This window comes from Rissa tridactyla, chromosome 1 (assembly GCF_028500815.1).
Source record: "Rissa tridactyla isolate bRisTri1 chromosome 1, bRisTri1.patW.cur.20221130, whole genome shotgun sequence".
In the NCBI taxonomy this organism is placed as follows: Eukaryota; Metazoa; Chordata; class Aves; order Charadriiformes; family Laridae; genus Rissa; species Rissa tridactyla.
The window spans coordinates 152,465,193-152,952,282 of record NC_071466.1 but is presented as its reverse complement, the minus strand read 5'-3'; the positions used below and the strand labels follow the sequence as shown (position 1 = coordinate 152,952,282).

General features: G+C 46.5%; 8 protein-coding genes and 1 long non-coding RNA gene across 25 annotated transcripts; 4 read left to right on the top strand and 5 right to left on the bottom strand.

The window, feature by feature from the left end:
• The first annotated feature begins 13,703 nt into the window (after positions 1-13,703).
• On the top strand, positions 13,704-124,260 carry IQSEC3 (IQ motif and Sec7 domain ArfGEF 3). Of its 3 annotated transcripts, XM_054214465.1 has the most exons (14): positions 13,704-14,263; positions 59,985-60,065; positions 80,286-80,574; positions 86,968-88,061; positions 96,139-96,300; positions 107,739-107,861; positions 108,554-108,720; positions 110,810-110,949; positions 111,817-111,942; positions 113,079-113,178; positions 115,246-115,407; positions 116,197-116,289; positions 116,935-116,978; positions 119,220-124,260. In XM_054214465.1, the coding sequence occupies exons 1-14, from the start codon at positions 13,749-13,751 to the stop codon at positions 119,655-119,657; spliced, it is 3,534 nt and encodes a 1,177-aa protein (XP_054070440.1). In that variant the 5' UTR covers positions 13,704-13,748; the 3' UTR covers positions 119,658-124,260. The 3 variants fall into 3 exon arrangements, with proteins under 3 accessions (XP_054070440.1, XP_054070458.1, XP_054070450.1); XM_054214483.1 differs by lacking the exons at positions 13,704-14,263; positions 59,985-60,065 and adding an exon at positions 117,062-117,141 and having other exon boundaries at positions 80,442-80,574; positions 119,237-119,376; XM_054214475.1 differs by lacking the exons at positions 13,704-14,263; positions 59,985-60,065 and adding an exon at positions 117,062-117,141 and having other exon boundaries at positions 80,442-80,574; positions 119,220-119,311.
• On the bottom strand, positions 109,932-177,192 carry LOC128914855 (sodium- and chloride-dependent GABA transporter 1-like). The gene is made up of 16 exons (XM_054214521.1): positions 177,089-177,192; positions 165,435-165,778; positions 160,087-160,218; positions 159,283-159,383; positions 155,650-155,759; positions 155,134-155,266; positions 153,804-153,938; positions 151,868-151,971; positions 151,452-151,576; positions 150,512-150,624; positions 143,613-143,744; positions 142,768-142,870; positions 142,250-142,350; positions 141,293-141,460; positions 110,071-110,107; positions 109,932-109,968 (listed from the first exon to the last, which is right to left on the bottom strand). The coding sequence occupies exons 2-16, from the start codon at positions 165,670-165,672 to the stop codon at positions 109,961-109,963; spliced, it is 1,740 nt and encodes a 579-aa protein (XP_054070496.1). The 5' UTR covers positions 165,673-165,778; positions 177,089-177,192; the 3' UTR covers positions 109,932-109,960.
• On the bottom strand, positions 165,667-231,524 carry LOC128914848 (sodium- and chloride-dependent betaine transporter-like). Of its 3 annotated transcripts, XR_008468450.1 has the most exons (16): positions 231,403-231,524; positions 221,917-222,113; positions 217,850-217,984; positions 216,566-216,706; positions 214,906-214,993; positions 213,137-213,269; positions 210,104-210,238; positions 207,811-207,914; positions 206,245-206,369; positions 205,853-205,965; positions 204,378-204,515; positions 202,872-202,974; positions 194,433-194,533; positions 192,729-192,899; positions 187,456-188,717; positions 165,667-165,778 (listed from the first exon to the last, which is right to left on the bottom strand). XR_008468450.1 is itself a non-coding variant. In XM_054214494.1 (15 exons), the coding sequence occupies exons 2-15, from the start codon at positions 222,107-222,109 to the stop codon at positions 188,574-188,576; spliced, it is 1,824 nt and encodes a 607-aa protein (XP_054070469.1). In that variant the 5' UTR covers positions 222,110-222,113; positions 231,403-231,524; the 3' UTR covers positions 184,665-188,573. The 3 variants fall into 3 exon arrangements, 2 of the variants coding, with proteins under 2 accessions (XP_054070469.1, XP_054070484.1); XM_054214494.1 differs by lacking the exon at positions 165,667-165,778 and having other exon boundaries at positions 184,665-188,717; XM_054214509.1 differs by lacking the exons at positions 165,667-165,778; positions 194,433-194,533; positions 202,872-202,974 and having other exon boundaries at positions 184,665-188,717.
• An 8,171-nt stretch (positions 231,525-239,695) lies between these two features.
• LOC128904668 (sodium- and chloride-dependent GABA transporter 2) lies at positions 239,696-286,949 on the bottom strand. 6 transcript variants are annotated; one of them, XM_054189333.1, is made up of 16 exons: positions 286,863-286,949; positions 284,510-284,806; positions 272,135-272,347; positions 267,477-267,611; positions 266,302-266,442; positions 265,606-265,690; positions 262,500-262,632; positions 257,753-257,887; positions 248,299-248,402; positions 245,294-245,418; positions 244,607-244,719; positions 244,325-244,462; positions 243,081-243,183; positions 242,313-242,413; positions 241,703-241,873; positions 239,696-240,627 (listed from the first exon to the last, which is right to left on the bottom strand). In XM_054189333.1, exons 3-16 carry the CDS (start codon positions 272,340-272,342, stop codon positions 240,508-240,510), a joined length of 1,812 nt encoding a protein of 603 aa, XP_054045308.1. In that variant the 5' UTR covers positions 272,343-272,347; positions 284,510-284,806; positions 286,863-286,949; the 3' UTR covers positions 239,696-240,507. The 6 variants fall into 6 exon arrangements, with proteins under 6 accessions (XP_054045308.1, XP_054045306.1, XP_054045305.1 ...); XM_054189331.1 differs by lacking the exons at positions 284,510-284,806; positions 286,863-286,949 and adding exons at positions 273,935-274,000; positions 281,959-282,741 and having other exon boundaries at positions 272,135-272,409; XM_054189330.1 differs by lacking the exons at positions 284,510-284,806; positions 286,863-286,949 and adding exons at positions 273,935-274,000; positions 274,102-274,207 and having other exon boundaries at positions 272,135-272,409.
• Positions 286,950-289,499: 2,550 nt separating this feature from the next.
• KDM5A (lysine demethylase 5A) lies at positions 289,500-340,439 on the bottom strand. Of its 3 annotated transcripts, none has more exons than XM_054189324.1 (28): positions 339,769-340,433; positions 337,775-337,852; positions 336,601-336,723; positions 333,427-333,597; positions 332,800-332,934; positions 327,518-327,623; positions 326,890-326,978; positions 323,723-323,881; positions 321,517-321,636; positions 320,264-320,422; positions 318,594-318,775; positions 316,630-316,792; positions 315,692-315,811; positions 314,267-314,461; positions 313,967-314,148; positions 313,574-313,698; positions 313,174-313,324; positions 310,048-310,162; positions 306,449-306,804; positions 305,817-305,955; positions 304,701-304,880; positions 303,026-303,187; positions 301,472-302,023; positions 300,529-300,672; positions 296,918-297,077; positions 296,406-296,626; positions 293,843-294,253; positions 289,500-291,410 (listed from the first exon to the last, which is right to left on the bottom strand). In XM_054189324.1, exons 1-28 carry the CDS (start codon positions 339,931-339,933, stop codon positions 291,198-291,200), a joined length of 5,076 nt encoding a protein of 1,691 aa, XP_054045299.1. In that variant the 5' UTR covers positions 339,934-340,433; the 3' UTR covers positions 289,500-291,197. The 3 variants fall into 3 exon arrangements, with proteins under 3 accessions (XP_054045299.1, XP_054045298.1, XP_054045300.1); XM_054189323.1 differs by having other exon boundaries at positions 310,048-310,165; positions 339,769-340,432; XM_054189325.1 differs by lacking the exons at positions 289,500-291,410; positions 293,843-294,253; positions 296,406-296,626 and adding an exon at positions 298,198-298,257 and having other exon boundaries at positions 296,970-297,077; positions 310,048-310,165; positions 339,769-340,439.
• Positions 340,440-340,684: 245 nt separating this feature from the next.
• On the top strand, positions 340,685-342,359 carry LOC128917616 (uncharacterized). The gene is made up of 3 exons (XR_008469310.1): positions 340,685-340,730; positions 340,820-341,077; positions 341,641-342,359. It is a non-coding gene; the product is annotated as an uncharacterized LOC128917616 (long non-coding RNA).
• A 222-nt stretch (positions 342,360-342,581) lies between these two features.
• CCDC77 (coiled-coil domain containing 77) lies at positions 342,582-361,971 on the top strand. Of its 3 annotated transcripts, XM_054215685.1 has the most exons (12): positions 342,583-343,023; positions 344,647-344,836; positions 346,150-346,292; positions 348,329-348,425; positions 349,759-349,825; positions 350,567-350,661; positions 351,941-352,089; positions 352,440-352,683; positions 354,339-354,464; positions 354,550-354,702; positions 356,487-356,640; positions 359,876-361,971. In XM_054215685.1, the coding sequence occupies exons 1-11, from the start codon at positions 342,977-342,979 to the stop codon at positions 356,631-356,633; spliced, it is 1,458 nt and encodes a 485-aa protein (XP_054071660.1). In that variant the 5' UTR covers positions 342,583-342,976; the 3' UTR covers positions 356,634-356,640; positions 359,876-361,971. The 3 variants fall into 3 exon arrangements, with proteins under 3 accessions (XP_054071668.1, XP_054071660.1, XP_054071651.1); XM_054215676.1 differs by having other exon boundaries at positions 356,487-361,971; XM_054215693.1 differs by lacking the exon at positions 354,339-354,464 and having other exon boundaries at positions 342,582-343,023; positions 356,487-361,971.
• A 4,278-nt stretch (positions 361,972-366,249) lies between these two features.
• B4GALNT3 (beta-1,4-N-acetyl-galactosaminyltransferase 3) lies at positions 366,250-435,836 on the top strand. 4 transcript variants are annotated; one of them, XM_054215663.1, is made up of 21 exons: positions 377,490-377,607; positions 407,397-407,500; positions 408,141-408,218; positions 411,966-412,174; positions 415,674-415,769; positions 416,283-416,373; positions 417,258-417,358; positions 417,709-417,776; positions 418,332-418,410; positions 418,840-418,906; positions 420,392-420,535; positions 420,920-421,029; positions 421,936-422,036; positions 423,333-423,409; positions 423,981-424,983; positions 426,505-426,803; positions 427,193-427,346; positions 428,080-428,152; positions 428,637-428,790; positions 429,527-429,653; positions 430,473-435,836. In XM_054215663.1, the coding sequence occupies exons 6-21, from the start codon at positions 416,304-416,306 to the stop codon at positions 430,579-430,581; spliced, it is 2,736 nt and encodes a 911-aa protein (XP_054071638.1). In that variant the 5' UTR covers positions 377,490-377,607; positions 407,397-407,500; positions 408,141-408,218; positions 411,966-412,174; positions 415,674-415,769; positions 416,283-416,303; the 3' UTR covers positions 430,582-435,836. The 4 variants fall into 4 exon arrangements, with proteins under 4 accessions (XP_054071608.1, XP_054071617.1, XP_054071627.1 ...); XM_054215633.1 differs by lacking the exons at positions 377,490-377,607; positions 411,966-412,174 and adding an exon at positions 366,250-366,443; XM_054215652.1 differs by lacking the exon at positions 411,966-412,174 and having other exon boundaries at positions 377,489-377,607.
• On the bottom strand, positions 435,803-484,415 carry NINJ2 (ninjurin 2). The gene is made up of 4 exons (XM_054215694.1): positions 484,277-484,415; positions 439,078-439,309; positions 437,532-437,716; positions 435,803-436,658 (listed from the first exon to the last, which is right to left on the bottom strand). The coding sequence occupies exons 1-3, from the start codon at positions 484,307-484,309 to the stop codon at positions 437,553-437,555; spliced, it is 429 nt and encodes a 142-aa protein (XP_054071669.1). The 5' UTR covers positions 484,310-484,415; the 3' UTR covers positions 435,803-436,658; positions 437,532-437,552.
• Positions 484,416-487,090: the final 2,675 nt, after the last annotated feature.

The window sequence follows — 487,090 nt, the reverse complement described above, 5'->3', positions numbered from 1 at the left end:
AAAAAAAAAGCTTTCATGAAATAATTCATTTTAATTATTGTCACCATCAATTAGGACTCAGTCCTGCACCATTTAATTGTACTTTTGACATTGCCTCTTAGAAGCATATTTCAGAAAATGAAGTAATATGTGGTAAAGAAAAATTTGCACTGCAAAAATTTCTTTAATAAAAGCTTGTTCCTGCAGAGTTAGTTCCAAGCTGGAAACAATTTTTCATCTTTTCAAATAGAAAAACTAAGTAACAGAAATCAATATTGCCTGGGAATGAGACTCACCCCTGTGAGAAGAAGTTCATCCAAACTTTTTGCTGTCAGTGGCAAGCTCCTATTTTAGGATTTAAGTGGGTGTTCAGATGGCTCGGTTGTGTGAATAATTGATTATTTGACTCAGTTGTTGAACCAAAAAATTAAACTCTGTTTTTTTCTAAGTCAACCCCAAACCAAACTGTTTTCAGTGTATTTGGTAAATAATAAAAATTCCATAGTTTTAGGGTAAATTATTTGCTATTTGTTTGTTTGGGACCAAGTTTAGTTCTCCTATTTTTTTCGAGGTATATGCAAAAAAATCAAAGGACTAGATTCATAGAAGAGCCTGGCCATCACCTTCAGAGATGTTTTTCCAATTTCTACTCAACTGGAAATCTAGTGAAAACTTGAAATTCTTACATGAAATATTTTCTTTCTGAATGAGCAGTGAAATACATGTTAAACGTTGCCAGTGATGTTATTACTCTTGCATTTCAATCTTTCAGCTGCTTTCTATTGCTGTTAAGTATTCACATGACGTTATTTCATTTCAAAGCTCACCATATCAGGCTATTATAATTCCTCTGCGCTGCAGGCCAAACTTCCTGGTGGTCCATAAAATGATGCCATATTAACTGCCTTGTAATAACTGTATACCAAGGTGCCATGTTAATTTCACAAGATTTTTCTCTAGAAACGTGAATTTATTTTGCATCTGTATTATAACATCAGAATGTTGTTATAGAATAGAAATTCTATTTCTAAGGCCTACAGTTATAATCTTTCTTTTCATTTACAAAGCAGTAGGATATGTATCTATCACTTCAGACTTTAATTCCCCCCCCCATTTTAGAGATGTGAACAGGCAAATATAATAGTGTGCAACACAACATCCATTTTAACAGTATCTTTGTCATTGTTTCGTAATAAAACCAGTGAATTTATTTAATAAATATTTCCAATAGTACTTCTATGTGCTAGCTAAACTGCATAGCTCATTCTTAAAAAAAATAGTAAAGTTAAGCATCAATAAATAACTGTTCCAGGTTTTATTTTTTTTTCCCTGCTCTTGGGAAAAGACAAAGGGCTTAGAAAAAACCTCACCCTCAAAACTCACAAGTCTGGGGGGTTTCATACAAACTGGAGAGCAGGAAGGGGGTGCACCTTGTGCACCAATGTTAAAGCCTTTTCCTTGAGAAATAGGTGACATTTGTGCACACCAGTGGCATGTGACATGGTTCTGTCATGGTCCCTGTTGGCATCCTGACCAGGAGCTGCTGAACAGAAAGACTGTAGCTGGGTGATGGTGTAGGAGTCCCCTCTGTCCCTCCTACCTTATGACTTCATCTAGGACATCCAAACAATTTGCTTAAAAATACATCAAAAAGAAGCATTTTGTCAATCCTATACATGTTGTCCTCATTGTTTTAAATGCCCGAAATGTTCAGTGAGCGCCTCTCAAATTCACAAATAATTTTCTATTGACTGAATGTTTATTTTGGCAAATAAGCAATTTGTGACAAATAATTCACTACATCTATTTTCACCACGGCCTTCGGTACTGGGTGAGCACATCCACTAAACCAAGCCAGGAACCAAGAATTTTCCGCAGGAAGGAAGACAGGACCACCGCCAAGCTCCTAACCTCTCAGTTCAGGCTGAATTTCAATCAACAACAAAAGACGTGTTCTCAAATCTATACGGATCATGAATATGTCCTTGAATTTCCCGTTGAATGCAGAGAATCAGGGTTGAGCCCAGAAATCCCGTAAGCTTGTTCGAGGGGGCCTCTCTATTTTTTCTATCTATTTTTGCCCAAATATTTTGCTGCCAGGCTGCATCCTGCCCTGAATATAGTGACACATCACGGCTTTCCTCTGCCTGCAAAGCCTTGGGGTACTCCTGCCTTTAAAGTGGATGGTTGTAGATGTGTCCGCATACGGTGCGGAGGACTTACAGACTTGACCTTTCCGGCATACAGGGAAATAAGCTGAGCATGGAGATGGCCAGGACAGGTAAGTCAAACAGCATTAGGAGCAAGAAGCTGGCTTGTAAGGAAAAGAGTCAAAGGACTCCGGACCTTCACAAAATGTCTGCTGCGGGTGGGAAAGAATATCTGAAAGAATCCAAATATATAAACATGAAGAGGAGGAATCTTTCTGGGTACCTCAAAATGAGTAAGCAGGACTTAGCAGAACACAAATGAAAATATAAATCAGCTACAAGAACATTCCTTAAAATTCAGACTGGCCTGGCCGTAATGGCACTAGCTCCAGTGGGGAGTAGGGGCAGCACCTACCTCTTACTGTGCTGACTGGTATTTACAGTTGAGAGCTCCTGATTTTCTTTTGGGCTTTATTTCCTGTAGTCATGCAAACTGTCGCACAATACTCCACCACGCCTCTATTGCTGCAAAGTACTTCATATTCGCCACTACCCCAGAACCTCTGGAAAAGGAACGTAGATGTCACGCAGGGTGAACTCTCATCTGCTGCTAAAGTCAATAGGAATTTTACTCTCTGACTTTGCAAGCATGTAGTGAACCCTTGCCTTTGGCTCTACATAGCTCGACTCTTAGCCGTAAGAGAAGGTTTTAATTTTTCAGGAGCCCAATGAACAGTCAGCATGCTGGCTATAGCATAGTTGTTTAAGCAGGACAGGTTCCAATTGGGGCTACCTATGAGTTCAGCTGAAGCAGCAGTGACACCACTGGAAGTGCCAGCAAGGATGAAGAGGGTTAATTACTACAGTGGGTGGTAAAAATGCCAGCAGTTGCCAGAACGCCATCTCCACCTGGGCTCCCATCACAGTAACTCCCTGGGTTTATCTGAACCAGCACTAGCAGTGATGAGGTAGTTTTTGCCCTTTCTCTTGTTTGGAGACCCATCCAGGACAGGCAGACCGTCCTATTAGGCGTTCCTCATTTCCCTCTTTGAATATATCTGTGTGGAGGCAGCAGGAGCCTGGCCTTCAGTGTACACCATTACCTTCACAGAAGGGAAGGAAATACAACAAATTAATGCCAGAACCAATATTGTTTCAGTCACATTCAGTATTTTATAGGTCTGTTTTGTTCAGTTTGGTTTAATACTGTTTATGTCCTGTAATCTATGCTGTGAAACATACAGAATGTGTGTTATGGAAGAATTCCCACTGCTGCTACAACCTCAGCCTCTCCGTTTCCAGAAGCTGAGGACTGTACATCCATCACCTGCATGATGCACTAGTGCCAGCTTTGAAACAACTGTTAAGAAACAACTGTTTTTATTTAGCTCCTCCTGCAAATTAACTTTGGTTCACTATTTAAACTGACTGGCTTCATTCTGCAACCACCAGAGACAAAGAATAAATACTCTGTCACATTTTTTCAGAACATCAGAACTCATGCCATACCAACAAAGTCCTACCTGCATCAGAAAGACTAGCAAAAGGAGGTGAATGGTAACTGCAGGCTGATGCTCTGGCTAGACAGATTGTTGTGCTTGGCTTGAACCCACTGATTTCAGAATGAGGCCTCATGCACCTGCTCGCCTGGAGCAGCTTATAGGATTGGGGTCAGAACTGCAGCTACCAGGGGAAGCCTCTCCCTCAACCCTGCCTCCAGTTTTTTCTTATCATCATCATGCTTATATCATCTTTAGTAGCGCTAATGCAGGCTGATCTCTCTAAACTATGTCATACTAGTAGAAATTAAAAAAAAAAAAAAAATGCCTGTCTGTTCTCTCCTTCTTTGTACTCTCCTTTTTTTTTACTTTTTTAAAAAAAATTTGTTAGGTATGATGACCTCTGTGAGAGTGCCAGATTTATTTTGGCAGATTTGGCTGCTAATTCATATCTACTAGGACTGAGAGACATGTTCTGCATTTGGGATGTCTCTCTATTAATAATCTGTTTGTTATCTTAATAAATATTTGTGATTTGTTTATCTGACACAGATGACGTTTATTATTACAAATATGCTTATTGGTCATGATTCACGTTGGTCTCTATTATTTTGGACTGTTTTCATTTATCTGTAGGCAGCTCATGCTGTTTTATATATTCTGTCACAGTTGGTTGTGTTTTGCCTTTTTGTGCTGATCTCTGTAAAACACATAGCACATAAGAAATTAAAAAACAATGAGAATGTTTCCAAACTCATCACTCTGCCACATCCATCCAGCAGTAATTTAGATATGTATGAAACAGAGTACAAACCTGAACAGATGGGAAGCTTTTAAACAAATCATAACTTAAGACATCAGCAAATAACTCTGGCTGCTTTAAGATCCAGACCTGAAATTAAGACAGAGTCAGTGGAAAGACTAGTGGTGTCTTTTGACTGAGTCATAGGTACCTGCCTTCTCCTGCGTGGTCGCATCTTTGGAGAGAGGATTCTGTTTATCATGTGGCCTTGATCCCCCGTTCAGGCATGTGATGCTATCCTTGTTCCTCAGTAGTGCACAGAAAGAGCGTTAGGTAAGTATAGCTGGAACAAAGATTTGATACTCCCTGCTACAGGATGGTGTGAATACTAAAAATTCAGACAGGTTCAAGGTGACACCAGACAAGCTGCTAGAAGAGAAAACTACTGAGGGCTTTTTTTTTTAATACAAGGGTATCAACTCTGGTTCAGGAAGTCTGGATGGAAGCATATTTTGGGGAAGTATCACTTTGTGCTGCTCCCACTGCAATTCTCTTTCCTAGGCATCTGATTTTTGTCATTTATATGCTCTTAAAGTCTTACACAGTGGACTTCAACCTGACTTTCAAGATTTGAGTCTTCCTTTTGACCATATTCAGTGTGTCTTTATAACAAATACTCCACCATTCTCTTCAGTTTACTGAGAAGCACTTCAAATACCTCTTGCCCTCCTTCTGCACATTCAGTTCTCTTCCACAACTTCCACATCAGTCTTGCCTGCACACCAAACACCAGCCTTCCCCCTGCCTCAGTTCGGCCGCCCCCAGTGACTAACAGCTTGTGGATGGATCCTCAGTCCCTGGATCCCTGTCAATTCTTCACCAGTCTCCCTATGTGCCATGCTTCCCAATTCACGTCGGTTTCTCTCCCCACCATCCAGCCACTATTACTGATTCTGGCTCCTAAGTCCGCCCTCCCTCCCTCCAGGGACAAGACCCCTTATCCTTTGCCATTTGTCTCTCCACCTTCCCAAGGTGAGCGCTGCAGAGAGTGCTGCAGAGGGAAGGAGTAACTGAGCTGTCATCTCTGCATGGGATGGAAAGAAGCAGCAGCGCTGCTGTGAGCTTCTGGCAATTTTATTTCTTTTTTCCCCTCTTTTAAAAGTGAGTGTAGTGGTGTTTGAGAAGATACTTATGATCACTATCTGAAAAGGTCTGCTAGGCTGCTTTTACCTGGGAGATGGGCAAATGTAGTAGCCAGCAAATCAGTGGGGAATTTCTCTCTGTCCAAGTTAAATATTGTAAGGTTTCAGCTGCATGCCTGGCCACTAGATTGGCTTCAGCCATTTCCAAAATCCCATCAGTTGTGAAGAAATTCACAAGACAGAATGGGCTTGCACCCTGAGCTTAACCTTACGTTAGGCTAATGCATGCAACACAAAAACTAGGCTTGTGATCTGCCACCGCTTGACCTATCTCCTGCTCTTTACATCTGGGTCTCTCAAACCAGAGTGATTGGTTGTGTCCTTTGCAAGAGGCTGTGTAGACAGAGGTCCTACCATATGGAGTCAGTTGCAGGAACGTGGATGGTGGTAGCTGTCCGAAGCAATTCTGCCATGTTCCTCAAAGAAGTGTCTGGAGCAAGTTCTGTTGGTTTTGAGTCACAGGATCCTTATTGTCTCTTCATTTGCTCCTTGAAATGCTTTCAGACACCAAAATAGAACACAGAAATGTTTATCACAAGTCAGCATGTCTGAGCACAAAGGATCCGGTCTGCAAGCAGATTTGAAGGCAAAGGTTAACCTGAGTAGAAGCCTGACCCCATAAATAATGAGCAACAAGAGACGGGAACACATCTGAGCAGTGACCTCTTCAACACATATTTGGCCTGCCTCTAGTTGGACCACATTATGCATCAGCAAGTCTGAAGGATTACCTCAAAAGTCCAAAAAAAAAAAAAAGACTCAAGTTTTTTTTTTAAAAATGCATCATTTAAAGAGTTCAGTCCATTTAGCTTGCTAAAAATAATATCATCAGGTGATCTGATCAATCATCTTCAAGGACAGAAAAGCTTTAGGACTAAAGAGCTCTTTACCCTAACGGAGAACGGCATAAATACTCATGGCTGGAAAATAAAAAAGATACATTCAAATGAGAAAAATATTCCAACTTGTCAACAATGAGAGAGATTAACTATAGTGACAAAATATCAAGGAATGAGACAAACGCTCTACCTTTTACTGCCTTCACAGTGGTAGCAGAGACATTTCTGGAGATACGTTTTTCTTAAACTCGTGTTCCAGGTTCAGTAACTGATGAGATTATACGGTAGGTCGCACGTCAGGCCAGCTGCATTATTGATTTGTCCTGGCCTTAATTTCCCTGAGAAATCAGCATCTGCTTACCCCTCTTACATAACGGGAGCACAGACCACACAAGCCACACTGTCAAGGTGGAACAGGTCGCCAGGGAGGGTCTGTCACCAGAAAGCGCAGGAGTCAACAGCAGTGCTCCCTCTGCAGTGAGAAAAGGTAGGAGGAGTCCTCTGGCATCTTCATCCTTAGTCCTGCACCGAAAAAGCCAGGTGGTATGGTCTGCAGCCCTACCTTCTTTAAACTGAAGTCTGCAACAAGGTGAATTCTCTCTCCTGTTGGGGATGTTGAATTGTTCATTCCTACTGATACCACAAAATCAGAAGCAAAGGGAAAATACCTTGTTCTATAAATCAAACATAAAGAGCTGAGATGTGGTAAGGACAAATACTTCAGTTTCTGTCAATGTGGTTTGTTTGTTTTTTTTTTTTCTCCTCCTCAGTGGAACGCAGCTAAGCTGACATATAAATATTTTAAACAGCTGCTTATCAGAAAAATGGTATCTTGTACCCTTAGCTGAAATGTATACTGTTCACGCATGGTTTTTGTTTTCTTGACAGCATTTGATCTCTGTCACTGCAGAAAAAGCTTCTAGTTGGAGTATGAGTTTAGACTTAACATTATTCCATTTCTTCTTTTTTTTTTTTCCTCTCTTTTTATTCTGTGTATCTTATGCAAGGTCAGATCACACAAACTCGTCCCATCGGAAGATCTCCATGTAATTCAGTGGGACTAGTCAGATAAGATTTGGAGAATCAAGCTCATTTCCATTTTTTCATTTTACTGCAGTATTTACAAAAGACTGAACAACTGTCAGTTCAAACAAAAACCTGACTGACTCTGAAGAAAATGTCTCTGTGTAGCTTTTGCTCTCTAGAATTAATCAATTAAGTGGTCAAAGCTTAATTTCATGAAAAAGACAAGAGATAATGTAACATTTAGCAACATTAAAAGGGAAAGTACATTGTAAAGAGGGATCTCAATTCCTTTTAATTTGCAGTAAATAATGCAAGGCTGCAATAGAAGAGTTCAAATACAGTCAAGATTTTAAAATGTGCCAAAAATGCACATTTCAATTAAGGCTACAATACAGAATTTGTACCTTTTTCCTGATGAGCAGCTGTTTTAAAATATTTATATGTCATCTTAGCTGTATTCCACTGAAGAGAATAAAAAAAACCCCAAAACATTGAAAGAAACCGAAGTATTTGTCCTTACCACATCTCAGCTCTTTATGTTTGATTTATAGAACAAGGTATTTTCCCTTTGCTTCTGATTTTGTGGTATCAGTAGGAATGAGCAATTCAACATCCCCAACAGGAGAGACAGAGAATTCACCTTGTTGCAGATTTCAAATTAAAGAACATAGGTAGGGCTGCAGACAATGCTACCTGGCTTTTAGGCACTGGACTGAGGTAGAAGGTGCCAGAGGACTCCTCCTGCCTTTACCCAACGCTCATCTGAAACAGAGGGAGCACTGCTGTTGACTCAACGCTTTCTAATTACAGACCCTCAGTGGTGTCCTATGTGATGGTGGGCAGCAGACTTTATTTGGTCTTAGCTTCTTTTTATCCATCTGTTTAACAGGTGTAAGCAGATAGCGACTTGGCTTAGACTCAAGATGGTGAAACATCTCTCATTGATCTGAATAGTTTTGGATGAGGCCTCAAGTGAAAGAAGCCTGAGTGAAAGAAGCATTCAGGAGATGCAGATTTTTTTCCCCAGCCATGAATTATGCATGAGTACATTGTGATTGTCTTGATTCTATCCTCTATTTTGAAATTATTCATCTAATTCCTGCAGAATTTTTTTTTTTTGGTCTGTAGGCTGTTTGCAGCATTTCTGAGAATCTCTACGCAAGCAGCTGTTAACGTCCAGGTGGAGCTGAAAACGCCCCATCTTCCCCCAGAAATCAGGATGGAAGGTGGCAACACAAGACTACGATTCTTGCGTCTCTTCCCTCCCATCTTTTCCTCTAATTCCGTCTTTTATATCTGATTTGTGTTATGCTTCCTTGTGTGTATTTCTTAAGAACTGGACGAGAATGGATCCAGTGGGAAACACTGCCTGTGGGGATTTCACTTGAGATTCTGACACAGTTTTGAGAGAGACAAGAAGAAGGGGAGAAAACGTTAGGTTAATTAAGGTGGGTTGGCCAACATTAAATCTGCCTTTCTTTGAGTATTAAGGACTTGACCTTGAACACCAATAATCTTTGTTGCATTCAGGTGCGCTGGTACACAACTCTCCTTCTCCTAAAAGAAAGACAATAGAAATATATGTCTTATAGAAGTATAAAAAGCCTTACCATAAGCTCATAAGCTTATGATAATATGACCATAAAATCCTAGCTGGGAACCTAAACTAGATGCCCTGCATCTCAAACGGGTATCACTTTGGATACCAAATTACCAGGAGAAAGTTGTTACCTTGCAAGGCCTGGCCATGGAAGGTGGAGGAGAACGGGGTCAAATGCAAGAAATAGAGAGAAGACTGCCTGGATTTGCTGTAAGGAGCTCCTATCCAGGACAAGGAGATGGAGCATAACTGAGAGGAGGGAAATGCCTTGAACAGAATTTCAAATGGAAAAACATGGGAAGTCTCTACCTGTCAAATGACTGGAGAGATTTGGTCGCATCAAGTTTCAGTGAGCTGCTGCAAATTAAAGTGGGATTAGGACCTCTCAGAAAATGTTACAAGAACACTCTGCAGTGAAAATTTTTCTGCAGATGAAACACCTGAAGATGTTACTACCTTTCCTATCGTGTATGCTTATTAGAATACCTTTATTTATGGATTCGCTCTGCTCTGACTGAATTAAATAGCTAAACAAATATAAAATTAAATCATGTAGTATTAGACCTTTCCATTAAATCCTGGGGCTTGAATCATTTGCATTTGGGTTTGTTTTTATAATGCATGCTTATTTTAATTACTACTGCTGCACTTTATTTGTAATTGTCTATGCAATGCCCAAGCACCTTGCTAAGTAGATAAGGGAAGCACTTTATTCCATAATAACATAATTAATCCATTATTATTCATTATTATTTTTTCTGGAATGGACTGAAAAGAATCAGGACTTTGAAAAATACAATACCAACAAATTTTCTATGGCAAAAATAATTTTAACAAAATTCATACTTTTCCTTATCTTCACCATTGTTTCCCTCTAGATATCATCTCTCCTAAAGAGAGAAGGAGCAGCATTTAATAACCCGAAGATTGGGCTAAATGCCAAAGATGCTTGAAATCAGAGACCTGTTCCCCCCCGGCTTCCTGCATGGCCTTGGACAAGTCACTTAACCACTCTGTGTCCTTATTGCCCTGTTTTTGATCGCTACAGTCCTAACATTCACCTTCTTTGGAACAGTAACGCTTACTTCACTGATGTGCAGAGCTTTGCAAATGATGTATGCTAGGTATTGTGGCAGCATAATCAAAGGGACACAATGATGGCCGCATAAAAGAGGAGGCGTTTCCTAGCTATGCAGGATTCTTGCTTACCGAACGAAAGAAGACATTCAGCTTCTTCTGATATCCTTGCAGATTCCTCCTGAATGAATACTGTGTCTTCATTGAATTTTCTCATTATGGAGGATTAAGCAACTCTATTACATCTTGAAGTTTTGTAAGGAGATCCCTGCATACTCTTTCATGTCAGGCACAAAAGCATTCCGCTGCATTTTCCTTTGGCACGTGCTCTCTGTAGAAACCTGGAAGGTCAGGGCTGGTCTTACCATTTTTGTCCACCAGTCACCTCACCTGCATAGAAAACAGGTTTCTTTCTGATTCTGATAGCCTGCTTGTTTTTAGCTTACCAATCCATGGCTGTAGGTCTCTGTTTAATTTATGACAAAGATTTATTAGTAGAAACTAGGCTAATGAGGCTGGTCAAGCAAATTAAAGGTGCAGAAACAGTGAATGAATACATTGGGTTCACTCTTTGCAATAAAAGTCACATCTTCTGATAGGCATTCAAGCACCGTGACACAAGACTTACAAGCTGTTTTTTGCACCCCCAATTATCCAAACCAGGATGATTTTTTCTTTTTAGTTCATATTCCCTTAAGAATACATGCAACGACCTGGCTGACTACACTTGGACAAGCCAGTACTATGTCTACAACCCTTATTTCTTCATTGCTTTTATCCAGCTGAGCTGCAAAGGAACACGATGTCCACTGCAAAGACAGAACTCTGCACAGGGCTTGCCTGAAGAGTTAAAACAGCCTCCTCAGTTCTGCAGGATAAACAATCTCTGCCTGAAGTCTCTCCTTACAAGGACAAGGTAACATGGTGTATGTATATGTGTGCGTGTGTGTGTACATACATATGTGAGCATACCCATAGCCATCCTTGGTTGTTTCCCAGAATGCATTAATGCCAAAAACGTGTTATTTCCATTGGTGTCCCTGGACTCTGTTCCTCTGAGGCAAGACTGAAATGGTGCTGCTCAGCGGTGTCTCTGAAAGGAGGCAGCATACCGGCACAATTTCCCAAACGATCACTTCCACTCTTCCCCAAATATAGCTTAGGTGTTTTCACCTCCCCTCTCTTTCTGTGTGTGCCTTTTTTCGCATTCCCCTATAACCTTGCTAAATTCCCCTTGCTAAATAACGCCAGTTACTGCTCAGTCAATCCCATCACAAAACATTAATGACACACTAGGCAATGAGATGGAGGGAGGTCTCCCATAAAACTTCCCAATAAAATCCTAAGTGTGTGGGGTTTGAATGCTCTTACTCCTTAGAGTTCACTCTGGGGTCTTCCCCCAACACACAGGGGACATATGGCAATGTTTTGCGATCCCCCAAAGCCATCTCTATGTGCTTGCAAGAGAACTGTGAATAGCAGTTCTTTTTTAGGAGGAGTCTGTGAACAGCTTCTAATCCTGGTGATCCTGTTTGCATCAGTTTACATTCCCAGGGCTATCTGTGAACAGAAAAGACTGGAAATACACCTTTCAGCTCATCTGAAACAGATTCTCCTTTACATTGCTTGGTTCCTCACTTCAGGAAATCCTTGCTACGGTGCAGTTTTTACTGATCTGAAAAGGCAAAACAAGAGTAGTTCTACACTCAAAATCACCTACTTAAAAATTCTATGGCCTTGCACTTTTTGTACACTCAGTCAAATCTACTGACATGCTTGCCTAAAATCAAGTCTGTCTGCTCCTGAATCTTCAGTGTCCACAGTGATTGGAAAGGATGCCACTTTTTTACCCTTTACTGAAATAATCAAAATTGCTCATGGATTTACACAGCAGTTCCTGAAAGTTTATGAACCTTAGCTAGGTTTCTTATTGATGAATATAGCAGAAGCACACAGATAGTTCCTCAGACCCAAGGTTGTAAGTTTGCGAACTCTTAAGGCTGTGGATGAGGAAAGGCAAGGGAAGGTATTTCTTGAGAAATTAAGAAAATCTGCACGGAGTCTAACAGCAAAGGCCCTGCCTGTCACTTCTGTGGTTTTACATCCACAGCCTCCACACATCCCAGCAAAACTGCACAATAAGTCCTAGTTTTCTTCTGAAGAACCTAAAGGTCACCAAAGACTCAAAGGAGTGACAAACTTGCAGGGAAGCACCAGATACCTCTAACATTCATTTTCCTTGGTAACTCCTTCAGTTACCTGAATGAATACATTCAGGAGGTAATTCCTCAGGTTCCGATTTAGTCCTGCCTTCTGCATCCTAACAAGGTAGAGTGAAAAACAGGACCGTTTTCATCAGGGCTGCCAAAACCAGCTACAATTATTCAAGTCACTTTTAAGAAAAAAAATCACTAAGTCACCCTGGAAAAAAAAGAGAATAGAATCATAGAGTGGTTTAGGTTGGTAGCGACCTTAAAGATCATCTAGTTCTACCCTCCCTGCCATGGGCAGGGACACCTCCCACTAGACCAGGCTGCTCAAAGCCGCATCCAGCCTGGCCTTGAACACTTCCAGGGATGGGGCATCCACAACTTCCCTGGGCAACCTGTGCCAGTGTCTCACCACCCTCATAGTGAAGAATTTCTTCCTGATATCGAACCTAAATCTACATTCTCCCCATTTGAAACCATTGCCCCTCGTCCTGTCACTACATACCCTTGTAAAAAGTCCTTCCCACCTTTCCTATAGGCCCCCTTTAAGTACTGGAAGGCCGCTATAAGGTCTCCCCGGAGCCTTCTCTTCTCCAGGCTGAACAACCCCAACTCTCTCAGCCTGTCCCTATAGGACAGGGGCTCCAGCCCTTTGGTCATCTTTGTGGCCCTCCGCTGGACCCGTTCCAACAGGTCCATGTCCTTCTTGTGGTGAGTACTCCAGAGCTGGACGCAGTACTCCAGGTGGGGTCTCACCAGAGCGGAGCGGAGGGGCAGAATCACCTCCCTCGACCTGCCGGCCACGCTACTTTCGATGCGGCCCAGGATGCGGCTGGGTTTCTGGGCTGCGATCGCGCATACACCTAGAACAGCAACACCCAGAGGTGCTGTTCAGGGAGGAGCGAAGAGCGGGCTGTTGGAGAGGCGGCGAAGGGCTCCGCAGAGAGGCACGGCCAGGCCGGGTCGCGCCGCCGCTTCCCGCCTCCCGCCGCGGGCTCCCCTCAGCACCGCCGCGAGGTCGTCACCACAGGGAAGGGGCCGGAGCTGCTCCCGCCGCCTCGCCGGGGCCGGCGGCGGGTTAACGCCACGCCAGCTTTCCTCTCAGGGACACCGGCCCGACCCCAGCAGCTCGGCGAGACCCCCAACCCTCTGCCCGGGCGCCCTCCCGCGCTTGCGCGGACCGGCGCGGAGGGGGCGGAGGGGGAGGGCGGGATCCGCCGCAGAGACCCCACCCCCCGCTTCTCCCCCGGTCCTCGCCGTGCCTGGCGCGCGCGCGCGCGGGCGGGCGGGCGCGCGAGTGAGCGAGCGAGCGAGCGGCCGTTGGTCGCGCGCGCGCGCGCGTGGGGCGTTGAGGCGCCTCCCCGCAGCCCGGCGCCTCTCTCGCCGGAGCGCCGGGCAGGGGGGCCCCGGCCGGCAGCCGGGGCATGGAGAGCCTGCTGGAGAACCCGGTGCGCGCCGTCCTCTACCTGAAGGAGCTCACTGCTATCGTGCAGAACCAGCAGAGCCTCATCCACACCCAGCGGCAGCGCATCGACGAGCTGGAGCGGCGACTAGACGAGCTGAGCACCGAGAACCGCAACCTCCGCGGGCAGCAGCCGGCCCCCGCCGAGCCGCCGGCCGCCCCCGCGCCGCCACAGGGCGCCCCGGCCGAGCAGACCCCGCCGCCGCCACCGCCGCCGCCGGGCCAGCCCGACCCGCTCCAGCACCACCAACAGCTCCCGGCGCAGCAGCCGCCGCCGCAGCCGCCGCCGCCGGCGGGCAAGCCGGCACCGGCGGGCCCCGGCGGCAGCGGGCGGGCTGCCGGCCACCAGCACCCCCCTCTCCAGTCCCACCAGCACCCCGCGGAGAAGGACGGCAGGGAGAAGGGCTGCTGCGCCGCTCTGCTCCAGCACAAGACCCCCCAGGCCATCGGCAAAGGCGTCCTGAGCCGGAGACCGGAGTAAGTGAGGCGGGGGGGAGGGGAGGGGAGAAGAGGGGGGCGGGGGGGAACGGGAGCGTAACGGGCTCTTTCCGGGCCCGGATCCAAGAGGGAACTGGGTTATACCCCCTGCAGCCTTGCACGGAGAGAGGCAGTGTGTGGGTGGGTGGGGAATCCCTCCCTCGATGCGTTCTCGGGGAGAGCAGGCAGAGTGCAAAAGAAGCAGCCTGGATGCTGCTTCCAAGAGGCATTTGCCTCCCAGTTCACCGCTTTTATTTTAATGCACAAGTGTCCGTGGCCCGTTTGAACCCACTCGCGCTGCTCGCCCGCGGTGCTCACCCACAGCATCGTGCCCTCTTTGTCTGTCATAAATAAGTAAGTCTTTGATCAAAGATGAGTGCGGTTTAGCCCAGGCAGGAAGATTTGCAAAGGACAGCAGCATTGTGTCAGCTTCTGTTTGCCTTAAGTCCCTGGTATCTGTCAAAAAAACCCCCATCATCCCTGAAATGAGCTGGGATTTCCCTGCCCTCACTGATGTAAGGCATCTAGGGTATGCATTGTATCACACATGATGCATATATGTTCATAGAGATATAGATGCTGTACATATGTTTGACATTTACGATGCTTATTGCACTTGTGCGTGGGTTGTCTTCTTGTCGTTTTTTTTGGTGAGTGGCACCTGACACTGATCCAGCTCTTCAAAAGGACAAAGTATTTGCTAGTACTGAATACTGATAATGGTCTATGTGCATGCATGTATAGTAGTAAACAAGGATGAGCATTCCAGCACTATAGGTGGTGGAAGAGGCTACTATTGAAGAGTCACGTTTTCTTGGATTACGCATCCAGTATATGCCAACAGTTCACCAGCTGGTAATTAGAACTGCACTCAGGATTGTAATTTCCTTTGTTTAGGCACTTTGAAAGCAGGGGAATGTTTTCTGGTTGTAAGCCAGAGTTAGTGAAGTTAGGATGAGAAGGAGCATAGTTTCTGATGTGGCTTCCTTTATGTAAGAAAAGCTAATATAAGTAGTAAAAGTAGATTGGAATTTCCTTCCTAGAATGAACTCTATTGTTTTGGTTATAGTAATGTCAAAACCAATGAAGTACACAGCACACTGTATAGCCCAAAACGTCTTCCTTGTCTCTTTTGACACTTTAAATAAAAGGGACCCTTTTCTCTCATGTTTGTTTTCAATAACAAGCATAGCTACAACATGGAGCTGGATTTTCATCTGGTGTTGAGTTACATTCATAACAGCTAAGCATCTATCATGTGATTCTGTGAAAATCAGCGGAGAAATTACTATTGAAAGAAATACTATTAAAGGAATATGTACAGTGAAGGCATGCTTGAATCCCAAAAGGCAGATCCATACTTGTAAAATACTGCACTGTAAGACTCAATTTTGCAGTCACAACTTAAAGGAAGTGAGTGGGCTACTCAGAGTATTAATATAGGTAGTAAGCATGTGCAGGATCTGGCCCCTATTCATCATGCAATAGATGGAGTTTTAAAAAGACATAGGGACAGAGTCTGAATTCATGCTGATTGGTGCAAATCCAGAATTGCATAGTTTAAGTCACTGGAGTCAAACCGGTAAGAAACCCATATAAAAATGCATAATCAAACTCATTGTTTTTTCAATAGTGAATCCCTGCAGTGAAGGCTCTGTTAGAAATACTGTATCAGCAAGGGCTTTCCTTTCTTCTGAACAGAGTTTCTAACATACGTCATTACACAGATTGAAGAATCAGCTTCTATGCATACGTCTAAATACCTCCTTCTTATCTGAGCTTTTTTGGCAGTGAGGTTTGATTGGGGGAAGAATTGTAGATTTTTTTCTTCATACCAAAATGCACAAAGAGAAGTGGATTAAGAACACAGTTGATCACTGGTATATCGTATGATAATCTTTATATTTCAGATAAATAGATGGATGGATGTAGCCTTTTTGTGGAAAGTCAGGGCTGCTGCTAGGGATAACAGAGCAATCCCTGCAGCGCTCTTCACTCAGGAAGATTAAAATAGACTGCTTCTGTTTCCTTCTATAGCTTAGGCAAACCAAAATCTTTGTATAGAAAAGGAAACATGAGAGAGATGCAGAACAGTCTACATTTCTCAGTCCTGCAGGTTCTTTTTTTCCCCCCATTGATTGTATATGCTGGGTTTCATCCTCTCTCATCTCTGACTGTTAGAAGGAAATCAAAGAGACCGCAAAACCTAACTTAAAGACAACTTGGATGGAGGTGGGGGAATCTTTCACCACCTATTGACAGCATGCCCAATATCCCTTATGATCCAGCTGGCCAACCTGAGAGTTGTATTTTTGCTTTTGTATGACAGCAGGAGACATATACTTTAATACATACATGGAGAAGGTACCCGCACTCCCTTCGTTCCTCCCCACATCTGAACATATTTTTCTCTATGTTATAAACCCTGAAACTCATTGTTATCTAATTTTTTTTCTCTTAGCTGAGAGCATAGGAACTGACTGTTCACTACAGAAAATGGCCACTCTAAACAGAACAGAAATGATATTTTAGCATGTCAGGATGCAGCGGCTGAAAGCGAGGGTTAAAGCAGCACCCAGGCAGTGCCTGGTTGTCACTGCCCAGTAATGGAATTTCCTTCGCCTCTCACAAGACAGGAGGTTCTGGCAGCATGTTTAAGTGTGCTTCTGCTGGCCCTTCTTACCTGAGTCACGGCCCTGGGATTTTGTTCATTTTGAGTCAGGGTTGAGGTTTGAGTTTTTTTGCAGCCCAGCTCACCTCAAGCCCTGGATAGAAGTGAAGACCTGAGCTTTTGGACACTTGTGACTATTTCATGTCAACTGGGGCAGTCTTCTGTAAGGGACTTGGAATAAAAAGCAACTGAAGCAGCTCAATTGTTTTAAAGAAAAGTTCAGTCTTATTTTCGTCATTTGCTTTTATCAGAAAATTGATAAGTTTTCTTTTTATAAAGCCCCCCTTTTTTTTTTTAAAAAAAAAGTGTACATTTTAAAAGAGAACAGAAAACAAGCCCATCTCTAGAAAGGGAAGAATTCCTGAGTTATACAGAGGCCCACTAATTGCTGCTGCATGTCATTGTGTGAGAAAGGTAGCACTGAGCTTACCTATGAAAGGAGAGGCAAGGAGAAAGATTTTTGCAGAGATTCTCAGCAAGAATTAGGCTGATTATTATTCCGCGGCATCTGTCTCTTTCTACCTTAGGAGTCTATTGCATAAGCGCCTCATAGCTTTAAAAACAAAAAAATAAGGTCATTCGTCATGGAATGTTTTGCTTCAAAAATACAGGTTACCAAATTAGCATAGCTTAGATCACCCTTACAAGGCAGCCTCTTGTCTTAAGGGACCAACCCAAAGTATTGTCAAATCCTGTGAGTATAAATTTTCCTTCCCTCCTTTATCAGAATACTACCTCTTTTGATAATCCCCAGCACCCTTCATTGAGTATCAGGGAAACGCCACAGGGTTGAATTTAGCAGATTAAGTTTAAATGGCACAAATCCTGCTGGTTTTTATCAGTGAAACTCTCGGTAGGAGCCCTGCCTATGGAAGGGCTTCAGATTTTGAGCCCATGCATTAGCTGGAAAACTCACTTTGATAAATACAATTAGAATAATAGCTAATAATCCATGGTAGTTCATTCCATCAAAAGACATGGGCGCAATTTACAAACATTCTGCATTAAAGTAGCATTAAAGTCTTCTTTTAACCATGTCACCAACAGTGAAAACAAGGTATAGAAACAGTATTTGTCTAGCATGACATAAAGAATCTTAGTACTGCCTTTAAATTATTAGCCTGTGCTTGCTCTACAAGATATCTCATCATGCAAAACAAACTGTTAAAACTCTCAGAAGAAATTTCCTAAAATTGCATTTTCCCAGAGGTCTTAAACCTCATTTGGATTTGCATTGGGCTGAAAACTATTTTATTTTATTTTGTATTGGTTTAGGATAGTATTTTTTATCTTAGTAAAGAGGCAAGTTTTAAAAGACAATGTTAGAGTCACTTAGTTGCTGTTGTGGTCTGAGGCTGTTTGCTATATTTTGTTTTAATTTCAAAAGCTCAATTATGTAACTTTAACATTAAGATATTGCATATGCAGACGTGCTGTTTTCCATAATTTTTCTTTTTAACTATGCATTAATGTTCTATTCTATGGATTATCTCCAGGGTAAAGGCATTAGACAAAATCCCACTGATTTCAATGGATACCAACAATAATTGTAAATATTATGGCTTACTATTAACATATTTTGCTATATTTGCGCATTGCACCAGCACAAAAAAAGAAAAAAGAAAAAGAAAAGAAGATGACCAGAACAACTCTGAATGGCTAGTGCACCCCAGATACCCACTCCTTTCACTTAGGGTGCACAAGGAATGCTACGTTTGCCCTCTGCTTTCATTCTTGCAGATTCAGATTTCCCCCAGCCTATTTCAGAGTTTAACTCCTTGAGCTTTCACACACCAGAAATAGTTGCATTGGTGGTGCAGATCCCTGCTAGCAATGTACCGTTTCAGCATCAAAAGTTATTTGGAGTAGAGTGCTGTAAGCTGGTTTCAAATGACAGAGGTCTGCATTGGCATAGCTACACAGATGCGAAAGCCCTGCTTAGATGATTTTGAAATGAAGAGTATAATGAGAGGAAAAAAGAACGTAGACTCTTCCCCCATTTAAAGATACATCCATACTGGTTCCATTCACATTGTAATGTAAGACATACTTTATGACGTGGACATACCTGTGTCATCAGGGCCTGTAAAATCCCGGGCAGAGGAATATGGAACTAATGATTCACAACAATATTTAATAAATAACAGATAAGTGAGAGAAGGAAAAGGTCTCAGCTTAGGAACGGTTCAGGATGAAGTTCTAGGTATAATATTGCTGAGTAAAGACGGCATGAGGAATTCCTCCTACAGGGACAGCACCTCTATATGATGCTGTATAAGGTCCCAGCCCGAGCAACACAGTGTCAAGGCTGAAAATACTATTGTGGGAAATCTCACTGGTGGGATGGAAGCTTCAGGAAGTAATAACAAGGAAGGAATCTGTGTGAAATACTGCCTAGTGGTGCTTTGGATAGATACTACCTGTGTATCTGTCTCCTGAGCCCAGTTAGAGCAGTACCTTGGGTAACAAAGACTCACAGTGATCTTTTAACAAGAGAAGCCAAGGACTGAAAGCAGCAGCAAAAAAAGGTGAATATTTAAATGCTTAAATGAGGAGGGATGCAAATGCATTATTTTGTTTTTCTGATAAGATGGTGATATTTTTATGTCACTCGGCTCTATGTTCTGTTGCAATCAGGCTGCTCTTCTCTTGTGGCAAGGGTGCCTTTCTTCCATATGTTTTGTATTGACCCATTTGGTGTCACTTCCCAGGCAGATCCAAGGTAAGGCTCTATGAGAGGACTTCAGGAGCAATGGATTGGAAGAGGTATAAATGGAAAAATGTCCCAAATGAATAGGTATTAACAACGCCCTTGAGAATTCCTGCCAGGAACGCAGTGCCAGGTGACTCTAAGGCTGGCTGTCCCTTTCTTTGCAGCATGTACAGCATGGAAGGACACCCATTGTTCTGAGATTGCAACAAGCAACTGACTGATACTTCCATGTCCTTCATAAAATGGTGCAAACAGAGGAATATACAATTTAGGCATGGTTCATACAGTTTATGCACATGGAAAGTGGCTACCCATAAGAGGCATAGACTGTACACATTCCCACCTACACCATACTTGAAATTATTTTCACTTTTAGTCAGAGTAAGCCAGAGAAATCTAGCCTTGGGATGCTCTCCTAGCCCTTAGCTGATGCCAGACCAGAGCCTGTCAGCTAGAAGTCTGGTCTTCTATTAATTATGGCTTCTACCTACTCATTCAAAAAAAGTGTTCACATGATAAAATGCAGTACACTTCTGCAAGTAAAAATACCTCTAGACAAACAGATGTATTAGACTGTAGAAATTTCCCAGTTTTATTTTTTTCCCTTCTGCCTTGGAATCCAAGTAGAAACAGTAAAAAAGAGCTACCGTCTCTCTACCTTAATCTTTCTGTACGTAGTGTTTACCCATCTTCTGCTTTCCCATTATTTTCCCAATAAATGCCTTGTTAGGTTGCTTGTTTTTTCCTTTCCTAGTTCAGCAGTGGTTTATTTGTCTTTTTCCATTCTTGATTATGAAACCTTTTGTTATTTCCTCCTTAGGAAAACATTATAGAAAGCCAGAAACATTCCTCTGTTTAACAGATGGAAAATATTTCACTTATTATAGAATTACCTATAGCCTGTGAACATTACTTGGTCCACAATCCATGGAACCATATAAGAGCAAATAAGGAAAAAAGAAGAGAGTCATTTATGAAGACAGAGCCTGAAATGTGACCATTTTGCCTTTCTTTTTCATAGTTTTAAAAAAAATTATATACATGTTTTTTCCCTCAGAGAGGTATATCTTGAAGCAAACTATTAATATTCTTGTATTCATCTATACTGGAGTTTGTAATTTCTTTTAGCTAAGCCCTAGGTGAGAAAATGAGAGTCTTGGCTACTGGATTTGTTCTGCCCAGTGGCTCTGTTTAAGATCTCTTAGTTAAACCACTGGACTAACAGTCTTAAGATCGAAGTTTAATTCCTCCTAAATGTATTTTTAACAGACTTGTGATGTCGGACAGTCCCTTTCATCTCTGTGTATTTTAAGATCTGCAGCAAAGCAGTTGGAGATCTATTGTTACAGATAAGAGTGGGCAGGTAGATCAGGAATAATCTTTTTTATAAATTTCAGCATAGGAAGCAGCATAAAGCTCCTGTCATTACTTGCAATGTGTACTGCAAGGCAATATGTGTATTTGCACATAGAAGAGAAAATGTATTTGCATGAGCATTTGTCTACAGTAAGTGTCTAAGAGCGAAGTTGAAACAGTACCTAGTTTCTGTGCTTTTTACATACAGAAAAGCAAATCGTCTGCTGGAGGAAATCAGTGTATATTTACTGACGTCAGTACAGCCATGACAATTTACATCACCTGAGGATCTGTACCAAATTTTGCATAGCTGTCCTCACACACAAATACACATGCATCTGCTAGTGTAAATGAGTGTTGACAATAGCAATGGATAGCAACTCATCACAGAAATAACAGTGAACAACGAGAAAACCATTAAGCAACACTCTGATTCTTCGTATAATAGGTTTGTAATGTTTTCATATGGTACTTTAAAATAAGGTGGTAAGAGTTTTGTTGCTGCAGGTTATAAAAATATATTGGCTCTGTCTGATAATGTTTTTTCTTTTCTCTACTCTTTGCATGAACCTTCAGTCTGCTTCTCATACAGGTATTATTTTTATTGCTTTTGCTAAGATTATGCTCATTGATCAGCTGTTATCTTCATGCGCTCTGAAGTTGCACTTTCTGAGAGGGATAGAAGGCAATCAATATTTTCCATGATTAGTCACATCTAAGAGGGGACATTTTGGTGAAACTGAAGTGATTTTGAATAATAAATTAAAAATGGCAAACCTTATCCTTCCTGCCCTCTTCTAGCTGAAAACAAGGGGGTCTGAGAGCAGCAGAGCTAATGAAGCTTGGCTTCCAGAAGATTTGTGTCACAGTTACATTTTCTGATGCCTAACAAGATGTGAGTTCTGATCTAAGCTTCTCCTGGTGTTGAGGCTTTTATAACATTTCTCTCCAACATGGAGACTTCTGTGTGGAGTAATGGCTTCAGTTCGCTCGGCAGCCTTTCCCTCAGTGGAGAACCTACAAAGTTCCGTCTGTTACACCCTGCCAGTGATTTTCATGGAACTTGTAAGAGGTTAGTATCTTTGAGGTCACTGTTACTCACTCAGACTGGGTTGAAACTCACAGTGGGATCTGCAGTTACAAAGTAGGAAGTAACATAGACACACACACCGACACAGAGGAAGAGGGAGTCACACATGCATAGAAGGAAAAAGGAAAAGATTATATGGTCACAGAAAACACATTTTGCTTAAGAACCCAGGCAATAAAGACCAACTCCTAGATAATTTTTTTATTTAGCTCACCAGTACATCAAAATGGCTGAACAGTCCACTCCAAATCGTGTGACCCTTTCTTGGAGCTGGTGTTCTATGTGTAATAGCCCCTTAAAAGTCTTGGAATATTAAAATTATAAAGAATTGTGAAATTACTGTAGGAATTCAGGGGGAACCTAGGTGAAGGTTTACCATTGACAAATGGCATCTGTTGCTTCTCCTGGCTCTGCATCTGAAGTTGGTGAATCGTCTTAATCCACCTGCCAACATTTGTGTGGGCATGGGCTGCTGCTGAGACAGTTATTACTAGAGAGGTTAATTTATATTTGCTGAAGCACACTGAAGCATCTATGTAATTCTCAAGATTAGTAGAAAGTTGACACTGAAAATATTATAGATCTTTAGGAGGCTTGGAGTTTTCTTTAGGTTTTGCTGTACTCCGATGTTTGTTCAAATTCTGACCTTTCTATTAAAATTCAGGACCTTGCTGTCAATCTGTTTGTCTCTGTGATGTCGATTTCTAGGCAGTCCTCCAAAGTGGCTCTCACTAACCTGCTCCAGTGGGAGAGTTACTCTGACAGCACCTCCTTCAGCCTCAGCGTCCAGCATCTTGGCGTCGCTGTGCCTGGGTGGGCACTGCCTACATGCGACATCTTCAGATCTGCCTTCCAGAGCAGTGTGGTTTTGGTCCTGAGGTTCTTAACGGACTTTATACATGATAGCATTTTCCAAAAGAGAGGGTACCTCTGCAGATTTGTAGAGATTGTTACCTTTCTACTTCAGTTATGGAACCAAGCTCAGACCTGTCTTTCCTTGGTTTTGCCCCTCTGTGAGAAATGCTCTTTCCGCCTGTCTTGGGCTGTTCCAGGAAAAGTTTCAGCTCTTCAGTTAGTTCAGAATTCACACAAATGTCCTTGTCTTTCATTTGCTGGTTTTTAATTTGCAAATCCATTCCCAGTAGGACACCAGTAAATTGCCTGTGTCTGCCTAGGTACTCACATGGCCTCCTTCACCATAGTAACTGAGTATCTGTATTTGTCCTAAGGGCCCATGTTGATATCCATGCACACTGGACCACTAACCTTCATCTGAACTAGCAAAGAATCTGAGAAATCTCCTCCCTTTTCTCTGGGCATTCCCTGGTTCTTATGCCAAAGGCCTCTCTTCAAGCAGTTTTCTTCTATAAAGCTTTATGCCAATAAATCTATATCCAGTCAAACTCCTGATATAGATAGACTGATCAGTCTATCTATAGATAGCACAGCTCTGATCAGTAATTTGCAGTATTTTACAATCATCTGGGTAAGTCTAAGAGCCAGATTATGTTACCACTTAACTGTAAATCTGAATTGCTGAACTCACTTAACTAAGTGGCTTCAAATTTGAAGGGACCTGAGAGAACATATAACTTCTGATGTTACGGATCTTCTTGGACTGACTTCTGTCCCACCACGGGAGCTCATTAGTTTGAGTTAGCTCTTAGCCTGTTAGATTCTGTGCATACTTGCCATGGCAATCATTTGGGATGGCACAGCCAACTGCTGTAATGTTTCCCCCAAGAATTCTTTATTACTCATTTGGGAAAATACTGATCTCCATGTTAGCTGCAGCAACATCCGCTGCTGGTCCCTTGTTTCTGCCAAGAAAGGAGTGAGCTTCTCATCTTTGTCAAGCTGAATACATAAATATTGACTTCACTAGACATGCTCTGACTGGAACTATTATACCACCTTTATCACCTCATTTACCGTGGCTCTTACCCAGCCAAGCAGATAGGGAATACCAGATTGTATCCTTGATGGATGAAAAGCATTGGCACAGAGTTTCAGTCTCAGACATTTAAAGGTATTTAGCCTCCCAAAGGTGGAAGAAAGAATCTTCTTGTTTTTAAGGGAGGGATCAGACTTCAGCCAAATTTCGTTTACTTTCAGGCAGAAAAAAGGAGATATTGGTGACAGGGGAAGAGGTTGAGAGGTATCTACAGTGTCTCTACTCTCTGCTAAGAGCAACCTTCAGGCTGGTTTTAAGTCTATATTAACCTACGCTTCAAATCCCAAGCCTGAAAGCATGGCTGGAGCATTGCCTCAGGGCTCCATCCCAGGGGTGTGCACATGTGCATGGTCTCCAAGGCCTCTGCAGCAGTCAAAAGATAGGGTATACCATACTTCTGGGTTCCGCAGAGGCTGTCTGTGCAGGGAGATACAAGCTGGTGGAAGAGTCAACAACAGTGGGGAGGAGTTACAAGGGGAAGGGGAAAGGCCCTAGTGGAAACTGTAGAATGCAAGAGAGCCAGGAGCCCCATAACCTTATCCTGCAGAGGCTGTGAAATTTTTGAATGCTTGATTCATTTACATGTGCGACTGTAACGATGCTTCAGTGTAACTGGGGGGAGGGAAGGAATGACAGGGGTTTATGTTCTATTTTTATGAAGCTTCTTTCTGAGGAGAAATTAATAATAAACAACACACACTGAACATTATCCTTAACAGATACTGATGGAAGCCAGCACCCCAGTAGGCAGCTCCTGGGTTTAAGAAGGGAGCCCACTACTGTATGCTCAGAGTGTATGTGGCTAGTTCTCATTGCTGTGGGATTGGGGGTTTATCAGATCTCATAAAGCAATGCAATTTAACCTGGCCAGGCAGTGTCTGGGAGATCTCCAAGAAATACCCAGAGTGCTAGGAGAGGACAGTGGAGTCCATCTGCAGAGAGCATCCTTTTCAGGGTGTCTCTGCCTGGTGTTGGCACCTTTTTTTCAGATTACATGTTGGGGACATTGACCACCTGTGTCCCTTCACAGGATTTACACACACAGAAAGCAAAGGTGTTATCCCTGTTCACATGCTGGCGTAAATTTGTTATCACATTTCTCTCACTGTTCTTCTTAATTGACAACAGGCTCCATTCTTCATTGTCTTCCTTCTTGTGAAGTTATTTTCTTTTGTGGGACATGGGTTTGAGATGCTAGCAAATCCTTGCTGAGCAATTTACATCCCACTACCTCAAGCACAAATGATAATATGACTTATAAAGCATAAGAAACCAGGGACATTCCTCTGCTGCAGTTTTTTACAAGGCTTCATTGCAGGCTGCCATGGCCAACTGTCATATCTAACACCAGAAACAGCTGCATTTCAGAGATGAGTACATGCACACAGTAATGTTATGTTTTCTAAAGTGCTTTGGGAAGTAGTGCACTTATTCACGGGTGGAATATTGCTCGTATGTGTCCTTATCGATGTCTAAAAGTGCAGCAAATAGCAAGTATGTGAGCTTTTCCTCTAGTACACCTCTAACCGTGGCAAGATCTTGCTGCAGGATGAATGATAGAAATACCATGCAAAAATAGGTGGTGGTAGTAGTAGTAGTAGTAATAATAATAATAACACCATCTCTTCTAGATTACTCTTTATCAGTAGACCTTTCAGTGCTTACAATGGTAGTCCTCATTTTACTGAAGGGGATGAAGACATGGGAAATGTTTTGCTTGCGTTCACCCAGCTAGTCAAAGCTGAGAGTAAAACCTGTGTCCCAGGGCTCTGATCTGTCAAGTAGGCTACAATGCCTTGAAAGAAAGACACAAACAGGACAAGAAGTGTTAAATGTTATGAGGTCACTTCTATGGCATAAATAACATTGCTCTAAATCCTGAAATTTGATTCACTCCCTGGACAGCTTGATATCAGGAAAAGTTTTGGGCAATTAAAGATCCATAACTTGGCCAAAACCCCTTAACAGCCATTCATGATTGGTGTCAGTTGTGTACACTAGAAAGAAAGAGCAGTGGATGCTGGAGGTAAAATTGAATATTGAATTTGGGGAGGAATTGAGACACATGGTTTCAGGTTGGCAAGGCTGTGAATGCGTATTGCATGCAAGTCCAGCAAGGTTTACAAAAGCAACTAGTCCAGCAAGGAAATGTGTCAGAGTAAAAAAGTGGTGTAAATGTATTGACGCAAAAAAATGGAAGAAACCACACACGCGTGCTGGAGCGTGTTTTGTTTCTTGCAATGTACAAGTTGCACAGAACAATGAAGGGAGGGGGGCAGCGAGAGAAGGTAGGTTAAGTCTCTGATATTTCAGTCTGGTTTGATGGGAGAAAGCTCACCAAGCACATAGAAGACACCAAAAATATTCCTTTTGTGGGAGCGAAAGGAAAAGCCTCCCACAGAGGTAGGCTCTGCATGTGAGCTAGGGAAGCGGAAAGCAATTATCACATCTGTGCATGTGAATAAGTTGACACAGTACCTTCTCCAAAAACCACTGCCTTAGGAAGACGCAGTTTCTTCTTCCCACAGCTATATTTTCCCTCCCCCAGTTCTCCTATTAAATACAGAGCCATACTGGGGTCTGCTGCCTCCATCCCCTCCTCCCCTGACACGGTAAGAGCAGTACATGCAATCACCAAGTCATGCAGACAGTCTCAAAGTCTTGCTCTGTCAGATTTTTCCTGCCTCACCCAAGGAGATCTCTTGCATGACTGATATGTGTGGCTTAATGGATTCTGGGCTGAGGTTTTAATTTCCAGTAATAAGAAGAACATTTGTGTTCCCCTGTCCCTCTTGTTTGTGATACAGAGCTTCATTAGCTCAGTCTGATTAGCTATTACCTGGGGACATCACTTTGATAGGGATCCTCCATCCTGCCTGGTTCTTCATTTGGTGTGGGGGCAGGCCCCAGTGTTTTACAAACCCAAAGGGTGCTCTTTGGCACACTCTCGAGCATGTATGAGAGGGAGGGGGGGCATGCTCTGGGAATTCTTTTACAACTCGAATACATTTCCCACAGTCAAGGGTTGCATTCAGTATAGACCTAGGCTGCATTTAGTAATGACAGAGATGGCAAGGGAGATCTGGAACAAGGGCAAGAATGCCTTCAGGATGTGAACGTGCCTTGGATGTTTCTGGAATTCCTTTCTCTTACCAGCAAGGAGCTATTTACGTTGGTTGCTTTTCCTCTCAGGTTGTATTGTAGGAGTATACCTATTTCCTCGATTTGAAAGGACTCAGCACCTCAGAGGATCAGGACCCGTCTCTCCTTTATCTTCCAGCTCTATTTTTTATTTCTCCATTCTGGTTTTATTTGCTGCAGTTTTGAATTCCCTGAGGTGAACACTAACCAGAGGCACAATTAGTAACTGTTTCCTTGGGATCCAGTATGCCACTACTTGGAGATACGTCACAAAAAATAGCTAAACTATGACCAATTTAATGACATTTCTGTATTACTACTCCCTTTATTAAAGTCATTGTCCTGGTTTCAGCTGGGATAGAGTTAATTTTCTTCCTAGTAGCTGTTATGGTTTGGATTTAGTATGACAATAATGTTGCTAACACATATTGTTTTAGTTGTTGCTAAGTAATGTTTATATTAAGGCAAGGACCTTTTCAGCTTCTCATAGAAGCTGAGGGGGAGCATAGATAGGACAAACTGGCCAAAGGAATATTCCATACCATAGGCATCATGCTCAGTATATAAATGGGGATTGGCTGGGGGGCAGGAATATGCGATTGCTGCTCAGGACAGGCTGGGAAATCGATCATCGAGTGGTGAGCAATTGTATTGCACCACTTATTTTATATATTCTTTTACCATTATTATTTAACCATCTTTATCTCAACCCATGAGGTATTGGTTGGTTTTTTCCCCCCCTTTTTCTCCCTCTTCTCCCTACCCTCCTCGGGGGTGGCGGGGGGGTGGGGGGGTAGGGGGGATGGCGAGGGGAGTGAGTAAACAGCTGCATGGTCCTAGTTGCCAGCTGGAGTTAAACTATGACAGTAGGTGAGATGTGCTTTATGTCACATATATCCAGTTTTTACATCTGGTGACTTGCATGGGTTTCAGGAATCCACTGAATTAACAAAATCATCAGTAAGGAAAGATGAAAGAGAAGATTTGCCCAATGTTTTTTAAAAAAACTAGAAGCAGCTCTGAGTAAGCAAAAAGGAAATCATGCTATAAGAAGGAAAGAACTAAGTAGAGGCTTCTAAGCAAGAGAATGTTGAGCTTGGGAAAATTTTGATGGTGCACAAAAAACTACAGGTGGGAGTGCTGAGGAGGCAAGCAAAATGCAACCTATGTACCTGTTACACAGTTCCTACTATACATTGAAACAAAGAGCCATAGTTACATATGCTACTAAAATCAAGCATAGCCTTCATCAGTATCAACCGTCAGACCACAGTCCATGGAACTGAAAGATGTATAACCTTTTTTGCCGCTCCGTTTCTGAGCTGTTGTAGCAGACGGTGTGGCAGGTGCCGTAGGATCATCAGCAGTCACAGGTTTATTTTGACACAAACTTTAGAGATGTATTTATTGATTCCAACACCATAACAGGGGATGCTCCTATTTAAACTGAAAAAGTACATTTTGTCTACTGCCACTACGCTCTGCTAGGTGGGGAGAGCTCTGATGGCAAGAAGTCCATACAGTGGCTATCATGCTAGTAGACTACTATGGGTCTACCTTAAGATAAAGTAAACTGAGCTTAGTGATGTTTTTGTACCCTTTATGTGGGTATTTCCCCAGATGGTGAACCCAAACCAAGCAGAGCCGCTGTGCAAGTCCAAAACTGCATTTATGAGACAGGAGTTGCTGGGCAGTATTGAGATGAATGCAAGAGCTCTGCATTTTAAGGAAGAGACATGGAGAGCTGGAAGAAGTGACGCTGCAGGACTCGGTCGAAGACTGAGTGTTGTGCAAAGGACTAGCAAATGCTGCACGTGGTCAGACAGGTGAAGGAGCAAAACTGCAATAACGTGGGAAAGAGTAAGACAGGATTCTAACACGTCAGCAGAGCTGCATGAACAATCCACACTGGAGCAACAAGCGATAACATAGGCAGCTTTCTGCATCAGCAGCAGAGTTATATGGATGAAAACGTCTGAGCTAGCAGGGTTTGGGTGTACAGGCAGCTGCATGGGTGCTCAGGACTAGTGGAGGTTCTGCAGGTGAGGAGAAACTGCAGAGCTGCACAAAGGAAGCCTGCGCTGTGCTTGGCACCAAACAGTTGCTATTAATTTTTCACTTTCCCAAGCACTGGTATTCATACAAATTAGGAAGAAAAAAAATGGTCCTCAAATGCAGCAGGAAAGGCTCTTTAGCTTTGTATTTCTGAACTTAGATAAAAGAGAACTTGGTGTGAATCTGGAAAAGTGACATCTCAATTTTATCCTGACCATCATTGTGATGTGTGCAAGTGTGGGTTGTTTACTTGCTACTGACCCCTCCCTTTCCCTCATCCTTTGTAAAGTTCTTTTTCTCAGGGAATTCCTTTTCACTGAGTAGTTCAGGCTGTTCTTTGTCCTTACAGCCTTGTGATTTCCACTAGCATCAAGCCAGAAATCGCCTCATTTGCTAATAGGTATTCTAGTTAATAATAGCAAATCCATCCACTGAGGATATTTCTGGCCTGCTTTGCAAGATGGGAATGGTGTTTTAATGGCACAATACTGGCACATGAGTGGGAATGCTTGCACCTATTTGTGTAGCCGCATGTTGCACACAGTTGTGCCCCTGAGAACTTGTGATGCCCCACATTGCTCACCAAACCGCAATTACGTTGGTGGAGAGAGCGTAACAATTCCATAGATAGCTGAAAATCTCCTGGGTATAAAGACTTGCTGAATTTCCAGGGCACAGGATTTTTGGGTTTGCGTTCATTGGCTGTTTGGGGATTTGACTATGAAGAATCCAAACAAATTTTCTCAATCAGGCTTTTGATGTTGTTTTAATTATTAATTACATAAGAACAGGTTTTCAAGAAAAGATAGATCAAGCCATGTCCCAAACAGCATTAAAAGCAGTCTCCAAAACTGATTTTCTACAGAATGAACTATAGATCTAAACAAGAAAATTACTCACATATTTTGTGTGTTCCCAATGTCTTCTAGACGCTTAGCATATAATTCCTGTTTTGTTTACCTTGGCACAAATGGAGAGTAACCATTAAAGGCAATGAAACCAATCCAGAAGAAGCCCACAGCCATGAACGGACGTAAGTGAGGAGAGAGCAGAGGCCCTTGGAGTTCTAATGGGCCCACAGGCAACGATGCAGATTTAATTAAACTTTCAGTAGCTGGATTGAACAGTTAATAGGGAAGGCTATTTCAGCCTTGGTAGAAATACAGGCTGCATTGCTAACTAAAAAAATATGTTGAATAAGCAACAAGAAGAAGGGTAATGCTGTAGTCAACAGTGGCTGCTGTCTGTAAGAGAACAATTGGACATGGCATGGGTCCCAATGCCACAGCAGCTGTTCTGTGCATTGCTGCATATCTCAAAGTTCATGCCCATCCTGGTTCTATCACGAGTGAGACAAAGATGCATTGAAAAACATTTTTTTTCTTTTAACTTGATTTTTTTAGCAATCTTTTCACAACAGATTTTATTTTCCAGACAGCATGAAGTCTTCATTCCCCTATTTCCTCCTTTTTGTTGGATTCAGTCAAGGATACTGAAGAATCACATATAGGAACATCACATGAAGCCAACAGACAGTACTACTTTCCTTCCACACTCTGGTATTTTAGTACAAAAAACCTCAAAGAAAATAATTATCATCATCATCATTAAAACCCTCCCAAAATGGAATAAAAGTTACCCTACCTTTATCCCTCATCCCCTACTTCTTCCCTGACATGCATTGTCAAGACCAAAAGCCCCACATTCCATTCAGTAAGGATCTGACACAAAAGAAAAAGAAGATAAGTTTGAATAAAAACTGCAAGAGGAAAGGAGGTATGAAATTAAAAATACAATGTCATATGCAGTAGTCTTAATAAATGCTAAAGAAGTAAAAAACAAAACTCTATTTTGCCTTGCATTTCCCTGGAAAGCATTTGTAGGGCCATGCAAGTGCAACAGTCAATCTGTTGTAATACATGTGTAGTTTTTAATATACTTACTCAGTTGCCTTCATTTTGCCTCCTTCTTTGACAGACTGAGGGTCTTGAGGCAGACTGCAAGCCTTCCCAAGGAGAGATAATAAAGAGAACATTGATACAAGAACTTGTTAAGACAAATGAGTTTCGGGAGAGTGATTTATGTAAACGATCTTGTAATCACTGCAACCCCAACACTGTCTGACAGCAGCTGTTTTTATGAAGGAAGTTAAACACAAGAGTGACTGCTGCATAGCCCTCTCCTTCAGAATGCTGGGTTAATTTAACAAAACAAAGTGAAACAACAAACAGCTGGAAAGAGAAGACGAAGTAGTAGCTAATGCTATCAACTGGTAAGACCTGCTGCATTTCAGAGGTGCGTGCCATCCAGGAGTCTCAAAGACTTAGCACAACTCAGCAAGATGGTGTTTGATCATCAAAAGTTTCTGCTCCTGGGCCAGGTGGCCTTATTGCTGTTGCACGTTAAGCAATCTGTTCTCAGATGACAGCATTGTTGTTTTGCGGAGAGCTAAGGATGATGTGGCAAGTTTCCCATTCTCAAATGTGCTAGTCTTGCTTGATCCTGGAGGTTCACAATTACCTCACAGCTTACTGTATTTCATATGGAGACCATCAGTGAAGGAGCATGCAGATTTGTCTTTGAGGTCCAACCTTCAGATGCCTCTGAATTTCAATTCTATAAGGTTGTACAATTCCCCCTTTTTTTTCTTCATGACTGTATCTTCCATCTCCTTCCATTAACAATTCCTTATCTTATCTTTCATTGGAGCACTCCTTGGATTGATATAGAAGCCCTAACATAATTAGTCGCCAAGGCAGAACTAGGATGCCCAAACCCCATGGTAACACTCCACATCCACCTCTTGTACTTCCATCGCACTCTGTTCCTTTCCTTTTTTTATCTTGCTCCTTGTAGGTTTTTCTTCCTATGAATCTCCCATTGGTCAAAAACATCACATAACTGGAAAGACAGAGGATTTTTATTTTGTCTGATACTTACAATGAATGTAAGTGCCATCTCCTTGATCTTTTTGAGATGCTGAGGCTGCAACAGTCTTTCTGAGCCATAACAGGCAAGAGAAAGGCTGAGGAAGGGGAATGAAGTGCAAGTACCACCTAATTTCATCCTTACACTTGGAGCTCTCAGTACCAGCTATTACAAAGTCACCAATTCTAGTTCCTTGCAGACAAAAGAAGCCGTGGAGTAGGTGTCTAGTAACAAAAATCCACAGCACTTCTATTCCATGTACATTGCAGACAGCAAAACACTTTCCAACAAACTTGCAGCCTCTATCAAAGGAGCAGAAGAGCAAAAGCCAGAAGTAGAAAAAGTCCCAGAAAGACAGCAAAGGAAATAAAGAATACTGTGCAAGTCTTAATTATTGTAGAAGTAAGGTGTGGTAAGTCAAACTCAATGACCCTAGAAAGCAAGCCGTGTTGTCCACTGGAGAGACAGCTGATTAGAAAATAATAATAGGCTAAGGAACAGCATGAAAGAATATGACAAATGCTTTGGGTTTAGAATCTCCCAGAAAAAATCAGAAAGTGGCACAGATTTACATCTCCTCAACCTCCCTCCTCAACCCTAACACCTCAGGAGCCCACAGTTATGGAACTTGAGTCTGTTTCTAAGCATTCACAGAATTTTGTTCAGAGCACTTAGCACATGAAAAGACGAACCTGCTGCATTGGACTAAGAGGGCCTGCATCTTTTATGTTTGGAGACTATGAAACTTTGGGGACTTTATAAAGGAGAAAAAACCAACCCTGTAGAGATTCAAAACACCATCACTCCTTCTCTGCTTGCTTGTGTCTCATTAGCTGCCCTCAGCTGTGGTTTAGCTTCTAAAAAGTCGAGGACTCAGTCTAGTTACAGACATACTTTCAGAGGTTTAAGAGTTCAGCTCTGGGTTATGGAGAAGAGGGTGATAGAGAAGGGCCCAAATAATTGTCTTTCCCATTTTAAAGTTCATGAAGGAAAATTTAAGGCTATGACACTGAACTGTTAAGTAAAGAATATTGAGGAATATCCTACCCACCTCTGATATCTTACCCATTCCAGATAGCCACCATTAGACTTACAGCCAGATTTCCAGAATGAGTGTAATGTAGAACTGTACACATGTGAAAGTTCAGCTCATCCCTTAGTCTCTTTGCTATTTAGTTTTCCTAAGGAAAGTCTGACATGCACTTCCCTTCTGTGCATGGCCCTCAGCAGTGCCCAGCCCGACGGGTCATCCACAGAGCATCCCCTTGACACAACCATGCTACACCTTCTCTTCCAAGCATGCTCTCAAGGTGTCCGTGACCATTCCAATGGATTTCACGTCTGCTCTATTGTCCCAATTCTATGGCCTGCTAGAGGATTTGGTGTGCATTTCACAGCAGTGCAATTGAATTTTTATGTTTTCGATAGTTGCATGAACTTTAGAGGGGTTCTTGGCGTTCATATCCTGCACTGAAGTGCTAGCTGAAGCAGTTAAGAAATTCTCTCTCTCCATACGCAGCCTTAACGAGGCTTTTTAGAAGCATTATTACCCCTAGAAAAAAAGAGTTTGTGAATTAAGGAGTTCAGAGGGTATGTAATTGGAAACAATTCCATCAAATAATGGCTGTAGACTGGAATTCCCTTCTTGCCCTGAGGGACGTTGTATTTTGTTTCCAAGCCAGAAGAATATTAATTTCCATTGACAGAACCCTTCTTCTTTCTGAGCACTCAAACTGACCATTACCTGCCACTGAGACACAGCTGCCTCTAGGACAGAAGGCAGCAGTCCCCTGAGATCAGAATTGCCATTTCTTACACAAAATCTGTTGTGCAGGTGTTAGGCTGACCAGCTGAGACCAGATCATTAGCTGGTGCATATGACCATAGCCCCAGTGATTTCTGTTAACCAGATGGAGTTTGATAGAAGACTCCAAATTTAAATATACAAGCATGGAACAACAACAACAAAAAATCCATTTAGTCTTACTAGGAGTTCTAGTGACTTCAGCATTACATCTTGCTAGGGACACTGAACCTTATAGCACCGTGCCATGACACTGGTGCAGTGATGACTCTGAAGGAAGACTGCCACTTACTGCAGCACTCCCTTCAGTTTTTATTGGAAGTCGTCAATCCAACTGCACACCTAGACTGACTCAGTTTACAATAACTCATGTGAGTGCAGCCTGAGGAAGTGTAGCTGTAGGCCACTGAGCGTTCCTAAACAGAATTTTTGAACTCGGTGAAGGAGGTCTAGCAACTGCAGTGAAAACTTGTCACAGTCTGTCTGCTTTGGAGTCACCCTGAATCTGACTCTGCTATGAATTTTGTCATCCTAAACACAAGGATCTCACTCCAATTCTTTTTAAAGAAGAGAAACATATCTTTGCAGGAGGTGAGAATACGATGCGAGCAATGTCCAGTCTTATTCCTAAAATATTGCCAACTGCCAGTCTTGAACTAGATGAGCCTCAAGTGGTGCCTGTTTCAGTATTTTCACATTTTTTCTTATATAAAGGCTCCTCATGCTGCATTTTCTACTGGTGAGAGGAAACTAAGCTATCAAACACAAGTGAAAGGGTAATTTCCTTTTTTTTTTGTAATCCAATCAACTGCAATAATTTAGTCAGAAGTGCAGAAAGACTAGTGCAAAGTGATAAAGTATCACATAGAGGCTTATGGAGGCTCTAAAAGCAGCAGAATGACATACTTTTGTGGGAACTCATATAATCCAGCCTGTATACTTGCTCTAGGACAACAGAATAAGCTTAAGGAAACCATTCACCTTTCAAGGAACTTTGGTTTCTGAGGACATGCTGCAGTCATATGTAGGATCTTCAGCTTACCTGCAATCTATAGTCAAGCAAGACAGCTCTTAGTTCCTATCCAAAATGGCTTAGTGATCTGAGCATTTATTTTCGAAAGGGTTTCATTTCAAAGGGAAAGAAACTGGCTTCTCAGGTGCTCACAGTGGAGCAGCAAATCTCAGATTTGAAATCTGAACAGCAGCATTCCCATCTGCTTTGAATTAATTAAAAAGGTTGAGTCTTCCGAAGTCACCAGGAGATTTCAAGTGCTTAGTTTCTGTTAACACTTATGGAAAAGGAGCAGTTAGATCCTTCTAGGCAGACTTGAATCACTAAATGATCTTCTGGTATATTTTGTAAGAGAAAAGGTTTGTTTAGATATCCCTGGCTCAAAGCTCCTCCTTACACAGCTGTGCAGAATACTGACTGCCAAATCCCACCTAAGAGATGGCTAGACATCAGTGGCACTCTCTCTGATTCTCTCTCCCTCCTACGCCCCTTATAAAGAACTTAGGGGATTAATGGAAGTATTTAAAAAGTTGCTTATTGTTCTTATTCCAAACAGCTATTCTACCTTAATTTTACAAAAGACATTAGTGGTGCCACAGGCGGCAAGGTATCTTCACTGCTTTCTTTGACCAGCTACGCCCCTTACACATGTTGGGGACTCAAGACACTTAAGTTTAGCATCAGGACATTAATTTTTACCTTTCTTTCACACCTTCTCCAGCAGTCATGTTTCTAATGCTTTCCCCTCACCAATATGAATGCAGTCACATATATATCCATGGTTACCACTACTACATGAGAAAGAGCGTATGACATGTCCCAGATCAATGAATAGCACTGCAATGTCTTTCTCACAGCCATAGCGTGAAAGCTGACATCCTGCCAGTACATGGGGTGGGTGGGGGAGAGGAGGCGGGCATGTCTTCACAGGTAGTTTTGAACTGTACTAACACTGTTTTACAGGGAGGTAAACTTCACTTCTCAGGTGAAGTTCAGCCACCCTAAACTGAGATGGATCATGGTACGAAATGAGGGAGAAAACACTGCACTTAGTCCATGGTGATGGAAATGTGCTACCAGAATAACAGCATATAGTGGCTAGTCTCCAAGAGGATAGGTTCTCCATGTTAAGAAGTAACACAGATTAGTTAGAATTCAGAAACCCTTTCCATTGAGCACAAGCATAAAGAGTTCTTGTAATCTCTCTCTGGCACCATTTGAGAATATTTATGAACACTAAAACTGGCTAAGAAACCACCCACACATTTTCAATGTATGATAAGGTCTCATGAGAACCTGTGTATTTCAATAAAGTGTGACGCTTAAGAATCAGCAAAATGGCTTTTTGTTCCTGGATTTTCAATTGGAAGGTCGTTAAAAAAAGTTAACCAACATTTTAAATTTTTTAAGTGATCCTTCTGGTCAAGAAAAGCACTTCTTGTCAGGAGAATGTTTGGACTCCAGCAATTTTCGACCAGTTGTTGTTTAATGAATTGTCATTCAGACAAAAAACTTGAATTCTTTGACTTCTTTTGCTTCAACCAGGAGTGATATAGGTCATGGCATCTTTGGAGCAAGCTGTCAGGAAACTACTCAACAATTTTACCTCTAATTGTACCCATTAACAGAGAAAGGAAACTTCCTACTCGTTATTCCAAGAATAGCAGCAATGCGTTTTGAAAGAGGATTAGCTGAAATTTCAAGTGTGCCAGTATTCCTCAACTCAGAAAGCTCTTCCGTTGACTTCACGCAGCAAGATTAGTCTGCAGGAGGAGGGAGCCTGCGCAGCAGTGATGTGGTGTTCAGAATTGATGACATAAGTTGCAATGTGATGAAAACTCCTAGCTATTCCATATCAGTAAGCACAGTTATAACAAGATGGCCTTCCTACTGGCAGGCTCAGCAGAACTCGTGCCTGTGGGAATCTGCAAAGGCTAACAACCTTCTTAAACCTAAAACCAAAGACAAGGCACAATGCTAGAACAACATGGAAGGGGGGAAAAAATGCTGCTTTCCATTCTGTGTGCATCATATGGTCCGTTGCTTTCATGTTCTTCCCTTATAATGGAAATTCCACATAAAGGAATATGTGCTGGGATCAATCACAGAGGATGATAAATCTCATTATGTGGGGGCTGCATTTTGTTTGTCTATGTTGTTCGATGCAGAGAGAATGTCTCAAATACGTACATGAAAGTTTGTTGGTGTTTGTTCCTGTTGGCTGGCTGAGGCTTCTGTTTTGCTGGCTCTCCATTTTATTTTTTCCTTTGCTTGCAGTAGCTATTAGTGACAATCAGTTAGTAAAAGAGATTTATTATTGCCTGTTAGGCATGTTGGAACTTTTCAGTCTGATTATTTTATTATATCAACCCAAATTAAGTATCTTGCTTATGTGATGCTTCCCACCTCCTGATATACCTTCTGCATGAATGGAAGCGGGCAAGGTGTGAGGACTCAAGTAGATTGTTAATGTGTGCCTTGGGGAAAGTTAACATTTTTAACAATCCCATGAAATAGACCCAAGTTCTAGACATATCCTTTATCTGTAGGGGTTTTTTTGTGCATATGTGCCATCTGCTTTTTGCGGTGTAGTAGGAGAGATGGGGAATGTTTGGTTTAAGTAAGCCTGGAGACTGGAGGAAATAATCCCAATGACACCTACGCATTCTCACAGAGATCCTCTTTTAGCTCAAGCAGGAGAGGGTTCTTTCTCTATAAGAAGACATCAGGGGCTCAATTTCTCTACTCACAACATAGAAGCAGATGTTTAACCAGGTGCTGCTGCACCCATTTGTATGCTGCTGCAAGACTTTTATGAGCTTTAGTGGTGATTTCAACAGAAGGGTGCTGCTTATTTGGTGTGCTAACTAATAACTGGAGGTTCTCACTGGGTTATTGAGGCTATATGTTCTCTTCTGGAGAGGAGGAGACTGGTTAAAATACCTGTAGAGCCAGCCTATTAGTAACAACTGAGCAGTACAGGTCAGCATCATTCCTGTTCCTGTGGTTTATTTTGTGCTGCCTTTGCTACTTGTAATGAATAGATTGGTTTGCTCAGCCTGGAAGGACCAGGTTTATACTGCTTAGGTTCAAGCCCTTTTTCTGGTTATGTGAGCTCATTTGCTATTCCAATGACAGGCTACAGAGCATCTACAGCCCTGTCAGATCTAGGATAATACTTAATTTAGATATGCATAGCATAGTGCTTCTGATACAGGCAGACTCTTTTGGGACCACAGTTCAGGCTATGTAGAAGAGCACCAGGATTCGGATTCAGATGCCATTCTTTTCAAAGAGAGGTGACAAGTTCTGTTCCTCGGGGCTGCTATCCAGTAAAGGAACTTACCGTGACCTTTAGGGGAGCACCTGTCCAGCTGAACTACTGGGCAGAAGTGACTTGCACTCTGTTCTCTAGAAAGTTTCTCCTCATTTAAAGGGGCTTTTTGCTCGGGTATTATCACTAATCAGGGCAGGGGCAAGCAGTATGGGAGGGCTAGATTTGACAACTACAAGCTTTAGCAGTTAAGTGTAGGTTGTTTCTGTCTCTTGACCAGTACACATGTTCTTCACCCCCCAACTTGTTGAATTCTTTGTGCTGGTTTCTTCCTTTCCTGTGAAATTAATTCTTTTGGCTCCTGTTCAATATGGTGTTAAGTACCTACTTAATCCTTTGCAGTAGTTTGCGATGCTGAATAGAGAGGAAGTTTGGGCTATTGCTTAGAAACCAGGATTGAGGCGTTAGAAAGGTAGGAGCTTCATGCTACAGACAAGCTTGCTGTGTGACAGTTGGGCAAATTGCTTTGCCTCACTTTACTTTAGCATCCCCCTGTGCGACTAGAGGAGTGTTACTCATTTCCCATGCAGGGGGTAGCACGAGGTGTCTGCCAGTGGGGTTTGTAAAGAGCTTTGAGAATGCTGCCTTTGAAAGATGAGCAGTTTTGCTGCAGTGAGTGCTGGATGACTGGACACGTTTGACAGCACTTTGTGGAGCAAAGAAATGAGTGGGACTGTGCATTATTGTCACAAAGGGGAGACAGTTTCTGAGACAGCTTTTGAAGTGGAATTCTATATATCATTTTAATGCAAGAATATATTTTAATTTAGACACAATACAAGGCGCCACAACTTCCAAAATTAGAGTAGATGCTGAATCAGGCAGCCGTACTGGAACATTCCTAGTGCTGCCCCAGAGCCAGCACTGAGCTTTGGGTCTTCATAGCCTGCGATGCAGAGAGTCACATACTGTGCTTAACAACTCCATTTTCTCTTTCAGTCAGGTTAGGTGGAGCACTTTGAGGTACAAACACTTTTTGGTGAGAGAGCTTTTAGGATGGCAGTTTTAAACTGCTTACCCACTTTCCTATTTTTCCAGCACCTCACAGCACGCATAGTGATTAAGACATATGGGTGACAACACAACTTCATATCCCTTCCTATTCCCAGGTGGAAGACAGACTCTGAAAAGAGGCAAGAGTTGCCTGAGAAAGCTCAGTGAAAAAAAAGCAGTGAGAAAGTTCTGCTAGGCTTTGACAAAGATTAGTAAAATTTTTGTTATTTAAATATGTTTTGGTGATTAAATGTGTAGATGGGTATGGCATTCCAAATACAGTGATACAATTTGCTAGTGAGAATACTAAGAAAAAAATTTGGAGGCTGAAAATTCAGATCCAGCTTAGCATTTTTGCAAGTAAGTTTTTGGGATTCAGAGCTGATTTGGGAAGGGAGAGAGGAGGCATAGGTTCAAGTCCCGGCAGATTCAGAGCAAAGGTTTTTCTCTCCAGTCACCCTGAGTTAGGTAGAAGAGGAACACAGCTCACTCAGTCTTCCACATGCTGTATCAACAACTGGAAAAGCCTGTTATGCAGGTCATACACGACAATCAGAGGTCTCCTTTTGGCCTTCTGGCACTCTCATGAGAGGACGATGTAAGACAAGATATGAGATAACTAAACATAGAGATCATTCCTGCTGCTCTTTTCCCTTCAAATGGAATTTAGCCTTGGTGAGAAGTTCAGAATTGACGTTACTAAGGTCTGAGATTTCCTGTTTACCTCAGAAAACAAGCACAGCACAGGCTGTGTTAGCTCAGGCTTCCACGGAGTGCCTCAACAAATTATCATCACCCCTCACCCAAAGGGACATGCCGCAGGAGCGCAGGGGTAATATCCTTGCAGCCACCACCACTTTGCTCTTTCGAAGTGTCTTCAGCCCAAGCATCAAAGGTCTTTCCAGACATTCCTAAATGATGTGCCTAGCGCCCACAAAACGTTCACCGATCTCAGTGAGGAGATGGGGCAGCTAAGAACTACTGTGCTTTTTTTCCTGAAAAGTGAAGCACGCACTGCCTTATCCTGCAAGCTGTGCCTGCTCTCACCATCAACTTAGTGGGACACAGTAAGTCATGTAGAACTTTGTAATATTGGCACACAGACTCTGTACAGATAAGTGGGATAGTTCACACCTCTCTTGCTGTTGCTTCAGTCTTTTTGTGGCTCGTGCTGGATCATATGTTGTGGATTATATGTGAGCCACAGATTTTTCAGAACTGCATGCCTTCACACATAATCTCGCTGTAAACCCACATTCAAGAAGTATTCAGCATAGAATCATTAAGGGCTCTTAAGATCAGCCTGTTGATTCTGCTACCCATAGAAAAATATTCCCATTTGAAAGTGTTTAGTTACAAATGTAAAAAGTTTGAAGACAGAGAGGACAACATAACCTAGGGGAGTCTACTGTGTGAGAAGCCATATTGTTTACTGATTCTCCAGCTTGAAATGGCAATAAATGACATTTCTCATGCAACAGACACAAGAATAAGTTCTGTTCATAAGTAGGAAGAGCCTTCATTTGAATGCAGATAGTTAGCATTTGAGTCAGGACAATCCTTAAGAGCTGAATTGGCTAGGATTCACTGCATGGGACTTGAAATCAGATTGCATATAAACTCAGTGGAAATACTGTTTTAGTGGTAGTTGGAGGAGATCCCAGATGAATAACAATCAGATTCCATTTCAACCCTTACTCTTGGACAGCTGCTTCTTTTGTATGTGCTGGGAAAGATTAAAAAGTTTGGAAACAGTATTCATGTGGCGCCTTATCGCAGTTCTGGGGCATTCGCTGTCTCTCTCACTGTACAACCAGAAGTGCTAACAGTTTAAGAAGACCAGGGTTTGGGGTTTAAGGATGTGATGTTAAAGGACTGCATAAAGCCAGACAGGGTACATTCTGTTTCAAGCCCATTCCCCCTTGAGAAAACTTCAAGGACAAAGGATGATTAGATGTAGAATTGATGCCTACACAAGCAAGTAGGTGGTCAAAGACATTACAGGCTTTATTTACCCTTTTCTGACTAGCATATTGATAGCAGTTATTATACGTTTCCTCTGAAAAGAGTAAGAATTGCACAGAGGCCTCAAAACTTCTCCCTTATGTTGTATACCTGGGACTCTGTACAGAGGTCTTCTGGTGCATCACTGGAAACGTTTTGGTGTTCTGGAATCCTTCCAGTCTTTTTGCTTATGGGGAATCTCCTAGTACATTTATGTTCTGTTTGTTTTATTGTACAGGGCATCTTCTGATATGCTTAACCTTTACCAGAATCTCTGATCCTGTCTCAGAACTATTGATAAGTGGATTGCATGGAAACATTACCATTACCATGGCACCTATGAAGCTCTCCAATAGAGCTGGACAAACTGATTCTAGAGTAAGAAATATCACAAAGTTCACTGAATATATTATTCATTGATTTTCACTTTATTCACACAGCTACAGAGTGAATAAAAACAGTTAAAGTCATTTGCCTGGCTACTGCATAAGAACAGAATCCTGCTTCTCCTGATATCGAGGGCTGACATTCCCATTAAACTTGTTGATTAGATAGGAGCTACAAGTCTCCAAACCAGATCCATCTGTGCATAGGCTACGTAAATGCCATTGATGCCAATAAATATACAGTAGGGTTCTATTTTGCCTTAAGTGTCCTTTTAGATGATTCTTCTCCACAAAATCCAGAGTCCCATTAGTACTTTAATTTCAGAGTAACACAGATCCACCCTGGGTTTGACTACTGATTGTTTTAAAATAACCTCGTATCTTGAAAACACACAAACCAGCTAGGCATTTTCAGCTATGTAAGCAGTGACAGCTGACTACTCCAGACAGCATCTTAACAATGGTACCTGAAACATGCATGCAGTTGAATGTTGGATGAAGCAGCAAAACTCCCCTATTTTTTTCTCTATTGATGCCTTTTATACAATTCAGCACTGTTTTGCAAAGAGGCTTGAGCTGTCCTATGACAGTAATCACTATGAAATCTCAATAAATGCTAGAAAAGCATAGTCCATTCCAAGTGCAGCCTAACCATGAGACTCCAATCCATAATGCAACCTGTTTTTCAAGATGGGAAATTCTGTCTCCATCCAACTAAGAGTAGATCACTGTTTGGAGGTGAATGTGGGAACAGAATCCAAGTCTTGCTATCATATGACTGGAAGAGAACGACCGTCTCTTCCACTTAAGTTATTTGAAGAGCATTCTTTTGGCAAGAAAGGAAAAATCATTGCTATTCTGAGACATTGCAGACGAAATAATATCCCTCTAGAACATCCCAATATACTCTTCCAGTGAGCCTTGTCTGTGCTGGGTCAAAACTCTGGCAATATGAGTTTCACTGTCTTAGTACTGTATAGTGTAGACATAAGTGGTACACAAGAGGAAGATTATTAAGGCAGTAGTTGTTCCTAGAGATACAGGAATTAAAGCACCTAGTAACTGAGGACATAGAAACAAGGTCTGAAATGTCTTGTGTGTCATTCCGTTAATTTACTTTGGAAAAAAGAGATCTTCATGGTCATGGTCATGGTCAAGTCATGGTCTTCAACATGACTAAAAGGGTGAAAGAATTCAATTGTTCTCCACAAAGGTGCAAAATCCAAGCAAATGCCCTGAAATTCACAGTGGCATCAATTACCCTGAGCTTGAGAATTTGGAAGATATGCTTCAAATAATGGAGTAAAGCAGAAATAGAATAAATAATACACAGCCAGGTATGACATTGCCCTTAACAGACAGAGAGTCATGGTGTGAAGCAGCAAAACAGATGATATCACAGTTAACCAGAGGGTAATTTTGCAAGGGGAAGAGAAAAGGCTTTAGAATCTGCCCTTTTCTTAAAGAGACAAACCTAAAGCTTTTTATGTACTTGCTTCCCTAGCCTCCACACTCCCCTGTGCTTCCTTAAAGGTGGGAGCCTGGCACCAGCGGAGGGAATTCCAGAGCAGCACAATTAATAAATGCTGTCAATGAAAGAAACTTCTGACTTGCAAGAATCAACTTTTTTTTTCAGTATTCAGCTTTATACAAAATCTGTATCTCAGAACTGTAATATACTGCTTCTTTCTACCACATACAGACAAACACCAGTACTTTTAATGACATCTCTTTGGTCATTTTGTAAATGTCACCGAATGCATCCTTGCTTGCAAAAGCAAAGTTCCTCCAGATAGAAACTGCCTCTCAGAGTACCCCACCACATAATCTGTAGTGACCACTGTTATTGTCATCTTGCCAAAGTATCTCTTGCTTATGATGATTCAGATCCCAACAAGGACCACTGTGCTGACCCCTATCCCAGTTGTATTGTGGGCATAATGGCTGCCACACAGACCAGAGAGATTAATTTGTTAGCATCAAGCTTAATTTGAAAATATGGTGGGTAGAAGGAGAAACAAACGCATCAATGAAGTATGAGTTTATACGGCTTGAGTAAGCACTGGCTGGAATGATGGTTAAAGCCATCAACATTCAGCTGTGAAACAACTGCTAGGAGATGTACAATGAGAAGGGGAATAAAATGCAATGAGAGTTAAGTTTAGACTGAGCTGTGAGATAGAAGCATAGAAGCATAGAATCATAAAATGGTTTGGGTTGGAAGGGACCTTAATGATCACCTAGTTCCAACACCCCTGCCGTGGGCAGACATCTCCCACTAGACCAGGTTACTCAAAGTCCCATCCAACCTGGCCCTAAACACCTCTAGGGATGGGGCATCCACAATTTCTCTGGGAAACCTGTGCTAGTGTCTCACCACCCTCATAGTGAAGAATTTCTTCCTGATATCGAATCTAAATCTACATTCTCCCCGTTTGAAACCATTACCCCTCATGCTATCATCTACTCCCTGATAAAGAGTCCCTCCCCATCTTTCCTGTGGGCCCCCTTTAGGTACTGGCAGGCTGCTAGAAGGTCTCCCTGGAGCCTTTTCTTCTCCAGGCTGAACAACCCCAACTCTCTCAGCCTGTCTTCATAGCACTGGTGCTCCAGCCCTCTGATCATCTTCGTGGCCCTCTGCTGGACCCGTTCGAATAGGTCCATGTCCTTCCTGTGGTGAGGACTCCAGAGCTGGATGCAGTACTCCAGGTGGGGTCTCACCAGAGCAGAGTAGAGGGGCAGAATCCCCCCTCCCTCGACCTGCTGGCCATGCTTGTTTTGATGCAGCCCAGGATGCGGTTGGCTTTTTGGGCTGCAAGTGTGCATTGCCTGCTCATGTTGAGCTTCTTGTCCACCAGCACCCGCAAGTTCTTCTCCTCAGGGCTGCCCTCAAGCCGTTCTCCACCCAACCTGTATTTGTGCTTGGGATTGCCCCAACCCACATGCAGGACCTTGCACTTGGCCTGGTTGAACTTCATGAGGTTGGTATGGGCCCACCTCTCAAGCCTGTCAAGGTCCCTCTGGATGGCATCCCTTTCCTCCAGTATGTTGACCGCACCACACATCTTGGTGTCCTTGGAAAAATTCCTGGGGGTGCACTCAATCCCACTGCCTATGTTGCCAAGAAAGATGTTTAACAGCACCGGTCCCAATACCCACCCCTGAGGAACGCCACTCATCACTGGTCTCCACTTGGATATCAAGCCATTCACCAGAACCCTTTGAGTGTGGCCATCCAGACAATTCCTCATCCACCGAGTGGTCCATCCATCAAATCCTTGTCTCTCCAATTTAGAGATAAGGATGTCATGCCAGAAGATTCAAATGCTTAGTGTTATTTACTTGTTGGTTTTGCAAGCAATGCAGAACAACTTTTCTCTCAAAAATAAAGAGGATGCCCCTTTCTCACCCCATTTAGGTGGCTTCTGTCAGTTTGCTCCAAGGATGGATGTTATTTAGTATTACCTGCCTTCCACTATGAATCACTTCTGATTTTTTTTTAATCAGGTGACTGCTGACTGTCTAGCAAGAATGTCACTTTACAGATGGTCGCCAGATCTCTCTCCAAAATGACCTTGGAGGCCTCAGCCTATAGAGACTACATAGTGATCTGCAACTGCATCTCAAATTCTGCCTTTCTCAAGGGCACACAGGCAAGAGCCCAGGACAGCATTCCTGCTTCTTCATACATTTCAAGAGTATTTCTGCTGCGTGAGCATGCTTATCTCTGCTAACCGTGTAAGGAATCAGGTACCAATTCTTTAGAAGAGGAAGTATAGCTGTGGGAAGACATGAATTCTGGCAATCCAGAATCAAGACATGAGGCACTAAGAGTCATATCTCCCTGTAGTAGCATATGACTGGTGTGGACCATCAGAGCTGCATGTAAACAGCATAGAACTAGACAACCCTGGAGGCAGAGTACCCGTCCTAACACAGGAGGGAGGGTATTTAGCCTCCATGGCACATTGAGTGGGCTCTATTTCATTGCCATGAAAGAAATCCAGTGACTAATGAATCTCTGTCACAATTTGTTTGCTCTGGAGTCACCCTGAGAATAACATCATGTGTAGCTACTCCCTGGATGCAGGGGACTGCGTTTCAGCTACAAGCGAGGCTGACCCTCCTAGCCTAGGGCTGTGATAATTGCTCTTGCCTATTTATACCTTAGAGAATAGGAAGGAAGATGGCTCTCCTTTCTAATCCAGAGTTCTACCTCTGTGCTTCTCACTGTTTGACACTTGTTTGACTAAAATCTTATTTTTACTAGGTTGTTTTCCCTGTGAGAGGCTTTATTGTCTCTTCCCAACACCTTTTCTACAGCTCTGGCATCTCTTAATGCACTACACTCTTTTTATACAGAGCAGCAGCTGTCAAAAGTGGAATTTCCCCCACCACACAGCTTCCAAGGTTAACTAGAGTCTAGGAAGAATCTGTTCATCACAAGAATCAAGATTTCAACAGCTCCTAGTGCTAAAGTAACCACAGATGCAGATACTGCCACTGCTGTCGCCTCTTACCAAGAAGGGAAGCATTGTCACATCCCAGCATCTAGGGTCTGGAACCATCACTGATGTAGCTTCACAGCTGAAGTGTGAAAGCACAAATAGCACTGCCAGTTTATGCTGAGCCACATGGTGTCAGCTTATGCTGCAGCCCTGTTGGCGCCAGGGTACTGAAGCAAACTTGTTAAATCTCAGTTGTTAGAGGAGATTGCCCAGCTGTAAGTACCACAAGGTTCAGAAGGTCTACATCAGCCATCTTGTTTAAGGAGCAGAAACACAATCAGTGCCACAGTTCCTCACTCTGATTTGTAGTAATTGCTTTTGAAACTTTCCTGAAATATCTCTGCAGAAATCAGGCTCCTGTAGTACAGGAAAATCTCTTATGTTTATGTTTCCAGAACCACACCTTAAATACAGTTTTTTACAAATAAAGGGAAGGAAACAAAGGACTCCAGCACATGGTGGGAAGCTCAAAGCTTTACTAAGTAGAGAATAGTAATGGATTTGTAAGTCAGATGCTTTAGCAAGTTAAGGCTCCCCACAAGGCACAAACTAGCTGCAATAAGGCACTACAGAGAGATCCAGTAGCATAGACAGATATAAGCAGCTCATTTAATTCAAAATGAGCTGTACATTTGGTTGCACATGCAGGCTATTTAGGTTCATATAGTCAACAGTGGCTGAAGAGCTGTTTTTTTGGCCAGGTATAAGAGTGTAAGCTGACATTTGTATGTCAATTTTGAGATAGGGTATGGATGAACAATCAATATATGCAAGGCATCAGGTTAGGAAGTGATGCCTTCTCCATTTTTGTGGTGATTTTTTCCCAGTGCTGCTGCACCCGACAGGGAGTATAAAATAATCCAACTCTTGGGACTAAGACTAACTTAAACTCTCATCATCTTGATAAATTGACTTGACAGTACATTGTCCTACTGGTTTTAAATCCCAGGAATTATTGAGCAGTTAAGAAGGGAACAACTTCCATAGCTTTTCCAAATCTTAGGTTACCTCACTAATTCCACATGCTCTACTGCTACCTTAGCAAGGTCAGGAGTTTATGAAGCCTCAAGAAACTGTGAAATCTCCTCTTGACCCAAACCCAAGTATCCGTGACAGTCAAGTGCTGAGCGTACAAGTTGCTTCCTCTCCCCACTTGCATTAGTGTCAAATGATACTTTCCTTCCAGGGCAATTACATATGCAAATTCATCTGGTCTTTGTGTCAATCAGCTGCTTTGTCCACAAGCAGTCTTGAACACTGCCTACTTTTCATGTGTCAACGCCCTGGTGGAAGCACATGGGTATGTGTGAAAGGGAAATAGGGAAATTAAATTTCTCCTAAATCAATGGTGACTATTCCTATCTGTCACCTGAGGTATCAGATCTGCAACTGGTCCTGCCCGTTTCTTCTGCTCTTCCCCTCTCACAGCAGAAGCAGCTCAGCTTTGAAGCAGCAGGGAACAGCAGGCTTTAGTCTTGTGTGTGACACCAAGCAGCCTATGTCTGGTTCTGCATTCCTAATTCTCCTTGTTGTCCTTACCAGCTAGGAAACCACTCCACTTTCAATTGTAGGTGTCACTGATGCAACAGCCCCAGATGCCTGCAGGTTTGGTAGTAACTGGGTTTCCATAGCCAAGGGCCTGAAGCAGCCTTCTGCAAGCCAAGCCAAGTCATGATCTTTTTCACCACATTCAACTGCACTCCTTTTGTTATACCATTTTGTGTCAAGCTCCAACATACAGTAAAGTCTGAGCAGCTCAGTACTAGCCAGCAGGACTTAACCCACAGAATAATCTTGGTAATCATTGGTGAGTGCATAGAATAAAGCCACTACTTAAATTTAGTGCATCAGCCCAATGTGGTAGTAACAAGCTTTTAAACTTGTCTGTAGTAGGTGGGCAATTCACTGTCGTGCTACTCTGGTATCCAGCATTGAATACAGAGCTGCCTGCAAGGGCACAGAACTGCTGTGATACAAGCAGCAAATCTGGCCGTGCATTTCCATGCAGGGACAAGTCTACAGACGACAGTGTTGCTAAGGTGCATGAAGAGTTCAGTGGTGAGCCATTTCTGTGTATGCAGCTAATTTGCATGTTTATGGGATTCTGAATTATTAAACAGCACTCCTTCATATAGCTTTGTCATTCTTCACTGCTGAGGGACAGTTTGATTTTAGCATCTAGAAATTTCCGGGGCTTTCTTCCTGTACTAAGGGGTTAAACACGAGTGAGAAGCCAGTAAGAAGTCTAAGCCTGATTAAAACCAGGTCTAATACTCAGTCATAACAAAAATCCTTTCACTGAGTCCAATCCTGATACTTATTCAAAAAGTAAAAATAATTTATTCTTACTGAGGAAGAGACCTAAATTCCATTTATATCTCACAGTTCCAGTAATTGTGAAAAGGGTTGCCAATTCCACTAACACAAGCCTTAGCTTTTTTATGGTGTTCATACATATCAGCCCAAAATAGGAGAGAAGAAAAAAGGTGTTTACTGTGCTAGCAGAGCATTCAGGCAGAGTGCTATTTCTTGATCTCTTTAGGAGGACCATGTACTCACTGGTATTAGGCTGACAAACTATAATTATTATATGAAGAACCGGAGGGGATTTGGACAATGCTCATCAGTGTAATTAAAAGTGAGCTTTTGCTAGCTATTTCCATTTTATGTACTTATAAATCTATTATTTGAGCAAAGAAGAAAGGGTCTTTGTATAGTACAAAACAAGAGGTATGAAAAGATGTTTTAAAGCTACAGAAAGGTCGCTACCAGCATCCATTTGCAGACATGTAATTATTCCATTACATATATAACCTTTAAAAGAAATGAAGATATTGAAGATAGTTGGAAGTGAGGGATGCTGTCCTGGAAAAGGTCACATGTTGTCTTGGAAAAGTAGTTTTCTATGAATATACCATCTTTCCACTAAGAAATTAATACAACTTCTGTTTATGGTAATTATTTAATTGAAATTATTTCAGGAATTTACATAAACTCCCCCTCACACATGCTTCAGATTTACATAGAAGCTTCCTAGTTGTGATATCCGAAGTATAGTTTTGGTTACAACTAACTAAACCTCTGCTCACTCCCAGTGTGTTTTGCATGTGTCACTAGAGGATCTCCACGCGATTAGCTGTGCACGTATATTTAGAATATCAGATTGCTCTCTGATACAGTAGCTGTTTTTCCTGAGTACCTGATAGCAAGTCAGAGCAAGTGATGTTGTGACTTGTCTATCACAAGAAGTCATCCACTGTTTTCACCATTGACAGAGGATCTAAACAAGACTGGTGGTGCGCATTGGGGTATTGCATAGTCCAACATACAGCATTTGCTCCCATCATGGCCGCTTTGCCTTCTTCCTCTCAGTGCTTACAAAGCGCCAATCCAATTAGCAGACAGCCATGATCTCTGCAGCCAGTGTTCTTCTGGAAGAGAGAAATCCAATTTAAATGGGGTGAATGGACTCCCCACTCACACGTGATTCAAAGACATTTCAGGAGAGGCAGCTCCGCCAACCTCTGATAATAAACTCTTCCACCCAAGAAGTTTCTTCCTGGGAATTGCATAGCAGGTAGAATCATTTCCCTCATCCCTGTTCCTACTGTGCCTTAGGAAAAGAATTAATTACAAGAAGAGAAGCTTCTCAGCGAATCACTTCCACTGGGCCAATATGAGAATATGAGAAGCAACCTCCATAAACCTAAAGAGTATTTCCTCAACTAGTAATTCAATAAGACAACAACATAGCTAGATCAGAGATACAAGTACCCCTCTACAGAGAGCTTTCAGCAATGCTAGCTTCTCGCAGGCCATCCACGTGTTCCAAATCTGAAAGTTTTGTTCCATCTGAGTTGAATACTATTTCCAAATCTCTTCAAGCTGCTGTTTACTGCTTTAAGGATCAGACTTCCTTTGTATAGCAGATACTTGATCTTAAGTTTCCTCCCGTGGACAATTTCTGACACCTAGACTGACTCTGGTTATAATGAAGTTAGTCCACAGATAATTGAAAGTGAGTGTATCACACTTAGTTCACCTCAAGTTAAGTTATTTTATCCCACTGTAGCTGAAGCACCAAGAGCCACAAAACTGTACAAAGAGTAATGCACCACCTAGCATGAAAAGTGCTGGAAGTTGGACCCAGACTTTGCTTCTGGCTGTCACAAGGAGATTATCTGGCAGACTTGATCCAGAAGTCATTGTGGACTCTCCCCCTCCAGTTGATTCCTGGGGCGTGTATGAATACCAGCTGCTCCTTCCATTCCTTTTTCTGCTCTTGCCTGTTTCCAGCATGTAGGGGAAATCTGACAGTTAGCCCAACCACTCAGTGTAGGCTTGACAAATGAATTAGATTTCCTTCAAGTGTTTCTGGGCAACAAAATGGAGTTGTCAGCAGGAATTTTCACTGAATACAGTGAATCCACAGGTGACATCTTTCTGGTCTTCCTCACTCTTGCCAGTGATGTCTAGAGCCTAGATCTGCAAGTAAGGAAATTTCTGTCAAATAGCCTGTCACCAACAAGAGAAAACAGAGTGTCTAGGTCTATGGCAAAGGAGCAGAACCCACTGAGCCAGAACACAAGAGGCCACGGCTCATTTTCACCATCTGCCAGACACTTTGCTGAGTCTGACCTTAAGCCCATGAATGCCAGCTCAAACTATCCCTTCATGCTCAGACCCTCTTTAGTACACATCCACACACATTTGTCCATGGGTCATGTTCTTCAGGCTGAAGTTGGTACAAAACACCCCAAATTCTTTCTGAAATCCATGCACTCATCTGCCAGTCATGCCTACACTTTTTCCACAAGAATTTCTTCAAGGTAAGAGTGAGGATGTACAGGAGAACTGACTACCACATAAAAGGAGTAAAGGAAGCTGAGAAACCAACTGTTCAGGAAGATATGGCATTAATATCTCCATCCCTAGAAGCAGATGGTGATAAATGAATGGCATATTTGACATATCTGTTGTAGTCACCCAACTAGTTAACCAAAAAAAGATCAGATCACAGCAGCATTGGCTTGGATCTTCTTCCTCCAACACAGGAAATTCCATTTCCTCAGCACGGTGCCTTGCGCTTATCCTTCCAAGCTGTGCTGTTCTGAAGAACCCACAATAGCTCAAAGACACACACTTGCGTCAGCATGTCACATTGAATTTCTGCTTTCCAAACAGTAGTGTATGCATATGGTATTTTATACTATTGAAGTGAATTTATTTTAAGATATTGTATAGGGTCTCTAAAATGAACATATTCTGGTGAGAAACTGGAAATACTCTGTCAGTGGGAATCCCTTTTTCATGCCATCCCTTCTACTAGAAAAATAAATTTATAGTAGTGCTGTACAAAGGATGTATGACTTAAAATGTGTTTATACCAAGAAACAATATGATGATTAAGCAGGTACTTAGTAGGTTTTTGATCTTTTGATCATCAAATTGCCAGAGAAACATCATGGAAGAAGACATTCTCTCAAACACTCATGAGGTGTTCCAGGCCAAGTTCCAGACTACAAAACATATCTGATTTTTCATTTTTGGCAGGCGAGCAGAGAAGATTGGTGCGCCTGTTAAGTTCTCCCCTCTTCACCCCTCCCAGCATGACTCTGGGGGGCGGAGGAGGGAAGAAGGAAGAACCGCTTTCAGAATGGTAAAGAGCGAGTTGTGGAATGATAGGCACTCAAGTGGACTGAAAGAAGAGCTACCATGAATCCTGGCAAGGCTGGGCATGTATGTGTATGTTATACATTCATCCATCATGCTGACACTGCCAGGGTGTTTCTTCAGCAATTTGTTTTTGTAGGCAGTAGTTACGTCCTGGCATCTAGACATCATCTAGGCACATCTTCATTTTTTTCATACAATTAATTAGATATCTAAGCCTGTGAAAGGTTACAGGCAGAGCTAGACAGTCCCTGATCTGAAGTAAGTTAAGAAAATCCTAGATGTGGATGATGTAACTGGCACTCTGCACACAGATACGTAATGAACATCTACCTCTGTAGGCAACAGACCAGAGAGTCGATGACAAGTATGTGGAACAGATATAAAGTGGTTTTGCATAGACTATAGTGGCATGTGCAAACCCTTTACAAATATCGCACTGACCTTCCAGATAGCTAAAGGACTAAGGATAGACACTGTCACTTGAGAGGATGTTTTTGATGAGGAAGTCGACGCAGTGATGACTTGGAAAGCAAAGTAAATCTATAGCCATAAAACTATCATATATGGAGTATTGGAAGAGGCAGAGACTAAGAAGTTAGGGAAGGGAAAATAAAATCAAAGTAGCCTAAAAGTGTTGGTAAGAGCTTGCTGGGTCAACACACACAAATTCCAAATCATCTTCCTATCATCTTTTGCTCAATTCTTCTCTCTGCTTCCTTTGTTGTAGTTTCATCTTCGGCAATCTTCCGTGCAAATCTGACTCCAGACTGCTTCAGTCTCATTCTCCTCTTTGGGGATTAATATTGGGACATTTTTTGACTGAATACAGAAGTTTTTGACAATTTAGAGAAGTTTACCACATCAGTCCATTCCAAAGAGGCATCCCAAGGACACTTAGGTTGGGATTTTTGTAGTTACTGGTAACGTAAAATAAAATGACAGTCTCAGACTTGTTTCACTCTCATGTATCAGTATCTTGGCTACTAAATCCCTTGCCCTTTAACACAGGATTTCTGAGACAGTCAGATTTGTGAATCTGTTTTGTGTAGCTGTTTTTCAGAGACGGCCAACATCAGATGTTCAAGATGGAAGAGCAAGGAGAAGCACAGTAGATAGCCATGGGACACCCATAAAAGCCGCCTTCTAACGCTGAAAAGTTTGAGTGCTATACATTGGCTTTGGGAAGGGTCTGCATTAAGTATTCTCATAGGATGGTCTCTAAAATCTCCGGTTCCTCTCTGAATCTTGTCAAATTCTTGCCATCAACAGTATCCCATAACAGTGAGGAGGCCATCAAACTTACAAGGAGTTAAGGAACTTAAATTTCAGAAAATAACTTGAATTTATTTTTAGTCATGTATGGTTTCCCTACAACATAAACTCTGACCATGCTTGTTGTCCCTCCAAAGCACCAGCTAATGACCTAGAATTGAGTTGAGTAATTAAGACAGCTAGAAAGTTTCAGCAAGGGTATTTTGGAGTGAAGAGTGAAGTACCAGGGAAGAATCAGCTAGTTGCTAGAAGGAACACTTTTGGAAACACTGTCTCTTTCAGATCTCACTTCAACTGTCAGTTCCAGGTTGACTGGAGTCAAAAATAGATCTAGCTCAGGAGGGAGATGATAGAAAGAGTAAGACCTGCAGCTAACATTAGCTAGGTTGTGTCACCTTCCATTGGTAGGTAGAGGTAGCATTGAGCTATACATTTTGGGTGAGTCAGAAGACTGTGCAACCGGCCTTTCGTAAACTTAGCGTTGCTAAATAGAACCTGTTTGTGGTTCTCCAGTCCTCATCTTAGGAAAGATAACAGCCAGTAAAACTTCATCTGAGATTAATTGAGTTCTCCTTTGACTCTTTCTGCCTTTAATCTTCCACTTCTAGGCCGTGATTTTCTGTAACTCCATCTGTTCTGTTGGCAGCTATCCGAAAAAATGCAAGATAGAGACAAATAACAAAAGACTCCAGGAAAGCTGAGACATCCAGCACTACAAATAATGACTTTTGGTCGAAGCCACTAGCATTTCTTCAAAAGGTGGAGTTTTAAAGAGAAACCAGAAATGCTACGTGAGTTGGACTAGTTATTTACTGATAGAACACTGCTTGAGGGATCACCGTTTGCCTTTTAGCATGGTCAGATTTCTAAGAACTGATGTGCACTTAAGCCAAGAGCAAGGCTACTGAATATGCAGGCCAGTAATACCCAAGTACCAGGCTACAGAGGTTAAGCAAGTACAGGCAGTTGGAGGACCCAGTGATCTTAATTGTTCTTGCAGTAGGGGCCATGCCAGCTATCCTACATAACTGACCAGGGCAGCAGCCATGGTGGGATGCAGGGGTGATGCAGCACATCAAAGAAAAGCACGCTCTGTGTACTCATAGTGAGAGCAATTTCCATTCTGTCTTGTTTTGGCATTTCATGTAGTCTAAAATCATTCGTGCAGAAAAACACAGAGCTGCTCTTTATCTATGGGAACAGGCCACACTGGATATTTGTTTAATTAAAACTGACTGCTGGAGAGCAGGGAGCACCACTGTTTTCCATATGCTGTCTGGGCTGGGGGTTTGCTTTTGCAGGGGGCGGGAGAAGAAGAAAAAGGGGTTAGACTTGTTTGCCGTAACACAGCTCTCAGCAGCCAGGCATCTCTATTTCAGGACAGCTGTCATCAGTGCTAAACTAGTGGGCACTGATGCTTAAGACGGGCAACAACACTGAATAAAGATAAAGCCCCAGGCACTTGTCGTAAGGGAAGATACAGCATTAAGGCAATTTGAGGAAAGTTTGGACTCCATTGGCCCTGTGATGTGCAATCTAGGTAGCTTACATAGACTTTCAATTTTTGAACCTCAGCTCTTGTACCCTCTATGACACCAGTTTTTAAGAGAAAGAGGCTTGGCTCTTTGGGATCCATAGCTGTAAAGACCAAGGCAGCACAAGTCAGGCTGCCCCTTTGCAGCACAGTCCAACTTTCTAGGAAGCCAGAAGGGTAGAGCTAACTCCTGAGCTGACTAGACAGCTTGTGCTAGCCAGGAAGTGTGGCACAGACCTCTATAAAGTTTATCACAGAGCTGGAATTGCTGTGGCCGGACAGTTCATTCACAGATACCCACATGGAAGCTGCAGGCAGCTGGCTGGAGGATACCTTTTGTTAGGAGCAATGTTAAAGACAACTGAATAAAATTCAGTCAGTTGTTTTCTCTCCAAGGAGAGGGGGATAATGTTTCAATTGACAGCATGGATTACTACTGGGCCAAGCACAGCTTTCTATGCATTTAAGATAGGTGTGGACTGTCAAATCTTCACCTCTGGAGCATGCGTCCCAGCTAGACAGAGCAAGGCAGTGACAGGCTTAGGCTGCTTCCAGTCCTCCTTTTGCATCTATGCTTGCCCTTGTCCTCTGCTGCTCCTCCACACGTAACTCACGTACTGCTGGCAACACTTACCTCAATAGGCCCTTCAGCATCTCTCCCTCTCTGTTAGCCTCTTCGTCTTCCGTACCACCTAACTTTTCACTCACTCAGAAGACCTTTTCTTCTTGCTGTCTTTTCCCTTCCAAGCTTTCATTGGGGTGCAGCCCAAGAGATAATAATTTGGTTTTAAAGCAACGACTTGGAAACAGAACACTTAAACAGCATCCTGACAGACGGGAGAAATCATCTCTCTTCCCAGTCACCTACCTGATCTGCCCACAACGGTTTTTGTTTAGCTGCAGTCTCTGTGATGCAGTCTGAGGAAGGTAAGGTAGAGACAAGTCTTACGCTTTCTGGTGTTTAACTCCTCAGAGGCTGCACATTCAAGTTTTATGTAGCCTTTCTGACTTATGAAGTAAGATTTGTTCAAAAAACAAAATAAAAAGAAAGCACAGAAAGGAAATAAAACCCACCATCAAAAGTCTAACACTGACTTCAGACAGATACTAAATATCTCAAGACTCACTTTAAAGCTGTGCAAAGGGTGACAACACCAAAAGGGAATGAAATTCCAGGTAGCCACCAGCCATTACAAGCCTGCCAGGCCCTCTTGAATCACAGCAACAAAAATAGCATCTTACCTGAAGACTTCACAGGTTAAGAAGAGAGCTGCTTTCCTAGAGCGCTTACTTTAGGCTTAGAAGTCATAGTAAAGCCCTAGGACACTTGCCTTTTGCGTCCAGATGAGAGCTGCTTTGTCCAGATAGCAATTAATACAGCCTCTTCAGGCAGGGAACAGGTCCACTTCTTCCACAGCAAGTTAACCCTTCCTCTCCCAGCTCCTGTCTGGGCTTTGTATGCCATGCTACAAAGGCGAGGGCATGGCTTTGCAAAATATCGGATATATGCAGGATCAAGAGATGGAAAGAAAGAGGAAAATGAACAGGGATAGACTCTAAGGTGGAACCCCATCCCTGTGGCGTATTCCTGGGTAGCACGAAAGAGACAGAGAAGCAAGCTGTAAAAGAAGAATGTAAATAGACACAGAGCTCCAACTGCTCGTAGGCATTTGGGGAACTCAGATTTAAAGATATCCTTCCCTGCCCTGAATCAGGGGAACAGCTTTCAGCACAGTCTTAGAATATCCATTTACACCTCATATATTTAGCCTGTTTTTCACCACCTCCCTGGTGGCTTCTCCATGGGAGTCATGGCCCCCAGAGAGGGAGTCAAGGATCCCAAATGGCTTGCAGGCAGATTTCTGCCTCTGGGCATGATCAAGATCTAGTAGTGGTACGTAAGGTGCACAACCACTCCAGAGATCTTGGGATCTCAGAGGTTCCAGAGGACTCTGGTTTGGGCAGAAAATACCAAAGGTTAGTGTTAAACACACATGAGAAATCATGAAAACTAGAGTAAACAGCTGACTGTGCAGCTGCAGTGCTCAGAGCATACTGATTCTCCGAAGAGTATCTGTGAGATGTTTTTTCTTAAAACGCCCACAGGAGACTGAGCTTAAAGTCCTGTAACTTCACACCACCCTTACTTTTCCTGTTTACCCTTTACTTTTCTCTTTGTTTCTATCCTCATAATTAACTAGCAAGGCATTGCATCTCTATACAAGCTTCTATTTCTCAATTTTTTTGTCTGACCTCATTCTTTCCTCTTTTTCACTATGTTTTTCCTCCCTGTTGTTTGCTTTCTTCATGTGTAATTAAGAATTGGAATGGTGCATCTGCTGTTTGGATAAAAGCGGAGGACAGCGTAGCTCATTTAGGGAAGTCTTGAGATTAAAAATGGCTGAAATTTGGGGTGTCCATTTTTTGGAAGACTCCATTTGAACTCCAGTTGGTGAAGGGTCTAGAGCACAAGTCTTGTGATGAGCAGCTGAGGGAACTGGGGTTGTTTAGCCTGGAGAAAAGGAGGCTGAGGAGAGACCTTATCGCTCTCTACAACTACCTGAAAGGAGGTTGTAGTGAGGTGGGGGTTGATCTATTCTCTCAAGTGACAAGTGATAAGACAAGAGGAAATGGCCTCAAGTTGTGCCAGGGGAAGTTTAGATTGGATATTAGGAAAAAATTCTTCACTGAAAGGGTTGTCAAGCATTGGAACAGGCTGCCCAGGGAAATGGGTGAGTTGCCATCCCTGGAGATATTTAAAAGATATGTAGATGTGGTGCTTAGGGACATGGTTTAGTGGTGGACTTGACAATGTTAGGTTGATGGTTGGACTTGATGATCTTAAGGGTCCTTTCCAAACTAAATGATTCTATGATTTCAAAATACGTTGTTATTTTTATCTGGAAGTGGGCCCTTTTTTTCCCAGCGGTTCCTGTAGAGACGAAATTCGGTAAGAAATGCCAATATATAACACTTCTGAAACCAAGCATGCTCTTCAGAATGAATGCCAGCTGTTGTTAAATCAGCTGAGAGCCTTGTGCATTTCCACACTGCAGCCGACGATGTCTGTGACTCCAGGGCTGCTCTGCAGAGCCGACTGCCTTGGCACAGGTGCTCCACACCTCTTGAGCTAGCCAACTCCCAGCATTGCTGCTTTAGGGGTTGGGCAGAACAAAGAGCTGGGTGGAAAACCTGATGGCCCCTCTCCGAGGGACTACTTGTATGGCATGACTGCACCAGAGATGTGGGATATGGAGGCATGGCCCTCCAGCAGCTTACCAGGAAATCCATGTAAAGCCCTGTAATTTGAAGAATCTTTGTCAAACCCAAGATGTTTTCACCAGACAAATTTGATGAATCAGTGTTTTTATGCAAAACCAAAATTTTATCAGAAAATTCCTGACAGATTCTAGCTGCAAGCAGAGTGACAAGATGTAGGAGCTGGAGTATTTGTGTGAGCCTGCTTGAACATAGACTCCAATGTGATCCCACCACTTGCTTTAGTAAAAGAACACCACAAGTAGTTTATGGACACCCCAGTCAGGTAGGTACTTGCCACATGAGAAGTTTAAATTAGAAACAGTGTAGTGAGAACCAGCAATAACCAGGCTGGAAGGAGAGAAGGTATGTGAACTGGGTAGTTACAGAAATGGAAGACCAGGAGATGAAATCGATACGTCATGCAAACATGTCCTCTGTTTACCAGCAGGTTGCATGTCACAGGCAGGGACTGAGGGCATGGGCAGAGGTCAGTGAGGCAAAAGCTAATGCTTTTGTCTTGCCCCTGCTGTATTGCTCCTGCCAATCCTGTTGTTTCTAAGGAAAGATTCCTTTTGAGAATGCATTGGAAGCCAAGGAAGCAGAAGAACTAAGCAGTTTGTTAAATTAAGCTAGCCGAGATGACAGAAGGAGGTGTCTGGGAACAGTATCCTCATTGCCTGTAATTTAGCTATCTTTGTGGCCATGTCTGTCGGATTTTGAGAAAGACAAAGGTGATAAGCTTCATATTTCAGAGTGAGGGAAACTGTGGCAGGACCTTTGGAAGAATCTGAGACTCCATGACAAGCCAGGAGACTTAGCTTTACTGTTTCTGTCTGGGTTAGAAGCTGCAAAAATATTTTTAAAAGGAGATGACCCCATTTGAGCCCTGGGTCTCTGCAGTAGCACTGAGAGCAGAGCTCTAAGTGCTATTCCACTGACTTGGAGACAGGGTGATTTTATGGCATCTGAGGATTCAGCCTGCTTTATCTGCCCTGCTTTTCTTCTCCTCTTTTAATTTTCTTTTACATTCCCCTATTACTTTACCCCCTTGACACCGTGTCTCTTTTCAGTGACCCCTTTTCATTGATGAAGGGCATTGCGTTCAGAATTGGCTGTTGATTTGTTCTGCCTATGACACCTCAAGGGCCTCCCTGCAGGTATCTTAAAAGGATCTCATTTTCAGAGATGCTGAGCAGCTCTTACTGTCTTCCAATGCTGTGATAAGTACCCAACACCCCTGAAAATCAGATTCCTTATGTTTCCAGGCAAGGGACCCAAGAACAAGTCACTCAAGACCAGTGAGCAGTTTTGGAAGTTTGGTCTAGGATTTCTTCCTTCCGATTAATTCTTTTGCCTTTCTTATCTAATAAACACATTTTTAGCCTTTTGTTCTCGTGTTTTGCTCAGGTTTATGGTTTTGCTTTTCTTTGCCGTGATATCTTCCTCTCGTCATGATCTCAGCCCCCCTACTTGTGCTTGTCCTGTAAGTTTTCTGCTACTGTTTCTGTAATGCACAGTGCTGATGTGCCGAGGCTATCATCTCTGTGCCCTAGAGAGGTTTCAGGAGAAATGTCTGCGGAGTTAATTTGCTCACTGTCAACAAAAAAATCAACTTCTTTGCATAACAATGTATAGGAAACATACCTAAGGAAACAAGTCTAAAGGGAAGTTTTTGACCCAAAAGAAATAAAAGTTAGAGACAGGGAAAACTGTTTTTCATGAGATGTATGGGCTCATGAGACAGATACTGATAGAAGGAAACCTTTTTATTTGGGTGCTTTTGCCCCATTCCCTACAGCTTGACATCAGCAGCAGGACAGGTAAGGCAGGGGAATAGAGTTGTCAGCCCCCTACTCTCCTGCTCCCCACCACCTTGGAGTGCAAAACGTTCATGTAATAATCAGATTTCTGTTTCAGCATCACTGGGAGTCACTCTCCCCTTGGAACAGCCCTGGGAAAGGCATTTTCCCTTGAATTTTCTGCTGAGTGAGCTGAACACTGACCTGCTATGGTGTTTTTTTTCTTACAGGAATGAAACTGTTTTACACCAGTTCTGTTGCCCAGCAGCTGATGCAGAGCAGAAGCCTTCATCTCTGGACTCCTCACCAAGGTGGGAAATTGCTGCCAGCAAGACCTTTTCTTTTCCATCCCCTACTTCCTTTTCATCCATCACTAATCTTCCTGTCCCAGAAAAAAACTCACGTATTATACACGCCTATCCTCCTACATCCTCCCTTATGTCCCATGTCCCCAGCACTGCTGTCTCTCTCTTTTCCCTCCCAGAGATTACTGTTTGTAGTGTTGTGTAATTGCTCACAAACCCATTCTGGCCTCCACTCACACACACCCATGCACCTCCAAAAAAATACTTTCAGCCTCTCTTCAAACGTCTACTTCCATCAACCCGCATTCACACTTGTACCTTTCCTTACCCTTCTGCATCACTTTGACACCGACATACACATGCTTCACTCTTGTCCTTCAAATCAGTTATCCCACGTTATAAGGTGCCTGGACACACACGAGTATAGACCCATAATCTTTAAGCTACAGCAAAAGTCACCAAAAAAACTCAGGGTCCTGTCTCATATGCTGAGACAGGGTGGGGGGGCACAGTTTTACATGTGTTGAGATGGTCTGAGCTTGCCAATGAAGGACAATTACAGACAGGTACTATTAGCTATTACCAACTTGTATCCAGTGCAGCCAGGTGTGGGTACACCAGCAACTGTCATAGCTTTCCCTCACCAGTGAATGACATCAGTGCCAAGACCAAGGGGTCCAAGGAGCTTCAAAAATACTTGAGATGTACATACTGCGTATAGCTTCCATGCTTGGCCTTGTCCCTCTATTCTTGCCATCTCCTCCTCTCACAACTTCTTACACCTCCATCTCACAGACCTACTCCTTTTCCTCATGCCTCATCACCCTTCTGTCAACAGTAAACAGGTTTCTCTTTAAAGGTTTTGCTCATCACACTGCTAGACTTTTACATCTGACCTTTGGCATCTGTATAAGAAGCCTGAATTACTAGGGAGAGCTCTGGACAGAATTGGGCAGCTGAATTGCAGTAGTGAGGCCGCAGCATTTTTTAAATGATATTTCTCTTGTTTGTTCTGCTCACTGGAGCAGACTGTGGTTTCTGATTTCCTTCCAAGGAAAAGTGTGAAGAGAACAGGGAGGGGTGTGTGTGTATGTTCAAAAGTAGGGTTCAGCCACACTTGGAGACAGGGTAAAGAAGCAGGACTCCTCCTGCGTATTTGTGTATGAGGGTGGAAGGGTTAACCTCCATGATGTCTGTGCTGAGGGCTTTCAAGCATTGGTAAAGTTTGCATGACAGCCCTGTGGGACATCTGCACTTGCACCTCTGTGGCAGATGGGGAGATGCTGGCAAGGAAGAGGAAGAGACAGCAGAGGTTTCTGTTGTAGGGACAGCAACCTCTCCCTTGCATTTCTAGAGAGAGAGAGAGAGTTTTGCTTATGATGTGCTCTATTTTGTCTGAACCAAAGCTCAATTTTGCCATAGTGTTCTATCTTCATACTCTGATCCTTGACCCTGTCCCTTTTTTGTCCCAGCCTCCATCTTATTTCTGATCGGTTCCATTAGTTTCTAGCATTTTCTTGTCCTACAAGGCTGTCACTCCTACAGTGAAGACACTCTAGTGTCGTTTTTGTCATGCTCATACTTCAGGCCTTCCTTTTGTCCCAGTGACTCCCAAAAGCCGTACCTATCCTTTGAGCCTGAGTTTTCCTGCCTTCCTTGTGCTGGGAACCACCAAATTTCTCACCTTGGAGTTGGCAGGTAAATTGAAGAGGAAGCAATCATTTGTTCCAGTAATTTAACAACTTTGGCAGGTTGCATCCAAAGATGAGTCTAAGCCAGGAAAGTCAGAAGTGGGAATGAATGGCAATGACCCCTACAGCATGTTGCATCTGGGCTTCTACTTAAGGGGCTTCTCATACTGATCTGTGCCTGTCCATTTTATGTCTTTTGTAGCTTGTCCCACTCTCCAGGCCTCCTTCTTTCCTTACTTTTTTTCCCAAGGCTTTCTCTTGTCCTCCCCATTTCTATTGCCCCCAGACCCTAATAGCTGTCCTGAATCTGTCTGTGTGTGACACAATATTCTATGTAGAGATAGACATGGTTGAAGCCACCATGGCTATTTGAAGGTGAGAAACAGGCATGCAGAATTTTTGCTTTTTGAAACAGAGAAACTTTTATTTGTGATCTCTCTATGTGACTGTCTCAGGCGAGAAGAGCATCCCTACTTCACACACCGTGCCAGAAGAAAGGCAGAGCACAGGCAGGACTATTAAACTCACTGGTCAGCTTCATGCTGGACAGAAAACACCTCCTAGCCTCTGACAGGTCCTGCAGTCAACCATGGGATTCCTTCATATCTGAAGTTACATATACAATGCAGTGAGGAGGGCAAAAAAATGCAGGAGAGGGAAAAACACAGGGTCACCGTGGAGCAGATGTCCATAGCTCATAGTTATGCTGCTCTGGAATGGCACAATACACTGCTGGGAGAAGCTCATCAGATCATTTGCAGAGCCTGTCACCCTGCTCAAATCATGAACAGGCTACCCATTGAACCAAGGCAGAACAAAAGTCAATCAAGACTGAAATATATGGGTCAGACAGCCTGAATAGGCAATCAGTTCCTGGGTGAGCCAAGCGTATCCCTAAATAAGCTCATCAGGGCTCCTGATGGGAGAGCCTGGGACACAGGGGCTCCCTGTGCAGCTCTCCTGAGCCCTATTGAATGGACAGCCAGTCACAAGTGGTGCTGTGGTGAATTTGATAAACCAGCTCGGGTTTATTCTTTCTTTTCCCCCTCCATGATCAGGCATTTCCCTAAATGAGATAAATCCTGTCAGAACTGATGCCACTAATAACCATCAGCCGTCTAGTTTTAATTAGAGTTTGCTTCATTAATGCCTCAACTCCTCTCTGCGCAGCAGATTAAATAATGTACTTGCAGCTCATTTACACAAACCCCCAAACTGCAGGGCTGAGCTGCAATCCTTTAATTAAACAGCCTGGCTGATCCCTACCGCTGCCTCGGCTCATCAGTCTAAGCCGATTAAAGAGAATAGGGACTAATAAAGAGCATAAACAGGGAAGTGACTCTCGTCTCTTCAAGGGACTTGGAGACTCCAGTGGTGATCGGCTGCTTTCTCCTTCTCTACCAGGAACCTTACCTCAGCCCACATCACTTCCTTCTGGGACCTGCAAAAATAGTCCTGCTTTCAGCAGGAATCCAGCTTTATCTTGTGGGACAAGAAATCCTTTGGGAGACTGAGGGAACATTGGCAGCAGGAGGGTAACGCAGCAGGGACGGTGAAGATAAAGAGGGGCTTCGAGGCAGTAAGAAGAGTGACTGCCTGACTGCATGAGAGACCAGCAAGAGCAGCCACACTGCTCAAGTGTGGGGCAGAAGCAGAAGGAAACACAGGACATAACAGTAGGAGGTTGGCTGTCAGGAACAGTCCGTGACAAAAGTTTGTCTCTGCTTGTGGTTTGTGATGGTCATTGTTGTTCTTGTGTGGTCCTTCATAATGTTTGTCCTGCAAGATTTCTGACTCTGTCTTTACTACCTGTACAGCTAAAAATGCGTTGGCTTCACTTGGGTGGGAATGATTAGGAACATGTCAGTGTCTAACCACTCAATAGAAGCCAACTCGATGAGACAGTTGTGATCATTCCCACTCGTATTGTTCTGCTTTGCTTCACTGACTGCCACGAGCAGCACTAGCTCCCTTCTCTCCTCCAGCATATGAATTCCTTGTGGGGGGTTACAACTCCATGAGTTTAGCAATACAAATTTCCCACCTGGCTGCATAGCTGGGTTGCACCAGCAATCAGCAAGACTGGCGCCGTAGGCCATGAATATTAGGAGACAGATTTGATCCCAGAATCTGCTCCCAAGCAGCTCAGAGCCAAATTACAGTATGAGGTGATGGCAGCAGCAGGCAGATTCCTGTTGCTAAACTCTTAGGGCTTCCCCATTTCAAAGTAGAGTGTAAATCCTGGACATGGACCACCATTGGACTTGTACACCACTGGCTTCATGACCATAACCCATCTTGCAGGTTGGGCTTCCACTGGGGATGCCAAAGATCAGGTTGAGGGGAATGAGGGGACCCCATGGATGGCAGTAGAACCTAACCCTGCTCCTTTACTGAAGTGCTGATTAGACTCTGATTTAGCCAAACCCTATAATTTTATAAAGCAACTGCTCTTTTTCTTGCTGGCTTCTGCCTGTTAACAGCAGCATTTCATTCTAGGGATTTGAATAGCCTAGTAATTGCATTTCCCACTTCTCCCAGTCTCACACAGTGGAGACTGGCATCCCAGAACAATGACCTTAAAATGTGTCCAGCAGCAGCCCAGCTCTAACAGGATTACATACCATTTTCCTTTGTGTGAGGTAATAGGGCTGAGATGAGAAAGATTTGTTTCTATTAGAGTAATGAGAGGAAATGATGGAGTCACAATTGGAGGGAACAGTATATTCATTCAGTTGCCTTTCATAGGCTTTTCGGAGCCTGCCTCTGGCTCGCCTGAGGTGCTGAATAGGAAATCAGCAGAAAATCACCTCTGCTCCAGTGATAGGAAAAGTTCTACATAAAACTTTTAAGCACCTGGGGTAGGTCCACTTTGACAATGGACGTGGGGATAGCACTGGAGGGCTGACGGATCATGTCACAAAGGAGGCTGGACGGGATCCGGGTGCATTTGTGTGAGGGGCAGGATCAGATGCCAGATAGCTCTTTGGGTAGGGGGTATGTTCCACCTACATTTGTGGGAGAGAGAAGGTCCTTCCTATCTGGAGGAAGTGCAGATGAGACCTGACCTGCTTTTAAGGCAAAGGACACAAAGAGTCCTCCCAGGAAGAGGAGAGGTCGGGGATCTGAACAGTCTTCTGGAAGGACTTGGATGTGTACTGAGCAGAAGAGCTAGGGTCTGAAACATCCGTGGAAACATCTATGGAAAAGTTGGGCAAACTCTGCTCGTCTTTTTCTGTAATATTTCCTCACTTTCCAGTAGGGAGACTGCTGCCTAGATCAGGGTTGAAACACAATTAGTGCAACTAGCAAGTGTTTACTTCATGATTACGGACCAATTAAATTGTAACTCAATATAGGTTAGACTTCAAACAGCTGTGTACTCATTTCTAAAGTGCCTGCTGGATTAGTCACACTCACAGATTGGTTACCGCCTGGCATCACAGCACCAATTAATGGTAAGGAGACATTTAAGTCATTGGCTACATCTCCAAGCCAGCCTTCCTTACAGTTGTGGTGAAATTCCCTCTTGCTCCACTCCTGATTTACCAGAGTACACAAATGGAAATACGTGTTCTTACTGGCAGGAGTCCTTTGTGCTCGTTGCTCCATTTTTACATGTGTGAGGGTGAAAAGTGGATGGACATATTTTAGACAGTTCTTTGAAATCAAGCCTTCAAACATCTTTCTTCCCAGCTGTCTGAGCTGCGTAAGAGTATGCTACAACCTAAGCAGCACATGGTTAAAAAGCAAAATCTGACTTCATTTACTTCTGGAGATCTGCTGGAGACTCTTCGTGTCTCTTTACCTGAACTCTCTGTTTCCATTGAACATGTGCTTGTTCTTTGTCCTATGAAGTCATACTGGGAGACACTGGCACAAAAGAGCCATGAACATTATCCACTGCACAGTCACAGCATCATGTCACTCTGGCTCCCCACTGCTGTAGCCCAGGAACATCTTTCCTCCCAGTACAGCTCTCACTTTGCCCTTGGGTCACTCTAGGTCCTCTAACAGTTAGATCCTCCTGAGAATTCCACAAGACTTTGTTTGGATTGTGAATGCAATAGCCCTTAAGACTGAGACCCATGAAGCTGATGAGAACTGAACCACTCTTCAAGCTGATTCTCCTTTTAGATATCACCAAAGCATCTTGATAAAAAACAGGTGGGGAATGATAACAGGTGGTGAATGATGACTTTCCACCAGTACCCATCGCTCTTTAAGCATTACAGAAAAACAACTGAGCTACCCAACATTTTGTCTGAATTTGTAAAAGATTGACCTTGCCTGACAGAAAGAATGCAAATCCAGTTCATGAAATGGGAAATTAGCCTTTCTGGTTTAAGATTGCTGGCGGGATATTGGATATATAATCTGGAGGTTAGTGCTTCCGCTCAGCTCAGAGTTACTCAGTGGCTCTGGCCCGGGTGTGGAACATGATAATGATTCTAGTCTGTATCAAATCAGATCTATAACCTACCACACAAAACATCATAACAACTCTGACTAATTGGCCCCCGGCTGTCAGTGTCAAGTGCAAGCTCCTCCAGTTAGTGGACCATGGACGCTGAATTCTTCTCTGATTCTTAATGGAGAACACGCCAGGTCAGGCTTACAGCACCTGGACATGCCAGTGCAAAGCAAGCCTCTACGCCCATGGTCTGTGCCTTGTGTGCACTGAGGACAAATAACTCCATATGCAAAGCTCTTCAGACTGACTTCTTTCATTCGTGCTAAAGTCCTCCATAGCACTTTTTTTGAAAACACACAGGAGAAGTTTGAGCAGCATTTCTGCTTTGTTAGTACATCTTGTTTGTGCTTCTTTTCTCATTTCTTTTCCTTATTGAGGTCACAGGCATGAAGAGAGGATTTTTTCTGCTTCTTAACAGGTCATCTACTTATTCTTTCCTCCCTGTAGACTTGATAATCCTGTTCAAGATATTACAATTGGAGGTTGTGGGGATGCTGCAAATAGGCAGGGATGGGTCAGCAAAGTTCACATAAATATTCCCCAGGTTCATAGTTGTCAGAGTTTTGATTTTAGTCTGACACAGAGATGTGGGTGAGGAGAAATGTCTAGACCCAGATTTGAACTCTTTCTAAACTTGGGAGTGAGTAGATTCCTTGCTTTTCATGGGTATTTTGTACAGTCAGGACTAGCAGATTTAATTGCTTTGCAGCAGCCTAGATACAGAACCACAAAGGTACTTAGTGCGTGTAGAATTGGGGGAAACAGGGAAACACAATTATAAGCAAAAACTGTTTCAGAGAACACCCTTAACATCATAGTTACCAACAACCTTGGGAATCTCTTGCAGGGAGGTATAGGTGGCAATTCTTCTGGTACTATGGCCTGGGAGGAATGTCTCTTTCTGGAAGCATCCAAAGAAACAGGAGGTGAGTTTCAGTTGCAGCATCTCAGTCCTGTGAAGGAGATCCACTAGGACGTTTTGGCACTATCGCCCACACAGGCATTTCTCTGCTCCTTCTCTCCAACAGCTGCTGCGGCCACTTCCAGGCAAGTTTGGAGAACATGAGGGTGGGGAAGTAAAGTGAGGAATAGATGGGCTCTTCAAACGGAAAAAAAAAAATCTCTGGCAGAAACTGGAGTCTCCCTGTGATATTGGTTGCTTGCTTTGCCCCTGTCAGCACTTTTCTTTGGGAAGGAGGAAGATGGCAGGAGAGAGGCCAAAGAAAACCCATCTGAAGTATCCTTTTTTGAAACTGCAAAGATACCCATCAGCCACATGTTTTCCGAGAGCCTGAAGCTGTATACAGTCTTGACTGGCCACATGTTCTTCCAGTCCTTCCTTTTCCCCTGTTACGCCTGTTGCTTACATGGGTCCTGCCCTAGAGGAATTTGGACTTGGAATCAAGTATTTTTCTCCCACATGTGACATGATCCTCATGTTGTCATGCATTGCAAAGAATTCCCTGCCCATAACATGGCAACTTTTTAAAACCAGTGGAATGCAACATAAACACCTGATATATCCTGTGTTTTCTGTGTGATAATGCCACAGAGATGCATGAGAAGAGGCTATGACAGCTTTGGAAATAGTCCTGTACCTAGCACTGGAAAATGGGCACAGACGGTTGATGAAGTAATAGCAGATGGACTGTGGTGGAGCTCACACTATTCATTCTAATCCTCTACTGATATCATCTGACCTGATCTGCATCAGTCAAGATGCAGCCACTTGCAAAATTGGGCCATTCCAGATCTTGGGTACGCTAAGGTGTGTTCTGTTGAACTTGACAAGGTGGTTGCTGTGGACCCTCTGTCCACACACTTACAAGGCAGAGAGAGATAAGGCAAAGGGATGGAAAAAAGAGCCAATGAGAAAGAAAGGGAGACAGACTCACCCCAACAAAGATAACAGTGCTACTGTAAGGAAAATGGATGGCAAACATGCTCTACAGAGAAGGAGAATGACAGGAGAGGAGTAGGAAAAGCAGGAAGTTAAAAAATAGTGTAAATGAAAGAAGAAACTGGAGGGAACAGGAACATATGAACAGGAGATAAATGAGCAGGTCCCTTGGCTGGAATATTCCTGTTCATGCCAGTATTCTTTGGCAGTGACAGCAATGAGGCTGTGGCCTTTTATTACACATATTCTTGCAGTGTCCTGTCAATACAAAGGCCTTTTGTCTTTTCTGTGCTCTGCAACACTAACTCACTCCTATGCAGGTTCATCTTCTGACCACCCCCATGGGGCAAGCTCTGTGCTCAAATACAATAAGCTCTCCCTTTGGAAAAACATGTCTGTGCTCCAGAGTTCTTCTTCTGCATGTGGCCCTGGCAGGCTTTCATATGCTCCAGGAAGAACTGAAGAGTCTGAGATGCTGAAGAGAAGCACACTGTAGAGCTGCTTAGGCCACTCTATATGGGCTCTGCAAAAAGCTAGATAGCTGAGGGAGAGGGTGTAAAAAAGTTGTGAGATTTTTGGGACTCTCACCTGGCTTGTTCAAAAACTGCAGAAGAGCTGGAGACCTCTCCATCTTCTGTGAGGAAACATCAACCTGAAGAAAAATATCAAGACATAAACAGAAGCTGAGTTCAGTGAGATTTTTCTTTTGAGACTGAGTAACCTGACTCTGGCCACACCATTTGGAAGTGTGTTCTAGTAACTTTTAACCATCTCTGGTTGGCACCTTCATTCTTTCCATACACAGATTGTACCATCATCCCACCAGGAACTGTATTTGCCTAGTGACTAGAGACATGTGTCACCTTTGTTGTGTCCCACACTGGTATGTTGCTGCTTTCCTGTAAACAGGTTATGATTCTGTTATTATTGCCTGTGTATCTGGGTTGACTGCAATCTCTCTCATTCCATCTTTTGGGGAAAGAGGGAAGATGAGGACAGACTACCCTATGTACACATTGCTGGTGTTCTTTTGCACGTGTCTTCTGGGGTGACTGGCAAAATATAACAGATGCCTGTAAATTCCCAGAATACACTAATGTGAGAGTGATAGGTCAAGATGCACAAAAATGGATGGTGCAGAATTGCATTATGAAAAGTATTGCTGGGCTGTTACCCCACAATTGGTTCTTATAAGCATGTTACATAGTGTCTTAAAATACAGCATATTGGGATAGATCCTCCATTACTTTGGTGCAGTCCACTGGCATAATGCCATTTAGCACCAGCCGTAGTTCTGCTCAACACCACAGTAGGATTGGTTTTGTCAAGTCAAACTCCTATTTTTCTTAATGATCTTGCCCCAAAAGGTCCATGTCTGAGTACAAATTATAAGGATGGGAATGATCTTCATAGGGGAGAAAAGTTCGAGTGACCCTAGGGGAATATGAGCTTGTATGACCAAATGTTGAAGCTGCTAAGTCATCCTGTTTTCCAAATGGGAATGAAGAAATATGGAAAAGGAAATAAGGCCTCAGGGAAGAGAAGTGACATGAAATGGATCAGAGTGTGAGTGAAGCACCAGTGACAAAATAGGTTAGAACTTGGAGATGTAAAGCTTTGTGCCTGCTGTACAAGGCTGGGGGGTGGTCACTGGATTGGGGAAAAGAGGAAGGAATGCTAACCGTGCTGTTTCTCTCTTGGTCTTCAGCCATAGGCTAACCTAAAACCCTAGATCTGAACACACTGGCAAAGTTAAAAGCTGTATCATATCTGATTTCCTAAAGCTGGTGTTTGGACTGTATTGAGGATGGTGATTTGAGGCTGTTACCCTTTATGACGAGGAGGACCATCCTTTCTTCTCTGTGGTTTGACACAAGCAGTGGCCCTCTGCTGGGCTGAAGTGATCACAAGAGATGAAATAGCCGAGATACATAAGAACAGAAACAGAATTTATCTGGGTTGCCCAAAGATCTTCCTGTGAAGCAGCTCACTTGCTGCCTTCATAGAATCATGGAATCACAAAATAGTTTGGGCTGGAAAGGACCTTTAAAGGTCATCTAGTCCAACCCCCCTGCAGTAAGCAGGGACATCTTCAACTAGATCAGTTTGCTCAGAGCCATGTCCAATGTTTCCAGGGATGAGACATCTACCACTTCTCTGGGCAACCTGGTACAGTGTTTCAGGACCCTCAGCATAAATTATTGTTTTTTTCTTATATCTAGTTTAAATCTACCCTGTTTTAGTTTGAAACCCCTTGTCCTATCACAACAGGCCCTGCTAAAAAGTTTGTCCCCATCTTTTTTATAAGCCCCCTTTAAGTACTTGAAGGCTGCTATACAGTTTCCCTGTAGTCTTCTATTCTCCAGGCTCAACAACCCCAACTCTCTCAGACTGTCCCTATAGGAGAGGTGCTCCAGCACTCTGATAATTTTTGTGGCCCTCCTCTACCCGCTCCAACAGGTCCATGTCTTTCCTGTGCTGAGGGCTACAGAACTAGACGCAGCACTCCAGGTGGGTCCTCACGAGAGTGGAGTAAAGGGGCAGAATCACCTCCCTCAGCCTGCTGGCCATGCTCCTTTTGATGCAGCCCAGGATACGGTTGGCCTTCTGGGCTGCGTGCGCACTTTGTGAGCTCATGTCCGGCTTTTCATCCACCAGTACACCCAAGGCCTTCTCAGCAGGGTTGCTCTCAATCTCTTCATCCCCCATCCTGTATTGATACTGGGGGATGCCCCGATCTGGGTGCAGGACCATGCACTTGGCCTTGTTGAACCTCATGAGGTTCATACGGGCCCACTTTTTGAGCTTGTCCAGGTTCCTCTGCGTGGCATCCTTTCCCTCAGGCCAGCCACACCACTCAGCTTGGTGTTGTCTGCAAACTTTCTGAGGGTGCAATCAATGCCACTGTCTGTCACTGATGAAGATATTAAACAGTACTGGTCCCAGTGTGACCCCTGAGGGACACCACTTGTTACCCATCTTCATCTGGACATTGAGCCATTGACCACTACCCTCTGGATGCAACCATCTAACCAGTTCCTGTTCCACCGAACAGTCCACCCATCCATTTCATACCTCTCCAGTTTAGAGAGAAGGATGTTGTGGGGGACCATGTCAAAGGCCTTACGGAACTCCAGATAGATGACATCCATAGCTCTTCCCTTGTCCACTGTTGTAGTCACTCCGTCATAGAAGGCCGCTAGGTTGGTCAGGCAGGACTTGCCCTTGGAGAAACCATGCTGGCTCTCTCGAATCACCTCCCTGTCCTCCGTCCTTAGCATAGCTTCTAGGAGGATCTGTTCCGTGGTCTTCCCAGGCACAGAGGTGAGGCTGGCAGGTTGGTAGTTCACAGAGTTCTCCTTTCTACCCTTTTTCAAAATGGGTGGAATGTTTCCCTTTTTCCAGTCACCAGGGACTTCACCTGACTGCCGTGACTTTTCAAATACCATGGAGAGTGGCTTGGCATTCAGTATTCAGTTACCCTGATCCCTTAGGAAGGAACTCAGAGGTGCAGTCCAACCCAGGGTCTGTCACAACAGGTGGAAAAAGACCACAGAAGGCCTTCCTTGGGTCTATAAATGCCAAGATTTGCGTCCCTAATCCAGTTTACAGGTAGCTGGAATAGGAGAGCAATGGGCTGAGGAGATATGCAAGGTTTCCTTGCCTTGTAGAGGCTCTGCTGCCTCCCAGCCCTAAATTCATCTCATTTTAGCAGTGAAATTCTATCTTCTGCATGATTGCACCAGCAGGCTTTTGTCAGCGAATTCGGTGCTGTTCAAACCTGCCTCAGGGATGAGGAGCCAAGAGATCTGAGTTGAAGTGGCAGAAAGACTGCTGCTGAGAAGCCAAGTTTCTCTTTCCCGGGGTGCTGAGCGGGCAGTTACACTAATGCAGGATGCCATCTGTTTTTTCCTTCTCTAAAAGGTCGTGTTTACCAAACATTGCAGAGGCAAGAGAAGTCTGGGGTTAAAGTAAAAGTAATTAAACCCTGCAGAGCAGGACCCCCCTGTGCCTTCACTGTCCACTTGGTGCTTTTTGCACCTCAGTGATAAGCACAGGTGCCCCGTTTGACACAGCCATAAGTAACCCCCTCTGCAGTGACAGGCTGCAGGACCTCCTCCTAGTCTAACCTGCAGGGACAACACAGCAACCGGCCTGGGGCATCAAGCACAGAGGTGTGGTGGGCAGCTGAGAAAGGGGCTCTACTTCCTGAGCTGAGTCCTGTGCTCCTGCAGCTGGTGAAATAGGATGCGGGGCTGGGAAGAGAGGAGGAAAGAGGGATGTGCCCCAGAGATGGCCCGAGTCTTATTCTGAGGTGTCACCCAGACACACATAGGAACTATAAGGAAAACACTGTGTGACAACCACACCACCCAGCACAGACAACCTTGCACCTTAAACACCACTTCTCATACAGCGAGAACCGGTTTAGCTGTTCCAAGTCACTCTCTGGAGGAACCTGTCTGTCTCCATGAAAAAGCAGAGATCCTAGTCCTCCGGTGGCTGAAGTTACTCATGGAGAGCCGGTCCCTCAGACAGGCAGCCAGCCCAGACTGACACCTGGACGATCATCTTTGCACCACAAGGGCGTGGGGTGCATCAGAAAACTTTAGCCCCTGTAGCGCTGTTCTGTAGCAAAAGGTACGACGACACAACAATGTGGGAATTACACAGCACATGGGGATCATATTTAAATACCAAATCTGAAATAGAGGCCCTGACTTTGGCTTGTTGGACCCTGTAGGACTTGAGACATTTACTAATATTATTACATTTTCTGTCTGCTTAATACACATCTCACCGAAAACACTTTAAGCAATGTTGAAAAGATGTTGCCTCGTTCAGTCTGTGCTAAAGGATGTTAAATTTAATTGATTTCCAATGTATTTACCGTACTGTACTGTCAAATCTATTTTACAGGTGTGCGTGCCAGCCTTTTTATGAAACAAGTAATATATTCTGGGATGGGTAATGAGCTTGGCTAATTATCATTAATTCCTCTTGGGTAAAACTAGTGTGAGAAGATGGCTTGGTGCCACTGCTTTGCAAGGTGTTACGTGAATGTAGACAAAATCAGAATCTTGTTCCTATATTTGTCTGTGTTGGGGGAGACTGTCTGAGAAAGCTGCAGCTCGCCTGGCAGGGGATGATTTGCCAAGATCAAGTTCCAAGTTCCCTGCCTCCCTGGCAGGAGAGACTTTTGCCTTCCATCATTTTCAGCATGCTCCCAGAGAGCATTGCCTCCAAGTCGCCCTAAAACCTGAACTTAAAAGCAAATCAGAAGCGATTCTTTTGCACTCAGACCCCCAGCATGTCAGAAATTTCTGAACCTTGAAAAGATCCCATTATATATTACCAAGCCTGTCTCAGCCACTTTTTTTCATTGAATTCTGATCAACCCATTCACCATATGTTATGGGTGTCCTCAGGGAATACTGAAATGAAATAAACTGAAAAGGCACTTTGGACCCTGCTAACTCAGCAATTGATTTTATTTTTTTATTTTTTTTATGAGCAGAGAGAGGAGAGAGGACAGCGGAAATGCTGAAATGTCTTAAGACAGAGGGAGCACAGGTTCTTGCAGACTTGGGGTCTGGACTCTGTTCTCTTGGCATTAGCTAGTGACCTCTTTGTCTAATTCTCCATATGTCACTTTCTAAGGGTTTTTTATTCTGACATCTCTGAAGCTTTGAAGTCTCATATGGCTCTCAGGCCACGATAATACTAATTGCTTACAGCACTTTGGAGCAGCTTATATACAACAACCAATTGATCCTCATAAAGAGCTCTGTGAAATGGATTCATAAATTTTTGTGGTCTTTCACAACCAGTCCACGTTGTCTTTGCATCAGTTACAGGTCACAATCCTGCATACTGACCTTGAATACCATGAAGAAGGAAACAGCCATGTCATCTCTCCTGGAGTGACACAGGGACACGAAGGGGAGGTGAAATCAGCCTCCGTAGTATTTTTGTCACACCTCACGCCCATAGCTTCCTCCTATCCAACCAGCTAGATTTTTTTGCGTAAGCGTTATACCTGCCAACAGGGCATTTGAGCATCCTATTCTTGAGTGAGTGGTTTCTTACACTGCTGTCCAAGTCCAGAAGGGCCATTGCTATTTTTGTTACTCTGTTATTACTCTTATTTACCTGCAACAATTTTTCTTCTTGTAGGAGAGAAGAAACAAAGAGATGAGTTTTGTGTCTTGACCGCATGGGAGCTGTGTAGCTACGGAGTGATCAGTGAGAAAGCTCAGTTTTAATTTTTTACAGGACTAACATTACTGTCCTTGAGCTTTCCTGGCCCTAGAGCCCTGTTTAGTCACTCAACTACGCTGTAAACACCTTTCTGAGAGCTATGAAAATTACTCTTAGATCATGAACGGATTCTGGTATTTGACGGTGAGGCAATGGAATCTAATGTGTGGAGCATCCAACTTTTGTGCTCCTGCCTACAGGTCTAGCTTGAAATTGTCTTGAAATATTTGGGGGGAGGGGGCTGCATGTTCTTTCTCAAGTCATCAGGATGGGAATATTTAAGATTTAATAATCTGTCGGTCAAGATCCAACAGATAATCACGGCTCAGCTCCACATCTGACAATTAGAAGCACAGATCCTTGCCAAGCTGCAAATGTGTGTTTCCAGCAGCAAGGAGATGGTGAGGAGCATGCAAGAAAGTGCACCATCCTGATGCTGTAGGAACTGAAAAGCAGTCAAATCTCTCCCAGGACAGAGTATGATACAACAGCTCTGTACAGACATGGGGAGCTGTTACTACTAGGAATGGATGTATGGGCTTCTCTGGTTTGATAATTTATTATCACTGACTTGGGCTTTAAGTTTGCAAAATACCAGGAAGGGAGAAAAAAGGAAGTCATAAAAAACCTCTACATAATACCATTTTTCCTCTGGCATCTCCCTACATCCTTCCCTCAGTGTACTCCTTATAGACAATCTTTCTGAGAAATCTGCACATAGAAGTTAAATATCAGAAGTCTCACCCATGCTAGACAAAAATAATTATGGATGCCCAGTTGAATTGTCTCAGTGAGAACTTTTTCACCATCCTGCTTTCTTGAAACAAACACTAGGATTCAGCCCAGAACCCAAATAACCCTGTTTTGAAATGCTAGATTAGCTATAGTATTTCATATAAGTCCTCAGTCAGATTGTCTGTTGTCACCATCTTTGTTAACAAAATGGGTTTCTGTCTGCAGCAGGCACGTACAGGTCAGCAGTGCAAAAGTAGCGGGAGATATCTGAAACATGGGAGGTGTTTTCTGCAGCAGATGAAATCTCTTTGTAATAATGACTAAGCTAGTTGCTATGGGTCATAAAAGTCATGTAGGAACATCTAGGAAGAACAGAAGAGCTGAATTTATAGTCTTCCTTTTTTATCTGATTGCAAGTGATTTACATTAATATTACAACTTTCAATCAAACAGAATTCAAAGATGTTACAAAACCTTCCCTACCTGATTGCATGACTAGCAGAAAATTGCTTCATTTATCATGCAAGAGTAGCTGTAAAAACGGTGAAAGATGGTGGTATATGATACTTTAGGGCAGCAAGTAAAGAACAGTGATTACAGTTGAAACTGCAGGGGTGATGCTGGGATACAGAACTAAATTAACCTAGTTGGATTTTGGCCAGGACATTGGGATTCACACCTTAGACTCTGCATGGGACTTTTAATTATTACAAGTGGTTAGAAAAATTTGCTCATCCAAGAAACAGAATGTGCAATGGCTCCATTCCCTTCCTTCATCCCACAGCCAGGGAGGCTGATTGCTCACTGGCCAAGGGAAAGAAAGTGGATCCCCATGATTTACTTAAGAACATTTTTTTCCCAGAGATCTTCCATGCTGTAGTGTCTATCCTTGCCCTACTCACTTTTCTTGCTGTTGGGTTTTTTTTGTTACTATGATTACAATAGCTACTGAGCCTTCACTTATTAACAAAAACTGTGCTTTACCAATGCAAATCAACTATGTCACTCAGGACAGAGGGAAAAAAACAGGATTGTTAAGATTTTAGCCTATATTTCAATCTTTAGCAGTGTGTTTTGTCACTCATATGAGGATTTCATCCATTGCTGCTACTGGACAACAGAGAATAGGCCTTTTCACAACAGTTCCTCTAAACAGGTTCAAGGTGGGAGTAAACCTGGGGGAAATACAGGATGTTAAGTGGAACCATAGGGCCGTAATGCTAGCATTCAGGCTGCTAAGCAAACTCTGTCTTTACCCCTTTTTTCCATTGCCTATAAGTCACTGAAGTTTACCAGCTGAAGCTGAAATTTCCCAAGTTTGATCTCTTGCTCAAAGGTGAAGTAGATTTGTCCTCCTTTTTGGAGGCTTCTTTTTCCCCACTGAGTAAAAGTAGTTCAGCCGTTTTATTTTTTTTTTCTCACAAAAAGAACGTGTGAAAACTACTCCCACTTCAGCAAGACTATTTCTTATTGCTTTCTGAACAGCACAACAGCCGAACCAGCAGGGGGTTAAAAAGTTTATATTTAGCATAAAAACGTCCAGCTGAAAAATGCCTTTGAGTGCTTTACTGGAATCTGATTTTGATTTGACCGAGTTTTGACCCTCAGAAAATCCCTTGCATAAGCACAATACATTCTGTATGGGCGTATTCACTGGGCTGAGAGCATGCGTGGAGGAGGAAGGCAAGGTTATACGTGTCCGTGTGGTTAGCTTACATCCTTATTCTAGCACAGTGTCTTTAGGAGCTTCAGTTATGCTCTGTGAGTGGGAGAACTCAGCTTGGTGGTGCTTCTCACACAACCGTGACTGAATGTGTGCACTTAGTGCTTGCAGTCTTAGGGCCCTCCTGTGTCTTGAGGAATGTCCTCAATGCCTAATGAGTTGCTGAGCATTTTGGGTTGGTCCAATGCCCTCTGTCTCATTGTCCAGGGTAAGAATCAAGTCCAGCGAGAATACTTAGGGTCAGACAGAGCCCAGTGTTCAATGGGTAGGTCCGTGGTGATGAGACAGGTCCAAAGTCAAGCTGGGGAGTCAATCTGCAGGTCAGAGTCCAGATCAAGTGGGTGCATGGCCATGGAAAGGGGAAGGAGTGCTGGAGACCAGCACTCTTACAGCCTTGCTGGGGGAGGGACTGATGGCTCTGGGCTGGGCTGAAAAGGGGGAACTGTGCAGGGGATATTTGTGGGGGCCCCAGATGAGGCGGGTCAGACCATTAAGGTCTATTAGTGCTCTAAGGGCCCTGACAAAGGCTTTCCAGAGAGCCTGGGGAATCTTCATATACGGAGGTATTCAAGAATTGACTGGAGAAAGCCCAGATCAACCTTATCTGTGTTTGAAAACGGCCCTGCTTTGAGCAGGGAGTTGGAATACAGACCTCCAGCCTTCCCTCCCAGCCTGGGTTATTCTGTGATTCTACAAAGCCTCCTGGCTTTTCTCCTGTGTTAGCAGTGCATGCAGGGTATCCTGTCGCTGTGAATGTTACTCACTCAGACTCTAAACTGTGTGCGACAGAAAACCAAATAGGTAGCATACACTAGAGGTGATGTACAGCCTTACAGAGCCACACGCCCGAATGCTGCAAACTCTTACGCACACACCTCACGTTCTACCACGGGCAGTCAGTGGAGGCCCTCAGAAAAATAGAGTTAAGCCTATGTGCAAGTGTTTAGAGGACCATCACGTCAGGGAATATTTGCTGGCATTTAGAGTCCATTCATGCTCGAAGGGAAGTCAACTAGCTCTCTAGTCTACTGCCTCAGGCCCTGATCTGCCCTAAAGAAAGTCTGCGCAGCACACTGTGCACCGTGGCCTTGACTCAGCAGAGCAATTTTGGGATATGTGGCTTGCTGAATCAAAGATTATGCATCTAGCTGAAATTGCTTTGTAGGGCACAGTCCGGTTCCCACTGAAATGCTTGTGAGGCTTTTGGCACGCACTTCAATGAAAACATGATCAAGTCTATGTTCACCTGGTCATCCCTTGAGCCGAGGATAAAAATTACTGCTCTGCTGGTTAAAATGAGAATGGATAGAACAGAGGCTGCCAATAAAAATGTTGCAGTGAGGGCTGTAAGAGAAAAGTCTTTTATTAATGTTTCCTGCAACATGGATGGACATAGAACATAAGGAGTTAAAAATAAGTACACGCTTTACATGTACGTATTTAGGTGTAGAAAAAAAGAATGTTCCATTACATAGTATCAGGAATAGAACAAGGAAAGATTTTATAAGTTGTACAACCTAAAAGGACAGTTTTATGCCTCATTTTAATGGTGGTATTTCCTGATTGATGAGTATGCAGATATGTCATTTTAATATGCTTTGACAAAGACTGGTTTCTTCTGTGAATTTATTTTTTAAGTCTAACTGGTGACTACATGCATGTGTGTAAAAGAAGAAACTTTTTACCTTTAAATCCTTAATTTTTCTTAGTTTTGAAGTTGTGATACTGTATTTTTAGAAACTGTGGGTTCTAAGTTTGATTCTTAAATCTACTGAACAGAAGAGCTGCCATTGGAGAGAATGAACTTCCTTTTAAAGTACTAGTAAGTATGCACAAGTGGTCTGAGGCTTAGGAGGCAAAGTCTATTTACAGGTAGAAGATTTGGGCTCTTAAGTGCTTACAGCACTTTTGAAAATGAGACTTAAATGCCTCTGAGTAATTTGGGCGCTACAAAAAATCATATCTAATTTCCCTGATTTTGCTCAGACATCAACACCAATCATAAAATGATTTGTTATCTAGATGACAGCAGAACCGGTCATATGTGGAGCAAATCCAAGAGAGAGAAATATGATTCAGAAGTGAATTAAATAATTTAATGGTGTTTAAATATGGGAGGCAGTACACATCCTTGATTTCAATGGAATTAAACGCATTGGTTCTGTGGTAACTATTTCCAAACTAGATGTTGCTCTCAGCTAAATACTCCTCCCCTGGAAATTGGTGGAGCTGTATCTGATGTACATAGAATCATAGAATCATAGAATCTTCATGGTTGGAAAGGACCTTTGAGATCATTGAGTCCAACCATACACACACAAAAAAACCCCCTACAATCTCTGCCACTAGAGCATGCCCTGAAGTGCCAAATCTATACGTTTCTTAAATACATCTAGGGATGGTGCAGTAGAACCCAGAGTCCATGTGGACTGGCCTGCACACTCTTGGAAATCATAAATTATTCCTCTGTAGCCCCTGGAAGGTGACTAATGTAACAACAAACAAACACTCTCATTGTTCAAACAGTCCCCCAGAATACCAAAATCTTGTTTGAAATTGGATGAATCTTGAAAATATTCAGCAAGAGAGGTTAACAGACTTCCTCAGCACTTCAGTGCATCAAATGTGCTAATCCCATCCTGTCTAGAGCAACCTGTCAGCTCTCTTAGAGTGCACTGTTGCCAGACCCTGGTTTCACACAAGCACTGCTGTGGCTGACAGGAGAAAGGGGTGTTTTCCTTTCTCCACAAGATCTCAGTGGCACAGCAATCTGTGGGTCAGAAAGAAATGGCTTCTTTCATGGAAGTTCTGCAGCCTGCTACAGCTGTATTGCAGACTGCTTTAAAGACTCAGGATCTCAGGGCTGGATGGCTCTGTTGCATCTTCATACTTCCAGGTCTCCAAGAGTTTCTCTGGAAACTCTGCAACATTTAGCTGCCCCTGCACCGTTTCCCACATGCCCTTAGAAACTCCAGGGGAAAACTGGACCCCTGGAATCCAGGCTCCATGCCAGGTGATGGAACTCTGGGATGCACAGGGGGATGCTGAGCAACAGGCAGCAAGGGCACAGAGGTGACTGCTAGCTGCTAGCTGCTCCAAGGAGCAGGAGAGGTGTCCATAAGCCATGACACCCTCCTTGGTGCCTCACCTCCAACCGCAGTACCTTGAGCAGAGGCAGCCAGGCAGCTCCAGGAGTCACAGGACTGGTTTATACAGTGTGTGCAGCACAGGTGCCTGCTCTCAGGGAGGGAGGTATCAGAGTTTTGGCTGCATCAACTTAAAGTCCTGATCCATCTCTGAGAGAGACCCCTCACAGCCCAGGCTCTCTAAACATTTAAAATGCAACTCAGTGAATGAGTACAGAGAACAACAATAAACATAATCATAAATAAAATATAATAAAAACAAATAAAAAAAGCGAAACATTGCATTTTGTTCACAGTGATGATCCCAGCGGTTCCACAAGCAAGAAAGCCGTGTGTGAAACGGAGGATCCGAAGGAGGCCGGCAGACAGAGTGGCCAGGAAGGCAGGTCCGACACCCTGACGCTAAAAGCCCAGCATGCGGAGCTCCAAGAAGAGCAGGCAGCGGGGTGTTCCCCTCTGGTGCAGAAGGCGAGCCTCCACCACACGGGCTCCCCAGTGAGAGTGCAGCGCAGCAAAGGGACGGCCTCGTGTTCCCATGCAGCTGCCTCCGATTATGAGCTCTCCCTTGACCTAAAGAATAAACAGGTACAGAGGCTTCCTCCTCAGGCTGTGGGAGATGGGGACGGGGTGGGTGGGACTGCATTCGCACTGCGGTGGGAAGTCTTTCAGCAAATACTTTAGCCTTTTGTTCACCTTGAGCATTTGCCCTGCCTGAACAGGCCTGGCCCTTTGGCTACGTGGGGCTGATGGAGGAAGTAGCTTCCCCCCCTCTGACTGTGACACCCTTTCACCCAAACCTGTTGGGCTCTGCTCCTCGTTGCCTGGGTTCTGTGGTCCAAAATGGACCCAGATACTCAGTTGTGACTGTAGGCTTAGAAACAGGTTGCGGGCAGGCAAGAGCTGTGGCATCCAGAGATACTGCCTTGCTCACAAGCATACAGTGCTTGTAGAGATCCCAGCAACTGATTGTCCCAAAACACCTTCCTCGTGGGGTGGTCTCCAAGAGCCATCTTGCCCTCTTGGATCACACTGGGCAAGTCCCCAGAGCGCTTCCGCATTAGCCTCTTCAAAGCACATGCTTTCAGGGGCAGTGGGGTTTATTCAATGAGTGTCCTGCACAGTGTCTACCACAATGTTTGTGTATTGCTACCATCCCTGCCTTCAATCTGGTGATGGATGCTGGAGAGACAGGCAGATGTACCAGGCTGAGAGAAAATGATTCAGTTCTTGAAGTTGGAAGCCTTGCCTCCTGTGCCTGAGGCTACAGCCTGGCTCCAGAGTGCAAGTCTACCCATGTCTAGCTGCACCTCCTGATGGGATCCCAGCAGGGGATAGCGGGACGGGGCTAATAGCAGCTGGCCTCCTTACTCAAAAGCAATGAGGTGGAATGTGTGCGTGTTTATTGTCCCCTTCCCCCCCGTCCCCCCACCCCGCCTCACGTCTCTACAGATTACAGCCCATGAGAGCTCTCTTGTGCCAAACAAAACCTAAAGAATCGTTTCTGACTTTTCCCAGGTATGGCAGCTCAAACAGAGGCTGTTTGATATGCAGACCCTGCGGTATGTGAGATGAGGAGGACAAGCAAGTGCTAGTGACGGTGTCCAGATTACGTTCAGTGGGAGAATTCAGTGGGAGCTGTGCTGTTGCAGATGAAGGGTCTCAGCGAATGAGGTTCACACAGAAGAAGCTGCTGCTCTTGGGACATCTCTGCCACTTCCCTCAAGGCATAGCTGCTGTCCTTAAACATACATATCAGATCAATGGCCCAATAAATTCCTGAGCAAAAAAGAGACCTCGGCTCTTTAGCTCTGTCTTTCTCAAAAGAGAGAGAATGCTCAACTCAGACAGAATTCCTGCTTCACACCAGGAAAAGAAACGAGAGACTAATTAACTGGCTTCACAAGCTAATGTGATATATCCTCAGGGTGGGCCAGATCTTGGCTGCTATATATGGGCTTAGCCTCCTTAATGTCCTGGAGCTGCTCTGATTTGTCCTGGGGAGCATCTGTCCTTTGGTATTTTAGCTTTAAGGTCATGTTGTCCTATCACTGTTCTTGCAGCAGAGGCCAGACCTGCCCTGGCTGCATGTGAGACAGAGAGACATGGTAGCTGCTTCTTCATTAAATTCTGGTGCCTCGCAGTGCTGACCTTGCAGGGACCTAGCCTATCTCATAGGTGAAACCACTTTTCTCACAGCAAAAGGGGCTTTACAGTATGTGTGCTGCTCTAGCCTGATGGATGTCCTCAGTGGATTGCCTCCGGCTTTGGAAGGGGAGATTTTCAGGCAGTGAAGAGTATTACTTCGTCCAGTCTTGCACTCTAATAAGTGTTTTCATAGGTATTCCTATCAACTTTCTTGTCAGTTCTCTTGAGTGGGAATAAGGGTGATAGGACCCTCACAGCGCTGTCCCAGTAGTTCCCTAGTCATAGCACAAATTGTAATACATTAATAGAGCTTACAGTAAGAAAAACAGGTGGAAGAAGACATTTTTAGTCTCACAGTGCAGCTGAAGTCACATTTAGCTTTCAGGAGAGGACTGAGTGCTAGTAAGGAAGAAGGGTAGCATACAGCCTCCTCTGCAGGGCTTGGAGGTGCAGGTCATCTACCCGTCATTGCCCCTCAGCATCATACTAGAGGGTTGGTGAGTGGTGTCATGGCTCTCCTTGCTCTCTGTCCCATGAAACAGAGCATGCTGACAGTGCGCAAAGCAGAAGTACACTATGCTAGGAGGTTGGAAAGGAAACTCAAGCGCTAAAGTTTCCCTAGGCTTAAGCTCTATTGTATGTTGGGAAAATGGAGGGGATCACAGAAGACAGGAGCACGCTTTCAGTTGTACATAGTCTTCTGCTGTGCTGAAGGGCGGCAGATGTCCCATGTATGAAGGAAAACGTCCTGTTAACACAGGACCCTTAACAAGGGCAATATCCTTACATTGTGAAAGGTTGGTGGGAGGGAGGGGTGTTAAGAATGGGTGATAGAGAACATGTATGCTCTGTATGTCTTTTTTTTATATTATTTTTTGCAATGCATGCATTGACTGGAGTGACTCAGATTCTGTCACTGAGCCTGATTCTCTTCTTGCTAACATGGTGGCATGTCACCATGCTCAGTGGCAGCCTGGGTGGAAAACCAGTGCTAACTGAGAATAAGATCAGGCTTATTTTCTCCTGGCAGATTTATGAATTTATGCCTATGGGCAACAAAGCCATGGGGTGTGCACCTCAAATGTTTGGCCATATTCAGGCTTGGCACTTTGGCTTGCCTTAGGCTTGCCTTGTTAAAGCTGCCTTCATGTGCAATCCCTCATGGCAATTGATATTTCACGGCCATTTCTAATTCAGCCACAAGGCCTGAGTTGCTCAGACTGAGTGTTCATATTGAGGTCCAGAAATGTATTAAGCTAATTATTCTTTGAAATCCCCCCCGACCCCCCTCCCACTTTTCCCTTCCTTTGGCGCCGGCTGTCGGATCATTCCCCAGAGAAGAGTAGCTTTAAGTAGGCAATTACTTGTGATTCATAGGGTTTATTAGGAGTGAGAGAAGGCCAATCATGTCTGGCCTTTCTCGCCTCTCAAATGGGAAGAGAAGGTTCTTCCAGCAAGCCAGACATACATCTCCATTACCTGTGACTGCTGTGGTGCTAATGGATGCCCTTTCCTCCTCTCAAGAGGAAGAAAACAGGCCAACAGCTGTGTGAAATCCTTAATTCCTCTAGAGTGTCAGTTAACTCGACCTGATAGCAAACATGAATGTCTCAGACATCAGTAGAGAGTAAATGGCTGGGGTTCATCAAGGAGAGAGAGATGGAAACCCACTCCTATCAAGCCAGGGTGGGGAGGGGATTTCTCCACGGGGGTGCTGCTTCTGACTTTGCCAGTCTTCTCAAGCACCCTTTGGACCGGTCCCTGGTCCTTGTTATCCCAGCCACAAGACACTGTAGGACTCCCCTGGCTATGGACAGGGCCGGATGGCAGTGGACCACATGCAGAACCTGTCCTTGCACTCCTGGTTTGAACTGGAGAGCAGACTCTGTTGGGAGTCCTCTCACTTTACATCTTCTTCTGCTCCTTAATGCCTTAGTCCTTTGGGAGGACTGAGATAATGGGCTGCAAAAAGCTGGTTATGTTTTATCAAGGTACTGACAGCCTACACCGTTCTTTTAGACTTTTAGAAGGATCTCTCCTCTTAGTAGTTATTAAAGTCTGCCTTTTCAGGAACTGTCCTTGCATGAGATAAACTGGCCTTTTACATCAGATCAGCGATGACATCTTGTCTTGGCCTCTAATAAGATCAGAGCATATGAATTTCATGTTTTCAGAACGGCTGTCACCTCCTTGGAAACCTCAGATAATTATAAGGCTCTTGCTTCTGCATTATTTTGCATCTTACTATTATTCTGTCCCTCAGATAGCTGTGTCTGTCCCTCCCATTTGTTCCTCTTTCCCTCCCAACACAATTAGTTTTACATTTTGATTAACCAGACTGTTATATTAAGTGCTCATGGTCAGTTGTCAGTAATAACTGTCTGGGCTGGGCCTGCACAGGTTATTGGTTTAATTTGCATTTATCTGCCTGGCCTTCCTCCTGAAGGGAAGGGCCAAGGGATAATCAGTCTCTTTCCAGGAGTCCAACTTTAAAGAGATGTGAAAGGAGTGCTGTTTTTATGGTGGGATTTAAGATAGTCATTTTGGAAAGAAAGATAAAGAATCTCAGCAAAACCCTTCTGCTTGTTACCCAGAGTCTCTTCTTGTCCTTGTATTCCTCTTTCCAGCCACATCAAACTCCGGGGATAAGCAGGTACCTTGTTTATCCAAAACACCTACTAAGGGGTCTTGTGGTGAATGAACCTGGATCCATGGTCATTGTGTGGGTGATTTTTAGCACCAGTTCTGCAGACCCTTTCTAGGAGGGTAACAGGGCAAGTATCAGGCCAATGTTTTTTAAATTAAGGGTAAGCTGAACTCTGAGCCAGCTACCTCTATAACTGCAGCGGCCAACTCCATTGCTAAACAAATTGCTAGTATTTCTCAGTGCTATGCTTTGATACTTGCTTTGGACAGATGTGAATTCAAGGGCAGGACAAGGCAAACAGAAAACAGAAGCCTACCCTATGTTTGAGTACAAGGCAAAGGGTCCCTGCTTCATTTCCAGTGAGGGAAATATGAAAAGATATGCCCGTTGTGCTCCCTTCCAGAAATGGCAGCCTCTCATCCAGTGTGCGGCAGGATCCCTAAGACTTGTTGCTGCCTGGGGTGATGGGGTGCCAGTGGGCAAAGCCTTCAGTACTTACTCCAGCAGCCAGGATACCAGTGCTGGGACAGAATGGCTGGGGTCATGTTGTTCCTTACTTTCTGTCATCTCCCAAGGTCATATTGTCTTCACCTACTTCCAGAAGAGTTAGTATTGGAAAGATGCCAGAGGTGATTTACTTCGCACAGCTGCCATTCCAGGGCCTCACTTGTACCTAGATCACTCACTGATGGTTTTATCTGCAACTTACATAGTGTTACAAAAAAGGAAAAGAAGAAGCAGATGACATGACATGACTCTGCGAGCTGAGGCTCATGCTTCAGTCTCACTTTGACTACCAAAACAGTTTGCATTTAAACTCAGATCTTCTGTGAGCTCAGTCCTTCATCCTGTGAGTGCTGGGCCAGCAAGGCATGGTGAGGGGCGAGTGGTGTCTGTCTGGGGATAAGGATGCAGTCAGTAAAACTCATCCTTTGGATCTGCTAATGAGCTCATACCGTATGAATGATGTAGTGCTAATAGTTCAGGACTGATTTTACCAGCACTCCCAGTCCTGCGCTTTACCTCTTTTTTTGGCTTTTCCACATGTGCACACACACATCTAAACACTACAGTCTGCACCTGTGAAGTGCCAACAATGTAGAGTTTAGTTCATAGTTCAGGCAAAACCTCAGTGAAGGCAACTTGAGTTCAACCTTCTTTTTTTCTGCAAGCCCATCATCCACCATCATCTTCACACTGCCCCTCTTGTCCTCGGTCAGTCACTCACTGGAACCAAGTCATCTAACATTCTCCAGTAGCATGTTAGTGAAGGTCAGCTGCAGAGGAGGAGTGAGGGGATTACTGGAAAGTATAAATACTAGACTATGGAAGAGAAAGTTTGCTTTGTTGAAGCCGGTTGAGATGCCACTTAGCTGTATGTGTATATGTGTTGTTACCAGCTCAGGAAGGAGTAAATCCTCCTACTTCTACTTGTTCTTAATATCTTGTCTCAACATTTAAAATCCGAATTTTTTACCTTTCAAAACTGAGAGTGTTCCTTTTCTTGGGTAGTTTTTATTTCACTGCTGTCTGACACCTGAAAAACTCAGGTATCAGAAAGGAACACACTTTGGGATTCAGAGTGCTTTTTAAAAGACACTGAACGAACCCAGCCTCTGCTAACTTCTATGGAAGCTGATGTTTCTCACTAGCTCCTATGATCAAGCCAGCATTTTTTGCATTTAAAAGTTAATTTTTCTTTCCTTTTTCTGAATGGTTTCTCCTTTCCCTGAGAGTATTTCCTGAGGTTACTAAGGAGAGGAGGAGCATTAGCAACACTCTGAGACAAGGGATGATGCTTGACATTACCAGAGCACTGCTGACCAGGAAGACATGTTGCTGAAACGCTGTATTTGCAGTGATGAACGTGCCCTAAAGGCCATCAGAAGTGGGTCTGCAAGGGAAGGGCAACTCCAGGCTCCAGCTTGTATGACTGATGCTCTAGGAAGAGGCAAGATCATGTTACAGCTGTGAGGAAGCTCACAGTACTGATGCTTTAGCCTGTGATGCCCTAAGGGGGGCCTTATGTTGAAATCAAGGGCTTGGCAGTGCAGGAAAAAGCTAATTCAGTGTTAGAAGTTCCTCTGACAGTCATTATTCACTAATCAGGGTAGGAACTGGTGTAACAGAAAGCCATCAGAAGTCAATTAGCAAAAAATAACCTCTCCTGTTTGTATGTCTTTCAGATCGAAATGTTAGAGCACAAATACGGAGGTCACCTGGTATCTCGAAGGGCAGCCTGCACCATCCAGACTGCTTTCCGTCAGTACCAGCTCAGCAAGAACTTTGAGAAGATCCGCAACTCACTGCTGGAGAGCCGCATGCCACGCCGCATCTCTCTGAGGAAAGTCCGGGTCCAGAACTCGGAAAGCTTCTCCGCTGAGAAAGCCCTAGTGGAGGGGTACAACTTTGTGGGCATCCCATTGGTGAGGTCCCCGTCTTTGCCAGCCACCATCAGTGGAGCACTGACCGAGCTGGAGGACTCCTTCACAGAACAAGTTCAGTCCCTGGCCAAGTCTATTGATGATGCCCTCAGCACCTGGAGCCTGAAGACCATGTGCTCACTGCAAGATGGGGGCTCATACCAGATAAGGGAGACCTTCAGTGCCAGCTCAATGCAGCCAAACCAAGACTTAGAAGCTGAGCTGCAAGACAAGGAGAAGGAGGAAGGGCTCCTGCCAGATACCCTACCCAAGAGCAGCAGCACTCTTATGATGGCTTTTCGAGACGTCACAGTCCAGATTGACAACAAGAACATCTCTGTCTCATCGTCTACCTCGGTGTCCATGGCAAACTGCCTCAGCAGCAATGGCCAGGCTGGGCTCTCTCAAGCTACCAAGGCTGAAGAAAGCCCAGGAGAAGGGGAGGGAGAAGCCAGTGAACCACCATCTGCCCCAGAGAGCTTACCTGAATCCGGAGCTCTCCAGAACAGCCACACTCTCACCGAGGTGAATGTCAGTACTAATGGCACAGGAGACAGCAGTGCTGAGCCTGGGCAGATGTCAGTGCAGAAGCTCCAGTTTGATGCTAGCAACGAGATGGGGCAAAGCAAAGGCTCTGAATCTGAGAATGCAGACAACTCAGAGCAGCTGAGCAGCAGCAGCACCTCCACTTCAGCCAAGTCAGCCTCTGAGGTGTCCTCAAAAGAAGCACTGCAGGCCATGATCCTCAGCCTCCCAAGGTACCACTGCGAGAATCCAGCTAGCTGCAAGTCCCCCACACTTTCCACAGACACCATGAGGAAGCGCCTCTACCGCATTGGGCTGAACCTCTTTAATATGTAAGTGACTCTTCCTCTTTCGTGTTTCCCAGCCTATTTCATGCCTCACAAGAACAGGTGACGGCAAGCTCTTAGTCTAGATCCATATCTGGGGAAGTTGTTTTGTATTCAAGGGCATGGCCATCTGGGTATGCAATGCAGAGCACGGGTTGGCTGCCCAGAAGCTTTTTTCCTAAAGTCCCCCAAGTGCTGTCCTGATCATCTGCCTAACAGAGGAGCAAGCCGAGTGCCCCATGAGTAGTGCTCATGCTCTCCTGAATTCTGAACCTTCAGTCCCAGTTGCTGACCATTTGGCATCCACCAGCTGAGCCTGGGATCTAGGTTCCTGCTCCACTCTGTTGCAAAGGAACAAGGATAGCTGGGGATGTAAACCCAGCCCTGGTTACTTAACATGGAGCATTCCCAAGTGAAAGGAAGTAGAGCTGAGCTTGGCTAGCCCAGTATCAGTGCTCCGGCTGTCATTTTCCTTATGGTATTTGGGTAGATTTTCACCTGACAGACCAGGTTTAGTCATCTCAGTCTCTCACACATCTGAGTCTGATATCCTATGAAAAGTCTGTAGGTGTGAAAGCAAAAGCAGAGCAGCCCGGAGATTACCGTCAGAAGAGGTTAACTGAAGGGGTCACACATAGTCTATTTTGGATTGGCAGAAAGCAGCTGAGCTGCTATAAGGAGCTTTAGATTTGCTCGTTGCCTTTCAATGAGACTTTTCTCATCAAAGCAAGCCATGAGAAATACTGGTTTTTGCTCCATCATCACACACTTATCTTCCGCTGTCTTGGTTTCCATTTGAGTCCCCTGATGAAGATGCTGGGGATGTAATGCACTCATACTAGAAGAATGTTTTGCCACACATTAGCATGGGCCTTTTGGTGAGAGTGAAGACTAAAGATTATGCAATCCTAGGCAGAAGTTTTGCACAGACAAGAGGGCAATGCACAGGGTTTATGTATGTGTAGCATGGAGGCTGTGGACTCCAGGAGGCAGGAACCTGGAAGAGAGAATTTTAGGGCTGGGCTCAGACTGCATCCAGAACTGAAGTGATGTTAGAGCAGACAGATTTGGAACTCTCACAGAACTGAGGAGGTCATTTTACTAGCTTTAAGATCAGGTTGCTAACAGGTGGGTCCATGTTTATATATCGAAGTCAGGCTCTGGGCGCACACAGATTTGCCTGATGAACACAAGAAGGCTGGAATGAGAGAAGGTAGGCACCAAACACAGGTGGGGGTTGATTATGGTATAATTCCAGGTCCGCCCAGATGTTTTGGTGTTTGTGTTGGGATAGGTGTACTTCTGGAGGGGACATGGGGCTCACAGCTCTGCTACTAAATGTTTCAGTATTCTCAGCTGTGCTTGGCAGGAGTCACTCCACCCAATGCATTTTCCTTTGGTTCCTGCACAGTCGACATGAACACTGATGTGAAGATAAAGCAGGAGTGAAAATGCTTTTTCCTGGCCTCTCCTCCTTCGCTAGTCTGCCTGGCACACATTCATGTGACATATTAGCAGCACAAGGTCTGTCTTGGGGAAGCAGCTCTGCCATCCTCCCTTCAGTGACCTGAAGGTCCCTGTGGGATAGAAGACTTAATGTGGAACTCCAAAACACAACTTCCTAGCCAGACCTCTCCCGCACCCTTGAAACTAGCTGCTGAAATAATGTGCAGTAACCTGTAAGGCTCAGTTTTCTTGACAAAACATTGGAGGACAGGGAGGCAGGGAACTGACCATGGCCAAACAACCAAAACCACTGCAGTCTGCAGTGAACCCACAGCCAAGCAACAAAAAACTCCCCCACCAGCACACACAGAAGGGAGGGGGGCCAATAATGCAGAAGAATGGAGGCTTGCAACAGCAAGGACCATCGGGAGGAAGAGACTTCCCCTGAAGCCTGAAGTGCCCTTGCAGAACCCCTTCACTGCTCTGCAGACTGAAGAGGAAAGACCAGTCACCTGAGGAGAGACACTGGAGCTGAGTAAGGCAGCCTGATCTGCTCCCCAGGGCAACTAAGAAAAGGTGACAGGTGGTAAGTAGTAGGTGACTCTCTTCTGAAAAGTATGGAGGCACCCAATGGAACCTCAATCCATCCCACATCCAGTGTGAATGCCAGTGCCAGCAATAGATGCCCAGAGCCTGGAGGAGGATCACAGTTCAGCAGGAGAGCACCTGGAGTGCAGCACAAAGGAATTCCAGTCACTCCAGCCAGTAAATTAGCTTCATCGGGGGCCCAACTTAAATGCCTCTATGCAAATGCACGTAGCACAGGGAATAAACAAGAGGAGCTAGAGACGTGCACACCTGCAGGGCTATGATCTTAGTGGCATCAAGGAGACGTGGTGGGATGGCTTCAATGACTGGAGTGTTGGAATGGAAGGACAGGCAGGGGAGATGAGGGGGGAGTGTAGCCCTCTATGTCAAGGACCAGCTGGAGTGCATGGAGCTCTGCCTGGTGATCAATGAGGAGCCAACCAAGAGCTTATGGGTCAGGATTAAAGGGAGGGCAGGGACAGGCGATGTTACAGTGGGGGTCTGTTACAGACCACCCAACCAGGAAGACCAAGCAGATGAGTCCCATTATAGACAGATAGGGGCAGCCTCATGTTCACAAACCCTGGTCCTCATGGGGGACTTCAATCATCCCAATATTTGTTGGAGGGACAACACAGCAGGGCATAAGCAATCCCTGAGATTCCTTGAATGCATTAATGATAACTTCCTTCTCCAAGTGACAGAGGAGCCAATGAGGGGAGGAGCCATGCTGGACCTTGTTCTCGCCAACAAGGAGGGGCTGGTGGGGAATGTGAAGGTCAAGGGCGGACTTGGCTGTAGTGACCATGAAATGGTGGAGTTCAAGATCCATAGGGCAGCAAGGAGGGCACATGGTAAGCTCGCTACCCTGAACTTCAGGAGAGCAGACTTTGGGCTCTTCATGGATCTGCTTGGTAGAGTACCATGGGATAAAGCCCAGGAGGGAAGATGGGCCCAAGAAAGCTGGTCAATATTCAAGGATCACGTCCTCCAAGCTCAGGAGCAATGCATCCCAACAAAGAGGAAGCTGGGCAAAAATGCCAGGAGGCCTGGCTGAACAAGGAGCTCCTGGACAAACTCAAACACAAAAAGGAAGCCTAGGGAGGGTGGAAGCAAGGACAGGTACCCTGAGAGAAATACAGAGAAATTGTCTGAGCAGGTTAGGAAAGCTAAATCCCAGAGAGAACTAAATTTTTACAGGGATGTCACGGGTAACAAGAAAAGCTTCTACAGGTACGCCAGTGATAAAAGGAAGACTAGGGAAAGTGTGAGCCCTCCCTAGAAGGAAACGGGAGAAGTGGCTACCTGGGATATGGAGAAGGCTGAGGTACTCAATGACTTTTTTGCCTGTTTTCACTGGTAAGTGCTCTAGCCACACCTCCCAAGTCGCAGATAGGGACTGGGAGAATGAAGAACCGCCCACTGTAGGAGAAGGTCAGGTTTGAGACCATCTAAGGAACCTGAAGGTGCACAAGTCCATGGCACCTGATGAGATGCATCTGTGGGTCCTGAGGGAACTGGTGGATGAAATTGCTAAGCCACTATCCATCATGTTTGAGAAGTCGTGGCAGTCTGATGAAGTTCCCACTGACTGGAAAAGGGAAACATAACGCCCATTTTTTAAAATGGAAAAAAGGAAAACCCAGGGAACTACAGGCCAGTCAGTCTCACCTCTGTGCCCAGCGAGATCGTGGAGCAGCTGTTCCTGGAAACCATGCTAAGGCACATGGAAATAAGGAGATGATTTGTGACAGCCAACATGGCTTCACTAAGGGCAAACTGTGCCTGTCAAATTTGTTGGCCTTCTACAGCAACGTTGCAGTGTTGGTGGCTAAAGGGAGAACAACTGATGTCATCTACCTGGATCTGTGCAAAGTTTTTGACACTGTCCTGCATGACGTCCTTGTCTCTAAATTGGAGAGACAAGATTCAGTGGACAGGGAATTGGCTGGATGGTCGCACCCAAAGATTTGCAGTCAATGGCTCAATGTCCAAATGGAGACCAGAGACAAGTGGCATTCCTCAGCAGTCAGTGTTGAGACTGGTGCTGTTAAACATCTTTGTTGGCAACATGGACAGAGGAATTGAGTGCACCCTCAGGAAGTCTGCTGATGACACCAAACTGTGTGGTGCAGTCGACACACTGGAGGAAAGGGATGCCATCCAGAGGGACCTTGACAGGCTTGGGAGGTGGGCCTGTGCCAACCTCATAAAGTTCAACCAGGCCAAGTGCAAGGTCTTGCATGTGGGTCAGGGCAATCCCAAGCACAAATACAGGCTGGGCACAGAATGGCTTGAGAGCAGCGCTGAGGAGAAGGACTTGGGGGTGTTGGCTGATGAGAAGCTCAACATGAGCCAGCAATGTGAGCTTGCAGCCCAGAAAGCCATCCTAGGCTGCATCAAGAGAAGCGTGGCCAGCAAGTCAAGGGAGGTGATTCTGCCCCTCTACTCTGCTCTTGTGAGACCCCACCTGGAATACTGTGTCCAGCTCTGGGGCCCCCAACATAAGAAGGACATAGACCTGTTGGAGCCAGTCCAGAGGAGCGCCACGAAGATGATCAGAGGGCTGGAGCACCTATGCTATGAGGACAGGCTGAGAGAGTTGGGGTTGTTCAGCCTGGACAAGAGAAGGCTCTGGGGAAACCTTGTGGCCTTTCAGTACCTGAAGGGGGCCTACAAGAAAGCTGGTGAGGGACTTTTTACAAGGGCATGTAGTGATAGAACAAGACATAATGGCTTTAAACTGAAAGAGGGTAGATTTAGATTAGCTATTAGGAAGAAATTCTTCACTATGAGGCACTGGCACGGGTTTCCCAGGGAAGTTGTGGATGCCCCATCCCTGGAAGTGTTCAAGGCCAGGCTGGATGGGGCTTTGAGCAGCCTGGTCTAGTGGGAGGTGTTCCTGTCCAGGGCAGGGGGGTTGGAACTAGGTGATCTTTAAGGTCTCTTCCAACCCAAACCATTCTATGATTCTATGACCTGTTAGCTTTGGGGAATGAAGCCTTTGTTTTATTCTCTGAGCAGGATCTAAGGGCTGCATGGCTCCCCTTGTGACACTGTAGCGCACCTCCATCCAAGGGGCTGGGAAGGCCATTCAGCTTTCTGATCTTATTTGGTTGTTGGTTTCCTTGTCAATTTCCAGCAAGAAACCATTTTACTATTGTAGGATTTGCGATGTGGGCACCATCCCGCAGGTCATGGAGCTGAGGCCATGCTTGCATGTGCACACATCCTTTTTGCTGACCAGTCCCCTGGACCAAGAGCTGAAAGCCTCCAGTTGCTAGCACCGTCTGCCATAGTCTATCCGGCCTTGCATTGCCTTTTCAGCAAGCAGCACTCTGGCTCAGAGCAGGCCCCTGGGAGCACATTGATGCTGCGCTGCCGTGGCACTTTCCCCATCCCCACTCTACAGTGAGGGGGTGGAATCCCTGGAATGGAGAGTGCTTCATTATGCGGCGCTGCTGTAATAACTCAGTGTGTGTGGGCAGCTGGCTGCGTGGGCAGAGGGAAAGCCAGCAGGACGTGAGGAATCCCGCAGCATTTGCTGGCTGTGCTTAACACCCCTGCAACACTAAAGAAAACAGCAGGGACCAGGCTCAGGAGAGATGGAATTGGAGTTGTCTGCTGCACATCTGGGCAAAAGCTGCATGCTGCAGTACATGGCATATATATGCAAGTGTTCAGTGGCAGAGGTGCTGTATTGCTATCAGGATTTTGTGGGGAACAAATTGAATTCAGGGAAAAAATGATGAAAGGCTGCTGTTAGCAAAAGAATAGTGTATGCATGTATATTTGAGTTATAGTCTAGGCAGTGCAGGAGGGCTGTCACAGCTGGACTGTTTTATCCTACATCCTTTTGCATTGCGTGTGCCATCTCTACTGAAATCTGCACATCCATGCGAGTGTGTGAGCTGTGTTTTTCTGGACACATTCAGCTCCCAGCTCCTCTGGAGTGAATCCACATTCAGTGCAGTGGCTTTGGAGTCACACCAGTGCAGCTGAGATCACCCTTGTGCTGTGAACACCATCCTGTCCCTCACCAAATACCAAAGTGTGCAGGTGGAGGTGTATTTCATGAATCTCTGTTGCTTAACTTGGCTTTATCCCTGACCATATGACCTCTGCACTTAGCAGAGAACTTTGCCTGTGCTCTTCAAAGGTGAACCAGGAGATCTGTGTGATAATACGGATGATGCATTGTTGCTTTTCCCTGAAGAAGGCCTGGGTTTTTCAATATCAGATCTTGCAGCTCTCCTGTTCATAAATGTCATGGGCCGACTTGTTCTCCCAGCCACTCTCCCTGGGGATGTCATGCTGCCCAGGATATTTCCTTTGTTCCATTGCAGAGTAAGCAGAACTATTTCAAGCCTGCCTACTTTTTTGTATCCATGAGGCCCCTGTAAGGAGCAGACCATTCTCCTGAATGCCGATCCCCCTAAAGCTAGACATATGTTGCTCACCCACATCCTTCACCACCTGACAGTGTCACAGTCTGTGCCTGTGCATATCATGCATTCACGTGCTCTAAGATCTCATGCTATCCTTTCCTCACCCCATGAAACTGCCTGAGCAAACTCACTCCTCGAGCCTTGACAAAAATCCCTGAATTTGGGTTAATGATGGAAATACGGCATCCCTTCATGAAGAAGCTACCCTCTTTCCTCTCCATCTCACCAGCTCAGAGAACCAAAGGAATGTGGAAATCTTCCTGGCGTTGCACTAATTCCCCTCAGCAAGAGTGCATCATGACAGACACCCTTCAGTGGGGCAGACTGAAATATAGGAAGAAAACCTCCTGCACAATACACACATACACACTCATTCCTGCCTGTACTGTGGGACAGGCACCACTCATAGGCTCACAGACACTCCCAGGATACATAGGAGCGTGTGTGCTCACAGGAGACATGAGGAAAAAGGCAAAATGTGCAGACACAGGGTCTCTGATGGACATGTATGGTGCAAGAGAAATCTGCATGTACAGGACATAGACACACGCAAACGTGTGCTTGTTGAGACACGCGCTACCCACCCACCCCCCTCCAAGAGCTGCATATGCAGGCACAGACACTGGCGCAGTAAGAAGCAGAAAATCACTCCCACAACAAGGCAGTCAGGCCCACTCAGCACCAGGCCTGCTCTCGGAGAGGCACTCACAGCCATGGAGGGAGAAAAGCCTCTGCCTGGGAGCTGCTCTCAGCTCTCTCCCAGCTCTGACAAGGCATTCTCCAGGTGCGTGCTCTCATCCACCCACACACAGAGATTTCTGCCTGAGGGGGTAAATCAATAGAGAAGGGAAGAACAATACAGCCAAAGGTGGGGGGAGCGGAGGAAGAGATAAGCAAATCTGAGCATGGGATTTCTGTTCAGGCAGCCAGCATCAGGCTCAGGTGAGGAAGGTAGAAAGTGTCACTCAACACTGAGCACTAAAAAATGTATGAAAAAGAGATGCAGGAAAAGTGCCCACCTTTGGTCGTCCCCCTTGTCTTGAGCCTCATTTGCCCATAGTCCCTGGCAGCAATGTCTCCTAATGCTGTCCACTGTCACATTTTTGCCTTTGTCTGCCCTACAGAAGGTGCAACCCCAGCTCCCCTAAAGCAAAGGGTCACGTGCCCAGCTCTCAGCTCCTGGGGGGAGCTCTCTGTGGGTTGCATTTGGAGCAGCTGAACGTACTGATATTTCTTGTGCTGTCTGTGTGGGACACACAGTCTAATCATGTCCTCATGAGAGTCACTGATGTGACTGGTATTGTGCAGCAGGGTCCATTGTAGCAGTGGTATGGCACTTGTGATCACCAGGTGACAGCAGGTGCTACAAGCGACACGACATGTCCCATGGCATCTGATTGTCCTTAGCGGCAACTGGGAGGGAGTCCCCCAAGTGACTTTTCCTTGCCCCCCACCAATGTCAACCCTGCCACACACAGGAACTCATAGGAGCCCATGCACATAATGGGGGCTGCATTGCTGCAAGCCATGAGGTCAGGCAGAGGCAATAATGCCTCAATGAGATCATGCAAACTCACCATGTCTCTGTCCTTCCCTTTCAGAAACCCAGACAAAGGCATCCAGTTCCTGATCTCCCGAGGCTTCATCCCGGACACCCCCATTGGGGTGGCACACTTCCTGCTCCAGCGGAAGGGTCTCAGCCGCCAGATGATTGGGGAGTTCCTGGGTAACAGCAAGAAGCAGTTCAACAGGGACGTCCTGGAGTAAGTGTGGAAACTTCCCCTCCTCCCTGCACTGTAAAGGAGTTGCCAGCCAACTCTGACCCTGGCTGCACCAGCAAGCGCCCCATCCTCCATGCGCTTCCATCCCCCCTCTGCAGGAAATTCACCGTCCCCCCTCTCTATTTGACACCTCTCAGTGCATTTCCCAGCAACGTGTTTCCCCCTTAATATCAGCAGCTCTTTCATTTCAGTCTCTCCTCAGAGGGCCTGCAATCGTCTAGCGGGAGCTCAGCACCGTTGTGTGGTAGGACTAGTGATGCTGGGAAGTTCTGTGGCTGGGAAACTCTGTGACTGGGGTCTCACCCCATCCAGATAAAGCACCTCTGATGCTCTCTGGGAAGTACTAAGAGAGGCAGAGGAGGAAAAATATCTGCTCCTTGCTGCGAGACCAGCAGGGGAGCAGCGAATGCTGGCTCCACACCTGGTTCTATTTCTGTCAAGTTTTGAGATGGGTGACCTTTTCAGTTTGTCCAACTGCATTACGGGGGTAATAAGAGGGGAGTTGGTCCTGTTTGTGGTAATGAAGAGGCCTGCATGAGGAAGCATGCTACTAATGGTTTATCATTACCTCTGCAGTCACAGAGCACTGAGGAACACCCCCACTCCAAAAACTCCAATGGGCTGAGCTGACCCTTTTCTGAGCAAGATCTCAGGTTTCCTCCCTGCTTCTGTTCGGTGGCTGCCTTTGCTGGATTGTTCCCTTCAGTTCTCTCACCATGGCCCTCTCCTGGTTGCACAAGCCATGCATCTCTCAGCCTACGCTTCTCTTCCAAGTCTTGCAATTTGGGCTACAAAATCCTGTGAATATCTGACACCTATACTACCTCAGCACCTGCCTGTTGCTCTGCCTTCCGTATTGTAACCTTTGCTAACTTGTTAGCGCCCAGCGTCACAGGATCAGGGTCTGAATTATTGGGAAGGAAAGCATCTTACCTGTTTATCTGAGCGTTGTCCAAGATGACAGGTTTTCTTGCAAAGATAGGCCTGGGGAACTAAGATGAGCCTTCATTTCCGAGGGGACATCAGGAACAGGGGACACCACCTCTCCCACCCTGAGAACTGCTACAGTGAAAGCAGGGCGAGTTTGCACCAGTGTGAATGTGGGGGTTGCCATGCAGGGTGATGCGATGTGTGTAGTCAGGGGGCAAAAAGGTTGTTCAGAGACCTGTTTCAAGGGATGACCAGCACTCAGCTGGGTCGTTTCTTTCATTAGGCGAAAGCACGGTTCTTAGTAAGAGCAGCCTTTCCATTAGGCAGGAAGTCCTTTGCACTTGATCCTTTATTATATTCTCCCATTCTCCAAAATGTTTTCTATCTATCTCCCTTGAATTTTGCAGTGGCTTCTCTTGAACCAAGCCAAATGGAATGCTAAATCCAATACACACACTACTTCTACTCCAGGGAAAGACTGGAGGATGCCAGTTCAAGAGCCAAATCTGGGCACAAATTTCAAAACTCATTCCTGCTGAAATTGCTGCTTATTGCTGCAAGTACCTGACCTTTGGTCCAGCTCTTTTTTTAATATACTGTATGGGTATTGATTTGGCCAGCAACGAGACACATGTTCTCTCCAGTCTCTTCATGCTGAGAGCTACAATTAAAAGTAATTGCCTCTTTTTCTCCACCAAGCAATGTGTGGGCTGCTTCCCCTGACAGATACTCTGATGAAGTCCAAACCTTGCCTCTGCACAGACAGGGAAATATTGCAATAGCAATAGGCTGGCACTTCCTTGTAGTCCTAAATTTGCCAGCATCCCGGCAAATGACCATGTTCTTCTGCCTCACATGTGACTACAAACTCTGTAGTCAGCAGGTCCTGGGAACAGTCCCTATTGCAAAGCTTGGTGTCTGCCTCCCAGACTCAATGCCCAGGAGCTGCTGTGTTGTAGTTGCCTGCCTCCTCCATGTTGTAGGAGGGCCATTAAAGCAGGTGGCCCTACTCCATCATGCTCATTACTCTTAGTTTCCACTGCACTTCTCAATGTAGCACTCCAAGTGTTTGAAGAAAGAGTGACCCTGCCATCCTATTTACAGATGTAGAAAGCAAGGCTCAAAGATGGTGTCATGGTTTTGGCCGGATTGGCCAATCAGAATGACAGATGGCCCTCACCCCCACTATCCTCAGATAGGAGAGGAAGAGATAAGGAGATCTATGAGTTTAGAAAAAGAACTAAACTACTTTAATGAAAAAAATAATAAATAAGGAAATAAGAAATAATGAGAAAATAAAAAAAAAAGTATACAATACATACAAAACCGTACCCAGCTCCCAGGATGACGATCGCGTCACCAGCAGACACAGGGAAAGTCCCAGACTGGAGTCAGCAATGAACAGGAGCTGAATTCTGGATCTGGAGTCAGGAGTGCTCAGATCGGGATCAAAGGCAGACGAACAGGCAGGGTCCTCCTCGGATGTCAGCCATTGAAGAAAAAGAGCGAGCCACTTGCCCCTTTGATCCCTCAGCTTTTATACTGAGCGTGATGCATATGGGATGGAATACCCTGTTGCTCAGTTTTGGGTCACCTGTCCTGTCTGCTCCTCCCTGCAGGTGGGACCCCTCTACGCTTCTCTGCTTCCAACCCTCTAACGGGGCAAGCAGCAAAGTTAGCTGACCTTGGTTGTTATAGCAATAAGTCTAAGCAAGAGCCTCTGTGCATACCGTTCCTTGGTATAATCAGGTCTTATCACTCTCAGAGTGAACAGTTTCTGAACAATGTGCTGTTAATTTCAGAGTTTAGTCAGTTAGAAGAGGTCCAGCTAAAAAGTAAAATTACAAAACAGAAAATTGGTTCTGTTTTACCTCAATCCAGGACAGATGGGAACTGAGCTATTGAGGCTGTGTGTACGTGGACATATCTTGGACATGGCCTGTGTGTACATGAACATATGTCAAGAAACTGGGTCTGAATTCGGGGTTCAAACCTGTGTCTGATCTCTCCAAGCAACAGACGATGTTCTTGCACTAACAATCCATGCTGCCATCCCCTCTTCACAGTAAATTGCTGATTTGTCTTCCTTAAAGGCAAAAATAAAAGTAAACATAAAATATACACAAAATGTTTTAAAGCGGGAAGGAAAAACACACACAGAGCTGGTTGTAGCTGTGCTGTTTGCAGGTACTTTTACTCTCTTCCTGTGTCAGTTCTGAGCTTGGGGATAGCAATGGTTGTTGGGTTTTGCAAGCAAATATTCATCAAGTGCTTGTGAGAGCTGGATGGGTAATGACTGCACACCCAGTGGTGTGACATGCATGGAAACAAGAGAAATTCTGACCCAGGGTTATCATCCTGGGTATTTTTCCCGTCCATGCTGCAGGAAGAAGAGGGATAGCAGTGTAGTATAGTGTGCTGGCATTTCCAGTGCACTATAGCTCAAGGGCTAGTCACAACTTCTGAGCTGTTTGTGTGGGAGCAGAGGCAGCTTAAGGACCTTTTGGCATTCTAGAACTGTCTAAGACATAGTCTGGTTCTCATTCCCCATCCAACTCCAATCAAATTAGCTCAGGAACACTGGCACAGGTTGGGAGAATGGACTCTGCAAGGGCTGTCTCGCAGTCCCCATATATACCCACGCTTAGTAAACCAATGTTAGGGTGCGGGGTATTTCCTGGCGACCATGTGGCAGACAGGATAGCTCCTACAGTAGCTTCTGCACAATAGGCCTAATTCCACAGTCATTTTTGTGGCCCACAAGTGGAGAAGAATAGGCACTGCTGGTCCTGGAAAGCTCAAATGCCCAGGCAGGGTGGCCATGAGCAGGCAGTAGTTGTTGGACAGGCACTGAGCAGCTGCAGTGAGCAAGCCTGCATGCAGGGGCAGTTGTCTCTCATCTTTCATGTCCACGACATGGCCCTGGAGCTTTCCTGGCCCATCTTCTCCCTCCCAAAAGCAATTTCAATTATTGATGCCACTTGCTGTGTTAGTTTAGCTTTCGCTTGATATGAAAAATTGTGTTAGAATTGTGTATTGTAAGCATTGTTTTTATTGCAACCAGGTTGAATTAACCCAACTGCATGAATAAATAATAGGACAGCTTTTAAAACATCTGCAAAAGTGTCAGCCTCCCTTGTGCCTTTGGAGGAGGGGTTACAAACTCCAGACTCAGCTGTAAGTCCAGCCATTAAGTCTATACTCTGCAAACTTCTCTTGGTTTACATAGGTATTAAAGCTGTGCTGACTGACAAACAAGCCAACCACTGCCTATTCCTGGAGTCAGGCAACAGAGCTCAGGAGTGCACAGTGGCATTTGGCACTGTGAAGATGATCCCTCTTTACTGCCCACCTAGTAAATGCAAAACTGCAGAGAAGTGCCTTGCTGGTCGCAAAGCCTCTTATGTACTCGGGCAGGGGGGGCGAGGGTTAAGCATAGTATGAGGATTGAGCACTTTGGTATGCTATTTTGCCTTCTCACAGCTGCATGCCCAGTGCCTAAAAGCCCTGAAATTATATTCTCCCTTCCATCCTCCTACTCTATCTTTCAACCTTTAACTGATTTTCTTGGAACCCAGAAAAGGTGTCTGGATAACTCACAAGTAATTATACACGCTAGCCAGAGGAACAAGGGAGAGAGCAGGGGATTTTCAACAGTATCTGACTATACTTGGCACACATCCTTTGATAACACTAAACTGTTCAAGCCTATCTGTTTACGGTGATGCAGTATGTCATTTCTCTTGCAGAAAAGGATTCAGTCTTTAAAAGCAGGATTTATCTCACCTGTTGTTAGCCACTACCAAATTTAGTGTCTTCTATCAATTTATGAATTCCTTTAGTAAATGGAGAGACACAGGTCCCTCTAGACCGTTGTTTTTCTCAATGTGCTAGTTTAAGCTGGACATACAGCTTTTAGGCATTTTATGTTACAGGGGATGTAACATAAAATCATCATACAGATAAATCCCATCTGTAACCAATTTTGAGCCACCAATCCCACATTAACAACCACTCACTGTGATCCAGCCTCTCACGGTAAGATCCAGCCTCTTCTCCGGGAAGTCTGCTTCCACAGCCTGCCCTGCAGCCAGCCGCGAGGAGTCACTGGGGACCTACCCCAGGGTTTCAATGTCTACTGGTCCAGGGAATACAGCTGTAAAGAGGTATCCTGGGCACTGATCTGGTGCTGAGCAGTTTTTATCAAATCTACTTTGCAAGTACTGCCGAAAAGTCATGTTGTTACTTTGAAAAAGCCAGGCCCAAGGCATTAACACATATTTTTAAAATGAGACATACCATCATTCTTGCATCCGTTCTTCATTCCTTTCTTTTGTATTAGATGCCCAGATGTATTGTTTATTTCTTTATGTACAGTCTTCATTCTGTCTTTATTTGTTGCTTTTGTTCTCCTTCATTCATGCTTCCCTTCACTTTAGTTCATTCTTCCCCTCCACCTGTTTCTGACTCAGGAATTGCTTCCATTTATATTTCATTCATGAACGGGATAATGTGAGGGAGGCCATGAATGAAGTCGGCTGTGCTGCTGGTACTGGGTGGTTTGTGTTCAGGTCGTGGGATTTGGAAGTGCAGAAGTGGCTGTCCTGGTGCATTTGCTGTCAGAGGAGAAAGGCAGGGATTCAAGCAGAGGAGACACCGTGCTGAGTTGGGGGCTGGTTGGTGTTAGACTGTAAGTTGCTGTTAGACACACTCTCCCTGTGGGAGTCTTGACAAGTGTGTATTGTCTTCTCTTTCTCTCATGGGAAGTCAGGGGGAGAAAAGCTGCTCTTAGGAGTGTAAGCGCAGAGCTGGGAGCCCAGCAAAGAGACTGTCTCTCAAAGAAGTGTTAGATTCCTCTTGGGCTGTCAGAGTGAACTTGACAGGTTAGCCCAAACTAGCCTCCGTTCCCGTTCTCACTGAGGGCATTACAGAGGATCAATAAGAGACTTGCATTACAGGAGGGTTTGAGCAGCGCAGTGCTGCAGCTTGTGCTGTGGAGCAACAGATAAGGAAGTGATGGAAACAGGACAGAGGGAAGAACGCATTAGGCAGTTCTGACCTCCTGCTGCAGGCAGAGCTGTGGCACAGATCGAACTTGTGAACAAGTGCAGCTTTCCGCACCAGGCTTGCAAAGGCTGAAGGTGCAGCCTTAACATACCTAGGTGCCCAGGGAAATAGTGTTTTCCCTTGTCCCTCGGGGGACAAGGGTTCCCAATGTCCCCTGGAGGGGAGGGTGAAGGCTGGGCAGAGCCCTCCCCTGCACGGCCGGCGTGCCTGAAGAGGGAACAGCTCTCTACCTTGGGAGGTGGTTCTGGTCGAAGTCATAGTACGGTAGGCAATTTCTCACTTAGGAAGGAGTCGATGCCCAAGTGAGTAGCCATGTGAGCTACCAACAACCCTGGGAGGGCAAGTAGGCGTGACTCAGACCCAGAAAAAAACAGGCAATACATGTAGTGCAGCATCCTCCAGAAAGGGAAGACTGGTGTGGGCCGTGGTCTCCATTGTAGAGAATACCCTCACACAGGGAGGGCCTGGAAAGCAGGATTGGGACACATGCCCATGCCCACTGCTGCAAGGAATCAGTGAGTCCTGTTCACTCTTCTTTCTGTGAGCCTCAATTAACACGTGCAGGGCAGCCTCCTCACAAGGAGCTGAGCTCTTCCTCTGCCATCCACCCTAAGCCTCGTTCATCCTTAGAAAGCTCGTAGGGTTAGGGAAGCTGAGAAGAGGGATGTTTTTTATTAATGTCTTTGTGCCTCGTGGTTTTAAACTTTCCATCTGGCTGCCTCCCACCTTGCTCCCGCCCTGAGCGCGGTCTGCAGGTTCATTACAGACGCTTTTAGTTGCAGCCCAGCTCTTGCTGCATTGTCACCTGAGCGGAAAAGCTGGAAAATAGGTCATTATGCTTGGGTGAGCAGATCCCAGCCCCACACGATACAGCTGCTTCCTGCCTTCACTGAACCCTTTCGCCACAAGGCTTTTATGCCATGCTTAACCTTGTGCTAAATCCTTGCAGCTCTGATGCCACTATGTCCACCCCCTTTTGGGGGGATCTATGCCCTGCTGCCTAGGAGGCGGCATGGCCACCACAGAGGTTGTGGCTCAGCAAAATGATCCAACTAGGAGAGCACCCTTTGGTCCTGGCACCTGGTACCTGGCATGCAATTCTCTGCAGTTGTGAGTTGCCTGTCTGCTGAGTGCCTCAGGACAGACCAAGCTCCCCATGTATCCAGGTGACACAAGAGTGTCCAAACTCCACCACCTTATTAGGCAGGGTGTCAGCACTTTTCCTTCAGCAATATGATCCAAACATTGAAAGTCCTACCCCTGCGGGTACTGGTCTGAATGCACCTCTGGATGCACTGTGAGCTCAATTCACATGGCTTGTTACGAGTCTGTGGGGAGGAAGGAGTTGAAACAGGAGGAGATTTTATAAGGTGATTACTCTGCCCCTGCTTCGTTACCCTTCATGCCTCCTGGTGGTCCTGGAATAGGCATCTCAGAGGCGTTCTGCTGTTTGTGGAAAAATGAACTCAGCACTGGTGTTGGTACATGCACAGAAGCTGCTGGTTTATTCTTTTAATGCAGAGAGCCATCCACTCTCACCTCAAGCTTTGTCTCTTACATTGGCAAACCTGGTTGTGGGGAGAGACACCTCCATCATGCATATGGTTACACTGCCTTTTACATTGCAGCTCTGGAGGCTGACAAGGTCAACGTACTTTTTGCAGTATACTTGCCAAGATATCCTATGTCAGCTTCCAGGGTCTCTACCTTGGAAAGAAAAGACCTCTTTGCTCTGGTTTCACAAAGAATAGTTGCATTGCATTTCAAGGGAGCTCTGACATAGGCACCACAGTGCATTCGGAAAGTTAAGAGGAGTCTGTACAGGAATCTGAGGTCAGGTAAGGCAGCCACCTAGAAGAGGAGCAGGAACATGGCAGCCCCATGGCACAAGGCTCTTTGGCTCTTTGAATGGACTTTGCTGTGTCAAATTTGCTTACAAAAAATGTCAGACCACTATGATCCAACCATTCTTTCTACTGTCTGTCTAGCAGCAGAAAGTAGAAGCATACCTCATGGCTCCTCTAGGAGCTATTCCTCAGACCTTTGGCACAAGCTTTGTCAGATAAATCAAATGCAAGCTCAGGCTGACTTTGCTTGCGTCAGACTTTCTTCCTAACCTGTCCTTTCTGCCTGGTCAACTTTTCTCAGGAAGCACGGTGGGAGGCACCCTTCTTTGGGCCAAGAGACAAATGGAAGAGACTCCCAGGAGTTCATTTTAGAATTTACAAAGCAAACCTGCATCTCTCATTCTGTGAAAGAAACTCTCAAAGGAGAAGCTGAACATAACTCATGTAGCAACGCCTGTTTGAGTTTGAAAAGAGATATAAACAGCTGCCTTGCCCTACTTGTCCTAATAAAGGCTTGATGCTTTCTGTATTAAGGGCATTGACTTTATTATTTGAGATTTGTACAGAAAAGGGACGACATGTTAGAGCAGCCTGTGAGGAGGGGGAAGGATTGATCAATGAGGGAGGGAGCGAAAGATACATGAGTTAGTGCTGGTGGATTGGGGTTACTAGGGTGACCTTAGCAGGTCTCACTGGCGTATGCAAAGACTCTGCATTCACACGTCTGGAAGCAGACAGTTACAGCAAAATCATTGGGGTCAACGCTGACAAACATCACGCATTGGAAAAGATTAAAAAATAATAACAAAGGTACAACTGCAGAGGTGGTTGCAGCTGTGAACACGATAACAACAAACCAGAGAAAAACTTTTCTTACTGTCAAAGATAAATTCCAAGAAGCAGAATGCCTTGATGTCAACCCAAGGGACATTTGAGTATAAGTATCAGAAAAATAAAAATAACAAACGAAAGAGGCAGTGGAGGAAGTTTTTTGCTGTTGCCAGAAACCATTTGTGAGTGTTTCTGCAGTCCACCTCTTGGAAAGAAAAAAGAAGATTTCATGTAATATTTCCTATGAAAGCAGCCCCATTGATTCTCTGTCCTTGCACCTTACCAGTTGTTCCTACATTTTGATTATATGGAGTTTGTGCAGGGAAAGAGCCCGCATTTCCTAGTTGAGGTTGTAACAACTTCAACTTTAGAAGGTACTGAACATTCTATGTTCAGCCAGAGCTCTTGGTAAGCTATTCTCTGTGTGTCCCTCCAGTTAAACAATGATATCTCAACTCTTGACTCAACAGGGGAATGGAGAGACATCTCTGAGAATCTGAACCCTGTCTCTCACCCATTTGAGGCATCATGCAATCGATTTTTGTTCTAGCAAGGCTGCACACGGTATTCAGCAGCCTAGCTCACAAAAGACTTCCCAACAGCCTTGAGCAAGCTGCAGCACTATAGAAAAAGACCAACAGACAGATCTCCAGTTTGTCACTTCCAGAAAGGAAGAAGAAGAAACTGATGACAGCACATCCCTTTATTAGCAGAGATTTGTTTAGTAAAATTTCCAGATAATCCTAGGAAATTGAATGATCCAGATGGCAGCTAATCCACTCCCCCTCTCTTTTCCCTGTACTACTACTCATACAGTCCCAGAAAACCTGTTTTGGGGAAAATTTCCTCCTAACCCTAAATTTGGGGTCAGTTTATCCTTTGCAACATGAGAAAGCAAACCAAACACAATGCAGAAGATGAGATAAAAGCGGGGTGAGAGTGGTGGGGAAGAGACAGAATTAGCATCCAAGGTATATAGAAGCAGAAAATATGAAGTCCTTCAATTCTTAATACAATTTTAATGTCCAGGTGGTGCCATATGAGTAAAGATTAGGAAATTAGTAACTTTGTAGTTAAGGAAGGCTTAAGGAAAACAGGATTTTGACACCTGCAAATTTCTTGGTCTGTCAGATAGAATGGCAGCTTTGAGGACTTATTTATGGGAAAGAATAATGGCAGATGGGAAAAGGTAAATGGTACATAACAAAGCCAGTGGAGACTAGATTAATTCAATGTCTGTCTTTGTTAAAATAACTGGTTTTCTAGTCAAGGGACATGCAGAAGGTAATTCTAGACTTCAGCAAAGCATTTGACATGAGAAATTGTTAGTTGAGAGTAGAAGAGAGAGAAATTAGGAGAGGAATCGTAAATGGGGGAGAGAATTGGTTGATGCAGACATTAGTGCCTACATACTCTGCTGAAATGGGAAGTTGGGCCTAAGGGAGGTTATGAGCAGTTTTCTGAGTCTAGTCTTTTGATTAATGCTTTCGGTAATGACCTGGACACAAAAAGTAGGAATATGCCAACAAAATGTGCTGAACGTCACATGGGGAAGGTGTTGTCATTACAAATGACCAAAATATCATGCACTAAGAACAATTAGATTATTTGACTAATCCAAACAGCAAGAACTGTAGTAGTAGGTTTTGGAGACTAACAGGAGGACTTTTATAAGCTGAGAATATCTTAGTGGGAAACAAAAGAGGTTTCATCCCCTTCGTTGGGTATCTAAATTGTCTATGAATTACCAGCGTGCAGTGTATCACTGTAAAAGGAAAAGCAACACCGGATGTATGAGGTGAAGGATTTCTACCAGATAACAGGAAAGCATGGCACTGGAGTATGGTGGAAATGGAAAAGATTGTGTGGAATTGGTAGAAAAGTATAAAATGAGTATCAGTTTGGACAGAATGAATTGTTGAGGAGTCCTGGTGTTTGACTACATGGGCAGAGTTTTACCCAGCCTTGATGTTACAAGCCGGCTGATGTTGCAGAGTTATTTGTGTAAAACAGCTACCATTTCCTATTTTCTCTGAGCTGTCTCTGATCTTTAAAGACATAACGAACGTTGCTGCTGCAGTGGTTGAGTGGGAGTGAAGAGTGGTGAAGGTGGTGCTGGTTGCAAATGAGGATGTATACTGGACAGAATGGAAGGTGAGGAGAGGACAAGTGCAGGAACAGCCCAGTGAATAGAGATAAGAGAAAGATGGATAAGTGGGTAGTGAACAAGTGCATGTGCTGCGAGCGAGGGAGGAATGGACAATGTGTGAATGATTGCCAGATGATAGGAAAGGGAGAAATAGATGGAGCTATATCTATATTGACATTGGTATTGATATAGGTGTCTAAATATCTATGTCAATATAAATGTCTAGATATCTGTATCTATATAGATACAGATAAATATCAATACATATATGTATGCTTTCTTTGTATATGTATATGTAAATGCTGTATATGTGCTGTATATGGTATAATATATATATCATGGTATATATACATACACACATGCGCATATATATGTACGGTTCGGCACAAGAATTTCTCACCTGCTGTAGAATGCAGGAATCACTTGTCTGAAATTACTGCCCATTTTAAGTATGGTCTGGGCAGCTATAGTGATGTCCCAGGGCCTCTCCCATGGTATTTTCCTTGGGGACTGAGCCTTGGCACTGTGGTGAAGGAGTCTGCCTAGAGTCCTCCGTGGGAAGAGGTGCTGATGAAGGCTGTGTCCCCTTCCCACAGCTGCGTGGTGGACGAGATGGACTTCTCTGGCATGGAGCTGGACGAAGCCCTGCGGAAATTCCAGGCCCACATCCGTGTGCAGGGGGAGGCGCAGAAGGTCGAGCGGCTAATTGAGGCTTTCAGGTAAGAGAATGAGTCCTGCAGCCCCACTGCTGCAATCAGGTGGAAGTATAGAGCACACCCAAGGCATAAAACATGCAGCAGCTGTGGAGTGAATAGCCAGGGACCTCCCTTCCAAAGAAGGTGGTCCTGGAGGTGCCTCTGAAGGCACTCTGTGCCACACACCTCTGTGCCACTGCTGCAGCAGAGACTTGTCATTGTCAGATATTCAGTGGCATGAAGGGCACAAAGGGCCAGAGTGGGGCCAATCCTGACATGTCTGCCAGCAAGGGATTCCCTGTTCAATCCCTGTGACTCACAGGAAGAGCAGCAATGGGGCTTGCAGGGTTGCTCCCTCGATGCATCCAGAGGAGTGGTTTGCCCTTAGCAAGGCAGGCTGGAATAGACATCTCCTATATTACCCTTTCGTAGTGACACCAGCCTCAGTAGTCCTCTCCAGTCTTGCTTGGTTTTTTCGTTCCTTAAGACCAAGAGAATGGGTTCCTTAAGACCAAGACCAAGAAGGCTGAAATTTCAGTCACCTACTTCAGCCATTGGTGGGTAAATCTGCCTTCAGAGAGCAGTCGGGTCCTTCTCATTTGCATGAGAGGTGGAGTAAAAGGAGGAATTGGATCCACCTGTGATTAAGCCATTGCCACCCTGGAACAGAGGATTTCCATGTTCCGTATTAAATGTGTGCATCCCTCCTGCTGCAGCCAGAGATACTGCATGTGTAACCCAGATGTGGTCCAGCAGTTTCACAACCCGGACACCATCTTCATCTTGGCCTTTGCAATCATCCTTCTCAATACGGACATGTACAGCCCCAACATCAAGCCTGACAGGAAGATGATGCTGGAGGACTTCATTCGCAATCTGAGAGGTGAGGGTCTTGCTTCGATTTTTTTTGCCCTGTTGTTGCTCTAAATTCTGCCTAGGTGAAAGCAGCAAAAACCTAGTGGAGCTGCCTTTCTCCAGGGGTACTGCTGCACCCTGTGAGCTACACATGGAGGGCCCTTTGAGGTGTCTTCTAGAATGCTGGGGAAGGGGAAAATCTAAGCTTTCTGTTCTGCAGAAAGCTGTCCGGCCTTCTCAGAAACCAGCCGTTTTCCTTGAGAGATGGTTTCATCTTTTAATAGATCTCACGGCTTGGATGCAGTCCATTGTATTACGTTTTCCTATTGTTCAGCTCCATCCTTCTTAGACCCTGCTGGATTGTGCTAAACAAGACCTTCCCGTCCTTGCTGCTTTGAATATATGAACACATTTTCCTTCTATTCAGGCTAAATCTTCCCCTTCTTAATTGCTTGCAATTACTTATAGTAACTGTAGGCCTGACAGAGTTCATGCATACATTACCTCTTCACAATTTCTGATACTTCAGTTTCCCAAATCAATTTTCTTCTGTTTTTCAAGGTCAGTCCTTCCCATCTTGGTAATAGGTTGCTAAAAGCACTTTTTCATATGTGGTCACAACATATTCATATATAGAGCCATTGCCTCCTCCTTATTTTCAGATCTGCTAATGCAGCTTCGTATTGTTTGGCCTTTTTGACATCATGTCTAGCCAAATTCTTGTCTAATTTTCCAGCCATGTTCACTCCTAGGTCATCCTAGGTCTGACGTCTTCCAAGTGTCTTTTACTGCACATCTGCAATTCAGATGAAGCTCCCTCAAAGTTTTTCCAGTGTAAATCCCTGTCTAGATTTTGAACTTCTGTGGGTTCTTTGACTTGTTTCTTTGTCATGGCTGCTGTTCAGAAAGTGGTGTCTCAGCCTCCCACACTTTCCCCAATTTGTCATCCACTTCAGACTGATATAACGTGACACTGAGGCCCTCTTTCAAGTTATTTCCTGAGATACTGAATGGGGCTGATATCTGCCATCATTCCCTTTGGTATTACCGCTGGTAGCGCTAACTCAAAAGGGTTTTTTATATTCACTTAGAGTTATTTGAAAATCTGCCACTTCACATCACAATGAATTCAGCCAACATAAGGATCACTCACCTCTAGTATGTAACACACCACAACTCACTAGAGCAAGTGAATGTCACCCCATTACAGATAAGGGGGGACAGTTCATTCCAGACTCACCTGCAGGCCAGTGCCCAGGTCAGTAGCCTCACCACCCTGTGTTTGAAAAAAGACAGATTGTTCAGGCTATATTTGCAAGGATGTGGATGAAGGAGCCAGGAGATGACAATGCCTCTCCATTCCTCAGCAGTTCCTCACCTGCATCACTCAGGGTGGTACATCTCAGACCAGGGAGCTGGAGGGAAAGCAGAGAAAATCAATACAAAATAACTGAAGGAATTTGGTTCAGAGAAAAGACTGGCAGTTTAATTTGTGGTGTTTGGATCAAGAAAAGGTAAAAGAAAACTTTTCTGTGAGGCTCTGCAAGGGTCAGACAGCAAAATTTGAAGAGTTATCTAAGGAGATGCAAAAGAGGAAAGGGACAGGGCCAAGACAGAGATATCACAGATAGAATAACGGGGAAGCATTACTCCTAGGAGACATCACAGAAGGAAAATGGTGGAGGCCACCAAGCAAACAGGAGAGCTGACGCTTGCATTGGCAGGAAGAGCAGCTGAATCCCGTCATAGATCTCCTCCACATCTAGCACTTCTGATGATGTGAAATCAATGCAGGGGTTGCTGCTGAGTGGCCTAAGATATATGAATGTGAAATTGTGGCTATAAAACCTTAGGGAACACATGGAAAGGAGCCACCATGCAGAGCAATGGAATAATGAAATCTTCTGCATTGGCCTTAGAGATGTCATTTGCTCCTGCTGGTGCATTAGATGTGTTAGAGCAAGAAAGAAGACAGCCTAAAGCGAAGTATTGCTCTTTCCTTTCAGCCTTCCCAGCATTGCACAGTGCAGAGACAGTAGTTACCTGCCAGGGACCACCGGTTCTTCCCTTTCCTTTTCTCCCTGCCTAGCCTGCCCAACATTTTCTGTGTTTGGCAGGGGTGGATGACGGTGCTGACATCCCACGGGAGCTGGTGGTGGGGATCTACGAGAGGATCCAGCAGAAAGAGCTAAAATCCAATGAGGACCATGTGACTTATGTCACCAAAGTGGAGAAGTCCATAGTTGGAATGAAAACGGTAAGCACCCATATCCCCGCTGACACCCACTCACCTCTCTCACACCCACCTCCCTCACTGCCCTCTTTTCTGCCTTTTTCCTCTATGCCCCTACTCCTCTTCTGTAATACTTTCCTTGCTTGTATTGATGAATTCACTCCTTTTTCTCCAAACACTTTCTTCCTTGCTATCTCATTCTTTCCTAATTTTGGAGGATCTCCTTGGCCAGAGTTTACAGTATCTAGTGCAGTAATTGTTTGCCCAAGAATCTCACTGCAGGTCCTGCCTGCCAATGCAGGTCTTGCTTGCCAATACTCCAGTGATAGCTCTGCAGTGTTTCAAACTTCCAGGCCTTGTGAGGGTGTAGGAAGCAGAAGGCAAAGTGGTAGAAAATAATTTCCCCCATCTGTCTCTAGTGAGTTCCCAAAGGATTGCTGGGGTTAAGAGACCCCCAAGTGCAGAGACAGCTTCTTAGCAGTAACTGATCTCTAGTGCAAAATCATGCATGCTGTTTACCCAAAATGAGCAGAATAATTTCTCAAAGTCCAGAAAACCTGCAAATGTACAGTGGAGTGAGAGAGGATGAGCAGTCACTCGGTGACTGTAAGCCAGATGTATATGAAGATAGGAGGTGTGAGCAAGAGGGTTGCCTATAACCTGTGCCACTCCTCTGATTTATCCAGATCACAAAGGCATAGGTCTCTCTGCTGTTGCACCAGCAGGAAAAGTGATGGTGAGGAGTGGTGGTGAGGAGATGATTTGAGTGGGCAGAGTGGGCAGAATTGACTCGTGCTGCTGTCACTGGGCAGAGTTGTACAGGCTGAGGGTGGGGGAGACCCACAGTTGCACCTCCCTCAGCCTCTGCATGCTCTTGTGGGTCTTCTGCAGGTTCTGTCCGTGCCCCATCGCCGGCTGGTCTGCTGCAGCCGCTTGTACGAAGTGACTGATGTGAACAAAGTGCAGAAGCAGGCAGCTCACCAGAGGGAAGTTTTTCTCTTCAATGACCTGCTGGTGGTGAGTGTGCTCTGGGACTGAAGTGATAAAACTCGCCCTGATTTCAATGAAGAAATCTAAAACCAGTCCACAACATCCATTTCCCCCTTGTCCTGAGGACAGACCATCTCCTGGTCCATCATTATTGTAAGACACAGCTCTGGATCCTTCACTGTTAAAAAACCTACCAAACCTAAAACTCCTCTAACCCTTGAAAAAGCAAACTGTCACCTCCTACAGCCATCCAAGCAATGTCATTGCTCTCTCTCATGCCTTTGCCAGCAGGGAGGTTCATTTCATGAAAGGGAGGTTCGTTTCTTTGTCTGTTTGTACTATAGTAGTCAGAGCCCTCCCATGCACTTTAAATCTTTCGTGCCAGACACTTTACAACCACTGCCTTTAACATTGCAAAGGCTGCAGGAGAGTAGATATTACTGGAGTCCCAAATGTGTATAGTACTTTTAAAAGTGTTCTGCCCCAGCAGCCTTGCAACTGAGTTCAGACAGGTACAAGGAGGGCAGAGATACACTGAGACTGGGAGAAGGCCGAACAAGATGGAAGTTCTGCTGAATTTAATGGCAAAATGAAACTGTGGATGTTGCAAATGTAAGGCTAAACCCAAACCCTTTTGTAGGAGCAGAGGACAAGAGAGCTTTCCCCACCTGTTCCTTTGCACCCGTTTGTACAGTTGTGAACCTGGGGGAACATTCTGCTCTTTGATATCCTTCTACTCCATGGGATAAATCAGATCCATAAGAACTAGTGCTGAGGGAGTGAGGGCAGCACAGCATTCACATATGCTCTTGTTCCCAGCTCTAAGGTATTTCTGACGGGCTTCCCTTCGCCTTTTGATCTGGCCCTTGGTGAAGAGAATTACCCTTGCAAAGTCAGAAATGTGGACATCAAAAAGCCAGCACCCCTGGGAGACAGAGAGCTGAGTGGGCCCCAGGGCTATGCATACAGAATTTCAGAAGTGTTGTTACAAGTGCAGCATGCCAGGCAGCTTTCTGGGCACAGTGCCTGTCAGTCACCCAGTGTTACTCCCATGTACAATTAACAGAGCTTGCAAAAAGCTTTTTTGCTTTGAGCAGTTTGCATTGTTCTTGCCTCACTGTTCCCCAGTACCCTGCCCAATGATGCATCTCTCCCTCCAACAGATCCTCAAGCTTTGCCCCAAGAAGAAAAGCTCCTCAACGTACACATTTTGCAAGTCGGTCGGCCTGCTAGGGATGCAGTTCCATCTCTTTGAGAATGAATGTAAGTCCATTGCTCCTTGGTTGCCTGGTGCAGTTTGTCAGAGAAAAGGAGAAGGAGGGAAGGGCCTGTGTCACCCAGTGTGAGTTTGCATCAGAAGAGAGATTCCATCAGGGTCAATAGTGGAGGGGAGAAAACTGAGGCTTAGTGCTGAGGACATCACTGTGCGGTAAAGTGTGATGAGAAGAGGCTCCTGGTGGCAGGCTGAGGCTCCATCTGGCTTGTCATGGTGGCAGGAAGAGCACTAGTGAGGAGGAATGAGGGAATCAATCCCCATATATATCTCACTGAGCTCTCAGGAACCAACTGTAGGTGGAGAACCTTGTTGACAAAACTGCTGCTGACAGCTTTAGCCCTTCTCCCCTCATGCCCAAAGTCACAACTCCCTCTTCTACCTTTGACATTGACAAAGGCTCAGGTGTTGCTGTCACCTCCCGCACTGTGCCATGCTGTGCTGTGCTGTGCTGTGCTGTGCTGAAAGCTTCCCAAGACAGAAGCAGAGCCCTTGGAACAGCACCCACCAAAGCATGGCGAGAGGCCAGCCCTAGTCGGCCTGACCTTGATGGTCTGGGAATAGAGCCATGATATGTCATGATTGAGGCTGGTTATGTGGTGGAGGAGTTCCAAAAGCAGGCAGGCTTCCTGCTGGCGCAGGCAGAGGGGCTGCACAGTAGTCCCAGGCAAGCACGGCTGATGCCCACTGGGGTTTTTGTGAGCACCTGCAGAACACGCTGCAAGGAAGGAAGACCGTGGCAGCACTGTGGCTATACTAAGTTTTTTACATCCTCCCTCTACCCTATTGTCAGCATGAGTCACTCTCTCAGTACCTTGCCCTCTGCAGCATGCAGAGGCTTTCACATCCCTGTATGTACAAGAGTCATTCACAACAGAGCATCCCCAGGAGACACCATCAGAGCTGGAATCAGGGTATCGTGATGATCCTGGGAGTGCCCAAGGATCTTCTGGCAAAGGCATCCTGTTATGTATCCCCTGCAGAGGCAGAAAAGCAGATGTCCTAAAGAGCTCGTGATCTGAAAAGATGAGACAGACACAGGGTGGGAAAAGGGGCCTGGGACACAAACAGGGGGAGCTGATGTCTGACAGCAAATAGCAGGTTGGTCCTTTGACTTGTTTGGTAAAGACTGATAAAGGAAGAGGGTGGTGAAGGCTGGCATATGCGGGAGCAGTGGAGGAGATGAGAAAACAGGACAGGGGAAGAGGGAAATTAAATGTAGAGAATGGTGAGAGGGGAAGAGAAAAGGGATTGAAACCACCAGCCATTGAGCAAAAGGTAGAGAAAGTCCAGTCACAAGCGTAGCAAGTTCTCTGCACACTCTTGTTCTCCTGCTTCTGTTGGCTGAATCTCCAGCCACCCCCTCCCTACACCCAACCTAATCTTTAAAATGCAAGCCCTTTTGTTACGATATTTTCACTCTCTGGGCATGTCCTTTCATTTACATTCCCATGTGTTTTGCCTGTTGGGGAATACTAAGCAGAGATCTACAAACCAACATCTTTCTCTTCACCATTCTCTCAGCACAGCACAATGAGCTCCCCACCCATGCTGTGCTAACACCCCTGCCGTGTCCTCTGCTAATGGAAGTAGAGACCAGGGAGAAGTCCTGCCACTGTGGATGTTAATGGCTGTTCTGGCTTTGAGTCGAGGAACCAACCTCTCCTGCTGCATCTCCCGCAGGAGAAGAAGTGTTGTTGGCCTCTCATATATACTGTTTACTCCACAGATTCAGAAGGGCTTTACAGTCCTACCTCTGTGCTCAGGTTCCCAAAGCCAATGTTGTACTAAGTGTAACTAAGAGTTAGTGTTTTCTGATTTTGGCAGCACTGTGGTGCTGGTGGCACTTGCCTTGCTGCTTCAGCTTGGCCATTCTGTTCCCTTGGAGGGCTGCAATGCTGCAGGTTCCCACAGTTTGCACTATGACAAACTCTAGGTGTGCCATTCCTTTGGGCTCATGTTGGAAATCCTCTGTCCTGCAGAGGTACCAAAGCAGCCAGCTACTCCAGCAAGAATGCCTAACACCTCTTTATTTTGTTGACACGCCTTCTTTACAGATTACCCCCATGGCATCACACTGGTGACTCCAGTTTCAGGCTCAGAGAAGAAACAGGTACTACACTTTTGTGCTTTGGGTGCTGAGGAAATGCAGAAGTTTGTGGAAGATCTGAAAGAGTCAATAGCAGAAGTGACAGAGCTGGAGCAGATACGAATTGAATGTAAGAGCCTCTAATACAATTCACACTCCAATGCCATCGCACTGCATGTGTCTACAAGGGAGAGAGGGCAAAGGAAATGGGTTCTTCAGGAACAGGGGGAAAGGATGAGTAGCACATGTCTGCACAGGATTGTTCTTGTGTTCGCCAATAGGGTAAAAAAGCAGTCAGGCTCTGTGCCTACCTGCCCACAGGAGAAATGGAAGAACTTAAGTACTTATGATGCTTATGAAACAGGGTGTATGATACAGTGGCCTGGAACAGTGAAGCTAGACTGTCAGACCCAGAAGACTCTTCTCCATGCCATACTCCTTTGACTATGCAAATATGATCTGTATGTAGCTGGGAAGTACAAGACAGGTCTGGTAGCCTTAGCAGAGTTATCCTTCATTCCAGGAATGTCTAGGGGACAAGCAGTCTGTATTGTGTCCCTCTGTGGCCTGTCTTACACAGATTAGGTGTCCATGTAGCCTTTGATGGCCTTTCCATGTATAAACTGATGAGCCAAAGTAGCTCAGCATCAGTGATCCCCTCCTATGCAGCAATAACCTATTCTGTATAAATGCAGATCATACATAGAAGGTCGTGTGGAGATATGTAAGTTCCTCCACATGTCAAGCCCTCTCTGGTTTCTTTTTTTTTTCTTGGCTGTTCCTCTCTCGCTCCCTTTTTGACATTCCCTTGTAATTTTCTTGCATTAATTCTCCTTGCTGACTTCCCATATTGTTCCTTCAATATGCTGGTGTCCTCTTCATCCCTCTCCTTATTCACTTCCATATATCTTTCTTGCAGGGGAGCTGGAGAAACAGCAAGGGTCAAAGACTCTCTCATTAAGGACCAATGGAGCCCAGATGGAACTGCAGTCTAAGCAAGGCTCTCCAACAGGTAAGAGGACACCCAACTTCTCTTGGTCAAGCAGTGCTGCCTTTGCAAATGTGTTCTCATTGATTCCTGTGAGAATAACTGAAAAATTAAATGTTCAGTTTTGTATCCTTTAGCCTTGGGCAAATAGTGGAAATATGAGAATATATGCATTCTTCAAATACCCTAGAAAAGCCATTAAAGTCTGTATCCAGTCTGTAGCCATAACATCTAGCAAAGAGACATTACTGATGGAGCATAGGAAACTGCTGGAGAACCTGGCCCACTTTTTCTTTCCTGAACTGATGCAACACAGTAACTGTGCTGTTAACTTCCTCCAGCCTCTTCACCAACACTTTGGACCAGCCTTTTTGTATGAAAGGCTTTGTGCCCATTCGTGCCTTGGCTTGTATGCCAGCAAAAATCAAGTGCAGAGGTGAGTGGCTACCAACTCACTAGAATGGCACTGAGATCAGCACCTAAGGATAGGACCCCAAAGGGCCCACTAAGCAGCTAGCAGGTTGCAAGGGGGTCTGGATTTGTTCTTGCAGTCAAGACTCTTGTTAGGTCCTGCACCTCTCCCTTTAGCTTTCCAGTCCACAGTATGAGGGACAGCTCTTGACTAGAGGTACAGACCTCATGAGTGAGATCTTTTGTTTTATTTCAAAGGCAAGAAAGATTTGGGGGAGAAGGTCTCGGACAGCACAGTGGAGGTAAGTAGAGTGCAGAGCAGCTGAGGTAAGTAATTCTCTCTCACTTCAGCTCTTCTCACATTCTCTGTTGTTTCTTTTCTCAGGTTTTAATCAATGCCTCCCCAGCCAGACTGACAATTTTACCAATTTCCAGAGATACAATTAAAAGTTACTGCTAGGACGGGTAATACAACTTTCAAATCCAAACTAAACTTCAAAGCATTTTCAATCCGTTTTTATAACTGTAACATCCCTCATGGACCAAGCTCCCAAACGCTGTAGACTAACCCACCCCACTGCTTATGGGGAGACCGAGAACCCCACTTAAGATATCTCTGACATGCTAACTCCATGCAGCATCACATGCAAATTCCCCACAGCCCAGCTTTCCTGCACAATCTCTGCAACTCTGTCTCTCCATCCCCCCATGAAGGGGATTAAGCATGGCCATTGTATACCAGAGTCTTTCCCTAGAGCTTCTACCTTCCTAGGTAGGGAGCTTGGCTGTCCTGTGTGCATCTATCTTTGCAGGGATGTCTAGCATCCGGTGGGTTGCCTGTTTCTTCACAGACACCCATACTCCCACTGCCTGTGAGGAAACAGGAAAATGTGATCTTCACACTGAAAATCTTATATACTACTTCCAGCTCTCTCCCTGTCTGGAATATCTCCATTGTCCTGAATTTGCCTTTTTCCAGGGTAGTTCTTTCCCCTCTTGTCATAGTATATTTACTTAAGGAGTCCAGCTTCTCTGTGGGGAGTGGGTGCTGCTTCTTTTACCTGAAGGGGACCCCATTTCCCTGCAGACAACCCTTTCCTTGGGAAGATGCCTCTCCCAGCCAATTTCCTACTCCTGTTGGGAGGAGTGTTTCCATGTGGAGAATGGCTTCCAGGTGTCCTAATATCATTAGCACGTCATGGCCCAGCAACCAGTTTTTCCTATGGGATGCTCCACTACCTGAACAAATATTGACTCATTATTTTGTCCTGCTGTGCAGTGAGTCTGAGCAACCTCCATGCTTGAGTAGGGACAGACAGCTTATCCTTGTTCCAGCATGGTGGGAAGCTTGACCACTCCACAGCTTCACCTTCCCAGTTGCTGGCGCTGCTGCCCAACATGCCAGACCATCAGGGCACCCCCACTCTCCCTTCTGCCTGTCTGCACCCCTGCCTAGCTGGAAGTGCCATACCAACCTGCAAGCACTTGTTTTCTACCCAGGGTTTGTCACTTGACTGACATTCTGTTTTGAACCGGCAACTTTGCTCTAGTTTGGGGTCTCCATCAGCCCATATCCTTGCCAGGAGGAACTATAACTTCATCCACCATTCGGGAAGCACCATTTTCCTGCTGCGCTTTCCCCGCTAGGGACCACCAGTCCAGGCCAGCTCCTCCTTTTAAACTGGCTCCCTTCAGTGAGCTCCCTTATTTGACTCCATTATCAGCATCTCTCTGTGGGGACCCTGATGACCTCCTGCTTCCTTTCCCCCTTTCAGCTGCCCAAGTAATACTCTGCCAGCAGAGGAGCATTTCCATTTCTTTGAGATTATCTAATCTGCTGCCATTTCATCATGAATTTCTTTTATCATTGTATGAGCTAGACGGGCATTTTTTCTTTCTTTTTTCTTTTTTTGAAAATCATTTCCTTTCACTGACAAACCATCAAATGGATCAGAGGGAGCTGCCTTTTGCTAGAGTATGTCAGATTTCTGCTTTTTCCTTTATAAACAGATTATCCAGTCATGTGGTGTACCTTCCTACTCAGAAAGGCAGGGAGCTGGGAAAGGCTTGAGTCTCTCTGTCTCTCTCTGTCTCAGATTCAGCTACTGTCATTTTGCTGAAATGTACAACCTCGATTATCTGAAACCTTGCTGTCTGGTTCCCTTCCCCTTTTTGCTGGTGGGGACAAGGGCATGACCTCCAAGGTCTGTTCATTACCATGAGAATTCATGGACACCTCCACTCCTAGAATTGATTTGCGTTCCCTGTGCCGTTTGGATAATCAAAATTGCACTGCATTTGGGAACACCGGCCCTGCTGCCTTTGACGTGATGGAAAGGACAGGGGCACTTAGGCCTAGATGGGGACGATGGGGCTGTTGGAGGGGCTGTGCAGCCAGGGCTTCGCCTGTTCTGTTTTTTTTTAAAGGGGGGAGGGTTTAATGCATGTGAGGCTGACTGGTGGCGGGGGTGCAGGGCAGCCAGTAGCAGCAGATGGGAAAAGTCTTGTAACATTTAATGCTTCTTTGGCTGTTTCTAAACTAGGTGTCAATTCACAACAGGCTTCAAACGTACCAGCACAACTCCGCCCTGGGGCCCGAGAGTGGAATGCAGCCCAGCACGCGTCTTAACATGCCACGGGAGCGGCTGGAGACAGCACTGGTGCCCTCGCACCCCGCCTCGGCGGGGACACTTGTACAGTGCCAGCAGATTGTCAAAGTCATTGTCTTGGACAAGCCGTGCCTCGCTCGAATGGAGCCGGCCCTCAACCAGACTCTGACACGCTACGTCACCTCCGATTCCTGCACCTCCACCCCCTGGCGTGGTGTGGGCAGTGGGCTCCCTGGGACCCCCATGAAGCTGGTCCATCAGCCTCCCCTCCCACCTCCACCACCTCCCTACAACCACCCCCACCAGTATTGCCCCCCTAGCTCCCTGCTTCAGAGGCGCAGGTACTCCAGTGGCTCACGCAGCCTTGTGTAGCCACACCACCAGCACCAAAACAGCACAGACTTCCCCGCTTCCCTTCCCCACCGCCTCCCGGGGACCCTTTCTGCCTACAGAGATCTAGTTTGTGATTTATTTTTTAGTAAAAGAACAAAAGAAAAAAAAAAAAAAAGCCGACTGACCTAACTCTTACCCTGTCTCCCCTCAAGATGATGCTAATTGTGAGGAGCCATCTATAGAAACTGCCAACCTACATGCCCACACATCCTCACACCCTGCCAGCCCTGCTGGCCTCCTGTGCTCGTGCCGTCCCCATGTAGCACTTTGCTGCCCTGTTCCTGAGAGGCTTGATGACCTGCTGCTTTCTAGGCACTGTGTCTTCCGTTTGCTACTCCTTGACCTCCTTCCTCGCCTTGCATTTACCTGGCCATAGATTTGTACCCACCCCAAAACTTCACCAGCCTCGGAGAGAAACGGACTCACCCGTGCCATGGACCGACCTTGGGGCACTCCCGGGGATGGAGTTCCCCCTGCCGCCACTGCTGCTGCCTGCTAAGCTGGAGCTGAGAACTTGTACCACTTGCCATGCTTTCTCCTCATCGCTCTTCAAATATTATCTCCTTGCAGCAGCCGGTTCCAAGCGAGGGAGTGCACGAGTGAAAGAGAGCTCGAGAAGAGGAGAGACTGTCCTGAGCTGCAGTACGACGCAAAGATGGCCTCACTCTGAACACCAAAACTCTTTCTGTTGTTATTTTGGGGCATTGTACCAGAGACCTCTGCTGAGACCTAGCAGACCTCATCACATGTAAATACACCTGTATGGTAGCGTATGTATGGCGCATGCTTACTAAGGGAAACACCAAGCAGTTCTGAGGGAGCAGAAGGGAGGGATTAAGCTCAAGGATCTTTCTGGAATGGATGAGTACTTTTCCAAAGAGATGGCACCAAGAGGTGCCCTCCCACCTCAACACACACACACACACACACACACAAAGATTGTCTTCTCTAGCATAAACCAGACCCACCTCTGCTTTCCTCCTTCTAGCTGGTTTTGTGTTTCCTGCCCACCTGCTTTTTTATATTCTGACAGCAAAGCCAGGTGTTACGTTCACCTTCTAGGGTGGATGTTCTCTTCACTTGGGCTCCTCCTCCTGTGTTAGAGGGAAGGGGCTTTTTGGAGACCACCCACGTGACATCCCATCTCTATCTCTTGCCTGGCTATACTCTTGCTTCCATCACCTGTTCCTGTAGGAAAGCTGCCCAGATAGCAGACTCCAAGGCCTTGTCTCCTCTCTCCCTCCCTATCCCAACTTCAAAGTGAGGGGTGGGGAAGATCCTAAGATAGGGATGACAGCTCAGCTCCTCTGCTTTATTGGGGACATTGATGTGAAGGAACATGACATTAAAATGGGCTATGGATGTATTTTTAGACAAAAAAAAAAAATCTCTTTGAGCAGTAGGGAGGGGAAGGTATTAATTAGCTTAAAGGCTTTGGTCTCGCTCACTCACTCTGTCTCCCTTCAAGGCTTAAGAAGATCAACTTTAGGATTTTAAAATAGGACAGAATGCCTTTTAGGGCCTTTATTTTTATTTTATTTTAAGAGGGAAAGAAATGCTCTTCCTTCCCATGCAAGGCTGAGACTTGAGCGCTAGGTGCTGATGACACAGCCGTTGGGTGAGGAGTGGCAGGAGTTGTTGGCAGCAGTGGGGACGTGCAAAATGTCAGGGAAAGGGGGACAGTGAAGACAGAGGCAGGTCTGCGCCAGCGTGCGTACCTCTGGGGCTATTGCCAGTGGCAAAAACCACAGTGCATCAGGGACTGTCTCCCCACAGTGTTCTTTGGGTGCCTGCTGGCTCTGCTGAAGCGTTCAGATGAAAGAGTTCACGTATCTGACCTGGGCATGAGCCCAGCTGGAGTTAGGGAAGCAGAGAGGGGCTGGGGTGCAGCCCTCCAGGGCAGGAGCCTGCTCGCTTCCAGGTCCCCTTATTTCTGAGCCTGACCCATGTACCCAGGTGTGCCAACAAGTCTCTCTTAAGTTGTTTGCTTTGCTATCTGGAGCAGGGCACTAGGCTGCCACTTCTATATGCAAGAGCAGATGTACTGACCAGGAGCCAACAGGCACGGCCTCAGGGAGGACTGTGGAAGCAGAAGACAGAAAAGATTGTAAGAAAATCCTGAACAGAAGCCCAGTCTCCCTCCAGACTAGAGAATCTTTCTTCTAGCCAGCCGCCCAGGGCAGTGAGGAAGCTCCACATCTCAAAGATGGGCCCAGGGAAAAGTCCTCCCCCCCAGCCAGGGCTCAGCCCCTCACCCCACAGACAACTATGAGGCACAGCTGGCCTGATCTGCAGCTGCCTCCCTCCAACGTGACACCCCGCCGCCTCACGGCAGCCGGGATCTCATCTGACCTGCCCGTAGCTTCCTGGGAAAGCATACGTGTGGCATCTGCCATTGTCCCAACAACATAGCACGTGGCCGACATTTTATTTTTACTCAAAGGTGTGGTATCCAGGAGGCAATGACACTGCCCTCCCTTCTCAGCGGCTACTTTGCTGTCTGAGAGGAATGGCAGTATTTGTTTGTTTGTTTTTTCCCAGAGTGCAGTGAGCCACTGAAGATCTCTCTGCGTGTTAAAATAAATAAATTAGATTTTACTTGACATTTAACACGAAGTGACAACAAAAAAAAACCTTAAGGTACTTGATGAAATAATTTTTTAGATAAAATATTTATAATAATGTCTATGAAGTTCCTCCAAGAGAGGTTTGCTGCTTTAATAATTGATTGGGAGAGCTACAAGAATGTAAAGAAGGAATAAGGAAGCTTCCATGAGACTCCCTTCTTCCTGATGGATGAAGGACGGAAGTGAGTTAACCGAAGTGCCAAGGTACCTGAGGCACAGCAGTCTCTCAGGGGGAGTTGCCTGCATTTCCCTGACCTTGCAAAGGATACTGCTGGCCTTGAGCTTTGGACAGAGAAGCAAACGTAGATAACCCTGGCTGTCTTCTAGCCTGCTGGCTACAACATCTTCTGTCAGGTTTAGCTGGAGAGACGCCAAACCACTGTATTCCAGGTTGTCGTGGAGCAGGTTGCTCTAATTTCTGTTGTGTAGCTGAGTCCTTTGGACTTCACTTCAAAATACCAAGCTTTTTTTTTCCATTGAAGGTTTGTCTTGAAGGATGACAAGCACTTTAAAGCATGTCTACACCTCATCTGATCTATTGTATTGTCTGCTCCCACAGCCCTCCCCCACGCAAGCAAGACGTACAGACTCGGTGTAGCTGTAGTACTGTGAATAGACACCCTTGCACACAGACTGATCCTTGACAGGGTGCAGGCTAGAAGGAGCATGTCAGTGACAACCTAATGAAGGACAAAATGTGTACCACAGCTTGCCCATGGGGACCAGCCCAAAGAAAAATCAGCAGCTTTTGACAGCAGTGATTCTGATCACGAACCTAGCACAATCGTTGGGGTGGAGGGATGAGGCAGGAAGCTGCCGCAGAGATTAGATCAACCCAAACGTACCAGTGGCTTTTTGTTGCCAAATTCATATCCTTCTATATTAAAAAAGGAAGGGGGAGAGAGAGAAAAGAGAAACCCAGTAAAAATTATTCTGCAGTGAGTCTCGGGTATTCAGTGGCCAAATAAGAAGGTGGCTCTGCTGGACGGTGGGAGAGAACAAGGTGTTACTGAGGTCTGCAGAGCTGCATTACACACACCGTCAGGCTCTGTCCCGATTCTCTCTTGCTTGTGCTACTGCTGGTCCAGGGAAATTAATCTGTTTACAACAGCAGCAAAGGGACGGAAAAACGCGAGATGGGAGAATCAAGCTTAATGCAAACAATTTGGGTTTAATGCAGTGTTCGCTGCTGTAATACTTTTAATGCCATAGTCTAGGCCACTCCGGTAGCAACGTCTCCTGCTTTCTGTAAGACCTTCAAAGCATCCCACTGTTCACATTTTCTCTCCTTCCTGTAGATGAAAGGTGTGGGTATGGTCCACAACCAGAATTTCATCAATACGCAAACTTCTTCACAAAAAGGTACCACCACATTTGGAAGTATTTGAGGGCCTCTGAGCTGTAAGAGTTTGAGTTTTGTTACATGTTTTTCAGAAGGCTCCACCTGCAACTATCTGCACGTGTTTGTGAGGTCTCCAAAACAAATCTGAGCCCTAAATCAAGGAAAGCTGCTGCTTGGCAGAGTCTCTGCTTTGAAATGCAAGTTGCTGAGCAAGCTCCTCCATCTCCCACTCCACCAGCTGCCACACTGTGCTGGTGGAGGCTCCAGGGACTGCCAGCAGTGTTTCGTGAGCTAGAGCTGTCCTTGTCCTGCCCGCTCTTTCACAGCCACGCCTGGGACAGCAGCTTGGAAGTCACCCAGCTCTTCAGAACTAGTCACAACCCCATCTGAATGTGTCTTTTTAAAAAAAACTAACAACAGAAGTGTTACCTGTGTGTAGGCTTTTGAAAGCACCTGTCTGTCTGTACCTGTTTCCTGCTGTAAATATCACCAAGAAAAGCTTCCTTTGGGAAAAGTGGTGTGGTCACACCTAGCAAAGAGTCCAAATGGCTAATATTTTGTAACAAAATAACAAAAATAGATCAGAGGTATTTTATCTGTTCGATTAATAGAGTTTTAGAAATTATATTGAGATATGTCACTTGTGCGCTAATGTCTTCTTTGCCTCAGCCCCCCCTCCTGTGCCACAGCGCTCCACCGGCGTGCGCAGGCGCACGGGCGACACACCAAGGCCGCGCTCCCAAGGAGTGCTGGGCATCGTGGCTTCCTGCTGGCCTCGGGGCCAGCCCACTGAGGCTACTGCTGATTTTTCGTGGAATGCAGCAGGAGCTAGCTCAGCGCTCGGGCTCTCTGAGGATCAGACCCAGAGGAAGCCAGGAAGAAATAATCTCGTCCAAGAGATGGCAACTCAATGTGAAGTTCACCCCTGCAGTGAGGCAGAGAGGAAAATGGTGAGGGGGCGGGGGAGAAGGCAAAGCCCTTTGGTGCTGCAGCTCCTTCCTTTCCATCTTGCTGGCACGCAGCAGAGCCGTCCCCAAACCCTCTGCTCACGCCTGTGTAGCTCTGCACCCGCCCTGGGGAAGGAGGCCCGCACGCCCCTGCGAAGCGCAGGCCGCTGCGCGCTCGCGCTGCGGCGAGGAGAGCAACCTCACAAGCCGCACGTGCCAACGCGTGCGTTGGGCGCCAGCTGGCCACAGAGAAACCCCTGCACCCAGAGACATCAGCGCATACACTGTGCGTGAATGCGCACACCCTCTGCCAGCACGTGGGACTGTACGGCAGCTAAGATGCAGGCACCTCTGCTCTCCCCACAGCTGAACACGCTGTACAAAAATATCAGGCGTGTGCAGCCGTGCACTGCCTGAGCGGGACAGCTGTGCTGGCTGCTCTCACCACCGCGGCACATCTCACAAGCTACGTAGGCTGAGGCTTGGTTAGCATTTGGATGGGAGACACGTAAGGAAAATGACATTTCCCATGCAAATCAGATATACACGCCTATTTACACAAAGCATAACCCCAAGGTTAATGAAACCGACCTTTGCGAAGTTCTGCACAGGGATGAGAGAGATGAGCAGAGACAAACACGTGCGCACAAAGCAAAACTCTCCTCTGCAATGGAGGGGGGAAGGCAACCTACTTCTTTGCAGCTGAGTCGAATACGTGCTGGTTTCAGATTGCTCCTGCTAAAAAAACTCACTGTCTATAGGTTGCAAATTCTTTGCTGGCTTCAAAGAATCTCTTAGACCCCCAGGCCCATGGTGAAACTTGGGAGGACAGAAATCCCTCTGAGAGGCAGACAGGAAATTTCCCAGGAATGCAGAGGTTTCTGTTTATGTTTCTGTGTGCCATGGATATATTATAAATCAGCCCATCCCAAACAGTCATTTTCTAAGATGTTTTGAAACAGGAGTTTATTGGAAAGGTTTCTGCCTGATGTTTAGATCACACACCTGGCTGTAAAGATGAAAGCAATAAAAACAGATTGTCTATATGTGAAATACTACTAACTTGCTCCGATGTGCAGATACTGTTATTAATCGGAAGATGGCCCGTCCCTTTGGGACGGATACCATGTAGTCACATATAGATAGTGCTGGTACAAAGAGATTACAATCCAAAAAGCATATACCGCAACTGTAACATTGTATTTGTACACTGTTGCGTCCATACAGTGCACATAATGTGCAATAACATACACATAGCGTGTTTGGAGTTGAGTTCTCTTTTCCACAGAGAATTTTGAGACGCAGCTTTTCTCTGAAACTTTTAAGACGGGCTTTAAATTAAGCGCATCCCGCAGGGGCTTTGCTGTAACCGGGTTCCACCCACCCCCTGTCAAGCAAGACGGAGAAGACTTGCTGCTGAACGCAGCGCTACCCAGCCTGCTCTCTCCTGCTTCACCGGCGGCGTCCCTGGGGTCAGATACCCACCCCCAGGCCAACGCGAAGAGCGGAGCCCTCGGGGAGCAGAGCGGCGGCAGGAAGGTTACCGCAAACTTGTCGGGGACGATGAGGGGCCGGTGCCTGCAACGTCACTGCTGCGTGTGGGGCACAGTGGGCCCCTTTCCACCTCACCTGGGCGACTCAGAAAAGACCGTGCTGGTGCCTCAGGGGTGCCTGGGGCACAGCTGATCGCAGAGTCGGGCTCCACCGTTCCCCACAGATTCAGGTTTGCTGTCACCGCCAGCTGCTGGGGGAGAAGTGCCCCTCTGTACGTCACTGCCCCGATCCTGAGTCTAGCAACCCGTAGTCGTGGCCATACTCCTGCCCGGCCTAAGAAAGGTGGCTGGAAATAAGCAGGTGGCTCAAGGATGAGGATGACTGGTAAGTAAGGCTGTGGGATTTAACCAGTTTAGGAACTCTGTCACACTTTGTCAGTCTTGGAGCATCTCTCTTGCAGCTGACGAGTGCAACTGAGGTTGAAAGCTGGCTGAGGAGCTGTATTCTCTGCCTTAATTCGTACAATCCACGAGCTGGGATTGTTCTCAAGCATTTAGGGTAGGTTCTTATTTTATGCAACACCCGTGCTCCAGCCTTGGGGTGTGACAGTGTGGCACAGTCATCAGTGACTTCTTGAAAACAAGTGTCCCATCTTCCTAAGCCTTTCTCCTCATGAAGAATAGGGTCTCCCAAACAAGCTCATTTAAAAAAAAAAAAAGGGAGTGGAAGGGGAGAGGGAAAGATCTTCCTCCACAGGACTGCAGGGACAAGGCTGTAGAAGCAAAAACACTTTAGGTGAAATGTGCCCATCCTGATATTCCATGTGAAGCTTCCTATTCCTTCCCAGTATGGAAGGCTTGAACTTTCAGTACATTTCAGCTCCTCATCTCAAATGCGCAGAAGCCTCATGCTGACTACTCAGACTTGCTGATCAAACAGGACTCACACAGTGCCAGCAACAGGAGAAATTTCCTCTCTCCTCTACTCGCATGGCTGCACGCTCAGGATTTCCCTGAGCTGGTGGCCCCCTCTTTGCCACTCTCATGAATTTACAAGTGCTAAATCAGAGAGAACAGGGCAGCCTCCTCCCACACCCCGCTGCAAACTGGTGCCCACCCGCGGGGCGCTAAAGCCGTCCGTGCCCTTCCATTGCCACCTCGTGCCATTTTGCACAGCTGGCTGGGAAAGAGCCAGGTCAGGCCAGGGCGACGTGCGCTGAAAGGCGAAGGCTTTGCAGGGCTCTGCTCAGCCGATGCGCAACCCGACAGACAGTACGGTACCGGGATGCTCACTCGTCCCACGGCCACCCTCTTGCTGCTGGTAACCCCCCGCCACAGCTGCCTCCGCAGTCTCCTGCCTCCCGCTACTGCCTGCGACAGGGGAACTGCTTCCCCTTCCCTCCCCTCGCCACAATTTTGAAATGAGCTATTCGTTGCATCCCATAAAAAAAACTTGGAGCAAAGCATTTGGGGCAGCACAGGAGGAGGAGGACAACATGTTCCCTGTAGAAGAACACAAATCCATATATTCTGAGCAGACATCTCTGTGCTGGCTCTGGCTAAGCCCAAAAAAGCTAAGCCCAGTGCAGGCCATGCCAACATGAGGACGTAGCGGGGGGGCTGCCAGACGGCCTCTGACGGCAGTGAGCTGGATGCTGGCCCTGCTGGGACGCTACGAGCAAGGCTTTTTCCCCGCCAGGACAAGAAGCCCTGGCAGAAATAGGAGCAACCTGGGACAGGTGATGTTACAACCAGTGTAACTATACAAGTAAAAGGCAAGAAAAGCCACCAAAACTTTCTTCAGCTTCCCAGGCAGAGGGAAATAAAGGTAGAGGAAAACAAAACAGCGAGCTGTGCTGCAGCCCTGCCGTGCAGGGAGCCCAGACCCAGGCTAATCCTCTTGCTGGTTAGGTGCTAGGTGCTAATGGTATCAATTCCCCAGGACACTTGGCTTTGAAAAGTCTTCAGGAAATCCAAATGCAGAGAAAGCCTGCTAAAAACAGGGAAAATGTCCCTGAAGTGAGCCTGGCCCTACCAGGGCCTGGTGCCCGGTGCTGGTGTCTCCACTGAGGCATTGCCAAAAAGTGGCTGGTGCCCAAAGCCTCCTCCCGTTTCCCCAGTCTTCGCTCTTGTGCAAAGGGAAGCTTTCCCATTGCTCCTGGAGCAGGCCCAGAAGGTTTTGGGCCCTTGTACATCCCCTTCAGAGCCCGGGAGTCAGCAACATTGTGTGGGGGGGGAAATCCCAGCTTGAGCTTTCTGAAAGTGAGCTTTCAGCCCCATTTACTGGCTGGCCGATCCCTGACACCTTAGCTCTCCTTCGTCTTCCCTGTCACAGCCTGTCACCCTCCGCCTACAGCGGGAATTACCTTCTTTGCACCCAGTGGGCCACAGCAAAGCCGCACAGCCGATGGCAGCGTGAGCCAGAGCACGGGTCGGTTACTGTGAGATGGATTTCAGCCGACGTGAGCGGGCAGCGTGCTGGTTTCAGCGCTTACATCGGCTTTCTGCACACTTAGGATATGCCTCGTAGGACCCAGCATTTGACACAGCCCTTCTCACCTCCCTGTGTGGACTGGTTCTCCATCACATCTTTTTGTAGAGAGGGAAGAGCGTTGTGCAGTAAGGGCCACATGAGCCCAGGTAGAATTATCTTCCCTTTCTAAAGGGAAAGAAAAAAAACCCATCCCCTGGGATCTGACCTCGGCCTTCAGCCTCAGCTCACATCTTCTGGCATCCCCAGTGAAAAGGACAACCCATCCAGCAGCTCAGGACAAGCAGCCAGGAAAGAAATGTGCAAAGGAAAAGCAGGAGCCCTTATTAAATAGCTTGTTCAAAGATAAACCCCCGGCCATCTGTCGACTTGCCCTAGAAGAGACATTGCTATAATAATTAGCAGAGGGAAAGGCAGCAGAGATGCCAGGGGAAAAAAAAAAACCAGCAGTTTTCTAACACTTCACACGGGTCTGCCATGAATACAGTGGGAGGGAGCAGAGGGAAAAAGTGCAAAGGAAGAAAGATCACGCTGCCTTGCCGGGGCAGATGCTGCCAGCGGTGAGGGGCAAAAGCTTCCCCGGGGCCACAGGACACTTTCAACTTGTGCAGTTTGTCACTCAGCATCCCAGGAGCAGATGCTGCCGCAAGGGACCAGCAGCATCCACTCTCTCTCAGATCCCGGGGTTCTGCCCTGAAGAGAAGTCCCCACAGCTCGGGGGTGTCCTGGGGATTGTTGTGCTACTGGGGATGGGGGATCCCCGGGGGGGGGCTGGATGCATGTGGCACCCCACGGGGCAGTGGCTGGGACGCTGTCAGGGGGACCGGGCTGTGGCACATCTCTCACCATGGCTGTGCTGCCCACCCAGCACGCTCCCATTTAAATGGTGGTGGCTAACGCAGTGGCTAATAATGCCTTCCACTCCCAAAGAAATAGACCCTTCTTTCTTTTCAAAGCTCAAAGCATCCAGAAACCCCTGAAAAATCCATCGGCAGCACCTGCCCAGCACTCAGACATGCTCCGCAGTGTCAAGGCAGATGCCCAGCCACGGGACACCCCCTGGGCTGCAGAGACCCTCGCTCTCCCCTACACCCTTCTCCTTGCCCAAGCATCACCCGGTGCAGCCCCTTCCAGATCCCAGTGGGCACCACTGAGCTTCAGCTACCCGAGCACCTGCGGCGGCTGGGGCTGTGACAGCTGCTCTGTCACCCGGCTCCCCTAGGAGCATCACACTGAAGTTCCCCTCACAGAGCCGAAAAGCTGCTTTAAAATAAGGCTCTTGGATTATAATTCCTAATCCCCTCATTTGCTGTAAGCGCAGAGGGGGGACAGAGATGCCGGCTCTCTTTCTCTCCTTCCTGCAGGACCAAACGTGCTTCTAAAGCACATCGACAGGTCCCTGCCATGGGGCTGGGCTAGCACCGACCTGGAGCAGCCGCTTGGCTGGGACGTCATGGCACTGTCGGGAGAGGCAGAGGGGGATGTTGTCCCCTTCCCACCAAGAGTGCTTGTCCCTCTCTGGCTCTTGTCCTTGTCCCCACAGAGGAGTTATTTTTAAAGACGCATCCACTGGTGTCCACCAGCATGTGCCAGAGAGGGATGCACAAGCAGGCGTGGAGGGCTTAGCCATGCTGACAAGGGCAAGCTGTGGCCGAAAGCACACGAGCTCTTTGGGGATGGGCAGGTGGCCAGCACTGCAGGCATGCTGAGGCCTGGGTGTCCCCGTGTCCTGCCCCTCATCCCCCAGGGCCGGCGCAGGGGCTGATGGACCTCCAAGACTGTGTATGCAGCTTTGGAGCCATTGAGCAGATGGGAGGCACCGCTCTTCAGGCTGATGGCAAGGGCTGAGTTTGCACTGAAGAACCCCATATCTGGACAAATATGGGGCAGGTTTTTGTCTGAAGCTGGGTCAGCAGCGTCAGCACGAAACTCGTGGGTGCTTTTCTTTAGAGGGTCATGGCGCGGGTGTTTGTGTTTTCCCAAACAGCACAATGCAGTGCGAACCGGCCAAAAGCCTTCTCTGAGCCACTCACCCTTCAAAGGGAGAAAAACATCCAGCCAGGCAGCCGTGCCCTGCTGTCCTGGTTTCAGCCTGGACAGAATTAATTTTCTTCCTAGTGGCTGATGTGTTTTGGATATATGTGAGAATAATGCTGATAACACATACTGGTTTAGTTGCTGTTAAGTAATGATAACATTAGTCAAGGACTTTTTCCCACAGAAGCTGAGAGGGATCATAGATAGGACAAGCTGGCCAAAGGAATATTCCATACCATAGATGTGTATAAATGTATGTTATTTATATTGTTATGTCTATTAGTGTATAAATGGGGGTTGGCCGGGAATCTGTGATCACTGCTCAGGACGGGCTGGGAAACTGATCATTGGGTGGTGAGAGCAACTTGTGTTGTATCACTTTATTTTGTATATTCTTTTACTATCATTATTATTATCCTCTTCCATTACTTCCATTACTGTTCTATTAAACTGTCTTTTTCTCAACCCATGAGTTTTTTGGGGTTTTTTTTCCCCTTTCTTTTCTCCCTCTTCTCCCTACACTACTTGGGGAGGGGCGTGAAAGGCGTCAGTGAGCAGCTGCGTGGTCCTAGTTGCTGGCTGGAATTAAACCATGACACCTGCTCTGCTGGCGGATGCAATGTCCGGGCAGGAATGTCCCCCAGGTAGGTTACTTGCCCTGTGGTGTGGCTATGGAGCCCTCTGAGGCCAGCCCCTCCCTGCTATCATTACACCAGTGACTCAGACACCTTCTGCTGAATTGGGTTTTCTCATCTGGAAGCACAAACACCTGGACTCCCCCAGAGGTCCCTGGAGAAAGCTGCTGTGGAACAGGAATACGGCCAGGATGAACCCCTCCATGGCTGCTGTGCACAAGCCTACAGCCATGGGGGTGAGGGCTACTCGTCCCCATGGGCCGTGGTAGGGACATGTGCTCCCCTGTGAGTGGCTGTGGCTTTGCCCCCGTGGCCAGGCTGCAGCGAGCCGAGGGGCCAGGGCTGCTCCCCAGGGCCCCAGCCATGGCCGGTGCTGTTTTCTTGGCAGTGCAGCAGCATCATGCCGGGCTGTCGGGAGGCATCTCCATCAGCGTCACGGCTGTCAGGTATCGGCGGGGAGAGCACTAACCTCTCCTGAGCGTCTCCAGACATGGACACTTCCTGGCTGACAGCATTGCAGGGTTGATGGACGGCTGCTTGGCAGGAGCCCCACGCTGCCCTCAGTAGTGCTGCTTCAGCCAGCGCTGTGGTGGGGACACCAGGATGTCAACCCTGTCCCCTGACACTCACTCGGGTGTCTGCGCTGGGGACACCACCTGGGGCTTCCCCATGGGCGTGGCCGTGGGGCTCAAAACATTTTATCCAGCTGTTAACAGCTGCACATGGGTCCCAGCCCCTTGGGATGTGCCAGGGCAAGCACTAGAGCCAGGGAAAATGCCACATGGCCCTGCAGGCAGCCCTCCTGATGCACACCACTGGGGTATGGGAGGGGACATGAGAGGACCTATGCTGGAGAGGGCACCTGATGCCCTGGAGGGAGAGACACCAGCCCCGGGGGTTGCTCCTGATGGGGTGAACAAACCCTGAGGGCCAGGGTGGCAAAGCCACTGCCCCTGTGCAGCTCTGAGCATGTCCAACACCTGCCTGGACCTCTGACCACAAGCACCACTTTAACATACTATTAAAGAAGCAGAAAGTGGAGGAAAGCTGTTAAAACATAGAATCGTAGAACCATAGAATCATAGAATGTGTTGGGTTGGAAGGGACCTTTAAAGGTCATCTAGTCCAACCCTCCTACAGTAAGGAGGGACATCTTCTACTAGATCAGGTTGCTCAGAACCTCATCAAGCCTGGCCTTGAACGTCTCCAGGGATGGGGCTGCCACCACCTCTGGGCAACCTGTGCCAGTGCCTCACCACCCTCATTGTAAAGAACTTCTTCCTAATGTCTAATCTAAATCTACCCTGCTCTAGTTCAAAACCATTGCCCCTCGTCCTATCGCTACATGCCCTTGCAAACAGCCCCTCCCCAGCTTTCCTGTAGGACCCCTTCGGGTACTGGTAGGCCACTATAAGGTCTCCCCAGAGCCTTCTGTTCTCCAGGCTGAACATCCCCAACTCTCTCAGCCTGTCCTCATAGGAGAGATGCTCCTGCCCTCTGATAACTTTTGTGGCCCTCCTCTGGACCTGCTCCAACAGGTCCATGTCCTTCTTGTGCTGAGGGCTCCAGAGCTGGACATAGTACTGGACACATGGGGTGTACAGTGCTGTGGCTTTTGCTTTCATAGCATCCTCGTACTCCTCCTTTGAGGCAATGGAGTCTGTCAGCAGGGTAGAGGACAGCATCTGACACCCCCTGTTAGATGCCAATGAAACAGCACTGGCTGCCCGCACCAGGCAGAAGGGCTGCTAACGGAGGTGGTGGGAGTCTCCTGGGAAAGAGGAAGCACGGACCCTGCACAGGAGTGGCTGGGTGAGCAGGGAGGGGGTGGCACCCCAGACTCTGAAGATCCTACCCCACTGCTTGCTGCCAGCCTGCCCACTGTGGCCATTCCCTGGCCCAGCAACAGGCAGTGCAGGAGATTTGGGGCTGACCAGTCACTGGCACCAAGCAGGGCTGAGGAGAGAAAAGCTGGCAGGGGCAGGCAAGCCTCTTGCTAGAGAAGGTGAGACAGGAGAGCGAGAGGATGGAGCTGCTGCTGTGGACAAGATGGTGGAGGGGAGATGATAGCCAGCCCCCACAGGAGCCCTCCCATCTTTCAGCCCTCCCTTGACATTGCTTCTCTTGCCTTTCCAAGGGATTTGAAGCAGTGCAATGATCAGCATGGTCCTTGCACTCATTTTTAAGACCTAGCTCCCACGTGTCATCAGTAGATTTCAGAGCTTCCAAGCTTTTTCGTCCTACCCCTGAGCTGCTCAGGTAGACTCTGATCAATACCTGGAGCTGTACACAGGTGGGATCAGACATCGGGAGAGGACAAACATGCTGTATGGACACACCACCTGGCCTCCAGTGCCAGTATTGTCATCCAGCGCTGAGCGCCATGATCCATGCTCTCAGCTCCTGAGGAAAGCAGGCAGTGCGCTTGGTGCAAGCTCTGTCGCCATGAGTGACCTGGTAGCCCGTGGGGCCACTGCCCTCAATACAAGCAAAACCACAGCGGCTGTGCCCCTTAGTGGCATAGACCCCCCTCCCCATTTGTCCATCACCACCAAATGCAACCAGGGTCCCAGAGAGAATTCCCCCCGGGACAGGAGAGGGATAAGGACAAGTTGCTCATCCAGAAGGACGCCGGCTTTGAGGGTACCCTCCGACGCACAGCACAACTGCACCCAACACATCGTTTAATAGAGGTGTGGAGAGACTACAAGCAACGCGGCAGTCGGCTAGCCGAAGCCTTACAGCGCCACACGGCATCGGTATCCTGTTGTGGACGTGCCACACGTGTTTTACAACCAGCTGCCAGCTGTTGGAGAACATCTGGGAGAATGGCAGCAGGAAGAGCTCCCCTCTCCAGGGGGAGAAGATTACACCCACATCTCCAGGGGGAGCGGCTCTTGAGCAGCAGCAAAGCAATCCTGCCTTTCCCATCGCCCCCCATCATCCCCCGCTGCTGCAGTGAGGGTGGGGGCAATGGCATTTATTTTATTTTTCACAGCCCTCAGGGAAAAGAGAATTTCGGAGGGATTTGAGTACAGCTCCCTAAATAGCTCCTTAGAATTAAGAGGTTTCACGGGGGATTATTTTGAGCGGCTGCCCATGGTGGGAGGAAGAGGCCAGCGGGTGCTGGGGGGAGGCAAGGGGGCAGAGAAAAGGCAGGAGCGAGGTAGGTGAGCACAGGGGAATGGGATCCCCTTCTGAACCACAGCATGGGGGAGAGGGGAGCGTCCCACCCACTGGCCACGCACATGTCCTCTCTACTGGGTGGGCCAGAAGGAATGAGGAGCAGAGCGGCGGTCAGCAGAGGTGATGCACCGTGGGAATGGCACGAAAGCGGTTCTTACAGAGGAATCGCTGGCACCGAGCACGGCACGTGCCTTTCAGCTGCTACCCGAGGCCTGACATCAAAAAGTCAACGCCCCAATACAGCTGCGTCGCTGGACCTGCCCATAGCGGCATTTCTGAGGCGTGAGATGAGCTCGAGGGGCCGATCCCACCCCTGCCTTCTCCCTAGGAGGAAACCCGCATGCAATGGAGGTGGGAAGGCTCTTCTAGCACTAAGGATGGGATGAGTTTGAAATGCTGGAGTAGAGGATCAGTCAATCAGACAGAGCTCGAGTAAGGGCAAATTCCTCCCTGCAAGGTTAGGAATGCCAGACTTCACAGATCCAAGCATTCATGGTGGAAATAAAATAGTGCAAAAACAGGAAAGGCCACAAAACCTTTCAGAACAGGCACAGCTCAGCAGAGACTGGTGGAATATGGGTTGAAACGTCTCTTCTAGTAATACCCAGAGACAGCATTGCTTGGCACAGCACTTTCTGGTACAAAGAGGAAGAGAAGATAGCTGGAACTTCATTATAATTTTGATATTGGGATGGAAATTGGTTCTTAGGAACCAGATCCTGCGAAAAGCTGAGCTCCTCCATGGGGTCCTGAGCTCCTGAGCTCCAGCGTTCAGCAGGCAGAAGTGTTGAACACGCACACAGCGAGAGTTTGAGCCACAGGCACGCAGGAATAAGTAATAAGGCCGGAGGGAGAGCGCATGAGAGAAGCAGGGAAGTGAGGCTGGCAATAGTAGAGAGAGCTAGAAATGAGGAAAGAACATAAAGGAGAAAATAAAGGAGGGAGAGCTGTAAACTGACAGTAGTAGAAGCAAAAAAGTAGGAAGAAGCAAGCTGAGGCAGATAATTTCCACTGGACGGGTGACAGTGGGGAAGAAGTGAGGCAAGAGAATGAAAGGGAGCAGGGCAGGAGGGAGAACAAAGGAGAAGGTCACAGACAGAAAACTAAGCAAATGTTTAAATATCATCAAACACTGTTATTATGAGCAGCCCGTATGTGGGGTAGCCCCTGCTGCTACACCTGGAGTGCACCTGCCACACACAAGGCCACGAGTCAGAGAGATTCTGGGACTAAAATCCCAGCAAAAAGGAAGTGTAGATTTAGGGATTTCCTCAGGAACCAGGAAAGGGACTTTGTTGTCTGGACCCTTCCTTCTCCATTCCCCTGGAGGAACAACCTGGACAGTACAACCTTTTGAACAGGCTCTCCCAGCAACGAAGCTCTTTGGCCAAGAGTTTCAAAAATAACTGTTGACACTGATTTGTTCTACCTCAGACCTGAGCTGCCCCAATGAAGTTGGAAAAATTGGGGTCTTCCATGGTTTTAAGGCCTCACTCAAGAATTGACTCCTTTGCCCATCACCCACCTGTGCAACTCTCAGTCTGTATTTAAGGGCGGTGGGGGGGGATACATTATCTGGATGTACAGGCAAAAGTAGGTTTCTAGTAAAGGTCATTACTGAAAAAATCAGAGGTTAACATCTGTTTTCAACGCAGATGTCCCTCTCAAAGTATATACATGTATATAAAGAGTGGTTTCCTTTATCCCTCAGTTTATAAAAATAGGTGAAATGGAACAGAAAATTTCAGCTATGCTAGTGCTGGCAATTACGGGACAAGGAAAAATGACACGTCTGTGACTAGATGAGATTAATTGTGATGAACTATGATTGCAGCTTTCGGTGTTTGGCTTTCGGCATTACAACCAATCAAGCCTGTAAATTCAGCATTTCCTTGTGTCTATTTAACAGCTACGATTTTTTTGAGGCAAACACTCTAACGATTAGATGCGGGACAGGGCGTGATCGTGGCTCATGATGTTGGGGACTTCCAAACATGCACTCAAGGCCTGGCAGCCATGACCCCTAAGAGCTGGGACACAGGATGTGCCATGTGTACAAACACAAATTGGTTACACATCTAAAGCAACTTTAATTGAGATGCATTGGTGAGTTGGCAGGGGACCCAACCCCAAAGGTTCTTCAGCCTTAACCACACAACTTCTTTCCTCTTTACATTGCTGATCCTCAGGCTGGAAGGCCAGCAGAAGAGCAGGTTGGCCCCGTGCACTGGCTGGTCCCAGGGACAGGCAGCACGGGGCCAACCTGCATCATTTTGAGACATTCAAAACCTGCCTGGACGTGATCCTGTGAAATCTGCTCTAGGTGAACCTGCTTTGGCAGGGGGGTTGGACTAGATGATCTTCAGAGGTCCCTTCCAATCCCTACCATTCTGTGATTCTGTGATTTTGCGGCTCCTGTGGGAGTGCAGGGCAATTGCGTGAAGGCTCATCACTCAGCTGGCACCTGGGGTGGGACCCCTGGGGGACTTCAGCATGTCACCTACAAGACCAGACCCTTTGGTAGGAAGTGTGACTGGGACATACCTTTTCCTGGACACTCCTGTGTGAATTTACTGATTCTGAGCTGAACCTGGAGGTGCGAGCAGACGTGGTGATGCTGTCAGGGTGTCACAGGAAGGGAGAGACTAATTGGCACTGAACCATGCCGTGTGTGCACACGTATGACGGGTGCTCATCAAATGCTCTGAGTACACAGGTGTCTCCTTGTGGGGTCACTGGGAGGCTGTCACAAACAGGAGCATCACTGTCACACCTGCACATGGTGCTATGATGGGCCACCTCCTTTCTCAAGGCTTTCTAGCCAAGAAATGTGCTGCTGCTTTAGGACTGCTCTGAGACACTTCCCAGCCTTCTCCGGCATCTTCTACAACAGCTCACGGCCGCCTGTGATGCGTGTGCTGCTGGGAGTCGCGATGTGCCGGCGCCAGCAGCTGGCTGTACAGGCACTTCCCAAGGGAAGTCAGCACTGGTTCACAGGGGTGGGCTTAAGCATGGTGTCTACATCCTACCGGCTCCCTCAGGAGCTCCGGCTTTCCACCAGCTGGGATTTAGATGTTGCCACTTCCTGAAAAAGGTATAAGCTAAACCACCCGTGGGCACTAAGCTGCATCTTACTGCTTCCCACCCAGGGAGGGTGTTTGGCAGGAACTACCCTGTTCCAGTTGGGGGGAGATTTGCACAGTGCTGGAAAGTCTCCCTGTCACATGGGAGACCTCTTGCCTCTGCACAAAGCCGACTGCAGCAGAGCACGGTCAGTATAGGAGACCAGGACAGCCTCCAGCAAAAACTCCAGCCTCCAGGAAAAAGCCCTCTTAAATGCATTTTAGGGTCAGGGAGTGGCTACTGCACACAGCTGGAGAGGGCAGGACGCTCCAGAAGAAAAAGGCTGCCTACTCTGCTAGGCTCTACCTCACAGTGCCAGCCCCGATGGATGTGGTGATAATGGCTGGAGATTGCGCAGGGCTGAAACATGGCACCCGTGAGCAGCACTCACTGTCCTGAAGCCCTTTTCTAGTTTTGGGGTGATGTCCTACAGCTACCAGCATGCTGGACTCCTCACTGGAACCCCTTGTTCTGCCACATCCCCTCCAGTTATACATTTGCTGGTGTTGGATTATGCAAGATCAGTCAACAACAATCTGGGATTGAACCTGGTGCCAGCTGGCTCTCCGGGGTGACAGCACAGCTGTGTGCTATGGGATGCTCTGCAGAGGTTCACATGGCAAGGCAAGAAGAAGAACAGAGAAGTGGTCAGCCATCAGTCTAAGCTCTCTAGAAACATCACCTCTTGTCAGGAGAAGGAAGACCTGGGCACTGGCCGCTCCTGCCTGAGAGCCTGGACCAGGATGTTGCAGGATGAAGACGGTCACCACACAACGCCCTGGTGGCAGCTCGTGCAGGGCCTTGGTAAGCCAGGACGGGAGGAAGAGATGCGAGAGTGTTCCTCCGCCAGGTCCTCTTTTCAACAAGCAAAAGCCACCATGGAGCCGGGGACAGCGAGCTGTGCCGGAGGAGCTCGAGGGACAATATGGCACGAGCAGCTACGGGGCAGGGCGAGGAGGTCCAAGCTCTCCTCCTAGACGGGGGCATCCAAGACCCTCCCGTTCAAGGACGTCTTCAGCTGGAGGCCATTGTTCTGAGCGTGCACCTCTGGCTTGGGTTGTGTCATCTGCTGCAAACGCTGCCCAGGAATGAAGGGAGAGAGAGCGTCAGCTGGGGGACCAGGGGAAACAGTGGTGGGACAGCTGGGGCATGGCAGTGTCTGAGGGTTGTGATCCCTCACCCCAAGCCTCAGAGGTGGCCCTAGTTATAGGGAAGAGGACAGTGTGTGTGGCAGGAGTTACTCCTCCATCAGCGTTCAGCAATCCACCGCCTGCCTCTGCCAGTTACCTCTGCTTTGGTGCTGCACTCAGCACAGCAGCTCCTCCTTTTATCTGAAATACCCTTACAACACAGGCAAACCGTTACCAGGCAATAGCAGCTGCAAGTAGGACTGAGACCTGCAACGTCACAGGCTTCAGGGCAGACCCGTTTTCCCAGTTTCCGTAATTTTTCAACTGGGGTAGACTACAAAGCATCGCTAACTAGCTACAGCAGGCTGAGAAGGCTGCGGTCTGTGCCGCTGATGCAGACGAGACTGGTCTGCCTGCACAAACCTCTGCACCAGCAGCAGTTCCTGTCACCTTGAGCTGATCAAATGAAAATTGCAGAGTCAAGTAAAGTGAAAGAAGAACCCAGGGAAATATGGCGGGGCAAGTCATTACTGGAGGCGTGGGGACCGAGCATCAGGAGTGATGAAGAAGAATGAATCACTTTTCCCTGTCAGGGAGGGACTAATGCCGCAAGTTGCAGAACAGAAGGCAGAGGAGGATCGAGCCTGACCTGAATAGACATCACTAAGTCAGGAAGAAGCTCTTCCCAGCAAAGGGAAACAAGCTCCTGCTCTCCAATACGGCTGAAGTGGCTGTTGCTGGGTGAAGTCCCTGAAATGTTCACTGAGCTGTTTCTGCCATTCATGGTCTTTCTTTTTTTTTTTTTTTTCTCCCCTCACATTCATGCTCAGTAGGATCAAAATGACTTGTAATCTTTCCTGTCTGTCAAAACCACTTTATTCAGCGTTGGCATCTAATTTCCCTCCAGCTCCAGCTCTATTACAAACTAATCCAGGATCTGTGCATATAAAAGGCCAAAAATTCTCTCTGTCTCTCTGGTACTGACACACACACGCACAGAGAGAAGCCTACTTTCTTCCTGCTGCCATCTGCTGCTCACTCCTGGGTCTATGAACAGTGGGGAGGAGGTCTGGGTCTCCTGACATGCGTGGGTGCTGTTAGAGGGAGAGCGGGACAGAGAGGGCGCACACCAGCTGCTGACTGGTACTGCTGGTTTGCAGGAGGTGCTGAGGGCATGGGGGGAAACACGCTCATGAGCTGCCCCTGGAAGCCAGGACATGCTCTCACAACCCCTACTGGAAACAGGATTGAGCCCAAGCAAAGGGTTGAAGCCATATCTGTATTTGCGGTCTTCCCTTTTCCCTCTTTTCCAGCTCATATTATGAGGGGATAAGAAGCCCTCGAAACAGCTGAGAAAGGATGTACTATTGGAATTGCCTCTGGCCTTCAACACAAAATGGCAAGAACCTAATCTTGGCCTCAGATGAGAGACCAGAAACTGAAAGCAGATCTGAGACACCAAACCCGCCCTGTTCCCCCTCCAGAGCCCATCCAAATGGAGAGCAGGGAGGACGGAAAGTCAACGCCACCTGCAACTTGACCTCAGAGGCTGAGACCCTGAAGCTGACCTCAGTCCAGCAATTCCAGCCAAAACCTTTCTGAATTAAACCTTATTCAAAATACAGTATCCACGAAGCAAACTCATGGGATTTAGATGGCGTCTGGCGGCTGTTTCAGCTGAGCCGGGAAAGCCGTAAATCAGCACCCCAGCGGTGACTTCTTACACCTGTAGCTCGCAGCAGACAGCATCGAGCCAGGGACTTTGTGCACAGTGCTCTCAAGACTGAATGTCAACACTGTAAATAAAATCTTAACAGTAATTACTAGGTATGACATACAGAGACTCATGATTCACTGCTACATAAAACCCTGCTCAAATTATTTTTAAAAATGTTTTCAACAAGATCAGAGTTGTTGGTGTTACAGGTCCTCAATAAAAGTCTGCATTGCTTCTTAACCCCTTGTTCACTGAGTGCCCTTTACAAAGCACATGACAAACTACTGCTGTGCACATTTGTCACTAGCAGGTCCTAGCCCTGAGATATTTCAAGCTTCACGCTTGGAGGACACTGATCTCTCTGCTGAGACATGTCAAGTAACCACACTCATAGCCAGGGACTTCTGGGAACTGGGATTTCTCTGGGTTAAGAAACCTCAAAGATTTCTTCCCAGTCTCTTCCAGGGCTCCAGTCGCCTGCACCAAAGAGATATCCAGGCAAAGAGGGCTCCATTTTTGTGATGGTGACAACATAAAGCTCAATGAGGGACAACAGACTGACCTAAGGGGAAACTACCTGGAGGTCTACCCAGTTGGCCAGATGCAGCCAGTCACGTGCTTCTCAGCAGTACTCCCAGCCATTTAGACATGTTAGTGCCTAGTTGTGCCTGTAAGTCCTCTCCAGCGAGCCTATGTCGCCAGAGACCATCCTGTGTGCTGGGGCTGATTTGAGACCTCCTGCAGGGAGCAGAGCTCCTGCAGCACCGACCTGAAGCATTCTGACAACTTTGTCAGAGCAGAGTCTGCTTGGTTCTTCTTAGGCTTCTTTCAGCGGGGGGCTTACTCTACGCAGACAGCATAAGAGGAGTGGTGAAGACGTTCATACCTGCCGGAGAGTCCCCGTTGAGGTGAAGAAACAGTACAGCATGTATCCTGGAATCAGTACCATGGAGGACAGAGCCATAAGCCAACCGATGCCTTGTCCCCACGCAGGATAGACATATTTTCCCAGTGTCAGGGGGGTCATTTCTACCACGCTGAAGAAGAACACGCCCTGGGAAAAGAGCACCAGCCATCGCAGGTGAAGGCAAGCAAAATCAGCGTCCATCCATCCATTCTTTCCTTCACTATGCTCTTAGCTCCCAAGAGTCTTACAGCAACCTAACAGCTCCTTAAACTAGTCTAGATGCTCTCTGCCCACCAGCTGGTAATTTTAAATCATTTCTCCCCCAATGATCCTATGTAAAAAGCTAGAACTGGAATACCCCTGATTTCCTTCTTCACCAGACTATTTGGACAATCAGTGCCCCCACACCAGCTTCTAGGCAAGTTAACAGCATCATCACACACGGTCTCAGGAGTCTTCATCTTCCTATCATTGGCCTTTTCACGCCATTCTCTGTACATCTGCTGGAAGTGCAGGAACCAGCAAAACCTAAATTGCTCTGCAGTCAGCTCTACTACATTTGCTGATGTCTTTTGCTCTGACAAGCCTATCAGGGGCTGGGGCTGGAACTGGAGTAGCTGAGAGTCTTCACCAGAACCAATAATACCTTTTTAAAACAGTAAATTATTTGCTTATCTTTTGGCATCTCAGGAAGCAGAGTGAAGAACTGATGGCATAATTTCAATTAAAACAATCATCTAGAGCTTTTCTTATGGGTGGTTTGCAGCAGGCTGAGTGACAGAGGCTCCTGCATTACTCTACCCATCTCAGGTCTGCCTAGAACCACCTTGTACCAGACCTATACTGGGTTGAGAACACAGTGTTTCCCCTACAGCCCATCCAAAGTAAGAGGTCCTTCTGAATCCACTCCTGTACATAAGAAGCCTCTGTTCTTACCAGGCAGACAAGAGGAGTGAAGAAGGCCCAGCAGATCTTCCACCAGATGCAAGGTTTGTAGCCAATCATTTCTTCAATGTTTCTGTAAAATCTGTTCACACCTACAAGAAGAAATGAGCGTTGAAAGAAACAATCCCATCTCAGCACCATAGTCATCACCTCTTCTCGTGACACAGCACGGGCCAGCCACAGCAAGAGGGTGATAATGGTGTCGCATGAGAAGCATTAACTGGAGGTGATGGGGTAGGCGACACAAAAATTTGTGCTAGCAGCTTCCATGTTCCTGGTGTCCTCTTGAAGGACCAGAGGGCAGGACCCTAGGCATCTGCCAGTTTGCGCAGAGGCCTTTGTGGTGTCCTGGAGAAGTGTGATGACAGCCTTCCACTCCTGATTTTCTGGAGTTATCAGACAAAGCTATTTTCAGTTGCAAAGTTTTCATTGGCTTCACTGTGGGAAGCTTCTGAATTAACTCACTGTGCCCATGGAGAAAACAAAGGAGCACGGTCTTTTGTGCTTACCATAACACCAAGAAATCGAGATGGTCTCAAAGAAGACAAGAAAGAGAAGACACATGCCACTGGCTGAGTAGTAGTCAAACAGCTTGAAGACATAAATGCCACCCTGAGGAGACAAAACCAGGGTCAAGGAGTTTAGTTATAGATTATGGTTGACAATATCAGCTGGCTCCTTGGATTGCTATTAACTGTGTCTGCTGGCTTTAATGTTAATTTCCTTGGACAGTAGAGCCAGAGTTCCAATTCTTTCCACTGGAGTCTTGTTCCCAGCAGCAAAACTGATGTGCTCTTGCAGACAATTAGCTGGCCTGTTTAGGCATGGCCAAGGGTAACGAGAAAAGCAGAGATTCACTAAGATTTCTTACTTTTCTCTGTTTTAGATGGAGTCACTTAACTTAGTAAGCTCTGCCCCCCGCAAGGAGTTTTGCTGCCTTGCCTCCTCATGAACCTACAGTGTTCCACAAGTGGTCTCCAGACCACTCAGCCCTAACCTCCAGATATGTGAACCTTGGCTTCAGCCACAGATGTTCAGGGCCCCAACAGACTGGTCTTCTTTATGTTACCTTAACCCTTTGCACCAAGCGTTCCCTCATCTTGGGCTCTGGTGGCTTGAACCCTTGTTGCAGAGAGCAAAAAAACGAGCCAGACTGACAACAGGATGGTGGTAAAAATTATGGAAGCATCCTAAGTCAGTTGAGATGTTGCAGTGATGAGCAAGCCCATTTATCCAGCATTAGGATGGCTCCCAGGTGTGCTGACACCTCTCCCTAAGCTTTTGGTGCTGCTGTGCTATGCCAAAGTGACTAGAGAGGTGCCATGAATGGAGCTACAAGCAAGGCTATCTGTACCTGGGTGATGTTGGAGAATCCAATGAGATAAGAGATGAAACAGACTACTGCGATGAAGACCTTCTTCCTGGCTCTCAGGAGATGAGGATACTCATCCATCAGGGCTGTAATGAACCCTTCCACAGTGCAGAACTATGGGAAAACATATACACCAAAGACATATATAAGTACCTTAGCCTGACATCATAACCTCCTACCTTTAACTCCAAAATTGGGAGCCTCATTGCATAACATGCTCTCTTCAGACAATAGAAAAGGAGGCACCTCTGCACAAAATTGGTCCAAAACACCTTCTGAAAAATGCCTCTCTCCCTCCTCCATGAATACAGAGGGAGCTAAAAGCACCAGGGTTAAATACCTAAAATCTTAGCCGAGATAAATCTCCGCTTTCTGCCTCCTGTGGAAAACCTCCTCTTCCTTCCCCCGAACTCTCTAGGTCCTCCCCACCACCGCCTTGCTCTTGCGTGCTACAAGGCTCTCTCTGTCCCAGCAATGCATCTGTCTGCTGCTGGGACACGTGTAGGACCTTGCTTGCTCTTACCTTTCCCATGTGTGTTCCTCCCAGCATATTGCAGCAGCTCTTGTTCTGTTCAATGATGTAAAATACTCCTTAAGGAGCTGCATTACCCACTGCCCAGTCTTACATGCATGTACATAATAACAACATCTCCGACTACCCAGTCCTTCACTTTATTTCACGTTTTTTCCAGCACACTGCATTAAGTTCATGCAGTACATTAAAAGCCCATCCTCACAGCACATGGTCTTTCTAAAGCTGAAAATACCTGGCTGGCTTGAGCAGTGCTATACCCAGAACAGTGTATTAGTGCTGTCTGCACCATAACAAATAAAGAACCCCCCATGGGTGTTACCTTCAGATCAGCTTTCCTACTAGTTCTGCCCTATGGCATGAGGACAGTTGGACTGTATATATGCGAAGTGCATCCTTCCCTCCTATTCCTTGTTAAATTGTGAGATTCACTTTTATATTTCACTCGCAGAGACCACTGGTAACAGAGAGTTCTGGGAGAGCACATCATGCCTCTAGCAAAAATAACTGGGAAGTTTATGAGGGCACCAAGCTCCTAGTTTCCCTGGTTGCCCTCAGTAAATGTACAAGCCATTGAAAATGAAAATGAAAATGAAAGAGTTTTCATTGCTCTTGGATGTCAGGGACCTCCCTGTCCCTGGGAGAGCGCTCTAGAAAGTGCTGGCATTTTCAGATTCAGCTTTGAATAGGGAGACAAGAATTAAAAAAACCCTAGAGTGGAGGTAGAGGTATGTAGACTAAAAAGAGCACCGGAGGGCTGGAAAGATGTATGGAAGAAAAACAGGGAGTGTGAGCCTTGCCTATAGCTGGGAGGGACAGTGGAAGAACTTGGACACCTCTAGCTGCTGGGGTTGGCTTCCATGTGAGACAGAGAAAGGCAAAGGGTGATGTTTCTGCCCAGGCTTTTATATCTGCCCAGTGCAGTGTGGAAAGCTGGCATTCCCACAGCATCAAAGCTCAACTGCTTCAACTCGGATTTTTAATGAGCTAAGCCTTTTATGTTGGACACAAGTGCTATTAAAGTATCTTTTGCCATTCAGGCATGGGTTAAGCTGCCTTTATACTCATTGACAGCGAGCTCTTCACCCCATCCCACATGGCTTGTTGTCTGGAAGAGTCAGGACTAAGCTGGCACCACAGAGTGAAGAGCCGGCATGACAAAAAAAACACTGTCGAAAGCTATTCCTTCCACGTGGATGCATGGCCAGGTGCTGCCTGAGACATGGGCAGGGCCAGGAGGTTTAACATCAGGCAAGAAAAAGAGGGAAAAGGGTTTGGAGGGGAGGCAGAAGTGGTCAGGGGCAGAGGGTGGATGTCAGGGGTGTCCAGTGGAGAAGAAATGAAGAAAAAGATGCTTCAGATAACGAAAGGGAGTAAAACCAACAGCCCTTTGGTGCAGAAAGAGGGATCAAAGTCAGGGAAAGCACAGAGAGAAAGACAGGGAAATGGGTGATGGGCACCAGGGCTACCAAGTGAGTTGAAATCTCTTTGCCTCACATCAAAATTAAGCTGGTGTGTAATGTGTAATGGATGAGGTGGGGAAACTAATGGCGGTACGCTGCTTTTTCTAGCCATAAACAAGGCGATGGCCTTTGTACCATTTACTGAAAACTGCCTCATGCCAACCTCAGGCCTCAGAGATGATGCAGATGGAGCAGGCTCACCTTCCCAGCCCTGGGGACGGTGGCTCCCTGGCTGGCCTTGTGTCCACATTTGCCAGCCTGCATACCCAACCTGAAATGCTCACACGAGATAAATAGGCACCTGGGTGAAAGCGTGCTGCTTTCAGGAGTGATGGGGATCCGGGTCACTGTCATGCCTCCTGGTCTCAGCCTTGCCCTGTGCACGCACTTCTGCGTGCAGGTGGACACAGACACGTGCGTACACACACGCGCGCATACACTTAAGTCAGCTTTCCAAAAAGTTTCGTTTTTCTCACCTTCTCCAGCCATAATTTTTAGCACATATTCTGTTCTTCCTCATGCCTCACCCCATGACACTGCTTCTCTCCTAAAGATTTTGTTTCCATTCACTTTTCTCCTTTGCTCTTTCTCCCGTTCAGGGGGTTAATTATTACACAAGCTCATGGGTCCGATAATCTGGGCTTGGTAGTCAGTATAGGTGGCACTTTAGTGTGAAATGGAAATCTGTCTCCCATCCTCTCCTAGTGTCAGGGGCTTGCTATCTCCTCCTCAGCCAGGCAGAGCACCCTGAGCGGGACCCACAGGGCCACGGGGGGATCGACCACAGCCGCCAGATGTGCAGCAAAGGGCCAAGAGAGTGGGTCTCGCTGCTGGCAGCTGGAATTCCTCATGAATAACCTGTGAGAGGCGGCCTCACATGGGACAGACGCAGGCTTGCAGTCACAAGGCTTGCGAGCTCCCCTGGGGAGAAAATGACTGACCTGGAAACTGGTAGGTTAAAAGAAAGCATTAGCATATTATGCAAGAGGGTCTAGACGCAAGAGAGCTAAAACCCGGATGGATGGGAGGCAGAGTGAACATTAAGGCACACGAGCGGCGAGTGGGGCCACAGGAGGGAGGCGCGTGTCTATCAATATAGGTCATCCATCCCCTTCAAGTAGCTGCAGACGAGACGAGCACCCTGGCAGAAAGAGGCAGATGTAGCTGCGCTGCCTCTGCAGAAGACTCGCTGTCGAAGCTAATGGACATGGGTGGACCTACTCCCACCATCGTTGGGGCTGGTTGCTGCATTGCAAATGCAGATCTCAGCCCTGCCTTCCTTCGCTGGCCGGGCTCCCCAGCATCTCCGCTCTGCTACAGCCCCGTGCCCGGCTGGTGACAAGGGGCAGCCCCAGCACAGCAGCCCTGGGGGCGCAGGGTGCAAGAAATGCCCGATGGCCCAGCCATGAATGACCAAATGAAAAACAGCTGCTCACCGTCTGCAAATACCACGAATAGTATTTAACTGGACACTTCAAAATGTAAATGTGATTGCAGCCGTTGTTGCAGCCTGTGTGATTCGTCTTATATGCATAAGCTGCCATGCTATTAATTATGTCTTTGATTGAATCAGAGCTCCAGCATGCAGACACAAAGCTTCTTCACATGTACTTATCTGTGCTTTTTTTAAAAGCTTGTTTTCCTTTTGATGCTTCGTTCCTGCCGCCTTCGTCCTCCTCCTTTGGGCAATGATAACCCCCCACAGACTGCCTGCCCTCCGAGACTAGCTGTCAGAAGGGACTTGGAGAATTTCAAATGTTTTTTGTTTTTTTTTTTGAGGAGCAAATGCAGCAAATAAATTCCACACAGTGCTTAGCGGGCTTATTGTCATGTATCGAACTATTTACCAGTGCTGAGTGAATAATCCATGGAGAGTAATTTTTTTTTTTTTCTGTAAATGTAGCTTCTTTTGGAACATTTAGTTGTTATTTGAAATTATTTGCCAAATAATGTCTGTGGTAACGCAGACGTGAACTTTATGATGTGTTTATGGGAGTGTGCCATAATTGAAAACCAGATTTGGTTGATTAGATTTTCCTGGAAACCAGGTGTGACCTTTCAAGAACAGGCCTGAGTCTGACGACAAACTAAACTTGGGCTTATGAAGGCTACCTGTAATCCACGAGAGCATCCATTTTGCACTGGTGGTTTGCACTGCGAGGAAAGAGCACATGGGCACAGGGGAGGATGTGACAGACCAAGCACGGGCTTTTGAAGGAGCCTTTGATTTTGACGCCCTCCAAAGGGAGGCACGCTGCAATTCACTGCTTCACTGGGTAGCTACTTTTATGAGGAATTATCACAAAAAAGCTATCACCGCTTGTAAAAACACAGAGACCGTGATTTCTTTTATTTTGTGAGGGCTCTGCGGGGGGCTTTTGCTACGTCCAGCTGCTTCCCCCTCAAATATCTTGTAAGAATTATCTGATGGCAAAGCAGACAGGGTACCCAGGCGCCAGCCTTTCCCAAGGCACGGCTCCTTCCTTCTGCCAGGATCTACCTCCGCTCACCCATGTGGAATATGGACTATGAGGTGAAGTCTCTGTGCTCAAAGAGCAATTAAGGCTGGCTTTGCTATCTCTTGTGCAACCCAGGGGAGTGAATGCTTGTCTGGCTATCACAGGATACATAAATGACGGGGTAGTCTTGGGGAGCCAGGACAGCCCTGCTTTTCGTCAGCAGAGACAGTAAAATCAAGATAACAGAGACTTTGTGTAGTTCTTGGTTTCCTTGAGAGGCTACTACCATGCCCGATAATTGACCTTTGCCTCGTTACCTGTGAAATGCATATTAAAGTTGACACCCCTGTATATGCTAATGAGGATTTTAGAGATCATGCTAAACATATATGACTATAGCACTCATCTCTCCACCCAAATCATGCTACACGTCACCTAGGGGAGGGAAACCTCGTAATTTGGGGGATAAAAGGATGGAGAAAATGACTGTTAAATTGGGAGAGAAGAAACTCGATACCTGGTGGACCAGTGGATGGTCTGTGTTCTCTTCCTCCACCCCAGGCAGGGACGCCTTTCTGGGTAAGCGCTGCGCCATTCACCCTCTGCTGAATGTTACCCTGGGTTGTTGTACTATCATTATTTTTGCTAGCAATACTAACCTTAATTAAGTAGCGCTATTGTAGTTAATGAATTTATCAACGGCAATCTCGAATCTGCAACTGTCGGTCTCAATAAAAATAACTAATTTCGATTATTTGTGAATCTGATTCAGTGAAAGTCCTTTGGTGGGACTCTGACAGTAAATCAGTGGAAGTCCTGGGACTCTGACAGACAAGTATCGCAACTACAGTCCTCTTAACGCGACAACCCACGAACCAGGCCAGGCTGCTTCAACTCTGCCTGGGGCCACTTTTGTTATCAAGAACAATGCCAAAACAACTGCATCACACTGCCATCCTCGCAGCCCTAATTCAAATGCCGCATCAGTGCTTTTCTCAGCACAAGCTGTGGATGCTGCGCCAGAGCACTGGGTCTGGCTGGAGACCGGTATCTGGTGCAGAGATGCTCCTCCCAGCTCCTGGGAGTAGAGAAGATGGAGACTTTCTACCCTAACCTGTGAAAGTATGCCAAAGTAACGACATTTTCTTGCCTCACAGGAAATGCAGTTTGGTCAAGGTGACACCGTAAAGAAATACAAAGCATTCAAACTGAGCTTCTCACAAAATACCCAGAGAGCTGCCATGACTTGAGGGAGGTCATTCTCCCCCTCTACTCTGCCTTGGTGAGGCCGCACCTGGAGTACTGTGTCCAGTTCTGGGCTCCTGGGTTCAAGAAGGACAGGGAACTGCTGGAGAGGGTACAGCAAAGGGCTACAAAGACGATTAGGGGATTGGAACACCTCTCTTATGAAGAAAAGCTGAGGGATTTGGGTCTTTTTAGTCTGCAAAAAAGACAACTGAGGGGGGATCTTATCAATGCTTATAAATACTTAAAGGGTGGGTGTCAGGAGGATGGGGCCAGGCTCTTTTCAGTGGTGTCCAGGGACAGGACAAGAGGTAACAGGCACAAACTTGAACATTGGAAGTTCCACCTAAACATGAGGAGGAACTTCTTTCCTTTGAGGGTGGCAGAGCACTGGAACAGGCTGCCCAGAGAGGTGCTGGAGTCTCCGTCTCTGGAGACGTTCAAAACCCACCTGGACGCGTTCCTGTGCAACCTGCTGTAGGTGACCCTGCTGTGGCAGGGGGGTTGGACTAGATGATCTCCAGAGGTCCCTTCCAACCCCTACCATTCTGTGATTCTGTGACCACAAACTGTTACCATGAATGCATGGAATGAAGCAGTTAATACTGATTTCCCTTATTTCACATCCCGATTTTGGGGGTGAGGTAATCATGTTTTATGAGAACAAAGCAGTTATTACTTGAAAGAAATCATTTTCCTTTTTTCCTTGCCCCAAAGCATTTTGGCAGGGATAATTTCCTGCTAGCTCTACTTAAACCCTGTGAGCAGAGCTGCCAGGGTCACCCAGCAAGATGGGGACATGCTGTGCCCAGGCAGCAGCACCGGCACTTCACTAGGGACAAAAATTGATCTGAACGGAGAATAGGGACGTGGTGATTGTCTCTTATACGGCTGACTGGTTCTGCTGGGCTGCTGGAAGCTGGTCATTACTCTTATTTTTAATTGGCAGCAGGACAAGGACTGGTGCGTTGGGTAGTGGTCAGATACCAGTATATGTCTACCTTAGGGAAGAGCGCAGAGGCGATGACCACACAGGACCTTTTGTTTCATGCAGCTGTGTCTCACCAGAAAGAGCAAGAAAAGACCCTGCTCATCACTGTACCAAGGTGCAGAAGGGGACAACACCATCATATCTGAAGATATCTTCATATCTTACCCCACTTTGTCCCTGGGTCGTCTCACCTGACTATCCAGACCCAACATCATCAGCATGGAGAAGAAGAGGATCGACCAGAGCGGGGACAGGGGCAGCTGCGTGACAACCTGCGGGTAGGCGAGGAAAGCCAGTCCAGGGCCTGTGGTAATGAGAAGAGGGATGAGCCCACGTTTATAAAGCGTTTGACGGGAAGTCTGAGCTAAGGGCCACAGCTGAACAGAGAGACAACAATCACAGTCAAGAATTGCAGGTATTTGATATAGGAGCTAGAAACACCTGAGCCTTCGCCCATGACACACCAACACAGTGGGGTGCGGAGGGGTAGGCTGGTGAGGCAGGAATGACTGGCAAGGCTTTGCCTTTTCTCTTCCTGCAAGCAAGACAGTCATTAAATTACTGCTTCCAAATGGAGCCGCAGCACTTTGCTAGAGAGATAAACTGATATTCAGAGCTGTTTATAACTTTCCTGATGTCTTTTTTTGTTTTCCCGTCACAAAATGCTGTTTCTTGAGATAAAAGCTTTTTCTGGGAAGACAGCAATTTCAAAATATGTCAAAAAGACACAGTCCTATCCTGGTTAAAAAATTATTCTGAGATTAAAATTTCAAAATTTCACATGGAAGAGGGACTCCAAATTTTGAGCACATCTACTGAAAATATAGGCAGTATCTATTCTCTGTAGGCAGGCCTCAGAAAGCAAATGTCCTAAATATTTCACTGCAGCAAAAGCACATGAAACTTCAGCATTAAAAGAAGGTGAACATTAAAAGCAGGAGGAGATGCCCCTTGAAGCCATACTGCAATGAAGACCAGCCACAAGTGCGTGAGACACATCTTGGTAGCAGGCCGTGCAAAAAGGGGTTACATGTTTGGGTCCCGGTGAGGAAAGACCTGGGAGCATCCCATGCTCACTGGCAAATTGCTCTCAAAGGTTGCTGGTGCAGTAGACCCTGGATTTTTGCTTACCTGAGGAGGCCAGCTCTGAGATCGACTTCTTCGTGATGTGCGACATGAAGCCAACAATAGAGAAAATAACAAACCCGGCAAATACACTTGTCGTGGAGTTTACACAGCAGACAATAATGGAGTCTCTGGAAGAGAGAAAGAAAGAAAAGAAGCCACCTGCAGGTCCCTAACAAGAGGCCAGGAGTGAAGGGTGGGGTAAACAAAAACCCAAGCCCTGTTGAGAGCAGTTCCTGTGCCATGGAGAGGCATCATGGGGATTAAGTGTCCTGCGGGTGGGGAGCCCTGCTATGACGATCACAGAGTCCCCTAGGGAGTGAGGAGATGTCGGAGATCAGGCACCCCAGACTCACCGTGACCCCCTCCCCCACCCATGAGCACTCCCCACCACGCAGGAGGCTGGAAAAAACCCAACAGACCTGTAGACATTGTTGTGGAAAGTGTTGTAGCTCCCCAGAGCAATCAGGGATCCCAGCCCCAGGCCATAAGAGAAGAAGATCTGCGTGGCCGCATCCATCCAGACCTGTGGAGAAGGAGCCGGGAGAGGAGTGCAGCAGGGGACATTCCATGTTGCAGATATTTGTCCTGCAGCAGCTCAGTGCAGGGCTAGTGAGGGAGCTGGATGGAGACTGTGGGTCTATGGGCTTGGCCACCCAGCCCACTGGAGTGTTAGGACCTGTGAGCACGCTGTCACTAGGGCCATGGGTGCCCACAATGCTGGCTGCTGACCCAAGCTCCAAGGAAATGTTTGGGCCAGTGTCTGGAAGTGTCACAGCAGCCACCTTAAAGCCTGTAGCTGTGCTACTGCCAACCGGGCTGAACAAGTCTGAAGAACAGACTTTTTTCTGCACCTTTCAGAACATCTCTCTCCAGGGTGAGGTGGGCCTCCGAGATGGTGGTGGAGGCAGAGAGGAGAGCAACAGAGGTGTTTGGTGCAACCCTGTTTCACCTCTGGGGTGGTGATTCTGTGCCTTTGTGTCACACAGACACAGCTGGAGCACGCTGCCTCCTGGAGCCACCACTCATCCTGCAGCTCTGTGGGGTCAGCAAGGACCCTGCACCTCACCCCATGGGAAGGGGGCTGCCAGGGGCCTTTAACACAGGGCACTGAGTCAGGGATGTGGGATATGCCTCTCCTGCTTGCACTGTCACGAAGGAGTGGGCTAGAGAGCATTGCCTCCCAGAGGAGGAGGAGGAGCAGCAGCAGGGGCTCTGCATCCTTCCTATGTGGCAAGTGCATCGAGAGCGCAGCCTGGCTCAGCACCAGTCATACATCCCCAGCCCTCCAAAACCCATGGCTTGAAGCTGCTTCCAGGAGGGAGGAAGCATCATGCATCCCGTTTTCTGAACCATGTCCCTCCGCCCCTGGTGCAGGTCAGAAATTACTCGTGCATCATCTGAATTTGTGTGTGTGTGTGTGCGCGTGTGCCCGCTTTCTCACAGCCGCTCCCCCCGAGGGGTGCTTCTCCCCTCGGAGTCCCACATCCCGTGCTCATCCCCTCCATTCCTCTTCACTAGCGTGTCTTTGATTTTCCAATGTGGAGTTTCTTGTGCAAATAACTCCAAAGGACACCTGGCAAAGCTGGTCCCGGTGCCTTGAGGGCTTAAAGCCTAGAAGGCAGATGAAAAGGGGACAGACTGTTCTTTTCTTAATTGCATAGTATTTAAACAACTCTTCTGATTTTGAGAGCCCTATTTCTAGTGCAGCTGGCAGTACGGTTTCAGTGAGTTTCCTGCAAGAGGGATCATTGGGACTCCTTGGGAAATTATGGGTGTCCTGTTGCACAAGTGACTGGTGACCTTTGGAGCCACGGGAGCATCGCTGCTGCAAAAGGCAGAGTCTGTGTAGCCTGAAACTCTTGGCTCTTGCAAGCCTCTGTGCTCCTCCTGGGTCCCTGACCTCCTTCCGCTGACCAAGGCAATGTTACTGGCCACCACTCCTCATCTAAGCACCTCCAAAAATTGCCGCTGTGTGCACTGTTGCGCTTGTGTGGCTTCTGAGCTCCCCACACCGCATTGTCCTTTCTCTGGGACTGCCAGATCAAGATCAAATCACCAGACCTGGGACAGTCAGTGAAATGAGGTGTTCCCAGCCCAGAGGGCAGGTTCCTTTGCTGGGGTAACTTCTCAAACGCCATGAATAGCACTGCTCAAATACAGCAGAGCTGCTGCACAGATTTCCACCCACGAAGGGCCTGCCCTTTAGTTTTGTCTCAGCCTGTGAGGGTTGTGACTGCTTCAATGGGGAAATACTCCATTTCATTTTTAATACTTAAAATATTCAAGGAAAGTGCCCGGGGAAGACTAATGTGGAGACAACCAGGAGGTAAGAGCTTTCTGCACTAGGCTACAAACCTCGGAGTCGGAGAGCCTTCTGAAGTCGGGCGTGAGGTAGAAGAGGATCCCCTCCTTGGCTCCTGGCAGCGTGACTCCCCGGAAGAAGAGGATGAAGAGCATGAAATAGGGATAGGTGGCCGAGAAATACACCACCTGCGAAAGACACCATGGGAGAGAAGTCCTCAGTCCGCCAGCGCTCAGAAGCTTTCCTGCCTGTGGCAGTGTGTGTCCCTGCGAGGGAGCAGGGTCTCCCCACACACCACCACTTTCGGCGGCTTTTGCTCGTGTTTTCTGTCTCCCGTTCCCTTACTAGTAATATTTCTGGCCGTTTGAGGTTTCTCCCTGCCAATGACACGCAAGGACGCACTAATCACAAAAGTAGCAGGCTAAAGTCTGGATGAATTGCCCAGAGACAAGGGAATTGCACAGGGATAAATTTGGTCCACAAAAGTAATCCCTTTAAGTCATCGCATCCTTATTTTGCAGAGCTAAAGCTGGCTTTTCTCTAGTCCAATGCATCAAGCAACACAAGTCGTCTTGACTCCACCGCTTGCTTTTCAGCATCGTTTCAAGGGAGTGGGAGGTTTGTGGCATCCCTCATCATGAGGCCCGTACCGGCAATCACCAGGGCTTTGCTGCGGTTGCGTCGCTAAAACCTGTTTGAGAGCCATCAGGAAAGTTAACAGCTTAGGTGACCTACGCCTGAAGCCCTTCTCTCTGATTATTCCTTTCATAATATTGTCCCGCTATGCCATGCTGTGCTCTAAATAACACATCTCAGTATCTCAGCATTGCCGTTTAACTAAACTAAGCAATTGCCTTTCTGCTGTGCTAGCCTGAAATGCTACACAGTGAATAACAACGTGCTTCTGATCTGAAGGTCTCCCACCAATACCTAAAGGGCAGCAAGAAAATTTTCAAAGGAGGTGGTGAGGTTTTTTTCCCACCAGCAGCATTATAAGACACCATGATTTTCAAAAGGGTGAGCCCAGAAGAGACCTTGCTCTCTCAAAGGGCTGTCCCCCAGCTGGAAATGTAAGTAATCTCCAAAAATCTCTTCCCAAGTCCTTCAGAGAGACTGAGTGCTCAGACCCATGACTTTACAGGAGTAACAAGAATTATTCTCTACGCTTAGAATGAAAATTACCATAAACATGGTAGCAATACTTACAACCACGAAAGGTAAATGTCAGGAATTTAACAGCATCTAACACAACTCTGCCTCGAAACGCCATAACCTAATGTTATAGGCATTCAAACAAAAATGAGTCACGAGGACATTTCGACAGCCGAGATCCGAGCGCGACAATGAGAGGCAGCACTGAAACACCCGGTCCTCGCGCCGTACCTTGCCCGTCCACTCCACGCCCTTCCAGATGGAGAAGTAGACCAGCAGCCAGGCCAGGGCCAGCGTGCCGGCCAGGGGCCAGCGGACACTGCCGGGCTCCCCCAAGCCCCCAGACATCTGGTGCATGTTCCTCCTAGGGGTGGGAGAGGTTGCGTTAAGGGGAAGTCCGACCCTTGGGGGAAGAGGGACAGGAGATCCTGGAGGTGGCTGGAGGGCGAAGGGCTAGGCGCAGACAAGCATGAGAGCCCACAGAACCCTAAAGGGACCTGAGGCGCATTGTGATGGGATAAAGGAAGGAGAAGAGAGGCGGAGAGGCTGTTATTCCCTCTATCCATCTGACCCGCGGCTGCACAGCACACCCCATGCCCATGCCCATGCCCACCCTGGCCGATGGCCAGCTCTGACCCCCTCCTGCCAAGGCTGTCCAAGGAAAGGTGCCAGGCTCCAGCCCTGGCAAGCAGGTGCGATGGCCGCGGCAAGGGGGAGAAACCTGGTGTAGGCAGGCTGTGGACATACTCCCAGAACTCGGTGACGGCGCTGGTGAGGTTGGTGGTATCTTCCAGGGAGTAGTTGGAGAAGCAGCGGTCAGTGTTCCAGGCGTTCCCACAGCTCTGCCATGGCAGGTCCTGCACCAGCACAAGGACAGCAGGGTTACCATTAATGTGCCCTCTCCGAAGGGCCATGGAAAGAATGAAAATTGTCGTCTTTTAAACAGAAACCCCCCCCCCCCTTTTTTTTTTTTTTTTCTTCAAAGAGGATGGGTGGCTCCTCTGGATGGGCAGGAACCCTGCAGCCAAAAGCATGAAACCATTTTCCAAAATAATGATAAATTGGGACACGGATTTTCCAGGAAACAATATCACGACGTGATTAGGGCAATGCTGTAGCGCTAATAAAATGTTAGCAATTCCCCAGATAGAGAGCCATTTCCAACTAACTGTTGGTAATTAATAGCTACTAATTAAAATAGCTACCAGGGGGTTATTGTGTTTATAATCATTATGGCTTTTGGCTAGCTTCATTCAACAAGTGGTTAGAATTTACTGCACAAAGAATAAACACTGATTTGTTTCTGATCTCCCATGAATACCGAGCTTCAATGCTTAAAAAGCCACATGGCATTGAGGGACAACGGTTTATCTACATGAATAAACTACTGTAACATAAGCACAGGCGTAAATTTAAAGCACAGTAGTTATTTCAGGCTGTCCCTTGTCCTGATTATAAGCGGGACAAAGGGGTTCCAGCGAGATTTTTACACCGTAGGTAGCGGTGTGATGGCAGCACACCCGCTACAGATTTAATACAATCATCTCTGGCACTGAAAGCGCTGAAACCGCAGCGTCAGGGGCTGCGCGAGCACACAAGGTAGCTCACCCATGCCCTGCAGTGCCATGGCCAAGGCAGGCCAACGAAAGCAGCTCAGGTACGTCTCCATGTGCAGCAATCTCATTTCCCGAGCACAGTGCATGTTGATAAATGCAGAACGGCCATTCTGGATGATTTCCCTCTGCAGAGAAGACCTGAGTCCCCAGCTCAACAAAGCTTTAAGAAGATGTTTGTATCCATTCCTATTCATCCACTTACACAGACGCCTTTAGAAATATTATCTGTGTTTTAAGTGCTTTTTGGCATCAGTGCCTTTAAGTGCTGCCTTCACCCCCCATCTAAATCAGCACACTCCAGCAGACGATACCTCCTAATGCGCACGCCGCCTTGGCAGAAGAAGGGCTATGGAGGGGCAGGCGGGGACAGCCCGGTGGCCACCCAAGCTGTTTGCACCCGCCTGCTGATTTCATTGTGGACTTGCTAATTGCACTGAAGCAAAGGCAATGGCTCAAGCAGCACCACGCAGCAGCCCGTCAACCAAGCGGTTTGCACGTCAGAGGCGCCGCGCAGCTCTCACAAGGAGGGGCAGGAGGGGGGATGGTTTGTTGCTGCTCCATTTCCTTCGAATTTCAGAGGACAGAAACTGCGGAAGGCGAGCTGGGCTCCCGCTCAGGTTCAAAACACTCCTCCTCAAATATAGGAGGAACAGGGGACAAGCATCAGCCTAGATTTTTGATCTGCACCTTGGTTCCTTTCGGGAATCTGGAAGTATCCCCAGTAAAAAAAAGGCCTTGAGCCAAACACCTGGAGGTGTCTGTGTAGATACGACCACTGGCACCAATCGGGTCTGTGACACCTGACTGTATCAAAGCCTCATCCTAAAACGCACCCTGCCCAGGGTGTAACGGGGATGGGTTCCTTTGGGAGCAGACTTTTGTTCATTTGGGAATCCCCTGAGGATGCACCTAATCATCCACGACTGAAAATTTTGTTCTGGACCCAGGAGCCTACAGTGGGTATTGTCAGTAGAAGCACAGCTGGGAATGCTAAACACAGTATTTTAGCAAAAGTCTTGATAGATATTTGAAATTTTTGATCAAACGAAAAGGGAAACTGAATGCACAATTATCATAACAGCATTTCAGGGTTATACCTAAATGAAAAAAAAGATCCCATTTGAACTACGGAGTTGATGTCTTTAAAGCTGCAGGTTGCTCAGAAAGATAAGTTAAGGGAGGTTTTCCCAGCTGCTGGGCTGAAATAAGTCATTCAGCTACCAAGAGGTTAATGTGGGGCGTGATTCTAACCTTGTACGGTAGAAGATCCCGCTGTGGGAAAGGAACAACCTTTAACCTATACACAACCTATAAACCACAACGCCAAAATACACACTAATGTTTTCCACATCAATTCAAGCAAATTTGTTTAAATTCAAAGTTTAAATCTAAAATATATATAAATCCAAACTAAAAAAAATAGCACTATGCTAATAATTTTTCTTTAACTTCCTAAGCAACTTTGGCTGAAAATACTTATATTCGGATTATATTCCAGTATTGTCTCTCGGAAGTTACAGGGCATTTTTTTCACTTCAGTGCTATTTATTCAGCTTATGTCCTAAAATACTTCATTCCTGTGAATTCATGGTGTGAAATGTGATACAGAATCTCCTCGTGCAATGCTAGGTGCCTTGGGCATGGTCCTTAGAAACAGGGCAAACAGAGAGTGCCTAAGCTTATGAGGGATGAACAGAAGGGGAAAAGGCACCTAATTAGACCTACTTGAAGATCCACGTGTAATCATAGAATCGTAGAATGTGTTGGGTTGGAAGGGACCTTTAAAGGTCATCCAGTCCAACCCCCCTGCAGTAAGCAGGGACATCTTTAAGTAGATCAGGTTGCTCAGAGCCTCATCCAGCCTGGCCTTGAATGTCTCCGGGGATGGGGCCTCCACCACCTCTCTGGGCAACCTGTGCCAGTGTCTCAAAAATTGGGCTAAAAAATCCCAACTTGTTGAAAAGCGCTAGCATAAGTACTCTAGCACAGCTCCACATTGTCTGGTCATCCCAGGAGAAAGAAGTGGGTGTTTCCAGTCTCTGTGGATAGCTCTGTTATCGTGTTATTGATGCCTTTGATGTTATCTGCCATGCTTCTGCAGAGACTGGTGTCACTCTAGCAATCACAGGCACCCAGTCTCCTGAGGATGTGTTGCTGGGGCTGTGATAGCCTGGGCACATGCTCTTGATCTTTAAACACAAACTTTCTTCGGCGAGCGAATGTCTAAGACTGACTTTCCTTTCTGTTTGGGTTTTTGGTTTTTTTTTTTGTAAGACACAGTCACAAGCAAATGCCTAAATGCTTTCTGAATCATTTTCCCATCAGAAAAAAATCCCCAGGATTTCATTTATCAAGAGAAGCGTAAATGAAGACTAATTAAGGTCAGGACTGAGTGCTGGGTAATAAGAACATGTTGTGACAAAACCAGTTGTGGAAACGTGCAGCTGTTAGATTCACAGAGCTCTAGAAATAAGACAGAGATACGGGGTGGGTTTTAAAGACTAACATGAGTGGGAAACAGTTTCCAGAAAGGGAATGGGAACATCCCCTCCAGGGGGGCATCAGTACCCATCAGCACTGCACGGCTGCCTTCAGGGCTGATGGACCTCTTTGGGAAGACCCAGCAGGGCACTGATGAAGGCTCTTTGCTCAAACGGCAAGCAGCCGGTGCATGTTTTGTGGATAAACAACCCCTCCCGACAAAGCAGGGAGTAACGACCCAGAACACAGCCAATGCCATGCTGCAGACACGTCTGTGACTCACCGCGGTGAAAGAGTTGAAGAGATAGTAGAGAGCCCAGGCGATGATGACGATGTAGTAGATGTTCAGCCAGAAGGAGAGAACCACGGCTGCCAGCCCCACTCCTGCGAACGAAGGCAGAGAGCAGCATCAATCCAGGTATCTGGTGCCCAACTACGCTCATGGATGTCGAAACGAGTTTTGTTTTGTGGCAGAACCAAAAAAAGCGAACCAGCTCATCAATGCAGCACCTGGTACAGCTACACCAAACTGGTCAGCAAGGGAAGCTTGTTCCCCCACATCTCTCACCCACCCATTTCCACTGGGTGAGCAGTGCTACCTTTCAATATGCTACAGGTACTGTAGGGAAAGAGCTCCATGAAAACAGGATCTGGTCACTTTCCTGGCAGAATCGCTCTTTCCCATAACCAAGGCATTTCTGAATCACCACTGGATTCCAGAATGCTGCTAATCCTGATACGGTGACAGGTTCGCATTCCCTATCTACAGCTTTCCCATGCAATTAAAGTGAGTCCACGTAGGGAGGCTTGGGGCAGGTCTTCTGCAACCAGAGCCCCTCCATCGCAGTCCCTGCTGCTCATAAAGTGCGTTGTCACCACGCAGGACTGCTTGAAGAGAGCGCAGTGATGTTAGTGACTGCGGACATCGGGGCCAAGGACAGCTTGATAAAGACAGAGGGGAAAAAAACTCCCCTCACCTGCCACCCCATCCCAGTCCCCAGGGAATTGCTGATTTGCTTCCTAAACCATCGAAAAGTTTTTATCTGTCGTTATGTGCCATCGCCTTCACAAACTTACAGTACAGTACCTTTAAACATGGGTGCTAATTTCCAGACTCCCAGGCCGCCGACAGAGGTGTACTGGCCCAGAGCGGTTTCCAGCAGGAAAAGAGGAATCCCAGCAAACACCAGCGTCAGGAAATAGGGGATGAGGAAGGCCCCTGAAAGAAGGAGCAGTGTTACCAGATGGCTCCCGCTTTTACCAAGAAGTAAATGCCTCCAGCTGTGGTTTCTTGCTCCGCAGCACCCACGTGATGATGAGCAGACTTGCTCGGAGGCGCCAATTTGCAACTGGAGTTGGTGTGAGTCTCCCATTGAGATCACCACTGCCTTCCCCTTATTGGTTCCTATCACTATGGATATATGTGTATCGTCATATACATGTATATATATTTATATACTGGCATCAGTAGCTATGTGTCTCACTTTGTCATTAGATATTTAGGCACTGTTAAGCCCAACCTGACAACAAACCCAAAAGCTTGGACACAGACATTGGTAACTTGTTCTTGTTGATGTTTTCTGTCTTACCTGCAGCAGCTCCCAATTCCTCACCTTGAGGGAAAAGGGCACAAGAATGTCTGGCATTGGCTACTACTTTGTTTATAGCTATTTCAGTCTTTTAAGAAAACGGTGGCTAAGACTGTATTTGCCCTTGTAACAGCCCTATACACCTCCTCACCCTTGTTCTAGATTTTACCCTTAAAGTTCCCAGTGAAAACATTATTCTTCTCTACAGACCCATGGAAATAATCTCGTCACTAGAAATGAGGGAGTGTTGCCATTCACTAGAGATATTACTTGCAACCCTGTTATTAGAGGAGCAAATAGAATAGGAGAGCCTCTCTGTGTGATTTGAAGTCTGTACATGTTCAGGCCAGCCTGACTTCTAGGACTTGGGACAAAGCTCATTTTCCAGATTCCTCATGAATGTGCTGGATCATGTCTTCATTCCCGAGGAGGACAAACTCTTGCAGAAGATGCTGGCTGGGGACAGAGAGGGGACACTCAGTTTGCTCAGCAGCAGCTGGCCATGTTCGGGGTGGTGCTGGTTTCTGCACTACCCGGAGGCCTGAGCTGTCAGTTTGAGTCGTCTTCTCCCGGTATTAGTGGGAAAGCAAACACGGAGCCAGCAAGCAAAGCCACACTCTGGAGAGCTGCAGCCCGGCTTGCACCTGGCAAAGCCAGGCTCCAGCAGCTGCTCTGCGAGGGCAGGGAAGCAGCGAGGCACAGCCAGGGATGCTGGCTCAGGGGACACCCAGCTGGGGACGCCTGCCTGCCAAGCGGGGAGCTGAGCCCAGCTGGGAGAGGCAGGCGCCAGCAGCCGTCGTGGGAATCCGTGAGAGGCAGCGTGCAAGAGGAGCTGGCGGCGGGTGGCGGGAAGAAAACACGCTCCAGGCCAGCAGCTTGATGACCACAAGACTGAATCACAAGCTGGCGTGGAAGCGCAGGCTCTCGACTTCACCAGCAGCCTGGCGTGGAGGAGGGAACAGCTATGAGCATGGCTGCGGGAGGAGCGCTGCCCGCTCGGCATCCTCCCCTGCTCTCTCGCTAGTCAACGCTGCCTGCAAGGTCCAGACCCCTTGGAGCCCTGCGGAAAGCCAGGGTCTGTTCCAAGGACACGGATGGTGCCTCGCTACCGGTGCGCCTCATCGTAGGGCTTGGAGACTGAGCTTATCAGCAGTCACAGTGCCTTGGTCGCTTCTGTGCAAGCGGCTAATGAAATTTGGCCACAGCTCTGATGATCCTGCATTTTTCACCTAAAACAGGCCAGGAAGGTTTGTAGGTGAAAGATTTTATTAGACTATTGAGAAAAAAACAGACAAACTTTTGGACCCAGGTCATTTATCCTGGCTTGACTAAAGTCCTCTAAAATAGTGGAAAGTCTACAAACCAGACCGCAGCCTTGAACTGAGGGCTGTTGGCAATGAGACCACCACTCTGGAGGGTCAGGTCCCCAGGCAGACATGGATAACATCCCCTTGTGCTGCACAGACAGAGGGGAAATCAGATCTGAAATTTGTACCTAAAGTTTGCATGCCTGTGCCTAAATCCTTGGCACAGAGAGAAAGGGGTGACCTTTAATCTCTGGCCCTGGAGGGACTGTTGAAAGGTCTGGTTCAGTTCCTGGGCCGGCTACAAATGACCTTGGGAAAGTCCAAACCTTTCTCCAAAGTCCATGGGTCAAAAGAGGTGATGGCATTGGTCCTGCCCTGCCTGCTGAGGGCACCGGCCCTTGGAGTCAGGGAAGGACCACACAGTGCCTGGCTCTCCCTGTGTAGCCCCAAATCTGCCTGCTGTCTCCAGCTTCTAATGCCATACAGCAAGGAATAATAATTAATCCTTAAAACGGCAAACCGCTGCCCACGGATCAAAAGTTGAGCATTACAAGCTGTTACATGCCGTTGCTGGGAGTCTCGACGTGTAAATGAGAAAAGCATGACGCTTATTTAAAGAAACGTTCTTCTCAAGTTATTCAAGCTCAGGATCTCACAGACAATTTTTAGCACCTACTGAGCCGCATTTAGAGTCAATTTAGAGTCTGGTAAAATCCTGTTGACATCAGAAGCATGAGGTTAGGAATCGGTGTAGAGGCTGGAGCGTTAGTCATCGCTGGGCACATTGAAGCTGGTTGCAGAGCCAGCGGGGAGCCCAGGCTTCACTTTGGGTAGAGCCTGCCCCTGGCCGCGGACGGGCCCTGCGCTGGGCTGCCGTACCCCGGCTGAAGATCCCCTAATTATATGCTCAGTTACAAGGCCGAGCAAATCGGCCGTGAGCTAATGCGATGTGACAGTGGTAAGTGAGACGACAATATTTCCATTCAGTTCAATTTGCCTGTGCGTAATGGAAGCAGCGCCCACCGCCGCGCTCGGAGCAGTGCACATGCAGGAGGCTAAAATTAGAGTCCCACCCACGGTCTGCTCCGCTCCGCGCCGCTCCGGAGGCACCTCCGTCAGGGCAGAGCCCAGACGGTGCCCACCCGATTGCCAATCAGATGCCGTGCGACCCTTCCTCCCTGCTCCCCATCGGCTCCCAGTGACGCTTTCGTGCGTCAGCTCTCCTGCCCGGCTCCGGCAAGCGGCAGCCTCCACTTTTGCTGCTCGTTATTGCCGGCTGCAGGAACAGTCGTGCCTGCGAACAGCCAGACCGCATAGGGGTGAGAGGAGCGGGCGACACAGGTGGCCATGAACTGCATGAAGGGGCAAGCGGGGCAGGGCATTTGAGAGGGGGCAGGCACCGATTCCCGCGTTTCATCTGTCTGGCATTTTTGCTCGCAGGCGGCTGATCTCTCTGCATCCCTGCAGCTGCCGGGGCAGAGATCACTCTCTGCGCCTTTGCTAGTGCTAATAATAGCCCTCCGCACCTCCACAGCACCCAGGATCTTGGCTGACTTTATAAACAGGGTCGATTTTAGCTTCAAAACACCCCTCATCTAATTATAGATATTGTCATCCCCACCTTTCTGTGTGAGGAGGCAGAGCCACAGGCAGCGCGCACCCGGTGTGTTTGAGATGGCGCAGCAATCACAGGCAGAGACTGGGCTAAAAACCAGTGCTGGGACTTAGCCACAGGGCTAATGTTGTATGAGGATGGCTAGTGCAGTCAGGTGCCGGAGCGTGGCTGGGTAAAAATGGCAGGCCCACAGTGTGTCTCTGGAAATGATGGCACGGGCTCCTGTAGGTGCACCTGGCTGTTTGCCATAAAGCTCAACCGGCTCAGACCCACAGTCACGCCTCTGCACGAAATGACATACTGAAATAGAAATCTTTTTGTCCTTATGGATAACTGCCTGGTCTCCCACTCAGACTTGCCCCATGTGCTTCAGAGAAAGGCCCGAGATCCTCCTAAATGCCATGAAGCTATATGGACAGACCGCTGCAGGGAGCTAGTCCCCTCTCTTCTTTCCCAGGGTGGGAGGAGAAGAGCATCCTATGCAAGGATGGCATGGACAGCAGAAGTGGGCCGGTGATATGAGGAGAAGTCATGAGAGCCAAAGACAAAGGGGGGTTTGAAAAGGGAATTCAAGGCAAAAGGAAAAGAAAAAAGATGTGGAGAAGAAGCATAAGAAGAGAGCCTCAGAGCAGCATGAATGAAGGTGGCACTGGGGACAGGGACTCTGGGCAGTGAAGAGCTAAGAGGGAAGGAAAGAAAAACATGGGAAGACTAGCAGGCAATACTAAAATCATATATACAGCCTTAAAGGTGAGGCAAAGGGGTTTCGACTTGGGTGGGAAGTCTGAGAAATGGTTCAAGGAGGTGAGCAGCACTTCAGGGGGGACAGAAGGTTATTTTAGTAACAGGCACAAACAATGTCAGAGCTGGGCATGGTGGGGGAGAAGAAAAAGCCTCTGCTCTGCTGACACCAAAGCAGCTCACACTCACCTCCACAAAAGCATCTCCTTGCCAAGGCTGGAGAAAGAGTACCATTTTAGAGGGGAGCTGAGGCACAAGAGTGTATTTTCTGACTTGATCCAAGACATGCAGAAAGTCTGTCCCTGGGCAGGGAGGTGATCTCCCAGATCTCTTGATTTCTAGCCCAGCACTGTTTCCCCGTCTGCCTGCCTTTCTCTAGCCTTGCAATGGTTTGGCAAAGTCTCAGCTGAGGACTGGTAAGGAAAGGATGTATTGGGGCAATAACAAACAGAACAAAAATGGCTGGTGTCAGCTGTTCACAGAGGAGGGCACTGCTACCAGCTGCATCAGTTGCTATAAGTCCTTTGACAGCTGCCCCCTTCTCTTGTGGCCTCTCTTTTCCAAACATAAGGATGGAGATGATAACCGTGACCGTTCTCACAGCACTGTAGTAAATCAAAGCTCATTTTCTTCCATAGATGATGACATTTACATGTGCTTGTGTACATGTACATATGTATGCGTGCTTGTATATATGTCTACACAGCCCTGCTATGGCCCATGCAAAGCTTCTAATGAAAATACCTCAGACATGTGACCCAAACTTAGACGCAAAACTGTTACCCCTTGAGAATACGCTAGTCTGAAGAGAAACCCACCATTAGCAGATATAAACTGATTTCCCTGGGAATGCCCCAGCATCCAGCTGGGTGCCTATGTGCGTAGCCCTCCTCGTAAATAAATGAGGTCCCCAGACACTCTTTATTTTAGCCCTGCAAATTTGGACTGCAGAAGCTTGGCAAAACTCACGCTTCCTGATATATTTCCTCGAGCTGCTTCTTCCCAACCTGCACTTGCTAGTAAAGCCCTCAGACTGTGTGTCCCGACAGCTTAATAACTCACATCGTTAGGGAGCGCTCTCAGCCAGGGGACCAGCTGCTTGCCCGGACCCACACCAAACCGAAGCCCGTTCAGGGGTCAGGGCTACTCAGGGATGAGTGTAGGTGCTGTGCATTTCTCTCACCTCCTCCATTCTTGCCGCAGAGGTACGGGAAGCGCCAGACATTGCCCAGCCCGATGGCATAGCCCACACAGGACAGCAAGAAGTCAAATCTCCCCTTCCAGGAGCCTCTGTCTGGGATCTCCTTCTTCTTCTTGGTGACCACAGCCTCGGGGGTGATGGGCTCTGACTCTTCCAGTGCTGCCTGCTTCACCTCAGTGGGAGAGCTCAGCTCCACGGAGGTGTTGTCCATCTTGCCCATCGTGGCTCAGACGTACGGCTGCTCTTGCTCAAGCGCTGGAGGAGCAGGAAGGGCAGCCTCCACCCTGGACGAGCACGGATTAAATGGGAAGGGCTGGGCAAAGCTCCTGATGAGAAAGTAGAGAAAGAACGTGTCTTGTGTTAGTGTGGCGGGCTTCGGGGAGGGCCCTGCTGGGTCTAAAGTGCACTCACTAGATAGACTGGTGCACACCAGGGCAGTCTATCCGTGTTTCCCTGCTTTCCCCAGAGAGAAAAAGGAGGATAATTTTGCCTTGCTCCACAACTGCCCTTCTGAGGAGCCATGGTCATGCAGACTGCTAACAACAGGCTCAGATCTGGCTGTTACCAGCACATAGCAAACCCCTCAACTCTCATCTTATCTCCTCTTCATCCCAGCACCTGCTCTGCGAGAAAAGCCCCAGGACCAGTATGCATGCAGGGAAGTCACAACCTGTGGGTGACCCACCACAGAGCAGTCCAGGCAGAGAAATATATCTAGCATGTCTGAGTGACGATGGAGAAGGGCATGATGGAGGTGCCACATGCCCAGCTCTGGGGCCCAAAACCGAGTGCGCCGGCCACGGAGCCATCTGAGAGATCGCGTGGCCCAGGCAGCCGTGCAGGGCTGTGACAGCGTAGCTTTGCAACGGCATCTGCCCTACAGACATGCCCCACATTGTAATCCCATGGCCTAATCTTCCCTCACGGCAGTGACATGGCCGTGATCACAGCTGTGCACTTGCAATGCCTGGCAAGAAAATCAGTGGTCTGCTCAGCACCTCCTAGTACAACATGTCGCGTGTGATACTGTAATTGCCAGGGGTATTGAGATGATGCTTGCTAGTGACTATAGCCAGCCTGTGAACCGCCGAAATCTCACCAAGTCAGGTGTCCAAAGTCCTGAGGACTAATCGGACAAGTCTGACTAAAAATGTAATGAATATTTCCATTGATTTTAGGCCCTAAGAAGTATATAACCAGCACACCAAAACAACTCAGAAAGAAAGCGAGAACAGGCCATGTTATTACACCGGTGTCAAAAACAATATTGCATTCACACCTTGAAAACTAAATGCAGTTCTCCCTTCACCTTACAGAAGCTATTGCGAAGTCAGAAAAAGGCACGGAAGAGAGCCAAAAGGATGCTCAAAAGTGTGGAACATCTTTCGTGTGAGGAAAGGCTAAATGAACTAGAATCCATCGTCCTGTGGAAGAGGTGACTGACAGGGGCCTATGAACATATCAGTGTCACAGAATATAAGTATTCAACATTTCTGACACAAGAACCACAGAGGATTAGATCAAGATGGCAGGTGGTAGGTTCAAAAAGAGCAAAAGGTGATACTCCACAAAATGCACAGCTATGGAGTGAGACTCCCCCCCCCAGAACATGCTGGATGCTAAGAGTTTACATGATTTCAAAAAAGGAAATTAAGAGGAAAAATAAGGGAAGGGAAATCCATCAGGAGCTACCACCGCGGTTCAGGAAATCCCTGAGCTGCAGGTTGTTGGACGTCGAGGGACTCTTCCAAGAACTTATCACTCCCTGCTCTTCCTGGTTTTATCCTCTCCACTCAGCATCTGCCCTCAGCCAGTGCAGAAGACGGGGTCTGGGACTTGCACGGCATTGGCTCTCATCTGGTTCTCAGCCCATTTTACACAGAGCCGAATTTAAGGGGCTGCAAGGGTCACCAGTGAGATAGTCTCCCAGAGAAGTCTGTTGACAAAAACATTCCGAGATGTACACATAAAAAGGAAAACAGAAAAAAACAACAAACAAAAAGCAAACATGACGAACACAAATGAGTGGGTATGTCAGGAAACAAAGCTATGCTATGAAGAGGTGGCATGCTCTAGCACTTAAAGCTGGTCTTACTTGAGCTGTTTACTCTTGGCAGTCTTGTCTCCTAAGCAAACAGTGCCCATTTGCCCCATGGGATGCCTCGGGGACTCATTAACTGACATTTCTAAAGTGTCCTGACCAGAGATGGTCTCCCAAGCCCAGGCTCAACAGCAGTATCGGCTCCTGCTTGCTACAATTGACACTCCGTGATTACAGCAGATGGATTTCGGCCCCCTCCATAATTTGTCACTGAGGCTAGAAAAACTGTGTTAACTGTGAAGGGAATAGCTGAACCAGAAAATAACTGTAATTCATTCTGATATGTCAGTGGAGAAGCCACAAAACTCCTTGCTGCGGGCTGAAGGCTGTAGCCGAAGCCCTCTGAGCTATGGAGACAGCTCCGAGCCTCACAGCTCCTCTAACCCGAGGATGGTTGCAGGTAAGCCCAGAAGTAAGTGGCAGCACAAAAAAAACCAGCCTTCTAGGGAGAAGAGACCATTTCACATTGCCCATGAGGCAGACGCCAGAAGAAAGCATTGCTGGACACCTGAAGCAAAGGCTTTGATTAACGGATCCTCTTTCTGTTCTACACCTTCTGATGGCACTGCCACACCGGCTCCCGGCTCCTCAGCAAGGCAGGGAGCAAAAGGATTATACAGAATGTGTAGGAGGAAAGTAAAATAGACAATTTATAAATCAAAACAGAAGAAATAGCACCAAAACCCCTGGGAAGAATTCAGAGCTGGGCTAAGTCAGGATAATTAGCTATGCCTGGAGACATAACAAATTAGGCTCAGCAGAAGCCATTTTGCCTCACTTTTTTTTCTGAGACAAAAAACAGTAGGTGAGCTGCTATTTTAAAAAAGTATGTATATATCCTGCTCTCCCTGTGCTCTTTCCCCTGTGCTTGCTGTCACAATTCTGGAGCGATACCGCAGCTAGATGATAACACTTCATATTTCATACACTTGGGGTAAAAAGACAGAGGAGCAGACCATACTGGCAGATGCTTCTTAACTGAGAAGTAAAGTCCTTCATCTCGAGCTCATAAAGAATAAACTAGATTTATAGAGGTTTCTCCACAGTCAAGGAACAGAAAAACAGTCAGGACCCACCGAAGGTTCATCCCACTTACTGTCCTGTCTTCTACAGTGATGGATGATTAGGGCAGAAGGGCTCATGTGTGTTCCGCAGCCCGGCCACGCCATGTCCTTCCTCAGACACACAGCTCTGACCAGGAAAAATACAGACATTGGCTGCTCCAGGCTAAGTGTTTGACTTCTATGTTTAGACATCAGCTCACACCCTGGACAAGTGGTCCTACTGGGACAAAAACGCACCTACCCCTCCACTTATCCACATGGGTCTCCTCCAGCTGACAGCCTAGAGAGAGCAGAGTCGGTTCGGCAGCTCTCTGTCATGTCACATTATTCCTTCTGAAAAGCACACGGTGCTTTGGGCACAGCAAAACGCCCCAAGGACTCAAAATGATAATCAATACGACCAGAGATATAAGGCTGGAGGTGGGCTCTGCTTCGCAAGGACTTGAAAACAAGGTCAAAGAGTTTAAACATGACACTACAGCAGGTTTCTCATTCGGCTTCTTCTAAATACTTCTAAATATTCTGAAGCCAAGACTATCAAAACAATCACTAAACACCAGGGTCATAAATCTCTGGCAGTAAAGTAGTGACCCGAGTTCCACTGAGTCGTGCAGAAGGCCTGGTCTTCTGCTGCTCAAGTCAATAAAAACAATTGCGTGGTCCCCAGTGGGTGCAGAGCCAGGCTGAAACACATTCCGAAAAACAGTCCTTCCCCTCTTTTTTTTGAGGAATTTCACTTCAAATAAGAAAACAGCCCTGAAAAAGTATTACCTACACTTAAAACGCTGCTGCCTGAAAGTGCTAACGACGGTGACCTTTTTGCTTTCCTCTGCTTTAGTGTGAAATATTAACAGTCTCCTCAAATTTGACAGAAACCAAAAATTTCAAGGGTATAAAATTGCCTGAAATGAAACCGCAAAATTACCTGTGGAAACGTGTGTAAGAAATACTTTCACACCTCTCCACCTCTTATTTGTCAGTGCTTTAACAGCCACACAAATCACTTGTGACCCATGCAGGTAGAGCCACAATTAGTTTAATTACACAACGCAGGCTGTTGTTCAGTCAATTAGACTTTTCCTTCCATCCACACCATTTTAATGACAGCCAAGTAGCCCCAAGGCTCTCACATCTTGTTTAGAGCCGTGACCAGCTGATCAGGGCACAGCAGACTCTCGGCCGATTTTCTGCTTGCTGCATATGCTCGAGCTTCCCGCATTGGTGAAAGCCAGAGGGACTGGGGAAAAGCCCCCGCCATGGGAGCTGGAGGATGCTGGTGGGGCACTGGGCCCATGTAGAACCCATTCTGGGCTGGAGCACCACTGTCCTGCCTGGCTGGGTCAGGAGGACAGAGGGGTTTGTGTTTCACAGCCCTCTCCATGTGCTGCCTGAGAGGCAACCACCACAGCCACCCAACCTTTCGTCTCCTTTCCCCTGAAGAGAGGTGATTGCTCGCTTATAGGAGAAACCAGCACTCGCAGAGGACACGAGAAGAAAAATAAATCAGGTCTCCTGGGTGATAGGGCTGCCACGTGGCCTCCGCCCCCACTTTTCCACCCTCCTGCATGAGATTTGGGTTGTTGATATCTGGGTCTGACCTGTGGCTATTGCCCAACATCTATCCTCCACCAGCAGCCCCAGGCAACCCATGTCGCTCCCAATAACATGGCAGGTGAAGCTGGCACTACACCACAACCCTATCCAGATGAGCAGAGGGGGCAAGGTGGGCATGAGCTGTGTTTTGTAAACCATTAAATGAAGAGGACACCCACACTGGGATGCCAGTTTCACAATTCTGGTAGTTTATACAGTTTTGCTCTGTTATTCTTTTGCCCTGCCTGAAGCAATGTGGAGATTTTTAGCCCAGACCCCTGCACCCATTCCCAACCCCAGTTACTTTTTGAGCTCACTGGCGAGTTTCACCCACCCTTGAAAAAGGAGCAGAACCCTAAAAGACATCCAGTTCCTTGAGAAGCAGGAAATGCGGAGAGGGAGACAGGCAGGAGCACTGAGGATGGGCTAGTGTGGGGGGACTAGAGAGACAGTAAACACCACCATAAGGGACCTGTCGTGAGAGGTGGAGGGACAAAGGACATTATGAAGAGAAAAGCAGGTATTGTTAGTCCCGCTGAACAAAAAAAACCCAACTCACTATTCATCCTCTAGGACAGAAGCTGCTGTTTTGCGTATATTTCTGCACTTTTTTGTAGGCACAAACCAGGAATAACATTCATTGGCCTCCTCTGCCTGCCTTGCTCCTTGCTAAGGAGCAATCCCTCTCCAGGGAGGCTAATGGAAAAAAACTTCCAATGACTTCAGCGAGAACATGGCCAGGACAGAAGCGCCTGCAAATGAACACAGAGGGCATTTCCAGCTGAAATTTCTCACTTGCCTTATACGCCCCCGTCCCTTTCATTTACAGCCCAGCATGGTGTCCAGGCACTGCCACCACGGTGTGGGTAGGCATCCCCGATGGACCCTTCATTCTTTCCCCCAGAGAAGCTCAGCCGATGCAGCATGAGATACTGCTCCCACCGGCCAGTACCTTACCAAAACTGGGCCTCTGAGTGAAGATTTTAGCTAAAACCCTGAGCTGCAACAACATCCTCAGTGGCACCATAGGCCTTCACAGGGGTAGATTTCCCCATCTCGCCGGGAGTCACAAGTACTGTGCAAAAGTCATGGCTGTGCTATGCATGAGAGGGGGAAATAGTAATTTCATACATGTAGAGATGCATTTTCTGCATCTCCAGAGACGATGCAAGCAATGTCAGCGGTTATTTGCTATATTGGGCTTGATATGTTTTGGGGTGTTTTTTGGTTTTTTTTTCCTTTTTCTTTTTTTTTAATGAAGTCATTGAACAGAGCAAATTGGGCAAAATTGGTCTTGCAATGGAAAGTGATGACCTTCACCTAAGAAAGCCACATTGGATTTGTGGCCACAATTTTATAACGAAAAACTGAATAAAGAAAAAAAAAATGACAAGGAAAGAGCAGAAACAAGAGTAAGAATGATCCAGAGACTGCCCTGAAGTGTCCAGCATGGCAGGGCAGTGATCCCTCCTCACCTTGCGTGGTGGAGGAGCAAAGGGCTGGCCACTGTGTGTCCCCTGTGGCCAGGACGCTCGCAGCCGGGGACAGGACCCATCCACAGGGCACAGATGAGTCTAGCCCGCTCCACACTGGCCAGAACATGCAGCTTTTGGAGATGAGCAGGTAAAATCCCTGCACTGCCTCAAGAATCTCTGCTACTGCATTCAGCTGAAAGTACAAAGGGGAAGATAGATGGGAGAAGGAGGACACAAAACGTGTACCTTCTCCAGCTCCTTCTGGGCAAGGTCACAGCAGCGACCGAACGCTGCATTAAGTCACCAAGAGCTCATCCAAAACATGGCGCCTGTGAAACTGCCCGGCGCCACTCCAGCACACGTAATTCAGCCCGCATAAAGACCAGAGCCTCACCACACTGACGACAACATCATTTTCCTGCTGCAGCGCAGCCAAGCCAGAGAGGAAATCTGTGTCCCACTTTCAGATGCCAAACTCTTTGTTCTTCTTGTCTATGAAAACGGAGAGATAATCATGCCCCACAGCCCCAAGGCTACTGAGAGCCTCCACTTGTTCATACCCTTTTTTGGGGTGGAAAATAGAGAACAGCAGATCCAGCTCCCTCCACAGGAACCACGCACGAGCATTGTTAGCCAGCAGCCCCTTGGCTGAGGTTTTCCTTGAAACAGCCCAGAAAACGTGCTCATTACCCAGTAAGGGCATCATCCCCTGCTGTCTAGGATCAGCCTGCAACTAGCTGGGCATTATAATCTCTACTACTTTAACACTCAGAGCTCCTTTCTCCTCTCCCTACTTCTTGTGCTAAGTGCTATACAGTGGTGCAAAATGAGCATCTCTTCCCCTCGGGGCCTGTGATATCAGGAGATAAGGCAGGTGAAGGAAAGGCTGTTGTCCCCATGCCTCGGCTGGAGACCCAAGCCACAGCTCACACAGCCGGACCACACCAGGGTGCGGATCCTGACCCTCTGGTGCCAGGCGCAGCTTTTACTGCATGAGCATCTCCACAGGGGCCAGACACAGCTCTCACTTGCTGTATCCCCAGTGAACAGGACCCAACGTCATGGGGAGGTTCACCCCCAGTAGAAGGACATTAGTTGTTTGCTCCTTGTGCCCATTCAGTTTTTCTAGAAGAAAAACACATTTGCAGCTGCACGCCTTCAGCCTGATTTTTGTTCTCCTCAACACAAAATCCCAAAGTGTGGCAGAGCTTCTCTTGGAGGGAGGAGAACCACAACTAAATGTGCCAGAGGTCTCCACCAGATGCTGGGAGAATCACAGCAAGGTCACCAGCAAACTGGGGAGCCTTCGTTAGCCAGGCTGCAGCTGTCTTCCTCCGAGCAGTATTCATGGGCTGGGGAGCAGGGAGAAGGTAGGAGAGGAGGGAGGGAAGGGGCAGATGAGTTTAGCCCATTCTCCAGTGCCATGGAGAGTGGGGAGGGTTTCACCTAGGGAGCGAGGCACCTCCTTCAGGGTCAGAGTCTCTTGGAGATAGATCGGAAGGAAGGGCACATACATACTCCCCTTGAAACTCTCCTGCAGCTGTACAGGCAGGGAAGCTCAGCTCCACTGTCAGAGACTGTCAGAGTTTGCAGAACCTCTGCAAAGTGGTGCCAAGAGCCTGAAACACTGTGTTTCGGGCTGATCCTTGGGACTGCAGCACACAAGGCTGGGAAGGGCAGCCCCAGCTCCAGGCAGAAGCAGCTGTACCTATTCATCTCCTATGGATGCCTCCTAGCCTGCCCCCAGAGTCCTCCTCACTGGAGACTCCTGTCCAGGGAAACCTGCCCAGGGTTTCACCTAAGTCCTGTTACAATGTCTTTACTGAGCCATCATTTAAGCTCCCATCATCTCCCTCCAGCCCAAAGGCGCTGTGAGAAGCTTTCCACTTTCCTGACTGCCAACACCATTTCTGGGTGCTGCTCCAGGACTACCATCCTCCCCCTCGCCCTGCCTGGCAGCACCGGTTCCCCAGATGGGAGCAGAGGGCTCACGTCCTGCCTCTCCACTGCAGCAGAAATGCCCTCCCCAGCCTGGGCTTTTGCTCGGGGTGAGGGGCTTTTGAAGTGGAGGCTGGCTGCTGCAGCTGCCCATTAACACCAAGGGGAATCCAGTTGGCTCCACATGCCAGTGGCAGCTGGGAAGGACACTGTCTTCCCAGCAACTGGCATCTTTCTTGACCAAGGGGACATTCCGATGTCAGTGGCAATGGCAACTGAAGAAATTTAGGCATAGCAGCGGTGCAGCTGATGGTAAAGCATAGACAACACCTGCTCCTGCTTTGGGCAGCATGCCCACTCCATGCTGCCCAAGTTGAGCACCAGGCAGGCCTGTCTGTCCCTATTTGCTCACCTCTCCAGCACCTTTTGGGAGGCAGAAACCATCCTCCACCCTGCATTGTCCTCAGGGTGCTAAGCCCCTCAGCCCCACATCCAACCCACTGTGGATGGAGGAGAGCTCAGCATCTGCAGCAGCCCTTCCCCAGGGACGCTCACGGGGGCAGGTGGCTCTTCCCCACCACTGCTGCAATGCTCCCTCCCCCGACCCCAGCACTCACATCCCCAAGACCAGACACTGCTGTCCCAGTGGATGCACCTACCTGACAGTGACGGCCGGTGGTGGGTCCTTGGGGTGCACCGAGTTGCTCACAGAGACACCAGCCGGGGGAGGCACATACTGACCTGCTCCCGCATGCAGAGGGGAGCTATGAGCCCCTCCTGCCGCGGGGCCCCTCTCCCCCTGCCTCACCCCACGCAGCTCCTCATTGCCCGTATCGACGAGCCCTTAATGAGCTTTGAGCTCACGTCCAGTCAAATCAACACCCTGCATGTCGCGGGTGTGGGGCGGGGGGGTACCCAGAGCCACTGGAAAAACACACGTCGCTGAGAGAGAAAAGGCTCCAAGGGCATGGGCAGGAGGGAGGGCAGGAGCATGGGCAAAGGGCCTGGGGCCAAAAAATGGGGGGAGGCAGCAGGCGAGTGGGTTTCATGGGGTTGGTTGCACCCATGTTGCTGCAGCAGTTCCTGCGAGGGCGGCTGCAGCAGTTCCTAAGAGGCCATGCTAAAAGCACCGTGCACACCCCTTGCCCTCCATGTTTGTGGTTGGACAGTGGTCTCCATCTTCTCCATGAGCAGGGCTGGATGCAGAGAATGCAGAGGTCCGGCACGCCGTGGGCGGCAGGGAGGTTGGGTCTCCGTCCATGAGCTTCTCCTGCTTTCACACAGCCCTGCCCAACGTGGCCCTTGCACAGGGCCAGGCTTGCGAAAGCACAGCCCTGCGAAGGGGGAGCAGGGCAGGCAGGGCCCAGAAAGAATCATCCCAAAGGACACCATGGTGTCATCGACCAGGTGCATGACTGACTGTGAGTCAGGCTTTTGGAGTGGAGGGGGAAGGGGAAGGAAAAGGGATATTTCTCTTTTGAAGCATCAGGCACCAGCCACCAGGCAAGGAAAGGAGCCATATGCGAACGACCAGTTGCTTGGTGTGTAAACCCTGTCATTTTCTCTAAAAGGGGTTGCGTTGAGTCTTTATTTCCCTTTTCTTTTTCTTTCTGGGGCCCAAGACAATTTGCAGCCACTGGGAGCATGGAGAAGTCTCTCTCAAAGGCAGCGTGCGGGAGCTGCCAGCTCTGCCAGCATCGCCTCATTAGCAGCAGCATTTTCAGAGGCACAGGGGAAGGAGCCCAAGTGAATTAAAGTATAATTCTGCCCAGAGATCGCCAGCAAAAATGACACCTTCTCACTTACCAGCTCCTCTCTTTGTGTGAAAGCAGAGCTAGGTATGCCTAAATTAGCAACAAAAGTATACTTAGCAGCTTTCACTGCCATGGAGACAACGTGGCTGGTGACCTGGATTCCCCCCATAACCCCCAGTCTGTACCCAAGGGCTTGCTCCACCCCAGGCATGACCCCACACCAGCTCCCCAGGTGCTCATGTGGGCTGAGGGTACCCCAGTAACCCCACATGTTTTGTCCCTCATTAGCAAAACTCACCTTCTTTAAAGGTCCCTGGTGTCTCCTTAGAGCAGGCAATCACACCCATAACCCATCACAGCTAAACCCAACGCAGCTCATCTGCCAAAGCCCTTGACCCATACGGATGGGAGGGGAAACATCCTGCTGTACATCTTTGCCGAGGTTGCTGCCTGTGGTCCCATCTACGTCTGTGCTAATATCCTGCCAACAGGCTGTGTTTAAAGATCACGTTTCAGGCTAAGCAGGCACTAGAGGAGCACGGAGGAGGCAGTAAGACACCCACCTGGTTATTTAGGCCACTAAAAGAGAAAGACGGTAGTGCCAGGAGGGCTGGCAAGGCTGGCAAGGGGGAAAATGGAGAAAGAAAATTATTTTTGCTGAGTAAACCCAGGAGGGTTTGAGAGTCGAGTGGGAGGATTGAACGCAGGATGAAGGCATCCTGAGAAAAAGGCATCCTCTCCAAGCTGAAGCAAATGCTGTGAGCGGGAATCCCTTCTGAGAGCGAGCTGTGAGTCCGACAGGGCACCCTGATCCCCCTCCCCTGCCTGTGTTCCCCATGCCACTCTGTGATCTTGAGTGCCTCCTATTTAGCAGCTAATAAAGTTAAAAGAAAGGTAAACTACATCTACCTCAGAAATCTTTCCTTTAGACTCTTGTCTGGGATATAAAACAGCCAGTGAAAATGTGCTGCCTGCGCTCCCTAGAAAACCCATTCTGCATTTATGCACGCGAGCACAGCCTTGCACTGGCCAGACCCGCAAGGACAGGGAGCCTGTAGTGCAGAGCAGAGAAATCATTATCGCCCATCACACCATGGAGCTCTGCTGGAATTACTGCCGGCAGAGTCATAGAATCATAAAATAGAATGGTTCAGGTTGGAAGGGACCTTAAAGATCATCTAGTTCCAACCCCCCTGCCATGGGCAGGGACACCTCCCACTAGACCAGGCTCCTCAAAGCCCCATCCAGCCTGGCCTTGAACACTTCCAGGGATGGGGCATCCACAACTTCTCTGCGAAACATGTTCCCAGAGTCCCACAGGAGCAAGATCCTGTCCCTGCCCAGTGAGCCATGGATCACGGTGTTTCGGGGAGCTTCTTCACAGCTCCTGGTGAAAGCGGGACCAGCAGAGGTGGGCTTCCCCCGTCCCATGGGGAATGCACAGGCACAGCCCTGGATGTGCTGGACCATGTAGGAGGCTCAACTCTCCCTCACCTGCCAGGCTTGCTTTGCAGCCACCACAGGGCCCAAGCCAGGAAAGGGCTTTTTGAATATAATGCTGTGTTACCAGGTTAGATTTGCTTCATCCAAACAAACCAAATTAGAGCAGGTACCTGCAGATGGTAGTTTCAGTGATGAGCCAGCAGCAGAGCCCCTGGCCTCCTTTTGTCAAAAGAAATTAAACTTCAGCTACCGAGATATCATAACTCACCCTTTCCTGAACACGCCGTGCCTGGCATTAGCCTGTCCATCACTGTTCCCTCTTGGTCTTCAATCTCTCCTCAAGCCCCACTGCTGATGTGACACCTCCTAACATAAAAAGACAGAGAGAGACGGTAGCAGTTTGCTTGCAGAGCAGGTGTAGATCTCAGGCCTGAGGGAACCAGCGTGTTATATGTGTTTTCACAGCTCCCCACAGAGTCCTGGCTGAGGAACACCTGAGAACCACAGCAAGCTGACTGGAAACACTATGTGCCATAGGCAAAGACATTCTCTCCTTTCACTGGAAGCACAGCAAGCCATCTCCTCACCTCACACACCGCTGGCCTGGAGACAAAACAGGCCAGAAAGCAGCCATTGCCACTGAAGGGATAAAAAACTGATTTTGAAAGCAACAAGTGTTTTCTCTACATCATTTGTTGTGCAAGCAGGCAGCGAGTATTGAAGGCACTGGGGAGCAAGAATTTCTCTCAGCATCAGTCTGAGCAACACCTTCCTTTCCCAGAAGAAAAGAAGGTGGGACCAAGAAAAAAATAGAGGATATGGATATTTCATACTTGTCTGGAACTAGACACGGACTGGTAAACCCAAACGAACTTGGGATCATGCCTTAGAAGAGAAGCGGAATTTGTTTGGAAGGGTGGGATTTGGAGCTGTTCTCTTGGTTGTTGTCCATAAACATTCATGAGACTAGATTTTGATTCACCAGTGTGTTCCCAGAAAATGGGAGCTTGGCAGATACTCAGACAAATACTCGCTGGCTTGAGTATTTGCATTTGAAGCATTTGGGCTGCCACCTCCAAAGCTTTTGGTGGCTTGGGAAGTATCCAGCAAAAGAGCCCAACCCCACCATATAATCCGGGTGAGTAAACACAAGTGCAAAGAGTGTTTTCTGAATAACAGCTATTGGATGCAATGATAGCAGTAAAAGCAGCCAAGTAATCAGGCTAGCCATCTCTTGGTTTAAAATTCATTTGCAAAAATCATTAGCACAATCATTGTAAAATAAGCAGAAGTATAATCACTTGAGGATAATTTGCAAAGAGGAAGAGGGCTGCACTCACTGAAAAGAGCTGCTACTAGCTGTGAGGTGGCCTGGCTCTGACTCAGCCCACTAAGTCCACCACCTCCACAGGGAAGCAAAGCTGGCCAGCACAGCAGGTGTGGCAGATATTGCTTTTTTGAGCCCAGTCTAAGGCATGGCCTTCTCCTCCACAACCCCAGCGATCCTGTCAACCTGTTGTGGGGACCAAGCTGGCTTGCCTCCTTCCTCCCTGAGCAGGCTCAGAGCTCAGGTCTGGTCTGACTCCTGCCACCCAAGTCATCCTCCCCAACACGGTTGTCAGTAAGGTATAGACAGGGAAAAAGTGGGAGACCAGGGTAGGTAAGAAGGACAATTCCTGTGCTCAATCCTTCCAGCTTCCACCCACAGGTGCTATACAGGACTCCCAACACAGGTGGCCTGTTGAAAACTCCCCTGGTGGGGCCTAGGGTTGCTTCATCAGCAGTGGCTGAGCTGTTAATACCCAGTAACGTAATCGCCTCCCAGCCTCGCTGGCCTCTTCTCCACAGGAAAGCTGTCAGAACCTGGGCTCCTCCTGATTTTGGCCACCTTGTGCAATTGCTCCCAGTTAAGGTGGGATGAGCCAGTCCCACGGCATAGGGAGAGGTCTTGCCCCACGCTTTTATAGTTCTCCACAGGCTGCCAGCCATGCTCCCAGGGCACACAGCTTCTTTGAAATATCCTTCCCCCAGAAACCTGTACAATACTTTCCGCAGCTAGCACTTTTATTTACAGTTGCCTTCACCCACTGGTCTTAAATCTACATTTATGCCACTTGCCCCTGCAGCTGCTAGGAGCCCTCGGGAGCAATTTCATCTAGAGATCACTTGTTTCAAAGGCTGGGCATTTTTAAATCACTTCCACGGCCAGCAGCGCAAACAAAGCAGAACATGGTGGAAGAACAAAAAATGTACAAGAAATATAGTAAGAACAAAACTGAAAATAACTATGAGAAAAGAAAAGGAATTTCCACCCTGGAGGAGATTAAAGGTGACCCACAAAAGAAAAATAGATTGGGTTGGAGCACTTTTGTTCAGGGCTCGCCTATTCAATTTTTTCCCCTGGAATACTCTGGAGACAGGGAGAACTAGCGAGATAATGTCGCTGGAGATACCAGCAGTAAGACTTCATCATCTGTGAAACAGACAAGTTCTGTTAAGCTCAGTGTTTTTTCTGCTGTTTGTCCTGTGCACTTCACCTTAACTCATGTGGTTGAGAAACACCTGGGAGAAAAGCTTCCTCTGCTAAAGATTTATCAGCACTGAGCTTTTGGTTAGCAAGCGAGACCTGAAGGACCAAGAGTCCTCCAGCACAAAATGAAGAAGATCAATCTGACAACTCCTGAGATGTCTTATGGGAGGACGGGGGGTATTGGGTAGAAGAGAAAGAAAAGGCCACTAAAATAAAATCCATGCATTCAGAGAGGTCACAGTGGCATTTTCCCTACTCTTTCTTTCAGTGAAGGGCCTTCACCTCCAGTTTGTTTGGGTAGAGTACCTCTAGGGGTACAACTGATTTTTCCACTTGATTGAAATATTTACTAAATAGGGCTGTATGAAGTTTCTGAGAGGAGAGAAACACACTGCTTCACACAGGGTAGCATGCCTACAGCTTTTGGTAACGGCTAAAGCACAGTGAAAGCTCAGGCCTCTACACCTTCACAACATCTCCTTCCCTGGCCACAGCAAAGCTGGTGGTGGTGCTTGAGGATGGCCTGTACCTGTGGGTAGCCCAGCCCGTTTGTCTGATTGTGCTGATAACTACAGCACTTCACTGCCACGCAGATTCAGTTTCCTGCTGGCCAAAGCCAGACCTGACTTGCCCTTCCAAAGTGAGAGGTTTAATTACCAGCACCTGCCTCCCAGAAGCTGCCAGAAAGCTCTTGAGCTGATTGCTGGTCAGTCTCTAAGCACTGGCAAGGGTACGACACCTGACTCTGGAATTTCAGCTTTCTCCAGAGGTGCTTTGAAGGCCAGAGTCCCCAGAGCGTGAGAATGCCTGGGGCCATGTGACACAGGGACACTGGTGTCCCCAGGGGGGCCCAGAGGACCCAGGAGGCCATGTACCACTGGTGTCTGCAGTAGGATTTGGGAACAGACTCTGAACACAGCAAAGACTCCCCTTACCCCCATCTTCCCGGCTATCTCCCCTGCCACAGGGCTGTCTGAGTGAAACTGGGTGGCCCCAGGAACCGGAAGCGAGAGCTATCACGGATCCCAGCCATGGGATTTCTGCAGGGAGAAGGATTTCTGGCAGCACTTGTGTAACAGCAGGGTTACAGTACCTACCCGCTGCAGGGAGCTCTCTTAGGTCTTGTCCATGCGTAAGGAATCAGTGTTGCCCATCTAAATCAAAACCAGTTAGGCTAAATTAAACCAGAGCAGCCCACTTTGCAAGCATGATTATTCCAGTTTAAAGACCATTTGGGTGATAGGTGGACACGGTCATGTTGATGAAAGTGTGCCTGTGCCTGCAGGTTGTTTTGATGAATGTAGTTAAAAAAACTGAGCATCTTTCGATCAGTGAAACTGCTCTCTAAGGGACTGTGATGATTTAGCTCTATTGCTTTTAATCCATCCAAAGCAGCGTGAAAAGTAACACTGCATTCAACTTAGCTCAAACTTGATCCTGATGGACTTAATATAAATTAAAGTCAGTGTGAATGGAACATAAATAGAAGTGTCCTCACATACTTTGGAAGATTTAACTCAAATCACATACTGTGTTAAACCAACCTAACTTTAAAGTAAATGTGCCCTTAGGTCTAGTTACATCATTGGTATAACTCTGCCAGGAGAGTGTATGAATTTTTTTCCCTCTTTATTAAGAGGCTTATGCTGATAAAAGCTCTGAGGTAGCTGCTTTAAATCAGCATAAGTACAGTTATACTGATAGAGCTTGTGCTACTCCCCAGTACAACTGTACGGCAATGCTCTGCTATAGGGAGAAGCAGCCTTCTTGCACAGCTGTGTTTGACCTCAAAATCACAGGGGCGTTGGGAAAAATGTGATACAGGTGGAGGAAAAAGAAGACAGATATTGGTATGACGTGCAAGCCAGGGCAAGTTAACAACAGAGGCAGTACAATCACTGCCCACTGCAGGGCAGTACACGGGCCCTGGGGACAAGAGGAGGAGGAAGAGCAAAGGCCCGGTTCCTCTGTGAAGTGCCACGCAGCTGCAATCTCATTTATCAGCACGTAGGAAGGGACGGTGCCTGCAGCGAGAGGGAAAACGTCTCCAGCCTGCAGCCTTGCTGCTGCTTGCCCATGTGATGCACACAACCAAAATGAGCCCTTGTTTGCAGCAATCGTGTTTCACCGCGCCCCGGGGGATTTGTTTCTATTGATAGAATCGGACGGTGGGAAATTGCTTTGCTGTCGTTCGATGTGCCGTACGTCAGCCCGCCCGAGGGACTTTGGCCAGAACACCCCGAAGATGCTGCTGACACCTCTGCCCAGGGTCAGTAAAGCACCCTTCCCTTCCTTCCAGAGAGGGAAGACATTTTGGGAAGTTTTACCAAGATTACAAATTACCTCTACTTATTGTCAAGGTCCGGAGGCTCACAAACTCAAAATGCCCGCAGCAACAAATTTACTTACCAGTCTTTGTCACATGGACATCAGTGGTGTGATTTAAGACACAAAAAATACCAAAGCTTAATTGTCCCCCAGATGCCCTGACACACATGCACCCATGTGGAGATGCGCAACATCTCAGACGAGTATCTCTAACTTTCTGAAAGGGACCGGCCCCCTTTCGCCTTTTTTCTCTTCGCAGGAAGCCTCGTGGGAGCACGAGGACCAAATAGCAAAGGTTTCGCTGCTGCCTCCCCTGACCGCAGGCTGTGACAGCTGCTTGGAGAGATGGAGAGATCCCTCAGAAGTAACCCCCAACCCTAATAAAGCCCAGTTCCAACTCTCTGGAAACCAGGGAAGCTGGAAAGGGGGATGGAGCTCAACCACCCCCAAATGCAAGGGAAATGCTGCCCCTGTCTTGAACTGCAAAAGAGGCTGGGGTGGGTCTCATATTGAAAATTACATTATGTAAAATCTTAAGCACCAAATAACTGTTAAAAGCTGGATCTTTTAACTGATGGCTAGGGCAGGTAAGTCAAAAAAAAAAAAAAGGAAACGAATTCCTGTCATTTTCCCAGCTTGTCACTGTAAAATCAGTATGTTCTGAAAGCATTCAAGTATCCTCCACCCACAGGCTCTGAAAAAAACTATCTGTTCCTGACCGCACCGTTTGCCCACGTGGAGACACATACTCCTGCGCTTGGGCTCCTGGACAAGGAGGTTTACAGGACTGGACAACTGGAGGCTGCCCCCAGGCTCCAGTTTTACTTAGCTAGTAGCTTACGCTTTGGCTGAGCAGGAGGTGTAAAGCCAAGCCCTACAAAAGCAACCGGCAATGAGAGAGCCCAGTGCTGGTGGCAGGACAGGCACCCATGGGACAGGACTGCATGGGGCACGGGAGAGAGGACTCCACCACCGCCTCCCTGTTACGTGACTGACATACACGTCACACCGGTGCCAATGGGAGCCACAGTCCCCTGGCCTGTCTGGGGAATTTGTACCTTATCCAAAAGCGTAACACAGAAAACTAACACTGCCTGGACATGTCTTCCCCAAAGTAATGAGACTGCAGCATCCCAGCACAAAGCCCTCTGCTCCTAGACAGCCTGGTCAAGAAACACTGGGCTCCAGCTCTCAGGTCATCCCCACTTCAAAGCTAGTGTGTGGGGAGGGAGGCGTGTGTCGCACGACGCGGCAACGGCCCTTCTCCAGGATGTGGGAAGGTGACAGGTTGCTTTTTTGTTTGGGTGTGAGTTTATTGCTCCATGAGAAAAAGAAGCTCATTTCATCTCCTGTTGAAATACGATGTCAAGAAAGGCACCAGACTGCCCGTAATCACTCATCCTTCTCCAGAGACCACTATCCACACCATGGCACAACAAAAGCCTCACACTTGGTAAAGCACAATTTAGAAAAGTCTAGTGGCCACTGGCAAATAACAAATAAGCATGAGCACGCCTCCAGTCTAGAGCAGCCATCCTACACAGCTAGAGGGGTAAAACTCCCCATCCTGGCTGCGTCCCAGGCTGGGGAGGAAACTATTCTACAGCCTGTAAAAAAAAAGGAAAAAAAAAAAAAGAACTCAAGAGACCATTTCGCAGCATGGTCTTGGCACATCACCAAAACCAAGACAGGAGAGAGTTGCCCATGACTGGCTTTGCACAGCCATTGAAAGCATTTCTCTCTGGGAATCCCTTTCTTTTCCACATAGCTTTCCAAGCACAGGCTTGACAAACCGGAACAGACAGCTCCGAAAATATGTGTCCTCCTTTGCAGAGAGAGTCATGGGTCAGGGATTCAAAACAGAGCCAGAATCATGCTCCAAGAGCAGTCAAGGGGGCAGAGCTTATTCTGGGTTTCAACACAAAACAGCACTGTTAGCCACGTTTTCCCTCTTCCCTTGGCCCCCGCAAGAGATCCAGGAATAAAGTCTTTGACTTTGACGCCCCAGTCCTTCCCTGCAGCCCCGCAGGAGGAACTGTACGGTAGCATATACACATCTCCTCATCCCCCCAGGTCTTACATTTTAATCTTTATTTTTTGAAAGCTTATATTGATCTACATTAATTCCCTCTTACCCTGTTCAAACCCAATTTAGCTAATTAGTAGGATGTTACTGTACATAGGCACATGCAACCTAATAAAGCAAAGAACAGCAAGATGACCTGACGCTCTCTATACCCTCATGACTGCAGACCGCCTCTTTCCTGGCCCTTCTTGGCTGTGCACCCAAGTCACTCTGATTCTGTCTCTTATTTCTACCCGGGCAAGGCCCACCCCCCTTCAAGATCAGGAAAGCACCTCACCAAACCCCTCCTGCCACACACCAGGGAAGCAAAAGCTCAGGAAAGTCCCCAAATGCAAGCACAAACCACACAGCCACTGCAGAGTACCCGAAACTCACACAACACAAACATGACCTAAGATCTGAGAAACCAGTCTCCCCTCGTCTTCTAAGGGTTTTCACAAACAAAAATGCACTATTTCCTCCAGCTCAGTCCCTATTGCCCTTTGTCCTCTCCTGGCCTTGGCAAGGTGCAATACATGCACCAGGATCAAGGGAAAATCAAGAGCTTTGATCAGGATGGAGCTGTGGCTCCAATCCTTGGTAGATAACCCTTGCGCTAGGGCTATCATGGCCCTAGCTTCTCTCCACCCAAAAAGCTAAGATGAGGGCTGGAGGGAGGGCACAGATGCATCTCCAACTCATTGAGAGCTACAGCAGATCACTGTTCTTTGCCTGAGGGCTCCCATGGTCATCTGGGGCAGAGAGAAGGTTTGAGAGCAAAGCTCCAACCAAGATGAAATGCCACTGCCATCCTCCTCCTCCCAAAAAACTATGTTGAATGTTGGAGTCGTGAAAACTGAAGACATCCTGATGATGAGAAGAAATACATATTACTTCATGCTGGACAATAGTAGAAGTGCAAGAATTCCTATAAGAGTCCTCCAGAGCTTGGATCCATCCTCCAGGGCCAGGATGGAAAGGGCTGGCCAGCTGCCTGCAGCCCAAGGCCACGCTAGGGACACCATGGTGTCTCCCTTCCTAACCAAGAGCAGGGGGGAACAGTCCAGCCAAACCAGGAAACACGTTCATCCAGATGAGGATCTCAGGGAAGAGGCTCAAGAACGATGCATTTCTCTTTGGGAAAAAGAAACTTGCCAGCAGGGCATGGGAAGGGGTTTGATTGGTGCACACAGGGATGGACACAACCTCTCTGGCTGGGAGGGTGGATGAGCGGTGGCAGGAGCGTGGCAAGCAAATAACTTGTAACAACTTGTTTGGCTTGTTTGCCATTTGTTTTATCTTTCGTTTTTCAAATTCTGTCCAGTACAAGTTTTCAGCTATCATTTCCTTTTTTTTCCCATTTGCCATTATCGAAGGAAGAAGGGAGGGAAGGCTGAAGGGGAGGAAACACGAAAAATGGGAAGAAAAGAAATAGAGAATGAAGAAAGGAGAAGGAAAATACAAGAATCTTTGGCTTGATTTCTTTTTTAACAAACTATTTTCCCGGCTTCCCTTTCCAGAGATAGGGGTGAAAATGGTCTTTTAATGAAAAAAAAACCCAAACCTGAAAACCCAGAAGTGGTAATTAGGTGGTTGACAGAAGTCTGTTCTTTCTTCTATATACAGTGTTTTTCCTCCAACCAGGAGGAAAGCAGGTAGCATGGCTACCTCGTAACTTCCCTTGGACTTCAGCTTCAAATGCATCATGTCTTGGCATGTTATCAACAATTACGGGGGGAAAAAGTCTCTCCCTGCCCTCCATACCATCCCTTCAATGGCATATTTACACCCTAGTGGTGCGCAAAGAGGGAGCAGTTTCCTTTCAGACTCGGAGATCTCCGAAGTGCCCACTTCCAGGGGATGATGGAGACCTCTCAGATCTGTCGTATGCACACAGCAAAGCCCGAGATGTTTGTATCAGTTTAACAAACCAGTGCTTGGTCCTTCACCACGCCTGCATGCTGGGGGTCTCAGAGCAAAAGACAGCCATTGGTGGCATTTTCCCCTGTTCCACCCTGCTGGGTGTACCTGGGTCACTGAGCTTTCCCTTAAGCTTCCTGAGACTGCCAATCCCATCCGAAGCATCTGTATTAATTTCCTGATCCTGGGAATTTTGTTATTGCTTTCCATGAGGACAGCAATAACTCCTCTGACTTTATTAAAATATGCTGCTTCCTGGCAGAGTTGGGACGGGACTATCAGATTGTACATCGGCAACAGAGGAACCAGTTCATGCAGTATTTATTTTCAATAACACAGCCCCACGTTTGCGCTCAGAACTGAAAAGTGATTTATTTCTCTCTAGGATTTTTGCAACGTTACCCGACTACTCAGAAAAAAGAGTAAACACATCTCCACCACTTCTCTGGCAGTACGACACTACCTTGCATCTTCAAGACATGGCCGCAGGAGCCAAGGGGTTAAATGTCCCACCAAGGGTCGTACAAGAAACCTGTGCTAATGCCTAAGGGTGGATCTGGATGGCAAGCCCCAGCCCTTTAACTTTCCTTTCTCTTGCTTGAAGACGAGAAGGTAGGTTTCCTTCTCAAAACAAATGCCACCATTGGACTACGGGTGCTGCCAAGGCAGCCGCAGCCCACGCCTGAAACCAAACCTCTCCTGCACGACCCTGACGCAGCTCCGAGCGTGGGGAGGCAGCCGCAGAGCAAGAACCCGCTGGACACCCCAGCACCACCCCAGGGCCAGTGATTTCTCCAGCTGATGGGGCCGTGCCACCCTGTCGCTGCTGCTGCTGGGTGGCAGCCACTGGGTCCATGCAGAGACCCACTGCGGGGAGCTGCTGCCCCCACCAAATCGTGAGCAACACCGCTGGGAAGGAGAGGAAAAAAACCCAACAAAATACTTACCCGCCAGGCCTGACTGCAAGCCTCTGGATGTTAAGCTCTTCCCCTGACTATGGCTGCAATGTGACATTTAGCGCCTTATAAAACAAAAATAAAATAAATGGTGCCTTATGTGATGCTGCAGTCCTTTGCAGGCAACAAGAATGAGGTTTGCCAGCTCTCTCTGCCTTTTACAGTAAATCATCTCCAATCAAACGATAATACCTCAGAGAGGTAGAAATTTTGATACTTGACTTTCAGCGTTCATTCCGCCAACAATTTTTAGGTTTTAGTTTTTAAAGGAAAGGAAATTAGATAGGGGAAAGATCGCCCTATGCTAATTCACCAGTTAAACTCACAGGAAACAGCAGAAGATAAGGTTCCCATAGCAATTGGAATAGGTACCGCATTGCACAGATGAGGCCCGATTTTCCCGCTTACTTTCAGCGCTGGTGGTTTATCTCCACACAGCACAGGGAAAAGCAATTACTTGGAACGAGGAACAAGGGAAAGGAGCCTGTGGCATCTCTGATTCTTTTTAATGGCCATTCTCCGGCGTGGTTTGATGCGCCACTATTGCAACACAGCCACGCACCGGCGCGTGTACCCTCCACCACAGCAAAGCTCCTGGGGGGGATCCTGACACTGTCTTTTCCTGTTGTTTTAACTGTGAAATTCTGATAGGCGTTCAAGTAGGTTTTGGCAGGGAGGTTTACAGCCCCAGCCTCCACAGGACAGAGCTGCGTGGCACCGCACCAAACACCGCTTCCAAGCGCAATCCCTCCCAGCCATCGCCTCGCATTCATGACTACCCTGGCAACGTGAGACCTTTAATTCAACAAAATCTGCTTCCAATGAACCCATCTTACCTATTAATTATCGCTTTATCTTGCCTGAGCGTATGATTATTGCACCCGATTATGTCTTCCTCATCCCCTGAGCAGTCATCTGCAGCACAGCCGAGGGAGCGCAACCCTTCTCCCACCCTCGCCCCAAAGCTACTCTGCAGCACAGAATCAGGCCCATCAATTCCTTCATTAATTCCTCTACAAAATGCCCCAGCAGTGCAGTTAAATTTGTGGGCGTGCAGTCCCCGGGGTCTCATTTCTCCCTGCTCTGCTGCAGCTCTTTTTTTTTTTTTTTACCAGCTGCTCTGGGACTTTTCCTGCACTCCCTGAATTTTGTGAAAGAATTGTCAGATATTCATCTGTTTCACTCTCGGATGCGTTTTCACTAAGCCGTGTAGTTTTGACCAAGAGTGAGCCCCTACACAGTTTTTCCTCAGCCCCTTTCCAGCTTGAGACTGCGTTGAGAGCCATCGTCAATAACTGTGATTGCATCGAGCACCCTGTCACTCTCTTCCCTTTCAGTGACTACTGAAGCCGTAACTACTAACGCTGCAGCCTCCTTTTATCACCGCCTATGATATGTTCCTGGCTCCCTCTCCCTCGTACGTAGGTGACCTAGCAATGCACTTTCCTTTGTCATCCTCCAGCTTCTTATGTACTTCTGAACCAACTTCCTTACTCCCTGCTCTAAGGCCCCATCGTTCTGTGCCTTTGCATCCCTAACTTTGCTCCTGCACACCTTTATTCTCTGCTCTCTCTCACCACTGTGGTTTCCTTTCCTCCTCCAAACACGACCGCTTTTTTTTTTCTTTTTTTTTTTCCTTTTTTTTTTTCCTTTTTTTTTTTTTTTGTTAATAAGTTGTTTTTCTCTTCCCCACTAGTGTCAGTAATGAAGGACTCTTCTGAAAAAAAACCTTGTTGCTCTCTCCCCGGCTGCTGACAGGGCGAGTTGTCCCCAGCGAGTCAAAAGAAATGCTGTCCCTGGTGGGTGCAACCAGCTGGCTGGAAGGAGAGGGTGTCCCAGATGCTTCTGTCTCAGGTGTGAAGGAGAGAAGGGAAGAGCCTGGGAGAGAAAAGAAACCACTTCGGGAAGGAGAGAGCGAATCAGTCCGGCGTATGGAGGAGACTTCCCCTGTGCCTTAGAAATTGGTTTCTCTCTCTGTGACGCTGAGCACCTCCTGGACTGGAGGGGACCATCCCTTGCGCTTCAGTTCGGATAGACCCGCCACGTGCTTCTTTGGCTGCGGCAAATCCTCTGCTGGGGAAATCAGCTGTGTCAGCCGCTGCGGAGAGGAAGTCTCTGTTAATTAAGCTGATAAACAAACTGACACCCAATAGTGATCCACAACCATTGCTGGGGGCAAAGGCATCTAGAGAGCTAACGTTCCCAGCTCCCTGCTCCTTTCCTGACGAATGGCTGTGAAAAGGAGAGGAAGGAGAGCAGGCTCGCTTTAACTGCTCTCAGTGACCATTATTCCTCCTGTGGGCTCAAACCTGGGCCATGGATTGACAATCCGACATACAGGGCTCCTCACAAGCATGGTTCTGGGAGAAAGGATGTTAGAGAGTAGCCCCACAGACATTTTCTATGACCATGGAAAAACCACCCAAAGCTCCCTATGCCAAGGAGCTGTGCTTCCCACTGATTTTTGGTGGGATCTGTGGAGCCTTCCAAATGGTCTGGCCATCAGAAAGTGCCGGGCGTCTCCGACTATGGTCCGAAACAGGGTGGCGGGTGATACCTACCCCTGTGGCGCTTCCCTGGTAAAGCAGCCCTTCCACAGACTGGTTCCTGCCCCCAAGCCATGCCAGCTCCCTCTCGCAGCCAGGCAGGCCATGGTGGGGCAGGCACCAGCAGGGGCTGTGGGGCAGCTGCCTGCCCTCAGCTCCCCCCATCCTCCCCAATGCCACCAGCGCTGCAGGCTGTTCCACACACACGGACGCTAGTGTTGTCTCAGGTTTGGGGCAATTTATCCTTAAAAAGAAAAATGCAAAGAACTTGGAGCTCTTTGGGCAAAAGTTGCCAGCCCGCAGAGAGAGCTGCTGTGAATTTCTGGGTTTTCTCATCCCATTTTTGAAGCCCCTCTGGTACCTCACTGTCCTGGTTTAAGGTAAAACAGAACCAATTTTCTGTTCTGTAATTTTACTTTTTAGCTGGGCCACTTCTAACTCTGAAATTAACAGCATATTGTTCAGAAACTGTTCGTTCTCAGAGTGATAAGACCTGATTATACCAAGGAATGGTATGCAGAGAGACTCGTGCTTATACTTATCGCTATAACAACCAAGGTCAGCTAACTTCGTTATTTACTTTCGGAAGCAGAAAAGCTTAGAGGGGTCACACCTGTAGGGAGGAGATGACCCAAGACTGACCAACAGGGTATTCTATCCCATCAGCATCATGTTCAGTGTAAAAGCTAAGGGATCAAAGGGTCAAATCTCCTTCTTCAATGGTTGATGTCCTAGGAGGACCCTGTCTGTTCGTCTGCTTTTGATCCCAATCCGAGCTTTCCTGACTCCTGATGTGGAAGCCAGCTCCTGTCCAGTCTGGGACTTTCCCTGTCCCTGATGGTGACGCAATCATCATCCTGGGAGCTGGATATGGTTTTGTATCTATTATATACTTTTTATTTTATTTTATTATTATTTATTATTTCATTATTTATTAATATTTTCATGAAAGTAGCTTAGTTCTTTTTTCTAAACTCATAAATCTCCTTATCTCTTCCTCTCTTTATCTCTCTTTGGAGAGAGAGGTGGGGAAGGGGCCATCTGTCATTCTGGTTGGCCAATCCAGCCCAAACCACGACGCACACACACACCCCTTCCTGAGCACTTAGGCTTATCCCAAAACGAAGTAACATGCCATTTTCTGCAGCCACCTGCCCAGCTCCGTGGGCCAGCGTATCACTTCCCTGCTGAATACAGACTTTCACAGCTACTTTTTCCTGTTCAGGCCAGTGCACGCTCCCCCCTTGAAGAGAGCATCACAAGTAGAGTGGGCCATTCATCCGTGACTCGCTGGATTAATTTCAATGTTTTCACTCCTTGTGAAGTGCCTGCCAGGATCCCGGATTTTGCTCATTTATTCAAAAGTATTTGCCCAATGATTTCCGAAATCAGCCTTGGCCTGCAACTGCTCTGTGAGCAGTTCATTGCGAGTTTTCGGTCTTTGGAGCTGGAGCTGTCTTAATCAGCTACATTAGGAAACAACATTTGTGTTTCTTGGTCAGTCAGCTGTAACAAGAGGAATCAGTTCGTTGCAGTGACTGATCATAATTACCAATTACAAACTCGCTTTCAGTGAATATTTTGCAATATTCAGTTGAAAGGCACTGTTCCTGGAAGCATCTGTGTCAGGAAATTAATTCACTACATTTCTGGGGTGTGACTGGAAAAAAGGAACAGGTAAGTTTTGAGAAAACCTGTTTTCAAAACAAGAGCTACTTTTCCAGGATGTATCATGTGATTGGCTTTGATTCTCCCTTGAATCAACCCAGGCTTAGCAGCTGATTCCTTCCTACATGCCTAAACCACATCCTTGGAAGTTTCTTCATGTTAATGTAACTGAGAAGTCCGCGGAAATTACAACTAATATCATCTAAACCAGGGCAAATATAAAAACCCTCAAACTGAAATCAATTTCTCGGATGTGCTGTAAAATTAGCATTAACACTACTCACAGCAACATTTAAGTCCAAAGGCTCAACGCACTTTGCAACAGGTGAGAAATGTTGCTTGTGTAGCAGGAAGGACATTCTGGCAACTACTTCACTGACGGCTCCAAGCCCTCATTTAGACATATGAAACATCAGAGCTGTGGGGAGTCAGACATTTTGTGAGCCTCCCAGTCAAACTCTTCAAACTGATCACGGGAAAGGACAGATGCATTACCCCTAAACGGCTGGGAGCACAGGAGAGGGCTGTAAGAGGCAAGACTCAAGGTCTGAACTTGGAGGAAATCACATCACAGCACAAGATTCACCTGGAGTTCCTCTTATTGGGAGGTGTACAGCTCCTAGCTCCCTCCTAACCTTGCCATCTCTTCATGGCTACCAACAGCAACCAGAAGGCCCAAGGGCCAAAGGCCGCTGAACAGGAACTCTTTCATAGCATCGTACTTCTCCACCTCCTTTGCCTGCGTGGCTTGTGTCCCTCTCACTGTGTCACTGAAGACTTCTTGCTAGTGTCCCTGTCTGGGCATTGCACTGTATCTTCTCCTGAGCCTGAGATGGGCATTAGCCAGCTCTGCCACAATTCCTGTCACTCCTTATTAAGTCACATCTCCCAGCCAGCAAATAAGAGCCCCTGTGGGCACAGATTCACCTTCCCTGAGGCAATGAAGCCGATGAGGACATCCTGCACCCATCCTGGTCCTGGCTGTGTTGGCAGTGCAGGTTCCTCTTCCCCATGATCCCACAATGTGACTGTCACACCTACACCACAGTCACAGGGATGCTCCTGTCCCCTGTTCACCTTCTGCCCAACCCAATCAGCTGCAGATGAGCCTACAGTCAGTGAGGATGAGGAAGGACCAGAAGAGAAATTGTGCAGAACTTAATATGCACTGTACATCACTCAGGTCTTTCTTCATGGGTCAGGTGGTGAGTCATCTCTATGACATTACCTTCCTAGACATGCATCTTCCTAGGACAAGGTGTTTACAGTGAAAGAGGGCAGGTTTGGGCATGGCACAGGGTAGACCTTTACAGCTCTGTGAGTATGTCTTCCTTAATAGCCAGATGTCATTTCTTCACAAAAAATAACACAGTCCTGACCCAGGACTAAAAGGGGATCAGGGCCAAAGGACAAGAAGTAAAGGCAAAACAGATCCTGGTTTTGCACCTGGATTGCACTGGCAGTAGTCAGTAACGAAAGAGGAGACAAGGGTGGTGGCATGCCATCTTTACTTACGTGGCCAGCAGGACCACCTGAATCATAAACCAAACCAATCTGCCTGTCACCTCAGGTAGCTCACACTGAGGGGGTTCTCTGCCATCCAGTGGAGCCAGTGTTAGAGATGCTCTGCATATGTCTACACGCTGCCCAGAGCATGGTGGTGCAACGTCTCATGGGAGACTGGACATTTGATGATCACCCTGGAAGCTGTGCTGAGACTCTTCAAGCCCTCCAAATTGCTAGCTAGAGCTACAGGGCATTCTGGGCAAGGGCCACTCTCATCCAAGTTGTCTTCTCAGAGGAGAAATATGCCATGTACATCTTCCCTGCAGCCCTTCCCATGAGACGTCTGGGGGAAGAAGCAGCAACTCACCCAGTGACCACAATCCCAATACCTGCTTCAGGGGTCCTTTGGTTTTCACGAGGATGAAGAGGGCGTAGAGAGGAATGCAGACCATGGAGGAGAGTGCCATCAGCCAGCCCACCACGTAGCCCCAGGGTGGGTACACGTAGAAATTGTTGTATTTCAAGGGTGTGTACTTGATCAGGGAAAACAGGAAGACAGCCTGAGGAGCAGAAAACACAGACGTAGCCAGAGCAAAGGGAACAGCAAAGCTGGGCAGCCTGGCCACCCTGCAAGCACCAGCTGGGTGGCAATCATAGAATCATAGAATCTTCATGGTTGGAAAGGACCTTTGAGATCATTTAGTGCGACCATACACACACACAAAAAAAACCCCTACAATCTCTGCCCTGAAGTGCCACATCTAGACGTTTCTTAAATACCCCTAGGGGTGGTGACTCAACCACCTCCCTGGGCAGGCTGTTCCAGTGCCTGACCACTCTGTCAGTAAAGTAATTCTTCCTAATATCTAATCTAAACCTCCCCTGCCACAACTTTAGACCATTTCCTCTGGTCCTGTCATTATTCACCTGGGAGAAGAGGCCAACACCCACCTCTCTACAACCTCCTTTCAGGTAGTTGTAGAGGGCAATGAGGTCTCCCCTCAGCCTCCTCCTCTTCAAGCTAAACATGCCCAGCTCCCTCAGCCTCTCCTCATATGACTTGGCCTCAAGACCCCTCACCAGCCTGGTAGCTCTCAATGAGTGTGACGTCTTGCACAAGCTACCATGGACCTTGCTAGCTGCAGCGAAGCAGAGCTTGGTCCATGCTGACCACTCAAGGAGTTATCTCAGAGCCGGGACCAGGCTTCTCTGCAGCGTGAAGCCTTTAGACTTCTTAAGATTCAACTTAAGCAAAGTTGGCAGCAGCTTTGAGAGTCCAGCAACATTGAGACAGCCATTTATTCATATCAAAGTCAAGAACTGTTGTTGTCCCTGGCAGAAGCCCTCCAGAAGTACCACATGGGCACAGATTTATCCCTCTTGGGGCTCTCTAGCCACAGAACTCTAGATGATTTGGGCTGGATCAGGCTTGCTTTGAAAATTTCCCTGGTATTGAACTTCTGCTGGAGCCTGAGGACAGAGGACTAGAAGTCTTTTTTAAGCTGTAGCTATAGATCCCACCTGTGTTCCCACTGAGGTCAAAGAAAACAACTCTCAACACCAGATGCGGGAGCAGAATTTGGCTCAGAAATCATGTAAAAGTCAGCGGAGCAAGACTGGACATAAACTCAAAACAGGCAAGAACTCGCCTGACTTAAGGTGCATTTTCTTTAAACACAGTTGTCACAGAAGTTTTAAAAGAGATTTAATAACATAGAAAGCAAATGGCCGTGGAAAGACATTTCTGAACCACGGGAGGTCACAGGAACACAGGCTGAAGCAAGTATCTCAGAACAGGGTAATTTTCACTGCTATTCTATTCAAAAGTAATTTGACCAAACCTCTCCAGACTTTGAGGATATATTTCCCTTTGCCTTTGCAGTAAACAAGTTGCTTTTCAGGCTCAATTAATTTTCCAGGCAAAAGATAAGTCTTTAGAAAAGAAATAAATTGCCTCCTCAGCTATGGACAAGCTTCTGCTTCTCCATAGCAGTTTGAAAAAATTACAGCAGCACCTTGAAGATAAATCAGCCTTTTCTACTGAGAACCCAGGGACCCAGAATAGTATGCCATGTTGTCATAATTGCACTTACCAAGCACAGACCTGGGGTGAACACCAGCCAGCATATCTTGACTAAAGGCCAGGGCCGGAAACCAATCATGTCCTCAATGTTGTCGTAGAAGCGGTTGGCACCTTGGCCACCAGCCAGCACAGAGACAAAGTCAGAGGTCAGATCATTGTTGTTTCCTCAAACCGCTATTCGCATCAGATCCCAATTTTCGTTATCCTCAGTGTTTAGTCCCAGCAAAAACACGGCTATCCTAATAACATAGCAGCAAGTAACAGGCTTTTCTGGCATTGAAAAGGCCCATCTGTGACTAAATACAGATTAAGGTCTTTAACTTCAGCCATAAGTTATCAGAAAGCTTGACGAAGAAGAAATGCCCTGTCCCTCAGAGAGCAGCAGCTGTAAGTGAGAGGATGCAGCCCGTGCACCACTAAGAGCTGGTGAGGACCGGCACAAGGCAAGGAGGGGTGTCTGGTTTATAGGTCATCAAGGGAAAGCTCTTGCATGTTGAGCCCAAAGGATTGTGTGAGCCCAGAGTGCTAAACGGAACAAAGAGAGTAGGGGACACCAAACAAAACCCTCTCTTTGTAACACATCAGCACACCAGGGAAGTCACGTCAAGAATCTGAACTGAGCTGGGCATTTCGCTTGTTATCAAGAGCCTGCTTTCCACAGAATATTTTATTTTTGGCCTAAACGCAGAAGACCTGGCAATTCAAACTCTGCTGGAAACCAAATCTTCTGCCTGCAAGTGCTGCTGTACTGTCCAATGGGAGCTGTCTTGTGGGTGCCTGATCTCCTTCTCTTCTCATTACTTTCACTTACTAGATTATGTTGTTCACAGTATGTGGTACCCACCTGAATCTCAGGGTGCACCAGAGTGGGATATACATCTGGAGAACACCTAAAAGTCCTGCCACTGGCCAGACCCTAACCATTGACTCTTCCCAACCCAAAGCACAAAGAGAAAATGCATGCAATGGTATATAGAGGAGATGATGTAACACAGATGGACTTCAGCAGACCTTGTAGTAAGCTCTAAGATGTCTTCAAAGATCAAATGTTTAGCGTTGTCCAGAAAGAGATGTGAAATTAAGAAGAATCAAAAAGTCATTCATAAGATGCTCTAACATCTTCCTAACTAGAGTTAACTAGATGTACTATATCGTACTGCCTCAGGTGAAATAGGGCAACAATATTAGACAAAAAAATGGGAGAAAGCCTGTTCAGTTAAGCACCTCTGGGATAATACCATATTTATCTTATCGAAATTTTGTCACAGTGCTTAGCTGATAAAGGGATCTGCCTTCAGGGGTGTTCATCCAGCTGTGAACTTATGGTCATGCCACGGTTCCCACCTGCAAGCATGATGAGATGAGACCTGGCTTCTTTACATCTTAACACCAGAAGGCTGGGGTGGGGAAAATACACGCCTAGAGGATTGGCCTCACCTGCAAGTGTTTAAGGTTTCATAAAACCATGTTGAGCTTCTTGTCACCAACACTCTCAAGCCATTCTCCACCCAACCTGTATTTGTGCTTGGGATTGCCCCGATCCACATGCGGGACCTTGCACTTGGCCTTGTTGAACTTCATGAGGTTGCCACAGGCCTGCCTCTCAAGCCTGTCGAGGTCCCTCTGGATGGCATCCCTTCCCACCAGCATGTTGACTGCACCACACAGCTTGGTGTCGTCAGCAAACTTACTGAGGATGCACCCAATCCCACTGTCCATGTCACCGACAAAGATGTTTACCTGCACCAGTCCCAATACCAAGCCCTGAGGAAGGCCACTTGTCACTGGTCTCCACTTGGACATCGAGCTGTTGACTGCAACTCTTTGAGTGAGACCACCCAGCCTTATCCATTTATCAACTGCATAGTCCATCCATCAAATCCATGTCTCTCCAATTTAGAGACCAGGATGTTGTGCAGAATAGCGTCAAATGCTTTGAACAAGTCCAGGTAGATGATGTCAGTTGCTCTTCCCTTATCCACAAGCACTTGTAAAAGGCCCTTGTAAGAATGTAAAAGGCCATTGTAAAAGGCCAGCAAATTTGTCAGGCCCATAGTGAAGCCATGTTGGCTGTCACCAATCACCTCCTTCTTTTTCATGTGCCTTAGCATAGTTTCCAACAGCATCTGCTCCATGATCTTGCTGGGCACAGAGGTGAGACTGACTGGCCTGTATTTCCCCAGGTCTTCCTTTTTCTCTTTTTAAAAATGGAAGTTATATTTCCCCTTTTCCAGTCAGCAGGAACTTCACCGGACTGCCATCACTTCTCAAATATGATGGATAGTGGCTTGGCAACTCCATCCACTAGTTCCCTCAGGACCCACAGATGCATCTCATCAAGTCCCATGGACTTGTGCACCTTCAAGATCCTTAGATGGTCTCAAACGTGACCTTCTCCTACAGTGGGCGGTTCTTCCTTCTCCCAGCCCCTGCCTTTTCTTTCTGAGACTGGGACAGTGTGGCTAGAGCACTTGCTGGTGAAGACTGAGGCAGAAAAGTCATTGAGTACTTCAGCCTTCTCCATATCCCAGGTGACCACGTCTCCTGTTTCCTTCCTGAGAGGGCCCACATTTTCCCTAGTCTTCCTTTTATCACTGGCGTACCTGTAGAAGCTTTTCTTGTTGCCCTTGACATCCCTGTCCAGATTTAACTCTCTCTGGGCTTTAACTTTCCTAACCTGATCCCTGGCTGCTTGGACAATTTCTCTGTATTCCTCTCAGGCTACCTGTCCTTGCTTCCACCCTCCCTAGGCTTCCTTTTTGTGTTTGAGTTTGTCCAGGAGCTCCTTGTTCAGCCAGGCCTCCTGGCATTTTTGCCTGATTTCCTCTTTGTTGGGATGCATTGCTCCTGAGCTTGGAGGAGGTGATCCTTGAATATTAACCAGCTTTCTTGGGCCCATCTTCCCTCCAGGGCTTTATCCCATGGTACTCTACCAAGCAGATCCATGAAGAGCCCAAAGTCTGCTCTCCTGAAGTTCAGGGTAGCGAGCTTACCATGTGCCCTCCTTGCTGCTCTATGGATCTTGAACTCCACCATTTCATGGTCACTACAGCCAAGGCTGCCCTTGACCTTCACAGTCCCCACCAGCCCCTCCTTGTTGGCGAGAACAAGGTCCAGCATAGCATGTCACCTCATTGTCTCCTCTATCACTTGGAGAAGGAAGTTATCATCAATGCATTCCAGGAACCTTCTGGGTTGCTTATGCCCTGCTGTGTTGTCCCTCCAACAGATATCGGGGTGGCTGAGGTCCTTCATGAGGACCAGAGTTTGTGAACATGAGGCTGCCCCTATCTGTTTATAGAGGGACTCATCTGCTTGGTCTTCCTGGTTGGGTGGCCTGTGGCAGACCCCCACTGTAACATCGCCTGTCCTGGCCCTCCCTTTAATCCTGACCCATAAGCTCTTGGTAGGCTCTTCATCCATTCCCGGGAGGAGCTCCATGCACTCCAGCTGGTCCTTGACATAGAGGGTGACACCTCCCTCCTCATGTCCCCTGCCTGTCCTTCCTGAAGAGCCTGTATCCTTCCATTCCAACACTCCAGTCATAGGAGCCATCCCACCACATCTCCGTAACGCCCATGAGACCATAGCCCTGCAGGCACACACATCTTGAACTCCTGTTGTTCAGTGGTGAGTTTTATTTTGGTTTGTGTTTTTATGTCTTAGAATTAAATTCTTGTATTATGTTTCCTTTAAATATTTGAAATCTACAAAACATGTTGTGTGGGCTTTTCTTTTTTGTAATTTTTTGCATTATTTTCAATATCCCATGACTAATGCTTGCAGGAAGGCTCTTTTAAACCCAGCTTTTAGAAGTATTTATGCTGGGGGGGCAGGTTCTTTGAACACCTCATTGTTCCCATCTTGAGTTGGCAAGTTAACAAGCAAGTAGCCTCAAGCAAAGACAACAAGCTGTGGCATATCAAGGGACACAGCCTTGTGTGGGAGCCCAGCCTACACCAGAGAACAGAACCCTAAATTTCCAGGCTGTAAATATCATGAGGTTTCAGATAGCATTTCCGAAAATATACTGGGGATGAAAGGGAGATGGCATAAAAAATTTATTTTGCCAAAAAGACAAAATCTGTCACAGGGTGAAAAAAAAAAAAGGAGAGAGATAAAAATGATGTAACTTGCAGTTTAGAATATGAGTATAGCACAGTCTCTTACACCATACAGTGTTTCCACCGAAACACTGTGATATCAGATACATGACAGATAAATACATTCATAACACAGCTTTGTGGAAGCCAAAGTTTCACTACAAATTTGGATCTAGGATCTAGTGGAAGAGACATAGCAATTAAAGAAATACAAAGATGCCAAACAAAAAGAAAGATGTAACAGACATCCATCCTTCACCAAGAAAATAACCCAAAATTTACGTTGTTAGTTACGGTGTGCTACCAGTCCTTATCCCTATTCTCTGTAGTACAACCATTGGGTCCTTCATTTCCACAGCCACTATGGCAGCAGTAGGTGATGCGAAGAAACACAATGGGGACTGACATGAACGTCCTCAGAGGGTATAAGAACAGGAGGTTTTAAATGCTTTATATTTCGCAGGCAGATGAAAAAGTAATCAAGCTTAAGAAGTCATCAGTTCAATCACTCAACATTGCCTTTTGAGCAAATTAGAAGCTGGAGGACATGTGCAGTCCCCCTTCCTTCCCAGCACGTTAGAAGGGTTAGATAAAGCTCCTGCAGAGAAAACCATAAAGATTTCCCCAATGAGATTTTTGTTGGAATAAACAAAGATGCTTGCTGTTATCCCCAATATCCCAAGACAAGGAGGAATGGTACGCAGGCACAGAGCAGTTACTCATGCACGCTGGTACCACTTCTCTTGTGCTGACCAATCCCATATACCTTCAAAGCTGTTGCAAGCTTTTCTAACAAATCATTTTATTTTATTTTTACAATATCCAGAAACAGTGAGTTTCACAAGTCTGCTAGTTTGGAATCTGTGAAAAAGCCCTCCCTCTTAAATCCTTTCTCCCAAGCTGCATTTATTTGCATTCATCTATATCAAATTTCAGCCACAGGATTTCAATAGGTGCTGACGCCGGCTCTATGCCATAGTGCTAAGCTTGTGTCCGTTCCCTCTCTGTCCCAAACCTGCAGAGCCAACACCTGCGCCAAACCTGTGCAAAACGCCAGCAGCAGAGATGCTGTGGCACCGCAACAACTGTGCATCCTTTGGGTACCAGGTGCACAGAGCAGGCCCCTTATGGTCCGTAAATAAACATGTAAGATTGCCTATAGCCGGTGCATCCAAGAGGATAAAGCACACACGGCTGGAGCAAGCCCAAGAGGCAGGATCCAGGCAGAAGGAGGTCGCCGCTTCTGGTAGCCATGCTGCACGTGAGCAAGAGAGCGAGAGAAAGATTTATACCAGCACAACACGGGTTCACCCTAGAGCCACCCACAGATACCTGCTGGCATCAGTTTGCTTTAGCTTTGTAAACAGTCCTAATGGTTTCAGCCCCAGCTCTCCTGCAGCGATGGAGGCACTCGCTTTCTCCTGGAAGAGATAATCCTAATGGGCATGCTGTGACTGCCTGGAAAATATCCTCCCTGCAGCACATTTCGGTGGCACCATGTTGCGAATCCCAGTGCTCAAAACCTGTGCCCACTCACATGAGGGCTGCCTGTCCCAAAGTGGAAGGGAGACAGGAGACGGGGGGAAAAAAAACAGCCAAACCCCCTCCAGCGATCCCCTCTAGGGAATGTCATCAGCAGGTCCGATGCTGGGCGATCCTTTCCCAGGCAGAGTGCAGTACGCGAGGAAATCCTCAGATCTTTGCGAGAGCAGCTGCCTGGCAGCAGAGGGAAGCTGCCAAGTGGTGGGTGGTTGGCGTATGTGCTGGGAGAGGGGAAACTCAGAACGCATATTTGTGTTAGCAAAAATGCTGTAATTCTTCACAGTGTAAGCAAGAGGCTCAGCCTTGCCAATTCTGAGGCTGGGGAAAAAAACATTAATTGGCACCAGGCACTTTTTTTTTTTCCACTAAGATGCCTCACCTTGGCCTCTGACTACATTTCGGACCAGAATCAGCCCAATGAATGCAAAGCAGAACATCAAGAGGATAAAATCCCACTGTGTGGAGTGGGGCAAATGAACCCATGGTGATGGGGGAAAGGGCCATTTCTCAGTCTCCAGCTGCTCCGTCCCCTTTCCAGGTTGCTGAGGCAACATCACCTCTCCTGCTGCTCATTGTCTGCCATGGCTCCTTTCCGTGGGTCATCGGAAAAGGCATGTGGCCTGAGCGACCCTAAAAATGGCAGGGGAGTCCCATACGTTAAAGCATAATTCAGTTTAATGTAACCCAGCACGGTGATGATGAAGGCCTGTCACAGATGGATGGGAATATCCATCCCCCTGTAAATCCAACGGGGACTGGGTAGAAGGAGACTCTAAATTAAAATCTGGCGGGTCTGGTATTGCAAGCCCTCAGGTAAGCTTCCCTTGTAGGACATCTCTCTAGAATAAATCTCTCTTACAGATCTGCTTCTCTTGCCTTCCCCAGAGGTCAAGTCCATGCAGCCGGACCTTCTACCTTTTCAGTAAGACAGGAGTCCATCCAGACCAGCAATTGGCTCCTGCTGTACATAAACAATTTGGAGAAACTGATAACCCAAACAATTTGGAGAAACTGATAACCCCTTCATCAGCAACTGCACTACAGCCAATGCAACCTCTATAAAACTGTAAGCACCAAAGAGAGCACACAGGGACTGACCCCTGTCTCTTCTAAAATAAGACAAAGGTGGCACCAAATCAAATTAGCAGGTGGCAGATTCAAAACCAGGAAAAGAGAGTGACTCCTCACACAACACCTGACCAAGCCATGGAGCCCCTTGCTGCAACATTTTCCGAGTCAACCGGAAAAATTAACAGAAGAGAGATAAATAGATTTGGCTTCTGGCTCTGAAAATCCCTGGGAAACAAGCTGAGTATTGCATCCGGCTCTGGGACCTCCAGCACAAGACAGACATGGACCTCTTAAAGTGGGTTCAGAGAAAGGCCAAGAAAATGATCAGAGGACTGGAACACATCTCTTATGAAGACAGGCTGAGAGAGTTGGGGTTGTTCAGCCTGAAGAAGAGAAGGCTCCGGGGAGACCTTGTTGCAGCCTTTCAATATATAAAGGGGGCTTGTAGGAAAGGCAGATAAAGACTTTTTACTAGGGCTTATAGTGACACAACAACGGGTAACAGTTTTAAACTGAAAGACGGTAGATTTGGATTGGATGTAAGGAAGAAGGGAAGAAATTTTTCACTATGAGGGTGCTGAAACACTGGAACCAGTTGCCCAGAGAAGCTGTAGATACCCCATCCCTGGAAGTGTTCAAGGCCAGGCTGGGTGGGGCTCTGAGCAACCTGATGTAGTGAAAGATGTCCCTGCCCATGATAGGGGGTTGGACTAGATAACATTTAAAGGTCCCTTCTAACCCAAACCTTTCTATGGTTCGATAATAAGTCATTAGAACCTGTAAGAATATTCTCAGAAAGTATCATTGCTAACTTTTCTGCTATTATACTCCTTCCTGAGCATCCATTCTTGGCCATTGAAAGAGACGACATGATGCTCATGCCTGCAATCTTTTCCTTAGGTTAGGATGGCCATGCTGCTTGGCGCAGCTAGGAACCAGCAGATGCATGATCGTGGGATGTTGAGAGTCTGGTCTAAGCTGGGATCTTCTACATCTTTGCATGATCCTGACAGGTACTGAGCTCCTGTAGCTTCATGAAGGTAAGAAGAGAGAGCATCTTCCCTGCATCACACACAACTAGACCCCTTGCCCGAAAACGACCAGCCTTGCCGTGTGCTTCAGGGAGATGAACTGCAGCCTGTGTGCTCAGGCACAGTTCAGCAGGGAAGAGATCTCCCGTAGGACATCACAGGATCCTCTTCTTACTGCACAGACTAACAAGCACTTGGTTTCCTTCTGACAGTTCACGGAGCTCAGTTTAATCCTGCTCCTGAGTAGTTTAGTTACAGACTTCACTGAGAGCCAAAGCAGTCCCTTCCATTTCTTTTAGGAGTGCCGGCACAGCCCCTGCAAACAGGAAGCGTTGCAGGAGTCTGCATCCCAGCATTTTGTGTTAAATTAGCTGACAGGACTAAACTAAAGGCACAACGTAAGCAGACAGTAACAAAGACCAAAGAACAGCAGTCGCTCCTCTATAGCTGATTTTCTAATTCAAAGGAGAGATGGGAAGAGCAGCAAGGTAGTTCAACATAAGGAACCTTCAGAGAGGGGAAAAAAGCATTCCTACTACAAATGTGGAGCAATTAAGAAATGTTGCGAGGAAACACAGTGGAAACCAGACAAGAAAGAGGGTAATTACAGCATTCCTTTGCCCCCTTAGGATCTTTTCTGTCTATTCCAACTTCTCAACACCCCATCCTTGCCTTGAGAACAGGTTTTTGTCCTCCACTTACCATACACCCATCCTACACAGATGACTTCAAAAATTGCCAGGAAGAGCAGGCATGTGCCACTGGCAGCATAGTAGTCAAAGAGCTGGAAGATGTACATGCCACCCTGTTGAAGAGACAGAGAAGACAGAATCATGGCAGGACTATTCCATGTGAGGGGAAAAATGACCGAGGGAAGCAGGATAGCTGCAGAAACGCTGCATGTAGACCAGGTGGGAGAAGGAGAAGAGCCTTCTCTCGGGGCTGCGCCCTCTTTGTACCAAAAAGACAGTCAGGTTTGGTGGCAGGAGAGCTTTTCATGCTCATTTCATGATACTGCTAGGCTAGGCTGGTCTCTGTGTCCATAAGAGCAGGATCCAGTTTGTTTGCTTGTTTTAAATCAGTTAGCAAGTTTCCAGCATCATTTCAAAACCCCATGTGGAAGTGCAGAACTTTGCACCCATGAAACTGAGATCCTGAGGATCAGGATATTCAGATACCTCATTTTTGCTGCATCCATCTTTACATATTGCTCAAGGTCCAGGCCCTGCGATGGCAGATGCATGTGACTTCCCTGCTGCCTTTGAGCTGAATCCTGCATAGTTGCCATCAGCCACCTCTACAGGTCAGTCTATGACTCCACTCTCATACTTTCATGTGTTTTCTCAAAGAGAAAGCCTCTCCAATACAAGTCAACCAGATGCTTTCAAATAGTGCTGAACGGCTCTAGACACTGTCAGTGTAGCACAGAAGTTACTCCTTCATCCCACTACGTATGAGGTGACATTCTGTGACAATGGGAATAGATGCCTCCATGCAAGGGGGCATGCAAATGTCATAGGAACCGTTAATGAAATTTCACTCAAAGCTCTTGTGATTGCAGTGGGAGCTGCCCAGGATCATTCAGCAGTGCCTAAGAAGTTTAGCAGGACTTAGCCGTCACTACACAGCACACGGAGGCAACACAGAGGAGTTCTAACACTCCACAGTGCAGCACAGCACAGCAAACCACTGTGCAGGAAGAGGTGCTTGGCTATTAGCTGCAGAGCAGGGCAAACAAGTGTGCACATAGCATCGCACTGACACAGCTCTCCTGCTTCTGGTCCCAGGGATCACAGGGCCCTCACTGGCTCAGACAGGATTACAGTGCAGCCACTATCCCCAGCCTTCCCTCCCACTGCTCTGCTTCTTGTGGAAAGCAGCCAGCAAATGATTGCTGCCCTTAGAAGAGCTTCTGCTCGTGCAGCTCGGATTGTTTTAGCCACCAGGCCTGGTATTTGCACAAAGCTGTATGTCAGGCAGCCTCTCTGGACTGTGGGACCGTCTCTCTGGAAGGCTCAGTCATGCAGCAAGAACAATAGCATCACACAGGATAAAACCAGCGTTGTCTGTGAGAGACACGGGCTAATGCATTAGAGATGAAGAACAATTAGCAGCATCAAAGACGAGCTTGCTGTGTCTACCCACTCCTCCAGAGCAGTCTAGCAGGGTTTCTGGTGCTCGGCTGTACCCCAGCTACTCCTTTCTTACCTCAGTGACCAGCAATAAGCCCAGCAGGTAGCATATGACCGCGATGGCCAGGATCAGCAGCTCCCGACGCCCCTTCTTTCGAAACACGCCAGGGAACATGTCAATAAGAGCTGTCACCATGCTCTCCACACAGACAAACTGCAGAAGACAGGTTAGAAAAATCAGTGTCTCTCCTTCCCCAAGCACACATTCCCTCTCACTACCCTTTTTTCCTCCAGCCACCAAAATACTTATTTTTTTTGTTTTCTCTTTCTGTCTGTCTTGCTTCCAAGTGCCAGCGGCAACTGCAAGGGACCCAAACACAGCTTGGTATATCAGTGAGGTCTCCTCTGGAGCCGCAGACTGAAGGGGTTAAAAGTACAGCCCCATGTTGGGGGGATGAACTGTGAGACGTACAAGGAATTGCCTCAAACCCAACAGAGCATGCGGCTGCACAGCAGGAATGACCAAGGTGTGGGACAAGACTGTGCCCCTCGAGCAGGGTGAGGAAGCATCTGAGATGGTACAAGGAATCCTTGTGACAGAGGGGCGATCCCCCTGCCACCGTGAAAATAAGGGTAGCCAGGTGACTGTTGGGGGCACAGCTCTAACATCAAGCACACCCCTTGTACAGCAGGACCAGCTGTAAAATATGCCATGACTGCCTGGGACAACCCAGTAGGGCGGGTGGCCAGGGGTCCCACAGGTGAATCTCTGGCTTTCGCGGCTGACCATGGAGCAGGATGCTTGCTCATCACTACGTGGCTCTTGGTCTCACAGTGCATGTCACCCATGGGGTATGTGAGAAAGCATCAGCCATTCCTAGAACAGCCCAGACAGCATGAAGCAGAGCCATGAGCCGAATGAGACAGGAGGGGACCTTGACCCAGAGAAACAGAGGAAAGAGACCTCATTCTCCAGGCACAGGGGCTGCGGTGCTGCAAAGTGGAGCCTGAGCAGAGCACCCTGCCTGGCAGACATGCCAGGGCATCCCCTGCTGCTCCCCTTGTGCCAGCATGCCAGGGTTGCACACTGTGCTCCACAGGGTGCTCTTACTGGGTTTTTCTCCTGGAACAGCAGCTGTATGGGAGGGTAAGAGATGGGCCCACCAGCAAGGGATTGCTCTGCTGAGATGCAGTTGGGAGAAAACAGCCCCATTCCCCTTCCCAGACTGCCCTGCTCTGTGCTGGGCCTCAGTCCATAGTGTGCACAGTTTTGGTGCTGGCACAGAGGTGGGAGAGGATGCAGCTGGGACACCCTCACATACACACAGGGAGAAGGATGCCAAACAGCGGTGCCAGCACACAAAAACACTAGCCTCCCATCAGCCCTGGCTCTGAGCTCCCACAGTGTGAAAGTGCTGCTGACAACGTGGAGAACATATTTGAGGTACCAGCAAAGCATATAACCACCTTATCCTTTCTCATGGCCTTGGGGAGTGCTCAGGGTAGGGACAGGCACCTGGGCGTTAGATGAGGAGGGGGCATTTGCTGTACCTGGCTGTCCAGTCCCAAGAAGATCAGCATGAGGAAGAAGAGGCAGGACCAGAGCTGAGACACAGGCATCATCGTCACTGCTGTTGGATATGCTATGAAAGCCAGCCCAGGACCTGCCAACAGACCACAGGATGACCACATGTGTCCCCCACACCACTGCCTGCCACCACCACCGTGCAGCATGGACTGAGCTTCAAAGCTCATCTCACCATGTCTCCTTGCCCACACAGGGCTGAAAGCTGTGTCCAGGAGCACTGGCCCTGCAGACCTCACTGCAGACACCCATAGCGATAGAGGATGTAGATAACATCCTGGGCTTCGCTTCAGAAAATTCCCCTCCCCTTCAGGCTTTCTGTTTTGCCTTGGCTCTGAAATCTCCTGGAAGAACCTACCTGATTCAGCCACTTCTGCAATGGGTACACCCTGCTCTCGAGCCATGAAGCCCAACACAGAGAAAATGGCAAAGCCAGCAACGAAGCTGGTGGCACTGTTCAGGAAGCAGAGCATGATGCAGTCCCTGCAGGGGGGGAGACCAGAGAGAAGTCAGTGTTTCCTGCTGCAGAATGGGTCCACTTGGCATCACATCTGTACTCGACTTCAGTCAAACAGCATGGTCCATGGTCCTTGGCATTGACCAAGGAACAGCAATGCTGCTCTTGAACTCCCTCAGAAACAAAAAGCCCAGAACAGAGGCAAAAATCAGCCTGCCTACTTTATACCCTGCGGCTCAAGAGTTATAGGATTATACGTGGCACAAAGAGAGACATAGGGCACCACCAGTGGCTTGTGAATAGGATGCCACAATGATATACGTAAGCATGGCGACAAAAAAGTTGACAGGAATCAAGAGAATAAGAAAAACAACAGAGAAAATGAGAAAAGCAGCAAATTAGAAACGGGAAGAGGTTGCAAAAGCAAACATAGTCAAGAAAGAGGAGCATCTGAAAGCGTGAACATGTACGGGTTCAGCACGTCTGGTAAACAAGGACTAATAGGGCCCTAACAGGGTATGAATTGGCTGGGCTGGAAACCCCACACGCCGGGATCCTGCCTGGGCAGCTGCCAGAACCAACCCACAGCATCAGCTGCTATGGGACAGTGTGGACAAGCAGCACACCTGGGCCACCCAGAGCTAAACTGCCAGTCCAAGGCACCTAAAGCATTAGAGGAAGGCATCAGTGCACAGCTCCATTGGTGACAGATGTGTTTTGGGAGAGCCAGGGGAAAGTATTAATTGCCTGACCAACAGCCATGGCAGCATCTATTTGAGAACAGAAGAGGAGAGATGATTGATGTCTCTAGAGTACCATTACATTTTCCCATCCACGCTGGAGCAACACATGAAGGAATAACAAAGCCCCCACTCCTCGTGGCTCTTTGGAAGGTGTCAGAAATGGTCCTGATGGCTTCACTGAGCTCCATGTCAGGCCATGGATAAAATAGATCTGTAATCCAAGGGCAAGGAGGAGGCCAGACAGACCTGATTAATCTCTGTGTGAAGATCAAAATGCCACTGGCAGTACGTTACCCTGATGTCAGTAAAGCAGTGGAGACAGGGAAGCATCATCTTCCTACCATTTTCCCTGCCTAGCAAGTGACAGCAGAGCTGGCTGTGCCACCCCTGCTCACCCACCCTGTCAAAATAGCCCATGGTGTCTCCACAGTGGCTGGAGACACTCTCCATTTTCTCTCCCTGCCTCTCCTCTCATCTCTCCTGTTTCCAAGCTGACTCATGCAAGAGAACAGTAGTAAAGCCATTTTCTGGATCTCCTGTGTTTCCCTCAGCCACTCTGCCCCACAGCGAGTCCTCTGCAGGTTCCACACTCTGAGCAGCTCATTAGTCAAAGTAGCATGACCCAAGGCCTCCTGTGGGGACAGAGCCTGCCTCAGATGCAGCTCTGTGCTGTTTGGCTCTGAGCAAATTTCCAGAAGGATGTGAGGATCCAGGCTCCTCTTACCTGTAACAGTTGTTGGTATACTTGTTGTAGCTGCCCAGGGCTGTCAGGCACCCCTGGCAAATGGCATAGGAGAAGAGGATCTGAGTGCCTGCATCCATCCAGACCTGGAACAGAGAAGGTCAGTGGTCTCCAGACCTGGCAACAAAATAAGCAAATGGCTATGCCCTGTCTAGCAGCAGTCCCTTGATCCATGCAGAACAAACTGCATGAGACAGAGAGGGGCTCAGTGAATGTAGAAACTGGGATACCTCTCTGGGAAAACTGAGCTATAGAATGGAAAGTCCTACAGTAAAAGGCTCCTGAGGGGACCGTATTTTCATATCCCACTCAAAGAGTCACGGGGCACACCACTCCCCCATCCCGCACCTTTACTTTCTGGGTGGAGACGGCGTCCCTGATAACATGGCTCTGGCTGACGTTGGTACTGCAGGTGTCTGTGGTCCATAAGTGGCTCAGGGTTCACAGAGCCACTGGTGAGATGTCCCAAGAGAGGGCCAGTGAATCCTTTGCATGATCAATGTACTCCCCTGCTCCCAAATCTGGTTCCCCACATCTCTGAGGCCACGGTGCAGCATGAAAGGAGGATGAGCGATATCAGGCTGGTGGGGTGTGGTGGACCCAGGTTCCCCTTTGCTCTAGCATTGCACGGGAAAAGCTGAGTGGGCTTGTTCACCGCTGCTCCAGCCCTCACCCCCATGGAGGAGTCCCTTGTTTGCTCAGCGTGTTGGGGGCTGACCTGCAGCACCAGAGTGGTGCCCTCCCGGGGAAAGCCCTGAGCTGCGAGTTAGCAGCAGGAAAACAGCCCACCTTTCTGTTTGCCTGTGCGATCCCTCTCATCCTCCTGTTCCGCGAAGCAGCCAGGCAGCTGCAGTTTGGCAGCCTTCAAAAAATCCCAGCCCAGGCATCGCTGCTTAAATTCACGTGGATGTCTCATAGATAGGCACGTCCATGGGAGCCCTTCAGGCATGGGCACACATCCCGCTTTACCCCAAAGCCCCATATTCTGCCTAAACTCAGTAGCAGGATCTCTCGCTCCTGCTACGCTGGGTTGCAGCAGCCTGGAAAGACCATGTCAGCTTTATAGTTAGGCTGTGAAAGATAGGGAAGTTTCCAGTGAATAAGCTCTGACCATGAATAACACACACTCAGCCCAGTCACCCCCCTGTTATTTATTTTGATATTAAAATGCCATTTACGTTCAGCTGGCTCTTTGCGTTCAGCGCACCACAGATTTTGTATTGACAACACATAATTGCATCTGAAAGCCATTTGGGGGAAGACAGTGTGTTTGGCAGCTGGTTTGGGAGCAGTTGGGGCTTTGGCCATCTGGGAAGATGCAGGAGGTAAACTGAGACTGTGGGTTAAGCATATTGCTTGGCTGCCTCCACAAAAAAAAAGGTTCAGCGGTGGAACAATTAGCAGCAGCGTCGCTTAAATGCTCTTCTGGGGGGCGGTCCATTAGCACCTCCCTGGGATGAGGGAGGCAGCCTGCACAGCATTGCTGAGCCCACGTGAGGAAGGGAAGCAACCTGCTGTTAGAGAAAGGTGCCGGAGCAGACACCCCCGGGGGAATCGTCTGGAGGGGGATGGTCCTGCTGTCTGCCCTGTGCAGACCCCAAAGGGTGCTGCCCACCTCCTGCCAACTTGGGCAACCTTGCAGGTCCTGGGTTTGGCTGCTCCCCCTGCCCTAATCTGGACTTGCCCTCCCTGGGGACACAGCATCCTCCCTGGGGACACAGCATCCTCCCTGCCAGGGGCTGTTACCATGAGCTCCAGCTCATGGTCCCTTCAGCCAGACGCTGACCCAGTGAGTGGGACCAGCCCCTGGGACGGGTGAAGTGAACCTGCTGCACAGGTTACCTGCTTCCATTCAACCTCTGCAAGCACAGGGGCCCTGCACTCCCTGGGAGGGCCCCGTTGGAGCCAAAGTAAGTGCTAACCGGGCCAGAAAAAAATGAAAAGTGGTAGATCATTTCCCCCCGCCCTTCCTTAATTTTTTGCATTTAAGACCCGGTAAAACCATCTGTTACATGCTGAATATTTCATATACTCTTCTGCTTTTGCTGAGCCCATGAGTGGGAATGACCTAATACGCCCATATGCTGCAGATGCACGAGCAAACAGGCTGTGCTGTGCAGGGGCACTAGACCCCTCTCAGCCCTTTTAAGGAGGTCTAAATGGTCCACCAGTCTACTTTCAGAGAAGACAGCTAGATCCTCAGCTAGCAGCAGATCCCAAGGGCCAGGGCGCTGGAAACCTTCCCGTGGAGAGCACTTGCCTGACCCTCGCTCACCTGTGGGTCTGCCAGCCTGGAAATGTCCGGCTTCAGGTAGAAGATGATCCCCTCGGCAGCACCCGGCAGCGTGACCCCTCGCACCAGCAGGATGATAAGCATCATGTAGGGGAAGGTGGCAGTGAAGTAAACAACCTGCAGACACAGGGAGACAAGGAGAGGGTCAGTGGGGAGGGGGGGGCACAGGCATCGTCTCATCTCATCTCACCTGCAGGCCCCCACCCCAGCAAACATCCCTGGACTCTGCTCTTAGCTATAGCTGCTACTGCTAGCGTAGACGAGGGGTGGTAAAGAAATTAATCAGGGTTACATCTCACCGCTGATTCAGTTAATCTACATTTTGTTCCTCACCCAAGACCCTGCCACTGGTTGCTCTGCTTTATTTTCTCTTTGCAGACACTGTAATTTCCCTGCTCTCCAGCTGTTCTCTTCATCTTTCTAGCGCTGCAGAAGAAACCCAGATCTCTTCCTGTCGCTGAGTTTTAATGAGGAGTTATTAAAATGGTCCTGCTCCCAGCAAGAGTTTTCCAAATTAAATAGGAACTTTTGCTGCCCAATTTGAGGCTCCTCTGAGGGGTCTCGTTTCCAGGGGTGTTCATGCAGTGCTCTCATCCCTTCAATGCCTCTGAGCTCACAGGTGAAAAATGGGGGCACCTCAAAGCCTTTAGAGAAAATATAGAACATTATTTTTGTAAAACCTTCTTTTCGCTTCTTCTCGTGTGCGATGTAAATAAATATTATCGTAGAATTAATCATCTCTAATCCATTGCCTAATGTAACATATATTTTTTTCTGTTTGCAAAATATCCGTGAGCAAGTTGCAACTTCCTAACATTTATTCATTATTAAAATTCATCCAAGTAATGCGAAGGCTTGTTTACTCTATGGATTCATAGTGAGGGGCCTAAAATGACGTTTTTTCTGCTTAGTGATAATTGGTTGAGTAAGTCACAGTACGTGGCACTTCTGCTGTTCCCCAATTGAATGAGAATGCAAGCACTTTTGGCACAAGGACTAAAATCTACCTTCAGAAATCACTTCTGGGGAATATTTATACACATCAGTTGAATGCATAAGGAAAGGAAACGTGGAAATAGTACAAGAGTGGGCAAAATGAATAAAAGAAAAAGGCCTTTAAAGAAAATGAGTCTTCATGGAGTTACTTGAAATTATTTTCCGGAGGTTGCTATTGTTTCTTTAAGTTTGGACTCCTTAAATCACAGAAGCATAAACACAAGGGTCTGGCAGAGTTCTCCCATTAGAGCAGCCTTTCAGTCAAGCACAACATCCTGTTTACTCTGCAACTGTTGAACAAAATTATGCACCTAATCAGAATACCTGAGACCTCTCTACTGCTTATTCTAATACGTAGGCAGTGAGGAAAAAGGAGGAAGGCGTTGATTTTTTTTGACAGTGCCCCTGTAAAACTCAAAATGACTACCTGCAGAGAAGACAAGTGGCCTGTGGTGTGTCTCAGGACAGAAAAACCCACCCTGTATTGCTGCACCATGTTCATAACATCTGGCTGGTAAAAAGTAAGCCCTGTACCCTAAAACTTGTGATGGAAAAGTCTTCTGTGGCCCCAGGAAAACCATTCCAGCTACTAAGTACACTTACTCTTTCTTCTCACGTTCGTGCCTGACTTTGACAAACCCAATTGGCCCAACCAGCTTGACTGAACTTCTTTAACTTTCCCCTTGTGCAGGCAAGCTCTGCACACCAGGGCAGCACCAGGCAAAGGACAGACTCAGTGGAGAGGGCTGAGAGCTGAAGGGAACCCGGGATGACTTAATTACACTTCCATGCGGATCAAACAGCCTCTCAGACCCAATCTCCCAAGATCAGAATGATACCTCTTGTGAAGATGGCACTGCGATATTCAAAGCAGGGAGCATCAGAGATTTAAGATTTGAAATATGGAGCATCCCCCCTCCCCATAGATGTGCAGCCTGGTTCTCCCTCCTTGAGGAATGGTGGACAGCAGGTCAGCACCAGCAAGAGCCAGGGTCATCAGCAAAGACTGGGAGAAACCAAGCGAATAGACCAAACTATTGTTTTGCTCTGTTAAAATGAGTGCCCAGTGTGGTTTTAAGGTGGGAGATGGGATTTGACACTGGAACACCAGTGTCCAGTACTACAGGGAACATCTGCCAATACTAGGGATAGTGATTTGAAGGAAGAAGTCTGTTGCAGAAATTAGTTTCCCTCCCTTTGCCATTGGGACATCCCATGGATGCCCACAAGACCCAACCATTAATGACCCACCCATCTCATTGCAGCTCCAGGAAAGAAGGAGGTCCTGAACAAGCCAAGGCCGTAGCAGCATCCCTAACACCCACCCCAAGGCATCACACATTCATTCACTCCAGAAGGATAACCAGCCCACCTAATCTTCAGGACCAACATCAGGAGGGAACACTAGCTCCAGCCTCACCAGCAAAAGGCGGAAAGTGACCCGCTGAGCCAAAACCCACAGAGCCAGGAAGAGTACAAAGGAGAGCACAAAGAAGAGCACAAAGACACCTCTCCCACCCCAAGTATTTTTCAGGATAAAGACACAGGAGAGATTCATTATCTATTCACCGAGCTGGTTACAGGCAGCAGCTTGTCTGTTTTGCTCAAGTGTTTAATTATTGCCAGGGATAGGAAGTTTGCTACTGCAGAGGATCTTGTTAAAAAATACCAGCAAGCCACACCAGGGCAACACACTGGTGAGTGGATGATTCCCAAGGGCACTTGGTAAGTATCCATCAGCCACTGTGGGTATCTCCAAGGGAAAAGGTGACCCAAGATTACCCTCGGTTCCCAGGTCTTTCCCTGTTTTCTCCTCCCTGTTTGACCTACTCTTTTACTCTTCTTCTTATGGGTCAAACACAGCTGGTGTAAATCAGTATGGCCCACCAGGCTTTAGATTTGACTTTGGTGCTGTGTGTCTCCTGCCTCTACTTCATGAAGAGGGAAAAGAGATTGAGGAAGAAATGTAAGACGGGTACAAAGAGGCTTATGGACCAGGAGGACAATCTCCATTCCTACTTTGCCTGTGGACTTGACCCCTTTCCAGATGCAGAAGTAGCAGATGATCCACGCCAGCAGGAGACACAGAGCCAGCTCCCAGCGCACAGTGCCCAGTTTGTCAATACCATCCGTGAGCCCCAGGACTCGCTTCCTGCCGGTGTCCAGGGACAGGGAGAGAAGCATTAACACCCCAGACCCCAGTCATCTGTACAGACCTTTCCTGTATTACCCCATCCAAAGACTTAACAGACTATCCACAACACATCTGCCCAGGGCTCCCAGTCATGCGAATTACCCCAGCTCTGCCTAGACCTCCCCTCTCTGTTGTTCCTGATGCTGCTGCTCCACCATGTCCTGTTGCTGGCCCGAACCCTCCCAGTCTTCAAGCCCATGGCACCATGATGCCTGTCAGACCCACGCAACACAAAATTACCACCCACTCCCCATTGCTCCCCCACCCTGGCAGCTGCCCAGCAGACACTACTCAATCTGAAGCAGGCCACCAATGCCATCATCACCCCATGGCCACCGCTCTTCCTCTAGCCTCCCGATATACTATGGACACCCTATATATAAGCATAAATGGCCTTTATGATTCCCATGCCCTTCCTTCAGCCTCATTCCTTGAAGACTCACCATCATGAGGGTGGGCCACATGAGAGCTCAGCACCACGGCTCATGCAGTCCCCAGAAGCCTGATCCCACACTTAGAATTTCTCTGCACACCCTTTTCCAAACCATCCCCCTCATGGTCCCCTTGCCCTTGCAAGCTCTGCAGAAAGCCTGAACAATCGTTTCAGAGGGGTCACAGGTCTCGCTAAATAGTACGTGCAAAGAATAGGGCAGGAGAGGGGGTTCACCACTGGGCATTCTCTTTCTGCACCCATGGGTGCATATCATCTTCTAGGTGCCCTGTGGCAGCTGCAAGGGACAAATGACACTCAAGCCTCTCTCTCAAAGGCACCTAAGAAACATAAATGGAAAAAAAAAATTCTGCTGAAGCTGGGGAAAAAAAAAATTCTGTTGAAGCCAAGCCCCTGGCATCCCTCCTCTTTATGAGCCCTTCCTCAGCTGAGTGTGGAGAGGTAAGTGTGGCCCCAGCAACCATTTCAACCTCTCCAGGCTGCAGTGATGACACTCTCCAGGACACTCTCTTTCCTGCTGCTGAACCACTCCCTCAGAGGTGTTCTCTTGCCTCCAGACCCATGACCAAACCTCCTCGAGTCCTTCTCTGTCATCTCATGCATGTGCCTCAGATCCCTGTTCTCCAGGGAGGAGCCTGACCAGCCTGATGGACAACTTCTCTGAGGCACCAAGCAAGACGTGGTCAGAAGAAGGGAAGAGGCAGTTTTGTCCCTTTCTGTTTCACTGTAGAGGACTGTTCAGTCTGTCCTGGCCTCTCATGCTTGCCTGACAACAGGAGCCTGCAATACTCAATGCAAGCTCCTCGGCGGCTTACAGCAAGTCCTCATCTTCTTTTGGTGCCTCTTTCTGTGGCCACACTCACCCAGGCACCTTAGCGCCCAAAAGGGACCATGCCTCTGTGTGTGTGCACACCAGCACCCCTGGGCAGGCAGACTGTGAGCAGCCTTCAGGGTGTATCTAGTCCTCACGTCCCTGGGCTCTGTGCTGATTTCCTTCGCAGCCCAGGTGCTCCCCATGTTTGCATCTGACATGTGAGACCTCACTTGGTCCTACAGACACGCACGGCCCTCCACCCAGATACTCCTACAGCTGCAGCCTTTGGATGAGAGAGGAGCCTGAACAGAGGGAAAGTGATCTCATACTCCCAAAACTCAATCATGGGGGAGGTGGCGTTCGCAGGCACGGTCCTGTTGTCCAAGCTGGAGCTATTCAGAATGTCCACACAGAGATCTACCAAAAGAAAAGGAAGCTGATGAGCCAGAGAATTTCTCCAAGGCTCCTCCATGAAGGATGCGCCTTCCCCTCTGTACCCTAACCCTCACTCTGGCAGCACACAGACCCTTCACCCCATGCTATAGAGCATCTCATTAAACTCTAGCATCTCATTAAGCATCTCATTAAACTCTGGCTCTCCCCAGCTATGAATCCCAATCCAGCAGTAGCCAGAGGGCTTCAGGAAGGGGAGAGGGGAAGGAGAGGAGGCATTCCTGCCAAATGGAAACCAGATGCCTGCAAAATATACGTTATTGAGGGATAGCCACTGTAAGTAGCCAGGATAGAAAATCCCATTCTCCTCCCACACCACGCACCATTCCCTGTCCACACATGCACACATATGTTCACACACACCACAGATGCTTTCATTTTCCACTCTACCATCCCTAACCCTGTCACATAGCGTGAAATTACTAAAAACAGAGGAGATGCTGTGCATCCAAGAAATACACCTCGTCTTGCATTTGGCAAGCAGAAGACAATCCACTGGAAAACCGAGGAAGCCCAGCTCTGGCTGGGAAGCTTCTGCCTGTTAAGAGAACATCTGTGGCTTGCCTGAAAAACCAACCCATGCTGGGGAAGCTGAAGGAATCAGATCCACTCTTTAAAAGCCTGGTTACCTCTGCTGGGATGAAGGGGCAGAGGAAGCTGTGAGTGAATGGCCCATAGAGTGGAGAAATTTAACACATCACAGAAATGAACCATCTGACCCAAGAGGAAAAGGGAGGGAACTACACTGCTGCCAAAGCTCTTTCCAGCCTGGCTTTCCACTGAAAGCAAAACAACCGGTTCAACATGGTAAAAAAGGCCTGTCAAGGACATCAGATCCATGAGGATTATCTAACATCCACCCCACCTTCCCAGGCACAGCCCAAGTGCCTTGAATAAAACCAAAGCCAGGTCTTCTCTGCTGGGCACAGTTATGTGAACTGTGGGCATGAGGAGATGAGATCCCTGGCCAATGTAATGGTGTAAAGGCTTGTATGGATGCGATTGGACCAGAAAACTGTGCCTTTGGAGTTTTGTGTTACTGCTTCCTACACTGGGAGACCTGTACTGCCAAAATCTTACAGTGCAGGCTTAGCCTGATTTAGCCAAAAGCTGAATGCACAAAGGAAATTGTTTAGTATGTGGCAGCAACTGTCCCAGTGACTCTGAAGGAGTGGGGTAGAGTAAGATAAATTGTTGTGCCAGAGCTCCTGCCGCATGAGGAGGACTCTAGGTTGGCTTGAAAACTCTCCCAACCCACCTATCTCTCCCACTTGCCAAAAAATGCGGATTTTTCATTGAAAAAACATCTCCATGCCAAAATAGTTTTCCTGTCCCCTGCTGCTAGGCATCAGGTCATACCACTCACCCTATCTGACACTTGGCCTGTGGTGAATGAAGACAGTTGCCTTTGCAGGAGTCCCTAACCACATTGCAGCTCATGAGAGCTTTTTATCTGAATAAAAAATATTTTCTACAGACCCCAAATAATTCCTGCCAATTAGATAAGCATTGGAAGCTGACCAAGGGGAGGTGTACCTGAGTTCCAGGGGTTATTGCAGTTAGCCCATGGTAGCACTGTGGTGAAGGAGCTGAAGAGGTAGAAGAGTGCCCAAGACAGGATGACGATGTAGTAGATATTCAGATAGCACTCGATGACTTGTGAGGCATATCCAATTCCTGTGAAGGAAAGCAAAGGAAGTGAGGATGGGGCTCCCAACCAACTCCCAACGTCTGGCTCAATCACAAAGACATGGACCATGCCATGGTAAGAAGGGTGCAACACCAACAACATGGCTCACTAGAGAGTAGGGCAAGAGAAAACAAAAGGATTTTGAGAGTGTGCATGCAGACAGGAAACATTGTTGGTATCTCTAGATATGGTGGAACAGAGAGAAAACCTTTTGCTGGTGGGAAAACTTTTTTCTGACCACTACCATGCCACTCCATTACACTGCCTCTCCTGCAGGGAAGCCAGCTGTAGCCTTGAAGGAAATGCCACCGCTGTCCTCCTCCAGGCTGTGTGCCAGAGCCCAGGGGTCTCCAGTTCAGGAGGTCCCAGACTCCCCAGGGAGTTTCAAAAAGCATGGCACATCTGTACTTGAGCAAACTAACCAGGCCTTTAATCTGCCTGAGCACAAGTGTCTCTGTCTGCAAAGCTGGGGTAATAATAAGGTCTCCTTTGGATGGGAGAATTGTGGACATTAGATTCCTCAACATATTAAGGCCATTAAACAACTTTTCGCAGAGCCCCAGGAGTCCTGGTTCTTATACCTGTGCCTTAACCACAACCCAGCCTATTTCCAGGCTGTCAGACCAGTGCGTGGAGCGTGATTCCCCCCGTTTGCAGGACACCAGCCTGCAAACACTGCCACAGCAGCTCCGAGCACAGTGATGGGCAGGGGAAGCGCCATCAGCCAGCCAGCCTTCCTCATCCTCTTCCCTCTTCTGTATTTGTCCTGGATTATGTGCAAGTGTTCGTATATTGACACTTCCATCATCCTCCCCCTTCTTGCCGGCCATCGTGCTTCTTCTCTCTCCCCGACTCTGAGCGTCTCAAAGCAGAGCTGGTGGCTCAGCTGGCCCAGCACAGCCCCCAGCCAGCACCACATGCCCTCAGTCACCTACGGGGGGCGGGGGGAGGTCAGTGCACTGCCCCTGCACACACGGCAGTCACCAGGAGGGATAACAAGGCTGGGAGAGAGAGGAAGGGAGGGTGGGAGAATGAAGGAGAAAGACATAAACAGAATAACATTTCCAAAAAAGGCTCTGAGTCACTAATTGTTAGAAAGCGTTGCCAGCAATTCCTGTAATTTGACTCACCTTCAAAGATGGGACAGATCTTCCTCCAGGCAGTGACCCCTCCCTGGCTGGTGTACTGCCCCAGCGCCGTCTCCAGGAAGAACAGGGGGATCCCGCAGGTGAAGAGGAAGATGAGGTAAGGGATGAGGAAGGCTCCTGCAGAGAGGGGTGAGATGCTGCCTCAGGAACCTCTTTAAAACCCTACCCTCATCACCCCTTGCCAGGTACCTGGGGCCACAACTGGACTCAGCTAAACAAACACAAATATTTCTGCGAATTAACTGTGCAACCTCTGCTAAAAAAAAAAAAAAAAAAAAACAAAACTAAGGTCTCCAACACCATAATTTCTTGGAAAAAAATACAAGCGTGGTGTGTCTTGTGCTACTGCAGTACTTCTGAGTTTGGTCTTGGCCAAAACCTGGAGGTAAGGAGTAGCAGAGCTGCGGCAGGGGTGGTGGGGGGGAAGACAGGGCTGGAGAAGTTCTCCCTGCTTCGCTCTCCTGACTTTGTTCTAGCTCTCAGCAGGAGTCGAGCAAAGCGAAAGGAGTCCTTGTTTCACATAACCACATTTGTTCTGCCTTCCCCGGGAGTCACAGCAAAACTCCCACTTGCCCAGAGGATACAAACCTGGAGGCTGGTGACATTTCTTGGTAAGTAATAAATTTCCCGGGACATAAATTTGCTTGAGACATATTTCACGTAAAATTTGAAAAGCAATTTGCAACAAAAGAATGGATATAGGGGAAGGGTAAAGCAGTTTGCACCAAAAGAATGGAAATAGGGGGAGGGCAACAGAGTATCTTTCCAGCATTTTCAAAAAGGAAAAGTTTAAATTCTCTCTTCAAATTAAATTTTTTTATTAAAATATAGATTAAAATAAATCAGCCTGAAATAGCTTTCAGATTAACAATTGATAAAATGGAAGAGGAAGGGGAGAGAGAGCAGGTTTTTTCCCAGAAACAATGACCAACAAAACCAATACATCAGAAAAGACAAGCAAAACAAAACAAAAAAAGGGTTATGCCCTGTTCAGCCGCCTGAACTTTTTTCCCCTTCTTTTCAGTTCTGCTGCCGAACCAAAACACCGAATACTTTTCTTGTTCTGCTCAAAACTGCTCCTGAGATCTCAGTTTCACTGATGACCTTCCTTCTATCATCTCACAGTCTTTCTCTCCACAATTACTGTAGGTTTTCACACTTTTGCTCCCTTCCAAACAGTCCAAGGTGACCGCCTTCCTCGCTGGAACAACTGTTGAGGTCTTGCCGTCCCATAGAGGTCATGAGCGTCTCCCACCGACAGTGCCTGGAGAGCATCTTCATCTGTTTGCAACCAAGATGAGGGCCCCTTTCTCAGCCCAGCCAGACATTGTCCCCCAGGCCCTCTCCTCCCCTGCCAGCACAGGCACTAGCACTGAAATTCCTTCCCATGACAATTAGCAACTAGGAACAATTCCCCTTGTTTTTAAGCCAACAACATTACAATAAAAAGCAACATCCAGATCTCCCCTAAACACAGCTGTGCCGTAGCTGCAGGGGAGCCAGGGCTAGAGGGAGGGAGGCTGGTTCACAGCCCAGGTCCAGGTTTGCAGAGCAAGGAATGGGAACAGCATATGCTAAACTAGAGGCAGCTGCTGCTTTTGGTGCCGCAAGACATCTATCTGCATGCCAAATCTGCAAGACGGCTTTATTATCCTGCACGCAGATGAGCCTTTCAGCAGGTCCCAGACCCTCTCCTCTGATATCGTTTGTCCCAGAGGTTGAGCCATTTTGGTCTCTGAGTAACGAGGGATTTTTTACACCTCTATTGTCTTGCGTTTCTAAACTTTCCCAGAGCAGTTATGAGTTGAAACTCCAGTTGTGATCTCCTCCCAGTTTGCTGCTCCACTGGAGGACACTCAGCCCGGAGAAGGGCCCCCAAAACCAGACCTTCTTTCCTGACAAGTCAACAAGTTTAGGATGCTGAGCAATTAGATCAGATTTGAAAGTGCAACCATAGATAAGTTTACGCTCAGTTGCTTTACAGTAAGTTAGCATAGCATTTTTATGACATCTGTCTTTACAGCTTTATAACCATCTCACTACATCTGGAAGTGGAGAAAGGTGATAAGACAGCAGTCTCCAGTTTGGGTTGGAGTGTATGTGTGGGAATTTGTAAGTGGAAAATGTCTATTTTGCAATTTCAAGGACTTCTCCAGTGGTAACAATATCGTTGAGTGTCATGGGAAAGACAGTGCCTTGTCCCGTACGAGTTTGTTGGCCGTCTGGTTCCCTAGAGCACTAGAGAGAGGTGTGCCTTCTACAGTAGTAGAATACTTTCTGCAATGACAGTGTGTGAGCTGTGAGGAAAGGACTCTCCCAGCCTAATCTTTCCCAAGCCTAGCCTTGTTGGCTTCTGAATCTCAAGCTTAGATGTTCCAGAGTAGTTTAATTTAAATAAAAATAATAAAAAAAAAAGTTATTCAATAGATATCTAAAATGAACAAAAGTAGCCTTTTCACTTACACTAATTAGCATACAAATTGCAAGGACTACTGAACCGGATACGATAGGCATAAACTATGCAAAGATATCATCTGAGCTCAGGAAGGAATTTTCCATGCCAAAACCACAACTTCTTTCTCAAACTGTCACTGCAGAATGGGCTGTTCAATCAGATGCACCACCAGTGTTTACTAACCCATGCCAGTCTGACCTGCTTTTGGTGCCTCCAGTGCCTATCATCAAAACCTCAGAGAAGGAGACTGGAGGATCTGCTAAAAGCCATCCCAAGTTCAAGAAAAACTTCCGTTTTCTTTAACCATCCTCTTATACAACACCCATTTTGTTCAGAGGAGACATTGTATTGACTCCTGCTTGATTTGGATAAACTCCAACAACAGCACAGGGGACAGGAATTTGGTAGTCCTGGGATGACAAACAGCTGAATCACTCATCCTTTGGTGACAGCTCACAGCACCTTGGGAAAGAAAGGCCTTTTGTGGCATGGTCTGCAGAGAAAGGAATTTTAAAGTGGGGGGAATATGCAAGTTCCAAACTGTTATTTCAAGGTGTCTCTAGAGAACAAGGGAAAAAGAGAAGTTATTGCTGTATTTGACACGTAATTTATTATTCCTCCTTTTCTTTTATAAAGTTAGATTTTGATTCACCAAGAAAAAGTTAGTGATGCTCAATTATTCCCTTCCTCTTTCCCAGTTTCATTTTATTGTTATGAAAATGTTTAATATTTAACCATTTAATGATCTTGTTGCAGTGCTATTGGAAAAGGAGTCATGCAAGAAACAAAGGGCAAAAGGAACGAATTCTTCCTGGGGATGGATTTTCCTTACAGTGGAGTGAACACTGGGAGAACTGTTCCTGAGGAAGAAGTAGCAATGTCCTTACTGTCCTCTGAGAAAAATCTTTCACGTGCATGTTCTCAAAGATGGCCCTTCCGTCTTATGTTTATCTATATGACAAGCCAAAGTGCTTCAGCATCAGGTATCTGATACCCTCCCTCATCTCTGGAACTGATCGAGTTCTGCTGATACAATAAAATAGTGTGTTTCTCTAATAACGACAGGGCAGTCAGCTCTGTGAGAGGAGCTGGTGGGAGATCAAGTGCCCTGGAGAAGGAAGCAGGCTCCCAGGCACAAGGAAGAGAGTTCCAGGCCTTGGTAGTGATACCAGCACCATCAAAGCCTTTCCTCCTCTGTAACAAGGACCTGAGAGAGCTGCGGGTGACACAGAGGGTGGGAAAAGGGAATTACGTAGGAGGAGGTTGTTGCTGGCTTTTTTGACCACTCTCACTTTTCTGATGGTTTTGGAGGACCACCTGTCTCTTGAGGTGCCCAAGAGCCTTGAAGAGTTACTAAAGTTCTATTCAGCATCCAAACTCAGGAAAGCTGCTTTGAGAAACAGTACCCGCTGGGGAACTGGATTCACTCCTCAGTGCTGTTCCTCTTGGTTTTGTCAGGAGCTAACTTGCTGGAGGAGAGGGCAAGGGAGTGCATGTAGGGGCACATGAGGCATAGGAGAAATGGGCCCAGGCAAGCGTGTATCTCTTGTTGTGCCTACAGACCTAGGACAACTCATGCATGCCATGAACTTACCACCACCGTTCTTGTAGCAGAGGTATGGGAACCTCCACACATTACCCAGACCGATGATCTCCCCGGCCACAGACAGCACAAACTCCATTTTGCTACTCCACTGGCCTCTCTCTTTCATTTCCTCCTTTTTTATCTCTTCAGGAACTGCGATGGCCCCATTGGGCTCTCCTTCCTTAGCCGCAGCTCTTGTCATGGCTCTGTGGGGCAGAGGAAAAAGAAAGCATAGGGAGCTGCTGTGGAACATATTGGTGGGAAGAGGAGGAAGGGGTCCGGTCACCACAACGGATGTGGTCCTAGTATCGCCATGAGGTTCTGCTCATCCTTTGGAAAATGGCTAATTTAGTGTCAGGATGAAGCATTTTCCCCAAGTTATGTCTGTGGTACAGAAGGTCTATTCTGAAGGGACAGAGAAAAGGTGACTGGTCAGCTGAGAAGGACCCACCTGCATCATCCCTTTACTGGGCTCACCCCTGAATTCACCCTTCTCCTCCACAGCACCCTTCCTCATTCTTCCCAGACCACCAGCCTTACTGTACCTCCATCTGCCCTTCTGCACGCTGACTAAATGCTCTGCATCTCCACCCCTGCTGGAAGCTTGGCTGGGACTTTGGAAATGGCAGTTCAGAGGAAGAGAAAAGGAGCTGGAGCTGAAGCAGCGTACAGGGTCAGGAGTTTCCCTTCCCCATGTGCTTTATACAGCAAATGTCTCCTTCCAGAGCGGTTTCAGAGAGCCGGATAGAAATGTCGCGGACTAAATCTGAACAAGAATGGGCAACCTACCATCTTATTTCAAGGCATTGTCAGGAGTGCTGTTTTTGACCCCCTGGACACCACGTTACACTACCATACAGCCTCCCACCTCAGCAAAACACATATGCGTTTATTTGACCGAGACTCCCTTCAGTAGCAAACCAGGCACAAATAACAAACCTCCCCCTCCATGCCCAACCCTGCAAAGAATACAGAGCGAGGAAACAACGCCCCTGAGATGAAAAAAAGGACCTCATACTTGTGAGGTGTTTCAGGTCTGGGCAAGATTACTAAGATTAGGCAAGCTCAACTATTTCAGTGAGAAGGTTAGTAGGAAAAAGCCCAGCTACGGAAACACAGAGTGAAGTCACCGTTGGAGGAGGCACCTTGAGTGCAGCTGGACCCGTGGGGTGGTACAAGGAAGACATTCTCTGGTCTATACTACATCCTGAATTACGTTTAGCATCATCTTAATTAAGCAAAGTTAGTGGCTGTTTGTTACAAGATACAATTTTCTATCGTACACGAAGTCCTTTAATTGGTTAGTTAATTTAAACTTAGCCAAAATTCACACAGACCAGATTGACTCTCCTTGTTGACAACATTTTCATATTGTTTGCAGGCATTCGATTATGAGAAGAAACTAAAGTGTGAAGGAAGAAAGCTCCCTTTGACTTAGCTATAAACATTCTCCTCAAAGGCTTGGTCTAATGAATTACCTAAGGTAGGGATGCACAGGTGAGTCCAGACAGAAAGCACAGACCTAACACGAGCAGGGTAGCTGATGAACTGTGCCAGGGAAACCCTAACTGTAGCTACATCTTGCTGGTGGCATTACTGAGCAGAAGCTGGCCTTTGAAGGAGTGATTGGCACCAGCAAGGACACAGATTTCCATGTTGGGCTTAGGAAACTACACTGGAAACAAGCTTTTGCAAAGCAGCAGCATCTCTGCTATAGGCTGCCATTCCCACCAGCTGCGAGTGCTAAGAAATCAGGTTTTTGTCCCTTCACATTAACTTACAGATTTGTTTTGTTGGTGATTTGATAGGGCTTTTTTTGTACCCTATCTATCACTACCTCCGCCTCCTAAGGGGACATCCCTATCTCCAGGGAGCAGCAGGGACAGGAATCTGCATCGCCCACACTACTTAACTCTCCTTCTGCCCCCAGATCTGCTCTAGACCACATCAGCTTGCTCTCTCCCAGGCAAAGTCCAAGCACGGCTCTGGAGGTAGCTCAGTCCAGGGACCCCCCCCCCAGTCAGCACAATGAGCAAGACCTCACCACGCTTGATGCCCTCTACTTTATAGGACCACCAAATCTATCCATCAACCTTTTGCACCAGGATGGCGCATCAGGACTGGGATGGCAAACTATTCCCTCCCTCCTTGTGCCTAGTCTCTCTCCAGTCATTTCCCTCTGGGCTAGCATCAGGGCATGAGCCATCTCATGGGGACAAGGGACTACCAGGGCGTGTGAGCTTACTGGGAATAAGCGCAAGTGTGGTCCTAACATCAAACTGGCCCAGTAGCCTAGAAACACCATGGCAGTTGTTTTGGCGTAGCTTTCAGTGAGGCAAGGGGGAAGCAGGAGCAGGAGCTGGTTGGCCATTCTTGTGCTTGCTCCACACAAGACAGCATCATTACCACCGTGTCTCATTTGTTTCTGTAAGTTGCCCAGTGCAAACAAAATTATTTCCTAAATGGTAACCCTCTGGATATATCAGGCCCTGGGGCAAAGACAGATGCTTGCATATGAAAGGAAAACTTTTATTGAATGCTCACAGCAAAGCAAGCAGTTTTTGGCACAAGGCATGTTTCCTCCCTCTGTCATTCAAGTAAAGAAAGGAAACCAGATCTCACAGTATAATACACCAATTGCTCTCTAAATGCCGAGGGCAAAAACAGTCTTTGTTCCCCCATCTGCCTTCGTGCTGGAGGGATCATCCTATTCCCTTTGAAATCAGCAGCAGATTTCCACTGACTCTGAATGCAGAGGGCTGAATCCTATGCAAGGCATTAACGCTGCCTTTAGTAAGAGGGGCTGCAGCAAGAACAGGGGAGCATAAACCATGGAGGAGGGCAGTCAAGGGTCAGCAAAGACCATCTGCTGGGCTATATAGCTGCCTCTTTAAAAACATTGCAGAAAGATTCTGGTCCCCTATTAAATTTGAGAAGGTTTTAGAGTTATTTCCAAGCAGGGCTTACAGATGGGCAGAATCGATGTGGGCACAACCAGTTTCACTGCCAAAAGCAGATGCACCGGGGCACTAAGAAATCAACCTCCCTCTTTTCCCCAGCCCTTGCCCTTTACAGTCCATATGCCGGAAAGCGCCTATTTACTGGTATGGCTTGTGCTGTCCCAAACCGACCATATACTACAGCACATGTGGATCTACCCTTGAGTGTGCTGCTGAATCACTCCTCTAACAGGCTTATACAAACCTCAAGCCCCACATTTAAAGAAGGTGGTGCAACCCAGAAATCAAGGCACACACCCTAAATGCTGGCTGACGCAGAGTTAGCAGCTCTGCAGCTCACCAGCAGCTCACCAGCACAGAGGTCTTCCCAGTCCCAGCTTTGCCCCCGTCACTTAGCTCGCCTGCTGGGTTGGATGGGGAGGCGGAAACATGAGGTCTTCCCGCCAGTCTTTTCTCAGCTTCTGAAACCCAGGCAAGGCTCCTTTCCCCACTGCCTGCCTGCAGCAAGGCCTGCCAGCTGGCTAATCTGTTCATTCAGATGCTGCAGCACAGCCTCCTCATCTTTGAGAGGAGCAGAGCTCCACGCGCTGTCAAATGTGAGCGAAAAAATAACACATACTTAATGAAACGTGTTTGATCTGCCACAGTCCTTGGCACATTCCAATTTGCTGCAGTCCAGGGCACATTATCAAGTACAATGACGCTTAAGTCTGGGCTTATTGAGGATGTCATGAGAAGCTGACAGGAGAGGTCTTAGCTAATTCTTTGCTTTTGTTCTTTTAATGCAAGGTGGATCCAAGAGCCAGACGATTTCTACTAATATTTATGTTTTAACTGGTTTTGTGTTAGACCAGGTTCACACGGTGGCAGGAGAAGATCGCAATGAGGGAGTCACCTCCTCCCACCTAACCCCAGCAAGGGAACGCCCCGAATGCCAGCCCGCAGCCTCAACCCTGTCACCAGCCTCCAGCCCAGGGATACCCAGACCTGTCCTCTGACTCCAGAACAGGCCAACAGGAAGGACAGAAGCTGGGATGCTGCAATGGGGAACAGGAATGGGACAAATACAAACCAGCAGGGAAGATGAAGTGATTGTGACTTCGTTTTCCTACTTTAAAAAGGGGGAAAGCACCCCACTTCTGCAATCAAACTTTTTCAACTGGGAACAGGTGGTACATTAAACTGGTGCCCAAAGTCTTGGCTCTTCATGCCATGAACTTCAGCTTCTCCCTTCCCAGGCAAAGTGATGCACAGTGCTACACACCCCTACTACTTCCCTCCTCTGCTTTGCCTGCTGTTTCTAGGAGAAAGCCTATTCACACACCTCCTGGCTCTTTTCCTGAACATCTTATCCTACTGTGCCCCTGCCCTATTTGTTCTGAGGCCAGATGGGGACTCAAATTTAACTTCTAGTTTCCAGCTAGGAACAATTTGAGTCTCCCACAGCAGCCATAGCCACCCACTGTGTTACATCCTCCCCGATGGGCAGACATTCTCTTCTCCCTTCAGACACCTCTCTCCTCAATACACGAGTTTGGAGAAAAGACACTGCCCCTTGCTGCGTGCCTTCACTTTTTCTGCTGTTCTTTCACCACAGTTTGGAGAAAATAATCCTCTGACTCCTTCGTTCTCAGCCTCTTTTTTAACTCTGCCAAAAAGTTTTTCCCCTTGTTAAGATGCCACCTGACACAGTCCACAATCTACTCCCTTCTTCTGAACCCACTCAGCCACCACCACCACCACCTCCTCGGCTCCCTCAGACCTCACCAGTCTCTTCTGGAGGTGCCCTGCTGTATTTTCAGCCCTCAAATCTTTGAGGAGGTGCCTTTTTCCAGGGCTGAAGTACCCTTTACAGACAGGACCCCCAGCCTGTTGTCTTCCCTCAGGAAAGAGCGGGCTTCCCCTGTGCCCAGTGCAACAGGCAGCTCTGTATGAAATCTCTGGCGTGGTACTGGGCTTGGTGCATGGAGGCAGTCACATTTTCCCCCATGAGATTTATTGCTGAGAAAATAAGAATACACGTGGATTCCCCCAGGCACTGAAAAGAGAGCAGGCAGCCATAAACACAGACCACACCAAAAAGTTCCCTTCTTCAATATTTGAATGAGGTAGCCCAATCTCCCCTTGGTCATGAATTTTGGGCTGTGTTTGTTCCACACCTACCACTGTGCGATCCTTCAAGTATGGCCACAAAAGGCAAGGAAAGCCAAAGACACCTCTGAAGTGCTATGGACAGTCACCAGATGTGCAGGAGAATAGCATTTGTTGGCTTTATTTGGGAACAAGCTGGCACTAAAGGGGTAAGGCAGGAAAAAGGGAATGACGATGGCCTTTGAAAGCAAAACGCAGTGGTACCCTCAACCTCTCCTAGGACAAAAAGGGCTTATTCAGGGCTGCTCAGGTGAGACAAGGAAGAAGAGGAAGAAAGAAGAGAAAGAAGCGGGGGAGGGGGGAGAAGAGAAAGAAGCCACCTGGGGTTTTGGCAGCAGAGGAAGAAGCCCTTAGAGATTCTTCTAAAGCTTTTCTTCCCACAGACCTGCTGCCTGTTCCCGACTGCCATCACACAGGAGCTCCTACTGCTATCACACAGGAGCTCCTACTGCTGGGAAGTTAACATCCTCCATTTGACCTCTTCTGCTGTTTTATCTTAAGGCAAATGAGAGGAGGGCTATCTCAAAAGCGAACAGAGATATCATCAAAAAGCAGACGATAATGCTTATAAAAGGAAGAACAGTTTTAATGCACCTTTGGACACTCGTAGGTGCTGCCTGAGCTGCAGAAGGCAGAATTGCAGGTGATGCTGCAGACAGCTGCGCTGCATTTACATTTCTTGGTTTCATTCTGAAACAAGCAGCAACCGAGCACGTAAACTGCAATTTAACATGGGGAGGGAGGAATCAGAAAGCAAGCAGGCTGGGCTGTGTTACAAAAGGAGGAGCAGGAGGACCCAGAAAATCCTCCGGTTGCACAAGATGAGCCAGCAGTTAGTCGGCAGCCGAAATCCTGCGTTGCATTTCGATGGCAGGAGGCGGGGGCGGTTGTGGGAGCAGAGAAAGAAAATCAAGGCTCAGTGAGGAACAGCAGCGCCAAGGTGCAGCCTAAAGAACAAACCCAGTTAGATTAGTGCGTGGGGGCTGCTACTGGAATAGGTCGTATCTGCAAGATGGACAAGAAAATATTAGCCGTAGAAGTAAGTGCTTTCCAGCCAATCTAAGAGCAGCTACGTGAGCAGGGATGGCTGCTTCAACCACGGCTGCTTCCCAACCCGAATGCTGCTGGGGAATGGCTCACTCCAGCTGCAAAAAGGAGAAAAGCAAGGAAAGATGTAGCAAGAGAAAAATTATCAACTCTGGGACCACAGTAGAAATTAAAATGCCTCTCATTTCAAGCTGTTGAAAGCTAGTTGGCTTTTTTACACCTTCTAATTAATTTCCAGGTTGTGTGGGCTGCAGGGCATTCTCAAAGCATCTGTTCAGCAAGGTTCATGGGGCACAAGAGATTGTGACAAGGATCAGATCCTGCTTACATTTTCTCCAACGTGAAATAAGAGCAACGCTTCCACAGTCAGTGAGTTCGCTGCTTATTGACACCAGCAAGAGTGAGATAAGAAGCAACTGTGAGTTTACTAATGACATGTACATCTGTGTTACAAGCTGCAAAGATTACTGAGCATTATCCTTCAGAGCACACACCCCCAGGTCAGGAGGGGACCAAATGGTTCCTGCTCTGTCCTCTGCTGCCGGGACAGGAGAGCCTCCCATATACCTAACGGTGGCCGGACGTTCCTGAGGGCCAGTGACAAATCCCTTGTTAAAAGCAGTATAGGCTGTTGTTCTCAGTGCCAGTTCAGTCTCTATCAGGGTCTGCAGCTCAGGGTCTGCGGCTCACAATCCCCGCTCTGGGCTACAGAGACACAGAGGTGGTTTCTTATTTCAGCCTAGAAAAAAATCAAGACTGACTTATGAAGTCTGTAAACGGGGTGTAAATATGATCAGAAATCTGACACTGCCTTTGCAGCAAACGAGATATGCTCCAGACCTTCACTTGTCCCATAGCCTGACTGTATCTGCTGCCACATAGCAAAGGCCCCGTAGCACACAACCACAGCAGGACCCATCTTTCTTACAGAGCATCACAGTGACAGGAGTGCTGCAGACACAGAGCCAGTCTGGTCCCAGCCCCGCTGGAGCCCCGACAGCCACCCATCTGGTGGCCAGAGGTGTCTGTGCGAAGTCCTGCAGCTGCATCAAGCTTGTTCAGAGTTCCCTGTGCACAGCCAAAGCATGGGGACAGCACAGCTCCCATCGCTGGCTGGAGGAGCCGAGCAGGTGAATGGCACGGGGGGGACGACAACCACGCTGCTCCAGTGCCCGCTCTGCAAACAGGCGCAGCAGGGTCACAGCAGGGCAGCGACCTCCGGTGCAGCCCAGAGGTACCCCCCAGGGACAGGACAGAGTCCATAGGAGGGGACATGGTGGCTGTCACCCCACCAGGGCAGCAAATTCACAGAGCGAGGCACGCTACTGGGTAGTCCTGGGCAGGTCAGGTGAAGGAAGGGACGCTGCCAGCCCCCAGCACCATGGCTCAGCTGCCTGCTGCTGATCCAGCCCATCCTGAGGCTGGAGGCTGAGGAGTAGGGAAGGGTGGGCAGCAAAGAAACTAGCTTTTGCAGGTGCATGCAGGGCCCCATGCATCCTAATCCCTGCAATGCCTAAAATCTGAACCTTGCAGTCACCTTCCTGGGGTTGCCGCTTTGGGGCGGTGGAGCAGAGGAGCCAGCGCCGCTGGGAGCCAATATCTCCAAAAGTCTCCAATTCAGAGGTGGGACAATGGCACAGGAGATTTGGCATCACACTGCTCTAGGCACTTCTAGCTAAACACCCCCAGGCAACACCCTGCTCAGCCTCCCAAAAGCACAGCCTGGGGACACCCGCTGTCGAAGTGACGAGTGATGGGGAGCATGAGGGAAGAGTACTCATCAAGCAAAACTCTTCCGAAAGGCAGGTGAGGCTATGGCATGAAATGTTACCTTACGTCTCCCAGCACAGAGGAGGAGGGGAGCCGTCAGATTACTTGTCAGAGCAGAGTGCCTGGGCATAGATGCGTGCGCAGCCATCACGGAGCAGCAGGGCCATGCCGCACGGGCTCCCTGCTGGAATCCTCTCCACAGCACCGAGCTCCCTCTCCAGCCCTGCGCAGGGACCCCAGCACCCCACGTCCCGCTCAGGCGCGGGCTCAGCATCTGCCTGGCTGACCCAAGGAGGCTCAGCCATCTCCGGCTGGTGCACAGGACAAGACACTGCATGGGAAATCCGGACAGGCAGAGACACGTGTGGACTATGACTCTGAAAGTGCTGTAACCCCTTCCTAGCTGTACCTGCCGCAATGCACACACAGTCCTGGGGACCTGGCATAACAGGGACAGCATCCTACCTGCACCCTCCAAGAGGAGAGGTATCTGCTCTCCAGCCTGGGGCACCAAAACCTTCCTATATCCCTGCCCGGGAGCACGGGCAGGTAGAAATACGGCATGGGGCTCGTTACCCTGCCCTCTGCAAGGACCACATCTGCACCCATGAATCCAGCAAAGGTGAGATGTTGCAGAGCTGCAAAGGTCAGGTCCAAGGTTCAGCCTCTCATATCAGCGGCTGTCAAAGAAGAAAAACTGGGGCAATGGCATTTCCAATGGCATTGGATGAAAGCCCTGATTAGCAGAGATTACTTTAAAAGCGCTGTTGATTTAAGGATACACATATCAGGTGTTATGAAACCCTCACGTGTTCTGCCTGAGTTTGCTCACAAATATGCCCACAGATCCCCAGGTTTTGGCACATGCACAAACTGTGCTGTCTCCCTGCCTCACCCCTACATGGGAGCAAATCTGATGAAGCCTCTGAGACAAGAAGAACAAGGAGCGCAGTCCCAGGCACATCTCTTAGAGCTGCAGCCCTCAAGTCAATGCGCCGGGGCCAGCACCTCTGCAGGGCAGCACAGGACGAGAGGGAGTCACTGTCTCGTGTTTGCAGGAGGTGAAAAGCCTACAGCCCACCTCACTCCTAGCACCTTTCCTCCTGTACCTATTATCACCTAGTCATCACTGCTCTCCATCCCCACCCCTGTCTGGCCCCCTCTCATCTCTCTTGATCTTTCTGCTGTCTGAGTCCTTTTATTTCTCTCTCTCTGCTGCCGCAGCCTTCAGTACCAATTAAACATCCTTCAGGCACCCCTTTGCTCCGCAGCTTCCCGGCAGCCCCCAGCAGCATCGCTGCCTGTCCTCTCCTATAGGAACCACTGAAAGAAAAACCTCTTCCCTGGCTTGATCCAAACTGATTATTCGCTCCCCATCCTCCAGCTCTCTCTTCCTTTGCTTAACGTTGGGAAGTTTTTCCCCTTGCAAATTTGCTGGCCCACCCCCCAGAGCACGGTAGGCAGCCGGCGCACAGCAGCTGGCTGTGGGAGGACCGTAGACTCCAACAATCCCAGCGTGACACGCACATCCAGCCAGATCTGCTCAATGAGCAAACGCCCAACTCACCTGAACCCACCGCAGGTCTCCCACAGGCAAGCCTGTCCCGTCCCGTCCCACCGGAGTCCAGACAGGTGATCCACTGAGTGCCAAAGAAATACAGCAGGAGTTAAGGCAAAGACTCCCCTCTCTCCTCCTCCTGTCCCTCCCCCTCCACCAGCTTTCCCCACCAAATTATCACCCAGCTCATGTGTGGGTGGTGGGATGGCAGGAAGGGAGGTGCGTTGGGGCGGGAGAACTTTCTCCCCAGCTCCCTTACAACATAAACCTCTCCAGACCTTGAACTGGGGCCCTGACAGGAAAACAAAAAAAGAAAGGGGCTATGGTCAGGCAGGGTAAAGGCCCAAAGTTTGCAAAGATCAACCACAGCAGTCAGTGGAGCAACTCCAGGTCCTCTTGACCTCGGCAGGAGAGAGCTCGCCCCTTGCAGACCCTGTGACATGACCCAGGCTGGCTGCTGCATGCCCCCACTGCTCTGGGGCTCCAGTACTTTAATGGGATAGTGGCATCCCTTAAAAATGTACCCCAAATGTGCAGAACAAATCACGTCCATCTCCAGGGACCGCTAAAGCACTAAACCTCCTTCAGTGGCCAAGCTCAAGGCTCACCAACACCATCAGGCAAATGGAGCAACAGGCAGAAAGGGGGTGGAACGTTTGTCCCGCACTCACAGAGACCCCTCTGTGCCTATGCCATACTCTGTGAGTGCAAACACAGCTCACAGGAGAGAGCTCTGGCAGCAGGGAGAGATACTGCCAGAGTCTATTTTTACAGTGTCTGTGTGCTCACTAGAAGTGAGCACTCCCTCTGTGCCTTTGCCTTGGCAGCTTTCTTTGCATCCACCTCAGCCCTGACGCACTTTTCCAGGGCTTCTCATGACCAACACCAGCAGCAGGCATTCCAGTTATACCATTTTTCTCGAGATAGTTCAGCTCATTTTTTTTTAATGTTATGTTTAATGCTATTGCTCTTTTGTCTTTTGCTTTGTCTGTGAATGTGCCTGCCAAATTCTTATTGACCTTTTCATGTACCCACAGCAGCAAAGTGGGATGGAAGCTAGGACACATCCAGCACATGCTCCAATCTGCTCGCCTGTGTCAGAGCTCATCAGATGAACATTCCTTGGCCCCCTCAGTAGGAAACCTGGGAGCTGACAAAAGCCCTCACATCCACAGAGTGGGGAAGCGATACGTTTATGTGCCTGCAGGCTCTATAGAGGTCGTTTGTAATGTGGTCTCAAAAAAGTCCTCCATGGGTGCCAGAAGTCAGTGAATCAGATGACAATAGAGCATGCCAGATTGCCTTGAGGACAAGAAACGCTAGAGCTGTGCGTGAAGGGAGTCACCCTTGTGCCTGGCGGGATCCTCAGGATAAACCACTGAAGCCAGCGCTGGAGGCAGTAGAAGGAAACATCTCCTTCTACTTTGTGGGTGTTTATTTACTACATCAGCTGACACTGGGGGCAGCCAGTCTGAGCCCACGCTGCTGGGCAGTGCAAAGACGGGGCAGAGGAGCTCTGGGTGAGCATTGGGGGGCACTCCCAGGGCTGGGGATCTCTGAGCCAACCCAGCCCCATCCCAGAGCTCCCAGTCGGGCAATGCGGACAAGAGGGCAGAGGGCTGGGGTGGCAGCCAGCGCAGGCAGCGCCTCTTCACAGGCAGCCAAAGACAACATACTCTGTCTCCAGGATTAAACTTTCCAGGTGTGCCATTTTTCAAAGCCCTGGCTTTTACCTGCCACTTGGGCTGGTTGAGCGGGTTGGTCCAATACCCAAAGAAATACAGGCTGATTCTTCCCTTGCCTGGCCTGGCATCAACATCAGAGGCACCAGGCTCCAACTTTTGCCTTTTAGTGGCTTTCTCTGAAGTCCCGAAAGATTGCAAGGTGAACGTCATGTGCTGGCTGCGCAACACAGGCACCGCACTGCCTCCGTCCCTATGGATGAAGGACGGTGCCGCTGCCTGTCCTGCCACAGAGGACTGGTGTGACCCAGCACAGCTGGGGAAAAGGTGCAATAGAGGTTATCCAGATATGAAAAGGGGATTGAGATAAGCCTAGGTAAGCAGAGCTGACCTAAAAACTTGATTTATCCACACTGAAGTGTTTCACAGGAACATCACGGTTTTTTGCAGAACTGTAGATGGGAAATGACCTGTGACATTAAGGTAAAACAAGAAGAAAGTCAACCTAAATGAAAACTTTATCCAGCAATGTGTGAAAATCATTCTCCAGCGGGAAAAAAAGCTGCTATTTCTGCTTTCCAGCCCAGAAGGTACCAGAAGTTACACTCAGGCTTCAGAGTTTCCCACCAGGCAATAATTCACTCTGGTTTTAAACCCAGGTACAGGCATGGGGCACGTTTATCCCACTGCGGCAGCCTCCACGTTAGGGATTGCAGTAGTGTGATGGCCCAGACTGAAAACCAGAAATCGCCTTCTGACCAGCTCAGCTGTGGGTGTACGAACTGTACTCAGCCCCATCCTGGGAGAGAGCAAGGGAAGGGGCCATGTACTTCCTGATCATTAATTGCCACCTTTGCTGGCAGAGACAGCCCCTGAGCAGGCACCCTGGGCTGTGCAGCTGCACGGGTGGGACAGGGCTGCTAAAGGATATGGCAATCTGTCTGTGGGTCTCCCCACAGCACGGGTTCCTCCTCCATTGCCACGGGCAGAGGCAGCTTCCCATGGGGGCTCGCAGAGGGATTTTCAGCAAGGCACAGATTCACGAGCAAGTGTAACGAGAGGAGACACAACCAAGGCTGGCACAGAGGTCAGACACTTGCGGGAATGAGCCTGGGGAGCTTCTGGGAGGGAGATCAATGACAACTCCAGGAAGAGCATCTTGACACAGGGATACGTAGGGAGCTGAGGGGGAAGAAGCAGCCCTGCAGGCGGCAGGGATGGGAACAGCGTGGGTGAGGATGCTCTTAAATACTCTGTCCCCAAAAGAGAAGCACTTCTTGCAAGAAATCCTGGAAACATTCAAAGCACCCCCTCCCCAGGCAGCATGAACCCTTCTCAGAGCAGGGACACCCCCCCTGCCATGTGTGGCTCTGACACCGGCAGCACCCAGCTCTCCATAGCCCTCCCCACAGTGCACCTCGAGGCGCTTTGCAAAGGAAGGGATTGCAGCATCCAATTTTGCAGGCAGGGAAACCAAGACAAGAGAAAGCCCCATTGTCATGTCAAAGGGCCAGCAGCCTTCTCACAGGTAGGTCCTGCACATGGCCTCGAGCTCTAAGATACTCCCCTGCCTTGGCATCAATGGACTTGCCACATGGCTGGTCTTCTGCCTGCCCAGTGACTGAGGTTTGACTGCCTTTGTCGTTTTCAGACATTTTGAACCCACTGGCTTGAGGATCTAAGTGATGGGGATGGGCTTCCCCATATCACTGAGCTTTCTGGGAGCCACCTCAGGTCAGCAGGAGCAATTGGCCCTTGTAGGAGAGGGCTGCCCCAAGTACACTCAGGGTGCACAGGAGGAATGGGAAAGTGCTGCTGTCCCACCATACAGAGGGACCTGCTCCCAATGCAGCCGCCAGCCCAGGGCCTGCCACATGGGTTTCCATCCCCTCCTGTCAGCAGAGAGGGAAAACCCTTCTCACGATGACCTGATTCCCTCAGCCTGCCATGCCCAGGGCAGCTGGAGACCAAGACTCACCCTGCCACACCAGCCTTTGCCCTGACAGATGGCTGACCCCAACCTCAGAGACATCCTGCACCTCCAAAAAGGTCTCCTCCTCCTCCTCACCCCGCTCACCATCTGCCAGCTGACCGTGCACCCTTGCCTCCATTTTTCCCTTCCCGTTTCTTTCCTCAGAGCATGTTTTGGTTTTTCCCATTATTCCTCCCCACCATTTCCTCCCTTTCGGCCAGCTCTAACATGCCGGCCAAAGACCCAGCCCTAAGCACCAGGCTGCCAACATCAGCCCACGCCGGGGCCACGCTGCCCAGCATCAGCAAACCCTGGGCCCCATGACGCTTCCATGCCCCAACAGCCAGCGAGACACAGAGCTTCAAGCCAAAACAAGTCCATTTCCCCCCAGCCCAGCTGCTGGGAGAAGTCTGTCAGCGTGACACCCTCCTGGTGCAAATCCAAAATGTTCTTCTCCTTTCCGAATGTTAGGGGCCAGGGGAGGCAGACGCTGGGGTTTGATGTTGGAGACAGAGAAGCCCGCAGCCCTGGCTGCCCCCCTGGCTGGGCCACCTGCAGGAGAAGCCACCACTGTCCTCGCTTGTCCAGAATAATGCCACCTTTTGGCACCTTCACTAACAAAACAGGAGAAACACCGATTCCCCCGCGGGCACAGCGCTGCTGCTCCTGTGGTTGGGAACTTGCCTCGCCGACTGAATGCTGTGTTTGCAGAGGAGGTTCCCCTAGGCATTCGTATAATTTATTTTTTATGTTTATGGCTAATTTCTGCTTAAGTAAGCCTGTGACTTCCTACAACAATTTCACCGTAACTAATCACAAGTGAACATAACTCAAGTAACAAGCACTAACGAGGCCCCACAGAACCGCGATGGGCTCCGGCAGCTGCAGCACCGCTCCTGCGCTGGGCTTCTGGAGAAGAAGAGGCTCTCAGGAGCGTCCACCTTTAGAAGGACAGGCTGGGTGAGACATCCCCTATCTCACAGCATCGCCGGTGGGGGAGAAGATGAGGCAAGGGCGAAGAGCTTAGGAGCCCAGTGTTGGCAATAAAAGTGGTCAGGAGGGAGGATTGGTGATGCTGGGGAGATATCTGTGATCTATCAGCCTCTCTGAGTCTAACAGCAATGCTCGCTGTTGATCAGAGACCAGGGAGGACCACAGAAAAAAAGGCAGGCAGAGGACACATGGGTACATGCCTAGTGGCTTCTGCTTTCCCCTCTCTGCTACCCCAGGACAGCTGAGCCTGTTGCTGTGGGACGTGCGTTGTGACAGCAATCACCTCGGCACGAGGACGCAAAGGACAAGGTCTGTCTGCAGGGACAGAGAAGCGTATGTTGCTGCCCAAAGAGATGTGACTCTGGACAGGTCAGATGGAGATGTGGGTAACCAAGTCACTGGCAACTTCTCAGAAGTAACGACTTCCCGAATCCGCTCCCCAACACGCGCTTCCCTTATCTGCACCATGCAGATCCCCCTCCTGCAGGCTGCTAACCACATTAGCAGACAAGGGCTCAGCCAAACACCCGGCTCTGAGGGATATGCTCATTTGCACTGGCCTGTAGGACACACTTAGCAGATTATTTGGGGATCTCTGCTTCACAGGATTTAGTATCCCACGTGTTAAAATGCTAATCTTACTCTGTTCTCTCCATTTATACACCATGGCCTGTCTTCTCCCAACACATCCACCTTTCCTGTCACTGAAAAGTGCAACTCGACTCACACAACATGATTCTTCAGTAGCCACAGAAAATTGTCATGTATACCACTAGTAGAAAAAAGGAAGGACCTCTCAAGGCATCTGTTCAAACACACTGGGAGCCCCAGGGTTCAGGATGCTCCCCACGGGAGCAGATGCATCCTGCTCCACAGGTCCATCCTTGAGAGCTGAAGTCTCTCCCCTGCCCTATGTGGGCATCTCCATCCATGGAGGAGGATAGCAGCGTCAACAGGGGACTGATGAGGGACCTGAGACTCTTCCCCAGGCACCACTGACGCAAGCACCGCAGCATGGGAAAAGCAAAGCCTGGTTTTCACGGACGGATGGTCAGAAAGGTCAGTCATCCTTTCCAAGCACTAACGATCTGGGGCAGAATCTCAGGGACTTCTTTATTTTTATGTGAACTTCTCATTTGAAACTAAAAAAAAAAAAACCCACCAAAATATAACCCATGAAAAAACCTGGGTCTTTAACCTCATCCCCATTTTCCTGAAAATAATGGGTTGAATTCTCAGGCTAACTTGCAGGTTTTGGATTCTGAAGGTGGGAAATTTCCAACAACCACACATCTCCTCTCTAAATGGACATCAGCATCTCACCCGCTGGACAAGGTAGGAATAGGGGTAAATTCCACAGACTGCAAGAAGAGTACTGGGCTGATCTTGAATGCAATGGAAATCCCTTTCACCATATTCCAAATCATGAGCAATCACCACATGCCAAAATCACCATATTCCAAATTTCACCAAAATTCCCTCTAACCATGGGGTCTCAAAAAGTTCTGTGAAAAATGTCGTGCCTGGAAGTTTCAAATATATTAATTTCAGATTTAGTCCATCAACCTTCACAATGAACAATACAGAATATACTTGATTCATATTTCAAGCCAGGCATCACAGGTTCCAATATTTTGTCTTAAAGTCTTATCAGAAATAAGACTGATTCTTTTAAGAATGTCCAGCAAAACCTTTGGTTTTCTTGCTTATCTGGCCTGCCTAGCTCATCCAAAGCTTTACAGCAATCGGGTCGTGCGAGAACACAGGCTTGGGAGGTTTCCTGGCTCATATATAACCAGATCAATAAACCACATGCCCAATTCACTGGACACCAGACTGTTTTGAAACAAAACAAGTCACAAGCCTTTCATTAGACTCCCACTTTGCCTACATGCAGCTGAGCAGATTTCCTACGTCAGCCATATTTTGGAGATAGCTATGGACGATTACTGTTTTCTGTTAGGGTTAAAATATCTTCCCAGTGGGCCAAACCTCTTACAGATATTACTGGAAAATGAAAGTATACTTCTGTTGAAGATTAGAATTACATGAATAAAAAAAAAAAAAAATCTGTTGCTGGAGCTTCTAATATGATTCACACAAAAAGCCAACAGGAAAAAAAAAAAACATCTTCTGTATTGAACTCCATTCTCTCATTTCTAGAAGTAATTTCTACCTGCCAGTACCATATCCAAGTGAGAGGGCAGCTGGATGGCTCCATCCCCCATCACACTGTGGATGTCTTTCCCTGGGTTTCTAAACTCTTTCCTACCCTCAGCTCGCTTATGAGCACCACGAAGTGCTGTGGCAGCTGGGGAATTTGGAGCTCTGAGACTTTGAGGCTACCCAGGAAAACTGTGACAGCCAGTTCAGCCCTGACATCCCGCTCCCCAGCCCTATGCCTTCAGCATCCCCGGCATTCTCCAGAGGCAGGGAGGGAGGCGTGCAGAAACCCAGTGGCTGAGATTTTGATAGGGGAGGTGCGGGGCTGACCATGGGGAGTTCACCCATGGTTGCACACGCAGCCTAGCAAAGGAACCCGGCCTGCCCCAGAGCCCCCGTGGAAAATAGACTGTGAAAAGGGAAAACAGGTTGGAAATGAGATGAGGTTTCTACAACTACACTAGAACAGAGCCAAGGAAGCCCCAGGGGGCTCTCAGTGGGCTCTCCGTCTTCGAGGTTAAATCTGCACTATCACAAACCCTCCCAGCTGCAATCCCCCCAGCACTTGGTGCTCATCGGAGTTTCACAGTCTGTATGAGTGAAAGCTCATGACCCCTTTCCATCATCAACCTGTCTCCCATCTCAGGTCACCAGGCTCCAAGCACGCTAAACTGGGGAAAACCAAGCCCAATAATTTGCCATTGCCTATAGGTCCTCGGGACGCTAAACCAGTATGTGCCACAACTGGGGTCACCGTTCCCTGTGGGAGGGCAGCTGTCTGCAGAGAAAACCGAAATGGGCAACCGGAGGAAAAAACGCCCGGGTCATTGTGACCCAGGGGAAATGTTTGCCCCCGGCCCTATGGCTAGTGAACAGGCAGCCACCGGCCCTGCGAGCAGAGCCAAACAGCCACCCAGCTCAGAGCATCTTCCGAAGCGGGGGAGGCGGGTTGGGGGGGGGGGGACGGGGGGGACGGATCTCGGCCCCGCTGCGAGGGTGCCCACCGCCCCCCAGCCCGCCCCGCCAGGGACCCTGGCGCCGCGCCGCGGCCGTAGGTGAAGTCCTGGGGCCACCTTGTGGCTAGTGGCGTGGATTGCCGGAATTTGCGCCTCCTTCTTCCCCCGCCGCACCGCGAGCCCCGGCCGCAGCGTGGTGCCGGCTGGTGTCCGTGCGCGCTTCGGGCAGCCCAGCATCTCCGGCTGCTGGCTCAGCTCTGCCCGGGCTCCAGCTTCCTCAGGCTTTCCTGGGAGCCATCCAGCTTCCCGGGGCTGCGTGTCCTCTGGCTGCCCTCCTCGAATGCTGGGGCTACAGCACTTAAAACACAAGCTCTTTGATTTTTTTTTTTAATTTATTTTGGTGTTTTGTTTTTGGTTTGTTTTTTTTTACCCAAAAAGCCTGGAAACGAGGGGGCCTGTTTGTTAACATAACACGCGGATACTGCTGCAACCACACAGCCCTTCTTCCATAGGCAGGAAAACCAAAATGACCCGCTCTAGAGGACCTGGAAGGCAGTCAGCACAGAAAAGACATAGACCTGCAGAGACGAGGGACAGTTTCCCATGATCCTTCACTCGCACAAAGAAAACACAAACCCACGCGCTTCTCTCAGACCCCGGGAATAGCCCAGTGACTCATCAGCCAGATGACTCTTTTGGCTGGGAGCTGGCAATGGCTCCAGCAGAAGGTGGCATTGCACTCTCCACTTCACCTACATACCCCAGGCCTACTGCTTGTGGGGGCCTCCGAAATGGTGTTCCCTGTTTTCCTCCCTACCCTAACCAAGCTTGTTCTCCTCTGGCCACCCTCCCATATGTGCCAGTGCAACAGAGATCCAGAGCTGAATGCCCAGCACATCCCACCAAACATGCTGTGAGCAAGGGATGCTGGTGAGACAAAACTGAGACAGAGCGGATCTAGAGGGAAAAAACAAGGATTTAATGGAATGAATGGAGAAGCTCCCAAAGTCCACACTGGAGCCACACCTCTGAGACTCTCTAACACCCTCCACTCCAGGATCAGTCCTTCCATTCTGCCCACCGGAAGGCTGAGGATGCTCAGGAGCACCGGTGCTTGATCTGCCGCTTCAGAGCCCTCTCCAGGGAGAGGATTAAGGTGCATTGCTAACTCCACGCAGACCATGTCCACGGCAGCCCTCTTCCTCAGCCCTTCGAATCTTCCAGGGATGGGAGCTCAGCCCAGAAATCCCTCTCTCCTTGGCGAGCGAAGAATCCTTGTGTTAGCCAACAGGTGGTAAAGGCTGCATAGAAACCGTCCTGGGGGGAAGGAGGGAGAGCCACACTGGTCCTAGCAATGAGATTCGAGCTCTGTCAGCATCAGGAGGCCAGCTCTGGTGGAGGGAAGGGGCTGTCCTGTGCCCAGCCTGGAAGGCAAGTCCTCAAGTGGGCAGGTGAGTTGGCGGAGCCTCTGGAAAGCAAAGGCAGGCATTGAACACAGCTGCAAGGACAAAAGGTGACCTGGGCCCTCCCCTTCCACTCATCGGTATCATTCAGCCAGCCAGGCAGGGCTGGTCCCTAAACATCAGAGATGACCCAAAAAAGGACAGTCAGCCCTTCAGAAACTGAGGGGATAAACTCATCTTTGAACCACTTGTCCTAAGGCAAGCGCTGAGCACGTGAGAGACCTGAGACAGTAGAAAAGCTCTGTCCTCTGTTTGCTCCAGGCCAGGGCTAGAAAGCAGTCCAAAGACAGGTTGCTGCCCAGGAGCCTCCAGGTCATCCCATCCATCAGCGCAGACTGCAAAGGGAGACCCTGACTGGGACGGCAAGTGCGTAAGGGGCTACCCTCTACATCATGCAGTGTCGACCTTGCTATGCTCCTGCAGCTTTGTCCACTCCTCCCTGTCCGTGCTGGACACGGGAATAAGGGGCCCATTGCTGTCACAACCCATTCCTGAGCACTTGCAGGAGGCAGAGAACAGGTGGGATCCTGGGCTACCAGGATGTCTGTGAAACCTCCATTGAGCCATGCAGGGACAGGATGCCTGTCTGGAGCGAGGTCTGCTTTGCCAGGTCCCTGGCTTTCCCAAGGCATGTTCAGGGCAGCCAGCAATGGATCACAGCATCTCCAGGAGCTGGGCAGGCTCAGGCCGCTGACACTCAGCTGCCCGCAACGCTCATGGGATCTGGAGCTTCCTCAGAGCAAGTCCCCACGCTTCAGTCAAGGGCAGCCTCCAAATTGACTCAAGGCACTGGAGATCATTTTTATCCTCTCCATCTAATGAACTTTTTCCTAACAGTGCTTGCAAAGAGACAGAAGCAATAAACAAAGGGCACCAAGAGGCAACAGCCAGCTTGGAGCAGCCCTCCAGCCAGGCAGAACTTAATAAAACCAGCAATCAGTTGTAGCAATGGACTCACTCAATCAATTTATTCTAGGCTCCCTGCTAATTAACCTGCAAGACACAAATGATCCCCCTTGCAAGGCTGGACTTCAACACAGAAGCACAGCCCATGCCCTGATCCCAGAGCACCAGCCTCACCTCTCTGAGGGAGCCTTTGATGGTGGAGAGTTTGTAGACGATCCAGAGAGGGATGCACACCATGGAGGAGAGGGCCAGCAACCAGCCCAGGGTGTCCCCCCACCACGGGTACACATACTTCTTGTTGTAGGTCAGCGGGGTGTATTTGATGAGAGAAAATAGGAAGGTTGCCTGGCAATGTGGAAGACACCAAGAGAAAAAGAGCAAGAAAATCAACACCATTAGCCAAGAGAGGTCTTCCTGGTGAGTCCACACCTGCGCAGAGCCTCATGGTAACAAAGAGCTCCCCAGGACAGCAACAGAGGAGACACCAGTTAAGGAAGTTGTGCTGGGGCATCTCCCGTGTGCAGCACTGGGCAAGGCAGCAAGGAGCTTGCCCCACCAACATATGCTGTTGTCACTGCTGAGCTGGGCCCTTCTCCCCCTTGTTTAGCCCCACACCTGGCCCCAAAAGCCACAAACACACAGAACAACAGGCTCCCAATGTACAGGTCACGTAACCCCCTATACATACGCGCATCCCTCTGTATATAGTTGGGTATCTATATCTCAGAGGCGCCCAGCTCTGCCCATCTCCCTCCCCATGGCTCCTGTTCCTGTGGGCTCTCACCATGCAAACTGCTGGGGTGATGAAAAGCCAGCAGTATTTGATGATGGGCCATGGCCGGTAGCCGATCATATCTTCAATGTTATCGTAGAAACGCTCAGCACCTGTGGAAGACGGGAAAGATGCCTCACTGCTGCCAGGGAAGGAGGGCAGAGGGGTCAGCATGTCCAGGGGAGGATGGTGAGCAGGGCCCTGCTCCACCACTCTTCGGGTGCTCCCCAGAAAAGGGGGCAGTAACTTCAGCATAGCCAACAGCCCAGTCACGGAGCTCACCAGGAGTGTGGACAGCTTCAGTCTTTGTCACGGACTAACATCCTCTTGCCCCCCAGAACAGTCTGGTGGGTCAGCAGGGACCACCCCTCAGTGGCATCTCTCAGGCTAGGACCTAAACCCAGGTGTTACCCATCACTTGTGAATATCATGGCGGAGAGACAGCTCTCAAAACTGTTTGAGGGTCTCAGATTCCTCTATACTTATGTTGGGAAAAGATATCCCAGACAGCCCCAAGTCCACACAAGAAAGGAGGGCCTCAAAAGCAGCCCTGGGTCTGCATACAGGAACATGCTGGGGATATCTGCCAAGCAGATCCCCCAGGGCGTTGCTGTGAGAAAGCCTCTGCCAGCTGATTCCACAGGCACCAGAGCAAGGGTTTAGAGGTCTGCCTTGCACTGCAAAGCGATTGCCAAGAGAAGCTACGGACCAGCATTTTTAGGATGGACCAAGCGAGAGCCTGAGAGACCAGAGCTGGGGACCACGCTGGTTCATACTCACCATAGACCCAGGCGATGCAGAGAGTCTCGAAGATGGCCACAAAGAGCAGGCACATGCCACTGGCAGCATAGTAATCAAAGAGCTGGAAGACATACATCCCACCCTGGGAAGGGCCAAGCGGGCAGCGAGGCGAGGTGAGGAGGGAGAGAGGGGAGAGGAATCAGGCACAGGCAAAGAGCTCCAGCCAGAGCAGGAAACAAACTCAACATCTTCCCCAGAGCCGGAGGCACCTTCCTCTCTCTGGGACACGGTTTAAGCCAACAGCAAAGCCCATGTCCCCTGTGGTCAAGGACTGATGGAGACGTGCAGCCACCTCAGGAGTCTCTGCAGCCCTTCATTCCAGGGCAGGGCAGGGGAGGGCAAGTGACTGCCAGAGGTCGGGGGGATATTTTAGGAGAAGGCCAAAACAAAACAGCCTTTGTAGCTAGAAGTGAGGGCAGAAACCCCCTTTAGAGACACAAGTAATCTAATTTACTTTAGCACACACACCCCCCCCCGCCTTAATTTGCAGAGGGAAGTAGCTGTGCGTGCAGTTTTGCAAGCAGCTGCTGCTGTGGGTCCAGAGGCTGTTTCACTGCCCAGGTCCGCAAGGCTGCCCACAAAACGGGCCCGCAAGGCGAGTCCAGGCACACAGCTGCAGGTGCAACATCGAAGGCAGCTTTGTCAAAGTTACGCCCGAATGAAAACACAAGATGCAAAGAGCACCGTACCAGCATCGATCCACACACACGTAAGTGCTAGCACGAGTTAAAGGTTTTTTTAAACCAGAACAGTTTAACTCCCAGGCAATTAATCACAACAAGGGGAATATATATGAAATCAGTGTAATAGATGTGGGCACGCTCAGGCACACCAAATTTCCTTACACCAAGTGCTCACGTAGCTCCATCCAGGAGAAAAAAGAAGGACAAAGGCGCTCCCCTCACAACGCAACAGGATGCAGCTGTAAAGGTTTGGCTCACGTAAAGATAAATCTATAACCAAAATATGGGCCGTCCAGAGCTCAAATTATCAGTCTTGGCAGGAGAAGTGTCAGTGACTGGCACAAGGGGTGAGGGCTGGCATGGAAAATGCAAACACCACGGGGAGGGAAGGGCAGCCTCCCCCAGGCACTGTGCAGCACTTTGGGGCTCACCCACAAGCTCTCGACCCCAGCACGGACCCCACCACCCACCAGCCCCGTCTCTGCCAGGGAGGCACTCGGACCCAGCAAGCACCACGCAGGTGGTCTGAGCCCAAAATACCTCTGTGAGCATCACCAACCCGACCAGATAGGAGAGGACGGAGACCAGCAGGATGAGGGTCTCCCGGCGGTTCTTCTTGCGGAAGATGGTGGGGTACATGTCCACAAGAGCTGTGACGAGGCTCTCCACGCAGACAAACTGCAAAGCAAAGAGATGCCGCCTCTGTCAGCCTGTCCTGACCAGCTCCCCAGCCCCACTGTTTCCCCCTCAAGCCAAGTTCACTGTCCCAAAGGGACAGTGGCTTTCGTCTGGCAGGGAATTGCCCTGCCCCTGCGCCTTTACCTGGCTGTCCAGTCCCAGCAAAACAACCATCAGGAAGAAGAAACACGCCCAGAGCGGGGAGAAGGGCAGCATGACCACAGCCCGAGGGTAGGCGATGAATGCCAGGCCAGGCCCTGCAGGGAGAAGGGCTTTCAGAGCAGGCAACGGCAGGGCACGACTGGCACACACCCACCAGAGGCAGCCGCCCAGCCATGGCACAGCCTGAAGCCATGCAGCCCTCTCACTCCAGTTATACCAGCGCTGTGCATGAAAACCCAGGCTCCTCGAGGAGCGGAGGAGCCCAGCAGGAAGGGAGGGAAATGGGGACACAGCAAGCTCCTGCTGCATCGCCATGGCAAGTGCTGGGAGCCTGGGAAAGCCTCTGAGCCCAGAGGAGCGCGGCACAAGCCTGGGCATATGCCATGCAGGCACCTCACCCCCGCACCAAGAGACAGCAGCTGCCTAACCCTTATTGGCATCTTACATTGACCTCAAGACACGGCCATTGCATCTTAATATTTCATGAACGTGCATTTGTGTCTCCCTAGTTTTTGGAGGCAGAAAGCAGAGCTGCTCGCCAGGATGGGAACCTGCATCTGCAATATGGTTTGCCCCATGGCGGGTATCCTGTGGGCACGCTCCCTTTGCCGAGGGGGGCCGAACAGCAGCATCCCGGCAGCAGCCCCATCCCACTGCAGCCCCACTCACCCGATTCGGCCACCTCAGCGATGGGCACACCCTGCTCCTCCGCCATGAAGCCCAGGATTGAGAAGATGGCAAAGCCGGCCACGAAGCTGGTGCCGCTGTTGAGGAAGCAGAGGGCCACGCAGTCCCTGGGAGGAGGGGAAACAGCATCAGCCGGGTGGGGATCCAGGTATGACCCACACCCCATGGCAGCCCCCCCGGGCAGCACCTGCTCTCCCCTGGCAGCCACTGTGTCCACGGCAGCGCCTCTCTCCCAGCACCCCCACAGCTCAGCTCAGCACCAGGAGCTGCAGGAGGATGTCCCAGGGTAGGCAACACAGCAGGGTCTCCCCCAGGGAAAGCCTTCTCCAAGGACAGCATGAGGTTGCATTCCTCACCTAAGCTCCTCACTCATAAGATAGTCTTGCTACACATCTAAATGCCTGATTTTTTTTTCTTCTTTCCTCTCTCTCTTCTGGTCCTTCCTGTAGCAGAGAGTACCAGAGATTACTTTTTCTGATAAGGGGACACGGGGTTTTTTTTGGTTAATAGATTTCTCAGACCTTATAATCTTCTTAGTTCTCAGCACTACTAGATATCTCCTGGTCCTGGCATTATGAGAAAAAGATGGACAGAGCCATCCAATTTATTTTCTCTGATCTATTCCCTTTTGTCTCTGTTTCATCTTGTTCTTATCCATCTATGCTTTAAACTAAGCATCTTTTATCTATCCAATTCCTCTTCATGCTCCAGTCTCCCTAGTCCTCTTGTGACTGCAACCCTGGGGACAACAATAACATTTGCAACATCTTTCTGAGATATTCTGAACCAAACTGAACGCATCCCTTCTGGCATTTCATGGCCCACTCCAACTTTATTAAATGCTACTCTGCAAATCCAGTGTGATTTTCTGTATCAGTCTTTAGGTACCTAGCATTATGGGGGCTTTGTGCTCCTCCCTGCACATTAAACTAGATCTATTCACGGTCTGCAACCATTTCTAGAGAGAAAGTACAGTTCACGCAGAACACCTACATGGTAAAAATTCAGATTATTCCTTCCAAAACACAGCTCTCTGCGTTGGCAGGGACTGCACAGCACCTAACACCATTGCTCTGTCTTTGCACTTCTAAGGCAGGAGAGACTGAAAGAGACCTACAGGGTGAGTCCCCTCAGATCTCCTGGCTGGTAAGGAGGGTGACGCTCCACCAAGCTCAGCTAACCCAGTGGGAAGCCCACGCCAGAACCTCATTTCTCCAGTTGCTATAAACCGCCTGCTGTCCACTCAAATTACGTTCTCAGTCATTTTGTATAAACTCACATTTGTTTCAAATAGTTCCTCTTCCTTCCCAGTATTTCTCCCTCTTTCCCCTGGATGTATGCATGACAGCTCAAACCCTCCTTGGAAAGGCATGGGCTGGGAGGTGCTCTCCAGTCACCTGGCAGGTGGGAAGGGGTGTCATGGTGGAGGATAACATGTGGGGAATGGCCAGAGGAAGAGGTCTCTCCAGATTTTAACCCGAAAGGGAGCCAGGGAGCACTGATGATATCCCTTACTGTCCCAGAAAACAAGAAATGGTCTATGCTGTTTTGTGCCATCTTGGACTGCTGCCATATGAACAATGGTTCCTTCTTCCCACTTCCTTTTCCAGGTCACCAAAGGTTACACCTAGCCTGGGATAACTGTGTGGGGCACCAGGCTGGTATCCCTTTGCCCTGTTAAAGCCTTGTCCTGTCTTCCACACAAACCAAGGCTGCAGAGCACAGGACCGACTCAGTAAAACTGGGTCCGTGCCTGGGAATGGGCTGGTTGGAGGTATGACACCAAAACTAAGAACAATTTCCCTAGCAAAGCCAAACAGCACAAAGGATCTGTGAGAAAACAGACATCTCACCTCTTTCTGTGGCACTCCCAGCTGCAGCTACAAAAGCTCTTCACAACCTCGCTGCTAAGCAGCCCCGTCATCATCTCCATGCTACACATCTAGACTGGAGATGGAATGGGCTAATTCCCAAACACATGCAGCAGGCCAGAGGCAGATCCATTATCTCTTCTTTTCCTACAGCTTTTTCTCTCAAAACTGCATCTGGGAGAAGGGACATGAAAAGGAAGAGGAGTCCCAGCCCAGCTGCTGTTGGAGAGGCATCCCTACAGCAGGAGCGAACATCTTCTAAGGTGAAGAGAGAGAAAGATGCCAAGCGAGGACCATGGAGCCAGTGGTCTGCCTGGCCCTTCCATTGCAACAACCACAATTCTAAATTTAAAAGATGGGAGAAGAACCCAGTGCCAGGAGCAACATGGTCAGCAGAGAAAGGGTGGGATGAGAGATGAGTAATTTTATCTAGAGGCGGCCTCTTCCACTTACCCTAGGCATTTTACTCCTGGGAATGCAGATCATCCAGATGCTGCACACATCTACAGCAAGGTGAGTTTATTTTCACCTGACCACTTCAACTTGACAGCCTGAATCTATCTGGCAACCTGGCCCACCTGTGTTCAAGGGCGGTCCAGCATAGGGAGAGTATGCAAGAAACAGAAGTCATATCTGCAGGCTTATATGTAGACCATAAGTAACACATAGGAATCCAGAGCACTGACAACTCTGCAAGACGCTAGGTCCAAATGAACCTAGGAAGGACAAATCACAAGGTGAAAGGACTGCAGTCTAGACCCATTAGATCTCACAGCTCTGCTTCCTCTATTGCTACTCATGCACCCATGTAATAGGGGAGGCTGTGGTGTGGGCTGGGGCCACAAAGCTAGTGAAGAGGATCTGACTGTGCTGGGTCTCAGATAGTGTGGAAGAGGGGTTTGTTATCCATAGTACGGACAGAAAGTTCCCTTAGGTAGAAAGCAAAGAGAGCTGGATTTGGAGACAAAACACCTGGAAAGAGTTTTCTTATGCCTTGAGTAGAAACAGAAAACACAACACTTCAAAAGGCCAGTAGCCTCCAGCAGTTCACCAGCCTATGTGCACTGATGTTCAGGGAGGGGAAGGCTCTAGAAAGCAGAGCCGTGCTCCAGTTACCTGTAGCAGTTGTTATGGTATTTGTTATAGCTGCCCAGAGCTGTCAGGCATCCCAGACAAATTGCATACGAAAAGAAGATTTGAGTGCCTGCATCCATCCAGACCTGCAAGGGAGATGCAAACACAGGTGAGAAGACAAGGCCAGCACAGAGCACAGACACTGCATCGATGTGAAGAGGCAGTGTCCCAGGGGCCGCCGTAACCAGCAGAAAGTCCAATGATCAGGAGGTCAGCAAAACCCAGCATTTAGACAAGTCTTTTCTAGGGGCGGATTATACAGTGCCGGGAATTACAGTGCTCAGTGAGGCACCCAGGGGGTGCTAAAAGTGCTAAAGGGAAGGGATGCACCAGGAGCCTTGCAAAACCACAGCACATATAGCTCTTCATCATCATCTCTTTCTTCCTTGGACAAATCTGCAGAACCCTGAGACCCTTCAGAGCCTCCCAGCAACAGGAGACAAAACAAACAGTTTCCAAGAGAGCTGAAGGAGCCCTCTGCTAGCAGAGGAGGTGGCCTTGCTTTGGGCAAGCCTGGTCTCCCACTGGGTGGCACAGGTACATAAAGCTTCTGATGGTGGCCCTTGTGTCCCTTCTCTCCAAGACCTAATTTAAAGTCTCCAAAACTTAAAAGAAAATTAACAGGGGAGGTGAGAAGCACTAGAAATAAACAGAGTTGTTTGCAAAAGACAGCTCCTAAAAGAAAATACAAGAACTCCGTTAGTCCCACGAGGCACCTTTGAACTCCACTTCGCTCTCACTGTCAATAACACATCCCAGTGCTCCGAGGCTGACATTTGTCAATGCCAAATTTGATCTGAAAGCCTAGCTGTGTGCAGTCACCAATGCAACCGCCCCCCACTGCCTTCTGCAGAGAACAGCAAAAGCAGGAACCAACAATGAGAAATGGAGCAATGACAAAGATTATTAATCAAACCCTCTGTTTCCTAAGATCTTTCTTCCTAAGGGGTTTATAAAAGAGAGATAAGACAATCATTCAACCAACCCTGAAGGGCAGCCACATTCTAGACACAGAAGAGAAGCTAGCCAGGAAAGAAAAACAGAAGTATTACCGGGACAACTTTAATGACCAAAGCCTCCGTTTGGCCATACCCTTGTTCTCCAGAGTAGCAGTGCTGGTGAGCACTGGCAAACACCAGTCTATTTTTTCCTATTTACCTCTTCTCCTTGCTACGCTGACCAGCCTTACAAAGGGATGTTACAATCCCATTAGCTGTGATTTTCTGGAGGAAATTCTGTTTTTAACTCAAGGGGCAGCTGCACGGAACAAATCCTCTTGCTGCCCACGGCTGCAAGACCCAGCAGCGCTGTCCATGGGGAGAGAAAGCAAAGTTCTTCTAGGGCTAGATTTGGTTAAACTGCTCTCCCTGACTGTCCTGCAAGCAGCTTCAGCCCCACCACCTTCCCTTCGGACCATGAAACCCCTGTTCACAATTTCACAGGGAGTCAGATCAAATCTCTGATTTATAGAATGAGAAGGGACACTTGATGAGGTGGGACTGGGACTGCTAGTTCAAGGCACTGGGACATTGAAAAAGTAATTGGTCTTGGTGTATTTTACTCTTTTTGGAGGAGCTGCATGGGGAGGTAAGTTTAGAGAACAGGGTTTTAGTTCATTTTTGCATTTCAAAAAGATTAGAAAAAAAAAACAAAGCCTTTTTTATAATTGATTCCTAAAGCATCACTGTGTTTGTGGGCAGTAAGGGCAGAGCCTTCACTTTTCAGCTACTTTTTAGGCACAGCAAGGCACTGAGGTGAGAGGGACCAACTGACACCTTTGCATCAATAATTTAAGCATCTTTGCACAGATCATGGTGAAATGTTTTGTTAGGTCTGCTTTTTATTTTGCTGTTCATTGCTAGAGCTCTGTTTTTCCATCAAATTCAAGCTCAAATCACAACCTCTCATGGATTTTGGAGCCCTTGTATTCCAATTTGTCAAGATAACAAGACTTTTGCCATCAAGCTGCCTACCCCATGCTTGCCATAACATTGGACCCACTTGACAAGTTTCAATCAGATTTAACAGTTGGTAGAAACCTCAAGGATATCAACTACTTATGAATTTCAAAACAGTCAGGGAACTGTTCAAAACAGGAAAAAGACAGGAACCCAGCAACCCCACTGAGTAGAAAGCTACAGGGAGGAAGAGTCAACCAGTGTTAAGTATCAGATAAATCACACAAGCAAGAGACATGAGAAATATCCCAGGGACAGGAAAAGAACTGGTGCTTTACCAGCCATGGTAGAAGCCAAACATCAAGACACCATGCTTCATTAGCTCTGTGGCTTATGAAGTGGCTCATTTCTAAAACCCAGTGATACCCCCGACTGTGCAGCAGAGACCAGCGTGGGGTCTGCAGGCTCCCTGCTTCGCTGCCTGCTCTGCTCAACACAACACCCGTGGGGTGCACACTGGGCTCTGTGGGAGCCCAGCCCCAAAGGGATTTCTTGAGGGAACACAGCACCTGCCTTAGCATATGCTCCCATTTGAAGCAAGGCAGCCTGTGGCTGAAACTGTAAATAAAGCTAAGCTTGGCTTGCAGAGCTTATGATCCTACTTAGTCAGCACAACTGTGACCATCAGCTCAGGCTGCATGCACTTTATTTCCCATTTTAAAAGTTAACTGCAGCTCTTCAACGAAAGACCAAGCCACCTTTCTGTCCTTTCCAGTCCCCCGGCAGTTCTCAAATTGCCTGGGGGCCAATGGACTGCAACAGGGCTGATGCCATGGGTGCTCCTGACCCACTAGGGATGGATCCAAGCAGTGGCAGCAACTCCCAGGACTGCAGGATCACTGGGGTCGGAAGGAGCCTCAGCCCATCTGTGGTCCAGCCTCCTCCTCAAGCCCCTCATGAGAAGCACCACTGCCCACCTGGCCCTGGGGGTTCACGGAAGCTACACAGACCACTCGCTTGCAAAAACAGCAACCCAAATCTTCCCTCCCCAACCTGCTGCCTGTGCTCACTTCTCTCCCTGCAGTGACTCAGAGAAACGTTTATTTCAGCCCTTCCAAGACAACCCCCCTTTCCCTCCTGTGCTGCTGATCAACAGCCTCTCATTATTTTAATATTTCCACTCTGACTAAAGGGGCTCGCTGGGGTCAGGCAGGGCTCTCTTTTCCCTGCAGATGAAAGTGTGCTGCTGTTCTCTGGCCACTGCTCCCAAAGAGACCGGTAAAGTTTATCCTGTTCAGATTTCGCTGGCACATTGGCAGCATGGGTATTTTGATTTGATTGTTGTCTGCAGTTTTCTAAGCCATCCAGTTTATTTAATTCATAATTCAATTTCCTTGAACATGTTGTTTACTCCCCTTTGTAATAGCCTCCTACTCTCTGTTTTTAGCCAAAGCCTTCACACCTGAGCTGCAGTTATCCAAGATGGTTATGGCCTATAAGAGGACATATTCCTTCACCCCTTAATTTTCTCAGCAATATTCGCTTTATTACATGTACTGGAATTTAATAGCCCCCTGTACTGAAACAGATCCTTCCTTAGGAAGATCTCAAAGCACTTACAAATAACAGTAAAGACCATTTCAAGGAAAATATTACTGAACTCCAGTGTATCTCATACATCAAATACAGGTGCCATGCTGAGAAGCGCCAAACTGTCCCGATCAGCAAGCAGAGATGACACAGCCCAAAGTGGGTACACAGAATCATAGAATGGTTCAGGTTGGAAGGTACCTTAAAGATCATCTAGTTCCAACCCCCCTGCCATGGGCAGGGACACCTCCCACTAGACCAGGCTGCTCAAAGCCCCATCCAGCCTGGCCTTGAACACTCCCAGGGATGGGGCATCCACAACTTCCCTGGGCAACCTGTTCCAGTGCCTCACCACCCTCACAGTAAAGAATTTCTTCCTGATATCCAATCTAAATCTCCCCTCTTTCAGTTTGAAACCATTACCCCTCGTCCTGTCATGACACTCCCTGATAAAGGGTCCCTCCCCATCTTTCCCGCAGGGCCCCCTTTAGGTACTGGAAGGCCACAATAAATGTCTCCCTGGAGCCTTCTCTTCTCCAGGCTGAACAACTCGGTGTAATGCAGAGCAGAGAGCAAAGACCACCCCAAGTCTTGAGCTGCAGTTCAACCAGCATTTCTTTCCCTCCCAGCATCACAGCTCACAGCTCAGCCCATGGCGCTGGTGCTGCCCACCAGCCGCACCATGCAAACACCTCACTTCAGCCCGGCCTTACAAGGGGAGATCTTGATTCCTGAGATTTCACCTCAAGACGCCCAGGGCTCCATTCCCAGATTATTGCCTTTTCCCCCTTCATTCAGGACTGGCCCACAGGCCCCAGCCCAATGACCCAGTCCATGTCCCACAGCACTGCGGTGGCACCAGGCTGCGCAGCCCTGGGGCCCTGCTGCAAAGAGCCCACCGCTGTGCTGCAGAGCCCAGGCCAGCACCTTCCCTCCTCCTCATTTACCCCAGAAGAGAGGAGGCAGGGAACAAGACACTGACATTTCCATAAAGCGTTCCTGGTCGTTCTGCCCGCCCTATGCCAAGCAAAACATCACATTCCCAGCCCCAAGCCCCAGCTGTTTGGAAAATACATCCTTGGACTCCTTGGGAGTGGGGGACGGGGCACTTTTTCCCCAGTTTTCTTCCTGTGCCGGCACTCAAGGACCTCGTGATGCCCTGACATCAAGTAACCCCTCCACCTCGGGGCACCCGCTGACCCACAGGGACATTTTACACCCAGAGAGCCCTCCCACTGCTGGGTTTCGTCAAACACCACAAGAAAACAAACAGGTTTCTGGTTCATCCCGAAGAGCACAGCTGCCTGCCCCAGGGTGGCGCAGAGGGGTGAGGGATGCTCTCAGGGATGCTCCTTGCTGACTGGGAAGCCAGGCTTTACTGTCCTGCCTGCCCTGCTGCTTGCAGGCGGACAGTCAGACAGCTTTATTCTTTCCTGCTATGTCAGCGCTAAGATCAGACCCAACAGGGCTGCCCCAGCCACATGGGTCCCACGCCAGCGGGGCTGGTGAGAGGCTGGGAGGAGGAGGAGGAGGAGGAAGCCCCGCAAGGTAAATACAGCTGTGGTCCACCCCACGAGGATGCGCTGCTCCAGCAAGGGGGAGGAGAGGACTGCCAGCGCTCCCTCCCTGATGGCCCTGTACCTGCCCTCCGTCCCCCAGACAAGGACTGCAGCGGTGCCGGGGCTTGCAGACCCTTTGCGGACCCTCTGTCGGGGCTGTGGGGCACGGGGCAAGTCCACGGTGCCAGCAGCAACCCCACCGGCACACGTATCCACGCACAGGCACAGCGGGTCACCCTCCGGCATGAAAACAAACACACTCGCCTTCAGGAAGGGGAAGCGGGGGGCCGGCAACAGCACAAACCGAGCGCGTGGGGTCAAGTTAAAGGCTTGCTGGGAAAAAAATAAATAAGGGGAACAAATAATATTTAGCAGGCCCACAGTCGCCCTCCCCTCTTGCTGGGAAGCAGCAGAGCTCGCTGGCCACAGAGCAGCGGCAGGAGGGGCCTGAATTTGGAGAGGATCTGGGGGCACTGACCCTTTCCCCAGCATGGCTACGGGGGCCCATGGTTAACCCAGCAGGTCACAGCCCTGCAAGATGCACGCACCTCCCGTCCTCCGTGTGGTGGCCCAAGGGACTTATCCTCAGCGCAGCCTCGGCAGCAAGAGCTGCTCCGGTGCAAACCATGAGACGGACCCCAGCAGCCTCCCTCTCCAGCCACAGGCACAGCGGGCAGCCTCCCAAAGAGCTGGGGGCATCTTCATCTCTTGCTTCCCATTCCTGCCACATCCATCAGGAAGCAGGAGCTAGCGGGGACCCTGCAGGGGCAAACGCTTCTCCAGAAAGCGATCACCACAGAAATGGGTGCAAGAAAATGAGAGGGACGTAGGGAAGGTTATTGGAAAAGTAGTCCGGATGAGAGAGGGGGAGACAATGATTAGCAGAGGTTGGATGAAGGTAACACTCTGAATTTAGCTGCACAGAGCAAGTCAGGGCTCTCCGGCATGGCACTGCGCAGGGTCACGTGTCCAGTGCCGTGGTGGGGACTGCTTATGGGGTGTCTGCAGAGCTGTAGGTCCTCTGCAGGTCCTCGGCACCACCAGTGCTTCCCTGCCACCAGGACCAGGGGCACAGACCCCACCAGTTCCTTTGGCACATCTGGGCTGGATGGGAAGCGGCTCGTCAGAGAAAATTCTTCCTTTATATGATAGATAAAGTACAAGCATATACAGCAAGGTGGTGGGTTTTCTGGAAATTTCAAGAGGAAAACAAGAGTGGGAGGTTTTGAGAAACATTCGCTGCTTTTCCAGAGGGGGGTATTATACTCAGAGGCTGCTGAATTTAACTCCTTCTTCATTCTCACTCATTAAATCTAATGAAATTTAGCTAAAATCACTTGAAACGATACCAGAGTGAAAGAAGACCATTATATTTCTCCTCTTTAAAGCAAACCCAAACACGCAGCCGGCACCTTCTCCATCAAGCCCATCAGTCTTCTCTTTAAATCTGTCTATTAAAACAGTGCCTGGTTGTGGTATGAAAGCACCAAGTGACGGAGAGCCTGCCAGCGCCTGAGAAAAGTTCTTCTAATGAAGTTTCCCACACTTAAACCTTATTTCTACTCTGAATTCCTCTCGTTTCAGCTTCCTGCTAGTGGATCACACTGCGCATCCCTCTCCTTAATCACATCCGTAAATCCCCAGCATTATCTACTGAAATAAACAATTGATAAAACTGCTGCAAAGATAATTGCAACGGATGGAACTATCGAAAGTGGGAGTGGTGAACAACCCCGAGACCCCCTTTCGGTTAAAACGCATCCCACACTATGAAATAAGTAGGAAGCTTTTAGAGCACAGAAAATGCAATCAAGGAGAGGGGGGGAAATTTGGGCCTAGTAATGGCTGACATGCTAACATTATAATACTAAATATTATACAAATAAAAAACAAACTATGGGGTTGCTTTTTTGACTTTTTAGTTCAAAATAGATCCCCTCTCTGGCGGTTTTGCTGTTATCTGCTTGTATTTGAGCAGAACTGGACTTCGTTATTCAAAAGTTTTGTTTGGCAGTTTCTCTGTGTAGTCTGATCTACCTATCAACTGGCATTTTATTTACCATTATAATTATAAGCATTTCATAGATTTAGAAAATGAAGGTGCAGGAAGATTTAGGGCACCGTAGACTTCGTGGCTGAAGAGACCACCATCAATCAGCTAGCCTGAGCTCTCGTAGACAGGATTTCCCAGTTTTGTCCAAGGTCATTTGGCAGGTGAAAAGCAATGATTTTCACACACCAGTCTGATATTCTGACACTTACTCACATCTCGGCTGCTGCTGCTCCCCTGGTAGAATCTGCTAAATAATTCATCCCCTCTTTTCACCTAGTTTTTCATATACTTTAAAGGAGTTTTGATTTTGTCTGCTTGTATATTATTTGCCCTTTGTTTAAACCTCCCCTTGAGACAACTTATCATAAGGCTCAGATTGAAGAGGGTATTTTTTTTTTATTATTATTTTTATTATTTTTTTTTTAATTTCCAGAATCCCTTCCCAGGCACTATAGAAGCTTCTATTTTTCCGGGCAGTGCAGGATGGCGGGTAAACAATTACAGCTCGCCGTCCTCTGAGCACAAATCAATTATAATCGACTTGGCCCCGATGGGCTGGCAGGACTCACGCTGTCCCTGCACAGAGAGAGGGGGGCACAGCCGCACACGCGTGGGCCTTGGGGCACTAACCCTTCCCTTCCCTCTCTGATGGGAAAACACAAGAGAAACCCCGAGCCCTGCCACTTGGTTCGGTAGGACAGTTAAAGCACAGTGGAGGAAGGCAACCACCGCTACTGACTCCGGCTTTTCTCCTGCAGAAGTGAAGCATTAATCCGGGAATGGAGACGGGGAGGCAGGAGCCAGTTTTCCTCCCCCACTGGAGGACAAGCCATCCTCTTGCTCTGAAGGGTTACTCTGCCTTTCTACCAGCGCATTAGCATTTTCCAGGCTGGAAGGAAGCTGTGCTTCTAAAGCTCAGGCTGTAATTGGAAAAGTTTGCCAGGACGGACCTAATAAGGACACAGCTAGTACCAGCAAAACCATGCCATGCCTGAAGTGGTTTAATTCAGTCCCCCGGGTGACACAGCCACAGTAACAACAGGACTCTTCATAAGTGAATGAGCACCGTTTGAAAACGTTGTTTCATTTTAGAAGCCTCTCGCACCTCTTCGGCGTGAATGGAGCCACAAACGCTGCATACACAGACCTGTCCTCACTCCCTTCTGAGCCTTGCTGCACCTTCACACCGAGGAGCAGCTCTCCTGCCCACCTCCTGTCCACAGACAAACCAGGAGAGCAGCCGACACTGTAAAACGAGGGTTTTCACCCCCTGCCCAGGCGCAGCCTTGACCAGAGAACGACTTCCAGAAAGCTGAGCAGGACCTCAGAGTCCTTCCCATGATAAAAACCAGACCGCCTGGAGCTAGAATCCAGACACTCGTGTTTAGCTCCCTGGATCGGAAGCCGTAAGTCAAACTGACTTGCACAGAGCCACACTGCACTGGTGGCACAGGGCAGACACAGGGATGCCCAGCAGCCCCTGACACGCTGCTACCCCCACCCACAGGGAACGGGGATCCTCTCTCCTCCGTCAGGGAGGGCAGGATCAGCCGGAGTCAGTCCTCCACCAGCAGTTATGTCCCCATTTGCAAAATTAATAACGAAGGCAGCACTGGGACTAGACCAGAAAGAGTTAATGGGGTTACAAAGGGTTTTGCTGGCCTATTTTCCAGGCAGGCACCCTTTAATCTCCTTTGGAAACACCTTCACACAAAGGCTGGTACAGCAGCTCAGCTGGAGCCAGGATTTAACATGGAAGAACTTGTCCCAAAGAGATTAAAAGCAGCAGTCGGGCACTGACCCTCCCATCAGATGGGCAGGAATTTCCCACTGGGGACCGGGAGGCAAGGAGGGCAGCTGGGTCCCGGGGAACTGCTGCAGCATGCCACTGCTCCCGCCATCCATGCACCCAGCATGCTTCCCAGGGAAGCTGGAGCGAGCATGCCAGGAGCAGGGCCGGCATGCTGCAGAGCAGCACGCTGTCCACTGGCTGCCTCCGCAGCAGAGGAGTGTCCCCAAGTGGAGGGGACAGCTGGCGCCACTCATGATGAAGGGTTAAATCCCACTGCCCGTACCCCTGGGCAATTCAGACCCAACTCAGACTAGCAAATACGGTAACAACAAAGGTGAAGGCTGAGGGTGAGAGAGCGCAGGGACAATCAGAGTACACACCGACATCACAGTCCCGCCTTATGCCCACAGAGGGGGAAAAAGAGGGGACAGAAAGAAGAAATTGGGAGAAAGAGAGTGAGAAAAGGAAAAGGAAGAGAAGAGGACAGCCACAGGCATCCATGCAAGTACAACAGCTCAGCCATTGGGTCCCCCCTCCACCTTACCTGGGGGTCCCCAAGACGACTGAGGTCTGGATAAAGGTAAAACAGGATTCCCTGGGATGCCCCGGGCAGGGAGACTCCCCTGATCAGCAGAACGATCAGCATGAGGTATGGGAACGTGGCCGTGAAATACACCACCTGGGAGGAGGAGGAAGGGACAAGTGTGAACAAGCAGTACAGGCCAGAGCACACAGAGCCGGACGGCAGCACAGCACCGACCCCTGGGGTGGGGAAGAGGGGCAGCGGCCGGAGATGGGTCAAGCTGCCTCGCCGAGCACCTTGCTGTCACCTGCAGTGGAAAGAAATGCATTTTAAAATGCACCCAGGAAACTTGTGACGTACCATGGCATGTCTGGAGACAGAGAAAACCTTTCTAGTCCTAAGAGCGATCCAGACCCCAAGCCAGGCTGTCATCGGGTTGGAGTCAGAGTAGCTCCACCGAAGCCAGCGGTGTGATATCTATGTGCCTCGGTGGAGGAGCTGCCTCCAGTATCCATCTGCGCATCCCTACCCCAAATAGAGGCCTGAGTCATACACAGAAAGTCTCTTCTCTGCAACATTTAGTGGCAAGGGTAAAGAAGTGTGCAGATAAGAGATACACCCTGAAACATGATTGCTACCAAAGGGCCGCCAGGGACAACACTGGGGGTCCCCAACTCAGGGCTGGCACCAGCAACTGGCTTGTGCTCACCACTCCCCCACCACAGCGACTCGCAGCTGCTGCCTCAGGTCGACCCCTTTCAAATATCCAACATGGGCACTTCAGGCAGAGCAGGGCAGCGCGCCTCAGACTTGTCACCAAGGACTCAGACCCGAGCAGGACCTTTAGCTTGTGTCCTCTTGCTTTTTATGCCCCTGGGCAACACAGACGTACTCAGGTAGGGTTGAAATCCCTTCCTCTAGCAAAGGAGATGTGTCCCTTGGGGGAACACTGCAGGCCAGTATCAGCTAATCCTTTCAGGGACTGCACATCTGGTAAATATAACATTCAATTTGGGGATTACTGGGTTATTTTCAGGACTGCAATGGCTAATTGCAGTAGTACACCTCAACAACAACACGCTGTGGTCTGTGGTTCCCACACAAACAACCCAATGTCAAGAGCTGATGCAGCCTCCCCGGCAATTCAAGTACTGTCGTTAATCCCTTTGCATTTTGCTCCCGCACCTTCAAGATTTATTGACCACCTTGAAAAAAAAAAAAAAGTTGCTTAGTCTGTTTTATCATCAAGATGCATCAAGAAAAGTGTGGCCAGCAGGTCAAGGGAGGTCATCCTCCCCCTCTACTCTACCCTGGTGAGGCCACACCTGGAGTACTGTGTCCAGTTCTGGGCTCCTGGGTTCAAGAGGGACAGGGAACTGCTGGAGAGGGTGCAGCAAAGGGCTACAAAGACGATTAGGGGATTGGAACACCTCTCTTATGAAGAAAGGTTGAGGGATTTGGGTCTTTTTAGTCTGCAAAAAAGACAACTGAGGGGGAATCTTATCAACACTTATAAATACTTAAAGGGTAGGTGTCAGGAGGATGGGGCCAGGCTCTTTCCAGTGGTGCCCAGGGACAGGACAAGAGGTAACGGGCACAAACTCAAACATTGGAAGTTCCACCTAATCATGAGGAGGAACTTCTTTACTTAGAGGGTGGCAGAGCACTGGAACAGGCTGCCCAGAGAGGTGGTGGAGTCTCCAACTCTGGAGACATTCAAAACCCGCCTGGACGCGTTCCTGTGCAACCTGCTGTAGGTGACCCTGCTCTGGCAGGGGGGTTGGACTAGATGATCTCCAGAGGTCCCTTCCAACCCTATGATTCTATGATTATGCTAGGCCAAAAAAGAAATGTTGCTCCTTCAGGTTTTTCCTGTGTGGATGTGCAGAGTGAGGATCCACATCAGCACGCTTCCCCTGAACATGACCCCACAGCTCTTTTCTCAGCTTGGGCAGTTACACACCAGAGTGCTAAAGCTCATCTCTTGAGGAACCGCAAGATGTAATGATGTGAAATGATCTATTTCTTGTGCCTGCCCATCCATCCAAAATGAAGTGATTCAAAATCTACCTAAGGCCCACCATCCCTGAGCAGAGGTTACAGGGTCTGCCACAGCTATAGCAGTTTCTGCATTAGAGGAGGTCCTACTAAGAATGAGCGTGTGATTTCCCTGGACAACACAACGAACTTCGCTCTGCCCCTAGGTACTCATTATGATCTGAGTAGCGATTCAAAAAGAGATTTCTTCTGGATCCACTCTGATGTACTCCATCTGAATAAAGCAATGTCCAAAACACCTGACCCTGCAACGCGAGCCCTCCTCTAAGTCAAGATACACACTCTTCAGTGATTCAGCATTGTAATGAGGAAGGACAGAAGGATTTGAGAGATCCTTGAAAAACACCACTACCAGATTATCATCACTGCCTGCAGCTCCAGGTTTTCTATGCATTTCATGTGCTCTGCTCTATATATCACAGCAGTCTTGGGTAACGCCACAGAGGTTGGTGACAAACACCTCCTTGCTGGGGCTCACGATTGCCTGAGACGTCTGTGTGAGCAGATCCATCTGTGTCCCTCGAATCTGCATCCTGAAGGCTGAAGGAACCCAGGGACAGCTTCGTTCAACACAGGCAAACACCATCATTCATTTGCCTCTCAAATTTTCAAGGAGTCTCTGATTTAGAGCTTTTCAGTGACAGTTAATCAAATCTTCAGGACCTATGAGTTTAACAATCATGCCTGTATTTACCACACAACCAAATTCTTCCTTCGGGAAATGACAGGATGCAAGTCTAATCTTTCTCAGCTCATGAAAGCAAGATTAAAACCAAAAATCATAAAACCAACCCATTGCCTTTAGATCCTAGTGCACATTGTTCCCAGATGCCAGTTTGCACATTCTCGGTTGTATCTCTACATAACATCAATTTTCGGAGCTCAGAACACAAACTGGTAGTTGTCTGGCACATGATTTGGATTCACATTTTGGTGACATTCTATGTGTTTTACAGCCTGCATGAATTAGCACATAAAGATTTTCACTCACAGTGAACAGTCACTCACATCTGCACTGAGACCAGAGGCCTGAATTTGGAGAATGTTTTGCTGGACTAAGGGTGCCAAACTTCTATCTAACAACAGGAACATCTGGATCCAATGAGATATTACTCAGTGCTTGGCTTGGACCCAATCTTTTTATTTCTTGGGCATTGTTAGCACTAACTACATCACTAGGAACCTTGCCGGGATCAGTGTGATCGTTCTGTCACATGCTGGTCAACAACATCCAGGGTTTTTATTGAACCTGATCCACATGCCTCAGCAAAGTGGTTCCATCTGTGACAACCTCCTGCATCTGCAAGCGCTCTTCAGGGACAGGCAGTCCCCACATGGGAGGATGCGAACTGCTGCTGCTCTTCTGAGTAGGGTAATTTCAGCTCGCGGTGTTCGCCCTTCCACTGGCAAATCCCCAGGACTAAGGTACATCTCTCTTCCCCAATACGATTGTATGCCCACAGACATCATTTTAGCTGGATTATTATGCAGAGGGTTAATAAACCTGTGGACACTGTTGCTTTACTAAAAGGTTTCTGTTTTCAAGGAGAGAAAAATCGCACCATTGCTAGTCCTTTTTGGTAAAAAGCACTTGCATTTAACCTAGAACTTGTATCTAAAATAGATGGAATTTGTTCTCAGCACTTCCCACACTATGTTTGCTGTATCTTAGTATCATATTTGCTGTTATTATACTGCCTCTGCTTTCTTTTACCAGGCCACTACAGCAAGCAGTTGCTCTTTTCTTCTAATTTTACTCCATGGAAACAAGAAAACATCATGACTGCAAGCTGCTTGATTTCCCCGTCATGTTTCATAATCCCAGACCATTCTGGAAGCAGGAGAAACTGCTAACATCCATGCCATCAACTTGATGGAAATGGAAGCAGCTAAAATTTACACACCATCACACATGATGTCTTGTTCAAAGCCTGCTGAAAAGACACCGTTTAGACGACATACTAAACCTTTTCATTTCCATCTGTTCTTGCTGGCTCCAGACAAAGCTGGCTGAGAGCAGGTCAGGAGGCAGCAGCGGAAACTAAGTGATGGGGTCAGTGCAAATGACAGTGGCACACTCTGCAACAGAGGGAGCATGAGATGGAGCTGGACGGTCACATCAACCCTTCCAAGAAGCATTCAAAGAAATATCTCTGTGGTGACCACTGTGGGGGACAGGGGCAAAGATGACCTTTATTGCAGGGGAATATGAGTGATTCTAGGAAGAGTTGTGATGAACAAAAAGGAAAAAAGATTATCCCCATGGAGATGAGGCAGAGAGTGTTAAGGCCATCAGAGTTACCTTTGTTAATATCTAATGAATTTGAAGATTTTCCAGCTGCACTTGCCAGCAGAGGCAAAGACACACTGCTTGCTCACACTATGGTGGGAGGGAAGGGAACACGCAACCACCCCATGAATAGGAAGATTACAGGGTCTCCTGGGCCTATGGATGGAGAGGGATCAGATGGGGATGTACATCTTGGAAGTTAACGCTCTGAGACATCTCAGCACTCCCATCGTTTCCCAACCAAACCACAGAGCCTGGCTTATACTCCTGCTGCAAGTTGAGACCCACAGGCTCCTGCAGATTAGTCAGAAGGTGGTTCCCAGGGGATCCCTAGGACCTCTCTGACCGTACAAAAGGTGAGTACATCAAGCACTCCAGCTGTGATCAAGTGAAGAGTCTTGATGTGAACCAAGGACTCACCTTGCCTGTGGACTTGACCCCTTTCCAAATGCAGAAGTAACAGATGATCCACGCCAGTAAGAGACACAGAGCTAGCTCCCAGCGCAGGCTGCCCAGGTGCTGGATGCCATCAGAAATCTTTAGTACTCTCCTCCTGCATTGGGGGGAAGCAAAGGAGCATCCAGGTGTCACTGATGTTGGCCACTAACATTCCCAACACTACACTGGTTCTCACCACACCTCCACAGCACCTGATGGCTTTGGGGAGAAGAGCTGTCTTACTAGCAAGACCCAGGTCTGAGCTGCAAGCCTTAGAGGAATCAAGCTGTGCTCCCCTCTTAAAAGTACTATAAGCCTGTCAGATCAGTCATGGACACTTGCTTCTACGCTCACTCCAGTGCTGGCCTGTTGGGCCAAGACATTTCTTCTCCTGTCCTTCTCCCACCCTTCACCTGTCCTGTCCTCTAGAGTAAGAGTGCTCTCTCTGCAAGAACATGCAGCACTTTGCACACACAGGCTCTGCCTGAGCCTCTTTCATGCACATTACAAAGTTCACCTACCTTTCTGACATGCTTCAAACGTCAAAAGTGAATGATACATTGAATTTACCATGCAGAATCCATCAGAACCACCCAAGAAGCAATGCTGTCCAACCCCTTCTCGATACCATACTTCTGTCTTTAGGAGCAGCTACATGCTTCACCTCAGGACCCAGAACAGCATAGCAGCCCATACCATGACTAAGACCCAACCAAGACCACAATAATCCCCATTGCACAGTCAGAAGAGGCCACCTTGGGCGTCTTTTTTCAGCCAGTGTGGAGACAGGATCCTGGACTAGATGGACTTTGGTTCAGCTAAGGTCTTATGGTCTCATCCTGGCCATATAGCAGCTTTCCATGCCATGTGTATGTCAAATCTTCCTCATCAATTGCAGAAGTACAGACTCACCCGCCTCCATCTCCTGCACCATACAGATGGATCTGAGCATGAAACACCATTGTGCAGTCCCAAAAACCCAAGCCTGAGACAGGCAGAGAGGGACACGCATTATTCTGGAGCACAGCAGCAATGCCCACCCTGCTGCAAAAGACAGCAATTACCCCAAAATAAAGGTCACGTTTCTGGATAACAGCGGTCGAAGACACACTGCCTCCTTTTCCTGCCCCACTGCCTCGCAGCAGATTGAGAGGATGAGAGAGGGGTTGGAAAAATAGCTCTGCTCTGCCAGATACATTTCGTCATGTTGCTCTGTCCCTGCTTCTAAGGACACGGACTCTGTAACCAGTGGGGAAAGGGTGTCAGCAGACCGTAACTAACTGGGCACTGTACTGCAGCCAGAAGAGGCCTCAGAAGAGGCCACCACTGGAAGGTCAGTGCTTCTCGAAGAAAGGGTGGCCTCCTACCTCCCCGCCCAGGGTGGGCAGGAACAGATGCTCCATGGGAATCAATGGAGAGTGGAAATTTCCAGTCCTGTGTACTGATTCCCTAGTAAACGGACGTGGTCACAGCAGCGATGGGAACACAGCTTTTCCAGCATCCAGCCTCAGGAAAAGCAGTCCAAGGCAGGCCACCATCTAATCACATGTGAGCAGCAGGGAGAGGGAGAGTGCAGGCTCAGAGAACGCACAGGAGACAAAGAAAGTTCAAAAACTTTGAAATTTAACAACAGTATCCCTGTGCTGAGCCAGGAGTGCGTGGGAGGTACTGTGTGCTCCCCACGCTGACAGCACCCGGGAGCGCTGCCGAAGGCAGAGCCCTCCACCCATCTAAACGCACAAGGGAAATCCATGGTGGCAGCAGAGGGGTTACTTGCACAGTCTGATAGCCAGGGCTCAGCGCTTAACTGTGCCCCTTCTCCCAGGAGATGCTGAGGATCATCGGAGATCCCAAGCCAGCAAGCCTATGCCTTTGTGCCATAAACAAAGCTACTCTGTACCTCAGGGTAACTAACACAAGGGGAGAAAACAATGAAAAGGAGGGAGCAAATTTCACCGTGAAGTGAGTTGACATCAGCACTTCATTTCAATTTTGGTGAGCTTCTCCCCTCAAGATAGCTTGCATATTAGTCGCTTTAAAATAAAAACATCACTTTTTCTGCTTTTAAGATGAAGGCTACCCACATACAAAAGTCGCCATCCGCCATGCCAGAGCCTCCCAGGAACCTGCTGGTATCGCACAGTAGCAGGGATTCAAAGGAAAGATCACCTACTCCATCACCAGCGTGAACGCATGCAGTACACCACAGGGCTTTAAGGACTCCTCTTCAACAGCTGACCATGCTACAGCTTGCAAAACTTGCAGACAAAAACCCATTGCAGAGCTGCTGCTCTGTGGATCACCAGAGACCTCACCCCACTCCCACCTATAGCCTTAGCACCCATGTCCTGAGCAAGAGTTAGACTGGATGCAGCCACCAGGCAGGTCAACGGCTGCATGGGGCAGACTGCTCCAAACAGAACAAGAGCAACGGATAATCCAGCAGATATATAAACTGTAATTCAAATCACAGGGTAACAGCCACTGAGCGAGCGCCACTAATTTTGTTGAGGTTTGCACCCTGGGTAAGTCTGAACCAAAGCTTCAGGATGGGGAGCAGGCAGCCAATTCACCTACTTTGCAGGAGGAAACAACTGTATAAGGAAGTTCACAGCTGGCAATGAAGAGCAAGGGAGAAGGCAGGGAGAGAAGCACGCACAAATGAGAGTTCTGCACAAATGGAGAAAAGGAGAATAAATGAAACATCAAGGACCGAAGAAGGCAAAGCATCAGTGAGGTGAGGTAAGGCCTCGCACAGTCAGCTAGCCATCACTGAGGTCAGTGAGACCAAGAAGCCCAAAGAGTCCAGAGGGACAGGAATGCAACATCAGAGAAGGAGAAAGTCAGATGGCTCTGAGGCATGCCAGCACAGCTCCAGACAAACACCACAAGCCCAGCGATGTTACCCTCACTGATGGCACTGCTGCCCCTGAGAGGCTTCACCCTGACCTGCCCAGCTTCCTCTCGTGTCGTCTTCTGGCAAGGATGGGTTAATAGGAAGTACTGCTACAGGGTTTGTTCCTTGCCTAGGGAAGTCCTGGAGGAAAGGGGGGTAGAAAAAGGGGGTACAGGCCTGTCCTTTACTTACTCCCAGAATTCGATGACAGGGGAGGTGGCATTTTCGTTGGTCACATTGAGTGTTGAGTTTGCCTTCTGGAGCTCCATGCAGTTCCCTGCGGGAGAGGTCCAGGGAAAAAGGGAGAGTAAGTAGCAGTGGCTGGAGTACCAGAGGATCTGAAAAATCCCTCCCATTCCATCCACAGTGTCAACATTCATTGACATTGACTCTGAGACAAATTTTGTGTAGTCCCAAAAATGCTCAAAAGCAGTCTCCTCCAGGGTAAGGCTGGCAAGAAACGTAGGACAATTCAGATGATGACATTTATTTTTTCCTTCTAGTGGGCATGGCGAGCAGTCCTGACTAGCACTGGGTCTATAGCTAACACAGAGCATGGGATGACTAGAAGATGCCAAGAAGGAAGGTGCCCACAGTGGCTGGAGCCCAGAGCAGGAGCCACTGGGGAGGCCACCACTGCACAGCCCTGGGCAGGAGCTGCAAGTGGTTGGGCAGTGCCAGCACTGGTGCTCTCTAGCGAAGACCCAGATCAACGGAACCTCTTCCCCAAAAGCACCGGCATCACCACAGTGAACCAGCACTCCCCACCCCTACCAGCAGTCCCACCCAAGCAGGGGTGAGCCACTCTCCTGAGGTTTGGCCCTGGGCAGCAGCAGGTTTCCCTCTGCCAAGAGCTGGTGGAGGACTGGGTGAGGGCTCCACACCCACCTGTGTTCCACTCGTGGTCACAGCTGCCCCAAGGGAGGTCGATGGTGAACGAACTGAAGAGATAAAACAAGGCCCAGGCCAGGACAATGATGTAGTAGAAGTTCAGCAGTATGACGATGACCTGTGAGGCGTAGCCAATTCCTGCAGAAAGTGAGCCCCAAAGGCAGGTGACCCACATGCCAGGGGCCAGGAACAGGACTCCCCTTGGGAGGTGCTCACCCAATGTTTTCGTCTGTGGCTCCACGTTTTGTCTGCACTGCCAGATGAATGCCACTGGGGTGGCTGCCAGAGCCATCATCCCCTCCCCAAAGCCCACCATGCTGCATCAGCAGGGGTCCAAGCAGGGGCATCAAGGACCCCCTCTTCCTACAAACCCACTACAGCCTTCCCTGGTGAAAGGGTGGCAAGGGGAGGGAGTCTGGGCAGGGGATGGGCATATTGTGGTTGGAAAGCCACAGGGGGACAAAAACATATGACGGTGCTCCATCTGCTGAATAACACCCCTTCTACCTAAATTCACTTTTTATTTTGTTCACTCATCCCTTTTCACTATTTGGGAATGTTTTGTATTAACACCACACACCTTCTCTGGCAGGTGTCAGAGGAGCACCTGAAGGTTTTGGTATATGGAGAGGAGGCAACTGAGACTTTCAGAGAAATCATGGAAAGTGGCTTGAGGCCGGATAACTGTGCTGAAACAGTGCTACAAGTGGATCTGACGGCTAACAATTTATTAAGACAGCTGACACCTTTCACCACTAAGGTTTTAAGCCATTTGCAAACTCAGGAAAATGACATAGCATTGACTTAAAAAAAAAACAGTAGCATGTTTTAGGTTCTTCATAACCTCTAGAAGCATTTTCATCAATTAGCTCTTGGAGGACAACCTTGATTTGGGTATGAAGCTCCTGGCCAGAGCCATGGCAGTGAAGAAGGAAGCTGGGATGTAGCATAACAATAGGAACTTCTTGGTTGGAAAGGCGATGAATTTTTCCAGTGTAATTTTGGAAAGGGTGCAGCTGGCAGTCCTCCTAGGCTGGGATCCCCAGGGGTGGGCAGAAGATGCATGGAGGTATGTAAGGAGCTGGGCTGTGGGGAGACCCATCACTGCTCATCCCGCTGGGGCCCCACGATCCCCCCACCTCGCTGTGCCCTCCTGGGCTCAGCCCACTCACCTTCGAAGAGGGGGCAGATCCTGCGCCAGGCTGTCACCCCTCCCTGGCTGGTATACTGCCCCAGCGCCGTCTCCAGGAAAAAGACGGGGATCCCGCAGGTGAAGAGGAAGATGAGGTAGGGGATGAAGAAGGCACCTGGCAGATTCAAGCAGCAGATAGGCAAAATAAGCCCCATGGGGTGACCAGGGTCAGCCCATCTTCAACCTGACATGGAGCAGGTTCCTCTTGGTGGGGGCACAGCCTGGGAGGGGTGGGGGCTGTGGGGGGAGAAGGCCATGGACAGGGGTGCCAGGAAAAAGGGATTTTCCTCACGTTTCATCTCCCAGAGTGATGCAATTGCACAAGAAACTCAACATTTAGAAAAGGTGGAGAGGAAAGGAAAGTTTCTAGGCCTGAATTTTCTGCAGAAAAGAGTGGAACAAGTTCTCAGTAGCTGTATAGAAATACAGGAGAACACCCTGTTCTAAAACTATTGTGACTTTTCATCAAGTTGGTGACTCCTTTCAAGTTAGTTATTCTGACTGAATAAGCTGACAAGCCCACAGATGACACCACCAAGGCACTGAGGAGCACATAGAGACCGACACCTTCACCCAGGCTGTGGGTTTGCTCAATCATTTGCTCACCAAATAGCAGCAGACACCCAAACGAAAAGCAAGAAGTGCAGGAAAGTATGTATGTACCTCACGCCAGCGGCCAGGGCTGCCCTCCTGGCCAAGCCCTGTCAAAAAAAAACAGGCAGGGAGAGATAAAACGCATCAGGCTTTTGATTACCCCAGGCTAATGTTAAATGCAGGAATGGCTTTTACCCCGCAGAGCACAGGAGGCAGTCCTGCAAGGTGGTCCGCGTTCCTTACTGCACTAACGTGCCACGAAAGCCGCTCAAAGGCAGGGACATGGGGCAGGAGGAGGAGCTGGCATGTAAAGGTGTAGCCCCGAGTGGTAGCAGTGGGGCTGCGGCAGGCTCAGAGGGACACGCAGGGTCAGAGGTGACAATCCAGCCAGCCACTAAAACACTTTTTCCCTGCATAGGCCTTTTCTGTGCCAGCAAGACGCTAACAGGCCCTGGGGTCGGGTCTGTGGGGTTGTATAGGAAATAACAATCCCAGTGCACAAGTAAAACCCAAGAGATTTCATTAAGAAGCTTAGCTAGCATGCAGGGGCAGGGAGAGGGAAAGGCGGACTTTGGGGACCAGCCATAAGTCCCACCCCGCGCTTTTCCCAGCGGGGTACAGAGCCACAGCCCTCCCCTTCTTGCAAAAAAAAAATGCAGCCCACAAAATAAACAGGGAGAGCATCTCGGCAGCTCCCCGTGGGCAAACAGCAGCTGAAGGGATGCTGATACCTGGCAGCCCTGGGGGAACAACGAGCACCTGCCCACAAGCTCGCTCTCTACCAGTAAATAGAAGTTGGTGAGGGCAAAGAGCAGGGGAAATGGTTGTATCAATGCCATCCCCTTCACTCCCAACTGGCGTGCAATCATATCATCATAAGTTTTCCTTTTCTCATATAAAAGTTTGTATTTAACTCAACTGCAGCCAGGGGATCCCAGGGACAGTCTCTGAGGTGGCAGGTCGAGCTCCCCAGCCTGGGTTTCCCGTAGGTGCAGCCTGCCCTCTGGCCCATCACCCTTCTCAGCACCTCCAATTATCCCAGGTTTCACGCAGTTTTCATGCTTTGGGAGTCTTAACTGGAGGGTCCCGACATGCGGGCTGTGAAATAATGCGAAATTACAATGGGGTAAAGGAGGGATTTCCAGAGACATGTTTGGACCAGGGGCTGTCATCTGCCCTGCTCCTCTCGCCCCCCGGTTTGGAGGGGGACAGGCAGGGTGGGACGACCCCGACGCCAGCCAGCCCCGCTGCCACCCCCATCTTGTTGCAGCTGTCAGAGGGCAGGGAAGGGCAGCAGGCAGGGAGGAAAAGGCCAGGAGAGGTGCCCAGCAGGGCCACCCTGCCTAGACACCCTGTTCTGTGGGGGCCAGGGAGGGCAGCCCATGGCGGGGGACTGCAAGCGATGTGGGTCCAGAAGCACAGCCCCCCCGGCACTGTGGTGTCCCTGTGGCCCAGCCCCATCCAAACTCCCCGGGGGTGAACGCCAACACCTGGCAGAGGTTTTCCTGCAGGGACGGCGGTGGGCCCTTGGGACCGGCCGGTTTGGGGAGCGCTGGGGAGGGCGTGCAGCACCGGCAGCGACACCACCAGACAGGCTTCCCCGGTATTTCCCAATCGTCGGGGCCAGCTTGCCCAGGGAGGGCCTGACCCCGACATGGGAAGCAAAAGCCAACAAGAGCAAAAAGAACACTTTTTGCTCTTTCCCCTCCCACCACCACCTTATAGGACCTAGCTATCAAACACCAAGCGCTAAATACGTAAGGGAACTACTCTTTCTTTGTTATGTGGAAACATCCCAAAAGAAAGGAAAAGCAGCCGGCTGCCTCTCTCTGCATAGCTCAGATTTTGCAGATACCTTTTTTGCGAAGAGCCTGACTTATTCAGGGCAGCAAAGCAAGAGCTGAGAGCAGTTATCGCCGCTGCCTGCACACAGTTCAGCCAGGGGAGGAAAAGTCAGGCAGTGGGGCAGAGATATTTCAGCCAGACACTAACGCTGGAGCAAGGCTGTATGTTGGCCATGGTTGTAAGCTGACCATGATTGACCTGGAGCTGGAAATTAAATAAGGGTCCCTCACCTTTATTGATGGACCAGAGAAGCAAATGCCCACACCAGCCTCCCTAAAGGAGTGCAGGAGAACACCTCTGGCAGCTTTTAAAATTAATCTCGAGGCATTACAAGGGATGTGACACAGCACCAGCAGGCTGGACGCCGTGGTGAAGGAGGGAGCCCCGAGTCCTGCACAGCCTGGTCACACCACCCATAAAAACCATATGGGAAACCCTCTCCTCTCTGCACAAAAGTCTCGTGCGCCATCCCTTCTCCAACCTCATGGGAAGGGGGCCGGAGATGAAAAAGTTGCCCGAGACTTCGAAGTCCTCATAGTCTCTGTTCCTTCACAGGGCTTTGCTTCAGGCCCATTTCTTGGGGGAAAAAAAGGCTGAGAAATCGCTTTGCGTCTTGCCTCTGCTGTTCAACCACACACGACTGCTCCCCTTTCCCCAGAGCCCTCCCTGAGCTCTCCCATGATGCCCAAGGCAAGGGGTGCCGGGACAGGATCCCAGGTCCCACTCCCCCTGATGGGATGGCACTTGGGAAGGGTGCAGCGGTGGGAGAAGAAACGGCTCAGCAAGCAGACAAGAAACGTTCCCCGTGGAAAAAAGAAAACATGATAAATCCTCCTTTCTCAACAAGGGGAAGAAAATGCCCGACCACCTGGTGAAAAGAAACAAGCGCTGAGCAAAGCACGGCGTGAAAGTAGCTAAACAGCGATTAATCCTCTTTTATGCCACTGGGATGAAAGCAGTTTAGTGAGGCCCATGAGACTACTCCAAGCTCAAGCCAGGGGATTTCAGCCCTGGGTCCCCAGCGCTCGCTCCCTGCCAGCTCCCAGCCAAGCACCGTTTCCCCTCTCCCCTGCCCTTCTGGAGAGCCCAATTAGCAATTAATCAGCAGACAGGGAGAGCAACTCCCTCTTCTCCATGGGCCTCCAAGCCAAGCTCAAGAAAAGCTTTGAGCTTTCATTTTTTAAATAGTTTTCTCTCTTAAAAGGCAACCACAAACTAAAAGCAGGCACAAACACCTGGAAAAGCCCACGGCAACCCTCCACCTGCAAAAGCGAGCCCAGATCTGTGGCCAAGAAACGGGGCAGCCTGGACTCACGGAGGATCGGCCACCGGTCACTACTGGGCACAGCCTGAGCAGCACTGACGTGCTGGCACCTTCCCAGTAGCAGCGATGCTCCGCTCCCTCTCTCTCCATCAAGCATGTCCATCCGCACACCTCACAGCCCTGCCGTGTGGCTCAGAGGCTCATGTCCCCTCTCCCACATGCTTGCAGCTCCGGTGGATGCTCTGAGAGCATCATGGGGTGCAGGAGGGGTGCTGTGCTTCTGCACCAAGGCAAGGAAAACCCTCTCGCTCTGCCCTGTCCCTGCTTCAGGACCAGTCCCTGAGGGTGACCCCTCCATGACCAGACACCGGACCAGGACCTGTGGTCAAGAGCCCCTCAGAGGCTCCCCAAGCCTCCAGGAAATGCTGCAGCTCCTCACAGCATCCATGAGGACTACGATGTCCTGCATCCTCCTGCACTGCTCCTGGATGTGTTGCCGGGACTTGCCACCTTGTTTGCACAGGGTGCCTGGTGCTTCTCAAGGAAGAGGTGCCTGGGATGAGTCACATTGCTCAGTGAGCCGAGCCCCCTACGCGGGTTATCCTGCCTCCTTCTGCTGATGGACACCCACCTCACCAGCAGGACCAGGACTCCACACACCTTGGGGAAACAGGGCCAAATAGAAACCCTGGGACATCACTACTCGGTCACCCACGTCCCACAGGGTCAAAACAGCCCCCATCCATGGCCCAGACAGCAGCACCACACCAGTAGGTTGGTATCCTCTCTTTAGACTCATGACTTGGTCATTGCTGAGAAGCTGCTGCCAGCAGTGAGTAGGGCCAGACACCAGTGTCGCAGAGGCAGGAGGGACCGTGGAGGGATGCTGGTGACCAGGGATCCCTGGGGCTGACCGGGGACAGGGCTGCACTCACCTCCACCATTCTTGTAGCAGAGGTAGGGGAAGCGCCAGACATTTCCCAGGCCGATGATCTCCCCAGCCACGGACAGGACGTACTCCAGCTTGTTGTTCCACTGCCCTCGCTCCAGGGTCTGGTCCTCCTCCTCCTTCTCTTTTTCCATGCTGGGTTGTGTGGGCACCATTTCACCATTGCTGACGGCTCCAGGGACTCTGCAATCCATCGCACCTTCAGAAGGAGTTTCCTCCATTATGTTCAGCACAAGCCATGCAATGAGGCAGAAATTTGGGCTATGGGAGGCAAGAGAGGGGAGAGGGCACATGTACACACACACTGAATCATGCCTCTCTTGCTCCTTATAATGATTCCCGCTGGCAGCAAGGCACTAAAAGCATGCATACACTTTCATTTCTCAGTCCAAAACTAGTCCTTAAAAACCACTGTCAGTTTCATTATTTTTAATTGACTCATCTCAGAACACTTCTGCTTCTGGAAGCCCATCCTCTAAGCACAGCGTTACATGGAAGACCCAGTAGTTCAGCCAGGCTGGAGCTCCCACTGCAGCAGACACGGGGAACAGACTTGGGGCTGGAGGGGGGATGAGAGCAGGACCAAATACTTGACAAGATATTTTATAAGGGTTTCTCTTCTCCCCTATTGTTGCTTACCAAGGTCTGGTTTTGCAGACCATGTAATGAAAGTGACAAAACACAGAGAAGTCTTAGATGCAGGAAGAGGACAAACTGAAGTATGAGGGAAAGAAATTTCTGCTTTTGGTGGTGGTGGCTGTTGCTGGCAATCTACTAGGGTGCAAGAAAAAGTAATTTTTCAGGATGGTGCTGTCCTTGTAATTGCAGGAGAAGAAAGAGTGCAGATGCCATCCATGGCCATGTGTCATCTCTCCTCTCCCAGAGTCTGCCCCTCCAAACATCTGCCTGTTGCCTACAGAAGGTCCCCACGGCTCTTGGGAAGCTTTGGTACTGTGAGAGTTTCTCCCATCTTCATATAGATCTCTAACAGAAGTAGAAGATCAGCACGGAGTAGGTGGGCACCTCTCCTGCGGTCCCACCTTCCCCCCAAAACCACCTAGAGGACACCTCTCCTCCAAAGAAAGCCAGGGCATAGCATAAGTGACTGCTGGTTCACCACTGGTGCCTCAGAGCACAGCGAGGAGACAGGCACGGATGGCACCAGCTCTGCTGCAGCCATTTAGGAGTCTCAGGGTGTATTTGAGCCAGTTCCTCATGGGCAGGATGCCCTTCTGGCCGCCGAGCCCCGTAGGGCAAAGAGTGAGGACTGTGGTTCCCACCAACACCTGGTGCCAAAGCTGGGATTGCTGAGGACTGTGTGTCAAGGAGGCCACCTTCCTTCTGCACGGTGCCAGCCCTCGAGCCTGCTCGTGTCCCGCAGAGGCAGCTCCCCCAGCCCCAGCCAAATGCTGCCATTCATTCCCGCCTGCAACCGCCTCGCCAGGAGAGCAGGAAAAGGCACTGGCAGCAAATGACACTCTCCCCCATCCAGGGAGAGAGGAGGGGAAAAAAAAAAAAAAAAGAAAAAAAAAAAGGCAAAGCAGCACTTTCAACCTCTTTTCAACTTCTCCCCTCCCCCTACAAAACACTTTGGGATGTGAAGAGGAGCAAGAAACACTGGCAGGCGTTTGACAGCGGCTGCAAGGAAGGGCTGGGAGGACCCCTCCACGCTAGAAAATGATTAAACAGGCAGAAAGCGCACCGTGACCTCTCCTCCACGGCAGACCCGGGTGGGTGCGGGGCGCGGGGGGAGCAGGGCAGAAGAAGACAGGGGCAGAGGTGTTACCTTGCGGACGGCGCTGTCGGGGCGCGAGCCGAAGGGAGACGCGAAGGCAGGACCGAAAGGTGCTGGCTATTTAAAGTGTGGAAAGAAAAATTCAGCGGTGGTGTAATCCTAGACTTTGCCCAACCCACATTCCTTCCCCCACCCCCCAGGGCTGGACAAAAACCTACACATGACTGATTTCATGGCCAGTGCAAAGGGGCTCGTTCCCCCCCGCCTGCGAGAAGGGCTCACGCCGCCTCCGCCAGTGCTCTCCCTCCCGGGCCGGGGACCGCTCGTCTCCCGCTCTCCATCGTCTCTCTGCCCAACACTGTCCCTGGAGGCGTGGGAGAAAGGGGAGAGCACCCCACACCGGTGCCCTCGCAGCCCTGCCCAAGGGAGACGAAGCCCGAAACCTGCTGGGAAGAAGTAAAAGCCAAAACTGGAATTCACGGTGAATTCCCATCGCGGGTTCTCCCCTTGGCAGGGAGGACACGGACACAGGGCAAGGTCCTGCATCGCAGCCTGGCCTGCAATGCCCAGGCTGTGCCGTGGCCGGGAGCAGCGGCAGGCAGCAGAGCTCTGAGCTGGAAATAAAGGCTGCTGAACTCTCTGCTGTTCCTTACCAATGACCCAAAACAGCCTCATTCAGAAATTTGACAGGTTGCAAACTCTCTTCCCTCGCACACACGGATTTTTGCCACTGGTCTTTCCCAGGAGCAGCACTGCCCCATTCCAGGACATCACCCCAGAAACCACAACAGGAACAGGCAGTCAAGCAGCAGATGAAAAAATCATGCAGCAGGGAGAAAACCAGCCCCAGTTGTGCGTACCCAACATGGGGTTGCAAAATTAGCTGCGGCTTGTTGGGAAGGAGGTCTTGGGATTACTGCAGGTAGTTACTTCATGGCATTAGCTACATGCTTTGAGGCCATAAAAAAGGCAAACAGAACAAGATATTGTTCAAGGTAGATGTGTTACAGCTGTGATGGTCCAAGGATGTAAGCAAGGCAGGGTTTTAAAATATTTTTATTACATCCATTGATGAATACCTGGGGCAAGAGAGAGGAAAAAATAAAAATCACACTTTTGGGTTCAGAGCCCTTGTATAAGGCCTGCAAAACAGCGGCAAAACCTGAGCTGCGTACAAGCAATGTGAGGAGGTATTAGGAGGACGAGAGGAATGAAGCAGCAAAAACTGCAGTGTCACCACATCAATTTATGATGTACCCACACAGCACCGGACTTCCGACAGGAGAAACAGGGAAAAGGAAGAGGGACGGGCAGAGGTGACACAACAACTCCTCGACTCGGGAAGAGATGCCTAGGATAAAAAGAGGATGACAACAAAGGTCTAGGAAACAAGATAAAAAGGAAAAGAGAGAAGATGAATATACCATTCATTACATCTGCAAGAACTAATGGCATCTGATGAAATATTCAGATTTAAACCAAAAGGAAATACTTTTTCCTCCCACTGTGCATAATTAATTAAACATGGTACCCATGGCCCTTGCCACAGAATATCATTCTGAAAGGAACTAGGCAAATTCACAAAGGGCTGCTCCTCCTCAGCAGCAGTGATTAAGCAGGATGGCCCAAATAACACACTCAGCGCCAGTCCTCAAATTGGTGACTGTTGGAAAACAGGGAAGATGTTCCACAGGAGGAATTAGGCAAGATGGAAAGAATCGGAGAAAATCCCTGCGCAGAAACCATCTCACAGCAAATAGCATAGTTGTTAAATTGGGTAAGGATACAGGGATTAAAAAACACCAGCAAGGTCAAATAATACCTTGCCTTGTGCAACAAATTGGTGTAAGGAGAGAGGAGATTGAATATGGAAACATTTAATTCATGAATATGAAAATATAGAGATTCTAAAAACTATTGTGTGCATCAGCATCACTGCTCAAATATCCCTGGATAACAACCAACACCACAGCGCACCGATGGCAATAATCTTACCAACAAGACAAGCTAATTGGCAGGAACTAATAGACTATGATAGGACACCGTGTAATCAATAACAAACTATTTGACTTCCGCCCAGCGAGATAAGACTGCACTGAACACAACAATAAGTCGAAAATGAAAACAAATGTCCAGTGTAAACATAAGCAGCAGGGGGAAATATTAAATCTACAAGTGCAAAAGCAAGCTGGAAAGTCCTGAGTGAAGCATATTTAAAGTAAAACATCACGTTACACATCTTCTGGGGTGAAACAAGAAAAAGTCCATATGGTTTTGGGAGATGTTACTTAAGAGATTTAAAAACAAAAAATTCATCTTTTTACTGAAGATAGGAAGAGAAGAGAACCACCAAATATCGCAAAGGATCACTTAAGACGACAGAAAAAGACTTTTTCAATACACATTTTTGAAATTGCAGAAGGCAAAGAAACTGGGAGGGACTTGTAGTCGGCCCATCAGGGGCAATGAAAATCTAAAGGGAAAAACGCAAAGGATGAAATCTTGATGTCTAAGATTTTGAGTCTGTAACCATGTCTAAGCCAAGTGGAAGAAGGGGACAGTCAGAAACAAAACCTTAGGAAACAGGTTTTCAAGAAACAAATAAAAGAGGTAGAAAAATGTGAATCTTTAAAACAAATAATAAAGGAGCAAGCCGAGATGACATGCACGCTGTAGTAACAGGAAAATAATTTTGCCCCGAGATCTACTGAGATAATGCCATTTAAAAATATTTGGATAGATGCACATACATGTATTTATTTATACGGATAAGGAGAACACCAGGGAAGGGCTTTCACAACAGCTTGTGCCACCCGGAGCTGTGCAAGCTGAACCTCACCAGGTGGCTGCAGAGCATCTTCCTCCCAGTGCCACAAGCGCTGGCGCCCATCCCACATGCATCGCGTTCATGCCACCCCCAGGAAGGCACAAGGGCACATTTTGTGAGTGGCTTCCCCTGACGGAGATACGAAATGAAAGTCTGCCTGTTTAGCAACCCCCCAGAGCGCAGGGCTGAAGACGGTGACAGCCGAGCAGCCACCGTCCTCCCAGCCCCGTCCCAGGCAGCTGGGCCCTGACCCACTGTTTACTGGGACAGCCTGTGCTGGAGCGGTGCCGCCCTGAGCGGGTCCCGAAGCAGCTCCCGCGTCCGGACAGGCTGCCAGGCTGCCCTCGCTGGTGCAGAGCAGCACAGTGCTGGTGCACGGATGGCTTAGCCCCTTCTTCCCCACCAACCATTTTGGAGAAGAGCAAAAGCACTGGACCAGGGCGTCTCTGCCAACGTACCTGACGCCTCAGCCAGGATGAGGGCTGGATAATCCTGATCCTAGAGGCTATTGCTTCCTCTCCTGATATTTACATTGCATTTTGATTATCTTTCTCTTTACCTTACAGCCTGTTGGAGCGAGTCCAGAGGAGGGCCGTGAAGACGATGAGAGGGCTAGAGCACCTCTCCTATGAGGACAGGCTGAGAGAGTTGGGGTTGTTCAGCCTGGAGAAGAGAAGGCTCCAGGGAGACCTTATAGTGGCCTTCCAGTACCTAGAAGGGGCCTACAGGAAAGCTGGGGAGGGACTCTTTATCAGGGACAGTAGCGATAGGACGAGGGGGTAACAGTTTTAAACTGCAAGAGGGGAGATTTAGATTAGATATCAGGAAGAAATTCTTTACTGTGAGGGTGGTGAGGCACTGGAACAGGTTGCCCAGGGAGGTTGTGGATGCCCCATCCCTGGAGGTGTTCAAGGCCAGGTTGGATGGAGCTTTGAGCAGCCTGGTCTAGTGGGAGGTGTCCCTGCCCATGGCAGGGGGGTTGGAACTAGGTGATCTTTAAGGTTCCTTCCAACCTGAACTATTTTATGATTTACCGCAGTTTCTGTCTTCAGCTTTGTCCCGTTCTTCTACCAGCAGCTGAGGTTCTTCTGAGCAAGTGCTCGCAGCTCAGGCAAAGCAAACCTGGAATGAGATTCCTCTGGAGATAACAAGGTTCTTAGACATTTTCTGGGTCAGATGTGCACAGGAACTGGCCCCAGCCCACCCCATCACACCAGCATCGGCTCTGCATGCTCTAGTAGGAACCGCAGGACCCACTCCCAAGTCTGGTCTTGCATCTACATCCAGCTGAGCAGGAACAACTGTTAATTAGACTTTTCTCCTCCAAAGCACCCAGACACCTCCAGCCACCCAGAGAGATGGTTCAAACCTAAAAGGAGGGATTCAAAGGCACCCACTTAGAGGGATGATGAGGGGAAAAGAGGAGAGGAAAATGGTTACTGGGAGACATACACAGTCTCTTACTGCTCTGCAAGTAGCAGCAAGTTTCAAATGAATTTATGCTCTTAACCCACCAAACCACTTTTAGGAGAGGGGCTAGGGCACAAATGCTGCTGCTTCAGCGTTCCCGAGGTGAAGAAGCCATCAACCACGTGACCTTTGCTGAGCACCGAAAGCAGCCATCCTCCCCACTTCCACCGCCCCCTCCGCGCCTCTGTCACACATGACAAACTGCCTCCATGTGTTTTGAGGCCGTGTAATCTTGCAAGCCACCCCCCAGCTTCCAGGAACACAATTTGCCGTTATGTTATCTGGGAACCAAGGGCCAGAGCAAATACGACGCGTTTCCTCTATCTGATAACCACCCTGCTACTGGCTTTTTCACAGCCTGAAAATATTATTCGGCTTAAGTGACCATGGCTGTAGCAAGCAAAATTGTCACAAATATGCAGAGAATGGGGATAAATAGAGGCTGATAATGGCTGGCACATTACAGGAACCTGGAGACTGCTCAGTAAATTAAGAAGCCAAAGTAAGTGCAAAGGATTGACTCCTGCTTGAGCCACTAAGCTCCCTCCCAGAAAGGCATATATGTTTGGAAACTACGACGGCAGGAGCCAAAAGCCATTGCAAGAGCCTGCAGATCCCGCAGTGACAGAGGATGCTACGGCAGCCATTTGGACAACCTCATTCGGATGCAGACTCCATAGCAAATACCCACCTCCAAATAATGACCAGAATCCTGATGCAAGAAAAACCCTGTCCCCACTGGATGCCTGCAGAGCAGTGGAGGCCTCACTTTTGTGCCTGGGCTGCTTGTGGGGCAAGATACGACTGTCTGTGGACACCGTGTTCTGCATACAGGAGATAAACGGATGATGCTCCTGCGCTAGCCAGAGCGCAGGGACCAGCCTGAGCACAGAACGGCACGCTCACAGCGCCTACAGCACTGGAGAACCCTCTCCTGCAGATATCGCTGCCGAAGCCCCGGCTCCTCTGCACGCAGAAGCTAAGGGTGAAGCTTGCACTGTGCTTGGTGCACAGGCTGACAGCGTGCTGGTGAGTCCCTCTCTATGCACCTCCGATGAAAAGTGGTAGAGCACAGGGGGAGATAAGTTGAGACCAAAAGGACCGTGCTCCCAGATCTGCCTTGGCTGTAACATGAATTCCTAGCCACAAAACAGAGCTGCCCATTCCCATCGCTACTGTCTCAGCTACGTCCAGTGCCGATGGTTGTTCTCCCAGAACAGGATGGACACAGCAGTGCTTCTCCAGTGTGCACCTGCTCTTCTGGAACAGCAAACCCAAGACTAAGATGGGAATGTGCAGGCATTTGGGTTGCACACACAAGCGCGGCAGGAGTGCCCGGGCAGGCAGATCTGAGTGATTCACGTCTTACCTCTGCTTTGGCTTTTGCTTAGTAGCTCGTCTCTGTTAAACACTTTGCACACATGAGCAAGGAACAGGGGTTTTTTTCTGCTCAGAATTCCAAAGTATCCCCATTTCATTTATGGACAAAATGAAAGCACTACAAGGTTATGCAATTATAAGAACATATATATAGATACCTATATATATGCTGATAACATATAATATAACCTACAGTTGACTAGCAAGCAAAGACTCCTGCACCTGAAGACTTCAAATCTTTTTAGTATCTCCTTCTGCTTTCCTCCCAACTTCAGCAGCTACCACCAGTTCCTCAGGGCTCTTCCCTAGTTCCACTTTAGCAGCACCCGGGCAGCCTGAACAAACTTGCAGAGTAACTGCAGGAACAGAGGCTGAGCACGTTTTAGGGAGAGTGCAGGAATCACCACCCTTCTGAAGACTAGTCATCAACCTCCTGATGTGAAAACTGATGGTTTGCATCCAGAAAATAAAACGCGCCAGCTTGTTTTCACAGACAAGGAGCTAATTAGAGGGCATTTTCCTATCAAGAACCACATGCAAAGCAGATCATAATTTCAGGCTAGTAATGATAGCGATATTGCTTAAGTGTCCCAGAAGCGAGATGTGTAAGATCAGCAGATTGATTAGGTACAGGGTAGACTAGGGGGTAGAGAAGGAGCTGTATAATGGGACCACCAGAATGATGGTCTTTCCTTATGCTCTGCACACCTTACTCCTCTGAGATGAAGATACAAATCTGAAACAGGCTGTCTGCAGAAAGAATGAAATCAAAGCCATGGATAGGACTGAGATTTTAAATGCCCCTCTGCCCTGTCTGCCTGGAAGAGGGATGTTCCGGCAGGAAAAAGGAAAAGCTTTTCTCAGAGGTAAGACAGGGTTGCACCCGCTTGACTGATTCTTGCACAGAAAACCCATAATCTGGTTTTAAACAGGCAAAGTCTGGGTAAGTTTCTCAGAGAATCTGTTCATACTTATTAACATACACTAAAAAAAAAAAAAAGGATACTTTTTAATTCATGAGACCTACTGGGCTGGTAACTACTCAGAATACAAAGTTTCCATTCTGGGAGAAAATCCAATAGGCAGTCATTGGTGGGCAGAATGAGAGAAAGTTTTCTTAAAGTTTCTCAGAAAGAAGTTTTCTAAGTAAGAGATGGCAAAGCAAAAAACTTTGGCATTTCAAAAACAGTCAATAAGAATAAAACATGGGTTCAGTTTTTCCTGAAATCAGAAATACAGGAGATTTTTAGAGAGCCCCTGCCTTGCCAGGAGGCATTGCCTCTTCAAAACATCCCAGGCAGCTCTCAGCAGGCATGCCTCAGCTGAGCTCCTGGGCAAGCACAGGGAAGCACCACCTGAGAGTCCACAGCCCACCCCCAAAATGCCGCCAGATCCAGGGCACCCCACAAAGCTCTGCAGAACTTCCCCACCATCGCAGAGCACACACCTGCTCCCAGCTGCTGCTCGTCAGAAGCAGTTTGTGTCTCTTGTTTTGCTTCCGCAGCCGCCTCCAGCCTGAGGCAGGGCAGGAGGAAGTGGAGGGACCTGTGCTGCCTGTCTTCTCTAACATCCCCCTTGGCTGCCCTGCCGAGGTCCCTGCAAGGTAGCGTAGGTAGACACACAGGGCGCAGAATGTTCTCTCTGTTAAGCACCCCTGCAGACAGCTTAAAAAAGGAGCTCACGCACTGGAAATGTGCTCCCTACCACTCGTCTACCGAACTGGCTCAGTACTTGGTGGGGCTTTGAGACATAACACGAGCAAGACCTAGAGCCGTTAAGACATCTTCCCAGACGGATGGGATTCTGCCTGAAGCAAGCTTCACACCGAGGCTCATCTGCCTACAAGTCATTCCTGTTCTGGTGGTCCGTTGCAACATATCATGACACTCAGTCTCTTTCTTTCAGGGTTAGACATTTTTGGCTCAAAAAATTTAGGTAAGGAGTCATTTGCGAGTTTTGATAACTTAAGGCAATCTTATTTTTCTATTGATGAATACCAGAGATGAAAAAGCTAAGCCTCAAATCAGAGCCAGCTGATGCCTGAAGAAAGCTAACCCTTCCAGCCAAGAGGAGGAAGGGCAGCGGAGCAGGGGGTTGGTGCCCAGGCACCGAGTTATTAGCAAAGCCATGCGCTTCATGGAGCAGGTAGCTTCTTGGCATTGCTTGGGAGCAGCCGTCTGCCCGTGGAACGAAAGGGGTGCTGCTGTTCATGTGCTTCACTCTTTGTCATTTTTGAATACCAAATTCCAAGCTACCTTACCCTCTTGCCACCATGAATTCAAATGCTGCTGCCCACCTGAAATAAAACAGACAGGGGCTGACCTGACCAAGAGGTCAGAGGGAGAAATACGCAAAAGCACAGTTTTCCATCATGAACTTTAATTAACTGATTAATTACCTTCCTTCAGCCAGACAGGCTCAGAGCATCATTCCTCTTGCTAGAAGACACTTCATTCCTGGCCCCTGCAAACTAAGGCAGAGGGTCCGTCACTGCTCGCAAATCATCTGATGAGTGCTGGCAATGTGGTTTAATTAAGTCAGTCACAGCCCCAGGTGTGCAGTTTTCATGGCAATCAGAGAAAAAAAAAATAAATGTAAAGCATCCATGATGGTGTATCCAGATGAGGGGAATAATTAAAAATATTGAGCCAATTAAACCTTTCATCTTGGTATTCACCATTACTGGGATCTAGAGGAAAAGGAGACTGGTCTTATTTACCCTACAAGTTTCTTACCGCAACGTTTGAGCTGCGTAGCAGCACCAGCATACATCCTACTGCTAAAGCAGAAGCTGTGGATTTACACCAGAGCAAACCAGAAAACAGCCCTTTTTTTATTGCGATCCAAATCTGGTCCTAATAATGCTAATGGACATAGTGCTCGGCTTGCTGAGTAGGAAAGACAGAGGCTAGCGGGACTTCAGGAGGGAGGAACTTACTGGAGGGATAAAACCAGGCTTTGTCTGCCACGGTGAGGGACCCAAGTGACACCCCACGCAGCCCATTGACTGCAGCAGCGCTGAGAATGGCCCACAGCCACTGTCAAAAGTAGTCTGAAGATGCACATGCTCCCGTTCCCTTCCCAAGCTCAGCCCGGCACTGCCTGGAAGGCTGAGTCACACAGAACCTCTCTGCTTCCAGCAACTGGCTGGTGGAGAAGCTGGAGGATCATCTAAGGCTGACAAGACAGCAGGAAGATGCTAACCTGCACGCAGGACGCTCCGGCTTGGAGGAGGGGAACGGCAGCTCCATGATTCCCTGCAGCGGGGTAAGGAAATGCTGAGCTGCGAGGTAGGAAAAGCTCCAGCAAAGCAGTTCAGTGTCCCACAGCTTCTCTGGAAGTAGACAGGCAGCCCTGTAAGGGCGGGAGGTGAGACCTCCCCTGCTGGGAAGGGAAAGCGGTTTGGGAGGAGAAAAAAGACCCTGCAAAGGGATTTTCTCCTGATTTCCTTTGGCCTCACTTCCCTGGGAGCAGGGATTTCCCAAGGTGTAATGGGAAGGCCCTGCAGGAAGAAAGCAAAAAGCACAAGAAACAAAAGTGTTTCTTTGAGATCACGGAGCTGAGAGAGAAACAGGGACTTAAAACAGCCGTTTATTAGAACAAAGCGAAGCAAGTTTCTTTTTGCAGAAATCCCAGGTGTTGCTTGTGTGGGAGCACTCTGCATGCTCTAAACAGGAGTTACAAAAAAAAAAAAAAAGAGTGCCTGCTTTCTGCTCCAGACAGGAATCTGACCCATCATCTTCCTAGAATTGCCTTACTTACTCAGCAAGAAAAAATAGTTTTGGGTTTTTTTTAATTAAGTTGTAAATAGCTTTTCTGTTGCTGTGTACTCTCCTCCATTATTTGTTATTTGTTTAGTTTTGTGTACTCTCTAATTTTCTAACACCCCTCAATCCTGGGGCTTGTTCATTCCAAGTCTATTCCTACCAGAAGCCAGGGAAAATCAGTGTTCTAGACTTCAATTTCTGTGCACACGTGCACATTCAGGAACAAACGTACACACAGAGAGAATGGTTCGGGTTGGAAGGGACCTTAAAGATCATCTAGTTCCAACCCCCCTGCCATGGGCAGGGACACCTCCCACTAGACCAGGCTGCTCACAGCCCCATCCAGCCTGGCCTTGAACACCTCCAGGGACGGGGCCTCCACAACTTCTCTGCGAAACCTGTTCCAGTGCCTCACCACTCTCATAGTGAAGAATTTCTTCCTGATATCCAATCTAAATCTCCCCTCTTTCAGTTTGAGACCGTTACCCCGTGTCCTATCATTACACTCCCTGATAAAGAGTCCCTCCCCATCCCTCCTGTAGGCCCCCTTTAGGTACTGGAAGGCCGTTATAAGGTCTTTCAGAGCACTGTATTGCCTCGTTACTATTTAATCCATAACCTGTCACTCATTCCCTTCTAACAAGTGCGGCTTACAAAAATACCAGAGGTATGACAGGCCACTAAAACATCACAAACATCATGGGGAGCACTCTCCTAAACCCCTTAATTCTTCTGAAAACCACCTATGATCTACTTTCTTCTGCACCTACATTCCCTGCAGACACAGTGAGTGATAATCCAAGGATTAGGGCATCAGTGCCGGACTACTTCAGCTTCTTCCCTCCTTCACAATCATCAGACACGTCACGCACATGTTCATTACCAGGAGGTTTTCCCACTCCACAGGGCAAAGACTCTGGTTTCCCTCTGGAAAGCTACTCCATGGGTCTCCTTTCATACAACAGTAATTGTGCAAGAGAGTTGCCAGAAGTAAGATCTGCCAATCTTGGTTAAAAACTATAGAAAAGGCCCGAGTGTGAGGCACAACACCCAGAAAACACACAGCCCAGCTGTTTTTAAACCTTCCCAGTATGGATACAAACCTGGATAATGGTTTGCAGCTGCACCAGTAGAGCACCACCTTCCAGCAACAGGTGAAGGACAGAAGTACCATGCACTCACCTGGGGGTTCATCAGCAATAGGCAGGGTTGCTACCAGATGATTCCACTACTTCTTCACCAGGTACCCTCACACACTGGTGTGCAGCAGTTTTCTCTCCCAAGAATGTTTCTAGGCAAAGCTAAGGCATCTGTCTCCTGCCTCCCTCCTGCACGAGAGACTATCAGGAAAGCCGGCGAGGAAATAATGGGATGCAACGCTATTGATACACTGATGTCTCGATTTTGATCTTTGCAGTATTTCGCTCTGATAACGCCATTGCAGGGACACACGCAAGAGGCGGCTAACTAGATTTCCAGCTGTATAAAGGGAAACGTTAAACCATTAGCTGACAGAAGCAAACAGAATGCGCTGTTCATCTCACATCCCACTAAAATCTGAGCCGCTTCTCAAATTTGTAATTTGCATTTGTGTAGGGCCCACCGCTATTATCATAGAGCGGCAAACACCCCCTTTCTCCAGAGAGGAAAGCGGTGTGCCCCGTTCCCAGCGGGTGACTTGAGCTGCTGCCAGACTGAGCAGGGACTGCGGCAACCTGGGAACAGAGGCAGCGCTTGGATCTGGCGCATCACCCACCCAACGAAAGCAGATGCCGGGCTGGGCAGTGACATCAACCCTCTCAGGAACCGTGCGTTCAGAGATGGCTGCTCTCCTCTGATATTAACACCCATAGCAGCTCCCTCGGGCACTTGGCTTTAGAAGGCTTTTTTTGAGGGGGCGTGGAAGGTGATCTATGGAGACTGCCAAAAATTGGCTTCCGAAAAGCCTTCAATTTAGACACAGCGTCCCACCTAGGATTGAAACTATTCACCACAGCAGGGCTTTTGTTTCAAAGCCGTTCAGAGCATGTTTCCTTACAAATATTTGTTTTTCAATAAATCTTTCCTACTTTCATTGCCTTTACCTTGCAACTTCACATGCATTTGTATGGAGCCATCTCATTACATAAGGCTCAATGCTCTCCACCTCTTGCTGTGTGGTTTCCAGCTGTCCTACGCATTTATAGACCTTCCAAAGCCAGCACGGCTAGAATTTTGATAAGGGCTGGATTTATTGCATCTCCCCGTGGACTCAGTACTCCAAGAGGAGTTCCTGTTCGGTTCAGGCAGGCTGACCAAACACATTCTTAGTGACCGCAGCTGGAGAGGACTTGAAGGAGTTCCCTGCTTTTCATTTTCAGCTAAGTCAAGGAAGCCTCAAGTCTTGCTTTTAGCAGACCACAGTTCTCAACTTCTTACAGGGACGTTTGAGGGAGAATGATTTTAAGACACGTTTTCCCCCCTTTTAAAATCTTTTGTTTCCAACATACAAAATGACTGTTAATGTACAGCAGTTCTTTCAATCAGTCGCTATTTTCAAAGGTATGCAACATGTCCCTAGAATGACGACAAGGCATGTCTGATAAGCGATTGATGAATACCTGAATAGTTTTTGCTTTATTGTGCTACAACTCTCTGTTGTGCTTATTCTAGCTGTTATTAGAACACCACAAAATAAAGGTGATAACTGTCCTTGGAGACCTGCCTAGTAAACAGCCTACTGTTGAATGAACAAGGCTGTAGCCTGCTTCATTTCTCCTAGAAGATCAGATGACCCCATTGATGCTCATTCATATTACGCCTTTCTTCCAGTGTGAAGAACTGTGTACAAAAGGACCATGCATCAATAACAGTGACTTCAACCAGACCAGCCTGGACTTGTATCTAGATGTATGGGACTGACACAACTGCTCAGTAACCCAAATGGAGTTCAGGTATGAGCAGCACTTGCAGAAGCTTGGTTCTGCCATCTAGATTTCCACACATCTTACAAACATCAGTTCAAATAGGTTATTTTTTTTCCTTTGAATCTTAGATACCACAATGGTATCTAAGATACCATTCATTCACAATGGTGAACGGACCCTAGGAAAGTGTCTGTATGGAGGATCATTTTCTTGATGGATTGTGATCAACCCTTCTGCACATCATGCCCATTCAATGAAGAGGAAGAAATAGGTAACTACAGGACAGGGGGCCTCACTCTGGTCCCTGGGAAGATTACAGAACAAATCCTCCTTAAAGACGCATCCAGGCCCACAAGGGATAAAATGACCGGCAATAGTCACTGCTATAGTGCTAGCCCAATCTGGCTGCGTTCTGTGATAAGTCCTACGGAGCAGTGGCCATTTACCCTGACTTACAGCAAAAACACATTTACGGAGTGGATGGACACCCTACAAAGGGGGTGAAAAACAGGGTGGACTGCTGTGCTCAGACTTTAGTAGTCAACAATTTAAAGTCTAGAAGGTGACCAGCTGCAAGTGGAGTACCTCAGGTGTTGGTATGGGAGACAATACTCTTATGTCTTACCCACCTGAGTGATGGGACAGAGCACACCCTCATCAACTTTGCAGATGATGATGCAGGTAGGACAACCCAAAACAGGGGAGAGGGCTCCCATTCCATTGGATCTTGACTGGCTGCAGTGATGTGCTGATGGAAAATTTATTAGTGCTGCATCTGAGAAATAATAAACCAAGGGACCTGAGGCTTACAGTGGACACACTAAATAGGAGTCAGCAGCGTGTCACCTTGCAGCTATGAAGGTCAACCCTGTACCAGCTGCAGAGCACGAGCATGGCCAGCAAGTCAAAAGAAGTTATTTTCCCCCTGTATTAAACACTTGTAGGCCACAACTGGAGTACCATGTCCAGTTTGGGCTCCTCAGTACAAAACCAGTCATTGACAAGCCTGAAACAAGTCCAGCTGAAGACCACCAAGATTGTTAGAAGGCTGCAGCACACTACATGGCTCAAGGGAGGCTGAGCTGGGTTTGTTCAGCTTGGAAATTAAGGCTGCAAGACCTGCAGTCTTCAACTACCTAATGGATGGTTACAGAAAATACAGAGCCAGATTCTTCAGGCAAGATACAGCAAGTGAGTATCTGACTGTGCATCAGACAAAAGTTTGAAGATGATACAAAAAGGGGAGGGGAAGACAGAGAGGTTCTTGAATGCCCATCCCTGGAAATACTCAAAATTTGATTGGGGACAGCCCAGAAAAACTTGACCTACTTTCAAAGTCAGCCCTGCTTTGGTCAGGACATTGATCCAGATGACCTCCAGAAGTCCCCCCCCAACCTAAATTACTCTATGATTCTAAAACTGAAAAAGATCGATGCAAGCTTCACAGTGTGGCTAACAAAACACACAGGTATCAGTTTGTTATCTTTTGCTGTGTGACTGTATTCCAATCACTTCGGATAATTTCCATCACTTTTACCTTAAGCCCTCATTATCAAGCAGTCCAGGCTGCACAAGCATTCAGGTACAGATGCTCTGTCAAAAGCATAAATCCTAGAAGTAATGGTACTGAAGTTCAGGAGTGATGTTTATGCAAGTAAAGCTGCCCAATTCCAGGCCCCAGTTATTAAAAAAAAAAAAAAGCTGTAAACTGCATGGTTTGGATAAGATTTACAACTCAAGTCCTGGCCATTTTTACTTCTAAACAGCTCAGGTCTTTTCTTTCACCTTTTGTGTCAGACACATGAAGAGAAATAACAGGAGCAGTGGCTAGTATCCTTTGTAAAATACAGTGTTAAGACATGTACCTTTCTAGAAACACCAGCGGAAATTTTGTCCCCAACACATGAGAGATTTTTTCCTACAGCTGTGGCAGATCTGTAAGAAAATTATTTCCTTAGCTTAACTTTGGCTTGCTTCTTTGCATATGTTTTTCTAAAAATTCAAAGCCCTAAGATCTGGAGACGATACCACAGCTTTAGGTTTTTCAACCACTAACTACATATCTACAGATTTTTCCAAAAGTTAACATTTATTCATAAGTTCATACTATCAGCAAACCTGTGAGAGGAATTATGCTCTTAAAAAATAAGCTTAAACAATAAGATGTAAAGCTAATAATGGTCTTCGGTTTATGAACACCTTACCCAAAAGCAGATGAGACATCCATTACTAGAAGAAGCGTGGCAACCTCCTTTCAACAGTGTAATAAAGAGCCTCTCCATGTGATAATATGAAAAACAGCTACTAAAAGTGTGACCTTTTGCACATCACTTGCACATTTCTTTCTGTTGTTTACCCTTTTCTATGCTTGTTACAGGCAAAATGATTGACCATTGCATTGTATATCTGTTTGTTTCCTTCTCATTGTTACTAGTGCTGCTGTTAACATTCTCCACGACACATTTCTCCACAGAGAAACAGGAACATTCAATGCAGATTTACTAAAAGATCTCTTTTCCAGTTGATGGTAATTACATATAACAATGACTTTATCGCGACAGAGAATGTAGGAATGGTTAAGAGGATATGCTCAGTGGCTAACAGGATATGCTAACCATATTTTCCCTGTTGTGTCATGGATTCTAGGAGTCAGGAAAAAATACAGAACACTGGGATTCTTTAAGAAATCTTGTACTAGTCTACTTCTGGAACGATTAAACATCTGTGACAGATAGTCTATCCACTCCATATAGGGAAACATTTACGTAGTACCATCAGTTAAAGCTTGAAGGAAAGTAACATCTGTTTAAAACCAGTTTACCAAAACTAAGCGTACATTGAGAAGAAAAAAAAAATGTAACTGGAGGCAAAAAGAGGGTATGTCTAGCTATAGCATAGACTCCTTCATAAATAAGTAAACAAATAATACTCTTATGTTTGCTAGGGTGCCCGTTCAGCCATGTGCTCAACCACAGCTTCTTTTTGCTTTTAACACCATATTAGTCTTTAAGGATCAGGAATTAGAAGTCTGTGCCCAATTTGCACTCCAAGCTCCCAAGACTTTCTGCCCTCTGTCTTAGTTCTTTTTCTTTTGCACCATCTTCCTCTTCCCAGGTAGCAGGCACAAATAAAACAAACTGATAAAGTTAATCTACCTGAGCTGAATTTTTTTTTTTTTTTGGATGGATGGATAATTCTGCCAGATAAATAAACTTCCAAATATTCGAGAACAAGAGAAGGGACACAGAACAGTCAAGACAGAACACTTTTGTTTTTGTCAATATTTCTTTAAATCCCAATCCAGCTCCTAGTAAGACTGGACACTACTTACAACACTCCTAGAACTGCAGAAGAATGGAAACACAATAGGGAGCGAGTGGAGAGGGGGGACAAGACAGCCCAGTGGCTGGCTTCAGACATTCACATACACAAAGCCAGCATCCACTGGAGTCCTTAAGGCCCAGATGCCCCACTAATAGGAACAAACCCAAACACAAAGGTAGCACGTGAAATGTATTTACCTATTTAAACACAGGCAGCTGGTCAGGCTAGAATGGGGAAGGTAACTGCTAATTCCTTGTACTACAAGGAAGGAATGGAGTAAAAAAACCCAAGCCCACGGGCAGGTTTTTGCTTTGTGAACCTCTGTCTGTGCTGCTGGTTAACAGTGGTAAGTATAAAAAAATCAAAGAAAAATAATCTATTTATAGAACAAGTCAGTAGTCTGAGACATTTAGAAAAAAGTAAAAACAAGTCCTTCTTTAAAAATGGATTTACTAAAACAACTGTCACCCAGAATGACCCCAAGCCCTCTGTTCCTCTGGCAAAGCCAGGGACAACTTCAACCAAGAACTGTTGCTGATTGTACACTGGTACACATCCAGCAAAGCCAGCGGGGAGGGGGATTTGCGCTGCGAACAGTATCTGCAGACTGCTTGCTGGTATCGCTTGAGGCCATGCCCGTAGCCTGGTGATACTGGAAATAGTTGAGAGTTAAACTTTTCACAGAAGCACATGTCAGTGTAACCTCTGAGGTAAGTGGGCTGTCTTCTTTCCTTCCCATCCCTGGGTACAGATCACAGAAGCCGGTGCCCTGGGTGCTGTACCTCCTTGCCAGCTCCATCCTGCGTGAGACAACTTTAACGTGCAGGAGTGCAGAACTCTATGCAAAGCCTAGAACAGGAGAGGGCACCCCTGTGGAAAGGGAAGCACTCTGCTTTTCCCAAGCTCTGGTCTAGCTAGACATCTTCAGCAATGTTTTCTGGCCCTCCTCAGGACAGGAAGATCAGCTATTCCCCACTAAGGAAAAGAAAATTTTGCCTAGTAGAGTAGAGTTGGGTTTCTTTTTTGGTAAACAGAACCTTTGCTGATTTCTGAGATCATGAGCTCCTCTGCTCTTTAGCTACAAAAGAGAAATAAAAAGAAATTCATCCACTTGCTCCCATCCTTATAGTGTAGTGTTAGCTGCCTGGATATGGAGGCAACTTAACCCTCCCAAGACACTGCCCTACTCACTGGGTTGGCACGGGGAGGCAAAAGATAACTTCCAAAGTCACCTCCTGAGGGTAACCTAGCATGCCTAAAAGCTCCAGCCTATGCCCACCAATTCCAGGCCAGCTCCACTGCCAACATGTACTTCTAACACCCTGAAGTGTCTAATCTAACAGCCTCGGGTTTGCTCAGTCTCTAAGAGCAACAGCCACACTCCAAGATGGAAACACTCAAAGTCAAAAAACACTGGCTGGAGCTCCTAATCAGGCGGTGTCTGCATAGATGAGTCGGTACCACTGTGCCTTGACGTCCCCATTGTATGAAGGAAGCCAGCTGTAAGGAAGGGACCAACTCTGCTGCAGGTCTGTACATCCTTGGAAATGAAGCTCAGTGGCTACGTTAGCTTCAAACCCTCTCTTTCTGTAGGGTTTCAGTGGTCCATTTCCCAACAAGTTCCAGGCATTGAGTAGTTGCTAACTTGTCTCCTTAAGATCTTCCATTGGTAGTTTGTAGCTCAATAAGAAAGGAGGAGGTGGTGCATGAGCAGGGCTACTTGGTCCTTGTATTGGCTTCTTTGCACAGTTTATACAGATGTAATCCTCATTCTCAGCCATTTCTGGAGAGACACCAACACAAACTTGATGAAACCACTCATCACAGCCACCGTCACACTGCACCCAGTCTACCTGCAAGAGATCAGATCAGCAACACATTGTACATCAAAAAGACAGACAGACATCATTTCTATGAAGACAATACTATTTAATTCTATTAAATCCACCTGATATACCTAGAACATAAAAGCTTTTGGGCACAAATTAATGCTTTATAGAGCTTGTTTTAACAAGCTGCTTCAGTTGAACACTCTTGCAAGAAGCCTTGCCCATCCCAAGACCACTAAAGTACAAACATGCACTACTACTACTGAGGAATATGGTACTCAGCTCTCCTCAAATGAAAGACAGGTACGCTAGAAAACATTTAAAATAGGAGCTTGCTCAGGGGCAGTTTCTTCAGCATAGATGATATTCTACAAATACACATCCTAAATTACATATATCCCTTTAGACTCCATCATCAAGTAGTAGCTTTTGCAACTTAAAAATTACAGAAGACAGGACTTGATTACTGCCTTTGGCCACAAAAGCCACATGACATCAGCAGCTTTAACACTTTTCTACCAGCCAGATACCAGGTATACAGCTGGCCACTGAATGCCCAAGAAAATGCGCACAGACTGTACCTCCAAAGCGTCAGAACACTTCAGCAAAAATACTTCAAACTTTGAGCTGAATTTGCTACAGAATTAGGAAATGCATGAAAAGTAAATTTAAGCTTAAGCAGGAAAAAAGTTTAATTATTAGATTTCTGTAATGCCCTGAGTAAAAGTATGTGTTCATTCCAATCAGTGGGCAGAAACTGAGTTCAGCAGGATAATGAACACAGACTCTTAATTTTAATGACATACGCTAGTACAACTATAAAAGTTGTTACTACTGTAGTTTTGCTTTCACCTTAGAGGAATGCAAAAATAAAAATATATTAGAAGAGTAACAGCAGCAGCAAACCTATCTAAAAGGAAGAAACGTGATCAGCTCAAGATTTTGCTTCACTTTGTAGAAAAACTATTCCTGAATAAATTTTTAAAAGCAACTATGAACGGACACTAAGAATTGCAGCTTCGGTCATTACATTCCCGTATCTGCCATTTTTAACTTGTATGGCATTCACCTGTTGAATGTACAAAACCATGCCCAACCTTAAGACAGTCATTCCATTAAAAGCTTGGATTATACAATCAGGAATTTTACTCAGTTTCATTTATGCAAGTTTGACAAACTTGGTATGACCTTCTTTATAATATGAATTTAAAGGCACTCTCCTCCCTCTTGCAATTTCAATTCCTGTAAAAATATACCAACATAACCTAATTATCATCTGTAAAGAGAACAGTGGTACAAAGACAGTATCATCTTTGAGAGATTCATCTTCCAATCTAATTTCTAACCTTGGCCTAAGATTCAGACTTCAAAACTCATCTCTTAACTGGTCTTTTTAAGCATTCAGATGAACACTTGAACTTCATGGTTCAATTTTGCAAAAGAAGAAATAAGTTACTGGTATTTCACAGAATCACAGAATTGTAGGGTTGGAAGGGACCTCTGGAGACAATCTAGTCCAACCCCCCTGCCAGACCAGGGTCACCTAGAGCAGGCTGCACAGGAATGCATCCAGGTGGGTTTTGAATGTCTCCAGAGATGGAGACTCCACCACCTCTCTGGGCAGCCTGTTCCAGTGCTCTGCCACTCTCAAAGGAAAGAAGTTCCTCCTCATGTTTAGACGGAACTTCCTATGCTCAAGTTTGTGCCCATTACCTCTTGTCCTGAAACCTACTATTTGAACCTACTCTCTCTTGTGCAAGGCAGTGCAATATAGTGCCAATCCCACAGTGGGTTTTTTTCATCTTTCTAAAAAGCAAAAAAAAAATCCAGAAAAAAACCCCCATCTTTTTTTGACCATCAATTAGTCCATGTTGAAAGCTGACAATCAGAACAGGCAGTACCATAAAATGAAGCAGATCAAGTTTCTTTTGTAATAATCTGACCAGGTCTAAAATCACTGATAGTTTATCTCCACTGAGAAAAGTGAAGCACTGCAGTTTGTAGATACCTCAGTCTGCAACATCACTGTTCACAGACGGCATGCAAGAAATACAGAAAATTTATTTCATTCAGGAGTACCAAACATCCCCCACTTCTGCTCAGAAACACACTTAAGTCAGGAACATTTCCAGCTGAGTCACAGCATTGACTCTTTGAATCAGACAACGCATGTTGCATAGCTGGCAAAAAAATTACACAGCTTGAAGAGGTTGAACTTCCCAACCAAGACACAGTACCTTTTCCCAGATTCTAATTTTCCATCACCATCTTCTGTTTTAAAGTACTTAAGAGAACAAGCCACAGCATCTATGTACCTGCTCACATACGACTCATTCCTCTCTCATTTCCAATCACACCACTTCTGTTGCTCACGCTGTTCAACCTAATTACTAAATTTTACTGGGGTTTTTGACTTCACATGGAATTGCCTACAACAGAACTAAGCAAAAACTCACTTTGTCCTTGCAGGGCCTCTGGCAGTTCTGCGCAGCACACACAGCGTTCTCGTCATCTGACTCCTCTGCTCCTGACCAGTCATACTTAGAAGGAATATCTAGAACCTTCTTCTCTCTTTTTTTCTCTGTGCTCTCCTTTGCTAGTTCCACCTTTGCTACAACTGCCTTCTCTCGCTTTTTCTTCCGCTCCTCTTCCTTAGCCAGTTTCTTTGCCAGCTTGTTCAGCTCCTTTGTCTTATCCATGGTGAGTTTTAGCTTCTTCTTCTTGGGTTTTTCCAGTTTTTTCAGATCTTTAGATTTTTGTTTCATATCTCCAAAGAACTGCTCTGCTCTCTCCAGCTTTCGCTTCCGCTTCCTCTCAGAAGAGTCCCTCCCTCTCATTTTCAATGGTTTCTCATCCATGCTGTCATCCTTCATAGAAAAGGTGAAAAGAGATATTTTTTTTCACATGCACATTTCCATATACTGCAAACCTGTGGTTCGAGAGATGTTCTTACTTCCACCATTACCTTGACATTGTACGAAGCAACCTATTCAATGACATACTGTTACAAATTCTAAACAAAAAGGGGCTCAACTTTATTTTCACCATACTAGAAAAAAAGTCATAAGTGGTATCAACTGTGTCACAGTCCAATGAGTCAAAAATGTCCAGTGGAAAAAGTAAATCATCAGCAGGAGTAAGGAGGCAGAATAAGCAATAATTACAGCTCCCTTCTAACATTGCTTCTTAATAAAAGTTGAGAAGTTTAATCATGTGTTCGACGCTCTCACTTATTTTTCATCCTAGGTCAGTCTTGCCTGTAATTATTTTTGAGAGAAAGCAATTGCTATTCTGGAGATTAAGAAAGAGCAATTGGTGAATTCTTAAAATTTATCATCAACTCAAGCAAGAAAAGAAAGTAACAGATCTGTTATTTGAATAGCTTCCAAACTGGCACATATTGTAAATATCCTGGCGTCATTAACAACTCTTAAATGCCAGATTCAGATCAGAAGTGGGGCTTAAAATTGGCAAGCTCTGTCACTGCAGGTAGCGTCCACAATGACAAGTCCTATTTATATCTGAAAGATTCACATGTATAGCTCCTTTGTACAAACAGGACTGACTCAATTTCAGTTAATCCAGCTATATACTTTAACCTTAATAATTATTAATAAAGGACATACTATAAGCCAGTAAAAAAAGAATCTGTTTACTACACATTACTTAATATAGCTACTCCACCCAAAACCAAATCCTCTAAAGATTATTTTACAAGAGTCTACTTACTTTACGTGTAGATAGACATAGAAAAGTATTCAATTTGAAATGAGTAGTTCTGGTCAAACAACTATAAGGGTTAACCAGAAAGTGTCATAACACACACACACACACCCCTCTTAGCACCCCACCCCCCCAAAAAAAGCTATGTTCAGTAATATAACAGTATGGCATACTATTTATAAATTGCTATTTGCTGGCATTCAAACTGTTCTTCAGCCAATTCCTTGCCAAATCCATTACATTAAAAAAGCATTAAGCTTATGAAGTGAATTACTTGGGTCAAAACACAGTAAAGCAGTACTTCTTTGGAGGCAGGGTCTGCTTTATACTGCAGTCCTAACTGATGGCAGTTTGGCAACACTTTGACTTATCCATTGTATATGGATGGCACTCAGAAAATGAGACAGCTGATTAATGTGCCCACCTTCCATCTTACCTTAGTGTACGCTACCAAAAGGTCAAGAAAGACCCATATTCAATATATTTCCTGCCCAGTTCAGTAACATAAAAAGCAATCAGATACTCCATAACTACACATGGCCAAACTGACTCCCATCTTGAGGTGACAGATAAAAGGATGGGTTCCAGTACAGCTCTTCAGCACAAGAGTTTACCTCCTCTTCCAGTACATACCCCTTATTCACACATACCACTTAGCCACTCAGTGAATGAGGACAAGTAATTTGGACTAGACCTCAGAATCAGCACATAAGCCTGCCTCATTCACTGTCAGCTGAACCAAGAGATCAGCACGGCTTCACAGTATATTAATAAAAAAAAATGCTGTATCTGTTAATCTAAGGAAGAACAGGAACCTTATTACTAAATCATGTTTTATTAAAAAAAGGTGTTATTTTCCCAGTAACAATGGAAGTTCAGCAACATACAAGTACCAAGTTATATAAGCTAAGTGTATACTTTCCATCTTTCTAAATGTTTCTTGCAATTCTTTTGCAGATCAGTTCTGATTCTGAGCATAATTAAGAACAGCATTTCCTTCCCTAACCTTATCTTTTCTAAAATAAGGTTTGCATATGGAACTGCCTGAGAAAACTGTTCGAAATATGGTTAATTGTGGAGGACAGTGCTACGGCATGAGTGATCAAGAACTGAATTTTTTGGATCACTTATTCTGTTATTTTCTGGAATCTACTATTTCCTGGTTGAAATCATATCAAGTCAAAACATGTCAAGTAACTAAGCAATCAGCTACCCAAAATTATATATTTTTTAAAAAAAAACACCAAAACGATGTCATTTTTTTTCTATACTGAAATATTTCTTCAAGCTCCATACCTCCATGACATGAAGGAACCTGTCCTCAGAAGGTGGATGAGTAGCCTGTAAAATCCGCCAGATGTGCTGAGTCTCATCCAATGACACTTCTAGTAGATCTCCTACCATCATGAGATCTTCTAGCTGTGCTTTTGCTCCGGGTGACAGCTCCAATACAGGGGGCTCCAAACTGCGAGGTACCAGTGGACTCTTCCGAGGCTGCTTCCTTGGAGTGCTAGAACCTTTCAGACAGGAGGCAGGTCACAAAGATAAAAGAAAGATCAAAACCAAAAGAAATTGCATACTTTTTAACACAACTATCTAAAGGAGGGAGAAAATCCCAAGCAAAAGAACGGTGACACAAGTTTATATCTCAGACATCAGGAAATAACTGCAATGTAACTCTACTATACCTTCTTACAGACAACACATCCTCTACAACTAGCACAGGTAACAGAGCAGTTCCCCTCCTTATTGACTGCTCATCCCAGCTATCTGTTCAATTTTATCTCAATGTATGGAAAAGCAAATACCTTGAGAGCAGCTTTTAGAAGCAGACGAATATGCATGTTCAGCACAAAATGAGGGAGCAGTCCACATGTGTGTCACCACTTCCTCTGATTTAATGGGGATTTCCTCATCGCAAAACAAATTGGGCTCCAAGCTGCTAGAAGATTTTACACTGGCATTGTCCTGAAAAAGACCCACAGAAAACATGCAACATCTGGATCCAGAATATACCTGCTTGAAAGTAAATTCTACTAAGACCAACCAGTCTGCTGTTTCTAGAATCCTACTTTGAAGCACTCCACCAGAGACACCAAGACCACGTGCAAAAGGTACAAGTTACACCCCTACTTAAACAGTGGATGTCTCTATAGAGATAGGTCAATAGATTTATAGCCAGTTTCTGAGAAACACTTGACAGGTTTCCTCACTAAGCAGTCACTCAATTATGGTCCTCAGAAGTCAACATAATGGCAAGAGGCTGACTCTTAGCCTACATATTTTTTTTGCTTGAAAATGTGACTGCAAGACCCTAAAGAATGGTATCTTCAGTAAAGAAGGGGTATGCTGAGTAAATAATGGCTACTTATACAAAGAAGTGATTAAAGATCTTACAGTTGAGGAAAAAACAAGACGCTTACAGGCACAGCAACAAACTGTAATCAGATGGATGACCACACAATGGCAAACAATCAAATGTTGCCCTGCGATTGGGACTTTTATGTTAGTCTTAAACCATTTTAAATTAGGACCAAACACCAAAAGGAAGAGGGCTGTAATACCCGAGACTGTTGTGAATATTTTCGTGAACAGAATAATGATGGCATCGGCTTGTGCTCAACGCACGGTGTAGGACGGCTGCTTGGTTTTCAGATGTATCACACTGAAATGGGACAAATGCCTTCAGATGCAGATGGATCCATTAAGAGGAGAGAGATCAGGAATCTCTCAAGCAGCAGGAGAAGCTCTGTTTGACTTTGCATTACATTAGGCAGAAAATCCAGAGAAGGCACAAGCCCACCTGAGTAGATTCCCTGATGTCTACTTAGTACTTATTTGTCCCCTCTTTCTCCTCAATCCTGCAGGTGAAATTAATAAGGATAATCTCCTCAACCAGCTGTCTATATCCATAGTGCTTTCCAGAACTTATATACCCCATCACATTTGCGATGAAACTGATCAACAGTTTTAACATACTTAGCATGCTGTGTAAGACTGAAATCTTTCAGAAAACAATAAAATAAAAAAAAAAGAAGCTGGCTTAAAAGAAGAGAAAGGCTGTAGAGCAGTTATTGACAATATTTACCTGAAGATTAGCTGTATGGGTCCCAATATGGCCAACTCAGGAAATTGTACCACCCAGACACTGTCATTTCATGACATAAAAAGGGAATTTAAGAATAGTAATCTCTCTGGCTTTCAGTTACACGTTTAAAAGGAAGTGCACACTAATGATTTCAGTACTAGAAATCGGAAATTCAGAATTAAATTGCCCAGATGAAACTAGAATATATACATTCAGAAAGAGGAAGATATTTCTCCCTACATAGTAAAGGTTATATGTAGTACAATATCTTGTTCTAGATATCATATTATACTAGTTTAAAGAAAGTTCAGGACTAATAGGGAAATTAATAAAAAGATATCACCATTTGTTGGCTATAGGCAACACAGGTGCAAAGAAATGAGAAAAAACACAAGACAAAAATGAAGGCAATTAAAGGTGAAGAAAATAAGTAAATTTGACCAAAATAATATCAAAAAATAATATCAAAATAATATCAAAAGTAAATTTGACCAGTGAATCAACCTGACTGCTTGGAGTAAGTCTTAAAGAAGTCTAGCTATTGCACTCATAATGAAGTGTTTGCTGGTAAGAGTCATGTTTTAACTACAAGAGGCACAATATAATCAAATAGGCTTTTTCAAATGTGTTTTTGTAACCACTGTTGTATTTGAGATACCCAAGACAGTGGTTTTTGAAACACAGTTTATGGACCCTTAGGTATCCAAGGATTACTGCTACAGCGTCCACAAGAAGTTATTAAGATCAAATTCATACATGATGTATCATAATCTATAATTTATTTTTTTTAAAATACATCGCTCCACTGGAAAAATGTTTATAGGACTAAAAAAAACCCAATCCTTGAAAGCCAACAGTACAAAAATAATTAAATTCTAAGCAACTTTGCTATACCTTTGGAACTTTGCTGCTTTACTTTTGTTTTTTCTTTTTACTGCCTTTTTTTTCTAGTTTAGAACTGAAGAATTTTGTTGCCTGAAAATTTGTCTTCTATTCCAACCACGTTAGTTGACCTAACAAAAGACATTTCTGGTCCCTTATCAGCTTTGACAGATTTTTACTTTTAGGTTTTTACAATTACATAGAGTGATAAACATTCAAATCAAAAGGGTAAGTAACAGATTTTGAAATCATGACAACGGAATCATTAAACAAATGAAACCATGCTCCTGCAAAAACCCCAGATCCTGACAAGCATATGCCATCTTTCTCGACACATGCTTTATCACAGCCTCAGAAAATGCCACATCTTTCAGAAATGCCTTATTATGACTCCTGATGCAAACAACAGTTTGGAATTTTTTTTAAATAAAACTAATTTAATTAAAAGTGGTAACATCCCATTGCAATGTACTCTTGTTGGCATTTCACATGGGACTAAGACAAACGTGTATTTGCATAAGGCTGCGTAGAAATAAAATACTAAAAATAGGAGACTGAGGCAAATCATACCTGGAAAATTTGCTGTCCCTTTATAAACCAGAAATTCTGCCTTTGAAGAATTTACGTGAACATTGTCTTTTAAGTTAGATACAACACTATCCCTGAAAAGAAACCACTGCATAAGAAGAAAGAGTGGCATTGCTTTTGTCTCTACATATATCAAAAGGACATTTCAGAAGTTCTGAAGTGAACTACATCACACTGAGAACACCTGGCTCTCTATACAATTGACTTTTCTCATGACAGTTAAAATATTTTTAAATTCTAACTCCAGTTACAATTTCTGAAATGAATCCAGACACAAATTTCCAACACGATCCATTCATCTAGTCCTGAGTATGTCCACACATCCAAAGTTGAACAGATGTACCTCCTTTATATTAGGGTTAAATGATTAGAAAGGTATGAAAATTTGAAAGAAGCTCTGGCATCAGGAAACTTCTAACAGGGCATGCAGTTTTCAAAGACTGATTTTTTTTTTTCGCTGTAGCCAAAACTGTTGAAGAGCTCTCCGTATAGACGCTTACTCATATTTATGATTCATAGTATCTCTGAATGGGGCATAGAGACAACATTCATCCTCTATGTTATTATAAATACAAATCCCTTGAGAGGTGTATCTTTTTCCTTAACACTAAAACCCACCTTTTGAAGCTCAACCACAGGACATTTGGAAATTTTGAATAAAAACATTACAAAACTTCCCAGTAGTCCAGAGCTGAGACATTCAAACAAAATCGAGAAGTACCTCTTCTGCAACAGCAGCCCCAGCAGAATATGCAGAGACAGCTCAAGATAAAAAAAAATATTCTGAAATAAATTGAATTAATAAAAGAAAAAGGTGCTCTGGATTAATTCCACACAGACAAGCCACACTGGATTACTTACCTTTATGTCGTAGCCATACGTCTCCCTGATATCTTCATCAGAGTCTGTCTCTTCATCATCATAATCCAAAGTCTGCCGCGGGGATGAGGATACACTCCCTATCACTCTGTTAAAGGCCGATTGCTGGAAACTAGTCAAGTGTCCCTAAAAGGAAAATGTAATAAGAGAATTAAACAACAACATTTCCAGTAAAGTCTATAAAAAAGCTGAGTTACTAACAAAGAACACAGCGGTTCTTTTGGCCTGAGGATAACTGCCTGGACAGTCATAGAAAAGCCTAGTTACAGCAAGATGTGAAGAAAGATAGGGAAATATCCAAGGAAAAGGTACTATTAGATTTTATTTCCATGTTTATGAATAATAGTGACAAGAAAGATCTATATACTGCTGCTCAGTGCTACCAAATTATAGTCTATGGTGGTACAAGCTTCTTCAGCACAGCTTCATCTGATTACTGGTCTCAATCTCAAGATGAAGGAGTCAGCCATAAAAGCACCAGTGATTGCTTATAGCCCTTGCCAAGATTTATTAACAAGACACTAAAGGCCTGAGAATCACAATCCATGAGAAATTATAAATATTGAGACCTTTGGTCCTGTCAAGATGGAAACAGCATTTGGAGACCAAAGTAACCACTGCTTTACACATCTTCAGGCCCTTAGACAGCTCTTATATCTGAACCAATGCTTCTTACAAGTACCTTCAGCAGTTGCTATTGACAATGAGTACAAAGCAACGCGTCGGTTCCTGGAGCAGCGTGTAACTGACTGAAGCCAGCCATAGCCTGAGGCTAAGGAGCACTGAATTAAATAATTTTGATACGTCTAATTCTCAGCTTTTAACTGCCCTCCCCTCTTCCCCAAGCTTCTCCAAGAAAGATATGGCATTTCAACACACTGAAGAAGGACAAGCACGGTAAGGAACAAGATAGCCACATCCCTACCTGCAGGTCTGGGTTAGCTGCTGCTTTCTGTAGCTCTGCACTGATTATTTTCTCCGTTTTCTCTCGTGCTGCCTGCTCCACCATGCGCTGGCTCAGGACAGAAAGCTTAGCCAAAGCAGAAGACAACTCATCAGTGGCCAAAGCCTGCCGTGCTCGGTCCTGCCAACTCATGGCACGTTCTGTCAAGCACTGCAATGCCTCCCCTTCTGGCAGCCGTACAGGCAGCTTCTGCAGGGACACCAGCAGAGACAGTATCGTCTCAAGCCGTGGCCTTCGAGAACGCATGCAAAGTGGACACAGAAACTTCACTTCTTTGGCCTGCCAACTAGAGCCCTTCTTCTGAGAACTTGTTTTGGGAAGGGGCACGCAGCCACTATGAAACCAGTCTTTGCACAGCTCACACTGTAGCATGAATCCACTAGCTGTTTTGCGGCAGATACAGAATTTGACTTCTTCGATCCGATCCACCATAGTCATCTTGGCCAGGTTGGCTGCCCTGAGAGCATGCATGGCTTCAATCTCCTTCTGTTCCCTCTCCTTGAATATAGCCACCTATCCAGCAAAGACAAAAAAAAGTTCATGACCTTCACAGCTAAGACATCACACTGTATTAGTAATGCAGGAAAAGAAAAAAAGAAGTTATCTTCCTAGTTAAACTAGCCCAAAATTTAGCAATCGTGATCTAATGAAAAGTTTAGCTAAAATACCTCCTCCTCAATCACTCATTACTCTCCTAAGTCCTTCTGACAGAGATTCTATGTAAACATTAGGTAACCATCTCCATAGCTACAAAGTTTCTGAAGTTCATAATTAAATCTGTCATAAGGCCACCAGAAGAACAGGTTTTGACTCCAGGAAAAAAGTCAGAATCAGTTCCATCTAATTTGTGTACCAAGACAATGCAGATGAGCATTGTTTCAATACTGACTTAGCACCAGGAGCCACTGAATGACCACGCGTCTTCCTGAAGCAGCTTGCATTTCCTCAGTGTCTCCATTCAAGTAACTATAACAAAGCATACTAAGGTAAAACAGACTGTGTACAAGCCACATTAATGAGTTTGCATATATTTTCTTTGTTGCCGGAGAAAGGGCAGCCAGATGACAGCAAATTCCTCTGATAAGCCGCATCAATATTCACCCAACAAAAAAATCAAATACAACATTCCTTCCAGTCCAGTTTTTATGGCCAAGCACGTACAGACTGCCCTCAAAATCAACCTAATACATCTTGGTACTGCCTCATCCCACGTTATTTTGATCTGATTTCAATAAATGTTAATAATATTAGATGAACAGCTACAGATATTAACCCAAAAGCAGTTAAGTCTTACACATAGCCCAATACATATTAAATAGAAGCACTTACACTCTGAACTGTGCTTCTCTCTACTTTCACTGCAATTAAAGCTGAACTATATTCTTGCGTCAAACATCGTATTATGAGATATTCATCTCCGTGAGATTAATTCATCAGTTCTTCCATAAGGTTTCTTCTATACAGATCAGAGACAAACCCACGTAATAGGAGACACCACCTTTCATTGCTCCTTACCACAGCTGCAGCATCCCTGGCCTCCTCCAACCCATCTTCCAGTTCACTTAGGGATTCCAGGTCAAGATCTTTCTCCTTTTCCTTCTCCATCAACTCCTTTGCCCTCTTCCGCCTATTCTTACTGCTCCCATAAACACCAATATCAGTCCGAGGGCTCAGAACCTGTAACCACCAAGAAAATTTACACTGTCAGAGCTAAGGATGCCAAGAACAGAAAAAAAGTTCTAATCTATAATGTTGTTATGATTTCAGGAACATATATGAGAACTTTAATAAAATCATTACAACAGTCACCAGAGAGCAAAAAATATTCAGTAATCTAACACCTTTGATATCTGTCAATTAATGCTAGGAAGAGGAGAAATAAACAGAAAACAATACAAGTATTTAATACATACGGAATTTGAATGTAATCAGCACCACAGTGAAGTGGCAGGTCAACTCAAAAGCCACTGTTTTCGTAATTAAATTACAAAATCTGTTCAGATTAAGTTGCAGTACATATAGCTAACTGAAATACTGTACACAGTTAAGATACCAGTAGTATAAGATTCACTTCAAGCGCTTTCATCAACTGCAAGTCTTAAAGATCTGTCATGATTTCATATTTACATCAGCAACTTGGTGGCTGAAACAAAACTAAAAATATGCTATAAGTCTTTTAGTATCAAACATGTGAGCCTGCAAAGCATTTCTAAGGAAAAGAATTAAATTTTAAGTAATCTTGATTAGTTGGAAGGCATACTTAAACACAAAATCTAGCAAACTAAATTCAATATAGAAAATTTCAAATTAATACATTTAGGAAAACAGTCAAATGCAAAACCAGAATATAGCAAATAACTAGTCAGGCAGAATAATACAGAAGAGAAAAATTTGGACCTACAGCGCATCATAATCTGAACAAAAATCAACATGATGTTGCAATAGGGGCAGGTCCCATTGGGAAACATTTAACAGCAGTATCCCCTTTGAGACACAAGATGTAATTATTGCACTTCACATGGCCCTAGGGAAGCCACAGTGAGAGGATTCTGTCTGGTTTTGGACATCGCGCTAAAAGTGAAGACAAACTGCAGAGAATAGCAACAAGATAAGAGTATGAAAAATACAGCCTACAAGAAAGCGCTGAGAGAACTGGAATTGTTTTCCCTAGAGAAGGGAAGCCTGTCAAGTAGATATGATAAATCTTCACACACATGAATGATTTTTATTAAAACAAAGACAGTGACTACATTCATTGAAGTGAAACAAACAGTAGCTGACTTAATTTTTCTTACAGTTACACAGCGTATAAAATATCTAATCTATTTTCTTAGAATCTAAGCAGTGGAACTAGTTGTAACATTCACCAATTAAAGACAGCTTCTACGTCCATTTCAGGCCTACATTTCTACAATTACAGACAGACATCCTTTTCTTTCCCTCCCAAAAAGGAGAGCTTTAATCTATTTCTTCAAAAGTAACACTTGAGGGCGTCTATACATAAAACAAGACTTGCCAGACTTTTTGCCTTTTTCATTCTTTTAATCTGAGAACAGCTGCAGTTTTTTATTATATTCTATTCTCAAATGGAGCTGTAATCTATTGTAATTGAACCAGCCGTTCCCTCCAGACCATGGAGGGCCATCAAGATCAGGTTCTGAAAGTTGACACAGAAGTGCCTGTTGCTCACCTGTAACAAACTGTAGCTCGAGTTCTTCTTCAGGAAGGTTCTTCCCGTGCGCTCTCTCCAGGCACGTGCTGCAGCTACCTGTGACTCCAGCTGTGGCAGGGCATCCAGACGCACGGGTATTGGGCGGCCTTTGGCAGACAAGCTCTCCAGTTGCTCCAGGTAGGCATAGTTGCTTCCATTCTGAGGTAAAAGAAATTTTTCTAAGCCAACGATTCCACCATTGTAACAGTGGCTAGCTTAATTTCAAGCCATACACTATTTTCTCACTGACTAAAAGAGAGTTCCACAGGAAAGGAAAGGAAGTTTCAATATTACTGATATTTTAAAAACTCTCTCAGGAGTTTTTATTTTAACAGCCATTCTGACATGGCCAGCTGTCTTACAGAGCAAGACAACATTTCATTTCTAGATGGTTGTCACAAATGCTGTCTGCTTAACAGCAAGCTACAGTATCTGAGAGTTGTACAGGGGCTGATGTGAAATCAATTGGGATTCTCACTTCAGTTCCCAACAAATATCTGATACAAGAACAGCAGCTGCAGTCCAGAGATCAACACCTAGGAATATCACAGAAGTCATGTCCCGTATGGATCAAGTTACATGGGTAGAGCAATAAAAGGGGGGAACTACTGAACTAGCAATTTCACAATTTCACCTATTCCAGATAGAAAATTTCAGTCATCAGTACTATTAAATCTTACACCATTTTGGGAAGAACAAAAAAACCCACGCCATTTCTATAGCCAGCTCCAAAACTGAAGAACTGTAAGCAGAATATATTCCACTGCAGGTAAGTATTTCCAGTGACAGTATGCAGAACAGTTTCAACACCAAAGCCCTTTGAGAGTTACATTTTTATCACAATGAATCTGCCAGCTTTTAGATCCCCCCACAAAATGCATTGAAGGAAGGGAAACAGAAACTAGATAGCCAATAGGGAAGCAGCAGCACAAAAAGATAAAGAAATTCAAGCACACGAGCTACAGTAAGCACATTTAACAGCTATAGTAACGTTTCCCTTCAGGTCACCTTTGCGAGTAGAGGGGCTAGGAATAAAGATCATGTCTAAATAAAAAGACGCAAGCAGAAGATTCCAGTCCCTGCTGTAACCCCTACCTGAATGGCCTCCACTTTGGCTGTCCAGTCTCTAGCCCGCTGCAGGGCTTCTTTCAGTGCCAGCACATTGGGCAGGTAAGCAGGGATGTTCTTTGCTTCATTCACGATGCCCTCCAGAGCCATCATACTTTGGCGTGGTCTAGAGTAAGAAAAACCCAATTCCAGCCTTGTCTCAAAACGCCAGTCAACTAAAGACATAAGTTTGACAGGCTGGTGATGCAACTTCATCGCTACGCTGCGGTGTAGGATACCACGGCTCTATTCTTGGAGGGTGCTACTTGCTACCAAATAACAGGAGAGGTGAGAAAGCTGGTGGACTTTGTACAATCAAATTCAAAAGGGCACAGCATCAGAACTCCTTAACACCGAGGAAGCTATCTTGTGTAGCATACTCAGTGTTTTTTGTTGAAGGGATGAATAGCAAAGACAGCGGCAACTCACAGCCTCCTGCCACTGTGCAACATGACAGGGAATCAACGCTTTTGCAACTCAACAACCTCAACTCCAACTCTTGAGCAATCAAACTACTGGGAGGTACAAAAAAGAACTACAGCTTCACCACACTCCTGAACAGAGGCTAAGAGTCCCTGAAGTGTGTGATCTATAAGAACAGTTTGCAAAGGAACACTCACCTGGCCTGCAGGCAGACCTTGGCCTTCTCCTCCCACCTCTCCGAGACAGTAAGCAGCTCCTGCAGCTCAGCCATGGCTTTCTCTACAGCGTGGTGTGGTGCCAAGCCCACGCCCGAGTCAATCAGCTTCTTCATCACATCTAGGGTGACCCTCTGGGGATCCAAGAGGGTGGACCTCACCTCATCCAGCCACCGTGCCTGCTGCAGTTCTTGCTTCAATCTTGGCAGTTCAGGAAGTTCTACATAAAGGCCAGAGCCCATGTCTATCAACTCCTGCAGCTTGGAAGAGTCTGGGATCTCATCCATCATAGCTTCTTGAGCACGCTCGTGAAATTCTTCCACGTCATCAAGCAGATTCTGAAGTAACATATAGTACAAATCAATTAGGAAAAAACACACACAGAATAAAAAGGGAGAGCTGACCAAGGGATCAGTCAGCTGCGAATTTGTATGTGATCATCACATAATCAGTCAGAGCTTCTACACGGAATGCCGGCTAGTCTGTCACAAGCCATCAAGTCTGACACATTAAATAACAGACCGTCTAAACTCATTTGGCCTAATGTTCCATACACTATGCACGTTAGGTGGATGAAACTCTGCACTTAAAATAGTACAACTGCAACTAACTACAGCTGCCAACAAAACAGAATATTAAGCACTGCCTGGTCAACATTAATTTTAAAATAGTGGGGGGAAACAATCTGCAAATAGGATTGTTCCTTCAATCTAGTGTCAGGGGCATTACAGTAACGATGGTAATACACAACAGAGCACGACATGCTGAGGAAAGCCAGAGTTATATGAGGACATGAATACCAAAAGATCGTTAAAGTAACAGTGGTCAGGTTTTAAATTACTATTTCCTAAAGCAGTCCCTCTACTTAAACACACTTGGGTTTTATCTAAAAAAGGAAAGACATGAAAATGCAAAATCCTCTAATGAAAGGAGACAATTTCACAGAAATCCAACTGCACTGCTGCAGTTGTCCTCATCCTCATGTTTTGGCACTGCAATGAAAAAATGAATCAAAGAAAGCAAACAGACGGGAAAGAATCTCCGCAGGAGATTCATTCAAGGACATTCAATCAGTATACTCAATTGATTCACTCCTGAGTCTCTTACAAAGAGATGGGTATTTCCGATAGCAAGTCAATGGCACAAGGAGGAGCAAACCCTGCATTTCCTAACCCTTAGTTTACTGTCCTTTTTGTCTAATGCTGCTTTCCATGAGTGTCTGGAAACCAGCAGGCATTTACAAAAAAGAACAAGATCCACATTATAGGATTTTGATTTAGGGAACATATGCTGAATGCTTCATTGTGACAACAGTAAGTTATTACTGTTTAATAATTAATAATGCCTTTTGTGTTAGAAAATACTCATCATCCAACATGGCAATTATTTTGCAATTCATTACAATGGATAATTGCACCCAAAAGCCAAATGCCATGCTGAAAGTTAGTGAGTGCTTCGGCATAAGTGATCATTATCTGACTTCTTTCAGAAACTAAGAGACTATGGTTTGTAACCAGTAAAGTGATAATATTTATTTTATTGGTTAGTGATTATGTTGAAGCTTCAAGAACAATACACATGCACAGAGTACTTTAACAGAACCAGTTTCGTAAGGCTGGAGGGGAAGATGAGAGACACTATCTGGGTGAAAATGCTTAAGACAAAAATAGGAATTAATACTGTTGAGTTTACTGTATGCCTTCAGCTCTGTCATCTACTAATTATGTCTTAATTAGAAGCAGGTTTTAAATACACTAGAAACAGAACTCCTTTGAGAACAACCTTATAGGTCTAATAATAGATGATGATAAAATTTCATGAATAAATATTAGTAAATATTTCTGGTTTGTATTTGGAAAGAAATGTAGTAAAATCTTCCTATCCTACGAGGATGATAACGTGCTTTCCACTCTATTAGCTGCTGGGAAACACATTAAAGGACATCTTTGAAGGATAAAGATTGGAGTCAACAGGCCTGGAAAATCCGTATCCTGGAGTTCTATAGTTTTCTGAAGGTACCTGTTTTCAGCAACAGCATGCCAGTATCAAAGACAAGAATAAAGTCTAATATAAAGTCTCTCCATGATATCAACAATGATATCTTAAACACCAGTATCTATCATATGTTTGGTTATGTAGGGGTAGCTGCACATATGGTAATGTTTATAATTTTAGGACCTCAGTCTAGCACTATAGACCATTCTTCTTAAAACTGTATCAGCACAGAATATGTGGGTTAATAAACAGTTAACATACACCTCAAGAACCATTTCTCAAGGTAGAAAATCTTTATTTATTAAGGGTGTTTCTTGAAGGAGTTTTCCAGAAGTTAGTTAGTAGGCGAAACACTATTTAGCATTTCATCATCAGTGACACAGAAACAAATTAAGATTACTGCTGAAAACACTTGCTATGATACGACTGCCAGAGTGATAAATGATAATAGCAGCCAGAGGAATCAGTATGATCTGGATTACTTATTAGTCTAGATTCATTCAAAGACAGGTGAAAAGATATATATGAAGGACAAGAAATGCAGGCCATGCATACAGATTAAGGGGGCTGCAACCAAGAAAGGAAGGCTGAGAAGTATTTACTGAACAATTGCCAATGTGGTACTGCTTTCCCTCTCCCCTGAAGCAGCACACCGATATAACCTTCAGAAGTCTCTACCAAAACATACAAAGGGTACAATTTAACTGCAAATTCCACCACTACAGATAGCATTAAAGATGCTGGAATAAGAGTAACTGGTTCAGAAAGAGAAAACTGGGCCGCCTGGACAGTGACAGGTGGGGAGGACCCTTTATCTTGATTTAGCTACAGTGAGACCACCACATCTGACCACGTCCATTGCAACGGGTACCTTAAAAAGTGTATGCATAATCAAGTAAAGCGCCCTGTTCCATTGCCTAAACGCTGACTGCCATGTGCAATACCCCACTCTGTCTCAGATTGCCACACAAGAGAGCTAGGGTATTCTTCCAGAACAGTAATGGAGGCCAGCTGGAATACTTTAGAGCATCTCACAGGTCACTAGATATCCATGCTCAGGCTACCAAATTGAGCCCTACGTCATATTCAGCTGTTATGACTACACCAGCAGAAAAGTACAAATGCCATCGTTGCCCACTTTGAGACATGTTGCAAATGAGCAGGAAAACGAGCAGGAAATACGTGTTACCATTCCACTATGGACAGACAGCAACACATCATCAGCAAAACTTCAATGACAACAGCAAGATTACCCAGTAAAGCAGGTAGACACTGAGCTAGATGTATCCAGAGTATCTTACTTCCTTTCTTGAGGCCACAGATATAACTACAAAGCAACTACTTGCTTTACATTAGAAGCTAGAAATGAAACACCCCATTAAATCCATCTCTGCAGTGCAGCACTCATTCTTAGGGGAAAAAAAAAAAAGTCTTTCATCCTTTACATCAGGCAATATTATCTGTTTCCCAAAAAAAAAAACCACCCCAAACTAAGAACCCACAACCCACCCCCCCAAAAACCCCAAACCAGAAAAAGTAAAGAGGATAACACTAACAACGTATCCAAGGAGCAGATGCAAACTTACCTTTACTTGTCGGGCCTGGCTGATAACACAGGGCAGGCTAAACAACTGCTGTACAAATGCTTTGAGCTCCTCCATAGTTAGCTTGGTCCGTGTCCTTCCACTATCTTGGCTCTGTCTGCTGTATGAATGGACATAATTAAACAATATTACGTGAGAACGATGATGATGATTTACTCCCAGTGACTGAAAGCTATCAAGATTACTGAGAAGTTACAAAAAACACTCCACCGCTTGAACTCAAAAAAAAAAATCAAGCTCCACAAGAATTCCAAAATCTTGCAAACTAAATTTAATGTAACTCCTCTAAGCATCTTCAAGTGAGTTTACCCTGCTTTTCAGAGGTAGGAATGTCTAGATGATTTTCAAATTGGGTTTGTTCCAAACAGGTAGAAGAACATAGCCCCAAAAAGCTTGCTTCAGGCAGCTCAAGAAGTTGACTGCTATGACATGCACTGACAAGATGTCTCAGGTATGTAACAGCAGTAAGCTCTGAAAAGAAGTCTTATTTCCTAGAGCACACTCGCTTGCAGCCAGAGAACTGTTGAAACCCTTGCAAGAGGAAATACTGCTACCAAGCAGGACATGTTCTGCAAAGATATTTCCATTAAATATCACTTGCAGCAAGTCCCACTGAACGCAGTAAAAAACTTAAAAGTGACACACTGCACAAATTAAACACTTGGTATACACATCACTGACAGGCACAGCAACTTCACAAGCAGGACAGATTTTTAAATACTGAAGAGCTGTTCCTTGCTAATGAATCTACATTTTATTACTATAGAAACATTAAAAACAAAATCCAATCTTTCAACCTATGGACTTAAATTGTAAGAATAAAATTCAGATTAATGATCAAATATAATTACACACTACCTAAAACTCAAAGGGGAAAAAAAGAATACTGCAGGCTTTGACTTGCTCTGACTGCTGTGCCTCCAATACTCCTACATGAGAGTGAATGGGGTGCTGCGCTCCAAAAGACACCACTGCGGGAGGAGACACTCTTTGCAACATGGCATTGGCATTCCGCCCCTAGGCCAACCATGGCCTGCCACAACATGAGATGCTGCGCGAAAAGACAAAACTACCCCCGCCTATGGAAAACTCACAACCTTCAACAGTGGGGAAAGAGCTTCACAGCTACGCATTACCTATTTTTCAGGTTTATATATGATCAGATGCATAAGGGATAAGATTTTCTTTTGCTACATTTGACCATGAGTTTGTTGCTGCTTTAATCCCTGCCGAATTGTTCTGTTTGAGCACTCAGTTTTAATATCCTGCTCCTTTGTGTAAATGTGATCCTTCTCAATGTATTAAATTTGAACATAAATGTTAAAGAAGCTGAGAGTGACCTCTGTGTTTAAATTTCTTACCACTGTTCACCAACGAGGTTTCAAAATATTTCTCAAACCTCCATTTTGTAACATATTGCTATTTAGCATACAACAGCCTTCAGATGTATAGACAATTCCTTTTTTTTTTTTCACCATGGAACTCCTTTCAGCTTTAGATCAGACACACTTTTCAAAGTTGTCAAATCTTTCCACCCCTTGTGTTTCTTGGGATAGTGCTGGAAATCCACCAAACAATTAAGTGAAGGCAAGTGTGCTGAGAGAAGGCTTACATGCTCCAACAGCAGGAAGAGGTGGAGGAAGCAGCAACACCAGGAACAGCTGGGACCTACCAAAATAACTAAACTTCACTAGGAACACAGCAATGTGACCCCTGTAGCATTGCTTCCCTCACCCACATCACAGTTCTAAGTGACCATACATCTATAGTAGTGGAATCCTAAAAGCAATAAAAACCAAACAGGAGAGCCTTCTTTCCCCTTCAAATACAGCAAAAACGCTTCTCTATTTTATAATAGCTTTCCAATTACATCAAGTATTATACTTGGATCTATGGTGTAACTCTAACATTTCAGTGTTCAAATTCAAGCAATTATGACATGCATTATGTTCTGTGTAGCAAAGTTGAGTATTATAATTAACAAGGTATTTACTCTTTACTCTCTCCCTTGAAAAGCCTTAAGTTATACACAAAAACAACACATGCAAAAAACCAACCAACTACAAAGCCAAATTTGAAGAAATGTAAGCTATAAAAGTTTACCATACAACTGCTGGCACAAGAATTACGGTCAACTGATCAAATTCTTTTCTATGGGACTTTTATTCAGTGCACAGAATACATAGCAGAGAAAGAAGAACATGCTGCTGAACGTTCATGACAGCAGGACAAGGGGACACATCCAGCAGATTGCTAAGGTAGGAGCAGGGGACAGAGTAACACTGAGGCAGCCACAGGCAAGGAGGCAACACAAAGAACTAAGGGAGTCTAAACTGCCAGAAGTCATTGAGGCAAGCCACTACTTCTGAGCGACACCTCACTGCCTCCCATGGTCCTTCACAAGTAGAAGACGACTGGCTCAAACTATGGACTGTTTTTGCTCTCTCCACCACTCTGTTCCCCAAGATCCTTTTGTCCCAGTCAATGCTGGCAAGACACATTTCCTTTGCATCTTCCAGTAACTCCACCAGCATCACAATGCATTCTGCAACTTAAGAACAGCTGGCAAAATTAGAAATACTTTTGAGAAATGCTGTACCAGAAGATACAACTGCGCTTGCCTCACCAACCACAACTGGTATTTCCTACTTTTCAAGCATTTTGCTTTGCAATCCAATGTTTTAACATATTTTCTTTCCATAGCTGTAAGTTATGGACTTAGCCACGCTACCCAAAATACGCACATTCATGTCAAGACTTAGCTTCATTACATTTTTTCCTCTAGTTGCCTTTCCTTACAACTCCGCTGCACATTCAGAGAAATACCTGATCAGCAACCAAACACACAACTTCTCCAAAGCATTTCATATTTTAGTACATGAGTCAGCTGGAAACAGTATGTTTAACACATTCCGACCAGGTCCACTTTTTCATCCCTTTGTGTCACTGTATCCACCTCCCCTACCTCTCAATGAGTCACAGCACTAAGAGCAGGAAACACTGAGAGAAGTTAGTAGGCATCAAGAGACCTCAGGGTTCTTACATTTCCAGGTCCAATCAAGCAACAAACCAGACAGATGGAAACTGCTGAAAAAATGCCCGTCCTACCTGTGTTTTTGCTTTTTGCTCAGAAGCAGCTGTGCTACTGAAGCACAGGTCTCTGCTTCTTTCACAGCATCTCTGAGCCTCCGGAAAAGATCATTCTCTGGATATTTCCTGTCTTCAGCATCCTCCAACATTACTCGCAGCTCAATCACATCTGTAATAACAGTATATAAATAATTTGTATACAAAAAAAAAGATATTTTAGACTGCTTCAAAGGCTTTCAACCAAGGTTCCAACAGGCTAATTCAATTTGAAACGCACAATGATGAGTTGCATTACACTCTCAGATGAGCTCATTTCTTTTTTCCACTAAACAATACACAGTGTTTCTCTCATTAAATGAGAGCACAGAACAAATGTAGGAGTTTCAGGACATCCTACTACGAACAATAGAAGTCTGACCTTTCTTGTGGTTGAGATTGGCAGACAGAGCCTCTGTAACTCTACTGACCCAAGTGTCATAAGACTGTGCTCTAACTTTCACTCCATATAGCAAAGAAGGAAGGTCTTCTAGTGGGTACCGGTACCTGGAAATACGGAAAGAAAATTCAGAAAGAGTATTAATGCCCATACAAAAGCCAGCATATTGCTTCTATTGAGTTTTTCCAGCTACCACAGGGCCAGAAAGACAGAACGTATATAATACCTGCTGCCTTGGAACGAAGAAACAAGCAAAGAGGATAAAAATACTCCATAAAGGAAGAGAGAAGTGTAGCCAAATGTTGTATTTGGTCACTGGTCTCCAGCAAACTACTGGATACGGAAGAAAAGTAGGGGAAAAAAAATCCTGTGTACCTTAGACACTTCTTCTGCATGGGACATGGACATAAATCAGATGGATGGTATAAGCACACCAGACGCTCAGGATTACAGGAACATGTAAGAGCTGACAAGAAGCACGTGGTTCTGCAAGCTGTGCACTGACGCTCATCATCTGGAACCAGTTCAAACACCTCTTCTTCAGACATCAAAACTCCCTAACAAAAAAAAAAAAAAAAAAAGATTGACACTTGCTAAAAGCTCTAATCCAGGTGGGGGGAGGGGGATGCCAAACTCCTTTTGCAAGCAAACTAAGAGAGTTGCCTTATTACTCACCATCTGCACAACAGACTCCCTTAACCGTGTCTCTTCCTCTATCATTAGAGTCATCTCCTTGCAGACCATGGCGGCTAGCCCAACATCCAAGCACTCTGGATCCGCGGCCATTTTGAAGATCAGCTCTTCATGGGAGAAAACACAATGACGTCCCAGCCTTCGGTAATGACTCACACACTGACGTCCAATGGGAAGCTACAAAAAAACCCACCACCTATCATTTTGGGAAAAGACATTTCAAGACAATCTCTTAGCTCCCACCTTCCTTCCTTTGACAAAACCTGGCAAAAGAGAGTTGTATCTTATCGGGCACAGCCAATTATAACAGCCTTAAATCATGTCACAGGTGATGACAAAGAGGATATCCATGCTGAGGCAGGATCTGCCATAACCTTATGTGTCTGATTTTCAGACAGAAGTTTAAGAGCTGTCCTAAGCTCTTTTTACTTTCAGTGGAAAGAAAATGGCACCAAAAGGAAGTCATCTGGTCTATGCTAAGGTGACTGTATTGTCCTCTAGATACTACTATGCTTGAACTTAGACGTTTAACACAAGATGCTTAGAGTTAGCCAAAATTAATACCATTCATTTTGTCCCTTTTAAAGCAAAAAACACAAAATGGTAGATGAATTTGATACACAGATTTTTGGTTATATTTTGCATAAGCAAAGGAAATTTCATGTGGCTAGTGTGAGTTTAGCAGTTTTTCACAGAGGCTATACGCAGATTACATCACGAGCACAGGTGAAAAGAAGAAAAGTGAGACACTTCCAATCCTGCAGACAGTTTCTCTGATGAATGAATAACCTTCTCTGATTAAGGCCTAGAATTCCTATTTGAACATAACAAAATAGAAGTTAGAGATAGATAAACCAGGGATGAGATCTCAATTTCCAACTGTAAACCCTGGATAGCGATAGGACACACTTTTGACAACTTACTGAAGAATCCACACAAGCTATGCTCTGGTGTGGCATGACTATTAGAACAAGCACTGATATGATTAAAAGGTGCAATGATCTGGCACAAAAGGAGAACAAAAGACTGTTACATGCCTACCTCCAACATTCACATGACAACAGCTGCTCAAGACACTACATTAATCTGTATCAAATTCAGAAAGAGGCATCACAAATACCAGCTAAAGGTATTGCGAGATGTCACTTTTTGGTTAAATCAATACCTAAAAAGGAAGGCCACAGGCCAAAGTTTCAGTTTGAAGCTGCTTAAAATTATGTGCTTATCGAAATTATTTTGTGCAATGGAAACTCACATCAGTCTTTAACTGTTGTATGTACCAGGAACTATAAACATAAAACATACTACGTAACATAAAAAACTACTCTTCAGATAAGAAAGTTGCTAACACTCTCCTTGCAAAGGTGACCTGGCAGAGACATAGCAAACATACACAAAAGAACACACCCAGTCAGCAGTGCAGAAGTTCACAGCTTCAGCAAAGTTATATCCCTGGTTAAATCCAGAGTGATAGGCACGAGGAAAGGTCACAACAAATTCGCCAGCACACTGATTGGTCCTGTACACCTAATACAAGAGGATAAAGGAAAAAAGAAAAGAAAAAAGATGAAATTTGCAATACAGTTTAAGACACAATTACAAGAAATTTGAACACCACTTTTTTTTTTTACCTATGGAACACCACAGGCAACAGCTGCCCCAGAATTGGTAAGGATTGGTTCTGTCTTAAACTGAATCCTCAGCCTCAAGGCTTACTCAAAAAGGCTAAATATATAAGCCAACAGTTGAAAATGCTCTTTATGAATCCCAAAAGGGATGTTTCTCTATCATCATTTCAACCATCACACCACAAAGTGCAAAAGCTTCTGGAAATAGTTTATGGTTTGCTTTGTTGGGATATTTGCCAGATAAGCAATTTATCCTAAGACAAAAGCAAAAGACAGTGACTGCTGCTTGAAGGTCTGCAGTCAGTTATGTTTGGTCAGAAAACCAGTTAATAAAGCTGAGATTTCTACAGAACACTTGATAGGTATTTTACTGTCAAAAGATATTAAAACCATTTCACAGACAAACTTGCTGCCATGGCAGGGTTTTTTAATTAAAAATGAAATTTAACACATAATGTACACTTGTTCTATAAGATATTTTATGTAAGAATCTTGGCTCATTTCTGATATAATTTGAACTTCATGGTGAGTCTAGAGAAGATTCTAGAAAATAGCTTTAAAAAAACCCACTCCATAACTAATGAATTGAATATGCAAATGTCCACCATAAAAATTCTTCAGACTTTTAGCAAACAATTGTTACGCAAATCTGGCACAGAATGAAAAAAAGAGAGCGCATAGGAGTACTTCTGTAAAAAATGCTCATGTGCTACTCACTGGTACACCATGTTCCATCAGCACATTTGGGTTCATAATAGTGACCAGCTGATGCAGGAGATCAGGCTGGGATTCAAATAGCTCAGGAGCCAATTCCTTCATCACATCCTCTAGCTGCTCTGCTGCATGAGAGGGCACACCATACCACGTCTTCGGCTCTCCCCTAACAAAACACAACCACAGCAGTAAACACATTACTTAAAGAAAAGTAACAGTGCCACCCAACGACAAAGCACACCTTAAATCTAGCACCACTGTCCACACAAGCAAAGTAATTTGCACATAGACACAAAAAAAGCCTTTAACCAACAACCGTCTTCTTCAGAACTTATTCTAAACTGAAAAAATCAATTATACTACAACACAATTCTCCACATACCTGACAGATTTGCCATGACAAGCCTAACATGGAAGATAATTGTGATTTACCATGCACTAAAGGCATGAAATGGGCAATCATTTTCCTTTAGGAAGAAGAAAGATTAACAAACAAAACCTTGGCCATCACAGCTACTCTTTAAGAGAAAAGAGATCATGGTACTCCTCCACTCACTTCTTTAGGCTTGGAGTAGTCCTATGCCTGAAACCAATGGAATAGTATACCAGCTAAGCAGAAGTGGAAAGAGTAAAACACCAGAGAGTGCAACCAAATATAAGCAATCCTTCAAATATACATAACCAGTTACTGAAAACCAGTGGTCCACTGGACTCTTAAGATAAAAAAAATACCTAAAAACATGAATTAGTTAAGTATGAGGGAAGAATGAGATTAACAAGACCAAAACTAAACAGAAAGTTACTTGAGAACATATTATTCTAGTCCTTCCAGACCAGCCTTAACCAAAATAAATTGTAATGATCTAGAATCTATAGTGCTGGGGTTTATTTTTAAATTTTATTTTATTAAGGAGTACAAGCAGTATTCTGCTGAAATGTCTGAAGCTATTTACATAGCACTATTTAACTGTATTAATAATCTTGTCACCAGCCATCCTGAAAGTTAAAAGAGGAATAGTGCAGCGTTTTGTGTGGTTCCTACAGGCTTCAGTGACACCTGCTGGCAGGACACAGCTAGTAAACCCTAGTAGAACTATCTGGGCTGTTGGAATTCACCAGCTAACACAAAACCTTCACATACTGATCTAGTTAATCGCATGCTGAGGACAGTAACTGAACTCTAGAAAAAAAAAATTAATCCCCCTCTTGAGCCTGTGTGTCAGATCTTACTAGCAAACATGCTTCTCCAAAAGCATGCAATCACGGTCTAAAATTTATCAACTCTTCCTTACCAGATGTACTACAAACTTCCTATTCTAAAGGGGTGCTTCCTGCAGATTCCCCTTCCTTCCCCCCTGCTGCATCCACCGTGACCGAGCGTGATGAACTGGGAAAACTACAATGCAAGTAGCTAATCTGTCATGATTCTTCTTTTCAAACCCAAGAGCCGAACACCAGAACGCTTCCAGGATGCTTCTGAAAGTCAGAATTCCTCTTCTTCAAATTTCTCTTCTCTTGAATTCCTGTGCATACATAGATCTGCTGCTGAACTGTCAGCTCTGACGCCTGTGTGAGCCAATAGGCAGCAGCCTCCATTGCCAGCATAGGGGCATATCAACTTTAAGTCATAAAGCAGTGAACTGGTGAACTGTAACTCAGTTCAAAATCAAAAGTTTTCTTAAAAAAAGATGTGAGCCTGTAAAGCATGATTTTACAGTGACATTTGGCAACACAGGATTTTGTCAACACAGGATTATTTAATGAGTTAATGAAAAATACTGAAGGTATTAAAACACTATCTGTATACTCTTTTAATGAGCTTCAGTTAAGAATATGGACTGATCATCACATTTACTTTTTTGGTTTAAAAATGACATCGGTGTGCACAAGCGTTTTCAAGTAGAACTACAAATTTACTAATGGCATACAAGGCAGTATAAGGTAGATGCACAAAGGAGTGTCCATACCAGTGCAGGTAGTTGATGGAATAGCTCCAGTGATCCTCAATATGCCAGCAAAAGGAGGAGAAGCACATCCCTACATACAGCCAAGGAACCTTCATGCCAGAGATATCTGCATTGATGTGAGCAAGGACTGACTGTTCTAGAATTGGCATGTTATTCAAGTTCCAACCAGAAAGCGCATAATCCTGCCAAAAAAAAGAGAAAATTCTGTACAAATCAGAAAATAAGGACACCAACTCCAGAAAAGGAAAGTACAAAGGAAGAGGTCAGCCTATTCATTTCTGCAATAGACAGTGGGTAACATTCTGCAACAATGAAGCATCAAAACTAGGAAATAATTCCTTAAATACCTTAGTCAGCAATTAATCAGACTAAGATTTAAGGCAAGTCCTAGTATTTCAACATACATAGCCTATCTTAGTCAGATTAAGGCTTATGCACTTTGACTTTTTTTTACCTCAAAGTTTATAGGTTTCATGCTTTCCTGGTAGAACAAAATACCAGCAACACTAGTAGAGGAACAAAAGATAGAAGTCTTCAATAAAATAGGATAACTTTAGAAAGTTTTCTGGAGAAGAAATTCCTACACACTCATTTTGAGAAGACAGCACCACCAGTTAACCAATCCCACCTTTAATTTCAAATATACACAGTTTGTATGAAAAATGAGAATTCAAACAGACTGCCTTAAAAGCTCACTACTGTGCTTTAATACTAGTCTACTTTCCACCTTAAAAAAAACCTGTAGCACAGATTCAGTCATTCAAGGCATATCCCATAGTTGCTGAAAGGACTGGTCGCACCCTCAGCTCAGCTGTTCCTACTGTTTCCTTTGCTCTAGTGCTGTAAGACAATGAAGTGAGCCAGATGACTTAAGTGATCTGGCTAGAAAATATTTTTTTAAACTTACTACTTTCATACAAATAGATCAACAAGCAGTTCTGACTCACTAAGCAGCTACACAATTACTGCAGCAACAAAGGCACCGGTAGAAAGGTGCAGGTACAGGTGGTAGACAATAGTGAGCAGAATTACCTCTTCCAGTGAGCAGTATAAATTGATTTGCAGCTATGTAATCACAAAACCACACCTTTATTCTCATTTTGTCTGTATTCAGACATATAAGCATCCAGAAAATTGATATGCTACAGTAAGGTCTGAGTCAAAACAGGTAACATACTTACCAGATGTTTTTTATAAAGTTTTCTGTAATAGAATGCTGTATCTACATCTTTTCATTCTCACAGTCAGAGAAACAAGCTAAATCAAATTAGTTTGGTTTACCTATTATGAACCTCCTAAGGAGGTCAGAATCACGTTTCTGTAGCTAACTCAATAACCAAAAGGTTTTGAACGAGAAAAAAAAAAATCTTATTGGTCTCCTCATACTTAGACATACTGTAACAATTTGCACATCTTTGCCTGCTAAGATTAAGTGATAAAAAACAGGTGTGACTTAAATCACAAAAAGCAGCTTAGCTATCAGCAACCAGATCTGTAAAAGAACCTAAAATATCAGATTAATGCCCTGCTCAAAAGTAATGTTAAATGCATGCAAAAGCCTTAAGCGATTTCTTCATGAAAAAACCCACACTGATTTCTGACCTAAATTCTTAATGTGAAATCTTATGCAGAGCAAAGAATGTGGTCAGTTTGCATATCCTGTTCCTCACCTCCTCCTCTGGCATCAGCTTTCGTCGGCCATCCTTCACTGGGAAGCCACTTCCAAAGTCCTTGGATGATATATCAGCCCCATATTCCACAATGACATCTTCTTCTATGCTACTCACCAGTCGCCAAAATTCTTTTTCTACAAGCTCAGTGGGAACCATCTGAAAGCAGATAAGAATTACGTGCAGATAAGACCCATCATAAAAGTTATCCTTCAAACAGTAAATCATTACTAATCCCCCATGAATTTTCAAACACCGAGGCCACTCCCTCTCTCTCCTCCATCTCTTCAAAGGCATACAGTTTGGTCTGTATTCCTTAGTAGCGCCTGCAATGTAACAGAAATAGGATGCCACATCATAAAGGACGGAACAAAAAAAAGAGATGGGGTTACCACAAGTACAACTAAAAAGACGGGGAGGAGACAGCCAGCAAAAGCCAAGCAACAAACAGAATGAATAGCATGCAAATTCCAAATTATTTCAGAGGATAATGACCACATCTGAGTAACAGTAAAGAAATTCAGATAAAGAATTGTGTTCAAGAGTGTAGTCTTCATATAGGTTGTCACAACTCTTACTTATATGCATTTATTTGTGAAGCTTATTTGTAAAATAAGCTTTGTTCAGTGTCCCAAAGTTGTATAATAAATTGGAGTCCTTAAAAGGTAGAAGCTTTAGCAAGAATGTCCAAAGAACGCTGAGAGAAGGAGCTTGGGGCTGCACGCGGTCTACAGGAGCAGTCTACAGTACAGTGGAATCGTGGAAGTGTGCCAAAGCAGAAATGCTAGTTTTAAAAATGCTGCCGAGATGCAGAACAAAAAAGCCCCTGATTATCAGACTCACTCACTCTATGGACATGTCTACAAGGAAAGACTACAACAGGGAGGAAAATAAGGATTTATCCCCTGAACAAGCTGACAAAAGCCATAGGAACGGCAGGAGAAAGATCCCTCTTGCCAAACAAGAACAAGATACTTGGTTCAATTAATCAAAAAGGGGAACAACTGTACTAGAGGAGTACAGCCAATCACATATACCCTAACAAGTAATAAAGCTATCTGTCCATCACATAAAAAGGGTGAAATGAAGTTAAAATGAGACCAGATGCCAGAAAGCTAAATCATTTGTTTACATGTTTGAAGCTTATGGTGCCTCTTTAAACAAAGCTAAGATGCCTCAGCAAAAATCCAGGATCAGCTGAAACCTCTTCTCTTTTTCCCCTACAAGGAATCACAACAAAAGTTGAAACTCACATGGACCGGCATGTTGAAATAATCAGACTTGAAGTTGTCAGCCATTTCACCAAAGCTCTGGAGAGTATATTCCCTGACAGCTTGTTCAAATCCAAAGGCCTCACGGGGTTTGTTGCATTCCTAGGAGACAGAACATAAAAATATTGTTCCCTGCAGCAGATTATGACATAGTTAAGTTTTTAGCAAAAACACCCTAGTGTCCACCTAAGTCCTAACCAAACACAGTAAGCTATCAGTTTTGAGTGCTCCCCTCAGCTAAGGAAGTCCTACCATAGCGGAAACAGAACAGAATTAATTGTACAGAAGCTAATCTAACACGGTAAACCCCAATGCTACACACTTCTGCTTTCCCATCCAAAACTAAGTTTCATCATCTACTGCTGCCAGCCAAAGAGTAAGACAGCACACAAGATGCTTAGACAACCATGAGACATTTCTTAGACACACTGGATTCAAGCACCTGCATCATCCCACGAGTGCAAAAAATACCAGTTCACATTTCAGCTACTCTCCCCACCCATTTCTACAGCATCTTTTTAAGCCCCTTTGTATCTATCCAACACAATGTTTATATATACACAAGACATATTTGAACATAAACATGACATAGAAGTATCTGATAGTCAGCTCCTCAATCAAAGAAACAGGACTGGAAAGGAATTCAAGATCAATAGTTTCTTTTTCTTCAAGAGGAACTATCCTTAGACTATGTCCAACATTTATCAAAGTAATTCTTAAAAGAAGCATGCAACAGAGAATCTACAACATCTGTAAACACTGTCAAACAATGCTGACCTGAATACATACGAAAAGCCCTTACCCTGTTCTTCCTGGCTTCTGTTCCACCACTCTGCTATTAACATTACATTAAGCATCTATGCACAATTAACACTTAAAGTAAAAATGGAGGCAAAAACCACTACTAAGCATTTCAAATATCTTTCTGCTATTATTTGTTTACTCTCTATTACATAATAGAGTGATGTTTTTTCCCTTTCTTCCTCTTACTTTCAATGTATTTCCAGAATTTTTCAAGTACTTTCTGTATCATTTGCTAGTAACAACCTATTTGGTACCTTAACTTTCCTGATTTTGTCCCTGCACACACTTATTTTTTCTTGGGGACAACATATCCCTGTCCCTGTAGTAGTAGTACTGAAATTTCTTGTGAGTTTCCATATTCTTAAGCCACTGCAATCACTATATTTACTACTATATTCTCTAAATTACCTTCACATTGGATTGCTGTAGTTTGCTAATACTCCTTTATTGCTCTCTCTTAAGGGAACAATAAACAAGCAACTTAAACCACACTGCGAGCGGCAGCCCCAAGGGTTAGTTGCATCTTTTTCCTTGCCTGTAACTATGAATTTCCACCTCTTCCACAACAGCATTTGCCCGAGTTCATCTGACCACCTAATCTCCCTTGGTGAAGGGTTGGAGAGCAGCGAGCTGATCCACCTAATTATGGGGCTGCACAACTATTCATACACCACCATAAAGAAAACAGCAGAAACCCACAGCCAGGAAGGGTGTGAGGGATGTGGGGGAAATAAGCATATACACATGTGCATGTGACTGCCCCTTTTGGAAAAAACATGGTCTAAAAAGTTAAAGCCAGTCACAAAATTAAAGATTTAGAAACGGTAAACTTTTTTCCTCTGAATCCTACATCGACCCATTTCCCAAGCTTAGAAAATTTTTTTCTTAAGACAAATACCAAGCCAAACAAATTATGTTTGCTGCCTTTAGGCTGTTGGAACTTGGTAGCTCTTTTTTTTTTTTTTGAACAATGAAATTCAACTAGCTTCCACTTTCAGAGCCTCAACAGTTCCTTTTTTAGTCTAAACAAAACCTAAAATAGCTAAAAATTGTTATGTCTCATTGTTATGCTGAACCACCTATCACAACCCTACTTCTCACCTTAATTTTCCACTACCAGCTTATCAAATTGAGTTTCACCTCTTAGCACACTAAGGCCAAAGTTTTAGCTGTCACATGGCTGTATAATAAACAAAGGTTATGCCCAGGAAGCCCAAACTCTAGCCTTATGGCTCATCAGCCAAGAACAGCTGGAGATTCATAGCTCATCTTGACAATATTCCAAACAAAACTATGGCTTCTACCTGGACAGAACAGCACTGAGCTGAACTGCTCTTCTGATCTTTCCAGGAACACAAGCATACATACAAAGCTTGAACCGTACCTCAGCAACACACTTCGGACACCTCCAGTCACCCTTGGGTACATCAGGTAAAGGAGGAATCAAGCAAAAAGTGTGATAGCTGTCATCACATCCATCACACAGTAGCAGTTTGTCCTCATTATTTCCTCTGCCACAGAATAAGCAAACATACAGATCAACCTGTGGGGAAAAAAAAAAAAGAAAAAAAAGTTACAAAAAGTTTCCTCATCCAGAACCTGCCTTCCTGAAACTAAGGAACAAAGTATATAATCCTGAAGTCCAATATATGAACATCAACCTGGTCTTCTCTGTTTTTTGAGAAGCACTGATAATGAATGATTATGCTTCAATTTCCCAGCGCCGTAATACGTGCGGGGAAGGGGGCCTTTGGGGGTTGCAAAATAACTATCCAGTTCCACTGAATAATTGTTTTCTATATATTTCTCATTTACATTGTTCTAAGGTAAAAGAATACATTACAGTTTTTAGAACTTTATACTCTCCCTCTCTTTGGGCCTCTATGATGGAAAACAATTCAAACTAAATCCCTACAAAGCACACACAGCTGAGGAATCTCACCAAAAACAATTTCAGAAACATACATGCCATCCCTTGCAACAGTACGGTTATCTTTGCAATGAAAATAATAAAAAAAAAGAAATAACAAAACCAACAAATCTAACAGATTTCAATCTAAAAATCCAAGGGGAAGGGAAGGAAACAGCATGTAAAGGTACCAACTTCTTTCTCATTTTCTCCAAAATAAAGGATAAAAACTCCAAATGATGAGAGAAGCATTAATCCCAATACAATAGCAAACAATTTCTGCAGATGTTTCTCCAAGATAATCTCTCAATAAGAACAACACTCCCTGGGAGATATTCTCAGGGACCAAAGAGAAAAACTGTATCAACAGCTTGCAAATTTTCTTTGCTGTTGCTTCCTGCATTGTCCAAAGGACTTTTAATTTAATATAAAAATTTAATGTAGTATTGAAAACCTGTAAGATAATCTAAATGAAGAAACTGTGTATTACTTTATCACAGCTAAAAATTACCTTATGTATAAATTTTTAGTAACATGAACTTCATGAATAACACTTGCTCCAAATTCTGTTTTTACTCCCATCAGTCACTGGGCAACTCAGGCTGCGCATAGTTAGTTCCTTCACACAGCTCAAAACAACACCAGAAGCATTGCGGTTGGTTTTTTGGGGTCTGTTACTTTCATCAAGATGTCACAAAAACATGTACTTTTCAGCTGATTAGGTTCATATCACTGTGTTAAATACTTGATGTCAACCCCATTTTAGTTATACCAGCCTAGTTAAGTATGCAACTTCCTAACTATGCAATAATATATTTGAAAAGATCGCTTAGGTTTCTTAAGAAACAATTCTTAAAAAACATGCAGTTCTATTAAGAAACATATCATTTTCCTGTTTAAAAAAAATCCACGCGCTCACCCTTATGGAATATCATGTCTGTCTGAAACACCAAACTAGTTGTTTTTATTGCAAGTATATAAAAGGGAGGGAACGTACCTTAGCAGACATTTCTAGGTTCTTTTCCCAAAACTAAAAATGCATTAAAATGGCGATCATAAGAGGAAGCTATTCTACAATATTCACTAGTTACCTATCACTGATAATACCACCTTCTCTTCAAATTTGCATTAATACATGCAATCTTTTTTATGTTAGCCCAAGTGATGATTTAACAAATAGAAAGACTGCATTGAAAGAGATATTCACAACAAGCAGATCTGTGATTACACAATAACCACAAACAAGCCTCCTAGGCCATGTAACAAAACAGAGAAAGACTATGATGATATAAAACTATTTGTATCAAGGGGGGAAGGGGATAAAAAGGGAAACGTGTATTTTATTTCACAGTTAGCATTTCACAACGTTTCACTAAAAAGGTAAGTGAATGAGGGAGACGTATAAAAAAACTGCACCACAGTATTTTTCAGACAAAAGCTGTATAAGGCTAATGTATCACCTGCGCACTTCAAAGACTGCTTTCCTTGAAGATCTCCCATCCAAGCATTAAAAAAAAAAGCGTGGAACCAAACAGTACTAAGTCACAGAATTTCACAAGATTACAGTTACAGCAATACAATTCCAAAGTAACAGTTCTGCTGCTACGGTATTTTCATTTTTCTCTTATAAATAAAAGAGTAAACATTCTATAAAGAAACAAAGACTAGATAAAATATTTTTAAATGAAAGCATACGTAAACTAAACAGTCACAACACTTACACAGCCTAGGAACACCATATACTCAGAACTAGTAGTACAATAAAAAAAATCAAGTCGCACAAATTCTAACTTAGCTGCAATGGCACAATGATCTGGTTTTTAAATATCCAACTTCTCTCACTTTTTTTTTCCCCAGAAGACATTTCCACATATAAAAATATGATTACTAGAGACTTTTAGAGACTTTCGGATGCCTTGGCCTTCTATGGTTGAAATTTAAAATAACCTCTTGTAAGTGTTCTCAAGCAAGAAAAACAGAACAGCTCAATTACTACTGAAGAGTCTAATTCTTAAGACATTAAAGGCACCTATCTTTATTCATGGTTGCGTATACACGCTAACTTATGACACTTTAAAAGTAAGAAGTCATGTGCTATGAAAGACATTAAGAACAACACTTTTCCATGGTCAAACATCAGAGCACTAAACATTTCACTTTTCCCCTTAGGGGTTTCTCTCGCATGGACTTGTATAATGACTAGTTTAAACTCAAAATAGAAAAGACATGAAAGCCAGTATTGCTAAAAAACAAACTCCTGAAGTACTGGAGCACCTCAAAATATCTTTTTAAGGAAGAGAAGCAGCATTCCAATTGTTCTACAAAGCGGAGCTCAAATACAATGCGAGCTACTGAAGGCATGCGAGAAGTGTGTGGCAAAGCAAGCCCTCAAACCCATGATCGGCAAGCACCTTCATGTTGCAAGATCCTTCCTGACCAAAAAATTAAAACAGAAACCTAGAGCATAGATTATTTTTTCAAAATACTGTTAGTTTTTATAACAGTATCATCTGCTGCAGTGTCCATCCACTCATCTGGGGGAGTGGGGGGTGGGAAGGGGCACGTTTCAGAAAAAAAAAAATCTCTTAGTAAATTAACAAATTTCCTATTATCAGAAGTCACCGCAAAGGAATCAAACTTACAAAGTTGACGGAAAGAGTTCCTTTGCGTTGCCTCATCTGCATTCCAAATGCTTCTGATCTGGTTCCCTTGCGTCTTCGTGTAACCTCATCTTGAAGTAAAATAAAGTTAAATGTTATTAACATCACATCAAGACAGATTTAACTTGCAAACTCAACTCAGATGTCCGGCCTGGTACCCTGCCATTCATATCAGAAGCTACCTGAAAGGCCAAAGAAAGCAAAAATGCCTTGTTATACCTGGCCAATCTAAAATAAACTTTTAAAATCACTTTAAAAGTTAAAGTGATCCCCAACTGCCTCACAAAACAGAGCGAGTTACGCTCATAATTTTTGCACTTAGCTGGTAGGATCAGTTTCAGTATTGTCAAATTTTGTTTTCCCTTCCAGTCACTCAGTTCATGCAACAGCTGCTTAATTGTTGTTACTACATAATACGTAAAGAGCTGAAACTATGCCAAGTTACATGAAGCACCCTGTAAATCTCTCCTATGAATGAAGTCCTAGAATACTTAGCTTTCCTTTTCCAGTTATAATGATTTGCTTGCTTCTTAATGTTGTCTCTAGAGACACGCAGAAAGATTGAACAGCCTCGTTACTTTACAAAGCGATGAACCGAAGATTTAGTTACCCTCTTTATCCTTTGCTCCCAGTGCCAGTCCCATCATCTTGGGTCCAGCTCCAAAGATCTGCAGCTTCTTCAGTTCAGTATTTCTACTCATTTCTCCTGTCTCCACCTAAAAATAAGAACAAGACCACATCAGCACATACCATCAATACCTCCCCATCATGTTTCTTCATAATTCGTTTATATTCTATTATCTCACAACATTACTTCACCAAAAGAAAGAAAACAGAGGCACAAAGGGACACAATTTTCTGTTCCTAAAGCCAATGAACAAATGCAACTGGAATACAAGACAGAATTTGTCCCACCTTTCCAAATTATTTCCCATTTAGGATCACAGATAAACTACAGAAAGTCACCTATACAGCAAATAAGAGAACTGGGTCTGACATTTTGCAAAAAAATAGGAAGAATGCCACAGTACTATTTTCCAAAATCACCACGATTCAGTCAAGTGCTTGGATGTTAACACGTACACCGTTTCAACAGGATTTTTTTTATCCACTTCCTTGAGTGGACACATACACATGACACTAATGAGTTCCAACCTACTTCCTTAAACTTGGCTGCTCCTGGATTTATTTGTGATGAAATGTTATGAGTACAACTCTGGAAATGACAGCCACTCATGCTGCCCTTGCAACCTCAAAAATCAGAGATGAAAAGACCCATTAGGAGACAACTCCATGCCCCTGCCAGCATCATTACCTGAAGTGTCCTATTCAACTGAACTTCCCATCTCCCATTACTCACCTACGTCATTTTCCCCACAACATTGCCACTAATCTAACAGCACAAAGAACCTCCGTATTCTGTTTTTATCTGCAATGCAATCACCTTGGTATTCTTCTTTATGTTGCCTCCTTATACTTTGAAAGCCCTTTCTAAGCTGGTATAGAAGGCCACTAAGTTCTCATCATTTGCAATCTTCCTCCTGAAATTCACTCATCTTAAAAGATCTCAGCAAATCTAATTCCAGAACGGTTATTTTCATGTAACTTACTGATGGTACTTCACCTGTCATTTTCGACAGTTAAGGCATGATATATCGCACGTGAAATAAGCTCCCTTGGGCTGACATGCATTCTTTTTTTAATCAATAAGAAAAAAAAAGTTCAAATGCACTTGCAATAAAAATAAAAGAGAGAAGATAATTTTCATTTATTCAGTCCAAATCAGTTGTTTTTCTTGCTTCCGGAACACATTAAAAGAGATATCATTTCCTAGGCATTATTACTCTTTAGTGATATTTAGACTCCCTGTTCACACTGAACTGTGTATGCACTATGCTAACCGGCATTTTTCCAAGCTGATTATTGCTGATATTCTAATTTTGAACACTGATGCATTCTATGTTGCTATCTGAAATTGCACACTAACTCCTAAATTTTTATCATAAATTCCTCACTTTTTGGCTAAACAAGCCATACAGAAACACTGACTTTTTTGCTGTACAGGAAAGCCTATCACCTGGAGACTCCACAGTCCCTCAGTTCCCATTTGAAATTCATTAACATCTCATTCATTCTCTCAACTAATAGAACCTGACAGAATCAACCCACATTAAATTTCTCAGCCAGTACGATTTTCCATCATTTCAGCAACATTTATGAACAATCTCCACGATTTCTCTCTCCTGCTATTGTGACCTAAGAATTTTCTCAATGATACCTGAAAAAAAATTTTGCTATCATATTTACTAGAAGTAAATCATTAGCATGCAGCAACCTCTCTTCAGTTTTATAGTTTTGTTTAGAAATGCATTGCCTAAATATATTTTCATAACTCCACTGCCCAGATTTATTTGGATTCCACTAAACCTAAGTGGATGCAATCCATTCATGTCCAGGTGGAAGCTATACAGTTTTCAAAAAGAACAGGTTGCGTATTGAAATGTTTTTAAAAATCAGATTCCTATATAACCTTAAGAACACTACCACGATACTGACAGTTCAAGTTGTGAATGCCAAAAGCATTCAGAAGCCTCACTGAGAAGTCTTTCTGTGGTATCCTTTAAGATTGCATAAAACCACTAAACTCAAAACTCTAAGTGCATGGAAGTAGAAACCTCGCATTCCTTGCCATTTTCTCATTGCTAACAGCACAAAACTCCATCAAACTTTTGCATTATACTATTTTCCATGTAACAAAAAGCAAAATGAACTTGATTAAACTGCAGTTCTATTCTCAGCACCTCTTCTTCCCAAAGGATGCCGACAGATACCTCTGTTTGATTTACCTACTCCACTGAATGTACAATCCAAAGGCTGTTCTTCTATATGGATGAATCCTAATAACATGATGCAGTTACACTGGATTCACACACTACCTTTTTTCTGCTGTCCTACCCTCATCACCTTTGAAACATTTGCATCCCCATCCCTCCACCCCCAATACACAACATAGAATAGTTACAAGCAATAATCAAAATATTTATGTGTTTTGGGCATCTGTCAGCATCTCCTAGAATTCCTTTGTTTCACACAATTACTCCCATAGAAAGAAATCTTTCAAATTAAGAAAGAGAAGCTTATTTCATAAATTCTGTTAGTCTGAAACCATCAAATTTGTAGAAGAAACTTGAAAGCAGATATGTCACTTAGAATTATTTTTAACTTTTCAAAAGAGGTCTCTGGATATTAAGTTAATATCCTCTGAAAAGACAGCACTTCATTATCTTTTTGCTCCAGTACTGCATTTCTCTACCAGAAATCATCATGATGTAACCTCATTAGACAAATCCCTTGCCAGTTAAAATATAACCTAACAGATCATCTATGAAGATATACTACTCTAAGGAAGAAGTATTCTCCTAAACTTAACCTTTCCTTAAGGATATTCCCCTTTCCTAATCTGAATTCATTCTACTTTTTGTTGCCCTTTTCTTTACAAGATTTTAGAAATTCAGTTGCCCTTCTCCAGTTTTAATTTGTGGTAGCTTTCTTCAGAGAAAATAAAAAGAGAATGAAGCATTAAGTTTATTTTTGAGCAGAATCTCTCATCACCAAATTATCCTCTTCCAATTCAGAGGCATTGTATTCAACTGCCATTTGACTGTAGTATCCAAAGATTCCCAACCCATCTTTCACAAAGGAGAATTCTCATTCCCTATTTTCTTTAATTTTTCACTTTCTCTAAAAATTAAAAAGAAAATGCTTTTCAAAAGCCTGCCACCCCCTTCTACTGCTGAGGATCTTTGTTTATCTCAGTAATTTCTGATTACTACCTTGATGCTTTCTTATGCATCACCCATTCTTAGGTAAGTTATCTGCAAGAAGATGATGCAGAGCATTTTTGGAAAGTACTTTTAGCACTTTGAAGAAATCTACTGAGATGCAGAGGTCAATATAGTTATCGATGCTCACTACCCAGGCATTGGACTGTTTAGCACACTACAAACAAATAATTCAGATGTTTCAGCTAGAGCAGAATGACATTTATTTAGCAGGTTTTTACATTACTTGCATATTACCTGTTCTCTGAAGACTATCTAGACAATCTCTGGTACAATTCCAGGCAAGCATTGCAAACAATAAACAGAGTCCTGTCTACAATAAGGAGGTGCACTGAAATCTGAAACTTTCTCGGCATTCTCCAGATATTTACACTTCCACTATTTGGGGCTACTGAGGACAAATCTGTTTCTAAATACAGTTCCAGAGTTGACTTAAGAGTTATACACAGCTTCCAACACAGCCAAAAATACTTCTGTGTGCTATGTAAGTAGGTTGAGTTTTTCCTGCATTAAAGAACTAATTTCAGCCACTTAAAAAACTGTCATGCTTAAAAGACTGCGTGGCTGCAAGCCTAATAAAAGGCTTTTAAATATATATAAATATATATATATTTACTTTTTGCAGATGATCCAAGTAAAATCACCTCTCTCATTTCTGAAATGCAGCCCCTTTAAATGAAATTAAGCAGCTATACTGTGCCAGGATCACCACAGAATCACTTTTCTCAACAAGGAGAAACGAGAAGTATCATTATTCCGCTGAAATGAACAGGAGAAGAGATCCCACAGGATCTTAATAATGTAGTGACACTTTTATACCACGTATGAGAAAAAGGTCATACTGGAATTATCCCACAGTATCTGTTCAAAACCAAAGCAGAATTCCACATTACCAATGCTGCAGGAACTGAAGCAGTCGTTCTCAGTGTTTCTTGATAGCTCACTAACAATATATGAGTCAAGAGATCTGGTAAGATCACAGTTTGGGATTGCTTGTGTGATGCATTGTTATATGGCTACGATAAATAACATCAAGTCAGCTTCAGTAAGTTGAGAAAAAACAAAAAAAAGTTTATAAAGGATATCCAAATATCTCAGTGACAAGAAAGATGGATTTGAAAAAAGCAGTTTAAGAGCATTTGAAAAAACTTTGCAGTGCCTAAAATAAGTCTAGAATGGCATCAAGCAAGTATTAAGTTTGCCACATATAAAACCAGCTTTCGCCCACGTTCTGCTGACTGGCCAGCAGGGAGCTGAGAGGAGCCTTAGGATGCTGCCTGCAATAGATATCTTTTGAGAAAGGTGAAAGCCTGCTTTAAACAGTGCAATAGAAGCAATGGAGCCATCAGGCCTCCAAGATTATTTCTAACGGTATAGCATTTAAAATAGTGGTGATTCAGTTTGAATTGAGATTTACTGGAGGGTACTCCCAGGATTTAATATCGCCTGGTAGAACATCAGATGTTCCTGTAACACCACTAATCCAGAAGAAAATAAACTGCTTTTCAGTAGAAGAACTGTGGAAATCCTATATAGTTTCAGCCATCACCGAGCATCTGCCCTCATATCTGTTTCTTCAGAAAAAACAAGTCTGTCCAGCTTGAGATAATTAGTCCCAAGTGCAGTTTCCACAATTAATAAAGACTTATCGGCACATATTTGCATTCATGTAACTAAATGCATATTTAAATAAGTTTTAAAAAACTTTTCAAACTTTGCACAAGCAGAAACTTCAACATCATTTCATAAATGGCTTTTTATCCATTTAGTTTTCACAGGTATATTAACTACCAAGGTACATAGGCCACCTGTCAACAAACAAAAAGCAGGTTTTGAAAGTTTTTAGATAAACAGAGCATCTACCGTAAGCACATCAGTCCTCATAGAGACAGACATCCTTCTCTGGATTTTATTTAAATGAAGACTGTTTCCTGGTGGTGCTTTTCAGCAGGCTCCCACAGCCAGACAAAAGCTGTTGCACTGCCAGCACCGATGCGCTGGTGCAAGGACTAAGTGTTCTCTGGCCATAACAGCCAATTAACAGAGGTACCTGGGATTTGACACGCCTGGTTCTCTTCAGCACAACGTTCATTCTTGAAGCCTGCTTTGGGGAAGCCTGGGCATCTGAGCCGAGGTCCTCAGCCTCCACTTTTTCTTTAAGGTCCAAGTTTGGTTTTTGGATGCCCTAAAGGATCAGAACACAAGACACCAGGTTGATTCATCAGGCACTGCTGATCATTCCATGGTCTGTGAATCATTCCATTTGCTAAGAAACAGAATGAGTGAAATCACACAATGTTACACATGCCATTTGGACAAGAGGCCAATTAATTCACACACCCTTCAAATAAGGAAACTGAATCTTAACCACCAGCTTATCAAGAGAGAGAGAAAGACATCTTTCCACTTAATATCATCTTTTGTCCTGTTTCCTTCCCAATAGGCTTGGCCCCAGTCCTATAAAGAAACAGCTATCAGAAAATAACTACACAAGGTCACATCACAACTTCTGGCACTATTCTGTCACAGCTAAGTATGAGGGTGGTTCTAGGTTTGTTTACATAACTGGAACTTCTAAAAGCATAGACCCTACATCCTAGTTTCATACACGATAACAAGTAGTATTCTACGCATAGTTTGGGTCCCCTTTTCATATCCTGAAAGAGAAGCATCTCACCATAAGGCTGACCCCAGACTGGAAGAGCTCATAGGGGTATAAGATCCGTTCATAATGAGACTTGAGTAATGACCCTGTGCCTTTTCCTGGCAGGTAGCCAAGCCGACTTGCCACTTTAGACCATTTCTTCTCTTTAGTGACTACTTCAAAGCCTCCTTTGCTGGCAACAATCTGAAACGCATAAATAAAAAAGTTAACGGTTTTGAGCTGCTCTCACCACCTTCCATAAACCAAGAATCAATTAAACCAACCAAATGTTAAAAAGTTCTATTAAATAGTGACAGAATCCTGAACTTAGTTTTTGTTTCCTGAAGGACTAGTACTTTAATAACTAAGCACTTATTTATCCTCATGACTTTATACATTAAACATGACAATTTTCCTAGTAAATGTAAATTGTGTACTGTCCAAGAGAGGAGGAGTCCAACAGTTAAGATTTATGACATGTTGGAAAGAATACAAACCCCACCATCAGAACAAACTGAAAAGTTAACTCTCACCAGACTTGTACTCTGATGCAAAACACAAGCCTGGCCAGGAGTGAAGCCCATTCTAACAGACCCCAGGCAGAAGGGAGCACTGGAGCTCACAACTTCAGTGTTACAGAAGCTCTCAAACCCTGAATGGAAGAGAGACTACTGTAAAAAGAGGAGAAACTGAATTTACCTTTCAATTAACTCCACACAGTTCTTACATCAGACTTCAATTGGTTTCAGTCTAGTAACTCATATACAGAACTATCATTGCTTACAAGTAACTAATATGTACATTGAATGAAAAATGACAGACCATTTGCCTCCAAGCAATGATCATTAACAGCACATGACTTGCTTCCTCAGAAACACTGGCCACATTTCCACTGCTTCCATTCCCTTTACAGTTTCACTGTGAAGTAGCTTAAAACCTAAATGGACTGTAATTTCATTTATATTATTGTAAGACTAATAGCATTTCTACAACAGTGTAGTTCTGCATTACGTTTCTTTAGACATGAGGACTAAATTTCACGCTTAATGCTTCAGATCGTTAGAAACCTCAGTGCAAAAACATTTTGTATTTACAGTGAAATTTATAGTTTACTTCTGAGGCTGAAGGTAAATTCAAATGTCTAATTGTGACAGCGACAAATAAATCAGTTAATTCTGGTTCCTCCTATAATCAGAGTTAGCTGCACTTAAAGAAAACAGTAATAATATTGTTGATTATTTTTCTCACATTTACAGCAAAGTACTAGAAAAGCCTTTTTAAATGAAACTATTCCTAAATTTCAACTTATCTTCAAACTGTCCGTGAATAATTGATTTCTAAAATTATCTATACACGAGCAATGGCTACGGAGGCCACTAACTAACTCAATAAGCTTACACCTGCTTATCTGCAGTCAACTAAAATGTTCCAGCTCATAACAGTGACCCAGATATTTCCCAGTACCACCGTAATATTCTGCATATCCCAGCAAATCACCATAGATGTCAAAATAATAAAAAAATACAAATACTGTAAGACATTTTATCAGCTTTTCTCTGCATTTTATCAGCAATTCCAGACTGTCAAAAAGAATCATATCATAGAATACCAGGTTGGAAAGGACCTCAAGAATCATCTGGTACAACCTTTATTGGCCAAAGCACAGTCTAGACAAGATAGCCCAGCACCCTGCCCAGACGAGTCTTAAAAGTGTCTGATGTTGGGGAACGCACCACTTCCCTGGGGAGATTATTCCAATGGGTGATTGCTCTCATGGTGAAAAATCTTCCTCTCGTGTCCAATTGGAATCTCCCCTGGAGTAACTTGTACCCATTACCCCTCACCTTTTCCATGCAACTCCTTGTGAAAAGGCAGTCTCCATCTTCTTTGTAGCCACCCTTTAAAGACTAGAATGTGGCGATAACATCTCCCCAAGCCTTCTTTTCTCAAGACTGAACAAACACGATTCTCTCAGTCTTTCCTTGCACGGTAGTCCTTTGATCATCTTTGTGGCCCTTCTCTAGACTCCCTCCAGCCATCCATATCTTTTCTGTATAGTGGGGACCAAAATTCAGCACAATATTCCAGGTGTGGACTCACAAGCGCCAAGTAAAGTGGGATAATGACTATCTCTGCTGATGATGCCCTTGTAGACACAGCCCAGCATCCTGCTGGCTTTCTTTGCCACTGCAGCACACTGTTCACTCATATTGAACTTGTTGTCCACCAGGACCCCCAGGTCCCTTTCCACTGAGCCACTCCCCAGACAGGTAGATCCCAGCCTGTGTTGCACTCCTGCATTATGTTTTCCCAGGTGCAAGACCTTATACTTGTCCTTGTTGAACTTCACTGAGGTTCTTGTTAGCCCACTCTTACAGCCTGTCCCAGACTATGACTTATTTCTTTAACAGATCTTAACATTTTTACTTATCCAAGAGAAAGAAACCTTGATGGGGAATGGAAACAGATGCTCTAAACTAGAAGCACTAGAACTACCATATCTTAATTCCTTACTTCGCAAGAAGAAATTTGTATTAACAATCCATCCTTAGCAGGTAGGTTTATAATGGTATAGATTTTGCCAGTGCAAAAACAAATGCCAACAGAGATTTAATTTATGTGCAACTTAGAAAAACAATGCACCAAACATAACTATAGGAGCATAAATTTCTAGCTGGCCTTAAGTGTAGCCTGTCTTGGAAATTACAATAATTATTCCAAAAGTTAACATTATAAATTCTCAAAGATCCACGTTTATGCCATGTGGAGAACCTCTATTGGGAGAGAGGAAGGAGCAATCACAAAAACAATTCATTACAGAATTGCTAGGTCAGGAGCTGAACTGCACGCAAGTATACCACTGCCTTCTGAGAAACTACCTCAAATTCCTGCAGCTCTGCCATATGTAAAAAAGGAGAACTAAAAAGCAAGTGGTCAGGTGACATCAGGATGTTCAAGCTGTACACAAGGTAATGAATACATGCTGCATAGAATCTAACCAAAGGCAACTGATTTAACTGTGCTTGACATGTTTGCCTTAACCATCCAATTTAGAAATTTTCTTTCACTATAATTTTTTTTCCACTCATTTAATCTCCATATTAATGAGACTAATGCTGTAAACCAAGCCATCTCTGTTGCTGGCTTCTTGAGCTTGAATGAAAAACGAGGTTCCAGTCAGACCAAGGCCTACAATTGCTTACTCACCTTGCTCAGACCATAGAGATCCAGTATTTTTCTCTCCACCACAGGGATTTTTAAATTGGATCCTTGGAGTTCCCAGAATTTTGCTAACTGATCCAAGAAGTCCAGCTTAACTCTTGTCATTGCCTGCAATCAATAAAACCAAACCCGTATGTCCCAAAACAAGTGTGACAATACCTTACAGTCCTTAGAAAAAACATGACAAATATTTAGGGTTTACATTTTCGAAGTGCAACTTGGCAAGTGAGACATTTCTTAGTCATGTAAAAAAAAGCAGAAATAGAAATATTGATAAAAAGAAAGATCTTTACAACCAGAAAATTGTATATGCTTTTCTCTCTGCATTTAAGGTCCTATAAACCAAACTCCTACCTAACAATTTCCTAGTTCAAAACCAAAATACATACTTATGAAAAATCAGCATTCCAGGGAGAAACACAAAAGCAATTATTAAAATATACACGGGGGGGGGGAGGGGCGCGGGGAGGAGAGTTACAAACAGTTTTTATATATGCCTTAACCATACAGAAGGACCTCCTCCCTTGAGTATTTTTGGAGTACTCAAATCACTTTCCATAAGAAGACCCATTTACAAGCCAAGTGATTCGTGACATTTCGGTATATGAACAGAGCAATGCTTTGAAAATGTTGTAGAGAAAAGGAAAAACCAGGACAGAATGGGACCCCTACTGCTGTCAAGAAAGCTCCCATACATTTTTGAATCGTAAAACTAACCAACTATAACAAGCCAATAAAAAAATCAGTTCATTTTAAGCCTTAAAACACATTATCAAGACAGTATAGGGTAACCAGGGGCTTCAGAACAGCAGTAGGAATTTTAAGAAAAAAAAAATTAATTGCCTGTGGAGCTCTGAAGGCCAGACACTGGCTGCTTTTACTACACAACATGGTACTTGGCATTCATTTAAGACATTTCCAGTTGAATGTGAAAAACTCTTGTGGTTATTTTGGGTAATAAAATAAAACCCAGACTTTTCTCAAAGCCATGGAGAGTTATTTTATATGAACTCTGCCACTGCCAAGAATAAACACTGATGTGGTCTATGGGTTTCTGAAGTCTCCCCCATCTAGAAACCTGCCAAGATGCAAATCTCAAGCACGGAGACCTACTGCTTTCAGTGCAAACACAAAATTATGTCAACAGTTAAAAGCTCACCTCCAGTTCATTCAGGCGCTGAATTCGTGGAGTGAAACGAAAACTTTGTACTTCACACGCAAATGGAGGCTGCCAGTCCTAAACGGAGACAGAAAGACATTTTATTTCTCCAACAAATGCACAAAACAGAAGACCCTAACAACATCTGATTAAACAAGTTCCCAACAGTAAATGTGTTTCTCAGTACAACTGGTGATATCATTTTCCAATTTTATGACGTTCTTGTGCTTTTAAAATAATGTTACCACAATATTTTAGTTTGAAGAAAGATATGCTCACAGAATTAAAAATATAAAGGAAAATAAGCTTCAAAGCATTTCAGTATCCATTACCTCACACTGAGTTTAAATATAAGAGATACCCTATACTTTTTTTGTTATTTATTTACTTTTTTAAAAGTTCCCTATATGCTGCACATTGCAAAATTCTCACCATCAACAGTGACAAACACCAAATAAAGCACATTATTACACACCTAACTTTTTTCATCTTTGTCTACAATCATTTCAATAAAGATGAGACCACCACGCGGGAGTCCAGCTCTTTAACAGAAATGCAAGCTTAATTAACAACTTTCTCAATCCAGTCAGTAGTGGGTTCAACCACAAGTGTCTCCCAGCCCCATTTCTGAAAACTGTGTTATAACATCAAGAGAAGTATAACTCAGCTTTTTAGTACTTTTAAAGAAAGCATAAGTTATAGTCGATTGTCTACTTGGCAGTAAATACAACAGAATAAGGACACCCCATTCCAGGTGGACAAGCCACACTAAATATTTATTATTTGCACTGCTGCAGCATATAAAGGCCTCAAGCACGATCGTAAAATATTTACAGCTTCTAATAATGTAAAAGAATTGTAAATCAGTAAGGTCAGTATAAAGTGTCTGATTTAGTCCTTATTGCAGGTTGCAAATCAACCTGATGCATGCATCCTGCAAAACCCTGCAATGCAAACAGCTAAGCAATCATGGAGAAATACAAAAGCGTTCAGTGGCCAGGAAAGTTCTAGTTATTCTCAATGAACAGTGTCTGGATCAGTTTCTTGTGGCCTCTCAACCTAAGCCATTCTGCTTATTTTAGAAAGGGCAGCCCCTTGGAGGTCAAGTTTTCACCAGGTCATTAAACCAACTAAACAGATTCCAGCAACCCAGACAGGTCAGAAGGAGAGGAAGGATCACGAAATCCAATCGGTAACCCGTATCCAAGTTGTTCTCAGTTACACGCTTTCTTTCCAGGTTTTTTCCGCTCTCAGTGTTTTAAACTCTCTGGTTTTACAACTATATTTAAAGTTTATTTATACTTTAATTATGAAGTGATCTAACCACCTTTTGCCAAATTGCCTGACGTTCTCATCTAAGCGGTTTACCAGGTCACAGGGCAAGTCATCCTAAAATAATGATCAAGTCATCAGAGAGATTAAGCTTCTACCTTTTAAACTGCTACGTATAAACACAATTCCCCTGCCCAAACAAGTTGGCCACCCTTCTACTAACAGTTTAAAGATTACGTTTATAAACAATGATCTATTAAGAAGAAATACCCTTTCTCTCCTCCCTCTCTCCCCACCCAGCACACACACCCGATTTCACCTACAATGCCTTCGCAGTTTTCACAAGCGGGATGGTGGGCTTTTTGTGCTTGGGTTTTTGTTTTCTGTTGTGTTTTTTTTTTTTTTTTAAAGTAAAAAGGGAGTGAAGTCCCGGACAACACCACGCACTACTAGTTTCTCACCTGCTCCGAAGCAACCTCTACAAAAGCCAGCTCTGAGGTCTAAGACCATACAGGTCCCCTGGCGCCCCCAGCACGGACACCGAGGCCTACAGGACGACGACACACGAAACCCCAGCACCGGGAGTGGGGGGAAGGGGCTCCCCCCGCTTCCCACCTCCACCGCTCAGCCCTCAGAGAGCCCGAGGCACACGACGAGCCCCTGCCGGCCCCGCCGGGCCCATCCCAGCCCCCCGCCGTGTCCCCAGCCCAGACGGGTGGTACCTTGGGGGGCCGGATCTTGCAGATGCCGGTTTTCTCTGCCAGGCCGCGAATGCGGCCGATGAAGCCGAGTGGGTCGCTGAACTCCTCCCAGCTGGGCTCGAACACAGGGCACTCGGGCGGGGGGACGAACTCGGCCGCATAGCGCGACCCGCCACCCCCCGACATGGCCGCAGGGGGTGGTCGACGCCGACGGGGGGGAATGGGGGAGGGGGAATGCACCGGGGGCCGCGGCGGCAGGGGGGCCCTCAGGGGCGGCCGGCGGGGCTGGGCCGGCGGCTGAGGCGCATCCTCCAGCGGCGGCTGCCAGGCAGAACGGGCGCCGGTGGAAGTCGGAAGCCGTGCGGAGCGGCGGGGGCGGTGGCTGATGCTGTTGCCGAGTGTTGTTGTCCCGTCCCCCGAGGCTGCCTCCCCCCACTGCCGAGCCCCTCTCGCTCGTTTTCCAGCTCGCCGGAAATTACGCGTCTCCTTCTAAGCCCTCCCCCCGGAAGCGCCAAGCGCTGTTGCCTTCCGACCCAAAAAGTAGTCCCTCCCCGGCTCTTCCGGCCAGGCGGCTCACAGACGCCCGCCACCCCGGGCCCGCCGCTCCACGGGCGGCGCTCCACCGGCAGAACCGTCAGCCCTTCAGTCCACCCTTACGGGGGTGGGGAGGAGAGTCGAGGAGGGGCGGGGCCGCCTTCACTTCCGCCGCGGAGGAATGTGCGACGAAACTCGAGCCATTCGCTTCCGGTGCCGAAAAGGGGCCGGTTCGCCCATTGTCTGAACCGGACGTCAGGAGGAGGGGCTTAAGCCACGCCCCCTTCCCTTAGGCCCCGCACCTCCATCACAGGCCCCGCCCCGCGGCAGCTGCCGCGGGGCGGGGCCTGTGATGGAGGTGCGGGGCCTGTGAGGGAGGGGGCGGGGCCTGTGAGGGAGGGGGCGAGGACTGCCGTTACCTCAGGGCTAAAATGTCAGTTACTCACAAGGTAGGAGGCACTTAGCACCTCTTTTTACCTCGTTACGACATAAATATTTTTTAAAGACTGCGTGGTTTGGGTTGTTTTTTTTTAACCAGAAGCCTGCCTTCGGCGTTCGCCGTGCTCCGCGCCTCACTTTCCCCGTTTATTCCCGATGCACCCTTTTGGCGGCGGGTAAAAGTTATTTTCCGTTAATTTTTCCTGCTACCGTGAGGCGTTTTGAGACCTCCTTCAGACAGACCCAAGACGTTTATCCTCATCGCTCCCCCACCGGATCGAAGAGGCATCCCCTGCATGTGGCATATGGGAAACAAATGGCTCTGACGCAAATGGGTTAATTTTGACAAAAGTTATAGGTAAGATGCAAACTGGTCTTATAAAATATGGAGTTTGCCAGTGATTATTGGGTTGTCGCAACATATTCTTACATTTTTCTAAGCGTTTCCGACATGGATGCCTGGTACTTCACGACTACGAAGCATGTGTACTGCAGATGTTTCCTTATCGCTCTCTAGAAATTATATTTCTAAGTACTCCTGCTATTTTTATTTTTCTTTTATTATTTGGTTGTGTCTCTCATCTGATGAGCTATACGAGATTCTTTTAAGGAAATGTATGTGTATATTATGTATATGTAATATGTATCTGTATGTGTCTACGTAACATATGTGTGGATGTGTGTTATGGTTTGAAGAACCCACAACAATTTATTGTCGTTTAGGCAATTATTCTATCACCTGATGACCCCTTCCTACCCGGGAAGGGGAATCGGGGAAAAGACAAGGAAACCCAAGGGTTGAAATATAAGCAAATTTAATAAAATAAGACTGAATAATTAAGGTTACTAATACTAAAGAGACAATATCGATCCAACACCAATATAAAATATACAAGGATTATACTCTGCCCACTCTATCAGCAGGAAGCTGTGCACTCCCAGCAGTGGAGAGCAAACGTCGGACACTGCGAGCGCTGCAGCTTCGGAAGGAAAGGAAGGGCTCAGGGGTCCGGCATCAGGGCAAGAACTTCTCCGTATTGCAGCCGTCGTAGGAGAGAAAGAACTCCTCAGCAAACTTTCTAATTTATATTGAATGTGACATTCATGGTATGAAATAACCCTGTTGGCCAGCCTGGGTCAAGTGCCCGGGTCTCGCTCCTCCTCATCCCTGCGCCTGGCGAGCTCGAAAACACTGAGACCTTGAAACCCGCATCCCACAGCTGGCTGCAAAGTATATATTTTCACAAAATCAGACGGTAGAGTTTTCTAAAAGTGCAGTTTTCCCAAGCATTAGAAGAGACTTCACTGAAAAGTAAAATGACTGAAAGATAAATTAGCCCTGTGTTGCTCAAACCAGGACAGCCTGTTCTACGCCCAACAGCGGGATCGCCAGTGCACCCCATTTCCAAGATATGCGGTGACTGAGCCAGGAGGGAAAAAACTCCATGCTGGAAAGCACCTAATCCATGCAAAGGCTTCACTTTGACACCCACCCGGTCTTTTACCGACCTACCCTACGCTTTTCTCTCTTTGATTGAGAAAATTGATAAGAAAAAATGGACGTTTGGGTGGGATATTGCACCGCCCTTGATGTACACAGTCCCCACTTGCAGCCTGCGTTTACCCTGACAACATAAAAACAGGATTTCTAACCCAAAAACCCGCGTTTCTCCCCAAAATAACCCCGCTCCCCCCCTCCCCCCGCCCACCGAGGGCCGGCGGCGCTGCCAGCGGCGCGCGCACCCGCTACCCCGCCCACTCCGCCGCCCGCGCACGCGCAGTGGGTCACCCACCCCAAAGGACTACAACTCCCAGAGGTGCCGGCGCGGGAGCCCTGCCGCCCGTGTCGCCAGCGCTGATTGGTAGAGGCGGTCGGCGCCACATGGAAGGCTGCCTGTGATTGGAGGAGGCGGCGAGCGGCAGGCTGTCTCGCCGTTTAAGTTGCTGTGGGTCGGTTGTGGCGGTTGTTTTGCCGTTGGGGGCCCCTCGTGGTAGAGGGCTTTGAGGCGGCGGCGGCCCTGGCCGTATGCAGGTGGTGCCGGTCCCCTCCTGCGCTGCCTCGGGAGCTTGTCCCTGGCTCGTTTGGTGGGGGGCTTGTGAGGGGCTTTCCCGCCCGGCGATGGCCGTTCCCGGCGCGGCCTGTGGCGCGCCCTAGCCAGTGTCTCCGCCGGCCACCTCTGCCAGCAGCCCGGCCGAACCCCGGCTGGAAGCTTCTGTCCCCTGCCCGCGGGGAGCCCGGCCCTTCCGCAGGGGAGCCATGAGCGCGACGGACCGCCCTGCGGGGACCTCCCCTCGCTCCAGAAGGTAGTGTGGGGGCTGTCTCCCTGGTCACCCTGTGCCCAAACTGCTCTACGGCCTCTGGCCCCCGAGCTCTTCCCTTTTTGTCCGGTGGCCAGGTCTTAAGGCACTGCATTGTCTGCTCTTGTACCTGCTGTGCTACCTTATCCTTATGCCTTTCCATTTCTACTGTTCTTCAGTTGAGTAATAAAGTATTCATCTTGTGCCTGTCACCTGTTTCCTTCTGTTGCTGTTACTTGTTTTTTTACAAGTGTGTTGTTTAAGGCGTTTCTGGTGAGAAACCTCCTATGTTAAATAACCGTATTATTGCGTACTTAATACTTTCCTGCTAAAAGTTAAAGCTTGGCATGTTTTCATGGATGTAGCACACTGAGGCTGTATCTAAGCAGCTTTGGTAAGCAGTCCGTGAAGGTTACCATTGTCTCAGTGTCACCTGCCAGATCATTTTATGATCAAAGTTCTGACATTGGCTCCAGAATCAGATTCTGGACTGTGTTTTTCTTAAGCAGATCTTCAGTGAAGAGGCCTCTTAGCTTTAATTCTGTTACTCAAGGTATCATTTAAAAAAAAAAAAGTGTTTGTCAGATCAACATAAATAAAAAAAAGTGCTCCAAGAGAGTTTTGAACTCTGTGTGCAGCTGTATTTGCAAATTTGTTGCTTGTTTGAGCGGATTAAATGTTTGAATTCAGTCAACATTAGTTAAAATTTAGATTAGATATGAGGAAGAAATTTTTCACTCTGAGGGTGGTGAGATACTGGAACACCTTGCCTAGAGAAGTTGTGGAGGCCTCATCCCTGGAGGTGTTCAAGGGCAGGCTGGATGGGGCTTTGAAAAACCAGGTCTGGTAGAAGGTGTCCTGCCCATAGCAGGTGGGGTGGAACTAGATGATCTTTAAGGTCCCTTCCAACCCAAACTATTCTATGAAAATAAAAATCAGATATATAATTACACATACATATTCTTGACCTGATTTGTGTGGTGTTGACATGCTTTCCATCTAGTACCTCAACATAAGATTTGAGAACTTGGAAGCTTCTATTTCACTATCAAGGGTGGACAAGCTGTGTAGATAAGAACATCAAGTACGCAAGAAAGGAAAGCATGTAGACTCCTAGACCTACACCTTAAATTATGGTGGCTGGTGCTGTAGAAAGTGTTTTTCTCTCTGGGTATCAGGAAGTGATTCTGTCAAAGATTATGTCTTCCTGCGTATCTTGCAGTGGCTGCTGCTTCTAATTGCACAACAATGGACTTTTTTGTCTGCTTTGTTCTCTCTTTCTTTTTGTTCCTCCTCTTCCTTTCACATTCACTCTCCCCAAATAATGTATGAGACTTGTCTTCCATAACATTTTTGTTTCTCCCTTTTCCATCAGTTGTCCCCATCTCTGCAGTATAGTAACCCTGCAAGCTGTTCTACATCAGAGCTTTTGGTTCTCCTAAATGCCGCAATCTCCTGGTTTAATACCCAGAGCACAGACAAGACAATCTGTGTTTAAAATTGAATCTGTGTTAAAACTGAAAATTTATTTTTAACTATTTTAGAAGGTTTTTTATTTTATTGTCTGAAGCTCACACGTAATTAGAAACTGTTTCTGTCGCGGCTGGCAACCCGCCATGTCTCCTCCAGATATGCTAGTTCTCAGTCTCCATGTCAGGAGGACCTTACTCCACTCCCTTCAATCAATGAGCGTTTGGCCTTTCTCCGCCCTTCCCGGGAGCTGCTAGAATACTACCGCAGGAAGATTGCTGACTTCGATGAGGAACATGAGGATTTGGTAAAAAGGCTGGAGAGATACAAAGAAACGTACGATGAGCAGGTTAGGAAAGAGTTTTTGAATGCTGATCCTTATACAAACATAATCTTAGTATTTTTCTTCAGTTGAAAACTCAGCACAGGTGGTCTTAAGATTTACCAGTAATGTGTTAGAACTCAGCCTAAGAAGAAATAAGTAGATATCAGGGTTTGATTGTAAAATCTAGCTTTCTGTCCTCTGTCAAAGCAAAGGAAAACATGCCTGTAGGATATTCTTCTATTCTTATAGTTTGGTTATATCTTCACAGGGAGTTGTTTTTGAGTTTTTTTTATTTAATTAAAGCCTGAGTTTAGATGTTCCATTCCAGTGTTGTCCACCTTCTTTCCCTTGTTTCTCACAGTGAAGAGTGAGTGCTTGTTTGCCCAGATTTAATGAGCTTTGAGGTACAGATATAATTCGTATTTACTGCAATGGAATTCATAAGCTTGGCCATAGGCTATTAAGCAGTAGTACTACACAGCGAATAAATGTGAATTTAAAAGAAACTCCAAAACCTAAAAGTCTTTGCCTTTTAAGAGGAAGAAATCTTACAGAATGTCTGTAACTTCAGTGCTCTGATATGCCTTACAGCATATGTCTCTCTAGCAGTCATGTTTGTAATTGTGAATGACCCTTTGGGAATAGAATGATCACTTCTGAAGTGGTTGAGGTGCCTCCTCAAGTACTGGCCATGCTTGAAGCAGTCCGAAAGCTCTCAGGAAATACGTGGTGCACAACTTTCAACATAAGGGGGGGAAAAAGAGGAGCAGGTTCCAAAACACTGCCTTCTCTTCTACAGGAATGGTTTTCTGAAAGGTTTGTTAGTTTTCCATACCAAGTAGAAAATCATTAATGAAACTTAGTAACTAGCCAGATTTCTCACTACTAAACCATACAGATATTTTAATGTTTATTCTTCAGTAGTCTCTTTGTAAGTGTCAGTGCTATTACAGAGGCTTTGCTAGGTTTTTGTTGATGTCAGACTCCCCATACCTGTGCTGCTCTGACTGCCAGTGCAACCACTGGAAACTGGAGACCCTAGCTTAGGCCTTAAATTTGACTGTTGTATGACACTGACAGTGGTTCTCAGGGCTCAGAACTCCCTGTTGAAACATTTTTTTTTTTTTTAACAGTTTTTCCAATACTGCCCTCGTCTGGTCAAATTTGGTAAGAGAATAAAATAATTCTAACAATTATTTTAGTCTAACAAATAAAATAATTGAACTGGCAGCTGTTCTATACCAATTAGTTACAGGCTCAGGGCACAAGCAATTTGAAGCTTGTAAGTGTTACCCAATGCTCTGTATCATTTCAAGTACCTCATTCTCTCTGTCTAGCACAAATTGCAGCAGGAAGTGTGTCAGCGGGAAGAGGAGATTGCAGAGTTGCAAAAGGCTTTGAGCGACATGCAAGTCTACCTCTTCCAGGAGAGGGAACATGTCCTTCGTCTTTACTCAGAGAATGACCGGCTGAAAATCAGGTGTGCTGTCTTAGGTGGTGGGCTGGGTCACTGGCAGTGGCAATTGCATGCATTATGTTCTAGTGCTCATCTAGATTTGGAGTCTTCAGAGAAGCAATTGCACAACACTTCCTAGGGAGGGCTCCTATGAAATTGTACCAATCTTGGAGGTGGAACACGATCTACTGGGCTGCTTTCTATTTCCACTTTCTATTTCCACTTACTATTATTCCTCCTGTTCCAGTAGGAGAAGGAAGAGCAGAAGTTGTACATAGATTTAGATTTGAATTGTGAGTTGACAGTTTGAATGTGGAGGTTCTGATTTAAGCAGACTGTGGTGGGTTGACCTTGGCTGGATGCCAAGTGCCCACCAAGGTGCTCTATCACTCCACCTCCTCAACCAGACAGGGGGAGAAAAAAGTATGATGAAAGGTTCATTGGTCAAGATAAAGACAGCGAGAAATCAAGACAGTAAAAGTCAAATCAGAGTAGGATAATGAGAAATTAAATACTAAGATGCCTTCCCCCACCCCTCCCTTATTCCCACGTTCAACTTCACTCCCAATTTCTCTGCCTCCTTCCCCTGAGCAGTGCCAGGGGGATGAGGAATGGGGCTTGTGGTCACTTCATCACATATTGGTTTTGCAGCTCCTTCCTCCCAGCTGTCTTCCCCTGCTCCAGTGTGGGGTCCCACCCGTGGGAGACAGTCCTCCACGAACTTCTCCAATGTGAGTCCTTCCCACAGGCTGCAGTTCTTCATGAACTGCTCCAGTGTTGGTCCTTTCCACAGGGTACAGTTCTTCATGAAGAGACAGCTCCAGCATGGGTCCCTCCCAGGGTCACAAGTCCTGCTAGCAAACCTGCTCCAGCATGGGCTCCTCTATTCCCATGGGTCCACAGGTCCTGCCAGGAGCCTGCTCCTTTGGGCTCATCCACTTGCTCCTGTGTGGGGTCTTCCACTGCAGGTGGATATTTGCTCCACTGTGGACCTCCATGGGCTGCAGGGGGACAGCCTGCCTAATCATGGTCTTCATGGGAATCTCTGCTCTGGTGCCTGGAGCACCTCCTCCCGCTTCTTCACTGGCCTTGGTGTCTGCAGGGCTGTTTCTCTCACATGTTCTCACTCTTCTCTCTTCCAGGTGCTGCTGTGCAGCAGTTTTCCCCCCCTCTTCTTAAATGTTATCACAGAGGTGCTACCACTGTCACTGATTGGCTTGGCCTTGGCCAGCAGTGGGTCTGTCTTGGGGCTGTCTGGCGTTGGCTTTATTGGACATGGGGGAAGCTTCTGGCATCTTCTCACAGAAGCCACACCTGTATCCCCCCAGCTACGAAAACCTTGCCATGCAAACCCAATGCACAGACCTTGCACCTGCCTGGCAGAACTTCCTCCCTCAGCCCTAAAAACACTTGAGCTCAAATAGAAAATACAGACCAAAGCAAATAGTTTCCCTTCACTCTATGAGATTGTGTTGACAGCTGCTACTTTTTAATGCCATTTAGTTGGTGAACTGGAATATAACCTGCTGTACCAGACTAGCTGCCAATGGTAAAGGGGTTCCCAACCTTTTTCAGAACATTTGTGGGTGATAAAGTTCTGGTTTGTTAAAGGTTTAAGAACTTAACGTCGAAATGTGTGTTGGTGTGCTTTGGCACTTCTCACGAGTGTGATGAAAAGTCTAATACAGCCCTTACTCTAGTTTGCTTTAAGAACAACAGGCACTTACAATCTGTTGAATGATCTGAAAGGATTTTAGGTAGTTCGTAACTCTGGAATGCAAACTCTATGCCACCATGTGCTATTGCTCTATCAGCCTGTGTAGTATTGTCATATTTGAAAAGACAAGTGCTCCCCAATGCCAGTGGAATTGGTGGTGTTCTTGTTATATTGGCAACATCAGTATTGTCTTTGGGAGTTTGTTTTTAAAGCAGTATTCTCAAGAACTGTAACACTTTGGAAAACTTGTAAGCATTAATGAGTAAACTAGAAGGACAGCGTGTCACAATGTCTTGATCTCCTTAAAAATAGCAATGTGCTGACCACTTTCTTTGAATTCCAGGGAATTGGAGGATAGAAAAAAAATTCAACATCTCCTGGCTTTAGTGGGAACAGACAAAGGAGAGGTTACATATTTTCACAAGGAGCCTCCACATAAGGCAAGTTCCATTTTTCAGTAGAACTCTGCTTTCGATGGTAACATGAAGATCTGTACCCTAAGGCTGACCACAGACCAGATCTGTCCCACAAGTCAGAAGTTGCTAAACGAGCCCAAAGCAGGAGGCATCTGTAGTTCTTTAGCAACATCAGGCTTTAGTATAGCTGCTGACAGGTAAGTAGGAACAGGCACACTGGAAGTAGGTCCTCTTAGCATCAGTCCCCTTCTACCTTCAAAACATACCTCCAGATCAGCCTTCTAAATCTCAGACAGGAGTCCGAAGCCATCTGGCAAATGGTCATTGAGAAGCTGGAGAGAACACCACAAAGAGAGAAAGAAAAAAAAAGTAAGTGCAGAAAATGACTAGGTGTGGTGTTTGAAGATCAGCTATCTCAGAGTGCCTGTCTTCTTAAGGCCTCAGTAAAGAATAATGCAGTGTTGAGGTTGCTGCAGCAGTTTCCTGGGCAGAAGACTGCAGAAGAGCCATCCTCTCTAGGCAATATTGTATCGCATATTTCAGAAGTAATGTCAAATTGATTAAATGGCAGCGCATATGAAGCACAGTGTAGTTCAATCTACTTAGTCATGAATGATTCGGACATACGGAGACTATGATGGAATATAGGATTTGTCTTGGAAATAAGGTGCAGAAAAAGGATTAAATATGCTGCATTGTGGTTCTTCTGCACTTCTCAAGCAGTTCAAAAATCTTGCAGAAGCTTTAAAATTCCCTGATCTAGGGTAGCTCTAAAATTAGGTCTATTATATAACATCAACCTCAAGATAAGCATTGGGGTTATAACCTCATGGCCTTTTGTTTCTGTTAAGTGGGTTTCAGTTCAACAATTGAGTTGTTTCGATAGTTTTATCGGTTAGCTTTTATCCCAAGCTTGTTCAGTAGCTTGAGTGAATGTGCTGTTAAATCAAGCTTTGTGTTTCTCTGTCTTGCTAAGGCAAGTAGGAGTATGTAAGAAGGAAATAACATAATCCTCATCTTCACCTTCCCTCTTCTCCTCTCTGTTCCCAAAATGCTCCTTTTCCTGCTGAGGGTTCTGATTTTCATCCTAATGAAGCCAGCAAGGGCAGGATTACTTTCCATTTTTTCTGGTGGGAAAAAAAAAAAAAAAGAGGGAGAAATGGCAAAACTCAGCCATGATAAAGGAAATTTTTCAACGTGGACATTACACTTGTGAATGTCTTCCATGTCTTGTGGTAGAAGTAAGGTAATACTGTTCTCTTGGATATCTCTCTTTACTCTTTAAGATTTATTCTTGACCATTGCAACTTTGTTTAAGTCAGCTGTTCAGCTGAACTATCTAATCTTGTTTCTATAGGTTACTGTTCTGCAAAGGCCAGTTAAATCCAGAGATCCACATGAACGAAATGATACTTCTGCAACAGGTACTACACCAGGCTGATCTAACAGCAGCTCAGCTATTGATACTTGTTTCTCTGTGTGTTTTTGTCTTACTGTGAATACTTTGGTATGCCTTCATTAAATTCCTTAAATGTATCCCTGTGTACATACATGCAGTACTCTTGGCTTCCCTTCAAAATCTTTTAAAATAACTTGAGCTGGTTCTCATGTCCATCATCCACTCAACTAGGGAAGAGGCTGGTATGCCTGTGGAATGGCTGTTCTGGGACTATACAGGTACCAACTCGACAGGCGCCCTTATCCACAGCCATTCCAAGGTGTGGGGTTCTGCCTGCCTTTAGCGTAGACAGCCGTGTGGATCTGTGTGCCTACTTACTGATTTTCTCTTTTGAAAGAACTGCCTTTTCCACATTGACTGAAATTAGCTAACAAACTCAAAACTCATCCAAGGCTAGATGCTTGTGCACCTGTGTCACCTGCCTATTCATCATTCATTTAAGAAAATTTAAGATTGCTTTCTATATATGCCAAAAAGATTAGCAAGTTGCCTAAATATTGTGGTGTGATAGCATGGGATAAAGTTATGCAATCACCCTAAGTTCTGAAACTTTTCATCCAGCTACTCCTTCTGGAAGTCCTTATGACTGTAGCACTGTCAAGCTTTTTCCTGTTCTTGTAGGCCAGTCAGCACATACAACATTTGATCCTTGGAAGGGTGCTGGATTGGAAACCCCTTTTCTACTTCTGTTAAATTTCTGCAATAGGCACCAAGAGGAGCACTTCAAAACCAGCAGCAAAAGGAGAGAAACCAGAAAGTCCTGAGAGATATCGGAGAGACAATCAAACACTCCTGCTTCAGGTAAAAACATTTGCTAACTGATGGACATAATTCCTGGCTGTCCAGGAAATTATGATAAATATGCTGTTTGCTTACATAAGATGTAGACATAGCAATTTTATCAGTCCCCACATTTTATTATGGGTTTACACTTTCTGTCAGTTTACTTAGCTGTTTCTTTGTGATGAACATAGGCTTAGATTTAAGAACGTGCATCTGATTATGGAAGATTTACATAAGCAGATGTTCCAGTAACGTCAGCTGGAATGTGTTACCCTTACATATAGAAAGTGTAATTGATGTTATCTCCCATAATTTGATTGTGACTATCAATTTACATTAAACCTACAGAAGATCTGCAGGGTCGGGTATTTTGTGGAAGTCTGACAAAAGTAGTGTGTCTGAGTCGGAATTAGGCAGCCCCAATAAGATGCGCTAGTATAATGAAGTGCTCATTTCAGTGAAAGATAGGGTGTAGATAGCATGACAGAATGAAAGATAAAATGTATAGAATCATTGGGGAAGATACCAGAAGATCTATGGAAAGCAAGAGAAACCATGAGTCAAGAAAAGCAAATTAAAAAGCAGACTTGTATAGCAGATAGATTTATTTTTATTTTTTTGGTCACGAGCAGTGGTGACTGACCTAGTGGCCAGTTAGCTGTCTAACAACATTTACTCTGGAGCAAAAGCATCATACGAAATTGTCATAAAAATAAGCCATCTAAATACACACCAAGTTTTTTCAGATAGTTTCTTACACATAGGCCAGATGGACATTTTTCAATTACTTGCTCCAGTTTGTCTCCCTGTGTGCCTTAGATCAAGATTCTTTGCATCCCTCGCCTTCGCTTATTATCTTGTTTACATTTAGTGATTCATTCTGGTTGAGTAATATCTTTTGTTCAAGATACGTGGATTTACTGCCTTCCTAGTATTTAGATATTTTTATATCACCATTTCATTGGAAGGTGGTAGCATAGGGGCAGAAGTGTATCTGCATATTCCACAGGATTTGTCACATTCTATGTGCAATTTAAATCTTTCCTATATCTTCTATCTATTGTTGCTGCTTATAATATGCCTGTCTTGCTTATAGCATTTTTTTTTCTTCAAATGTTTTAGTTGTTTGAAATACTTAGCATTAAAACAAAAATAAAAATTTGAGAAATTCGAAGTCTCAAAGGTATTATTGGGTAGAGCCTTTGATCTGAATCTTGGAATTTAAAAGAGACTTGCAAGGATAGGCGCAGAACTGTTGTGAGGTCTTATTCAGTAATGTCTTTGTATGCCTCTTCAGGTGGAGGCCCTGCAAGCTCAGATAGAAGAACAGACACGATTATCCAAGGAACAGGTTGAGGCACTACTAGAGGACAGGCGGATTCACATGGAGGAAGCCCAGGTCCAGCATCAGAGGGACCAGGACAAGATCAAAACTATAACAGATAAGTGAGTGTGAGAGAATGACTGTGATATAGTCATGAGATGAGAAGAGAGGGGAACAAAAGAAATGTTTTGGCTTTCAGTATGTTGCTTTCTCCGGCAGTCAGAAAAGCAAATTATGCAGCCATCTGTTTGGTAGTGTGTATGCGGAAGGAGACAAATGGAATAATCTACACATTAAAAATCCTTTTTCACATTGGAAGAATATTACTTCTTTCATTGGATGAGAAGAGCTAAACTCATTAGGAAAGCACCTATCTCTTTCTTCCATGCTTCTTTTAACTTGCAATGATGACTGAGGAAATTGAGGAACTAGGAAAGAAGTTAATTAACTCCACTGGAATCCCTTTTTACAGACTCCATAAGACTCAGAATCTCTTATATGAGAGTACCCGTGACTTTCTCCAGCTCAAGTTTGATGCCCGAGCTAATGAGAAAGCATGGATGGCAGAGAAGGACAGTCTGTTGAGGAAACTTGACAAAGATCTGGATCAGCTTATTATCAGCAAGGAGCCAGGGAGAGAGAAGAAGCAGAGAGACACCAAGAAGATACTTCGCGCAGATGATGGGGCTCATAAACTCCACAGCAGAGAAATAAAGGTAATCTTTTGTCCTAGGTAGAGGCTCTTTAACAGTTGTTGACTAGAAGATTGCAAGCATCTGGGTTTTGCCAAGATAGGCAGTAGCTTGCAGCTGTTTCAAAGCTGTACTGGATTGTTTTGGTTGATACTAATGTAAAAGAAAAATCCTCTCCTGCCTCAAAATCAACATTGCTTGCAAATTTCAGGTAAAATTAAGTTCAACAAAAGCAAGTGTAAGGTCCTGCGCCTGGGAAGGAAGAATGCTAAACACCAGTATATGTTAGGGGCGGACATGCTGGGAAGCAGCTCTGAGGAGAAGGACCTGGGGGTCCTAGTAGACAGCAAATTATCCATGAGCCAGCAGTGTGCCCTTGTCGCCAAGAAGGCCAATGGCATCCTGGGCTGCATAGGGAAGACTGTGGCCAGTAGGTCGAGGGAGGTCATTCTCCCCCTCTACTCTGCACTGGTGAGGCCACAACTGGAGTATTGTGTCCAGTCTTGGGCTCCCCAGTTCAAGAGGGACAGGGAACTACTGGAGCGAGTCCAGCGAAGGGCAACCAAGATGATTATGGGACTGGAGCACCTCCCTTATGAGGAAAGGCTGAAAGAGCTGGGACTCTTTAGCCTGGAGAAGAGAAGGTTGAGGGGGGACCTGATTAATGTTTACAAGTATCTAAAGGGTGGGTTTAAGGAGGACGGAGCCAGGCTCTTTTCAATGGTTCCCAGCGACAGGACAAGGGGCAATGGGCACAAGCTAGAACATAGTAAGTTCCGTTCAAATACACGGAAAAACTTCTTTACGGTGAGGGTGACAGAGCACTGGAACAGGCTGCCCAGGGAGGTTGTGGAGTCCCCTTCTCTGGAGATTTTCAAGACCCACCTGGATGCAGCCCTGAGGGATGTGCTTTAGGCAATCCTGCTCTAGCAGGGGAGTTGGACCAGATGATCTCTAGAGGTCCCTTCCAACTCTGAAGATTCCGTGATTCCGTGAAATGTATAGTTAGGATTTATCGTAGCACTTCACTGTCCAGGTTTTTTTATGCCCAGAACAAATCCCTACTCTGCAAAGCCATGTGATATATGGGCCAACAGTTCTTAACCTGCTTGTTGCATATGCCTTTCTTGTAGTGTAAAAATGCTCTCAGCTAGTGGACTTAGAATGCAGTGCCTATATCTTCCTTGCTGCTGTCAGGGCAGAATAAGTCATTTCGATTGATGTCCCCCAGCTCTTCTACAGTAGTCAGGATTTTTCTTCCACTTCTAGTATACTTCCAGTGAGAAGTTGGGAGATCTGAAGTGGGTAAACAGGCAATAGGGAATTGTTTTTATCTACCACTGAATGCAGATGCTTTTGAAATGCAGTACTGGGCAAGCAGCTGTGAAAAGGGGAATTACAGCATTAGTTGAATATTACTTTTAAGGGGAAGAGGAGAGGGTTCTTTAACTGACTGATGAGCAGTCATGCAGAACTGATAACCTAATTAAAAGGTTTTGTTAAAGGAAGTGGTGTTAGAATATTGTCCTTACCTAGTTACTTCATTAGCTATAGTGCCAGTTGTTAATTTTTTTTTGCCTGTCATATTGTCAGTCTATCACACGTGCTTTTCCAGAGCAGTGTGAATTTTGTGAGCACTGGCTCTTGAGCTGATTCTTTTTGTTCCTCCTGTGTCCTAGTCACTGCAAGAACAGCTAATGCAGGAACAACGCCTATCAAACATGTATAGAGAGCAGTGTGTCACCCTGGAAAATGAGCTGGCTAGAATTCGTGAGGAGGGAGATGTTGGCAGAGAGCTCTTTAAGGTAATTAGTCTGTAATCATCTGCTAGCTATGTGATGATCTTGCAGCCTTTATTTTGTATACTCTATTGAGTTTTCATCTCCATAGGAACGCTCAGAAAAGATGGGGAAGCGCCTGAAGCTGATGACTCAGCGATATGAGGCCTTGGAAAAACGTCGTAATATGGAAGTGGAAGGCTTCAGGAATGACATTAAACAGCTTCGGCAGAAGCTGAAAGATGTAGAGAACCAGCTTTTTAAGGTAATAGCTAAGCATTTCTGAGGTAGACTGTTACAGGATTACCCTATAGAGATGTATTCTCAGTATTTAAATGCAGTATTTCCCTAGAGTTTAGGAAATAATTTCTTTCCTAAGTGCTCCTTTAGATACTAGTATTTGACAAAACTTGCCCTCTTATGTATTTTATGAAGCAAAAAAGATTTGTCTTTGTTAATCAGTCAGGCATCAAGCTTGCCAGGAACTGTCCTGATTATACATTAGCTGTGTATTTTTGTTGCAACTCTGAAAAGTTCTTATCCGATGCCTGTAGCCCACTTAGCTGTCTCAAAATTGTAAAGCAGTAAAGTGGTTTGTTTCAGAAGTATAGCCTGCAAAGAAAATGATGATTGGGTTTTTTTTGTGGGCCATAGCATTTGTTTTCATTCCACTAAGAGGTAGATTATTGACTACTAGATATTGTGAATATTCTATTTATTCCTTTGTTAATATCTTATTTGTAACTCTGCAAAAATCACTGCAGAAACAATGGCTGGAAGTTGAAGCTATGTACTCTGTAGTAGCTTCCAGATGTGTAGATGAACATCAGAACAGCTTAGGGAAGCCACAGCCTTGCTTGGAGTTTAGCGTGAGGTATTTATCTGAGATATGCTTGACAGGATGATCCAGGCATAGCTTTTGTCCAACTGACTGTCTCTCAGGAGTCTGGCAGTGCCACTGATTCACTTGTTTCCTGTACTTCTGGTGCACAGTTCAGTTTACTTAGACTAATGCATTTGTCTTCACAAAGACAAATGTCTTTGTGGCAGCGGCTATAAGTTTTTAAACTTTATTCTTTAAGGACTAAACAACATATGTGAATGGGGGTAAAACTACCTATCTTTCTACAGAACTGTATGTTCTCTAACTGTGGGTGTGCTCAAAATTGTATTCTTAATTTCTTCACACTTTTAACCACAAGAGGGCAGAGGAACAAAATACTTGCTAGAAGTCTCCAGAGTGATCTTTAAATGCTTCGTATCACTTGAGGTCAAAATGACTACAGATGACTAAATTTCCTGATTTGCATATTAAAATCTTTGACCAAGAACTACATGATGACAATAAGACACTCGAAAGGGTTGATGGAAGAGAGGGCTCGGAGAACAGCTTCCAAGGCTGTGCTGCTCTGCTGTTTAAAGTGACTGGGCTGGCATGCTATCCAGTTCCAGGGTGACAGGAAATGGCAGCAGTGGCTAGCTTGCCATCAGGAATTCTGATTATCCAGCAGACTTTGTTCAGCTCGGTATGGGCCCTATGGCATGGCCTGAGACCAGGTGTTGTACTTGAACTGCTCTTGAATCGTGCACAGTTCAGAAGGCAGCAGGTTGGCCACAGTATTTAAACCACCTCTAGTTCTAGCACCAAAAGGTGATAAAATGCCATCATATCAGGTGAGGTACTTAGAACTAGATAAAAGTTAGTTGCTAAATGTTTTAACTTGCCGCTTTTTGTGGGTCTCTACATAATACAGGAATTAGAAAGGAGTCAATAGGCTATGGGTAAACTTGATTATATTCTATCCAGATTTCTTCCCTGCCAGTAATATAAAACCATAATGTATGAAAGCTTTGTTCTTTGTTTTTGGTTCTGGAGCACCTTTCTGTTGGTGACAACCATTAGCCTAGTGATATTAGCTTAAGCGTCCTCTTGGCTAGCTATGAAGGGTCTCCTTTAGAGGTCTCTCCTTCTTATTATCATCATAATACTCTAAATTGTATTCTGTATAGCTTTGTTTTTCTTAAATCTGTTTTTCTTTTCCTTTTTAGGTGACTTTGAATATCGGACCAGACCAGGATCTTGCAATTCTACATGAGGTCCGCCAAGGAAACAGACTAACCCGTAAAATTCAAGGAGAACTAAAAAACTTAAAAGCTAAAATCTATGGCTTAGAGAATGAACTACGGGTCTGCTGAAGCTGAGGTATTAGCTGACATCCTAGTTTTAGGAATGGGACATTGCTAGGCTGGAGTAGTCATATGTGAGAGCAGCTCCTGCCTGTCTGTTTCCTGGTGTCCAGTGATAGGAGGCTTGAGGAAACCTGCAGTTAATGTCGTAACATTTTACATGAGCCGCTCCTAACATGCCAGATTATATTGCTGTTTCAGCTGAGAGATGGCACCTGATAAGACTGACATAGAAAATACATGATGACTGATACATAAGGAATATGCTTGTGACTTAGATCTTACCTTCACATCTGTGGTACGGGTCAGTGTATACTGGCCTTCACCTTTATTTGGAGCTTGTTATAAACCATACATGGTTATAATGAAATTAATAATCATGGAAGGATCTAGTTCAAGATCTGAATTGCTTGACTGACCTTTTCCTATGTGAGAAGCAGCTTTTAAAATGGTTTAAATTATTACTGTTTTAGTGCTTAGGCACTTCAGGATGTAACTGGAAATTTTCTTTGAAAAAGACCACATATAGAAAGTATGTACTAAACTTTATTATGTCTGACTCTCCCTTTGACAGTATAATTATTTTAAAATTACTTCCCTTTGCTTGGTTCTAAGCTAATTGGGACAAACCTGACTGATTTAATATGGTGGGAAAAGATAGCCTGTTATAGAACTCATCTGCCATTACCAGCAACATCTATGCTTGTTTTGAATGTTTGAGGGGGAAGGAAATACTACACTGAGTGTCATATTCTCATCCCCTTCTTCGCAGTTTATCCTGACGCACAGAGGAAGGCCATCATAAAAGGCATCTAGTATCTTCCTTAACCACCATGTTCTCTATCTTTGTAGCTTTAAACAATATCATGGTCATGTAGCAACAAATCATGGTCAGCTTTTGCTACAGCAGTTGTTGCTACTGAACTGGAACTGAAATTGGGGTGGAAGAGCGGGTGCCTAGTTGCTACATGATAAATATAACTCTAGCTGTGTGATGATTATCTTTGTACCAGACATCAGGACATCGCAATTCTAGAAAACAGATGAAATCATGAAAAGGGTTACGACTTGGCTTCAGTCCAGTTTATAATTGCAGGTATTCATGCTTTTACTGTAGCATCAGCAAATCTTGTCCACCTTGTAGACTGAGAGCAGATCTGTGTTGGAAAAGGGATTTCAGTGCCTCTGTTTACTCCTGTACCTTTCCTACCTCATTAAATGTGACAGAAGCAGAATAATGTATTTCTGAAGTATACTCCTATAGGCTACCAGCACTCCCTTTCCCATTGAAAAAAACTTAGTGTGTGAGAGCAAGCAGTTTCTTTTGGATGTGGTAGTGGCCATGGAGGTCCTCATTCAGTGTTTGGGAGAGGTGGATATGCAAAAGATGGTTTTGTGCTGTCAAGATTTGGAGAAAGAATTGCTTTTACAGTACTAGCTAAAGCAATGCAGGAGGAAAAATACCCTTAAGTCCCACTTCAATTGTGTATCTTTTTTGTGACAAACTCGCTGTCCCTTATGGTCCTGTGCTGTGGCTTTTATTTTGTATGTGTTCTCGAGGTCAAATTCATCACAAACAGACTTTAGTGTGGGTGGCTGACAATCTGTACCTAGATGCTGAACTACTATTACAACTTACAAGAGGCTGTTTTAAAGTATGTTGCACTAATTAGTTTAGCTGAAAATGCTGAACTGGTTCAGAGCGCGATTCATGAACAACTTGTATGTTGATGCTATGTGGACAGTTGAGGAAGGTTATTAAATAATGCTATCCATCAATTAGTCTCACTCTTAGTTGACTAGTGCTTTCTCAGATAAGTCTAGCTAATTAAAGCGAGTTTGTATGTGAAATAACATGCCACTGGTTTGGAGATAAGATATCAAAGTTATCACAGGTCCTGGAAGGCTGCTTCTGAAAATTGCTACGTAGTGAAGTATTAGCCACTTACTCAGCAAGATCCATCTACTTAAATTCAGCTGATGGGACGCTAGCAAAAAGGTCTCTTGAACCTATAGAAATCAATGTGTTTCTGTTTATTTTCAACTCTTCCAAGCTAAAGAATTGTCTGTGAAATTACTTTTTCCTCACTTGAAAGCCATGAAGAGTGTCTGGATAAAGACTGTAGGCTTTGACATTCAGTTTGTTAACACTGGGAGGAAATATTGGGGGAAGAAGGATGTAAATGTTTAATTTCCTGCCTTCCTTACCAGTATTCCTTATTATGTGAAAGACTGAACAGAATAAAATGGCAGCATTCCTAATATATCTGCTGGTATGTCAAAATCAAAGTGCAGCTTGAACTTTATTCTTACTTTATTCTTCATTTGTCGCTAGGCTACAAACCCTTCCTATTTGGGGAGAGGGGTGGTGGGGGAAATTACGGTAGTGCTGATCTGTAAATCCACTTTATTTGGAAGCTTGAATATTTGTCCAAGGCCAGGAAGTGCAAAGTATTGTACATGCTCTTTCTGTGTGACATCATGTGATCGTGTGAAATGTTGCTTTGTGTTGCCAAAACAAATGAGGACCTTCAAGCCAAGAATTGCTTTAAAAAGCCAAGTGCTTTCTACCACTGACAACTACCCTTTAAGATGTCAGTAAAGAATTATTGGTATTTCCAAGAGGGTTTCCTGAAAAAGTTTCCAAGACCCATATTAGTCAATTTTCTTCAACAAATTTTGGGTAGAAAACAAAAAATGGCCTTTACTCCAAAGACTGATCAGCTTTTTTTGCTATTTTAAGTTAGTAATATGTGACTTGTATCATTTCAATACAACTAAATGGCAGATTCTGTATGTCGGAGCACAGAATTTGAAAGATCTCCAAAATGACTGATTCTTGGAATACAGAGACTATCCTGCAGAGGATTATAGGTTAGAACTGGACAAATGTTCTTATTGTGAGCCAAGATACTAAAATGTTTCTTGCGTAAATAGGAGAAAAGTGAGCAGTAGGGTAAAACTTTATGGTTGTGTAGGTAAGGAAGGAGCGCATACATTTCAGAAAGGATGTTGAAATATTGGGTAAAGTACAGAACCACAGATGATTCAGCAGAAGAGAAAAGGTTGTGCAACAGCTCATATTTTATTACATTAAGACTGATTAATATACATGTATCTTGAAGATGAAAAACTACCAAAGGCCTCTCTATCCCAGCAGAGAAAGGCAGAACAAGAACCAGTAGCCTGAACCTGAAGTTAAAAATGTGTGTTAGTTTTGTTAGTTGTTTCTTTTTTTATTTTATTAACAGGAAGATTGGGCTTTTTCCCCTCATTACAGCAAGCTGTTTGTGGAGGTAACAAATTTTCCATCTCTGTCTTCAAATAAAAAAATGATTGCAGCTCTGGTGAAGGTGGCTTGTTTTAATAAGTTACTGGGTTTTACACGTTAGAAATTAATGAAATATAATGACGTGAACTAACAGGAAATCATTTAATGGTCCCTTCTGGCTTTAAACTTATGATTTATTTATATGCAATATTTGTAGGAGTTTTTCAGCCCTCATGTGGTTGCCTGAATTATAATATATGCGGTGTCAGCTCACCGTAGACAGCAAGGTTACACAAGGTAAAAAAACTGAAACAAAATTTAAAAATCCCTCATGATCTTCCTATACCTCAACTTGCAGTAATTCCCAAATTAATTGATGCTGTGACTCTGCTTAGAAAGGCAGATTAACAGCAGCCACAGATATGATAGCCGTCAGAATAAATCTAAATAATAGTACAGTATATACTTGTATGCAATGGCTGTACTTAAATTGTTTACATAAGTAGTAATACCAGTACAGAAACACACCTATTTTATCGGTATGGATGGACTCTGTGGGCAGCCTAATATTCTGGAATTGTAATGTCTGTGTGTAGGCCAGGAAGTAATTCTTTGATAATCAGATACTTTTTTGAGGCTAGCTGGGACCAACATCCCTGTGTATTTTGTTCTGGTAAATCTGTTCATATTTATGAAAAGCGGTGTCATCAGACTTTTAATTACAGCTCACAAACACATTTAATTCTGCTACACTTGAATGTATTTGTGCCTGCTGAGTCAATATGCTAATAAAGATGTCTCATTTGTCCCTATTCAAAGTGGTATCACAGCTCAAATTTTATGTAAGGACCATTTTAAGATTTTTTTTTTCAAATTCTGGATTCTACACCTAGGACAGAGTAATGCTGGGCACAAGTATAAACTGGGAGAGGAATGGCTGGAGAGCAGCCCTGCAGAAAGGGGTCTGGGGATGGTGGTGGAGAGGAGACTCAACAGGAGCCAGCAGTGTGCCCTGGTAGCCTCGAGGGCAAAGCTGCATCCTGGGGTGCATCAAACACAGCATGGCCAGCTGGTCAAGAGAGGGGATTATCCTGCTGTATTCAGTGTTGGTGCAACCTCACCTGGAGTAATGTGTGCAGCTCTGGGCCCCTCAATTTAAGAAGGATGTGAAGGTCCTTGAATGTCTCCAGAGGAGGGCAACAAAGCTGGTGAAAGGGCTGGAAGGAATGTCCAGCGGCTGGAGGACTTTGGGTTTGTCTAGTTTAGAGAAGAGGTTGAGGGGTGACCTCATTGCTCCCTACAGCTTCCCAAGGAGAAGTGGTGAAGGGAGGTGCTGAGCTCTTCTCCCCAGTACCCAGTGGTGGGGCGTGTGGGAATGGTTCAAAGCTGCACCAGGGGAGGTTCAGACTGGACACGAGGAAGCATTTCTTTACCAAGTGGGGAGTCAAACACTGGAACAGGCTTCCCAGAGAAATGGTCAACACCCCAAGCCTGCCAGTGTTTTAAGAGGCATTTGGACAATGCCCTTGACAACCTCCTTTAACTTGGTCAGACAGTTGGACTAGATGATCATTGTAGTTCCCTTCCAACTGAAATATTCTATTCTTTCTATTTTTTCTGCAATATTTTGCTTTTATATTCCCAACTTGCTTTGATTTTTAAAAAATATCCCCTTTACCCCCTAAACAGTTATTCTTAAATTTGCGAGTCTAGCTGTAGAAGTATATGCATTTTTTTAGCATATGGACTGGGATTATGTACCAAAGCAAACTTGGCTGTAGTGTAGAAGGCGTGAGAGGTGAAAGCTGCAATGATTCCTTTTGGCTGCTGTATTCACAGGACTTAGGCACAAAGAACAAAGTTTGTTTCAATTCTTATGTTGCCTCAAAAGTTTAGGACTTTGTCTGATAACAGGCCATCGGAGGTAATTGGAATTTAACCCACTGGCAGGAAACATTCCTGCTATGACTGAAGTATTTGAGAAGAATCAGATGGAATTCTGGTATTTCCCATTTAGCACCAAATTAACTGTTTGGAGAAAGGGCATCTTTGATTATGAGTTAAGAGTGGCTGCCCTTCAAGTAAGCTCCAAAAATATAGCTTTATAAATGAGCCCTCAATGGGCTTGACTAGTCACTTACACTGACTAAATTGCATGTTTTAAGAATTACGATGCTGTTGGATTGTGGACAGATTACAAATGTGTAAATATGGGTTTTGGTTGTTTGGGGTTTTTTTTTATTCAGGAAACCCAGAGAGGCTTTCAACACAGAAGTCTTTCAATGTTAAAGCAAGACAATGATTAACTACGCAGGCATGAAGGGTTTCATTGTTGAAATGGATTCGATTTGAATAAAAAGCTCTGGATTTACCCTGGTGAAGCATGCCCAGGATGTGCTGGATTCTCCTGCATTGATTCAGAGAGCAAAGTGCCTTTCTTTCACTGCAAACATTTATCTCCATAGTGTGTCACTCCTAAGTGTCCAGTAAAACAGTATTTTTCCTCTTCAGTGCTAGCATGGGTGGATAGAAGTCTGCTCAGTGTTGCCACCTAGAGAGCTGCTCAGCGTTGTGTTCTGTAGTGTCCCTAATAAAATGACCGTGACACATCTTTGGAACTTCTTGAAACATAAGGATGATGAGCGCAGTCACTTAAAATATAAAACAAGTACTGGCACTTTTAAGACAAGGAAAGGAGGAAATTTAGGCAAGACTTCAGTCAGATTTGAAGAGAGATGGATTTCCAAAATGGGCAAAGATGTAGATATATCTTTCATTATGGTAAATGTCTTATCTTTTGAAAGTTCTCAGCTTAAAGTGTATAAAAACTTTTTTTTTCTGGAAGTGCAAATGGATGCTCTACATATTGCAAGACTCTTCTGATGTGCAGAAAGCAATTTGGGCCAATTCATGGGGCAGGACCTGCGATGAGGAGGTGCTCCTGGAGGTACTGGGTGAAGTTCATGTAAAAATGTGTCCTTTGTAGAGCTGAAAAGGAAGGGCAGGCCATTTCTGTGTCATTTTATCTGGACAGCTAGGGCTTGAGACCTAGGAAGAATTACATGGTGAAGAGACAGAGGAACAAATGAGGCTTTCCAATCAGACAGGTAAATTGTAGGAGAGCAACGGTGTGACAGTGATGCTGCTGTCAGCGTCAGAACCGAGAGGGCACAGCCATGTGAACAGGGAAAGTGAGAGGAAGTCTCAAACTGTGGCTCAGGCCAGTTCATACAAATGTTGGCAAAATAGCTGCATGTGTAAAAAATTACACTGTTGATTAATATAACTGTTTTAGCAAAACCCACCATATCAATATGACTTAACTGGGCAAGAAGGTCCTTTTTGCGAAGAGTCTAATTGTGTGACCACGCATGCCGATTCCCTTACTGTGATGTTGAACTGCAACGTCAACAGGGCTTCTTCTGTGACAGCTCCTCCAGTAATGCCTTTTAGAGCCCAGTTTGTTCCTGAGGAGCCAAAAAAAAGGGAAATAATGGGGAACTGTATCTTCAGAGACTGCCTTTTCCTCTTAGAAACGCTTCTGCCTTTGAGCCGTTTCGATTATGAAAGTTGAGATGAAGTCATTGTTTGTGATTCAGAGCATGGCTGAGGTCAGGAAGAGGGGTATGGAGTCACCAGGGTGGTGAAAGCTTGGGGACAGTATTGGGTATCTTTGGTGTGGAGCTGGTAATTAGTGTTAAAATGAAAATTACACAAGAAGAAAGAAAGGAAGGAGCAAGCGGCAGATAATTGAACCTTTGGGGAGCCTACAGAGAAAAGATGTTGGCACAGAGCTAGAAGTAATTTACAGAACAGAGAAACAGTTGTTAGATAACTAGAAGCAAAAACATAACAAGAAGAGGCAGGGATGCAGATTGGAGCTAGAGAGAAGAGCCGGGAGGAACAGGAGATGCGCATCGTTAAGTGCTGCATTCATATCAAAGGCTGCTTTTATCACAAGGAAACATAGCCAAAAGAGAAAACAAACAAAAACCCAAACAAAGCAAAAAAAAAAAAATACTCCGGTTGGCTCATCTGGCAAATGGTTTCTTGGAAGCGGGTATTCAGGGTAGGCTAGGAGCGGGGTATCCTGAAGTGAGCAGCAATCTGTCCCGATGCTCGAGGATGGTCCATCAAGGCAATCGGCAGTGTCAGCTCCCTGGTCTGAACCATCTCACTGTGAGACAGCCCCGAGTCCTGCACCACCTGCTCCCTGGGGGAGCTATCCCAGAAAAATCCCTGTCGGCGCTGCAATTCAGCATCACAGTAAGGGAATCAGCATGGTCCTATAATTAGACTCCTGGCAAAAAGGACCTTCTTGCCCAGTTAAGTTGTATTGATATGGTGGGTTTTGCTAGCACAGTTATATTAGTCAGCAAGGTGATTTTCACTCATACAGCTACGCTGCCAACCTCCGCATGTGGGGTTATCACAAGCTGTAGTTTCCACCGCTGCTGTAACGCGCCCAGTGAAGGTGAGAGATGTGGAAGTCTGAACACACACTTGCGCAACTTGGGATGCTTGAGAAATTGGGAGTATGGGACTGCTGTCAGACTTGGGATTTAAAAAACATTTAAAAACATTCATAGAACCATAGAATGGTTTGGGTTGGAAGGGACCTTAAAGATCACCTAGTTCCAACCCCCCTGCCATGGGCAGGGACACCTCCCACTAGACCAGGCTGCTCAAAGCCCCATCCAGCCTGGCCTTGAACACTTCCAGGGATGGGGCATCCACAACTTCTCTGGGCAACCTGTTCCAGTGCCTCACCACCCTCATAGTGAAGAATTTCTTCCTAATATCTAATCCCAATCTCCCCTCTTTCAGTTTAACACTGTTACCCCTCGTCTTATCCCTCCACTCCCTGATAAAGGGTCCCTCCCCATCTTTCCCGTAGGGCCCCCTTTAGGTACTGGAAGGCCACAATAAAGGTCTCCCTGGAGCCTTCTCTTCTCCAGGCTGAACAACCATACCGCCTACACCATACGTGTTTGGAAAGGATTATTCTGGACTAACTCCCCAGCTGGATGCATTACGTACATCCCAGACAGCACTTTCCAGTTTAGTTTCACCCAGGAGGAATCCAGTTTGCATCCTCTGAGACCACTTGGTGACATGAACTGAACCAATAGCATGGGGGGCACAGCTGGGAGAGTCATTTCAGAAGTGTGCTCGAGATGTGAAATGAAACACTAAGCACGCTCAAGGAAGGTCCTGATCTTCATGTGGGCCTCCAAAGTCCTCCCTCTGGTGGGTCTGAAGGGTGTAACATCCCATCTAGTCAGCTGCTTCAGAAAGCAGATTTGGAGACTTTGTGAGCCCTGTTCCTCCTGACTGAGCAAAGCACTTCAAAGTAAATACACTTGCTGCACCAGGTGAAAACCATTTTGAAATGGATTCAGCTGTGTGTAACTGGGAATTTGAATTGTCCCGCTCTTATCCTGCTTCCCTCTGCATAGAGGAGGTATCACTTCCCATCCTCTCACCGGAGGGATCCACCAATGCTCCTACTGACAAGAAAACCAGCTTCAAGGAGGCTTTGAGGCTGGGGGAGGGTGCCCACCTCCTGTGCCACTGAAGCAGCTTTCATAGAATCATAGAGTGTTTTGGGTCGGAAGGGACACCTCTCACTAGACCAGGCTGCTCAAAGCCCCATCCAGCCTGGCCTTGAACACTTCCAGGGATGGGGCATCCATAGCTTCCCTGGGCAACCTGTTCCAGTGCCTCACCACTCTCAATGAAATATTTCTTCCTGCTATCTAAATCTACTCTCTTGCAGTTTGAAGCCATTAACCTTTGTCCTATCACTATATGCCCTTCAAAAAGTCCCTCCCCACCTTTCCTGGTACTGGAAAGCCGCTATAAGGTCTCCCCGGAGCCTTTTCTTCTCCAGGCTGAACAACCCCAATTCTCTCAGCCTGTCCTCATAGGAGAGGTGCTCCAGCCCCCTGGTCATCCTTGTGGTTCTCCTCTGGACCCGCTCCAACGGGTCCATGTCCCTCCGTGTGCTGAGGACTCCAGAGCTGGACGCTCCTTCGCCTTGGCAGGAGCGGCGACCTCCGGCAGCTCTGACCCCGCGGGACCCCCGTGGCCGGGGTGGCTCCGGGCTCCGGTCCCGGCGCCCGCCAGCCCCTAGAGCGGCCCAGGGGCGGGGCGGGACGGGGGCAGCCCTGCCGCCGCGCAGCCCCCGGCTCGGCCCCCCGGCGGGGCGGAGGCAGGTGCGGGGGGCGGTGGCAGAGCCCGCCCGAGAGCTGCCCCCGCGGGGGCGCGGCGCCGCCCCGCACCTGGGCCCGCCCCGCGGAGGAGGAAGGCGGGGAGGGGGGGTCCGAGGCGGCGGCGGGAGCATGGCCCGGGGTGGCAGCGGGGGCCGGGCGCCCTGAGCGGCGCCATGCGGGGCCGGCTGCTGGCGCGGCTGCGGCGGCGGCGGCTGAGGCGGCTACTGCTGGCCCTGGGCGCGCTGGCCCTGGGGCTCTGGGCCGCTTACCTGGAGCTGGTAGCGGCGGCCGGCGGTGTCGGCGGCGGCGGCGGCGGGGCTCTCCCGGACCGCAGTGAGTTACCCCCGTGGGGCGCCAGGGAAGGGGAAGGTGGGGAGCGGGGGGGCGGGTCCCGTCCCGGTGCAGAGCCCGTCCCGGTGCAGAGCCCGTCCCGCTCCGCTCGGGATCCCGATGCAGAGCCCCCCTTTCCAGGCCGGCGGGGGAAGAGTGGCGGGGGGGGGGACCGCTCTCTGGGGAGCCCCCGGGGGCGGAGGTGGGTCCCGTCCCCCGGGAAGGAGGAGGGATGTTGGGGGGTTCTGGCTTTTCTGCCTTTGGCCTGTCGGCTCTCGCCCTCCTTCTCCTCCTCTCTGTCAGGGGGACCTGTCAAAATGTGACCTTGAGCCCGGAGTCGCGGCTTGCGGGTGGCTCTCGCTCTCTTGAGCTCTGGTGTGAAACTGGGAAGCGGCAAAGATGCTTTGAATATCACTGCGATGAGAGAAGAAGGGTATGCAAAGGAGGAGGGAATGCGTACCCTGGAGATGCGCTGCTCACCTCCTAACGGGTTTGTTCTCTGCAAACTTTGAGGAGCGCAGCGGAGCGGATACTAAGTGCAGTTAGCTGCTTTCTTTTTTTTTTTTTTTTTTTTCCCCACGAAGTAGAGGAAAACAGTTATTTTCTATCAGTGTCGTGTGAGTTTTCATGCTTCGCTTCTTTTTTACAGTTACAAGAAAGTTTTGAATGGCCCAAGTGTTTTGTAAAAGCCTGTGTTGGTGTTGCCGCTGGTTTTTAAATAATATTAGTGATGGGTGCAGATCTAATTTGATAGTAGTTTTTTCAAATAGATGTGAGCGTTTAACTAGTCATACTCTTCGGTATCGTAGTCCCTTCGTTACACGCTGTAAACCCCTGATTATTACTCCCGTGAGTCAGGCTTGGTTTCAGTCTTAAAGCTTTAGACTGTGGCTGTGCAAGGAGCTCCATGGACATCTACTACAAAGTCCATTACAGGACTTCAGCTTGTCCATTTGTTCCTTATTATATGTGACGTTAAGGCTAAAAATGCATATTTATCGTTCTGACAACGTAAGAGATCTGGTTTCTTTGGCTAGGATAAATCCTCTAGTTATAATCTACCTTTTATGCCTGGTGGAATTAGTTGGGACCTGAGAAGATGAGTTGCGCTACTCGTCTACTTTGTGTTACACCTTTCATGCGGTCTAGCCAAGCCTCTTACTGTACCACTTTGCCAGTACCCCCCAAAGATCCTTAGAGAAGACTGTGGAGGTATGTAGAGGACTTCTGCGGTGCAGCAAGGGAGAAAAGAAACCCTCAGAGTTATTTAAAACAGTGGTTATAAGGAGAGAGGGGCTGAGGCAGGTGTTTGGAGCCGTACAGCTGACGATCATTTTGCTGACAGCAATGCAAAGGGAGAGGGAGGGGATGGGAGAAATGGGCAGAGAGTGTGAGGACAGAAGAGATGCGCAGGAGCAAACAACTTTTCTTATTAATTGGGTTCTTCCTCTTTGGTTTTAGACACAGCTTTACATCTCTGCTATAAAAGTCATTCTGTTTTAAGACTGAAACTGGAAACAGTGACATGACTACGGTCACTACCAACTAAAACAGAAGATGAGGAAAATAATTATGTTATATTAAAGCTCAATTATATAAAAGTCCAGATTCTCCCACATCGACCGGAGACCTTGCTGCTCATGGTATGCTGAAAGCATTTCCAAACACTGCTGGAAAGGGTGGGAGGGTGAAACCCTCTGGCAGGCAGCTCCTAATGAGCTCTGGAGCATCACGGAGGGAGAGCAGCTGTGCCTGGAGAGCTGAGGCTCTGCGGGCATGCTGGGCACTTGGCATCATGTTTTCCTGGCCTCAAGGTCAGGATCCTGGAACCTGCTAACAGGAGAAAGTTTAATTTTTGGCCCTCCCCACCCTTCCTCTTGGCCCCAGTACCTCTAAAAGCCTGTTTTGTTTTAAGAGAAATGAGAAGTTGGAGTGAAAGACAAATGGTATTTGTTTTCTTTTGGCTGTTAAAACTAAGTAATGTTTTCTTCTCTTGGGACTGGGGCGGCTGTGTTTGTATCTCCACGTGGGGACTCTTTCCAGAGATCCCGGGGAGCCGGCATAGGAGGGAGTGATTCTCAGAGCAATTAATACTTTTCCGCTCTCATTTCTGCATTGTTTTCTGTCACATGTCCCAGGTGGGAACCCTACTGTAAGTCACACCTGGGACCATCCAAGAGCTACCACCTCAACTTATCTGATGCAATAGCCTCCCCAGTTATTGCTGATAAAATACAAAGCATAACTTTTCTGGGCAATGGGTAAGAGTCTCCCTCCATTAGGGCCAGAAAGCTGAAGAGCTGCTGGGCTTGGAAGGAGAGCTACAGTCCATCTCCTATGTCCATAACAGAGCTTTCTTCTTACCTCCCTAAAAGGCATTGCAGAACAGCCTGTGTATGGAAAGTCAAGTATGTTTTCTCTTTCCAGAAAGGTGAGCCCTTCTTTCGCAAGGTTGTAAGGAGTCACAGAAAATATTCCCTTTCCTCTCAGCCATGCGTGGGATGGAGCACAAGCCGCTGTGATGCCCCCATGCCACCCCTGCTCCTGGGTCAGCGCCTTAGAGCAAGTCTTCAGGCACAGTGGTTTCTCCCCAGCTTTATGCTCCTTTGCTCCTCTGACCCCACCAGATCAGCGTGGTGGAGGAAGCAAATGTCAGATGGCCTGGGTGTGGGCGTTCACGTAAGTGATGCTTAAAAATTGAGGCCCTGACTGTTGTCCCTTGGTGTACATGTAGCTCTGCCATGCAACAAAGTTAAGCACATAAATAAGTTTAGATGAAAGCAAACAAAGGGCCTAGGAGAGTATACTGTAATCATTGGTACCCACTGGCTTCCATGGTGCTGCATCGCCGTACACTGGGAGAGGTTCTGGCCATGAGGCTCGTTTCGCTGTAACGTTGAAGTCAAAGGTTGAAACACCAGCTGGAGGTGCAGAATTTGTGCTCAGTATACCCCATGGGTACTGTGGGATTCGCACATTCCTAAGTTGATGCAGGCCCTTTTCTAGCTGTCAGGAAGGTTTGGGGTAGGCTGGACAGGGATGGATGATAGTATGGGCGCTCATGAGTGATAGCTTTCCTTTGAAAGCGATGCTGAAATGAACTGTCAATCTGGTTTAAGAAAAAACAACACACGCACACACACAAAAAAAAAACATAACAAAACCACCACCATATCATTTTTTTTCTTGTGATGTGACTAAATCAAGGTATTCCTACCAGGGAGCCTCATTGGCAGGACTGTTGTCTCTCATGGACAAGAGGGTGTTTCTGTTCCTGTTGTTGTTGAGGGGCTTGCCTTTTTCTTTTTCTTTTTTTTTCTTTTTTTTTTTTTAATTGAGCGTATTTGGCTGGTCTGCTGCCCAACAGGTATTTATAGGAATCTTAAACATGTTTACAGCTGAGTGAGGAAAAGCAAGCAGGCTGATGCGAGCTGAAGATGGGCACAACTCTCCTCACATGAAATGTGGCCTGTTGTCATCCAAAACAAGTTGTAACAGGCAGGGCACTGCCTTCCTGCCAAGAAACCCGAAGAGTTGGAGACAGTGTGTTTACTCCCTCTGCTGACAGGCACTAACCTCTGTGGAGTGGGCTCTCCAGCAGAAATGTTTTTCTCGTCTTTACTAGCTGCTACACAGCACCCTTTGCTCCTGCAAGTGACCGCTGGAGGCGGGAAAATTTTCCTATTTCAAGGGTGAATGAGGTGTTGGGGAGGGAGAAAATACCAGTAAAGCACAGAGCAGCCAGGTCTGGAGAACGAGTCTTGTGCCCTGCCTTTTCTGCTGTACTGCCGTTGGCTTGGCAGCACGGCTGGAAGGGGCAAGGGCAGGGACGAGTCTTCCTCAGGGAAGACCCCCACCCCAAGACACTCTTCCCAGAGCTGCTGCAATGCTCTGTTTGGATGGAAAGGCTGGTGGGTCGGGGACCTTCCCTGCTACCGCTGTTTTAATCTTCTGCGCCCAGTAGTGCCTTGTCTTGCCCGCCCATCCATACCCGTCTGAGTCTGAGGGAGCCAAGCTGGCATCAGCGAGCTGTGCTTGCAGGTAATGAGGATGCGTAACAATCCACCTTTGCTTTAAAACCTTGTGTCAACATAGTAAAAGCAAATCCTGAGCCTTGAAGGAGCTTGGAGGTGAGGTCATTCCCAGCCGTTGCTGTGCAGACTCTGTTTTTTTTCTGCTGCAAAGACCATGGTATCTCGGGAGGCTATAAATCACTTGCAGTAATTTCCTTTACTACAGGTGTGAGCGTCACAGTGAGCCAGGCGCAAGCAGGGTGTGCAGGATTAGATTAGATTGTCAGAGGTGCAGCTTGTAGGAACAAGGTATCAGGGGCCCATTAACCTGCCTCTCCCAGCTGCTTCAACCTGTCCCCGTTCCTCCGCATTTTATTGTTGCATGTAAATAACGCTGGGAGTGTCTTATCTTCCTTTCTTGGGTTGTGACAAGTGGGTTTTGTCTCACGTCTAGTGTCACAGAATGCTGCTTTTCTAACTCAGTTGCGTGCAGCTCCACTCTCTGAAGTGGGAAATAGAAGGGGTTCAGAAGAAACCATGCAGATGTGCGAATGAAAAAGTCCTTATGGCAAGACTTCCACCTCCCCAGTCCGTACATCTTTAGTGTCCCTTTCCTTTCACAGAAACTTGGTCTGTTACCCCCACCACCACCACCACCGCGGTAAGCTCTCTGATCATCAGGCATCCAGGCTACTACAAAGCCGTGCGAGTTGCTTAAAACCTGACCCAAGTGTTGGCGTGAATGGGCAGGTGTGTGTGTTTGTGTGAGAAAAGTAGCTGGCAGAAAGCTCAACTTGCTTATTTAATGTAATGCATCAACTTCCTTCTCCAGCCTCCCTGCCCAGGCACCCCCAGAAGCACCTATACGTATGGCTGAGCACACCGAGGTGCGCAGGTCCGTTCACATGCGTGTGGGCTGACTTTTGCAATCGCTCACACGCAAGCTTACTTGCCTATACATGCACAGTATCGCTCTTTTGCATAGCTAATTGCTCTAAAGGTTACTGAGTGCCTGTGGTGAGAGAGGCGACCATGTGGCTCTCCAGCGGTGGCTGAAGTATCTCTGTTTCCACTCGGTGTAACTCGGAAACTGTTAACCCAGAGGAAAATTTAAACTAAATATCACCCCCAAAGCACCTCATCCTGACCGAAGAAAAGTGTTGGCAGCCGGGGAACATCCATACCATGAAGTGTGCATGTGACACTTCTGTGTTTTTGAAGACATTAATGAGACCTTCATTCACAGGGACCTGCGCCAAGCAACATCGTTCCCCAAAGCACATTGTGGGCCACTGTAGCCATCAGGAGAAGGATGGACACTGCAGGTGGGGCAGATTTTTCACTTCCAGGTGATCTGTTGGTTCTCCCTGGAATATGATGAGAAGTGCTGTCACATCTCTGCTCCGCACTGGTGTACGTAAAGTGAGTCAACATCCCCAGGCCCACATTCACAGCACAGACCACTATCACAGACCCAGCAGAGAAGCCAGGGCCGCTGAGAGCGATTTGGATCATACTCTAGCTTGGTTGTGAGATTCATTGACAGCAGCCAGGGGATGCCTGGACCTCATGCTAGCTGTGCCATGCTTGTCCTGGGCCAGTGTATCCTTTCGCTGCTGCTGAGGCATGTACTGCAAATCATTTGTGAACTTGGCTTTTTCCACCTCCTGACTTGAAGTCTCGTAGGGATTTGACTCTTAAATAACCCTTTTTGTGGGTTATTTAAGGGGTGCTTGGGTCCCTGTGCACCGCATGAGAGTTACAAGTGTTTGTCTTCTTGGAACCTGGCCTGCCGTTTGTCTGGCCCCAGAAGATCCCCAATTTGTTTGCAAAGATTACATGTTATCATTATAAATAAACTCTTGCATCATCCCTTTGTGTACACATTACCTTTGACAGATTTGTGTAGTGGCGTGCCAACACAGCACGTATTCCCGCACCACGCCTTCCTGTCTTGAGTCAGGCTGGATTAGGATGACTCGGATGTCATGGAGCAGTGCCCTCCTGTGCTTCTCCTCCGTGCTGTGGCGTTGGCGGAGGAATGCTATTGTCCTCTGGAGATGTGTTTCTGCGTATGGTATAGTAATGTGAAGGCTCTGCCTTCTCTTGCCTGCAAGTTCAGGCAGATGAGAAGGCAGAGTGGCGCTGGGAGAGATGATGGACATTGTCTTTCATCTGGTGGTTTGGCATTGCTGATGTCTGCAAATATGGTAAAAGGCAGGATGTTTTCCAGAGGGCAGAGGTTACCTTCTAGGTCGTGGCTGTGGTCCCCAGTGATGGGGGGGCCCCCACTCCATCCCCGGAGTGATGATGGGGTTCTTTCTCCAGCACTTACAGTAGCCTCAAGAATTTATGGGGTTATAGATTTTGTTGTACTTTGAGTTTCCCTTTCCTATTTGTTCTTGCTGTGCATTGATGTTCCCTTTTCCAGCCACTTCCCAATTCAATTGCTTTTTTTTTTCAGGCTTGCAGTAATAGCTGAGAAGGGCTTTCCAGAGAAGGAAATAAGCTGTTTTATTTAGATGTGGTGTGAGATTTAAGAAAGATCCTTGTAATGCCTTGGGTGGAAACAGGTGTGAACCTGGTCCTTAGATACTTACGCTTTTCATGATGTTAGAAATTCATAATCTGTGCATGTAATCAGCCAAACCAAAATACACTGGGATTTGACCAGAGCTCCTCTGTACTTCTGTTTTCCTGAGAAGACTTTCCCAGGCCAAAGCACAAAGGCTTTGATATTCCTGATGTGGAGAGAGTCCCCTACACTTTGAGATGCTAAGATGGCCTGGGACAATGTTGTTAAGTAAATCAGCTTTCTCCAAAGACACCTCAGAACAATAATTCATGTTGGCATAATAAAGAATTTAAATCAACTCCACAGAATAATGATATTCAATTAGTCTTTGACATGTTTTCATTTCAGACAATCCAAAGATTGTCAGGTGGACCTGTGAGTTCCCCTGAAGCATCAATGCCCCTCTCAAAAGGTCACTAATTCTAATTTTATCATTTCCTAAGGCTTATTTATTTCAGCTTTCTGTGACTATTTCCCATTTGAGATTTTTTTGAGGGGAAAAGAAGTCAATGTGGCTTCTTATCCCCCTTGTTTTTAGAAGTTGGAAAAGCTGTCACCTATTACTTTATATTGTAGGTCTATTGGATCCCCTTATGTGGCAAAAGTATTGCATCTTCTGCTATTCTTGCTTTTCTGTGTCACTGTTTTCCATCAGAGATGCAAATGGTACGTCCCCAGCCCTTCCATCATCCACGGGGATTTTCCTCCTTCCTGGTTTCCACCTTGGTGACCTTGATGTTGATTTCAGACAGTCTAAACATTCTTGGGTTTTGTTTGGTTTTTTTTTCAGTTGAGCCGTTAACAGCCAGTGCTACTCAGTAACGTAAAAACACTGAATACAGATCAGAGACTTGACTTTGGGGCTTTCTGTAACAGGCATGTTTTATCTTTTTAAATTTATTTTCTGCTAGCCCTCTGGACTGTGAGTATTAGGAACTAGTAGGCTTATATGGAAGCCTGTATTTCACTGAAATTGTGTAAATTCGTGCACACTAAACAGTAGGGTTTTTTTGTCAGATACTGTTATATCCCATTTACCAGTAAAAATATTTGATCTGCATCATCACCTGTTAGGCTGCAGAATTGCCTAGTAGAGCTCTCTTGAAGAAAGGATAATCTACATTAATGATATGTGTATTTTTTCCTGCCATTCTAAATAAATCTGTTTCTGCCTTGCTTCAAGAGGCCACTTGTTTCCATGTCATTAGCGTGGGCTGTTTGACTTGGCCCGTATATTTGGTGTTGGCAACTCCGACAGCTTCCTCGGCGCTGCCGTTCATTTGAGCCTAGTTAAGATATCTCCAGCCCTTCTCATAAATACTTCACTTCCTAAATTAGTTTTATTTGTATTTTGTAATGTTATTTTCTGTTAAATTGCAGTAGTCATGTCTGGGTGCTATTAACCCCATCTAAGCTGCAGAACAAAATTTATAATGGGCTGAGAATATCCTGTCCAGACCACCCTGTACTAATAGTCTCAATTACCTGCTGCGGCAGCTTGCTGTCAGCATTAGCTGCCACAGTCCATGCTTTGTTGTAAGCAGGCCAGTTGGAAGGGTTTTATTTGTTTTCAATCAAAAATGCAAAATAAACCAATAATCTGCCAAAACCAAGTTTTTCTATCACTTCCCATAATTTCCACAGAGGTGTACCTTGAAAATAAATTGTCTGCCTTACATAAGGAGGAAATATTTTGCCATTGCTATGTCTTGAAAGTATCAGTGTATGCCTGTTTCAGAGGAAATTTTGTGAACGGCAGTTATGACCCCTAGTCTGTACTCTTGTACCAATGGGAGGGAGTAGTTGCATCTACTAAAAAATTCAAAATAACACCTGAGCCAAGGTGTTAAAGAATGAACGCACTATTAAGGTCTTTCCTACGACATATGTTGCCTCTTTCTATTGGAGGGGGGAAGCAGTGAGAAGATGTGCCCTTAAAACTAGGGAACAGAACAAGGGTGAACCTTGGAGTGGAAAGAACCCCTGCTGCCTCCAGGCCCCAAGGATCTCCCTCGGTGTCCTCCAACATGGGAGGTGGAGGGCAGTCCCTGTGCCCAAGGGGCAGCAGAATGGTGCAGGGGAGCGATCCCCAGGAAAGGGGCCCTTAGTTCCCCCGACCCTCCTCCTCCCACAGTAGGGCATCTTTCAGGCCACAGGCCTCCCAACGCCCAGAACAGCCATCTTGGGATGTATGCATCGCCATCACAGTGGCCTCCTGATGTCACAAGCCACCTCACTGCCTTCTGTTCTGGCCCCTATAAATACGGGGACCCCGGCTGCTGGCCCACGATTTGCTGAGCTTTGACGCCCCTGGGTTCCAAGGGTGATTGGAAGAAAGAGGTTCCACAGCAGCAAGGCGAGTGGCTGCCCACTTTTGTGTGGGAAGGCAGGTAGGCGGTTGCAGGAGACACGGAGGAAAAGGTGGCAGCGTCAGAGGGGAGGCACCATCAGCTGCGTGGTAGCGATGGCCATCACTCACATGGCTGATGGTGTGGAACCTATGGAAGCAGACCTTCCCGAAGATCAAGAAGAGCTGATGGAAGTGGATTAACCTGCAGCATGACTCACCTGGCGCCACGACACCATGCCAGGGGTCCTCTCCATGATTGCCATGGCAGCAGTGTTGCAGGAATGCCTGGCCAGTGCCCTACCATCGGCTCAGCCTCTGCGTCTGGCCATCCTGCAGGCTCACCCGTTCCATCTCCTGACGTTAACGTTATTTTGTTGATTGCTACGGGTGGTGTGAGCCTTTCCCATCTATCCGCACCCTCATTCCTCCTGGAGGGGTGGCATCTCTTCTGCTCTGAGTCCCAATAAAAGCGGATGAGATGACGTGGCTTTTGCTGGGCCATTGTGCTGGGACAACAGGAGGAGTCCCTCAGAGGGGCACTGAGGTCCATAGGGCCTGGAGGTGGATTTTCTTCAGTCAGAGGATGAGAAGGCTACCTGATGGATGGTTGTAGATGAAGCCAGACCCTCTATGGTGGTGCCCAAAGAATAACAGGTCAAGCAAAGAAGTCAGAGGGATGGCTGTTCCTGTGGAGAAGCAGGGGACTGCTGCTTCATTAGGAGTCCCTTTCAAGATTGGGCAATAATTGATTAAAAAAACAAACAATAAAACGAGAACAGTAAAAATACTTTATTTCTCTCTTATTTGGTACTTTGGCGACTGCATCTGGACTCCTCTGTCCGCCTCCTGGACTCCCCAGTCCAGGAAGGACACTGGTGCGTGGGGTGTGGGCCCAGCCCAGGGCCTTTGGGATGGTGAGGGGCCGGGGCACATGAGGGCATGCTGAGGGAAATGCCTTTGGGCATGAGGGTGGTGAGACGCTGAAACAGGCTGCCCGGGGCAGTTGTGGATGCCCTATGCCTGGAGGTGTTCAAGGTCAGGTTGGATGGGGCTTTAAGCAACCCTCTAGTGAAAGATGTCCCTGCCCATGGCAGGGGGGTTGAACTAGGTGATCTTTAAAGGTCCCTCCTAACCCAAACCATTCTATGAGACAGGTGATAGTATAATGTGCTGCTGTGCTCGGTTCCCCTGCATTTTTGTGGCTTGTGCTAGCAAAGGTCTGCAATTGCCATCTCTCTCTTATATTCAGTTTGTACAGCAAAACCAACCAATGTATCAGCTGCAGATCGCTGAATGACTGCTTATTCTCGAAATACTAAGCCCGTGTTGTTTCTTTTTCAGTTTCTCATCTGAAACTGAAGCCCTGGGCCCGTGGGATGCTTTAGTTCTGAAGGACATTTTTTGAGGCGTTTATAACTTGTCTGATATAATTCGCTATTCCAAAAATTGTTGAGTCCCTTGACACTGATTTTGAGACAGGTGCCCGGACAGCAACCTTGGCCGTACTGTTGCCAACTGCTTCACCTTTCAGGTTTGTTTTTTTTTTTTGTTTGGTTTTTTTTTTTGCCACATAGGTTATATAGACTCTTTTGCTTAAACCCAGCAGGTTTAGCTTTTCCCAGGCCTCGGGTGATGATCCTCTAGGACTGTCCCCCTGCCCCGAGTAAAAATCTACATGGAGCTAAGCTCAGGTGGGTCCTAGAAAGAGCTTTATTGCCAAACACAGCTCAAATGGTGGTCTGTGGAAAAAGGTTTTGACAAGTTGGCGCCTGGTTTGTCTCCATGTGCTGGCCAGACCACCAGCTACGAGCACCTCAAGCACCAGAAGTGGTTTGGTGTTGGCCATCGTTCTCCCCTCCCCTTGCAGGCAGGGGAAAAAACTCTCTTTATAAAGGTGTTTAATTCTTCAGGGCCTAAGCAAGCAGGTTTGCGGGAAGGGAAACATGGGAGGGTGTTGCTCCATCACCTCTTTCTGCCGAGGCATCTGGGATACTCCAGCTCCGTCACTGATTCCTGGGGGTGTTCCTGGTCCCATTCCTCAGGGCAGGAAGAGCTTTATAAGGGGTGTGAGTTGAAGGACAGTTGTACTGCTCCGGGCTGCGCTATGTTGGGAGCTTATTTATCCTTGGATAGATGTATTCTAATTCTGTCTCTGCTGTTTTGATCTCCTGCCTCTTCAGGGAATTGGGCGCACTTTGTGAGACCAGGGTTTGACAGACTTTAACCTTGGTAAGGAGTGTTTTCCTTTCCCCCGTAGTTACTGGCCATAGCTGCTCATGTGTATTTACTTGTCCGTGTTGTTCACCTGCTGTAGTAGTGGTGCTGAGGTCGCTAGCATTCAACCTGAATTTAATTTGCTTTTCCTGCCAGTGTCTTTCATTCGTTGGCAGTTTCTCGGTTGCAGGCGTGGTGCTGCTCACCTGCAGCTAATAAATGCCTCTGCCTTTCATGTTCCTTTTCCCTCCTGCTGAGCTGTTGGCTTCATCCCTGCTACTCCTCTGAGGAAGTCCTGATGGTGCTAATGCTGCTGCGGCTCTGTAGTTGTGCTCTCTGCACTTGCGATTCCTCTGAACATGCCGCTGTTCCTTGAGGGTCTCGCAAGGTGTTGCCAGGTGCGTCTCACTGACTCACACCGCTTGCTGCAGTGGGGATGAAAGTCTTGTGTGTGTGCTGGTGGGGCAGGGGAGGGTGCACTCCCTCTTTAAATTCCTACTGTCCCCCTGCCTCAGTCTGACTAGTATTATTTCAGTTTGTCTGTACTGTCTGATCGCTGTCTGCATTCCATCAGCTCCAGCCATGCGGCTGATTTCCTTTGCTTCGCAAATTGTAATTGCTTTGCCAATTAACTCTGGGCCTTCCAGTACTCTCTCTTGAGTGCTTTGTCCCAAAACCCCATGTTTCCCAAATGACATGATTAGTTGGGTTTTTTCCAAAGCTTAGATCCTTTGTAAATTCTGTTTTCACCTTTTTCTTGTAACACTCTGTTTAAATTAGATATCTGACATAGGCACATCAAGGAGGGGAAAGAAATATTTTAGCAAGTCTTGCAGCTAATGCAGAAGTAGAAGAAGAAAGAAAAGTGAAAGACAAGACAAGCAGGAGAGAAGAGGCAGCATTGGCCAATAAAGATGACAGGGATTATTTAACAGAAGTAAGAAGCAGCCAAAAATGGGGCACAGTGAGATGAGTGTCGGAGGAGAGTGATCAGAAAATGCCAATGGCCTCTAAAAAGTTGTAAGGGGGAAGGAACTGAAGGCTAAATTAGAAGCAAATACTTGGGATTTCAGTGGAGCGGAGAGGCTGGAATCGACAGTCTCGGGTACAGAGATAAAAAAGAGAGGAGATGTAGAAAGGAGTTGGAGGGCACAGAGTAAACCACTGTCTTGCAGTTTTAAAGGGGGTGGAGGAAAACGCAGGGGTAATAATTACAGAAGCTGGTGGGGACCCTAAGGAGCTCTGCTGAGATGGTTAACAACATATTTGGTGTCATAAGCATGTTTGGTGCCTTGAAAATTAGTACCACGGTGGCTTTTTACTGTAGTCAATGTCTGCCGAGACATCTGGTTTCCCTGTGTAGAGCATTGTGCTCAGTGCTGCAGCTGCTCCGCGTGATTTGCAGAGTGTGGTTACCTGTTTTGTCCCTGGGTGTCTAGCAAACATTCAGCCCTTTGCCAGTTGTTTCTCTAGAAAAAGGATTTGATAATGTAGTCAACGCTTTTTTCACATGTCCCTCTTTATTTACAAGGGATGTAAAGTCCCTTTTCTTTAGGGACAGTGAAAATCAAAGATGCTCGGTTTGGGCATGGTCCTATAGTCCATGGTCAGGTAGGATTTAGTTCAGAGACTCTCCGGATTTGCAGAGGTTCATGCTACCTCTGCTCCTTTCGTAATCCTCAGGGCTCCATTACTGTCTTTCTTTCCATGCCCTTTTGGGGTTTTTCCCTTACACAGAGGGACAGGTGTTTGCTGGGACCAGTGCAAGTTCGCATCCAGGCACAGGGGAAAACTCACCTCTCTCAACTCCCACCCCAAACACTGACTCCCACAGCAGAGAGTGCGATGCTACAGCTATCAGCCTCAGCAGCGAGGGCATCCCACCGCCCCCACGTAACCCTTCTGTAGTAGGCAGTGTGGTGGAGAAAAGACCATTACGGGAAGGAGCTGGACCAGACTCTTGAACAAGTGGTGTTTGCAAAGTGGTGCTTGCTCGGCATGGCGTGCTAGGCTCCGAGATGCATCAGCTCCAGATATGTCCAAAAATATGTAGAACACACGGACCCCTATTGCGAGTTTGCAGCCTAAATTATCGCTTTGGGCAGAAAGCGAGTCCTGCGAGTGCTGCCCGGGTCCAGGAGCAGATCCCCTCGGGAGCCGCAATTTTTCCTTGCTTTGTCTCTGGGTGATGGGGGAAGGATTTGCTTCATCCCGAACCAACGTGGCTCCCCCCTGCCCCACCACCCATTTATACCTAGCTGGCAGCGTGTGGCCGTGTGGGCTGTTTGAAGGCGGCGTCTCCCAGCCCTCACCTCCATGCTGCCCAGCTTTCCATAGTGGTTAAGCTGCTGCTGCTGCCTGGGTGGAGAGCCGGAGGCTAAAATTAGCAGGGAGCTCTTCTCATGCCAAATGCAGTGTCTGACCCAGCCGAGCCTGGCAAGAAGGAGAGGAAAATGGTCTTAGATCTCTCCAAGCAGAGCACCTGGCGTGTGCCTGCCCGCTTCTTGGGGGTCTCCTGGTGAGGGGTGGAGATGCCCTGCCAGGGGGGTTGCTGAAGCGGTGGAGAGAGTAGGGCATTGCCAGGACAGTCTTGGGACATAGTAAGAAATCCTGATTCTTACTCCCTTTGAGCATCATATAAACAGTCGCGGGGGCAGGGGGGGCAGTTTTTGCTCCTGGGTGTCTTTGGAGCCGCAGGCGTCTCCCTGCTTAGGGAGAGGTTTTCTGGGCAGATGTGGGGTTTGGCTGCTGTAAGAAAGCTAGTGTGTATTCCCTGCTCCCACCCTGACAGAACAAGCTGCTGAAGATCTTGCTGCCCCCAGTAGCTGCCCACCCTAAATGAGCACTTGTCTGCTCTCTATTACAGAGTGGGCTTCCAGTAGGGCGGGCTCCAGGAGTGGCTGTGGTCTGGTGGTTACAGCACAAATTTGGGGGAGCAGGGATGGACGCCAACCCTGTCTCTCTGCTGCTGTGCAGCCAAGGCTTCAGAATGAGCTGCTTCAGCAGCCCGTCCCTCAATTAGCCTCTACGGCACAGATGTCGATGTTAATTGTTATTTATCCTTTTGAAATACTTGATGTCCATGAGTGGAAAAGCATTAATTGGGCTCCAAATTACTTCAGTGCAAGGGGAAAGTGTGTTGTTTCACTGTTGACTATTCTGCCAGACCCAGCCTGCCCTGCTGGTATGGTCCTGCTGGTACGGTCCTGCTGGTTTGGCCGCCCCAGGCGTGCCACTACCCCGTCTTTTGAGAAGCAACTTTGCTGGTGTGTGTAACCCGGTGGCAGGAACTCGTCTGGGCCCCCAGAATACAGGTCTCACCTCCGGCCTTTCCCGTTCATTGCACTCGCCTGAATTGCACAGCCTGGGGCAAGAAATGGGTGGAAGGATGCAGCAGAGGAGGGGACTCGGTCCCTAAACCCAATTCAGCCTTTTATCTGTGGCCTTTGGAAAGACCCGTCCGCAGTATGTGCAAGAGCAGCACAATGGCAAACCATGACCTTTGCAGGGGGAATTGCAGAGGTGGGCATATTATCGGTCCTGACAGCTCAGGAGGAGGCAGTCTGAGGGACACCATGGCTGTCGTGAAGCAAAACAAGCCCCCCTGACAGCCTAATGAAGCTCAGAGTAAACATAAACAAGGTTTGCATTGGGATTTCTGCTTTATCAGCCAGGGTGTTGGGCACTGCTCATGGGGAAAGCTTGGGCCAACTGCAGGAAGAAGGAAAAAAACCCAGGAAGGCATGTTCATGGTCTGCCTGACAACTGCTTCTGCTGAAAGGGAGGTGAAATTCTCCTTTTCCTACAAATGGCAGAGAAATGAGAGTAGCTGTGATGGCTGTATCTTATGCATTCAACAAGCTAATTCGGGAAGTGGCCCCTCCAGTTGCGTGTGGAGGTGTGTACAGAGGACGTGTGCTAGCCGCCTGCCCATTACGGTAGGTGTACGGGAAGGAGAGAGCTAAAGGAACCAGAGGGGATGTGGTACTGGCAGGGTCTGTCCTTGCTCCCGTCTCAGCTCCAGGCATAGGTACCTCCCTCCTGTGAGCACCGCTCTGCAGTTTTCATGCCGGTGAAGTAAAGGAAACAAAACTTTCAAGCGAGTCGCCGACTTCCCTTTCCTTTCCCCTGCTGGAGGTGGAATGAGGGGTAGCTATGTGAAGGACATCAAGGTATTTTTAGTGCGGGTAAAGAAAGGCAAAATAAAAAATATATGGGAAAATATGCTTCCTGCAGCTGCAAGAGGAATTGCACTCTGTGTCAGACCAGCTCAGGGCTACTGTTTTTGCTGGGAAGGATTCACTTGCCTGAAACCCAGCAAGGTGGAGAAAGCATCACCAGCTGCAAACTTACTGGGGAGCTGGGGGTGAATGCAGCTGTGTCCTGCTATTTCCCCTTCGTGCAAATCTGGCAAGTCCACTAGTACGAGATTTCTTCCCGATGCTGGCACCCGGCACTCCTGGCTGTCTGTGCTGGCACCAGGAAGGCACAAAGGCTGGGGCTGGAGTGACCCTGCGGGGCACTGGCGTAAGCCGGTTGTGTCACTTCAGCTCACAAGCCTGTGGGGATGGACTTGTCTTTTCCCAGATGAATGCTGTTCTGTCATGGAAAAGTGGCTTTTTCCTGCACTTGCTGGTAATAATAAGAGGGACCTCCTCACTCTTAATAATCATCATTTGCTGAGGAGAGTGGGAAATTGTTCTTCTATGTTCTCTTCCCCTCACTGAACTCCGTTCTGGCATTGACTACTGGCAAAAATACTAATTTCTAACCAGACAGCCACTAGAAATGGCCTGCCTTTGCTGTCTGGGGCTATCCAGGAAGAGTCTGTCTTCCAGCTGCAGCGCTGGGCTCCTCTGTCCATGCTAGGCAGGCTGTCAGCATCCCTGCCCGAGGCCCTGCAGAGATGCTGGGAAGATGCTACATGATAGTAAGTGCTTGACAGTAGGTGCTTTAGGTGCTGTGCAGCATGGAGGCTCCCCCGCTGTCCTAGAGAAGGCATTGGGAAGGGGCTAGTGCTCCCCTGAAACTGGGACAGCACGTATTGCCAGCACTTTGGCAAAGGAAGGAGGGCTGGAGTATGATTTGGAGGGTGTCCCCATGTCCCTGTGCTAAACTTACTGCTGCAGCCAGTCTGTTTAAAATCCACCGTTGCAATATTCTGCTGCCTCCCCTCTGCAGACCCGGGCATTTGCAAGGTTTGCTGAGATCTCTTCTCAAAGTCAACCTGCGAAAATCCACAGAGATGCCTTTCTTGGGCTCTGCAGGTCTGGAGACTGCTTATAATTCTTGTCTGAGACACAGAAACTGGAGTGGTTCAAGTGGGGTGACCTGCCACTATTTCCCCAGGGTGGGTCATTACCAGGCTGAGCAGGACCCCCGTATCCTGCTGTGTTAGACCTGGGTGTACTTCTTAGTTGATGAGTGATAATGGTGCAAAGGCAGCTTAAGGATTTAGTTACTTGAAAGCTTTTTTTTGGTTGGTTTTTTTTTTCTGGTCAGGGAAGTGGGGCTTCGTGGGGCTTCTCATGTTGCTTCGCCAGGGTTGAAGTCCCTGAGGGGAGGACAGGTCAGGCGAATGATACCAGGCTGGTCTTCAAACTGGGCAGCGCTCAGGAGGTTCTCCCAGAGCAGACATAGTCAAGTGAAAAAAGAAAAAAAAAAAAGAAAAAAAAAGCCAAACTGAGAAAGTGGTGATGGGGGGAGGAAAGGATTTGAGCTACCTCCTGTGCTGGTCACAAATGCTCAGGAGAGCCCTTGTCCAGCCCTGGGCACCTCAGCAGTTCCAGCAGAGCTGCTCTGCCCCAAGGACAAGGCGGAAGCATGCAGCATCAGTGCTTCTTCTCATGAATGTGGTAGATATGTATGTACAGTTGCAGGCACGTAAGTTAGGATTCTTCTTTCACACTTCACATTTTACCAGCTATGTCTGTTCTGGGTGCTTGGGATTTGTCATCTCACTATATGGCTTAAATGAAACCATACAAATCCCTGTGTGCGTTTCTTTGCTTTCCTTTGTAAATAATCCTGATTTTTTACATTGTTATTACTTAAAATGTGTGATGGTACTGTCTGAATCTGTAGCTTTGTAAAGAAATGTCTGTAACTTTACTCTCTGCAGGTGTGTGTATTTCAGGTTCTAAAGGCATTTCCATGCGTAACATTTTCCACATAGAGAGCGTCTCTGTGTGCTCCAAGTACTACCAAATCAGCCCAGAGTCCAGAAAACTAGCAACTGAATCTCCTAGAAAACAAAAGTCTAACCCAATTTTGCATTGTATGCTAAGATAGTCTCATGATAGTGCCTTTTAAGTGTCCTGTGCTCCGAAGGCACCTGTGCTCGTCGTGGTTGCTGAGCGTATCTAACCAAACCTGTTTGCTCTGGGTTAAGAACGATTATTTCCCAGCAGAAGAATTGCAGCACATGCACCTCACTTTGGGTTGTTTCAGGTGACCAAGGAATTTGATGCTGAGCTCCATTGCATGGCAGACAGCTGGGCTAGTGCAGGAGCAATTTTACATGCACTTCATTGACCCAAGGTGGCCAGCATGGAGCTGATCTGTAACGAACACCTAGTTGCAGCTCTTCACTCCGAGCCTGAGGCGGCCACAGTGTGAAGTGGAGGTTACGTGAGGTGAGGGTTTTAGCAGCTAAGCAGTGTGTTGTTGCTCTTAAACGACCTGCTGACAGTGCTCGGTGTATTGTTTTATAGACCTGAGGCATGTCTTCCACGCCAGCTTTACTCTTCTGCATAAAAGCCTTGCAGGCCGCAGTGGTTTGCTTTGTGTAGAGCCAGGGTGTGGGACACTTCATTACACTCTACCCCAATGTCTTAACATTAGGATTAATGTTAAGACCCAGCTTGGGGTTTGTGAGATCACAGACTTGGATGCTGTGTTAAAGCACCCTGAGTGACACAGGCTGCGTTCTGCACTTGCCATCAACTGGAGGAGCAAGTGGTTTCAGGCACTGTTAAATAAGCTTTCTCTCCAGTGTTGGTCCCTTGTTGATGTAAGGTCTCTCTTCTTGTCTTCCCTCACTCATGGTGATAGCCAAGGATCCTTTCTGTGTCGGATACTCATGCAATGAAAGTCCTAGAGGCGCAGTAAATAGTATTTGTCTAATAGGTGCTACTGTCTTCCCACGTAAAAGTGTCCTAAGGAATCACTGTACATGTGTAGGCACTTCACGGATGTGTGCTGCAATTTCTGTTCCCGCTCCCTGCCCAGGAGAAGTCATCAGCACCTGGATGACCCCAGAGTGTGCATCAATTCTTGCAGCACATGCTCAATCCTACGTGCTGCCGCACCGGTTTCCCTCACCCCCCGCCTTCCCCACCCGCACCGGCGTGGAGGCACGACCAAAGCCCTGCTTCGCCCTGCAAAACGTCTCTCCTCCCCTCGAAAGGCTCCATCCCTTCATCTCTGAGGCTGTCAACCCGCCTCATCTCACAGCTTCACGCTCCTCACTCTGCTCTCTGGGCGTGTAGATGTGCTCCCCATCCATTCACTGCTCTTCCTACAGATCTGTCCACCCCAGCATGCGAGGACCTGCGTGTTGCTGACCTCACCTACTTAATGCTCTTCCATAGTATTCCCTTGCATGTTTTTGTGACCTTGAAAGCCTTGCTCTCTCCTGCCAAGCTCCTGAGACTGCACAGCTTGCTATATATTACAGTGTTTTTCCCTTGTGGGCTCCTTTAAGGTGGAGAGCAGTGTTCGCCAATGTGGTAGGTCAGATCCTGGAATAAATAAGACATGACATCGCCATGGCCCTTGCCAGTTTCCTTTCTAGGGTTGCAACCCTGTATTTCCATTTCAAATTCTGACACCATCCCACAGCGGTTCCTCACTGACTTGGTCTGTGCACCGCGGAGGGGAATCGCAGCCTCCCCCAGCCCTGCTCTGCCAGTGCCTCAGTCCCCTCTCCTTCCCCTCTCCTCCTCCTCCTCTGCACAGGCCACTCTCTCTGCTCCTGCCCTTTCCCACCCGTGTACATGGCTACCAAAGCGTGTGCCTGTCTGCACCTCAACACGTGCTTTGGCTGCAGTGAGCTAACTCTGCTGAAGTAGCGGAGCTGGAAGAAGGAAGAGCCTCTGTGCCCCTGAGGAGAGCGCAGCAGAACACGGGCAACGTATTGGCAATATACAGTCACTTGCCATTTTCTTTGTGGCCCCCTCAGCTACTCAGTGCAGCTTGCCTCAGGGCTTTCACATAGCTTTTCCTCTCCTTGACCTGCAGTATTCCTTGCTTTTCCCACCTTGGGGCTTTCTGCACCACGTATGTGCCTCTGCAGTCCAGAACTATACCCAGAGACACCTGTATATTCAGAGCCTGTAGTCAATCAGGGAGTGTACCCATGTTCTTTTTTAGTATCCTGTTCCTCAGTTGTTTTACAAAGGCTTTCTTAATCTCATTTTGCTCAATCAAAGCTGCAAGATCTTCCTGTTTCTCTCCCCAGATGTTTCTGTAGATTTCAAATGCTGGCAGGTATGCAAGTACCTGAAGGTGTTGGGCACCTTCATAAAGAAAACACAAAGAAACTATTATATCTCAGAAAGCAGAGATCTTAGAGCAAAGAGTTGTCACTTGTAGCTCACTAAGATAAAAAGAGTATTGTACCTGGAAAACAAAAAGTTTAAAATTCTGAGAAATCATTCTTAATTTCTAAGAGTCGTCTTTGTGCTCCTGTTAGCCAAGATAACAGATATTCTTATTAGTTGTCAGTCACTGCAGGACCTTCTTAGAGGTTAACAGGGCATGGCAGCACACAAACAGCACCAAGGCAGTCTGCAGGGATCTTGAAATTTCAACCCTGTAACAAAGTCTCCCCATTTTTCTGTATAAAACTTCACAACTTCTGCCTCACTGGTGCACAGGGGAGAGCCAGGTCTGCCTTGTCTGCATCTGAAGGGAACTCATGCAGAGGGTCTCCTTGACAGCCCCTGTGCTCTGCAGTGTTTGGCAGATTTCCCATCCTGGCACAACCCATCAATGCCGGAGTCGGTAGCTCTCTTGCAGGAAGGCTTTGATGGAGAGGTCTGTATGGGGAGTTGGTGTCAGTTATTGTGTGCTGCTTCTCCACTCGCCAGGGAAGGCTGTACTGGCTCCCAAGAGCAGGGTGTCACAGGGAGCCTTTCTGCCTTCTCCCAGCTCTGGCTTGTGGTCTTTCCCTGCCTCACCTGAGAAATTTAGCTTTAGGAATTGTAGATAAAAAGAAGCAGGGGTGCTTGTGAATCTGTCAAAGTGCACGATGTCAAAACCCCTCTGCCTTTCATTGTGTTGCTGGAGGTGCTGCAGAGGGGTCACGGCCAAGGGAACTGGCTGTGAAGTGGGTGACGCTGGCTGAGGACGGGTGGAAACAGAGAAATCAGGGGGATGAATCCAGACCCCAGCTACCCCCCTGTCTCAGACTGGGTTGCTGCTGGCCTCTGGGGTCCTGCCTAACTCTCCTAATGACCCAGAGGGACGTGCAAGTGAATGATAGACTTTGTTCCCACAAGACCACTGTCACCTGCTCTTCTCCGGTCACCAGGTCAGTTCTGCCACTGTTCCCACTCAACTTGTCTTGGATGGAGCTGGCTCCTAGGCCAGCTGCAAATGGAGTTTAGCTACTCCTGTCGCAAATAACAATGCCATGGGCAGTGCCACAATTTAGGATACTTCCTCCTGGCCATATGCATATGGTTGTTTTTATCCATCTACTCAGTCTGAGGGCAGGTGCTGGCTCTATCACATCATCTGGGCTTCTTTGCTTTTGTAGGTAGCTCCTAGAAACCTTCTTGTGTGGCCATGGGCTGCTGGTAAGCAGCAGTAATTCTGAGGTACCCTGTCACATACCTGGCCTGTATAAATGTGACCTGTACCACAACACTGATGGGCAAAGGTCTGCAGGGACTCAGGTAACAATCCTGAGCAATTTTCTTGGGGATCTGGTAGTGGTGGAGGAAGAAACTTGGTAATCAAGAAGGACTCAGTATAGTTAGAGGTTAAAACATGATGTGAGAGAGAGGGTTACAGCTGGACTGGGTGCTAGCATAAACCATAATATTCATGCATTTCCAGGCACCCAGGCTTACCTTTCAGCAAAAAAGCATAAGCCAAATGGTTTTCCTGTGGACATCAGTGGCAAAAAGCAGCTTACTGCAGCTGATTCTTCAGTGCCTTGTGTGAAGGGGAGGGGCAGGTAAAGCAAAATGGAGCTCTTTCCTTCCCCCAGGGTACACTTGGCTTCTGCTAGGACAGACTATCAAACCTGCAAAAATCATAACTGTCCACTGTGTGGGCCTAGTAGGAACATTTCAACGCTGGTTAATTTGAACGAGACCTGTATTCAGATGCTTCAGTCTGATGTTGTTGGAGTTGCATGGTTTGGGAGAAAAAGCTATAGGTGACACAGGTCTTGGACGAGTGAAATCACTCACGGTGTTGATAGGGAAGGCACTGAGGAGAAGGCTGCCATGCTTGGACTGTGTCTCCTGGAAAGGGTTGCAAAGGGAGCTAGACACAGGGAGGCCAGGCATCAATGGGAAATAGCTAGGGCATGAGCTAGGATTAGGGTTACAGATAAGCATCCGAGGAAACAACCGCAGACCAGTCAGGATTAGTGGGTAATGGAAAAGACTAGGACTGGGGCAGCTGGGTGGGGATAGTCAGAGGCAGCAGGTCAGCGCCATCCCCGAGGTGGATGAACTAACCCCTGGCACCCCTTTTGCGATGGGGAGCTGGTGAGGAGATGTCTGCAAGCGTGTTTGTACAAGTGTATTTCCTATATGGGCAGCCAAGTGCCATCGGTTGCTTCCAAGAACCTCATGTAGTTTCCAGACCTTCAGCAGGCCCGTACCTCAGCCAGGCTATTTGTGGTGCACAAGGACATGGTAGCAGTCAAGCAGCCCACGCTCTTCGGATAGCTGTATGAAAACAGCACTGGAGTGGCAGGAAGAGGTCCATGTTGCAGCAGCATTTGGCAGCATTATGCGCTGCAAGGGCAAGAAGGTCCAGGTTGCTGCTCGTGTGTCCTGCAAGGCTGTGGCCCAAGCACAGCTCTGATTTGAGCACGTGAACCTCCGCTGGGATCCTCATGTACATACTAGCACTGAACTGAATCCAGGAGGAGTAACACCCTTTGGCTGCACCCAGCTTCAGCTACTCTGCATCAGGGTCATCTTTTACCCTCTTGTCCTTTGCCCTGTTGTCAAGCCAGGCTGAAATGCCTGGGTATCCCCAAGGATTGACTTTGGGCAAGCCCATCTCATCCCCAAGAGTTTCTAGAGGAGAGAAGCGTAGGATGCTGTGGCAAGGTCCCAACTGCCATAAGTGCCCTGCTTGACGTGGATGAACTTGCTGGTTTTGGGGCACCTGGGTTTGAAAGCTGATGGCCTGGAAGTCTGTTTTTGCCCAAAGCTGCTCTCATGGCCGTTGACTGAGCAACCCTCACAGGAGTGTAAAGAAGGTCAGAACTTCACCACAGGGGCCAAACGCTGTTCTCAAAACTCTGCTTCTCAGGGGAGTTACTCCAGATTTACCACAGCGTTTCTGAGATCAAAACCAGGCCATAGGGAGCTAATTAAAGTCAGGCTAGTATAAGACTCGATATGGTCAAACCAATACATCCTTCATCTGCAGAACTGGATCCCTCTGAGTTCCTGGAGTTGTCTGGAAAGGCCACCATGAAACCAGACACTATTTACCTGCAACTGAAAAGTCCAAGCAAACCTCTTTCAAGCATTGTCATGCAGGGGGCTGCTCAGGAGGGTGAGCAACCCAGGAGTTACACACAAGGCTGCATGGTATAAATTGGCTAAGCAACAAAGCTGTCTGCCTCACTTGCTGCAGCTAATCAAAACCTAAGTAGAGTGAGGGCCAAGGGCTGGATCTAAGCCCACAGAAGCTAGTGGAAGGGCTCCCACTGGGTTGAAGCCAATGTGGTCCAGAGCGGCTTTGTTTTAGAGGTGGAAGAGAACATAGAGAGGCATGACTGAGCTCTGACATTCCCTTGAACCCAGACACATCTCCCTCTGGAGCAGAGCAGCTAATTCTCTGTGCTTCAGTGCTCAGGGATATCATGAGGTCTGAGAAGGACCAAGGGGAAGGAACAGCAAAGGTGGCTGAGGTGGAAGAGATTCACTTGTGACGGGATTTACTTTTGTAAGACATCTATATCTGCTTTTTCTTTTTCCCATGAAGAGAGAAGGCTTAAAGCTGGTCCTACAGCAGAATTCGAAGTGGCTCTAGAAATGAAATCAGTCTCTTGGTTTCCTTCAGCCCCGTACCATAAGGGAGTTAAACCATTAAATTAAAAAGCATTATTTGTAAAATAAGTCTATCGTGTATGTACTGGGTAATTTCAGCATAGTTAATTCAGTGCTGCAGGAGCCAATGATGCAAGTGGCGTGGCTGGATTTTTTTAATATTTTTTTTAAGGGTTGGATAATTTTATGACTAATAGTAACACTTGCAACTGCACACGGTAAGAGAAGAGTAATCACAGTTTGTGCTGCAGGGCATAAGCTGACTGTTTGCATAGGTCATGAGGATGCTTTTTTTTCTCCTCTGTAAAGTAATACAGCTAAAGGTACTTTTGAACGTTGTTTTCTTCTGCCTGTTAAACATTAGATGTTGGCCACTGGTCAAAGGTAGATTATCTGATGGGATGAACCGATGGTCTGATCTGCTAATTACTAAATTCCTACGTAAGCCTTTTATTTCCTGCACAGGGAGGTACTGTGCCTACGCTGCGCCTTTTCAGAGAGACCTTTTTTTGTAAGATGGAATTAAAGCACCATCTCGGGTCCCTAATTGAAACCAGCAGTATTCAGTAGAGCTTGGACCGCATCTGCGTGCTAAGTAGCCCTAGGCGGGCCTCTGCGGTTTGTATTCCATGGACGGGAACTGTATTTCTGGCAGAAGCTCTTACGAGTTAAGACATTGCAATAAATAATCTACCATATTTATTTCACTTTGTGTCTTTGCTCGTGGAACTTCTAGGAGCAGATCAAAAATCTCCTCACATGTACTTGATGTTGTTTAGAAACAGTTCATTACATGGGCATTGCTCTTCTTTTTTTTTTTTTTCTCCTCTTGATTTGGTTAAGGCTAGCTCTTTGATAATCGAGGCCTGTTGTGAGTGCTTGTAAGAAGTGAATTAAAAATTGGCCCTCTCTGAGTAAACAAAAACATGGGTTGGAAATACATTGGGATTGATTCTTCCAGGGTGGTTCAATCGCCCAGAAAACTGGGAAAAAGCTACCTTAATTACTGGGAAGATGAGTGGTAAAAAGAATCTTTTTAATGTTGCTGGTTGTGGCAACTCGGTTTTGCTCTGTTCCTTTCACTCCTGTAGCCGTACAGCTCCCTACAAATTGTGTACAGCTGTGCACACAAATGAGCAGCTGGGCAGTTTTGACCATTGGGCAAGATCCCTGCTGGGTGGTGTTTTTAGTTTGGTTTTTTTTTAAGAGCAAAAAATAACCTGGCTTGTTTTTTCAGCGTGTGGTTTGCAGCACCATCGGTTAGAAAACATCCTTTTGATTTAAAAACTGAGCGAACTGGAGCAAGCCGCTAAGAGAGAGAAAATATGGGATACTGAGATGCTGTCCTATATCACCTCTTTGACTGTAATTGCATTTTGGTGTCTCATGGGTCCTGATTAGAGCCTGCACATCGTGTCACTGAGCAAGTGTGCTCTGCTGCAGCTCCTGCCGTGCTAGTGGTGTTGAAGCAGTCGGGATTTCACCAGGGATTTAGTCTTCCGTCTCAGGTTCACAAGTACCAGGGTCTCCCCAAATCCTGCTCCCACCAGTCCATTTGAGTTCAGTGCCGCATCTTGGCAGACCGGCGAGGGGAAAGGACTTTCTTTGCTGTAAGAAATGTGACCCTACACCGTAAGGACATTAGGACTAAGGGTTGCTTAGGCCCTGTCCCTTGTAGCATGTCAGGAGTCAGCAGGTCTGTTTGGTGTCTGTCGCACTCAGCCCTTGCTGGGGCTCTGCGAGTCTGCTGGAATGGTTTAATTGGTGCTTTTGTCATGTCTGAGATGAGGAAGTCCTGGGTGGGAAGAAGAGCTTACAAATTTTTCTCATATGACAATTATTCTTTTCTCTATCTCGTCATTGCTTGTTTTCTTAGCTTTACCCTGGGGTGAGGGATGAGTCACGAAATCTCATGGGTTTTCATGAGAAGAGCCCTGGGCACAGAGCAGGGAAGGACCCGGGAGCAGGGAAGGACCAGGGAGTGGCGGCTGATTTCTTGGGGGCTGTGACGGAAGCAAGAGCTGTCCACAGTCTCCAGATGAAATGTGGTGGTGCCTTGAGCTCTGATGGCATGGGAAGCTGCTGGGGAAGCCCTCTCGGTGGAGTTGTCCCCCAGGGGATGCTGGGCTGGATGGGAAGCCCTTGTTGTCCCTCATGCAGGCCCCATCAGGTCTTCTCCACCCAAGGTGCGGCAGGAGGCTGGGGCAGGTGAGGAGAGCAACGTCTTGGCTCGCTCACCAACCTGCTCAGATGGCGACCTGGCCTGGAGTCAGCCCTGGGGCTTGACGTGGCATCACCACAGCCTGGCCCGGGCAGGTGCTTGCTTATTCCCTAGCAGCAGACAGATTGCTTACAGCCGGGGAAGAGGAGACGAAGGGGAGAGGAGGGACTGACTAGCTATCATTTATTAATGCTATCGCATTGCATTTCTTTCCAGTGCTGTAAGACCGGGGCAGGACTTGCAGGCAGCTGATGAAAGAGGAGACAGAGCTCATCAGGAAACACGAGAGAACTTGAAGGAGGAGCTTCAGGAGGGTCACTGGGAGATGGGAAGGTCTGGGCGCTCCCCAAAAATACTCAGAGGTTGGAAGAGTCTGAGAGGGCAAGGGAATGACAGGGGGAAGGAAACTAAATAAAAAGCAGGGGGAGGCCAACTGAGAAACTGGAGACAGTCATCTTGTTATTGCAGAGTTGGTAGAAAAAACGTGATTTTTTTTTTTTTTCTTAACTTCTGTGATGTTTCCTTTTTGCTAATAATTTTAAGATAGTGTTATGCCTGGAACATCTTTCCTGTCATTTGAGCTGTTGCTGGGTGAGAGCTTACCTATACAGAGACCCTACCACATTGCTAGCATGAGTGAACTCAGGTTTTATGAAGAAGACCTGTAGGAGTTTCTAGGGTTAGCTATGTGGCTCAAAGTTAGAAGCATCCTAAAAATTTCTTTAGAGTTTGGTGGAAAATTATGCATGCTCTACATGTTTTTTGTAACTTTCTTTAACAGTCTGTAGCAGGGATAAAGTTGCTAATTAAACTCTTCTTTCGTTTGAGACTGCCCAAAGTAGTTAGAGATGTTCATAAAAAGCATCCCTCCACAAGGGTCGCTTACAGCAGCTGGCTGCTTTAGCGACCAGATTTCACCGAGGGTCTGGGACATGCTGTGCGTCTCATCTGGTTTTGTGACAACCATGCTTTTGATCATATGCAAGGATGCATAAAAAAATGTTACTCTTGACATTTCCCAATTATGCAAAGTTACAAGCATTTGAAGTTAAATCCAGTGAGACTTACTTTGCCAGCTTCAGAGCTGTAGAGATGGAGAGATTCCTAGATGAGAATAATTTTTTCTTTCACTAGAAAGCATTTTTACATATTTCTAATGAGGGTCAGAGTGCCCAGGGGCCTGATTTTTCCGATAGGACCAGCAGCATTTCTGTAACAAGTCCATGTGAGCCTAAGCGCGCAGATCCTGAATCAGACTCAACATCCTTGTAATTTTTGGTGTTTTAGAAAGTGAGATAATTGATCCCACCAGTATTCCTGGGAAGCAAACAGCTTTGCATTATTCTCACCATCAAATAGTGACTGAAAAACAGTCAAGGAGAGCATGCCAGCATCTAGGACATGCCCGAATTTCACCGACTGTGTGAATGCAGTCGCGTACGTGGGCTAATATGTCCCTATTGACACTGGTGCAGTAATGGCTTGTACTCATTCCATATTTACTCTTCACGATGTTTGTCCTGCTACTCCATCGGTGCTGCCATTAGGATGACTGCGTTTTGACACGTCAACATAGCTGCTTTTCAGATGGGGTGAAAGCCGTGTCTTTGCAGTGATGAGATGTCAAAACCAGTGCTGAAGGAACACCCAGTATCTCAGTCAGCATTGCAAAAAAAAAAAGCATGATAAAATTCAGTCAAGCAGCCCAGATCCTTAAAAGCAGGTAGAAATCAAGAGCGCGAGGGTCACTCCTGGTGTCTGCTAAAAGAGGGGAAGGGTAAGAGAGCCTTTTTGGGCCATTCTGAACTGGTGCTGTCTCCATTTCATGCACTACGCCAGGTCTTCCTCCTGTCCGAACTGCCGGCGAGACCCAGGGCAGAGCAGCAATGAAATGAACCTGGCATTTTGTTTTTTCACCAGTTTACCTGTTAGCATATTGCATCACAGCAGGACTTTTTTGGATGGATAAGCTCCCAGACAATAGGCTGCTGACAATCCCATTGCATCATTTTGGCATCAGTTCTCCAAGCAGAACAGCGTGTCTAACAGTGGCAGTTACGTGTATTATAAAATATAATAGACAAAGCCCTAACATCCTCCAGCAAACAGGATTTACATTCTGCTCCAAGTTTTCTGAATCCTGTGAAATGCTGATGTGGTAGCCTGAATATTATTCTGTGGTTGCTTTATTTGAATGAAAAAATCGGTATCTCATTAGTATAGTAAGGACATGAATAATAAACTTAGCTTACAAGACCTCTCATTATTCCTTCTAGCATTCAATCTCTTCTCTCTTGTCCCTCTATTCTCATTTTTCAGGATCACAAATATTTTTGATAACAGACTTGAAACTCGCTGTGGGGAAGGTGGATTTCTAATGGGGAGGCGGAGACCACAGAAAGACAGAGGAAGGCTCACAGAGATTTTGCAAACTCTGAAGTAGTTAATTGTATTGCCATTTTAGGTTGGGCTCTAAAAAGGCACATGTGTGGCTTGGCTCAAATCCCAGCACTTTCCCTTGGGACTTCTGCTTCCAAGGTGCTTACAGGCAGATTTTTCAAAAGCAGTGAAGTTGTAAACTTTTGGGCTTCAGAGTTATCGATGTATTTAGATGACTGGCTGGTTTAAAACTACTTTCACAAATAGTTTTTGCCTCATGTGGTGAACAGACTGGAGTTAACTTAGAGCAAGGCAAATAACAGCCCTGGACTTCAGGAGAGCAGACTTTGCCATGTTCAGGGACCCGTTTCAAAGAATCCCATTGGAGACAGACAGTCTTGGGGAGCAGAAGAAAAACCCCATGTCCCCATACAGGCAGCTTTGAAGGAAAGGACCTTGGGATCCTGTTGGACAACAAGTTTGAACATGAGCCAGCAATGTGCCCTTGTAACAAAGACCAACAGCCTCCTGGGCTGCATTAGGTCAGATTGAGAGAGATGATGCTTCTCTCTGCTCGGCCCATGTGAGACATCTGTATCACTGTGTCCAGTTCTGGGCTCCCCAGATGAGAGAGATGGACATGCTGGAGTGCCAAGGGCCATGCAGATGATTACAGGACTGGAGCATCTGACATGCAAGGAGAGGCTGAGGGAGCTGGGGCTATTCAGCCTGGAGAGCCTGATGGGAAGAAGTAAGGAATAAGGAGACGGACTCTTCTCAGTGGCATCTAGGGAAAGGGCAGGAGGCAATGGGCACAAAGAAAGCCGGAAGAAATTCTGTTTAAACATGAGAAAATCATTATTTTTTTTACTGTAAATGTGGTCAGACTTCGGAACAGGTTGCCCAAAGTAGTTGTGGAGTCTCTGTCCTTGGAGGTATTCAACACCTGACTGGATGTGGCCCTGCACAACCTGCTGTAGGTGGCAATGACCCTGCTCTGAGCAGGGGTTTGGAATAGAAGATTTCCAGAGGTGACTTCCAGCCTCAGCCAATTCTGTGGTCTTGTATTAGCATGCAGAAAAAATAGATTAAAAGAGTATTCAAGAATGGACTGCCTTGGGCTATTTGTGGAGCCTGGGAAGTCACAGGCACACACAATCCTCATCTCCATCCCAGGAGACACCACGTTAGGAACTCCTCCCATAAAACGGTGAGTAGCATATAAACTGTACTGTAGTGTTTCAGGGCACCAGAGCTGAGGTCTGATGCTCTCCTGGCTATGTAAAAACTGGAGCTTTGTGAGTTACTGGGGTCAGAGGCACACAAAGGACAGATGATGAACAACTAGTCCTTTGGCAAAACACGGTAGAGGGGCCAGCTGCTTTCACTCGCCTTCAATTTTGGCAGAACATGCTAGAAATGGGTATTTTGACATATGTGGTTAAGTTGTATAAGGCGGTACACTCATACCATCATGGAAAGGGAATGAAATAGAACAGAGTCAGTGGAGCTCAGTAGGAATCACACCAGGAGCCTGTGGAAAAGGTCAGTAAAACTTAGCAAAGAGGCTGAGAACAGACTTTGGATGAAATCTCAGGTCAGCATGTAAATAACCAATGTCATGGCATTTTCATTGGGTATTTATTCTGGAGCCAGTGCAGGAATTAGTGTGTGAGTTTCCTGTACTGAATTACACAAGAGGTGGATTGGACAGTCGTTATGGTTTCATTTGTCCTTAAGTTCATTAGGTGCTTGCTGGACAAGCGCTGGGCAATAGGAACCCCTCTTCTTTGACTTATGGAAATTTCCAACACGTTGTAAAGAAAACAGTAATTTTGTGATTAGTCCTCGCAAGCCACCTTAAGCGGTTGGCAGGGTGATTTTAATTCTCTGGTAAAAGCTGTAGCACAGTTAAATATTCCACTGAAACAGGATAGCTCTGTAAGGCATGCTGGCCCAGCTCCAAGGCGACTAACCCGGCCGTCTCCTTCTGGGTGGAGGATCACCTCCTGGAAGCCCTCAGGAATGCCTGCTGGTGGCAGGGATTGCTTGCGGAGAGCGGGGGCCCCACAGCAGCGTTTGGACGGCCCCTGCAGTCTCGGCTCCGAAAAGTTCAGCTGCGTCTCAGCTTCTGAATGGTTCCAGGTTTGTTCTCTCTGGGACAAAGAGTGATTTCTGTGAATTCCTCCTTGGTTCCCACTTCCTCAGTCACTTTTTTGCGCAGGCTGGTTTGAGACCCAAAGCGGGACATTGACATGAGCATTTAGTCAAGAAAGCGGAGAAACAATATTTCAGAAGTTGGTATTTTGGAATTATGTCATTGGGTAATGGCTCTATAAAGAGAGTTTACACAACCCTGATTCTTCCCCATAGCAACCCATGTTGTGTAAATAAAGCCAGCCCAGAAGTGTCTGGGCCTTGCAGCCCTTCCCATTGCACAGTCTACGTTTGCTTGGAGGCAGCATGCCCGAAGGGAGGACTGGCGGCTTGTTTTGTCCATGCCAATTTTGAGCCTGTGTCGTGGAGGAGCTTGAGCGTGCTCTTGTCCCCCTTAGTGCTCTGAGGCTTGAAACCTCTAAGATACTGAGGCTTGAGGTTTTTAAGATATAGGTATATAGGATTTTTTCTAGCATATCAAACTGTTAGTCCGTCTTGCATGTTTATCTGCCCTGACTAGTAGCAGTATTTGATGATGATTCAGAGGAAATCAGTGGTAGAAAACACACCTTTGCTAAACAGAGGTGGTGGTGTTGGGTTGAGAGGCGCATGCACAGTTCCTCTGCAAAGAGAGATGTAGGCTGGAATTTAGGGTTAGAGGCCAAATAAAGCTTTGGGCTTAGATTTGGTCTTGTCAGCATCTGATGAGAAATTTCAGACATTCTTGAAAAATATCCTGAAATTCCATCTTGCTTTTTGCTGCCATTTTAATGAACATTTGATTATATGTAAACCTGAACCAGAAGCGTTTTTTAATTTTGAACCAGAATCGTGGAAGTAAACTTGTACACAGGGATTGCATCCAAGTTCCTGAAATTCTTGGAGTAGTTTTAGAGCCTCATCCAAAACCCATTAACATTAATAGAAGGACTTCATCTGACTCAAAATTCAATCATAGAATTGTTTCTAATCTGACGTACCTAGAAAGCAATGGCAAAGCAGTACCTCAACCACTGCACTGTTAGTTCCTCTTTGCTATTTAGAAGACTTGTTATACGTCTCTAGTTTTGATATTCATCAGTACGCCTGCTTTTGATTCCTCCTCAGTGTTGCTGTCTAATAACTGTTCTGTTGTTCTGCATTTAGGGGTATCTCTGTCTTCAGGGCTTTGTTCTGTGTCAGAGCAGGATGTCCCATGCAGAGCCCTGGGAAGACCAGTTGTTCTGCTAACCTCAAGCACATAGGCAAATGAAAATCATTTAAACAAATCATAAGATATTTCTGGAGTGGCATTCAAGAGTGTCGGTTTAGCTTGCTTCCTTGCCTCGAGGTCAGGTCAACCCTACCTGCACCATTTCTGGCAGGTGTTTGTCCAGCCTGTTCTTTATCTTAATTCCTCTCTTCATGTAGTCTCATCCCTAGACTGCCTCCAGTCACCACTGAAACAGATAGCGGAGGGTAGTAATTTTGTCGCAATGCTCTCGGAGACCATGGAAACAATACATTTCAGCAGGAGCAGGTTACTGCTTCTGAGGTGAATTCAGGGGAAGAAAATGGCTACAGCAGCTTGGAGCAAAATGGCAAATAGAAATGGCAGGTAGAGAAATAAATAAGGTGTGGGGTTTTTTTTCATAGAAGCAGTGGATGACGCTTTCTACAGCACAAAGTTCCACAGAACTTGACTGAAAATCAAGCTGCAAGCAGATATTTTGCTACATGGAGGTGGCAAGCTGTTGAGTCTTCAGGAAAATCCCCATCCAAGATATAAGACATAGTGCGTTAGCTATGTTCAATAAAGCAGTAACAGATGCTGACTTGAGGGTCTATTGCACAGTTGATGTCCAGCTTCACATCCTAGACAGCTCCTGTATAAAATAAAAAATAAATCTCTTGGCAAACTCTTTGAGCAGGCTATGTGCTGCGGTGTTTGGACCAGTTGAGAAAAATGCACTTACCAAAGTTTTCTGAAAGCTGTGTGGATGACCTTCTTGAACTTTCTTGGGTACAGCCTTGTTGCAAAAAGAAAAACAGATGGTAAAGACTGCTGAATATAGAATTGCCATTTTCTTTCATTCTTTATTTTTGCAGGTACCTCCCAGTGCTCAGGGGAGGGAAGCCACATACATATGTTGCTTCTTATTCATTGTGTTTATTCAGATACCATGGACATCAAAGCAACAGATTGGTTCATGGTTGGAAGCATTTAGAAATGTGCTTCTTTTTGCAAGAAGTCCTTACCATTGTTAATGGTGATGCTGTACATATGAATAAAAAGTGAGCAGGAAGCCTCCCAGGTCTGTCTCCGAGTGCAGTGCATATGATTTGCTGCACTGAGCTCGTGATGTGTGGAGGCAAACGTTACCTTTAATTAACTTGTTACCACAGTAGAACAGGCCTTTATTGCCTCTCATGTCTCCAAGGGCATGGCTTTACCAGTGCCTCCAGGCAAAAGGGAGAGTGCCAGGAATACCACTTTCAGTGATCATAACAAGGCGGAACATCTGCTTTTCATGCTAGTCACCTTAAGGGCCAGATAGGAATTTTTGAAGTTGTTGTTATTAGTTTTATTTAAATAATAAAAAAAAGCAGGCTGCATAATGTGAGTCAGCAGTTGAGGATGTGGTTGCTGGGAGTGAATTGGTAGAAACCCATGTAGATGTTCCAGGATTAAAGGTATTTTTGCTCCAAAAATAATGTCAGATGTTACCATTTACCAAAAAATGAGGGGAGGAGGGAAGAAAAGCATGAAACTGGAGTCCACGAAGTAGCAAATTATTTTGAGCTTAAAAGCAGGAATAAGAATCAAAACTTAGACTTGTATCGAAACACCAGATTCAGTGGTGTCCTATCAACCTGCCAGTTTTCCCAAGCGCTGCAAGTATTGTAGTTCAAGCAAGCCAAACATCTTGATCTCCCATCAGTAAATGGTTTGATGCAAATCCCATGTTTTCAAGGCAATGACTGGCAAAAGCCTGGCTTGGTAAGTGCGATCCGTGATGTGAGCTACTCAAATACCCTTAATCTTAATGTGACTGGAAGCAGGTCTTTTTAACACCGGCTGTGGCTGTTTTGAGAAATCCGTTGCTGTGCGTGAAGAATGTGAAAAGTGAGAGACCATTTGCTTTTGATGGCCGTATCCGACGAGGAGGCAGATACAGAGTCAGCCTGCGTGCAGCGCAGCGTCTCGGGGACAAGCACACCGTAATTGCGGGACAACTGCCACGCGTTCTGTAAATTAAAGAGTTGAACTTGCCAGCGGTTAATGACGTTAACTGCACAGCTCTTACAGCTTTAATATTGAAAACATATTTTATTATTTAAAAGCTTCTACGTGTGTTTTCTGTGGTTAAGATGACCTGTGGATTACTGCGAAAGAGAAACAGGATGGAAAGCATTTCTCCCTGCTTTGCTGTGGAAGTTAGCAGTGCCAAAATCATGGTCTTTATCTTAGATATCTAAAAGCAGCAGTAGGTGCTCTTCTTCTCAGGCTTCATTTGAGTCAATGTTGCCTCCATCCCCTGAAAAACCAAGTGCCCTTTCCCCAGTTTAACCCTTCAGGGCTCCTTAGCCCAGCTTTGCAGAGGCAGAATAGAGGAAGGTGAGGAAGGATTAAGTTGCGTGGTCAGAGAGGTGAGGATGGGCAGGAGAGGACACATCTCCATTGCTCAGGGCTCCTCTCGGCTGTCATCGCCCCAGGCAGGGGATTACAGCTGCGCAGCCGAAGCTGGGTCTCTGTGGCCAAGCACCTCAGCTCAGCCGCCCTTCCACGCTGGCATCAGCTCTTGAACCTCCTCTGCCTTCAGCTTGGCAAGTGCAGATAAGTAACAGTTTGCATTTTTTTTCACTCTAGCACACACTAGGCTGAAACAGAGGCATTTCTGAAGCTGACTTATGAGCTCAGCCCCATAATTTTGAAGGATAGTGCAACTGGCAGCAACATCATGGGCTTCCTCACTCAAATCCAGCAATGAATCTCCTTGTGCACATATCCTTGCTGAGCTTTCAGGAGGCAGGCAATATTTGCCGGTTAATCTTGTGGCATAGTTGGATTTTTCGATTCAACTAGGGCAATGGAAAATTTTATTGGCAGCAGCAAGATTTGAATTTTATCTTCCACAAAGCAGGTTGGTGCCCCAGACGTTGCTTATCAGTTCCTCCCTTCCTGTATGAAATACATTTCCTATACCTAGAGGGCAACAGCAGCAAGGTATTTATTTGGTGGGTGAGTCTGGAAGTCAGACTGCATGAGTGCCCTGGGTGGTTATATCTGCTCATTTTCGTCTTGTTCCCGAGTGCAGCGCTTTGCCTTTTCCTCTGTCATGCTGCATGTACTTTTAGTGTTCTGCAGATTATCATCGGAGTTTGCGAACTCACAGACAGCAGGGCCATGCAGTTTGACAAAGCAGTGGATCAGAGTTGTAACTGGAGGAGGAATGGAGTCATTTATGTCTGCACACACGGTCTCTAACTTGTGATTTATCCCTGGAGAACGTCAGCAATTGTATTTGCAGGGTTCTGCACTAACCAGAAATGGAAAGGTTTGCAGGGCTCCCTCTGTAACACCAAGTTTCATAACTTCTTGAATCCTTTTAACTCCAGGAGTGTTCTGATCTTGATCTGAGGGCAAGGAGTTCACTTTTTACTGCCTATGCCTTTTATTGACTTAAGTAACCAGAGAGACTCTCTTGGCCTGGCTCTACCCTTGAATGATTTTTTTTTTTTTTTTTTTTTTGGTAGTTTCTCTGGCCCCTTGTCTGTGATTTATGACTTGACCTAACCTTCACTCACCCCTATGGCCAGAAACCATTGACTTTTCCTTGTCACGTTATCCTTCCCCCACGTCTCTGTTTTCAGGAGGTCAGTTTCCACCTCGTCTTTATGCTTTGTACACTTGGTGTTGTGAGGCTGCATACATGTGTGGGTAGATCAGGAGGTGGGTGTTGCTTCCCCCTACAGCACGGCGCTAGCAGTGGGGGTTTGTTCTGGTCAGGATGTGTGAAAGACATGTCAAACTCTCTAATTCCCCTCTTCCTCGGAGCACGATGCAGCGCTGCCTTGGACAGGTGATAAGAAGATGGCTGCTACCAGGCTGCAAACGGGAAACTATGATGCCTGGGGTGCAGCTTGTCCCCAGGATCTCACTGGACAGAAATATTTGGTTGCTGGACCACAGCCTCCCTTGCCCGGCACACCCAGCATCATGTGGCGAGGTGAAGGCACTCCCAGTGCGCTGCCCGTGTGAGTGGGGTATAATCTAAATGGGATTTACTGGGGCAGGAGATAGAGGTGTGAGGTGCATGTTCAGGGCAGGAGGCTTGATGCATATGCCTGTGAGAGACTGCATGGCTCCCTGACTTGAACTTCTATGTCATGTTCAGTTTCAAGCAACCTTCCTCAATATCTTTTGGACTAGTATGTTTTCAAGGCAACTAATGGTAATATTTGGGGGTATTGGATAGTGCACCTGCATACCTGTTCAGCCAGGAAAAATAATACTGGGAGAGGCCTCAAATCACATTGAAGTCCCTTGGGATGAGAGCAAGTTGAAAAAAAAAATCAACCAGGATGACAGGAGAAATAAGACTGTCCAAGAGAGAGTTGAAACACCATGCCATGTTGAGGCGTCTGTGGGCACTGCGGGTAATGAAGAACAAATCTCTGCTTCACGCCTGCCAGTTTTTCCTTGCCCCGTCCCTACAACAAAAGAGGAGGACAGGGCTGGATCAGGAGGAAAACACTTTTTGTGGAAACTAGCCTGTGGACCTGCTGTTTCCTGAGGCTGCCGAGTGGAATCATTTAGCAGGGTTACAAAAGGGCTGGATAGCATATGGGCATTAATAGCATTTGCAGCTATGTAAGCAGCAGTAACAACAGCAGGGAAATCAAGTCTCATCCTTCAGAGGGGAAGCTGATCACCTGAGTGGGTCTGGGATTTCCCCCTTGCACAAGTGCCAGGTACCTTCACAGACTAATTGAAATGTCGGGTGCCGGCTGGGGCCAGGGGCACGACAGTGGCTTGATAGATCTAATCTCCAAACCCACAGAGCAGCTCTGGTCACACTCCTGCCCCGAGGCCTGATAGCTCCCCGGGTACCGCTATCTGTTATCTCTGGCTGCGGCTTTCTGCTTTTATAGGTTTTTATTTTTAGGGTTTTTTTTTTTCTCTTGAGTCAGGCTTCAAGTGCATTGCTCTGGCAGAGTCATAACTGCTGGGTGAGATCTCCCCATCACCACTTGCTGCTCCTGCAGCTTCCTTTTCTGACTTTTAACTTGAGGGCAGTAAAAGACATAGCTGAGAAGAGGCCGACATGCCCCTGGGCTCTGAGCGGACCCAAAGCAAGAAACATCTTCGTCTTATTTCCTCTTGTTACAGCTTTTCTGCCCCTTAACAGTGGGTCTTCTTGCTCTGCGGGAAACTGCCCCCAGACTGGCTGCCTCTTGCAGGAGTTTGTGCTCTGTGACACAACGTCTGTCTTAGCCTTCTCTTCAGCCTCTTTTCCTTTTCTTTGTGTCCTCCTGCCTCTAATTCCAGAAGTGAGCTCAAGTCTTGAGGGCTTCCTGTCTGAAATCCAAAAGGGGCAGCTGAAGCTCAGCCCCAGCAGGCATTTGAGTCCTCAGCAGGCAGCTGCCAGCCTGCCTGATGGGAACAGGGAGAAAAAGGACCTCTTTTCCCTAAAGAACCACCACCCTCACCTTCCTGCTCTCTGCTTGGAGAAAAGAGTCATTGCCATGAATCTGTCTGCTCTTCTGCTCCTCCACAGTGCCTTTGAGAACATCTCCTTGCTCATCAGGTCCCTCTTGGCACAAAATCAAACAAATCTCCCCATCCATGATGCTCTGGCACCAGCTGCATCTTTGCAGTCAGGGCTGGCAAAAAGGCAGGTTTGAGGTCACACCATGTGTGGTATAACCATGGGCCGCTGGAAGCATGGGTGCTGCTCCACCCTGGCTACTGGGGTCTGCTGTGGTGCTTGTGTGACAAGCTAGCCCATCAGAAAGCCCATGTGCCTTTCTTTTTCTGGGCTGGATTTTGGGTGAGTCACAGCCCTGAACTGTCTGTTGCAGCCGTGGAAAGGCTGGTCCTCATGCCAAGGAGGGGGAGTATATGACAGCAAGGCTGGCTGCCGCTTCTGGCAAGCTGTGCCTGCACCAGGGTTGCCTCCCTTGGAGGTGTTCGGGATGAAAAAATAGCCTTGGAAAACAACTGTTGTGCTTCGGGAAGTGATGGGAGGTAAATACCCAGAGGAGAGAAAGGCCAGGCATTGGCTGGTACGTCTGTCTGACAGGCTAATGGCAACAAAGCCTGGCCCAACATCTTCAGCTATTCATCTGGCTGTGGGACAGGCTCTTCCCAAGCCTTTGATTTCTGCCTTTACAGTTTTTTGCCTTTTCTGATCCCAACCAGAACCAGGTTTGTAGAGGGGCTGGAGCAAAACCATCAAAGCTAATAGTTCTGGCGTTCCCTCTTAGTAATACTGAAGTGTTTGCTGAGGTATTTTAGTTCCTGCCTACTCCTTTTTTCCAGGTGTATTCTTTTTGACTTAAATAGCCATCAAGAAAGTGCTCCAGCATCTGGGCTGCTATGCAGAGCTGATGGAGACCTCAAGGACAGGTAGAACCTGTGGTGAACGACCTTGCTCTGGTGCTCTTCAGACAGAGCAGTGGATGTAGCTGCAGGGCTCTGCTCTCTGGCTGTCGCGCAGGAGGGGATACCTGCAAGGCGATGTCTTGAATCCCGTGGCATGTGCTGGGGACAAAACCTTCAATATGTCCTCAATCAGCAGCTGGCCTCGGCAGGTCTTCTGGCTACAGGAAGCTGGAGGAGCTCTGTCTCTTTTCTATAGCTCCTTCCCTCCTCCTAGTGAGGAACGCATGTGCAAAGCCAGGTTCTTTTCCAAGGGTGCCCCATGAAGATCCCCAGGGAAAAGACAGTCTTTTGGAGAGGAACTGGAGCACCAAGAACTTTCTCTGAGGGGAGTGAGTGTTTATCCCATTATTTCTGGAAATAATTTCCTACCACATTGGGGAATTAGCCTGCCAGAGTACAAATTACCCAGCAAGGAAATCACTACCTCCAGATTAACTCCTAGCTGTTTTGTCTCTTCCGTGTTTGGCTGATGTGTTAGGTAAATATTTGTACAACGCAGAGAATTGCCACGCTTTCTTCTCTTTTCCAAGGGTCAGAGAAATGTCAGCTGTTGGCACTGGTGTGCAGCCGGGCTTCTGTATTTGCTGCGAGGCGGGCTCCATGCCAGCCGTGCGCAGGAACTGAAGCGCAGACAAGCCCTGGAGTCGCCACTGTGGAGCAGCCGGCTGTGGTGGCCAGCATCCTCTTCCCAGGAGAGGCTGGCTCCCAGCGCTTCATCCTGAGCTTGTTCTGCAGAGAAGTGAAATCCTGAGTTTAACAATGAAACCAAATAATCTCTCCCCGCTTCCCAAAAGAAAAAAAACTACTTCTCTTGGTGTCCCCTCTCAGTGAATCACTGAATTGACTTTTGCTGCTGTTTTTTTATTTTATTCCTGTTTTACTAGGTTTCTTTCTAATTTAGCCAGTCACACTCTTCTGGGTCTCTCCTCTGAAAAAGTGTGCTCCCCTCTCCCACTAGTACAATGAGCCCTTGAAGCAGTGAGTGATGAATTTCATGCAAATAACAAAGTCTCATTGCGAGTGGGGCCGTGCGTCCTGCTGCAGGACACTCAGGAACCGTGGCTCCTGCCTTGTTGCTCTGAATGAGGCGGAAGCTCACCAATAATACATTATTTTATGTGAAGACACAGTCCCTGAAGCGCGAGATGTGCTTAGCTGCATTAATCAGTAGATTACTCACCCAGAGTGTCTGAAAAATCTTCTGCAGAAGGTAAATGTCGATATTTTTAGTCATAGACTTAAACCTGTAGCTTCAGATCAGAATCCAGGGGTGGGAAGACCTAGACCAGAAGTTTGTGGCTGTTCAGCATCTAACAGGGCCTGAATGAAACCCACACATTGAAGCCAACACTCATGTCAAGAAAACAGAACACTCTAGTTGCCTCTGAGTCTTATCTCTCAGTTGCATCTCCAACTACTTACTTGCACATTTTCCACATCTCTTGCACTTTCTTTTCATTAATTGTCCTTTTTTTTTTCACCACGTCATAGGAGGCAGCTTCAACATCTTTGCCTTCTACTCACCTCTGCCAGACCCCGCAGCACCCATATTCAGAACCAAGTAGACACAGAGTTTTGCAACCCTGTTTGTAGGTGCAGTAGAGGACAAGAGCTTAGCACGGACAGGGGCAGGGATTTGTCCAAGGGTCGTTGGTGAATTCTAGTTCCTGGGGTTGTTTTGGATTCACCTTGGCCTCTACGTAGCTCAGAGATGTTTTGGAGCTGATCTGAGTCACTTGGCTTATAAATACCCCGACCAAAGCAAACTGATGGAGCACGCTCCTACTTATGCCACAGTGAGTCTCCTTTGCTGCTGGGCTGGGTGGGCAGGGTGAAGGGGTGAAGATGGGCGGGTAGGGTGAAGATGGGTATGCTGGCCCCAAAACAGTAGAGGTTTCCCAAGCAGTGGGCTGTGCCGCCCCCGCAGAGCATGTCGCTGCCCGTTCTGGCTGGAGGAGCAGTGCAGAGGGCTCAGACCATTCGTCTCAGTGCTCGGACTTGAAGCTGGCAGGATGGTTCCCTTTTTATACCAAGGCAGCCAACTCCTCAGGACCTCCTAGAGCTTTGGGGATGACTTCCGTTGTGATTTTTGGGGATGATTTCCGTTGTTAAAGAAAATGGGCAGAGAGTCTGGCTCTGCTCCCGTGGATATTAAGCTGGTCTGCCACCAGCCTGGGAGAAGCAAGTGCTTGCGGGGGTTTTGGCAATCGCTCTCTTCACAATTAAGCTATCATGCAGCGTGGGCACAGCGCTGAGCCGCTGGCAGCTTGGTTAGTTGCTGACTCAATCCCAAAATGTTTAGCAGATCTGAAAACCGCATAGTGTGAGCCACCGTAACACTGCTGGGAGGCGTGAGCTCTGCTCACCAGCGCTGTCTTGTTAGTGATGCGGACGGCAGTTATGGATAGCCACAAGGTTATGCTGCGTCTGCTCATCTTTGTCCCTTCTAAGCCCGGGAGGCCAACGGAGCCATAGAAGGAAACCAAAATTGATCCTGGCTCGTGGATCGAGCAGGCTGGGAGGGATGGGGGTGTCAAATGAAGTCGCTTTGAGCCTGGAAGCTGACTTTACTTAAATAGCAACATCCTCAACCGCACCACTACTAATATTTTAGGCATTACAGCTGAATGTCCCATCAGATGCATTCTTTGCTGTAATTTCCTTCAAGAAAAGAAGATTGAAAGCTTTTATTGTGCAAATAGGTGCATATTCAGGATAATGTTCTTTTGATGGTTAAACTAGTTAGTAATCTGGTTATTGTCTTACTTATTTTTGTTTGGAATTGCTAATTAAAAAAAATTGATGTTCTTTAGTTTGACCAATGAGATTATCTGGGGGATCCCCAAAGAGGTTCCCAGTACTGTGGTGATTAATGGAATCTCTGACATGTATTTTAGAACTATGATGAATCTTTAATATAACAAATTAATAAGGAGGAGGGAAGAGCTTTTAAGGAAGACAAAGCCAATTTCTTTCTCTGTGTCAGTGTGCCAACTTTGAGTAACGTAAACAGCTCCTGGTCTCTGCTGGACTGTTCCAGAGTGTTAGAGGTCTCTCAGCCCTGTAAAGGACCAGTTTGTTCTGGTAACTGCTGCAGCTTCTTTTTTTAGCCTGTACTCTGACATCTCTTTCTGTTTCCTCTGCACAGGATACGAAAGCTGGAGGGAGCTGGCTAAGGCTCTGGCAGACACCAATGTCCCAGGTGGGGACCCAAGCCTTCACTTTTACTATCCACAGAAGCTGGGACACCAGGTGAGGAGGCTTGGAATGTCTTCTGAACATTTCAAAGGGCAGACCGTCCTTTCTGATGCTGGCCCCAAGAGACAGTTCTCTCTTCACGCAGGAAAGAGAGCATGCCACAGGGCAAAATGCAAGCTGACTCACAGCAATGTGGATGTACAATGATTTCACTGTACTCAATTAAGTTATTTTAGGTATACTAAGCCGCAGCAGTGGGCTGAAGCTGGCTGGGTATGTGGCACAGGAAGGTAGCACTAAGGAGGGAGCCTGTAGGTCTCTATTGAAGCACATCTCAGTACTGTTGCCTGAAGGAAATGTTGGAAGAACTATTGCGTGGACCTTTTTGAAACAAGGATAGGAAAAAATAAAAAGGGAGAATGACCTAAGTTTTAACTCTGTGCTAGCAGACAGTTATAAAGTGCTCGTGTCCTTTCCCTTCAGTAGCTCACGATGGAGATTTGCTGTCAGTAAATCCAGGGAGCATTTTCACCCCACTATGGCCATGAAAGCTGGCCTGTCCTTTGGAAAGGGAGCTTGGGAACGTGCTTTCTTTCTCACATGTTCTTGTGACCAGGTTTGAGCCCTCTTGTGTAAGTGCCAGTGCTGGGTCATTTGTCAGGTTATTTGGACTTTTTCTCTACTTGTATTTCAGAACCAAGAGCTGCAAAGAGGTGGGAGGAATAAATCGAATTATGCAGCTGTGGACAACCCTGTCCCGTGGATGCCAGAGGTGGGTGCCTTCCTCCATCGTTTTTGATTAGACTGCTGTAGCTAGAGACCTGTGCGGTGATAACAGAAGGTAGGGACCTCTGCCTGGAAATTCACTTGCTTCACTAGAAGTTCATTCCCTATCACCCTTTCCTGGCTTAATGGCACTTACAGACCTGAGTAATCATCTGGAAAGACAAGAGTGTCCAGATTCCTGATAATTTGTGGTGTCCACCAGCCATCAAGGCACCAAGCACCCACCCATAATTCCCTGAAGCCTGCTACCTTCCTGAAAGGTGAAGTTTATTCAGGGCTGGGACTGCGTAGAGCCAAGCATTCAGCAAGCAAATACACAACCGTGGCATGCAGAAGTGTCACACTCTGCAAATGCTCTGGCATTTGCTTGCTATCAAACCCCTGTGTGTCATACGTAGAGATTTCTCCACTTCAGTGACACTTCTGATGAACAGAGACCTTCTCTGGTGACCCCTGAAGACTGGGGTAAACATTCCCTTTTGTTTCCTTCATGCCTCGTTTATTCTTTCCTCCCCTGTTCCCTTATCTCACCATTCCTTTTCAGATAAGGGAGCAATGTAGCCTGCTGATAATGAGAGGGCCACCAGCCAGGGGGCATTTAGCTAATGGAGTCAGCTTGCTAAAATTCCTCTAGGTGATTAGAGACCTGCACAAATTAGAAGGGCCTCTGCGGCTTCACTGGGGAGGGAGCAGGCTGCTCTCCCTGTGCTCAGGGCGGGAGATGATCAATGGCCGGCGGAAGGAAAGTGCCTCCCTCCAGCCATCGCACTGAGCATTTTAGGTCCCTGCAGCATGAGCTAAAGCTTTCCTGGTGCTGGCTGTTTCACAGTGCCCAGAACCAGACCAGCCCATTGATCTGTTCTGCTGCATCGGCTCTGGTAAGTGCCAGTCCCAGCTGGAGCCTGGGGGCTTCCTCCGGCCACAGGGCCTTGCAGGCAGCGGGCAGGCAGGGCTGCCTCCTGGGTGAGCAGCTGCGGGCGAAGGGCCAGCGGGGTGTCGGGGCTAGGACTGCTGCTGCTCACAGGGACAACACGGAGCATTTACTGCTCCCCTCTCCCACGGCACCAGGTGATACAGGTTCTGCCTGGCATCCCTCAGCTTCTCTGAGGTTTTGCCTGATGTCACTGATCCCCTCCTTGGTGATTTCTCAAAAGCATGTTAGTTTTGAAACCTGACAGCTGTGGTGTGCAATGAGCCCAGGGAAGTTGTTGAGGGCCATCCCTAGAAGTGTTCAAGGCCAGGCTGGATGGGGCTTTGAGCAATCCGGTCTAGTGGAAGGTCCCTGCCCATGGCAGGGGGATTGGAACAAGATGATCTTTAAGGTCCCTTCCAACCCAAACCATTCTGTGACTCTATGAGCCTTTACTATGTTAGAAATGCAACTGGGGGGTAAGCACTGTGGCTTGGGAGAAGGTACGTCTTTAGCACAGGACGGATCTGCAAAGCCCTCTGCTTGGCTGGTGGGGCACCTTCATGCCCTTGCGTGCCCCGGTTCTGGGCAAGGCACCCACCAGCCTGCAAACCTGCCACCCTGGTGTGATGCTGTCAAGGGGCGAGTGAGTGGAGAGGTGTTCTGGCCAAGGGGAAGGGGTAGGAGTTGAGGTGTGCGGTGCCAGATGGCCCCACACCTGGAAGGGTGCTGCGTGCCTCCTGCCTTGTCCTGCACTGCTACCTGTTGGGGAGGAGAGCTCTGCCAGGTAGCAGGGCTGTTGCCTCAAGACGGGCTGTGTTGGGAGTTTGTGGGTACCCAAGTCCCTGGCTGTGCCCTGTGTTAGGTGATGTGCGGCAGATGCACTATGAGAAGACTTTTGAGTCCCAGGCTGTACGGATACCAGACTGGGGAGCTGGTTTGGATGGCCTTGCCCTACTCAGACTCCCTGCTTTTCTGCCCCATCGGCCCTGCTCTCTGTGAAGCACCTGCCTCCTTCACCAGTTTTCTCTTTGTCTCTATAAAGCAAAGTTTTCTTTGCTGCAGCACTGTCTGTACCCAGAGGGACAGCAGAGCCACCCTGACTGCAAACAGAGGCCAGCGGTTCACCAGTACTAGCTGCAGGAGATGGAGAGGGATCCACGGGCACAACTCTGTATAGAGCTGTTTGCTGTCCTGTTAACCACTGGCTGAAATTTCTCCTGGCCTAAGGATTAAGTTTTTCTGTAACCCTGCCCAAATTAATTACCCAGGGTCTATGATCCCATTGTGCCCTCCCCACAGCATCTCTAAGAACTTAATTGCAGCCTCATTCCTGGGGTGAGGGGCGGCAGGTTGCCTCTCACAGGTCAGAGAGCTGGGCTTTGTTTGAATAGAGAGTTATATACCTGACAAACATAAATAATTAACAGGGTTGCAGGGTGAGCTGGCAGCCAGCATGGCCAAAAAAGGACAGGTTTCAATTTTCCTCCTTCATCAGGAGATGAAGTCGGCGGTTTCAGTCTTCAGCCTTGGATAATGTGGTGGGAAAGTGTGCCTGTAGGAAATCCCTAATGAAGTTATACCATGCGTATGGGGCAAAGCAGGGTTCAGCCTCACTCCTGGGTTCTTCAAGGTGTCTGTGTAGATGATCCCTACCACCACTGTCCCTTCCAGGCACCAGGGCAAAGTCTTCCAGCTCCCAGCATCACCCACTGCCTCCTCAGGCTGGAGAGAAGTGGGGCGTTTTGTTTCATTGATTCAGCAAGGTTCCCGGCGATCACCAGGGCAAACCTGCGCTGTGGGACCTTGAGTGTCATCGTTTGGCACTGACGTAGGTATGGGGGGAGGATTTTCAGAAATGCGCCTGGTTAGCCTGATTGTTCTCATTTACCTCTGCAAACCCCTCAGTTTGGCTCTGAGAGGAGAAAGGTCTGGGCAACGCTGCGTGGCATTTAAAACGCGTCCCCCCTCTTCATGTCTGCGCAGCTTCAGGACTTCCTCCTTGCTGGAAGGAGGTGTGAGGGATGTCCGGGAGCACAGACCCTTGCAGGCAGCGCCTGCGTTAGGTGCTGCGCGAAACCAGAGCGTTGTGCTAGGGCATCCTCTTGCTACCAAACCCACCCCAAGAGGAAGCATCCTTTCCTTAGAGGACTACAAGACAAAGCTATGGCTGCTCGCTCTGTCCTTGCTCACGTCCCTTCCTGGCCGCTCGTGCCCATCAAGTGTCAAGGCTCGGTGGGACAGGGGGGCTTTGTCGCTCACTTGTCTTGATGGATTCCCACAAGTGCCCAGCACGGCAGAGCTTGCAGCGAAGCCCAGCTGCTGGCTGCTGAATGTCACTCAGTCAGGGGAGCTGGGCCAGGCAGGAGGAGGGGCCGCGGCCGCGCTGCGGAGACAGAAGAGTCTTATGAACTCAGGAGTTTCCAGTTGGCAGCACAATGTCGCCTTTCTTCCCTGGCTCAGTCCCTCTCTGTGCCCTGTTTATCATCCCCGGGCGCTGCGCTGCACGCAGCTACGCAGCTGATTTGCCTCCGTGATGCCAAAGCCACTGGGGATTAAATTAGGAAAGACCTCTCTTCTCCATCCTGCTCCAGTTCCAGCGCAGCAGGTCATGTCTCCACCACTGCAATCCTCCCGGCTTTGCTGCTTGCCCCGGCCTCTGCTGCTGCTTTGCCTTTCTTCCTTGGGCCTCCTTGCTCGGGAGGCGCCGCTGGGTGTTTAGTGCCACCCCCCTGGGTGGTTTTGACATGATGGCGTTTGGGCGCGGGAGAGAGGTCTGTGCTCTCTGTGCGCCTGATCCTCCTTTACGGTCTGTTTTCCTAGGAGGGGCTGATAATCTAAAATTCCTCACTAGAAGGAAGCGGAAATACCAAAGTCACTTAATCCAAAACCAGGGCTGCAGGCGGGTGTTAATTCAACACGCACGGGGGGAAGGGTCGGCGCTGGGGCTCGGAGCCTGAAGCCGCGGAGGCTGCTGCATCAGCACTGAAGCAAGAGCCCGTCCCAGCTCTCACCTCCCTGCTCTTGTTAAGGTTTGGCTCTCCCTTCCCTCGGCAGCGCTGTCACTTTGTGTCCGTGGTGTTGCGCTCAGGAGGGTACCAGCCTGCCCAGACCTCCTTGGGAAGAGCAGCTCGTGCTCGCGCCATGCTGACTGTGTCCTTAGTGCATGACCTGTGCCCGTTTTGGATCCGAGCTGAGTTCTTGCAATGCTGCTATTTCAGCAGGCTGGAGATAAGCAACTGGGAGGTGGGGTTGGAATGGGGAGGAAGCCGAGGGCCAGTAGGAGCCCTCTAAATGGGAAGGCTCAGACCACGTAATACCAGCTCCCACTGAAAGCCCAGACTCTTGGCTTCTATTCCTGGTTCTGGCCAAATCAGTCTATCCAAAATTCTCAAAGCAGGTGTTTTTAAGGGGAGAAGGGGAACTTAGCTTGTTGCTTACTGGGTCCTAAATTTCCAGCCCTTTGAAAATCAGGGCCAGGTAGCTCCAAGCTGGGAAGTCAAATGCAGTAGCCATGTTTTAGAAAGTCCATCAAGATTTCTCAGGAGCTGTGTGCATGAGTTGTGAACGATGGTGCCGTTTATCTATCGCTACAATCTGCAAAAGCCCCAAGCAGGGGATTTTTACTGCATGTTCCAGAGGAGGCCCAAATAGCAAACAGAGGAATTTCTCAGCTGCCTGCAATGGGCAGCCATGAGTTGAATTGGAGGGACAGAGGTGATAGGGTTTCAAAACAGCTGCTGCTCTGATGACTTGTGGGGACCTAAAATTAAAGCCCAGCTCAGTTTTCAGTCCCAGAGTAGCGCTTTGGGCAGCCAGCACTTATCTGTCAATAATGTTCTTCTTTTCCCTTTCAGAGGAAGCAGAGAGTAACTTACGCTGCTGTAGTGCAGGAGAAAATGTGTTGCTTTAGAAAAGACTCTGAAACCACACGCAAGAAATGCTTATTATTTACCAGTTAATTATTTCTAATAGCTGTGAATGTAGGAAAGTGAAGCAATCTCATTACCTCCTTCTAGAATCTCCTCTCAGGTGGCTTTGTAAAGACTTTGGAGACAGGAGTGTCAGGCTAGAAATCTCAGGGACCATCTCTTAGAGCATTGATGGAGCATCTAGTATGGTGGTGTCTGCCTGATTTTTTACTAGGCTGCCCTCTCTTGGGCAGGCTTGATGAGGCTCTGAGCAATCTGATCTAGTTGAAGGTGTCCCTGCTTACTGCAGGGTGGTTGGACTAGATGACCTTTACAGGTCCCTTTCAACCCAACAGATTCTGTGGTTCTATGATTCTCTCCCTAATACTGCCAAACTCTACAGTGAAGTATTGCATTAGAATGGGAGTGGTCCAGGTTTCCTCTGCAAACATTTGAGCAAGTCTAGCCACTCTTTTTGGACTTCCCTCATAGAGATCTGGTTTGGCATTTGGGCTACCCCATGCCAAAGCCAGCCCAGCTCTGTTGCAGTCCTGAGCCCCCAGAGCATTCCCTGGGTCTGTCTTTGCCAGGAGGGGACTGCAGCACCAGCCTCTCCACAGTGTGGGAGTGTTGTGCTACATTTTGGTAGAGATCTGAGCCTGCTATCTGCAGAGTGCGAGCAGCTCTCTAAGAAGAAAAACCAGCATCACTGGATAGCAGCAGACTGCCGTAAGACTCCGTTTCTGGCAGTGACTCGCTGTGGAAGCCCAGCCTGTTCACCTCAGTTCATGTTCCACAAGAAACAGCAATTGTCATTATTTGATTTGACTGAGAAAAGTAGTGTAAGACCCTTGAGTGTGAACCTGGGTTTGGCCAAGGGGCATGGGACTGCCCGGCAATTACATTCCAATTCAGTGTTTGTCACACTTGCCGTGATTTATGTGTACTGCAAGACCTTACAGAGTCCCAGGTTTCTCTTGGCTGCATCCATCACCCTGAGCCCTCTGCATAGTTCCTCTCTGATTTTGTGCAGCACCACTCTGGGGAATTACATCCACTTTGTCTCACTGCTTTTCCTCTTGCCTGATGGGCAGAATCCAGGCTGAGGGATGTCAGCAGAGGAGGAAAGAAGAGGAGATGGTAGCCGGGGACAACATGGGCTTGCAGACATCAGTCAAGTCCTGGCAGTGCAGACACTAGTGAGAGAGGGCTGACGAGAGACCACTCAAGAACAGCAGTGGTTGTGAATGTGTTTTGCCTGGCACACAGAGATGGTTTTCACGTGCATGACTAAAGCCCACAGCTCGCAAGGAGCATTACTGCATGAGCTGGTGCCAGGCCAAGTCTGCTCTGCGTCCTTCCTTCAAGCCATGGTTTATTACAAAACGAAACCCCAACCCGCTATCCTGGGAAGATTAACTAACTCTGTGAAGCAGTTTCTCTGCCAGGAGCGCACAGAGGGGTTGGGCCCTCCTTCACGGTGCTGCTTCAGCCCTGCTAGAGACTCCCCAGCGAAAACTAAGAATTTGCTGCCATCTGTAGACGTTTGGGTGCTGTTCCAGCAGTTTCCTCAGCCCTGCTCGCACAGCCCTTATATAGGCAAGACAGCCGCGGCAAAACCTCCCCAGTCCCAATGCAACCTATTCCTTTCTTCAGTGTTTCCCCATCTAAGGTAACTTCTACAGTCTCCAGCTTATTTATTCTCTGCTGTTGGATGCTGGTCCTGCGAGGAGGGTTTCAGCATCCAGCTCCACTGGTTGCAGGCAAAGAGCTCGGTCCTCCCTTCTAAATGGCTCTGACAAAAACAAAGGCTGTGCCTTGAGGAGCGTATTGCTGAAATCCCACGGCGGTCAGCAAGTTTTTCCCAGGAAAGCTGTGCTCCAGGTCTCCACTGGGCACTGACAGCCTCTCCTGGCAGGGCTGGCTGGGTAGCGGGGACACCCACCCGTACCTGGACACCCATGCTGTCCAGGAGGGAACCCTGGCTTCCCCTGGCATTTCTGTGCCTCTGCAGGCATGCAGAGGCCATGCTGCCCACTGACCTGCTTGCACTGCTGCTCTCCACCCTGCTGAGCCCCCATCTCCCTGTCCCCACTGTCCTCCATGAGCTTTACCTTGCAGACATGCTTTGAGAAGGTCATCTGCCATCACCGCTCCCTAGGGTGTTCTCTCTTCCTCAGGTTAGGAAAATAGCCCTAAATGGTGAGGGAGTCCGGAACACCACCTTGGAGGGCATAAGACCCTACACTCTCTTTGCTTGGTCATGGGGGGTGCTATTTGCCACCCTACAAGGTGTCCCACACCATGACCTCAGAGCACAGCTCTCTGGTTAAACACCTCCTTGATGGAGCAAAATGAAGTGAACCCCGGTCACTTAACTGAGATGTCACAGTTCCCTAGTGCCATTCAGATTGTCACCTGTGCCAACCCCAAACTCTCAGCAGATGAGAAACAGGGGTTTGGAGCCATGTCTCCTGCAGACCAGCCTGTCACAGCAGCGGCATCTTCCTTTGCTGTCACAAGTGCTCCAGTCCCGGGGCCGTGACCAAGGTTGGCAGAACAGGGGAGGGATGCAGGGGAGGGACACAGCAATTCATGGTGTCCCGCTTCTGCCCCCCAGTTCCAGGGCCAGGCCAATCTGCACGTGTTCGAGGACTGGTGCGGCAGCTCCACTGAGCAGCTCAGGAAAAACCTCCACTTCCCCCTCTTCCCCCATGTGAGTAAGACCGCAACACCCTCTGTCCCACACTTCCCATCTCTGCTTCCCAGCTGTATCGCCCCTGCTCCCTTCACATCCTGTCCCCATCCCTCTCCATCACCTCCTCTGTCCTCCTGCTGAGGGAGTAGGAAGCTTTCACAAGGGTTCCACGGTAGCAGCTCTTCTGCTGCATGGGGGAGGCTCATTTTACCCCTGCTGCTCTGCCAGGTCTCGGACAAGGGGTGAATGAGCCCTGTATGTGGTGCTGTCCCTTCAAGTGGCTAGGGAACACCACGTCCTGTCCCCACCATCCCACCGGCATCCCCCATGCAGCTCTCCCCTCCTCAGTAGCACTTGCCCCAGTTTGTCTGTCACCTGGCCCCCTCTTTCCCTCTGCCTTTTCCAGACATCTCCTCCTAGAGGAAACCTCATACTTCCCTCTACCAACCTGTCCCAGGATTTTTGCGTTCCCCCTTGTTCCTGTCACATCTAATTATTTTTATTGTTTTTTTTTTTCTTCATCTACTTCAGACACGAACTACACTGAAGAAGATGGCTGTGTCCCCAAAATGGACCAATTATGGTCTCCGGATATTTGGCTACCTGCATCCTTTCACTGACGGTGAGGGCTCTGAGGTTGCTGTGCCACCACTCGTGTCTCTTCTCACCTGCCCCTCCCTCCCCTCCTGGTAATGGACACTGGTACCTTCACCCCAGCAAGGCCAACGCCAGGTCCCTCGCTGGCCCAGCTAGCTGTGCGTGACGGGCTGTGGCCTTGGCATGGGTAAAACACATCTGCCTCCCCTGTAGGGTGGAAATGAAAAGCACAGACGAAAACAGATGGGAAGTGCTAGATAAAAAACAATGCTGTCATGAATGCGCAGCCCCATGGCGTGTACGTGGGCATGAGCAATCCCCCAGCTTTTCCTCTCTCCCTCGCATGCGCAGGACCGTACATGACATCATTTATGTTCCTGCTGCTCCCTGGGTGCATGAATGCCATCTGACAGCAGCTGACATCTGTATCGCCCAGCTGCATGCTTTTGCCTGGAGCAGCCTGCTAGCACTCACCCACGTTTTCTGGTCCCCTGGCCCTCAACTGCCATCTCTGTAACCCCAGCCAGAACAGAGAGACTCAAGCACCTCTGTCTCCCTTCATGGCTCCATGTGCACGTTCCTCCATCCAAACGCAGCTTCTCACACAAAAATTTGCTCTGGAAGCAAAAGGGGAGGCAGGGAGACTTTGCATCGACTTCTAAGCTTTCCAAGGTAGATGTCAGGTGAAGCCAGTGCAGGAGGGATAGTTGCATCTGTAAAGTTTTGTTTTCAATCACAGCAGAGCTAGAGAATTCAGAGAAGGTCAAAGGGGTGGGGGTGGTAATATCAAAAGGGAAGGTATAGTCTCACCAGGAAAAAGGGTGAAGACAGTGTTTTAGAGGAGCAGAATCCGTTTTGTATGCAAGCCCTTACCCCAGAGTCCTACTTATTCCCTCCATCTCTCGACAGGGGAGTTTCAGTTTGCCATTGCTGCGGATGACAATGCTGAGTTCTGGCTGAGTCCAGATGAAAAGACCTCTGGTCTCCAGCTGCTGGCCAGTGTAGGCAAGGTACAGTGCATGCTGCATGGCTTCTTCCATCAAGGCTTTAATGTTTCTGTGGGGATGGGGACCTTCCTGTCTCACATACTTCCTTGGATTACCCAAGTTTCTTTTCCTGCCCAACTACAGACAACACCACAGATGCCAGATGGGTACGACATACCTTAAACCAGTTACATGTTGGTGGTGCTGTTGGGAGCCCCACGTTCATGATTAAGGGACTTAAATCTGTTCACACGTCGTGGATCTCACAGACAACTTACCAGGAGGAGTAGCTCAATTTTCCCGCTTCATCACTCCCAGCGCAGTAACCAGGGAAGAAACTCATCTTAACTAGAGCATTTTCTGTCTCTTCACAGACAGGGAAGGAGTGGACCGCGCCAGGGGAGTTTGGGAAATTTCACAGCCAGCAGTCAAAGATGGTGAGGTGAGTGAGCAGGGTCCCTCTCTCCCAGCCATCTTTGCACATGGCCAGGAAATCACAAGGACAAGGAAAAGGAACCCAGGCTTGTTCTGAAGAATTTAGCAATATAGAGAAAGGGATTAGTCTGGGATATCGCCAAAGCTGAAGTGACACATCCGTACCTGTGCCAGTTGCTTTGCTGATTTACTGCAGGAATGCAACACTGACTTTTTCTTCCCTGGAGGAAGCAGCCACCAGCAGATCCAGACTCCTCTATATGAACTGTATCCCGAGCTTCCTGCCTTGGAACTGGCCAGGATTCACAGAGGCCAAAACCCAGCAGGCAAGACTGAAAGGGAGTTATTCAGAATTTAACTGAGAAGGGTCTGGAGTGCTCCAGGTGCACAAGGGAAGCTACCTATCTCGCTGTCAGCATCTGGATTTTCTTGGCAGTCCTAACCCTGCTCAAGCTGAGAATTAGGTTGTTTCATGGGTGGGGTTTCTCTCCACTCATTGTCTGCTGACAAGCTAAGAAATGTTCCTTAATGCTTTTGGTGACAGACACGTTTTTCTTCACAGGTTGTCAGCTGCAGGCAGGTACTATTTTGAGGTGCTGCACAAGCAGGATGACAGAGGAACAGACCATGTGGAAGTAGCAGTGAGTCTATGCAAATGGCTGTGCTGTATATGCATCCCCGTAGTGCTCAGGAATGATATTTGTTAATGATTTCCCTCCTTTCCCAGCCCCCAGTTCCTCTTTGCATGGGTATCTAATCCCTTCCAGAGCTCTTACCTACTTCTTTGTGGGATTGTCCTGGCCACATGTCAGGGCTCTTTCCTCTGCTTGCTTGGGATAGTTCTGCCCTCTCCAGTTTCTGTTGCAGCACTTTGTCCTTTCCTGCTTTGGATGTGTCCTGGGGGATCTCAGCTCATTCCCAGTCTTTTGCTGCTAGATAAACTCGGTCATAGTAAGGAGAAAGAGGAAGCTGCGAGCCCATCTGGTGAAAAAACATCTTGTGCCTGTTCCTTTTGTTCAGGCTTGATTAACTCCATAAGCACTTCATTTTAATGTGTTTCTCTGTTCCAGTGGAGGCTGAATGACCCAGAAGCGAAGTTCAAAGTCATTGACTCCCAATACCTCTCTCTTTATGCTAGTAAGTATCCTCACCACAGATTTCCCTGAGCATCTCCCCATTCTTCCCAAACATATCAGTGGAGTTTCACCATGAATCATAGTCTAGGCAGGCAAATACCATGCGTACAGATCATTACAAAAAAAAAAGAAGTGGAGACAGGTCAGGAGAGAGATCTCTGGGCTCATTATTAAATATAAGAGAATTGGAAGTAGGATTGGAACATTATTTCAGGGAAATCTGGAGGCAGTGAGGAAGGGCAGAGCGGAGAGGCTGCAAGCGTGAGAACTGTTCCAGATGTGAGAGTAACACGGGATGGAGGTTGCCTGCAGAGAACTCAGGGGAACGTGAGGCCCATAACATGGGAGCTGTGGGGGTGCGCTGGCAGCTGGACATGACCAGGGAGAAGCGGCCACTGTGTTACTTCCAGGAGATTTCAATCTGTGTGGTGGACACAATGGGATACACTAGTGATACTGGGGGACGTTGCTTTCTTCTGTATCAGTCTCAAGTCTCTTCAAGTTGCCGCTGGATCGCAGCAAGCACATCAGCCCATTTCCTCCTGTTTTATAAACCCATCTTAGCACATCAACTGACTCCTTTATCAGTTAAGGAGCTCCTTAGTCCTGTTTACCCTTATCTAGCTTTGTCAGTATTGCTTTCCTCTGCCAGCTTCCCCCTTTCCATATCTACCACTGTTGCCTTACAATATCTCTGGGCTTTTTTCCTTGCCAACACTTTTGCCCATGGAAGACTCCCCGATGTAATCGAGACATCTGTTTGCTGTATCTTGGATCGCAACCTGCTGCTCTGTTTTCTGAAACCTGCCATTTGGCCAGGACTAGGCTTTCCATTAGGTCTTCTGTCTCCATCCTTTTTCCTTCTGCTGTTGTCTTCTTATTAATTCCCTGTAGAAGGGAAGACTCAAATCCCAAAAGATCCCCCTGCACAGTGCTGCAGTCTCATCTTTATCTGGTACCTTCTGCCCGTACAGTGTTTCCTTCTGCCACATCAGCCTCTGGTTGTATCACATGTCATCCCTTTCCTTATGGGTTCCCATGTTGTTTAGTACCCAAAAGTTGCTGAGAGTAATCCCAGTGCCCTTGGCAGCATGTTGCCTTTCCCTCCTGGATATTTATTCAGTTCTCCTCATCTCAGAGTAAGATCCATGGAGACATGAAGTCCTTGGGCAGCAGCACCCAAGAAAAAATGTAACCAATAGCCAGTCTTGAATTTAAGCTTCCCATTGCTCCTGGCCTCCATTCTCCTGCTGAAGCATCGTCCTCCTCAGCCACTGAAGGACTCACCCCTTTTCCTCCTTTTCTAGCACAGGCGAAAGCTCTGCTCCTCAAGTTTCTCCTCCTTTTCATCTTGTCTATCTCCTTTTAAAATGAATTTAATGCTAATAATGCTGTTTGGAAAAGGCTGACACTGGGGAAGGGCATTTTTGGGGACAAGGGATGAATTAGCCCTTCCTCCCCCTTGCGTTCTCTCTCTGGTTTCTAGATGAGACACTTTTAAAGATGGATGAGGTTGGGCATATCCCGCAGACATTGGCCAGTCACACGAGCCGGCCTGCTGACAGCGCAGGCAGCAAGGCGCACCCAGCTGACATGTTGAAGCCTGACCCCCGGGACACTCTTTACAAAGGTAAGACTTGCAAAGCACTTGAGGAGGGAGCTGCTGCCTGTCACAGCACGTGCAGTAGCACAGCCGAGAAAAATTGCCCTCCTACGCCACCGTTATCAAAGGCCACGCTTTTTTGCTCCCCAGTGCAGAGGAGAGGGGCAGTATACAATATCAGTCGCTGTAGGAGACAAAGCACAAACTACACCCGGCTCCTCTTCTTGGCATCCAGCTCACACGACACCCCCAGCAACGTAAAGAGATGAGCTGTGGAAAATAGTTTGCTTTATGTATCTGTTACTATTTCACATGGATAAATAGAAACCAGGCACAGAAGTAGCTAAGCTGGCGCATCGGTTACAGCAGGGCTCCACCAGCAACGCTTGCCTCTGTGTTTCTTCTTCTCAGTGCCCCTGCTCAGCAAGTCTCGTGTGCGCCGAGCCTTGCCAGACTGCCCGTACAAGCCCAGCTACCTGGTGAATGGATTTCCTCTGCAGCGCTACCAGGGACTCCAGTTTGTAAGTTTTAATCCTTAAGCAGGTACTTGCCCAGGGGAACACAAGGAGGAAGGAGGGAGACCCCATTAACCATGGGGGCCTCTTCATCGATCTGAAGTTCCTGGGCAGATTTGACCATCTGCTGGTCAGGTCTCTGCATCCCAGTACATGTAAAAGGTCAACACCAAGTGCTAGCCACTGCTCATGGGCCTCACTGGGCTACAAGCTTATGTGTCTTACAGAGCCCCTCAAACCTCCAAAGAGCTGCGCTTGCCTTCACCTGGAGCCTCACAGTCACCGAGGATTTTATTGTCCATGGGGTGAACTGTAGTCTGTGTGGACTACTAAAGCCCCTAACAAGCTTAAAACTGGTCTTGAGAGGGAGCTCACATTTGCGGGTCACGCAACGTATCAGGGATTAATCCCCTGCATAGCAGAGCAGACTCTGAGGTCTGCTGGGGACAGGTCACCAGCACAGTTTGCCTTCCCTGGATGCTAGTACAAGCCTACGCTCTCCAGGGGACTTGCATCCTCGGTGACCCCGGCTCCCTCAGCCTTGCCTGAAGGTCTCCCCCACACGCTTTCTGGGCTTCTGCGATCCCTTGCATCTCTTCAGGAGGACTTGCCCACCTCTCTCCCAGCTAGTTCTCGCTTTGTTGTAGGACTTAAACACACAGGTACGGAGATGGACAGACAGATGCTGAGAGAGAGAGAGAGAAAAAGACATATCCGTGCACATTTCCCGTCACTCTTCCTTCTGTTTTCTATTCTCACAGCCTGCTACCAGGTGCCTTGGAGAGGCAAATAGTAAGCAACCCCTGCTCCGTCTCAAAAGGGCTGGTCATCCTGCAACCGTGTCTGGGTCACCTTGTGGCTGATATCTGGCATTTATAGGGGTTTTACTTTATTTTCCTCCCTTCTTCCCAGGTTCATTTGTCCTTTGTTTACCCAAATGATTACAGCCGCCTGAGCCACATGGAGAAAGACAACAAATGCTTCTATCAGGAAAACCCTTATTACTTGGAAAGGTAGGATGCTGCAAATGTGGGTTTACTAGCAGGGAGGGAGGAGATGGTTTGAAGGCTAGAACTGGAGTGGAATTTCATACTCATTTCTCTAGGACTCTCTTCATTCTTAAAGATCCCCTAAGCCTTGCAAAACATTAAAGCATTTATGGTTTCTTTCCATAACTTATGCTCCCTTTAAGTGAAAATAAATTTAGGTCTCAAGGGGAAACTGCCGCTCCTTTTCTTGCTCTATTAACCCAGTAGCTGGGTCAGAGCGTGTTTGTTCCACTACATCAGGGAGTGTATTTCCAGCAAACTTTGCCTGCCAACAGCTGGAGCCTTCTGATGGCTGTCGCTGTGAAAGCCAAACCGTGCTTACCACCAGGCATCTCTCCAGGGGAAGAAATGCATGTCATTCGTCTACACTGGAGTCTGGCTCCCAGCTGTGGCCCTGCGAGGGATCCTGCCGTTTGCATGCTCCCCCCTGCCAAAGGCAGACACCCTTGTGTGAGGACCCCCCTCCATTCAGGAGGACTTTTTTTTGCAGGATAAAGAGAGTCAGTTTTCCAGTGAGATAATTGATGGTGCCCTCCCTGTGCTCAACATCTTCTTCCTCCCTACAGGACTATATTGAGGGCTGGAACAACAGATCATATTGTAGGTTTGGGAGGGAACTCCTGGGACTGGGGTTCATAGTAAAGGATGGAGAAGGTGGCTGCCATGGGCTGGAAGGTGCCACCCAGGTTTATTGCTTTGACAATTCATTTGTATTGTGATAGGATTTGGGCACTGGGGGTCCATTTTGCTTGGCGTCAAGCACACATGGAGGGACACGATCCTGGAAATCCCTCTCAAAAGCTTGAAGCGCAGACACATGAGGACAGCGCATGGACGGTGGTATGAGGGAAGAGAGAGGGAGGTCATTGCAATTACCTGCCTGAGCCGCTTTTGCAGCATGATGACTTGCATTTGTGAGCACTACATCATTAGTGAGCTTTAAGGAGCAGCTTAAGGGAGGCTAAAGAAGTGTTTCAGGGTATTGGGATTTCCTCCTCTGCTTATGAGAAAATGTCTGAGAGATTGGGATGATAAGCAAGGAAAGCTGATGTCTTTGGCAGTTCAGAGTAAGGTCTGATCGCCCAAAGATTTAAAAGATAAAGATGATGATAGCCTATGACTTGCTGGGAAAGGAGGATGTAGAGATGCTGGGTAGATGAAATCAGAGTAATGGACCATTACCTCTGAAGCAGTGGCCATAATTTATTTGGAGAGGGCAAAGTAACTCATCAAACTTGTGTTTTGCCCTTCCCTCTGCAGATTTGGATTCTACAAGTACATGACAATGGATCAGCCAGAGAAGAGCCTGGACTCTGGAGAAAAGACAGAGCAGCCAGGTAGGGGCCCTAATGTCAGCCCAGAGGATGCTTTTGTCGGTCACTTTTGTGTGTGATCTTCTAGCACCAGCTGCAAGAAGCTGTTGACTTTCTGTACCAAGGAGGTCACAGTCCTTCTCTGCCAGATTGCTGTGGCTGGGAGATTTTTGCAGCCACTTTTACTTCTTGTAAGGGCAGGCTGGGAGGTCACTAAACAGTGGGCTGTAGTGGACAACGTGACAATTGCCTCTCGGGCCCGCAGCTTAGCTGAGGTGCAATTCCAGCAAAAATGTGGGCAGAAGTGACAGAGCCAAAGGTGTGCAGCGTGGCAGCCGATGCTTGCACCTGCCCTGCAAAGCTGTGGCCAGAGAGACAGCTAAAGGCAAAGGCAGACCCCTTCACGGCCTTTGGCAATGCTGGCTAGTAGGTCCTGAGGAGCTCCTGCGTGTGAGAGCATCCCTGTCCCTCTAAGCAGGAGAGACAATGCTGAGATGCAGCGAGAAGTAGCTCCCCCTGGTAGGGTGGGTGCCTGGATCAGGACAGGGAAGGCAGCGGGAGGATGCCAGAGGTGTAACTGCGATTACTCCTGCAGGCTCCCAGGAGGGGAACCTGGATGACCTGCAGTACGCGGAGCAGGATGCAGAGACTACGAGCCCGCCCAAGCGCCCCGGCACGGGGAGGGCAGAACCAGCAGGCAATGTTCCCAGCAGAGTGGTGGGTAGCGACAAAGTTCAGGAGGAATATTCCCTCCGGGAGCGTCGTCGGCTCCTCTCAGTGACGGGTGGTGACGTAGGAGAAGGGCTACAGAGGAGAAGGACGAAGAGGTCTGCTGTCAAATCAGCCACGCTGGCCTCTGCCAACCAAAGCCTCATCCAGGCTGGCCTAGAGGGGAACCCAATAACAAAGAGACCCCGTTTAAAAGCTGGCATCAAAGACAAATCCAGGAGCCCTCTGCAGCACGCCAGGGCCATCCAGGGGAAAGCGCCTGTCAAAAAGGCGAACCCTCCTTCTAGGACCATGTCTCAAAGGCAGCAGCGTCTCGGCGGCCCCAGGAACTCAAGGGTCACAATTCCCAAAGGGTTGAGACCACAAGGAGACCTCAGCACCACTAAAGATGAGCTGCAGCCAGCAGGCACCGTGCCAGCCAGGAAAGGAGGCCGAGTCTCCAGCAAAGCCGGCAGACGTGCTGTGAGCGCTGCCAGCCCCAGCCAGCAGCCTGGGCTGTCGCAGTGGCTGAATCAAGTGGAGACCTACATTGCTGAGCATAAGGCAGCCAATGGTGGGGACATGGGTGAGGGAGAGGCACAGGTGGTATCTCCTGTGAAGGACAAGTCTGGACCTGTGGCAGCAGAAGAGGAAGAGGTGGATGGGGAGCTAGAGGAAGAAGATGAGGATGATTTTGATTACGTACCAGTGTTCGACCAGGCGGTGAACTGGGAGCAGACCTTCAGCGCGAGCAACCTGGACTTCCATATGCTGCGCACAGACTGGATTGACCTGAAATGCAACACGTCAGGAAACTTGCTGCTAAGAGAAAGGGAGGCTCTGGAAGTCACACGTGTCTTCCTGAAGAAGCTCAACCAGAGGAGTAAAGGGTAAGGCACAGTGTAAAAACCAAGGGGCAGTGTCCCAGAGCTGGTGTACCACACTACACAGGGAATGCCTGTCGTGTGAGGAGCTAGTGGGAATCAGGGGGTAAAATAGATGTGAGAAATAAGACTTCAGGCAAGGAATCTGTGTAAAAACTCAGGCTTTACATACCTCTTTTGGCTGAGAAATGGGAATTGTTGGACACCAGACCATGCCTAGGGGCTGAATATCGCCCTCTAACAGGTGGTGGCAGTAAGCTTGAAAGATTGGAGGTTTCTGTCCAGCTGGCGTCACAGACCTTTTGCTGGCTTCCTCCTTGCACAGTGTGGATATTGGGAGCACATAGGAGCATTTTATCAGCTGAAGATTAAGAAACTCTGCTGATATGATGTAGGACTGGAGCTCCTTGTGCTCGTGGTTTGATGCCTGCCACATCTCACCTTATGAATCACTTAGGACATAGGACCAGAAGGGACCTGTCAGATAACGTGGATCAGTACACTGACCTCAGAGACAACCAAGTACCCTACACTGTCATCTGAATGTGTGCACCTCCGTCATAAAACTAGCTAGATTTCATGGTCCTAGTACTGATTTGGGAAGGTGTTTCTGCTCCTCGCTTGTTTGGTGACCCACTGGAGATCAGGTTTTGCTGGTACTCTGTTTTCACATGATCTTGATATGGTTCTTTTTCTTCTCAAGACTTACCATCTTGATTGCCTTTATGGCAGACGTACCTCCTCTGAGCCTCTATAAGCTATACAATCCAACTCATGACCCTTCTGTTGAGTTAGCCTTTATTTCCGTAATTTTCCTGTATGTAAGTGACCAGTATCCTGGCTGTTTTATAGAATGGATGCTACTAGTTCCCAGTCCCTGCTGGAAGTAACTCTCACACTACGTCTTAAGATCTCTTTTGTTTTTTCAGGGCCACATCAAGTCACAGTGTAATTGATAAGTGCACGCAAGCTTTTTTCAGCATTTTTATCTGATGAGTGTCTGTTTTACAGCAGAAATTCTTGTTATGACCTGAAAGGACATGACCTGGCATTTCATCCTGTTTTGACCATTCTGAACCTACAGCTCACCCCAGTTTTTACTGCATGATTGCTTGGTCCTGCTCCATGTTATTGGCGGATAAGCTGTCATCAGCCAATTTCACTAGCCCAAACATACTCCTTGTGCCAAGTTCGTTGTAGGAGGTGTTGAATACACTCACTATTACCAGCACTACAATCATTCAGACACATATGTTATTTTTTGTGTCACCTTTATTTCATTTCCCTTGCCAACTATTTTCTCTTGGCTGGAATCCCAGATCTAATCCCACATGCTTGTGGATTTAGGAAACAGGTGCTAAACCTTCCCATGGGACCTTGGAAGCGGTGCAGCAAAGTGGGGGGAAGCTGGGGACAAAAAGGTTTGTCCTAGGCAGGAGGGAAGAGCCTGGCAGAGCTGAACAGGATGGAGGTGGGAGAGGGGCTGGTGTTCAGGGGCCATGCCCACCCCAGCCATATCTTCTGCAGGCGGTTTCAGCTGCAGCGTATCGTGAATGTGGAGAAACGCCAGGACCGCATGCGGGGCAGCCGCTACCTGCTGGAACTGGAGCTGCTGGAGCAGGGACAGCGGCTCATCCGCTTCTCTGAGTACATCTTTGCGCGAGGCTGGCAGGGCGTTGGTGGCGGTGAGGAGGAGGAGAGGAAGATGAGGAACCTGGCATGGGGTCGCCGGCGGCACCTGATGGCTGTGGCGAACGAGCCAGAGCTGTGTTGGCCCCAGGGCTTTTCCTGGAACCACCGGGCCATGATTCACTTCGTGGTGCCAGGTAAGGGGGACCTGCCTCCCCGGGACATCGTGGGATGGCACGGAGGGTGGTTCCCGTGAGGGCAGTCCTGAACAGTGGGTCTGGGCCAGCCTCAACCGTCTTATTTGGATCACTTCCAATTTCTGTTCTGTCCAAGTTAAACCCCCTCAGAAATATGACAGGACCCAAACTCCTGTGGCTCACAAGCTTGGAGAAAACTCCTGCCACACTCTGGGAAAGAACCCACACTCATTGGCTCTTTGGTCCAGGTTTTCAGCCTGAGCCTATTTCAGCATCCCTGCAAGATTAGGAGGGTTTGAGAGGAGGCAAGAAGCCTTGCCTGTTGAGAAGCCACGCCATTCTTTGAAATGAGTTTTGCTTGGATTCTCTCCCTTTTGCAATACAACCAGTGAAAAACCAGGCACGTTGGGTGCTGCAGTTCATCTCTGACATGGAAGAGCTGTTCCGACTCACTAAGGATCCATACTTCAACATCATCATCACGGACTACAGCAGCGATGATATGGATGTAGAGAAGGCTCTGAAAAGGTCTAGCTTGCACAGGTGAGAGTACTGCTTGGTCACAAAAAACTGCTTACATGCATATGCTGGCAAAGACAGCACATCTGCCAGTCGCTGTGTGTTGACCAGCCACAGCATCCTGCAGCTGGAAACCCAAAGATGACATCCATCCATACCTTGCACATATACGTGCATATATTGCTGTTAAAATGTACATGCATGTATACCGCATATAATCGTGTTATAAAACTGTAAGGCAATACCTATTGTAGTCATCCATCCAGATGCATCTCTTTTCTCCTGGCTTTTGTTCAAGTTTGAAAGAGAGGACAGAAAGCAAGTCTCCCGGTGATGGGGCAGGGGGAGGACAGAGAAGACAAGAAAGCTGTGAGAAATGGAACAGAGTGTGTGGAGACCTCCGGGGACTCCACTTGCTGGAATAGCTCTCTGGCTAACCCTACTCTGACCTGAACCAGCCTTGGCTGATCCTTTCCTTTATGTGCCAAGGGTTCCCAATAAGACGTCTAGTCCTAGGATACAGCTGGACTAGAGCTGAAAAGGCTTTCACTTGGGAGTGCCCTGTCCTCAAGTGAGAAGACCCTCAGGGCACACTGGGCCCTAGAGCAGCACTGAGCTTGCACAGTGGTACAGCAAAGACTTTCCTCCTTCTTACGAGGGTGCATGGCAGCGAGGGGCGGCTCCCCAGTGTGATGCCCACAGTGTAGCACTCGCCAGCGTGCACGCACTGATCTTCTCTTTCCCGTCTGACCCACAGCTATCAGTACTTGAAGCTGACGGGGAATTTCGAGCGTTCTGCTGGGCTGCAGGCGGGGATAGACCTCGTGACGGTAAGCCTGGGGGCCGTGGGGTCGACAGGAAGGTTTCTAGTATGCGTCCGGTGCTACCTCTTGCCATTCATACTGAACACACTGGGTTTTAGGGAAGGAAATAGCCTAGCAAACCAGATCAAACATAGATGTGTTTCCTGTCCCTTTAGAGTAAGCAACTCTTCCCTTACTCCACAAAGCCTGTGGTTCGTTTGCTTCTTGGCCCACCTGCTGGGGCTATCAGACAGGATAGTAGTATCATGGCTGTTGATATCAGCAGTAGCAGCTTTATGACACTGGCTGTGCCAGGTCATAGTTATAGTATTTCACACCCATCATAGAACAGCCAGTCAATGGCTGTTTTGGGAGCCCCTAGGACCTCAATTTCTGATCTAGCAACAAATGGCTCTTTAATTCACTCCCATATCTCTTGTCTTCTTCCCCTTCAAGAAAGACTTACTTAAAATCAACCTATGTTTTTCCCAACTGGTGGTGTTGGTTCCAGGACCCGCACAGCATCATTTTCCTGTGTGACCTCCACATCCACTTCCCAGCTGGAGTCATTGATTCAATCCGGAAGCACTGCGTGGAAGGCAAGATGGCCTTTGCACCCATGGTCATGAGGCTGCACTGTGGCATGTCCCCACAGTGGCCTGACGGTAAGAGGGAGCGGAGTCTCCTTGTCTCAGACCTCAGGGAGCGGGGAAAGGAGAAGGGTGCTTACCACCTCTAGATTTGTTCCTCTGGTTGTGTCAAGGTCTGGAGCTTACCAGGGCTCCTAGGTGAGAGTGCAGTAGACATAGGATGGGGTTTGATGGTATCAGGTACTTGGAATTTGAGATGAAAGACCCAGCAGAGCCCTTTATATGATGTTTCTCCTGGTCATCTTCTAGGGGCCTCTATGGATTTGAGGACCTTGAAAAAACCTGCCTTTACTCCTTTCTATTTCTCTCTTTTCCTAGGGGGCACAGCCTGTCCTGAGCAGAGCTGGTAGCCTAGGGGTGGGGGAAACCAACCCAAATCAGAGGGAGGAAAGTGACACAGATCATCTGAGCGTAGGATTTCCTTTAGATGGAGGTGGCCATCCTGAGCCATCCAAGCACAGGGACAAACCCCTTGTAGCTGGGACAGTCCATGTGCATCAGGTACTATGCTGCCAGGCAGGAGATGTGAGAGGCCCTGCTGGCAAGTTCACAGGGCAGCCCATGCCATCTGTCCACAAGCCTTTCTCATTTCCCAAAGATTCAATATGGTTGGCTCTGCCGTGGTGCTCAGTTGGCTCTCTGGTGTCAACATCATGATAGAAGTAGCTTGAGTCTCACTCCAGCAGCCCTGCTGGAGTCATCAATGGTTCAACGCACCAACATGCCTGTGCCTCTTTTATGCTGTCCTCAGGCTACTGGGAGGTGAATGGGTTTGGTCTCTTGGGCATATACAAGTCTGACCTGGACAAGATCGGAGGCATGAACACAAAAGAGTTTCGGGACCGCTGGGGAGGAGAGGACTGGGAACTCCTGGACAGGTAGGCATTCATTGTCATCATTCATATGCTCAGGAGGGAAGACCCATTAGATCCTGGAAGACCAATGACCATGGGAATGGGGATCTGAGGAGACTGAAGTGACTAATGCCACCATAAACTTGGTCAGTGAGGGCCAGTCTTTGAGCACATTCTGACCTCAAACCTAGTAGGCGAGTGGACCCAAAATACACTACTAGAGCCACCAATAAAAGAACAGAGAAGCCGTTTCCTGGTGCCTTCCAGCCACACTGCTGTTGGGCACAGGCAGATAACGCACTGGTGATGGTGAAGACTTTGCCCTCTTCAAGCAGCGCAGTGCACAGTGGGTCTGGTTTGGGTCCCTCAGACTTCCCCTACTATGTATAGCAATTGCCCAGACAAGCAGTTGTCAGAGAGACATTTAAATATTATCAGGTACAGTTACAATTTCTGAGACGTTTATAATGAGGGATCCTGCTGTACAAATCCTAGGCCTCTGGGTTTGTAGTTCTAGGTTTTGGGGCCTCTCCTCTCTTTTCTGTCAGATGACTGCAGAAAAAACTAGCATCCTGAGCAATCCCATGTTGCCAGCTGTCTTTCCTCATAGCCTGGCGTGTGCAGCCCAGCCCACTCCTGACCAGTCCTGTATAAACAGGGGTGCATAAACACTCAGCAAGTGTCATTGGACACCTGCTTATGGATGTGAGATACGTCTGAGCTATTCTGGACTCTTCAGTTCAATCGCAGTCTCCTGACAACAGGACAACTTAAAAGAGATTTCCTGGGGCTGAGCCCACTCAGCATCATTGTGATCAAGTTTCCCCTTCTCCTTTCTGCCAGGATTTTGCAGGCTGGGCTGGAAGTGGAGCGTCTCTCCCTGAGAAACTTTTTCCACTGGTTTCACTCGAAGCGGGGCATGTGGAACCGGCGCCAGCTGAAGACACTGTAGCCTTCAACCCCAAAGCTGCCCAGCAGCGCCGTCCACCATCTCGTCTCGACGTGCACTTTATCAAGGCACACAGCCGAGTGCACAAACTCTTCCTCTGCCTCCAGAGCCCTCTGATGGGACAGCACAGCTGAGGAAGGGATAGGCAGACTAGGGGAGCGGGAGCTTCTCTGGTGAGCCATTGTATCCAAGACGTGGGATCCGTGTCTTGCTGGGAAGGTGTGCGGGGGAGATGTTGACAAGTGAAGGACTCCTATTTCCTGCCATGCGGTCTGGCGGATGGTACAGTGGGAGAGGTGCCATATTTCCCGTTGAGTCTTGCGTGGTGCAAACCAGGCAAACAAATCCCAGCTAATCCCAGAATGGTTTATTTGCAGTAACACAGCTTCTCTTTCAATACTTGAAGGGAAAAAAACCCAACAACAACAACAAAAAAACCCTCCCCATTTCCCCTCCTTCCCCATCTCTCCAGTGTCCATGCTTTTGGACAGAGGACCAAAATAAGTTCTCTGAACTGTATTGTGTCCACACGCCCATGTGCTGACCCAAGGAAATCTGGATGTGGAGGAGCTGATAGGCACTTTAGGCTGCTGGTGCTTAGATGTTTCTCTGTGCTTTTTACTTCAGGCATTTCGAAAAACCATGTTCACATTCAGCAAATCGTGGGCCATAGTTGGAGACTCGAGTACACATCCCTTATGAGAGCCATATTTGCCTGCAACTGGGCAAGGTGGCAGGGGTTGATGTTACAGCTCCACCTCCATTATTGGTCCACTGCCTGAGGATAGTGGAGGGGTTATACAGAGAAGCTAGGAGGTCATCTCAGGAGGAATTTTGCAGCCTTATCTGACAGACATGTGTGTTTGTCGTAATGATATCAGGGAAACCCTAGCAGGGAAGAAGTGGCAATATTTTATTAGTTGAAATATTGTGATTTTGTCAGAAAAAAAGAGGAGACAGAGTATTCTGCTCTCTAAATCCTGTACGTTTATGCAGCATCTAAAGGTTAATTTAATAAGTTATGGCCTCACAGTTATGTCTCGTCATAGTTTGACTTTTATGTAAAGAGCAGGGATCTTGGTTGAAGAACCAGCACAGCTGTTGGTGCTTCGTCTCTGAAACAGCCCTGGGAGCTCTGGCCCAGTACAGAGGAGGTGGCCTCAGGCCTTGGCACTTGCACTGAGTGCAGGGAACAGCGAGGAGAGAAGAAGGTTGAGTGAATAAAAGGATGGGCAGACCCATGCCAGCATTGATCCAAGACCTGTGGAAAGAGCCCCTGTCTGCAGCTGGCCTGATGCTATGGGGAATTCTCAGCCCCTGAAGCTGCTATTAACGTAAGGCAAGACTTTTTACCCCTACAACCATTTTACAGGACTATAGAGACCCCAGCGCAGTCAGTGCTTTGCACTGGGGCTTCGGTGTCCACATTCTGTGCTGAAAAAGCTGCTACTGGTCCCACGCTTCAGGGGAGACCGTGCCGGAGGATGCTGCTCATGGCACCTAGCCCTGGGGGGAGTTGTTGAAAAGTGAGTAATGGAGTTATCAAGTATACAAGCAATGCTGACATGGTTCTAGAGGTTTTTTGCTTTTTACACTGATAGAGTGGATGCCAATTCAGAATAGGCATTCATTTATTATTAATTCTGTGGTGCTTGACAAGTCCATCAAGTTCCCCTATTGGAGTACAAAACTGAACGTGCAAGTCCTGGCACGTGAGATAGAAATCTTGTCAAGTCATCTGCTTGCCTCTGTCTGGGTTTTGTGACTGGTGGAGTCAGAAAAAGACAACTAGATTTCAGAAAGTTTCTCTGCAGAGTGTGCAGCGATGGTGAGAAGTAGACGAGAGAGAGCTGTGTCTCTGAGCCTGCGGAGCCTTTGCCAGAATGCAGACACTGAATATCTCAGAAGAGGCAGCCTTAGCCTTCTGCCCAAGCCAGAGCAGTCTTTTTATTGAAGGAAAGTGTTTTACTCATGTAGAGACTGAGAAATGAAACACTGCAGTTGGGGCGAGAGGGAAGAGGCTGACAACAGCCAACACTATTATTTTTTTAAAGAATGTATTATAGGAGTTTAGGAGGCCAGAGCCCTGTGATGCAACGTTGCAGTAAGCTCTGTTTCTGCCTGGAATGTGCAGCGTCAGTCATGCCCTCGGTGCGTGTCGGAGCCTGTGCTTCACTCAAATGCAGGCACAGCCCCGCGAGTGTGCAGGTGAGCTGCTCTCCAGGCTCCAGGGCTGTGCCTCCACAGCCTGTCCGGGCTGGCTCTGTCACGCAATCCCTATGGAATGGGGAGAGGCTGGCAGGGAGGGTGAGCACCGGGGCGTTAGTGGGACCCGTCTGTTTGGCCCCGTCAAGCAGAGAACGGCCTGGTGCCCATTTTGCAGATGGAGGGCTGATGGATTCGGTGGCGGCCCTTAAGTCACGCACAGGGAGGAAGGGTTATTTGTACCGTGTGCATTCACATCTGGCTTAGATGTGGTCTGCAGCACCTAAAGTTAGCAGCTGGCGTTCATCTGCAGGCACTGGCAAGAACTGGGTGCATCCAGAAGGTAACTCACTCGGCTTCAATGATACGAGTAACCCCTCTTCTTCACCATAGAGGACAGTCAGCAAAGAGTGGACTGCAGCCCTCACTCCAGCACTGCCACCAGAATTTGAGGATTTTTCCCCCATACTTTAGCTGTGACTGTGCTCCTTCTTTCGTACCTTGTAACCCAGGCCAGTGGCAAGCAGAACTCTACCTCAGAGGACACCTTGGTGGAGATGTAAGGAGTTAGTGGGTTCCAGTCCAGTTTCCTGATGGCCAGTATCCCCACTGTCAAAATTACCATCACAAATGTTCTTCCCTTTCTAGCACAGTGGGGATTCTTAGTTGGTATTCAAGCATTGCGGTAGTAAATGTGATTAAAACTAATTGGCGCTAGTTGGCAGCCTCCGTGGAGGAGCTTGGAGAGAGCCCATGGGGACAAAAGCTGTGTTCCAGCCCACATGCTCAGAGACCACTGTGGGCTGTAAGGGAGAGATGGGGCTATACACACCTCGGCTTGCCGGCCAGCAGCAAATCTTGCAGCTATTATTCTGAGAGAAATGTATTGTGTGAAAATTATGATGTGACTTGTTTTGTCGTTGTCTTTAACATTTGCCCAGTATGAACATCTCGCCTCTGCTCATTGTCTACAAATGTCTGAAGTTGATTGTTTTTTTTAGATACCGATGCCTTGTGTTAAAAATCTGAATTGTACCTTTGAATTATCTGCCTTAAAGTGGCTCTGTGCCTTCAAGACGCCTCCTGGGCCACCTCTCTCTTAGAGCTGGGGGATATACTGATTCTCCCTCATGTTTTATAAATACCTTGTCTTCCTACAAGAGCTCAGTTCTGTCTGTGTGTTACTCACACCCGCCTCGCCATGCAGCAGGGGTTAGAAACCAGGTGTTGCGCCTCTGGCTTCACATAACTGAAGGCATGGGCAATACCAGAGAGACAGGTCACTGCCCAAGCCAGCGAGGACTCGGCAGCCAGGGGTGGGTGGGAGATGCAGCGAGCAAGGTTAGCCAGGAGCGAGACCTGTTTCAGTCCCTTCTAGGGCTGTAGAAGGTGGGGTGGCAACAAAACCGTTTTTCTTCCTGTCTGCCTGGGTTTCTCATGTGAAACAAGGTAGAAACATTGGAAAAATACACATCCCGGCAAAGCAGAAGTGTGATGCAATCATAGAGAGGGAATGTGGAGAACAAAGTGGTCCCTCTTGCAAGCAGGGGACAATTCCTGGAGAAGAATGCAAGTGAGGGACTAGACCTGAGCTCAGTACTTGGCACAGCCTACACAAATGGGATGTCAGCTCTTTCACGGCAACTGCTTATTTAGATTTAAATTTGGCCCCTTTTCACTTCAACTGTGACTCCTTTGAGTATAGAAAGCTTGGCAGAAACGGGAGTCAGACATGGAGAGGGAAAAAGGTAGCCAAGGTTGTTAATGAGTCTGATTCCATTACCATGAGAAATGATTATTAAAGGTGATGGGGGGGGAAAGCGTTCCAGTAGGCTGCCCGTCTTCTGCTCACCTGGGCTGGGTGATGGGAAGCCCTCTCTGCTCGGGCAGGCCTCGTGCACCGTCGTACCTGACCTGGCAGCTCTCTGAGACGATGGTGTTGAAGTTAAGATCTGGTAATGAAATTCTCCTCACTGCTTCTTTCCCTAGCTGAACCTTTTTTTTTTTTTTTTCTTTTTCTTTACGTTCAGTCATCAATGCTAATTGCTTTGCCTCCTGCTCTGTGAAGCAATGAGTCACAGGATTTGGGATCTGCACACGGGATGCATAATTTTTTACCTTTTCATGAACCCAGCTGGCCAGTAGTGGCTGAAAGCCCTTAGCTGGTGGTTTTGCACAGGCTAGAACTAGTTTTGCTGCCTGTACAGTGAAGCCTTTTTCTAGAGAAGAGCAGGATAACAGAGGCGTCCCAGAAACAGTCACCCCTGTTGACTGTTGGTCTCAGCAGAGACCAAGGACCAGGATAAGCACAAAACTGTGTTCCTGCAGACCTGCCATCCCCTGGGACAAAGTGGGGGATGAGTCCTTACCTCCTTCACCAAACAGATCCCAGGCTGCGCTCAGCTCTGTGCATTTAAATTCTGGTAAATGCATAACTGGCGTTTTCCACCCTACTCTTTCTATGCAACTTTCCTTCAGCTGCAAAAAAAACCAACAACCCACTGTCATTTGCAGGTACTGGCTGATGCTGGCCCGTAGCCTCACCCAGCAGGCTTTGTGGGCAAGGTCATTCAAACCCTCTCCAGAAAAAAGCACCACCCGTGACTTAAATAGAAGTCTGGTTCTGTAAAGTCAAATACAGAGTACAAATGAAATCTGCCCGTATCTGGATTTTTTAAGCGTCAGAGATTCACAGTGGCTCCTGAAAACCAATATGTGGATGTTTTCATGACATTTCTTTCTCAGTGGTGGCAAGAGTATGCAAAATGAGAAATCCACGTTGAACTCTGATTCTGCCGTACCATGAAAAAAATCATTTAATAATCAGAAAAGCATGTCATTATTTAAATAGGCTTACACCAGGCTATTAAAATACCAATTTTTTAGCATGACTACAGAGTTGCAAAATTTAGGATCGAAAAATTTTACTCCTTCAAAAAAAATCTGAAAAATCATTAATTCAAACACTTTTTTTTTTTTTTAAGGAAACAAATTGTTTCTAGTACAAAAGAATTCCCGCATTGTCAATATAAAAATGATATATTTAAAAACATTCATGTTAGTGATAAGACCTTAAATTATAATGGTGATTTTTTAATAAAGTCATACACTATGCACCTGTCATTTCTCATTGTGGCAATAAGCCTAGAGTGTTTCCTTGTGTATAATCTTCCTTCATTTTCTACTAAATATTGTCAGGCTATTCTGACATTATTCCTTATAGGTCCCAGGCGATGACATCAGACCAAAATATCTATTTTCTGTCATTGTTAATTTTCCAATGCTGGAAATATGTGATTGTTTTCTTAACTGTGTCGCATTTAATTTTACTTTTAAACAACTAGGAAAACATTTGAACTGGTTTTAGCTACGTTGACATATGCACACTTTCCTATCCTCCCATGAGAACTTTTTTTTCAGTTTGAGAAACCCATTCCAATATTTGGGAGGTAAACTACTGGGTAGCACTGCTTTAAGTATAGCAACTTGTGCTTGAGACAAAAAAGCTGGACTTTTCTTGCATATTTAGCCTACAAAGTAAATCGTTTGGTCTTCTCTACAAAATGAGCCAATACTGAATATGTGAAGCAGGCAACTAAAAGAAGAGATGAGATTTACAGAACTGTGCTTTGAAATTGTGTGCCTGCTGCTTGTTCCTGCAGCTCTCTCTAGCAAAGTTTGCTCTAGCTTTGAAAGGCGAGGTTTTCACCCCTTCAGAACTGCAAAAGCATTACAGTAAGGGACCGGTATACCATGACACGCACACGGTTTTGAAAATTTTAACCCAGTTCTCCGGATTCGTCGATGGGCTCCTGCTGAGGTCAGTGAAAACGTAGAGGAGGAGAGCTTTCCCCACCAGCCGCGCTGCTCAGATCCTGCAGGGAAGACAAGAAACACCAGGAAGGTCACGGCAGGCTCCTCCATGCTGCATGGGCAGAGAGGAGCAGTCACTCTGTACTGGGTCATTTGGCACCAGGGCCACCCTTACGGATGTGGGGTGCTGCTCTTCAGCACTCACACCCTTCTGGATCCCAAGCCAGCAGTGGTTTTATAGAGGCTTTTGGCCTTTGCATCCTGCCTATTGAGCTTTCTTGCCAGCTGTTGCCACAGTGTATTGCATTTAAACTATGTTTACGTGTCGTAGGTCATGTAAGAAAGAGATGTGAACTTTGCTTCTTGACCTGAAGGACTTTTGACCTAAGAACATGTCACTCCCTCGTTGACCTGACATGGGAACCCAAGCATTTGGTTGGACCCTTACTCACAAAACTCCCTCTTGAAAATGAGAGTTAGATTCTTAAAACAGCCCGGGCCAAGCCACACTGGCTGTTGTGAAGAGCTCCTTCACCCCCACCTCAACAGCACCTTCCTTTTCTTCTGCTCAGATAATGCTGCCATCTTTGGATACCTCGCAGAACGCACCTCATTTCTTCTCTGAATTTAGCTCCCATCCACAACTGCTATCTATCTAGCATGAGGTCTGCAGCCTTCTGAAAACCACTTGCTGCTGATAAATCCCAGCAGTTGGGATGTTTGGTGTTCTTGCTTTAAAGACCGAGCAAGGAAAAATCCTCCTCCTCTGAGGGAATTTGTTCAATGGCCCCAGATGCTTGTGGGACAACAACATGCCTCTGGAAAGGCTTTGTTAACCTGTGCAGCTTTGCCTTCTCCTTCTCCACCATGCAATGATGTTTTCTGAGACAGCGCTTCCAGGGGCTGGCAGTGATGGGAACTCACCCGTTTCTTACCTGACTCCATTGCCCCGTGACTTAATAAGGTCGAAAATTCCTGGTAGGGTAGAGGCCAGTCTTCTGCACCCCAAAGGCTGTGATGAAGATGTTGAGGATGACCGTGATGAAGATGAGAGCTGTGGCAGCGTTGTTGAGTATATTCAGGCGGGGTTGCTTTGCAACATCATTCAGGTTCAAACGAGCTGTGTGATACAATACCAAAAAAAAGGGAGATTTGTAGCTTGGCTCCAAGTCCTCCAGCCCCTGCAAGCCTTCCCTGCCTGGCAAATGTCCATGATGCCCCTGGGCATGTGGCCACAGAGCTGGGGGAATAGTCCCAGGAACTTTACAGGGGCCACAGCTTGCCCCAGGACAACATGGGAGGACAGAGCAGAGGAAAGACATGTTTTTTTTATGTCATGTCATCATGTCTTTGTTTTGCCATGGAGTTGCCATGGCCCTCCCATGGGCAAACCCTAAATAGCCAAATTACTGCTGCATGCTAGCCAGGCATGTGCCATGTGCTTCGCCCCACTGCATGGCCATGGGACATGGCAAGGGAAGGCCGGGTGACATGGGCGACAAAGTCAGCAATGTCGTACTCGGGTTGGGAGGCCAGTTCCCCTTTGACACCCAGATCTCACATATGTGCTGACACAGCTATCAACACCCTCCTCGCCCCCAGACCGAGAGGTATCTGCGTCCATGAGTGGGATCAGCCTTAGCTGATGGGCATTGATCAGTTCAGACACAGGAATGCGCCAGTTACTGGGGCCGTCTGGCCAATGAGCCATGGAAACGGCAGCCTTGTGGCTCCCTGCCTTCGGTTGTGGTCCCCTGTCCCCCTTCTCTTCGCAGCTGGCTCCAGCCACCGCAGCTGCCACTGGGAAAGGCTGTGCCATGTCAGGCAGGGGAAGGAACATGTCACAGGATTTCCTGTAACCTGTGATCCTGTGTCCCACATGAAAAAACACATAGGATATACAGGAAAAGACAGCATTCTGCAGACTTTAATACTGGGCATGTGTTGGAGGCTGAAATACAGCAACTCCTGTATCAGATGGAGCACTGGGCAAGCCTGTCTGAAATGCTGGTGTTAACATACTGTCTGTATGGCACTAGGAGAACTGTAGGATTGGTTAAATGTGAGGTTAATATAGGGAATATCTCTGCCTAAATTGTTATGTTAGGTCTCAGCTTGAGTGAGGCGAAAGATACAGCTAAAATGTAGTATCTGCAGGAGCTGCACGAAGGGGCACGTTACAGGATGGGCAGCAAGGGGCCCGAAACCCAGCTCTCTCCCTACAACAGGGATTCAGCAGTGGGAAAGTGAAGGAAGAGTAGTGCTCAGAGCTTTTGTGCAAGAGAAAAAACCAACCCCCTCCCCACTTTGAAGAGCAGTAACACAGAGCTCCCCACTGCCCACGTCGAGCTCTCTTCAAACATCCTACAGCCCTGGTTGGGGCCAGGGGAAATGGTTCAGGGGAAGAGGCTTCTCCTTCTCACCCCCATGTCGGCCAAACAACACCCTACAAGGGTGCACGTGCCTTGGCGGCCTCCTTACCCGTGATGATGAGGAGAATCCCGATCATCACCTGGAAGAAGAGGGAGATGCTGATGAGCACGATGAGGGTGGTGTAGTACTGGAAGGAAGTCCCCTGCTCCAGCACCGCTTTGAGCTGCGTGACATTCGCCATGAAGAGCGCCACGTCCAGCATGCTCTCCGCCACGCTCTTCTTTGTCGCATAGTGGTTGATGTTCATCGGCCCGTTAATCCGGAGATGAGGATTCACGCCCTGGGGAGACAGGAGAAACTGCATGAACTGGTAACAATTGCTAAGCCAACAGACCCATCCATGTCGAACGGGCTGCTGCCTCCCCACGGGGTTTATCTAGAAAGCCGGGGAAAGAGTCAAAGTTGCGTGTTTTAAAGGTGTTGAGAGCATCCAGTTTCCCCTCACACTCACCTCGTGATATTAATAGGCACGAGATATTTGCAGTGATCAAGAGCTCAGCAAGGTTAGAAAAATACTGAGTATTTTTGTGAAAAACAAGCTTGTTCAGAGTTACAATAATGTAGATTATCCATAGCTAGGGATTTTGAAAGGAATATTAAATTCTCTTCCTTCAGGGCACAGACAGGCCTCAAACTTAGAAGGGATCAGAGTGAGATCTTCTCTTTGGGTCGGGTGTTCAAAGGACTGTCAGTGGCTAGGCTTTGTATCTCCTCTGAACACTTTTTGCTGGCTACTGTCCTAGATAAGATGCCAGAGCAGATGAGACAATCCACATTTTTGTTTCTGAAACCAGGGGCACTATTTCTTCAAAATATCAGGCACTGAAGTGCACCAAGATGAGGGGTGGGATCCATCACACCTAACTTTAACTAATCATCCAGGCACATTTTTTGTCAGTGGAAAGAAATAGGTATTTACAAGGGGTAAATCACCTGGTTGCCCTTAATCTAATTACAGCGGTGGGTCATTTGGCTGCTTTTAGCCAGCCACCTTTTCTCTATCTTGTTAAGTGAGTTCCCCTGTTAGCTGTTTTGACCCAAATGATGGAAAAAAAAAAGAAAAGGTTGTTCTCAATTCACCCAGAGTGTCATGAGCTGGTAATAAACCACCAGTAAAGGCAACAATTACAAAAGATTTGGATATATTTGCAGCAAGCTATGATCTTCTTTCTAAAAAAGGAAGAAAAACAACACTTCCACATAGCAGATAGGCTTCAGCTCTGGGTAATCAGCCTCTTGTCAGCTGGAGTGAAGACCAGCAGCCTTGCCCTCAGCGCTGTCTGATGGATAACCCTTTAAATTTGGGTATAAGGAGCATGTGTGAGCCTGAGGTAGCCTTTTTTACCAGATGGAGTACAAAATATAACCTTTCCTCTGTGCTTCAGGCATGATACAGAAGGTTTATGGCTACTGCTTCATGCTGCTGTCTCTGGTTTCTCTGTGCATCCATGGGCAATAGTGGCTTTCTCTGTTCCAGGGTGGGAGTGGGAATAAAGCCAGTGATCGTGGGAGAGTGCTGCATGTGGTTGTGTGTCTGATACTGAAATATTGGGGCTGAATTTTGGAAGGGGTTGTGCCAGTAATCCTCCTCATGTGAGAAAGATGCGTAGTAAAAAGCAGGCAGGCAGGACTGTGTCCAGTTTGAGCTATTGGTGAGCTGTGATCCCTAATAAAGGGCTGGCTTGGGGTAGGAGAGTGCTTTTGGGGATTTTTTTTTTTTTTTAATAGCTTAAAACATGTAATTCTTGGGGTTTCTAACAGTAAAGTCACTGTGGTTAAGAGGCTCCTTTTAAAAAGCGTGTAATTTCTTGCTGTGGAAGGTAGAAGTTAAAAGATACTGGAAGGAGATAAAAGTAGAAGTCTAGAGAGCCTGTAAGGACTCAAAGGCAATGCGTAGGGGTTCAGGACTTCTTAAACATTACTGTCTGGGGTAGAAGAGAATTATCTTGCATCTCAGGGAAAGGAGGCCAGCAAAAGGTCTGATCCTGGGAACGCATCTAAAAAACCTAGATTTAGGTACTGCCCCTTCTCAGCTGGCTTAAAAGCATGTGATCCTGTTGCAACAGAGTGGTACCCATACCAAGTGGTGCAAGGTTTGAAATATGACCCCTTTCAAGTGGTTTTTGTCCTTATTCCTGAAGAGTCAGCCCTCCTCCCAGCAGCGTCACAAGGCTGGGCATTGATTGTTTATCTGTGTGTAATGATGAGTTAAGGGTGCCAGAACAAAGACGCTGTACAAACAAGACAGAGCTTTTGTTAGATGAGCGACTGGTACAAGGAGGCTGAGACATCTGTTCCCGGTTGCTTATGTGAGACAAATAAAGCAAGTCAGGAGCTCCTGTTGAATGAAAACACAACCTCCTCCACCTGGCGTGTGAGTGCTCTTTTACCTGGAGGGCAGAGCTGCAATTTACCGAGCTCTGTGTCCCAGATGATCGGGCAATGAAAATAGACAGCTTTCACAGGGGCTTTTCTCATCTGGGTGAGCGCAATGGCATGTTCCCCTGTCTGGGACGTGATACCACAGGCAGGGGATGGCCACCGCTCTCTGATGAGGAGTCACAGGATCTGGGAAAACCTTGCACTGAGCAATGAAAAACTGTGATTCCTGTTTCAAAGTTCTGTCAGCGCAGGCTTAGTAGATTCACAAAGGCAGACAAAATGTTACTGGATGATGAAAGCTGGACACAAAGCTTTCAGTTAGGCAGCTAAAAAACATCAACCTGCAGGAACCCCTGTGACACAGGAGCCCCTGTGCCACCAGCTGAAGTTAGAGAAATCCAGCTCCTCTGTTGATTTGGCCCTTACGGAGTATTCTGCCTAGTCCAGCAGCTATGAATGCAAGCCTGAGGCCTCAAACAACATGAGGCTTAAACAAACCAGGAGTCTTCACGGATCTGGCAATTCGATGAATGCAGGATGGCTTTGCTTGGGATGCCTGGTGCCGTAGCTCTCACCAGCTAACCGCTGCATCTGTGGGGTGTGAACGCGTGGCTGTGACTTGTTTTTTGAGCTGCCACGATACATCCAGTTTTTTTCAAAATGACACCATTTCTGGTTCTGCTTTGTCTTAAAGTTCCATCCTGTAAACTGCTGTGTCTCAGGAGCTGATTCACAAGCAGCTCTGGTTTCCCTGCAGCAGGATTGCCTGCACAGCTGTAGGGGGTTACGTGGGATCACCGGGGAGATTAAATAACTCCATTTTGGCAAACAGAGCCCTAAGTCAAGTCCAGACCATACCTGAAGGCTCATCAAAGTGATTTATGTCATCAGGCTAGAGCTGGTGCCTTTCCAGTCACTTTGAAGAGTGGGAATCACTGCCTTTTCTTCTCCATGTTGCGACAAAGAGAGGAAACCTGGGCCTGGCAGTCAGACACCAAGTTCATCTTGCAAGCTTTGTTGCACAGCCAGCATGTCTGCTGGAAAACAGCACCTACCAGTATGCAGTGCTTTCCCAAGACGGGGATGTATCGTTATTGCCCACTTCTTAAGGGTAGGGAAATTAGGACTTGAAAAAAGTAAAGCCCAGTCACACAACAACACTGGCTGAACTGGTGCTGGAGCTCGGTTCCCCTGTCCCGTTCCCGGATGTTTTGGCTTTCCATATGAGACAGCCTCTTTCCCTGCAAAGACTCTGCTGGCTTCAGTCTGACCTCAGGCAAATCCCCTTTCTGCTTCCTTTTGCGTAAACGTGGCACAGCGATACGGATCACTACAGGGGCTGAGTGAGGCACCCGTCTACATTTCATAAGTCAGAGGCTTTATTCTTACTCAAAGCACCCCCACCCCCAAATATTTAACTCTCACCTCTACTGTTGTTTTTATTTTTTGTATGAATTCTTAGAGAAAGAAGGATGAATATCACCACAAGTACGGAATTATTTTTATTTTTTCTCCCCTCCCTCTTTTTAAACTCGATCTCTGGTTTTGCCGCAGGGAGCTGGCAGGTCCCAGGGCCTGTGAAACCTGGCTCTGGCACCAGAGGGCATGCTGAGCTCCACAGCTCACTGAAGCCACCTGAAAAATTTCCACTGAAATTAGTTTTCGAGGGAAATTCTTTGCTTTTCAGTGTGCCTTTATTTTTACAAGAAATAGCTACTTTCCTCTGAAAACTTTTGGAGGGGGTTCATCGAAATATTTCTTTCGAAAGCTTGCAGATTTTAGGCCGAGGGGAGCATAGAGCTTTCTTAAAGCTACTTGGATCATTTCTACAAAATCTACAGTTTCCCTTGTATTTTTCAGGGCACAAAAAAAAAAATAAATTACAGAGCAGATCTAATTGCAAATCTGTGGGCTTTGTGACCCTATCCCCAGGGGAGAACGGCCTGAAAGAGACAGTGGGACAGCATGAGGCTTGCAAGTACAAGAACGATAATCCTCTTCATGGGAGCGCTCTGGCAGAGGGGGGTGTCTGAGGAGAAACTCTATTATTGGCCATTAGTTCCAAGGGAAATGCTGGAAGAGGCCAAAGAAAACAGAGACGTGAATGCAGGCCCTGCGCTCAGAGGGGTAGGTGCAGGGACGCCCGCCATGGGGATCCCGGCCGATGAACAGCCAGCCCCACACAGGCGAACACGCGCACACACACACACACACACACGGCATCAGGCACCGGGGAAAATCCAGAGTGTTTTTCCACGGTGTTTGCCAGTTGGCGGCTTTAGAAGCACTTTGTAAACATCAGTGGGTGAAGGTTAAAGCACACAGAGAGTCATCATCTTGCGAGGCAGGAGAGGAGCACAGTTCCCTTTCTGCAGGCAGAAAGCAGGGAGATTAAAGGCCCTGCTCTCAATCAATACTGCTGCTCTTAAGTGTACGGTTATTAGCTACTCTGCTTTTCCAGAGAAACTCACTTCCCTGCAGCTCCTGGCCGCTTCGGGGTGAAGGCAGCCAATTTTAATACTTTTTGGCCACGCCGTGGTGGTGCCACGCCGAGGCAGAGACGGTGGCAGGGGCAGGGTGACAGCAGCGATTACCAGATGTCTGCTACCCCCCGCCCCCCGGCGGGTGGGACTCCCCTCGCAGAGCTGTACGTGCCAGCCGGCAGGCGAGGAAGCGGGATGGTGCATGGCCGCACGTGCGCGAGGGAAGGGACACGCCGGGAACGCTGTGGTCAATACCAACTGCGTTGCGAACTGTGGGAGGCAAAGGCGGTTTCTCCTCCAGCTTGGCACAACGGCAAGCGTCTTGGCTGCCTTCCACCGACGAAAGTAATAGTAAACCTCGCCATGGATGCTGCCGGCAAAAGGAAAAGTGAGTGTTCAGGGCCAGTCCCCTTCTTCGGCCTCTGTGGAGGCTGTCAGCTAGTCCAGTTGTGCTTAGGGTTTTTTGCTTTTAATATAGCCATCTGTTCTGCTCGGCAGGGGTTCTGTTCAGAGCCAAATGGTTCTATTGCCTTCAATTCACATTGGATAAATCCCAGAAAATAAATCAGGGATGCTTTCCTGGTATCTCAGGCTCTCCCATGCATGGGAGTGGTCCTGATGGAGATCTTTTTCTGACGTGTTCCTACACTTCTGCTCAGCGTAACAGAGGGCTCACTGACACCAATTGTTTGGATGAGAGCTCTCCAACCAAAAAGTAACTTCCAGGAGCTGAGGGCCAGCACCTCTTCAGAAGTGGAAGCCTAGGCAAATGGCAGGCACAGATCCTGTGTGCTTGCAAAGCGCTGTTCGTGTTCTCTGCTTTCACCAAACTCCCACTCTCCACTTGCTTTATCCACCTCCTGTGTCTTGTTTCCCACCCGCAAGCAAATTTGGTGAGGTCTCGTGGGCAGAGATGTCACTGCGGTGCAGCACTCAGGACCCTCATCCTTGAGCTAAGGGGTGCCCAGTTAGGACACTACTATTGATAAAGGGACGAAAGCGCGGTTGGGTGAAGCTGCCAGCAGAGCATCTCTCGTTTACCCAGCTGAAAGGCTGGCCTCACATCCCCCCTTGCAGCTCCCTGAAATGAGGACACGCAGGAGCAGGAGACTAACAGCAAAACCTAACGCAAGGTAGAGCTGAAGGGTTGGAAGCGGGTAGGGAAGCCGGGCAGTCCCCATGCTGTGGCTGTCAGGGAGAGCAGAGGAGCGGGGGTAAGTCGCGAGGTAGCAGAGCCCCACGAGATCTGGGGCACCTCTCCTCACCCTTGCCCTCCAGCCAACGTTGCAGTTGGCTTCTGCTTCCCAGCTGGCTGTGGCACTCACAGCCTGCAGAGACCTGCTTGTCACATCAAGCATATATCCTCTGCTCTCCACTTCTCCCTTTCTATGCTCCTTCTTGTCTCCTATTCCTCCTGAAGACCCTCTCTGCCCCCATCTGCATCTTCTGTTCAGCTCCTCCTCTCTCCTTTCATCCTCTCTGTCGGTTCTCTCCTTCTCCATCCTTTTCTCACCCTGTGCCTTTCACCTTGTCTGTCTTTCACGTTTTTTCCTGCTATCGAGCTTTTCCCTTCCTTCATGCATCCCCTTCCTTGGGTTGTTGTCTTTTTTTCTTTTCTTTTTTCTCTCCCCACCCTTTTTCCCCTTTGGCACTCTGTGCTGCTGTATGGTGAGTTTCTTGAATCCGTTTGCTCTGTTATGCTGCTCACGGCTTCCTGTGCTACAGGGCAGCATAAATTATGTATCGCTCAAATAACTGTCTTACCAAATCTATATTAAACTCCCTCGTTAAGTGTATTTATGATACTGAATTGAAGGGATCCAGGAATCGACTGGCAGGCTGCAGGACTGAGCTGGAATAGAAGATAACTTTTCTTTTCCAGGTAGCTGGGAGGAGGAAGAGGGGGAAAGGGTGGTCACACGGGTGGAAGAACCTCCGTCCATAGCTTGGGAGCAGTTAGTGGGTTTGGGGGCTCAAGAACTGCTTGGCACCAGCAATTACAATGTGCTGATGCATGATCTCTGATTGTTGAACAGAAGCAATTGGGTGTGTATGGGGGGGGGGGCGGACGACAGCTCTTTGAATGTATGGAATTGGGAGTGCACTCAAAAGGATTAGTGGGAACAATTATTTCCAAAGCCAGGATATAGAAGCTGGAGCCAATTCAAGTCGCTAGCGTTTAGCACCCAGAGCAGTTTTATCCTGGTGGTTGCAGGGGGAGGAAGCAAGAGAAAGACTCAAAACAGCTTTACAAGAAAAAATTAAAAGTAGGTTAGCAGAGAAAATGTGTTTATAAAAAATGGAAGAGCAGCCGGGAGGCACAACAGTAACTACTGCATTGTGCTTACAAAGCTAAACACGTTAAGATGAATAAATCCCCAAGCTGGATGGCTTATGGCCCAAAATATTAAGAAAAGCTGGGCCTGATTGCATGCTGCTGCCAGATCCAAAGAGCAAATGTGTTCACATAAATCATTTTAATACAAAACATTCCAAAAGCAAGGTCCTAAATCTAACTCCTTCCAAGTCTAAGGGTGTCCTTAGACATCCAATGCTGAGGATCAGGTTGATTTCTAAAACCTAGGGAACACAGTAACAGTTGTAGTAGATCATACCAAAGGTCCAGCTCCCCTCTGACTGTGGTTTGTAGCAGATGTGTAGGGTAAAAAAAAAAAAAATAAAAAAAAAATATATATATCTTGGAATGGGACAAGCATATAGCAATGGTCCCTTGTACTCTGTTCACTCAGTGAACCTGCAACTCTGTATACAGAACCATCCCAGCTCTGGTCTGATGTCGCTTTTCATGTACGGAAGCCCAAGTTTAATTTGTCATTTGCTGTGTGGCTTGGGCACCCTATTTGCTCTCTCTGGATCTTGGTTTCCCCATCTGTAAAATAATGAGAATGCTCACATAGGTGATATCTAGGAAGGGAGCTAGCTAAGATCTACTGTCAATATATGCCTGTGTTGTGTATATAATACACAAGAACTGAATTCATTATGCAGGTAAGCCGCTGAAGCTGATGAAATTAGGTAGGTGATTTTCTTATTCCTGGGGGCTTTGCATCGTGCAGTGTTTCCCCGGTAAATCTCACTCTAAGGCACTGGAGTTCAGGTTCATCTGCAGGTTTTGACAGGTGTGTGCCCCCTGGTCACCCTCTGAGTGCTCAGGGCTCTCCACAGAAGGGAAGCTGTGAGAGTGCGGGTGGGAAGAGCGGAGAACATGACTGAGGGTTTCCACAGAGGCACGGCTCATGAAATCGCATCCACAAACAGTGGAACTCGGGCGTTTTGGTCACTCTATTATTTATAAGGTCTTTCATCCACAAAGCATTTTTTCCAGTTTCACATGTACTGACATTCAGTGTCTTTGTCCTGTGGGTCAGCATCTGTCTCCTACTGCAGTGCCCACCAGCATCTCCAAACAGGCCCTGCTGATTTAGTCTCACCTGCGTGCATAGTATTCTCTTTCTTCAAAAACTGCCAGGCTTAGATTCCTTCTTTGCCAGGAAATGGAGCCAATCTCTGGATCTAAAAAGGCTGAATCTGCTGATTTTGTTGAGAACTGGCACCCTCTGAGTCTTGTCAGTTTGCAGCTGAGCATCTGGCCTCGTGCCACCAGGAGAGGTAAAAAAAAAATAGGTGCTGTTGCTGATCTGAACTTTCATAAATCCTTAATCCCGATTGTTTATATGGGTGGTTTTTTCAAGGCTGGCCAAACTAGGTATTGAATACAGAAACTGGCAAGGTAGTAACTGGAGTTACAGGGGCAGATACTTGTAGTCAGCAATAGACTTCAAGATAGGGAAGTCTGCAGAGCGGCATCTCGGGTCTGTGCTAGGCTGCTTGGGAATGTCAGGCTTAGAAACAACATCAGCTGTCGCTGGAAAGACTTTTAAACACATTAGGAGTGCTCTAACAAATGGCTGTTGCATTTTAACATGAGAAAATGCAAAGTGATGCATGGCTATGGCTGTTCAGATTCAATTAGCGTTAACGCCCTTCCATTAAGCTCTGGCTTGCGGGGCTGCCTCTTGCTTGGGAGCCTGCTGTGCCAAGGAAGAGCCCTTGCCAGGGCTGGGGCGATGGGTAACCTAGAGAGGATGTGAGGTGCCACGCTTGAGAGGAGCATGGCTGCAGTCTCCGCAGCGTGCATGGGAGCACCTCTGAGGATGTCCATGGCGTCTCTCTGAGCCTGGCTGAAGAACTGTCATGTGTGTTTGCTGTGGGTTTGGTATTGCTTTGTGTGGGGTGAATACATTAACATTTCTGCTTGTGGCTTGGTTATTGTCTGACTGAGGCTATTGCTCCTGTTCTTGGATTGATTATGGCAAGTCATTTAGCTATGCTTTAGAGGGTTTCACTGCTGCTGTGGCTAAAAAGGACAAGAATGGGATTGTGTGGGTAAAGGCACTTCTAGGAGTTGTAGAGGTCTGAGCTTGGCTCTCAGCTGTTGCGTAATGTCTGTCTTTGGATCCTTGGTAAAAACGGGGATAAAACTATTCCAATTCTTATTCAATAAGAGCTTTCCAGCACACAAAAATGCCTCCTTTTGTGTGTGTGTGTGTGTACAGTAGCTAGCACAATGGAGCTCTGGTCTCCGTCAGAGCCCCTTATCCTAACTCTACTAGAGATAAAAGGTGGAAGGTTCCTCAAAATTTAACTGAATTTTAATAGGATTAATTGCTAGCTTGTGCAGAGTAGAATCATAGAATCATAGAATCTTTATGGTTGGAAAGGACCTTGGAGATCATCGAGTCCAACCATACATTTACACATGTAACTATTACCAGTGTTTTAATAAGTGAACCAGCTGAGGAGCCAAAACACATGATCAGGCCAGTGACCGGTGTCCTGCCTTTGAGTCTTTGGCTTTTGCTACAAAGCTTCACCTACCTTTCAGCAGTTATGGGTGGCTACCAGCAACTAGAAGCACTATTCTTTTCATTACAGGATATGAAAGTAGCTGATTTCTAAAGTACCCAATATGGGGCATTTCCTTTTCCTGCACTTGCTGTGTCAGCCCTTCAAGGTGTATATTCAAGCTTCTTAATTGAGCATGGATTCACTAGCTTAAATTTCATTTATCCGTTGCGTGGCAAAACATTAAGCAATTGTTTAGGCATGCATTGCTTCAAAAAGGGTCAGTATGAAGCAAGACTGAATCAAGAAGGTACTTGAAACAAATTCCCACTAGGGAAGGCATCTGTTTTTCACCTGTATTTTATGGACCATTGGAGATGTCTGCTTCTTAGGCATCCTCAAAAGGCGGCTGAGAGAAGTGAGCTCACGTGTTCAAGAGGTGTCTTACATATATAAGTGACATCTCTGAAGTGGTCTGCCGCTCTGCTGGGAAACATTTATAAGTTCAGAGTTTTAAAGCAGTGGAAAACACTGAGTGAAATCCCTTGGAGAGGCCTAGAGGTATTACCTTCTAAGCAGCTAAGGTCAATCTCTTGCCGCTCTGAAGCCTGTGAGCAGGTAAAGCGTTGAATAAAATGGCTCTTTGCTCCACTCATCTTCTGGAAAAAAACCTGTCGCTGTAGAGCAAGTCAGGAAGGAGATATGCCCTGCTTCTGCAGTTGAGGTATGTCCCACAAGGAGGGAAAGCTATTATTTTCTGATTTAAGTGACACCCAGACAGCACATCACACATGGGTATCCTGTTACGACAGGCACAAATAAACTTGCTTAGGAGCACTCAGGCAGCCCGCAATAGAAGTAACCCAGAATTTGATCTAGTTTTCTGAGAGATGCAGCGTTTCCTCCCTTCCTTCAGACTGCAGCTTGCTGAGTCCTTGCCCACTGTTGGAACCAAATAATCCCACCCTTCAGCTCCTCCTCTCCGATCTTCCTCTTTCATTGGCACACCTAGTGTCTTTTGTTTGAGGGGACGCAGACATTGTTCTGGGGACTATATTGCAAAGGAAGCGCTCAGGCTTCTCTGCAGTCTTGCTGCTGTTAGCTGAAGTTACATGAATCTGAACGAACAGGAAAATCCAGACAGGGTCAGGGTGAGTTTTGTGCCAGAACCTGTTTTTTTGGCCATATGTGACAGAAACCTGAAGCAGCCAGAACCTTGAGGTGGGATCGCCTCGCATCAAAAGGTGGGAAAATAAAAAAGCCTCTAGTCTGTAAAACAGGAGTTATGAGAACAGTCTATTAAACTAAAAAAAAGGGTAATTCTTTAATTAAAGAAATGGTGGGGCGAGACATTAAATTTTAAAACAGAGTGTCTTTGCATGGTGAGTCTATTCCTTCAGTCTTGGTTTCCTTCCCAGCGACTTCCCTGGCATACCTGTGTGTGTAATGCTGCTGGTCTCCTTAAGGGCCCCTGGAGAGCCTTCTCCCTGATGCTTGCTGGGTTACTCGCGCACTTGCCCCTGCATAGCCCTGTGGTGTGTGCTCTGGGTGCCCTTTGCCCTCTTCTAGACTTCTGATGGCCAAGGGAATAACAGCTGGCATAGGGCAAACGGGCAGCCGTCCTCCCACACAATCCCCAAGGAGGGAAGTGTCCCGGCCCTGCCCTTTTTTACTGAAGCATGCAACTTACAGTCCCTGTACAGTAAATTGGATGCAACCAAGCAAAGCAGTTATGCCGTCTGCTGTAATTAGTGTTAGTGGAACTGTATTCTGGAAGAAACTAGGCCTGTGCAAGACCCAGCTCCCCACCCAAGCTCACGTACCAGCCTACGTGACCCGTCCCCACGTGGAAAGGCAGCAGCACTGGGCTCTGTGGGATATTCTCATGTCCCTTGCAAGTCCCTGGAGGCAGCTGCTTCAGCAGGCTGACCCTGACAGTGGGAGAGAGTGAAGGAGTTGGGGGCAGCAAAAAGATTGCTAGGAGCAATTTTTATTTTTTTTAATTTTTTTTCCTTGGTGCAGATTTTTCCAAACCACACAGACCCAATGAGATCTCACACAGAGGGTCCAAGCTCTGTGACTAAGCCCTGCAGAAGCTGAACTCTTGTAGGGGACCCAGCATTCCCAGGCAAGGTGTTGTCACTAGAGAACACTGGGGCCCAGGGACACAGCTAACTGGGTCACCAAGGGAGCCCTTCCTAAGTTCAGAACAAAGGAAAGATCCAACACGGCACCCTTACAAAACCCTCGGTACAGGAGGAAAATCTGAAATCAGCATATCTAGTGTCGTGGTGCTTTATATGGGTTTAACAACTTGAGGCATGTGAGTTGGGAAACTTTGACTGTATTGTTCCTATTAATAATTTAATTGAAAGTTGGGCCAAGGCCCTGCCTTAGGATGTACGGTAAAGCTCAGGGAGGAGGTTTAAGGTGGTTATAGAGTGGAAGGTTTTCCTTGGTAATTAGAAATATTAGGTTTGGCTTTCCCTTGTCTTCCTGGAGGAATTTCAAGGGTGGGGTCATCCTGTTGATTGGGTTTATAGCTTGCTATGTTGACAGAAGGATTCAAAGGATGAGGTTGTTTTTTCCTTTTTCTTTCCATCCTTCAGTGCAGCTTGATGGTGTTGCAACAGCCACAGTAAATTCAGGGCAGTGATATAGTGTGCTATAAAAAATGGCCATCGGTATATCCGTACATTAAACATAAATCGTGAATTACTGTTGGGCAGAGATCAGAAGTGAAACAGCTTGTGGCCAGTAATATCTCACAGTTCTGAAAAATGGTACTGGGACTTCCCTGTCCAACTTCCAATGAGTTCAATGAAAGTTAAACAATTAAAACACTTATCTTTAGCCGTTTCAGCTCAAGTTCACAGTATTAAATTAAATCGTACTCCAACAGTGTGGCTCTGGACGCATCTCCATTAAGATACTTTATAAGATCAAATTGGCAGAATTGAAGTGCCAGGATCAGGGTTTTTTTTATAATAGTAGGTAACAGGCCTGTTCCTGGAATAAGTAGTCAATGTGTTAATTTTGGTTAACCAATGGTTAACTGGAATAAGTAGTCAATGTTAAACTGAGATCACCAAGTCACTGGCACAACAGAAGAACTAGATGAGAAAATCATCAACTTGCATTTCAACTAGAGGATACCGGAGAGGGTAAGGTGAAATCATACGTTTCAGGAGAAATCAATTAAAATGAGGAGGATGAGGCACACAGGAATTCAACAGAAGAGGAAAGGACCTCTGCTGCTTTTGCTCTTTATTTAGGAGTTAGTTGCTTTGTGTTGGTCTCTGAGACGGAGTGGGGAGGGCTATTGCCCCACTGCCCTCCATGTTAGGGGGCTGCAGAGTTTTGTCTCCCTCTGACGGCTGCTCCAGCTGTGGCATCACAGCTGCCTCCGCCTTCGTGCCTTGCCGAGTTCAGAAGCTCAGCTTCGAGGTCTCATGTCCCGTGTTACAGCCGTCACATCTACATCAGTGTGCTTTCCTAAGAGCTGGCCTCTGCTCTCAGGATTTACTGGGAGGAGGGTGGCAGGAGAAACGGCCGAATTAGATGAGACAACCAGCAGGTGGTGCTCAGTTGTAAATGCAAAGGCTTGCTCGATTGTTAAGGTGGTAGCAAGAATTTTTTTCAGTGCAATCGGTTATCCTACACCTCTGCTAATATGCTAGCATTTTTTTTCTAGTGGCTTATGAATTTAGATATAATGATGACTCAAAGGGGTTATATGCTACCTAGATAGAGTCCTAAGTTATGAAGTATTGCAAAAGTGTGTTGTATAATTTGGAAACTTCTCTGACCAGCTGCAAAGTAGGGATTGAAATCTAAGGGTAAAGAGTTCAGGAAGCATAATTGTTTGGGCTTTAAAGATGCCTGATATAACTTATCTAAGATACAGTGCTGTGGGAATCCACACAGTAAAAGACATGTGCAGCAACTGTACAGCGCACTCTCCCTCCTTTTTCCTCTATTAACCACCTCTTTTAGAGTTCATTTTGTGCTTTTATGTTGTGTTAAAATAATACACAAGACCCTGGACTAAGTTGTGACTGGAAGATTATAGTGAGTAACGTTTACAACAAAGCTCAGGAAGGGAGCTCTGTAAAAAGAGCTACTTCAGAAGTCGGTCATGCATGTAAAGCTGGCTCTTATTAAATTTGATATATTTTTTTTAATGGTTGCTGTAGCCCTAGATTGTATATTCTTTTGAATATTGAATACCAACCACCTGACACACATTATTCCAATAAAATTTCTCTTCAGTCAAAACTGTCTCTCCTGCTTTAACACTACATACCCTGAATGTCAATAGTAGCCTTTTGAAGTGTTAAATTTCTCTTCCTTGCACCACAGGAAGGGACACTGCAGTAGAGCTTGGAGAAGTATTATGTTTTGGGCTCAGTTCCTCATACAGCTGTTGCTGTGGCTGTTCAGTTTTATGTAAAAGCAATACTAAAGGACAGATTAGATAGTGTTTTAGAAATAAAACTGGCCGTGGCCCAAATCCCGTGCAACCCCGTTTACTCATAGCGCACAGAATGCAAGCGAGCATAGCCTTAATCTTCCTGTTTCAGTTTTTAAAACAATGATTTAGAGCAATCATGCTCTGAAGGGAGTGTTCCTGTATATCCTTAAATGGTGAAGGTCTATCGGTTTCAAATCTGGCAGGAGAAGGAACATACACCATCACTTTCTACCCCAAGACACAGCCAACAAAGCTTAGAGAACAGTACCTCAAAAATAGACGGTTTAAGCATCCCAGAGAATGGGGTTTGGTGATTCCAAAAGTGTTGAGGGCTTGCTATAGATGATTGAATAAAATGGGTTAGTGAGTATTCATTGGCTACCAAAAAAGCTCATGTGGCTGAAGTCGCGCTTGTGAGGGCTCTGCAAACAGCCCGCATGTGTGGGGAGGAAGCTCAGATTGCTGATTCCTGTCTTGGTAGTGGAGACAAGGTGTCCTGTACGGGTTTGTCTCCAATCACAGCAGTAGAGCACATCAGGCCTTGTTGTTAGCCATCCAGTCTAGTGTTCCGTCTCAGCCTCGTGGAAGCGATAACTGATTTATAAATCCTCTGCTTCAAAATTAATAGTGGTCTCTGCTAACCATTAAGCTAAGTGCTGTTCCTTTTAATGAGCCTAACAGGGCTGGAACTTCTAGTATAACCAGTGGGAACTTCTCAGCCACAGTAGTTTGCTTAGGCAGCCGTTCCAGGCAACAGTGCGGCAAAATGCTGCTCTCCAAAAATTATACTGTCTGAGGCCTTTCTAGTCACTTGAAAGGAGGTGGATGGAAATAAACGCTGAGGTCCATTATGCTGATATATCTAAAGTGTCACAGGAAGCGCTTTGCATCGGGGAAGCCAAAGCAACATTTAAGCAAATTTTGGCTGCAACCAGCTTCAGCCAGGGACCTGTTTGACATGTACCTGACTCGATGGCCAGTTGTGTCCCTGTTGAAAGCTGTGGGGAAGAAAGCTTCTGCTGACCTCCTGGGGGGAAATAGAAGCAGGCAGTGCTGGGGTGTGGGTGTCTGTCCAAGGGCACTGATTAATAACTCCTATTGGCTTTGGTGGATTTGGCACGCGCTCAGCATTTCTGCAAGTCAGACTGGGTTTACGTGCATTTAAGGCAATCTTTTCTAGTGTAATTAATTCATTAAGAAAGATGCATTTAATTAGGCTGCAGAAATAAATTAAGACAATCGGAGCCCAATTCAACGGAAGCTGTGCTTGCTTTGACAACCAAAACATTGTCTTTGAAACAGTTTCCTGTGAATTAATCTCATGAAGGAGTTTCTCTGTTAAGTATCCTTGCTGACAGCAGAACTGTCAATTGGGGAAGAGTGCTACATCAGTACATTGGAAAAAACAAAACAAAAAAACCAAACAAAAACACCACCAAAAAAAAAAAGCCCCAAACCAAAAAACCCATGAGATTAGAGAAATCTAAAACCATAACCTGGTCACTTGGATGCACCTCATAGTTACAGGAAGTTTAGTTAGTGATGTCTAAAATTGATGTCTAAAATTATAGAAGCAACTATGGATGCTCAAACTGAATGTGAAATTAGCATTGCTGACAAGCCAAGAGAACTCAAATGGACATCCAGATCTGTCACAGAGGTTGCATCACTCAGATGCGTCATATCTTAATGCAGAAAGTGAGATGAAAAATGCTAACTGTGGCCAGGAAGAAATTCAGGAATGGTCATTGTCTCTAGCTCTGCTGTCAGGTCTACTCCAGCTGCTGATACGGCACCTGTACTTTTGAATTTGTATTCTCTTATCACTGATGCACTCGAGGGTTTGGCAGGTGATTCATGTACACTGATTCACAATTCATCCTGGGTGATGTTTGCAGCAAAAGGTATTATCTTTGGCGTTGTATACACGGGGGGGGGGGGGGGGGGGGGGGGGCGGGCAGTAAAAAACACCACCCATGATCAGATTCTTCCCTCGCATAAATCCTCTTCACTGTGACCTACACACTCTGCCTGTGAAGTTGGAATCGAGATTTTGTTCTGGCAATTTACACGCCATCATCTCTCACTTATCTCTGGGTGGTTTACTCAGGTTACGGATTAACTGAGCAATCATTTGGCAACACCCTGCTCTCTGCTTCTTCCAGTCCAACTTGGTACAGCTGCATGACGCTATGCGGGGCTGCACAGACTTACTGACTTGGCTCAGTGCTAATTTAGGAATCTCCGCTGCCCGCTGTCTGCTGTATTGCTGAGCTTTGCGTTTCTCCTTTATACCTTTAGTGCTTGCTCGCACAGCCTGGACACAGCAATGCCCTACTACAGCAAAACATCAGTTATAACAGTTACCTAGAAAATCATGACCTAACTGTATCAGCAAACAGATTTTTTTTTATATACTTTTTTTTTATTTTGTGGGAAGCCTATCGAGGTCAGAAAATCCCAGCAGCTCTTCCCTTTTCAGTTACTTTTGATGGAGGAACTGTGGACTGACTGCACAGGAGGAGGAAATGGCCTGCAATAATCATCGCCTCTCAATCCAAGGACTCCCAAGACCAAACCCAACAAAGCATCTCAGCAGTTCTCAGAGTGCCAGCACAGTTGGTGGTTTTGAAATGCCACAAGAGCCGTGCTGGGGCATCGTCCCTATTTTCTTACAGACACCAGAATGAGAGCCACAGGCATCTCTGAAGGGCCTGGAATGTCCAAGTACCAAATGCACTAGTTCTGGAGTTTACATTTTTTGTGCAGGGGGATTGTTGCAGAAGTGGCGTTACTGTCCTGTTCTAAGCCTTGAGCTTCTGTGGGACTTATACGTGAAGGCTCAGGGCCACAGCCAGACTTCACTGGTATTAATGGAACATGTAATTGATTTTGTGGTGAGGTAAAAAGATGCATCCTGCAACCTTGTGAATAAAGAAAGGCCTGTTCATTTAATGAGGCAGGATTCAGATGCACACAGTCCTGGAGCACCTCAGAATGATCAGCCACTTTCCCAAAGCCAGCTTACACTATCATTCTGAATGTTTACCTTCACAGTACAAACAAAAAAGATGTGTATTTATTGACAGGGTAAACAGGTACACTTCTCTCCAAAGAAACCAGTCGGGTTAGTCAGCCTGGGTGTTGACAAGAGATGGAAGGAAATCATTAAAAGAGACTGCATAGTAGGTATGATAATTAGCCATGTGGTTGGTACCAGACAATAGAGGCTTATGCAGAGCCTAGGGAATGGGGAGAGATAATTTTACCTTTCCAAACAGGAGGGCATCAAGCTGTGCTTCCCTGCCTGGGAAGTAGGTCAAGAGGAAGTGCACTTTCAATTCATATTCATCTCATAATTATTTCACGTACTGAAAAACAGCATTTCTGTCAAGGGGAAGATGCCTCTGTGGCTAGTCTTATGGAAGAACAATCCTCCACTCAAAGCAACAGCATGCATATTTGACGCTTTCAGCATCAGTGCCCATCAGCAACTGCCTTCCACATGAACTCTCATTGCACTTCTGCTGTTAGTCCTGACCTTGCCAAGCTTCACAGTCTCCAGACACCACCACCAGTGGATCTGGAGTGCTAGATCCTAGCATGAGAGTGTGCTGCTTTACATTTGCCAATGGGATTCAAATCAAGATGTGATATGCTGTTGCTGCTGGTACTAAAGCCAATTGTCATCTTTCACTGGCACTATTGGAGAAGCAAATCCAATGGTCATGGCAAAGCATTTGTATCAGGATGCGTATGTCAAACAGGAGACTTTTAGAAATGTCTCTCTTTGAGTCTTAAGAGGGGAAAAGCGAGTACTTGTAACATGCATTTGCTTATTTTCATATGTAAGAGAGAATAACTTAAGTTGGAAAGGACCTTTGAAGGCCATCTGGTCCAACCCTGTGCTCCAAGCTAGGCCAATTGTGAAGGTACCCGAAGTTGCTTGGGTCATATCACTAAAGTGTTAAATGGATGAAGTGTCCAAAACCTCTCCGAGCAACCATTGAATGTTTGACTGCTGTCATAGAGGCTCTTTTTTTCCTTAGCAATCTCAAAGGTGTGTTTTAAAGATGGATGTCAAAGGTTAAGTAAGGATAAATCTACATTTGTCTAGGTAGAGAACAAGTGTTGTATAGTCAGCTACAGTACCTGTTCTTGTTTTTTTGGTATATAAGAACCACTTCTGAAGTAGAAGAGAGCCTTTCCCAGCAAAACCAAAATCAAATACTTGTGTTTAAAGTAAATTTTCCCATGATTAGAAGAATGTGTAAAGCAACAGCGAAAGAAAAAAAAAAAAAGCCAAGCAACAGCGTCTTAAAGAATGATGACAACATGGTGGCTCTAATTTAGCATTCAACTATAGAGAAATGTAAACATAAGACTAAATACTGCCACCCCAATTTGACAAATCTTCTGTTCTATGTTGAAAAACAATGTATGTAGGATGTGAAATACTGCCGTTAGAAAGCACATTGCTTTCAAGCTGCAGTGTGCAATTTCCACATATGCCACTGAGTAATGTTTCTCAAAAAAAAAAAAAAAATAAAAAAGAAATGACCTAATTCTAAAAAAGTATTGCCAATAGCACAGAAAACCAAATCTGCTGCACCAAGTTGTATATCTTCCAGATCTTTTTCTGTAGTAAAATATTTAGTAGCTAGTTCTATTCTCTGCCCCAGATAAACCATTTGTTTTCATAAAACTTTCTTGGTTTCACCATAACTGAGAAATAGTTGCAGTATTATTTCATCATCATGTTTTCAAGATAACTAAATCGAACACTGGTGGAGATAGGACTCTATGGGGTTGATTTTAGTCCAGAAAGTTGAGACTAATCCTTTATGTTAATTTTTGCCAGCTAAGGAAGCCAGTAAAGTCAGAAATTTCTGAACCTCTTCTTACCCAAACTTCAAAACGAGCTAATATGAGGAGGCTGATTTGGTGGAAAAAACCCACTTTTTTGTTCCTCTACTGGAATCACTTTCTCCCTAATACTATACAAAACATAAAACTTGGCCCTTGCATCGGTTTTATTGCCTGAAGTAACAGTATAACTGCAGACATGCCTGGGATGAATCAGTCTTTTCTTAAGGTTAACAATTGTCATTTTCCCACTGACAGACCCCTGACTTCTGCATACCCCAAATCCCTGATTTCCCCCTGCTGTATTCTTATTTCTTCTCTGCTGCCAGCCATTTTTACCTGTTTTCTGCTATAACTATTTTATTTTCCTCACTAATAGCAGGACTAAAATCAAGTAAGTAGCGATAATGTTGCAGCAAACTTTGTACAATGTTTATTAGCAAGACTGTTTTCCCAAAACTTTTTTCTTTTTTTCCCCTTCCTTCTGATTGCAGTACATCTGATTTAAGAAAAACCAAACCAAACCAAACCAAAAACAACAAAAAAAAACAACAGAAAAGCTATTTAGGAGTTGTGTTTATACATGGTTGGATGCTTTTCTTGTTATGAGGGTATACTTACCCTCAAACAAAAAAAAGTCTACCAAGAATTAGCTTTATATTCATAGCACATCTTCGCTAAATCAACGCTCAATTGTAATCAAGACTCTAGTCTCATAATCATTAGCTCTTTCAGTTCTAGTAAACTTCTAGAACTTCTAGTAAACATCAGGAACATTTGCTCTTTGCTTCCTTATAATTCTCAAATGGCAGCATTTAACAGGAAGGAAGAGCATCAACTAGATAATTTCATTCATCTGTTCTGTTCTTAGTTTTTTGGGTGTGCTTCACACATTTTGCATCCTTCACCAAGGTAGTCCAAAAAATCTGGCAAGCTAATGGAAGCTCACTCCCCTGTCCAACACAGCTCACTAACAGCACATCTAATCATCATTACTGTTGTTTAAGCACAAGCTTCTGAAAGATTTAATAGGAGTAAGTAAGTACGTACTCGGTATTTTAGTGCTCCTTTGAACTTCTAGTCTTTTTAATCTAACTTTTCCAGTAGCCTCTCATTTCTTTGCTAATAGTGCCTAACAGATTTCCAATAATTTTCAAGCTGAGTAGACCTGGTTAATTCCTAGAAAAGTGACTGCCAGGGCAAGCCTAGTAACTTCTGCTAATGACTAAGTAATCAGACTAAATTAGAACAGGAACTGAACCCTACTCCAGTATATTCTGAAGAGGCATTGAAAATAATCACCTTTTTTTCTTGTTAGTATGTTAAACCAAGAGTTTTCCATCCTGCTTCTAACATGCCCAAGCAGAGACACAAGATTTACTTTCTATTCTGTTTACTAGATCTCTGTCTAGTCATATATTTGGTGCTCCTAAGTGGCTTATTTCACAAAGCGACACAGAAAATGATGAATGAAGGTGGTTGGGAAGAGAAATTTGGACAGAAGTAGTGAGAATTAGACAGGAAAATGTGAATGAAAACTGGAAATTATTCTAGGAAACTTTGCTAGATGACTGAAAACCACAATTTCATAATTGTGAATAACGACATCTTTGGTTAGCGGCACCTCCTTATTAAGTGAGGAAGTAAAGGCAGCTATTAAAAATATATCAAATAAATGGAGAAGAGGAGAAGAAAGAGGAAGGAGGCAGCAATTATGTAAATTGGAGACTGTGGAAATATAAAGAGGGGAAAGACTTGAGAGGGAGCAAAAGAAACCTCTATCTCACAGCCTAAGGACAGTCAGGCATTTTAAAGGATAACAGCAATAAAATAATTCCTAACGATAGTATAGCCCACTTGCTAGCAGATGGTGAAAGTCTTAATGACTCAGGAAAGGCAGAAATACTCAATAGTTCTCTTTTGTGTTTAGAAAGAAGCAAGATGATGTAATCAGGCATCATGGGAATGCAGAAGTACCTTCCAAGCCTGCCAAGTAACTATGAAAGACGATAACAGCAACCATAAAGTATTAAAAAGTAAAACACAGCGTGCTTAGGTAGCACCAGATAAGCAAGGGAGTTGTGTGAAGTGCATAGCCTTGTCTTGCTAACTTGTCTTTGAGTAATAAGGAAACTTTCGAGTCTAGAGGAGAGTTAACTCAAGGAAGAGCAAAGCAAGATGTCCTGGATAATCCTGGCCCAGCTTTTTTGATAGTAGATGGCAAATATTGAGAAAGCTTGATATGGGATTCAACTAGTAGAGGAGGAAAGAGAACATACCATATTGTGCCCAGTATAAAGTGAGATTTGGATTTTTTGGCGTTATTTTTCATTTCAGAAAATATTATTTGAAAATATCCATTATGTTATATGATACCCTGCCAGGCCTATTGCCCTTTACAGCCCTATATCAGCCCCAGTGATGTGTTCTGGTGGCTAGAATTAGTTGGTGCTATAGCTGTATTTGGCACAGGTATTGAGTGCTAGAGCTGGAACCATCCAAACTAGGACCAATGTGTTGACTGCTGCTGAGACAGTTCAGCATTTTTATCTGTGTTAATTCTTAAGCCCAAAGTTGGCTTAAAACAAGTGTTACAAAAGACCCTTGCAAGCCTGTAGAATAGAATATGTGAGAGTTAACCTGTGGTGGAAGGCAGGTGGGCCGTGAGGCAACAAATATGGCTAAGGGAGCATGTAAGTAATATAATTATTTTTTTTTTATAAAAATTTATTCATTTTTATTTTTGGAGATAGGGAAGGCAAGAGGACATCATTTAACTTCATTCGAGGCCAGGCTTGATGAGGCTCTGAGCAATCTGATCTAGTTAAAGATGTCCCTGCTTACTGCTGGGGGGTTGGACTAGATGACCTTTAAGGGTCTCTTCCAACCCAGCATATTCTATGAACTTGATGTGTTACAAAGTGAAACCAGCCTCAGTTGAACCGATATGGGTAACGATTCTAATCAACATGGTCATATGCCAGGTAGCTTTGTCAGGCCAGTTTGCATTGGTTCGGCATGAAATAATAGATAAAGGTAACTGTAATCAGTTTCATATCTATTCTTTGTATTAGTTGCTAGGTACAATATGAGTGAAGTACATCTTATGAGCATTAAGAACCATAAAACTGGAAGGCAGTGATTTGGAAATGGATTTAAGGGTCCTAATGGAAACAGAGCTGAACATGAGCTTGCTGTGGGACATGGCAGTTCTACAGCCATGCTCCTGTCATCACTGTGTTCATAAGATTCATTAGTTTAATATCAGAATAACATGAGAAACTCTCTCACAGCTGAGAAACCCATAAAATCTGGAGAGTGCATAGGAAAAGAGCCATACAAATTATGCAAATACTAAAAAATGCCTTACAATGGGAACCTGAAAGAGCTCCAGCTGTCCTCCTTAAAAGAAGACTTGGTTCAGACTTAATAAGTAGCACAGAGTCTAGCTGGTACTAAACCAACTTTGCGTTATTGCTGGAGAAAGCACATTAAAAACCCTATAAAAGGAAGCTGAATCAAGGTAAATTTAAATTAGAAATGAAGACAGAGGGATAACTTGCCAAGAGAGAGGGGTAAATTCTCCGTCTCTTGAAACTTTTAAATCAAGATGTGACACCTTATACGCTCTAGTCAAATACCAGCTGCTGGATTCAGTACAGAGGCAGCAAGGTGATACAGCATCAGCCTTACACAGAAGGTGACACTAAATAATTCAGTGATCCCCAAGGACACATGAGTATCTGTTACTCTTCCTAAACTTTTGAAATGTATTGCTCTACGCTGGTAAACTTGAGTCTGCTTTGGTGCTGTTGTAGCAGTTACTCTATCTATTATGCTGGGTGTAGAGATAAACTTCTTAGCTTAATCAAGTAATCTGTGTAACATTTTTGTTCAAACAGCTCTGTGGGATCAGGATGCTGATGCCAAAAAGTGTAAATTTAAGAGATTCCAAACCTAAAGGGTACTCATAAGGACCTTGCCATGTGATGATGATAAAGTACATTTCTCTTAGTACTGGATTTTTTTTTTTAAGGAAGCTGTATTTTCCCTGAAGTTACTTCTCTGCTTTTGCTTAGCTTCCTGTCAGAGAATAGCACACATTCTAAAATCTCTCCCATATATCTGTATCTTTTCTTATTTCCTCTCTACAAATAATCTAGTGTGACTTGAAAAGACAATAAATTGCAGCGTCAAATAGCCAGTGAAGGCGGTGTATCATTTGGATCCAGTTATGTTTTGACTTCAAAAGTTTCTTGTATTGAATTGATTCACTTAGCTTTAATGAAATCCCAAAGATGTAAATGGTTGGTCAGTGGGATTATACAAGGCTTAAGTAGATTTACGTCCCTTGAAAAGGCTGTGGAACTTTACTAATGCTATTGCAGTTGCATGACAAGCTGGATGGGTATTGAACCACCTGAAGGATCTTCCTGTTTTGTCTTTCCCTGTAATGGTTACTTTGACAGAATGCAACTATGGAACAGCACCTGAAGGTGTTGTTATGTCCAGCTCTTGGCCTCAGCATTGTGTGACCTCCCGCAGGATCTTTCAAGTATGTGAATAACCACAAGCATCAGAGGGATGTCGTATGTGTGGTCCATGAGCATAATCATTTGTATAATGAGGAAAACAGTCCTCTGCTTCACTCTTCTACACCAAAGCCACCTGAAGCAATGCATGGATAGGTTAATCTCTTGAGAACAGATCAGAAAGAGGTTGATTCTCAGTATATGTTGGAACAGTGTGAGCGCTAGCTGGCTTTGGCTGGTAAATTTGCAACTCTTCCCAGGGCTTGCCTGTAACAACCTCAATTACATCCTAGCAACCATCATTGAATTTCTTGTAGTGTAGTTAAGACTGTTGTATTCAGCTGGAGAAAGCTTGCATCTCAACCAATAGTTATATATAATCAATAAATACATAGCAGGTAACTGACTGCTTTCTGCTCTTCCTCTGTTTCCGAGACAGGGAAAAACTTTATGCAGAAAATCTCAGTTCTCCACCCAAAAGTCTCATAAAACCTGAAATCTCCCATTTTATTAATTGGTGTACTATAAGTACTAAGTGTTTGTTCAAAATATCTTGCTACAGAGTTTGGAATTTGCTCTGTGTTTATTAAGACCACACACTTGGTGGGTTTTACAGCACTAGGATTACAGAATCTGTTGAATATAGATACTGTTGCGATAGCCAATGCTTTGACACTGAAGTCTTAACTAGAGAATGTCCAAAGTTGAGCATGTGAGCCCCTGCAGCCTGAGGTGAAGAGCCAAGCTTTTCAGCAGAAAGCTGTAACTGATCCAGATCTTGTGTGGCTCGGATCCAGAGGAGAGTGCGTAATATGCACTGATTACTTGGTTACATACAGTTTATTTTGTTCTGATCTGGAAAGATGGTGCTAACTTTCAAAATTGTCTGGGAAGGAAAAGTCAAAGGGAAAAAAATATCTGTATTACGTTGAGAGAAAATGTTTTAACTAATCCAACAATATTTTAAATGTTTTATAGCATAAAAAAACAGGACAATCAAATCCAAAATAAAGAGCTATTTCAAAGTGAAAAGATGAAACGTTTCATACTGAAACATCTAGGTGGAAAATTTTCATGAATTTTCATTCAATCAACACAGTTTTGAAAAGATTTATTAGAACTGCTTTTTTTTCCAATGCAAAAGAAATCCATATCAAGAATTTTTTCTTACTAAAACTCATGGCTAAGCTGTTATATTTGTCCAAGTAAACGTAAATGTTAACAACGGTTGTTCAATATTTCATCATCAGCTCTTTCAGAACAGTGAGCTGCCTGGGGGGGCAGGGGGGGGAGGAAGAAACCAAACCAAAACTTTCCTGTGACATATGCATATGTCACAGTTGTCAAACGAGCAATAGCAACCAGCTACCCTTTTTTGACATTTCTTGTTTCAAGGGTATTCTTCATTCCAAAGAAGACTATAAAATCATTCCAGACTAGATTTTTAAACCTGGAGAGAGGAAGAAATAACTTCCCAGTATGACTTGCTTTGTAATGAACCCATATTGTGCATATGTGTAACCCCACTTGATAACGTTAATGCTCAATGATTTGCAGATCATAATCAAAAAAGAAAATGAAGAATCACTGTTTGAGTAGCAGCTACCCAGGACAACATCCATTAAGTTTAGATCATGACTCAACAATGTGGTTCAGAAAACATAGTTCAGCAGTTGAAAACACATTGGAAATGGTTTAAATTTTTTCTGGTTTTTCATCTTGGCAAATACAACCATAGAAAAAAAAAACCCACTACTGGCCAATTGCATAGAGACATTGAATACGTGCCACTGGTGAATAATAGCATATATAGTGGATACTGATTCCAAAGAAATTTTAATTGGTGCTCAGCTATCAAACTCTACTCTGGCAAAAGCTCAAGTGGTTAGTATCTTATATTTTGTGGTCAAATGATGTCAGCCTCTGTGGACCAGCTCGGTCTGCAGGATGAAGAATTAAGGGCTTGCTATCAAAAATACCCTGTCCCTGTGAAGAGTCAGGTCAGTGGAATGTTAGCAAAATCACTGCAGTGGGTCTGGGATTTTCCAGCTAGGGTAAGAGATGGCTACTACTTCGAACAGATCATGAGTTCTTTTAAAACTGCATTTAATCACATGGAGTACATCTAGAAGTGGAGAGGAAAACAGAGAAAGCAATTCTTACATCAGCTATATATTTGACAGTTAAATGAACAGGCAGCCCATTTGGACTACCTAGTGTTTCTGGACAGCTTGCAAGTCTGTACTCTCTGGAATATATCATTGAACTGACTGAGAAATCACTGCACTGTGGAAATGACATCTCCATATGAAAGAAATTATTGCAGCTACCTGGAAAATGCACAGAAAGGATCTTCCTGGCAATTCTTTTCCTTTGGGAACCCAGGATCCCATAGAAAGACAGACCATAATGAAATCTAATAGTAGTGTCTAGTACAAATGGTTTTCATTCTATTCACTTTTTTCCACTTCAAAGACCCCCCCAAACCATTTCTGGTACTGCAGCAGGGGGCTATGGAATGTGCATGCCTCGCAGACGTGTTTGAATGTCCCTGAGTAACAAAGTAGATGCCGCCCCACCACCATTTTTCCCCCATCCCTCCTACATACCACAATCATCTTTAGAATGAGTTTTCAGTCAACGTGCCAGCACGTCTTGACACTGAGGAAACAGAGAGAGTAGACCGTTCCAGTATGGATGTTTACTGTGTATTGAAGATGCCCCAGCTGAAATGATTTAACTATCTACCTTCAGAATCCCTTCATCAAAGTCAATAGGAAAAGGGTCACGTGGTTCCCTGTGGAACCCCTCATGATGGGGACACGGTCGTATGTGACTAATTTGCCTAATATCTGCCTCCAGGCCTGCCCCTGCTAGTGCTATGCTCCTGTGCACATGCCGCATTCTGCCACTGCCTTCAGGGTTATCATTCATCTCCTCTTACTCACATCTCTGCACCTTTCCATGCCGCCATGTATTCTTGAAAGCTTTCCTTTGGTACAGCAAATGATCTTGTGTGCTTTTAATCCTTTTTTTTTTCCTCTCCTTTTTTAAGAAAGGAATTCTGCAGCTACAAAGGGATTACCAAGTCTTGGTAGCATGAGCAGACAAAGTGAAAGTCTGGGGGAAAATAGTCAAGGCTATTGATGCAACTGAATCAAAAGTTGGCATCAAATTTCATAATTCAAAAATGCTACCAAATCCAGTTCAGGCTTAAAGAAATCAGGAAATAAAAAAAAATTCTACAGAGTACTGAAGTCAAAGTTAATCACATCTTCCTTAATAATACATGATCAGAAGAAATGTTGTCTTAGTAAAGCTAAGCTATGATCCCAGCCATTCAGAAGCACTATCAAGCTCCATTTGTAAGGCAACAGACTAATATCCAGCAGATGCGGTGGACTGAACCTTGTAAATTATCTTCTTTCTACCATAAGTGTAGCTTTATTGGGACTGATAAATAAGTAGGTTTCATTGAAATCTACTTTGGAATTAAAAACTGAAGTATTTTTTTTTCTTTCTTAAATAAGATAGCTAAACTATTTTCTTTTCATCTCCCTTCACAATAAACAGAGAGTGTCTTGGGATCTTTGGGAAAACCTACATGAGCTGAAAAGCAGGGTACCTGTTAGGTACTCCAGTGAAAGACTGAGACAAGATTTCAAATGAGTTCAGAAAGACTTTATACGCATCAGCTTCGCATGTCTCTGGAGTACTTCTTGCTTTCTCTCCTATAAAAGTCATCGGAGGGAATGGATAATTTCAAGACAAAGCCCTCACAGGGACAACAAATAGAGTCAAAAGGTGAATCTGCTTTGTACCCACAGGAGAGGAGTCCCCCTGTCATAGAGCAGAGGTTGATGTTGAAGAGTTCCAGATGTCCTCCAGGTTATAGGTTGAGGCACTGCATGTAAATCATGCCTTTCTTTCCAGCCTCTGTGGGTTTGGCTGGAGATGCAAATGTCCTTGCTGTTTCACACTTCAGATATTTAGAAATGCTTCTCACACTGAGAGAAGTTTTAAATCAGCAATTTAAGAACCTAAAAGAAGAAAGGCTAATACCCATGTTGTTCTTAATTAGGAAGCCATAGTTATTGAGTATAACTAAATCAGAGCCTGGAGTGTGAATTTTGCGGGAGTTAAAAAGTGATGATTAATCTCTAAATGAAGTTTCCTCCCCTGTTCTTTAAACTCGGGGATTGTTCTCCCTGTTAACAGAGGAAAGCACTTTGCTAAGTTATGTTTGACGAATCTTACTGGCAAATATGCTGGCTGGTAAAGACAAAAGCTGTTGTGTTATTAATGCATCAAAATTAATTATGCTAGTATAACTGGTTATCTTTGGCACAAGTACAGAGCTTGAGGGACCAGACATGGCGCTGCCCTATTTGTTACCATGGTAGGCAATTATGAAAGAGGTACAGATCTGGACTTGCATAACTCAAAAGCAGTGCTGAGCAGATTGTAAATTTCCAGGTTAAGAGTAAAGGAATTATTGCTTTCCCAAAAGCTGTCATTTAGGACCCAGAAGGAATCTAACCCACTTGCAGGGGGAAAAAAGTACAGTTTAAGGAACTATGATCAATATTGTACTGACTAATGAGTTTTCACAGACCACTCTAGAAAATTCACTTGATGTGCAGTTAATGTGGTACAAGGTGGCAAGAGCAATCTAGGTGTGGCAGGAGTTTGTTATTTTTAGCTTGGACTTCTCTGGCCATATCTTCTGTAGTTGGGCTTGAATATGCAAGCAAAATAGTGGGTGAGCAGCTTCTGTGAGACTGTAATAAACTATTAAATCTGGGTCAGAAGGTATAACTACTTACTGCTTTAGATAGCCGCTTTACTTGAAATTTGGGCTTGGTCAAACTATGCAGTTAGCTTAGGAACTGTGATGGCTCATAAGTACTGCTTCGAACTTGTGCAGGGTACACGAATAACATCTGGGATGTGGAGATAGATAGCTTTTCTACTTCCCAAGAGTGAAAAGTACCTATTTTGATAATCCCGTGGATGCAAGGCCGCAGAAGCTTCAGCAGCAAATGGCAGGCAACAGTGAGCATCTTTGATACATAAGAATATCAGCAAAATACTCAGTAAGGTTTTGCATCTCCTGACTACAAAGAAACATTTTCAAAATTGTCTGCAGACCTGAATGCAGTCCAGTAGTTGAAGCACATTTAAAGAGTGTGCCAAGCAGTGTGCTCTCTGCGTGTGCCAGATGTAAGCAAGCTGTGATTTATGTGTGCAAATGCCTCTGTGCATACTCGCATATTAGCTCTGCCGGAATTTAACATGAGTGCTTTTGAAAACTTGAATTCTGAGTTGCACTTCCCATGTTGTTTGTTCTTTCATATTAGAACAGGCTCTGCTTCTGAAAAGATACAGCGTGAGGAGATAAAAGTTTTAGCTCAGTAACAAATGGAGGTGAGTGCTAGTGAGTCATCTTCTAAGTTTTGAGGGCAGATGGCTGGACAAGAAATTCCAAACCATTCTTTTAACACCACAAAAATCTCTCTAATCTCTGACCATAACCATGGGGTTGTTCAAAACCAAAATCTGGAAAGATGAGAGCAGTTCACTTTCTCAGAGCTTAGCTTCCAAATGCAGCTGCTTAGGCCAAGTTGTAAACTTTTAACCTGTGTCCAGTGATAGCAGTTACATTTCTGTCACCTCTGCATGGAAACTGAGTGCTGAAAGGAACAAATGCACATGTATTTGTCGGGAGGCAAAGACACTCCAGCGGGGGTGGCGTTGAAGCTTCTTTGAGGATTCTGACAAGGTGCCCTCCAGGCCCAGGGCAAGCAAAGCTGGACAGAGAAAATGGACTTGAATTCTACGGTGACTCATGACCCTTGGTGTGTTTCTGTGTGTTTTAGCCTAGTGATAGATGATGTTTCAAGCCACAGGGAAGACGTGTGGGTATATCTGATAGTGAGTAAAGCATTACACAGCTCTTAGTGGCTGTGATGCCTTGCCATCATGGTATGTTCAACCCATAAAAGCTATTCCAGTTGTGTGTGTCATCAGTTCTGATTGCCTGTCTTCATTCTTTTGTGGTATTGTATGGCACAGCTCTAAGAGGCCAGAATTATTCTCTCTTCTGCCTTTGTAGCCGAATACAACTTCTGAATTACACCATTTATTCTGCTAATCCCCTTTCTGAATTGACCAAATTATCTCAGAAATTAGCTATGGTCATCTATATGAAAAAGTGAAACTACCAGCAAGAGAGTATCTTCTGCATAAATCTGGGGGTTACACCTTGTAGCTATGGTGATCTGAGAGTTCAGAACAAATGCTCCTGCTATGAGTCTTATGCTCTCTTGCTTTCACAAGACCCTGTTCTGAGCCAATTCAGCTCATTAAGCCAAGCTAAATTAAAAAAAAAAAAAAGAAATGAAAAATAGACCATTTTCTTCAGCTTTAATGAGTTGAATTGTTTGTGAGAAAGGTTTGGCAAATACCAGCACAAGGACAAGGTGGGATGTTTCTCTGGGAGCAGGAGATAAAGAGGGAGCAAAGGGTCACAGGCTGGAGGGGAGCAGGACCTCCCCCTTTCAGGAGCAGCAGGCTATTAGATCATCCTGATATCTAATCTTTCTGGTTGTTAGTCATTGCCTTAGACTGGGGGTGTCATGACAAAACCTTCGTTGCTATTGTTGTTACCCTTATGACACAGAGGAAGCATGACTTGTTGCACATAATTTCCTTCATGTAAACAGTGAGTAGGAATTTCAAGTCTCTGTGTGTTCGGGGCACAGACAATGACTTCTCAACAGCTTTTGCTGTCTGATGAGAGTACTGGGCTGGGAAATAAGAGTGATGTTGACTCTGGAAATGACTACAAAGAGCAAGATGAAAAATATACACTGAGAGACCCTGAGGATTATCTCAATATACGTTGTCTCCTTAAGGTCACTTAGGTAAGGTCAGCACAGCAACATTTCATGGTATACTTGTGCCAAAAAGTCGTAAGCAATTCAATTAAGCCATAAAAGCTGTTAATGATGCTGTAGAAGCTGTATTTCCACCAGAAGCGTTGCCAGTATAACACCATCAGCAATATCTTCACAGTATGGTATATGAAGTATAGGCTGAGATTCACATGTGGCCCAGAGTGTTGCAGCATTTTGGTGAAAGGCAGCTGCACTGTGGAACGGTTCCCCAGCAGAGAAAGGCTAAGAGTGCAAAGTGTGGATCTGGATCCAAAACTTCTAGCAGTTCACAAGTGGCCTGCACCAGTCTCTTATTTCTAATCCCTAACTTTTCATATACTTAAATATGGCTATATATATGTTTAAAGCTCCAGACTAGTCTCAGAAAACATACAAGAGCATGCCAAGCAGGAATTGCAAGCATAGTATATAGAATTTCACTTTAGAGTCAAGTAGCTGTGCATGAACTCACCGACTACTTTGTGTATTTGCACAAGGTAATCTTTGGTTACCTGATTTGTGTACAGGTGCTCAAATTGTGTATGTGGAATGTCAGCAGTTGATTTACTGAAAACATTAAAAAATAGGTTACTATGTCTATGCAAGTTCACTACAAAGAATGCTCCCAAGCTTGTCTGTATGTGTTAACTCTTTTCTTTCTGTACCCTCTCACGCTTTGTACACAATAACCTATCTTCTAAATCACTGAATCAGTGGCAATCATCTACAGAGCATCACTTTTCATTTACCCCTCCTCAAGGACCTCGTTCACCATATGCAGAAGTCTTTTGTGACCCTTAGATGAAAGACACCTCCTCGTTTGTGTAAAATATTATTATTATTGTTGTTAGCCTAGTGTTTTCAGTGGGTTTTATTGGGACCTGATGTCCTGCCAAAAGTAACACCCTGGGAGTCTTTCAACAACTGTTCCTGGGTGTTCTGTAGATTACTGCTGTTTTCTCATACACTGTCCCTGGGAATTACATTCTCATATTAGAAAAAATGTCAGTCCTCTTCCCTCTGTGAAAAGAACTGCTGTTCAGGCTCTATATTAAAAGATTAGGCTACTGCTTTTTTTCTAGTGACTTATTATTCAGGTTGTGTTTTGTTTTCTCATTAACCCCTTTGCAAAACAGGTTCAAAATGTTAAATAAGATTGATGTGAATGATCTTGTTAGCATTATGCAAACACTTTGCATAGCTGAGAATGGCCAGTTAAAGGAAGACTGGTGGAAAATTGGACGCAGACATTCAGTCAGCAACTTTCAACCCTGCGGAGACAAAGAACCTTTAAGAGCTAACTTTATAATGAGGAGCTATAGTACAGCATGGCAGAAATTAAAGGGAGGCCCAATTCCCCTTAGTGACAATTGTGTTTTTCAGAGATCTCCTGGGTAGATGTTGCTTTGAGGGACCTTTGGGAAGGAGTGTAGCAAATGAGGCCTTCCTAGGAGACTGTATTGGGGAAGCAAATGCCTCTGGGCCAGAATAGGGAGGAGATTAAAGCAGAATAACCATTCCTCTGACAACTGAATGCCCAAATTCTGCAAATATAGTCTTCTTCTGAAAAGCATTCACATTCAGCCATTCAGCCACTGAACATGTAAGTTTCTGGAGTGAGAAAGAAAATTTTGCAGGAACTGAAATTTCTTATGATTCCTTTGTCATTGTATCGGGTGTTTGTCCTGTAGTTTCTCACTTCAAGATGGCCAAGAGAACAAAAGAAGTGGGGATCACTGATGCAGAACAAATGCCCTGGATTTCAAGTGGGGTTCACTCATTATGCATTTTGTACCAGAGCTGGATTCTTATAAGGGAGTCACCAAAAAAGTTGTGTCCAGATGAACTCCTGAATGTTTGAGGATGGACGGAAGAGTTAGGGAGAAGGAGGGGAAAAGAATACCTGGACCCTGTGGACAGGACTAGGCACTGGATGCCCGTGTTTGGATCGCCATGGTGGTTGTGATCATCATTAATTGGCATGGGCTCAGAGAAACAGCTCATACCAGCTCCCAGTTCCAGTTGTGCATTGAAACATTTACACATACCTAGCACAAGGTGATGGAGGACTTTATCCCTGTCGTTTCTTCACTTCTGATCACACTTTTCCTTTTGTGGTTTCTGCCTCCTCCAGCAGAGCTCACTGTCATGGAGCAGCTCAGCTTTATTGTCAATATGTTGTGCAGTGGCCCTGTGAAGGGGTTTTGTGATGCCTTTCTGTGCACTCACTATAGTCTGTTTCTCCGCAAAAACAAAACCAAATGCCACTCTGCCCCTTTTTGCTTATTCAGAGTTTCTCACGTCCTGTTTGGGCACCCTGATACCCTGTTTGATGCTGTTGCTGACATGACCGGAGAGGGTGCACAAAAGAAACTCCTTTCCACCTATTAATACCATTACCATGACCAGTGACTCCTAATCTATACTTATTCCTACCTGACAGGAAGATAAATATTTAGTGAAATCATTACAACTGTTCTCCTCAGTTCTTGACCCTGGCGTCAAATATTCTTGGTTTTGTTGGACCTTTTGAAGAGGTTTTACTTTGTAATCTACTTCCTGAAGAAATACTGCCTCAAACGATACCTCTTTGATCTTCAGTCTTGAAGGCCTTCACTCAGCTATACCTACTACATCTGAATGTAGCTGTGAAGTCTTTCCTCTCCTTCCATGCCCTCTCTACCTTAATATCATACATCCTTCTAACACCTCAGCTCCTACAGCATTTGAGTACGGAACATGAATTTCCCTCTGCTCACAGGTATCAACACGTTTGCGTTGATTGTGTACGTAATACAGGTGCCTTGGGCAAAAGGCAGACCGAATGCTGCTTGGTAACAGATACAATATTCCCACAGTTTTGGGGACACCAAATATTATCTATAGCACAACAAAGAGGAGTCAAAGAGTCCCACCTGCCCTTCACAACGTACCAGGAGAAGAGGGCCTTCGAAGGACATAGATTGTGATCAGTAAATCACAGCCTTCTCTTAGCCTGTGTATTTTGCTGGTCCCAAGACAAACTTCCCACAAGTGCTGCTCTCATTTCTGCTGAATCAGCCTTACAATTACGCCCACTGAGCAGATGATAACAAATGAAAAAGTACTCTGCCATGTACAGGGTACAAATGTACCGTGTATGGAAATGGCTGATATAGCTGGAGGAGTTACTCATCTGGATACTGGCCCTTATTTCTCAGAGAGGTCAAGAATAATGCTAGAGACAGTGTCTTTTGATTGAAGGATAGTCACTGGGACTGGTATCCTTTCAGACTGCTCCAGCCAGATCTGCAACAGTAGATACCCACAATGTACTTCACAGACAGATTTATCAAGTCCTAGGACATACATGGTTAATTGTACAGGGCTTAGGGTAAAACTCAGTGCTACTTACTCTTGCATAACTCCTCTGAGGTTTAGTTGGCTGAACTTCACTTTTCATAAGTCATTTGATAATATGTAAAATAAGAAAAATGTGAGGAATAGAAAGATTATGTTAGGCACACTAATAACAGACAGAGTGGGCTCCTAGCTGGGAAACAAGTTCTCATCAGATAGGAAAAAGCAGGGAGGGGAACAAAGGAAGAAAAAAACTGCTTTTGGATCAGAATAGAGAGGAATGTATTGTTATCATTTGCAGCCACAGAGCCATCATGCATGCTTTTATTTTTTAGCTATTCTTTGCTGTTGGTGGCTACAGGGACACCTTTCCCTGCAGCTGGCCAAGCATCTGAGTCAGTTGCTCCCACAGGAGACATAATGTCCCTGGATGTACATTGTGCGAGTGAGGCAGGAGGAAGCGCTTTAAAACGACCCTGCCCCACCCTGGCCGTAAACACGTAAGTTCTCCACCATGCTGGCCCTCATCCGAACCCTCAGCCCATTCCCCCACCTAGGGATCCATAAGAGAACTGCCATTTTGCTGCGGCTCAAAAACATGAACACCGTAAGACTGACCTAGTTCAGTAACTCAGGGTGATGCCTGGAGACTTGTGGCTGAAGGTAGTGCAGAGTGGGTTGGAAATGAATCAGAGGGCTACTCAGCTCAACATCACTAACCAAAAGCTAACCTAATTAGTAGCCACCAGGACCTGTTGCCATTTGCTCTTGAGCTGCCTGTCTGAGCCTGGTCCTGAGTTCAAATCTCTGCATAAAGATACAGATCTACAGCATGCCTGCAACGCTGTCCACATCAGAGATGGCTTTAGTTATCTCTTTTTTTTCATGGTCTCAGCAGAATAATTGAGCATTAGATCAGCTCAGAGATGAAACACACCTCTTGCTATACTTAGTAGCTCAGGCTAGGATGGAGTGGGGGGCTCCATCACCCCTGGTTTCTGGGGGCGGCAGACACCTCCAGGACTCTCCGTTCTCGGTATCTGTTCCTTGCATTTGGCTTACTAGCATTTATAATCCATCATTTTGTGGACCACACCCCACTGGATCTCTCTTCTGAGGCTGCGCTTTTCTCTCCTTCATGATTTGCTTCCTATACCTCAGTAGTTGGTTTTCAGTGTGTTTGACTTGGTTTTTTTTTTCTTGATAGTTTTTTTTTCTTTTTTTTTCCTTTTTTTTTTGTGGGATGCTGAAGATATTGCCTCCTCTGAGTGTGCGTTAGCTTTTTTATTTTGGTAGGCCCATATGTCTTTCCCCCAAGATCTGTGTAGCTGCACCTGGGTAGGAGTAGGTTTCTCCCTCAAATTCCATTGTACCCTGCCTCCTCATCTGAGGAGGAGGGAAGAGGGGCTTTTATTGTGCTGGTGGACTTTGCCCATCCCTCTCTGGATCTGAATAGGCCAGCATTATTTCACAAGTGCTAAATCCACTCACAATGGTTTTAAATGGTTGAGCTGCTGAGCCAGCTGAACAGCAAACACCAGAGGGGAAACCACATTTCGTGAGCGCTTCAGATTCCTTCAGACTGTACGTGGAGCCATTAAGAGCAAAGTAAAAGCCCTTTGACACAACTCCCTTCGGCAACTTTTTCACAGCCACATGCCAAAAATGGGGGCTGCCTGAGGAATTGGTCCAGAATCAGATCCCAGGAATCCAGCACATGAAGATGGAGTTCAAATCTGTTTCTGTTAAAAGGGAGGAAAACAGCAGTATATATTTTCTTATAGCATATTAATCCTTTGTGGATGCCTCTCTGATCAGTGTGGATTGCAAGTCAATGTACCACCATGGGCAAAAGATGAAAAAACCCAGGTGCTTATGTTATGCAGGAATATTTTTTATTGTATCTGTATTCCTTATTCTTTATGTCTAAGTTAAGAAGAACCCAGGTTGTAAATCTCATGGTCTTCTGATCTTCCCAGAAGAACTAGATCTTCATCTAACACGACCAGCCAAGAAATATCCAAGAATGCCAACAATTATCCCATTGCAATAAGATGGATGAAGGCTTATCTAAAGGAGCTGCTATTTCTGTCTCTGTCCAGACTTGTGAAGACAGGGGACTCGGTTCTTCCTTAGAAGACATAATTGCATATTCACTAAACAAGTTCTTTCACAATGACTGGGTTAGTTTAGACACCCAGTAAGGGAAGTTTCATAGCCCAGACAGTCTTGATAGAGTGATTACTTTGAGCAGTTGCATCGAGGCAGCAATAATAATTGATGGTGGTGATGAGGACGAACCTCCCCCCTTCAGCGCTTCAGCTCCAGTCAGCAAAAAATGTGTGGCCACAGCCTGAAATCACACAGGGACAGGAAAGAACCTTTCATCTTGAATCAACTAAGAAAAGGTGCAAACCTGAAGTAGAATAGTTGCATCAAGAACCTGTACGGTCATTCTGAGTCAGAATTTGTGTTTAATATAATTTAGCTTGTTTCACTTTGGCTTTGGGGTTTGCTTCCTACACCAACATGGTTGAGCATGACTGTAGCTCCACCAAGAAAGAGGTGCAAACACAGCTGTGTGCCTGAGCTTTTGTAAGTCTGGCGAAATTTGTTTCCAATTGATCTTGAAGTTACATTCAGCAGGGAAGGAATTGTGTTTGTTCTCTTATTGGCAGCTTCAATTAATGTTCTTCTTTACATTGTGTGAAGTAACGGAGTGGTCTCTGATGACTAAATAAAACAATCTTTAACGATTTCTTAAAAAAATAATGGAGATTAAGAATTTAGCCAGTGAGAAGTAGAAATGAAACCACAGAACACACTGCCGCTGCGTGGCAATCCACCCATCCAGAGTTGCTCAGTCTTTCCTGTCTGCTTCTCTCACTTTCTACTTGCGTGTCCTTGGGTACACCAGTGGCCATTTAACTGTCTCTGCCTTGACCTAATATCTGTAAAATAGGCAGGAGAACACCTCTTGCTCCATATGGGGATTGTGAAATTAAATTCACTGATATTTTAAAAATGCTCGGACAACGAGGGACAGCAGAACGTGGTTCTCACACAAGTCCTGCGAGAGTACCAAGTACTGCTGTGTTGTTATTTTCTGCAGAAGCATTCCTTCAGTAAAGCATAGGCTACCGAAAAGTGGTTGGTTGCCCTTTGGCTCTCGTTAGATTGGTAGGAGCAGTTATTTTTCTCACGTAACTAAGGTCTGTGGTGAATTTGGGGCTTTTTTTAAATCCCCCAAAATATCATTTGGAGTTGCCTGAGTGCAAAGAGAAAACTCATGCAAATATGCATAAATATTTGCAAAAATTAAAAACCTTAAAAAAAAAAAAGAGCCTGAACAATCCACAAAGCAGTACATCATCTCATTTTCTTGTTCTCATTTCTCTAAACCTGCTGACAGGATTCCCCCAGAATTTCCAGCACTCGCTGAACCTTGACCTAAGCAGTTTCATGAGAAATTTCTCCCCCAAGGGTTATTTTGGATAGAAAGTTCTAAGATCCTGAGTATAATGGTTTTCACAGCTGTAATTACAGAGTCACACATCTGATTCATGTAATTTGACAAGGAATTATAACTTGCCTGGTTCAAAGGAGTATGTCAAGGTGTATGGTGATGTGAATCTTGCTGCATCTGCACATGGGCTCTTCCATCATTCTGGTATCCAGTTCAAATGTCTCTGTTACGTGTTTACATACCTGGGGCAGTCTAGATTACGGTATTCTTGTATTGCCTTTTCTCAGAGAGAGTTTTATAAACATTTGACTCACAAGCCAGGGATGGGGAAATGGCAGTGAAAATGCCCATGTGCCCTTTCGTACTTGAAGAAGCTCACACTTCTGTGTATGGTTATTGTATGCATGCAGCATTGCCCATTTCTGGTTCTTGGAAGAGAAACCTAACAAATGAATACATGTTTTTCAGGAAGGGCTGAGAAGTGGTAACTTAGGCTGAAAGCTTCCATTTTTAGTGCCTAAATGAGCAGAGGTGCTGTACTTGTTTGTCGGCTGAGGGTGAACAGAGAAGCAAGTGCATGGTTCAGCTCTCAGGCGTGGGCTGGAATGAAGCCGAGAGAGGCAACTTTTTGACAAAAGACACAAAAATCGGTTTAGCTGTGGTTTAGCAGGTACTTCACATTGCAGGGGACTCCTACTCACAAAGACGTCTCAGTGGGAGGTTTCGCCGTTGGCCAACCAGGAGAATCGTGTGTTACCACCACCATAACCAGGTTTATGATTACTCGCTAAATAAAACCCACTCCTCGTGCACTCAGATCTGCAAGGTGCAAGTGTGGGTGAGATGTAGCTGTATCTCAACACGTGAAACAGATACGTGGCCAGAGTTGGTGCCCCTAAAGATTGTGGCTGAGGAGGAGACAGTGGAAGGAGGGGTAGGGGGTCCTGCTGGTGGCCAATGTGTGGGTGCTGTGAGTGGGCCAGGCCAAGCTGGTGGTGCAACACAGGGGCAGCAGGAGGGTTGTCCTGGGATGGTTTGCTGTTGCTGCTGACTGACCTTGTCTTCCAAGTGGGGTGTAGCTACGCTGACCTGCTGCCACTCTCAGTGGGGCATGGACTCACCATCACACAAAGCCCTGAGCATCCCTCGGCGCCTGGTGCTGCGCAGGCACCCTCTTGTCACCTCAGGTCCTGTGCCACTTCATCCCTTTCCCACCCCCACAGGGAGACCTCATGTTTCCTGGGCCTTTCTCCTTCTCTGCTCCCCCTACTCCAGTTGTACGAGCTTTATAAAGTAGGCACAGAAATCTCTTATTATTAGTAAGCTTTTGTAGCTGCCAGCCTCTGGCGTCCTCTACCCTTACCTCAGGGAAGGTGGCAGCACCCAAATGACTCCCTCCTTCCCTCCCAATCTTCTCTTCAGAAATGTCTGGGCTTCCTCAGATTATTTTATACAGCCCGTTTCCCTTCCCTCACAACTTTGATGATCTCTAGTTGTGACCTGAGCTCCGGCTCTGCTGTGGTTACCAGACATGGAGGTGAGGTGCTGTGTGCTCTGGTCTGTGATGAACAAATCCTATGAGGCAGTAGGGGAAAATGTCCCGTAATTTACTGTTATGGCAGCCTCAGCTCTGAGTGAAACTCAAATGTCTAGTGCCACACGTTGTAGACCAGCACGCGTTGTCACTGTGGACCTATATGCAACAGCAGGCAGAGCCTCTCATGGAGCCCGTGCAGATCTGGGCACCCCTCGCCCCTGCGAGGCTGATGAGGCAGCACCGCTCGTATGGCAGCTTCTCCCTCCACCGCAGACGGGCCCAGGATCCAAGCACTCTGCAGTCAGCGTGCTCTGGCAGCACGGCCTCCTTGCTGTAGCTTATAGCCCTGGTGGGCAACTTTTCAGATACATCAGAGGAAATGACTGTTCTAGCGGCACATCATTGTTTTTTGCTTTCTGTTGCAGGGCTATCTTAATCCTAACCTAACCTTAAACGCAGTGGAATAATCCTATTTAACAACAGTCCCTTGTGCTCTTCTGTGGGAGGCCTCTGCATGCATATTGTTTCAGCGAGAGCAGATTTACTGACCGATGGGTCAGTCAGGCTAATTCACTATCTGATATGCTCTCTATCAATAGCCCCTTCTCCCCTTTCCCTTCTCTGCCTTCACACACAGGGCTTCACGATGGACACAGCCTGCCCAGTGCACCGCATGGGACCAGGCTCCCCCTCTCAGAAAGATGCCGATAACTTTTCTTTCACCACGCCTCAACAAGGTGGAGTGCGAGGGACCAGATCAGCCTCCGGCGTAAGGCCGCCAATTTCCATGGGATAACTCCAAGGATATATTTGGCTCCACATGTGCCTCATTTCCCCCAGATACCTTAAAACCTGGGGTCCGGTTTCTCAAGATGAGAAAATGCCATCCCCATGTTTGGGAAGGGAATAAATGAATGTTCACCCTAAGGGGGAAGGCTGCCCATGTCCAGGCACAGCAGGCAGGAGGAATGTATAGAGGAGAGGAGAAATGCCACATCTGACTATAGAACAAAGGACCAATTAGTACTGGCTATAAGAAAAAGTCTCCTTCTCAGCGTGTTGTGATCGCGCTGTCTGTCTTCTAGTGTGAGTGCTACTGGTTTCTGGGACCGGCACAGTTAATGCTACACAGACTTCCAGGTCCCTGCAGCTGGGCGAGAAGAGCATAGGATCATTCTCGCTCCTAAGTATGATGTCCTATTTCACACCTGTTTTTTGACCAACGACGGCATGGTGAATCTCTGCCTAACCCTCTAGCTAGCCCTGTAAAGGCTTTACTCTCACCTAGCAGCCTGAAATCTTGCAATCTGAGTGACGTCCAATCATTGCTACTGTTTGGGCCTTCCCTGCTTCTTCCACTGGCTACACCCAGGCTTGGACCTTCAGCTAACTGTTCCAAAGCGAGGAGTAGCTGACACTGAAAGGAGAGATCCTGCTGCCCCTACATGTTCTCGTGACCACACAGTCCTAGTCATTGGCAGTTGTCTGATCCTCCTGGGAACCACTGCAGGACAGCGAACCAGAACACTAACCCTGCCAAAAAGTGGTTAGTTTTCTCTGAGTTTAGCTCCCTGAAACAGCTTTACCAGGGTCAAATGAATGGTACAGGCGGTGGAGTGTACACCTGGGAGTGAGGAGTGGGATCCTGTTTGAGAGGCTGTGGTAATTGGGTTAGCTTAGTTAAAAACATGGTGAGATAAGTTCCTAAAACCCTTGATGGCTGAGTTGCACGCACCATACAGGGATGTCACAGGAATGGGTCTTTCTGAAGCACTTGCGATTTTCTTTCTGAAAGGCTCTTTCTCTCTCTCAATGCAGACTGTCATTATCCAAGCCTGAATTACAGAACTCTCATAAGGCTACTGAAGTCCGCTGGGGCAGGTACACTTCTCGGCTGGTGATGTTAGATTGTCACCATTCTAGGAAATTGCTGAAGGACAGTAAAGGTCCTACGGCACTAGAAAGCACAAGCTGTTGCTGCAGAAGCAGGCAAATACGTGCCCAAGCCAAGAACTTGTAAGCACATCACAGCCCTGAGGCACAGGTTAAAGCCACAAAAAACGGCAAACCCAAAAGTCTAACCCAGTTGTGAACACACTCCCTGTGTCCCCTCATCAGGCTCAGACTGAAAGTGGGAAGTGGGAGGTGGGATTTACAGTGGTATGTGGGACTTTCCATTTGTTTCATGGGCCTTTTGGAAAAGTCCGCACTGTCATGCCCATGGCTAACTCTATTTATCGGTTTGTCTAAAACCTTCCTGCTGTAGATCTGGTCAAAAACTGAGCACTGGAAGTAAATTATCCAAGTATTTAAAATCTTTTTTCCTTGCAAGTTGCTTCTAAACCTGTCTTTGTTTCTGCAGATGTATTTTGCATTCAAAGTATTCACCAAGCGGCTTCTGCCAAAATATTTCAGTGTAGGGTCTGTTTTCCAGAATGATTATTTTATCTGTTTACTCCTTTTACTTTTGATGTATGAATGATTCCCTAAATGGTGAGGTATTATTTCTGCTTCTAGTCCCAGAGGATTGTAAATTTTTTTTATCCAAAGGGTAAGACACTATAAAAAGAAAGATGCAACATACAATATATAGCCTTTTCTGCACTACGAATATGGATGACGTTCATCTGGTGCACATCCCTTAAACACCCATTTATACAGAACATAACACCCATTCATGAATAAGAAAATATAAAAATACAAACCGAACGAAACTCTGAAGCCCTTTAGTATCAGCCCTAATCTTTGCTCCGTTCTGCAATATTCATCTGGGGCTCTGACAGACTTAGCCGTGGCAATAATGTGTGTTACTGATTTCAGCTGTCCACAGACTTTCCCCTGGTTACTGCCGCGGTGGTGGGAGTGGTGGAACGGATGTTGTCTCAGTCGCTCCCATTCAAAGTCTGGTACATTAGCTTAAATCATCGATGAAACAGGGTTGTGTTAAGGTGCCAGATCGTGAACTGCAGCAGCTGAGGTACACAGCTAAACAGATTTAATGGGTCTTTTGCTGCTGAAAAGAACGGTCCTGTGTGGCTCCCTCCTCCTCTCTCCCCCCTGCAAATCTCTATGGAAAGGTTGGAGGCGAGAGCCAGAGGGAATAATAGCATAAAGAAGTGCAGATAAATCAGCCAGGGTATGACTATCAAAGCCATACTTCTATTCTAATTTATAAACTTTTGTTTCCTGAAGTAAAAAGAAATCGGTGATGAGATCTTGTTGGGTTGTTTTATTTGTTTCTACCCCAGATGCATTTTTCTGATCCCATCTATCTCAGGATCTACTCTGTTATATCTCATTAGGTTACTGTTTGCCTGTCTGATTTCTTGTCAATGGAAGATGCTTAATAGGGGAAGGTGAAAGTTTTACTTGGAAGCCACAAGTAGAGATGTCTGGGAAGAAAAATACATCGTTCAAATGAACTCACGTGAAAGTTTTATCTTTTAATAGGTAAATCAGTCTTTTTAAAGAAAAGATTTTAATTCAAGTTTTATCTTTGGTCTTAGCGCTTGGCTGGGTGGCATAGACCTGGTGAGGCTGCTCTACAGCCTGGTGGCTTTTTTTTCCATTTCAGCGCCATTTCCTTTTAGCATCTCTCTGTGCACAGTTTGAGGTTTGGTTGGTCTTCCTAGAAGTCAGAACTGGAAAACAGACTCCTTTGAAGCACACAGACCAAGACAATTTTTGTAAGGGAGAAAGTGGATTAATGGGAGACACTTCTTGCTGTTAAAAAGCAGCCCTAGGTTTCACTTACGGATAGTTGGCTTATAACTTCTCTAATGCAAGCTACCACTTTCAGTCTGGTCAGCCATCGCCTGTAGGGAACTGGAAAGGGTGTTTATTTTTATCCTGTTATTGGCTTATGGGATTTGAAAGTACCTTTTTTAGCTTGCATAACTGTAAATATTGTTACTGGACCTCTAGACCTCTTCTCAATGCTTGCTCCAATATTTGACCTGCTGACCTGCTCCAGGAGATGGCAAATTCCACAGGCTGATGACACGCTGGGTGAAAGAGTGTCTCCTGTTATGGAGACTTTTAATTTTGCCGAGTGAGCTCCTCTTCTCATGCTTTAGGAGGAGCAAAAATGTTGGGGGCTGATCAGTTCTCTTTAGAGTTGTCTTAAATCTTGATTGCCTCTTCTAGCCCTCTCCTATGCTAGGCCAGAGGCTCCTATTGTTTTCATTCTCTTGTTACCTGCCTAGCCTGGCCATGTAAATGTTGTATAAGAAATGCTAGTAGGTGCTGTGCAACTGCTACAGGCACAGGACCCTCTCCCTACAAATAAAAAGACCCTACTTCTGCATTGCATAATAGTCAACTTTCAGGACTGTTCCTGCTGCTCCATCCAGGAGCTCCTTCAGGAGGAGTGAGTCACGCATTACCACCCCACAGTGCGCAGTGCACACTCCCACAAGCTCTTCATAAACCCACAGCTGGAAACTTCCAAGAAGATACCTGTTCTGCGTTCAGTGCCCAGAGCAGGGACTTAAAAGAGGCTTTTAAATGTACTTTCAACTGAAAGACTTCTTTTTTTTCTCCGCCACTGATCACTTCTTCCCTTACCTCACACTTGCCAGGTCACGTCATTGCCAGGACCCGCTGCTTGTATCGGCTATGTGGTTGAATGTAACTTTCCCTCCCCTGCCAGCACTGTATATTTCCCGGTCGTAAGCATGGAGGAGTCTGTGTGCATTCACCTATATTTTGTACTGTCTGGTGGCTCCGTGAAACCCCTGTGAGGTGTCACAAAGAAAATCCCTACAGCATGATTCGTCTTGTGGCAACATGCGTAGAGGTGGACAGACACACTCCACACCTTCCTGATCTAGAAACAGATAGGTATGCTCTTTTCAATTTTGTAACGCAAGGAACCTTTGACCTTCTGGACTTATTTATTTGGGTATTGTAAAGGCTGAAGATGCTGAGGATCACTTTTGGCTCTTCACTTAACTTCAAGATATGGGTTGAAAGAGAAAAAACTAAACCCCAGATTTTTCAGAAGTTTATAAGCATTTTAATTAGTTGAGCTGTTTTTTCTTTTCATCTGTGAAACCTGGGCTTCAAATCCACGATAGACCTGAAACTTTCCACCGGGTGGAATGATTTAATATACAAGGAATTCATTTGACTTTTTATTTAGCATAATTTTCTTGTCCTTTTTGCCCTTTTCCCCCAGTTCCTGGCTTACTGATTTCTATATTTTCCCCCTTATTATCTAGTTCCAGGAAAGCCTAACCTCTCTCTTCCTCACTCCTAAATAGAGTACATTTTCATCAACTGTCACAGCTACCTGTGTATCTTCCTCACTTATTGTGTCTCTTATCTGAGCATAACTGTTCCCAGGTCTCAAAAAACTGCTCTGCACCTCATATCTCAGTGGAAATATGCTCTACAGGATCAGAGTCTCAGTCCTTTTTTCTAGTTAGGGATAATTGTCCTGATTATTTCCAAGGGCTCAAATCTTTCCATTTTAGTTTGTTTGACATGGGCCAACGAAATAAAAATTGAGACCCCAGAGGGACTTCCCCTCTTTTGAGTCTGAGGATGGTTAAGACCATTACAAACAGAAAAATTAGATGCAAAATTTGTACCCTGCTGCTGCTGACCGTCCCAGGGCTGGAAGCTGTGCCCTGGGCAATGCTTCTTATTCTCCTCTTCTCAGAGTTGTCTGAAGTGTGGATCTGGACTTGAACTTCTGAAGTTTGACGGGTGTTTGTGATCTGGGGTTTTGATTCCATTTCATCTCTAATAGTTTCTTTTTCCAAACCCTTGGGTAGTTGCCCTTTCCTAGAACACACGCTGAGCACGAGAAACACCCTTCTTAAAAAACACAAACACTCAGAAGAGGAACACAGAGAACTGAAAGAGCTTCACCAAGAAGTTTTGTTTCTCTGTAAACCCTACATAGGAAACCCTGGCCTCCGCGGTCCCTCAGCATTTGCTGTATTTATTTCTTTTCCTTCTCTCCAGATTGGGAGCACTTTCTGCCAAACAGAGAAAGGCTTTGTGAGATGAGGAATGGTTCAGATTTTTGCAGCTTGTAAAGTATATGTTGCCTCCTTCTGAGAGCTGAAGGCTAACTTCTGCCCCTGCTGCCTCTCCTTCCCCCCAAAAGCAGCTCTTCTTACCCTCACTCTTTTGGAAAAATGCTCATAACAACTCCTGGCAGAACAGGGCAGAGATCCTGCCGCTAGCTTCTCTTCAAAGGATAACAGAGGAAAAAAGCAGCACTGAGTTTTCAAGTGAAATTGGCTGCCAAAGCTGAGGAGCAAATGATAGGGGTGCTTGGCTATTTCCCCCAAACCAGGGTTCTCCCCTCCTGCTTCTCCCTCCCACGGCTATTTGCCCGCAATGGACTCACTTGAAGATTGATGCTCTCCCCTTCCGAGGCCATCCTCTTGCTCCCAGGTCTCTTCCTCCACAGACCGTGCACGGAGCGGGGCACTCTGTGCTCCCGGAGACTCTCTCTTCACTGGACCGGGACGTGCAGCTGCCGGAACAGACCTGCTATTCATCTGCCGGCGGCCGGCCGCCCGCCTTGGCATCAGCTGGGGGGGGCGAGAGAGGGGGTGGCACGCCAATTCTTCATTGTCCGGCTAGCCCGTGGAACAAGCGTCCCTCTTAGACTTTCCGTGACAGTTGTGTTCATTACGTGTCTGTGCTACCTCCGCGAGGCCAGCTGAGCCCCATGAGCTCACTTTGGGCTGGGAGGCGGCGATGCAGCCAGTGTACCAAGAGGTTCCTGGCATGGGCTGTGCAGCCGCAGCAGCCATCCCGATCTCTCCCTCTCTCCCCAGCCCACAGCGGAGCGCAGGGCTGAAAAACTAACAGTTGAAGAGATTAGGTCCAGAAAGTTGTGCCTGATGCTGCCGCAGCAAAGATACTGTTACGGCTCAGATAAAATTTCCACTTTACTCTGTTTTATAGTCCTGTCTTCTCATTTTTCTCCCTAGCCAAAATGCCCTTCCTTTCCCCTCCCCAACACTTTTTTTTTTTTTTTTCAGTTGAATTTGATACGTCTGGTCTTAGCTGAAACTAAATCTTGCTTTTTGCTTAAGTTAAAAGCAACTCTGAATGACACTGGAATGGAAACGCATGCAGCCAGAATTGGGTCACAGTGTAGAAAAATACGTTGTTATTATTAGGTGGAGTCCTCAGGCAGAAAAATCAGTGTAATTCTCTAGATTTTAGAGAAACTCTGCTACTCTGTACTACCTGGAGATCAGGTAGGCGTGTTTGGCTTTTGAGGGATGATTTCTGTAGTTACTGTAGCATAGAAAATTTAGGGTAAGTAATATATTCTGTTTAAACAGTTTAGTCAAATGCATGTTCTAGTACTCCAGCCTGACTAAAAGTGCTGACAAGTCTGTCAGTAGACGATCCTGTTGCATTGATGCTTCCCAGCAAAAGGCCTTGTTTTGCAGTGAAAATACCAGTGCTTAGTACTGCAAGTTCATTTCAAAGTGCTGATGAATTTAGCCTCTCTGCGTTCCTCTCAAACAGTTTTGTTTTTTGTGGTTTTTTTTTCAACTTACAAATGTATGAGTTGAAGCAGTGAGATGTGTTTAGGGACCGGGCTAATGTCACACAGGAAAGCAAGGCTAGGATACAGCTCATTTCATCCTTGGGGTTTGGCCTAAGGCTGAAAGCCCATCAGAAACCATGAGGCTGATTCTACAATCAAAAGCCACCCTCATGGATCTTAATTTTGAATGAAAATTAAGATCCCTGTGTCCTGTTATCACTGAAGTGATTGAATCCTACAGGGAAATGGAGGTGAGGGGAAAGAGGCCGCTCATTGCTACTTTTCAGCACCTGTTGGCTCTTTTTTTTTTTTTTTTTTTTTTTTTTAATGTAAGGAGCATTTAAACCAAAATGCAGCCATCTGCTGCTGTTGCTGATTTGTTCTCCTGATGGGAATCTGTATGTTAACTAAAAACTCCCTGTAAGTATACTATTGCACAGATGTTAATATAGATTATTACCTGTTTTAATTTACTTTTCTTAGTGTAGTCTATAAAAAGATGCTATGGTTGATCAGTTTATAAATAAATATTGTTTATTAATAGATAATTTACACTGGGTGGGTATCCACTGTGTTTGTTCAGGCACTCCTGGGAGTTAAAAGGACTTCATGTTGTGCAGGTCCTTTGTGAACAGGCTTCCAGCAAACGTCCCCTGAAGTCTGGCCAAAGTTTTTGAGTTCCTATATGTGCCATAAGCATAAAAACAAGTCCAAAATATCTTCTAGTGGTCAGACAGGAATGAAGTATCTATCATTTTGTTTATTAGACAAACAAATATCACCAGGGTACAAATTTCATACAAGACTGCATGATATGTAACAATGTGTTTTTTTAAAAATATTTCTTCTTAGTATATCTAAATATTACGCTGGGGCTTTTTTTTTTTTACGCTCCCTACAGAGCGGTATTGCAAAGAGTAATAATCTTGCACTATGCCCTCAGAATACCTGCAGGAATCAGTCAGACCTTGCAGTAACCCTTGTGTCCTTGTAGACGCTTCAATCAAACCAGGTTTCCAATGCCCTCTCCCTCAAAGAGTCAGAGTTTTTCTGCAAGGTGTATTAGTAGCAATGGCTGTATCAGCCTCCCTTCAAGTGTCTGGAGCCAAGCACATTGGAATGAGAAAACTTCAAATAATCGAATTTCTCCTGGAAGTAATTTGTCAATGTCACTAATAGCAGAGCTCAGAGACAAAAAAAAAAATGTGAGAAGAGAGGGGAGTGGGTTTAATGTAACTTGAGTTGTAATAGCTGCCCAAGAAAGCAGTGCCTTAATGAACACAGTTATAACTGAGATTTACTTGTTACTAAATGCGATTACAAAGAACTACATTTTTTAGACTATCTTTCTAGTAACTGTTAATTATGATACAGGAATGCATCATTGTAATGGTCCAAAGATTAAGGCATAGAAAATGCTGCCCGACTTCTACAGGGGATTCTGTGACATGAGTGGCAGCACTCACCAATTTTAGACTCGGCAGCCCCTGAACTCTCTTGCAGTCTTTTTTTTTTTTTAATGCAAGGCAAGTGGGAGACCTCTGAAACCTGGCTGTTCTAATGGATGTTGATTGATTAGAGAGTCTTTCTGGTAACGCATGCTAGAGACAGATGGGGAAAGAGCAGTGTTCCTTGAAAGGAGGGTGGGGA

Bases quoted from the DNA above. Each gene is read 5' to 3' on its own strand.
- IQSEC3 (XM_054214465.1), top strand. From the start codon at position 13,749: ATGGAGAGCCTGCTGGAGAACCCGGTGCGCGCCGTCCTCTACCTGAAG. The intron at 60,066-80,285 runs GTGGGAAATTGC...TTTTGTTCACAG, and splicing joins TCTCTGGACTCCTCACCAAG to TGATGATCCCAGCGGTTCCA. The intron at 113,179-115,245 runs GTAAGTCCATTG...CCTTCTTTACAG, and splicing joins CCATCTCTTTGAGAATGAAT to ATTACCCCCATGGCATCACA.
- LOC128914855 (XM_054214521.1), bottom strand. From the start codon at position 165,672: ATGGGCAAGATGGACAACACCTCCGTGGAGCTGAGCTCTCCCACTGAG. The intron at 160,219-165,434 runs GTGAGAGAAATG...TCCTTCTTTCAG, and splicing joins CTGCGGCAAGAATGGAGGAG to GGGCCTTCCTCATCCCCTAT. The intron at 159,384-160,086 runs GTACTGTACTGT...CTTCGTTCGCAG, and splicing joins ATTAGCACCCATGTTTAAAG to GAGTGGGGCTGGCAGCCGTG.
- LOC128914848 (XM_054214494.1), bottom strand. From the start codon at position 222,109: ATGACAAGAGCTGCGGCTAAGGAAGGAGAGCCCAATGGGGCCATCGCA. The intron at 204,516-205,852 runs GTACAGCAAATG...TGTCTTCTGCAG, and splicing joins TCTTGGGACTGGACAGCCAG to TTTGTCTGTGTGGAGAGCAT. The intron at 192,900-194,432 runs GTAAGTGCAATT...TCTGCTCCTCAG, and splicing joins TCACCCCAGGTCTGTGCTTG to GCTGTCTTCCTGTTTTCCCT.
- LOC128904668 (XM_054189328.1), bottom strand. From the start codon at position 279,010: ATGCAGAACACGGTGTCCACAGACAGTCGTATCTTGCCCCACAAGCAG. The intron at 244,463-244,606 runs GTAAAGGCGCAG...TTTGCTTTGCAG, and splicing joins TGCTGGGACTGGACAGCCAG to TTTGTCTGCGTGGAGAGCCT. The intron at 242,414-243,080 runs GTGAGTATGAAC...CGTCTTCCACAG, and splicing joins CTGCATCGCCTGGGTCTATG to GTGCTGAGCGTTTCTACGAT.
- KDM5A (XM_054189323.1), bottom strand. From the start codon at position 339,933: ATGTCGGGGGGTGGCGGGTCGCGCTATGCGGCCGAGTTCGTCCCCCCG. The intron at 314,149-314,266 runs GTGAGTAATAAG...TTTTTTTGTTAG, and splicing joins GGGAGTCTGTTGTGCAGATG to GGAGTTTTGATGTCTGAAGA. The intron at 302,024-303,025 runs GTAAGGAGCAAT...TTTGCTGGATAG, and splicing joins CCAGGGATGCTGCAGCTGTG to GTGGCTATATTCAAGGAGAG.
- CCDC77 (XM_054215685.1), top strand. From the start codon at position 342,977: ATGAGCGCGACGGACCGCCCTGCGGGGACCTCCCCTCGCTCCAGAAG. The intron at 343,024-344,646 runs GTAGTGTGGGGG...TGTCTCCTCCAG, and splicing joins ACCTCCCCTCGCTCCAGAAG to ATATGCTAGTTCTCAGTCTC. The intron at 354,703-356,486 runs GTAATAGCTAAG...TTTCCTTTTTAG, and splicing joins TAGAGAACCAGCTTTTTAAG to GTGACTTTGAATATCGGACC.
- B4GALNT3 (XM_054215633.1), top strand. From the start codon at position 366,284: ATGCGGGGCCGGCTGCTGGCGCGGCTGCGGCGGCGGCGGCTGAGGCGG. The intron at 408,219-415,673 runs GTGGGTGCCTTC...TCTGCCCCCCAG, and splicing joins CTGTCCCGTGGATGCCAGAG to TTCCAGGGCCAGGCCAATCT. The intron at 428,791-429,526 runs GTAAGAGGGAGC...TGCTGTCCTCAG, and splicing joins GTCCCCACAGTGGCCTGACG to GCTACTGGGAGGTGAATGGG.
- NINJ2 (XM_054215694.1), bottom strand. From the start codon at position 484,309: ATGGCCTCGGAAGGGGAGAGCATCAATCTTCAA. The intron at 439,310-484,276 runs GTGAGTCCATTG...CTGTCTCCCCAG, and splicing joins GGGAGAGCATCAATCTTCAA to GGCGTGAATCCTCATCTCCG. The intron at 437,717-439,077 runs GTAAGGAGGCCG...TGTATCACACAG, and splicing joins GATTCTCCTCATCATCACGG to CTCGTTTGAACCTGAATGAT.